General features: G+C 41.4%; 1 protein-coding gene across 1 annotated transcript; it reads left to right on the top strand.

The window, feature by feature from the left end:
* The first annotated feature begins 14972 nt into the window (after window positions 1-14972).
* LOC135704081 (serine/threonine-protein kinase 32A) lies at window positions 14973-455725 on the top strand. The gene is made up of 9 exons (XM_065225510.1): window positions 14973-15044; window positions 55707-55762; window positions 306112-306277; window positions 326407-326477; window positions 326620-326708; window positions 379562-379599; window positions 434428-434553; window positions 447248-447429; window positions 454917-455725. Exons 1-9 carry the CDS (start codon window positions 14990-14992, stop codon window positions 455538-455540), a joined length of 1407 nt encoding a protein of 468 aa, XP_065081582.1. The 5' UTR covers window positions 14973-14989; the 3' UTR covers window positions 455541-455725.
* The last annotated feature ends 38044 nt before the right edge of the window (window positions 455726-493769 follow it).

Below are 493769 nucleotides of genomic sequence, written 5' to 3'. Positions count from 1 at the left end.
CCTAATTTTACAGACTAACTTCTGTTAACCCCGTGTAATGATGAAAAATAAAAAATTTCGATTCATTTGAATTTTAACCGAGTCACTAATTTAAAAATCCAGTAAAAATACTAACTCCTGTAAAAAATCTAAGTGTGTATACAGAAGCAGCGGAGCTCCACACTCCTCCATCGAAACAGCACCGCAGCTGAGCTGCGAGTGCTATGAAATAAAAAGGACATCGACTTATTACCACTACCTACTTCTCTCCCTTCCGCTCTCAGAATTCTCCAATTCGGTGTCTCTCGTTGTGCTTTCTGCTGAGACTGAGCAATATTCGATACCGCGAAACATCTCCGCAGTTATGTTTTCTTTCGGCGCAGGAGATGTGCGGTAATCAAAAGTTAAGAATGTAGCAAAACATCTACAATAACATTCTACCAAATTTTCATGTGCGTAGTCCACTGCAACAGCCGAACGTACGAATGAATAGGGTGACTATAGCGCATTTTAAGAAAACGTCACAAGTTGTTATGGCTGTTTTAAATCAATAATTACGAAGAAACCATAAAGCCTACAAGGTTACTACCAAAGACACAAATCTAGGGAACTGCATGGAGAATGTTTTGTAGAACAAAAAAATAAACAGAAATGAAAATTTTCAACTTAAAAACACTAAAATGTATGAAATTTCACCAGTTTTTTTGGTACTTTCAACATACTTTTCAATTTTAATGTATGATAATTAACTTAAATCGAGTTCTTTTTCAAAAAGCATTGATAGCTAAGACTTTAATCTTTCATTTGGTATGTTGAAATCAGAAAATCACATTAAGATTAAAAAAATATAGCTAACCAAAGTTTTCAATACTAAAAAACATAAAATGTTGAATAACTCACTTAGCAGTCATTTCCGACCCTATGTTTCATGGGGATTTTTTCATAACTTTAGGAGCCCTATCTACCCTGAAAATATGTAAAACCCGGAACCAAACACCCTGTATGTGTTTAGTTAACCACTTTATTCGAGTACTTAAAATGACGATTACTACCACTCGAACTTCGAAATAAAACATTATTTTGAGATTTTTTCTTCTAGAACCTCGAGAAAAGTAGCCAACATTTGTGCGTTTCATAAAAAAATAGAAATTATTTGGTACAGTTTTGTGAAATCGCTGGTAGAAAGTCACGCCAAAACTGCTTGACAACCCATTATTTGTAAGGTCATGTAAAGTTCCATAACCATTTGAGTTAAAGTTTAGCAGAGATTATAATCAATTTCTAACCATTTTCGGTAAGGTCAAGTTATGGTTCGCGTTTATGCGGGATTTGAAAGGCAAATTTACTTTAAGAGTTACGTCTGTTTGTCTGTGCTTGCCACGCTTGCCACTCAACCACCGGTGGGTGGCTTCATCAACCAGCGCAACAATTCTTGAACCGGAAAATATATATTTATTGTTTCAATATGTCAAGCTTCGCAGATCCGTTCCCGGTGCGGTGTATCGCACGACCAACGTTTTTATAGTCACAATAACAAACAATAGCGAGTGCCTCCCCCTCCCCAAGAAAGCGATAGGAGATAGGAGGCAAACAGCCCATTCCACCCCGATCCCATCGTATGTGTAACGTGGCCTCATTCTCCCCTGTGTTTGCGTCATCCACGATGCGAAGAAAGATGACAGACCGATAAGCCCTCTTGAGTTATGAATTTGCACGTGGAAAAACACGGATCTAATCAATCGATGATGTTTTCCTGTGCGGTGATTTCCAACCGTGCATGATGCAATGGAACAAGGGTGATTCCTTCCGTGCGCAAAACCGTACTTTTCAAGTACCGAGCAATCTGGAGAGGGCCATCACCAACCGGATTCAAAGCTCGCAAACATAACCTTGATAAAGATTCCATGAATTCAAGCTGAACAATGCATTAGGTCCTAAGTAACATTTGCTGATTCTCTTCATCGACTATCTATTTCGCTATTAATTTGGGTTGTCACGTTTGCCATATTAGAAGCAACATGGCCGTGAGGATGCAAAGAGAAAGTCATTGCTACTTAGGTCCTAATGCAGTGTTCAACTTGAAATCTTCGTATGACTAGCCTCTGTTTGATTTATCGACAATAATTAGAACTATTCCGATTTCCATCTGTCAAATTATTGGTGAATGTAATCCGTCAGTTATCGTCAGGGAATCGTTCGAACAAGCGTCAATTTACTGAAATTAATTTGATCAATTTTCGTCCCGACCTATTTGAATCGCGTCGCAATATATTCCAACATTTATCCTGATCTGAACGCGTACCTGTTCTACTGGTAGCGGCTGATGCTGATGCTAGCTTTTTTTTTCAACGAATCATGCCGATTCCGGCGAATGTTTAAACAGGTAGCAGCCGAAGCGAATGCCAAAGTGCTCCATAGAATCGCTTCGGGGGGTTGTTTTAAAGCATTTTCGCAAATATCCCGCTAAATCCAATCAAAGGTCAAAGTGAAATTAGATTATCGCTCTTCTGCAAGACACGCTCTCGTCCTCTCTGGATGGGACCTATCCTCAGGCACTTGAAAATGCTAGAGCGTGTACTTTTCAGGTTCATGCCATTTCCACTGGAACATTTCAAGTGCTTACTTCAGGGCACAGCTTGAAATCAAATTAACAGCCCTACTAGCGATCAATGCCAAGCGCAATTAGACGAGAGTTAATTTTGACCCCGTACTTGTGGTTACAGCATAAATCGTGCCTCACCCAATTGGTACGAACCGGATGAAGCTAACCTCAAAACCACGACCACCGGTTCATGATCGACCCCAAAAATCTTCGCAAAAGCACGTTGCTCACCGCACGCTTCAGTGGGTATGTAGGTTGATGAGGGGGGTGGTACACAAACATGGTAGGTATGTACTTATTCCATCGAAATGACACACATACGACAGCTCCAGGCTAAGCAGCTAACCACCTCGTATGGAGCGGTTACAGTTCGTAGAGCTCTTAAACCTGATATGTCGGTACAAATCCTGCCGGATCATCGTGTGCCGGTTTTGCACACCACATTGACTGTGCTGCCGCAAACAACAGCAGGATTCAGGATACATGATTATAATTTGGGCAAACATGCCGCTTTGGATGTGCTTTGTGGAAGAGCATAAAAGAAAGCATATGTCAGCCGTAACGAAATATGTGTTCATGGACGTGAGAACTCGAGGTAGGCAGGCCCGAGTGTGTTAGCGCTGAAGGCTGGGATTGCGATAAAGGTGTTAAATGGGGATTTTTATTGCGATAGTAAAGCCAAGCGTAGAGTTCATTCTCGTCCGGCACTCCGAATCTGTTACTTGTGAATCATTAATATTTATCATGTTTCGGAATTTTGAAGTTGCTTCTTACACGGATCCAAATGTTTACGTTTTGCATGGCCAAAATGTTGAACAAAGTATCCCAGAAGATCATCTTAACTTAAATTTTTGTGTTAGAATTTTGCATTCACGTATTTTCTGTTACTTCATACGTGAAGTTTACTATTTTCAGAATTGGGAGGAAATGCTATACTAATATCAACATGAAGCTTTAGTGCGATAATTTATTAGCTAGAGAAATCTCTGAAGAGGACATCAAATTGCATCACGGAAAAAATGCTGTAGAAAATCACCCATTGGGTATTTTATCTTGAAAATTTGTGTAGAAGTAGTTTAGAGTGTATTGTTTAAGCTGTATTTTTATCGCTGTCAGTTTTTCGAAAAGCAACGTCGCGAATTGATTTTGCACAAGCACCTGGAAAATCCTCAACTCTCTCATCGGGACATCGGAAAACAACTCGGAATCGTGCAGTCAACGGTGAGTCGTGTGATTAAACGTTACTATGAAACTCTGAGCATTGAACGGAAGGAGAAATGCGGTCAAAATGGATGTTCTATTAGTGATCAAGATCACAAGCGTGTCGTGGAAGCGTTTAAGCGGAATCCCAATGCTTCGGTCAGGGATGTGGCGAAAAATTTGAATCTGTCCAAGTCTTTCGTTCAGAGAGCCAAGGACCACGATGAACTGCATACGTACAAAGTTCAGAAGGCTCCAAATCGTGACGAACGGCAAAATACGGTGGGAAAGTCACGGGCCGGAAACTGTAAACCCAGATGCTGACGAAGCCTCATTGTCTCATCATGGATGATGAGACTTATGTACGTCAAGACGGCTGCTTCCGGGGCTACTGTTCTTCACCGCATGGCACAAGTTTGATGTTCTGGAGGAAGTAAGGAAGCAGAAACTTTCAAAGTTTGCCAAGAAATACATGATTTGGCAAGCGATCTGCTCATGTGGCAAGCGGACTGCGTCGTTCGTGACTACCGGGACTGTAAACGGGGAGATCTACCTTAAGGGGTGTCTACAGAAGCGTCTGCTTTATCTGTTGAAGCAACACAAGGGCCCTACGGTCTTCTGGCCGGATCTAGTTTCGTGCCACTATTCAAATGTTGTCCTGGAGCCATCGGGGTCACTTTCGTATCCTTGAACCCCCCCAACGAACCGGAACTAAGGCCCATCGAAAAAACTGGGCTATTATGAAGCAGGCACTACGGAAGCATCCCAAGGAGGTCAAATCTGAGGAAGAAATGAAGAAAAAGTGGGTTTCTGTACAGAAGAAGCTGCAGCCAGTTGTTTTACAGAATCTAATGAGTGGAGTTAAGCATATCAATGTTGCGCCAACTAACTCGGTCCCTGGCCGCTTGTCTCCAATTCCTCGAGCGTCCCACACTTCCTAGATCTTGCTCCACTTTATCCAACCACCTACCACGCTGCGCTCCTCTGCGCCTTGTTCCAGCCGGATTTAAGGTAAACACCATTTTTGCGGGATTATTATCCGGCATTCTTACAACGTGTTCCGCCCATTGTACCCTTCCAGCTTTAGCGACTTTCAGGATACTGGGTTCAAAATAGAGTTGCGTCAGATCGTGGTTCATTTTTTTCCTCCAAACACCGTTTTCATATACTCCGCCAAAGATGGTCCTAAGCACGCGTCCCAGTGCTTGCAGGTCCTCCTCGAGCATCGTCCATGTCTCATGCCCGTAGAGTACTACCGGTCTTATCTGCGTCTTGTACATGATACACTTAGTGCGGAGATGAAGTTTACTCGACCTCAGGGTCTTGTGGAGTCCGTAGTAGGCACGACTTCCGGCAATAATGCGTCTCCGAATTTCTCTACTGCAGTAGTTATTTGACGTCACCAATGATCCGAGGTACACAAATTCATCACCACCTCGAACTCATCTCCGTCTATTGTCACACTTCTGCCAATGCGAGCTCTATCACGCTCGGTTCCTCCAGCTAACAGATACTTTGTCTTCGATGTAATATTCCATAGCTGTTCACGGCTTTAAAATCGATGAATAGGTGGTGTGTAGGAACTTGATATTCGCGACATTTTTGGAGGATCTACTGGTCTGTTGTTCACAAAACCGACTTGATAACTTCCCACAAATCAGCTTGCTAGCGGCGATAGAAAGCACTTTGTAGACTGCGTTGAGAATAATAATCGCATTCTAACTTGTCACCCTTCTTGTATATTGGGCATATTACCATAAAGGTCTAAGACCAGAAGGTCCCGAAGAAACATGCTCAACTTTTTGGCTCAGCTCTGGTACTCTCTTCGGTCCCAAGCGAATGAAGCTCTCCTGGATGAAGTTTGAGATAAGCTGGGAAAACCTCCGGGAAACTTCCAAGACACGAATTTAAAATCTTGTGACGAAAATTTAAATAAACTATCGGAAAAAAAAATCGGATATCACATCCAAAGGAAGCCAGAAAAGCTTCAGAAACCGGAAGTAAATTTCCAGAAGCAGCCATTTCCAGGAAAATCCAGAAGAAGCTTGGAAAAACCTTCCAATAGAGGTCGAACAAAAAACCTTTGGCTTATGGTCAAACTTCCAGAAGAAGACGAAAGAAACTTCCTGGAGACGCTGGCAGAAACTTCCTCAGGTAAATTGGAAGAAACATCTGAAGAAAGTCGGAAGCCAGAACGCTTACGGAACAGTCGTAAGAAACAAGGACATACTTCCGGAAGAAAGAGATTCCTGGGGGATGTTCTAATAATCCAGAAAATTTTCCTGATATTCAAAAAAACATCGCTGAAGTCTCCGAAATTTCCCTGAAGTTTTCGGAAAATTCCTGAAATGCAGGAATGGAATATTCCATAATTCCTCGAAATTCCTTAAAAGTTCTTGTAATTTTCTGAAATTAGGAGCTGTTTTTGAATTCTCTTCATCTTAGAAGGTCTCTGGACTTTCTTGGAGATTACGAAATCTCTTAAGTGCTCTCACAATTTTCATGAATTTATTGTAACATCAGTATTGAAGTTCTCTGATCTTTCTGATGTTTTAATTTTTAAAAGTTATCGACACTGCCATTAAAAAGCATAGAACTTTCCATCAAATGTTCTCACAATGATCTAATGTTCATGTAACTTCCCTTACGTTTCCTAAATTTGCATGAAAATTGCTGAAGTTTTCGGAAATTGCCTGAGTTTCTTGGAACTCCTTTATAATTTCAGCAATTTCATTGAAATTAATTAATCTGCCCTGATGTTCTCTGACTTCACTAAAATTCCTGAAACAATAAAATTTCCCTGAATTTCTTTGGACTTGTGAAGTTTCCAAAATATTTATGCTGTTTCCTTAAGTTCACTGGAGTTCGCTGGACTATTCTGAAATTTCCGGGTTTTTGAATTTTAAGAGAATATAATGAAACTTTAATTTATCGAAACTTACACAAATGTCTGGACTTTTCTGAAGGTTCAGATACGTTTTATTTGATGCAAGCTTTTTGAGCAGAATCAGAGAAGTTTCGCTTGATCGTGCACATTAAAATTATGCTTCATGGGCAAACGTCACCAGTCAAATTGACGGATATCGCCGCACGGCGAATGGAATTATAGCACTTCCGACAACAACACACGAACACAACTGCAGATGACGTCGCAACGAAGCCCGTCGCTCAAGCAGCAGCAAAGCAGCAGAAAGTGCAAAAGCGTGGTCTGATTCGGGCGGCCATCGCCGACGCGGTAGTGAAAATCGCGAAAACTTTCGCGATTCGATCGCAATAGCTCCAAAAGCAACTGCGGCATTTCGAAGAGGCCATCGAGACAGTTTGTGGAGACTGTGAGCGCCGAGTACGGCACGAAAAGTCATTTGCAGTCACTGCCCATATTTGCCGTCGTCGCGAGTGGATTCTTTTGACGGGTGCGCGCAGTATCAGCGACAGTCCATTGTCGGCAGGTTAAAGCGACGTTCGATTCCGACACGATTGCCTTGGGTAAGTAGGCAGCTGGTGGCAACAACATCGGCATCGACCAGAACCGCCGAGAAACGGTAAGTCGAGTACGTCGCCTCACGGAAAGATTACCGCTATTATCGTGAATTATATTCACAGACGAGCGCTCACGCTGTGACCTCGGACGCCATCTTGTACATCAGTCTGCGGGATTCATCGTGCACATCAGACACGTGAGGCAACTTGGGACACGTGAACCACTGCTGGATTCGGGACTCGATATTCACTGCGGCCACAAGTCGGACGGAGAAGAAAAGTCGTGATTCGATACTAAAAGCGGTAAGCCACTTCCATGTTCATGACTGTTATGGCATTGCTGACACGTTTTCCTTCCTCCAGCATCTGCTCCTACATACAGTCGATCGAGTGGGCCACGGCGGCTGGATACGGCCAGCCTCGGAAGACAAAAGATAAAAGCCTTCAATGCGAAGGCTTTTTGTTTTCCAGCTCGAATCGACGAAAGAATCAGCGACATAATAGTTTGACCAGCTCAGGGTACAGCGGCAACGCTGAGTGAACTCGGTCCGAAATTGAGTCGCCCCCTGGTCGGCGCTGCACCGTCAAAGGAACTCGGCTTGGACCGTACGTGCCGATACGTTGTCGTGCAAGGTGTGCGAACTGAAAGCGGACCTACATCGCCAGTAAGCGGGTGACGATCTGAACCCGATCGCTTTGAGGAGGACGCCAACCGTCATCAGGCCCTCGAAGCCGGTCGCGGTGGAGCATGCACGTTGCCTCCACGTCGGTACAGTCCAAAGATCGACGGTGATGAGCTGTGAACGAGAAGATGTGCGGATGTTCCGGTAGCAGTGAGTACACCACTGAAGAGATGAAGCATTGAAGAAGAAGAAAAAAGAACTAGCTAGGCGATTCTGAAGAACAGGAGCTCAGGAGTTAGGTGTAACATGGGAGGGAAATAAAGCTTGCACTATGTTATCGTATGTTTTGTTGTGGTAGTCATTCATGCTCTAGCCGGTACGACCAATGCTTTTGTCCCTGCAGAGGTCGTTTTGCAACAATGTGCTGCAACTAGTGTGGATCCGCAATAAAAATCTGATAGCATTCTTGAAGCCCCGGGAAAGTTAAAAATAACTGGCGGGAGAAGATGAAAGAATCGTTCGAGCGAAGGCTGAAGAAGCTTCCAAAGTAAGGTGGAAGAAAATTCCAGGGAAAGTTGGACAAAACTTCAGGAAGGTTAAAAATAAATAAAATCTTCCGGAAGTTAAACAAAGTTTAAACAATATTTCTCGATTGCCTAGGAATTACCGGAAAGAGCCATCTACTATTTATCGATTGATGGGTAGCCAAAAACGGTGAGGAAATGCAAACATTAGTCGAAAGAGTATCAAGCATAAGGCATCTTAGAGATGATTGTTTAGAATTTGGAAAGCTAATAAAATATGAGGTATTCAAAAAGATACAAGTCTCTCACAAAAATTTTCTCCGAAATTCGAGTGCGGGCAGGCAATAATAATTTTGATTATTAAAAAAAAAACGGTATATATCGGTATATAAGATTTTAAAAATCGGTATTCTGAAGAACCTTATCTGTTTATCGGTATCTAGTTTGGAAATCAGTATATCTGGCAACGCTGCTTGTCATTTCCAACATAGTTCACCCATTTTTTTGGGTAGGTTCCAGGGGGTAAGTCACTCAGCACATTGTGCCGACATTATATAGATTAGGCACTGCTTGGGTACTTCCATTGGCTCACCTTTGGCACACATACGGCACAATCTCGTAGGAATTGTATTGTTGTAAACAAAATGGGAGCACTGCTCGGCAATTGTCATTGAAGTTGTTCACAACATTACATACTGTTTAATTATTATTATTATTTATCTTTATTAGGGAGGCTTTCAGCCTGGGGCTGGTTCGCCTCCAAACATACTGTTTAACTGTATATTCAGAAACATCTTTTAATTGAATACACCAGAAGAACTCAGACCAGCAGTTCACTTATAGATCTAAATACGAAATGTAGGTTCTAGAGTGGGCTCTAGAGAAAGAGGCAGTTAATCAGACCCCATTAGTACGCTTCAAGTTTGCCTAAACTCCTCGAGCTCAGATTATGCCAGATTATATCAATTCGAAACTAACGATTTTAAATTGGCTTACTACTTGACTAGCCTATTGGTCCCAAGCAAACGATAAACGTACTCCATTAGACTGATGCAAAATTTGACTTTTTCACTCCACAATACTTAAACGATTCCAAATCGGATCCTGACTAATCTCTCAAAATTTGAACCCCTTTGGTGAGAAACTGAGATGGCACAAACCATTTGAAGTTTGTATGGGAATTACTATGGTAAAACCAAGATTTTTGTTCATGTCTATCTAATAATTCACCATATCGGTCTGCTTCAAAAATTTTCAACTGTACTTGCAAGAAATTTTCCCAGCTACAAGAACCGAAGACCACTTTTTGATTAAATGCAAGGATCGAAAGTTATCAATGGTTCAATGCGCTGATGTCTAATGATCATGCTCAATCATCTGCTCAGCAGGCAACATTGGTGTTTCTGGGGCGCTGAATAGGACACAAAAATCATGGCTACTATGTCACACTGCAAAATACAGTGTTGCCTACAGAGCAGCTGCTTGATCATGCCATAAGTTTACCAACCTCTTAAATAATTAATAACTTTTTCCTGTCTCGTTTTACATAGAAACGATCTTGAGCAAAGTTGTAGCTGAGAAAATTTTCTTTAATAATGGCTATCAAACTGTTTCGCAGCTCAATATGAAAAAAGACTAGAAGGCAATGAACAAAAAGTTGAGATTTCCCATAATAATTTACATGTAAACTTCAAATGTCTTGTGCGAAGTCTGTTTCTAACCAAATGAGTTGTAACTTTGGGAGGCTAATCAGGACCCGATTTGAAACCATTTAAGCACTGTGGAGCGAAAAAGTCAAATTTTGCATCAGTCTAATAAGGCATCTTAGAGATGATTATTTAGAATTTTGAAAGCTCGAAAATATGAGGTATTCAAAAAGATACAAGTCTCTCACAAAAATTTTCTCCGAAATTCGAGTGCGGGCAGGCAATAATAATTTTGATTATTTAAAAAAAAAACGGTATAAATCGGTATAAAATTTTAAAAATCGGCATTCTGAGGAACCTTATCTGTATATCGGTATCTAGTTTGGAAATCGGTATAAATATTGATAAATCGGTATATATGGCAACGCTGCTTGTCACTTCCAACATAGTTCACCCATTTTTGGGTAGGTTCCAAGGGGTAAGTCACTCAGCACATTGTGCCGAAATTAGATTAGGCACTGCTTGGGTACTTCCATCGGCTCACCTTCGGCACACATTTGGCACAATCTCTTAGGAATTGGATTGTTGTAAATAAAATGAGAGCACTGCTCGACAACTGTCATTGAAGTTGTTCACAACATTACATACTGTTTAACTGTATATTCAGAAACATCTTCTAATTGAATACACCAGAAGAACTCAGACCAGCAGTTCACTTATAGATCTAAATACGAAATGTAGGTTCTAGAGTGGGCTCTAGAGAAAGAGGCAGTTAATCAGACCCCATTAGTACGCTTCAAGTTTGCCTAAACTCCTCGAGCTCAGATTATGCCGTATAGATGCTCATTCATCGTGAGCTAGTTCATCCCTCACATATAAAGAGCAATGATGTCAAATCCAAAGAGCGCAAAAGAGCTCGAGCTCAGATTGATGCTCAAGCTGGTTCACGATGAGTGATGTGGGGTGAGGTATGATTTATGTCGGATCTGCTCACCAAACAACATTTTGAACTTCGGGATGGACTCGGTGAAACGGTGACCTTTGTTATGCATTCGGAGAGAGCACGCACGGCCTTTGATTGATGCACGGTTCTTCTATTCAATATAATGACACCCAACAATACATTCAATAGACTATAGGACCATTCCCAGAAAACGTAACATTTTGAGAGACCGATGTTTTTTTTTTAACTTGGGGACCACTTTTTGGGTGATGATAGTGGTTTACCACCCATTGTAGCACGGAAACTAAGTCCGACAGCAGTGGGCTCTCTTCTCTGTTTGTCTTGATCAAGCTTAAGCTGATACTCTAAGGAAGCCTTAGCGTGAAACTTTAAAGGCACAAATGTCAGCTCCCACAAAACATACAAATTTGAAATTGCTACTCCTTGTTTGCTGTGCTACTAATCAAACGCATTATTTTATTCTGCAAGCGCTGTAATCTCGATATTTGTGTTGCATTGGACAGAAATAAAATGGATGGGCAAAAGTATAGATGAGGAGAGATGATTGATTTGTATAGCTGTATTTTACTGGCAATAGTTAAATCGTTTTTCAATCGACATAGAATTCCATACTTCTTGGCAATTTTCTTGATGACATTGTCAATGTGAGAGTTGAACTTAAGTTTGTCATCAATAATCACGCCAAGATATTTAATCTTCTGAACGCGATCAATAGTCTCATCATCAATTACAACAGAGACGTTCTCATTTAATCGATTCCGCGAAATTACCATAAATTTAGTTTTACTTGTATTCAATTTTAACTGCTTACACTTCAACCATCTACTTAGATACTGCAAATCTTCATTCAAGTGTGAGACGGCAACTTCTAAATCCTTAGCTGCAATGAATAACACAGTATCATCTGCAAAAAGGTTAATGTCGCAAAACCGTAAAACACGTCGCAAGTCATTAATATACATAATAAATAAAAGGGGCCCTAATACACTTCCCTGGGGCACTCCAAGGTTGTTCCCCATGGGACTGGAAACAGAATCATTAAAAACAGTCCGTAGAGTTCTGTCAGACAAATAGCTTTCAAACCATTTATATGCAGTACTCGTAATTCCAAAGCGCTTGATTGATCTTAACAATAAGGGCATAGAAATTGTTTCAAAAGCGCGTTTAAGATCCAAAAAAAAAACAGCAACAATCGTATCTTTACACTCAAGTTATTTTTCCACTTTGCTAACACCAAATTCAATGCAGTTTCACAAGAATGACCTTCCCGATATCCCGATTGTTCTGGTATCAACAAAGAGTTGCTATTCAAATACTCCAACAGCCGGCCTTTAACAACAAGTTCTAAAATTTTCTCTAACGTGTGCAACATGTTGATGGGACGAAACTCTTCGGCTTTTATCGTTCCAGCAACTTTTTGAATAGGAACCACTAAGGATTCCTTCCAAATTTGTGGCACATGTCCATTCTGCAATGATTTATTAACAAGGTCCAGAAAGATGTGGCCAATGACATGAAAGCAATCTTGAATAACTCTAGCATTAACATTATCTACTCCAGCCGATTTTCCTAATGAAAAACAAATAACTCTAAGTTCATCTAATGTCATTGGGTGAAAAATTTCAAATCTACAACTACTATACATACGATTTCAGCAATGACCAAGTCGATCGACCAGATTTCTACGGAAATGTAATCAATCAGAAAGTGTTCCAAGGATATTCAAGAATAATTTCTGCAAGATATCTGATGATTTGAGGCATTTCTCATGATAGAGTTTTCCAAGCAGCACCGTGCGTCTCCATAATTATTCATGAAATTATCGGTTTTGTTCAAAATTAGTATATTTTTAAGGGATGCAAATTAAAAAAATCTGTTTTTGGTCCTCAAATTGGCTAGAATGCACTTAAATATGTTTTTTTTATATGAAATGGGGCTGAAATTTTTCGAGGAATCCAATTCTGTGCCCAGAATTTATATAAAAACCGATTTAAAACGTTTAGTATAACCATTTTAGTGAAAATAAGAGGTACGTTAAAAATGAATTACAGATTCGTAAAGTACGCATTTGGTAACTCACATTTCCGTAGAAATCTGCTCGATCGACTTGGTCATTGCTGAAATCCTTTGTCTATCCAGCGGGACACGGGTTTTCCGGGAAGCTTTGAGGTACGTTCAAAGTCCTTGAAGGTACGCTATGGTACGCTATTGGTACATTCCAAAACACGTATCAACTTTGAAATTCGTTAAGTTTGTCCCGCTTGATAGATTGACGTCAAGACCCCAGCTTGAGCATCAAGTATATATAGCTCCGTGAGAGCCAAATATATCATTCATCAAAATATGCTAGAGCTGAGCTTATTGATGGCTCTTGATGGAGCTTTTGGCAAGCCTGGTACTTTTAAATTCAAATAATGCTGCAACTCGCACAAAACAAACAACAGAAGTCTATTCATCATCCTCCACTGACCAAAAAGATGACCCAACATTGGTGTGCGGAGTGTCCTACCCCTTGGTAGGTTCAGTTTTGACCGATATGAGTGGATTCTACCCAAATTTGGGTTGTTTTGAAATAGCGTGCAATATCATGTTCAGGGGTGTATCAGAGATAGCGGAGCAGAGAACGACGTTAAATAAAGGAATAAAGAAGAAGAAGAATATCAGACGATAGATGACAAGAGTAACTAAATGTGGCCTTCTGAATGTTTGGCTTCCGTTTGGCAGTTCACATTGAATCCTAGTTGACAAGCATATATTGATTAAATCCCCAATACCCAGTTATTGACGATAAGCTTTAAAATATTTATCATGCTTGCGGAGGTTGGCTTTTACATCACATATCACAAACACAAATTTAGATTAAACATATCTGAACTCAATCGTCATCGTAGATAGTCCTTCAATTCCTTGATGTCATTTTCCGACGTTACAAAATCCAATCCGTTGTTTGTTTCTATTCCACCAGCAGAAGAGATAACAATCTCATGTCTCGTATCGCTGATGGGTGCAGCACGTCCAGAGGCTACACGGGACGACGATAACGTTTATTTTCGTAGTTGTTATCTATGTTCGATCATGGGCACCCGGCACTCCGGCAGCTCCTTTTCACTCTACACACACAACATACATGTATGCATGCGCTGTGATGACGTATCGGACGATACGACACACTGCCGGTGTCATGTGATTTGAGCACGTGCCCTGATGATGATAGTGATATTTTGTTTTCACAAGGTTCGGTCCCTGCAGGATTGCAGTCAGCTCCAGTCGGTGCAGTAGATGTGGATATGTACATAAGTTTCAAGTCGACCATTATGAACATTCAATGCCTATATGTCGTTGTATTTTGATTCGTTAGCTTGATGTTGACAATGGAAAATTCAGATCAATGTTTTTACTTGATTTCATTTGACTTTTTAAGCAGCTAACATTTACATTATTGTCCTTCTTCTTCTTTGGCTTTTCTACGTCCTCATTGGGACTCTACGCCGGCTCTAACCACCTTAGTGTTCTTTGAGCACTTCCACAGTTGTTAATTGAGAGCTTTCTGAGCCTGTACAATTTTTGCAATAATATAACCAGCCACCTCCAGATTGATCTTGCTTTATACCTCGCCATCTACGATTTGGCGATTAGTGTGCGCCGATTAAACGTCAAAAAGCTCTATATTCATGCGTTGGTTCAAGCTTGAACCCTGGGCAGAGTTGTCAGGCTTGGTGTAATTATTAGAGTTGAGAATTATTCATAATCATAGTAGTTAAGTTTTGCATCAAATCTGACAGTTCGATTTTTTCCCTCTTTTTTTTTTACAGATTTACTTCCCAGAAGAATTGCATTCGATCGTGATGGATGTTACTTAAGATCCCCTAAGTGAATCTGTTACAGCTCAATTATTGTGCGGGCATTAAGTGTAAAATACGAACATAAATCATAGCCATCACTGCGTAACGGTAACCAAATTGCAAAGCAGAATGGGTGTCAACTCCTCGTCGCGGCAGGATGTGAGTCTGCTCTCGGATGAAGACGGTGAGTCCTTTGCATTTCTAATTCATTGAAAACATAGCCCCTATCGCGATGTACTTCTACTAGGTCGAAGTGAGGTATCTGAGGTATCAGATTAATTGAATCCACTTCCAGTCGCTTGGGTTTCCATTTATCATCCGCTCGCTCGATTCATTGGCTTGGGACGCAAAACCCAGTCCGTGCTGGCCGTTGTTTGAGGGAAGTTGAAATGGTAACGATGCTGATGGGACCGCGTGGCAAGCGTGTTGCCAAGATTCGCACTCCGATATCGTCGCTTGTGGTGCTGGTGTATGTATGTATTGTTGACACTGGTAGTTTCAATGGCTGGTGGGGAAATTAGATCTTCGTTGTCATCGTCAGTAGATTGTTCCAATGGTAACGAGGGTGCGTGTAGTATAACTTTGTTTGTGATGACGCTGCCGCTCGAAACAATGGATAGTAGTGTTTGACGGCGCGTGGCGTGTGGAGTTGGTTGTTTGTTGATGGTTCATTTGCTAGAGATTATTGATAAGACACAAATAACTGCTCGGTATCGAATATTATGATATTTTGGTTTTGGATTTTCAATTTGAAATGTTGAACGGTTCTATTCAATTCCGGACTACGTTCAATCTTTAACAGTTCATTTTTAGTTTAGTTTTAACAGGTTCTCAAAGGTATAATCAATTCTCCAAATTGTCCAGGAAAATTGATTTTAAAGTTTGTTTAGGTGGAGAACTCTCAGTTTTGCGTCCATCGGCTCTTTCACTTTTACGATTCCCTCATCACATTCCATAAGGCTAGTCTTAATGAGGAAGATATATCATAACAAATTCTCACTATTACACCTGTTTACTCTGACATAAAGCAATCCTAGGATCCTAGGTGCATTTAGAAAAAAATCTTTAACGATATCGACGAGATGTCTTCAAAATTTTCGGGCGAAGGAAGGCGTCCATGTTCAATATTTCAGATATACAAAACATATTTATAAAACAGAGATCACCTTTTCGTGGTACGTTACAGGATGTAAGATCTACCACCGATTCCTAGTACTGACTGCTTCATATGTACTAGGTGGACAGGATTTTTTCAGTATTCAAAGGAACACATCTTAGTCTTTGTTACTTTTTATGCCTTGTGTGACTGTGTGGTTAAGACTAGGGCATGGTCATTATCGGTGTAATTCCTTATTTTTGTTGCTAAGGAATACAATTTTGATTGATACAGGGGCGCGCCATTTGAGGATGTTTTCATTCTTGGAAGGGTATAAATAGCGAGACCTTTTAATTAGTGTCGGATCCTTGCGATAAATGCAAGAATGACAATTGTAAAAAAATGAATACTTCATCATTGCTCAATAGTGATGGAGTAATACGACATGCACATAACTAAGGAAACGGGATACACTACAATAGATCGAGTTACTGGTCGAAATGGTGTTATGTTCTGAACAGAAAAAAACAGAGTCTTTCCAGAAGTTCAGGGACCTTCTTAGAATTCAAGAGCAATTCGTAACAGTTAAGAGAACATAATTTTATTTATAAGAACTTCGCAGAAGTTCGGAAAATTTCTTCAAAGTGAAAGGAGCGTTGTAGAATGAACTTTATGGATCTCCAAGAAACATCGCAGAACTTTTGAAAACTTCATAGGCATTACTTGAACTTTGCAAAAACTCAGAAAACTTTCTAGAAGTGCAACACATTTTATAGAAATTCAGATAACTTTGTAAAAGCTCAGAAAACTTTGTTAAAACTCAGTTAACTTCATAGAACTTCAGCGAATGTTGTAGAACTACGGCAAGTTTTGTTTAAGTTCAGAGAACATTGTTGAACATAAGTGAACTTAAGAGAAAGTTTGCGAATTTCGTAGAAATTCGGGAAATTTCGTTGACTTTCAGGGTTATTTCATTAACTACCATAGATTTTTTAAATTTTAAATATTCAGAAGACATCAAAGAAATTCAAGAAATTTAATATAAACTCAGGGTACTTCGTAGAGCTACAGATAGTTTTGAAGAAATATTGGGTGCTTTGTGGAAAAATCTGGAAAACTATGTAGGACTGGGAGTCCAAGAAAACTTCGTTGGAATTACAAAAACTTTGGTTTTTTTCAAGAAACTTAATGAAAGTTCTTCTTTTAGCTTAAGGGCACTTCTTAAAACAGAAAATAACTTCGTAAGATTCCTTAACTTCTTAAGACTTTCAATTATAAAAAATGGAACTTAGTAGGAGTGCAGCAAACTTCATAGGACTTATGAGAACTTTGTGGAAGCCTTGTGAATTACGATGCAATTCGAGGTACTTCGTACAACCAACCAGTGGAAACTAACGATTTCAAATTGGCTCACTACTTGACTAGCCTATTGGTCCCAAGCAAATCGATTAACGTACCCCATTCTAGTCGAAATTCTAGAACTGCACTATGTTTGCTTTGATTTGCTTTGAAAGTTTGACAGAAAAAATGAGGGGTTCGTGGATTTTCCTATGTTTCGAAGGGTGCATCGATTAGCTTGGGACCGAAGAGAGTACCAGAGCTGAGCCAAAAATTTGAGCACGTTTCTTCAGGACCTTCTAGTCTTAGAGTTACCTCTATGGTAAAACTTCATTGAAGTTCTGGGATTATTTTAAATTCATTTAACTTCAAAAATTGTAGAACCTCAGAGAATTTCTAAGAAATTCAGGATTTGTCTCAGAAGCTCAGGAAGTAAAAAATTCAGCATAATTCTTAGAACTTCAGGATTTGATTTGGAAGCACTGGGAATTTCAAGGAAAAAGTTCGAGTTCTTACCTGATGTTTGCAGAAAGTCATGGATTATCTGATATCTGGCTTTCTCCTCACAGTTTTTGGCTTTGCCTTTTCCGGCAGGTTCCGGACACTCCGCTTCGGACAGGAATTCATTCGGTGCCTCTCCATTCTGTACAAGAAACACATGTTCTTGGTCCCGTCACAGAAAATGGTTCCCTTTCCGATTGAGAAAATGAAACGTTGATGGAATTTCCTTCTCCACGTTCATATAAATACCTCGCACACCTGTGCGCAAGTCAAGGAAACTTCTCCAGAATGACGAGCTTAACCCTTCCATATTTCCCCAGCACCAACGATAGATCCCGATTCGGGACCTCGGGTGGAAGATCGTTAGCCCGAACGTTTTGAACATGAGTACCTCAATTGCTCCGGGTTATACAGCAATCTATACAGCATTGATCAATTCGTTTTGAACTTAATGAAAACCACCTTCTCCTCTTCAATCTGATATGTTGCTTCCATCTCAGCGGGATTGACATCCAGTGCCTTCACAAAACCGCCAATATAGGGCTTCGCTCTTGCTGTTAGGAAGGGTAATCCAATGGTGTTCTTCACTATTTGGGAAATTTTCAATTTGTTTATTCAATTTGCAAGGGCTCATTTTGCAAAACGTCGATTGGTCAATTTTCGATTGGTCAATTTTCGATTGGTTAATTTTCAATTGGTCAATTTTCAATTGGTCAATTTTCAATTGTTCAATTTTCAATTGGTCAATTTTCAATTGGTCAAAACATTCTTCAGTGATTGGTCAATTTTCAATTGGTCAATTTTCAATTGGTCAATTTTCAATTGGTCAATTTTCAATTGGTAAATTTTCAATTGGTCAATTTTCAATTGATGAATTTACAAATGGTCAATTCGCGATTGGTCAATTTTGCGTACGTCAATTTGCAATTGGTCTATTGGTATTTGGTTAATTTACATTTCGTAAATTTTCATTTGTTCAATTTACAATTGGTTATTTGCAAATGATCAATTTACTATTGGTCAATTTGTAATTGGTCAATTTTTAATTGTACCATTTGCAATTTTTCAATTGGTATTTGTTCAATTGAAAACTGTTCAATTTTTAATTGTTTGGTCAATTTGCAGTTATTTGATTTACATTTGATTAATTTTGAATTAGTAATTTGCAATTGGTCAATTTGCAATTGGTCAATTTGCAATTGGTCAATTTGTATTTGGTCAATTTGCAATTGGTCAATTTGCAATTGGTCAATTTGCAATTGGTCAATTTGCAATTGGTCAATTTGCAATTGATCAATTTGCAATTGGTCAATTTGCAATTGGTCAATTTGCAATTGGTCAATTTGCAATTGGTCAATTTGCAATTGGTCAATTTGCAATTGGTCAATTTGCAATTGGTCAATTTGCAATTGGTCAATTTGCAATTGGTCAATTTGCAATTGGTCAATTTGCAATTGTTAATTTTGCCTCTGATCAATTTACAATTTGTCAATTTTGAATTGGTCAAATTGTTATAAGTCATTTCGGAATTTGTCAATTTGAAATTTGTCATTTTGAAATTGGTCAATTTGAAATTAGTCAATTCGAAATTGGTTTATTTGAAATTGGTCAATTTGAAATTGGTCAATTTGAAAATGGTCAATTTGCAATTGGTCAATTTGCAATTGGTCAATTTGCAATTGGCTTTTTTGCAATTGGACAATTTTCAAATAATTAATTTGCAATTGGTTAATTTGCAATTGGTCAATTTACAATTGGTGGATTTAAAATTGGTCAATTTGTAATTGGTAACATTGTACCTGGTCAATTTGCAAATTTGTCTCATTGCAATTGGTCCTTTTACAATTGGTCAATTGGCAATTGTTCAATTTACAATAGGTCAATTTGAAATTGGTCGATTTTTAATTGGAAAATTTAAAATTCGTCAATTGGTAATTGGTCAATTTTCCTTTCGTCAATTTACTTTTTGTTAATTTGCCTTTGATCAATTTGTAGTTGGTCAATTTACAATTTGTCAATTTACAAGTGGTGGATTTAAAATTGGTCAATTTACAATTGGACGATTTGTAACTGGTTACTTTGTAACTGATCAATTTGCAATTTGTTCTCATTGCCATTGGTAATTTTGCAATTGTTGATTTTGAAATTGGGCAATTTGCCTTTGGTCAACTTGCAATTGATCAATTTGCCTTTGGTCAATTTTGTAATTGGTCAATGTGCCGTACTTTAATTTGAAGTTGATCAATTTGTTATTGGTCAATTGCAAGGTCGATTTGCAAGTGGTCTATTGGTAATTAGCCAGTTTGAAATTGGTCAATTTGCAATTGGTAAATTTGCAGTTGATCAATTTGCTCATTTTGCCTTTATTAAATTTTTCATTGGTCAATTTACCTTTCGTCTATTTGCATTTGGTTCATTTTCAATTGGATCATTTACTATTGTTCATTTTGAAATTGGTAAATTTTAAATCGGTTAATTTGAAATTGGTCAATTTGAAATTGGTCAATTTGAAATTGGTCAACTTGAAATTGCTCTATTTGAAATTGGTCAATTTGCAATTGGTCAATTTGAAATTGGTCAATTTGAAAGTGGTCAATTTGAAATTGGTCAATTTGAAATTGGTCAATTTGAAATTGCTCTATTTGAAATTGGTCAATTTGAAAGTGGTCAATTTGAAAGTGGTCAATTTGAAATTGGTCAATTTGAAATTGGTCAATTTGAAATTGCTCTATTTGAAATTGGTCAATTTGAAATTGGTCAATTTGAAAGTGGTCAATTTGAAAGTGGTCAATTTTAAATTGGTCAATTTGGAATTGGACAATCTGAAATTGGTCAATTTTAAATTGGTCAATATGAAATTGGTTAGTTTGCAATTGGTCAATTTGCAAGTGTTCAATTTGCAAGTGTTCAATTTGCAATTGTTCAATTTGCCTTTTAGTAAGGTTAATTTGCAATTGGTTTATTGGAAATTGTTGTATTTGCTTTTGATCAATTTGCAATTTAGCAATTTGGAATTGTTCAATATGGAATGGGTCAATTGAACTTGCGTCAGTTTGCAATTGGACAGTTTTCAATTAATTAATTTGCAATTGGTCAGTTTGAAATCGGTCAATCTGAACTAGTTAATTTGCAATTGATCAATTTACAATTGGTGGATTTAAATTGGTCAATTTATAATTGGTCAATTTGCAATTTGTCGCATTGCAAGTGGTCATTTTGTTTTTGATCAATTGGCAATTGTTAAATTTGCAATTGGTCAATTTGAAATTGGGAAATTTGCAATTCGTCAATTTGTAATTGGTCAATTTACCTTTCGTCAATTTGCCTTTGATCAATTTGTATTTGCACAATTTGCAATTGGTCAGTTTGCAATAGTTAAATTTGCAATTGGTCAATTTGCAGTTGGTCAATTTGCAATTGTTCAATTTGTAATTGGTCAATTTGCAATTGGTCAATTTGCAATTGGTCAATTTGCAATTGTTTATTTTGAAATTGATCAAATTAGAATTCGTCAATTTGCAATTGGTCTATTTGCAATTGATCAACTTCCAATTGGTCAATTTGTAATTGATGAATTGGCAATTGGTCAATTTGAAATTGTTCATTTTTAAATTGATCAACTTTCCTTTGGTCAATTTGTAATTGTTCAATGTGCCGTACTTTAATTTTCAGTTGATAAATTTGCTATTGGTCGATTTGCAATTGGTCTATTTGTTATTGGTCAGTTGTAAAAGGTTCAATTTGCAATTGGTCAATTTTCCGGACGTCAATTTGCAGCTGTTTAATTTGTAATTGGTTGCCTTCGATCAATTTGAAATTGGTCAATTTTCAATTGGGTTAGTTGCAATGTAAATTTACATTTGGTTTACTTGCAATTGGTCAATTTGCAATTGGTTATTTGCAATTGGTTGTTTGCAATTTGCAATTAGCAATTGATTAATTTTAAATTGGTTAGTTTGGTCATTTTGCAATTGATCATTTTGCAATTGGTAAATTTTCTGCACGTCAATTTGCAGCTGATGAATGTGCAATTGGTTGATTTGCCTTTGATCAATTTTCAGTTGGTCTATTAGCAATTGGTCAGTTTTCAATAAGTAAAACTGTAATTGGTCAATTTGAAATTGGTCAATTTGCCCTTGGTTAATTTGCCTTTGGTCAATTTGCCTTTGATCAATTTGCAATTGGTCAACTTGCAATTGGTCAACTTGCAATTGGTCAACTTGCAATTGGTCAACTTGCAATTGGTCAACTTGCAATTGGTCAACTTGCAATTGGTCAACTTGTAATTGGTCAACTTGTAATTGGTCAACTTGCAATTGCTCAACTTGCAATTGGTCAACTTGCAATTGGTCAACTTGCAATTGGTCAACTTGCAATTGGTCAACTTGCAATTGGTAAATTTGCAATTGGTCAACTTGCAATTGGTCAACTTGCAATTGGTCAACTTGCAATTGGTCAAATTACAATGGTTCAATTTGCCTTTGGTCAATTCGCAAATGTGCCGTACTTTAATTTTCAGTCGATGAATTTGCAATTGGTCTATTTGTAATTGGTCAATTTGCAAATGGTCAATTTGCAATTGGTCAAATTGCAATCGGTCAATTTACCGTACGTCAATTTGCAATTGGTGGCATTCTATCAATTAGCAATGAGTCAATTTTCAATTGGTTAATTTGAAATGGGTCCATTTTAAATTGGTCAAATTGCAATTGGTCCTTTTTAAATTGGTCAAATTGCAATTGATCAATTTGTAATTGGTGTTTTCGAATTGTTCCCACTTGATGTGTCAACTATAACTTAACATTTTTTCGAACCTTGTTGCTTGTGGTCTAATGCATTTGCCCATGCATCAAATGTTTACGGTGAACACTTCCTGGGCTTCTACTAAAACGCCCTACGAAGCTTTACAACAGGGCTTTAGCGAACTAGCTGTGTTGTGGTTGTTGCAGCCGCCTTGCATGTGTGGCTTTGTATTTAGTTAAAGTGAACTAAAAAGTTCTGCACAGAGTATTACGTACACGCAGCATGAAACTAGATCAACCATCTACACAACAGAGTACAACGCGAGGTTCAGTGCAACACTTTCTGTAACCATTCTACAACCAGCAGCGCTTGCCCAACGGGGATCAAATTAAACTTTGTTCGGAAAGTTTTATGATGCAACTCGAATAACGATGCATGATGGCGCACACTGGCGATCAGATTGCCCGCTGGCTGTCTAGGAAATGCGGTAGTTAATCATGGGAAATGGCTTTTTATGGGCTAGTGCTGCTCGTCATGATAGGGGTGAGTTGCTGCGGTTCAGTTTGAAAAGCTGCCGTAAGCTTCAACACGGTAATCACATATATCACTGCAGTTTTATAATTCTGAAATGAATGATCAGAAATAGCAGAACCAACTTTGGCATAAGCACCAATTTTCGTCATATCGAGCATAAACAGAAAATACACCAATGATTTCGATAATTGGACAAAAAACACGAAAAAGAAGAAAATTTTAAAAGAAGGAAATTGAATTCAGATACAATCCACACTTCACTGTGCCACACAATCACGACGGCAACTCTCCGTCATCAGCGAGTTGGATGAATGGGTAAAGTTTCCTGTGCGTCATATTGCTACACGAGCTCACTTCTGGAAAGTTTTGCCACCTCTCAGCATCTGAATCGCACGTGTCACACGTGTGGGAAAATAACAACAATCAACAAACAATTACAGCAACCAGCCATTCTGACGATGCCTGTGCAGCATATGTTGCTTGAATAGAAGATCATCGCACTTTTCGCCGACTGCTACAAGAACAGGAGCAAGTCTGCTTGTTTGTGCTTTTCGGAGAACTCGACTAAACAACTTTTTCATGTGCATATGGAGAAGGGGTGCGAGTACCTACAACTTTTGCCTTTCTTGAAATAGGAAACTTCTCTTCGAAACTATCGAAGGACCGGTGACAAGAGAATGCTACGGGAAAATGTGTGGAAAGTTAGTTTTGAGTAGAAGACATAGAAGCGCTGCGGAGTGGCAGTTGTTCAAGTTTTGGAATTTTTCCCAAAGTTGGCAGAACATCAAGGCAGTTCACGATGGATTCAATTCGAAGAAAACGGTGGACAACATTTGAGGTGTTTTCATCGTATCTCTGGAACCAATTATCGTGATAAAATTCAAAAAGGTGCCAAATGAACACCGCTCTTACAATAATCCAACAATAAGAAGCTGTGTTTAGACATTGTGAAGCACTGTTTTCAAACGGTGCATGACATTGTTCTTCCCTCCGTCCCCCTCATGTTTCCAAAAGCTCTGCACAATAACAGCAAAACAAGACACTCTGCTGGCGACGTGAAGTGTGAACCAGACACGTGACCTTTACAAGAAAAAAATGACACTCACCGACGACGCCGACGACGACCTCAAGTACAAACAAATTTGTTAACACCAGAGTATCATCGAAAGCTCTTCCTTGATGCTATCTAAGATGACGATGATATGTGATACTCAGCATCATCGTCTCCATGGGTCGGGCCTGGCAGATGCGGAAGAGTGTTGCATATAAATAACTCTATTTACTAATTTATCAAAGTGGCATCACCTCTCATCAGGCAGGAACTCAATACTTGCTCTGTACCTACGTGGCCTAAATGTGCTACTCATGCAAACTGGGAATGGGGTTCAGGAAAATTCTCAGACGACAGCACCATGGATCCTGCCGCTTGGATGGGGGCGTCTATTGTGATCAAATATGGAACATCATAAGTAGGTGGGGTGAGAATGCTATCGCTTTGTCATTGTGTCATGGCATGAAAGAATGGAATGCAGATGCTGTATCAGGTTTGATTAAAGCACTTTAGTAAAAGTAGGGACGATTGTCACCACAAAAATGAAAAAAAATGTGTTCCAATCGAGTGCATTTTGAGGGTTAGATTGGAACAACTTTTGACAGATGCTCATATTTTTACATAGGCTCTGAACCATTGGTAGATTATTCAACCTTTTGGTTAAAATTTGACAGATGGAAAGTTATTGATTAACCCTGCTATCCGAGCGTGGTTACTTCTGACAGACAAGAAGTTAAATTTGACAACCGTGGCTGAGTTCTGCTCGAAAACCGGTCGATCGACAGCACAGGGATTTTCGAACATAGAAAATAACTTTCGAAATGTCACTTTTAACCACGAGTTAAATTTAACTCGGCAAATGGTTCACAGCCTTAAGGCCGGCGCACAATGCACACGTTTTCGGGTTTTTTGACAGATAATGCATGGGCTAACTGTCAAAAAATCTGAAAACGTATCTATTGTGCGCCGGCCTTTAGGCTGTGTTCCATTCCATTTTTTCTGACAGACCAGGAATCAATTTTGACAATCAAAAATCAAAATCACAAAAAAAAAAACATGTTGGGTACGCCACCAGGGTATCCGATTGAAGCGAAGTGGATGGGGGAGAGTGGAAATTACAATTTCCTGTATTTAACATTTCGTGAAAAGAGGGCGGGCTCTTCTCCCCACTCATCAGGACACTTCCTGTTGGATGGCCTGTTTTTACCGGTTGTTTGAATTTGTTTTTGGAAGGAGAATCTCTTTTATCCCTTGAAAGCACGTTGGCGATGATGTCCACGGATTCATCCAAACCGTATTTAGCCCTTCATATAGTGGTAGGTTGAGTACAATTAGAGGTTATTTAACTTGATCAAGTCGAACAGCGAGGATAGTCCACAGTCTACCGATAGTTGTCTTGCTACGGTGAGTGGTAGTTGCATATTATTTATTATCATATCGAAAACCAGGGTGCTCAGAAAATATTCCAAATATCTCCAGGTAATCATAGATCTCCAAAAATTTCTCAAAATATTTGTTCAAGGCTTCAGTTTGATCAAGTTAATCATTCTGAAGATTTACAACGGCTCGTCAATTCAAATCACATCTCCCAGCTATTCTGTCAAATACCAGATTGCTCAGAAATGATTTCAAAGACTTCCAAGTGATTAGAGATTTTCCAAAAGTTCTCAGGAAATTTGTGCAAGACTTCAGCTTGATGATCTGCCCAACATTTCAAATCACATTTCTCAGATATTCTCTACAATAGCAGGTTCCTCACATCATCACCTATATCACATTGTTTATGTCCACCAAGAACAAATTAGCATGTGCCCTATACTTCTTGTTTTTACTGTAATCCTCATCCAGGGTGACAATTGTAACCCACCCTTCTAACGTGTTTGCCATGAGCGTGTGCCTTGTCTGTTATAATTTGTTTTTATTTTGGTCGCACGCTCGGCAACATACTCACCACTGCTTTATTTGTAAATATTTTAATTTGTTGTTTTCAAAGTAGATTTTTTTCGTATAGGCTTGTTTTAAGGATTAGAATGTAGCGTAAAAATTATCGTTTTAAATTGTCTCGCGTCTAGAATAAAGATAGGTCCCGTTTATCCTCCCGCTGCAAAAGAAGGCGAAAAACATTAGCGCACCGTGTCTGGAGCCGACGTGAACAAGCAGAAACCGCCGCCGCTATTGTCAAATGGCCCCACCGAGTGACACTAAAGACAACGAAGGGAAAAAGGGAATGGTCAGAGTAGAATAGACGTTGTAAATTTCATATTTCTTTTTCTTATCCTTATCAATCTATCCAAATCCGAACGTCTTTGGGAGAAGTACTCTGCTCATAGGGCCAGGGTAGCCGGTGCCGATGGTGTAGTGGTAAGCGTGACTGCTTTCTAACACCCCGATAGGTCTGGGTTCAATCCCAGCCGAGGTCGGTGGGATTTTTCTGAGGCATAAAAATCTCTGGTCACGTCTTCCTTCGGAAGGGAAGTAAAGCCGTTGGTCCCGGCCCATGTGTATTGTGAATGGGTGTGATATCCTACGCAGGTGTGGAAGCTGCCTTCCTGCACATTCGATTGCCGTCAATGGATGGCAATCGATGTCCGTCGGTGATTGGCACTAGATTGCGGAACAGAGACCGACGTTAAATAAAGAAAAGAATAGGGCCAGGGTAAATTGGGCCAGCTATAGGCTGGCAGGTAAGCCGCAACTTACATTACTTAATGAAATCCACTAAATGTGAACCAATGTCCGCCATCGTGGATTTCAAAATGGCGACGGTCGTTGGCCTTTTCAATAGAAACTAAACGATCGATTCAACCTCTGGTGGTGAATAGGAGAACGTCAAAAAGAATGTTGTGAGCATGAGACATAAGAAGCGGAACACTTTTTTACTTTTCCTGATAAATTGATTCATATAAGATGCTCCAAAACTTAATCTACAGTTGAAAAATTTAGTTCTCTAACCTTTTTGCAAAGATTCTGCTGGTGTTCAGGAATATTTTTGTCGAGAAAAATGGAAAATTAGAAAAGTGCCTTAGTGGTTAGGATCTTCCGGATTTCTTGTGTGTGAATAGTTAAGGTACAAATCAATTCAGATCTGTGGAAAATCTTACAGTAAGACAATCACCGATGAAAATAGGCCTTTTTAATGCACCACCAACGTAGAGTGCGCCACGCGAGTTCGAGAAGAAACGTTAACCAAACCGTTTGTTTACATCAGAATAACTATTTTTCCCAACGCAAATTAAAGAATTTTTCATTCAACATCTGATGGTGTAAAATTTTGGTGGAAAAGTACATTCAACTTCAAATGGTGTGGAAAGTGGCATTTTCTACCAGGGTTTTTTTTTTCGAAACCACTCATAGACATCTTATCACAATAAATTCGGAGTTTTGTCCAGATAATTTATACTGGGATCACTGGTTGGTCTACTAAAAGATCCGGAACATCCGCAAAAGTGGTCAATTCCTGAAACTAGAGCTCCGCGGTTTTTTCGAAACCACTCATAGACGTCTTATCACAATAAAATCGGAGTTTTGACAGGACAATTTATACTGGGAACCACGGGATGGTCCATAAAAGAGCCGGAACATCCGTAAAAGTGGTCAATTTATGAAACTGATCCTAGAGCTCCGAATTCATAATTATAAGACGTCTATGAGAGTTTTCGAAAAAAAGTTCTTGGATCAGTTTCATGAATTGACCTCTTTTACGTATGTTTCGGATCTTTCGGAGGATCAATCTGTATGGGTATGGCTTGAACATTCCTCAAGGCAACTCAACTTTATATGTATTAGATAGTTGATTTTATATGGAAAATTTAATTTTGATGATTATTTTAGAAAATACGTAGTTATGTGAGACGACCGAATTCGTGGACTGCTGAGGATTAAATCTCCTCAAAATATTCTCACAAGTTCTTGAAATAACATGATTTGGTAGTGGTTGAACGTACCTTATGGAAATTCAACTTTATATGGATGATTGATTTTCTAAGGAGAAGGTACGTTCTAAATCCTTGAAGGTACGCTGTTGGTTCACAACGAAAAACATAATTTTATAAACTTTTGTGAAAAGTGTCATGCTGGATAGATTGACATCAAACACCCTACGTGCATATTCTCTATGCACACTTAGATTTTTTTGCCGAGATGGGCACCACTAAGCAGCTCAGCATTTTATTTTGTTGGATCTCAGTGAAAAACTTGCCGAGATTCGGAAAAATAAAATCTAAGTGTGTGCGAGGAAATGCCATGTTCCGGGAAAAAGCACACCATTTGAAGTTGAATGCATTTTTCCACCCAAATTGTACACTATACACACTTAATCTCCAACAGACGATTACCTCGGTATTTACTTTTGCTGATATCTGTTTGTTAGCTGATATCTCAGAAAAATGTTATTTGTTAGCTGAGTATTGGCAATTGTTTTACTGAATCTCAGCAAAATAAATTGCAGAGCTGCTCGGCTGTTGCAATTTCGGCCTAAAAATTTTAGTGTGTAGGGTGTTCCAACCCCAAGCAAGCACGATTTAAAAAAAAAACTACAAGGTACAGCCCTATGGGGTTGTACGAAATGGTGACGTAGGACTACGTGATCTTATATAATAAATGTTGTTATTTAACTGCAGCAGGAGCTTGTGTTTTGTGTAGGAATAGGAGTTTGAGCGAGGTTCTCTCTGTTTATACTCTTTTGGAAAATATTGGTGGCCCTGAAAAGGGCCGATGGTAGTACAGGCTTAAAGCCTTTGGAAGATGATGATGACGTGTAGGCAGCTGGAACAGCAAATCGGACCGGACAATCCCATATTTTTCGGTTCAATGATTGGGGTTGTTCTAGTGTCTGCGATAGGTTGGAAGGCCGCAGAATATCAGTATCCACCCAGCTAAAGCTCCTCCTCTTTTTAGTTTTTCTCGTTAAATGCCTTCTTTCAACAAGTTAGTAAATCTTAGCCTTTATCAGAAAGACGTTTAACACTTTTTTCGGTGAATGTATGATCCTGTTTCACGTTATGGTTCTTCTCTATGCCTGTTCAGACAAATTAGTACTTTTATTTATCTTGTCTACTGTGCTAAATCAAACGAGTAGAAATAAGAAGGGATGTCGGTTACGAGCTTAAATAATTGAAAATACGATAAATATATATAATTGGACTGTTAAGCATCCCTAGAAAATAGTGTAATTTCATGTTTTTTGGTGGTCCATCGAAAATGTCGAACAGCAGAATTGCAACCAGCAAGTGAAACCCAAGAACCAAAAAGCGGTGTGATGCTAGTTTTCATTACTATGACGACCACTGAATTAAGGGACTTAGAAGCAGAAGGGTGAACGTTAATTCTCTTCATCGATTTCCTCTTTTGATGACCATGGCTTCACTAACCTATTTCGCACTATTTCTGCTTTGCTCTTCTGTCATCCAGAATAACAAACGTATTAATGAATGTGTTTGTCGCCCAGTTATTAACGAAATAGAAAGTCGATGAAGAGAATCGATCAAAATCACTTGCACCCCTGCGGGTGGAGGCGAACCAGCCTAAGGCTGAAAGCCTCCTAAATAAAGCTAAATTAATTAATTGCACCCCTGCTGCCAAGTTTAGTTACAAGATTGCAACTCTGGAACTTTCAATAGTTTCTTGATGAAAATCAACATCCGGAAGCATTGCTCGATGCGTAGAAATATTTCTGGTCGATTGGTGATAAAATTATTGAAATTGGTCCAGGGGCAGCTGAGTTATTAACGTTCAAAATCTTTTTTTTTTTTTTTTACTCTTTATTTGTTCAAAATTCAAAATAAATTACATTTCATTTTTAACCTAGGTGTTCCAGTTACTGCAGTAACGTACCAGCCTTAATTGTTATGATATATATCTAAGTGTTTTTACATTGGGTATGGCAGGTTTTTTAACCTGCATGTCAGTATAACAATTGATATATTAAAACTAAAAACTAAAACTAAATCTTATCTAAGTATGAAGGGAATTAATCGTTGCAATTGAGGATTGCAACCATTTTTGCCTGAAATTATTCATTATTTTGTTGGACATTTGTTCTAAAGTCTCAACATTTGAAATTCTATGTACCTCAGTAGTACTGTACCAGGGAGGCAACTTCAAAATCATTTTCAGAACTTTGTTCTGAATCCTTTGAAGTGCTTTTTTCCTGGTAGTGCAACAACAAGACCATATTGGCACAGCGTAAAGCATGGCCGGTCTAAACACTTATTTAAATATTAGAAGTTTATTCGTCAGGCAAAGTTTGGATTTCCTGTTTATAAGAGGATACAAACATTTTATATATTTGTTACATTTGGCTTGAATGCCCTCAATGTGATCTTTAAAAGTTAATTTTTGGTCAAGTATTAATCCAAGATATTTCACTTGGTTTGACCAGGAAATTGGAACTCCGTTCATAGTGACTATGTGGCTACTACTAGGTTTCAAAAACGAAGCTCTAGGCTTGTGTGGAAATATTATAAGTTGAGTTTTGGAAGCGTTGGGAGAAATCTTCCATTTTTGTAAATAAGAAGAGAAAATATCTAAACTTTTCTGCAGTCTGCTGCAAATAACACGAAGACTTCTTCCTTTAGCGGAAAGGCCTGTGTCATCAGCGAACAAAGATTTGTGGCAACCCTGAGGCAAATCAGGGAGGTCCGAAGTGAAAATGTTATACAATATAGGCCCAAGAATGCTACCCTGAGGAAATCCTGCTCTAACAGGTAGTCGATTAGATTTGGAATTTTGATAATTTACCTGCAGAGTTCTGTCAGTTAAATAATTTTGAACTAATTTCATAATATAAAGTGGAAAATTAAACTTTTTCAATTTAGCAATCAAACCTTCATGCCAAACACTGTCGAATGCTTTTTCTAAAGGGTGATACGGTCAAAATTTGGTCAAGGGAAAACGCGTGTAAATCGGTGAAATCGTTTATTTAAAAAATCAAATTAAATTTCTTTTTCAAGTTCAATTAGTATAAAATTCAGGAAAAATATTCAGTTAGGCTTCCGCTTTTCCAAATCCGAATTGCCGGGCCTTACGCTTGACCCCTGCCATCAGATTTTGTACAGCCACCTTGTCCACCTTCTTCGCCGCAGAAAGCCAGTTTGCCTTGAACTGCTGCTCGCCCTTAGCAGTTTTTTTGGTCTTCTTTAGGTTCCGCTTGACAATAGCCCAGTATTTCTCAATTGGGCGGAGCTCTGGCGTGTTGGGAGGGTTCTTGTCCTTGGGAACCACCTGCACGTTGTTTGCGGCGTACCACTCCATGGCCTTTTTACCGTAATGGCAAGATGCCAAATCCGGCCAAAACAGTACGGAACAACCGTGTTTCTTCAGGAAAGGCAGCAGACGTTTATTCAAACACTCTTTCACGTAAATTTCTTGGTTGACAGTCCCGGAAGCTATGAAAATGCTGCTTTTCAAGCCACAGGTACAGATGGCTTGCCAAACCAGATATTTCTTTGCGAACTTTGACAGTTTCATGTGCTTGAAAACATCTGCTACCTTTCCCCTTCCTTTTGCCGTATAAAACTCCTGTCCCGGAAGCTGCTTGTAGTCGGCTTTGACGTAGGTTTCGTCGTCCATTACCACGCAGTCAAACTTCGTCAGCATCGTCGTGTACAGCCTCCGGGATCGCGCTTTGGCCGTCGTATTTTGTTTATCATCGCGATTTGGAGTCACTACCTTCTTGTAAGTCGATAGTCCGGCTCGTTTTTTGGCTCGATGCACGGTTGTAGACGATACACCCAGCTTATTTGCGGCATCTCAGAGAGAGAGGTTAGGGTTTCGCTTGAAACTACCGGCAACTCTCTTTGTCGTCTCAGCGGCTTCCGGTTTTCGATTTCCCCCCGATCCAGACTTCCTGGCTGTCGACAAACGTTCCCCAAACACTTTAATTACATTTGTAACGGTTGATTTGGCAACTTTTAGCGATTTTGCCAACTTTGCGTGCGAGTAGCTCGGATTTTCGCGATGCGCGAGCAAAATTTTGATACGCTGCTCTTCTTGCTTGGACGGCATTTTGACAACTGAAGAGTGAATTCCAAAATCAAAATAGGAGCAACATTCTACACACACACACACACTTTCAAAATGAGGGGTGTTCAGGTTTTTTAAATGCAAAATTGAAAGAAATACGTCAAGTTGATATTGACCAAATTTTGACCGTATCACCCTTTAATCTTCTTCAAACGGTTTGTTTTCATGGTGTCATGTAGTGGTTTTTGCATAGTTTATATGATTTAAGCTTCAAGTCATCATGAACTATGACATCAGCGGAAGATTTCAACATTTCTAGTGATTTCGCCAACTTTCAGATGGAAATTGATGAATTTCAGTTGATTCGTCGCCGGATTGTCTCGCGCATTTGTGGAGTCCGGACAGTGCGGTTTTTTTCCTCTTCGTTTTATTGAGTCACTCACAGTAGATTTCACCATATTCAGCGTCTTTGCAATCTTTGACGAAAAAGTTCAACAACAGCTCCGCGCAAACTATTCGGCTTCATTTTGTAGGTCGGTTAATGCTGGGTAATGTGCAATACAGATCCCATTGAGATCACTAGCCTCTTCCCAGCAAACTCCTATCCCTACCTCCCCGTGGTACCGGCCGGGAGCTGTGAGCAACCTTAGGGAAGATCGGGTAACCAACCCCAGTGGGAGTTTTGGTCATAGGCTGACAGGGAAGGGGGGGGGGGCTTGCTTTGGCAAGCCTGAGCGTCTGTTCTCCAAGAGGAGCGGCTCACAACAGCGTCTGTTACCCAAGTTAGGGGCGGCTGATCTACGTCCGAGTGCCAGTGAAGGACTCTAAGCACAACTGTGCACCCTGGTCCTCCGGAAAGTTAGGGGGTTGGTGTCAGGCCCTGCGAGCCAGCCGTAAAAAAGCATTGCAACGGAAAATCAGCAACAGAGGAATACGAACCGCGACCAACGGTAACGACCTCAGAGTCGAAATAGGACTTGCGATTGGAAACTCGGCACGTGGAACTGTCGATCTCTCAATTTCATCGGGAGCACCCGAATACTCGCCAATCTACTGAAGGACCGCGGATTCGGCATCGTAGCGCTGCAGGAGGTGTGTTGGACAGGATCCATGGTGCGAACGTTCAGAGGTAATCATACCATCTACCAGAGTTGCGGCAACACACGCGAGCTGGGCACAGCTTTCATCGTGATGGGCGAAATGCAGAAGCGCGTGATCGGTTGGTGGCCGATCGACGAAAGAATGTGCAGGTTGAGGATCAAGGGCAGATTTTTCAACTTTAACATAATCAACGTGCACAGCCCTCACTCCGGAAGCACTAATGATGACAAGGACGCATTTTACGCGCAGCTCGACCGCGAGTACGATCGCTGCCCAAGCCACGACGTCAAGATCATCATAGGAGACCTAAACGCTCAGGTAGGCCAGGAGGAGGAATTCAGACCGACGATTGGAAAGTTTAGCGCCCACCAGCTGACGAACGGGAACGGCCTACAACTCATCGATTTCGCCACCTCCAAGAACATGGCCATACGTAGCATCTTCTTCCAACACAGTCTCCCCTATCGTTACACCTAGAGATCACCACAGCAGACGGAATCGCAAATTGACCACGTTCTGATTGATGGACGGCACTTCTCCGACATTATCGACGTCAGGACCTATCGTGGCGCTAACATCGACTCTGACCACTACCTGTACAATGTAGGTACCGACGCCCACCACGGTACAACCTAGAGCGACTGAAGCAACCGGATGTCGCCTTAGCATACGCACAGAATCTCGAGGCAGCGTTGCCAGAGGAGGGCGAGCTTGATGTGCCCCCTCTAGAGGACTGCTGGAGTACATTATAAGCAGCCATCACCGACGCAGCCGAGAGCACCATCGGGTACGTGGAAAGAAGTCGACGGAATGAATGGTTCGACGAGGAGTGCAGAGCGATTTTGGAGGAGAAGAACGCAGAGCGGGCGGTAATGCTGCAGCATGGAACCCGACAGAACGTGGAACGGTATAAACAGAAGCGGAAACAGCAGACCCGCATCTTTCGGGAGAAAAAAACGCCGCCTGGAAGAAGCGGAGTGCGAGGATATGGAACTGCTGTGTCGTTCCCAAGAAACACGGAAGTTCTACCAGAAGCTCAACGCATCCCGCAACGGCTTCGTGCCGTGAGCCGAAATGTGCAAGGATAAGGACGGAAGCCTCTTGACGGACGGACGTGAGGTGATTGAAAGATGGAAGCAGCACTTCGAGGCGCACCTGAATGGCGAGGAGAACGTAGGCACGGGAGACCAGCGCAATGGAGGAAACGACTACGTCAGTGCAGCAGAGGACGGAACTGAGTTGCCCACGCTGAGGGAAGTTAAGGATGCCATTCTGCAGCTCAAAAACAACAAAGCAGCTGGTAAGGATGGTATCGCAGCCGAACTCATCAAGATGGGCACAGAAAAGTTGGCCACCTGCCTGCACCAGGTGATAGTCAGGATCTGAGAAACAGAACAGCTACCGGAGAAGTGGAAGGAGGGGGTAACCTGCCCCATTCACAAGAAAGGCGATCATTTGGAATGTGAGAACTTCAGAGCGATCACTATTTTGAATGCCTCCTACAAAGTGCTGTGTCGTCTATCACCTAAAATGACCGAGTTCGTGGGAAGTTATCATTGACGGCCGATCGACAACGGACCAGATCTTCACCGTACGGCAAATCCTCCAGAAATGCCGTGAATACCAGGTCCCAACGCATCATTTGTTCATCGACTTTAAGGCGGCATACGACAGTATCGACCGCACAGAGCTATGGAAAATCATGGACGAGAACGGCTTTCCTGGGAAGCTGATCAGACTGATCAAAGCAACGATGGACGGTGTGCAAAACTGCGTAAGGGTTTCGGGTGAACTATCCAGTTCATTCGAATCTCGCCGGCGACTGCGACAAGGTGACGAACTCTCATGCCTACTCTTCAACATCGCTCTAGAAGGTGTAATGTGACGAGCCGGGCTCAACCGGGGTACGATTTTCACGAAATCCGGTCAATTTGTGTGCTTTGCGGACGACATGGACATTATCGCAAGAACATTTCGAACGGTGGCAGAACTATACACCCGCCTGAAACACGAAGCAGCAAAGGTCGGACTGGTGGTGAGTGCGTCAAAAACAAAGTACATGCTAGTAGGCGGAAACGAACATGACAGGATTCGTCTAGGAAGTAATGTCACGATAGACGGGGATACTTTCGAGGTAGTGGAGGAATTCTTTTACCGTGGATCCTTAATGACAATGTAAGTCGTGAAATACGAAGGCGCATCATCAGTGGAAGTCGTGCCTACTACGGGCTCCAGAAGAAACTACGGTCAAAAAAGATTCACCCCCGCACCAAATGTACCATGTACAGAACGCTAATAAGACCGGTGGTCCTCTATGGACACGAGACATGGACTATGCTCGAAGAGGACCTGCAAGCACTCGGAGTTTCTGAGCGACGTGTGCTAAGGACGATCTTCGGCGGTGTGCAGGAGAACGGTGAGTGGCGGCGAAGAATGAACCACGAGCTCGCTGCACTCTACGGCGAACCCAGCATCCAGAAGGTGGCCAAAGCCGGAAGGATGTGGTGGGCAGGGCATGTTGCAAGAATGCCGAACAACAACCCTGCAAAGTTGGTGTTCGCTACTGATCCGGTTGGCACAAGAAGGCGTGGAGCGCAGAGAGCACGATGGGCGGACCAGGTAGAGCGTGATCTAGCGACCATTGGGCATGACCGAGGATGGAGAGCGGCAGCCGAGTATTGTGGCGTACTATTGTTGATTATGTCTTATCTTAAATGTGATGTTGTACAAATAAATGTATGTATGTTGTAGGCATTTCGAAATCACAACTTTACCAAACTAACTGCATATAAAGACAATAGGTCAAGATATTAAACCATATAGGTATGCTTAGCTTAATCCGTTTGGTGGTATAGAGGCATGCTGTCAAAGTCTGTACGGATAATTTGCAGACACCCTGTAAATATTAATAATTTCTCTATTATAGTCAGCATTCGTTGAACAGTGTTTGAGAGAATGAAACACAGCAGTTTACCGCTTAAATCTGCCTAATATACAACCAAAATTCCTGTGCTTATGTCGGATGATTTTCGGGAGCCGGTAAACCGCAAATCTCTCCCGATCCAATCTCGGCAGATCCGGATAACGATGATGCTGATGATGGAGGTAGTGGTGGTGATGAGCGCAAATTGGACTGTTGCACGTTAATAATTCAAATCCTCCGGAGTCAACATCATCCGGCGAGGGTCGGAGCGTGATGAATGGGTCAATCCAATTAGCAGCTCGGACTTCTGTACGGTTAAACATCAACCGTTGCCAAACGAAAAGGTACGCTATTAGTGCAAGAGTGGCCCTATTCCTCTATTGTTATGTTGTGCTCTGCCAAACACTTTCTGTGGCTCCATGAATAAATCAACTTGCTTGATTACATTTCAAGCCGGACGGAGGGCAGGACCAAAGCTGAAAGCCAGTTGGTGAAAATAAGCTTCAGCTGAATTCCCCTCGGTGGAACTCAATTTCACCGAAACATTGGTGCTGACTTCTCACCTAATTTTGACTGCGTTTCCTCTCGGTTTCACATATCACGTATGTGAGAGAACATTAAATTTTATGATAATACCCATCCCATTAGCATTCGCCGAAAAAACGAGGAAAACGGTTTTTTTTTTCTCGGCAGCCAAAAGGTTCCACTCTGCCAATTTAGTCGGATGATGTATGCTGGCCGACCAAAAAAAAAAAAAAAAAAAGAAGCGGTGCGAGATAGGCAGGCAGCATCATGCTCATGCTTATGTAGGGTTTCGTTTAACGAAATATTTTTCCCAGAACGTTTTCCGGCGGCTTTTAATCTACCAAATTGTTCGCTTGTCTGGAAATAAAAAAAACCGAGCCCAAAAATGGGACTGAATACATTAATTTTTAATGGCAAGATAAAAGGATTAACGGGGCAAGGAAATTGACACTAACCGGTGGAACTGACAGGGGCGCTTTTATCATTCGTGTGATTGGTTAAACTGTCGTCGGCGGTGTTGGTGGTGGTGGTGGAAATTTTTTATTGTTAATTGTGTTCGCTTTATTGGATTGACGTGATTTTTTCTGCTTTCAATTAAAAAAAAAAGTGCAAGGGACAGCCCTATGGGATTGTACGCAATGGTGACGTAGGACTACGAGGTTTTATATAATAAATGTTATTTTTTAACTGCAGCAGGAGCTTTTGCTTAGTGTAGGAATAGGAATTTGAGCGGGGTTTTCTCTGTTTATACTCTTTAGTATGACGCGCTTGGCAAAGATGGCCCACAGCGACTCACGAAGAGCTACTGATTCCGATCAATAGCGGCGCGGCTTTTTCCTCCTTATATGGATACTAATGTAGACTGCAGCTCACTGCTTGCAGGCAGCCTTTCGTTGTGTACTGGAGAGCACTACCACTCACCACGCGATGATTGAATAAACACCGTTTGGAGATGACGGGATGTGATTCAACTTTGAAATCTGTGTTAGCGAAATCACTTTTGGCAGGCATTCGGTGATAATTTTAATTATAATATCAACAGTTGCACATCTGTTAAATTTTCAATAGTTACATTCTGAAAAATGACAAAGTCTTAAATTTAACAGATGCGTAGAAATATTTCTGATCAATTGGTGATCAAATTATTGAAATTGGTCAAGGGGCAGCTGAGTTATTAACGTTCAAAATCTTTCATACTTTTGTTACATATTCCAATGTAGAATTCTTCTTGATTTTTTTATACGTTTCTGGGTGATTTCTTGCAGTTCATGGAATTGTTCTAAAGATCTCTTATATTCAATGAAGTTCTCCAGATCCTCCAATTTTCCTGCAGTTAATTGAACTGCCTTGGACTTCTTCGGTATTTGCAAAAGCTCCCGTAATTTTAGTAAAGTTTTTGATACATACTATCTTGAAGTTCATGTAGTTCGCGTTTGGTTTTTAACGTTAGCAGTTTAGCTCGTGCCGTGCTCTATGTGTGCATTCTCTTCTTCTCTTTGCTTGCTGCGTGCTGGCGCTCCGCCTCCCGCACGAAAGGCGCTTATCGAGTCTCGTATATCGTCTTCGTGTTTGTGCGATGAGGTTGTGTTTGAGAAAGGCAATCGAAGTGTGCCGTGGCAGCTATTTTAGGCGCGTCTGTTTTCGATCACTAGAATTATCGCTTCTAGTTTAGGCGTTGGTTGCGAGTTGATTCAGCCGGTGGGGGCCTGGTGCCTTTCAGAAAAGTGAACTGATGTCATTATGCAGCGAGTGATTAATGATGAAATGAAATAGCAATACTTTTTTTTGGTGCTGAGATCCACATCATCAGAAAAGCTAGAATGTGTTTCGTAGTTGTTGGGAATTTCCACTGCTGTGTGAGGAAGGAAAAGCGATAGTACTGTTTTTAACACCGGTTGAAGAAGCAGCGGCAGTATATCTATGGGAGCTCTTCGAAATCATCGTACCGGAAAACCAGCTAAAAATCCTCGAACTTCAACGGAAGCGGATTGCTAGGCGGTAGAAGGCGCTCGAGCGACGCATGGAGCTGACACTAATTACACAGGGGCCGAAGTCCAATCGATGGACAAAAGTGGGGAACCGCAGCCGGAGAAGCAGCTTTCGAATGGTCTAGGTGCGGTTCGCAAAGATCCAAAGAAAAGGTTCGCCGAAAATGATCTACAGGACCTGTTCGATCGTTTCAAGGAACTACTGGAAGATTGGAATGGAAGTAAGCCCCTTAAGCCAGTACCAGGAAAGTACACAAGAAACAGGTCACTGCTATCTGCGACTGTCTCGCCCGTCTTTCGTGAAGGATGATGAAGCACTAGAGTCAACCAGATTGGTGATTAAGATCCAGCAGCTAGAGGGGTCAAACACGGAGAGTTTGGAGTGCCGTCGAAGAGTTTACCCAGCATCTCAAAGCGGCCGGGCAGAGCCTAGTTGAAATGCTGCCGTCGTACTATGCCATGGAGTGGGTGGACTACAAGTGACGTGGCCAGTCTGTCGACTTGGAAACATTCGGTGCATTCAAGGAAGACCTCGTAGAGAAGGCGTTGGAAGCAACCTTCGAGAAGGCAGATGCAAAGCAGAAGGGTAAGAAGCGAGATAAACCACAAACGAAGGCTTTCGCCACGGACGGAGATGGTGGCTGGTCAGGCAAGAATAGTGCGGTGTCAGCTGAGAAGAATTCGTCACCCCAACCCCAGCGCTGAGAGTTGAAGTGTTCCATTTGCCAGCAGTCTGGGCATTAAGAAAGAAACACTCGCAAAATAAGAAGAGAACTCTCCAGGGATTCTCGATAGGCTGCGGTTAGAGAGTACGGACTCTTTCGCAGGTGTCTTTGTAGCCACAACTATGCGGAAAGCAAGGATGTACATTGAAGCAGGGTTGCTTCCACTCACTTGCTATAAAAACATATTTTTCGGAATTATGCAATCATTAGATGGTATAATGATATTTTGTACTTGTAAGTAACGAGGAGAGGGTGTAAAGTATGTGTTTAACTCATAAAACCTGTCAATTTTGCTTTCAGAGCGACACAATAAGCGATCTTATGATTCGTGAGCGTTCACTCAGAGTGAGCACTCACGAGTCGTTAAATCGCTGATAGTGACGCACTGAAAGCAATATTGACAGATTTTATGTGTCAAACACATACTCTACGTCCTCATCTTCTAACTTACAAGTACTAACTATCACTATACCATCTCATGATTTCATAATTTCAAAAAACATTTTTTTATAGCAAGTGAGTGGAAGTAACCCTGCATTGAAGCACCACAAATTGCTTCACAACGAACAAAAGGTCGTGCCGCCAGCCACGAGTGGTTCTCCGCAGTCCCCGGCTCCACAACCATGTCAAGAAGGAATCAGCAAACGGTCGCACGACTGCAAAGTTCACAGTACGAGTTCCAGTAACGTTCTGTTTCGCTATCTGCCAGAAATGCTACACGAGAAGAATAGATCCGTTCAAACGTTTGCGTTCTTCGATGAAGGATCGGAACTAATGCTCATTGACCAGGAGTTGACAAACGAACTACAACTTAGAGGTGTTGTACAACAGCTGTGTCTCCAATGGACCGGGGGAACGCAGCGTAATGAGAAAAGTTCTTGTATCGTTAGTCTCGGTATCGCTGGAGTTCACCACCAAGACAAAAATTCCCCCTCGCGACCGTTAGAACGATGAAGGAACTTCTGTTACCGCTTCAAGCCCTAAACGTAGCCGAGATAGGAGAAATTAGTGACGCTTGGCACGCATTCTGATCGGTATGAGGCATGCCTCGATTGGAATGGTCCTGAAATGTAGAGAAGGAAAGTTCGAAGATTGGATAGCCATTAAGACTCGGATTGGATGGACGATCTGTGGAACGCTGAGTGGCAATGACGCTGCAGCTTCAGCACAATGTATGGTTCACATGATCGCTGAGGATCCAGACTCGGACGAACTACTACACCAAGTCATGAAGTCGTACTTCGCACTAGACAGTCTCGGTGTGACGAAAGATTCTAATTTCCGCTGATAATCAACGCGCTCAACAACTTCTTCAATTGTTGACTACATTTGACGGGAGCCGCTACAAGGTGGGACTGCTCTGGTATCACGACAACATACGGTTATCCGACAACCGAGTTATGGCTCTGCGCCGCCATCAACATCTTCAAAAGCGCATGGAGAGAGATCCGGAACTAGTGGAGGCGCTCGATCGTATGATCACTGACTACGGAGCGAAAGGGTATATTTCAGGAAACTCACGTCGAAGGAAATCAACCAAAGCTATTCACGGATTCGGTACCTACCTGTGTTCCCGGTGACAAGGTCAGGCTGGTGTGGGACGCAGCAGCCAAAACGTTTGACGTTTCGCTGAATTCCGCTCTTTTGAAGGGGCCTGACCTACTGTGCTCGCTATTGGTCATCCTGCTTTATTTTCACCAGGGACGAATCGGGCTGACCGGGGACATCCGTGAGATGTTCCATCAGGTGGCGATTTAGGACTCAGACCAGCAATGCCACAGATTCTTCAAAACATAAAAAACCTCAGCGCAGAACGGTTCACAGCGACTCATCCAGTCGCCGTAGAGGCCATTACGAAACGCCAATCCGTAAACGATATGGCGGTGAGCGTACACGAGGAGAGTGAAGCAGTTCGTTAAGTTAAATACGTTCGCTCGCAGGGTGGTTTCGAAAGTCGCAACTGGATAAGCAACTCCAAAAAAGTGCCCGCAGCTCTACAAGAAGGAGCCACTGAGTACAAGGATCTGGATCTCTTGCCCGCGGTACCCATGGAGAAAGTTCTCGGCATGTGGTGTCATACGGAGACGGATGAGTTCATGTTCAAAGTCGGATGGAAACGCTACGATCGACTTCTCCTAACCGGCCAGACACCACCCACCAAACGGGAAATGCTCGGAGTTCTTATGACGATCTTCGACTCATTGGGGCTTGTGTCTCACTTCCTCATATTCTTAAGATCCTGCTTTAATCATTCTGGCGTGCAAATGTACAGTGGGATGAAAAGATCGAAGGGGACCTCTACATGAAGTGGCAACAACGGCGCCGGTGGTGTAGTGGTAAGCGCGATTACCTCTCACCCCAGCAGGCCTGGGTTCAATCCCAGTCGGCGCCACCGGGATAATGTGAGGCATAACATCTCTGATCACGCCTTCCTTCGGATGGGAAGTAAAGCCGTTGGTCCCCGGTTCATAAGTTGATGGGTCGATAGGTAGGGTCCAGGTGTGGGAGCTGCCTTCCTGGCACGTCGGTAGCATTGGTGCTCAGCACGGAAAACAAGATCGACGGAAAAAACAAACCAAAGGAAAAAAAAAGAAGGGCAACAGTGGACGAACATTCTGCCGCAAGTGGAGACATTCAACTTCACACGTTCGTCGAGGCCAGCGAAAAGGGCTTCACTGCGGTGGCCTTTCTTCGCTTTACCTTCAACGGAACCACCATGTGCTCCATAGTCGCTTTGAAGACAAGAGCGCCCTTTCGATCCCTAGACTGAGACGTGCTCCACTGGATAAATTCGGATCACCGTCGCTACTTACTCGAAACCTCCGAACCAGAAGCATGGCGATGGGTTCCCACAAAACTCAACGTGGCTGACGACGGAACTTAGTTTGAAGGAACGTCTGACGTCACTCCGGAGAGCATGTGGTTTACTGGTCCGGACATTCTATGGCTCCCGGAATCGAAGTGGCCTCAAACACTTCCACTGCCTCGGAGATGGACTACCCCATGGCTAAAAAAATCCTCAATAAACCTTCACTACGCACGCCAATAGCCACCGAACTGCGCCCCCACTTGCTGCTACATCGCACTGCACGCCTATCCGCGTAATCAAATTCTCGAGCTGGAGATGCTCTTGTCTTCTGATACGTATCCAACCTGCGGCTAAGGGTGAAACGTTTATTCTTGGACCGCTTTCCACGGTGGAGCTTTGCAAAGCCAAAGAATATTTGTTCCGCATCGCACAGTACCAGGGCTTCCCAGATGATGTATCCACCCTGGAGCAAACACGTTCAACTGGATCCGTGAAGTTGCTTCCAAAAACCAGCCTGCTATACCAGTTAGAGCCTCGACTGGGCGAAAGTATAGTCGCTATATTCATAGTCTGGCGAATAGAATCTCGGGAACCAATTGAGCTGTCAAATAGCGGAACCAATCGAGCAAATCACGACCAACAACAGAAAAGAGCTCATCAGATATTGCAAACAAAACTTCGGGAACCCTTTTCTCGTGACTCAAGGCTCGCCTACGCAAACTAACACCATCTCTGGGTTGAGGAAAGTTTTCTCTATCCGATGATGCCGGTAATTTGTGTTCGATTGGCGAGGAAAGAATATTCAACGTTTTGTTTATAAAAGTTGATAGTACCTTTTCAACTGTTGGTCTAAAATATATTGAATTGGTTCCGCTTTTTGATAGATCGAAATTCTATCCGCCAGACTATGAATATAGCGACTATAGGCGAAAGAGGAGTACTGCGGATTGGCGCATGTCAGTTTGCCACCGATGACGCCAAACAATTCATAATCCTGCCCGGTGACCACATCATTACCCTGATAATAAAGCACTATCACCACCGTAATCATGCAACCGTCATCAACGAGCTGAGGCATCGGTTTCATATTCCTCGTTTCCGTGTCGGCTTCGCCAAAGCCCGCAAAAGCTGCTAACGCTGTAAGAACGAGACAGTCATACCTTGCCCTCCAATCATGGCAGAATAGAACTACACGTGGAAAGTGTAGCATCCAAACTCGGAGAATCGGGCTCCCGGAAGGCAATGAAAATCGACACCGAACTATGGAACCGAATCTGCGTTGTAAATTTTGGAGGTTAGATTCAACTTCAACCGAGCCACTCACGGCAAACACGATATATCACTGAATGATAACTTTATGAACACTTGCAATTAAATTTCAGCACACAAATGATCAAATTTAAAGCCAAAATGCGCTTACGAAGAATACGCAGCAACACAAAAACACGTCAGCTTTCTAGCGCGGCCTACTGCTATTGGCGTTGACGGCACCGTCGAAAAATTTGCTCTTCCACCAAATATAGACAGTTTCTTATGGGAATTTTCGGTGGAGTGAAAGGATAGTACAAAGTCTGCCATATTTCACGCACAGTCTGACGTTTGCTTAGGGATTTTCTCATAGGAGTAAAGCTATTCATTGTTGTCAAGAATCAATGCGTGCACGTGCGTGAAAACACTTCAAGTTCCATTTTCTGGTAACTATTGACGCTTTCACTACAGTATACCTCCGCTCATCCGACAAACTCATGTCCGGATTATCGGGTTTTGACTCGCTAATCCGACTGTCAAATCCGTACTAAAAATGAAAGCAAACAGCACAAATCTGAAAATTGACAGCACATGGGCCAGTGAGTGATGCAATACAACGAAGACAGTTTTACGAAAGCCCAAGCTTTGTACATCAACGGTGTCTTCATAGAGAACAGGAGCTGATCGATTGATGAATGCTTCCAACGCTGAATTATCGACGTCTAGGTGTATCAAAGGCTCGGATGTCTCGGTGCACTGCACTCTAGTGCGGCGGCTTCGATCGCCAGCACAAGGTCAAGCAGCCGATAGTTTCTGTTTGGTACCGAATTAATTTGCGATAAACCATGCAGGCTGAAACCATCCAAAAGAGCACAGTTGAAAGCAGGCATGTACGACCGAAGAACGACAATGTTTGGAAGATCATACGTGGACGTATTCCAAACAAGTCCAGACTGTTTGTAGTCGCCAAATATCCGAGCAAGATCGTTTTGATGTAATCGGGACCATACAGCACCAATGGAACTGGTATGGTTCTCAACGCAGCTCAAATTAGAGAAAGGCTGACCGGAGTAGGATCGAGACGCCACTACCACGTGATTTGGCACTGTTCATTCGGTTACGGTCATCGTGAAAAACTGATAACATACTGCCAAATAATTGTGCTGAAAGAATTCGATCATCTAGCCAGGTCTCGGTAAGAACTATTGCATCGTAGTTGGACTCAACAGCAGTCAAGAATAAGTCGTCAATCTTAGTTCGCAGGCCACGAACATTTTGATAACACAGGGGGAGAGGTAGCTCATCGATTCTTCCGGTTCGCCTCCTAGCATCGTGCTATAAGGTACCAGGCGATAACCAGGGTAGTTGATCGATAGCTCGATGACGTAATTTCGTTGACGTATGCAATGGGAAATTCTCATAGCAGGCGTTGACGATGGGACGTTGTCGAGTTGTTGAATAGCAACTATCGTGGTAACTCACCGATTACCTGTCGATCTGCCAAATTTGGAAAGACGTCTGCATTGTCTCTCATAATAATATTCCACCCACTATATCACAAGAAATTGCGAGTAGCTGAGTGGAATGGAGATAAGTTAAGCATTGGGTACAGGACCAAGTCTTCCCTGGGTGGTGCCAAAAGATGAGCACAATAGAATCATCAAGTTGCCATAAGGCACGGAATGAGACTATTGCATGGCTGGGTAGTCAAAGTCTTCCATTCGTTAGTCATTTCAGGTGGATTAGAACAGGTTTAGGTGGGCGTTGGCCAGATTTGGATTTTTCTGATGTAATCCTGGATAGGACCCTGTCATTGAACGTCGCGTGAAAGTGGAACTTAATGAAGGCCTAAGTACTTTTTCGTAGTTTTTAGTTTTCGGCAGGCTTCCTGAAATCTCGTGAGCACAGAGAAGAGACAGTGTGCTTTGCGCTACCTAATTTCGTACCCCTCTCAGCTATGGTGAGCTGTGTGAAGTAAACGAACGAGGCACAAGGGAAATGAGCGAGCCTTGTATCAATACATGCGAGTTTCTGTTGCGACGTGCATAGCGATGTCTCGTCTCTTGCCGGGTCGAGCGGGGAGCATGGGCTGCGTGTACATGAAACAGCTCGTGTGCATTTTCTCGTGAGCTCGTCTCGCGTACTTTTCTCGTGCTGGAAGATTGGTTGTTTACGCAGTACGGTGTATTTTTATTAAGAAAGTTAGAAGGATTAGTAATGTCAATTTAAAACCACTATCTAATTTGCTTATCCTTGACAGAAGTCTGCACATTGTAGACAAAATACGCGTATCTGTCAAGGATAAGCAAATAAGGTAGTGGAATTAAATGAAAATTACTAATCCTTCCCGCATAAACAATAACCATAAGAAGCGCCTAAACACCAATTCGGGATATCATCCCTAGTTTATTTGGTATGGTCGTACTATTTATGATATCGGTAAAGTATGGTTCCCGTTTATTAGGGTTCTCTTTTTCTTTATACAGGAATTCCACTAAGATGCTCACATTCGGCAAAATTTTTTATTTTTATTTTATTTTATTATATTTTTTGGCAGTAGGCTTCGCATATGGACAAATTTACTTCACCAAAAACTGTTTTTTTCTGACACGTTTGGATTTTTTTATATTGGAAATCCAAGCGAATCAGTTTTTCCTTATAAGGATTAGATAGATTCCTGAAAAAAAATTACATACACGCACTTAGAGTAAACCACACTATCCCAATCCAACTTTTTTTTTCTTCATCTTTCATGATGAGATATAAACAATATTTTTGTACACTTAGATTTTTTGCCAAAATGGGCCGAGCAGCTCGGCTTTTTATATTGCTGGATCTCAGTGAAAAACTTGCCGAGATTCAGCTAACAAACATAAATGATATCCAGCAAAATAAAATGCCGAGCTGCTCGGCCCATTTTGGCAAAAAATCTAAGTGTACAAAAATATTGTTTATATCTCATCATGAAAGATGAAGAAAAAAAAGTTGGATTGAGATAATGTGGTTTACTCTTGGGTTTACTTCTTTGCACGTCGATAGAAGCTTTTGGTTTATTATTTGCAAGGTTATTTGTGCGATTTAGTTTCAAAATATCATTAAAATAATTTTAAAAGATCGAAAAAAGGAAAACAAACTGTGCAATATTCAGCTTAGTAACAGATTTCTCTATTTTTACACCATGCGTTAACCAACCTGCCACAATACAATTGAAGAGTTGGATTTTTTTCCCTAATTTCTCAGATCATAAATTTTTATTCTATTTAGGGAGCTTTAATATATCCGACGAGTTTAATGATTTTCCTGATTATTAAAAACGTTAGTCTGAGATTTTAACATGTTCTAACCAATCGTTATCTTGATTTTTGTAAATCACATAATAATGGACTGCTTTATGTCTAGTGTCTGTGATTTGTTACATATTTTCTATATATAGTTTATATAATCACATAAAGCATTGCATTCTAACTAAAAAAGCAACAAACCGAACAATTGTGGTTGCTCAACAAATTTACATTTTGTACAGAATTTAAATTGGTTACTCTCATTCAACTTTGTGATATTAGTAGGAGAGTTGCATTTATCTAATAAGTGCTCTGAAGACACAAAGATGATTAGACGGAAACCGCACCTTTATCACACTTTGTTAAAACGCGCCTATTTGTTTGGTGTGAAATGCGAAATATATGTTCAAGCTAGAATAGACTCTCACTAGCCATTTAGATCTTAGCTAGCGGGTTTTTTTTTTCACATTGACACTTTGCATCAAAAATTCAACAAAAGCAGACCTAAATTTCACCAGCACAGAAGCTATGAAGACTTGAAATCCTCTCTGCAGAAATCATAGACTCTAAAGACATGAAGAACACTGGAACTCTTTTCCTGTCCTTTGTTGGATGAAGAGTGATGTGGCACATATTGAGCGGTCAGATTTGATTTGCAATATCAGAAAATCTTACGTAAGTACTTTTAATACCAAAGAGTTGGAGGTAAAAGCCTTCATGACAAGCATTTGCTGCCCTTAGGTCCGTATTACTGTAGAACCCCACGCACGATTCACTCAGAACCTGTATCTCTGAAGTGCATCAGAAGCCACCATCATAGCGGTAGTCATTTGATGTCTGAAGGCATTACATCAGAATACGTCATCGAACTTTCAACGAGTCATCGAAAGTCTTTGTTAACAAGCTCATAATTTACAACATTGTTGGAGCAACATTAGAGCATTTTAAATCAAACCGTTCTAAAGCCCTTTCCTCACAAATCGAATGCCGCCCACGCAAACTATCAGCATCATCGAGTAGGGGAAAGTTTCCCCTTAACGATTATGCTGTTGGTTTGCGTGGGCAGCTTTTGCTTTGTGAAGAAATGGTTTTACAACGGTACTATTGTTGCTCCAGATTGTTAGTATTGGAACCATGAAAATAGATGTATCTTCCCAAAATTATGCTGGATATATAATTATGAACCGTACTGAATCTAAATCCACACACCTCATATGTTTTCCATAAGTTGTACGGATTTCGGTCCCACACGGTAAGTTGATTCGGCCATGTCCGATTGTCCCTTATGTTTTGCAAATAAATGAAACTGGGTTATCCAATTAAATATTATTCAAGTTTGCCATTTTTGAAAGCAAAATTCATTTATTCATGTTTAGTAGAGAAAGAAACAGTTCTTAAAAAAAAAACTTAAAAATTAAAGAAATCAAGTATAAAATTCACATTTTCTTTTTAGGTCTTATTAAAATCCACTTTCTGCAGAAGCTCCTGGTTAAGACGAATGAACAAGATATTCCGTAGATTTTCCTCGCTTAGTAGTGTCCGGTGTTTAAAAATCAACGCCAATACGCTGAACGAACGTTCCACGCTGACCTGTGTACAAGGTATCGCCAAAAGTGCAGAAACCAAGTTATACAACTCCGGTTTTGTGCTTCTGAAACGATACCACCATTCTAAAATAGAATTCTCTTTATTCTCCGGTAGTTTCAGCCGTGGCATTCTAGAGAGATCGCTGAACTCATTCATAATGTGTATGTCCTCCAATGTATTGTTCGACTCATCGAGGGTATTGAGATATGCCTCAAAAGGGTCTTCGGGTTGTGTATTTGGTTGCTCATTACCAGTCGAAGACGAAGCAGCAGTGTTACCAATTTGGCAGCGACCAGCAATAGCTTGGATGGTTTCCCACGTTTGCTTGATGAACTCCTGAAAAAGGGAAATTTATTGGTTACATAAACACAACAAACGAAAAAAAAGGTGGAATTACCAATGCTACGATTCTCTCTTCATCTGTTATGAACGGACTGTTTCGAAAATTAATTCGCTGATCGACAAATATTGCAGCCAAGAAAGATCTGTTACTCATCAGAACGACACGCCTTTTGTCCATCTTTTCAGCGATAACCTTAGATATTTCGTTATTTGCACTTCTCACATGGAATGTACATTTTTCCCAGATTAAGAAAAAGTCGCCAAAAGTTATCTGAGAGTTTTGGAGCTGTAATGTAGCATCTGCTACTGGTTTGAAAGCGTGGATGAAACACTCTTAAAAGTTCCACATATTATCGCCAATGATCTGCTCCTCTCCATCTGCTAACGTCAAAATAAAATCCTTTTCTTTGGTGAGAGATTGTACCATCGTGTATGTACTATTCCATCTCGTAGGACAGTCTAGCTTTGGCTTACTCCGCTTGCTCACAGCAAATAGCTTTTTATACGGTAACTTACGCAGAGTTTTCACAACTTTCCGAATATCCAGCAGTTGTTCCTTCATTTTAGTCTCCTTTAGAGTATCACTCACGGCTAGCTGTAGTGTATGTTCTGCGCATCGCACTCCTTCAAGAATAGGCTCTATCAGTTGCATTTTCCGATCAACACATTCATCCTCTTGATTTTCCACACCACAATTTTCCTCTTCATCGTCTTCCTCTTCCTCGATGTTTGCGTCATCGAAAAATCCAGAGCCGTTAAGTTCCAGTTCCTGTGTCATCTTCAAACGGTTTATTGTAGCACGCATGTTCTGAGCATTATCTGTCGTAACCGTTAGTAGTCGGCGGATATCGATCCCATACGGCGTCAGGGTTTTAAGCACTTCTTCCGTGAGGTTTGCTGCAGTGTGTCTATCATGAAGCTCAATTATTTTGAGAGTACGTATCCTTATAGTTTTTTTTGTCAACAAACTGGATATTTATTCCCAAAAACTCTCGGTCCATTCGGGTAGCTGCATGCATCTTGAGACAAACCATTTTACAGGCAATTTCATTTGTGATCATAAGTTGGATTTGATCTGCCACCTTTGACAATACCTCACGTATTGAATCCGGGTCCAAGTGTTTTGTCAACTTAAGTCCCTCCTCAATTGGCCTTACGATGTTTTGAAACGCAGGATATTTGAGCATATTCAAGGGAAGACCATTTACGGTTACAAGTTCGACCATTGATGAAATATAGGTTTTATGGTCGATTCGTACCTCAATCTTTGAAATTTTTCTCGAAGGACCAGCGTCACCTTGATCATCATCATCCAGCAGCCCTCGTCGATGGTAACTGAATTTCCTCAGGTCAGTTAACTTTTTGTTGCACAACAAACAAATCGCCTCTTTTGCGGCGATATTTATATTGAACAGTTCTTCATCACTGACAATTCTACGTGCCATCTTTCAGAGAAAAAAAAAAAACTGACACGAAAAGCACAACTTCTTCCGACAGCACAAAATATTATTTTGTGGCGAAAAGGTACGCGAGAAAATCTCACGAGCTCTAACGCGCGAGCTGTCTTAAGTACATGCAGCACAAATACCTCTCTCGTGTCGGAAAGCGACGAGACATTCTCAAACACCTCACAATTATTTACGAATGAGAAGCAAAAGAGCAAAAACCAACTCGTATGTGATATGCCCGGGCGCAGCGTTAATAGAGAGAAAAGTGGAGAGAGAGAGTCAAAATGTTCTCATCACTTGAAACTGATGCGCGTGTGCAGGAAGTCTGGTTTTTCGGATTTGAAAGATCGTCGGTTACAGTGGCCTGCTTACTGAGCAGAAAAACGCTGTTCCAGGTCCTTACATATCAAAGAGATTTATGGTAAAATCGCTTGTGTATCGTGTATTTTGCGAAACACGTTGTTGTCGTTGGTTCCGGGTTTGAATGGATACACAAATTTGAGCAACGGTATTATGTGATATGAGGGGCTCGGTGGCCTTAGAGCAACCGTTTTTGCTTACTGAGCAGAACATCATGAGTCCAATCTCAGGCCCATCCACATTCAAGATTCGTCAATCGTTTTATTTGTTAATATGACTACATGCAACTCGGTGATTAAAAAGGTGCTCGTCTGCCTAGTGGCAAACGTTTTTGCTTACTGAGCAGAAGACCGTGGGTTTAGTCCCAAGCTCCTTCGCGTTATATGATCGTTAGGACATCAATTCACCTTATCGTTTACCAAAACGAACCCTGCTGCAAACCCAACCCTCTTATCCAACATCCCAATGATTCCTCGTGGAAGTGCAGAGGTGTTCTCGGCTTCCATCAAAGCGAGTGTCATGTCAACACAATCCTTCCCATTCCTTTCTTGACCTGTGTTCGGGCGCGGCCAGTGCTGGTATTGCCTAATTTAAGATCACCAGTTTTTACACATTGAGGATTATTGCTAGTCCCAAGCATCGTATATTGGTTCTCTGTGTAATTACAGCTGATCTGGCAGTAACAGAGTAGCAACCGTGGGCGATCAATCAAGCTCAAGCTAAAGCTCAAGCTCACGAACATTTTGATAACACACCACAAGTTCATCGGATCACATAGTTTGGCAATCGGAAAGGCTGTCTGTGTCAGTCTATGATGAAGAAGATGTTGCGCTGAAACATAGAGGCTAATCAAGCGAGGAATTGATTTCAATAAAGAGGTTTAGATGACTGTCGAATACGAACAATCGTCACCTAGTTCCCATAACTGGTTCCAAACGACAGCAAGCAACGATGGTTTGTTGATGTTTGAAGCCAAATTCACATATGGAAAGTCCATGAGTTTGTATAAGCAGGTGAATTTGTCGTCTCTTTCATTCTCCGACCGTTGAAATGGGTGACAGAGTTTGACGTCACACTCTTTCAACCATTTAAATAGCGGGAGAACGAAAGAAACGACTAATTCAGTAGACATTACCTATTTACATCTCATTGATGAATGATCAGTAGACCGATTTGACAGCACATCCCGCCCCTGATACTTGCCTTAACCGTTCTCAACCACAGGACCAGAACGACTGGCAAGACAACTGTCGGCAAGACAAACGTGCGCACGTATCGTCGTATATGGATGCCCACCCAACCCATCAATGTTAGACCAAGGGGGGGAGGTGGCTGTCAAATACGAACAATGGTCGCCTATCTCGCATAACTGGTTCCAAACGTAAAAAAACTCATAAGAAACCTACAGGGTTTGTTTACGTTTGGAACCAATTTCATACAAGAATGATCAGTAGGCTGATTTGACAGCACGTCCCACCCCAGAGTTAGACACCGGGGTGCTAAGCTTTGCCGTTCCCGGCTTGCTGCATCGTCGTGGGATTCATCAGGAAGAAACACAAGAGCACAGCAGAGATAGAAGGTAGTTACGCACACAAGAATAGGACTAGGTAGAGAAAGATCATAAAGAGGAGTAGAAAGATAAAAGCGATGGAAATTTCGTGAACACGCTAACTTTTACTCATTAATGAGTAAAAAAATACCCATTTTGAAGAAAAGTGGCTTAACTCATTAATGATTAAACAATTTTACCCATTAATGAGTATTTGTTACCCATTAATGATTAACAATTACTCATTAATGGGTAACAGATACTTATTAATGGGTAAAAAATTTACTCATTTAATGAGTTAAGCCACTTTTCTTCAAAATGGGTCTTTTTCAACCATTAATGGGTACTTTCAAGTTAGCGTGAAAGCACGCTCTAGTTATAATAAAATCTAAGCTTACCGTTTTCCGTTGTGAAATAAATGTTTGATTTGATTTCGATGTAATGTTGTCCTATTAAAAATTAGAATCAGTGTTCACTCGGCTGTCGACAAAAGCAGGCCACTCTCGATGTGTGCTACGCGATCGTCTGTTTTCTCGGCAGCAACCATTGTGTGGTCCTACTCATTGTTCTTCATCAGCAGTTCTTTCGGTCGATGCGTCGTCGACTTTGGAAAGCAACCGTTTCGTGATGAGTGTGTGAGTGCTGACCACGTTTTGCGTCCATTGTTGCAATGGACGCGCTCTGACCCTCGTTGGCGTACAACAATTTGCCATACAATGAAACTACTGGAAGCGGCTCCAGTTCTGATGGAAGAGGCTTTTTGGATAGCGGAAGATAAAGTGTTTATTGTATTGTACCTTTTGACTATAGTTTTAAGATGTATTGTAAAGTGACCAAGAATCCTCGGCTCTGTAAAGTTAATTCGGTTGAGCCTTATCAAATAAATTGATAAACAAAAATAAAAATTAGAATGAGAGGAAGAAAGTGTCTTCACGTTGTTTCGGGTCCGTATAATTCGGTTGTTGTCTTCCACGTGGTCGGAGTTTGACTTTATGTTGCGTACCTCTTTTGCTGCAACTGCGCCTCTGGTGGAAATAGGTGGAACTACCGATGAGGAAAGCTTGACGTGTAACGTCGTTTTAGGTTTGTGTGCTTTGGGGAAATATTTCGAGGTGTGAGAGATTATGCTGTTTTTGCAATAAGGGTTCCTACCCGTTCAAATTCGGTGGTAGTGAAGCTGGCTCGATCTCTTCTTTTTACGAAGATTACTCTTGTACTCGCCCTGGGGCAGTCTCATCCGGGCAAACTCAACATGATATGCGGTCTCCTTTACCGGAGTGGCGCTTAAGCCGCATACTTATCCGAGATCGACCAGTGACGGCTACAACTCGTCACACATCCAGAACAAGTTCGGACTTGAGTGGATAATGTTCATAAAATCCTTGTTCAGCTTCTTATTCGCACTCATGAATTCCTCATGAACTTCTGATTCTTCTGAAAGTAATGACTCATGGCAAGGGTCGACGAAACCGACCAACTGCTGGAGGATAATCTCTCAACTTCCAAATTAACCTGAATCTGTTAAAATCAAATACATTTAAAATACTAACAGTACAGTAGAGCTATCCACAAAGCGCATCGCAAACGTATACACTAGGGTGCCATTAAATGTTTGGGAAAAAATAACTGTTTTACCTCGGAACTGGTTCTTCCTTCCAGGATTGGTTTCTTGGTTGAAATTAGATTGGGCGCAGAAATTTCTTCCTTATGCGGTGAGTAATGGGATCCAATTCAGCACACAACACAATTACAGTTTATTTTTGTTACATTAATAGTCTGTACATTTAAACACTTTATTTAAAATCACCTCATTAAACATTGAACATTTATTCCAACTAACTACATCTATTACAAAATTAAAAACTGGTCCGGTGACCGTCTGCTCATCGAGCTGGCCTTTTTGTATCTAATAATTAAAAATGAAACCTAATTCTATGCCTTCTCAGTTCTTGACCTATCACAAAAGTGCATATGCAATTAATTTTACATGGTCTTCTCTTAGTCTGTTGTAGTGGTGGAATCGTGCTTACAATTCAATCCTCCAGACGGTGACAGTACAACACGTTCCACAGTCCCATGCAGCATTCGGTTGTGGAATTTGATGTTGAACGCACGGTTGTGATTAATTTTTTGTATTGCTCCTCAACAGTAACCATCCAATTTTTCAAACTTACCATATAGAAAATGACCCTTGCCTCAAAAAAATACCATATGCTAAATTTGGGTTCAGTCGGACATGATTTGTCGTGGCACAAAATCCCCAAAGTTTGAACTTTTTTCATCTGAAAAATCTCCCGAGGTAAGGGCAGTGGGAACATAAAGGAAGATCTTGAAAATATGGAGAACTTCAAGAAAGTCTTAAGAACTTCAAAGCGGTTCCTTTAGCTGCAAAAAATGTGCAGAAACTTTCAAGAAGTTCTTGGAATTTCGAGAAAGTAAGTCAAAGACATTCAGAGATGTGGAGTGAATTTGAGGAAAACTGTGCAAACATTTAAGAAGCACCAAGTACCTCAGGAAAGCTAGATCTAGAGATCTTTGGTGAATTTCAGAGATCTTAAGGGCAGTTCCAATAGCTGCATGAAAGTTCAGACTTTTGGATGAGTTCAAAAATCTATAAGCGTGAGATTAGATAAATTCAGGACAGCTCCATGTTCTTCAGGAAAAAATACGAGTACCCTCCAGATATGCCGAGAATTTCAAATGGGTTATTGCACTTTTTAAACTGACAGTTTCCAGATTATCGAGTGTCGGATGAGCGGAGGGTCACGTTGATTGGGTACTCACGGCCCATGACGGAAATGTCCGGTTATACAAGAGACTCGATAAGTTTGAAAAGTAATTTGTGTAGCAATTTCCCGGAATGAATTTAATGAAAGGCACATTGGAACAGAAATAGGATAGAATTCGGGGTATAAAATTAACATTCATCAAATAGGCAATTTTTCCCCCCAAGGGAAGGGATGACAAATGTAGGGCAAAATTTTCCGGACAACCTAATCGTATTCAAATACTCTCCCAGTGAGACGATCCGCAACATATGACCGGCCCCAATCAATTTCGTCATTCATCCTCTTGTGCCAGTAAAGCGATTCCGCATACTCAAGGGTACATTTATTAGCTCCGGATCCATCTGCTCCTCCGGCAGTCGATCGTAAACTCACACACAGCACTATAATAATATGCTGTCTCACACTACGGCAACAGACATACATATCTCTATCTAGTACTCTTTTTATTCCCATCAAACTCGAAGCCCATTTCCTACTCCTATAGCGCCATCCGGGGCCGTCACAAAATGACACGGGTCGTACTTTCTTCGCCTTGGGTCCTCCTTCTCGCTGCTCTCCATAGTACTAAGTAATCGGCATGGGCTAAGAATCGACCGTTCGTTGCGAAGAAAATCTTCTGAAATCTTTTCGATGTTATGTCAACAAGCGGCATCCACTTTGCCCGGAATCCCTGTGGCTAGGAATATTGGTTGGGCTGTCCGCCTCCCTCACTCCTCGTTGTCATAATCATCATCATCATCGTCATCATCAACAACGGAAGCTCATAGGAATGGAATTTCATGGCAAATCTGGACTGTGGAGGCGGAAAGGCCTTCTACTTGAAATGAATTTTAATGATTTTGTTGCAAACTTGTCCGGGCCCGGGAAGGGATTTCAGCGCTTAAGCGACGGTTCTTATCAACATTTTTAATGACGGAATTTTATTTTATCCCAATTCTACTTGCAGTTAACTTTGACCACTTTCAAATTCTGAGGAACATCGGAAAAGGGAGCTTCGGAAAGGTAAGCATTCATTATTGGCTATTGATATACAATCAGTTGAAGCGTTTATGTCAATCACGTGTATGAGAAATGGGGGAGCGAATGTCACATCGGCGAATTTTCCTAACGAAGTTCGTTATCGTAATTGATCCGTCAGCACATCATCATCATCATCATCATCCTTAATAATCATTCCGACTGAATGGAAGTGAGCAAGTTCAAAAGCAAAACATTTACCGAAGCAAACAAGCAAAACAGGCGAATGTGTGTGTGTGTGTGTGTGTGAGTATGTGTAAGTGAATATTTGCGGATGAAAGCTGAAGCGCTTGTCATAATTTGTGTCTAATTTGGTTGGATCAAACAGTACAAAGGTCGGATGGAACACCGAACCCCTTGGAAGGAGGAAGTGGATAAGGGTGCAGGAAATTGGAAATGGTTCACATGCTTTCCTTTGAAATTGAAGCGTGTGACTTTTCCATGCGGCCCATGTCTGTTTGCTCATCATTTTCTTGGACATACCGGATGCGTGATAATGTTCGCACCATCGTACAAAGAAGGTTCCCGTTTCACCTGTTCATACAATGCCTTGGTTTTTTTTTGCATGCACGTAACCTATAGCTCATAAAGTAGTTGGCTGTGTATAAAAGAAAATGATTTACTTAGTTTGACAGTTGCACCATGACGAAGTGGCAGCGTATTCATGATTTTTCCCACGCGCAAATGTCGCAAAAAGACATTTCAATCGCCGTGGGAGTGTCCCGGTGGACCGTCAAAAGGGTTTTAGACCGAGAAAAGAAAGGACAACTATCCGCGAAGGTTGCCACAGGTCGTCCGAGGTCAGCTCGGGTTCCGAGGGTTATCGCTGCTATAATAAGGAAGATTCGGGTGAATCCAGTGCGTTCAATAAGGAAAATGGCAAAGGAACACGGGATCAGTGACTTTACGGAACGGAAGATCGTAAAGGAAGATTGCGGGGCGAAGTCGAGGGCACGGAAAAAAAACTCACATGATTACCAACCGCATCCGGGAGCTACGAGTCGAACGATGCAAGAAAATCTTGAACTTCCTTAAGCGAAAAAATCCGGTAATCCTGTTCACCGACGAGAGCATGTTTACCGTCGATCCCGTATCAAATTTCAGAACCGACCGGTATATTAGTTCTCTTCCGGTAAAAGCCGTGGCCGACGAGCACAAGAACGTGTATCTGACCAAGCATCCTGCTAGCGTTATGGTGTTTGGATTGGTGGCTTCCGATGGCAAAAAAAATGGACCCGGTGTTCATTCCAGAAGGCGATAAGGTCAACACGGAGGTCTAAATCAGGATTTTAAGTAAGTATATTCTTCCGTGGATCAAAGAACAGTACGGTCTCCGTGCCACATCTCGAACCGCACTCAGAAGTGGTTGCAGGCCTGTGGCCTGTTCTAAACGCCACCCGAGTACAGCAAGCCTCAGACAAACAGTGACCCGTACCTGGAGAGAAATGGATCCAGACTACATTATTAGAACCTGCCGTGCATTCCGGAAGCGTGTGGAGGCCGTAATTGCAGCAAGTGGAAACTCGATCGATGATTACCATAGTTTAAGACTCTGAGAAACATCCCCCTTTGAATAAACAAAAAAAAAAAAAAAAACTCAAAAACGAAATTCTTGAGATTTTTTAAAATTTTGATCGAGATTTTGACATTGCTCAATGGTGCAAACATTATCACGCATACGGTAGGTAGTCTCTATAGAGTCAATTTTGATTTGCTGTTGCATTTCTAGATGGGAATGAGTTTCTGGTGTCTTGTATTTGGTATCTTAGCAAGAATCTGTACGAATATTCTTAGCAAGAATCGTCTATAGTATCAGAAGCCTTGTCATTTCAACAGTCTCTTGCACGTCCAGCGTCGAAATGTTGGTCTAGGTTTGAGATCTTACAAGTCCCGATCTCAGCATGTCAGAGAAATTCTCTGGATTCCAGTTGAGATTTTCAAGATCCTAGTTAGAATACTTCAATCGGGATTCTTCAGATCATATTCAGCATTCTACCAAAACTAAATCAAAACAGAAATTATGACTTTTTCTATTTCTATTATTTGAGGAGAGATTCTTCAGATCGCTGTTGTGGTATTCAGGAGAATTTTAGTCAGGCTTCTTCAAATTCAAGTCGGAATTCATTGGTTCCCTGTCGGGATTCTCCAGACTTCCTTCGATCCTACTCGAGATTCTCCGGACTACATTCCATTTGTGATTTTTCGGATTATCATCGGAATTTGAGATTCTCTGAATGCCAGTAAGAATTCTCTGGATCCCAGAAAGAATACTCTGGATTCCAGTCAAGATTCTTCAGATCCACTTTTCGTCGGATCCTAGTCAGCGTTCTACAAAACTCAGTCCAAATATTCTTCAAATCTAAAAAGGGATTATTCAGATCACTGTATTCGCAGGGTATCCCGGTGACTCTTGATCAGGCATTTACCAGATCCGGATCCCTGTTGGAACATTTTGTTGAACCCCGGTCAGGATTGATCATAATTTATCTAGTCGGATTTCTTTGATTTCCAGTCGATTTTTTCCAGGCTTCCTTCGCGATTCTATAAATTCCATTAAAGATTCTTTGTATCCTAGTCGGGATTATCCGGACTACATTCCATTTGTGATTCTCCTGATTCTTATTGTAATTCTCAGAGTCACAGTCGAGATTATCTGAATGCTAGAAGGAATTCTTTGGATTCTAGTCGAGATTATTCGAATGTAAGTAGGAATTCTGTGGATCCCACGAGAAATTCTCTGGATTCCAGTTTAAATTCTCCAGATCCTAGTAAGGATACTTCAGATCCTATTCAGCATTCTACCAAAACTAAATCAAAACAGAAACTATGACTATTTCTCAAGATTTGAGTAGGAATTCTTCAGATCGCTGTTGTGGTATTCCGTAGAATTTTAGTCTGGCTTCTTCAGATTCTCCAGACTTCCTTTGTGCTTCTAGTCATCTCAGTCTATATTCTTTGGGTTCTAGTCGAGATTCACCGGACTACATTCCAGTTGTGATTTTTCGGATTATCGTCGGAAGTCTCAGGATCCCAGTCGAGATTCTCGGAATGCCAGTAGGAATTCTCTGGATTCTAGAAGGAATGCTATGGATTCCAGTCGAGATTCTCCTAGTGAGCATTATACAAAACTCAGTCCAAATATTCTTCAAATCTAAAAAGGGATTATTCAGATCACTGTAAACACAGGGTATCCCAGTCGGAATTCTCCGTGCTTCACTCTGAATTCCCTAAATCTGACTCTTTTATCAGATTCCAGTCGGTGCTCTCCATATCTCATTGGGAATTCTCAAGATCTCTAACGGGGATATTGTAAAGCATCATGTACAAGATTCTTATGTTCCCAATCTCAATTCTCTGGATCCCCGTTGGTGCTCTTCGGACTTCATATAGGATTCCCTAAAGCATAATCGGAATTATTTGATCTCAGTTTGCATTCAATGCATCTAATTCGTGATTCTTCGGTTTTTAGTCAATTTTCAAATCGCACTTGGATTTCAACAGATCCGGATCCCTGTTAGAACATTTCGTTGAAATCCGGTCAGGATTGATCAGGATTCATCTAGTCGGATTTCTATGAAAATTTTATAATTCCCATTCAGGATCCCAGTCGGGATTATCCAGACAACATTCCATTTATGATTCTCCGGGTCTTCGTTCAAACTATCTGGATCATGGTCGAGATTCTCTGACTTCCAGTATGAATTTTCTGAATTGCAGTATGAATTATCGGGATCCCACAAGGAATTTTCTGGATTCCAGTTAAAATTCTCCAGATCCAGTTAGGATAGATAGTTCAATCAAGATTCTTTGAATCCTAGTCAGCATTCTGCAAAAATCAGTCCAAATATTCTTCAGATCTCAGTAGGGAGTATTCAGATAACTGTCGTTGTATTCCGGAGCATTTTGGTCAGGATTCTTCAGATGCCAGTTGGAATTTCAGAATCCCAGTCTGAATTCGCTGCATTTCATTCTGAATTCTCTAAATCCTTTTTTTTCAGATTTCAGTTCTTACTTTACCCTGGGATAAAGTACAGAATCACGTACAAGATTCTTATGATCGCAGTCCCAATTATTTGGATCCCAGTCACAACTCTTTGGACTCAAATTAGGGTTCCCTACATCATTATCGAAATTCTCTTATTCCCAGTTTTAATTCTTTTGATATTTGGTTGAGGGTCTTCGGGTTTTAGTCAAGAATTCTCAGATTTCAGTTGAAATTCACCGGATCCTAGGAGGGGTTCTACGGATACCTGTCGGAGGGGGCGACTCTATTTACGATGCAGGAAAACATTGTGTTTTGCTGTGATTAGCTGGGCACACGCTGAGAAGATCGAAAGAAAATTGACGAAGAGTCTGAAGATTTCCTTCAAATCTAGAATTGAGATTTAGATGAGTTCCCTCGATCAGGATTCATTTTATCGGATTTAATCGATTCCCAGTTGGGATTCTCTAGACATCCTTCGCGATTCTATAAATCTCAGTCAAGATTCTTTTGATCCCAGTCGGTAATCTTCGAACAACATTCCATTTGTGGATCTTCGTCCGAATTGCTCTGGATCCCAAATAAAAAAAAATCTTGGCTCCAGTCAAGATTCTTCATATCCAGTTAGGATAGACAGTGCAATCTTGATTCTTCGGATCCTAAGTCAGCATTCTACATAACTCAGTTCAAATTAATTAGATCTCAGATCGCTGTCAGTGTATTCCGGAGAATCTCGGTCAGGGTTTTTAAGATGCTAGTTGATATTTCAGAATCCCAGTTGGAATTATCCGTACTTCATGCTAAAATCTCTAAATCCAATTATTTTTTTTTTCAGATTCCAGTCGGTACTCTCAAGATCTTATTGAGAATTCGTATCTCGTGGCTATCGGAATATTGTGATGAATCACGTACAAGATTCTTATGATCCCAGTCCCAATTATTTGGGTCCCAGTCAGTACTCTTCGGACGTCATATAGGATTCCTTAAATCATAATCGGAATTCTCTAGTCCTAGTTTGAATTTTTTGAACCTAATTCGAGATTCTTCGGGTTTTCGTCAGGACCTTTCAGTTTTAAGTTGAAATTCACCAGATCCCAATGGAACATTTCGTCGAACCTCGGTCAGGATTCATCAGGATTTATTTAGACATCCTTCACGATTCTATTAATCCCAGTCAAGATTCTTTAGATTCTAGTTGAGATTCTACGGACTGTTTTCCATTTGTGGCTCTCTTCGTTCAATATGAATTCCATGGATCCCAAAAGACATGCTTTGGATTTCAGTTAAGATTCTCCAGATCTAGTTTAATTTGGATTCTTCGGATCCTAGTCAGCATTCTGCAAAACTTAGTCCAAATTCATCAGATCTCAGATCGCTGTCGGTGTATTCCGGCGCATCTCGGTCAGTATTCTTCAAATGCACGTAGTAATTTCAGAATCCCCGTCGGAATTCTCCGCACTTCATTCTGAAATCTCTAAATCCGATTTTTTTTTCAGATGCCAGTCGGTACTCTCGAGGTCTCAAGAATTCTTAATATGTCTAACGGTATATTGTGATGAATCACATACAAGATTCTTTTGATCCCAGTCGGTACACTTCGGACTCCATATAGTATTCCCTAAATAATAATCGGAATTCTCTAGTCCTAGTTTGAGTTCTTTGAATCTAATTCGAGATTCTTCGGATTTCAGTCAGGATATTTCAGATTTCAGTTGAAGTCCACCAGATCACAGTAAGGGCTCTCCGGATCTCTGTCGGATCATTTCGTTGAACCCCGGATTGAAGGATTGATCAGGATCCATCTAGTCGGATTCTTTTTGGAATTCTCTAGACATCTTTCACGATTCTATAAACCCCAGTCAAGATTCTTTTGATAACAGTCGGTAATCTCCGATTTGTGCTTCTCCGGATCTTCGCCCGAATTTTCTGAATCCCAAATAAAAAAAAATCTGGATTCCAGTCAAAATTCTCCAGATCCAGCTCAGATAGACAGTGCAATGTAGATTCTTCGGATCCTAGTCAGCATTCTACAAAACTCAGTCCAAATTCTTCATATCTCAGTAGGGATTATTCAGATCACTGACTGGGGGTATTCTGGAGAATCTTCGTCATCTCAATTCTCTAAATGTGATGCTGTTTTTCAGATTGCGTCGGTTCTATCAAGATTGACGGGAGTGGACAATCACGTACAGGATTCTTACCATCCCAGTCCCAATTTTTTGGATCAGAACGGTTAAGACTCCATTTAGGTTCCCTAAATCCCAATCGGAATCCTCTTATTCCCGGTTGAGATTCTTCGGGTTTTTGCCAGGATTTTTCAGATTTCAGTTGAAATTCACCACATCTCATTAGGGGCTCTCCGAATCCCGGAACATTTCGTTGAACCCCGATCAAGATTCGTCAGTATTCATCTAGCAGGATTCCTTTGATTCCCAGTTGGTATTCTCTAGACATCTTTCACGATTCTATAAATTCCAATCAAGATTCTTTTGAGCTCAGTCGGTTTTTTTTTCGAAAAACATTCCATTAGATTCTCCGGATCTTCGTCCGAATTCTCTGGTTTCCAAATAAAAAATCGAGTTTCCAGTAAAAATTCTCCAGATCCAGTTAGGAAAGACAGTGCAATGTAGATTCTTCGGATCCTAGTCAGCATTCTACAAAACTCAGCCCAAATTCTTCAGATCTCAGTAGGGATTATTCAGATCACTGGCTGGGAGTTTTTTTTTTTAAATCTTGGTCAGTATTCTTCAGGTGTCAGTTGGAATTCCTGAATCCCAGTATAAATTCGCCGCACTTCATCTAAATTCTCCAAAGCCGATTCTGTTTTTAAGATTGCGTCGGTTCTTTCAAGATTGCGTTTCATAAGATCTCTAACGGGACAATCACGTACAAGATTCTTATGATCTCAGTCCCAATTTTTTGCGTCAAAACGATTAGGACTCCATTTAGGTTCCCTGAATCTCAATCGGAATCCTCTAATTCCTGGTTGAGATTCTTCGGTTATTTGCCAGGATTTTTCAGATTTCAGTTGAAATTCACCATATCTTAGTAGGGGCTCTCCGGATCCCCGACGGAACATTTCGTTGAACCCCGGTCAAGATTCGTCAGTATTCATCTAGTCGGATCTAGATATCCTTCGTCATCTTATAAATTCTTCGTCAAGATTCTTTGGATCTTAGTCGATAGTCGATTTTCCGGACAATATTCCATATGTGATCCTCCAGATCTTCATTGGAATTCAGTTAAGATTGTCTGAATGTCAGTTGGAATTTTCTGGATCCCATAAGAAATTCTCTGGAGTCCAATCGAGATTCTCCAGACGCACTTAGGATAGATTGTTAAATCGAGATTCTTCGGATCCTAGTCAGCTTTTTACAAAATTTAGTCGAAATTCTTCAGATCTCAGAAAGGATTATTCAGATCTTTGTAGGGGTATTCCGCATAATCTCGGGTAGGATTCTGCAGAATCCTAGTCGGAATTATTTGATTTCCAGATGGGATTCTCCAGTCTTTCCATTCCCTCGAGCGTGGAAGGAATTCTATGGACTCCATTCGAGATTCTTTGTATTCTTGTTAGGACACTTCAACCGTATTCTTCTGATCCTCGACTGGATTTTACAAAATTCACTTGGAATTAGGGATACGTGAGATCACTGTCAGTGTATTCCGAAGAATCTTGGTCAGGATTTTCCAGTTCCTGTCGGAAATCTTTGATCCCCAGTCGGGATTCTTGAGTCTCGGAGCTTAATTCGCGATTCGTTAAATCCCAGTCAGGATTATGTGGATCCAAGTTGGAATTATCAGAGATTCTTCAGATGCACTTAGGATGTACTTAGGATAGATTGTTAAATCGATATTGTTCGGATGCTAGTCAGCTACAAGATTCAGTCGAAATTCTTCAGATCTCAGAAGGGATTATTCAGATCTTTGGTAGGATTCTGCAGATCCTAGTCGGAATTATTTGATTTCCAGATGGGATTCTCCGGTCTTTGGATTTCCTCGAGCCTAGAAGGAATTCTCTGGACTTCATTCGAGATTATCTGTATTCTTGTTAGGGCACTTCAACAGTATTCTTCGGATCCTAGTCTGGATTTCACAAACTTCACTTGGAATTAGGGATACGTGAGATCACTATCAGTGTATTCCGATGAATCTCGGTCAGGATTCTCCAGTTCCTGTCGGAAATCTTTGATTCCCAGTTGGGATTCTTGAGTCTCGGAGCTTAATTCGCGATTCGTTAAATCCCAGTCAGGATTATGTGGATCCAAGTTGGTATTATCAGAGATTCTTCAGATGCACTTAAGATGCACTTAGGATAGATTGTTAAATCGATATTGTTCGGATGCTAGTCAGCTCCAAAATTCAGTCGAAATTCTTCAGATCTCAGAAGTGATTATTCAGATCCTTGTCGGGGTATTCCGGATAATCTCGGGTAGGATTCTGCAGATTCTAGTCGGAATTTTTTTATTCCCAGATGGGATTCTCCGGTTTTTGGATTCCCTCGAGCCTAGAAGGAATTCTATGGACTCCATTCGAGATTCTCTGTATTCTTGTTAGGACACTTCAACCGTATTCTTCGGATCCTAGTCTGGATTTCACAAAATTCACTTGGAATTAAGGATACGTAAGATCACTGTCAGCGTATTCCGAAGAATCTCGGTCAGGATTCTCCAGTTCCTGTCGGAAATCTTTGATTCCAAGTCGGGATTCTTGAATCTCGGAGCTTAATTCGAGATTCGTTAAATCCCAGTTAGGATTATGTGGATCCAAGTTGGAATTATCCGAGACTCTTCAGATGCACTTAGGATAGATTGTTAAATCGAGATTCTTCGGATCCTAGTCAGCTCCAAAATTCAGTCGAAATTCTTCAGATCTCAAAAGTGATTATTCAGATCCTTGTCGGGGTATTCCGGATAATCTCGGGTAAGATTCTGCAGATTCTAGTTGGAATTTTTTGATTTACAGATGGGATTCTCCGGTCTTTGGATTCCCTCGAGCCTAGAAGGAATTCTATGGACTCCATTCGAGATTCTCTGTATTCTTGTTAGCAGGGTGCCTTCCATTCATTTTGGTGAAAAACATGTTTTATGAAATTATGGAATAATAAGATATTATGATATTATTTTGTATGTGTAAGTAAGAAGAAAATATTGTCAAGTTTATGTTTGACACACAACACATGCAAATTTAGCTTTAACAGAGTCACAATGAGCGATTTTCTGATCGCCTCTTCGCGAAGAGTGAAGAGCGAAGAGTGGGTGAGATAAATGACAAAATCGCTTATTGCGACGCTAATGTAGCAAAATTGGCAGGTATTATACGTCAGACCCAAACTTCACAATATTTTCTTGTTGCTTACACAAACAAAATATTATCATATAATCTTATTATTCCATAATTCCATAGAACATTTTCTTAGCCAAAATGAATGGAAGGCACCCTGCTTGTTAGGACACTTGAACCGTATTCTTCGGACCCTAGTCTGGATTTTACAAAATTCACTCGGAATTCTCCAGATCACAATAGGGATACGTGAGATCACTGTCAGCGTATTCCGATGAATCTCGGTCAGGATTCGCCAGTTCCTGTCGGAAATCTTTGATTCCCAGTCGGGATTCTTGAATCTCGGAGCTCAATTCGCGATTCGTTAAATCTCAGTCAGGATTATGTGGATCCAAGTTGGAACTATCCGGACTTCATTCCTTTTCCGATTCTAGTCGGAATTTGTCTGGATTCCAGTCGAGATTCTCTGAATGTCAGTAGGAGATCTCCGGATCCCAAAAGAATTTCTCAGGATTTCAGTCGAGATTCTCACCAACTTAGAATACTTAAATCGGTATTCTTCGGATCCAAGATCCAGATTTTACAAAATGCAGTTGAAATTTCCCAGATCCCAGGAGGGATTGTTGTCGGAATTCTTGGGATCTTGGACTTCATTCGAGATTCTACAGATCTCAGCTAGGATTTTATGAATTCCATATTGGATTTCTCCCGATTGAGCTCGGTTTTAACAGCCAGAATTTTTCAGATCAGCTACCTTTTTACAGCTATATTTCCATCAAGATCCACATGTACCATCACCAGCTGGTACCCAAGTAATTGATTAGAAGTATTATCAAATGTAAACAGACGTATTTGCTCGGTGCTAAGTAGGTTGAGTACTGTCACCAGCAACAATTTTAATTTGTAACCAAAACTACTCCAAGGCCGTTGAATCCGACTCAAAATCGAGTTCTGTTTGCGAAAATGCGCAAAAACGCCGGTCGCTCATAGGCTGAGGAAAATTTTCCTCGATTTTCCTTAAATATCTTGATTTTAAGGAAACTCGAGGAGAAATTGGGGGTTGCGACACATCTGAATCTCAATTTTAAATGGTCGGAAAATCTCACGCTAGAGTATCAATCTACGAAAAATCTTTTTACTTCTCTTGCATCTAAATCCATCTATTCGCATCGCTCTGCACCTTTTTGCTGAAATCTTAACAATCTTCATCTATCTTCCTTCTATCAGGATTCATCAGGATTCATCTTGCTGGATTTAATCGATTCCCAGTTGGGATTCTCTAGACATCCTTCGCGATTCTATAAATACCAATCAAGAGACTGTTGATCCCAGTCGGTAATCTTCGAACAACATTCCATTTGTACTTCTCCGGATCTTCGTCCGAATTCTCTGGATACCAAATAAAAAAAATCTGGATTCCAGTCAAGATTCTTCAGATCCAGTTAGAATAGACAGTGCAATCTTGATTCTTCGGATCCTAAGCCCGCATTTTGCATAACTTAGTCCACATTCATCAGATCTCAGATCGCTGTCAGTGTATTCCGGAGAATCTCGGTTAGGGTTGCCAGTTGGAATTCTCCGTACGTCATTCTGAAATCTCTAAATCCAATTTTTTTTTTCAGATTCCAGGTGGTACTCTCAAGATCTTATTGAGAATTCGTAAGATGTCTACCGGAATATTGTGATGAATCACGTACAAGATTCTTATGATCCCCAATTATTTGGGTCCCAGTCAGTACTCTTCGGACTTCATATAGAAAACTTTCCTTGATTTTCCTCAAATATCTGCTTGATTGTAATAAAGAAAATCGAGGAGAAACCGGGGGTTGCGACACATCTGAATCTCAATTTCAGATGGTCGGAAAATCTCACGCTAGCGTATCAATCTGCGAAAAATCTTTTTACTTCTCTTGCATCTAAATCCATCTATTCGCATCGCTCTGCACCTTTTTGCATCTTCAAAATCTTCATCTATCTTCCTTCTATCTACTAGGCGTGTAACAGCGGTGCAATATTTTTTCCTGCATCTTAGATAAAAGTTGCCCCCCTCAGGAAAAATTAAGCTTAGCTCAAGAGTATGCTTATCCAGCATGCCATGCTCGGTAATGGCGGCCTGTTTGTATGAATAAATGTATCCTTCACTGTGCTTTTTGACACTAACTGGAGGGCGTATGTTGTTTGATTGAAGAGGTCGAAATCCAAACCTCCAGATAGTTTCAAAAAGCACAGCGAAGGATACATTTATTCATACAAACAGGCCGCCATTACCGAGCATGGAGAGCTGGATAGACTGAGTTAAATTGTATTAGATTTTTCTAATATTCAAGCAGATTTTTAAAGATATTTTGAGAATAATTTGCTCATTCTATGAGTGACCAGCTTTTCAGCAAATTTGAGTAAACGGAACTGAGATTTGAGTTGGACGTGTAGATGGTGAACAGTGTAGCTTGAAATTTCTTCACTAGGCGGCGCTAGTGTGCATGTAATTTTCTTGTTCATACTATATTTGGGACCATGCCGCTTTCCTCTGCTAAGTATAAATGCTTGACAAATTCACGGAAATCGGAAAATACGCCAACATAACTATGCAGCTTTCCATGCTCGGTAATGGCGGCCTGTTTGTATGAATAAATGTATCCTTCACTGTTGTTTTTGACACTATCTGGAGGTTCGGATTTTGACCCCTCCCTTTCCCTCTCCCAGGAACAGAAGAAAATAGAGCAACATACGCCCTCCAGTTGGTGTCAAATAGCACAGTGAAGGATACATTTATTCATACATGCAGGTCGCCATTATCGAGCATGGAAAGCTGGATAAAGGACTCAATTTAGACTATAAACTATGCATATTCGAGGGAAAACATTGCAGCTTTTCTAGAATTTGAAAGGCATGAACGAAATTTGGGTTTTGCTTTTCCAGATTACGATGGAAACTATTTTGAAACTCTTGTGGCATTTGCACTAGTGGATGTCCTCAGGCCACTACAATCCTGATCTTAGAGCACAACAATAACAGATTTGATCGATGCCACCGAAAAAAGTTTAAGTCCAAGTAAATAAGTGAACGCTGTCAAAACTATGTTGATGAAGTCATCGTGGAAAACAAAAAATAACGCCAAGGAGTTTATTAAGGTTCATCCACCGTGTACTTGGAAACTTACGTCTTGTTTTGAATTGGCAACCGTAAAATATTTCCGTCCAAATTAAAGAACGGCAATCAACCCTTTTCAATTAAAGAACTCAGCTCTTCCTCCTACTCTTCCACCATCGACACCGCAAGGCACCAGTCCGAATAAAATTACAATTAGCGAACAAACTCGGGATGAAGGTACCATATTTTTCGGCATGAAACGAGGCTAACAATCGCGGATTGTTGATAAAAGGTAACCCTCTCCGTGAAAATCAAACGAAAGTTGGACTTGCCGGTTACCACTCACAATTGATTAAGTTTTTACTGCTGCGGGGAAAAATATGCGTTCCGTGTTTCCGCTCTTAATCTCAGATTTACCAGTGGGGATTACACAGCTGGGCTACAACCTACCTTGAGTTCGGCATTAATTCCATGAGAAAATTGTTAAGACGCGCCCTAGAACGGATATAATCATCCCGAAATCTGACGTAATGAACTTTTCCGTTCTCAACTACCTTTGTTAACTCACCCAGCGGTAAACGGATGATGGAAAGCATCTTTCGATAGTACCGAAAAGTTCCGCGAGCGAACGCAGCCGTTGCCGGCCTACTTTGACAGCTGCTCCGAAATTGTGTGTCCGCTTGTCGGTGGATGGATCGCACTTTTTAATTACAGTTTTTTTTCCACAGAATGAACCCTAAACAGGGCACGGTTTTTCCCTTTCATGAATATTGATAATGAGGTTTATCGAGGGTGGCAGACCCACCTACTTCGTTTTTCATTACTCGCTGGTTAAAAGAAAAAAAAAAATGATAGAAAAGCGGTTCGAAAAGGGGAGAGACAGGGCAGCCGAAATCTCATCAACACTTGATTTTATCCGTTTCTGCCCGGCAAAGTTGAACAACATCTTCCATTTTCATCATCGTAGATGGACGAGCCCGATACAAAAAAGACAAACATTTCTTGTTTTCTTCCGAATCTAAGCAACGCACAGAAAAATGCCGGTGAAAGCTTTACTCGGGAAGCCATGAGCTTCAGCCACCATGCTTTGATACAATGTGGAACCATTTTCCGAATGGATTAAAAGGCTGGACGGAGAATATCTAAGTTTGTGGGCCTCGGGATATCTCCTTCTCCTACCTAGCTTGCGTGTTCTTCTCCTAATCTGATACGGATGGTTAAATTTGGCAGCCCAGCAGAGCATCCATCCCACAAGAGGGATACAGATGTTAAAAACCCAGTTTGACCGCAGCAAACTCCGGGTTGAGATTGCGAAATTAGATCTGGGGGAGGGCTTCGTGCATTTTAAAACCATAAAGGATGAATTCATTTCTCGGTAGGCGGCTTTGCTTCTTCTCGGGCCGGAAAGGGGCTCGACAGATTGGTAAAGTTATCCCTTTTGTCTTTGATTTCGTGAATTGTTTATCAGGTGGCTCGGAGGCGGTATAATAACGTTCTTGGAAGAAGCTTTGGATGAAACGCTTGTGTACTCGATCCAGGGGGATGCTATGGACAAACTTGAGATTCAACGTGGCGTCCAGTGTTTTTGTTTTGATCAGTTAAGCAATTTATTAGGCTTTAAATTAATCTGTTTATCTGCATTTTTTTGCCATGAACAAATATTAAAAACAGATCGAAACTTTGATTTTAATTTCGAAATTCCAAAACCAAATCATGTGTCATCAATACAAGGTAGACGGGTTAAATATTGGATTTGACAGCCACAGCATACCCCTGGCTAGATCCAAGCAGCACTAATGGAACAGATTGCTTTTTAATGGAACTTGCATATTTAATGTTGCTGTTTTCCTGAAATGGATGCACCTTGCACTGGGATGCAATTCTGCCCTGGCAAGCGAATGCATAACAAACAGCACACACACACGCACGCTCTTACCATTCAGTGGACGGGGTCCTATTCCTACTCCTACCCGTAAGCTTCGGTAGGATCAAAAGAAATCTTTCAGAATGTTTAATCAAAGGCAGTTTTCCGGAACACACAGCTTGTTGCCAGTTCGTAAGCCAATTCCAATTTTCTCTCAGTTATTATTTCATCCCACAAAGATTATATGCTCACTAGGGTGTTTCATTTTGAAAAAAGTGATGAATTTTTGATAGGCCACCCTCCAGTTCGATTCATAGCCCCAAAATATGAACCTGTGCAAAAAATGGTAAAGATTGATGAAGGTTTAGAGGTCGCGCCAATGATTTGGATTTTGTATGGAGATTTTGGTGAATTAGTATGGGAAATTATTGATTTTCGTTTACATTGCTCTAACTTTGGTTGTAGTTGTCCAAACGTTGAAAAAAAAAAATATGTGGTTGTCATGACAATGATCAACAAGCCTGTTGTTGTTGCGATGAAATTGGCGTTGTTGCCTTGTACATATTCATCTGTCAATTTACCCTATTTTGCCATTTTTTCACATTTTTATAATTCTTGATACGCTGCAAAACTGAGCGTAGCAACTGTAGGCTTTTTGTTTATTGCCATAGCAATAACATACTAAATTTTTTCGACATTTGGACAAGTAGAAGCAAAGTTATAGCGATATAAGCGATTTTTTAAATTCTTCCATAGTAATTCCCATACAAATTTCAAATCATTGGCGCGACCTCTAAACCTTCATCAATCTTTACCAATTTTTGCACAGGTTCATATTTTGGGGCTATGAATCGAACTGGAGGGTGGCCCATCAGAAATTCATCACTTTTTTCAGAATGAAGCACCCTAATGCTCACATCCCATATGCGGTGTGGCCAGGGGAAGTGCACAGCAAAAACAAACGCTCTTGCTTGTGTCTGATGCGGGTTCTTGCCCAGTTTCTGACTTACGGAGTTACGTGTTTTCTATTCTAAATTAAATTATATAACCCCACCCCAAGGAGATTGTAGTTGGCCACCATAGGGCTACAATTTGGATGCTGGAAACTAGTAAACGCCGAAAAATTGACCCTGTTTAAAATAACCAAATGTTCATTTGATAATCAAAATTGAATACAGATTGTTTGGATGCCGAATTTTGCTGTATCATGAAGCATTATTTTGTTAAAACAGACAAGTTATGTTAGGATAATGGCTTCGGCATCCAATACACGGCATTCACCCCGACGGCCAATCTTTAAAACTTGAATTTAACGGAGCTCAAAAGTTCCGTGCGAAGAGTAAGGAAATCGGAAGTGGTTATCACAATAGAGGGGACCTTCTCCTTCTTGGCATTAAACCGGGCTAGTTAAGTGGATTTTTGCCTGGATGATGGATCATTCTCATCATCCGTGGTGAGCATATCAAATAGATTGCTCAAATCAATTTCATCAGAAGGGGGATCTAGATAGAATCAACTTCAAAGTAGATTACTATAAGAACCCGATGGGTCGAAAAGGAATTTTCCAAGTCGACGTGTAAGCAGGCTCACCTCGGTTAGGGTCCAAACAAGGATTGAAGAGGAATAAGAGTCGAGCAAGGTAGACAATTTGCAGGAACCATTTTCCGAATGGATTAAAAAGCTGGACGGAAGATAAGCTGGAATGCATTTTTGGTGTTGTGAAAATGCATGAAAATGCATGAGAATCTCAAGCGTTAGATTTGATTGCCAGATTCACACGGGTGTTTATTCGTAGTATTTGGTCTCAGACTGGGGCCACATTGTGCATCTCGAAACAAAATTCTTTTACATACAAGCGTTCGTACAAAAAGTCTTTCGTTTCAAGATTCGCAATGTGACCCCTGGACTTAGGTTGTATATAATTAGATTGGGAGACTTTCGAGCGTAAAAAGGATATTTCCCTGCTTGTCTACTGGGTGTTGTGTGCAGTATAGTCACTATAGATACCAGCAACTCCTGAATGATGGGACACACTGTATCTGGGGGATCTCCCGCTTTCACCTGTCGTTTCACGTCCCAAACTATGCGCGGCTTGGGAGCATACCACACATGATTGGCAAAACGTGTCCCGTAAATTGATACCAACCAGACGACCTGATACACGTTGGAAGACTGGAAGGTCGACATTTCTGTGATCCTTTTCCAGCAAGCGAATGGCAACTCGAGCTGTAGCTTGAAAACCCAGGAGATCGAACGGTAATGTGCCCGCCATGATCGCTGGAATCGGGCTGGTGACGTACGCTCCTGAGCAGTGTTGGCTAAAATCAAGATCAGAAAATCTAAATCAGCAATCTTTCAAGATCAATATCACCTTAAATCACAGGCACCAATATCATAAGCCATCATCACCACGAAAATCTCACGTGATTTTCGACCAATATCAGCCGTGATTTTCGATTCCCAAAAACAACCAGCATCAATATCAACCAAATCAAAATCATCGAAAATCATAGGATTAGAAGATATGTAAAATTCTAGAGTTTGGGGCATTCCGAAATTCAAGTCAACATTCCGGATGAAATTAAAATGGTGGATTTCAACCCAAGATGACTTCCACAAATCCAAGATGGCGGACCAAAATCAAATATGGCGGCCCCCGATAGGGAATATGCATCTAAAACTATGCAATATGGGTATCTACGGAATAGGCTCGATAAGTAAAAGTGGAAAATTGACCTCGTCGAGCCCATTCCGTAAATACCCATATTGCATGGGCTTAGATGCATATTCCCTGTCCGGGTCCGCCATTTGGTTCGCCATCTTGAATTGGCGGCGGATGTCAATTTTCTACTTCCCCTCATCGAGCCCATTCCGTAGATACCCATATTGCATGGGTTTAGATGAATATTCCTTGTGCGGGGGCGGCCATATTGGATTTTGGTCTGCCATCTTGGATTCCAAAATGGCGGCAGATGTCAATTTTCTACTTCCACTCATCGAGCCCATTCAACAGATACCCATATTGCATAGGTTTAAATGCATATACACTGTCCGGAGGCCACCATAGTGGATTTTGGTCCACCATATTGGATTCCAAAATGGACACGACTTCCTCACAGGCACAATCGGTGTCGCCCAGTTACTGAAGTTAACTTTTATGAGCACACCCTCTGCAACCAGCTTCTCCAATTCGTCCTCAACCGCTCTCTGCATATTGAAGGGTATTAAATAAATAGCTTGGTATTACAGTCAAAGTGAAAAACCGACATCCACCGCCATTTTGGAATCCAATATGGTGGACCAAAATCCAATATGGTGGCCTCCGGACAATGTATATGCATTTAAACCCATGCAATATGGGTATCTGTTGAATGGGCTCGATGAGTGGAAGTAGAAAACCGGGTGAGGATTTGCGGAGACTACAAGCAGACCGTGAACCCGAACCTCGTGGTGGACAAGCATCTGCTGCCAACTGTGGATGAGCTGTTTGCTTCGCTAGCGGGAGGACAGAAGTTTAGCAAGATTGATCTCATCCAAGCGCATCTGCAACTGGAAGTAGCTCCGGAGGACCGTGAAATACTAACGCTGAGTACTCACAATGGAGGCCCTACTGCAAGGCATAGATGGAGTAAGCGTTTTCCTAGATGACATCAAGATCACGGGGGAAAACGATGAAGTTCATTTGCGTCGGCTGGAGGAGGTACTTCGGCGACTGAACGAATGCGGTGAATAAGGAGAAGTACGAGTTCTTCGTGGACAATATCGAATACTGCGGTTACTCCATCGATAAGGAAGCAAGGTGCAAGCAATACAGGAAATGCCAAGGCCGAAGAATAAGGACGAAGTTCGGTCATTCGTAGGTTTCGTCAATTATTACGGGTGGTTCTTCGAGTACGGTCCTGTATCCGCTTAACAATCTACTGAAGAACGATGTTCCATTCAGATGGGCCAAGCAATGCGAAGATTCTTTCAGGAAAGTGAAGGAACAGATGCAGTCCGACAGTTGCCTTGTCCACTACTCACCCGAACTGCCACTGCTGCTTGCTAAGGACGCTTTACCCTACGGAGTAGGGGCTGTGCTGAATCACGTGTTTCCCAGATGGCACGGAATAGATGGAGTAAGCGTTTTCCTAGATGACATCAAGATCACGGGGGAAAACGATGAAGTTCATTTGCGTCGGCTGGAGGAGGTACTTCGGCGACTGAACGAATGCGGTGAATAAGGAGAAGTACGAGTTCTTCGTGGACAATATCGAATACTGCGGTTACTCCATCGATAAGGAAGCAAGGTGCAAGCAATACAGGAAATGCCAAGGCCGAAGAATAAGGACGAAGTTCGGTCATTCGTAGGTTTCGTCAATTATTACGGGTGGTTCTTCGAGTACGGTCCTGTATCCGCTTAACAATCTACTGAAGAACGATGTTCCATTCAGATGGGCCAAGCAATGCGAAGATTCTTTCAGGAAAGTGAAGGAACAGATGCAGTCCGACAGTTGCCTTGTCCACTACTCACCCGAACTGCCACTGCTGCTTGCTAAGGACGCTTTACCCTACGGAGTAGGGGCTGTGCTGAATCACGTGTTTCCCAGATGGCACGGAACGTCCAATCCAGTTCGCGCACCAGACCCTGAACCTGCTGCACACGGTTCAGGGTCTGGGGCGCGAACTGGATTGGACGTTCCGTGCCATCTGGGAAACACGTGACTCAGCACAGCCCCTACTCCGTAGGGTGAAGCGTCCTTAGCAAGCAGCAGTGGCAGTTATGCAGGTGGACAAAGAAGCGTACGCCATCATATTCGGCGTGAAGAAGTTTTTTCAGTACTTGAACGGTCGGAAGTTCCGATTGATTACCGACAACCAAGCTATCTCAAAGATCTTCCGGGAGCACAAAGGGTTGCCGGTGATGTCAGCGTTGAGGATGCAGCACTACGCTACCTACTTGCAGAGCTTTGACTACGAGATCTGGTTCCGGAAGTCCACGGATCATGCGAATGTGGACGCCATGTTGAGAATTCCGTTAGGAGTAACTGATCCTCACAACGAAATCGAAGAATTTGATGCTGTGGATTGAGTCAAATCGAAACTCTACCCTTGACTGCGGCCGAGTTAGATCAAGCTACTGTGGAGGATCAGACGGTGCAAAAACTTGTTCAAGGAATCAAGCACGGTCAGCTGGTGGAATCGAAGGATGGGTTTGGAATCGAGCAGAACGAGTTCTCCCTCTAGAAAGGATGCCTGCTTCGAGGAATTCAAGTGTACGAGCCTACAGTTCTCCGGAAACGTGTGCTGGAGGAATTACAAGGTGCAAGCAATACAGGAAATGCCAAGGCCGAAGAATAAGGACGAAGTTCGGTCATTCGTAGGTTTCGTCAATTATTACGGGTGGTTCTTCGAGTACGGTCCTGTATCCGCTTAACAATCTACTGAAGAACGATGTTCCATTCAGATGGGCCAAGCAATGCGAAGATTCTTTCAGGAAAGTGAAGGAACAGATGCAGTCCGACAGTTGCCTTGTCCACTACTCACCCGAACTGCCACTGCTGCTTGCTAAGGACGCTTTACCCTACGGAGTAGGGGCTGTGCTGAATCACGTGTTTCCCAGATGGCACGGAACGTCCAATCCAGTTCGCGCACCAGACCCTGAACCTGCTGCACACGGTTCAGGGTCTGGGGCGCGAACTGGATTGGACGTTCCGTGCCATCTGGGAAACATGTGACTCAGCACAGCCCCTACTCCGTAGGGTGAAGCGTCCTTAGCAAGCAGCAGTGGCAGTTATGCAGGTGGACAAAGAAGCGTACGCCATCATATTCGGCGTGAAGAAGTTTTTTCAGTACTTGAACGGTCGGAAGTTCCGATTGATTACCGACAACCAAGCTATCTCAAAGATCTTCCGGGAGCACAAAGGGTTGCCGGTGATGTCAGCGTTGAGGATGCAGCACTACGCTACCTACTTGCAGAGCTTTGACTACGAGATCTGGTTCCGGAAGTCCACGGATCATGCGAATGTGGACGCCATGTTGAGAATTCCGTTAGGAGTAACTGATCCTCACAACGAAATCGAAGAATTTGATGCTGTGGATTGAGTCAAATCGAAACTCTACCCTTGACTGCGGCCGAGTTAGATCAAGCTACTGTGGAGGATCAGACGGTGCAAAAACTTGTTCAAGGAATCAAGCACGGTCAGCTGGTGGAATCGAAGGATGGGTTTGGAATCGAGTTCTCCCTCCAGAAAGGATGCCTGCTTCGGGGAATTCGAGTGTACGTGCCTACAGTTCTCCGAAAACGTGTGCTGGAGGAATTACATTCTACTCACTTCGGTACAACCCATACGAAGTCACTGACAAGATGCTATTGCTGGTGGCCTGGTTTGGATCGGGAGATCGAAGAATTGATTGCGAACTGCGCCGACTGCCAGTCGAAACGTGCAGAGCCTGCGAAGATGAACCTTCATTGCTGGGCAGCGCCAAGTGAACCGTTTTAAAGGGTCCATGTCGACTTTGCGGGTCCTTTCATGGATACCTACTTTTACATATACGGAGATGCGTTCAGTAAGTGGTCAGAGATCAAGGTGTGCAGATCTATTACGGCCGAATGCACCGTAAGCATGTGTCACGGGATCTTCAGTACGTTTGGAATTCCGTCAGTGCTGGTGAGCGACCATGGCGTCCAGTTTACTTCGGAGGTTTTCCAACGGTTCCTGAAGATGAACGGTGTAGTCCACAAAATGGGAGCGCCATATCATCCGACAACGAATGGACAGGTCGAGCGATACGTCCAGATTTTCAAGCAGAAATTGAAAGCGTTGAAGTGTTCCAAATCTCAGCTGAACCTGGAGCTGTCCAATATTCTTCTTACCTACCGCAAGATGATTCATCCGTCTACCCGGAAATCACCGTCAATGCTCGTATTTGGTCGACAGATTCGATAGAGGATCGACTTGCTGCTACCGAAGAATGAAACTTCAAGCAAGGCTTATATTGTTGTGCGTCAGTTCTTGGATGGTGATCGAGTACGTGTTCGCGATTTCTTGTCGAGCAATAAATGGAAATTTGGCAAGATCCTCGAGAAGCTTGGAAAACTTCGTTATACGGATTGGATGATGGTCGAATTTGGGAGCGTCACATTGACCACGTCGTCGGTGTGGGCGCTAATCTGCGGAGCGATTCGGTGGACCCTCCAAGGGAGGAGTACATTGAACTTGACGGACCTACAACTTCGGCTGCTGCGAATCCTCTTGAGGAAGCTACTGGTACAACATCGGTGGTTCGTTGCACTACGCCTGCTGCTACGACAATGATGTCTACTCCTGGACCCCAGGAGCGTTCCTCGACTGCCGTGGCCGGTCGATCTGCTACGTTGGAGAAGGCTCCGACGACCCTACGACGATCCAGCCGGGTAATCATACCTCCCCAAATATTGAATTTTGTAATTTCTTTTGCATAACCAACTGTAACTTTCTTTTTACGAGGGGGAGAAGTGTTATACCGTTATATCAACCTTGTTATAGTAGTACATACCTCTCATAACACTATCTTGCTCACGTACACCTTCTTTAGTATATGCGTGAAGAAGTATTATTATATAAATAAATAAATAGTTGCAAAGTGTAAGCTGTTGTGGTAATTATTTTCAGCCGTCACAACAGGTCCGTTTGCTTCTCGTATCAATGTTAATACTGTATTCGAGTGGAGTATCATCTGATTACAAAACAACCGTCATCCGGTTGCAGCTATCATTCAAAAAAGTGATTTCGATGTTTCGATTTGAAATGGTCTGAGGTTTCATTCGAACAGACGATGATGTTTTGGTACAGTGTAGAGCTCACCTCAAAACGTCCCTTAAAGCTAAAGCACATGCCGATTGTCATACAAAATGGTCAACTTTGACGTGTCGTAACCAGGCTTCCAGTGCGCGCGCTACCGTATGCGAGACGCAATACGAATAGTCTCATAGTCATAGCAGTCTCATGCGCAAGAGATTTGTAGCACTCTGTTTCTCTCTCTTCAGTTTTGTCGCATCTCACATTCTCATAATGTCAGTGTGTCGCACTGTTTTGTAAGCACAGCACATTTCCGGATGTATGCGTTTCATGAGAACGAGTATCATGCGACGTCGCGTGAGCCGAAGCTCATGCGCTTTTCGCAATGAGACGTCGCTAAGCGACGTTTCAATGCGACATCGAAATAACAAACTCAACTGGAAGACCAACTCGTGTTCTTGATGTGGGAAAAGTGTTGTTTTGTTTTGAAAACGATGGAAAGCGACCTAGCTACTACACTCTTATCGAACATGGAGAAGAGGTGTCGGATGGTTATGACCAACAAAGTTTTCCTAGCGGCAAGTTTCGTTGATTAAAGGATTAATTTAAAAAATAGCCCATTCATAACGAACGAAGGAAGAGATGTGGCTTTGGTAAGCGAAATGTACAATCAAGTTGTGGTTTATTTGCTCGTTAATACATATGCTTTTTTTAATTTCACCGAGGGTCCAGAGTACTAACACTAGGACTACACTGGAGTCGCTTTTTACGCGGGTGATACGTCCCGCGTAAAAAAAAACCGCGTAAATTCCGGAATCCGCGTAAAAAAAAACCGCGTAAATTCCGAAATCCGCGTAAAAAAAAACCGAGTAAAAAAAGACCGTGTAAGAAAAAACCGCGTAAAAAGCGATATACCGCGTAAATTCTGAAATCCGCGTAAAAAAAAACCAAAATCCGCGTAAAAAAAAACCGCGTAAATTCCGGAATCCGCGTAAATTTCGAAATCCGCGTAAAAAAAACCGCGTAAAAAAAAACCGTGTAAAAAAAAACCGCGTAAAAAGCGACTCCAGTGTATTTACAAATTTGTCGTCGCAAATTGATTGTTTCAATTCAGCATCATGGTGGCTGATATAAACTATGCTCTGAGCATTAACACATCTGAAGAATTCAGTTGCTGCCGTAGTAAGTTTGTTGATTGACAGGTATTCAATACAATTCCTGAAGCAAAAAGCATAGCAACAATCCGTAATGCAGATATGACACAACTTTTTTCTAAATTTATTACATTAACTTTAATCCAGAATTTCGTACCTACGTACACTGAGGTGCTAAGTTGATCGGACAAAGGTCGTTTTCATACAAACTAGCCAAGTTTAACATGTTGTAAATGTGTTCTGTTATGATCAATTGAGCTGAAATTTTGACGCAAAACTACAAATATTTTGAGCTTCACGTGTAAGAAATACCAAATTTTTTGAAGCACGTGCTGGAAGGTGCCAATAAAATTAAAATTTGTGCATAGCTGATCGGACAACGGTCAATGGAAAAGCAAGTTTTGAGTCAAAATTTCAACTCAATTGATCATAACAGAACAAATTTACAACATGTTGAACTTGGTTAATTTTTAAGTGTAGACTTGTGTGTATTTAATAAGAAGCCACCACCAACGTTTTTGCAGCAAAGTCCACTTCTGCGTTGAAAATAATCCCTTAAAATAGTGTTCACTCAAGCAAGACAAAATATAAATATTAATCTTCAGAGTTCTATCATTACTAGCGTGTTGATATGATCGGTCAAGTCAGACCGTACTGTGATTTTTTTTTTGATTTCGAGAAAAACGAATTTAATGTTGGCTGTTCAATATTGTGTCTTATGTAATAGGACAAATTATTTGACCGTTTTCTCTTGCTACTCTAATTTTTCAAATCTGGCTGAAAAAGTGAAATATAGCTGAGGGAATTCTTGATCTTATGATATCATTAACTCATTTTTTGTTTTTATTTTGCTACTTAGTCGCTTCTGACTTAACGCCAACTATATGATCTTGTATAGTAAAATGTAGTGCTATTTTACATTCAAAATCGTCCATTTATATTTTTACTGGTCTGAGTAAAAGTATTCTGAGGGATTCTGTGTCTAATTTGGTGCAAATGCGCAATAACTTGTTTATTTTTCCACCAAATGGGCTGAAAGCTCCAGAGGCTTCCAAAAAATGTATTTTAGAAGATTTCCGCATAAGGACTTGTTGAAGGACACATAGTTCCACAGATATTCCGGTATTATTTGGGGTGCTAACATGCTAACGGTATCCCAACCAGGGATGGGAAATCATTTTCATTCATTTCGTGCATTCATTTACATTCATTTGCCTCTAACTTTTTTCATTAACAGAATTCCGTAAAATAGTGTTTTAAGCTTTTGAAAGTTTTGATATTAGCTACATCTTTTGTAAATGACTCAAATCGGTATCCCTTTTTTTTATATATCTTTATTAAGGAGACTTTCAGCCCTGGGCTGGTTCGTCTCCGGCGGTATCTCTTATGCATGATGAATCAGAGCGATAAGAACCCACCATTGTTTTTCAGTGAATGTAAATTGCATTCACTGAAAAACAATAACATGTTCTGCCAGATCTAGTTCGTCATGCATAAGAGATTCAGATTTTAATTGTTTACAAAAGTTTTAGTTAATATCAAAAGCTACAAAAGCTTCATATATCATTTTACGGTATTCTGCTGATGGAAAAAGTTACAGACAAATGAATGTAAATGAATGCACGAAACGAATGTAAATGATTTTCCTTTCCTGATCCCAACTACCGTAAGGTTGCCATCCACCGCACACGTAGTCTTCCTTTACCTTCCTTTAGCATCCTTTCGACAAGCAATTGCGTCTTCCTAGGATCATGAGTGGTGATCTTAAGGTAATTCAAGTATAACTCTGGAACCATGTGTTGAGTCTGCTTGAATCTATACTAGAAGATATTTCTGGAACCATTTAAAAACTTCACCCCATTTGAAAAGGGCACACAAGTCTTCTGTGAACAAACCCTTCCAGTCCCTTCTCTCGTCACCCGACAACATCACATATGATGGGACCGCGAGAGTCAAGGCATGCGAAACAGCGCACGGCGATGGCGCCCTGAGAGAGCGCATAGAGATGTTGCAATGAAACAGTCGCATGTGATTGAATACATGCGTCGCATTGAGAGAGCAATGCGATGAGACAAAAAAAAATTGAAACGCTTGAATTTGTTGAGAGCGTGTAGTTTGTCGCGCGCATCGTTCTGGTCTCTCTTTTGTACAATTAATGTAGCACACCATGGATTTGAGAGTAATGCGATGCTCTGTCTCACAGCTCGCTGTCGCATTTGTGTACGCGTGAGATTTCCGGAAGCCTGGTCGTAACTTTGTTCTCTTATAATGAATTAAGCTGAAATCTGAAAGCTTCTCCAAAGAACTACAAATATGTTCAATTTTTCGATTACTAAATACTCAATCTTATAATCTTATGCTGTTGAAAAGAGATATGCAAGTTAAAATTGTTTAAATTGTTGCACATGATTACAGAGAACTTCCGAAGAGCTCAGACTAGTGTTTCCTACCCGGGACATCACGTTTACCGATTCCTGGAAATTTGTTCTAATTTCCGGGAAATAAATTTAGAAAGAAGGGGGGGGGGGGTGGGTGAAAGTTACGAGAAGTTTCCCACAGAAGCCAAAAGAAACTTCTAAAGAGAAAGTTTGAATTAACTTCCACAGGAATTTGAAGATATTCTAAGGTAAATGGAAAAATGTTCCAGAAGAAGATGGAAGAATTTCCCGACGGAAATTGCTGGAAGATAAAGTGGGTTTTCGGATGACCACACGAGGAAAAACCAACGAGACCGACAGAACTAACTAGCTCAAAGAAAAACGTATTCATTCATGAAGAGAGTAACATGTAATGAAAAACGGAAGTGTTGTTGTCTTTGTTATTTCTCTAGGCAGTGGTGTAACCTTTCAATGGGGGCAACATAGCCCACTGGATTACACTGAAAAAAAGTTTCATTTAGTTTCTATTAGGAAAGCACATAATATTTTTCCAAAAAAAAAATTTATTTATCTGAATATCACATAACATCAGAATTTCTATGTAAGTAATCATATAGATTTCATTGGACACATAACTTTCATGTGATTAAGTGGTGCAATTTCCAACTATGGGATCACATGAAAGTTATGTGAAATACACATGGATACTTTCCACTGTGATTTATTTTATGAGTGTAGTGGACTTGATGAGTGCAAGGGGCTGGACACTCAATAGAAGAGGCCTGGACAAATTTTAAGGGAAGTCAGAAGACATTTCTATGCGAAGCCAAAAAGACTTATCAAGAATGTGAGAAGAAACTCCGGTGGTTCAAAACGATTGAATAGAAACTTCCAATGAATGTTTTAAGAAACTTGCTGAAGAAGTTAGATGATCATTCCAGCGGAAGGGTATCTGGAATGTCAGAAGTACTTCGGGAAGAAGCTTCCAATAAAATCAGATGTAAATTTTTAGGAAAGTTGGAAGAGACTTCTGGGAGTATTCGGGTATATCTTCTGGGTCAACAGAAAGTCCCAAAAATATTAAAATGAAGTGATTAAATATACCTATTCCACATTTTATAAATCTTTCTGCAGAATCAATAACAGAAATCGGATGAGTAACTGTCATGAGTTCAATTTTATAATTTTCTGATCTCTTTACTAAAATATTTCCCAATTCCCGGAAAATGGAAACTCTAGTTCAGAGGGCACTTAAAGGCAGTTTTGAGGGGAGCCCAAAGGGAACTCAGAGAGGGCTATAGATAAATTCTGAGAGAACTTTCTCCGACCGCTTTCGGAAAGTTGTAAGGGAACTTCAAACACTTCCAAGAGCAATTCGTCGACTTTTTCTAGGCTTTAAACGTTTCAATCAGGCTAGTAGGGATCGTTTTTTCACGTTCTCGCCTGTTCCGTTCCTCTGCTGTCAGTTCCGAGTGTAGTGCTTGGAAGAATTTACACTCGTTCAGCGATGTATTAGGCAATGGACCGTTTATTCCACCGCCACCAGTGAAGGAATTTCAAAATGTAATATGAAATTTTTCGCCTCCAATCAAATGAATTATTCCACAAAGAGCTCCAAGCTCGTTGCCCTGCGGTATCGATCACAAGGATAAATCTCCTTCCCTAAGCAAATACATGTCAGGTCACATTTGCATCACCGATGACGAGAGTGAAAATCCTCTTAGTAAAACACCGTCACCGTCGCCGTCGTTGTCGAGTGAACGTTCATTTCACATTCAATCCCTTTCCGGTGATAGATATTGGCTTCGTTGTTTGCGTACAGCCCCCTAAGTAATCAAGCACCTTTGGGGTGTAGAAGGTAGCTCGTGCGGGAATTGCTTGATTCTAATTAATTTGCAAAATTCTGTGCGTAGTATCCAGGCCCCTTTCCTAAAATATCCGCCCACCGAAAACATGGTGTAGTGGTGGTGGTGGTGGTGTTAGTGATGATAATAATGGTAAGATTTACTAACTTGCGGTCGCATGAAACGTAGCGAGCAGTAGTTAGGATGTGGTAGGATACTGAGCGTTCGTTGGTTTGAAAGGATGTTAGCGCTGAATAGCTTTTCAGCCCTTTGAACTTCGGAAGTTTGTCGCAGAGATCTTGTGATACGAGGTGAAAATTTATACCATTGAAGATTAAAGCCTGGTAAATTTAGGTTTCATATTGAATTGAAAAATCAGCAGCCAAAATTTTAATCTTTATTTATGAGTCATTAAGTTTTTAGCTTTTGGTTAAAATTAAATCACGAAAATCGACCAGCAAAAATATTTTGCAATCCAGCAGGAAAGAGTGTGGAAACACTCGGTAATGGCGGTCTGCACGGGCTTTAAAACGCATCGCTCACTGTAGTTTTTGACACAAACTGGTGGTTTGACTTTACACTCCTCCCTTTCCCTCTTCTATAAACACGGCGAATGAGAACAACCCAAATTTGAGTTTAGTCAACTCATAAATCACATAAAGTGCAGGAACTCAGCGATGAGTAAATTCGCCTCATATTTTCGCAGGTTTTTCCATGGAAAAATTCCCGAATTTGAGAAATGTAAAGATTGGATTCACTCAGTCTATATTGGTACTACTCCGAGGCTGAATAAAATTTTCGTCAATTTGCTCATTTTCCGGCAGGTTTTTTTTAGGTTTTCCACAGGAAACCATGAGACAAATTTACTCATCGCTGAGTTCCTGCACTTTTGGCGATTATGAGGGAACTAAACTCAAATTTGGGTCGCCGTCAGAGCTGCCAGGTGGTTTTATAAAAAAATCTGTATCCACTCTTTTAAAAAATCTGTATTTTCTGTATTGACGATTTTTTTTCTTAATTAATCATGTTTTGTTGTTTTACAAATACAGTGCATACAAAATATCCATAAAAAGTGCTTAACCACCTATTCGGGCTATCGTACTAACCATATGGGATATAATTGTGCCATTCGTGATATCGTCCGTACTTATTTATAAGAGTGATATGAAGCCGTTTGAAAATGTATGGAGATTTTAGTTTCTATTCATTATCTTCCTGATAAGCAGTTTTAAATGCAAAAAAGTGCACGAGTTCATTACTATTTGATATTTTTAATATAGATGAATACAATTAATTACATCATTTGTGTGGTAGTTACACCGAAAAGTCGAGAGATGTCGCCCCGCCAGTGCTGGTAAAATCATTTTTGCAGTATGGAGAATATCAGAAAATCCGCAATTTCTTACGAAATACATTTTCAATGCAAGTAAAATGTTTACGAGTACTTGTATTTGTACCATTTTAATGTGCTCGGGCACTTTTCTTGTATTTAACATACATGCTTATATTGGAAATATTCAATTAATACTGTAAATCCCCATACAATCTCAAATCGTTTACTACCAGCTCCATATGCATCCGAAAGCGGTTGGTCCTCTGGTTATGAATGCTGTCAAAAACACCATAACACGATTAATTGTCGATGGAAATTTGATAGGTTCCCGAGCAGAGGGTGACAACAAAATGAAAACAAGAATTATGTTGTTTTCATTATTCCTGATAACTCAAATTGATTGCATTTTGATGGAGTTGATGGCTACCCTAATAAAAATTGTATGGTTAATTTGCTTAACGACGTGTTCTGAGTATCATCCAAACCATTTGTTGAATAGTTCGATGATTTGGGTTATCGTTCGTTTATGGTTATTTTTTATTAGGGTAACAGAACAAACATGAGAGCTAAAAGATATGCGAAGAATATCAAAATTATAACATATTGTGGTGGATACGGCCCTGCGCAAGCAATGCGCAGACGGACGATAAAATATATGTAAACAAAAAGATCAGCATAAACGCGATCACGCCACTCGGGCAGCGAACGCAGTTTGTGCTGATCCAGCAGAAAGGGTCACGTCCGCCACCGCTAGGTAGGTTAAGTTAGCATAAGAGAGAAGTAATAAAATGATTCTTAGTTCTGACACGGAGGCGAGCAGTTGAGTTGATTTTATCATACCGAAAGCCAAGTGGCTAATACTAACAGATAGAGGAACAACTTTTCATGGCAATCCTACCAGGAGCTCTAAGGAACAGTAGATGAGTGCTGCAAATTGTGTGCCGTTAATTGAACGCTACCGCCGCCGCGACGAAAAGTGAAAATTAATGACGAACACAAAGTGTGTTTGATCGAGTTCGAACAGCGAGTGCACTGCGATGCGATGCGGCAGAAAACCAACCGGTCGCGAAAAGAAAGTTTCTGTGATTAACAGGCCAATAAACTACAATTACAACAGCCAAGCCTGATAGATGGTCGTTAAATTAGTGAAAACAATGGAAAAAATTTAGTAATCAAACGAAACCGCGAGTGACAATATGGGTTGGTTCAGTGCGGACGAAATCGTCGCCGCACCAGCCGCCGCGAGTGGGGGACAGCCACAGCCCCAGTGTGGACATCATACAACCCAAACAGTGGCTCTGTGTGCCATGGCGGTCTTTGCCGCTGGCTATTTGATTTTCAAAGGAGTAGCGAAGATCAACCGCCACAACACTGAGCGCGTTGCCGAGAGGGCGGCACGCCGTGTGAATGCGCAAGTTTAAGGTTTGAAGACGGACTCCTCTCAATAAGTAAATTGACAAAACTTTGACCGATATTCAAGTGCAAGGAAAAATATTTGAAGCCACTGCTGGGAAATCTTACGAAGTGCTATTGGAAGTGCGGCTAAAGTCCAGTGGAAGCTGAAATTTACAATAAACCACCACCCCACGAGTGCGCATGGAAGAAAAAAAAGGCGAACCGTAAAAGACAAAGTGAACAAAAATTAAAAAAAAAAAAAAAACATTGAACATGTGGACAGTATCGATTTCTTTATAGTTGCTCAAGCGATAGAGCAATTTGAACGCGAAAAAAAAAGTTTTGGGAACGAATTTCCCGTAGAGACAAAAAACTATCTGTGGAAGTGATGGCCGCGAAGCGTGCAATCTTTGAAGCGGTATACAACCTGGCAGCAGGAGCTGCCCTGAGGATAAGGTCGGCAGGCCTCATCGAGAACTTAAACTGGGCCTACAACGGCCTCAAGATGACCGTAGATGCTGTGAAGCCCTAAGTGAGTCGCCGTGCTGTAACGACGAGAACGTAGTCGTCATCGTCGTCGTTGCCGGTTTGCAGAACAAAAAGGGAAGCGATAGTAAGTGCCTGATAAAATGAACTGATATCGGAAAACATAATCATATAATCAAGTTGCATAACACTAGTAACAAGTAAGGTGTGTTCTAGAACCTTTTCCAATATTCAATGTTTACAAGAAGAGAAAAAAAAAAAAAATAATCTCAATGCATTCAAGTGTAAATCTAATAGAGTTCTACTAATAGGACTCCCAATATTTATATAGGCAGTGGAAATTTTTGTTTTGTGCATTATAATTACTTATTTACGATTATATCGATCTACATGATTCTCTATTGCTTTACTCATTTGTCGATTTTCTTGCTAATGAATTGAGTACATGACTAAAAGAGCGTAAATTTGCATTTAAAGTTGGAAATTTTTCCGAAACATACATTGATATCACATAAGAAATTATTTCGAGAAATCAGGTCGTCACTGTGTTCCCTAATTGGTATTAAAGTTCTCCATTGTGGAAGATTAGCAAGGCAAGACGAACCGAAGCCATTATTTCACACTATGAAGCTATTTTAAGATATTTTCTGAAAACCTTCTAACTTCTTGAGTCAAATCCTCTGAATTGTCTATGTTAGGTCACATTGTAGGCATACATGGACCAATATGTAGAAAAAGAGACAGTAGTGAAAAATTTATTAAAGGCTGTTGCCACAGTTAACGCAACGAGCCCCCAATATTCCAAAAAGAAGGATACGGTGCTCAGACACGTAACTTCACTGCAAAAGTTTGTACTGTCATTAGCAAACAAGAAGATTGACAACGCGTTCGCAGCATTTAGGCTGCAAGTTAACCAATTTTTCATAAGAAAAGAGGAGGAAGACGGAGAAGAAGGTGAACAGGAAGAAGAAGCAGAAGGTGAACAGGAAGAAGAATCCGAAAGCGAATCTGACGAAGAAAAAACTAAGCCCATAATGCCGCCCAAACTGGATCTTAGCTTGGCAATCCGCGTCGTGGATAAATACGACGGGGATGCAGCCACGCTACAATCCTGGTTGGATAGCGTGCAGGTTCTTCGGGAGGACGATCCTACCGTCCCGGAGGCCAATTTTATTAATTTTTTGAAATCGCGGTTAATTGGTGCCGCGAGGGGATCCATTGATGGAACCCAAACACTGGCAGATGCGACAACTGCCTTGAAAACAAAGTTCGCAATTCAACTTACACCTATTGCGGTGGAGGCTGAATTACGAGCTTTGAAGCAAAAGAACAAAACAGTGACGGATTTTGGCAGCGAGGTAGAAAAGCTCGCTACCAAATTAGCGTCCGCATGGGTTTCGAAGGGTGTGCCCTTCACCACTGAGGCCTCAGCGAAGCCAGTAGTGGAACCCATAGCAGTGCAAACCTTCATAAACGGTCTTAAGGATCAATCAGCAGCTTACCTAGTGAAATCTAGGAATCCAAAGACGTTGACTGCTGCTATTTCGGATGCATTGGAGGTGCAACCTCATGCATCCGCTGAGTCCGCAATGTGGGCTCAGGGGGGTTATCAACCTCCATTTTTCAACAGGGGAAACCGTAGAGGTAACCACCGCGGAGGCCGTGGTAACAATTACCATGGTAATCGTGGCGGTAACCGAAACTACGACGGGAATGGTCGCAACAATCGACCGCATCAAAACAACAATGGTTATCGGGGTAACCAAAATAATCAAGGTTACCGTGACGACCATGGAAACAATCGAAATCAGAATCACAACCGTGGTGGATATCACGGAAATAACAACAATAATAGCAGTAACAACAACAGCAACAACAACAGTAACCGCAGAAGAAATGCGAACGTGGCTGAAGAACCACAGCCGTCGCAACAGCAACAACCCCGAGAAGAAGCAAACGTAGGGGAGTTTTTTCGCTAATTCGATCAATACTAATAGAGCATTACGGTTAGATTTTCTAATCGATGCCAAAAATTTTAAGTTGATAGTGGACAGTGGTGCATCATGCTGTCTCATAGATCAACGTTATTTAACAAAAAATTTGAACAGATGCATTGATCCATCCCGTACCATAGAGGTGTATGGTATAAATGGAATTACCAACACCTTGGGAGCGGTTGATACTTATTTGGAATATAAACAGTTAGTATATCCTATAACTTTTCACGTGGTAGATCATTTACCAACCAGTGTAATTGGTCTAATCGGCACAAATTTTTTGAAAAAATTTGGTGCGAAAATCGATTTTGAACATTCTACGCTATCGCTAAGAGCGCCTCGATATGAGGAAAACTTCATAGTACCTCCCAGAACAGAAGTCGTTACCTTCATAGACACCCGGTATTCCAAACCGTTGGTGATTTTGAATGAGGAAATAAAGCCTCATGTTTTTATTGCGGGTGCAATTGTGCAACCGGTGCAGGGAAAGATCCCTGTCCGTATGATGAACGTTAAAAATAAGCCTGTAAAAATTGAGAATTTAACCATTTCAACAAAGCCTTTCGAAAACTATGATGTCATAGAAATCGAAAGCGCTTCCAAGCATAATGATGCGAGAGTGGGCGAGCTTTTATCGGAGTTGAACCTTGATGGGATCAACCCGAAAGACCAGCCAGTTATTCAAAAGCTGTGCATGAAATATAACGATATTTTTTGTCTGAAGAATGACAAATTATCGGTGACAAGAATTTACCAGCCATCACTCACGGTAAAGCCAGATGTACACCCAGTGTACACCAGGCCTTACAAATTACCACAAGCCCAAAAGGAGGAAGTCCAAAGGCAAGTGGATAAAATGATCGATGAAGGGATCATTGAAGACGCCGTTTCAGAATGGAACAGCCCGTTGTTGCTAGTTCCAAAGAAATCGACCGATGATAAAAGAAAATGGCGATTAGTTATTGACTATCGCAAGCTCAACAACGCACTGCAAGACGACAAATTTCCACTTCCTAACATAGAAGAGGTAATTGAGTCGTTAGCCGGAGCGAAATATTTTTCGCATCTGGATCTATCTCAGGGTTACTACCAGTGTGAGTTAAGACCTGAAGATAGATCGGTGACAGCTTTTAGCACTAATAGGGGTCAGTACCAAATGACTCGTCTCCCTATGGGACTAAAAGTAAGCCCTTCAACATTTTCCAGACTAATGACCGTAGCAATGTCAGGTCTCAACATGGAAAAGTGCCTTGTATATCTGGATGACATAATCATCTTTGGAAAAACTTTAGAGGAACACAATAAAAACCTCGCGGAAGTTTTTGAAAGGTTAAGACATACCAACCTAAAACTAAATCCGCAAAAGTGTAATTTTTTAAAGACCGAGTTATTATATTTGGGTCATCTAGTATCTGTCGAAGGAATTAAGCCAGATCCTTCGAAGATCGAAATCATAAAAAGGTGGAGTAGTCCTCAAACAGCCGACGAAGTAAAGCGCTTCGTAGCGTTTGCGAACTACTACCGCAAACACATAAAGGATTTTGCCAAATTATGCAGTCCTTTGAATAAACTAACGCGGAAAAATGTGGAGTTCGTCTGGACAGACGAGTGTGAACACTCCTTCCAGTTTCTGAAGGAATGCTTCATGAACCCGCCTGTCCTTGACTACCCTGATTTTTCCCCGTCAAACATTTTTACTTTGCATACAGATGCATCAGGTAAGGCATTGGGTGCAGTCCTAAGCAACCAAAATGCTAGGCCAGTTGCATTTGCAAGCAAAGCCCTGAACAGTGCTGAAAAGAATTACAGCACCATTGAAAAAGAACTTTTGGGTCTAGTCTGGGCGATTCGACATTTTCGACCATATCTGTATGGTAGAAAATTCGAATTGTATACAGACCACAGACCGCTAGTATATTTATTTACATTAACTGACCCTTCGAGCAGACTGACCAAGTTTCGTCTCGCTCTGGAGGAGTATAAGTTTGACGTAATGTACAAAAAGGGCACGGAAAATGTGGTAGCGGACGCGTTATCACGAATTTCCGTAGAAGATTTGAAAGCTCTCACACCGCAGACTGGTTTGGTGTGTACAAGAGCTCAAGCCAAGAAACAGCAGGCGTCAGATGAACTAAAGGCAGGAGATGAGAAAGAAAAACTTAACTACATAGAAATACAAATTGGGCCCAAAAACAGCAACAAAAATAGCCAAGCTACAGAAACAACAATTGATGAGCAACTGAAGAAAGGAGTTCTCTCTATCGAGCCTAATACGTCATTAACTCACCTACGGGGAGTGATGAAACGATTAGTGGACTTCGCGAGAGCAACTAAAATTATAGGCCTTACACTGAAATGTTCGAACGAAGCAAAATCGTTGAGGGAAAAGATTGAAGCCCTCCAAGTTAGTGGCATGCCACCTATTTTTATAATAGGAAAGAAAATCACGGAAATTACGAACAAAAAAGACCAACAGGTTGTAATAAACGATTTCCACGTATTGCCAACTGCAGGGCATGCGGGAATCAAGAGAACAACCAACACCATCAAACAGCGATATCACTGGAAGTCCATGGATAGTGATATCGCATCCTTTATCAAAAATTGTCCTCAATGCCAAAAGAACAAAAGCCAAAATACTAGACAACCAATGCAGTTGACTAGTACGGCCAGTTCGGCGTTCGAGAAAATTTTCTTGGACCTTGTAGGTCCTCTTCTACCAGACGCGCAAGGGAATCAATATATTTTGACAACCCAATGCGATTTAACCAAATACATTACGGCAACACCAATTTTGGACAAATCGGCAGATGCTGTGGCCAAAGCATTCGTCGATAATGTCATTTTAAATTACGGTGTTCCAACGCAAATCTTAACAGATAGAGGGACAGAATTTATGTCTGCTCTATTTGTTAAAATATGTAATCAACTAAAGGTAGAGAAGTTGAACTCTACCGCCTATCATCACCAAACAATCGGATCGTTGGAAAATTCCCACAAAGTCTTGGGAAATTTTCTTCGTATCCAAACGGGAAACTCATACGGAAATTGGTCTGCCTGGGTACCGTATTATAAGTTCGCTTATAATACAACGGTACATAGTGCAACGGGCAAGACTCCATATGAACTAGTATTTGGGAAGCTTTGCACACTTCCATCAAACCTAACAGAACAGAATGAGACCGACCCTGTCTACAATGTAGACGATTATGCTAGTATTTTGAAATTCCAGTTGCAAAAGTCCCAAATAGAAGCTAGAAAAAGTCTTCTGAAAGGGAAAGCAACTAGGGTAGAAAAGAACAAGCAAGGATGTAGAGACAAAATTTTCGCAAAGGGACAACAGGTCCTGGTAAAGAGAGAAGTGGGGTCTAAATTGGAGCCTAAATATGAAGGGCCATATCAGGTCCTTGAGGAGTTAGGTTCCAATATAAAGATCCAAATAGGGAATAACACGGATATCATTCATAAGGATAGGATTAAAATTTTTTTTTAACTCGAAATAGTTTCTTAATGTGAAAACAACAATACCGAAAAAAAAAAAAAAAAAAAAAAAAAAAAAAGAGAAAGATATTGCAAACACATTTTTATAACTAATATATCTATATTACAATTATATACAATTATTTTACACACATTTATATAGTAGACACAGTTATATTATACAAGTTTGGTACCAAAACACATCATAAATAATTCAAAAACATATTACAAACACATTTTCATAACTAATACATCTATATTACAATTATATACAATTATGTTACACACATTTATATAGTAAAACAATTATATTATACAATCTTGATACAAAAAAAAAAAACTCAACATAAATAATTCAAAAACAATTTAAAAACTTATTCTGTTGAATAAATTTTTAAATTTCATTCGGATAGGGCGTGTGGTGGATACGGCCCTGCGCAAGCAATGCGCAGACGGACGATAAAATATATGTAAACAAAAAGATCAGCATAAACGCGATCACGCCACTCGGGCAGCGAACGCAGTTTGTGCTGATCCAGCAGAAAGGGTCACGTCCGCCACCGCTAGGTAGGTTAAGTTAGCATAAGAGAGAAGTAATAAAATGATTCTTAGTTCTGACACGGAGGCGAGCAGTTGAGTTGATTTTATCATACCGAAAGCCAAGTGGCTAATACTAACAGATAGAGGAACAACTTTTCAATATATTGATATTAGTTAGAACTGCTTGATAACTTATTTTTATATAGATTTTTTTTCTCAAGCATTTTATAAAAATCTGTATAAATCTGTATTGTAATTTAAAAATCTGTGATAAATCTGTATTCTGTATCGGGTCTGTATTAAGATTAAAAAATCTGTTTAATACAGATAAATCTGTATAAATGGCAGCGCTGGTCGCCGTGCAGGAACAGTGGAAAATTCGACAGTGAGCATGCATAAGGGCGAATACGCGATGATCGATTCTCTCCATCGATTTTCTCTTTGCATTGCTACAGCTAAGCGAAACAATTTTCTAGAATTAGTTCAATTCGGAGTAGTAACAGGTTGTATTGGCAACAGGTTGTATCAAAAGCAACAGCAATTTTTTTTTCCCAGAATCAGGGTAGATTTTACTCATCAGAACAAAACTAGTTTAACCAGATTTTGATAACTCCTTTCTGGATACAAGAATGGTTGGATTCAGAATAGCGTGTACAACTACTGTCAAAATAATCGACACGTTGTTGTTAAGTGAAAAATCACGTAGGGTATCTCTTTTTCCTGTAACGTGCCAGTGCGGTGTTACTCCCAGCACTGATGAGACCCCCGTCTCCAAGCCTCAGGGTCGGCACACGCTCATGATTATTCCGCGAACCAAGAAAACACTCAAAGTTCACTTAAGACAAACTCCCACTTTATTCGTTTTGACGACACTCACTTCACGGACGGTCTCCCACTTCCTTAGATGTCTACTCCTACCTTGTGCTAGCACTACTCTTCTTTTGTCTTCGGGGCCCCTTCACCTGCCACTGCCGTCGTCGTCGTTCCTCTCCTTCCTCTGGTACCGCATCACCTTCTTGGGCCAGGGGTGGACACCTCTACCTGTCCCGTGCGCCCCTCGAGTATGGTGACGGACTCGAGGTTTCAACGAACCACAAGGGTAAGTTGACTTGCCTGGATTGGTGGCGCACACTGTAGCTGAGGGATCAGATTCTGGAACTTTGATTCGGACACACTATCGGCGATTGGCGTGGTCGACTCCGGAAAAATTCCTTGAGTTCACTGGCGTTACGGTAAAACCGCGAGGTCCTGTGGGCGCGAAGGAGAATTCGAAATGGCGGTTATCGACCTGACAACGGTTGGATCTGGTTCGGGGTTTTCTTGGCGATGGTAATTACCTGGCTGTCCAATGGTATGTGGCTTCTTCAAACTTCCAACTTAGCTCACTTTAGCACTTTAGCTTTAGTTTTCACCTTCAAACTATTAATTTTTAGCTTTGACTTTCGCTATGTGACCGTAGTCTATAATGATCACCAGGCTTATGACTGTGCCTCTTGGTGGACGATGACCCCGAACCGTGACCGTTGAACCGTCGAACGTGCCATGAATTCTCCACGCAATGGCCCGATTACGCCACCCCTATGGACGTCCATTCATGACTGCACACAGCGTGCTCTGGTGGTGGCTAGTGGCATTGTTCTACAGTTTATAGGGAAGTGTCTCCTAATGGCTGCGTTCGTGAGGATTCTGGGACGTTTTACCTTTTACGAACATTTAAACTTTTTCTTGGAATTTAATAACTAAATATACGAAAACTACACGCGATTAATCTCACCAATCTTTCAATTTTACGTGGCCCAAGTAAACTCTGCATGATTCCACTTATATGTGAACTGAAACTCCTTTCGAAATCGTCAGATTATTAAGTGAAGTTTACGTGAATTACACATACACAGATTCTATGTTAGTTTCACGTAAACTCTACGTGATTTTCACGTCTGAAAAAATAAATGAATGATTCACTCATGTGCTATGCAATATGGCGCTAGGAGGTCTCCATACACAACAATAAGGCTGTCCACGAGACAGTTGCGATCAGCTGACTTTTTTGTTTACCACGAACTTTTTACAGATCACAGTAGAACTAACAGTTCACTCTCATATGAATTTCTGATTTGTTTATGTTTACATTCAGCACCATTAACACCAGATCACTCACACACTCTTGATTTCTAGCTGTCAGTTCCACTGAGAAACGTCTCTTGGATTACCTTGTAGGCTTCTAACGCTGCTAATGCACCGCAACAATACACTCAAAATAACCATCACATCAATGCTACGTGAAAACACACATAGATTTTTTCCATCGCATTTTTCACGTAAGACTTACGTGATTCTCATATGGAGACACTCAATTCAGTGAGCTTCAACGTCACTGGATTTTCACGTAGAAGTTACGTGATTCTTCCAATAAAATGCATAGTGATTCCAATTGGCTATTTAATTCCGATTCGGTTTAAATAAAATGTATTCTTTATTTCTTAATAGACATAAATAGACAAAAAACACATTGGCATTAAACATATAATGTAACAAAATTCGACAGAGACAAGGATCGAGAACAGGAATACTAACAAAAATGCATCGTCTTATTACTTCCACTTGATTTAAAGTCCATACATGATGGTCCTTGTCGTCATACTAAAAAAGGAACAAACTAAATTAATATCCATGTAATTTTTTTTATTAATTCTACTTACAATTCGAAATTGTCTCAGTAAAGACCAACCCAATCTGGATTTCAATGGCATGTAAACATGCACTATGAACTAAGGGAAACAGTCCTGCACGCAAAACACATAACCAACGGGAAGGGGAAGTCTTCCTCTACCCGATGGTGTCAATGATTTGAGTGAGCGAGCCTTGGTTTTCTAGAAATCATTGTTTACAAAAGCTGTTACGACCTATCAGCTCTATCTAGATTTGTGCGGATTTCCTAACGCTAGTGTACTAGCACTGTGCAAAAAAGTAGCCAGCATAATGTAAACAGGGCATCAGTGTCTACCAGCATGAGATTTTAGGAGCAACTAGCAAATCCGCACAGATGTAAACATCCCATCCCATCATTCGTGATTCGTGTTATGTGTTTTTTCGTCACCGACAAACCGGCATTAAACTTAAAAGGATACTCTAAGGAAGCCTTAGCGTGAAAATTTAAAGGCACACATGTCAGCTTCCACAAAACATACAAATTTGAAATTGCTAATCCTTGTTTGCTGTGCTACTACAAACAGAGAGTAGCAATTTCAAATTTGTATGTTTTGTGGAAGGTGACATTTGTGCCTTTGAAGTTTCACAATAAGGCTTCCTTAGAGTATCACTCTTGATCGAGAATCCATAACGGCCGATTCAAATGTGCAGCGATCCCATCTGTCAAAACCATAGAAATGTTTTATCTAGATAAACACAGTGATGTAAAATATCATGACTCTCACGTGACACTCGTCTACGCATCAACCGACTATCGCTGACAGAACGTTTTGTCACGCAGTGAGAGGTAGAACCAAATAACAATCACCAGTAATGGTCGCTGCTCACAAGCAAAACGTTACACTCGCTGCTGATGATGAAAAGCACAACAAAACCAGTGAAGACTTCTGCAGTACGATCATGAGAAAAAGCGAAACGACAGAAGAAAATGAAAACAATGCCTACGCATTCCACGTTTGCCTCGACAGGCGCGACTGTGTGAGTTACAAACAAAACAGGTAACATTGAACGGAAGCTGTTGGGCTCACTCATCAACACACTCGCATAAGCAAGCAAAGCAGCAAGTGCTTCAAAACGAGCACATATGAGTATTGTGATGGATCACATCCAACTTAATGGAAGATCATGGATCTGGATAAACATAATTTGTCCGAAATAGATTAGACATGAATCAACTCATAAATTTTGTAAGCGTGTTCGTGGCTAGGATAAATATTTTCCGCGAACACGGCGGCAGATGTCAGTTTTGTGCTTTGATCAGGATTTTCATTGTAATTTGTATGATCATTCATGTCGATTTGTCGGTGTTTTCGTTTCTTATTCGCGATTGAAAGTAGACCCTCATGGCGAACATAAAAACTATCGACATAATAATGGATTCAAAATTCTTCACAGTGAGGTATGGGAGAGAATTTGCTGTCGGCGAGGGCAACTTTTGATCAGCTATATCTAAGTAAAGTAAAATGAATTACACTTTTACTAGAATCCCTTCTTGTATGGAGTCCAATATCTAAATTATATAAAGGAACATCATCGTCACCGTCGTTTCGTTTACGACCGCCTGCTACAACCATTCCGAATGATGATGGGTCATAAGACTGACACTTCGACTGACATCAAATTCTGGCTTCCATGCCGCCAGCCGCCCATCAAAATTGACAGCCCGTGAAAATTGGATAATTCGATTGAGCCATATCCACACACACGTACCGCACTAAAGGGATGGCATTGACGTTTTCCGATGAATGTCAGCACACACGTTATGAAACAATTGCTGTAGGGCACAGCTCTGCATCGAATGCGACTAATTTGTAACCTAGGTCTGGTGAAGACAAATCGAAGTCACCTTCATACTGATGCTATGGATTTCAAATTGATAAACAACTCACTTATAACGACCGTAATTTTTAAGTTTGATTTTTGATTTTTCGGTAGCAATTAGAGTGCGGAATTACACGAAGTTTTGTAGGTACCATGGATGCCCGGTAATCTGACCGTTTTTAATTTGAATACTTTTAAGTTTGAACCCCGCTAATCTGCACGCCGTGCACACTAAAAATAGATCAAATGTCATTTAGCAGATGAAATGGAATAAAGTGAAATGGAAAGATCCGAAATGGAATGCAGAATCAAAACAAAACAGCATATACGGCTACACATTCATGGTCGCACTTGTATAGTTTGTGTATAGTTGTTGTATAGTGCTCATAATTATTATACAAATAATGCTCATGCTCATAGTAGGTCATACAAGTGTATTCGCGGCATTAAAGTGGTAATTTTATACGATAAAGCACAAACGAAGTGACAGACGACTAACTGGCGAAGAAATCCATTAAAATAATGTGGTTCACTGTAATAGAATTTTCTTAGAAGCTTGTGCCATCATCCACCAGATGGGTTAGTTTTTTTGTTTTGATTTGAACAAAGTTGATTTAGTGTACAATGATTATTTGACAGTGTGCAAAGAGTGTATCATTTTGTCATTTTTTTATGCATTTCAGTTTTGAGTAGAGTGAAAAAGATAGAACCAAAACATTCTAATACATTTGGTGAAAATGCTAATACAATCCAGTAGTAGTGTTGCCATGTGGTACAAGCCAGTAGTAGTGGTGTTGCCATGTGGTACACTGAAAAATTGAAATAGCAGGTTAGTCACCAAAGTTTTCGAGCCGCTCCTTCTGTCACTTCGTTTGTGCGATAAAGGGTGTCCTATATCAAATTGCAACACGGAAAAAAAATGCTGTAGAAAATTACCTAGCTGACCGATCCTTTTTCAAACTTTCAGGCAATAAAATATAACCCATTAGTAAGTTTTGGCATATTTATTTCATTCAACTTCAATACCATAACCGTACGCTCGCACCTTACGCTTAACTCCAATCATTACTTTTTGTACAACATCTGACTGCAGCTTCTTCTGTACGGAAACCCACTTTTTCTTTGGGATGCTTCCGTAGTGCCTGCTTCATAAAATAAAAGCCCAGTATTTTTCGATGGGTCTTAGTTCCGGTGCGTTGAGGGGGGGTAGTCTCGGTAGTCACGAACGGCGCATTCCGTTTGTCACATGAGCAGATCGCTTGGCAATCATGTATTTCTTGGCAAACTTTGAAAGTTTCTGCTTCCTTACTTCCCCTGGAATATTAAACTTGTGCTAGGCGGTGAAGAATAGTAGCTCCAGAAACTGCCGGAAGTCCGCCTTGACGTAAGTCTCATCATCCATGATGAGACAATGAGGCTTCGTCAGCATCTGGGTGTAAGTTTCCGGCCTGTGACTTTCCCACCGTATATTGCCGTTCGTCACGATTTGGAGCCTTCTGCACTTTGTATGTATGCAGTCACTCCCGGTCCTTGGATCTCTGAACGAAAGACTTGGACAGATCCAACTTTTTGGCCACATCCCTGACCGAAGCATTGGGATTCCGCTTAAATGCTTTCACGACACGCTTGTGATCATGATCACTAATAGAACATCCATTCTGACCGCTCAGAGTTTCGTGTAACGTTTAATCATACCGTTGACTGCACGATTCGAAGTTGTTTTCCGATGTCCCGATGAGAGAGTTGAGGAATTTCCAGGTGCTTGCGCCTGGGTGTTGCCATTTTTTCCAACTTTCCAAAAGCTGACAGCGATAAAAATACAGTGTAAAAAATTCACTCTAAACTTCTTCTACCCTAATTTTCCAGAGATAATACCCAACGGGTAATTTTATACAGCGTTTTTTCCGTGATGCAATTTGATGCGGGACACCCTTTAGTTGAAAAGATGAAAGTAGAGTTAATAGGTCCGTTAGTCTACGGCAGTGTGAAAATTGTACATAGAGAGTAGAAAGTTAACAATGGTCAATTTTGAGGAAGGCACGAATCGGGTTGATCTTCTTCTTTACCAAACTCCCTCGCCACCACTGACAAAAGAGATGATCAGCGATTTGCTCACACGCTATTTCAAAACTACCCAAATTTGGGTAGAATCCAGCCAGCTAGGTTAAAACTGAACCTACCCAAAATGGGTAAACTGTGTTGGGAGTTACAAGTTGACAAATGAACAACATCGACATGAATCCGATCGACGTTGTTAATTTGTCAACTTGTCACTCCCAACATTGTTTACTCATTTTTGGGTAGGTTCAGTTTTGACAGATCTGGGTGGATGCTACCCAAATTTGGGTAGTTTTAAAATAGCGTGCACATACCTTCTGTTAGCACAGGGACATCGACTGATTGAATTTGTTGAATTGGCAACCCGGCCGTCTGAACAGACTCTCTTTCAGTAATGCCAGATATACCGATTTATCGGTATTTATACCGATTTTCAAACTTGATACCGATATACAGATAAGGTTTCTCAGGATACCGACTCTTTCGACTAATGCTTACATTTCCTCGCGTTTTTGGTTACCAAGGAGTCGAGAAACAGCTGATGGTTTATCCCAATAATTTTTGGAAATCGGCAATTTTATTCAGTAGAAAAATAGGCCAATAAAAACGTTAATTTTTGAACTTCTTGAAATTTCTTTGAAGTTTCTTCCAACTTTCCCTAGGAATTTCCGTTCACCTTACCCTGCCCTGTAAGTTATTTTCCGATTCCTTCCGGAAATCTATTTCGACTTCTCTTGGAAGGTTCTTCTGGTTTCGCTCGAAAGGTTCTTCCGTCTCCTCCCGTCAGTTTTTTCAACTTCCCCGGGACTTCAGAAATGCTTCCAGAGTTGTATTGCGGTTCCATTAGTTTCAGGAAAACTTCAGGAACTTTTCAGAAGTTCTGAAACTTCAGAATAGCCCGGACTTTTGGGTAGGTTCCGATTAATTATAGACAGTTTCATTAACTTCTGTTCAAATCCGAGAACCCAGGAATCTCAGGAAAACCAAGAGAACTCAAATGAACATAAGGAAACTAAAATATTTTGGAAACTTCACAAGCCCAAAGAATTTCAATAACTTTAGGGAAGCTTTGAGAACATCAGGACATATAAATTCAAGGAAATTTCTGAACCTTTAAATGAGTTCCGAGAAACTCAGGCAATTTCCGAAATCTTCAGTTAAGTTCCGAGGGGTTCATGAACATTTTGGAAACGTAAGGGAAGTTACATGAGCATTAGAAAATTGTGAGAATATTTTAAGGGAAGCTCTGTGTTTTTATCGGCAGTTTCGAGAACTTAAAACAAAAATAAAAAATTGGGAAGTTCAGAGAACACAGAAACCTATTTCTTCCAGATAATTTCCCATCTTTTCCTTGAAGTATCTTTCGACTGTTCCGTAAGCCCTCTGGCGTCCGACTTTTTCCAAAAGTTTCTTCCAATCTACCGTAGGAAGTTTCTCCCAGTATCCTGGAAGTTTCTTGCGTCTTCTCCAGGAAGTTCAATTAAAATTCTATCGGATGTATCTATCGAGTTCCCCCAGAAGTTTCTTTCGTCTTCCTCTGGGTCATAAGTCACTCTCCGTAGGTTTTTTCCGACTTATTGTAAGGTTTTTCCGAGCTTCTCCTAACTTCCCCTGGAAATGGCTTCTCCGGGATTGGCTTCCGATTTCCAAACTTTTCTGGCTTCTGGATTTTATCAATATTTGTCTTGGAAGATCCCCATGGGTTTTTTTCGACATCTTTTAGAACTTCCTTCAAATTTCCTCCAATATATTTTTTTTATTCTTCCTCTGGAAGTTTTGTCGGTATCATTAAGATTAATCCAAATATTTTCCAAAAATTTATTTCGACTTACATGGAAAGTACATCCTTTGATTTTAGTCCAAAAGTTTGAAAAAAATTAAAATGATATTAGTGAATACCGATAAATACCGATTTTTTAATCATTTGATACCGATAATCATGAAAACAATCTGGCAACACTGCTCTTTTTGGCGAAACGTCAGTCTGCAGGAACGAAAAAGAAAGTTAATTGAACCAGATAAACGCGGGTGATAATTTTAATTTGTAAGAAGCAAGAAGAGATGGTGAAGTTTGTGTATGATATATAAAATTTATCAATTTTGCTTTCAGAAGGTCACAACTAGCGATTTTATGATCGCTGATTGCTCGCTCATCGCGTTGCTCATCGTTACAGCTAATCGCTCTTGTGACCCTCTGAAAGCTACCTTCTTTTCTTGCATCTTGTAAATAAGAATTATCATTGAAATATCTCATAGCTTCATAAATCCAAAAAATAGCATTTTAGCTGTAATGAGCATTTGCAAACTTGCTTAGGATTATACAAGCTGACCTGAAAGGCCATTCGAGAAAAATCGCCACTGAATGTAAGTTTTCTATTCTAACCTAAAAACAACTTGTAAAACTAAACCAAAATCAAATTACAGATTTGAAGCTCACACGGTAAAAAAAAGTACCCAGTTTTACCTATTTTTGACTAGTTTGTCTCTTTTTCTCCTTCTAATGTTGTCAAAAAACGGAGGAGCAAAACCACCCAACAGGGGAAGTAAAGTGTGGGAGCCCAACGTTGAGTAAAATCATATTTACCTACTGTTGAGTACAAGTAACTTACGTTAGGTTAAAAAGCCAGTGGAAAATTCCATACGAACTGCACACAAGTAAATGAAAATTTCTTTGACCCGCTTTACCTACTTTTGGGTTCCTGCACTACACTCAAAGATTTTCAAATCTAAATAGATTAAAATGTACGCTAAATCGCAACTCTCCTGCCCGACGCATTGCTGGGTTTAAAGGATGAGAATACGAACTTAGTATAAAATTGCTTTATACATAGCGCACGTATTCTATCTACATATAATCGTTATTAATTCGTGTTTGGGCTTTGATGCTGCTGTCATTCATTTTATTGCATGCTTCATTTTTTTCCTTTTGTAAATAATAACTAAAAATAGGGATACTGGTGAATATTTTATTTCAATTAGAAATATTTGGCTCGAATTAGCTTTGTTGCCCGAGTCCGTTAGAATTAGCATGGTGCCCGAGTCCGTTAGATTGTCTTCCACAAGGGACTCCTTAAAACTGTCCCATGCAGTCAGCTCACCGTTGATCGGTCACAATTCCGTTTTGGATTCATTCTTGAGCTCCAGCAGTCCACCAGACAGTTGGATTTTATCCTCTTTCGTAGCTGATTCCTTTAGATCTTCCTACAGTAACGGAGTTCGTGCAATTAAAATTCCATTTCCATGGCTTTCATAATTTAAACTAACGCGATTGACAGCTTTCCAATTATACGCTGAACGAATTCCACACCGTTATTTGAACTTAGTATAATTTAGAAAGCAAATTGTAATCTACTCAATGTATAAATATGGCGTAATCATTAATTCAACAGTGAGCATGCATAAGGGCGAATACGCGATGATCGATTCTCTTCATCGATTCTCACTGTCGAATTGATTTATTTTTAATCTACCATTGTTTAATAATATTGAGTGCCGAGATGAGTGGAAAGAACTTAATTTTGGGTACTTTTTTCTAACCGTGCATGCACAAAATAAATTCGAAAGTGAGCATGCATAAGGGCCTATACTCGATGATCGATTCTCTTCGTCGATTTTCTCTTTTGTTAATAACTCACTAGATTTAACGTTTCTCGGTGCGTTTGCTGTTGCTTTTGATAGCCAATACAACCTGTTACTACTCTGCATTGAACAAATTCTAGAAAATTGTATCGCTTAGTTGTAGCAATGCAAAGAGAAAATCGATGAAGAGAATCGATCATCGCTTATACGCCCTTATGCATGCTCACTGTCGAATTTCCTAACCTATCGACTAGATTCGTACATCAGATGACGACTTCATCGCTTTACGGTTGCTAAAAAAGAGTTTATTGCATTGTAACAATTGGCAAATCAAAGTTGGCACTCGTGGAGAATAGAAGAACTATGAGAGTGATGATGGTTTCAGAATTTTCCACGGGGAGGTATACGAGTGCAATATTAAAATGCTTTTATTTTGCAAATGGAGCATTTTATTTAAATCTGGTTGCTGCTACAGTTGTAGAAAAGCTGAAATCTATGTCTACACATAAAAATCTGAAAAGAAATTATTTTTTTCTATATTATATGTCTATTAAGTAGTCCTCAAGTTTTCTACTAGCGTAGCATTAACCAGATTTAAATAAAATGCTCCATTTGCAAAATAAAAGCATTTCAAGATTGCACTCGTATACCTCACCGTGTAAAATTTTGAAACCATCATCACTCTCATAGTTCTTATATTCTCCACGAGTGCCAACTTTGATTTGCCAATAGATTTTAAGGTTTTCATTCGGGAGCACGGCGAATGAGAACGACTCAAATTTGAGTTTAGTTCACTCATAATTGCCAAAAGTGCAGGAACTCAGCGATGAGTTAATTTGCCTCATGTTTTCCCAGGTTTTTCCAGGATTTTCCAGGGAAAAATTCCAGAATTTGAGAAAAGTAAAGATTGGATTCACTCAGTCTATTGGTACTACTCCGAGACTGAATAAAATTTTCTTCAATTTCCTCATTTTCCGGCAGATTTTTTAGGTTTTCCACAGGAAACCATGAGACAAATTTTACTCATCGCTGAGTTCCTGCACTTTTGGCGATTATGAGTGAACTAAACTCAAATTTGAGTCGTTCTCATTCGCCGTGTGGTATGACATTCACATTCAGAATATTCACTCAGACTCGTGAACAACGTGTGTGCGGAACGGACGTTTTCTTGAAGAGTGTGAAAGGAAATCGGAATTTTTCCAAATTGAAAACCTGAAACAAATCCTAAACGTTAATTATCAAGCTAAGTGATACTATATTAATTTACAAGTGGAGTGAACAAACAATAAAAGCCCTAGAACAGGAAAATGAGTGCAAGCGACGGTGCCCCTGGTGGGGCACCGATGATAGTACAAAATGTCGCAATTGAAAACACAAGATCAAACAATCTAGGCAGTGCAATTAAAAAACAAAATGGCGAAAAGTACACGGAAAGAGTGTTCGAGAAATTTTACTTCAAGCAGTGTGACAGTGGACCGTACAAGGTTATTGTGGAGAAGATGCAAGAAGACACCGAGAACAACGTACGATTGAGCGGAATCAACAAAATCACAGTGGGGATGATGTTGAAACAAAACGGATTTGCGAAAGCAGTGATGGACATCAAGAAGATCGGAAGAGCAAAAGTGATGGTGCTCTTCAGTAAATGGAAGGAAGCAAACAGGCTAGTAAACTGTCAAAACCTGAGTCTGAAGCGGTTCAGAGCCTTCATTCCGAAGAGTTTTGTGACCGTCAAAGGAGTAATAGCAGGAATCCCAGAGGAATTACAGCCGGAGGAACTAATCGAAGACATCGAAACAAACAAGGAAATTTTGGAAGTATTCCGACTACAGCGGACCGTAGCATCAGGCAAAAGAGTACCGATCGAGAAGCTAGGAGTAGTATTCCGAAGCAATAAGCTTCCAGAATACGTTAGAATCTACTCAGTCATAACGAAGGTAGAACCGTATATCACAAAGGCAGTCATGTGTAACTCGTGCCTACGTTACGGGCATATCGCCAAGAACTGCAAGAGCCGAAAACGTTGCGGAAATTGCGGAGAAACACACGATGGACAAGTTCAGGATTCAGAGTGCCCGAACCAACCAAAATGTGTACACTGCAAGGACAAACACAGATCGTCGGACGTCAAGTGTCCAGAATGTAGCAAACAAAATGACATCAAAAAATGATGGCAAGAAAGAATCTCACCTACCAAGAAGCTCGGGATGAGTTTCGAATTGTCGTAAGCAATGGATTCACCATTCTAGAAAAAAGCAGATGTGTTTCCCTCAGTCTACGAAAGCTTCTCCAACATACTGAAGAAATCCAACAACCGGGAAAAAAGTGCACCTAAGCACCAGCCAACAGCAAAAACGAACAACCGTAGCAGCCCGGTGGTCACAACAAATAGGAATTTAGGAGCAGTCAAGAAGCAGACTCTACCCAAGGATAAAGGGCCAGAAGCTAGCAACAGGATAGAAAGGGCAGTTGACGAAGACGGATTCGAAAAAGTCCGATACGGAAGCAAAAAAAGGAGGACAGAGAACGAAAACACGACTGGACAAGAAGAAAGCCTGGCAGGAACCCAGGTAATGACGATGGAAAAACACCTCGAGCTCCGAAAACGATGGGAAGATAAAATGAAGGAAATCGCACGGCAAAAAGAGAACTTGCAATCTACGGTTGGAAAAACTTTCAACAAACTCTCGAAAGCCGTTGAGGCAAAAGACGAAAACGGATACTATATTGTTCTAGAAGTAGTCAAGCAGCTAGCAGTTTCTCTAGGTTATGACGTAAAAGACGGAATACCGAATACTGATATCGAAAATGGCGACATTCAAGATATTACAGAGTAACATTCAAAGTCTCACGAAAAATAAAAATGAACTAGCGCATGAATTACATGCAAGAAATCTCGACGCAGCATTATTATCAGAAATATGGACGAATGAAAATACGATAGCATCATCAAACATAACGGGCTATCATAAAATTCTACAACCACGTTTGGTAGGCGTGGGTGGAGGTGTTGGCATATACCTCCGCGATGCGTATAACTATATTCCACTAGACCTGACCACTAGCGAAACGCTGGAGGTTATCGGTATTACAGTACCTAGCAAAAATCTGAGTCTAGTCTCAGTTTACATAAATCCTAGGATTACAATAACGGAATTAAATACAGGTTTTGAGAAGTTATTAGGAGAAACACAAATGCTCAAAAACTTACTCATTGGAGGAGATTTCAACGCCCACAACGAGGCCTGGGGCTGTGAATCTACCAATAGTAAGGGTAAATTAATCCTAGAAACCATTACTACAACAGAATTACTGATCCTGAATAATGGAGAGAAGACGTACCGACCCGCTGCACTGAATAACACCCCCAGTGCAATCGACTTGACTCTATGCACACCAGATCTGTTTAATGAACTAATGTGGAGTGTAAAGCACTATACATTTGGCGGCTCAGGCCATCGTATAAAAGATATCGAGCTGAAAAAAATACAATCCAAAAAACAAAGAGCTATTTTCAATCGGAAGAAGATCAATGAGGAAATTGCGCTCATAGATGCAGAGCAGCTGGAGTCAATTAAGGAGCTGCAACGCCTAGTTACCGACACGATAAGCAGAAACAGCGGGGTGAGCGACTTCGTCCCAAAATATTATTGGAGCGAAGAACTTTCCCTCCTGTACAAAGAGAAACAAGACTGCTGGAGAACCTTTAACAGGTTATCAAACGAAGAAAATCTACTTAAGCTGCAAAAAGCCAAAGCGATTTTTCTACGGAAGAAAAAGCTACTGATGAAGGAAAATCTCGCGGCCATCACGAAGGATATCGATCCACGAGATACCAAGTCTAATTGGAGCATGGTAAGGAGGCTACGATACAACCACGAAAACAAAACCAAGAACAACATAGTACTTACGGCGAGAGAAAAAGCTGAAACATTCCTAGAAGGACACTTCGGGCCCACACAACCAACAATGACTCAGCCCAAATCTCCAAGTACGGCTTCTGCAAAAGAGTTGCTCAACCTAGAGCAATGGAATCATATCATCCATAAAAAGAAGGCCCATTCGGCGCCAGGAACAGACCGCCTAACTTACGAGATTCTGAGGAATCTAAACACACAGACAAAGCAAAAAATTGTTCAAGAAATAAATACGTACTACGCCGCTGGAAACCTGCCAGAAAGCTTCAAGGAGGTCAAAATAGTACCAATTGCGAAACCCGGACGGGATGCAACCGAACTATCGGCGTACAGGCCGATTTCATGCCTGTCGACGATCGTCAAATCAGCTAACACTGCAGTACTACATCGAATACAACAACATGAGAGCAGGGAGGAACTCTTACCGGATCTATCGTTCGGGTTCAGACCAGGAAAATCAACGGAGGACTGTCTCGAGTTCGTAACAAATCATCTGAAGGCAGCTAAAAGAAGCAATTTGATAAGTGTAGCAGTATTCTTTGACTTTTCCAACGCATTCAATGCGGTGGATACAGACATACTTATAGCAACTTTGACCAGAATGGAATTTGCAGAGGATATCATAGTATGGATCGAGAATTTCTTGAAAAACCGAAAGCTGGTTATACAAACGGAACAAGGGTTGGTATCAACCACAATCTCAAGAGGATTGCCTCAGGGGGATGTGTTGTCTCCCACCCTCTTTAACTTATATACCAAGGAGCTGCACGAAACCGATGACGACGAGGAAAATGTGGTGACAGTGCAATACGCGGACGATTTTGTGAAGATAATTAGCGGTAAATGTCTCAATGAAGTCAAAGTGAAAGCACAACGAGTGATAGACAACTTCGTGGACCACAGCGATAGCCTGCGACTCGAAATCAACGGCAATAAAACGAAAGTAATAGTATTCCAACCAAAAGAGACGAAACTAGATCTAAAGATCAAGGATAAGTCTATAGAGTGCGTTAGATATTACAAATATCTGGGAATCTGTATAGACAGCAACTTAAACTACGGCACGCATGTACGAGACTTGAAACACAAGATCAAAGATCGACAAAATATGCTGAAAGTCATAGGCAGCATAAAGAAGGGAGCGACTCCATAAGTAATGCTACTGTTCCATAAAGCACTATACGATAGCTTCCTCCGGTACGGCAGCTCGGTCTACGGTAGCACATCTAAAACCTACCGGAACGACTTAGACGTAACACATCGACAATGTCAACGCATAGCTACGGGATGTTCTAAGACTACACCGATCAACACCTTGGCTGCCCTAGCAAATGAGGAGCCACTAGAACTGCAGCGGTACTATTGGACAAAGAAGAGAATATCATCCCACTTTCGCAAACAAGATGCAGTATATCATCAATTAATTTCACTACAAGACCACGATACAGCTGGAAACAAGAGTGAAGTGAGCAGAATCTACGAGCAAGTCACGGCAGAGACTGCATATGATGTCACGATTCGGCATCAAATTGAAGGAATGCCTATCAATAAAACTAAAATGGCTCCATCTACTATGCGACAAATCACCCTGGAATACATGAACAAAGAGTACCCTCTATGGCGAAGGGTATATACGGACGCCTCGAGAACAGCGGACGCTTGCGGAATAGGAGTTTACGAACGCGAGACCGGAATGGACATAAGTCTTAAGTTAGAACAACACTCCAGCATCATGACGGCGGAACTCGTTGCCATACGGATTGGCCTAGAAGAAATTTCAAAATTAGACAGAGAGAACACTGTGATACTCACCGACTCGCAATCAGCCTGTCTGCTATTGGCAAAACATCAGGAATGCAAAACTTGGGACAGTCTAACAGGAGCAATCTGCAAGGAACTGCAATCAACGGGCACCATATTACAATGGATCCCTGGCCATGTGGGCCTGGAGCGCAATGAAGCAGCAGATACTTTGGCCAAAGCAGGACTAAACAATGATGCGGTTATCGTCAACAAGCTCCTCTGGAACGATGTGGTACTTCGCTATAAGAAGCAGCTAGCAGAAGCTACAAATGAGTGGTATACCAACATCGTATTCACTCAGAATAAAGGGAAGAAATTTTACGATTTGTTCAACTGTTTTCCTGGAAGACCGTGGTTCTGGAACTCGGAATTCAACGGTGAAGAGGTGCGAACACTCAACAGGATTATGGCCGGTCACGATTTTTCGAACTACTGGCTGGCCAAAATGCGGCTGGTAGAATCAGAAGAATGTGATCTTTGCGATGAAATTGACACAACGGAACATTTGCTATTAAACTGTATAAAGTACACCCACATTCGAAACTACTTTGATTGGGAGGATCACAGACGTATACAAGACCTAGTACGTGACAAAGAAGGAGTAAATAACGTAGAGTTGAAAAACATAATAAAATTCATCCGAATGGCAAGAATAAATCCGTAACGGCTAGGTAACGACTAACCGTCACAGCGACTGGCGTTTATGAGGCACAGCTCCTCGGGCCAACAAATCGAAACTCCAACAACAACAACAACAGAATATTCACTGAACACAGACGAGCATTCACGGCAACCTAGGTGGTAAGAGAAAAAAATCCCAATATGCACTCCGTTCCTCTGGCTTCCATTCGTTGCCAACCGGACTGCGCTCATTCACAATTACAGTATCTAATGTGCTGCACATGGTGAAGTGGGTAAACAGTAAGCTATCCACTCCCACACCAACGCCACAACCAGATCCGGAAACCGCACCCGGCAGGTTGGTAGCAGTATGTTTCGATAATGCATTCCCGGTGGCGCACTCGTCGTTTCTTCCTATCCTTTACTGAATTCCAAGCGGGATCCAGCCCGAGAAGGCAGCGCGGAGGGAGTGTTTGCGGTCCGGTTGATAGTTCTGGCCGATCGCTCTCGGCTCATTATGCTCATTTACACTCCATCCTGGAACCTGGCGAATTACTGGTCTAATGCAGTTTACCAATGGAAAGTTCGCAGCCAGATGTGGGATACTCTTGCCATGACTGTGGGTTTTCGCTTCCGACGCCGTTCTGAGAAATGGTACATTTCAACGATGATTGTTCGGACGAGCACCAACGAGCACGAACATTTTAATTTATTTTCGATGTGTCAAATTTGAGGGAAAATTCATCAAATGGAACACAGCTCAAGGCCGAGTTAAACTAGTTTAACAGCGTGATAGTCACGATAAAGAAGAAGAAGAAACGTAGCAGCACAAGCAAGAGAGCAGAAGTCCAATATATTAAAAGTTCCAAGACACATCTCAAACATTTCGCGTTTCCGGTCATTGCAGTGTTGTTTTGCAACAGTCTGCCAAAGCAAGCGCATTTTAGCGCCATCATCATCATCATCATCATTTCGGTATCCATCCAGAAGATTGCACGCTTGTCTTAGATTTTGGTCTGTTCGAAAATGTATGGGGCAGTATTTCATCTCCTTCAACCAAACCATCCGGAAGCTAGGGTGAGATTTTGAAATCTGACTCCTCCACGAAGAAGAACACAAATCCTCTCTAGGGTAGAACAGGGAACGAATGCACCTCGGGTAAAACGCCTGATTTGATATTTCATAGCTATTCCACTCATAACTCTGGGATTGTTTTGATCCGAAATGCTAAATTCATGAATTAAAAATGGGAATGTTATCGGGAGTTTTGCCCGGGGTGCATTTTGGGCTGCTTTTCCCCTACTAAAAACTCACTGCCGAGGATTGAAACGCCAACGAAGTCAGCATTCCGGAAATGGTTTTGCACGGTTTCGTAGCTTGCATGCACGGCCAATGAAATCGACTCAAATTTGAGATCAGTTTACTGATGAATTGCTAAAAGTGCAGGAACTCAGCGCTGAGTAAATGTTCCTGATTTTTTCCAGGAAAATCCCGTTTTCCACAGAAAAACATGAGCAACTCAAATTTGGGTCGATCCCATTGGCCGTGTGTGCTTTTGGTTAAAGCGAGGGCGAGTGGGAGTGCATCAATGTCAAATCCACCGGGGTTTCAGAAATTTATAAAGGAGAAAAATTCAATTCGGAATCAACTTTTGACATCGTTTGCCATTCGGGATCGCTGCACACTTGCACTATGGTTCGCTTGCATTTAGAAGAAGCTCTGTGCGGTGGATCGTTTTCGCTTTTGGAGCTGGTGCAATACATGTGTGGGAGGTTTACGACGATGACGTCCGCTGGTGCTGCTGGGCATTGAAAGCATTTCTACGATGTTCTGCGAAAGTCAGTAGATGCATTGCACACAAACGGAACTGAGCCAGCGTTGTTCAGATTATGGATGGTGTTGATTTTGGCAAACTGCTTTCGAGGATTCAACCGGTAATGTCATCAATAATCGTTTGGAAGGCGATTTATGGGGTATTGATTTCAGTGCTGGGAGAAGTTTACCCGTGTAAAAATGAATAACACAATGTGCGGGGTTGTGTACAAGACACGACCACATGGTTGACGTAGATTACGTTAAGCTGTTTAGTGATCTTCTCGGGCAATTTTCATGATATTGATTTAGTCATCTCCTATCTGTATAAATCTGTAAATTTGAAAACAAATAAAGATTTAGTACTTAACGAAAAGTTGACGTTTACACTTCATTGAATCACACGCAACACCTTAAGTAACGCAACTGACGACTTACTCTCTGCCAAAATGGCTGACAATGAATATGCACTCAGCAACTATTTCATTTGATTGCTGAGATTCAGCTAAGCATTATCCGAGACTCAGCAATCAAATGTCACTTTTGCTGAGATCTCAGTGAGACTTATTTTTGCCGAGATTTGCACAGCCGAGCCCGGTAGAAAAAAAAACTAAGTGTGGGGCCAAATTCAGGACCTCATAAAAATTCGGATTCATGGTCGGAAATATTTGGTTCCTAAATTGTAATCAGAGATAAATGTAAAGGTACGAACATATGACGAAATATAAACAAGATCCCCACTAGGTATGTGCCTGGGTCGTCCAGGACATTTACAAACGCTTTTTCAACGTATAATAATGCCATAGCAGATGTTTTAGAAACAGCCTTGTTCCGTCTAAGAATGTTTGTTACAGTTGGTGGACGGTCGATCGACCTTTCCGAAAACCAAACTGTTCCTCGAGTAAGATGTTGTTTTGTTCGGCAGATGTTAGAAACCTGCTGTAAACTGTGGAGAAAAACAATGTTCACCTTATGATATAGATACTCCTTGGTCACCACACCCGTCCGAACCCCCTAGTAGCTGCCGATCCCTCGACCAGTGCAAGTGGCGTCATCTTCAAAACAGCCATTCTCCGATCGAACCGCGACCGACGTGAGTGTGTTTTTATCACGTTCCAAGTTCCAAGTTTTTATTTTGTTTTTAATAAAGTTCACTTATTATGTAATCGCGAGTGTTCTCTCCTTTCACATCCGATTCCATACGCTGACTTTTCCGCTGATTAACCGTGATTCGCCGTTATAAACTACCCTTTCAAACAGCTTGGATAACCCCGAGGGAAAGCTGATGGATATGGATTGAAAATCAGCGCCAGATGGTTGAAGAATCTGGAACTTAAATGTTTGAGTTTACATTTTTTACCACGTTTTATGTTCGTGATCTGTAATAAAGTTTACAATCTGTGTAACCGCAACTGAATTATAATTTCACCACCGATTCCCTATGCTGACTATCCACTGTATAACCATAGAGGTTACGCTAAGACCAGAAGGTCCCGAAGAACCGTGCTCAACTTTTTGACTCAGTTCTGTCCCAAGTTAATCGATGCACCCCTCGAAACATAGGAAAATCTACGAACCCCTCATTTTATCTGTCAAACTTTCATAGCGAATCAAAAGAAACATAGTGTAGTACTAGAATTTCGACTAGAATGGGGTACGTTAATCGATTTACTTGGGACCAATAGGCTAGTCAAGTAGTGAGTTGTGAGCTACGGCTTACTTGGTAGGTCTTCTATACATCAAGTGAATTTCCGAAGAAAAACACAAGAGCAAGACCCCGAATGTGAAAGCCAGTCAATTAAAATCTATTTCTATGAAGAATTAGCCTAATTACTCTGATTTCAACATAAAATGAAGGAAAACAAAAATTACGAAAAACAAATTAAAATTGGTGTTTGCGCGCGCCAAAATTACGGCGAGAAATTTTCTCAGTGTATTCCCACTGAGGTATCACGCGCAAAAGTGTAACCCATCCTGAATGGATTGCGGAACGCACGATAAATGAAACTGTCAATCCGTTGATGACGTCATCCTCGCGAAGAGGCGAAAGAGAATATGAAAACGAGGTGTAAACAAAAACAATCGAATCGCGAAATTGTCGATCGCGGTTCGATTAATTTTTACCTCGTTTTCGGTAGTTTTGAGGCTTTCGCCGTCGGAAAAGCCTCTGGTGATGATCGTATTTGCTGGTGGTATCCTTCTCCGTGTGGAGGAAAATAATTTGCACGGCGGATTGGCCGTTTTAAGGTCGAAAATCGACCTGTGAAAATCCCGTCATTGACGAGTGCACGGATGACTACGAGTAATGTTTTGGTTCTCTGATGAACCATTTGAACGGTGCCGAAGAAGGAATGCTGCCTGTAGGGCGATATCTCCGACTCCAAACTGCGAAAGGATCTGGAGGTAGGTCAACCGACAACAGTTCAGTGACAAACTTGCTTCCAAAATCGTCACTTTCCATCCCGGGACTCCCAATTGAGTGCCGGGTATGATGTACTGGTGATGATTTGGAATCAGTAGGAATTTGTTTTGTTGACCGGTTGACGATGATTCGCTGTTGGACCGAAACGAAACTTCGGTACAAAGTACTATTATTGGTAAGTACTTTGCATGTAAGTCAATTAGAATTAATCATGCTAATTGATATCTTTCATTTTAGGTCATCTTCATCAAATCCCGCTGGATGAGGAAGCTTATTCCTGTTTGGATGGTGCCGCGAAGGCTGAAAAAATGTTTGGGCTCGAATATGGAATTTTTCCATTGAGAAAATTGAAAAGTAGGTGAGCTCTAAATTTAATAAGAATTAATTCATAATGAAGTTTTTGAAGGGATAAGATTCCAAAACTATTTTTAGTCGGATCTTATCCCGTTTTTCAAACAATAAGGGCATTGAGAATGCTCGTACCCTTCAAATCCACAGATAACACAGAACACACGCGAGGGTAGGGGGCACGATTCATGATCGTGGCCTCTTCCTTCGCAGTTATAACAGACTCCAAGGTCTGGTGGACGATATACGTCCACAAGGCAATCTAATAGGGTTACCGATTTGTGTGTCTGTGTTGTTTTCAGGTTTTTATGAGCATTCTTGAGGAGATTCTGGCCCATCTGTTTACCAGATGGTTTGTTGATTTCTGGTGAAGGTGGTCGTCCACTTCTATTCCAGAAAATCTTTGTTTTAGAATTGTTTCTGCGATTCTCCTGCTGTGGCTTATCTCTTTTGTAGCCATCCGAGGCAGGTTTCACAGATTGCATTGTTACTTCTCTGAACTTCCCGAATACCTTTTGGTAGATGGGTGTCTTTGAAGCATCTACTGATTTCCCGAGGCTTATTAGCTCGGCCAGCGTGTTCACCGGCTGGAAGATTAGAACCTCTTTGTATTCGGTTCTGAGATTTCGCTTTAAAATTTCGAGTTTTTCGCTTCGTGTTAGCGGTGCGGTCATCAAAGATTTTCTCCATTTGTAGGTAATATTCCTGAAAGGATTCATCTCGTTGTTGGCGACGCTGAGATGCTTTTGTTTTGAGCGCAGCGTCAAGTTCAGGGTGAACAAAGTTCGCCTTGAGCTCACAAACGAGATGATTCCAATTGAAAAGGCGCTTTTGAGACCGCATAGTCTGGAACCAGGCCAGAGCATTTCCGGTGAACAGATGCATGGCTGAGTTGAAGAGTTCCTCTTCGGAAAGTTGTTCTGATTCTGCATAGTGGTGAACATTTTCTAAAAATTCGTTAAGTCCGATCCCCTCATCATTCCCAGCGTATTTTTGGATTTTCCAGTCAGCCACCCGTTGGTGCTGACGACAGAACGCGGGGAACTCGACCGTTTCTTTACTTTTCCAGTTTGGAGAAGTAAAGATCGGGAGTGAAGGATGAAATTCGGAGTTCTGAAAATAATGTCCAGGACCGACATTACCGAATGTTTTAGAATTGTTCACCATACCAGAATCAATAAAAATGTGTGGTTTAAAAATACCTGGACTTTTTGCAGGCTCTGAAAAGCGCTTTTGCAAATCCGCTGGATTTATAAACCCTCCTAACGTGTGTTGGTCTATATAAGAAAAACCGGTTGGTTCTCCCACCAAACACGGATCATCCAGTTTTGTGTTTAGATCTGGGCCAGTCACGTTAGGAGTCATGTTGTGAACGATGATCTGTAAATCAGAAACCGTTTTGCGAAGTGTTTCGACTTCCAAAAGTGTGTTCTTCAGTGCAGAGGTCATCGAGTTGATTGTAGCAATCCCGCTGTGGAACTTTTGAAGAGATTCTTCAAAAGTTTGATTCCTCAGAGAAGTCTTTGCTTCACTCTGTGCGGATTGTTGTTGCAAATCCTGAATCTCCGCCCTAATTTCAAGTAATATAGCGAAAATTTCATTTCCTACGCCTCGGTTTCCCGAGTTTTCCACATTAGACCATTGTTTGTATTGATCTTGGGGCGTAGTGTCCAAAACGAGCAAGTCATCCTCATTTTCTCCATCTTCCTCAATCGTCAATGGATCAGATAAAGGAATGTTTTTGTCATTTTTGTCGAAATGTTGCTTGTATAAAGCAAACACTTTTTGAAAGATTTGTAAAGTTATTTCCCTTATCTGACCCATGACGTGATGTTGGATAAATTGAAGTCGGGCACCCAAATGGAGTAACCTACTCCGAAAAATTTCCTTGTTCGGGCACCTTTGGTGAAGTTCTTCCTCAATGGAACAGAACTTCCCCTGACAAACCACCAAATCATCCACCGCACTACCTGGGAGACGACGAGCAACTTTAGTGGATTTCTCCTTTTCGTCATTCATCATTTCCCACAAACGACAACATCGTTGGACACCAGTTGGATCCGATTCAGGAGGGATAATAACACCACGAGAGTTCAACTCGTAGTCCAATTCATCGCTACACAAATAATCAACGCGCAACTGCAAATATGCAGCGTTGAAATCGTCAAGCGACAACGATTCAACAGCCATGTTGATAGGATGAATGACACAAAGAAGCAAAATATGAAAAGGATCCAAACGACACAAACAATATGTAGAGTATGGACACGGTAAGGTACCTTAATTGATTTACTGACGATTCCTTAAATTTTAGGTAACCAAATGCGTCCGAATGCCATCCAAATCGGCTCGAGGGAATTGAAAGTCAACTTCTGAGAACGAAACAACGCCGGATATGACAACTCGTTCTACAGAAGGCAACAAGAGTCGATTAGCCGATTTAGAATAAGACAAACATGTAAAAAATGTTAAAACGAACCGCGCCTATTGCGGAAAAAGCCTCACCACTATCCTTATTCCACCCAAAATCCAACTTTTGGTGGAAGTACCCCACGCTCGGATGGAAAAAATATCGGAAGATATTTTTTCCGTGTATATTTACGTTGGGCACCAATTGTAAGCTGCGGCTTACCTGCCAGCCTATAGCTGGCCCGATTTTACCCCGGCGGGGCGGCCTCGAGCAAGGGTACTTCCCCCAAAGACGTTCGGATTTGGGTGGGACAAAACAACAAAAAGAAATGCAATTTTAGACGTCTATTCGCTACTTATCTCTGCCCTCTCCTCCTCGCTGTTGCTGCTGCTGCTCTTCGGTGGGGCCCTTCGACGACGGTATGGCGGCGGTTCTGCTGCTACAAAGCACGGACTGTGCTGAGCGGTTTGCTTATTCGGCTGCTTAGCAGCTGTCCTTGACACTTAGCGGGGGGGATGAGCTGGGCTCGTCTGTTGGAACCCCCCCGGCGACGTTGGTGACGAATCACCGGATTGCCTACTCGCCGTAGGCAACCCCGGCAGACACCGCAGTGTTTCTGCCCAGGCGAACTCACCTCTGGTATCGCCTGCTTCGTCCTGCTTGACGATTAACTGCGGTGGCGAGACTGGCTCTATTGGCTGAGCCACCGCAGTCAGGACGGCGAGTGTCTACCGGATCCTTTGTGGTTAGCTTCCCACAATGGCGATCCGACACTCTGTTGCACTCAACAACACTAATTTTCGCAGCCACGGGGCCGGCTTCCACTCGCGGTGCACTGGGAAGATGCGTACTGGCACTCGCGTCGCGGCTGGGCAAACTTTTTCCAGGTAAAGTCCGTTTTCTCGGGACTAAGAAAAAAAACGTCTCCGAACGAAAAACCCGCGTAGACTCCACCGTGGCTCGAACTGTTCTCCTCTTTTCACAACGTCACAAAACAAAAAACGCCATCATCCTCCTGCAACCGCGCTCGACTTTTTATGCTGTTTATGTTATTCGCCTTCTTTTGCAGCGGGAGGAGAAACCGGACCTAATTTTATTTGAGACGCGATACATTAATAAACGATTTTTTTTTTCTAATCTAACTAAACTAACAACATAAAAAACCGAATAAAATCTACAAAGAAAATAACAAATTAAAATATTTACATATCAGGCAGTGGTGAGTATGTTGCCGAGCGTGTGACCAAAACAAAAACAAATTATAACAGACAAGATACACGCTCATGGCAAACACGGCAAAAGGGTGGTTTATAATTGTCACCCTGGACGAGGGTTACAGAGTCAATTTAAAATCGATAGTTTCGTATTGATTGTTGGTAGTATCTCGTTTGCTTAGCCATAGCTGATATCGTTTCCAAGGCCACGAAAATGAAATGAAAAGCAGGAAAAAAGGAACGAACCTATCAAAAGTTATTCAATATTTTAATATAAAAATAGGTCATTTTCTACGCAAAATATCTGGAGAACGGGCGAATACGGGCAAGCCAAACCCTCTTCATTCAAAAAGTATGCCTTTGAACTACAAAATACAAGTAGTTTCATTAGGTTCTGATAGGTTCTACGCTTGGCATGTTAGAAATACATTTGCCATACTACCAACAACATCCAACCTCTACAATACGTCATCTCTCATTCAAACAACACTGTATAGCTTTTTGGGCTTCACATCATGACTAAAACTATGTGTCTTTCTGTGGCTCAACATATTTTGAGCAAATTCGACATCGATGCCGACCTCATGCCAGAGGTTCATCCAAAGGTATTTGTAATCGCAGAGAATCTGTGCAAATACTTTAAGAAGCTGGGGGATAAGCACAACCGTACTTTGAGCAATGTTTTCGAGCAGAACGTTGAATACTTTAAACAACCGTTTCGATTACCGGAAGCAATTATGAACGAACTTCCGTCTACATCTAACGGTGTTAACGGTGGTCGACAGCCGTTGTCTTTTGATGACTGTACCGAAAGCGTTAAAAGGCAAAATACAGCAAAAAAAATGCAAAAATTATGCAGCAATTGAGCTGTGCTACGCAGCTCAGATGAAATTACGATCGTGTGGGAGAAGTAACGAAGCTACTGTTGTCTGGAATGCCACTTGTACGACACCTACTCGGGCCAAACGGATGCTTTCAACTCTGCAAGGCTCATGCCAGCCCAAGATCATGCCGTACTCAAATAATGAGGCGTTGGCATTGATTTTGGATGCTAATTTGACAAAATCTCTATACCTTAAAATAAGACATGGCGCAAACACGAGAAATGCTAAGTTGTATCCGAACTACCCCGAAATATTGTCTGCTAAAAAAGCTTGCTACCCAGATAGCGATGCCATCACCGTTACCGAAGACGTTGTCGAAGTGAAACTTCAAGAATTGTTGGACCATACTGCAGCAAGAATTATCAAAGCGAATACTTCAAAGCTTCATGAATTTTCAGAAAGTGAACTGCTCGACGTCGTGCTTTCCGTTAAATGGGGGTTTGATGGCAGTTCCGGTCACGCCGAGTATAAGCAACGATTTGACTGCGATGATGCAGCTAAATCGGATTCCAACATGCTCATTACATCTATTGTTCCCATTATTGCTCGAAGCGGCGAGAAGTGCCTTTTTCAGAACCCTCGACCGTCTTCAACACGCTACTGTCGTCCAGTTCATATCCAGTTCCTAACTGAAACAATCGAGGTATCGGTTAAAGAAAACGACTACATTGAACAACAGATCTCGGATTTGCAACCATTGAAGCTGACGATAAACGGGAAGAATATCGTTGTCAAATATGATATGCTCATGACAATGGTAGACGGAAAAGTGTGCAACTCGGTAACGTCTACAAAATCTGTCCAAAGATGCTACATTTGTGGTGCCACGCCTATCCAAATGAACGATCTCTCCCAAATACATCAACGCCCAACAAACAAGGATTATTTTCGATTTGGTCTTTGCAGATTACATCCATGGATACGTTTTTATGAATATTTCCTTCACATCTCGTATCGTTTGGATATCAAAAAATGGAGCTGATAATGAGGCAATGCGACAGAGGAAGAAACAAATACAAGAACGGTTCCGCGTGGAAACAGGATTGATCGTCGACAAACGTCGTTCAGGAGGATCTGGAACTTCGAATGACGGAAACAGTGCACGCCGCTTCTTCCAGAACTGGGAGAAGTCAGCTGAGATCACCGGATTGAACCCTGCATTGCTATATATATGCATAATAATACTAGAAGTTCTGGCTTCGGGATTGGAAATTGACTCTCAAAAGTTTGAAGAGTATTGTTTTGAAACGGCAAGAGAATTAATCAAGAATTACCCCTGGTTTTATCTCCCGGTGACTGTACACAAAGTTCTTATGCATGGATCCCAGATCATAAGCCATTTTCTTGTGCCAATTGGGCAATTGTCGGAAGAGGCCCAAGAATGTCGGAATAAGGACATTAAGCGATATCGATTGGACCACACACGAAAATTTTCACGGACAGCAACAAACACAGACCTGTTTAATCGGCTCCTAGAATCGTCTGATCCCCTCATCTCCTCGTTAAGGGCACTTTCTGACAAAAAACAAATGCCACTGTCGGAAGATGCCAGATCTCTTCTTCTTGAATCAGCTTATTCCGATGCTGGTGACAGCGACGAGGACAGCATTGATATTGGAACCGATGATGAACGCTGCTAATTTTCAATGTATCTTTCATTTTAGTTTTTTTTTTCTTCTTAAAGGCCTGTATGGAGATCGAAGCGAAGCGAAAATCACATACAAAATACTACATTTTTCACCTGCGTGAAAAACGCAATTGGCAAATATTTCGCTTCGCTTTGAACTGTAAAGCCTAGTATACAGATCGAAGCGAAACGAAATTTGAACCTAGCGAAAAATCACGAAATTTCGCTAGCGAAAATGGAAGCGAAAAAATATTGTGGAACGTATTTTAATTTCACCACCTTGCAGTTTACAGTTCGTGCGAAGTGAAATCAGTCAGTTTACACTTCTAGCGAAGTGAAAATTTACCGCAACTGTCAGATTTTATTATGGTTTAATTGCTGTTATTTTCGTTGGATTTATATTTACAGTGTTGCCGCTTGGAAAACTGCTCTTGGTGACAAAATCTGTTTGATTTGCGATTTTTATATGTAATCAAAAATAATGTTAAATTTTTGGACTCTAGCAGCTACAGCAAGTGCTGCTGCGGGTGTTGCAACAGTTATAATAAGTAATTTTCGTAAAAAGAAGCGTAAAACAAGGGCTATGCGAGTAAATCCCTATTTAGCAGAGCGGAGCACCAAGGGTAGATTCGTCACCGCTGTAAGTATTTACTAAATTTCTCGCTTTCCTACGATTAAAAATAATGTAACATTATTCTCAGTTTGACGATATGACATCATATCCACCAGCCTTCAAGGAAAATTTTCATATGCATACCAATGATTTCGAATATATACTAAAAAGGGTATACCGTCGACTTCAGCCAAAGAGAAATACAAGGCCTGATGATGGAATTTCTCCGAAAGAAAAGCTCGCAATAACTTTGGAGTAAACATTTGCACTTATGTAAGCTTACATTATAAAAATATAAAATTTTGTTTTCAGATATCTTGCTTCAGGAACATTTGAACGCCATGTAGCATCATCGTATAGAGTTAGCAAGTCAACAATTGGTTCCATTATAATCAGCGTTAGCAAAGCTATTTGTGCAGAAATGGGTGCCGAAAATCTACCTCGTTATGACAACAACAGATGGATTGAAACTGCCAACAGGTTCCACGAAAAGTGGAATTTTCCAAATTGTCTTGGGGCAATTGATGGCAAGCACATTGCTATCAGGTGCCCTCCAAAAGCTGGAAGTCTATTTTTCAATTACAAGGTATTGTGGTATTATGTCTAGCGTTCAGAATCATAAGGGCTTAACTGTAATTTTGTAACCTTACAGAAATTTCACAGTATTGTGCTAATGGCTATATCGGATGCTGACTACAGGTTCAGCTATGTTGATATTGGAGCATATGGATCAGAAGGAGACGCTGGCGTGTTTGCTGGAAGCCTATTTGGCAAAAAAAATCATTGAGGACTCTCTATCATTGCCGGAAGATACATTTATTGGTTCAAAGGGAATCCCGTACTTTTTATTGGTGACGATGCGTTTCCTTTATGCCGAAGAATCATGAAACCTTTTACACCAAGGAGAGGAACAATGCTTGCAGAGAACCAGCTATTGTTTAACTATCGTCTGAGTCGTGCCCGTCGGTGTATCGAGAACGCATTCGGTATTTTAAGCGCGAGATGGTTATGCTTAAGCAGACCCATGTTTTGCTTCCCAGACAAGGCTCAAATCGTTGTATCTGCCTGCGTGATATTGCACAACTATTTAATGCGAGGAGGAAAAACATCATATTGCCCGGCAAATTTTGCTGATTCCTACGATGCTAACGGTAAGCTCATCGGGGGACAATGGAGGAATAACACTAACCAGTTATGTCCGCTTTCTGGCAACCGAGTTCGTGAACAAGGAAATGCTGTGATTATCAGAAACTACCTTAAAGAGTATGTCAACTCACATGAAGGTGCTGTTCCTTGGCAACGAAAAGCAGTTTTTTTGAGTGAAAATTAGTATCTAGTATTTCAGATTTTTTACTATAATCAGCAATAAAGAACACTGTTTAGATGCAATATGATTGAAAAATTTATTCTCATTGTTACTGTTTGAGCATGTGGATTCTTCTGCTTTGATTCGTTACCGACCAGGGTTACATTAAGTTTCGAATCCGTTGTTTCCTGATTCTATTGCATCATTTAGTCGTTTTGCTTCGCATCTTTGATATTTTCATAAACCATATTAATAATGGTTTGGTTTATTTGGTTTATAGTTGTTTCGTCCAAATGTGTATATAAATTTTCAATGTGCTTCCAAATATAATCGTATTTGAATTCGAATGGTGCTGGAAGTACTGTTTGTGGTTGAGATGCTGCTACAGCCACCAGTTGGTTGATTGCCTTCGAAATACTCTGCACAGACTCGGCGACATCGTCTTTCTTCTCTTTGTGTACAGCCTGAAATGTGTATATATATAATTAATGGACAATCCCTAATTCCTTGTAAATTTTCAACGAACAAGTGAAAAGGGCCAATGGGCTAGGAAAAACAATTACTTTACCCAATTACTTCTCACAAATCACTAAAAACTTACTCTAACCAACACAGCAGTATGCTCGGCAGTATGTGGACTTATTAAGTTTGTTCTTTAATACGGTGTAATTGGATTGTGTGTCTTGTGATTCATGAGAAATCAGCAAAGCAATTGTTTTTATTTAGTTCATTAGTCCTTTTCACATGTTGGTCTATAATTATAGTTTTTAATTAAAATGAATACTCACATACGCATAGTTTGAAGTCGATGCTTCTTCGTTGATCGAATCGTCGAGAATAGGGCCCTGGGTTTCTTGAGCATCACCGTCTGTTGCACCCAGGGTTATTGTTTTACGTAGGAACTGAGTGGTAACGGGTGTGAGAAAAGATAGCATGTTTGTGATGTCAAGGTCCTCGGCATCGTTTTCAACATCTTTGGATTGTTCCTCATTTCCACTATCACCGGATTTGCCTTTTACAATCGCTTTCCGCTTATATCTCAAAGCATCTCTCATGCTTCTCCACATGGCCTTGCACTCGGGTACTACAATAATAAAAAAAAAACACATAAATAGTTCAAATGTAACATTAAACATAACATAAATCTCGATTACTTTTTCGAAGGGACGTATCAATTTTGGTAAACAATGCATTTGATCGTCGATTTGGAGTAACTGATAGCTTGCCTACGCATTCTAACACCACTGTGAGGTAGGGGGAAATTTCCCCAATCTGATGGTAGTGTTACCATGCGTGGGCGAACTTCCAGTTACGCCAAATCGACGATCAAATGCATTGTTTACCAAAACTGATACGTCCCTTCGAAAAAGTAATCGAGAAATAGAACTGTAGAATAATAAAACAACTAGTGACACTGGGTTTAATTGGGAAATAAGCAGGGTCTCATTTGAAGACATTGAAAAAACACAGCTAATATTTACCTGTAGAAGAAGGCATTTGATTCGCGATTCGTTTCCAGGCAGCACTTAAAGCGTTTAAGTTCGAGTGTAAAGCATGTTGCTTATTCCAAATTAGTTCTTCACTTTTCATCAATTCGGCCAGCCACTGTTTTTCTTCAGTGTGCTTTAATTTCCGCTGTTTCTTTCTTGATTTGTGTTTGGATGCCGGTGAATTGCGATGTCTTTTGCGGTTTTCTTTACCATTTTGCCCCGAGAGGTCTCCTTCATCATCGTCCACAAAAGGAACCGATGATTCATCAATTATGAATTGATTGAAATAAATACTATTATCACTATTGAAATTCGTCTCTTCGTCTTCAAAAACTTGGCCGAAATCCATTTTTAAAACATTCGTCGGAAAAGATCCACAAATCCAGAAACACAACAACAAAGACCAACTGATGTATTCAAACAACCCGTATCGAACATGAAACGTCAAATTTTCGCTACCTGCTGCGGTTTTCACTCGTGCGGACAGCGTGAAAAAAGTGCACGTAAGCGAAATAAATAGGATCCACAATCCTTGATTTCGCTGGATGGTGTTTGTTTACAGTTCCAAGCGAAGTGAAATTTTTGTGGATTACATTTTTCGCGCTGGTGAAAAATCGATTATTTTATATGAGATTTCGCTTCGCTTAAACAGATACGATCCAGCGGAAATCTTATTTTGTGGATCGTATCTTTTTCGCTTACGTTCATTTTTTTTCGCGCATGCAGCGCTAGCGAAAAGAGCAGCAGGTAAGCGAAAAGTTGACGTTTCGAGAAAGAGCGTATCTGTCAGATTTTCACCTCACCGGAGGTGTAAACTGACCGATTTCGTTTCACACTGTGAAAAAAGGAAACTGGAAAATGTTCCACAAACATTTTTTCACAACCTTTTTCGCTAGCGAAATTTCATGATTTTTCGCGTGCTTCAATTTTCGTTTCGCTTCGATCTGTATACTAAGCTTAATTTATGATTTCAGCACTAATCGACACAACATACGTTAATCTATTCTGATGATAGATGGCATTTTTTCAAGTTCACTGATGCATTAAAAATATATTATCCATATAAAGAGACGCACAAACGTATTTTATTTAATGCTGAACGTTTTTAATTACATTGTATCACACATAGTCGATTTCATAAGCACATTGCTGTGTTTATGCGCCAGCTAAACGTTTTTATCATGGCTTGCTATAGGATCATGATGTGAAGCCGAAAAAGCTATACAGTGTTGTTTGAATGAGAGATGACGTGTTGTAGAGGTTGGATGTTGTTGGTAGTATGGCAAATGTATTTCTAACATGCCAAGTGACATGCCAAGCGTAGAACCTATCAGAACCTAATGAAACCACTTGTATTTTGTAGTTCAAAGGCATACTTTTTGAATGAAGATGGTTTGGCTTGCCCGTATTCGCCCGTTCTCCAGATATTTTGCGTAGAAAATGACCTATTTTTATGTTAAAATATTGAATAACTTTTGATAGGTTCATTATAACAACCTAATGTCTAGAACAAATCATACTGCTAAAATAAAATTTTGAACATTTTTTCTAACAAAAAATGATTTTTGAGGGAGTTTTCATAAAAAACGTCAGCTACCTCATCATACATTAAGTATACGATATTGACATCTTCAGTAAAGTTGCTAGTATTTGCATTATCTACAACTTTGCTGAAGATGCCAACCAATTTTGAGCATGTTTACAAAATTTGAATTTTCTATTGCCCTTCTAGGTGGATAGGTCGTAATTTTACTTACTTCAAAACAAAGCTTACAAAGAATCTAACAACTTCTCTGAAGACATTACTTTATTACTTTTTTTTTGCTGTGTAGCTCCTAGAATCAAAATCAGTGTCGGACCTAGTAAGCGAAAGACTCTCCCCAACCGGAGAAGAAAGTAGCTTTTGGTCGCGACAATATGCATTTCTACTAGAATGGGGTACGCTTATAGATGTACTTGGGACCAATAGGCTAGTCAAGTAGTGAGCCAATTTAAAATCGTTAATCTTCAACCGGTGGTAATATGGCTTAACTCATTAATGGGTAATTTTTATACATGTTTAATGAATAACTGTTACCCATTGGTATTTCATGGGTAACAGTTACTAATTAATGAGTAACAATCATGGGTTATCCTTTAACCATTAATGCCTAATTTCAAGTTAGCGTGTATACATCGGCATACACGGTAACTCGCAACAACTCAAAATTGAGGCAAACATGCTCATTTCAGTGGGAAGTATGGCTACTCAAAAGTGAGTAGGTGCGCTTTTACTCAATTTTGAGTAAACAACGTTCTCGCGCAGAGTGAGCCAAAACCACTCTAAGATATTTTCAGCCGGGAAGTTTTTTTTTTGTTCTGAAGAAAAGTTGAAATTAGCTGCTCCAGAATTATTTAACTGGAGCTGAAGACGACTGAAAACCGTCTCAGCATGCAATTCCTGCTTACCTTAATGCATTTCGGCCTGTGTTATGCAATAATTCCGCCGTTTGCTAGAGCGTTTGCTCCGACACGGCTGACATTTTTTTTTCTAAGTCCCGGATTTGACTGACTGAGTGGCTTTTACTCAGTTTGACATTTCTCGTTTACTCAGATTTTGACAACCTAATGCATCAGACTGAATTGAGTACGATTGACACACCCGGTGAGTAAGCTGAAGTAAGCGTGTAGCAAATCACACGGTGAATAAATTAGGATGTGAAGAATTGAACGCTTGAAAGTAAGAGGTTGTATCCAAGACACGACCGTAAATTTGACGTAGGATTACGTGATCGGTATCAATATTCGGCGACTGTGTTAGGGAAAACACTTTTTCATATCATGTAAACGCCTTAATTTTTGACAAAATTATGCATTTTTGTGCACACAACGCACGGAATTTCTAGTTTATTCAATAGATAATAAAAAAATGAAAATTGATTTGAGGAATTTCTTGCTAAATTTTCCAATCGCGAGATATTCGCAATAAATTATATAAATTCGAGATTCTGTTGCGTTTTTTCAAGCGAGAGAAAAAAGGAGAAAACCTTAACTTAATTCGAAGTGTTTCTGGTTCTGGATAACTGACAAAGTCATGTGGAATTCGATATTGCAAGAATTTTTATGTATCATGTTACATATTTGCAATGTCCCATAAATAATCAAAAATTGTACATTAAAATTGTATAGTATTGCTTGTAGGAGCTAGGTTTATAAATTTAAAATAAAATTGTATTCCGGCTTGCCGCAAAACGCCAACACCCACTCCGACACAATGAGGCGTCCAAAACGCAGAGAACGATCGGTGGGCAGCTTTCGCCGTAACGAGCGTCGCTCGAACAACGACGCGCGAAAACGAACTTGGGAAGTGGAGGAGGATCGAAAAAAAAGAGGCGTCGGTCTCTTGCGTACCAACCTCCCAACGATAAGGTCGAAAATCGTGTCCGTGGAGTAAAATTAAAAACCGTCGTGTGAATGTCACTTGCGTCGCATCCAGTTAACAGTGATATCAAGTGTCGACACGCTGACACTATCACAACACGAAGATAGTGCAGGGAAATTTGAGGACCGACTCCCGATCTCGTTCCGTGAGCGGATCCGATTTTTCCCGTGGTCCAAAGTACGCGAAGAATAATAATCCCCGTTTTCTGTAAAAGTACACACTAAGATTTTTTTACAGGAGTCAGTATTTTTTTACTGGGTTTTTGAATTACTGAAAAAGTCGGTAAAAATTCAAATGACCGTAATCCTTAAGGAATCAATGAAATCGACCAATTTTATTTTCTATCATTAAATGGGGTTAACAGAACTAAGTATGTACAAGTTCAGAACAAATTTTCTCATTTATAAATTTTCCACAGATTTTTAAACTTTTACCGAACAGTTCCGCAATTCAAAAACTCGGTAAAACCGTACTGACTCGATTAGTGTGTACGGTTCGAGTGGACGCTTCGTGCTGAATTGGTGTCGTTCGTGAAGGTGGTGTACTTTGGTGTATCAGCGGAACGGAAAGTCCCCTCTCCCAACGTAGAAATTAACCCTTTAGACGGAAGCTAGGCTCCCCCTGAGTCATTAAGGTAAGTCGCATGCTCCCAATTGTAGGAGAAACCTTTCTTACAACCACTTCAATACTGTTACGCATTTGCAGACCTTTGGGGATGATGTGGCTGGGAGCAAGTTGAGCGAACGTTCAATAAAAATTAACTCTTTAACAACAATAATTTATGGTGGTCCTGAAAAGAACCGTTTTGTCGTGATGGTTGGGTAATGCTGAGCTATTAGGGTGTTCAGCATGGATGAGGCTGGCGAGCTGTATGTTGTTTGGAACGAGGGTGACGCGCTTGGCATAGAAGGCCCACAGCAACTCAGGAAAAGCTATTGAATCCTATCAGTAGCGGTGCGGCTTCTTTCTCCTTCTTCGGTGAATGGACGCTCATGTGGGCTGCAGCTCGGTGCTTGCGGGCAGCCTTTCGTTGTGTACTGGAGAACAATGTACAACGCTAGCGCCGAAAACACTGCTGCTGTTGCTACTGATGACGACCGACCGGATACCACCACACATGGTGATTGAATAAGCGCCGTTCGGCGAGACCGGATGGAATTCGGTTTTGAAATCTGTGTTAAGCGCTTTTTGCAGGCAATCGGCAATAATTTTGATTACCATTGGACATTTGTGTAATATTCAACAGTAACCTATTGAAAATTGGTAAAGTGTTCATTTTAGCATATTCGTAGAAACATTTGACAGAGTTATAAATGGAAAAAAACCTGACCACTCGTAACGAAAAGTTGATTTTGGTTTTTTTTTAATTGCACCGCCAATATGTTGCCGAAAGCCGTAATCCTACGTCAAAAACATTAATGATGACAAGTGGGGTCCATCCCAAGCCCGCCAAGAAAAACTTGATTGAGAATTAATCCGAGAATAATACTTGCTTAGAGCTGACCACCATAGCTGGTAAATCTGAAAACTCCACACAAACAAAACAAAATCATCAACCGAAAAAGTTTTCCCCTCGAGCAGCCCGAAAAAGAGAAAAGATTGACAGAACACCAGGTGAGCTAGTACCACACCACTCCACCCTCCGCTCCGTCTGCCAGCAACGTTCGTCAACCTCTCTGATGGCATGGTTTCGGCAAAAAACTAGGTCGAAAATCCCTGAAAAGTTAGTTAATGGACTGAAAATTTCCAGCGCTCCGAGGCTGAGACAATCACATCATTTCAGTTGATGCTAGAAGTAGTGACTTCGGGCCATTCTGGTTTGCCGCCGTGTTGTTGGATTCGCATGGCTTTTCCTTAATGTAGAAGTTGAAGAACTCCACCAGAGCAGGACGGAAGGAAACAAAGGGAATCAGACAGGTTTGGGTCATTTTCGTTTCATTTTCGAGATAGTTCATGCATGAAAATCATGGAACAAGAAAGTTATCACGGGGAAAGTTTTGTGATGTTTGCAGAAAGACGTAAGAAAGGTAGACATTTTTGTTACGGTCCGTTTAAAAAGTTGAAAGCCTGATTGGATGATTTTTTTTTAAAGAGGAATGTAATGAACAAACAAGCCTACTGTTCTGGGTTGAAATGTATCTAACAGATTTTCATGCAATGCAAACCAAACTCAGGACAAAGCTTCGTAATCTGGGATCTAAAAATTGAAGTGACACAATACTACGATAAAATTAACTTTTTAAACAAGCATTAGCGCAAAGAATGCACCAAAACCATCCAGCCAAACAGTCGACCATTTTAAACGGAATTCCTTTTTGACGTAACGGATGATGTCAAGCTAAAAAACATGGGCTAAAATGGGATTCTTTCAAGTTAACGTGTTGAAAACGAGTGATAAAACCGAGGATAAAACAAGAGAAAGTGAAAATCCAGCTCTTGAAAATATCAAAATTATCGATGAGAAAATTTAACGGTGGCTCAATTTTTTCCTGGAATGTTGTGCCCCCTCTCATCTTCTAAACAGCCGATAAATCATCCCGAAAACTTTTCAGCACCGAAGCTTTCACTTTCCGCCCACAAGCCATCCAAATCCGGTGGTCTGTGGTGTAGTTTCCCGATCAACAGCAACACCTCGGTTGTGTAATTTCCTTGCAAATCAGGTGTGCTGCTAGCTATCATCGCCTCGCTTCGGACCTTGGTAATATCCTTACGATATTTCGCGAACGGACAACTTTCACCGCTCCGAGCGAGGTACGTGACTTGGAGTTGTGAGCTAGTATGATATTGTCACAGCAATGGATGAAACAGCTTACAGCTCGTTGAGGATTAAACTCGGTGGAAAAGTGAAACTTTTATCCACCCAGTCGGCCGTGGTTTAATTGGTAATTAGGGTTTGAAGCGAGCGAGCGAGCGGTGTTTGCTCTTTCATCAATTCTTAAATGGCACTTTGGGCCAACAACGGCTGGGTAGACGTTCAAGTGGTGGAGGTGGTCATTAGGCGGGATTAATGACGCGTCATTTGACTGGCGACAGGCGGCTTGACGCCATGGTGGAGATGAAGTGCCTACTTTGTTAGCAATGTTTGAACTGCGGTAGATTGTGTTTAGTTAGGTTGTTTTCCGGGGTAGATTCTCTCTTGGTATTAGGATTTATTGGTTTTGGTATTTGGAATTTTTGATGGTTTCCTCATGGATTAATAATTTACACCACAATATATTAAATCTTGGGCTTTTGACATTTTTTTCTTTGATTTGTTTTTCGTCGATCTTGTTTTCCGCACTGAGCACCAATGCTACCGACACCATGGAGGCAGCTCCCACACCTGGACCCTACCTATCGACCCATCAACTCATGAACCGGGAACTAATGGCTTTATTGATTAGAGTACTTCTGATATTTCCTCCAGGTTTATTTGCAATTTAATACAGCTTTCAACACTCGGTAATGGCGGCCTTTATGCTAAAGACTGTGTTCGAAAAAAGTGAGACACACATCGGATCTCTGCTCCATACCCAAATGCCCGCACCTTGCCCTTGACAGCACCCATAAGGTTTTGGGCAATGGTGGGGTCGACTTCTTTTGATACTTTTACCTACTGTTTCTTCAAAGCCAACTCGTTCTCCAACACTTTAGGAGTTTTACGAAGTCTGGCCTCCATGATGGCCCAAAACTTTTCAATTGGGCTAAGTTCGGGCGAGTTCGGTGGGTTGACGTCTTTTAGTTCAAAAACAACATTGTTGTCTCTATACCAGTCCAACCAGTAGTGGCAGGCTGCCAAATCCGGCCAAAACAGCGTCTCGCCTTCGTGAGAGTGCAGGAAGGGTAGGAGGCGCTTCTGGAGACTCTCGTTCCGGTATATTTGCCAGTCGATGGTACCCGTCGTGATGTACGGCTGGCTCGTCTTGCCGCACCCATAGATGGTCTGCCAAACCAAGAACTTTTTGGTGAATTTGTTCACCTTCTCCTTCTTCATGAGGTGGCAACGGAAAACTCCTGCTCCGGTAAATGCTTTGTGTCCGCCTTGATGTAAGTTTCGTCGTCCATCACGACGCACCTCGGTTTCGTCAGCCACTCCCGGCCACCTGCTTTGTTTGTCTTTCCGGTTCGGTACCTTCCGAACCTTGTAGACGTGGATGCCGGTACGTTCCATCGTTTTGTGGACAACCCAGATGGAAACATCCACCTTCTTCGCCGCATCGTGGATTGAAAGATTCGGCCGACGCGTGAGCAGACTCAACACCTTCCTGGCCTTCGCTGGGTCATCTGGGGCTCCGTGAATGACTTCAACACCCGGAAAATCATCGAATGATGGATTCCCAACTGTGTCCAGTTTACTTCCTCCTTCAACGCCACCTGTGCGTCATTTCCTTCCTTAAGACTTTCTTCATATAAATTCAGCCCTGCTTGCAGACCGCTCAATGCCCAGAACCATTTGTTTCTTCCCTCAATCTCTTGACCACGGATGTCCATCTTCTTCTTCTTAGCCCCTCCACCCGTAGCCCATCTCATCGGGTCAGTAACGAACTCATCGAATGTCAAATCTGTGCTCCTGATATTCATGCACCACTCATCCAACCATTTTTCTGTCTTCCCCAACAAAAACGGATCTGTCTCATACGGGAAAGTTTTCTTTCCAACGACCCAATCCGTAAGGTTTGCCTCGATACTCTCCTCCGTCCAACCTCTTGGCCCGCCCATTGTGCTCAGTCCGTGTAGGCTGCTGTATATCAAGCTGTTACATGCGCTCTCCTGATAAACACAAATGTCTTTTTGTCTATCTCACCGAGGAATTGTCGAATTATGTCATCGATGAATCTAAAATGGCCACACACCAAAACCTTTTTTGTCAAGTTATTTACACACTGTATAATACCTGACAGTAAGCCATACGACATTTCTGTGTTTTTGACAGCCTTCAATGCTTTGTAATAAAAAAGCAAAGGTTTCATGAATGTTGAATGGTTCCCCAACCCCGGGTCAGACTTCGAAAATCGTTGAAGTTTGGTCAATGATGTATGACTGAAGTTCTCAAAGAATGTCCTACCTTCGATTGTGACACTTGATTTTCCTTTCAATCTCCTACTCTGGTGGGCGTACTCAATTAGATCAAATATATACTTCGTAACACCTCCCAATGAACAGGTCTCTTCTCTCTCTTCCTCTTTTGTCCCGACCTTAACTACGTGTCTGGTAAAATCACCCTTTTCTCCTGGCGATGGCCAACTCTCTATAATTTTACAATACTCGCCAAGCAATTGACCTACGTCACCTATAAACTCGTGGGTTTCACTCTCTGCTATGCTTCTGTCTTTCTTGAAGATGTTAAATCTGTTTATAATATTTCCATACCGTTTCACACCTCCGTAAACAAACAAACCGGAGAACGGCGATCTGCTTACTAACAAATTGTTGATGAGGTCAGTCACGAAAGGACTTCTCACCATGTATTTTATCATTGAGCCAATCAATGATTGTTTTATTAACATGGCCCAAAGCTGCCCCAACTGCACCAACAACGTCCAAGTTCAGAAGGTGGGGTTCAATCGCAATAAGACCCTGCTTAAGCCAGTCAACAAAAGGATCTGGCCATGTCAACCCACCGCGCACAGAATGATCGATCGGGAGCAGGTACCTATTCGTACCATCGACGAATGCCTCAGGATTCTCGTACCCTTTGAACCTACGACTATCTGGGAACACAATGGTGTTCAACTCAACTATTCCGTCGTACTCTGGTTCATGTACTCGAGTCCTCCGCCTCAATCCACTCTTAGGCAGGTCATTCACGTAGTTGTAGTACCAACTGGTCCAGTGTGTTTCCATTCTGTGACCATCCTTGGTTGGTGTCAATATGGTGAAATAGGGGAGTGCTTTGCGTTGGACTTTCTTCTCGTAGCTTATGCTACTTGTCAAGACAGATATGTCAGACGGGGCGGATGTGCTCGCCTTTATATGGTAACCAACCTCATCGACCCATTCCTCGTCGACATTCAATCGCACGCTTGTAACTTTGTCTGTCCTTGTTTTGACATCGCCACCAAACTTGACCAGGCCTGCCTGAACGTACCACCAAGGCACAACCCCACCATACCAATGGTCTTCCCACTTAGCGTCAGTCACACCAAGGTTTGAACTCACCACCGAAAGAATCTTGAAAGTCGCATCAGTCCAAGCTGTGTTTGTTGTGTTTGGACTGGTGATCACAAAATCATCGGTTGCTGCTCGCATAACCTCCCATGTTTGGCTGTCTACCAGTTTCCAACTTGTAGACACCCTGTTTAAATCCAAAAGAGTCACCCCTGATGTGCTTCGCCATAACTCAGTCATTGCCAACAGCAAGCTGCCAAAACTCAAGGATCTGTTGACTATGTCAATGGGGTCGGTTATTGATGCTAAACACCGAGCGTTATCAAGATACACATCAGCATACGATAGTACTCTCACCAGGTCCGTCGCTTCTCTGACCTCGTATTGGATCTCACCAGCCAAAAATGCACCCAAGGCCGGCTTTGTACCATCATCGCACTTGATCAAACCTTTGCATAATGAGTGCAGTGTATCCACTCTCCACCAGCTGTAGTACTTAACCCTGTCGGGCATGTTCGCAGTTGTGTTGTAGGACGAGAACCAGTCTGGGATCGTGTGGTCCCCTATGACTATATCTTTTGCGGGGTCAGCGCAAGTAACTCCACTAACATGGTCAATCTCTTTCGTCTCACCAACTTTTGAAACGAACTTCTTGTCTATCAACGCTTTGATTAACTCTCTTTTGGCTCCGTCATCAGCCTGTCCCTCACCAACAGTCCCAGATCTCCGGTCTGCTTCAGCCTCCGCATCTTTAAGCAATTCAAACCATCCGTACACATCCTCTGGTTCGTCCTCTTTCTCCAAGCCCAACCCAAGTAACAATTTCCAGTTGAAGAAACGCTTTCGTTTTGATTTTGTTCAGCTGCATGTTGAATAATAATTGCACAATGTGTTCACCACAACTTTTATAAAACCCTTGTTTACACTGGTTTGGAGAACCTATACAACTGCAACACAAAGGTGTTGTCTAACGTATTCAGTAAAACGTTTACCCAAAATCAATTTCTTGTTGAAGAAACGCTTCCATTGTGATTTTATTCAACTGCATGCTGAATAATAACTGTACAATTTGTTTATTACAACTTCTGTAAAACTCTTGTTTACACTGGTTTGGAGAACCTGTTCAACTACAGTATATGTATACGCGGTATAGGAGTAGAAGCAACTTTTATATAACGTTTATAGATACATATTTAAACACAAGCTTTATTATTTTGGTGAAAGCTCTTATACAACGTTTGTAGACACTTCTTGACAGCTGCTTTGAAATTTAATAGAGAGTAAACCTGAGAGGCGTTTGTTACACTCTTTTATGACTCCTAAATATTAATTGAACAGCAAGCGGTGAAAAGCGTTTATAACACTTTTCAATGACTCCTCAATAACCGGATAGAAGAAACTTGTATACAATGTTTATAGATACATATTTAAACTCAAGCTTTATTGTTTTGGTGAAAGCTCTAATACAACGTTTGTAGACACCTCCTAACAGCTGCTTCGAAATGTATTAGAGATTGAACCTGAGAGGCGTTTGTTACACTCTTTTATGACTCCTAAATAATCACTATACAGCTCGGTGAAAAGCGTTTATAGCACTTTTTAATGACTCCTTAATAACCATTGTGTAAGTACTCACAATATTCACAGATTAAAATTAGTTTAACAATTGTCGTGGTACGCAAAAAAATAATTGCTTGTACAGTTTTTATTAATTTAATTTATTTGTGCACATTGAAAAAATATGTAATTATGCCATAATTCACATTCTGTTCATGGAGGAAGTAGTAACAAGCATCTGTTTGATCTTTGATTGATATTCTTTCAATTAATCTCTCTAATCATTAATTGAGAGAATTTATCTAGAAATGTTATCGTTGATTATATGATATATGTCTTAAATTAATTTTTGCATTTAATAATAACACCTATATATAATTTACCTCTACTCCACCGAGGGTTTCTCGAAGCAAGATTCGAACTCATGATCCCGGATTGCCAGCCGCTTCTGTTTCCATCTGCTCTATTCTTGAATACATATTTTGATCATATGAGAGAAGTATATGAAGCTCATCTTGAGTGACTTCTCTTGCAGTCGAATAATCATTGCCTTATGGTCATATAAACGTGCCTATCACTTGTGCTATTTTTAGCAACAAAATTGTGGTTGGTGGTTGGTCGAACGTAAACAATCATTTAAGAGTGCTCCAAGCAGCTTTTGAAGCTTTTAACCAAAAGGGCAATACAACTACATTCTTGTTCAACTCTGGAAGCTATTATTCAACGTTTGATCAACTCAGGTGTTTTATAAGAGCTCTCAATTGTTTGTTTTGATGCGTTTATTCCACGTTCTGTATAGCTCTTGTGAATCAGTTTAACTAAGGTGCTATAAAAGTTATCGTAGGTCTTATAAAGCATATAGTTAAACCGAACGTGAACAATCATTTAAGAGTGCTCCAACAGCTTTTAAAACTTTTAATCAAATGGCAATACAACTACATTCTTGTTCAACTCTGGAAGCTATTATTCAACATTTGATCAACTCAGGTGTTTTATAAGAGCTCTCAATTGTTTGTTGGGAAGTCACTAAGAAGCCTGAGATAACTGTCTTCAGCACTGACCTCTTTTTTGGCTTTAGCCTCATCAGTCCAAACCGAGAACCCTCCAAATCTACTCGTTGCCAAGACCGCAAGCTTGACCTCTATGCACCAGGATTAACATGTGACAACAGTCCACTGCAAATCACTTTCCATGTAGCCATGCAATCCACCAACGTCATTGTTATTGCAGGGGCCTCAGTGTTACGACCGATCATTTTGTGCCCGATTTTCCCAAAGTCTTTGTTCCCTGAGTAAGTAGCTTTGTACGTGTTGCCAAGATAATAGGACTCCGTCTTGGGAAAAGACGCCTCAACAACATCGACGATGACAAGACAAATATGCTTGTATGACCCAGGTATGTATACAGTGGCTGCTTTTGGCATACATTTAAGCTCAAGCTTATTGGTCTTCGTCTTGATGTCATGAACGTCAATCGGGACAGTGATCGTCACAGCATGGTTCCACCACTTAGTTGTAGTGTGGGCTAGAATCTTATAGATGAATATAATTAATTACATCATTTGTGTGGTAGTTACACCGAAAAGTCGAGAGATGTCGCCCCGCCAGTGCTGGTAAAATCATTTTTGCAGTATGGAAAATATCAGAAAATCCGCAATTTCTTACGAAATACATTTTCAATGCAAGTAAAATGTTTACGAGTACTTGTATTTGTACCATTTTAATGTGCTCGGGCACTTTTCTTGTATTTAACATACATGCTTATATTGGAAATATTCAATTAATACTGTAAATCCCCATACAATCTCAAATCGTTTACTACCAGCTCCATATGCATCCGAAAGCGGTTGGTCCTCTGGTTGTGAATGCTGTCAAAAACACCATAACATGATTAATTATTGTCGATGGAAATTTGATAGGTTCCCGAGCAGAGGGTGAGAACAAAATGAAAACAAGAATTATGTTGTTTTCATTATTCCTGATAACTCAAATTGATTTCATTTTGATGGAGTTGATGGCTAACAGAACAAAAATGAGAGCTAAAAGATATGCGAAGAATATCAAAATTATAACATATATTGATATTAGTGAGAACTGCTTGATAACTTATTTTGATATAGATTTTTTTTTCTCAAGCATTTTATAAAAATCTGTATAAATCTGTATTGTAATTTAAAAATCTGTGATAAATCTGTATTCTGTATCGGGTCTGTATTAAGATTAAAAAATCTGTATAATACAGATAAATCTGTATAAATGGCAACGCTGCTCATAATACACCGACTCTAGTGGAATGTAGCCAAATGAACTATCATTTCTCGATGAACCTTTCAAATGGTCCTATCTGCTTTGATCGATTCTCTTCATCGACTTCCTCTGTTCATAACCACTGCTTTGCAAACAGATTTCGCGCTAATTCTACCACATAGTTTGATAAAGGAGGTTCTTATCTAGCGTTCCAACCGTCAAATATGTACAACAGGGAAAGGTTTTGCAGCTGAGCTATTGACGAAAGAGAAAGTCGATGAAGAGAATCGGTCAATGCAGACCTTTTGAAATGTTTATCTAGAATTAGTGTAGCCAAACGAGTATGACGTCGTCATGGTGTATTTTGCGGGGGAAGTATTGTAATATTATAAGCACAAATTGCTTTCCACACTCCACATTTCGAATTATTTCGTGGAAAACGGATGAAGGATGAATATTACGCAAACTACTCCTTGATTCATTGTTGCAAAGATTTGCTTTGCACTGCATTTTGAACTTTTTCGCACAAAACAAAACAAAACCGCTCAACGATGAGCTCTATGATGGCATGAATATTTCTCACGAATGCTCTTTATTTTTCATGGTTGCCAAAAACACTTTCTGTGCCTCCGCTTATATATGGAATGTGTAGTATCTATGCTTCAAATGATTTCTAGTTGATTCAGATGAGCAGTAAAGTTAGATGATTAAGGCATACAATATAATACTCTATCTCTTTATTGTCTTATTAATAAAGTTTATTTCAACAATGATGGTAATACTTGATAGATTCGCACCATTTTTATTTAAAAGTTACGTTTGCTCTGAACCCATCGATTCAGTCATTTTAAACTCAGTTGAAGAAAAAGAATGAACGGGTGTATGAAAGGAAATGACTTCAATATATTAAAAAGGTAAGCATATAATTGATTGTATTTATATAAATTATTTATCTCATGTTTATACTGCTTTATATTGTCGAATAGAGCATCCTTATATCCCCTTTCCCCTACTAACAAGATTTCCATTTCCTGTAACGTCTATGAAGGTAGTATGGGTTCCCTGCACCTTCTTAAGTAGATGTTGAACTAACATTCCTACCTTTCCCCTGCGATTGTAAGGACGTAGCCAGGTATACAATGCGAGGTTTGTTTTGCAGATTGCATGGTATGGGAAAAGGATATTAATCCCAAGTATCCTTTTTGCGACAACATATTATGTTTTTGCGGAATATATGAGCTGATCATTATAGGATAACCAACTTGAATTGGACCCCTACATATTTTGGACCCTTTTCATATATTTTCCTCGCTTACTGTCTAGTTTCTTCAAATTCATCTGGGTGATGTTGTAAATACATTCTTTCAATTACTTGCTATGTTTCAAGATCATTAGTTCACCTCAAATTGCTTACAATTGCTCAATTTATGCAGTTTTAGAAAATGTTATCGAAAAAGTTTCATGTTTCGACGTTTGTCAAGAGGAATCAGCGTTAGTGTACTTGTTTTAAATTTGGTCTAAAATATACAATTCAATGATTTTTTTTATTAAATCAGTTTATCTGACTTTGGAAGATGTATTTCACGTGTTTATAAAGATTTCACCTTAAGATTTTACTTAAAAAGTATTAAATAAAAAGTGTCCAAAAAAGATCGTAAAAAAATGTTACCAACTTATTTTGGACACTTATCAAATGAGAATCATCAAAAGAGCGACAAAAAAATTCCAGTTGGTCGATCGTGCTATTATCTCAGATTTCTGATTAAATTGTTAAGTAAATCAATCAAAATTATATGAATTCATTGTTTTTAAATATATTTCTTGTTTATCAGGCGATTCAAAATGGGAAAAACGGCAAAACACGTAGAGTGGTCCACTCTGAGTGTTCCTAGTTTTCCACAAAAGGTTTCCTATCTTCCAAACGCATTTAACTAAGGGGCTGTTCATAAACTACGTAGACGCTTTAGGGGGTGGGAGCGCTTGGCAGATGTCTACGGTCCATACAATTTTTTAAATTTTGTGTTTGAGACTGTCTTCTACGGAAGGGGGGGGGGGGGGGGGGGGTTGAAATCTTTCAAAAACCGTCTACAGTCAGGAATCCTTATTGCCGGGGTAACGGGGGCGTGAATAAGGAACCGCGAATAAGGATACCCACAGCTTATGGGATTTTCACTAATGGGGGCTGTAGTGGATTATCTCATTTGTTTCAATACATAAAGCTATACTGTCTTCCACAAAGTTGCTGTACTGGGTTAGACCAACAAGCCTGTGCCATTGGATTCAGGTTAAATTGGGAACTACGCCGCTAGAGGCGCTTCACTTTTATGTTACTTATGACGGGCGCTATAATATATGGATCATAGGTCCAACATAGAATATTTCGTGATCCTGACCATATAGAAAGTTACTATCTTCAGCAAAGTTGTTCAAGTGACCAAGTCCTTTCGGATGGTGGCCATATTAGTTCAGAACTCTCTCACTACGCAGCGCTAGTGTGCATGTGCAATTCCTATATAAACTGTATCTCGAGAGCCTGGTTATATAGAAAGTTGCTGTTTTCAGCAAAGTTGTGCAGGTGATCAAGTCCTTTTGGATGGTGGCCATATTAGTTCAGAACCCTCTCACTATGCAGCGCTAGTGTGCATGTGCAATTCCTATATAAACTGTATCTCGAGAGCCTGGCCATATAGAAAGTTGCTGTTTTCAGCAAAGTTGTGCAGGTGATCAAGTCCTTTTGGATGGTGGCCATATTAGTTCAGAACCCTCTCACTATGCAGCGCTAGTGTGCATGTGCAATTCCTATATAAACTGTATCTCGAGAGCCTGGCCATATAGAAAGTTGCTGTTTTCAGCAAAGTTGTGCAAGTGATCAAGTCCTTTTGGATGGTGGCCATATTAGTTCAGAACTCTCTCACTACGCAGCGCTAGTGTGCATGTGCAATTCCTATATAAACTATATCTCGAGAGGCTGGCCATATAGAAATTTGCTGTTTTCAGCAAAGTTGTGCAGGTGATCAAGTCCTTTTGGATGGTGGCCATATTAGTTCAAAACACGCTCGCTACGCGGCGCTAGTGTGCAAGTAAATTTCCTGTATAAGCTGTATCTCGAGAACCTGGCCATATAGATGGTTACTGTCTTGAGAAAAGTTGTTCAGGTCACTAAGTCCTTTCGGATGATGGTCATATTATTTCAGAACTCTCACACTACGTGGCACTAGTGTGCGTCTGGAATCTATATCTGGCCTCTACACGTCGTCCATTTTTGGAAATTCCCACACACTAAGATTTTTTTACAGTATACTGTAATTTTTTACCGAATATGGAACTGCTGAACATTCGGTAATCCATTCGGTAAATTTTTATTTACAATCCGTTCTGTAAATTTTCTTCGGTTGTGGGCTGTCAAAATTTACTGACCTGGACTGTAAATTTTACTGAAAGATCGATAATGTTTACCATAGCGTTCAGTATAATTTTTACCGAATCGACTGTACTTTATTTCCAGAATAAATAATAAGCATTCTAATTTTTATTGACTAATTAACTGTTTTCTTGTTTCGCCAAACCAAAAGATTCATTCCTTTTAACTATATATTTTTGAAGAGACATTTTCATCTTGCGTTCGCAAAGAAAATTTAAAAAAATCATTGAAGAACCCGGATTCGATCGATTCAGTAGCAAACTGCGCTAAAATGCAGTTTTTGTGGTAGAGGAGGCCATTGAGTTGCCTAACGTCTATGGCGTCTGAAAAAAATTGGCCTAAAAATTATACTAATTATATTTTCGGCATAAATTGCACGGAATCTAGCTAAAAGTAAAGTACTTACATTTCACAACGTAGAACCGAAAGACACGCAACATCGAAATGGCAGCCAATATTGAGTTTGACAGTACAAAAATATTTTCAATAACTTTTACAGAATTCGGTACTTTATTGCTGTTACAGTACATTCGTCACAAATTTTACAGAATTGCGGAATCACAGCCTTTTACAGTATCAATCCGCAAATTTTATTTACAGTTTTCGGTAAATGTATGTAAATTACGGTAATTCAGCAGTTCTGATTGCCGAAAATTGGTAAAACAATATTTTTTACAAAGTATTCGGTAAAAATTACATTTTACCGAACAAATCCAGCAAAAATAGTACCGAACAAGATTTAAGGAATTTGGTGTGCACATTGTAGTGTATTTCACAGTTTTTCTTAAACTGATGGCCATTATCTTGGATTTCAAAATAGCATCTGGCATCGATTTCCGGCCTCTACACGTCGTTTCCTTTCCGGAAATATTCATATTGTAGAGTATTTGACAGTTTTTCTTGAACCTATGGTCGCCATCTTGGATTACAAAATGGAATCTGACATCGATTTCCGATCTCTACACGTCATCTCCTATCCGAAAATACCCATGTTGTTGGGTATTTGACAGTTTTTCTTGACACGATGGTCGCCATCTTGGATTCCTAAATGGCGTCTGGCATCGATTTCTGGCCTCTACACGTCGTTCCCTCTCTGGAAATACCCGTATTATAGGGTATTTGACAGTTTTTCTTGACCCGATGGCCGCCATCATGGATTCCAAAATGACATCTGGCAACGATTTCCGGCCTCTACACGTCGTCCCCTTTCCAAAAATATCCATATTTTAGGGTATTTGACAGTTTTTCTTAAACCGATGGCCGCCATCTTGGATTCCAAAATGGCATCTGACATCGATTTCCGGCCTCTACACGTCATCCCTTTTCCTGTTCCTGTTCCAACATTGCACAGCAACATCTTATATGGACAAGCTTTGGAGACATTACATATTAAGGAAGTTCATGTGTACACTAGCGCCGCGTAGTGTGAGAGTTCTGAAATAACATGACAGTCATCCGAAAGGACTTAGTCACCTGAACAACTTTGCTGAAGATAGTAACCTTCTATATAGCCAGGTTCTCGAGATACAGCTTATACAGGAAATTTACTTGCACACTAGCGCCGCGTAGCGAGCGTGTTTTAAACTAATATGGCCACCATCCAAAAGGACTTGATCACCTGCACAACTTTGCTGAAAACAGCAAATTTCTATATGGCCAGGCTCTCGAGATACAGTTTATATAGGAATTGCACATGCACACTAGCGCTGCGTAGTGAGAGAGTTCTGAACTAATATGGCCACCATCCAAAAGGACTTGATCACCTGCACAACTTTGCTGAAAACAGCAACTTTCTATATGGCCAGGCTCTCGAGATACAGTTTATATAGGAATTGCACATGCACACTAGCGCTGCATAGTGAGAGGGTTCTGAACTAATATGGCCACCATCCAAAAGGACTTGATCACCTGCACAACTTTGCTGAAAACAGCAAATTTCTATATGGCCAGGCTCTCGAGATACAGTTTGTATAGGAATTGCACATGCACACTAGCGCTGCGTAGTGAGAGAGTTCTGAACTAATATGGCCACCATCCGAAAGGACTTGGTCACCTGAACAACTTTGCTGAAGACAGTAACTTTCTATATGGTCAGGATCACGAAATATTCTATGTTGGAAATATGATCCATATATTATAGCGCCCGTCATAAGTAACATAAAAGTGAAGCGCCTCTAGCGGCGTAGTTCCCAATTTAACCTGAATCCAATGGCACAGGCTTGTTGGTCTAACCCAGTACAGCAACTTTGTCGAAGACAGTATAGCTTTATGTATTGAAACAAATGAGATAATCCACTACAGCCCCCATTAGTGAAAATCCCATAAGCTGTGGGTATCCTTATTCGCGGATAGCCCGGCAATAAGGATCCGGCAATAAGAGATACCGGCAATAAGGAATCCGGCAATAAGGATTCCTGACTGTACGTAGTTTATGAACAGCCCATACAAAAAATAATATGGACTGCAAGCATAGAGTCAGGTCTCCGTATTAAGATTTACTTCTGAATGATTTTTTTTATAGTATGATCAGTTGTTTCCTTATGTTATGTTATATTTCCTCCGTTACTCGCGCCAACTTTTGTAACACGAGTACTCACGCGTTGTACTTTGTACAACAGTGTGAGTTTTTCATTTCCATTTTGCAGCCGAGCTACCAATCGATCTGAAATCAACGAGTATTCCTCAAAAAACTTGCTTTTAACTAAACAAGCTAAATATTTATTACAGTTAACCCCCAAAATATGCGGTTAATAGAGAAAATGTAAATGGAAACCGCGTAAATGGTGTCCATACTACGAGGGTTCTGACTTAATTGGTTACAACATGGAATATCTCGAGATCCTGACCAGATAGAAAGTTACTGTCTATGCCAAAGTAGTTTTAGAGATCATAACCTTTTTGCTGGTGGACAGTAGTTCAAAATTTACTCACTACATAGCGCTAGTATACATGTGAAGTTCTCGCATGTGATATATCTCGAAATCCTGACCAGATAGAAAGTTACTGTCTTCGAAAAAGTTGTTCAGGAGTTCAAAGCCTATAGTTCAGAATTTTTTCACTATATGGTGCTAGTATATACGTGAAATTCTCATATAAAATATTTCGAAATCCTGATCATATAAAAAGTTACTGTCTTCGGCAAAGTTGTTCAGGAAGTCAAGGTCTTTTTGCTGGTGGACTTAAGTTCAGAGTTTTCTCACTTTGCAACGCTAGTATACATGAGGAATTCTCGCATATAAAATATCTCTAGATCCTGACCAGACAGAAAATTACTGTCTTCGGCAAAGTTGTTCAGGATGTTAGGATCTTTTCGTTGGTGTACAGTAATTCAGAATTTTCCCTTTACGTGGCACTAGTATGCGGGTCATTCAGAGATATTTTATATGCAAGGATTTCACGTGTCTTTCAATGTCACCTAGTGAGAATCGATAGGGTTTGATCTCCTGGACAACTTTGCCGATTACAGTACATTTTTAGCAGGTCTTGAGATATATCATATGCGAGAATTGCACGTATATACTAGTACCATGAAGTGAAATATTCTGAACTACCGTCCACTAGCCAAAAGGCCTTGATCCCCTGAACAACTTTGCCCAAGACAGTAACATTCTATCTTGTCATGCTCTCTAGATGTTTTATATGAGAGAATTTAACGTGTATACTAGAACTACATAGTGAGAAAATTCTGAACTATTCTACACCAAGCAATAGGCTTTGACCTTCTGAACAACTTTTTCAAGGACAGTAACTTTCTATTTGGTCTATTTGGATCTCGAGATATATCATATGCGAGAAGTGTATATGTATACATACGCCACGTGGTGAGAAAATTCTGAACTACTGTCTACCAGTCGAAAAGTCATGACCCCCTGAACAAGTTTGCCCAATACAGTAACTTTCTAGCTGGTCAAGAACTCGAGCTATTGTATATGCGAGAATTACACGTATATGCTAGCGCCTCGTAGTGTGAAATTTCTGAACTACTCCATCAACGAAAAGAGCTTGACTTCCTGAACAACTTTGCTGAAGGCATTTACTTTCTATCTGGTCAGGATCTAGAGATATTTTATACACGAGAATTTCACATGTATACTAGCACCACGAAGTGAGATAATTCTGAACTATTGTACACTAAGAAATAGCTTTGACCTCCTGAACAACTTTGTCGAAAACAGTAACTTTCTATCTGGTCAGGATCTCGAGATATTCCATGTTGTAACCAATTAAGTCAATCCCACGTAGTATGGACACCGCGTTTACGCGGTTTCCATTTACATTTTCTCTATTATCCGCATTTTGGGGGTTAATTGTAATCAAAGTTTAGCTTTTTTAGTTCAAAACAAGTTTTTTGAGGAATACAAGTTGGTTTCAGATCGATTGGCAGCAACAAAATGGCAATGGAAAACTCATATGTGTTGTACAAAGTACAACAGCGCGAGTAACGGGGGGTTAACTTTTATGCATACCGTAAAACGGGGTGTAATTGATCAGCGGGGCAAAATTGATCGCTGAAATTTCTCGTGATATTTTTTCATGTGTAACATGTTTTTCGTTACTAAGCGTACGAATGTATCTTTGTATACATTGTAAAAATATTATGCATAAGTACAATATTGGGTATACTCAGCGATCAAATTCACCCCGCTGATCAATTTCACCCCGTTTTACGGCACCTTCTTTGAAAATTTTCCCACCTAGACGGACCTAACAAATGCGAGATAGGAAGAAGTGACCGTCGTAATTAATTTTAGGCTCATAGGTTGAAAGAACTTCAGCATGTCTAAAATATATTCGTTCCCATTCAGTGTGTCCAAAATATATTATGGACACTGTCCAAAATCAAGTGGAAGGGTCCAAAATATGTGAATATCATGATGTGAAAAGAATTATTTTTCGAGTATATATCAATAAATAAAACATCTAGTGACATTTTACATCCAATATGAGTAGCTTTCGAACACAACAGCATGTAAATTGCATAATAATAATAAACAAATAATATTATTTTGACATAAACGTGATCTCACTTCCTCTAGGGGTCCAAAATCAGTTGGTTACCCTATAAGCGGATGCAAAGTGGAATGTAGCCAAATGAACTATCATTTCTCGATGAACATTTAAAATGGTCTTATATGCTTTGATCGATTCTCTTCATCAACTTTCTCTGTTCATAACCACTGCTTTGCAAACAGATTTCGCGCTAATTCTACCACATAGTTTGATAAAGAAGGTTCTTATCTAGCGTCCAAACCGTCAAATATGTACATCAGGGAAAGGTTTTGCAGCTGAGCTATTGACGAAAGACAAAGTCGATGAAGAGAATCGATCAATGCAGACCTTTTGAAATGTTTATCTAGAATTAGTGTAGCCAAACGAGTATGACGTCGTGATGGTGTATTTTGCGGGGGAAGTATTGTAATATTATAAGCACAGAATGCTTTCCACACTCCACTCCACATGAAACTACACACTTAGAATTTTTTGCCGAGATGGGCACCACCGAGCAGCTCGGCATTTTATTTTGCTGGAAATTCAGCAAAAAATATGTTTGTTAGCTGAGATCTCGGCAAAATTTCCGTTTGTTAGCTGAATCTCGGCAAGTTTTTCACTGATATCCAGCAAAATAAAATGCCGAGCTGCTCGGTGGTGCCCATCTCGGCGAAAAAATCTAAGTGTGTACTCCTTGATTTATTGTTGCAAAGATTTGCTTTGCACTGCATTTTGAACTTTTTCGCACGAAAAAAAAACAAAACCGCTCAACGATGAGCTCTATGATGGCATGAACATTTCTCACGAATGCCAATAAGAGCATTTATTTTTCATGGTTGCCAAAAACACTTTCTGTGCCTCCGCTTATATACGGAATCAGTAGTATCTATGCTTCAAATGATTTCTAGTGAGAAAGCAAATGAGCGGTTGTAGTAAATCATTATATCGGTGATTTTATCGAATTATTTTTAACAAATCTTACAAGTTATCATTACTGACCATTACTTAACGTATCCCATGATAATTTAAGCTCACTGCAAGGTTATGATCATATCTTCGATATTTTTTTTATAAAATTTTATTGCAAAAGGGAAAATGGCTCTAATGTTGGCCTATGGATCTAAGATTGGACCCATCACTAAAAATGTACTATTTATCAATTTTATCTAGATGAACGTGCCATTGGAACGGTACTAATGGATATGTTTGGTCGCTATTGAAAATTTAGTCGATTGCTGAATTTATGTATGGGCCAAAATTATGGGAATTTAGACCGACATTACATCCATTTCCCCTACCTTTCTTGGAGCTTTCATCACCGACGAACCGACATGCCACAGGAGCATTTCGTTTGTCCACAATTCGAGTTGTCAAACGAACGATTCGAACTTTCAAACGTGATCTGTCAAACGAGGTGAGACGCAAACCATGGCAATATAAATTATAAGTGGGTTCGTGTCCTTGCTCATGATATGACGCCATCGGGTGAGTAGATGGCGGTAGTGTTTTACGTATTTTAAATATGGCGTCTTGGGCAAGAATTTGAATGTTGTTTGTATGAGCTGTCACGTTGGTTCGTCGGTGCTTTCATAGCACCGTAATGTTTGTTTACTTTGCACGATAGGTAGCCGGTTTGACAGTTCAATAGGTAGACTTGGCTTCACTCTTGGCGTGACTAATTATACACAGACTCTAGCGCAAAGTTGTGTAGCCGGTTCTTGCTCTTTGTCAGAAAAACCCGTAAATTCTCCAGGCCAAGTCACTACACCCTTTCACGGAAAAGAACTGATCTTCCGACTTCATGGACGTGCCAAAATTTCACCAAATGCTCGGATATATTCACGGATATAGACCTTTTTGACGTTAAATTGTCTTTCGCTATCTAGCACGTATCTCACACTCGTTCGATATGAATGGTGCAGTAGTGAGCGGTGTCACGACGGAGGAACTCAATTCGCTAAAGGACGCCGCCAAGGACCCACGGTTAAAGTGGTGCATCGTCCAGATCGGGTGCTAAAACTACACCGAAACCAAGTATTGATCTTCCGGTGCTTTTCAGTGTCAGAAAAAAAGATCAAAAAGTTTATCTTGTTTGCTTGAAATTGAAGACAACATATCAAGAAGACTGACAATTTTGCTAGAACTCAAGCGACAGATACAGTAGCGCTGCGCTTGGGCGAAGGTGGAAGCAATGTATAGAATAATAAGTAAATGCATACACTTTTCTTCTGAGGATGTAATCTTTGCTATCAAATTCGTTCGAAGCATTAACTTTTGAGCGGTAGATGACGCGATTGTACCTGTCTCATAACGGACGTATGAGAGACTGGAAGAGTTGACAGTCTTCTTGATATGTTGTCTTCGCTGAAATAAATCAGATGAAGAGAATTAGCTCAGGTTTAAGTACACACTTAGATTTTTTGCCGAGATGGGCACCACCGAGCAGCTTAGCAATTTATTTGGCTGGATGTCAGTGAAAAACTTATTGCCTATTCGGGATGGATATTGCTTCTGATTATGCTGCTCTTCTGAATGAACTTCTTGTCGAAAGTATTGTGAATTTCTATTGAGAAGATCTCGAAATTTATCGTCAGTAGTTCTTGTGATCTCCCCAGGATCATCGGTATTAAATGCCAATCAAAACACTACGCTTTATTCATTTAGATTACCAGGACACACCATCTTTATTTCACCTTCGTCGTCTCTGACCCTTTCAACCCACTTCTTCCCAGAAAGCTCTCCACCACTCTAATGCACGCTCAACCAAAATACCACAGTTCTCCGAAATTCTCGACGGAGTTCTCTGCATTTCTCTTCGAAAGTTCTTTGAATTCCTCGTCAGAAATTTTGTGATGTTCGCATCAGAAGATCTCTGAATTTTTCGTCGGATGTGCTCAGAACTTCTCCGAACTTCTCCTCAGATGTTCGCTGAATTTCTCATCGGAAGCATTGCACTTCTCCTCGGAAGATCTTTAAACTTTTCGCTGGAAGTTCTCTGAACTTCTCCTCGGTAGACCTCTGGACTTCTTGTCGGAAGTTCTCTGAACGTACTATGAACATCTTGTCAGAAGTACTTAGAGGTTCTTGTCTGGAATTCTTTAAATTCCTCGTCAGAAGTTATCAGAATGTGTCGTCAGAAAATCTTGGAATTTCTCATCGGAAGTTCTCTGGACTTCTCATCGAAACTCGAAAGATCTTTGAACTTATCGTCGAAAGTTCTCATGTCGGCAGAACTCCCCAACGGCAGTACTATGAAATTTTCGTTGGAACTTAAGGGCATTTTAATGAAGTTCTGTGAACTTCAGGGAAGTTCTGTGTAATTCTCGTCAAAAGTTCTGTTTACTTCTTAACGGAAGTTATGTGAACCTCCCGTCCGAACTGCAGGGAAATTAACTTATCTTTAGAAGATCTCTGAACTTATCATCGGTAGTACCTTGAATTTCTCGTCGAATGTTCACTAAACTTTTCGATGGAACTTCAAAGAAGTTCTGTGTACCATTTGTTGGAGGTTCTCTAAACTTCTCGCCGAAAGTTCATTGTACTTTCTAACTTCACAGAATTTTAGTGGTGTTCTATTAATTTTAGGGAAATTTAATGAAATTCTGTGAATTTTTCACATGAAGCTCTGGTAAATTTTTTGTTGGAAGTTCTGTGAACATTCGTTTGAAATTTTGTGCACTTATCATCGGAAGTTCTCTGCTCTTTGCGTCTGAAATTCGGAAATTTACTGAACTTTTCATCGGAAGATCTTTAAACTTCCGCACGAAAATAATCTAAAATTCTTGTCGGAGCTTCAGGGAGCTTCGATGGAGTTCTGTGGACTTCAGGAAAACTCTGTGAAACTTCAGGGAAGTTCTTATCGGAAGTTCTCTGAACCTTTCCAGGGAAATTTTCTAAACTTTTCGTAGGAAATTCAAGGAAGTTCTGTGAACTTCTTGGAGGAAGTTCTCTAAACCTCTCATTGAAAGTTCTCTGAGCTTCTCGTCAAAAATTCCCTGATCATCTCGTTGGAAGATCTCTGAACTTCTCATCAAAAGTACTCTGAACTGCTCGTTGGAAGATCACAGACCTTCTCTTCGGAAGTTTTCTGAACGTCTCGTCGACAGTTCTCTAAATTTTTCGTCGGAACTCCAATGAAGTTCTGTGAACTTCTCGTCGGAAGTTCTCTGAACTTCTAGCCGGATTGTTAGTAATTTAATTAATGGTGAGGACTTGTTAGTGGCTAAACGGTGAGTGTTTTGTTTTGGAATCGCTGGGTCAAATGCAAGCCTGTTCGATTAATAAGACGAAGATGCTCTATAAATGACGGTAAGGTCTGTATCCACATTAATCCGGACACCTTCAAATCACTGTAACTTTTGAAATATTTAACGTAGAAGTAAAACATTTCGCTGAGGTATAGCTTCGAGTCGGAGCTATAGTGAGTAAAGTGAACGATGACCGTTCTTTAAGCATCGCAGAACACTTCAGCTCATCACCCGTGACTCCGTGTCACCATTTTGCACGCCTTATTCTGCAGTCGGCCGCTAAGCATGGCCGTATCGTCTGCCCAGTGGGTTTCACCGCAAGTGTTATACAAATTTACTTGAATGCTCGATCACATGGTGCATATTTAAAATATTGTATTGGGTCTTTGTAATAGACCTTTGTAGTTGAATTTTCCACTAGCATGACTGATAGAATGGCTGCGTAGTATGGTTTTATCCTCTCTTGGTGCTTACCGAATGGTGTATTAAAGCATTAAAGGTTAATCTAGATTTAAGAAAATCTTTGTTAAATCACGTATCATCCTCATTGGGGCATACCGCCATCAGTGTCAAAATGCACAGTGAAGGATACATTCATTCATACTAACAGGCCGTCATTAGTGAGTGTGGAACAGTGTGGTTAGTTCTACGGGTTTATGCTTAGATCTACGGATTTTTGGAGCTTACGGACCGACCATAAAATTCTACGGATTTTCTAGATTTTTAGGGATTTGTTTTAAAGTGCCGAAGAAAATCTACGGATTCTAAAATTCCGTAGATTACCGATTCCGTTCATGACTTAAAAAAAACATTTTCCTTTGAAATGATTGTTTTTGGAAAATGGTCATTACATTTAGGAATAATTAACCCAATGGAAACAATTTCATCTATCTACGTATCGTACTCCATGAAAAGTTAACAACACTGACGTGGAAACCTGGATTAAAATTCAATGCTCGTCGAAGGACGATAGACGTCCTTGTTAACATTTGAAATATTTACGCTTTACACACGCTTCCATTACAATTCCTTCAAACGGTAATGTATTCAGTTGCTAAACATTTCACAACGACCTAAAAATAAAATAAATCAAATTGAGACGAAGCACAAATCACAAACGGTGACGAAGCAAAATCCAATCCTGAAGAACCAACCACCCAAAGAAGAAAAACAGCGAACGGAAAACTTTTTTGCTTTAATCCACAGAACAGCAAAATACCCAAAGAACCAGGCCAGGTGAGTCACCTCTGAGATGTATATAGGTATATATTTACTCAGAAACTTTCGTCAACCTCTGACGTCTACGATGACGACGACGACGACGACGACGACGGAACTTTCGCAAAGTAACCTTTTAAGCCACTGCTGACTGACAGTGACCGACTGGAATGTAGGTTGGCGAGTATAACACCAAGTCATGATCCTTCGTTTCTTCTACCGTCGCCACTTTTTGCCAAAGTCAATAAATTCCCAGTCGCGAATGGAAAATACACCCAAATTTCTGGGGATGAGTTCGACTGAGTGCTTCCTGCGGTAAAGTCCGTCTGTACTGCCTAACGATTGAGGGAGAGAGATTTATTCTCTTATTTACGAAGTAGGTCAAGCATGAACATTAGTTTTTGGTGGTCTTTGGTTGGTAAAAAAGGGTGGAAATATGCTTTAGAAATTTTGCTAGATGATAGGGCTTTTGATCTAATTTTTTCGAGTGGTTTTGTATCAAAAGATGGAATATAGAAAGATGACTTTTAAATCTATTTGTTCATCATTGTTGAGATATTGTTGAAATCCTAACACTGCTTCCTGATTCTAAATTCATCCTACGAGTTTCAATTCCGTTCAAACGCATTGAAACGCCTTTGAATTTTCTTCGTCATACGGAGGAACGCAGGAAATATTGATTCGCTAGGAGTGCTTTCTTTGTTTTTTTTAGAACAAAGGGTGTACACCAAAGGGTAGTCAACTCTGCACACTGTGCCACAATTCGGCCCTTTAGGACAAACGTTGACAAGTGTGATACACTCGACATAATATCAAACGGCATCACTGTCGAGAGTTGACGTTTTGAAAAATCGGTTGCTAAGGTTGACTTCTTTGTTTACTTCATCGGGTTCGGATTCCCTGAAAAAATGCTGTGAGTATTGCCTGCACCTGTCTGCACCATGAAACTAAGTTAATCTCATCCGATTCTTAGCGAAAATCCCAGCAGCTCGTGGTTTCGACCCCATCATCAACGAGCCAATCTGTACTCTTCTGTTGCACTAGTTCGCCTCAAAAGGATCCGGTGCGATGGGTGGCCTACTAATACATCAATTACAAGGCTTTGCTCAATCTTGGCAAGATCCCATGGGCGTGCAGATGAACAACAACAACCACAGGGTACAGTTGAACCATAGAGGTAACTCTAAGACCAGAAGGTCCCGAAGAAACGTGCTCAACTTTTTGGCTCAGCTCGGTCCCAATCTAATCGATTCACCCCTCGAAACATAGGAAAATCCACTAACTCCTCATTTTATCTGTCAAACTTTCATAGCGAATCAAAACAAACATAGTGTAGTATTAGAATTCTTACTAGAATAGGTACGTTAATCGATTTGCTTGGGAACAAAAGGCTAGTCAAGTAGTGAGCCAATTTAAAATCGTTAGTTTCGTATTGATTGTTGGTTGAACTGCAGATGCGAAGTTTATCTGGATCGTGCACAATTTCCGTGGTATGACAGATATGAAGTGGGGGACATTAGATGGTTTTCACTGGTGGTACATTGGCCATTGGTTTTGATTGGTGGTACCTTGAGGGAGGTATCACATCTGCCTAGGATCGTGAACTTGATAGACTTGAACATGTGTAATTGGGTGATGGTAAGGGACATCACAATCTGCGATACGATATGCTTGGCTGATGTCTTCGAGGTTGCGTAGTTCTGAGTCGATCAGAACTGTTTCTAGGGTGGGAGTGAACTTTCATCCGTTCGAGTTCTGGGTTTTGTCGGAGAGCATTTTACTTGCAGCTAGTGAAAATTTCATCCACCGTTCGTTTCTTGTGAACGGGTCGTATAGGTGGTATTGCTTCCAATTCCTCTTCCACTACCCAATCCGCTCTCATTCTAATGAGAATGAAGCTTAATATTTGCCATGAACCATGGTCATGAATTAGATAAATTAAAAATGTAAACACAATCACAAAAGTCTAACTTCAGGGTTGCCAAACTCATGGGATATTTACACCTTGATTGATACACTTCGGCCTACTTCGGAATGCTCGGCACTACGCTTGGCACAGCTTTCGGCACTGCCAAAACTCTTGGCACAGAGTTGAATTCCCCTTGGTGTACACATTCAATCTTTTCGCTCGTGCAAAGTGCGCACCACACAACAGAAGTTTTGTTAATATTGTGGGCAGAACAAACAGAAAAGAAGTGAACTGGAGAAAACCACGAAAATGGAATTCTTTCGAATATAAAAGATACACGAGGCCGGTTTCACACGGTCTTTAATAATAACTATTCTCTAGGAATACAGAATGTGGAATGGAACAAGGTATGAGAAATAACTGTACGCCTGCTACTTCTCGTGAAGCTGGTGTTGTTTTTAGTCTGCGATGTTTGCAACTGCCATAGATGTCATCATGATGATGTGAGGGGTAGGAAACGGTAGGATGGTTTATCTGGAGATAGGTGGTCGGTGATTTCTCCCACAAATATTTCCATCAATGTGTCAATATTTTCAACAATATGGTCGGGGGGTCATCAATACACAGTCACTGCTCACTAACAATGTTGTAGCCGCGGACATATTCCGAGTTAAATCACAACCACATTGACAAAAGATGCCAAAGGACAGGCCTCATCTGCTGCTGTAGTTAAACAGAAGGGAGAAATGAGGGGAAATATTGAAACATGAAATCAAACTTTTTGGATTTTGCGTCAATATGCTCATTAATATATTCGACGTCAATATTTTCATCAACATGATTGTCAATACTTTTGTGTATTGACAATGTTTTTGCTCGAGTGGTGCTTGCTTAAGCTTTGTTTTATAGCTTTGGAACTGTAGTACAGTCGAATTTCGCTCGTTGGGCTACGTTTAAGTCTAAGTCAAACGTCGTTTCTGGAAGAGCTGATTCCTTTTCAAGGGGCTCATAGATGATCAATAGACTGATGCAAAATTTGAAATTTTCGCTCCACAGTGCTCAAACGGTTCCAAATTGGGCCCTGATAAGCCTCCCAAAATTTGAACTCATTTAGTGAGAAACTCACTTGGCACAAACCATTTGAAGTTTATATGGGAATTACTATGGAGAAACCATAATTTTGATTCATATCGATCTTAAAATCGCTTTAGAAACAGCTGAGCTACAACTTTGTTGAAGACCATTTTTCGATCAAATGTAAGGAACAAAAATTATTAATGATTCAAGTCACTGATGTCTTATGGTTATGCTCAATCAACTGTTCAGCAGGCAGGCAACATTGGTGTTTATGGCGCGTAGAATAGAGGACAAAAATCATGGCTACTATTTCACACTGCAGAATACAGTGTTGTCCACAATACAGTTGCTTAATCTTGCCATAAGATTATCAATCTCTTAAACAATTAATAACTATTTAAATTGACGTTTGGCTGTAAAACGATTTTCTGCAAAGTTGTAGCTGATACAAATTCCCATAAGAATAGCAATAGAATTTTTTAACAGTACATATGTAAAAAGGCTAGAAGACAATGAACAAAAAGTTTTGTTTTCCCATAGCAATTTCCATATAAACTTCAAATGGTTTGTGCCAAGTCAGTTTCTAATCAAATTAGTTTAAACTTTCGGAGGCTAATCATGACCCGATTTGAAACCGTTTGAACACTGTGGAGCGAGCGAAAATTTCAAATTTTGCATCAGTCTAATGATCAATTTGGATAGTTGCTAAACGATTTTGAGGATAATAAACAATCCTCACACTTCTTACAAATGAAAATCCGGAAGGCAGAATATGTCGGAAACGGCCTTAATAGCGGTCATGGGCACTATCAGATGGGACGGAACATCCTCGATACGAGCAGCTTAGGACCATGGAATTCCGAGGTCAAAGACGCCATTTTGTAAAAAATAAATACAAATCTAAAATGGGCGAATTTCCCAAAACACATAATTAGGCAAAGTTTCGTGCAAATCGGAGAAGGTTAAGTCTTATTTTTTATATTTTTATGAAATTCTGGCCTGGAGCTGGTCAAAAGCAATAGCAAACACATCGAGAAATATGAATCCTGCTGAATTATTTACAACGATGAAAAATCAATCGAATAATCGATCATAACAATTTGATTGTTTTATGATTCTGAATGCTAGAGTTAACAAATGACAAACCAGCGACGAGCTCTTGATTTACTCGTAAAATCGACTTCCCCCTTAGCAATTCACCGATATTTCAACCACAAGCAACAGCACTGTGCCGTCGCACAACAAACCGACAGAACTTACCCGGAACATACACCGACAAGTGGGCAGGATTTGCACCACACCTTCCCTTCTCTCTACTTCCGTCTCCGTCGTCGTCGTCGTCGTCGTCCTGCAGGAAGCAAGTAGATTGACGTAAATTGCTTCATTTGGAGAAGCAAATCGAGCGTAAAACAAGCAAATAAAAACCCTAAACTTGACAAGAACTTCCGCAAGGCACTGTGAGTAGAGAGCATTGGCGTAGCTAGATTTCTTCTTTAGGGGGGTGCAGACGCGAGAGTTGGTAACAGCAACTCGTTTGTGGTTTACTTTACACTATCAAATCCGACAGATGTCGCCCCGCCCGTGGTGGATAAACTAGTTTTGCTGCATAGAAATTTTCGATTTTCAGAAAATCTGGAATTTTTCTCGAAAATTTCAATCATTTTGTTCTTTTTAGTAGTATCGATATTAGGTAGAAATAATATTACGCACGAAGTGCAAAATTATTGAAAGTTTAATTGTGGTTTCTACGAATATTTAGACTTTCTTGACAAAATGTGGAAGCTGCTAAAATGTTCTGTGGCTTTTGAAACTCTTACCATTTCAGCTGTTTCTTGTCGTTTTCGCGCGCAAACAGGTTCATCAGCTGGATTTGATATGTAAACATGACTAGCTGTAAGGTCGAGAACAAACGGGTCAAAAGTAAACATCAGATGAAATATCATGGGGTTTGTTTTAAGCGTTAAATACATTCCAAGGTGGGATTGTTAGAGCGAAATTGAAAACGAAATTAGAGAACGACGACATTAAAATCACTCGAGTCTAAATGATGAAATTTTTTGCAATAATTAAAAGTGAATTGCACCATACATTATCGGGTCGGTTTTCCACCAGCCCATACGATTGAAGGCGGCCGGAATAATGGTGCAGAATTCGGTCAGTATACACCATATGTTTTGTAGACAGCTGAAAATCTGGTTCTCCGGAAGAGTGAAAAATCATTATCACCAGAAAAATTTGCCGAAAACGAAACGAAATTATCACCGAATGAGAAGAAATCATCATGGTTGCTCTTCTCGAGAGAATTGCTTTGCTTGAACAATGCACACTGGGCCAGGAATGCAATCTAGCGGAGCAAAATCAATAACTCCGAAACGAAGCATTTCCGCGACTTTGTGTCTTGGGCAAGGTATCTCATCATAATAAGGACCATCTATTGACATAAACAAATAGTTCAAAACGTTTTATTTTCACATGTTTTTCTGTAATTCCATATAACTCGAAAACAGTAGGCTGTGGAGTTTTGACGTCTTTAGAAGAGTTGTTTATTTTATCAAGATTTGCCAAAGACATCAAGTCTTCAAAACGCCATTGCCAATGCAGTGAAACATTAAAAAAAGTTATAGAAAAAAAAACATGTTCCACTAAAATGAAGAAATCTCAAAAACACCACCTCTTTCAAATTTTGATATTTTGTTTATCGAGTATTGCTTAACTTTTGCTGAAAATGTTAGGTTGCGATATTTTGTGCTTTGGGTGATAATAAAGTAAAAAAAATTGCTGCTTTTTCGTTTTTACCAACAATATCTTTAAAATTTGAAGCTTAAAACAGTATGTTTCTCCACAAAAGTTGTTTGTATAATGTACTAGCTGAGTGTGCCCGGTCTTGCTCGGGATTCAATATTAGCTTGAGTTTATGCGCCGATTTAAAAAAAAAGCATGCTATATTGTACGTAGCCCCCCCCCCCCCTATTATCTAAGGGGCTACCCCCTATGATTATCTCCTTATACCCCCACACTCGTCCCCACATGCCTAATTTGGTTCCATTTGCTTGATTAGTTCTCGAGTTATGCAGAAATTTCTGTTTCATTTCTATGGGAGCCCCCCCCTTACAGAAGGGGGAGGGGTCTCGAACCATCATAAGAACCTTCCACGGCCCCAAAAACCCCTGTATACAAATTTTCACGCCAATCGGTTCAGTAGTTTCCGAGTCTGTATAACACAGACAGACAGACAGACAGAAATTCATTTTTATATATACACTGAAAAAATAAACCATATAAGGTTTATGTGTGAACTGATATAGATTTTTGCAATAGTACCTCGCTAATACCATTTATGTGTTAGGCACATAATCTCAAGATTTTTTTTTTAATATGAATTTTATAAGTGATGACTTATAAATTTTAACTTTCCCAATCATAATCTTTAATATTTATCTTTTAATATGAAAAAATAAGACGTTTGATATTTATTCGACATTCTCTTCAGTTTTATTAGTTTTTAGGAATGAAATTTATAACCTGTAATAGTAGGTTCCGTATTTTATGCGTATTCATCAATTTAAAAAAAAAAAAACATTTCATTACCAAAACTACATTATGCAGTTATCAGAAGTATGGACAAATAAAACTAATATTAAATACAGCTACTTTTATTTAATTCACCACACTTTTGAATGTATAATTATATTTTATGTTTTGTTAAAAAGGTCATTGGTTTATAAACTATTAACAACATTTATTATAATAGCATTTATCAACTATTATAAATGATTCTTAAGCTATAAATCCATAGTTACAAAATCGGTTTTTTTCCTAAATAATTGCTTGTTCTGCACATTGTAAACCATTATCGGTGGCCCGTCAGTATCTATCAAGTTCAGTATGAAATATTTACTGCTAACATCAACTACGCTATAAGATAAAAAGTGCTCATCGAATTCCCCTACTATCCATTGTCGTCCAACTACAAATAACTCGGTTGTATCTATGATAAGCATATCTACTATTTCATACAAATTATCGGTTTCTATCTCTGTTTTAGTAATGAAAGTTCCTACTTTAAATTCGGTTCCTTTGAATTTGATTTTGTCAGCACATTCAATTTTTCTATTCATGTTAAAAGGTAATGGCAATATCAACGATTTAAAATAAGCTTTTGACTCCAGTTCACACCGTAGTAGTTTTCCTTCTAAAGGGCAGTTGAAAAACTGTTCGTTATGAAGATCGTTAGAAAATTGTAATGCTGCCTTCATGCATAATGTGAAGCATATATTTTTTCGTGAGGTAATGATATGTGCATATTCTTTGAAACCTTTATGTTTAGCTTCATTTCTGAAATTCATCATGTTGACTACATTTCCACTAGTCTTAATTACAGAACCGTAATGGCATACGAAATGATGTTTTGGTTTAAGGTGTTCATCGAATAGGTCCTGATATAATGTTTGATGTACTTTGCACAGTTTGCTTATCTCATCAATATCACTCAAAGAAAACGTTTGATTTAATATTTTTTCGGTGAGTTTTACTAGAACTTTACAATAGTTCCAAACAGGATCGTTAGGAGGAACAAACGGGCCCATGATTAGCAGAAAATAGTGCAAAAACGCCTTTATTTCACTAGCTGTAGCTCGCATCACAACCGAACGTTCTTTTTTGCGTGCCACAAAAGTATCACTTATATCCGGCATTCTTCGCAGCGATGAGTCTAGAGCTATTTTACTAAAAACACTTTTGGCCACATTGAATGCTTTGAGAGAAACAAATCTTTTTTTTAAATATACAATAATTAAGAACAGCAGTTAGCCCGAAGCAACACACTCCATTGCTGAAGAAGTCATGCATTGGGTCAACTGATATATTCTCAACTGCATGGAATGATGGCAATCCATTAAGAACCGTTTCTCCTCTTACACCTGTTTCTGATGGACTTTGCATGCTAACATCTACATCGTAATTATCAATATTTCTAATGAAGTCCAAGCATTCCTGAGTATCTTGTTGGCACTGTTCACGACTCCGCTTACAAAAACGACAATAGAAATTTGCGTTAAATGATAGAAACTGTAACAATTGGTGCATACCGAGATTATCACCCTGAAGCAACGTTGTTACAAGTTTAATTTCTTTACTAACCCCATTGACTTTATATGTAAGCTGTTGTTGTTCAATGTCCTTAAATGCTTTCACAACATGCTCGAATAATGTATTGAACCCTGCGTCATTTAAATCTACTTTTTTATCATTGCAGCAACAAAAATGTTGCATAGTTTTGACCTATATTCATCGGGAATCGTAGGAATAGAATAATATACTCCACAAACAACATGTTTCTTGTTGTGCGAGCTGAGACTGTCATTAATTTCGAATTCGTCCGCGTACAATGAAATTGGTATCAGCATTACATCAGGATATTTCTGTTGAATCGCTTTCCATCTACTTCCAGTAACAATGCTATTTATTGAATCGGATTGCTGGTGCTTAGTGATCTGTTCCAAGATTGCGTTCAAAATATTTGGACAATTTAAAAATGATTTCAACTGAAATTCAATATCCATAATAGCAAGATAACTGTTTTCTTCTTCAACTATTGCGCCTATCTAATTATGAATAACAGTTCTATTATTTTCGACAGTTATAATTTTTGGAGGATGGAAAATATTGTTGTCTTGTAAGTACTTCAGAAACTTATACTCGGTGTCAATAGAATCAAATGGAGATTTCAATTTATCTAGATAACTTTTCAACTCGAATTCAATCTGGACTTCAGAAGTAACACGTGGAAGTAGTTTTTCTATCTCGGTGACAATATTTGAGTTCAGTTTGGCTGTTTGATTTTGAACATTCTTTACATCACTGCGCGATAAGTTCGTTTCGCTATGTAGTTTTAATGTATAGTTTACAGCAGAATGTAGGAACTTATCAATATTATCGGCATACACCGTACTTTTTGGTTCAGTATCGTTTACAGAAGATGAAGTAGATCCAAGAAAATTTTGATTATTGGCTACTACAGCAGTCGCTATTTGTATTTGGTCAATTTGATCAGAAGGTTGAGGATACTGAGGTAAATCTTCTACATGTCTTAAAATATGACGTTTGAAAACATACCAATTGGCTAGCTTTTGATAACACCCTTCGTACGTACAAATATATATATGTATACTCTAGGAACTCTATGTATGTCAAATAGATGATCTAAATAAAGGTACGCTGATTTAAAACTAGCAGGGCATTCAGGAATCATACACGTGATCATATTTAGTCAGGTGACAAGTATCTTCTTAGCTTATTGATAGATTCGTACTGCTCTTGAACAGTACAGTGAGTATTCCAGTCCAAAAATGGTATTTAGCTTAACGAGTACGTCAATTGCTCTTGCCGCTGTATCAAGCTTGTACGTAACCCCTTTGTAGTACACCTCGAATACTCCAGTCAAGGACCTTATGTTTTGACCTCGGAATAAGAGACGTGCAATGGGTGAAAATCCAAATTGGGTGTAAGTCGAGTTCAGTTCATCAATTTTTTCCAAAGCCTGCTCATCAGTGTCTGCAAACAAGATGATATCCTCTTGTGCTGACAAGATCGATGGCTTGAAGGTTTTTGTTACCTTTGTTGGTCTCAGGAAGTTGTTTAAAAGCAGAAGGATGGCACTAATTTGTTCACCTAAAGCAAAATGAGTTAACTTTAAATTAATTTTTATAATAATTATGCATCTTACATTGGTTCAGGTTTGGTGATTTTAAAAATTCTAAAATGGACTTGGATAGACCGTCTTTATACGGTTTATCAACGTACTGAATGATCTTTGGAAGAACAGATTCCCACTTCTTCAAACCTTGACCATTTCCTACATCCAGCAACCGAAAATCTTCGTCAATCTGAAAATAAACGTTGAATGAAATGAATTAATTAACCTAGTTGATTAAATTAGGTTACTCGACAACCAGCATAAATAAAATACCATATACTCAATTTTCAGCACTAGTTTCCTGGTTGTTAATAAAATTTACTCGCTTTATTCATGTTTAGACATGTTGAGTATAATTTTAAACTCGATTTTAAATCTACTTTTAGTAAATTGAGTTTTAACAAAAAATAAATCATAAATACTAAATTTTTAGTTGCATTCATTGACCGTGTCAAAAGGTAATCAAAACAACACAAGTGCATAATTTTTCATTCCGATTTTCAAAGGCGGACAATAATTGACCAATGCACAGAATGAACTGCACGAAGAAATTTGACGTTTGAGCAGTGCCGTGTTTACTAAAAATGAACACATTGATAATGCTCGCGTAACATTTAAAAATGGTCCATCAACTTCTGTACACAAAGCTTGGTAAGCCCTTTTCGCGCGAACCGAAGTACGCCCACGCAAAACAACAACACCATCGGGGAGGGTAAATTCTCCCCTTCCCGATAAAGCTCTTGGTTTGCGTGGCTGTTCTTTGGTTCGCGTGAAAAGAGCATAAGAAGTTGTTAATAAAAGTTGATTGGCCCTTTTCTAAAGTTACGCGAGCCTTACATCATGTGTTCATTTTTAGTAAACGCAGCACCGCTCAAACGTCAATTTTTTTCGTGAGATCATTCCGTCATTGGTCAATAGTACACCTATAGTATACCAACTTACCAACTGGTATCCAAACTCATCTCCATAATGATGAAAATCCTTGAAAAGTTTCTCGCTCTGGTCAGGCTTCATGAGCTGTGGTTTGCGGGCAGGGAACGATACTATCCATTTTTCCAGTGTTGTTCCCCATGGTTTTGTGTTTTGTCCCAGCCATAAAACCGCGTCAGTTGCAGCTGGATCCAGAGCACATATCGGGTCTGTTTTCTTCTTAGAGCCACTCAAATGTTGCTGCTCCTTCAACTTCCGCTTAGTTATTTTTTGTTTGCTGTTGACGATCCGGTTATAAATTTTACCTCCTGGATTTTTCTTCGCTCCTCCTCGTTCAATGAAGTAGGTTTCCTGAAACGTAACTGGATGTTAATAATCACATCAATATCATAGCATAAATAGATTTACCTTCGATTCACTTTTAAAGAGTGCTGTGATTGATGTAGCGTATTCGTCTAGAATTCTTTCGGATGCCTGTAATCCCTTATGGTAGTGGTAATCAGCGATGATTGAAACCAGTTCCCGCTGACTTTCTGTCGTCAATGGACCCAGATTTCCTCTCTCTATGATTTATTTTCCGGTGATCGTGGAATCCAGCAGTCGTGATAGAATCGATGGTGTGAAATGGTGATTTGAGCATTCAATCACCGAAAACTCGGAGGCAGTTTTCTTTCCGTTGGCTATTCCTAATTTTACTTGAACATCATCGAGATGACATTCATGGGTTTCAGTTGCAGAACTTTCGACGGAATCTGAACATTTTTTATGTTGCGGACAACTGATGTCGGTGGAAATTTGTGCATCAGTTTTCTTTGATGAGCAGTCTTCAAGCACGGCTGGAAGACATCCAGTTCGTGAAGAAACGGTATTGTCAGATCCGGAGGCCAGAACCCTTCTTGGAATGATGTTCAGCGGTACGAGAGAATTGATTGATTTCACTGAATTGATGTGATTTGAGTCCTTGACTGCTTTGATCTTATTTTCCTTACCGGGTTCTTGAGGATTTGAAGCAGTGACAGCGACAGGCACGCGAGGTTTTGCTGTATTCGTGTAGCAGGAATCTACTTGTTTTTCCCGAGAAATTTCCTGACTGTTCTCCTCCGCGGATACTTCTTCGTCTTCTTCAACTGGTATTTGTTGTTCTTCTCCTGCTTCTTCGATCCAGAACTCTTCTACTTCCACTTTGGTGAAATCTATTATCTCGTAGCCCTGTAAATTATAGAAAATTATAAAATAAATTAAATTAAATTAAAATTAATTCAGCTTACGTTTTGTTGTCGCCAACGAACCAAACGTCCAAATATTTCATCGACATCCCACTGTGTCCAAGAGATATTTTCGCTCGTCAATAACGCATTTGTTAATTCGTCTTTTGATACGCGAATTAAAGCTAGCATATCAAAACCTAGCTCTAAATAGAAGAGTTAGTAGTATTTATTTGATTTCAAATTAATTGCAGAATATTACCTTCAAAAATCGATAGGACTTCTCGTGGTAAATCAAGTTCCTTTATCACGACGGATTCCAAACTGTTAACAGACGCCATTTCAGCGTTATGCTTCCGCTATGATTAGAATTTCTTTATTCATTTTCCATACTTATCAGATGCATGTGTGGAATGCTATGGATTTTAACTATTAAATTTGACACATACTTTTCAATTGTGTGGTTTTTATTTGACATTAAGTGATCAATTGAAACACACTAAGAAACTTGTATTGATTATAAAGCTCACATAAACTTTATATTCCACGAGTTTCGATTATTTTATATGTCATAGCTAATAAAAAAAAAGTTTATATTTTTTGTAGTGTATATATAGATAGATAGAAGATTTGCATAAGAGAAAAATATAACATTATATGGTTGTAAGCAAAAAACCCACAACAAAAAGAAAAAAACCATATTTTCAACTTGTTTTTCTTTAACTCCATATAACTCGGAACCAGTAGGCTGTGGAAATTTTACGCCTCCAAAAGAGTTGTTTATTTTGTCAAGATAAACAACTTTGCCTAAGACATAAAGTCTCCAAAACGTCAGAGAAAGAAGTTAAATTGTCGCGCCATCTTTGCGGAAGAGTTTTGAACTATTTGTTTATAACAATAGATGGTCCTTATTATGATGAGATACTTTGCCCAAGACACCAAGTCGCGGAAATGCTTCGTTTGGGAGTAATTGATTTTGCTCCTCTAGATTGCCTTCCTGGCCCAGTGTGCAATGTTCTCTAGCTTTGCTTGAACAAAGCTCTCCCGCCAAATATAGTCAAGTTTCCTTCATCAAACTAAAAGCTGAAATGAACTTGTCGGAATAAGCCTACCGAGAGCGTTCCCATGCCTTGAGTCTATGTTTGTGCGGAAACCGCATCCACCCGGAAAGCGAATGCAAATAGGATTGAAAGTCACAATATTCTGTGTGTCTTGCCCCTCACACTTTTTTAGGTGCAATGACTACAAAGGAGACCGAAATGAAAAAAGTCTGCTGTCTGGATCGGAGTGAAAGTTTTTTGTTTGCGTCGATGTGATTGGGGATTTTGTTGGATAGGCGGTTGTGGTTGGTTGGTAGATAATCACCTGCCAGTATGCTTTCTTCCGGATGGTAACACCATAGAGGTAACTCTAAGACTAGAAGGTCCCGAAATAACGTGCTCAACTTTTTGGCTCAGCTCTGGTACTTTCTTCGGTCCCAAGCTAATCGATTCACCCCTCGAAACATAGGAAACACCAATAACCCCTCATTTTATCTGTCAATTAAATTAAAATAATCAAGATCTCGGCTCGCCAAGATGCCTCTAACGGGCCGCAAAGGTTGTTTTCTTCGGGCCCTGAGGGATGCGGATAACTCGGATCTAGCAACACAATGTATGGTGCATGACCAAAGCACGTGGTGGATCTCGTGATAACCGACCGCGAGCCCGATTCTAAAGAAATACGAGTCTAACGAGCAGTGATTGGACATGAGCCTCGACATGACACGTATAAAGTCACAGCTCATGTCCAATCCTTTGAACCAAGGCTTGTTCGACACCTGTGGAAGAATAGAATGTAACCATCTTCCCAGATCACAAAGGCGCCATTTTGAAAAAAAAAAAATTAATACAAAGGCGATTTGTCGATCAAAACTATCGCCTTCCATAGCGCCCACTTAAGCCAACGAGTCCGCTTTCTCGTTACCAGGAATAGAGCAATGAGATGGGACCCAGACTAAAGTTATGGTATAGGAGCAGTTAGATAAAGTACTCAATTGAGCTCGGATTTCGGTCAGGAAATACGAGGAGTGCTTCATCGGCCGCATTGATCGAATAGCCTCCAACGAGCTAAGGCTATCCGTATAAATAATAACCCATCTGTGAAAAAAATCTTATTGTTACTGACATGGTGGTACTTGTTTGCAAAAATTAAAGGGACAACCATCGACCGAGGGTGATCTGGTATTCTACGGATTTCTTGCAACATGGTCAGATCAAAATTTAAGCGGGAACAGTTGGCGGTGAAACCATCTGGAACAACACAACTTTAGTGTGAATGAACCATCATCCGATATGTCAAAAGTGTCCTGTTTACGTTGCACTTTGTGCACGCTTAGTTCAGTTCACCCAAATGTGGGTGAAGAACACCCATACTCGCGAAAAAGTGCACATACCCATTTTATGGGTAAAGTTGATTTACCCATATATGAGTACATGCACCTTACGAATAATGTAGGTAATTTTTACCTATTTATGGATTATTGATTTTGGGTGAATTTAACTCATATTTGGGTGAATATTTTAATTTTTTCTTCTGAAATTTTAACGGATTAAATAAAAAATCAAAATGCTTTGTTTAAATTGTATTTTATTTGTAGCAAATATTAAACATGTACCACCAAACTGGACTATTTCAAAGATTTTATAAAAGTGGAAACGATCATATAATTGCGGTTTTGCGTCGAATCGTCTCGGTACCTTTTCCGCGCTTGTTACTCACAAAGCAAGGAATAAGTACGCCAAAGGTACCGAGACTATTCGCCGCAAAAGTGCAGTTTTTGACCGTTTCGGAACTTTTAAAAGTCAGCTAAATAGTTCCAGTGAGTGGAAAAAATAATGTAAATATCGGTCAATCAACTATCATGCAAAATACTTACCTATCAAAGGGGGTCTTACGAAGCAGCACAGAACCTAGAAGGGAAAATTGAAAAAAAAAACATTGAATTACTATTACTTCCGTAAAATTACTAACCAGCCACCAATGAAAACGCTGGATGATGACACGGCGAGGTAAGCTTGTTCCCTCCAGCTTTCTCCTCCTCCTCCAACTAATGTAGAATTTCCACCAAGCTACTTACGAATTACGGCAATTTGATTACGGAATTAAATTCGATTAAATTTCCGGAATGTAATTTGCTACGACGGATAATTAATACTGCATCGCACACGCACGGAACCGAAAAATTACCCAAAATTAAGTTCTTTTTACTCATCTCCCATGTTCCGTTCAATAAGCTAATTTTCAGTAAACCGCTTATAGTAGTTTGCATTTGGCTACGGCAAAAATAATTACTTACTCGTATGTATTTTCTACCCAAAATTAAGTTCAATTGACTCAAATTTGAGAATATCTCATATACTCACTAGTAGCTTATTGAACGATAGTCATGGGAAAGTCGAATCTCTCGTTCCGCTTTTGACAACAACAAAAAGTGAGAGTGGGATGCAAAACTCAAAATTACCCAAAATTAAGTAAAAAGAACTTAAATTTAGGGTAAATATTTTTCTCTGTGCGCACATAAAGCGAAAGTTGACGGTTTTGACAATGTTAAGTTTTTCATCCAAATATGGGTAAAGTTTAATTACCCATATTTGGGTTAAGTCGCTTTACTCACAATGTAAGTAAATTTCACCGATTTTTGTCAGTATTATTTACCCATATTGTAGGTATTGTATCAGAAACCCAAATATGGGTGAATCAACTACCTATTTATGCGTGAACTGAACTAAGCGTGTGGAGGATTTTGCACAACAGTTTATTAAAGATGATAAAAAGTGGATTAAAGTGTTTAAAATACCTCACAAGGCTCAAATTACACGCAGAAAACACTCTGACATGAATGTCAATCCGGCAAGCATCCAAACATTACAAATTTTCCTTCGTCACGCTGTACAACAGATGCAGAAGTCTGCACACGAAGAACGTCGGAAGTCCAACCGTTCTAACCAGTGCCCAGGAGAAGGAGCTCAGCGAGGTGATAAAGGTTGACAATCCGGATTGGATTGCTCTGTTTATGAAGGGGAACAACTTGGCAGCTCGTTGGTTTCAAAATATCAAACGTTCCCGTGCCAAGGTGTGCCCACAACTGCGAATGAATATTTTGACAACCTGGCTGAAACGCTTAAGCATTCCAAAAGAAAACATCATAAACTACGACGAGACCAATTTTACGGACGATTCCGAAAGCCGAAGTGTGATTTGTAGAAGAGAACAGAAGCACGTCGAACGGGTTTTGGACCATTCAAAATCATCATATTATGGAAAAACATGGAAAACGCTTTCAACGTACGTATTGCTAACATGCGTTCATGGAGGATCCAAAGGAAGCCGCTACAAGTCAGGTTAGAAACAAGTATTTAATCAGTTTTTTTCCATGATGGTTCGATGAATGGACCAATTGGCATTGAATTTTTACAGTTGCCCTTCCGTACTGCCAGAAGCTGCTGAAGCCACGAGTGTTGATTGGAGACTATTTTCCAATTCCGCCCAATTCTACCCACGAGTGCACCGATGGATTTGAGTTCACTCACTCGAGAAAAAGTGACACAAGCTGCGGGCAATGTTTACTAATCATGAACACTAATCATGAATAATGAACATTTATACCCCGTTCACATTACAGTGCAATGAGCACTCATACATCTAGTTTTCACTGGAAATCCTATGTATTAGTGCTTATTGCAAGACAGCCTATATTACGTGATATAGCCTGTAATGTGAAAGGGGTATTAGTATTCATGATTAGTAGACATTGCCCGCAGCTTGTGTCACTTTTTCTCGAGTGAGTGAACTCAAATCCATCGATGCACTCGTCCATGTCAACCATTCAATGAGGCGTATTTTGGGCCGCTGAAAAATATATGGTGGAGTACGCTGGAAAAATGGTAGGTAAGAAACAAGGGTTGCGTTCTAAAACACATTTTCCCACGCTTGTTGACAGAAACTTTGGAGTCCACTTCTGAGTACAGCATGGAAGCGGGATTTAAGACGCCTGGCATCCATCCGTCAAACAGGTATGCTGTGATGAAATGAATTATATGAGGGAATGATGAACAACCAAAGCCCAGCACCAATAGCTCGTTCTCAGAGCAGCTGGTGAAGGTGCTCAATGAAGAACGATTCGGAGTAAAAGATCAACGAAAAATCCCCAAGAAGCGTCGTTTGGCTGATGTAACGCCAGGTGCCAGCATTTCGGAGCAACAGTTGATTGCAGCCACAACAATGATGGAAGTAGAGGCACGAAAGAATTCCAAGAAGCGTCGTCGAGTGGATGTCCCACACCTTGGAATTAACGTTACCCATGTAATCCTGTGCAACATTCGCGCCATCTTTCTCACACACTTCCATCCACTCTTTCTTCAAATCCTTATCGTTTTTGAAGACCTTCCCTGTTTTTCGGAGCTTGCCTTTCATAATCGCCCAGAATCTTTCTATTGAGCGAAGTTCTGGCGAGTTTGGTGGATTTGCCACCTTTGACATAAAAAAAAAACATCGTTGGCTTCGTACCACTCCATCACCGGTTTCGCGTTATGGCACGATGCCAAATCCAGCCAAAACAGAGTGTTACCTTTATGGGACTGGAGGAAGGACAGCAGGCGCTTTTGGAGGCATTCTTCTTTATATATTTGGCCGTTGATGGTGCTGGTCGTTATGTACGGCTTGCTGAATTTGCCGCACCCACAGATCGCCTGCCACACTAAGTACTTCTTGGCAAATTTACCGACCTTCTTCTTCCGGAACTTCTCCGGAACATCCAGGCGGGACTTGCCGACGAAAAACTCCAGGCCGGGGATCTGCTTGGCGTCCGCTTTAATGTACGTCTCGTCGTCCATTACAATACATATCGGCTGCATCAACCACTCGCGGTACAGATTCTTGGCGCGGGGTTTGGCCACCGTATTCTGTTTATCGTTTCGGTTAGGCGCCTTCCTTACCTTGAAGACATGAAATCCGACCCGTTTCATTGTCTGCTGGATAAACCAGACGGAAGAATTGACCTACTTGGCCACGTCCCGAATCGAAAGGTTCGGATTGCGCTTGAAGAAATCCCTCGCCTTCCTTGCGTTCACGGGGTCGGTCATCTTCGCTTTTCTTCCGCTGCCGTCTCGCCGCTGGGTTGTCTGGGTCTCCTTGTTGATTCCAAACTGTGTCGCGATCCAACTGTGCGACTGGCCTGGATTTTCCACGACCGCTCCCATAATTTTTTTGTCGTCCATCTCGAATAACCACTTGACAGAGATGTGGCTCAACCAAGACTCCCGGATATCTAGCTCAGTAGCATGAGACCCCTGAACTGTGTCACAGGGCCGGCATGCTACTTGGTAATTTGGAGGGGTACGCGGAACAAACTGTGCAGAAACTGTGGGATTTCTTAAGTGATAGTGAAATTAATTGGAAGCTAAAGTGTTGGTGGAAAAAGCTTAGAAGTTTATTAAAATGGAACTATGGTGCAGATGGTTTTATTGGGCTATTATGGGGTGTGTTCTGCTTCCTTGGTACGTACCGGTGGTGTTTGCTGGACGATGGCGGTGATTATAATGGGCAGCTGTTGTTTGACCGCGATGGCGATCCGTGGCTTAATCACTCCGTCGACAATGGCAGATCGGTGTCTTAAACTGGTCTGGAAGATGGCGCCTGGTGACTGGAGCTGTGGTCACTACAATGGCGGGTTTGAGGCTTGGGTTTGCGCGTTGCGATGGCGGTTCGCAACCAGAGAATATAGCAATCCCTGTGCAGCTACTGAAGTAGCCCTTTCGGTGTCAACGGCGTCTCCCTTCGTTGGGGAAAATCAGCTGCCGTGACAATGCCACCTTGGTCGAGCCGAGAAGGGTCTTCCTCCTTAACAATTAGGACTTCCGAGTCCGAGGATGCTCTCCTTGCTGGCAATTATTAAGCCGGAGAGTTGAAGGTCCTTGACATTTAGACCAAGACAGTCGGGACTGACTTGGTCGAAAAGTGCCGATCGTGAGGATATCCGTGGAGTACCAAAAACAAATGGTTGTTTAAAACCAAGCCAAAATCATTTTTGGTCTAATTCAGTTACCTGAATGAACACCAGGAACATAAAAAGGTCGTTCACTGCACTTTGGTTCACTTTTGCACTCCACTCACGTCTTCTAGGCACAAACGCCGGTTTACTTCTGGGCAATGGTTGACTATCCCAGCTATCAAAAGCCCTCCTTTTCCCATCCAGTTTTCAATTCGTTCCTTATTATTTCCTCCATTTTCCTTCCTTGTAGCTTATCACCACCCATCCATATCATCTCCTTCGCCTATTGAGTTTTTCTACCACAGTTGATTATAACACCCTTTCGATCCTGTCACATCCAATTAAGCTTATAAACAAATATCATTCTCAAACTACCTACTAAGACAAATTTATACAATTTTCAATAACAGCAATTTTACCAACAATCCTACTAATCCTACTAACTCAACACTGACACTAAACAAACACTACATTTTCCTAAAACAACATGCACAATTTAAAACCAAGGACATTGTAACTAACGGTTACAATTATGACGAGATTTTGCATATGTAAACATTACACTCTAAACTAGTTTTCTTCAAAATTTCATCAATTTTTACCCATGCAATAAAAAAGTTATACTCAAAAGAAAGTGTTATTATTCCACTAGTACATGATAGACTTTAAGCTTAACAGTATAAATTAGATAGATTAAGGCAGTTTAAAACATCATTTGCCTGTAGAATTAAGGTAATAGTAATAATTTTAATCAAAGGAGGGATCACCACTTTTACTATAGAGGTAACTACGACCAGAAGGTCCCGAAGAAACGTGTTCAACGTTTTGGCTCAGCTCTGGTACTCTATTCGGTCCCAAGCTAATCGGTGCACTCCTCGAAACATAGAAAAATCCGCGAACCCCTCATTTTATCTGTCAAACTTTCATATCTAATCGAAACAAACATTGCGTAGTACTAGAATTTCGACTAGAATCCCGCATAAACAATAACCATAAGATGCGCCTAACCACCAATTCGGGATATCATCCCAATTTTATGTGGTATGGTCGCACCATCTAAGATATCGTCAGTATATGGTACACGTTTATTAGGGATGGGTTACTTTAATCGATTTGCTTAGCTAGTCGAGTAGTGAGCCAATTTAAAATCGTTAGTTTCCACCGGTTGCTTTTACTTTCTCGATCGAGTTATTGTTCCGGCTTGTTTACATATTTCATTAATGGACCGCTTGACTTTCATATGATGCCTCCTATGATCGACGATCCTCTGACTGACACATGGGTTTGGTTGCTTTAGAGTGTTTGCGTTCGCAACAGTGGTAGTGGTGAGGCTGCTGGGGTCGTCGGATTATTGGTTATAATCATTTACTTCAACCGCCAGTTTCTTTTCCCGCTAGAAGTCTTTTTAAGATGATGCAGAAGTCCTCTGTTGCCAAGTGAAAGGGAAGGGAATCCTTCGAAAAGCGTGATGCGAGTTCCACCGTTTTGACGTAGGATTTCGTCTTTCTGCAACATATTGGGGGTGTAATTTAAAAAAAAAACCAAAATCGACCGTGATACAAAAAGTGGTCAGGTTTTGACCACTTGTAACTCTGTCAATAGTGGGTGGATTTTAATTATGAACAAACAAATCGATTGGAATTGTTTCTACAAATCGGCTAAAATGAACACTTTTCCAATTTTCAATAGGTCACAATTGAAAATTACCCAAATGTCCAACTGTTGCAATGGTGATCAAAATTATCACCGATTGCCTACAAAAAAGTGGTTTCCCTAACACAGTCACCAAATATTGATACCGAGCACGTCAAATCTACGGTCGTGTCTTGGATACAACCTATTACTTATTTTCTCTTGATGTGACTCTTAAGCTGGGTTTAGACTAGGCAAGTCAAATGATCAACTTAGTTGAATTCAATTGGCTTGAAAAGTTGAGCCTGGTTCAACTTTTTTTCAATTCAAGTGAGTTGATCAAATCAGTTGAATGGCATGGTTTACACGTTCAATTCGCGTTCAAGTCAGTTGAATTCAACTGACTTGATCAATTGACTTGCCCTTTCTAAATCCAGCTTTATACCAGTTCAAACGTTTTTTCAATGCTTCGTTGCTTACTCGATTATGTTTTTTGATATTCGGTTATTTGAACTAATCGAACGATCAACTGACATCCCCAGGTGTAAGAGTGAATGGGCTTACGTGTACATTTACCTAAAAGTGAGCAAATAATCATACAAGATAACTTCTGAAGAACTTGTGACTAGTATAGCTACATTTAATCGGAATCATCATTCTACTGCATTTCGTCACGTGTCTCAATTGTCACAACTTTAACCAGTTTAGGAAGATACTAAACCAAACCGGTTTGCCTGAGGCAAGCTCCGTTCCACCAACTTACCGACCATGTGGGGACAGAAATACATTCTAAATTGTTTTCCCCACATGGGGAAAACTTTATTATTCACATTTGTAAACACCAAGCTCTACAATGGCGACGACGGCAATGACGACAACGACGTTTGACTTCTGGTGCATTGCCAGAAAACCATGCATGGGAACCAAATCGCTTAGAAAGTTGCTCTCTGTATACCAAGCTCAGCTATCGTCGTGCAGACTGTCCCGCTGCGTTGATGTCACCAATGTTTTCCAGTGTCTGTTTGCGGTTAGATTCACCCATTCTCTTCCCCAGGACTTTGGGACGAACAAAAGTTAAGCTGTTCCCATTTCGTCATCGGTTGCTAAATAGATCGAGTTGCCAGATTGTTGGCTTTTTAGATCGATGACTTCGGAATAGAGCGATGCACGCTTCGAGCAACAGATTTTTATCTTTCAGTGATCACTTAATAATGTAAATATAGAAGTAAATGTCTGTATTAAACGGAATTGCAAATTAATGGGATCAAATCAGTAGCTATGACGTATCTATCATTCTGCGTGATTACTTATCATATTGATTGATGATAACCCAATCAAATCTCAACATTTTTATAGTATTTATCTTTCATCGGTATATAAACATACATGGGAGTACTGTAGCGAATATTCATACCCAGTTTTCGAGAAACTTACATAAATCATATTAACCGTGTATGTACCCAAATATCCATAATGACGTTGCCATGTTTCTGATTAATGTCGGCTCACATCCATATTCTATGCATTTATGACAGCTGACTCGGACCTTCGAAGTCTGTCTATTCAATTGTCAAAATTAATTTTGTTTGTTATTGTTGGTCTCACTTGATCAGTACCAACGAGTGTCGGATGAGCAAGTGGGTACTGTATATGCAAATATAAGCATCAGCACCGTTCACACTTCTCTTATGCTCGTCGGTTGGATCAAATGTATCATTGAACGTTCTCCAGCGTCCGTTTGTCTATTTCAGAAATCAACTACTTCTGATTACCTCAATGAGCAATGGAACTTCCGCATCGGTAACTGGGCATCTGCATTTTCCGGCTGACAAACAGGCAAGAGTCATTCCTTCCGGCCCAGGCTTTTGAATGTGCAGAGACCTGGAATAGAAAGTACCGACTAACTTACTTACCATCCTCCACGTGTCATGTGCTTTTGTCTTACCAGGAACAACCAAGCTTTCTCAGTGCCTCTGTGCTGGCTGTAAGACACCACACTGTTGTGCACCGGAACAAAAGACAGCATTCCATTTGCAGCAGATATTATTCCTCCAGAAGTGTGAAACGAGCTGAAAAGCATGCTAAATTGAGACAAAACGGCTTCCGCTTTCCACCCTCATTGTTTAGCGCGCATAAGCTCTATGGTGATAACGGACAGTTTTACTGGATCAGCAGGAGTTCTGGTTCCTTCCGATGGTCGCCCAAATTCACTGCCCTGCTTGTCTCGGAATGCCGACCCCTGCTGTATAGGAGAAAGTTGTTCGTTCTTTCTGGTGTGTCTGCGCCCATGTACAGATGGACAAGGGTTCGACGGCATCAGCGACAATGGCGACGACAACGCTTCGAGTATTATTTCCAAATCAACAATTTTTACGATGCTTTTTTATGCACTGCCTGGGCCTGTTAGTGTCTGAAAGATTCCGGATTTGGTCTAGATCCGTTGGGGGCTTTTTTGTACTACGTGAAAAGCCTTTTAAAAGTCGGCAGTGACGCAAACTGTTTCCGTAAATTGCTCGCAAATCAAAATCAATCCACTAAAGGCGCCAATTTGAATTTCTTCCCCTACGTACATAATGATTATTAGAAATACTTATAGGGAGAGATAGGCGGAGAAAACAAAATACAATTCGGCAGCAGGGATTTGAACCTTAATTATCTTGCAACCCTTGCTAGAAGCCAGCATTTCACATGACTTTTATTTTTGATTCGATTTACGTGCAAAATAATAATTGATTGCATCGCAATATTTTGCAATTTCTTGGTGCCGTTAATTAACCAACTAAGATCAATTAATCAATAGAGTTAGAATATTGTCTTTGATTCCAAAAACTAGTTGAATTTGAGAAGCAAGTGGATTTTGTTCGTATATCACGCTATAACTCGAAAACGGATTGACGGGTTTTCATGATTCTTTTTTGACGTAGACTACGTCTTACGGGAAGATACAGCGGATGAATCGAAATCTAAAATAGCGACCATCACGAAAAGATGTTAGGTTTTGAACGCTTATAAGTTTGTCATTGATACATGAAATTGAAATCCAAATGTACCATTCGATAGGAAACAACTTTATGAATCTGCCAAAATAAATACGTTTCTAATTTTCTATAAAAAATACTTTATAAAAGTGTTCAAATAAAAGGAGATAATTTCAACACTGTTTTTTTTTGAAAAAAATCGAGTACCACTTGGTTCAACATCGTTCTACTTAAACCTGTAAAGTTATAAAGCAGTGCTGCTGTCGCGCCTTCGCTCATTTTTGTAACGGACGGCGTTGTGAAGGTATCAGCTGCAAGTAATTGCAAAATCATGGAGACTCACCTCTGCAACAAGCTGTTTTTGCATTAAGCTCAATTCACATCTACTCGATATCGTCCGATTTCTGGAGAGTCGATCGAAAGACCAGTGAAACGGGAATTTGAAGAAACCGGGAGAAACATACGAATTTCGCCGACAAATTGGGAAAATTATTCATCAAATCTATTTTTAGAAAAAGTTTTAAGATTATTGGACCAGGATAGATTATTTTTAATGAAGGAATTCTGACTGGGATAACACAAATGCATTTCAGAGAAAATTAAAGGGAGTTTTAGAAAGAACTCTTAGGGATTTTAAACTTTAACGTTATATCACGTGTGTGAGTTCAGATTCAGAGTAGAATTTTTTAGTAGCCCTTGTGGAAAATTCCAGTTCGATTGTGAAGAGGATTCCAGGATCCGTGAAAAATACAAAGGGGATCGAATTTTGGGGGTAAAATTCCAAAGTAATTATGGCAATAATTTTAAAGGTATGCCAAGGACCGCATGAACTGAATTCCTAGACAATTTTAAGGAAATTTCAAAGCAAAATTTCAAGAAACATCTGAGGTGAATTTCAAAGAAAATTCAAGGGAATTTTAAATAGAGTTATGGATGCATAAAATCTAAGGATGAATTGTGTGCTTTATTTGCTTTCATCGGCAGAGAATGTCTAGACTGTTATAAATACGTTTTTTAGGGACTCCCAAAGAGAATCTCAAACTTATTTTAAAAGAATTTTGAAATAATCTCTGTGATTGGAAATTATTCCGAAGGAAATGCATGAGAACATTCTAATAAAATCCTGAATAATAATTAAATAAAATGAGTAAATTTTCATGGTAGTTAAGGCAGGGCTTTCTTCAGAGCACTAAAAAAACTCTTAAAAACGGGGTGTACAATTTTGCACCTATTTCATGCGAAATTAAGCAATTGATCACGAATAATCAGAACATTTTAGGTTGAAATCCTTCCAATCAATTATTGGACCATGTTTTATCTATGGTGGGAAAAAAGTGATTTCCCTATCACAAATTACAGATTTCAGTACCAAGCACCTTTTTAGGTAGATAAGCATAACGTATTTTTTGCTAATGGTTATGCCCCGCCATTCCATAGCATAATCCTTCATGTAATCAAAAAGCATGAAAACAGCCGTGGTTGAGGTGCTGAAGAAATTCCTTCAACTCGAGGCAAGAAATTCGACGCATACCCATCATGCTTAATATCAAAACATTTAACGAGTGGAGAACCTGTATACGAACTTTGCTCTGATTTTGAAGTTGAATAACTGAATCCCCCTAAATTTCAATTAATGTTAGTTTAGTATTTTTGACTTATTTGAAACCAAACTTTTGATTTGAGAAAAGTCCCAGTATTCTATAGATAGGTGAGGAATGTGCATCATGAGCATATCATATTCTAAATAATTTTGCACGATACTACGAACACGCTGTAACGTACTTAATGATGATGAATATTAATTTTTATAAGGGTTGTCCACCATGTTGGAGATCGAAGTGGCGTTTAAATTACCTTTTACTTCATTTTACATTCCATTTCCATTCCATTTCCATTCCATTTCCATTCCATTTCCATTCCATTTCCATTCCATTTCCATTCAATTTCCATTCCATTTCCATTCCATTTCCATTCCATTTCCATTCCATTTCCATTCCATTTCCATTCCATTTCCATTCCATTTCCATTCCATTTCCATTCCATTTCCATTCCATTTCCATTCCATTTCCATTCCATTTCCATTCCATTTCCATTCCATTTCCATTCCATTTCCATTCCATTTCCATTCCATTTCCATTCCATTTCCATTCCATTTCCATTCCATTTCCATTCCATTTCCATTCCATTTCCATTCCATTTCCATTCCATTTCCATTCCATTTCCATTCCATTTCCATTCCATTTCCATTCCATTTCCATTCCATTTCCATTCCATTTCCATTCCATTTCCATTCCATTTCCATTCCATTTCCATTCCATTTCCATTCCATTTCCATTCCATTTCCATTCCATTTCCATTCCATTTCCATTCCATTTCCATTCCATTTCCATTCCATTTCCATTCCATTTCCATTCCATTTCCATTCCATTTCCATTCCATTTCCATTCCATTTCCATTCCATTTCCATTCCATTTCCATTCCATTTCCATTCCATTTCCATTCCATTTCCATTCCATTTCCATTCCATTTCCATTCCATTTCCATTCCATTTCCATTCCATTTCCATTCCATTTCCATTCCATTTCCATTCCATTTCCATTCCATTTCCATTCCATTTCCATTCCATTTCCATTCCATTTCCATTCCATTTCCATTCCATTTCCATTCCATTTCCATTTAATTTCCATTCCATTTCCATTCCATTTCCATTCCATTTCCATTTAATTTCCATTCCATTTCCATTTAATTTCCATTCCATTTCCATTCCATTTCCATTCCATTTCCATTCCATTTCCATTCCATTTCCATTCCATTTCCATTCCATTTCCATTCCATTTCCATTCCATTTCCATTCCATTTCCATTCCATTTCCATTCCATTTCCATTCCATTTCCATTCCATTTCCATTCCATTTCCATTCCATTTCCATTCCATTTCCATTCCATTTCCATTCCATTTCCATTCCATTTCCATTCCATTTCCATTCCATTTCCATTCCATTTCCATTCCATTTCCATTTCATTTCCATTCCATTTCCATTCCATTTCCATTCCATTTCCATTCCATTTCCATTCCATTTCCATTCCATTTCCATTCCATTTCCATTCCATTTCCATTCCATTTCCATTCCATTTCCATTCCATTTCCATTCCATTTCCATTCCATTTCCATTCCATTTCCATTCCATTTCCATTCCATTTCCATTCCATTTCCATTCCATTTCCATTCCATTTCCATTCCATTTCCATTCCATTTCCATTCCATTTCCATTCCATTTCCATTCCATTTCCATTCCATTTCCATTCCATTTCCATTCCATTTCCATTCCATTTCCATTCCATTTCCATTCCATTTCCATTCCATTTCCATTCCATTTCCATTTCCATTCCATTTCCATTTCATTGCAATTTCCATTCCATTTCTTTTATATATTCCTTCATTTTACATTCAATTTTCTAGCTATTCCCTTTCCATTTCCAGTTTCCATTACATTTCAATTTCGATATCCATTCCATTTTTCAATTTCCATGCATATTCAATTTTCTTTTATGTTTCATTCCATTTAATTTCAATTTCTTTTAAATTTACAATCAAGTTTCCTTCCATTTTCTTAGAATTTTCGTTCAATTTCCATTCAATTTAAATTTTTATTCCATTTCCATTCCACTTCCATTTACGTCACATTTCCAATTTCCATTCATTTTCCATTTCATTTTGTTTTCCATTTCCGTTCCATTTCCATTCAATTTTCATAACATGTAATTTCAATTAACATTCAATTTCCATTCCACTTAAATTTCCATTCAGTTTATATTTCATTTAGATTTCCATTCCATTTAATTTCAGTTTACAGTCCATTTTTATTCATTTTCCATTTCCTTTCTATTTCCATTCATTTTCTATTCCAGTTTCATTCTATTTTCAATACATTCAATATCAATTAACATTTAATTTCCATTTGCATTCCCTTTATATTCCATTTCCATTCCACTTCCATTTCCATTCATTTTCCAGTCCACTCATTTTCCATTCCATTGCATTTCAGTTTCCAATCTATTTGCATTCATTATCCATTTCATTTAAATTTTGATTACATCGCCATTCCATTTCCAATTTCCATTTAATCCAATTTTAATTATATTCCATTCCCATTCTATTTCCATTAATTTTCTATTCCATTTCCTTTCCATTTTCATTCAATTTTCATGTTATTTCCATTTCTATTCATTGTCCATTCCATTTACGTTCCATTTAGTTTCAATTTCCATTCCATTTGCTTTCTATTTTCCTTAATTTCGCATTAATTTTTTTTATCATTTTCCATTCCATTTCCAGTTTCCATTTCATTTCAATTTCCATATCCATTCCATTTTAAAATTTCCACTCATATTCTATTTTGTTCCATTTTTCATTCCATTTCCGTTCCATTTCCATTCCATTTCATTTCAATTTCTTTTACATTTCCAATCAATTTCGATTCCTTTTCCATTCCATTTTCTTAAAATTTTCGTTCAATTTCCATTTCAATTCAAATTTTATTGCATTTCCATTCCACTTTCGTTTCCATTCCATTTTCAATTCCCATACATCTTCCATTTCTTTTAAATTTTCATTCCAGTTAAATTCCATTTCACTTCCATTTTCATTCCATTTCCATTACATTTAATTTCAATTTAAAATCTATTTCTTTTCCATTTCTATTCTTTTTTCTTTCATTAACCTTTCCATTTCCGTTCCATCCTCATTCAATTTTCATTCCATTTAATTTCAAATTACATTCAATTTCCATTTGCATTCCATTTATAATTCATTTCCATTCCAATTTAATTTCTATTCAGTTTCCATTCTTCGCAATTTCCAATCCATTTCATTCCAGTTTCCAATTTATTTTCATTCATTTTCCATTTCATTTCAATTTACATTCATATTCCCTTTTCATTCCACTTCCATTTTCATTCCATTCAATTTCCATTAAGTTTTCATTATTTCAAATTTTCAAATACGCGAAAGTGTTTTTAAATAACCGGAAGAGGAGGATCCATTGTGTGCTAAGGAGGATGTATATGAGCAAGTGGAATCGAAATCAGGCTTGTTACAGATCATTTCGGTGAAACACTGAATCCATGGATGGGAGGGTCAAATTAACATATTTAGTAAGACCTGTAACAAGTGTAAGCGTTGCGTTCAAGATTGGTGAGATTAATCGCGTGTAGTTTTCGTATATTTAGTTATTAAATTCTAAGAAAATGTTTAAATGTTCGTAAAAGGTAAAACGTCCCAGAATCCTCACGAACGCAGCCAGTAGGAGACACTTCCCTATAAACTGTAGAACAATGCCACTAGCCACCACCAGAGCACGCTGTGGGTAGTCATGAATGGACGTCCATAGGGGTGGCGTAATCGGGCCATTGCGTGGAGAATTCGTGGCACGTACGACGGTTCAACGGTCACGGTTCGGGGTCATCGTCCACCAAGAGGCACAGTCAGAAGCCTGGTGATCATTATAGACTACGGTCACATAGCGTTTGATAGCGTTAATAGTTTGAAGGTGAAAACTAAGTGCTAAAGTGAGCTAAGTTGGAAGTTGAAGTTGAAGAAGTTGTAGAGGAAGCTGCCACATACCATTGGACAGCCAGGACCTCGCGGTTTTACCGTAACGCCAGTGAACTCAACGAATTTTCCGGAGACGACCACGCCAATCGCCGATAGTGTGTCCGAATCGCAGTTCCAGAATCTGATCCCTCAGCTACAGTGTGCGCAACCAATCCAGGCAAGTCAACTTACCCTTGTGGTTCGTTGAAACCTCGAGTCCGTCACCATACTCGAGGGGCGCACGGGACAGGTAGAGGCGTCCACCCCTGGCCCAAGAAGGTGATGCGGTACCAGAGGAAGGAGAGGAACGACGACGGCAGTGGCAGGTGAAGGGGCCCCGAAGACAAAGAAGAGTAGTGCTAGCACAAGGTAGGAGTAGAAACCTAAGGAAGTGGGAGACCGTCCGTGAAGTGAGTGTCGTCAAAACGAATAAAGTGGGAGTTTATCTTAAGTGAACTTTGAGTGTTTTTTTAATTCGCGGAATAATCACGAGCGTGTGCCGACCCTGAGGCTTGGAGACGGGGGTCTCATCAGTGCTGGGAGTAACACCGCACTGGCACGTTACAGACCTGTCCTTATATTTTTACCATTAAAAAAATTAAAACAATAAATTTTTCTCTTTAACTTTGTCTCAAAAGTAATTTTGGTCAGAAATGCAGTTTCCGGGTACGAAATTAAAAAAAAATTAAAACTCCATTTTGAAATTTTATATATGATCCAAAATAGCCGAACTTTATTAAAAATTTGAATCATTGTCCATAACAAACACTTAATCAAACTTTCATGCAAATCTGAGAAGATCTAGTTTTCCAATTCGTTATTTGTCGTAGAACTGCTCAAAGTGTGAGTGGGGCTAAATAAATTATTTAATAGATCATTGCACGACGATGTCATCAACACAGCAGCTTGTTCACAGGGACTTATATACATTTTCGGTGGCATCGCTATAACTGTTGGTGCTATAAAAATGATCAGGATTAAAATGTTTCAGTCCTAGGACATCACCAAGGGTCAATTTTACAAGAGCATCAAAATAGCTTCAATCACACTCTGAAAAACGGCATCGCCATATTTTGTTCTTTAGTTTATAATTCAGTTACGTATTAATTTTGAGTACTGTTTTTGCCACTGTCCGACATCAAGAGTAAGCCTTTTCACACGTTTGAGTAAATGCATTGAAGCGTACATCTATGAAATCAATGGACGAGTGCACCGATGGATTTGAGTTCACCCATTCGAAAAAAAATTGACACAAGCTGCGGGAAATGTTTACTAATAATGAACACTAAGGCTGTGAACCATTTGCCGAGTTAAATTTAACTCGTGGTTAAAAGTGACATTTCGAAAGTTATTTCTTATGTTCGAAAATCCCCGTGCTGTCGATCGACCGGTTTTCGAGCCACGGTCGTCAAAATTTAACTTCTTGTCTGTCAGAAGTAACCACGCTCGGATAGCAGGGTTAATCGATAACTTTTCATCTGTCAAATTTTAACCAAAAGTTAAAATAATCCACCAAATGGTTCAGAGCCTAAATGTTCATGAATAATGAATAATGAACATGTAGTGTTCATGATTAGTAAACATTTCCCGCAGATTGTCTCACTTTTTCTCGAGTGAGTGAACTCAAATCCATCCGTGCACTCGTCCATGCTGCACGGGCCGCGTCGCTTGAAAGAAGACAAGCTACGCAAATTATATTGCTGACATACAGGATGGAGACTGTTGACAACTCTTCCGCCGCACACACAAACACACTGCGTGGTGGTAAAATCACGTTCATTCGTCGTGTGGTCCCCCGTGTGAGCACAATCCCGATAGTTTTACCGGCCAGATCCTGCTTCATTGGAGTCGAAGTCTTAGGCACACACTGGTTGCACTCGCTTTCACCCGCACCGTTCGTATCAAGGAGACCTCGTCCTAGTCAGATGCCAAAAACGGCTACTCATGACGGAAGTGAGACGTGTGACGGCCACGAAGCGTACCTCAGGCAGTAAAGGGACATCAACGTGAAGTGTGGAGTTGTGTTGTGTAGGCGCACCGACAACAGAAATGGATCCGCGATTCGGATGCACCCGGTCGGTATCTTGTGAGTACTCACCTGAAGAAAATCATGATTAATTGGAAAGAACAGTAGGTCAAGATGGGAGGCACAAAAGCGTGATAATAGGGAGAAAGGACAGGGAATAGGAGGCAGTTAGGAGAGAAGGATGTGGCAGAATATACTAAAATAAAAACTTGCCTGGTTTGATTATGTAATTTGTTGTGGTGTTCATTTTGCTAGCCGATCCTACCCAAGCTTTGCCATATAAGCGTAAGTCGTATGCAAAAATTCTAACGCCATGTAAACAAGCTCACTGAACTGTCAAAAAGAGTGAGGATAAATCATTCCTCGCAATGATCGATGCGATTTGTTGAGCAACCTTCACTCTGGAATTATACGCCACTTTTCCGATTCTGTCAAAGGCAGCAGTGTATGCTCACATTCTCACACCCAGTCCAGTAAGCAAACCAGAGAAGGATAAACTCCGCTTTTCGGTCGTTGTCCATGGGTAATGGTCACCGTACACCCAGCGTCGGGCAGCTTTTGCCGTGCAGAATTCCAACGGAAAACAAAATGTTAATGTTTGTGGCAGCTGCACCAGCAAAGGAAAACTCCGGTACCAGCTTTCAGTGTAATTAAATCAGCTTCTGTTATTGTGAATCCACTCGTAGCGTAACTTTCCGTTGTTCCGTACGAGAGCTTCTGGCGTTTGGGGTTTTTTTTTGTCCTGGGGGATTCCGATTATTTAGGCTATCATCATTGGGTTGCATTTTGAAATCGGAGCAGGCACACATGGCCAAGGTTGCCAAATTGAAATCTGTTAGTTTAGTTAGTTCTCTTTATTAACAAGACATTGAAATCTGTGTATTGTTCAAACAAAATCTTTCTTTATTTTTTTTTCGCAAAAACCTGTGATGAGATTGAAAGTTATAATAATTACTCTAAGTAAGTAACTAACTCTAAGTAAGTAACTCTAAGACTAGAAGGTCCCGAAATAAAGTGCTCAACTTTTTGGCTCAGCTCTGGTACTCTCTTCAGTCCCAAGCTAAACGATTCACCCCTCGAAACATAGGAAAATCCAATAACCCCTCATTTTATCTCTCAAACTTTCATAGCTAATCAAAACAAACATTGTGTAGTAGTAGAATTTCGGCTAGAATGGGATACGTTAATCGTTTGCTTGGGACCAATAGGCTAGTCAAGTAGTGAGCCAATTTAAAATCGTTAGTTTCGTATTGATCTGCCTCCGTATTCGCGGGTAATATTTAGCTAAGCCATGAACCCGCATGCAAAAGTTATGGATTGGTTCGTGTCTGTTCTATTCTGGACAAATTATTTTTAACTAGTTCAAAAAATCCTATGGTTTTGACAGTTCGGATCACTGCACATTTAAATCGGCCGTTTACGATTTTCGGGCATAAATCAGAATTAAGTGTCATGTCGGTTTGTCGGTGGGTGTACCAGTTATAGCTAGACGTTCCTATTATGGTGTGTTCCAATTGTGGCCTATGGGAATTAAATAGGCCATAATTGGAACACACCACAAAAGGAACGTATAGCCATAACTGGTACACCGACCCTTGGTTTGATCCATATGTCATCAGTTATTCAAAATGTACACCAAATGCACATTAATCCCTCAAACTATCTCAGAGGCATATTGAGGTTTATTTGAGGTGTTTGGGTTTGACTCAAACAATGATAAAAGTATTCTTTTGAAAGATTGTTCAAAATATAGTACATACTATAAACGTAAATTTCAGGAAATTTTTTATAAAACTTCATAGTTACGAGATGAACTATCCAAGAAGCTAAAAATCTCGCTAATGTAGTCTAAAAAAACTCAATGTATAGGAGAAGTGGATGTAATGTCGGCCTAAATGTCCCTAATTTGGGCCCATACATAAATTCAGCAATCGACTAAATTTTCAATAGCAACCAAAAATATCCATTAGTACCGTCTCAATGACGCGATAAAATTGATAAATCCGGAGTAAATTGTGATTAGGGCGAAACTAGCAATGACAACAGACTGGAAAACAAGCTAATAAAGTTTGCGCTTACCAATCTTATTCCTAATTAAAGGATTAGCAATACTTTGGACATCTAATAAAATTTATCGATGTAAAATTGTTCTAACTTTATTTGTATTGAGCTAAAAACTCGAATTTTGTTCGTTTTCCCTTGAAAAATCTTCCTTTTCATTATTTCGCCCATAAATGTGGAACGTTCTGAATACGCCTTTATTAGAATTGGCCCTCAATATGTGACAATGATAGTATCGCCCAATACTATTCGCCTTGTTTTGATATCCTTGACAGTGTCGCCCATCACTATGCGCCTTGTTTTGATTTCCTTCAAAGTGTCGCCCTTGACTTTGCGCCGTGTTTACGTTTCAGTTTAAGATGAGCCTTTTGCTTTTATTTCATAGTAAATTTTTGTTGCTGCTGCTGTTCAATGTGAATAAGTACTATTAAAAGAAATATTATCTTTTATTTTACCTTTTACGTCACGAAGTAATACTACGGTAAGACTTTGTTCTTATTTCCGCGTCTGAATAATACAGGGAAACGGTTTTTATCTTCTATACAGATTTAAAATGCAAACAGGTTACTACCCTCAACCGAGCCTCAACCCAAGACTACAGCCAGATTCGAAAGTCATCCAAATAAAACCATTCTACACCAGATAAATCAAAGCTTGGAGCTGAAATACAGTCATGTTTCGGATACATTTACTGACAATAATGTTTATAGCAATGTGTACATTTATTTCAATCAATTTCAATACGATAAAGAAGGTAACGATTTCTCTATTAATTTTCCGATTCAAAATCCTCTTCTGGATCCAAGTCAGCATCAAAATGGTCCTCTCCTCCTTTTTGTGCCCGCCTTCCTCTTTTCTTGGGAACGAGATTTCTCAAAAAAGTTTCATAAAATTGTTTGTTCGTAACAAACTTCATCAACTTTTTCAAATCTTGCAGCTTTTCAGGTGCTAGTGGGAGTGGTTCTGTCGCTATTGGACTTAGTTCAGGCATCTCCCCTTGAGTGTCAACTTTAAACGAAAGAAATTCATCTTCGTTTACATGGTACTTATAATAAACAGTATCAGGTTGTGCTGATCTGTACTCGAACATACTGATCTCTTGAAATTTCATTTTCTGACCGACGGTGTTCTTAGTTGGTCGCTTAAAATGGTGTTCAAGAATCTTCAATGCTTTAAAATCTTTTTGCTCCATTTCGTGCACTTTGAATGGAACCTTTCGCTCAATAGACCCAATGAATACCGCCCAATCTCTGGGGGTTTCAATATCGATTGAACTTCGACTTTTAGCTCTTTCTATGGAGGCATGAACCGAATCAACCTCCATATGGCTGTGCCCAGAAATCATTAGTTTGTGACGGATTATCATCTCTCTCCCAACGAAATTACATTCTCTAATAAACATGAGAAAAGTTAAGCATATAACATAATTCAGGTTTTGGCCTGAACACCGATCAGAGTAATAATTAACAAATTTAATGGCAAGATCCATTTTTGTTAAATCTTGCAGTAAGCAAGATCCTACCTCTTGCGAACCTCTTCTAGCTTTCGTCTCGTCCCATATATAGCAGTCAGCCAGGTTTCGGTTGCCTTCAGTGCTAAATATCGTAAAGTTGAGTGTATAAAGCTGTCGACAATAGTAAGCAGTTCCACACTGGAGGTGTGGAGTAGGCAGACACTTCTGCAAATCAAACGATACAGTCCTAACACCCTCAACATGCTTGGCTTCGTATACGTCTGCCTTCTTTTCCTCATACATGCGCTTTGCATGCTGTTGGTGCGTGTCACGAAGGGCCAGTACCTTGGATTTCTCTTCAAGATCTGATGAGGTTTTAAGCTGTATTGCAAATTTGTCGCAATCGGGGCATGTATCTTTACTCGGCCTACGGAATGCCAACTTAAACGTCCCAAACACTATCCTGTACGAGTTATAATTTACTGGTTCGAGTCCCTCTTCAATACACTTTTTCTTATACAACCTGAACATCTTGGCAATGGTCAGATCGCTGCTTAAGTACATCTTCGAAGACTTCTCCCGGCCATAATGTGATGTGTAGGCTGGGAATGACTTGATATGGTTTTCTATGTACATAATGTGTTCAGTCGATATACGGCGCTGGCCACCATTATTAGCGCGTTGATCATCGTAAGATATTCCGTTGTTTAGAATAATCTTCTTAGAAAGGCAACGGGTTTTTTTGTCCTTTATGTTTAGTGTAGACGTGAACATCGTTTTGCATACTCGTACTCTTCCATTAGCTGCCGGTAAATAATATTTACGCGTATAAATCCTTCGAGAATTCAGCACCTTTAAGAGAAAAGATATTAGTCTATGTTAAAAAAAAAATACGATGTTTATAATTCAACTAACCGTCGGCCGAGTGGTTACGCTAACCGCCATATGGTTGCTTATGAATTGATTCTGGCCGGACAGTGAAAGCTTGAGTAGACTCGTTAATAATTGCTCTCGAACAGCATCGCTGTATTTTTCAAAGCATTTTAAAAAGGTATAGCATTCCTAGTTGAACACTCAGTCGGTTAACAACGTCCCGGTCTCAGTCACGCGGCATCTAGTTTTTTTCGGAGTTTTTTTTTCCGCCCGAGCGGTTTTTTCACCCCCCCCATTGGGTGCCCCAAGTGACCAGTGTGCAACAGAGGAAGTGGAATTCCATGGGCCGAGCCCCTTGGAGTTGCCATCCAGCTTTAATTCACCCCGGTAATCCATCCGGTCGTCAAGCCATTTTTCCATCATCGTGCCGACCCACCAACACCATCACCACCAGCAGCAGCAAACGGACCATCTAGCTGCAACGGCTGATAGGTTGTTTACAACCGGCATAAGTATTAGACAATACATTTTGCAAGTCCATTGCCTCCCTATTGTAGTTAAATTTTGCCTCGTGGCGCGTGACTCTGTCTCTCACCCCTCGTAGGGGAGTATGGGTCATAGTGAGACAACTTTTTGCAAGTAGATATAAGTTTTTTTGTTTTTTTTTTTGTTTCGATTTTTTTTTCTTTTTGATTTGTTCGTACGTCGGGCAAAATATTTGATTACTAGTAATTAAAATTAATTAATTAGTGAAGGTTTTAATTTTTTTTACCTTCTTAAGTGGTTGCGCACCGCTTTTGCGCAACACTTATGGCATCTTCCGATGCCTACGTTACGCGAACCAGATACTATGAACCGTCTTCGAAAGGACCATGGGTTGTCTTTTTTCGGCCCAAAAATAAACCTTTGAAAACTCTCGACATAACGAGAGATTTGCTGCGTAAGTATCCGGGAATCTTGGTACACAAAGAAAGATTCAACAAACTGCGTGTAGAAGCACCGACTTATGATGTGGCAAATAAAATTGCTGATCACGAGCTTTTTAGTGTTGAGTATAACATCTACATCCCTTCTCGAGATGTGGAGATAGAAGGCGTGGTCTTCGACGCGAGTCTGACTGTCGAGGACTTGAAACATGCCTCGGGAACTTTTAAAAACTCGACATTCGCTACCGCGCTAGTGAAGATACTGGATGTAAGGCAACTGCATTCAGCATCTTTGCTAGACGGTAAAAAAGTTTATAAACATTCAGACTCGTTCCGGGTGACTTTCGCAGGTTCAGTTCTCCCAAACTTTGTTAAAATTGATGGTGCTTTTTTTCCGGTGCGACTGTTTGTACAGAGGGTATATAATTGTACCAACTGCAAAAGGCTGGGACACTCGGCCAGCCATTGCGGCAACAAAACTCGTTGTGGCAAATGTGGTGAAAACCACAAAGAGGATTCTTGCCACAAAGAATCAGTAAAATGCGCTTACTGTGGCGAGAATCCTCACCCCTTGCAGGAGTGCCCGATGTACAAACAGCACTCCGATAAAGTGCAGCGTTCAATCTCTGGACGCTCCAAGCAGACATATGCTCAAATGTTGAAGGCTGCATCAGCCGTCCAAGATGCAAACCAATTTTCGGTTTTGTCAGTTGAAGAATCGGACTCTGACTCATCCGATGAAGGTGATTCTACGGTGGTACACGCACCTTCAAAAATAGACGGTTCCTCAAAAAGAAAATGCCCCTCCCCGAAAGTGCGCCGTAAGAAAACTAAAGTCACCTCCAGACGATTGCCAAATTCCCAGGGTAATGGGGATGAAAAAACAAAACCGAAGGCTCCTGTTGATCCAATCCCTGGATGCAGCAAGAATTTTCCGCCATTGCCCAACAAAGATAAAAAAAAATAAAAAAGCTGCTCCTCAAACTTCTCAAAAGAAATCCAAGTCCGAACGAGGTTTGCTAGCTTTTTCGGACATTGTGGAATTCATATTAAACATGTTCAACATACAAGACCCTCTAAGAAGCTTAGTTTCTGCCTTGCTTCCAACGTTAGAATCATATCTTAAGCAATTGACTGTTTCATGGCCCCTCCTTGCATCAATCATATCTTTCGATGGATAATTCGTCGAACGAGGTCGAAGATATGATCACTGTGCTACAGTGGAACTGCCGTAGTCTAGTGCCTAAACTAGACTCGTTCAAATTTTTACTTCACAATTCTGACTGTGATATATTTGCTCTCTGTGAAACATGGCTTTCTTCCGATAAAGAACTCAACTTCCACGATTTTAACATTATTCGCCTGGATAGAGACGATTCTTATGGAGGAGTACTTTTAGGGATCAAAAAGTGCTACCCTTTCTACAAAATTTCCCTTCCTGCTCTATCAGGCGTCGAAATCGTCGCTTGCCAAATAAATGTGAAGAACAAAGATCTTTGCATAGCTTCAGTATACGTTCCACCAAGAACCTCCATTAGCCGTAGTCAACTCTGGAATCTAGTTTCGATTCTTCCATCCCCAGTATTAATTCTGGGTGATATGAACTCCCATGGTACTGGGTGGGGCGATCTATATGACGACAATAGAGCGGCTATTTTTTACGATTTATGTGACGATTTCAATTTGACTATTTTGAACACTGGTGAAGCGACACGTATAGCAAATCCTCCGGCTCGAGAAAGCCGACTCGACCTATCTTTGTGTTCAAGATCGCTATCATTGGATTGTCAGTGGAAGGTTATCAATGATCCCCATGGTAGCGATCATTTGCCAATCATCATTTCAATAAAGTGTGGCCCTCACTCTGCAGAACCATCTCGGGTTCCATTTGATCTTACAAGGAACATCGACTGGCAGAAATATGCAACGGCGGTGACAATCGGTGTCGAATCAATAGATACGCTTCCACCATTGGAAGAATATCGATTCCTAGCCGATTTGATTTACAAAAGCTCACTGGAAGCACAAAAAAGAAAAGTTCCAAGTGCACCCTTTAAAAGGAGACCAGCCACACCTGGTTGGGACGAAGAATGCACAAAATTGTATGTAGAAAAATCTGATGCTTTCAAAGCTTTTCATAGACACAAAACCTCCACTTACTTCGAGGAATATTCAAAGCTTGAGACAAAGCTGAAACAATTAATCAAAGCAAAAAAACGCGGTTATTGGCGCAATTTCGTCGAGGGACTCTCACGAGAAACCTCAATGAACACCTTGTGGAGGGTGGCTCGCAACATGCGTAACCGCTCATCTTTCAATGAGAGTGAAGAATACTCCAACCGATGGATATTCGATTTCGCTAAAAAGGTCTGTCCGGACTCAGTTCCAGCACAAAATATTCTTCGAGAAGCGTCTCCTAGCGGCGGCTCTCTGGATAGACCATTCTCAATGCTGGATTTCTCTATGGCTCTTCTTTCATCGAACAACTCCTCACCGGGAAGCGATATGATTAAATTCAATCTTCTGAAAAATCTCCCAGATATCGCTAAAAGACGCTTGCTAGATTTATTCAATTCCTTGCTAGAAAACAACATTGTACCGCCTGAATGGAGACAGGTCAAAGTAATAGCCATTAAAAAACCTGGCAAATCAGCGTCTGACCATAACTCATACCGTCCGATTGCTATGCTTTCGTGCATTAGGAAATTGTTGGAGAAAATGATCCTTCGGAGACTCGATCACTGGGTCGAATCAAATAACTTGCTATCAAATACACAGTTTGGGTTCCGCAAGAGCAAAGGAACAAACGATTGTCTAGCGCTGCTTTCCACAGATATTCAACTGGCCTTTGCGCACAAGGAGCAATTGGCTTCAGTATTCTTGGACATTAAGGGGGCTTTTGATTCAGTTTCCATTGAAATTCTGTCAGACAATCTGCACAGATGTGGACTTTCTGGAATTTTAAATAATTTCTTGTACAATTTGTTGTCAGAAAAGCAAATGAACTTTTCTCTTGGACATCTGACAACTTCCAGAATTAGCTACATGGGCCTGCCCCAAGGCTCATGTCTCAGCCCTCTTCTTTATAACTTTTACGTCAAAGATATCGACAACTGTTTGGCAGAACAATGCACGCTAAGACAACTTGCAGATGACGGTGTGGTTTCCGTAAGAGGTCCACATGCCGTGGACTTGCAAGGACCATTGCAAAATTCCTTAGATAACTTGTCTTCTTGGGCTATGAATCTAGGGATCGAATTCTCGCCGCAGAAAACTGAACTGGTAGTGTTTACTCGAAAGCGGTACCCAGCCCAAATGCAGCTTAATCTTTTGGGCAGAAACATTACCCAATCATTATCTTTCAAGTACCTTGGGGTCTGGTTTGATTCAAAGTGCACTTGGAATGCCCATATTACGTATTTGAAGCAAAAATGTCAGCAGAGGATCAACTTTCTCCGTTCAATTTGCGGCACATGGTAGGGTGCTCATCCGGGAGACCTCATAACGCTTTATAAAACAACTATTCTCTCTGTTCTAGAGTACGGCTCTTTCTGCTTTCTCTCGGCAAGAAAAAGTCACCTAATAAAATTGGAACGAATTCAATATCGTTATCTGCGTATTGCTCTAGGCTGTATGCACTCAACGCATAACATGAGTCTCGAGGTTCTGGCAGGAGTAACACCCCTCCAGAACCGTTTCTGGGAGCTCTCTCTCAGAATACTAATCAAATGCGGAGTGACGAACACACTTATAAATGCTAATTTTGAAGAAATTCTTGGGCTGAACACACAATCTCGATTTATGAGAATCTACCACCACTACATATCATCAGATATGTGTCTTCCTTGTTATACTCCAGACCGTGTTCACTTCACCAATCGCAGTTCCTCAATTGAATATGATCTGACCATGAAACAAGCAACTCATGGGATTCCCGATCAACTTCGACCTATTATTATTCCGCGTATTTTTACTGAAAAGTACCAACAAGTCAATTGCATGAAAAGATATTTTACAGACGGGTCCCGTCTCAATGGATCCACTGGCTTCGGTGTCTTCAATGAAAACTCTAGCGCCTTCCGCAAACTTCAGGAACCTTGTTCCGTTTTTGTTGCTGAGCTGGCAGCAATCAACTTCGCATTGGGGATGATTTCCAACATGCCCGCAGACCATTACTTCATCTTCACGGATAGTCTCAGTTCGATTGAGGCTATTCGGTCGATGAAACAAGGTAGGCACTCATCTTATTTCCTTTCAAAGGTAAGGGAGCAGATGTGTGTGCTGGTCGAAAGATCATATATGATTACCTTTGTATGGGTCCCCTCACATTGCTCAATCCCAGGCAATGAGAAGGCGGACTCTCTCGCAAAGGTGGGCGCGCAGGAAGGCGAATTGTATGACAGGCAAATTTCACACGATGAATTTTACCATTTAGTGCGTCAGAGTACCTTTTCGAGTTGGCAAACCGATTGGGACACTGGAAATCTTGGACGGTGGTTACATTCAATTATTCCTAATGTTTCTTCGAGAGCGTGGTTTAAAGGCTTGGGCTTAAGTCGTGACTTCATTCGCGTGATGAGTAGACTTATGTCCAACCACTACTCGCTAGATGCTCATCTCAATAGAATAAACCTCGTGGACAGCAACATCTGTCGGTGTGGAAACGGTTACGATGACATCGAACACGCAGTTTGGCAATGTACGGATAATGACGCCGCCAGAGAGCGACTTTTGAATACCCTCGAGGCCCAAGGAAGACAACCCTATGTTCCTATCAGAGACGTGTTGGCAACCCGTGATCTCTGCTATATGCAGTCCGTTTATGTTTTTCTTCAAATGTCTAGTATAAGAATTTAATTCCTTTTGTCTTTTGTCTCTCTTTATTAGTTTTTGTTTGTCTTGTCCCCCCGTCTCGATGAGTCTCATCGTCGCCCACTGGTCACCCACCATAGCCGGTCGAACTCCAGACGAAGCTACAACAGCACTACCGTTCATACTGGCGACAACGCTCTGATGACACAACGAAACCCTACCCCAAGCTCCTCCCCTGATCCTATCCTTCGAAAATGTACCCTTCTAACCTCGAGTAAGCCGCGAGTAATCGGCCCAACTCCTACTAGACATAGAATTAAGTGAATCTTGTTACACACAGTGAACAATGAATTATCGGCTCCGTAAAGCTAACGCGATTGAGCCTTCCAAATAAACGAACTAGATAAAAAAAAAAAGGTACAGCGACATGGATCCTGTATTTTCCTAGCAGGAACAACCGTACCGTCTATTCTGCTGTACTCCTGACCGCGTTCCTTGGCAATTTTGTTTATTTGCCATAATTGCGTTTTTTTCTTCTTCTTTCTACAGTCATCTTTTTCCAGCTCTTCAAAGCCGAGGTCCCCGATGGCATCTGCAACAGAATAAATAGAAATGAATTACATAACCTCATAATTAAAACTAAAATATGGTTTACCTTCATTTTCGTTGTTATTGCTTGTCTCCTTGTCTTCTTCCAACTCGTCATCACTTATAACGATCCTATTCCGATACTTTTCGAAATACTCATCGACTGAGAATTTCGTGAGTGACTTAGCGTCTCCTATGATAAAATCCATTCCTTCGTTATCGATGTCCAAAACCTCCGTACCATCATCTTCCGATTCAAAATCTGGATCATTACCTGGCACGTATTCCGGATCTGATGAATCAAACTTTGGTTGATGATCTGACCTATCTTCGGATATATTTCCTATGTTCATGTCATTCTCACTCTCACGAACCTTCTTTCGTTTTGGTGTACAACTGTAGACATCATGGAATGACAAATCGTAGCGAATCGTATCGAATGTTGAATTTAATTCAGTTGCCCGATCCTCAGGATCTGGTTCACAGATTGATGTAATGTGTGGAAAATCAGAGTGTGCCACAGACATTGAAGGTGGCGTTATTTCATCGGTTATGTTTGATTTAGTCTTCCGGGTTTCTTCCTTTCGCGGACTAAAGCGTTCATCATGAAGTTTTCTAAACAGCAGATTGCCTGAATTGTTAACAAGACTACCTGCTGAAAGCGACGTATTGAGTCTTCCACCGGCTGGGCTTGAGTGGCTATTTTTAAATTTCCGGTTTTCTTCCTTCTGCGAACCAATGCTTTCATAGGTAGGGAGTTTTCCAAGCAGTACATTCCCACCTGAGTAGTTAGCAAGACTGCTTTCTGGAAGCGTTTTACTGAGTCTTCCTCCAGTTGAACTACTGTTATTACTAGACCTTTTCCGTGATCTAATCTTCTGTGAGCCAAAGCTTGCATCTGCCGGGTGTCTTCTCAAAAGAAGATTTCTACTGGAATAGTTACTGCAGCTGCGAGTAGGAAGTGATGTACTGAGCCTGTCGATGGTTGACTTTGTACTTTCATCATATCTTGATGTTGCCGGAGGCTCAATCGAACGCATTTGTGGCTGCAAATTGCTACCAGAATAATTTCCATGGCAATGACGTGGAAGAGAAAGACTATAGTTTGAAATACCATTTGAGTGTTCGTCAACTGAAAATAAAATGAAAATAAACAAGACTTTTGTTAATAATTAACAACAATTATTGTCTAAAACACCATTACCACTACGCTGGATGTTCCACGGGATGCTTGTTTCCTCCTGCAATGGCTCATCAGCAGAAAGTGTTGTTCCCGTGCATTCAATCATTTCGATATTTTCATTTGTTGTTTGATCGTGGGGCTTCAAATGTGTATTGAATGTTTGAAAAGGCGGATGGTCAGCAGTAAGGGTAGTCCGTGTACTTTCTTCAAGAGATTTTTCAATTCCAGTATGTAATATTTGATCCAACGACAGAACAATATTTTCCAGAAACGGCGTACCGACCCTTGTACCAGGAGAAATCCAGTGATTTGATTCGTGTGGTGTAGTAATGGTACGTGAACTTGTATCTGGATTACATTCCGGATGCGACTGCATTGAAACGTTCACTGCAAACACATGAAAAACATGTAATTATAACTTTTGTTTACATTGTCCTAATCACTCATTACCTTTAGAATGGAGTTCTTGCTTCTCTGGTAATGGTTCACAAGCAGAGAGAGTTGTTCCCGTTTCGTCAATCGTTGCGTTTTCGATTGTTTGATCTGGAGATTCTGAATAAAATGAACTGAATGCTTGAAGAGACGGATGTTCAGCAGTAAGGGTGGTTTGTGTCTGTTCTTGGAGAGACCGATTAGTTTCCGTAAACGAGCTACTACCAAACCTATCGGGTGGAATGTCCAGCAAAGCAGCTGCATCTGCAATTATTATTTGAGCGGTGCTTTACACCATGAATATTAACAATATGATTTGCTTACCGATTAGCATTTGAAGCTTAGAAAAGTCCATGATTTGAATGTTGCAGTGTTGCAAACATCAAAATTAATTCCGCAATTTAAAATGCTGTCGCAAAATTAAAACCAATCCGCACTAGCTTCTATCTTGTTCACTTCTGTTTTGTAAACAACTTTGGTTTCGCCTGTTCATTGGCATCCTTTCAAATTTCGCCCTATGCTGGTATAAACAAAGGAAAGGGCGCAACCTATTTTTATTTTTGTTTAGAAATACACTGTGTTGCGTCCTTCGCTATATATGAATTTTTCAATAGTGGAAAATAGAAAACATATGTTGTTGGAATGTTGTAGCAGACCGTAGACTGCTTCGTCTGATGGATTAAAATCTTTATTTGTTTACATTTTGCTAGTTTCGCCCTAATCACAATTTACTCCGGAAATAGCAGATTTTTAGCGATGGTGTCAATATTAGATCCATAGGCCAACATTAGAGCCATTTCCCCTATAAAGAAGTTTAACCATCAACATAAAAAAATGGAGTTCATTCATGAAAGGGATATCTGCCAAAACAACAAAAGCAAAACAAAAAAAATGTTGGCTAGGTTTACTTTGATCAATCCTCGCATCAATCAGCTTGTGATTAAAGCGATACATTTTCACTGAAAAAAAAGCGTGAAGTCTATCCAACCGTATATAATCCAATGTCCAATCCTCGGTCCAATCATTCAATATACATATCTTCATTAACATTTCAAAAGGGCGAAACTATGTTTGTAAACAATTGGCTTTAAGCACCGATTTTTCGCGAATGATAGCTCAGCACATGCAAAGTAACGACACCATCAGGTAGAGAAATGTTTCCTCTACCAGCTGGCATCGTTAATTTGCAGAAGTGAGTTGATGGTAATTGTTTACCAAAGCTAAAGTTTCGCCCAAATGAAATATTGGCACCGATATGATGCCCATCAGATGAGGATGGCGAATGTTTGTTTTTGACAGCGATTTCGACGTTCGCTTTTATCATTGTGGTTACCGGTCACGTGTAATGTGCTCGATGAATGGAAACCGGATTATCGGCGCACGTGCTTCTATGTGTATGTGTGGTTAGATTCGGCTAACAATGCATGCCGGGGTGAGTTGGAAGATGGAGGTTTGCGAAAGCTTCCAATCAAATGACATTTCCACGTCATTAGAGATGAAAAAGTGCAATCAATAGTGGCGGTGCGGATGTAGTTGGTAGTCACTCAGTGGGTGGAGGGTTTGGTTTTAAAATCGTTTTAGTTTTTTGTTTGTTTGCGATTTACACTTTTTCGAGAGATGGCGCAACAATCAGAAAAAATGGGTACTTTAATCCGGGCGCAAATTGATTACCGGGGTGAAACTGATCAAAATGCCATGCGTTTTCAGGCTATTTTCGGCTATCCAGCTTTCCATGCTCGGTAATGGCGGCCTGTTTGTATGGATAAATGTATCCTTCATTGTGATTTTTGACACTATCTGGAGGTTCAGATTTTGACCCCTCCCTTTCCCTCTCCCAGGGACAGAAGAAAATGGAACAACATACGCCCTCCAGTTAGTGTCGATTTGGCGTAACTGGTAGATCGCCCATCGCGGTATCTAATGGTAGTGTTAGCATGCGTGGGCGAGCTAAAAGTTACCCCAAACCGACGATCAAATGCATTGTTTACAAAAGCTGATACGTCCCTTTGAAAAAGTAATCGAGAAATGTTGACTTCGATCGAAGACAACAAATCAAGAGTTGTCTTCGCTTCGATGCTCAGAGGTTGCCTTGATCAAGACAATGTTGTTATGTCAAAATTAGAATTCGCCGGCGCCGGTGATGCAGTGGTAAGCGTGACTACTTTCTCACCTCAATGGGTCTGGGTCAGGGCTCTACATTTTCGAAGCTCTAAAATGAACTCGAGTTTTGTTTCTCTCATACAAACGTGTTCAACGCTTCATTTCTATAACGCCTAGCTAGACTATCAGCAAGAAATGATAATGAAAAAGAAGCACGCTTAGAAGGAAACGCTGGCTGTGGATCTTCTCGTCGTTGCTATGCTCATCGCTTTCAATGTAAGTAACGTCGATTTTCTAGTTAAACGAAACCTTATTATGACTTTCAATCCCCTTTCACGAACACTCTATCACCGCTCTTTCAATTTGTTTAAAATGCGTTATGTCCCGTTTTCGTTAATTTTTTTTAGATATATATTCGGATGGAAGATACATCAAACATATTACGTGTAATCTTCAAGTGTTTTCACGTGAGAAATGCTTTAAATATGTATTTTCATTTTCCGTCATATACGTCATGAAACCTCTGTTGATGCGTTTCATGAAAGAGAAAACTATCAAAGTAGAGCGCTCTTTCGCTCATCCTTTTCACCGAAGCTTGAAAGGAAGACCAATGGAGCGACGGGAGAAAGAGAGACAAGCGATTGAACATTTGTTTGTGCACGCCGACTGAGGTGCTAGAATGCTGCGAAGCTGTTCGACTTTACCAGAAAAAGAAAGCCAGCAGCCTCTTCGTCGCATCGATTTGGTCGATTGAAGCTGATATTGTGACGCCCTGGTCTGGGTTCAATCCCAGCCGAAGTCGGTGGGATATTCCAGTAAAACCGATGGTTCCGGCCCATGTGTGTTTGAATGGGTGCGATATCCCACGCAGGTGCGGAAGCTGCCTTTCTGCACATTCGATTGCCGTCAATGGATGGCAATTGATGTCCACCGGTTATTGGCACTAGATTGCGGAACAGAGGCCAACTATAGTCGCTATATTCATAGTCTGGCGGATGAAATGTCGGGAACCAATTGAGCTGTCAAATAGCGGAACCAATCGAGCAAATCACGACCAACAACAGAAAAGAGCACATCAGCTATTGCGAACAATACTTCGGAAACTGTTTTCTCGTGATTCAAGGCTCGCCTACGCAAACTAACACTATCTTTGGGTTGGGGAAAGATCCCCCCCCCCCTAAACTATTTACGTAGTTTATGAACAGCCCCTAGGTAGTTGGTCTATCTGTTAAGGTTGTCTTTATTTTCACCCCTAAGTTGAGTGTAGAAGAAATGATTTTTATCAGCACTGTTCAGAACTACTTGAAAGTTCCCAAAAGTTTACTGACCTTAAGGAAATTGCCTCGAAGTTATTTTGTAGTTTTAGAAACTAGCCTGATGCTCACAATACTTCTTAGGCTGTGAACCATTTGCCGAGTTAAATTTAACTCGTGGTTAAAAGTGACATTTCGAAAGTTATTTCTTATGTTCGAAAATCCCCGTGCTGTCGATCGACCGGTTTTCGAGCCACGGTCGTCAAAATTTAACTTCTTGTCTGTCAGAAATAACCACGCTCGGATAGCAGGGTTAATCGATAACTTTCTATCTGTCACATTTTAACCAAAAGTTAAAATAAATCGCCAAATGGTTCAGAGCCTTAGCAATCTTCTGATCCGAACGATCGTAGATCTTCTCTAAAGCTTTAACATTACACGGAGAACCAAAACTACCAACCGGTTGAGTTCTTTAAACTTACTTTTGAGTTGATGCCTCTCACTTGCTCTCTTGTTGTTGTCAAGAACGAAAAGAGCAAAACAATCCAAAATTGGACAGTTCCGTGCGCAAAGTTAAAATTGAGTAAGTTGTGTAACACTCAATATTAAGTAGTTTGAACTTGACGTTCAGTGAGAACAACTTAAAAGTAAGTAATCTTGTTTACATGCGAGTGAATGACAACAACTCAAAATTCAGTAGGCGTTAGAACCCTAAATCAAGGTGACTACATATAGGTGTTCTAATGTGTCAAATTCATGATTCAGCCATGTTGGATTTTTGTATGGGACAGCGACCGAGTTTGTTTACAATTTGCTCTAAAACCGCACTTTTCCCCCCACGACCTCCTCGCCTATATAGTGACAAAGCTGTATCACCATTTGTATACCCACCATGCCCTAAATTGAGTTGGCGCACGGAACTGCCAATCTGGGTGAAAAGAACTCAACATTAAGTACTTTTTTTTTACGTGTACGCTTATTCAAAGGTTAGCTCAAAATTCTTCTGAGACAGACCCAAAGAAGATGAAAGTCAAGAGGACTTTCAAAACAATTCTGGAGAGCTTCTTTATAAATCCAAAGTACTTCAATGACGGTTCTTGACTATTTTTAGGTCTGGTCTCGACAAATTCTCAAGTTAGCCCAGGACTTCCTGGGTAAGCACAAAAGTCTTCTGTGATAGTTCTTTAGAACTAAAAGTAAACAAGACTTTCAAGACAACCATAATAATAAAACAAAATCCATACCCAAGCGATATACCAAAAGATAGAACTATTTTACACATTAGTATAAGAGAGAAGCAGACTGGCTGGTTTTGAGCCAAACGAACTGTCAAAGCTAGAGCCAATCGAGCAGCGCCTATCTTGGCAGTTTGTTTTGAATCTGCTCTTCTCTTATACTAGTCCCTCTCTAGTTTGGATGATACCCTGAACACGTCGTTAAGTAAAATAACCATACAAATTTTATTAGGGAAGTCACAAGGACAAGGAGGGCTTCCATGTTTAGTCATGAGGACCTCTAAACTAAGCCTTGAACTTCCTGGATGAGCTCAGAAGTCCTCTGTGATCGTTCCAAAGAACGTGGAAGTCATGAAGACGTTCAAGACATGTCTGGAGCAGGGCTATGCGTTTTCGAAACAATGAAAAGAAGTAAGTCGTTGCGTTTATTGTTATCGAGACACGATGAACATTCCTCCTTTCAAACATGACTTGACTATCGCTTGTTTCGTCCGTCAAGTGCTTCAGTTCATTTCATTTGAAGCAAAGAATTGTTTCAATTGACGCAATGAATGAGTCGAAAACTGCTTCCTTCGTTTTTTTTTCCACTTTCACTTCAATTCGCGCTCATTCGACTTGTCACGCATCGCGTCGTCAAGCATCAAAATATAGTATCCGCACAATATCAGTTGCCGATAGGGATGGCAGCCGGATTATGTGTAGTAATAATATATATTATTTTATATTAAACGAACATTAAATTAACGAAGCCATTATGGAGTCCAAGATGGCGGCCATCGGGGTCAGGAAAAGTCGCACATACCCTACAATATGGGTATTTTCGGACTTCATTTTGGAATTCAAAATAGTGACCATTGGTTTTTGGAAGTGTCAAATACCCTAAGATATGGGTATTTCAGTAACGGGAACAACGCGTGGATACCGAAAATCGATATCCGACGCTACGTTTGGAATCCAATATGGTGGCCATCAGGATTCAGAAAGTGTCAAATACCCTACAATTTGTATATCCAGAACAACATGTGAAAAGGGCATACAAGCTTTTTGTAAACAAACCTTCTTATGCCCTTTTCTCGCCACCCATATGACACCAACGCAAACCTTTAACATAACCGGGTAGGGGACACTTTCCCCTTCCCGATGATATTGCTGGTTTGCGTGGGCGACCCTCGGTTGGTGAGAAAAGGGCCTACAAAGGTTTGTTTACAAAAAGCTTGTATGCCCTTTTCACATGTTGTTCTGGATATTTTCGGAACGGGGACGACGTGTAGATGCCAAACATCGATATTCGATGCCATTTTGGAATCCAAGATGGTGGCCATCAAGTTTCATAAAACGTGTCAAATACCCCAAGATATGGGTATTTTCGAAACGGAGACAACGCGTGGATGCCGAAAACCGATATCTGACACTATGTTGGACTTCAATATGGCGGCCATCGGGGTTTCAGAAAAAGTTTCAAGTACCCTACACTATGGTTATTCTCGGAACGGGGACAACGCGTAGATGCCGAAAATCGGTATCAGATACCATTTTTGAATCTAATATGGCGGCCATCAGGCTTCATAAAAAGGGTCAAATACCCTAATATAAGGGTGTTTTTCGGAACGGGGACGACGCGTAGATGCTGAAAATCGATATTCGATGCCATTTGCAGGCCATTTGACACTTTTTTTTTCTGAAATTGGAAGCAACCATATTTAATTTCAAGATGGCGTCGGACATCGATTTCTGGCTTCTTGATGTCACTCCGATTCCAAAAAAAACCCACATTGATCGGTTATTGACAGTATTGGAATTAAAGACGGTGTGACATCAATTTTCGGCATCTACGTCTCTTCCCCATTCTGAAAATAGCCATATATTAGGGTATTTGACACTTTTCCACAAATCGAAAGTCCCCGTCTTGGATTTCAAAATGGCGTCGGATATCGATTCCCGACCTCTAGACGCCATCCCGATTCCAAAAAATACCTATATTGATGGGTATTTGACAATATTTCCCATTTGTTCTGAAATCGGAAGCCACCATCTTGGATTTCTAAATGGCGTCACATATCAATATTCGATCTGTAGACTTCATACTGATTACAAAGATATCGATATTGATGTGTATTTGACTGTATTTCCACTTTTTATTAAGTCAGAATCCACCATCCTCGATTTCAAAATGGCGTCGGATATCGATTTTCATCCTCTAGACATCATCCCGATTCCAAAAATACCTTCATTGCTAGGTATTTGCCAGTATTTCCCACTTTTTATTAAACTGGAAGCCGCCATCTTGGATTTAAAGATGGTGTCGCATATCAATTTTCGATCTCTAGACGTAACCGCGATTCAAAAAATATCCAAATTATTGGGTAAACAAACCACCCGACAATGATACATTTGACACAAAACTGACACTTGCCGCCGTGTTCGCGGAAAATATTAATCCTAGCCACGAACACGCGTACCAAATTTATGAGTTGGTTCGTGTCTAATCTATTTCGGACAAATTATTTTTATCTGGATAAAACATTTTTTATGGTTTTGACAGACGGGATCGCCGCACATTTGAATTGGCCGTTATGAATTCTAGATCAAGAATTAAGTTTAAGTTTCTTGTCGGTTTGTCGGTGATCCACGTGCACGTGAACCGAGTGAACAATCAACAAAAGTCAGAAAAACTGCTCGAATTTGGATCGAACAGCTTCGCTTCAATGCAAAATTTAGTTCATTTGACAATGAAAGAAGAAATGAACACGAGTCAAACCAAAACAAACAGCATGAAAACTGATCGAAAGTGGTTCTGTTGTTGTTGACGGAGATCTGCTCGAAGAGAAGACAGAATTGGGTTTCAATTGAAATTGATGGTTTACAGCTTTAAGCCTAGTATACAGATCGAAGCGAAACGAAAATTGAAGCACGCGAAAAATCATGAAATTTCGCTAGCGAAAAAGGTTGTGAAAAAATGTTTGTGGAACATTTTCCAGTTTCCTTTTTTCGCAGTTTACAGTTCATGTGAAACGAAATCGATCAGTTTACACCTCCAGTGAAGTGAAAATCTGACAGATATGCTCTCCCGAAACGTCAACTTTTCGCTTAGCTGCTGCTCTTTTCGCGAGCGTTGCATGCGCGAAAAAAATAAATAAACGTAAGCGATCCACAACGTTAGATTTCGCTGGATCGCATCTATTTACAGTTCAAAGCGAAGTGGAAAATTTTCCAATTGCGTTTTCCACGCTGGTGAAAAATTTAGTATTTTGTATGAGATTTTCGCTTCGCTTCGATCTCTATACAGGCCTTTATCGTCACTTGATGATTTTTGATTGAAAGAGGGCTTTCAGGGTAAATCGGAAAGATTCCAATGTTTACTCTGATGGACTTCCGGGTCTATTCCTGACGTTTTCTATGCCTTGAACTGGGTGAGCTCAAAAGTCTTCTGTGACCGTTCCATAGAATCAAAAAGTCAAGAGGGCTAGAGTTTACAGTGGGATACCCATAGTGAATGAACGTAGAAGAGACCGAGTAATTTCTGTTCAAAGCACACTACTATCATCTGCCCCATGTCCGTGGAAAATGTATAGCTATGCCATGAATACGTTTGAAAAACTTATTACTTGGTTGCTGTATGACCTTGGAGAATTTGCGTATTCTCGCCAAACCAAGCTAAATAAGCAAAATTTTTTGTGAGTGTATTTCATTTAAAGCCAAATTAGCATAACAAGTTTGCCCAGTCAGATCATAATCAGAATCAGATTGAAGCTGAAGCTGAAGAAATCGTTTAAATACATTCAGTGAATTGTTTAGGTGACAAAATACAATGAAATTAACGTTAAAAATTTTAACTGCCGAAACAGTCAATGTCAGATTATAGGAGTTTGAACTACCGGTGTCGTACTGTAACAAACCTATCGCATTACTCGCTAAAGCTGACCGTCGACCCGCAAAGCCGAGAGAATCCATTTCGATATTGGATTAGGAAAGTTTTGCACACCTGTCTGCTTTTGATTCGTTGTCGTTAGCAATAGGTATTTACCCTTCCGATGTGAGGAGGATGCTGGAATACGAGAAAGTTGAGCAGGAATGCCAATGCCACTACGGAACCGGATGGCGAAGTTGGTCTGATTTGTTGTTTGTTATTGATATGATGGTTTGGGAATGTCTTTGGAAATTTTAATGCCATATTGGATTTGGTTTATAGATAAACTTTTCAAGAGGTCCTATCTGCATTCATCGATTCTCTTCAGGACCTTTTGAAATGAAATTTGAGATTAATGAATTTTCGAAGAGATCAATCTTCCATGTATCGATTTGTCAATAAATTCACTTACATCCCTTTTCTGTTTTTCTTACAGGTATGTACAAACGACTTGCATTTAAATTTCTTGAAGGTAGGTAAGCAAGTTCCGTTTTGTTATTAATGAAATGGATTTTCCGTCTTCTATACGCCGTTCACCACAGTCAACGCTGCCTAGTTCGATAAAGGTGTGTCCATTGATGCAACAGAATTTCGAATTTCGAAGTGGAATTGATTGTGCCACCATTCTGCGAATGCGGGGAAAAGAAAGGTGATCATGCAAGCGAATTCTAATTTCCGTACACGTGTAAGCCGGCTTGTATTATACACACAGGGAAAGAAACTGCCAATATCATCACCAGCATACAAGACATACGACAGCGAGCGATGCCGGGATGCAACCCTAAGTGCATTTTAATGCAAATTCTGCACTTCCATGTCGTTCTTTGCCTGATCCTGATAGCTTTCTCCGAACGAACGGAGGCAAAGAGGAGAAGAAGGTGAAAGATATTCAATTTCGCGTGAAACACATATTGTGGGTAGCTAACTGAGCGTGACCCAGTTTCAACCGCGTGTCGTTCGTCGTCGTCAAAATGCATTTCCTGGTCTCTGGAAGTTTTCTACCATGCGGGCGATGCGATGGAAGGCTCTATAGTGCCGATGAAAAATGTTTTTTCTTTACGACGCGACGGCTTTTGGGGGGATTTTACGTTCGGTGCTGATAAGATTAACCTTAGGTGACTGGCGAAGGATTTATGGGACTGCTATTTGAGATAATGATGCAAATTGGATGTTCCCACAGGCTGCAATAGGAGTTCGGCCGGGGGATTAGTTTTTTGCCATTTTCCGGGATTTGTGTTGCTTGATAATTGGTAGGAATTGGTAGGAATTGGTACTCAAATGCCTTTAAATGGTCATCCATATTTAGGCATTTAGGATGAAAGAAAGGGTGAAGGCATTTAGGATGTCTGAAATCTAGCGGCTGTTAATAATTACCCATAAATAACGAGTTTTGCGGAAAACGGGGTAGAATGAGCTACTTCCCGGATTACACACTGTAGGGTGTACCACATCAAATTGCATCACGAAAAAAAACGCTGTAGAAAATTACCTAGTTGACCGATCCTTTTCAAACTTTCAGACAATAAAATATAACCCATTAATAAGCTGTTGGCATATTTATTTCATTCAACTTCAATATCATAACCGTACGCTCGCACCTTACGCTCAACTCCACTCATTAGGTTCTGTACAACATCTGGCTGCAGCTTCTAAGGAAACCCACTTTTTCTTCATGTCTTCAGGAAGACTTCCAGGAGCTTCTATCGCCACTGCGAAGATATTCATGCACAAGTTATGGCCGATTCAGGATGAGAAGGGTCAAAAACTGGACTGGGATCAACCACTCCCGTCCACGTTGAGTGAGACCTGGAAGGGGTTGCACTCACAATTATCAGCGTTCAACCAGATTAATGTCGACAGTTGTGTCATCATACCTGAAGCGATATCGGTGGAGATACACTGCTTCTCGGACGCTTCTGAAAAGGCCTTTGGTGCATGTATCTACATGAGAAGTGAAGATGCCAGCGGAAGGATAGTAGTCCGACTTCTAACTTCCAAATCTCGGGTTTGACCACTAAAATGCCAATCTATACCATGGTTAGAACTTTGCGGTGCCCTTCTAGCTGGTCAGCTTTATGAAAAGGTCCAATGTAAATGAAGGCACGTACCAGGACTCGAGAATGCCGCAGACCTAATTTCTAGGGGAATTTTACCACAGGATCTTGAACAATCGTTTTTGGTGGCAAGGTCCAAACTGGTTGAAATATGGATCAGAACTGTGGCCGAAACTTCTGCCAAACTTCGGAAAAGAAGGGGAGGATGAAAAACGTCGTACAGTTGTGTCAAACGTAGCTTCAACGTTCGCTGAATTCAATGAGGAATATATCGGAAAATTCTCTTCTTACACTGACATGATCCGCCGCACTGCATATTGGCTACGTTTGATGGATTTACTTCGCAAACCAAGAACTAACCGGAAGAATGGATCTTTCCTATCTGTTAGTGAACTTCGGGAGGCGGAGACTGTTCTGATTAAGCGAGTACATAAGGAAACGCTCAGACGAGAATGGAAAATAATTCTCAACAACACGGTGTTGCCGTCTAATTCTTCATTACGGTGGTACTTACTTGATACTTGATGGGCTACGAATCGCCAGGTTGATTCAACGCCGAACGAAGTACTCTTCTCCATTGGACTCGGTCCTGAGCCAATCGCTTCCAGTCGCCATGAACGTTTAGCGACCTGATGTCCTCCTCAACTGCAAATAGCCAACGTGTCCGAGGTCTACCCCGGAGTCGACGACCTCTACCGGGTTCTCTGCTGAATATAATATTTGCTTGTCGTTCTTCCGGCATCCGCACTACATGCCCAGCCCACCGTAGTCTGCCGGGTTTTATAAGCTTCACTATATCCGTACCGTTATACACTTGGTACAACTCGTGATTCATGCGACGCCGCCAGATGCCATTCTCCTGTTTACCGCCGAGTATTGTTCGCAGCACCTTACGCTCGAAGACACCAAATGCTCTCCGGTCAGACTCTTTTAACGTCCACGATTCGTGGCCGTAGAGGGCTACCGGAAGTATCAGCGTCTTATACAGAGCGAATTTCGTTTTCGTTTGCAGGCTACGGGACTTCAGCTGGCTACGTAATCCGTAAAAAGGCCCTGTTTGCAGCTGCAATACGTCTCTTCACCTCGCGGGTAACATCATTATCGCATGTCACTAGTGTTCCAAGATACACAAATTCTTCCACTACCTCAAATTGTTCACCATCTAACAACACTACACTACCAACACCACTATTGCTCCCACGCTGTCTACCGGCTACCATGTAGTTCGTTTTGGTAGAACTTATCGTGAGCCCAATCCTCGCCGTCTCCCTCTTAAAAGGCACAAACGCCTCTTCCACTGCTCTACGGTCAATTCCGATGATATCGATGTCGTCCGCAAAGGCAAGGAGCATGTACGATCGTGTGATGATGGTACCGTTCCTCTGCACACCAGCTCTCCTAATCGCTCCTTCAAGAGCAATGTTGAACAGTAAGTTTGAAAGTGCATCACCCTGCTTCAATCCATCTAAGGTCACGAACGAGGTCGAAATCTCATCTGCAACCCTTACACTTGATTTCGATCCATCTAGCGTTGCGCGAATCAGTCTAATTAGTTTCGCCGGAAAACCATGTTCTAGCATAATCTGCCAAAGCTCATTTCTCTTCACTGAATCGTATGCTGCTTTGAAATCAATAAACAGATGGTGAGTCTGCAAGTTGTACTCCCGGAATTTATCAAGGATTTGACGCAGGGTAAACATTTGATCCGTCGTTGATCGGCCCTCACGAAAACCAGCCTGGTATTCACCGACGAAGGACTCCTCAAGCGGTCTCAATCTGTTACATCGCGTGACAGTATTTTGTACGCCGAATTCAGAAGAGTTATTCCTGGATAATTGGCGCACTCGAGTTTGTGCCCTTTTTTGAATAATGGGCAAATGAGGCCATCCAACCAGCTATCAGGCAGTTCTTCGTCCTCCCATATCTTCGGTGGATTGCTTGATGCAGCTGCTCACTTCCGTGTTTGAAAAGTTCGGCCGGGAGCTCGTCCTTCCCAGCAGCTTTATTGTTTTTCAGCTCACGTATTGCCTTTTTAACCTCGTCTAGCGTTGGAGGCTCCACAGCTTGATCGTCGTCTGCGATGTTTACTCTGTTCCTCGATACTCCCTCACTCTCTCCATTCAACAATGTCTCAAAATGTTCTTTCCACCTGGCAGCCACCATTGTTTTATCTGTCAGCAAATTCCCCTCAAGGTCATTGCACATGGCGGGAGATGGCGCTGTTTTACTCCGCACACCATTGACAGTCGCGTAGAACCTTCGCATATCGTTCTGTTCCATACTTTCCTGCGCCTCAGCAATCACGCGTTCTTCGTATTGCCTTTTCTTTCTGCGGTGGGTTCGTTTCTCAGCTGCCCTTGCTACCTTGTACCGCTCTCTGTTCAGCCGGGTACCAGACACTAACATCCGGCTTCTGGCAACGTTCTTCTCATCCGTCAACCTCTGGCACTCCTCATCAAACCAGCCATTACGTGGTCGTCTTTGAGCGGTACCTATCACTTCTTGTGCTGTTGTGTTCACCGCTCCGTGGATTGTGTTCCACAGATTGTTGAGGTCCTCGTTCACGTTGATTTCGCTAATCCGCTCATCAAGCTTCTGGCGGTACTCTGCAGCAACACCTTCTACTGACAAGCGATGGATATTGAAACGCATCGATCTCCGGTTCGTTGAATTCGTAACGGTCGATAGACGCGCCCGAATTTTGCAGACAACAAGAGAATGATCTGAGTCAATGTTAGGCCCCCTAAAAGTCCTTACATCAATGACATCTGAGAAGTGCCGGCCATCCACCAACATGTGATCGATCTGGGTGCAAGTTTCGCCATTTGGGTGTCTCCAGGTGTGCTTTCGGATATTCTTGCGTTCAAAGTAGGTGCTACTGATGGCCATACCTCTAGCAGCGGCGAAGTTTATCAGTTTCAGGCCGTTATCATTGGTTACTGTATGTAGGCTCTCTGTACCAATGATTGGACGAAAGAAATCTTCCCTCCCGACCTGCGCATTTGCATCTCCAATTACAATCTTCACGTCGTGTTTTGGGCACTCATCATAAGTTTTATCGAGACTGTCATAAAACGCGTCCTTCACGTCATCGGATTTATCGTTGGTTGGCGCATAGATGTTGATCAGGCTGTAGTTGAAGAATTTGCCCCGCATCCTTAATACACAGATGCGGTCGCTTACCGGTCTCCACCGCATAACACGCTTCATCTGCTTCCCGATCACTATGAACCCTACTCCATGTTCTGCCCTATCGCCACCGCTGTGATAGATATGATACTTGAAGGAAGTGTTGGCGATGGGATCCACCGCCCGGAATTCACGTTCTCCGGATCTAGGCCACCGTACTTCCTGAATAGCAGCTACGCTCACATTCACTTTTTGCAGTTCACGAGCCAAAAGGCCCGCTCGTCCAGGTTCATTTAAGGTTCTGACATTCCAAGTACCGAGTTTCCATTCATTGTCCTTATTTCGTTGCCGGGTCGGTTGCCGAAAATTCCGTTCGTTGTTTTCTCTTTCTTCGTTTTTCTGAGTAATGTTGGGGGTTTCAGTATGCTACCTTACCGGGGTCGCGATACCTACATCATGTTGGTGGGGCTGCCACCTTAGGTGTAGCTGACGTGATACAGCATTTCTTATTCAGCCGCTCGCTCCGAGACAGACGCTGTTTGAGCCGCACCTCCATGGTGAACAGACGCTCGAGGGTCGCACCTCCTCACTTTGCTATCACCACGATCCGGATCCATGTTTTTATCGTGGTGACATTGCCCAGGCTACGCTACCAGCATCTTTTGCTGGCGGTCTTTGTCATCGGCTGACCCGTGGAAGCGTGAGGTAGGAACTTGTGAGGACCAGAGCTGTTGGGACAACACTCCTTCCAGTTTGTCGACTCACCATTTGTAGCCTTACGGTGGTATAATCCATTAATATCCAAGGATGGGATCATGAGGGTTGGAGGTCGTTTGAGCAAATCCCAGGAGATAGACGACTGCAAGCATCCAATCCTGTTACCGGCACGACACATCTTTACACGCAAGCTTTTGCAGCATTATCATGAGAAGCTTCTTCACGCGGGACCTCAACATTTGTTAGCAGTAATGAAACTACGTTTTCTACCGTTAGGAGACGGTTTCTCGACCATTTTCCCCGGGCAGGCGTGGATTATTTTGGACCTGTTTATATTCGGCCTGCTCCGCGACGCCCGACAGTGAAGGCGTACGTTGCACTCTTCATATGTTTGTGTACCAAATCAGTGCACCTTGAATTGGTCACCGACTTATCAACCGATAGGTTTCTCCAAGCACTACATCGTTTCATTTTAAGGAGAGACAAATGTAGCGACATCTACTCTGATAATGGCACTAACTTTGTCGGTGCCAGAAATGTTCTACAAGAGTTTCTGACGTTGCTGAAAAACAAAACTCACAACGAGATCGTTGCCAAGCAGGGTGCCACGCAAGGCATTCAGTGGCGTTTCATCCCACCAAGTGCTCCTCACTTCGGGGGCCTTGGGAGGCTGCGGTTCGCTCAGCCAAGAAGCAACCTTCTGAAGGTAGTCGGAGATAATCCAGTTTCACCGGAGGATTTTTCATGTCCTTGGGTACGAAAGTGAAGCCGTTGGCTTCGTACCACTCCAGCACAACACTTGAATAGTGGCACGAAGCTAGATCCGGTCAGAAGATCGTAGGGCCCTCGTGTTGCTTCAACAGAGGAAGCAGACGCTTCTGTAGACACTCCTTGGGGTAGATCTTCCCGTTTACAGTAACGGTAGTCACGAACGGCGCACTCCGTTTGCCACATGAGCAGATCACTTGCCAAATTATGTATTTCTTGGCAACATTTTGTGACTATGGCATGACCAGAAACTCCCGGGTAACTAACTCAGTAGCATGAGAACCCTGAACTGTGTCGCAGGGCCGGCATGTTACTGGGTATTCGGAGGGGCTACGCGGACAAAGTATGAAAACAGAGGAATTTTCACATTTTGTATAACATTTATTGCCCTATTCTGTGGCGTGTGGGTGTGGGTTTTCACATATATGTGGCGTGTATGCTAGGGCTTAAAATTTGCACTGTACTCACTGCTGCAGCGGGATCTTCTACGGCGTCGCGACGCTGGCGTTGGCCCACACGGCTGCACCTGCACTACCGTGTGGCCGGAAACTTGCGGTGCGGGCTGCAGACAGTGTAGTTGCCGCTTTGGGAGAATGGCGGATCTGGTGGCGTTCATCAGCCACATACGGCTCAGCAGGCGTTGCTGGCTCGTTTTTGCTGGCAGGCGTCTTCCGTCGTTGACAAAATCGGCTGACGGGACCCTCCTTGGCAATTAAGGCCACCGGCCTGAGGGAATCGTCCCTGACGGACGATCGAGGATCATTTACTATTAGGCTCGGAAGCCATCTTGACTTCCGAGGCGAGCCGTGTAAAACCGTTTTGCTTACGGTACGAGGTGTACATGTTGTACAAAAGCACAAGAGGTCCTGAGAATTATCAAATTCAGTCAGGGAAATTTCCGTCAGGATAATAAAAATCAGTTACCTGAACGGAGGTAGGCTTTCCAGCCCAAACCCCACAAGGGGGGGGGGGTGTATTATATATGCACTACACTTCACGATACCGGTCTACAAGGACGCCTGATTACTTCTGCCTATTAGAAGGTTTTTTTCTTTTACAACATGGCCACTCGCATGCCTTTTGCCGATCATTCTCCATTTTTAGCTTAATTGTCCTCCCTTTAGTATCGTTCGAGTGTTTTTGCAGCGGTACTAACCCTCTCGCTGCTGTGTGTTGCCTTCTGTCTTTTAAATTAAAATACGTGAATTTTCCAAACAACAACAACTCATACAAACGAAAATCCACGGATTGTAACCAACTGGTTACATGGGTAAATTTTAATTTAATGCGACATGCTCTAATGTTACAGAACCTATCACAAAAGAAAATAAGACAAATCTAGATAGAGCTGGAATTAGGGCGTAACAGCCTTTGTAAACAATGACTTCTCTCGATGATTTCTAGGAATTCAAGGCACGCCTACATAAAGCAACATATCTATCGAGTAGGGGAAGTCTTACCCTACTCGATGATGATGTCTATTTGCCAGGGAGAGCCATGGCTTTCAAGAAATCCTCGAGAAAATAATAAATAAATACGAATCATTAAAACGCTTTATATTCTTTATTGGCCTTGGAATCATATGATCGAGTTCTGCTTGAAACACTGCCAACATAAACACCAGGCATCATCTCCAGTATCAGCTGAGGTGTTCCAATATTCAACCATTGTGAGCATGCTCGGGAAAAGAACTTATGTATTGGTGTTGACCCATCGAGTCACAGTGGTTCTTCCGGATGAGTCTTCCGGTTCACTGTTCGGATGCTGTTGCGTTTGCAACCGCTCGACGAACCCCTTATAGAAATGTATGACATTGTTGTGTGTTTGCTTGTTGTTCTTCGGGGTTTTCTTGGACTTGCCCGTGCTGTCAATGATCACAGTCACAATAGATAAATGAAAGCTAGCGACGCACAGTGGGGCAGCGAAGCCAATCGCGTGGCCAAAACCTCTAGCGCAGTTGGTTTGCTTTCTACAGCGGTACAATGTTCTACAAAGTTGCTCAATACTAAAAGCACCATCTTTTGAAAGTTTCATATTAGTTAATTTTTACGCCACATAGGTGGCGCTCGAGTCTATCTTTTGAACGGAGCATCCTAGCCGAATGGTTTTCAGGGCAAAGTTGTGTAATTTGAAGTGTTGAGAAATGTTGTTGAAAACATCGAAACTCTATGCGTTTTTTCCTTTTTTTTCACCTATCTACGTCAAATGTATAAGTTTTATACTCTGATAATTATTTATCAAAATGGTTTGACTTATCCAACGTTACAAAGTGGTTTTGGTTTGACCTTGTGGAACCTTGATCCGGAATATCCGGAGTCAGTTCTACGGAGGCTTATATGGATCTATGGATGTCGTTTTGTGTGGCATTGATCATATTTCGTCGAGTAGATGTGATTTTATATGTCGCTTGATATGAGATATATGAAATGTTACCATACGGATCCATGATCCGGAATATCCAGAATTTGGTTCTATGGTGCCTATATGGCTTTATGGTATAACATTCTGAAGGTAGCATGTAACTTACCTTTTCCCTCAGGGGCTGCCTACTCTGTCGATTGAGAGGTTACGTTGGGCCCGCGCCGTCGCTCGTTGCTCTCTGCGTCGTCGCAGGCGTCGGGACACTTGCGGCAGGGATTCTCGTAGGAATCCTGTGAGCACACGTGGTTATGCTTTTTTGGTTGGGGCGCACTTTTCGGAAGTAGGTTCAAAATTTAATTTCATCCACTCGCGCACTAATGTGGACCGTTCTAACGGCCGGTTCTGGTCTGGTTTCTCGGACCAACACTAGGAGCATAAAGGAGGCAATTCTTCACTCCTTCGGCTACCACACAATCGACGGACACTCGCGAACTACCAATCCCATGCAGTCGAGAACGCATATATGTAATGGCGGGGATTGGGGACCAGCACGGTTTCGGGACACTTCGTCCGAACACCAGAATTACGCACTCCCGAGACTGGGTTTTGGTTCTTCTGGCCAGGTTAACAGCCCGTTTCACTCGCCACACTAGGCGTACACACGCGAAGGCAAAAATGCGTACTTTTCTTTATATCCTTTTGCCAACCATTGAGATGGGATGTTAGTTGTCTACTCGAGCAGTTTTGGTAGCGGACGGCGCTCAAATAAGCGAGTTTATTTTAAACATTATAACAATTTCTAGTACTAGCTCCTATATTACAAACTATTACAATAATGGGTACATTTTATTTTAATGGGACATGCTCTAATGTTACAATGGTTGTAGTTTTTAGTGACATTTATATTATTTTTTTTTCTTGATTTGTTTTCCGTACTGAGTACCAATTCTATCGACGCCAGGAAGGCAGCTTCCACACCTATCGACCCATCAACTCATGGACCGGGGACCAACGGTTTTACTTCCCGGCCCAGATTGAACCCAGGCCTTTTCTGGTGAGAGGAAATCGCGTTTACCACTACACCACCGGCGCCGCTATATATGTTTTTCAATGATTGTCGTTTTGAAAGCCATTAGTAATATTTCGTCAAGTAGATGTGATTTGATATGTTGTTTGACATGGTTATGAGAGATATCAAATTCAACCATGTGGAACCAAAAGCCGGAATATCTAGAAACGATTCTATGATGGTCATCTGGCTCTATGGCTCTATGGTTGTCGTTTTGAGTGCCATTGGTAATATTTCATCGAGTAGATGTGATTTGATATGTCGCTTTATATGGTTATGATGTTCACTGCCTTAATACTCTAGTAGGGGTGGACCGATTACTCGCGGTTTACTCGAGGATAGCAAGGGTATACTTTTTTAGGGAAGGAAATTTTCTGTGCATGTAGTATCGTGATTTCGCGTGCGTCAAAAAATGATCCACATCTGAATTTGTGGACTTCGAAAATTGATAGAGCCACGGAACGGTGTAGCCAACATAAACTCCAGCAGGGTTGCTCCATTCTGGACAGTGTCAACGTATTCCGAGAAACACACTTCGCCCAAGTACTTAAACATTTAGACCGAAAGATTAACCCTATTCGTCTTCCCATTTAACATTGCAATCGGGCACGCGGGAGACTTGATGTTTTCTTCGTCTTCGAAAGTTTCCCACCAACTTTGGGGTGTGAAAACAGATTTACTAGCTTGCCACTTTCAGCACCTGACGCCAGAGTGGAAGGGTTCCGTCCGGTATGCAGTCAGTGTGTCAGGATGACAAAAGAATGCAAAAGGGTTCCGTTTGAGTTCACTTGCAACTTCCTCTGTAGGAATGTATTTTGCACTTTGCCGTTGGGTTCTGGGCTGGGTTGGTGGAACTTTTGTTAACTAATGATAACTTAAGGCAATAGTCTGTACAAGACTGATGGTAACGACCCATGTGAATCTGGCAGAACACATGACAAAACAACCGAGAGGTTGCAGAACCATTGTACTAGGTATCAAGGAGTGCCTCCTCGGGCTCACAAATCCACTTGCAGAAAATATTTCCATACGCTTGAACTGCATTTCCTTTTGCCGGAGCCTGTGCATAACCAGAGACACACCCGTTCCGTGGTCCACTTGTGCAAATACAGTTCCCGAGCACCGTGTCATATCTTACCCTGTCACAAATCCCCCGAAACTTGTTCCCCCTCCAACCGGCAAAGCAATGAAATAGTTCTTTTTCCCATTCCACACCGAATGATGCTTCTGCTATTGCAGTAGTAACCCATGTTCTGAGACGCTTCTCTACATCATTCAAAAAGCGATTGAATTCACGCCACTTGCTTGCTTGGCTCACTACATAGATCTCGAATGCTCGAATTTTTCTCGCATGTAGGTAGTCGGTGCCATTTCACAAATTTCCCAGCGACGACAACTGCGACGATGAGAACGTGGAAAGTGCATTCTACTGTTGAGCTGCGACACAGTGACAGCTTTATATTGCAATTTTCTTTCGATTCCTACCCTTCTCTGACCCTCGAACGCTTCGAATGATTGTGTCGCCATCAGGCGTACACGTCGGCGAACAAACGGGTGACGGCGAAATTTTTATTTTGCTTTCACTCAGCAATACAAGCGGTGGGAAATTGACAGAGCAATAAATCAATAATACGCTTCACGACCTGTCGCAAAGCGATTTGATGTTTCAATTTGTTGCTGTTTTTTTTTAAACAAGCTGGAACAAATGATTGTGGTTTTGAATTTCCTGCTCCATCATGATGATGGATGATGTTGGTGCATTCACTAGGTAGAAGTTTCCGTTTATTTATTTTCCATTTTACGTCAGTTTCCAATTAATCGCATTATCGAGCACCCAACAAACAATTGCCTATTGAAGAAACGACTTCTTGACGATTTTATTCAACTGCATGCTTAATAATGCTTGCATTATTTTTAATAATAACTTCTATTCAGGCTTTGGTCACACAAATCTGGAGAATTTATTCAACCACAGCATCGAAATATTTGGTGTTGAATAAGGTATGTCAAGAAGCTTTTATTCGACTTTCAAAAGTTGTAACAGAGCTTATTTGATCAAATTTTTGATTATTCAGCGTTTATTAGACATCATTACTTCCTTAAACAGAGATGGTATAAAGGTGTATGTAGACGCTTGATTCTCATGTGAAATAATGTTTTATTGGACACTATTATACATTTATTAAACGATTATTTAGCTACGGGATATTCTTATTAATCCAAAAATAAGAACGACACAGAGCAGTGTTGTTTTCGTTAATGATTGTTGTGTCATTATTATTTCTGTCGAAGCACGCACTCACCACACAGATACTAGAAAATTTATTACATACATACAAGCACAACACACTTGTCGTTAGTTGGGATTCGAACCATGACCTTTCGATCACCGGCCTTGCCATCTGAGATATCCTAGAATACATCATATAGGCAGCTAAATAAGCAATAAAAATTTGAATCTGAATACCTATCAGCACTCCCAGCCGTAATTCTAGCTAATTCAAGAAGATGTGAGAATGATTAATTCATTCATAGTTGTTTTACATGAGACCAATGTTACCTCTCCATCTCTCTAATTTCGATAGAAAGGATGCTGGGCTATTTTTTTCGATAGATCGATGAATTGGTTGTTGTGAGTAATACGATGTAGATTACGATTTAAATTAATTAGGCATAGAAAATAAATAAAAAAGGGTTGAGGTTGCGATACATCGTCCCACAGGTGTTTACAGCAGCAGTCGATTTTTTATTTCGGTGTGAACAACGCGATAGCCTGTTTTCGAGACTCGCTATTATATAGTTGCTCTTTGTTCGTTGCTATCAGTTCGGTGCCTTTTGTTGCTACGGTGCAAGATGTGTGAAGTAAAAAACACCGTCAAGTTTAGCTTCAGCCATTGTGATGCTAAACCAAACATCGGAGAGATTGTAAATTTCGCCAAAGCACTCGACGCGGATCCGGCTGAAATGGAAGTTAGTTATCGCATTGGTGAGGAAAGGGGAGTCTTCATGAAGTTCAAATCAGAGGAAGCGATGCTCCATGCTCTGACATTCAAGTCGGAGGATTTAATCTTCCATTATGCGAATGGAACAACGGCAAAGGTACGTATGTCGCATGCTGGTGAATTCATCCAATATGTGCGTGTGTATAAATTGCCACCAGAGTTTCCCGATAACGAGCTGGATAAAGTGCTGGGGAAATATGGAAAAATTAAACGAATCATCCGGGAGAAATTTCCAACTGATCTGTGTTTTGAGATATATACAGGGATACGCGGTATATATATGGATGTGAAGGAAATCCCCACGTCATTACATTTCTTTAATAGCAAAGGAAATATATTTTATGATGGCAACAAAGATAAATGTTTTCTGTGCAAGGCGTACGGACACCGGAAGCTTTCTTGCCCCAAGCAGTGTAGTGGTGGAAGGTGCGTCCCTAGTCATTAGCGACCAGGAAACGGACACAGGGTTGGAGATGTTGGATGAAAATAACGAAATGGACGTGACGACCCCGACGACCGACGAGAGTAGCGGAGAGCATGCAACGGGAAACGAAGTTCAGAAGTAGCAGCAGCGATCACGATTCGGGTTCAATGAAAATGAGGAACATATTCGGGAAAGAAAGAAGTTGCGTGCACGGGAGAAGATCGCTTTGTCGTCGCTTCGATCGCCACCCACAAAAATCCTTTGATAAAAGCATTGTTATATCTTTTTTGTTTGTTGTATTTTGAGTACCAAAATTGGTATTCCATGTTACTCGGCTCCACAAAGTTATTTTTATAACATTTGAGCCTACCAAACAAACAAAATGAAAAGAGGTTGCGATTGAAGTCGCGACCTTCTACTTGGAATGCGGAAACAATAACCAATATGCTACCAATTTCGTTTTGTTTTTAGCCTGAAACAGTGTTGTGGAATAACGAATGAATACGCCGTTTGTAAAGCATCTACAAAGCATGCAATTAAAACATATGGTATAAGAGCTATTATACTGACTGTATTCACCTTTATTCAGCAATATTGTTAAGAAATGCAATGGAATCTAATACAGTACTTGTTCACTAACTGGGCTAAAAGCGTAGCCCAGTTAGTGAATTCCACTCGCTAACTGGGCTGGCTTGTCAAACGTCAAAAAACACCGAGGAGAGCTTCAATGGATTGTTTCATCAACGTTAAAGTGTAAAGTTTGTTATTGGTATTTTCACAGCATGCAATCTTGCTAGTTTAGAAAGGTTTAATACTTTTGCTCATAACGTTTTTAAGTCTTGATTTCAGTGTGAAATGAAAATAATTTCAAATTTATTTACATTATCACTTAAAATTCCATTCGAATGCCCCTCACCAATTATGACAACTAAATGTGACGTCTATTTTTGACGTATAACTGCTTTTTAACTGGGCTACAGCCCAATACCTATGTACTGTAATGGAGCTAGAAAACAATTATGTATTAGACGTATTTTTTTTGTTCATTAATTTATTTAATAAGGCTCAACTGAATTCACTTTACAGAGCCGAGGATTCTTGGTCACTATACAATTAATCTTAAAACTATAGTCAAAAGGTACAACACAATTAACACTTTATCTTCCGCTATCCAAAAAGCCTCCTCCATCAGAACTGGAGCCGCTTCCAGTGGTTTCATTGTATGGCAGTTACGTCATCGTGGGGCAAAGCGCTTCCATTGCAGCAATGGACGCAAAACGTGGCCAACACTCACACGCTCATCACGAAACGGTTGCTTTCCAAAGTCGACGAATTAATTAATTAATTTAGCTTTATTTAGGAGGCTTTCAGCCTTAGGCTGGTTCGCCTCCGATCAAAGTCGACGACGCATCGACCGAAAGAACTGCTGATGAAGAACAATGAGGAGCACCACACAATGGTTGCTGCCGAGAAAACAGACGATCGCGTGGCACACATCGAGAGTGGCCTGCTTTTGTCGACAGCCGAGTGAACACTGTATTAGACGTATAATAAAGCATATTATTAAATCAATTGAAAATAGTCGAATTATAGCGTCAATGTATGTGCAAATTACACTTATTCAGTATGTTATTAGATCAAACTTCTGGTGTTGAATCAGGAAGAAAGTAATCGTATTTATAGCTTTTAATAACTATATTGATCAGATCTGGGCAAACAGCGGAATGAAGGCGTATCTATCGATCTCAATGAGGTTTTTCAGCACATAATTTGACAACCCGTTTTATTCAGCATTGTACACTGTTATAAAGCATTTATTCAATATATATGCTTATTTGTGACTCTGAATTGATTGTTGGGCAGTTTTGAGCGATTTTAGATTACAAATTTTAAGAAAGTGATGTGGAAAATTGCTATCTTCTCGAGGATCTGGAAGGAATAAGAGGTTGTATCCAAGTCACGACCGTAGATTTAACGTAGCAGTACGTCAAATATATACGATTAACAACATGATCCACTCTTTCGCTTAGCCGGCGAATCAAATTTTTAACGATGAAAGCACCTCTGTGGTCAAAAAGGCTACCAATGTAAAGGCTGACTAAAAGCACTAAAGGACTAAAAGTAAATTGGTACGCCCCTAACACGCTTCTAGTATTGGGAATCGAAAATCTTTGACAGTAGTTTGTTTACACTTCTATAGAGAACAACTGGTGAAGGTTTGATCAAAGTAGTCCACCGCGTTCAGAAATATCGTCAAATGAAACTAGAAAGAAGAAAAAATATTGTGCACAAACGCCTGTAAAATCCGGAGTGGTCCGGTTCCAAGCTAGCTAAAATGCTTAAGATGCCACGAAAAAACTGGGAGCAGGGATCGTCAGCTGCGCAGCAAGGTGTTGTGGTGCGTTAAAGCCAACCCCGGTCTTTCAATCGGAGACAGAAGGTAGAATGCCAAATTTCAAACGGTGTGGAACATCCTTGCCAGGAAAAGATACAAGCCGTACAAAGCCAGTAAACATCCGACCCGGCACATGAAGCAGAATTCCGTGGCCAAAAAGCATGCAATGCTCTTGTACGACCGTATTTTGACGAAACACAACGGCTGCACTGTGATCGATGACGAAACATCCGTCAAACTCGATTTTAAGCAGCTTCCCGGTCAAAAGTTTTACATCACGACTGAACGTGGGGATGTGCCGGGAAGATTCAAGTTCGTGTTTGCCGACAAGTTCGCGAAGAAGGCCATGATTTGGCAAGCGATTTGAAAACGGAACCATTCGTCACATCCTCGACGATGACATCCCAAGTTTACATCGAAGAATGCTTGAAAAAGCGTGTCGTTCATCCGCAAGCATAGGGGCAAAGTCATCTTTTGGCCCGATTTGGTCAGCTGCCACTACTCCAAGGTGGCTCTGGACTTGTACGCTGCCAACAAGATCAATTTTGTCCCAAGCTAATGGATCCTCCAAATTGCCCGGAATTTTGACCAATCGAAAAATACTGGGCAATTACAAAGGGAATTTGATGACCACTGTGACACGTTAGACAAATTTTCAAGTAAAATATGAAGTAATGATGAAATTTTGTTGAATTTTATATCTGTAATAAGTACTATATTCGCGCCCCTCGATTGTAGGATGATTGTTGCTGACCTTTTCCAACGCTATATCATGCATAATGCAATATGTTTCGGGTCGCCATTACAATGTTTGGAAAAGGTATGAATGGATCATATTGTTAATATGATATATTTGATTACGTGCTCGGTATCAAAATTCGGCGACTGTGTTAGGGAAACCACTTTTCCCATCACGGAAACACCTCGTTTTCTGATGACAAAATGATGCATTTTTATGATAATAAAAAATCGAAAAGTGATTGGAGGAATTTCTTTTATATTTGGCAATCGCGAGATATTCGCGATCAATCATATAAATTCGATTTTTTATGCTATTTTCTAGCGTGTTGGAAAACCTTACCTTAATTCGAAGTATTCCTGGTTAATTGACAAGGTCAAGTGGTATTCGGTCATTGCGAGAATTTGTATGTACTACTTCAATACTGTTACGCATTTGACCACCCAAATCGCATTTTTCACTAAATATAACATTATCTTCGTTATTTTCGAACGGACTGATTTCTCATTTCTGATTGTGCGTTAGAAGAGATGTTAGTTTTTCTTATTATTTAAATAACCATACCACATGGTGATAAATACTATGAATAATGAAATTTTTAGGTTTGTCGAATCAAGCCGTTTTAAAAACTCGTAAAATGATCGATTACAGTTTATGACTCGAAGAGACAACTGGATATTTTGTCATTTGAATAGAGTCAGGGAACCCATACTACCTATAAACATCACGATATTGAAGGGATAATCGGGTTTTGGGTTAAGGAATCAATTAATTCAAAAGCTATGCGCAATGTTTGGAGAATTGGGTATTTTTTTAGCGTGTGAAGTAGTAAACATATTTAACTGATTAGACTACAATATACTTAAACTGGTTACCATATTTTGGTCTAAACTTCTAATTCGCTCTGATAAGACGTCTATGAGTGTTTAAGAAAAAAAAGGTGGAGTTTTAGGGTCAGGGTCATGAGTTGACCCCTTTTTCGGATGTTTCGGATCTTCCGAAGGACCATTAAGTGGTCCCAAAATACTATTTTCCGATCACAACTCCGAATTTTTAGTGATAATAGGTCTATGAATGGGTTTGAAAATAAACGGAGAGATGATCTGCATCTTCCGAATGGCCATCCCGTGGAAGCAGGGTCCATTTTCTGCTCACATCCCGAATTAATATTGATAAGACTTTGATAAATAGTTTCGGAAAACTCACTGAGTTCTAGAAACAGTTTCGTTAATTGAACAGATCTTCCAGAGATTGTAGGTTACGACTTACTTGCCAGCCTATAGCTGGCCCGATTTACCGCGGCGGGCGGCTACGAGCAGAGTACTTCCCCCAAAGACGTTCGGATTTGGATGGATTGTTAAGAAAAGAGAAAGAAAAAATGCAATTTTAGACGTCTATTATAATCTGACCTTTCCCTTTTTCTCCTCGTTTTCCTCGGTGTCACTCGGTGGGGCCCTTCGACGATAGTGGCGGTGGTTGCGGCTTGTTCACGTCGGCTCCAGACACGGTTTGTGCCGAGCGTCTCCTACTTCACTTTAGCTGCGTAGCAGCAGTCCTTGGCGTTTAGCGGGGGGGATGAGCAAGGCTCCTTTATCGGAACCCCCTCGGCGTCGATGGTGACGAATCACCGGACCAACTACTCGCCGTAGATCGTCCCGGTAGTCACCGCAGTGCACTACCCAGGCGAACGCTCCTTCGGTTCGACCTGCTTCGTCCCTTCTTGGGTCTTAACTGCGGTGGCGAGACTGGCTCTACTGGCTGAGCCACCGCAGTGAGGATGGTGGGTGTTCGAGGATCCTTGGGGTTTAGCCGGGAAGCGGAAAAATCCTCGACATTTAGCTTCCCTTGGTGGCGATCCGACACCCTTCACTTCAGCTCACGAACCACGGCACTTTTCGGGGAAACGACGTCAATTCCACGCGACGGTGCTGGGAATTATCCCTCCAGCGGACACACGCCACGAAAACGGCACTCCAACTTCTCGTTTTCACTTAAAACAGACGGGGCAAAAAACGCGTCGATTTCCTACCGTGGCTCGTAACTTTCTTTTCTGTCGTCTGCAGAACGAGTTGTCGTCATCTCGGAGCACTTTGTTCTCAGAGCGGGGTTTTCAAATCCTCTGAACCGATTTGGGTTGACATTCGCAACATTTGGTGACCTAAAATCATAGGGAATCGTCAGTAAATGAAAAAGGGTCCTTACCGTATTCATACTCCACTCCACAGTTGGCAGGTTTTAATTTATCTCCATATTTTGAATCTGTGATCCATTCATTTTTGAACATGGCACGCAGACCGTTGGCGTTGACGGAGTTCAATGAGGCGTATCTGCATCTACGCGTTGATCATTTGCATACCGACGAGGTTGACTTTGAATTAAACTCCCGTGGTGTTGTCATACTTCCTGAGTCGGATAAATCGGGATCACAAAGACGTCGTCGTTTGAGGGGATTGCTGAACAGCGAGATAGTGCAAGTTACGAATGCTGTTCGGTCGTTCAAAGGGGATGCTCAAGTCGAATTCGGGGCGTATCGTGGGAAGTTTGATTCCATGAGGGAAGATTTACAGTATAGGTGCCCAAATAAGGAGATATTTCGGAGCAGGTTACTTCATTTGGGAGTCCGGCTCCAACTCTTGGAAAAATATGGCGTAGGGGAGGAGGTTTCGGTCACTAGGAAATGTTTACAGGAAGTGATCGCTTTGTGGGACTATCACTTCGGGGACAGTCCTGCCCCCACTCCGCCGACCAACGAGGAAGAAGAGGACGAAGTTGGCGATGATGATTTGGTGGATCAAAATCCTGATCCGGAAATCACATCACAGAACCAAGATGGACAACAAGTTGTTGAAAATCCAAGTGACAAAACCGTAGGAGAAGAACTTTTGAATGTCTAACGTGAAGCAGTACGATCTGTAACCGCTGCCGCTATCGTCGACGGGCCCCACCGAGTGACACCGAGGACAACGAGGAGAAAAGGGAAAGGTTAGAGGATAATAGACGTCTTAAATTGTATTTTTCTTTTTCTTTTCTTATCAATCCATCCAAATCCGAACGTCTTTGGGGGAAGTACTCTGCTCGTAGCCGCCCCGCCGGGGTAAATCGGGCCAGCTATAGGCTGGCAAGTAAGCCACAACTTACAAGATTCATTCTGTGATCCTCAGGGTCCATATTTCGGTTACAACTCCGAATTTATTTTGAAAAGACGTCTATGAGTGGTTAAAAGAAAACCGCAGAGCTCTAGGACCAGTTTCATGAATTAACCACTTTTACACATGTTCCGGATCTTTCGGTGGTCCATCCCGTAGTCTCCATAGTAAACATTCCCGTAACAACTCTGAAATAATTATGATAAGACGTCTACGGCAGGTTGTGAAAAATTCACGGAGCTCTAGGATCAGTTTCATAAATTGACCACTTTTACGGATGTTCCGGATTTTTCGGTAGACCATCTCGTGGTCCCCAGCACCCGTTTTCTGGTCACAACTCTAAATTCATTCTGATAAGAAAACTATGAGTGGTTTAGATAACAACCACGGAGCTCTAGGATCAGTTTCATGAATTAACCACTGTTACGGATGTTCCGGATATTTCGACGGACCATCCTGTAGCCCACAGAGTCCATATTGCGGTCTCAACTCTGAAATAATTCTGAAAAGACATCTATGAATAGTTCTGCGGATCAGTTCTAGGATCAGTTTCAAGAATTGACCACTTTTACGGGTATTCCAGATCTTCCAGAGGTCCATTCCGTGATCTCGAGAGTCCATATTCCGGTCACAACGTCGAATTCATTTTGATAAGACGTCTTTGGGGGGTTTCGAAAAATCCGCAGAGCTCTAGGATCAGTTTCATGAACTGACCACTTTTACGCATGTTCCGGATCATTTAGTGGACCATACCGTGGACCCCAGGTTCTATATTCCAGTCACAACTCCGAAATTATTCTGATAAGACGTCTGAGTGGTTTCGAAAAATGCGTGGTGCTCTAGGATCAGATTCATGAATTGACCAATTTTACGGATGTTCCGAATTTTTCGGTGGACCATCTCGAGGTCCCCAGCGTCCATTTTCTGGTCACAACTCTAAATTCATTCTGATAAGACAATTATGAGTGGTTAAGATAACAACCACAGAGCTCTAGAATCAGTTTCATTAATTTACCACTGTTACGGATGTTCCGGATCTTCCGGCGAACCATCCTATAGTCCCTAGAGTCCATATTGCGGTCACAACTCTGATTTTATTCTGATAAGACGTCTATGAATTGTTCTGTGGAGCTCTAGGATCAGTTTCAAGAATTGACAACTTGTACGGATGTTCCAGATCTTTCAGAGGTCCATTCCATGATCTCGAGGGTCCACATTCCAGTCACAACGTCGAATTCATTCTGATAAGACGTCTATAAGTGGTTTCGAAAAATCCACGGAGCTCTTGGATAGTTTCAAGAATTGATGACTTTACGGATGTTCCGGGTCTTCCGGTGGGCCATACCGTGGTCTGCAGGGTATATTTTGCGGTTACAACTCCGAATTTATTCTGATAAGACGTCTATGAGTAGTTTCGAAAAATCTGTGGAGCTCTAGGATCAGTTTCATGAATTGACCACTTTTACGCATGTTCCGGATCTTTCACAGGACCAGACTTGTGACCTGCTGGAAACTGAATGTTCCCAAAAGGTAGCCAACTATCTGCTTCACAATTTCTCCAAAGACATTAGGAAGTTATCTCTTCAAAGTCCCAATTAGCTCAAATCCCATATGGTACTGGTTAATGCCGGATATCCAGCTTTCCATGCTCGGTTATGGCGGCCTGTTTGTATGAATAAATGTATCCTTCACTGTGCTTTATGGCACTAACTGGAGGGCGTATGTTGTTACATTTTCTTCTGTTCATGGAAGAGGGAAAGGGAAGGATTAAAATCCGAACCTCCAGCTAGTGTCAAAAATCACAGTGAAGGAAACATTTATTTATACAAACAGGCCGCCATTACCGAGCATAGAAAGCTGGATGGTGGTTCTCAGAATTTCGTTAAAAATTATAGTTTTGTTCCTTAGCGCAAAAAATTAGACCCATATTTTTTATTTTGTCACTAGGGTGACCATTTCCATGTTAGGGTGGTCCAAAAAATCGATTTTTTAGATAAAAAAGACTTTTGTCAAAAATTCAAAGGTTTTGAACCACTAGGCCGATTCAAAAGATCAAAAAATCAAATAAAAGGTAATTAAAAACACTCTTTAGAAAAATATAATGATGTTTCAAAATTAGATTTTGTATTGAAAAACATTGATTGTATTAGTGTTTATGTTTTCCATGGTTTGTAGACAGAGGGCGCATTTTTTTTATTTTTCCTTGAAAATCTAGGCTTTTTATACAAAATATAAAAAAATCAGCGACGTGTTCTTTTTCGTTTTTGAGTTCTATTTTTTTAAAGTTATCATAGGAGAAATGGCTCTAATGTTGGCCTATGGATCTAAGATTGGGCCCATCGCTAAAAATCTGCTATTTATCAATTGTATCTAGATGAACGCGTCATTGGGACGGTACTAATGGATATTTTTGGTTGCTATTGAAAATGTAGTCGATTGCTGAATTTATGTATGGGGCCAAATTAGGGACACTTAGGCCGACATTACATACATTTCCCGTATTTTGTATTTTCGCTTTCAGTAACGGAATACCTGAGGGCAGCCGATGAAAAATGATAGCACTGCCAACAATGAAAAGAAGCTATATTGCATCATCCAGTGTTTACCGTACAGAACAAAAGTAAACTCAATTGTCGCGTGTGGGGTTTTCCGATTTTCAATTGTACCGATAATCCATACTGTGTGCTGTACGTCCCTGCTTGAATTCAAAATTCGGCAACCCAACCACGAATTATTCAACCTAACGGATTAATACTGTTTGCCACAACTGCCCAGCTTCGGTGTTATCTCAGCTGCATCATTTTCGAGTGGAAAACGAATTCATGATGTTTCCCATCTCCCATCTTGCCCCCCCCCCCCCCCTCATGGCTGACATGAGCAAGACCAAATATAGCATAGCAAATGGCAAGCATATATTTCACTGAACTGAAAGTAAGTGTGCTCCGGGTACGGGTATGAGAAGCCGGCTGCCATGACAGGTCACGAGTAAGTAGAATCTCAAACATTGCCACCCCCATCTTGCCTGACCCTGCAAGCGTCTGTCATCGCAAAGCGAACCGAAAACCACATGCATATGAGTAAGCATAATCTCAATTTTAATGCCGGGGATCAAATCGTAATTGCGTGGGTTGTAAAATATGATAACCATAATCGTACGAACAGAGTGCTGCAAGCTTTATCATCTGTCTGGATAGTGAAGGAGGGCAGGGGCAGTCAAACAACTGCTGCTAATGGGTTGAGAAATCGGCAAATTGAGAAAATTTAACCTTTGTTGTGTTTGGGTTGGAAAGTTAATTCTTGAACGACTATATCTAATCTAATCTGAATCTCTCAATCTAAAAGCATCATTGGACAGCAGTTCTAAATCAATACGAAACTAACGATTTAAAATTGTCTAGCCTATTGGTCCCAAGCAAACGATTAACGTACCCCATTCTAGTCGAAATTCTAGTACTACGCAATGTTTGTTTTGACTCGCTATGAAAGTTTGACAGATAAAATGAGGGTTTATTGGTTTTTCCTACGTTTCGAGGGGTGAATCGATTAGCTTGGGACCGAAGAGAGTACCAGAACTGCACCAAAAAGTTGAGCACATTATTTCGGGACCTTCTAGTCTTAGAGTTACCTCTATGGTTTTATCACACACTACCGAAAAATTCATGTGAATTAAGGGGTTTGATACTGACATAAGTATAAGCGTCAATTTTTACATAAAATTTAGTCATAAAGGGTTTTCTGGTACTCTCACTCTTTTAGCGGTAAGCTCCATCGACGATAATACGCCAATCTCGAATTATCCTTCAGGTTGCTGAGCATTATGCCGTATTATCCTCAATTTTATCTCGGATATAACTTCAGTATGCCGTATTGAAGGAAATCTAGGATATTCAAAAATAAAGCACCCAAATCAAAATCTGCTCTTACCTCTCTCGCTCTCTCACACACATATATTCAGTGATGCCAACATTCCAGTTTTTTAAACACATTTAGTCAAACAGTTAAAGTTTAAAATCTTCTAGGTTTTCGAGAACTCATCCAGTTGTATCCAGTTTTTGGTTATTAATAACAACATATTTTTAAGTATGATTACCAGTGTACAGAATGATTTAGATGTTTCACTTTAAACTGCTATATTGAAAGTGAAATCTGTAAATGCAATATTCATTAACAGTACCTAACTGATGTTGAGTACTTGTAACAAAACAGGGCGTTTCCGTACAATGGGACTACCTAAAATCTTGCCGTTAATATTAATGTTGCATCACTGTTGATTTTATGCTAATATTATTTGAACTTATCGGGGCATATTTCCGAGGGGCGATCGACTTCATAAATCAGCTGAATTGTCAATACACACTTCGGAAAATACACAAAAAAAAAATACATAAATGCGTACACGCTGAAACTAAATTATGAAAATACTCAAAAATACCTCGAAATACTTTGTACACGACAAATACATTTCATAATGAATTTAATATACCTTAATACAAAAATACAGACGACTTAAAATAAATAAATACGAAAAACTAAAAAATACACATTTTCAAGTCGGGTAGATGAATCGAAAATACACAAGTTGACAGCTCCTCGCATATTTCACTGCTTGCCTTCGTCATCTTCTTTGCTAAATCAACAACTTTTTTCAACAAAGATTTTAATACATGGCAATCAGAATTATGCTAAATATTTTACAATCAATACACATTAACCAAGGGGTGTTCACTCTACACACATATTATGCGTCATATTTTTTCAGTGTGCTGCAGCTGTGCTGGCAGTGCCGAGTTTGCCTGTCATTGAACGGACTTTGTTTGGTTGTAATTAATGGCATGTTTGGAAACCCGGTCAATTTGACAGCTCAATTTAGAGCTCATTTTTTTTTCTTTGATTTGTTTTCGGTCGATCTTGTTTTCCGTGCTGAGCACCAATGCTACCGACGCCAGGGAGGCAGCTAGCTCCCACACCAGAACCCTACTTATCGACCCATCAACTCATGAACCGGGGACCAACGGCTTTACTTCCCTTGCGAAGGAAGGCGTGATCAGAGATGTTATGCCTCAGAACATCCTGGCGGCGCCGACTGGGATTGAACCCAGGCCTGCTGGGGTGAGAGACAATCACGGTTACCACTACACCAACGGCGTCGCTTAGAAAATAAAATTACTTGGTTGACCGATCCTTTTCAAACATTCAGACAATAAAATATAACCCATTTGTATGCTTTTGGCATACTTATTCCATTCAACTTCAATTTCATAACCGTACGTTCGAACTTTACGCTTAACTCCACTCATTAGGTTCTGCACAACATCTGGCTGCAGCTTCTTCTGTACGGAAACCCACTTTTTCTTTATGTCTTCCTCAGATTTTACCCTTCTTGGGATGCTTCCATAGTGCTTGCTTCATAATAGCCCAGTATTTTTCGATGGGGCTTAGTTCCGGTGCGTTGGGGGAGAGAGGGGGGGGGGGCTCATGTCTTTGGGTACGAAAGTGACCCCGTTGGCTTCGTACCACTCCAGGACAACATTTGAATAGTGGCACGAAGCTAGATCCGGCCAGAAGATAGTAGGGGCCCCGTGTTGCTTCAACAGAGGAAGCAGACGCTTCTGTAGACACTCCTTGAGGTAGATCTCCCCGTTTACAGTCCCGGTAGTCACGAACGGTGCACTCCGTTTACCACATGAGCAAATCGCTTGCCAAATCATGTATTTCTTGGCAAACTTTGAAAGTTTCTGCTTCCTTACTTCCTCCCTAATATCACTTGTGCTGGACGGTGAAGAACAGTAGCCCCGGAAGCTGCCGGAGGTTCGCCTTGACGTAAGTCTCATCATCCATGATGAGACAATGAGGCTTCGTCAGCATCTGAGTGTACAGTTTCCGGGTCCGTGACTTTCCCAAAGTATTTTGCCGTTCGTCACGATTTGGATCCTTCTGCACTTTGTACGTATGCAGTCCCTCCCGCTCCGAGGCTCTCTAAACGAAAGACTTGAACAGATTCAACTTTGTGGCCACATCCCTGACCGAAGCATTGGGATTCCGCTTAAACGCTTTCATGGCACGCTTGTGATCCTGATCACATTCTGACCGCATTTCTCCTTCCGTTCGATGCTCAGAGTTTCGTAGTAACGTTTAATTTAATCACACGACACGTTGACAGTACGATTCCGTTTTCCGATTTCCCGATGGAAGAGTTGAGGATTTTCCAGGTGCTTGCGCAAAATCAATTCAGGGCGTTGCTTTTCGGGTGACGCTATTTTTCCTACTTTCGAAAAACTGACAGCGATACAAATACAGTGTAAACAATGCACTCTAAACTACTTCTACCCAAATTTTTGTTGTAATTTGACTAGCTCAGGTATTGTTTTACTCTCAAGGTCGGCTAATCTACTTGCTTTGGGGAGAACACACTAACGACCAAACAACTCACGAGACAGGCAGACCCAATCATGAAACCAAGGACTATGATCCAAAAGGAAAGAGGGACAAACACAGTAAGCTTAATCATACATTTTCATCTCAGATACATTTAATATGGGTGGGGAGGTTCGTTGCGGCCGTGCTGGAACTGGTGGGGCCCTTATGACGGAACATGCATGTCGGGAGAGAGAGAGATAAGTGCTGGTTACCTTGATAACTGGTGGTTCGGTAGCTGCTCTGGTGTTTAGTGGCTTTAGACCGGGGCGGGGTTCTTCGCGGCCATCGCTGCTTGTCACTGCTTGACTCGACGTCCCTCGTGCTCGTCGATGGGGCAGTAACTCATCGGATTTTGGGTGCTAGCAAGCGGGGGCGGACCCGCCAGACCTCACTAGACCATCACCTCCAAAGCTGTGGCTACTGCTCACCTGTCGCGTGTGGTGCCGCAATGATGCAACGCTAAGCAACCATCAGCACGGGACTCGCCGAACTTCGTCTGCCGGAATTCCACGTACCTGCACTTCCGGATCGTGGTGGCTATGGTACTCCACGTGGTGTTCCTAACCTTCCGCACACACTTTACTTCTAGGCGGATCGTTAGAACCGGATCGTTGTCCGTACTTCACTCACGGGTACAAAATCACACCCGGCGCGATAATCTGCCGGACAAATCACTCCCAGGACTCGAATACTTTCGGACACTCGTGGTAAACCTCACCAACGTACTCCGAGGGTCGTGTTCCTCCAAAACGGCCTTTTTTCACGTTTTTTTCTCCTTCTGTTTTTTTTTTGACTTCTCGCGCTGACGATTCGAAACTTTCTGTCTGGTCTGGTTGTGGAAAACTGCCTCCTCATCTCCCCTCTCTCTTCCTGCTCTTCCTCTCTCTCTTTTAATCATCCCTTCTCCTTTTCTCAATGATCCGCGGTGCCAACATTGGAGACATAAATATAACTGACGTTACGGATAGGATGTAAGCCGTTGTCGAGGGGTTAGTGGATTTTTAACTTGGTAATTTTAATGCGGACTTTGCCGTCTTTTATTTTTATTTACATTTTTTTTAATTTATTTATATAGTGGTTTATCTGCATGCATAGATTTCCAAACTTTTATTTACAGAGCTGGGTAACTAATTATACGGGTTATATATTTATGTTAGGTTTAGTTTACAAATAATATGTGCCAATGTACTAGATTTATGAATTTGAAACATGCACTTTATTTACTAACTTTACATTCAAATTTAACCTAATAATCAAAACCAAAAGAACTCACCCTAACCTTAACTATCCTCCTTGAACATCCTGTCTTGAGCAGGACCATTTTCACAAGTTGTTGGTAACATTTTCAAGAGAAAATACCCAATGGGTAATTTTCTACAGCATTTTTTCCGTGATCCAATTTGATGTGGGACACCCTTTATCAACATTTTCACTGACGGCTTCCGAGCGAATGGAAAGGTTGGATTCGTAGTACAGACTTCCAGATCAGTTCCCTTTTTTTCTGCCGAGGTAGCAGCCATTTTACATGCCATTAAAAATGACGACTTCACCCCTACAATTACTAGTGTTATGGCAGCTTTGGAGAACCCAAGACAGAAGCACCCGGTAATTCAAGCAATCATTGGATACCTGGACATTGCGGTATTAAATCAACGAGGAAACAGACCGTCTCGCTTGCCTCAGCCGAAGCTCCAAAAAATGGGGCCTCAACCAAGTTCTGATATTCGCAGAATAATCGTACAGTCCGTTATTCGAACATGGGGGCAGCAGTGGATCTCCAACAGAGTCCTTTTTCTGAGGAAAATAAAAGGAAATATAGAAAGATGAACGGATATGAAAAGTCGAAGAGAATCGTCTTAGAGTTGGACCCACAAATATCATCCATCAGTACTACATATCATCCTCTCCTTAACCAACATGCCAGTTCTGACATCTACTAATAAATTGTCCACAGTTTGAAACAGTAGAAACAAACCTGGACCTATATCACAGAACAGAAGAGGAACTTTCGATCAGAAAGTGGCTCCACTTATCATTGGCGAACACTTGCGCACCTAGCGGTAGATGGAATCTTCTGCCTGCACGGTAAGAAAAAAGTACCCAAAAGTAAGTTCTTTTCACTCATCTCGGCACTATAGTCAACAATCAATACGAAAGTAACGATTTTAAATTGGCTCACTACTTGACTAGCCTAATGGTCCCAAGCAAATCGATTAACGTATCCCATTCTAGTTAAAATTCTATTACTACACAATGTTTGTTTTGATTCGCTATGAAAGTTTGACAGATCAAATGAGGGATTAGTAGATTTTCCTATGTTTCGAGGGGTGAATCGATTAGCTTGGGACCGAAGATAGTACCAGAGCTGAGCCAAAAAGTTGAGCACGCTTCTTCGGGACCTACTCGTCTTAGAGTTACCTCTATGCTATAGTGCAGGAACCCAAAAGTGGGTAAAGCGGGTCAAAGTAGTTTTCATTTACTTGTGTGCAATTCGTATGGAATTTTCCAATGGCTTTCTACTCAAAAGTACGTTAGTTGTACCCAAAAGTAGGTAAATATCATTATACTCAACGTTGGGTTCCCACACTTTACTATCCCTGTTGGGTGGTTTTGCTCCTACGTTTTTGACAACATTAGAAGGAGAAAAGGAGACAAACTAGCCAAAAGTAGAGGCAGTGTATAATGAGTCACGCCAAGAGTGAAGCCAATTCTACTTTTCGAACTGTCAAACCAGCTACCTATCGTGCAAAGTAAACAAACATTACGATGCTATGAAAGGTCCACGAAAGGTATTGCAATAAAATATAAAATATAATCGAAGAAATGATACTAAACACGCAGTGAGCATTCAATTGTCATGGGAAACGTTTGGTAATGATCAGTAATGAGAATTTCTACTATTTTTTATAAAGATAATTTGACAAAATCACTGATATAATGATTTACTACAGCCGCTATTATTTTTTCTCGCTAGAAGTCATTTGAAGTTGATGTAGAAGTCCGCTGTTGCCAAGTAAAAAGAAAGGGAATCTTTCGAAAAGCGTGATGATTTCGAAAGTTTAACTGTTTTTCTCTTGGCGTGACTCATTATCCAGCTTTCCATTTTCAGTAATGGCGGCCTGTTTGTATGAATAAATGTATCCTTCCCTGTGCTATCTGGAGGTTCGGATTTTGACCCCTCCTTTTTTTCTCCCAGGAACAGAAGAAAATGAAACAACATACGCCCTCCAGTTAGTGTCAAAAAGCACAGTGAAGGTTACATTTATTCATACAAACAGGCCGCCATTACTGAAAATGGAAAGCTGGATAATGAGTCACGCCAAGAGAAAAACAGTTAAACTTTCGAAATCATCACGCTTTTCGAAAGATTCCCTTTCTTTTTACTTGGCAACAGAGGACTTCTACATCATTATCGAGCATGGAAAGCTGGATACACCAACCCGGGGGCAACTTGACAACTCCAGTATATTTCAAGTGTACCCCAATAATTTGGTTCTGGTGGTTCTGTCAAACTCACAAGTTTTCAGAAGAGTTATCTGAATAGGGCGAGTGCGGAAATGATGTATAGTAAATTAAATGAAAGTTTAAAATTTACGTTATTGCCGCGCGCCTACCAAACCAGAACGCGCGTGTGGTACACGTAAAGTCCGACGTCAAAAATAACATCAGCGACATAGGAAGTCTAGTGATTTTCAGTCGCATGCGCAGTCATTTTGATTTTCAGTCGTATGCACAATTCATAATCAGTTTATATTTTTTATGTAGTCTCGTATGTCTTTGAGCAGAACAGAACCAAAAGCTTAAACATATGATTTGTAAATCGAAAATATGTGGTTAACATCGAATTAATCGGAACAAATGAGAATTGAGCGAGAATACTTTCGGTGATTTTGACTACCCAAGTAATCAAAAGTTCCGCATTCAACGATAAAACTCATTTTCAAGTTTAATAAAGTTCGGGTAAAGTTCTGACAGAACTTTCAAGTTCCATAAAGTTCAATTAAAGTTCCGACAGAACTTTCATGTTCCATGAATTTCAAATAAAGTTCCGATAGTACTCCAAGCAACCAAAAGATCCACATTCAACGACAAAACCCACTTTAAAGTTCCATAAAGTGCATATAAAGTTCCAACACAACTTTCTTGCTACTTTACCAGCTATAGGAACTTCAGGCTCTTGAAGTACAAAAAAAGTTCCAAAAAACATCCCTAAGCACTTTTTAGGAACTTCAGGTAAAGCTGAAACAAGGCCACAACAAAGTTCCAATCAAGTTCCCAGCGGAACTTCTTAGCATCTTTTAAGTATCTTAAAAGATCCCTGCGGAACTTCTTAGCAACTTGAAAGTTTCTTAAAAGGTCCGTCATAGCCCGAACGAAGCAATCCACACATATATTTTTCAGGAACATACATTAATGTACGTAAATATGAAATGATCAGTGGGTCAAATGAATCATAATTCTTATATTTATGCAGTGCATCAAGATTCCATCCAAACAAAATAAAGATCAATTTCCTAGATTCAAACCCGTGTGCTTGGCATGCGATCTACGAACGCTAACAAGTGCGCCACAAGTGTGTTGAAATACCCTGCGGGCAAACACCAATTCATCGAGGTGTTGTGTTTCGTATTCAAGTCAGTCAGCTGGCACTGAAAACTCCAACAAAGCAGGACAACAGCTCACTTTAAAATATCTCAGATGACGAAGCAGTTCATGCTGGGGCTCTCACGCAGAAGGACTGGGTTTAATTCTTCAAACAGCTCCAATTTTACTACTAATGCTGATAAATCAATACACTTCATACCTGCCTTAAGAAAAAAAAAACTTTCATAAAGACCTGACTTTAGAATTAACTTTCATAAAAGTGCGAACTAACTATAATGTAGTAGGGAACAAAAACCTTTCTTAATTTATTTTCTAAAAGTTCAAGTTCCGCCAGAAGCTGCTTATAATGCTCTTTCTAGCTTAAAAAAGTACAACGTTAGTTCAGCGGTGTACTTTGTATGCTGTCGAAGGCCAATTTCAGCCTCTCAAACCGTTTACTTTACTTACCCCGTAAGAGAAACACGGGAAAGTATACCTTCATCGCACAACTATGTTCAAAGCAATAATCTAAAGGCTGATCAAGAGCAAAATAAAACTGAAGAAACCAAAGTATTTTAATTGCCATTCGATGATATAAGATGAAACTCAATCAATCGGTTCAATATGTATGGATTTATTTAATTTCACCACGTAAATCATAAATTCGCTCTTTTCATATGGCATTCTTGCCTGTGGTTTGACATCCACTCATGGTGAATCAAAATTTTTGTTTCTCATAGAGAAACGCCGTTGCGGCGGTGAAGGACAATCCCTTTGTTTACGTTATGTAGCGACATCTACTATTTGCAAGTGGGTACGTGAAACTAAGGTTATCTGTAATCTTGCCGGGGACTTGGGATACACCGTCTCTAGTCAAAAGTAGGTAAAAGTGAACTTTCCGTTGGGTACTTTTTTCTTACCGTGTGCAGTTAAGATCAAGGGGGGGGGGGCTCCCCGGTAGGTGGCTGTCAAATACGAATAATCTTCGCCTATAATGTATAACTGGCTCCAAACGTGAACAAGCCATAAGAAACTTACAGGGTTTGTTTACATTTGGAACCAATTTCATACAAGAATGATCAGTAGGCTGATTTGACACCACGTCCCCTTCCTTACGCTCATAAAAAATAACACGTCACTCACATGTGTTTCACATCTAAATTTGCGCAATTTGGCAAACACATCCATTTCAAGTGTGAATGTTTTGATATAAACTATTTCTTATCACTATAAAAACGCTTGCGACACACACGGATTCCATATGTCCCGTTTGTTGAATTAAAAAATCTGACACATAATTATCAAACGCTCTACCCTTGTTAGTGTGATGTCAATCATATCGGATTAGTATGTGTTGGGTTTTAACTATTTTGTTTAACACAAATTTGTTAAACAAATTTCAATTTTATTTAAAAAATTTACACATAAATATATTCTATTGCTGCTTTCCCCAGCTCGATCTCGATGCCAGTCATCCGTATAGGAGCCATTCGTGACCCAATTTAAGTAAAAAGGTTTACTGTAAGGATAATTCTGAAAAGAGAATGCTGATAAGATTTTAATGCTATTGGCAGTACAATAGAAGTTACTCACCTTTTCGATTAAGTTTCTAGTTCGATAGACATCCCTAATAAAAAATAACCATAAACGAACGATAACCCAAATCATCGAACTATTCAACAAATGGTTTGGATGATACTCAGAACACGTCGTTAAGCAAATTAACCATACAATTTTTATTAGGGATGGCTCCCAGAATATCCTCCAGAATCAATTTCTCTGAAGAGAATTCATGTATAACTCCATCACTACAAACAATCCGAAAATAAATCAGATAAAATAATTTCATGCATATCATATGATTACCTCTCCTTGTCAATCAACATTTCACTGAACCTATATCAACTCGAAACACCGGGCCACAACCCTAATAAAAATTGTATGGTTAATTTGCTTAACGACGTGTTCTGGGTATCATCCAAACCATTTGTGGAATAGTTCAATGATTTGGGTTATCGTTCGTTTATGGTTATTTTTTATTAGGGAATGCATAAGCATCTTCCTTTATCACTGGTTTTTTTTCGGTTGGTAATGATCTCCTTCGGAAATTTTATCTAGCAAGAAAATCACTCTTGGCCCTGCTATCCACGTAAATGTTCTTCGAGCATAATCTTCGGGAATTGTATAATTTGCATACGGTGCAGGTGTTTCCCATGGCAACGTCATTTTTACTTGATTTCGGATGAAGTTGACAGGTTGAAAAATATATATTCTTGTTTACCTTTGAGAAACAAGTAATTCGCATCGTATTGAAATGTTAATCACTTGAAAGCGATTTGTTTTGAACAGTGGTGTGGTTTCATAAGTTATTCAATTGGATTCAACGTGAAATACACTTGAATTGATGGAGTGGGATTTTTCATCAATCCAAAGTGTAAAGCACTAGAACAACACTTTGATCCAATGTGGAAATCCCTGAAAATCAATGTGGATGTGCATTTGAAAAATCAAGAGTTCAAACATTTGAATCAGACGTGTACATTTTTTTGAGTGTAGGTTAGGCAGCATGCTATGATAGTGTGAGTGCGCATAGAAACCCGTGTGGAACGCTACCACAACGCATTGTTTATTGAGCAGAAAACACGGTAACTCGCAACAACTCAAAGTTGTGTCGAACATGCTCATTTCATCGGGAAGTATGGCTACTCACTTTTGAGTAAACGATGTTCTCGTGCCAAGTGTGTCATAACCACTCTGTGATATTTTCATCCGAAAAGTTTGTTTTTTTCTGTATTTGTTCTGATGAAAAATGGAAATTACCTGCTGCAGATTCATTTAACTGGAGCTGAAGACGACTGAAAACCATCTACGCATGCAATTCCTTCTTACCTTAAGGTTCAATTTACTTCGATGCTTTTTCGAAAAATTCAAGAGCAGTTTTTTCCGACGGATTAGTTCAGATTGCAAAATGCTCGCACTATTCGATTCCTTTTGCTATTCTACACACAATGACGCAAGCTTTTAGCAATCTGTAATAGTGCGTTGAAAAAAACTGCTTTTGAATTTTTCGAAAATGCATCAAAGTAAATTGAACCTTAATACATTTCGACCGGTGTTATACAATAATTTCGCCGTTTCTTAGAGCGTTTGCTCCGACACGGCTGGCATTGTCCTGGATTTGGCTGCCACTCAGTCGGCTTTTACTCAGTTCAGTGTAGGGAAAATATCAGAAAATCAAATATCATAAATGCCCAAGATCACACTTGATTTTCGTAGACAAAAATCAACAACCAAATAACTGCGGTTGATTTTTAAAGCTGTCTCACGAATATGACACTCTGTTTTGGCCGGATCTGGCATCGTGCTATTACGCGAAACCGGTGATGGAGTGGTACGAAGCCAACAATGTTGTTTTTTTGTCAAATCCGCCAAACTCGTCAGAACTTCGCTCAATAGAAACATTCTGGGCGATTATGAAGGGCAAGCTCAACGACAAAGATATGAAGAAAGAGTGGATGAAAGTGTGTAAGAAAGATGGCGCAATTGTTGCAGCGTTAAGTCCAAGGTGCGAGCATTTAGCCTAGGTGAGGAGGTTGAATAAACCAACATAATTAATACGTGTTTTTTTATTCTCTGAGAGATTCAAAAATATCTGACTTAAAATAAATTTTCGTTGATCTTTTTTGTCTGTTGCATTTTTTTCGAGCACAGTCCTTAAGTAAACAAAACAAAAAGTGCAAGTTTATAATCCCTTGTATTTTTGATTGAAATTTAGAGAATATTTTGTAATTCATACTTTGAACCACACACTCAGAAAAAATCATATAAATTTAGGTGCTCTGAGACTGACATATACGAGCGTCAATTGTGACATAACATTGAGTCATAACAGACGCGAAATTTAGCTCAATCAAACGTACTTTTCGTCTAATAATGAACTTTTTAGTCCAGGAGCACTTAATATCGCATCACATATTTGTTTACGTCTCATCCTCTATGTGAAAGATGGATTCCGTTACGTGTAAAATTAGTTATTTCTAATTGTCCAGAATTTTCAGTGTTTTTGGGCTCTGGCCACTCCACTGTCCACAGCATAAATTTCCCCTCGTTTCATGCCTTTCAAGCGACAAGGTTCCAAAGTTCAAAGAGAGCTAGAAGTTAATTTACTACCAGCGTCCTTCCAAACCAAACGTTTTTAAGCATCCCACTACTCGGTAAGTTCCCTGCGAACCGAGCTGCGGACACAAGTTAGTAAATCTTTCCATTATCATCATCATCGCTAACACCACCGCACCATTCCTGGGTAAGCGGCTGTTCCAGGAACAGTGCCTGCTTATTACGCATAGAATTTCACAAATTAATTAGAACCGACGAGTTTCCGCTTGAGCTTCCTTCTTCTTCCCCCACGAGGAGAGGCTTGATGACTTAGTTCTATGTAAACAACTAGGTAGGTAATATCACCTGAAGGAGATGGAATGCGGAGCGTATATTCACTTGACGACGACGACGACGACGACGATGTTTTGCAACCAGGATTTTCACTCTCACCCAGAGTATACAAATGTGACTTGAAGGGTTACTTAGGCAAACGGTTTTAGGCGCGAGTCATTGATGCCGCAGGGCTTGCAGGAAGCTCTTTGTGCGGGATAATTTATTTGATTAGAGATGAAAGCTGTCAGATTACCTGTGGAAATAATTGCGTTTTCAAATTCTTCTAGTTGAAATTCCTTCATCTTGTGTGCTTTCCCGATTCATTGGCTGTGTTGAAATTTCAGTCGTGCAAACTTCTCGAAAAAGCGAAATGGAAAGTGGAAGCCATATTTCACTCCAGTCATGACAGTCTACTTTGCTGAGGCGTAACAATTGAAGCAGATTGTGATTGAAAAGGTCAGCTGTGTGGCGTTCATATGGGACCATTCGACGGCATTCCCATTCGCATTCATTCATTATTCCGGCTCTGCTAATCGAAAGTGGGTACCTACAAATAGACACAGAAAGGCATACAATGGTGCAATGGTGGTTGCTGGTTGGCCTCCGCTCCATCAATCTTGCCCTGTTCACTTAATCAATCACGGCCACCACGACGACGACGACGACGACGACGACGACGACGACGACGACGACGACGATTCCCGGCATCCACCGGCAGTCGGAAATGAAAGATTTATGGTACTCAGAGTAGGCTGTGAAATTGTCGTCCTGGTATACAAACAAACAAGCAAACCAAGTAACCAAGAAATAGAGGCTAAGGGAAAAACAACAACATACGTTTCCTGCTGTAGGCAAAGCATGCCAAGTCAGCAAATATCTGCGATGAGGAACACAGATTAGAGGGGATTTTCCGGCTGGAGCCGATCGATCATCGAGCGAAATTAGATTCCAACTCGTTCTACCGGCCACCCGGCAAATTGTTTTGATGCGGTGTGTCCTCACTTAATCATTTCCGGCAATGGCAACCGGTGTTTTGGGCTTCAGTTTCGTTTATGGCTATAGCCTATAGGAGCCTGCTGTTTTGATTTAGTCTTATATCCAGTGATGCCTGAAGAGGATTTTTTTTTGTAGTTAATTTTGCCAATTTGGTTAATTCATCACTGTCTGCACAACTTTAAACATTTACAATGTTGGAGTCCGATGCATATGCTTTTCCATAGAATTTTGAGTACCGATCGGTTAATTTGCTTTAATTAGGAAAATAAAAAGTTATAGCTTCATCTAAAGAGTAAACCAATGCGTATTCAACTTTGCACATCCCAATCTGTGCCGAAAGCTAGGTCAAGCGTTGTGCTGAACGTGCCGAAGTGTAGCAATCAAGCATCAGTCTTAGTAACCCATGAGTTGGCAACCCTGCACTTATGACGCTTGAGATTGTGTGTTTACATTTTCAAGTCAAGGACGGGAAAAAGTCGTGATAATATTCAACGAGCGGGTTGCCGGTCATCCGCTGCAAGGAAGTGGCGCTCGAAGATTAGCTCCACCGCGAGAAGGAGAAGGGTGACTGATGGCAGAAGCTGTCCATCCAGGAGAAGAAAGTTCTCTACCGTGCGTCATTCTGGCAGACGTTTGCCAAAACCAAGAACCCAACCGGCAAGTGGAACATGAATCTTGTCTGCAATATGGTCATGCTACTCGGGCAATCTGAAAAATAGGAAGGACTCGACTTAAAATGCCCACCGGTGGTAGTAATAGCAGCAATAGACCTGCAGTAGCTTCCCAGTGTCAGCAGTCGTGGTTGGGTACTAAATGCGTCCTACTACTTCATCCATGGTTTATCCAAATGTCGGTCCAGAATCTCGATACTGGTTCCAGTCGTTTGATGACTACTTCCTGCTTGTATCTGCCTGTTCTTCCATCATATTTTTATAATATATCAATCTCCCTAAAACTACTGCCGATTCCGATTGCGTTCATTAATACCGCGATTCAGATTGGCTCTGTTACCTCCGGTGTGGTGACCTTCACAATTCTGTTAGCAGCATTTTTCAGAGATGCCAGATTTTTTTTATGCAATTCCGTTGACTTGTTCAAATCTACGGATTTCTACGGATTTTTTTTAGTCGAAGGTGATATTTTTTTTAGTTCTAAGGTATTATTTTACGTTAAATGATAAATCGATGGAAGAACTTTTGAAAAACTACTAGGGACAGCCCTCTGGGGTTGTACGCAATGGTGACGTTGGACTACGTGGTCTTATATAATAAATATTATTTGTTAACTGCAGCAGGACTTGTGTTTTGTGTAGGAATAGGAATTTGAGCGGGGTTCTCTCTGTTTATACTCTTAAGTATGACTATGATTGCCCTGAAAAGAAGCTTTTGATATGAATTTTAGTTAGGACATGTTGAGAAATTTAACTCTTTTGGAAAATCTTAGTGGCCCTGAAAAGGGCCGATGGTAGTACAGGCATGAATACCATGATACTGTTGCACCTGTAGTTTTTGGCATACTTTCACTGATTGCTTCCCCGGGATCCTTGTTAAGCCATAGCAAGATGTGCGCGTGAGGACTTCCACGGTGCTGAAATTCAATCGAGTCAACCAGCTCTATGAAGTACGTACAGCACGTGACTGGATCATCATTGACCAGAGTTGCTCTTTGTAGTGCAGTCAATTCCTGGATTGGATCTGTTAAGTCATTGCCATTGTCTCCTTCTGACAATCGCTGTAGGAGATTTAACAAATGGGGCCACTTCATCTCATTTGCACTGAGTGTGAGAAAAATCGTAGGCTATCCCAATTGTCGCATCATGGTGAACAAATTTCTCTTCCTTTGTTGCCAATACTGTACTGAATTCGGTATTCATTTGAGGAAGGATAGATTTCGCTCAATGCACTGCTCCATGAATAAGGCGGTCCTTAAAGTTGACGACACGTGTGATGTTTACGGTCCCCGGGAACTTAAAAATGCATTGCAAGCCTTCGGAAACTCTAAGGCGAAGAACTTTCATTGTCATATACAACAAATGTTGTGGTTTGGCCACACGCCTGTCTTGACGACGAGTTTCACTGGATGCAATCATGAAATATGTCACCCGAACCCCTGGCTTGAATTTCCGTAGATGGCCGAAACATATGGTAGGAAAAGCTATCTCTTCGCCGTGCTCGTCATATATTAATGACAGAGGAACCCTGTTTTGTGCGGGAGCGATCTCCAGGCATTTGTCCTCATTCCAAAGGAGCGTTTCATGTTGCCCAAGCAGCAATTCTGTCTCATTATCCACGGCAATGGTTTCCAGCTCAATTTGAGGATCCACTGCAGGGGTTTCAAGACCATCTTTGGCGATCTGATCAATTGTGATCCCGTAGCGGTGGTACAGTGGTGTCGTAATCTAATAAGCAAGCCACTCTTTAACCGTAGTTTCCTTTATAAAGCCGGACAAGTACGACGACTTACACGTTGAAGGCCTGATCATCATCGAGCTGACGGGGAACAGAGCGTCGTCTCTCTTAAATAACGCAAACGGTTGAACAACATTCGAGCAAAAAGAAAATTATCAAATAACTATCATATGACATATGTGATTTCGTTCTAATTCCTCAATTTGGTGTAGATTAAACCATTTCTGATCTGACCATAATAACTAGGACATCGTTGCTTGCTATTTTCAGAATTCACACAAGCACAACATTAGCAGCTCTTATTATGAGAAAAACTAAAATGTATACATTCGTGACGGCCTTCGGCGACAATGTTGTATGACAGAGCCTGTCGTATGACATTTTAGTTTTGTACTGTAATTTGAAAGCTTGTTTTGCAAGTGTCGGAAGCAAAGGCAGTCGATTATCACAGAAAATGTGTCGACTACGGTGACCGCTTACAAGACTGGTCTCCACACGACTTTTATTCGCCTTCACACGGCACTGTCGAAAACTTTTCTCTTCAAGCAAAGATTGACAGTATATTATGGGAACTTTCGGCGGAGTGAAGAGATGCCATGTTTCACGCATAGTCTGACGTTTGCTTACGGGATATTTCAAAGGAGGGAAGAGCTGCAGAGTCGCCGTCAACGACAAATTATTCTATCAAAAAGCGGATAAGTGAGCAAGAAAACGGTTGACAAGTTGCAGGGGTATATTTTACTTTATGATTCTTTCCCTTCAGAATCAGATTATACTCTAGATTGTAAAATTCGATTCTAAAGGGAGACGTACACTGAAGAAGAAAAAACCGTAGAAACTGTACCGAATTCCGTAGATTTTGCCTACGGATCGGTATTTCCGCAAAAATTGTAAAATCCGTAGATCTACAGAGATTTCCGTATATCTGGCATCTTTCTTAATGTTGCTGTTGCCGTCGGTGATACGAACAGTTACGAAAGAGCGAGACCTCCACAGTCATTCGAATCCGAGTTCAGTCCATAGAATGAACTGTACGGCTGACTGATTGGTGAGCCATCAATCGTACCGGGGTGTTATGCGGGAGAAACAGCTGCGATTGCAGATACATCTACAGAATGGTAGGATCGTTCGGCATCGAGGTGTTGTTGACACCGCACATTATCGCTGCAATGCTCCTTACCCATACAATTGACTCTCGGTCCGGACCCGAGGATACACCGAGTTTTTCAAGTTTAGCTAGCAGTATGGAGTGGTCAACCCGGTCGAATGCAGCCTTAAGATCTGTATATACAAAGTCCACCTGCGCTCGAGCTTCCATACTCCGAAGACATAAAGAAATGAACGGAGCTAGATTTGTTGAAACTGATCTCTTGGGATAAAAACCGTGTTGGTCAGGAGAAATGTAATTTCTGCAGCTAGAGAATAATGCGTCATTGATGATGATTTCGAAAACTTTAGAGCAGGCACTGAGTGATGTGATCCCTCGGTAATTTTCGACGTTTCTCTTGTCTCCTTTCTTGTAGATCGGGAACATGAATGACGATTTCCAACGCGTTGGGAACTCCCCCTACTGTAATGAAATATTGAACAGCTTCGAAAGCGGTGTTGTAAGCTCTGAACAGCATCGCTTCACGATACTTGAGGGGATCCCGTCAGGGCCAGCAGCATTAGAAAATTTCAGCTTCTTGATGGCGGATTCGACGAGGTCTACTGTAACCGAGGTAATCGAAAAATTGATAGCATCACTGGGAGTGCCCCTCACCACTTCAGCAACTTGGGACAACGAAGCCGTAGCGTCATTGAAAATGCTTTTGAAATGTTCTGCCAGAAGATTACATTTCTCAAGGGAATTGCTGGCGATTCTATCACCCAGGTGAATTTCGACTGGTAGCCCCTCCTCGTTTCGTTTGGTATTAACGAATGACCAGAACTGCTTTGGATTAAGCCGTAAATTAGCCTGCACACGGCTTGGGTAGCTCTTGTAAAGAATGTGGTTATATGTGCGATATTCGTTGCTCGCTGTTGAAAATAATCGTTTGGTGAATGGGTTACGAGTACGACAGTATTTACGGAGGGCCTTCGATCTCAGACGCTTCAAATTCCGTAGTCGAGCATTGGACTATGCGGGTTTGGGAGAGGGTCTCCTCAGTGGGACAGAATCAGTTATTGCCCGGCCAACGACCTCAGCGAAGTAGTTGACGGCTTCATCAATAGTGAACACGTGTCAAGGAACTGTCAATCTGCCTGGGCAAGCGAGTGACTCAGCGCGACGAAATCTGCTCTACGAAAGTCGAGCTCATGTACATCAACAGGGGGGTTATCGTAGCGAACAGGAACAGATAGGTTGATGGAAACTTCCAACGCAGGATGATTGGTGTCGATGCCAACCAAAGGCTCTGGGGCTTCTAGGATAGAACATTCCAGTCCTGCAGCTTCGTTCGCCAGAACGAGATCAAGCAGCCGAGAGTTGCTATTCAGTATCGAGTTGATTTGCGTTAAGCCATGCAGGTTGAAACCATCAAGGAGAGCACAGCAGGATGCGGGCATGTTCGAGTGAAGAACATCAATGCTAGGAAGATCGTTTGCAGGAACGTTCCATGAGAGCCCAGACTAATTGTAGTCACCTAATACCAGAGCGAGGTCGTTTTGTTCTAGTCGAGAGAACACGGTGTACCAATCGAACTGATCTGGTTTGCAATGCTGCTCGAATCAGATTTCCGGTCTGCAGGTAGATACATAGTGCCAATACTTATTGATCTACGAGGCGTCGTTATTTTGACCCACAGCTGCTCTAGAGAAGTGCAAACTGGAGCAGGATCGATGCAGGAGCTTAGGGGTTTGGATACCGCAACCAAGACGCCTCCCCCACGCGATTTGGTACTATTCTGGTGGTTGCGGTCGTTTCGAAATACCGTGAATAGACTACCAAATAATTGAGATGAATTAATGCGGTCATCGAGCCAGGTTTCCGTATGAACTACGACATCGTAGTCAGAGTCAACGGCAGTCATGAATAAATCATGAATCTTTGTTCGCAGGCCACGAACGAAGTCGGTTGGAGGTCTGCAGAATGATCGAGCATGGTGGTACTCTGGAACACAGAGACGGATCAGGAGAAGAACTGTTTTCAACAAACGCATACTTGCCTGATGTAGAAGGTTGGAAGACCCCTTCACCATTCTCAACCACAGGGCCAGAACGACTACGATGACAGGAATAAGCAAGCACGACTGGGTTGAGTGGTTCAGGGGCTTCCTTGGCGCGTTCTGCTGCATGTATGTAGCTGATGTTCTTTTGGTGCTGTTGAACTGGTGATGTTTTCGCTTGCTGCTGTTGTTGTTTTGTAGAAACCACTGGATTTCTGCCGTTATATCGTCGTCGATCGTTGCAGGTAGGTGTAGTGTACTACGGAATGGTGGGAACGAAAATGGAGTATCCAGGAGTAGAAAGTAGTAAACCCGGAACAACATACCTGACAAACTGCTTGATGTGATGACAGTGCAGAAGCAGGAGTTGTCCGTAGGCTGGTGCTTCTATTCTGTCCGGTTTCGACGGTTTCCCTCGATTCGACTGATTCCTGATTTCTTTCCAGGTTCTTGCTTCAATTGCTTTGCTTGGTGGTTCGATACTGGTGCTTGCTGACGACATGATGCTTCACGATTTTTAGCTCTGACGGAATCTGACTGACGTGACGAGTTGATGTCGGACGTTGACTTTGGTGAACTCAGTGGACCTGGACGACCGATTGTCGTCGGAGAGGTCGACGTTTCGATGTTCTTCGATGGTAGTGTGGCTGCAGAGTCGCTGTAAGAAATGAGAGGGTGCTTTTTTTTACCATTTTAACCACAATAAAAAGCGACTTGCCTGGAGCGGAGGCCACCGTGACCTCCGCGGGTGCCCGTTGGCACCGATGATCCTCTCCTTCTCGCTCTGATGACAATTTACTAGCTGTTTCGATGATATCCGAGGGCTGCGAGATGCTGTTACAATGCTGCTGCTACTCGTTGTGAACACTGGACAAGCTGGCCATGCTTGCTGACGCACACTGTTAGTGCAACGAGGACGAAGTGCGCACTTCTCCTTCTCGATGATGCAGATGCAGTTTACCTCGAATAATCAAATTTGATATGCAAATAAATGTCTGAACTGACTGGGCGCTGAAGCGCTGGCGTTGGACGCCGCTGACGATGTTCATGCTCGAACGAACCGAAAACAATGCATGCAACCATTCACCACCACCGAAACTATACGGATTACTTCGAGTGAAGGGGAACGGCTCGATTTTCTATCGACTAAGACTGTTCCGGGGAATCGAAACCAAGGGCGAATCGTGACTGGGAAAAATGAGCGGGGTTATTTTTACGAAAAATACAATATACGATTAACTTAACTGGTGTGCGGAGGCCTTTCAACCTCCCCCATCACGATCTGCGTGGACCTCTGTCACACTCAAGTGGCGGCTGATTCTCCTCCTTTAGGACCACCATGGTTCCAAGTACCACGTTGTTTCTTCTCACTGTCCACTTGGTCCGATTGTGGAGGTCTGACAAGTACAGATGCGACCATTTCTTCCACAGTTGCTACGTGAACCGCTGCGCTTTCTGTCAGGCTGACAGACGATTTTCAGGAATCCCATCCAGATCGGGTTCTGGTATTGCCGTAAGAGGCCGCTGAATCAGGAAATGACCGGGAGTCAACGCTTCGTAGTCGTCCGGGTCGTTACTGAGCGGCGTGAGTGGTCGCGAGTTCAATACTGCTTCCACTTAAGTCAGGATCGTCTGCATCTCGTCGTACAGTAGAGTATGCACGCCAATCGTTCGTTTGAGGAGCAGCTTGAACGATTTGACTGCCGATTCCCACAGTCCACCGAAGTTTGGAGAACACGCTGGAATAAACCGGAACTGAATCTGGTCTTCAGCTGAACTTCTGACGACGGATGCCTGGAACTGCTGGTTGTTGAACAGGCGACGTAATTCGTCCAACTGTCGTCTCGCACCTACGAAGTTTCTTCCGTTGTCGTACATTATGATCTCCAGTTTGCCTCGCCGGGAAGAGAAACGCTTCAGGGTCGCAATAAATCCCTGAGCGGACAGGTCTGACGCTAGTTCCAGGTGAACGGCCTTGGTTACTAGACAGACGTAGACGGCAACGAAGATTTTCACCGGGCGATTGCGCCGGTACGGATACGACACTTGGAACGGGCCACAGTAATCCACTCCTACGCGCTGGAATGGTGGACACGGGGTGACTCTTTTGGGGGGAAGATCCGCCATGAGCTGGTCCTGAATCTTGGGCTTCACTCTGAAACATGGTACACACTCGTGGATGACCTTTCACACTAGGTTCCGGGCGTTTGTTGGCCAGAACCGTTCTCTAACGGACGAAACCATGTTGTCCACCATGCAACATCTTTCGATGGTAGTGAACGACGACCATGTAGGTAAATGGATGACGGTGATCCAGGATATACGGGTGCTTGCGACGGGTCGCAATCGATGCGTGGCAAAGTCGGCCGCCAACGCAGAGTATTCCGTATTTGAGCTCCGGGTGTAGTGACGAAATCTTCGACGACTCTCGAACTTCTCTACCGTTTGTCAAATCAGCGAGAAGCTTTCAAATACATGCAAAGCATCTTCCAGTTCGAGCGTTGTGAGAGGACCACACCGTCGATTGTCACGGTTCGCCGGTTGCGAATTGTAGCGGAATCTGCGAAGCCAAGCAGTCAATCGTACAAGATGTGTATACGATGATCTGAGGCTGAAGATATCGCTTGGAGTTATCACTGGAAGTGCTGTCGCCATGCTCTTGGCTTCGAGATCCATGGGATCGAAGTCTTCTTCATGTATCTGAAGAGCAGATGGCCAGTTGTGCTCGTCCAACTTTAGCCAATGCGGACCGTTGAACCAAAGCGATTCATATTGTAGCTGCGCTGGGATCATTCCACGGGAAATTATGTCGGCTGGATTCTCTTGTCCAGCTACGTGGTTCCAAACGCCTTGTTTCGTGATGTGCTGAATCTCTGAAACCCTATTTGCTACGAACTGCTTCCATCTTAACGGCGACGAAGAAATCCAACACTTGACTATCGTGGAGTCCGTCCAGAAAAAAGCCTTTCGCTTCGATGCCGAGACTGCTTGTGACCTTCTCGCAAAGGTGTGCCAACAACAAGGCTGACCATCCCACTGCGACCTAGCAAGAAGTACAGTCGACTTGTTTCGCGCTCCGGTATTTCGGAAGTTTTCTCGGTATTCGGTTGGTTTAAATCCAAATCTTGGGTTTAAATTATCAGTTTTTTCTCGCTTAGTGATTACTGGCATAGTTACCGGCTAAACAATTATCTGAAAGTGAGTTTTTCTGAGAAGAAAGTGGTTTTCGGCGTCATCGGAAAGAAAATTGTTCCCTTGCAATCGGATATTCGCAAACCAATTTGCGTTTCATCGGTGCGTGATCACGCATACCTGCACACAGATCATCGTCATCGAGTGTCAGCATCTGCCTCCGCATTTATACCGGTCATCCATCATCGTGTGTCCAGCTGAGTGCCGAGCCTCATACAAGCACACCACTACAAAGATCGCCCGCACACGCGCATCGAAGGTCACCCACGCTGCGCGTCGCTCCGCTGCTGCTGTGTAATCACTCGGTGGTAGTAGTATCACAGATAAGTTTTTTTTTTCCTGTTTCTTTCTCTCACCCATCAGTTAAATTTAATTTTGTGTTTCTGTGTTTGTAGTTTTTTTCTGTTTATTGTGTCTGTGTGGTTTTAAGCATCGTTTCGGTGGTAGAGCGTTTACCGCTCCCACTAGTACGGCAAAATGGACGTCTCGTCAGAAGACGATATGGACATTTTGTCGGAAGATGACACCAGTTTGCCACTCGATGGCAAGAAAAGACGAAAACGTCCTGTCATTCATGGTTCGTCTCAGAAAAGCCCCCGATCGCGAGCCTATCCAGATGACTCGACTGGGCCATGGGTTGTCTACTTTCAGCCCAAAAACAAACCTTTGAACTTGATGCAAATTTCCACTGATCTGACGAAGCGATACTCGGCCGTGACCGAGATCACGAAGGTTAGGCATAATAAACTTCGTGTTGTCGTTTCTAACCTGAAGCAGGCTAACGAGATTGCTGCCTCCCAGCTCTTTACGATTGAGTACAGGGTTTACATACCAGCTCGTGATGTGGAGATCGAAGGTGTGGTCACCGAAGCGAGTCTGACCCCCGAGATCTTGGAGAAGCAGGCGGTTGGCCGTTTCAAGAACCCCTTGCTCCCCCCGGTGAAGATACTGGATGTCCAAAAACTGGGCTCAGTATCTGTCAGCGAGGGTAAAAAGAGTTTTACCCCCACAGACTCGTTTCGCGTGACCTTTTCTGGTTCAGCCCTTCCTCAGTACATCGAGTTGGGAAAACTTCGGCTACCTGTGCGCTTGTTTGTTCCTCGGGTCATGATCTGCCAAAACTGCAAACAGTTGGGACATACGGCCTCTCACTGTGGCAGCAAGGCACGCTGTTCCAAATGCGGGGAGAAGCACGAGGATGGCGCCTGCACAGTCACGGCACCAAAATGCGTGTACTGCAAAGAATCTCCTCCTCATGGTCTCTCGTCGTGTCCGGTGTATAAACAACGCGGGGAAAAACTAGAGCGCTCTCTTAAAGAACGTTCCAGGCGGTCTTTTGCAGAAATGCTTAAGACAGCCAAGCCATCGACCAACGAAACAAATCCCTTCGCTCTTTTGTCAGATGACGAGTCTGGCTCTGACTTGGCTGAGGAGGGAGTTTCTTTCAGTTTTCCGGAAGGTTCGGCCCGGAAACGAAAACGCATCCGTTCACGGAAAGTTGCAGATCAAGAACCCCAAATCAGCTTGCCCAAATCAAGGAGTGGTGGAAAAAAGGAGACTTCTACTCCTCCTGGATTCCGCAGAACTGATTATACCCAGGATTTTCCACCTCTCCCGGGGACATCCAAAACCCCCGATGCCCCAATTTTCAGAACACAAGCCCCTTCTTCATCTGGGTTGTTCTCATTTGATAACATTGTGGACAGTATCCTCAATTACCTCGATATTTCTGATCCTCTGAAAAGCATTGTTCTGGCAATGCTTCCTACTGTGAAAACCCTCTTGAAGCAGTTGACATTAAAGTGGCCCCTCCTTGCAGCAATCATCTCCTTCGATGGATAATTTTCCAAACGAGGTCGGGGATTTGATCACTGTTCTACAGTGGAATTGTCGAAGTCTTATTCCTAAGATAGAATCGTTTAAGTTTTTGGTTCACAATAACGATTGTGATGCATTTGCTCTGTGTGAAACTTGGCTCTCTTCAGATATCGATCTTCCTTTTTATGATTTTAACATTATTCGACTGGATCGTGAGGATTCGCGTGGAGGAGGAGTACTTTTGGGGATCAAAAAGTGCCATTCCTTCTATAGAGTGAATCTTCCACAATTTCCAGGTATTGAAGTTGTCGCATGTCAGGCTTTTGTTAAAGGCAAGAGCCTTTGTATTGCTTCTGTGTATATTCCTCCCCGAGTTTCGATTAGTCAAAAACAACTTTCAGATATCTGTTCAGTTCTTCCTACTCCACGGTTGATTATGGGAGATTTTAATTCCCACGGTACAGGCTGGGGGGAACTGTATGATGACAACCGTTCTACTTTGATATATGACCTCTGTGATAACTTCAATATGACAATTCTTAACAATGGAGAAGTAACACGTCTGGCTGCCCAACAAACAATTGAGAGCTCTTATAAAACACCTGAGTTGATCAAACGTTGAATAATAGCTTCCAGAGTTGAACAAGAATGTAGTTGTATTGCCATTTGATTAAAAGTTTTAAAAGCTATTGGAGCACTCCTAAATGATTATTTACGTTCGGTTTAACTATATGCTTTATATGACCTACGATAACTTTTATAGCACCTTAGTTAAACTGATTCACAAAAGCTATACAGAACGTGGAATAAACGCATCACAACAAACCATTGGGAGCTCTTATACAACACCTGAGTTGATCAAACGTTGAATAATAGCTTCCAGAGTTGAACAAGCATGTAGTTGTATTGCCTTTTTGGTTAAACGCTTCAAAAGCTGCTTGGAGCACTCTTAAATGATTGTTTACGTTCGGTTAAACTGTTTGACAGGAGCCATATAGGATGTGGAATAAACGCATCAAAACAAACCATTGGGAGCTCTTATACAACACCTGAGTTGATCAAACGTTGAATAATAGCTTCCAGAGTTGTACAAGAATGTAGTTGTATTGCCTTTTTGGTTAAACGCTTCAAAAGCTGCTTGGAGCACTCTTAAATGATTGTTTACGTTTGGTTTAACTATATGCTTTATAAGACCTACGATAACTTTTATAGCACCTTAGTTAAACCGATTGACAAGAGCTATATAGAACGTGGAATAAACGCATCAAAACAAACCATTGGGAGCTCTTATACAACACATGAGTTGATCAAACGTTGAATAATAGCTTCCAGAGTTGAACAAGAATGTAGTTGTATTGCCATTTGGTTAAAAGCTTCAAAAGCTGCTTGGAGCACTCTTACATGATTGTTTACGTTCGACCAACCACAATTTTGTTGCTAAAAATAGCACAAGTGATAAGCACGTTTATATGACCATAAAGCAATGATTATTCGACTGCAAGAGAAGTTACTCAAGATGAGCTTGATATACTTCTCTCATATGATCAAAATATGTATTCAAGAATAGAGCAGATGGAAACAGAAGCGGCTGGCAATCCGGGATCATGAGTTCGAATCTTGCTTCGAGAAACCTTTGGTGAAGTAGAGGTAAATTATATATAGGTGTTATTAATAAATGCAAACATTAATTTAAGACATATATCATATAATCAACGATAACATTTCTAGATAAATTCTCTCAATTAATTATTAGGGAGATTAATCGAAAGAATATCAATCAAAGATTAAACCGATGCTAGTTACTACTTCCTCCATGATCACAGAATGTGTATTATGGCATAATTACATATTTTTTCAATGTGCACAAATAAATTAAATTAATAAAAACTGTACAAGCAATTATTTTGGCGTACCACAACAATTGTTAAATTAATTTTAATCTGTGAATATTGTGAGTACTTACACAACGGTTATTAAGGATTCATTAAAAAGTGCTATAAACGCTTTTCACCGCTTGCTGTACAATGATTATTTAGGAGTCATAAAAGAGTGCAACAAATGCCTCTCAGGTTCACTCTCTACTAAATTTCAAAGCAGATGTCAAGAAGTGTCTACAAACGTTGAATAAGAGCTTTCACCAAAATAATAAAGCTTGAGTTTAAATATGTATCTATAAACGTTGTATAAAAGTTGCTTCTATCCGGTTGTTGAGGAGTCATTGAAAAGTGCTGTAAACGCTTTTCACGGCTTGCTGTACAATGATTATTTAGGAGTCATAAAAGAGTGCAACAAACGCCTCTCAGGTTCACTCTCTACTAAATTTCAAAGCAGCTGTCAAGAAGTGTCTACAAACGTTGTATAAGAGCTTTCACCAAAATAATAAAGCTTGAGTTTAAATATGTATCTATAAACGTTGTATAAAAGTTGCTTCTACTCCTATACCGCGTAGACATATAATGCTGCAGTTGAACAGGTTCTCCAAACCAGTGTAAACAAGAGTTTTACAGAAGTTGTAATAAACAAATTGTACAGTTATTATTCAGCATGCAGATGAATAAAATCACAATGGAAGCGTTTCTTCAACAAGAAATTGATTTTGGGCAAACGTTTTACTGAATACGTTAGACAACACCTTTGTGTTGCAGTTGTATAGGTTCTCCAAACGAGTGTAAACAAGGGTTTTATAAAAGTTGTGGTGAACACATTGTGCAATTATTATTCAACATGCAGCTGAACAAAATCAAAACGAAAGCGTTTCTTCAACTGGAAATTGTTACTTGGGTGGTCCATCCTCAAATGGAAGTAGATTAGACCTCACACTTTGCTCTAATTCATTATCGTTGGATTGCACGTGGAATGTGATCCAGGATCCCCACGGTAGTGATCACTTGCCGATCAAAATTTCGATTGCCAGTGGGTTCAATTCGTCGGAATCCGTTAACGTCGCGTACGACCTCACCCGTAATATCGATTGGACAACGTTCAAGACCGCGATAGATGAAGCCGTGTCGTCGGTAGAAGAGCTTCCACCGTTGGAGGAATATAACTTCCTCTCCAATCTGATCTTGGACAGCGCGCTTCGAGCTCAAACTCGGCCGGTTCCAGGAACGTCTTTTCGTAGGAAACCTCCTACCCCTTGGTGGGACCAGCAATGCACTGAGGTTTATCGTAAAAAATCCGACGCGTTTAAGCTTTTCCGGAAACGCGGAACACCCGAGTATTTCGAAGCGTACTCAACTCTTGAACGCGAACTCAAGAGCCTCATCAAAGCCAAGAAACGCGGATACTGGCGGCAATTCGTGGACGGTTTATCGCGCGAAACGTCGATGAATACGCTTTGGAACACGGCGCGAAGGATGCGTAACCGGTCTTCAAACAACGAGAGCGAGGAGTACTCGGATCGGTGGATTCTCAAGTTCGCGCGAAAAGTATGTCCTGATTCCGTGCCGGCACAGATGATTCCTCGCGAAACGACGAATTCGGTAGACGAGATCAGCCAGCCTTTTTCAATGCTGGAGCTCTCACTCGCGCTCCTTTCGTGTCGCAATTCGGCTCCGGGGGCTGATAGGATCAAGTTCGACTTGTTGAAGAACCTCCCAGACGTCGCTAAGAGGCGCATGTTGAACTTGTTTTGTCAGTTCCTGGAGTTCAATATTGTTCCAGATGATTGGAGGCGAGTGAGAGTTATAGCCATTAAAAAGCCTGGAAAACCCGCGTCAGATCATAACTCGTATCGTCCCATCGCGATGTTATCGTGCATTCGAAAATTGTTGGAGAAAATGATCCTTTTTCGCCTCGACAAATGGGTTGAGACGAACCACCTACTCTCAGATACTCAATTTGGTTTCCGTAGGGGTAAGGGAACGAACGACTGTCTCGCGTTGCTTTCCACAGAAATCCAGTTGGCTTTTGCTAAAAAAGAGCAAATGGCTTCTGTGTTCTTGGATATTAAGGGGGCTTTTGATTCAGTATCGGTTGAAGTCCTTTCAGACAAACTCCACGCTTGTGGCCTTTCCCCATTAATTAATAACTTTTTGTACAATTTGCTGTCAGAGAAACATATGAGCTTTTCTCATGGAAACTCTACAGCTTCTCGATTTAGTTACATGGGTCTCCCCCAGGGCTCATGTTTAAGCCCCCTTTTGTACAATTTCTATGTCAGAGAAATTGACAATTGTCTAAGTGACAACTGCACGTTGAGACAACTTGCAGATGATGGCGTAGTGTCTATGACAGGGCCCAAAGGGGTCAACCTGCAAGGACCCTTACAGGATACCTTAGACAATTTGTCTACTTGGGCTATCCAGCTAGGTATCGAATTCTCCACGGAGAAAACTGAGTTGGTCGTTTTTTCTAGGAAGCATAGCCCAGCACAACCGAAGCTTCAACTTTTGGGTAAGCCGATCACTCATTCCATGTCTTTCAAATATCTTGGGGTCTGGTTCGATTCCAAATGCACCTGGAGATCTCACATTGAGTATCTGAGACGAAAATGCCAACAAAGGATCAATTTTCTCCGAACAATTACCGGAACGTGGTGGGGAGCTCATCCGCAAGATCTTCTAACGTTGTACCGGACAACGATTTTATCGGTTTTAGAGTACGGTAGTTTTTGCTTCCAGTCGGCGGCTAAAACTCACATCATCAAACTGGAACGTATCCAGTATCGTTGTCTTCGTATCGCGTTAGGATGCATGCACTCGACTCATACGATGAGTCTCGAAGTGTTGGCGGGCATGTTGCCACTATCGGATCGGTTTTCGGAATTGTCCCTTAGGCTCCTCACCCGTTGTGAAGTTATGAACCCACTGGTAATCGAAAACTTTGAGAAGCTTCTTGAGCTAAACCCTCAAACTCGTTTTATGTCATTGTACTACGTGTACATAACACAGGATGTCAGCCCTTCACAGCATAATCCCCATCGTGTATGCTTCTCCGACTTCGGCAATTCAGTTAATTTTGATTTATCTATGACGCGGGAGATTCGTGGAATCCCAGAACATCATCGTTCCATGATTGTTCCGTCAATTTACGCTGCAAAGTTTGGCCAAGTTGATTCCGCAAGATCGTTCTTCACAGATGGATCACTAATAGAGTCGTCCGCTGGTTTTGGTATTTTTAACGAATTTCATAGCGCCTCTCGAATGCTTCAAGCTCCTTGTTCCGTATATGTTGCTGAACTGGCGGCAATATATTATACGCTAGAAACGATCGCCTCACTTGCACCAGATCACTATTTTATTTTTACGGATAGTCTCAGTTCTGTCGAGGCTATTCGCTCCATGAGGCCGGTAAAGCACTCCTCGTATTTTCTCATGAAAATACGAGAGCTTCTAAGTGCTTTATCTTTAAGATCTTTTGTCATCACCTTTGCATGGGTCCCATCTCATTGCTCGATTCCGGGCAATGAGAAGGCGGACTCACTTGCTAAGGTGGGCGCTATGCAAGGCGATATTTACGATCGAAAAATCGCCTACAATGAATTTTTCTTCATTTATCGTCAACAGTCGCTCACCAGCTGGCAAAATAAATGGAGTGAAGGAAGTTTGGGACGATGGCTATTCTCGATCATCCCTAAGGTGTCGAAGAGTCCTTGGTTCAAGGGGTTGGATGTGGGTCGAGACTTCATTCGTCTGATGTCTCGCCTCATGTCCAATCACTATTCGTTAAACGCTCACTTGTTTCGTGTTGGGCTGGGAGACAGCAATCTCTGTGAATGTGGACAAGGTTACCAAGACGCCGATCACATCCTTTGGTCTTGTGCTGAGCATCGTGGAGTCAGATCTGAGCTGTGCGATTCCCTTCGGGCTCGAGGTAGACAACCTAATGTTCCAGTTCGGGATATTTTGGCTAGACGTGATCTGGAGTTTATGAAACTCATATATGTTTACTTTAAGAATACTAACCTTAGATTGTAAGTTTGATTAACCTTGTGTTTAGTTTGTGTATTGTGCGTGTAGGTTTTTTTTTAATGTTTGTCTTCAAGATGAATAGAAATAAGTTCATGTTTTAGGATTAATTAAATATTTGTATAATAAATCATATTTCAAACCTCCTTCTCCCTTTCCCCATCCAAAAAAATGTAAATCTCCACTAACCTCGAGACGACCGCGAGTAATCGGTTCAATTCCTTTAACTCTAGATTTAAGACATTAATTATGTATAATGAAAATGATAACTCGGCTCTGTAAAGTTTATTCGATTGAGCCTGTACAAATAAATTAATATATAAAAAAAAACAAGGCTGACGACAGTTCTAGGCGTGGAGTGGAGAGCCGCTTGTTTCCTTTCTTCAAGTTATCAAGCGGTGCAACGCGTGACTTCGCTGTTAACAACCTCACACACACCTCCCCCGTTTCGGAGATTGTTCGTACGTAGAAACAGGCGCCGTATGCCGATGTGACTTCCGGTTCCTACCCATCGGGGAACGGTAAGGTTTTCTAGTGCTGCTAGATTCCGCCGATATTCCTTCCACTGCTCTTGAAGTTCTTGATTAAGTGGTTCATCCCAGCCGCAGTTTTGCTTCCACAGTTCCTGGATGAAGATCTTTGCCTGAATGATAACTGGGCCAACCAGACCAAGCGGGGCAAACAACCGTGAAACATCGGAGACGACCAAGCGTTTCGTAATCGTTGCTGACCAGTTGAACGATGGGAACGTGAAACGGAAAACGTCTGAACTAGGTTCCCACACTAAACCCAATGTCTTGATGGATTGAGCGTTCATCTCTCAAGCTTTCCGGAACGAATTCGAGAAGCTCCTTGTTGTTTGAGTTCCATTTTCGATGCGTGAAACCCGCTGAATCCAACAGCTCGATGACTTCTTGAACCAACTGTTTACCTTCTTCTACGGTGTCTACCACTGAGAGCATGTCGTCAACGTAGAAGTCCTTCTTGACCACCTTGGACGCTACAGGATGCGTTAACGCTCCGTCATCTGCTAAACGCTGCAGGCATTTGGTAGCAAGATATGGTGCAGATGAAGTACCGTACGTGACAGTGGTCAATTCGTACGTGCGGTATGAATCGGAAGGGGCAAATCTCCACTTGATGCTCAGCAACGGATGATCACGACGTTGAACTTTAACCATGCGATACAGCTTGGCAACATCAGCGTTGACTGCGATACGGTACATGCGGAAACGTAGCGAGATACTTGGCAGATCATCCTGTACTACTGGACCAACCATGAGGGCGTCATTCAGCGAAACTCCGGTAGATGTTTGACAGAAAGCGTCGAAAACTACGCGTAACTTTGTAGTCGTGCTGTCTTTCTTAAGAACAGCGTGGTGTGGTAGGTAGTACCTTTTTACTCCTACTTCTTCGACCTCTTCGGTGACGTCCTTCATGTGTCCAAGTGCAAGATATTCGCGAATGAATTCGTCGTACATCGTCTTCAGCTCAGCTGGATTTGCAGCGAAACGGCGTTCCATGCCTATCAACCGTTTTATCGCTGTGGTCTCCGAATGACCTAACCGATTAATTACGGCTTCCTTCTTCGGCATCGTCACAATAAATCTGCCGGTGTCGTCTCTGATCGTTGTCCGGGCGAAATATTCTTCATACGCTGACTCCTCTAAAGAATGCGTACTAAGGTTTCGGCATGTCTCTAGGTCCCAGAGCTTTGCGAGTTGATCCTGGAGCTCGGTGGTAGAACACACGAGAGTCAGAGAATGACATCCACTGGGTGAATGCTCGGGAACCTTTCCGGAAACTATCCAGCCGTATTTGTGGCTAGTGGTGGAGTGGCTGTTGATTGAGTGCTTTGTCCTTGCAATGTGGTGGATGTATTGGTACTAGCGTTGTGTGTTTGTTGGCTTGGATTGTGGCTGCCGTCTGGTTTGTGTCGGAGGATTTGACTGCGACTGTGGAACGGAGGATCTAGCTGATGCACCATGCAGCAGGGAGTGGTGCTTCTGTTGGCAGTGACGACAGACACCCTTCTCGCAGTTTCATGCGATGTGACCAGGACTCAAACAATTCAGGTACAACCTTGCTTTGAGCGCAGCTTTACTGCGCTCGGAAACTTGAAGACGTTGGAATTTGCTGCAGACGAATGCAGAATGCCACGATCCACTGCAGAATGGGCACTTGCTTGAAGATTTCACGGTAGTGTGACACACGGATGACTTCGACGACCGTTGATCAAACTGGCTCGCCGGTTTCGTTGGGGCGACGGATTGCAGCACTGCACAATGACTTCGAAGGAAACTGATTAGGTTTTCGTACGTCGGTACACCCTTTGAATTGTGGTGTGTTTCCCACTGCCGTAGAGTGGCAGGATCCAGCCGGGAATACACCATGTATGCGAGAATCGTACTCCATGTAGCAGTTTCTTCGCCGATCTTCCTTAGCATTTGCAGGTTCTTCTCGAAAGCGCTGATGAGATTACTCAGTCCGTCGTAGCTTTCTCGCTTCAAGCCTTCCACGGCAAAAAGGGAATCCAGATGTGCCTTCACAATCAGCTTCTTGTTCTCGTAGCGGGACTCAAGCGCCTTCCACGCTACACTGTAATTCACTGCCGAAAGCTCCACCGACTCGATCTCTTGCAGGGCCTCTCCAGACAGGGCTGACTTCAGATAGCTGAACCTGTCCATATCGGTTAGGTGCTTGTTTTCGTGGATCAGGCTGCGGAAACTATCCCAGAACGTAACCCACTCCTTAATCCTCCCACCGAACGAAGGAAGGCGAATTTCTGGAAGTTTCACCTTCGAGAATAATGCTTCGGATCGGTCACCAAGTTGACCATTTCCGACAGACATCGATGTAGATGATAGTGAGCTTCAAATTCGTCCCTTAGTTGGACATGGACACTGAAAGTGAAAGTTAACAAGATGGTAATTATCGCTACACTAATTTTACTTTTGAAATTTACCTACAACATAGCGCATGCTCTTTGTCGTTCTAGAAACATTTCCAACCCGGTAGACTTGCAATGCAGAACGGAAAGGGCTCGGAATTGCTCAACCTGGGAGTACGATTGCTATTGCAGGAGAGATTTCCAATTATTTTGTTCTAGAGGCGGCTGCGTTGACGGAGAATGATAACAATAATTCAGCGAGAAAAAGGAGGACACTTTGTATTTTGTGTATTGATTCGACGGGATGACAAGAGAATGACATTTGATGCCGAAAAATACGGACCAGCTATATGGTTGCCAGCCGCTGCTTTTCAAATTTTTATCAAGTACACAACATGATATGAGTTCATGAACTATTCGTGATATAGATTGACAGATAGTTTGTATGGGATATCACGTAATAAAGAGCGTGATATAGCTGCTATATCACGAATTGTTCTATATCACGTGATAACGTATAACGGAGTCGAGATCGATGCTTGATCAACCGTAGTTCGTAACTTTCTCCTCAACAATTGCCTTCCAAACAATAACAAAACTGCAATCGTTTTCCTGCAATCACGCTCGACTGCTAACATTTTTCGCCTTCTTTTGCAGCGAGACGAGGATTACCGATCCAGTTCTAAAATCATACTACCGGGCTCTGGAACTTCATGAGTTGGCAAACCTAGGTAACCTTCCTGTAAATCGACACATTTATAGCCGCATTACGATTTTGCTCCATTATTCCTTGCATGCAAGGAATAACAATGCCATTGTATGCAAACTGAGCACCACCGGGTCAATGAGACGACCTGTGGGTAAGACTAGAACAGCAGTTCACTTTGCAAACTAGGTCACGTCATTGTCACCACTGTACCTAGAAGCCTTTTCTGAATGATGCCTGGAAGCATCGCCTGAAGGTCACATACATGCCTACCCACTCGAACGATGTCATCCGCAGTTCCGTAACAACAGGGAAAGCATTCCGGCAACTCTACCTTGCTATGCCTCAATTGAAGTGGCTTCACTTTTAGCTTTGATGGCGAACAAGAGAGGGCGCTCTCGTATGTGTGTTCTTGTATGCTTTGAGTAGATATGGTCGTGTGGAAAGTATAAAACCCGGAATGGAAAGGCTCATTACAGAAATGAGCACTTCTACTTTAGGACCGCGTTAGGATGGTACCAGCGGGGCTGTTAGGAAGGATAAAGGGGAAGAGAGGCTGGATAGGTCTCGTTCAAGTAAATTGGAGTTCCATCAAAAGAGGCACATTGAATTTCCGTCATTAAAAATTACTGTCACCGAAGACATCATATTAAGAAGGCTGGATGCTCTCACACCTTTTTTTATATAAACGGTAAGAGACAAACGGATTGTCGCCATCTATGTCTAAAAAAAAGTTGAAAATTAGATCTTAGATAGCGTTTATGCCAATCTTAAAAAAGAGGTTTGGGTATTGGCTCAATATCTCATGTGGTGGTCAGCTGACATGTTCGACAACATCCAAATTATGCGGTTTGATATAAAATTCAAATCGCAAACATTGTCGAAAAAATGTGTAAATAATAATAAAATTATCACCCATCATTACACGTCTTCCCGAATTTTAACGCGCTTCCCCGTCAACTTCATCATCGTCAACTGCCAACACCATCTTTCACAGACCCAAGAGCAAAACCTTAAATATATATAATTTCCCATCCATCCGAACCTGGCTCGCATCTGACGTGCTCCTAGCTAGAGCGTATGCCCGTCGCCATCGCCGTCATTTGCAACGCAAAATTTTCGCTCTTCTTGTTCAACTCTACATATCTGACGGATGCACACTTGAAGGGGAAATTTCAAAATTCCAAACGCAGATCAAACACAGTATCGTCGCCCTCCTCCCGTCGTGGCCCGTGGCCCGTGGCACGTATCAAAACGTCATTACATGTGCAAATATCCGCCATGGCATGCTTTGCTCTTATCCGCATGTTTTCATTGGGCGCCATCTTTCCATTGGTTCCGTTGTTGGTGGTGTGGTGAATTTAACATCATCACCACTTCTCACTGTTTTTCCCTCTGGATGCGAGATGCGCGGCAAACTGGTATGCGGGTAGGAAATTTGCATAAATTGCAAATTTTCTCACCGTTTTGTGTTGTTTGATAGTTGGTGGAACGAGCGGAACGGAATCGGGACCATTTTCCAAACATTCATTCCATACTACTACAGCTTCCCCTCGGTAATTCGAAAAAAAAAAAAATCGTGGTCGGACTATTGGGGGGCTTTAGACACTGTTGGTTTGTAGGTTATTAGGCATCGGTTTTCACGTTGGCTCCCAATTTTGGATCGGATCGGAATAAAGAGTGTCGCTTTATCGAGGGGATACTGTACTATCACTATCAGCGGCATGCTTGTTCGCGGGAATTTCCGTTGTCAAGTGGAAAAAGCGTAAGTGTGCTCGGTGGACGTGACGATGGCTCTATTGTTCGCCGGCGACGAAACTTTTTTTTTGTTTATGGTGTTTGTTTGCAAATAAATGATGACAAACTCTACGATTGCATTTTTAAAGCAAATATTAATCGGCAGCAACTTCACCGAATGCTCAACTTTGACAATAGATTTCACATTTGCAATCGCTGACTTCGTTTACAGACCAAGGGATGTGTACTGTTATCTGCAGAATTTAAATTCCATCTTTGACATTGTCACACTTGAGAGGAATGAACAATTATGATGAAAATGAAAACTCAGATGAAGCTCTCCGTTTATCTTGCTGTCTAGGGGCTTTTCCAACTTGCGTTCATCAGCAATGGTTGTCACTCTGCAGGGTAGGGAATTTAATTAAACTTTTAAATTTTTCCAGCTCAGCGTTGGCCGCAACAAATCCTAACTTTTCTTTCCATTGTCTGAAGGCTTCCACGAGTAGATGGGAGTGACGCAATGCTGCTGACACTCAAGAATGTCCCTTGGCATGCTCTAGCCACATTGGGTAGAGAATTGGTAAATCTGCACTATGGAGATCACTGTACGATACATGCGAATTAAACTTGTGCGCCGGTCCATTCATCGGCGGCGGCGGCGTGGAAACCATTTTTGCCTCGGTGGTAACTCTAAGACCAGAAGGTCCCAAAGAAACGTGCTCAACTTTTTGGCTCAGCTCTTGTACACTCTTCGATCCCAAGCTAATCGATGCACCCCTCGAAACATAGGAAAATCCACTAACCCCTCATTTTATCTTCAAAACTTTCATAGCGTATAGAGAGTAGAGAGCGAGCAATGGTCAATTTTGAGGAAGGCACGAATTGGGTTGATCATCTCCTTTACCAAACTCCCTGTTGAAGAGGGAAGGTGAGGGGTATCCCCCCCGTCACCACTGGCAAAAGAGATGATCATCGATTTGCTCACGTTCCTTCGATGTGCGGACACAGTGCAGATAGTTTCACACTCAAATCGCCATCTGACCATAGAGGTAAATCTTATACTAGAAGGTCCTGAAGAAACGTGCTCATCTTTTTGGCTCAGCTATGGTACTCTCTTCGGTCCCAAGCTAATCGATGTACCCTTCGAAACATAGGAAAATCCACGGACCTCTCATTGTATCTGTCAAACTTTCATAGCGAATCAAATCAAACATAGTGTAGTACTAGAATTTCGACTAGAATGGGGTACGTTAATCGATTTCCTTGGGACCAATAGGCTAGTCAAGTAGTGAGCCAATTTAAAATCGTTAGTTTCCACCGATTGATCTGACGCCAGCATCTAGTTGATAGGTTTGGAAATTGCAGCTATTGTTACCTCTACCGCTGTATGATAGGAGGTACTTAGCGCCCTTCGCGCTAGTTTTCTAAGAGCAAGAAGACGGTTTCAGAGAGCAAGAAAAAAAGATAAAAAAGAGCGGAACGAGGAGAAGTGTTTCGAGAGGGCAGGGCCGCACTTAAACGAGAGATAAAGCAGAGAAAGTCAAACTGCTTTAAGGAACTGTGTCGAGACGCTGAAGCCAACCCCTGGGGTGATGCATACGCAGTCGTGATGGTGAAGATCAGAGGTCCAACGATGTCCGCTCCCTTTTCAATTGGTCAATTTTCAATTGGTCAATTTTCAATTGGTTAATTTTCAATTGGTCAATTTTCAATTGGTCAATTTTCAATTGGTCAATTTTCAATTGGTCAATTTTTAATTGGTCAATTTTCAATTGGTCAATTTTTAATTGATCAATTTTCAATTGGTCAATTTTCAATTGGTCAATTTTCAATTGGTCAATTTAAAATTGGTCAATTTTCAATTGGTCCATTTTCAATAAGTCAATTTTCAATTGGTCAATTTAAAATTGGTCAATTTTAAATTGGTCAATTTTCAATTGGTCAATTTTCAATTGGTCAGTTTTCGATTGGTTTATTTTCAATTGGTTCATTTCCAATGGGTCAATTTTCAATTGGTAAAGTTTCAATTGGTCAGTTTTCAATTGGTCAATTTTCAATTGGTAAATTTTCAATTGGTCAATATTCAATAGGTCAATTTTCAATTGGTCAATTTTCAATTGGTCAATTTTCAATTGGTCAGTTTTCAATTGGTCAATTTTCAACTGGTCAATTTTCAATTGTTCAATTTTCAATTGGTCAATTTTCAATTGGTCCATTTTCAATTGGTAAATTGTAAATTGGTCAATTTTCAATTGGTCAATTTTCAATTGGTCAATTTTAGATTGGTTCATTTTCAATTGGTCAATTTTAGATTGGTTCATTTTCAATTGGTCAATTTTCAATTGGTCAATTTTCAATTGGTCAATTTTCAATTGGTCAATTTTCAATTGGTCAATTTTCAATTGGTCAATTTTCAATTGGTCAATTTTCAATTGGTCAATTTTCAATTGTTCAATTTTCAATTGTTCAATTTTCAATTGGTCAATTTTCAATTGGTCCATTTTCAATTGGTAAATTGTAAATTGGTCAATTTTCAATTGGTCAATTTTCAATTGGTCAGTTTTCGATTGGCTTATTTTCAATTGGTTCATTTCCAATGGGTCAATTTTCAATTGGTCAATTTTCAATTGGTCAATATTCAATAGGTCAATTTTCAATTGGTCAATTTTCAATTGGTCAATTTTCAATTGGTCAATTTTCAATTGGTCAATTTTCAATTGGTCAGTTTTCAATTGGTCAATTTTCAACTGGTCAATTTTCAATTGGTCAATTTTCAATTGGTCAATTTTCAATTGGTCAATTTTCAATTGGTCAATTTTCAATTGGTCAATTTTCAATTGGTCAATTTTCAATTGGTCAATTTTCAATTGGTCAATTTTCAATTGGTCAATTTTCAATTGGTCAATTTTCAATTGATCACTTTTCAATAGGTCAATTTTTAATTGGTCAATTGGTCAATTTTCAATTGGTCAATTTTCAATTGGTCAATTTTCAATTGGTCAATTTTAGATTGGTTCATTTTCAATTGGTCAATTTTCAATTGGTCAATTTTCAATTGGTCAATTTTCAATTGATCAATTTTCAATTGGTCAATTTTCAATTGGTCAATTTTCAATTGGTCAATTTTCAATTGGTCAATTTTCAATTGGTCAATTTTCAATTGTTCAATTTTCAATTGTTCAATTTTCAATTGGTCAATTTTCAATTGGTCCATTTTCAATTGGTAAATAGTAAATTGGTCAATTTTCAATTGGTCAATTTTCAATTGGTCAGTTTTCGATTGGCTTATTTTCAATTGGTTCATTTCCAATGGGTCAATTTTCAATTGGTAAATTTTCAATTGGTCAATATTCAATAGGTCAATTTTCAATTGGTCAATTTTCAATTGGTCAATTTTCAATTGGTCAATTTTCAATTGGTCAATTTTCAATTGGTCAATTTTCAATTGGTCAATTTTCAATTGGTCAGTTTTCAATTGGTCAATTTTCAACTGGTCAATTTTCAATTGGTCAATTTTCAATTGGTCAATTTTCAATTGGTCAATTTTCAATTGGTCAATTTTCAATTGGTCAATTTTCAATTGATCACTTTTCAATAGGTCAATTTTTAATTGGTCAATTGGTCAATTTTCAATTGGTCAATTTTCAATTGGTCAATTTTAGATTGGTTCATTTTCAATTGGTCCATTTTCAATTGGTAAATTGTAAATTGGTCAATTTTCAATTGGTCAATTTTCAATTGGTCAGTTTTCGATTGGCTTATTTTCAATTGGTTCATTTCCAATGGGTCAATTTTCAATTGGTCAAGTTTCAATTGGTCAGTTTTCAATTGGTCAATTTTCAATTGGTAAATTTTCAATTGGTCAATATTCAATAGGTCAATTTTCAATTGGTCAATTTTCAATTGGTCAATTTTCAATTGGTCAATTTTCAATTGGTCAGTTTTCAATTGGTCAATTTTCAACTGGTCAATTTTCAATTGGTCAATTTTCAATTGGTCAATTTTCAATTGGTCAATTTTCAATTGGTCAACTTTCAATTGGTCAATTTTCAATTGGTCAATTTTCAATTGGTCAATTTTCAATTGGTCAATTTTCAATTGGTCAATTTTCAATTGGTCAATTTTCAATTGGTCAATTTTCAATTGATCACTTTTCAATTGGTCAATTTTCAATTGGTCAATTTTCAATTGGTCAATTTTCAATTGGTCAATTTTCAATTGGTCAATTTTCAATTGGTCAATTTTCAATTGGTAAATTTTCAATTGGTCAATTTTCAATTGGTCAATTTTCAATTGGTCAATTTTCAATCGGTCAATTTTCAATTGGTCAATTTTCAATTGGTCAATTTTCAATTGGTCAATTTTCAATTGGTCAATTTTCAATTGGTCAATTTTCAATTGGTCAATTTTCAATTGGTGAATTTTCAATTGGTCAATTTTCAATTGTTGAATTTTCGATTGGTCAATTTTCAATTGGTCAATTTTCAATTGGTCAATTTTCAATTGGTCAATTTTCAATTGGTCAATTTTCAATTGGTCAATTTTCAATTGGTCAATTTTCAATTGGTCGATTTTCAATTGGTCAATTTTCAATTGGTCAATTTTCAATTGGTCAATTTTCAATTGGTCAATTTTCAATTGGTCAATTTTCAATTGGTCAATTTTCAATTGGTCAATTTTCAATTGGTCGATTTTCAATTGGTCAATTTTCAATTGGTCAATTTTCAATTGGTCAATTTTCAATTGGTCAATTTTCAATTGGTCAATTTTCAATTGGTCAATTTTCAATTGGTCAATTTTCAATTGGTGAATTTTCAATTGGTGAATTTTCAATTGGTCAATTTTCAATTGGTCAATTTTCAATTGGTCAATTTTCAATTGGTCAATTTTCAATTGGTCAATTTGCAATTGGTCAATTTTCAATTGGTCAATTTTCAATTGGTCAATTTTCAATTGGTCAATTTTCAATTGGTCAATTTTCAATTGGTCAATTTTCAATTGGTCAATTTTCAATTGGTCAATTTTCAATTGGTCAATTTTCAATTGGTCAATTTTCAATTGGTCAATTTAAATTGGTCAATTTTCAATTGGTCAATTTTCAATTGGTCAATTTTCAATTGGTCAATTTTCAATTGGTCAATTTTCAATTGGTCAATTTTCAATTGGTCAATTTTCAATTGGTCAATTTTCAATTGGTCAATTTTCAATTGGTCAATTTTCAATTGGTCAATTTTCAATTGGTCAATTTTCAATTGGTCAATTTTCAATTGGTCAATTTTCAATTGGTCAATTTTCAATTGGTCAATTTTCAATTGGTCAATTTTCAATTGGTCAATTTTCAATTGGTCAATTTTCAATTGGTCAATTTTCAATTGGTCAATTTTCAATTGGTCAATTTTCAATTGGTCAATTTTCAATTGGTCAATTTTCAATTGGTCAATTTTCAATTGGTCAATTTTCAATTGGTCAATTTTCAATTGTTCAATTTTCAATTGGTCAATTTTCAATTGGTCAATTTTCAATTGGTCAATTTTCAATTGGTCAATTTTCAATTGGTCAATTTTCAATTGGTCAATTTTCAATTGGTCAATTTTCAATTGGTCAATTTTCAATTGGTCAATTTTCAATTGGTCAATTTTCAATTGGTTTATTTACAATTGATCAATTTGCAATTGGTCAATTTTCAATTAGTTTAATTTTCAATTTGGCATTTTTCAATTGGTCAATTTTCAATTGGTCAATTTTCAATTGGTCAATTTTCAATTGGTCAATTTTCAATTGGCAATTTTCAATCGGTCAATTTTCAATTGGTCAATTTTCAATTGGTCAATTTTCAATTGGTCAATTTTCAATTGGTCAATTTTCAATTGGTCAATTTTCAATTGGTCAATTTTCAATTGGTCAATTTTCAATTGGTCAATTTTCAATTGGTCAATTTTCAATTGGTCAATTTTTAATTGGTCAATTTTCAATTGGTCAATTTTCAATTGGTTAATTTTCAATTGGTCAACTTTCGATTGGTCAATTTTTAATTGGTCAATTTTCAATTGGTCAATTTACACTTAAACAATTTCCAATTGGTCAATTTTCGATTGGTTTATTTTCGATTGGTTTATTTTCAATTGATTCAATTTTCAATTGGTCAATTTTCAATTGGTCAATTTTCAATTGGTCAATTTTCAATTGGCCAGTTTTTAATTATTCAATTTTCAATTGGTCAATTTTCAATTGGTCAATTTTCAATTGGTCAATTTTCAATTGGTCAATTTTCAATTGGTCAATTTTCAATTGGTCAATTTTCAATTGGTCAATTTTCAATTGGTCAATTTTCAATTGGTCAATTTTCAATTGGTCAATTTTCAATTGGTCAATTTTCAATTGGTCAATTTTCAATTGGTCAATTTTCAATTGGTCAATTTTCAATTGGTCAATTTTTAATTGGTCAATTTTCAATTGGTCAATTTTCCATTGGTCAATTTTCAATTGGTTAATTTTCAATTGGCCAATTTTCAATTGGTCAATTTTCAATTGGTCAATTTTCAATTGGTCAATTTTCAATTGGTTTATTTACAATTGATCAATTTGCAATTGGTCAATTTTCAATTAGTTTAATTTTCAATTTGGCATTTTTCAATTGGTCAATTTTCAATTGGTCAATTTTCAATTGGTCAATTTTCAATTGGTCAATTTTCAATTGGCAATTTTCAATCGGTCAATTTTCAATTGGTCAATTTTCAATTGGTCAATTTTCAATTGGTCAATTTTCAATTGGTCAATTTTCAATTGGTCAATTTTCAATTGGTCAATTTTCAATTGGTCAATTTTTAATTGGTCAATTTTCAATTGGTCAATTTTCAATTGGTTAATTTTCAATTGGTCAACTTTCGATTGGTCAATTTTTAATTGGTCAATTTTCAATTGGTCAATTTACACTTAAACAATTTCCAATTGGTCAATTTTCGATTGGTTTATTTTCGATTGGTTTATTTTCAATTGATTCAATTTTCAATTGGTCAATTTTCAATTGGTCAATTTTCAATTGGTCAATTTTCAATTGGCCAGTTTTTAATTATTCAATTTTCAATTGGTCAATTTTCAATTGGTCAATTTTCAATTGGTCAATTTTCAATTGGTCAATTTTCAATTGGTCAATTTTCAATTGGTCAATTTTCAATTGGTCAATTTTCAATTGGTCAATTTTCAATTGGTCAATTTTCAATTGGTCAATTTTCAATTGGTCAATTTTCAATTGGTCAATTTTCAATTGGTCAATTTTCAATTGGTCAATTTTCAATTGGTCAATTTTCAATTGGTCAATTTTCAATTGGTCAATTTTCAATTGGTCAATTTTTAATTGGTCAATTTTCAATTGGTCAATTTTCCATTGGTCAATTTTCAATTGGTTAATTTTCAATTGGCCAATTTTCAATTGGTCAATTTTCAATTGGTCAATTTTCAATTGGTCAATTTTCAATTGCTCAATTTTCAATTGGTCAATTTTCAAATGGTCAATTTTCAATTTTCTATTGGTCAATTTTCAATTGGTCAATTTTAGTTTGGTTCATTTTCAATTTATTAATTTTCAATTGGATAATTTCTAAATGATTTTCTGAAAAAGTTTAATTTTGGGGCTACTCTAACTGAACAGCAACACATAATTATTGAAATGATACAGCAGCTATCAAGTGCTTGAATCGACAAGTTACAATTGAAGATAAGCTTAAAAAAAAAACAAATTTCTAAAGTAAACAACAACATTGTTCAAATTGAACTGCAAAATATTGAATAGTGGAACTGGATTTATTTAATTTCGCAAAACATGACTGCACAAGAATAACAAACGAATTGCTATTGCTGAATTCAGAGCACTGAGCATATTTTACGGACTGGTTGAAAAACCTCCCTTATGAATAAAAAATATATTCAGAGGGTGTTCGTTGTCCGAAAACAAATCAGCACATAACTAGAGAGGAGACAGTGTTAACATCATTCAAAAAGCTACATTTTTAAAAAAGTGATGAGCGGGTGGTTGTGGCAAAATTTTTAGAATCCGTAAAATTTCTTCTGAACTTTTCAAAAATTCCCTAAAAATCCACAAAAATTTTATGGTCGGTCTAAAAATCCGAAGAACTAACCACACTGCCAAAAACGGCATCGAAGCCCCTGCAAACTATTAGGATGCTTTCCAACGGCAGCGAAATAAAAGATGAAACGAAGCTGCGGAGAAACACCTGCAAAGCCTGATATCAATGGAACACGGATTGCGAAAAAACAAACCGTCACCACCGGAGGCTATTATGAGGCTTGGTTTCGTTTGATGTCCCAGTCAGTAGCGACGAGCTTTGCAACGGGATTTCCAAAGCTAAAGCGAACCTAATGGCAGACAGACGGTAAGCGGAGTGTTACATAACCTAGATTTCTTCGAGGATTGTCAATTTGCTGTGACCCTAGAAGTCCTTTCAAATCCCTGGGAAACACACTCCACTTTCAGCGAAATAAAAAAAAGCCCCTCATCGACTGATTCCACTAGGATTGTGTACACTCAAACTCAACATCCAAAAGCTTTGGGTAAATATTTGCCCACTTTCCAAATCGATAACCATTCGGTATAGATATACAGGCTGTTGTGGTGGTTGATTTTTACGCTCCGCATTTTCCCATTCGCGATTCCAATCTCATCGAATCTCGGTACAGTTGTTTTGCTCTCTGCCGTTGCGTTGTTTGTTGCTTTGGGCTATTTTTTTGCAGGATGTACGACAAAGCTTCCTAGTTCCTATGGGCGACGATTTAATTGAAAAGTCTATCATTTCACGTTGGATTTGGATGTCTCCAGTCAGTAAGCCTCCGTCCTCAGTTTTTACAATGGAATTTCATGCATGCGTTGCAGTTTAAATTCCAATTCGTTTGATGGAAGTCACGATATCCCCTTTTGTGGGCACGCTCTCCTGCAGTTGAGATGGGATTTGACTGCCAGCCATACAATGCCGAGTTTACATGTTTTCCCATCGATTGAAATGTGGAAACTTGTCGTCGCTCAATGGATGGCATTGTGAACAAACATTTGAATACGCTGTGAAAATAAGCTATCATCGATTAGAACCCACAACGGACAACAGCTGACGGTACAACACGAAGACCATGTGGACCATGTCCAGTTGTGACCGCACCGTTCCGTTGTACGTTTTAGGTTGGTTTCGTATTCCAGCGCTTCATGCATGTTTAAAGCGGCTTGGAAACGGTTGTAACCGAACCAACGACAAACCGACATGAAACTTGAACTTACATTTTGCTTGAAAATCTGTAACTGCTGATTCAAAGCTGCAGCGATCCGTACTGACAAAAGCATAGAAATGTTGTATCTAGATAAAGATAATTTGTCCAGAATAGATCAGATACGAACCAACTGCTTAGATAAACGTTTTCCGCGATGTCGGTAGTGTGCTTTGAGCAGAAATTTCTATGGTGATTCACGTCGGTTTGTCAGTGACCGAGGTACTGCTGTTGTTGCAATCCTCGTTGTGGGGGACACGGACATGGAAAAGCTCTCGTGACGGGTCGGAATAGCCAAACGGCAAGCAGATGTAAGAAGCTTATTTAGTCTTTTCCCGAATGTTGCCTCGATCCACCTGGTATCATTTCCATGGCGCGGAGGAAACTCCAATCCGAAACCCAAACGAGCTTAATTTTGTTCGTTGATTTTTTTTCTCATTGATTTAAACAGTGTGCTCAGCTAGTATGTGGACGCTTGAATCAGCTAATGGAGCTTCAGGAAGCTTCCACGAGGAAACATCTATTGGCATGATTGGCAGGCAGACTGTGGGGGTTTCTTTATGGGGTGTTAACATCTGTGCGGATTTGCTAGCGCTAGCATACTAGCCAACTAGCACGAATTTCAGTTGCTCCTGAAATCTCATGCTGGTAGACGCTGATGCCCTGTTTACATTATGCTGGTGAGTTTTTTCGCTAGCAGCTGGCGCTAGTGCAATATCATAAGTGTAAACACATAAAGGCTGGTTCGCCTCTGGACGATGCGAATAACTTAAATTGAGATAGTCGATATTTACGACACGGTACCACCGACAAACCGACATGAATGACCATACAAAGTACCATCAAATTTCTGATCAAAGCACAAAACTGACATCTGCCACCGTGTTCGCGAAAAATTTCGCGTTTCGCTGTGAAGTACGAGCGAAACGAACAGTTCTCGATAAACTTTTCAAAAGGTCCTATCTGCATTGATCGATTCTCTTCATCGACTTTCTCTTTCGCCAATAACTCAGCTGCCCAGCTGGAGGAATGAAGTACCATTTAGTTGTCGTATTAGTCACGGTCGCGGCAAGACCTTTGTTGGCGCGGGCACTTACGAGACGTTCGGATTAGGTACTAAAAATTTGCGACTGAATTAGCGTGTACAGAAAGATCACTTTATTTTAACTTCACTTCTATTTATTACACTCCTCTAATTATTGCAAGATAGTTTGATCGACGTGTACGTTTTGTAGGTTTATTTTCGACTGATACAATGCTGGTTCATGTATAGTAATATATGCGAATTCAGTGGCTTGATAAGAGAGCAAAAGGCCTATTCAAAATTCTCTTCTCTCGTTATCCGAAGGCTAATGATAAGGAAGGGTACATTCTTGATATTGATCGCAAGTGATCGAGTGAGATAAATATAGGTCTTATATACTAAGGAGCATTAATTGCTAGGGTTTGCGTTAACATATGCCGGCCTCCGTTGAAAGGTTAGCCTTTCAACCGACATGTAGGTGAAATGAGAGGATGATCTGGTCGTCGTCGGGTTTCATTGTCGTCGATTGCTCTCCACGTCGTTTGTTTTGATTTATCTTCTGCTCGGCAAGGGTCGTTGATCTTTGCACGGTCTGGTCCTTGATCAGCTGTTTCCTCCACCAGTACTCGATCGTTCGATTGGTCGTTGCTAGTGATGTCATCGTCATAGTAACGGACTTTAGATATTATCACTCGGTTGGGCGCACTCGTGGTTGGGGTTGGAGTCGCCGTCGATGGATCCAAGGTGCATGTAGGAGGACAGCTTTTTGAAATTTCAATGAAAAACAATACTTACAGGGGTCGGAGGCCTTCGATCGTTGCTTAGTATCGATATACTGCGATGGTGGACATCATTGGTCATCAAGATGCTGGTTGTTCCCATTGGCCGACTGGGTTGAGACTTGGTGCACGGGAACGATACATATCTTGGAGATTGCGCGGCGAAATTCTCCATCGGCCGTCTTCAAGCTGACTACTCTGATGTTGTTGTCGTCTCCTCGGAAAACGTGGGTGATTCTGCCGTATCTCCACTTGAGTGGAGAGAGATTGTCCTCTTTCAGGAGCACAATTGTGCCCACAGCAATGTTATCCCTAGCTTGTGTCCACTTGATGCGTGGATGAAGCACTGACAGGTAGTCAGTCGTCCACCGTTTCCACACTCGTCGGAGGAGCTCTTGGTTCTCCTGCCAACGATCGAGCCGATTTCGTAGTACTTCTGATAGATCAGGTTCAGGGAAAGATGTGAGCGGACGATGAATAAGAAAGTGACCCGGAGTTAGAACCTCTAGGTCGTTTGGGTCTGCAGTGAGTGGCGTGAGCGGCCTAGAATTCAGGCAGGCTTCTATACGAGACAAAGGCGTAACGAACTCGTCTTGTGATAGCATGTAGTTGCCAACTGTTGAACGGAAATGCTTCTTAAATGATTTCACCGCCGCTTCCCACAACCCTCCAAAGTTGGGACTGCAGGGTTGTATGAATTTGAATTGGATCCCGTCGTCTACGCAACGATTTACCACTGCTGCTTTATGTTTTTGCGAGTAGAATTGTTTCAAGATTTGGGCGTTGTCACAGTGGATTACGTGTGGTTTTCCTCTCCGAGACATAAAACGGTGTAGTGACGCGATGAAGGCGGCTGTTGACAGATCGTAAACCAGCTCAATGTGGATGGCTTTTGTGACAAGGCAGATGAAAATTACCACATAGCATTTTGTTGGTTGATCTTTGCGAAGTTTTCGAAACTGGACCGGTCCACACAGGTCAACACCAGTGTTCAAGGCAATGTTGGCGTAACTCTTTCAGCAGGCAAATCTTCTATAAGCTGCTCCAGTGCCGATGGTTTACATCGGAAGCAATTGATGCAGGAGTGGACCACATTACGTGCTAGGTTACGGATGCGGAGTGGCCAGAACTTTTCCCGGACGCATGCTACAAGCAGGTGTGGTCCGGCGTGCAAATGTTTCTGATGGTAGTGGGACATAATGCTTGCTGTTAGCAGATGCGGTGCATGAAGGATCATTGAATGCTTCCTATCCTCTGGTATATCCGCGTTCTGCAGTCGACCGCCGACCCATAATATACCGTCCTTCAAGACTGGGCAGAGATTCTTCAACAACGAGTTCGATTTGACTTGACGACTTGGCGTCGATGTCGTTGGAGAAATCTTCGGACTGTGCTAGCTGTACCAACGTTGTTGTAGCTTGGTTTAGTTCGGACGTCCGCAGAAATCCAATTTTTCGATTAGATCGATTGTCCGGTTTGGAGTTGTGAATGGATCGACGAAGCATCGCAGTGAGTCGAACTAGAGAAATGAATGAAGAGCGTAGACCGAATATTTCATTCGGTTCGTGATCTATGACCGGTAACGATACCGATCGTTCTTCGAGGGCTTCCACTGTCAGTTCAGGCAGGTCACTTTGGAGGACTGGAGGCCAGAAACGGGATGGTTGTTTCAGCTAGGATGGTCCCGTCCACCAGGCTGACGACTCGTGTAACTGACTTGCTTTCATTCCACGAGAGATTATGTCCGCTGGATTATCCATACCCGAAACGTGAGCCCAGACACCGTTGGTTGTTAGATGTTGCACTTCCGATACTCGATTCGCAACAAAAGTTTTCCACCTTGACGGAACCGAGTTGATCCAGTGGAGTGTGATCGTTGAGTCCGACCAGAAAAACGGTTGAGTGATCAGTGCGATGCTAGAGTTCACCTTGTGGTACAAGTGGTTCAAAAGAAGAGCCGCAGACAACTCCAACCTGGGAAGACTGACCTTTTTCTGCTTCTTCGAATCTCCGAGAGGTGCCACCTTGGATTTCGCAGTCAGCAGACGAACGGAGATGCTCCCATCATTAGAAATGGTACGAATATATAGACAGGCACCGTAAGCAAGTTCCGACGCATCGCAAAACCCATGGAGTTCTTTGTTGACTGGTGCAGTAGCGAGTGCTGCCCACCGAGGTACGGAGATTGAAGAAAGTGCATTTAGACTGCAACGAAAGGAAAGCCAGTGCTGCTGTTGATTTTCGTCGAGATGATCATCCCAGGATGCAGACGTTCACCAGGGAGATTGAACAAAGATTTTTGCTAGAACTATCACTGGTCCAATCAGTCCAAGCGGATCGAAAAGTTTTGCTGTATCTGACAGTATAGTGCGCCTGTCGATTGTTTGAGACCACTTGGGAACGGAATAGTGAAGCAGATCTATTGCTGGTTCCCATATCAGTCAAAGGGTTTTGATAGTCGATGGTGAATCCAACGCTAGGACTGCTCGTTCTTCAGGTAGTTCGGGTGGTATGATCGAAAGGATGACCGTCGAGTTGGATGTCCATTTACTTAAGTTAAGCCCGGCAGATTGCAGCAGATTTCGTAACTGTGTGTACAGTTCTTTTCCTTCTTCTTCATCGTCGACCCCAGTCAGCATATCGTCCATATAAAAATCCTTCGAGAGGACTAGCGCAGCATGAAGATATAGATCAGCTCCTTGCATAGACAGCTCCAGAAGACACCTAGTAGCCAATTATAGCGCCGAGGCAGGGCCATAGGTGACGGTGTAAGCTCGAAGGTTTTCAGCGGTTCCGAGGAAGAAAAACGCCAGCGGATGTGATGCAGTGGGCAGTCAACAGAGTGAAGACGAAGTTGCCGGTACATTTTTTCGCAATCGGCAACGATGGCAAACTGGTGCATCCCGAAGCAAAGCGATATCTCGTGTATGTCATCCTGTAACACAGGACCTACCATCAGCGCCTGATTGAGCGATAATCCACTGTCCGTCCGACAAGAGGCTTTATCGACGCCATGATGAGGCAGGTAGTACGACGGAAGAGTGTTGAACGTGTCGTCAATTTCTCGCATATGGTTGAGCTGCAAATACTCAGCAATAAATGCAACGTACGCCTCCTTCAGTTTTGGGTTCGCTTCAAGACGACGTTCAAGAGTAAAGGAATCTGCGAGTGGCTATTTCCTTCGAATTTCCAAGTTGAGACAGTACGTCGACTCGTCACACTTTTCAAGACGAATTGGGTAGATTCGTAGTCACCCTACGAATCTACCCAATTCGTCTTGAAAAGTGTTGGCAACAAAGTGTTCTTCACAGAAAGTTTCTTCTGGAGAACGAGTGCTAGGAGACCAGCAGTACTCTATTTCCCAAAAGCGAGCGATTTGATCATCGAGTGGCTCTGTGCTGCACACGTGAGCCACTTTGAGTTGGTTACGGGAATGATAAAGCCCTACCTTACCGGATGCTACCCCTGCCAAAAACGGTATTTTGCAGAACCGGCTTTTCAGGACCCAGCTTGATGAATCCTTCTAGGAGTAGTTCGAAATACAGCTCCATGCCCAGCAGAAGATCTATGGGTCCCGGTTCATGGAAGTTGGGATCTGCTAGTGTGATTCCAGATGGAACGTTCCAGCCGGAAGAATCGACCGCGTTGACAAGAAGCTCACGGGTGATCTTCTTCAGTATGTGATAGGGTTCTTCGACAGTATATTCGGTGCAATGGGACCCTATCCCAACATCAACAGCGTGATACGATACGACGAGAGTGTTACCAATGCCTCCAATTTCTTGACGATAAGGATAGCGACGTAACTTGAGCTTCTGAACCATATTCTCGATGATTATGCTAAGTTGCGATGCAGGATCCAACAACGCTCTGGCCGATTGGGCGTCTCCATCGGAACCGAAAACCTTGACGATAGCGGTTTGCAGCAGAATAGTAGTAGGAACGGTTCGACTGCTACCAACGAGAGTGGTAGTTGTTTGGGCAGAGGTTGATGGTGACTGGGTTTCAATCGATGAATTCAACCGAGATTGCGAAGAAGACTGATTCGAGGAATTCGTTTGGTTCGAGAATGAGGAATTCGAACCAGAAACGAAAGGTGTATTGGGTTTTTGTTGTAAGGACAAACGATCGCTAGGAGGTTGATGTAGCTTAGTATGGTGCTTCTGGTTGCAAACTCTGCAACCGCTGGACGTACATCCTTCAAAAAATGAGAGGAGAACAAACAATTTATGCAAAGGTTCTTTTTCTTCACTTGGTCAAAGCGTTGGGAAACGGCCAGCTTCTGGAACACGTCGCACTTGAATGGTGAGTGTGGAGACTTCGAACAGAACAAACAGGAACCAGGCTTCAAATTAGTAATGGTGTGGACTGTATTGACTTTCGATGATTTCAACGGACGGTATGAATCCGCTTTCTGCGAATCAGATGAGCGAAACTTCGAAGGCCCCAACGACTGGAGAACCATTAAATGCGTACGCAGGAAATCGATGAGCTCCCGATACTGTAGGACCTCAAACAAATCAAGACGACTACAGACCATGTGAGATAGAAGCACACTCCAACCATCCAATTGTGAAAAGTGAATCTATGTAAGTTTTAACCTCTAACTTTTTGTTATCGAACCGCTTCTCCAACAACTGCCACGCAACGGCGTAGTTTGCACCTGTCAGCTCAATCGATTCAATAACCTTTCTGCCATCCTTGGTTAATGATGCAACCCGGTAAGAAAACTTATCTATCTGCGATAATTGAGTGTTTTAATCAATAAGGGATTTGTATGTATCCCTGAATATGATCCATTCCGAAATTGATCCATCAAAAGTTGGAAACTTCACTTCAGGGAGTTTGATTCGGGACTGGGGTAGATTTGGCACATTAACGACAGCCAGAGCTTGAGCATTTGACTGTGGAGCTACATTCAACTCACGAATTTTGCTAGTTAAGAAACTGGTTTCGTCCGCGTTTGTCGCCTTTGTTTCATCGAACAGTAGTTCGAGTTTAAGACGATTCAACTGGAACTCCCTGTAAACCGTCTCCATTCGTTGCTTCCATCCCTTCAGTTGGTTCTTTCTATATCCGCATCAAAACGATCCATAAACTGCTTCAAGTTGGCCATCGTATCCAAATGAAAGCGTTCTTGGCAGCTCAACTACCTCAAATTTGAAGCCATTCTTCAACCAGCGACCAATAATTTGTACAACAATACGACACAGGTGACCAACCTGAACCACCAGAGCACACTATGCAACCTCAACTAGCAGGGATGAAAGCAAACGAATCCTAAAAATCGAAAATTGCTTTAGTGGAATTGCACAAAAGGCTGTATACAATAAGTCAAACAACGTAAAATCCCTTTATTTTGTTTCAAATGAGCCCGTTATCACTCTACGCTTAAACTCGCATGCGGTACTTACGGGTGCTCCGCTTTATCCAGGACGGCGTCAGTTCAACGTCCCCTCTTTGTACTATTGCCCAGTGGTGCACAAAGGACCTAAGTCAAGCCACGATAGCGTTCCCACGCGATGTCCGTCTGCTTGCCTGGAGCTTTCTTCCACGTAGGCCGACAAACTCCCAACGTTCACAAAATTCTTCCAAGATCACGTTTAATTACGTGATCTTTCGCGCACTTATTGTTCCTTTAACTTCGACCCGCGTTGATCCACAGGCTCTATACAGTAGCACTGTGATCGAAAACTCACGCGGGAACGTTATTGCTTCAATAATTGCACTATGGTCCGTACTTTGTAGTACCGAACAGTAACTCGCGACGGCAATTAATCACCGCGATTTGTCGCATTTCTCACGGTTAATCCGGCTCGAAGGACCAAAATGTTGGCGCGGGCACTTACGAGACGTTCGGATTAGGTACTAAAAATTTGCGACTGAATTAGCGTGTACAGAAAGATCACTTTATTTTAACTTCACTTCTATTTATTACACTCCTCTAATTATTGCAAGATAGTTTGATCGACGTGTACGTTTTGTAGGTTTATTTTCGACTGATACAATGCTGGTTCATGTATAGTAATATATGCGAATTCAGTGGCTTGATAAGAGAGCAAAAGGCCTATTCAAAATTCTCTTCTCTCGTTATCCGAAGGCTAATGATAAGGAAGGGTACATTCTTGATATTGATCGCAAGTGATCGAGTAAGATAAATATAGGTCTTATATACTAAGGAGAATTAATTCCTAGGGTTTGCGTTAACAAACTTGTTGAAGCTGTTTCATCAGCACCCGCTCAGCGCCGTGGAAGTTTGTTCCGTTGTCCGTGTAGATTTCGGTTGGAGCACCACGACGGCCCACGAAGCGACGGATGCTCTTGAGGCAAGCATCCGTTGACAGACTGTACACCACTTCGCAGTGCACTGCTCGAACAGTGAGGCAGGAAAAGAGCGCTATCCACCTTTTTGCGATGCTGCGACCGACCTTCACTAACAATGGTCCAAACAAGTCCAGGCCAGCGTCGTGGAATGTGAGGTACTGATTTACGATTTTTGCACATTGTGCACACGTTGACGATGCTCCGGACAACTGTTCGAAGGCGGGACACATGATAGCGCTGCAGTATCTCATTCAATACGGTCTCCGAATTGGCGTGTCGAAACTTCTGATGATAGGCGTCTACGATCAGATCCGTTACCCGGTGATTTTTAGGCAGAATCGCTGGAAATTTCACTTCGTTGCTTACATTTTCTGCTGCTCCGATTCGCCCATCCACCCGTAGAATCCCGGTGTCGTCGATGAACGGCGTCAACTGATACAGCACACTATGCTTGCTCAACCCTTCTGGGTGTGGTCTCGGATGATTCTGGTTGTTTGAGAGGATTTTCAGTTCTTCCCGGTAAGTCTGCCCTTGTACCATCCGAATCAAGGTCGCTTCTGCCTGTCGTAGTTCTTCCTGAGAGAGGTAGCCTGTCATCTTCACTTGATCGTAGATCATCCGTTTCAAATTTCCCACGTATCGGTGCACGTAGGCCATTGCTCGATGCATGCGCTCCCATTTGGGAGCACGGCAGTTTCGACGTGAACGTTTCAGGCACGTAATTCTTCCTCGACGACCCCTTGTGACATCTTCTGTTGCGGCCATTCTTTCTCAGGCCGTTGCAGAAACGGTGGTCCTTGGAACCAGACTCCTCCGACGTCCATGGATGGCCCGCTTCCCCATTTGGTTGCGTAATCCGCTGGATTCTGCTTCGACGGTACCCACCGCCACTCGATCACATCCGTCTGCTCCTACAGGCCACGTACTGTTTGTACTTGCGGGGATCCCCTCTCAACCAGGCTAGCACCGTCGATGAGTCTGACCACAAATATCGCTCCGTAACTTTCACATTATGGGATTCAAGCATGGGCCTGCAACTCCATTTGCGGTATCGATAACGGTTTCAACGGCGCCACCTTCGTTTTCGCCATCACCAAAGCACATCTTGGTGTCCCGTCTGCGTCGACTATTCGGAAAAACGCCACTGCTGCATACGCTGCTTCGCTTGCGTCCACGAACACGTGTAATTGCAGCTGACTGTAGCTCTGCTCGGTGGCGTTCGGGAAATAGCATCGGGAAATTTATATGGTCGATATTTGCCATAGCAGAACAGTCCAGCTCCACCAACGTTCCCAATGTTCCTCGCTCATCTCCTGATCCCACTGTGTTCCAGCACGCCAAACATCTTGCAACAGAATCTTGCCCTGAACCATGATGAAGCTTAACAATCCCAGCGGTTCGAAAAAGCTCATTAGACACCGCAGGACTTGACTCTTTGTGGAACGGGAGTCGCTGTCCACGATTTACTGTATGTCGTCCTTCATCTGTGCACAGAAGCTCAGGGCGCCTTCCTCTGTCAACCACAGCATGCCAAGCACCCTGCCGTATTTCATGATTTTATCCATAAACAGATGCCTGTTGCTAGGGTCCGTAGCCTCTCCCAATCGCTGCTTTACATGGATACTATTCGTTTGCCAGTTCAGCAGCAGGAAGCCTCCTTTGCTATGGATTGCCTTCACTTGCTCCGCTATTTCTGCTGCTTCCGCTTCCGTTCCAAAGCTATTTAGGTAATCATCGACGTAGTGATTGGATATGATTCCTTCAACGGCTCTTGGATACTCTCCGGAAAATTCTGCCGCATTTCTGTTTTTCACGTATTGTGCAGACGCTGGGGAGCAGGTTGCCCCGAATGTCGCCACGTCCATGACGTAGATGTCCGGTAAAACGGTCGGATCCTTGCGAAATAGGAAACGCAGCGATTGTCGGTCCATCATACGCATCCACATTTGATGGAACATCTCTTTAATATCGGCATATTGTCGGAACCTTGACAAAACTGCTGGCAACGACGTAAGTTGATCCGGGCCTTTGAGAAGCAGTGTGTTGAGAGTTATCCCGTTAACTACAGCTGCGGCATCCCAGATGAGACGCACCTTCTCTGGTTTCTTTGGATTCACCAAAGCTCCCAGTGGTAGGTACTATATAGACCCGTTTCAGATCGGTTGTCTTCAACTCTTCCTCGCTGGCTCGATGCGCGTAGCCCTTCAGCTGATATTCTTCTATCTGACGGTGAATGTTCTCCTTCAACAATTGACTCCTATCCATCCAACGTTCTAGGCACTCGAGTCTTCGCAAAGCCATTCCGTAGCTCTCCGGAAACTCAATTTCGTCGTACCTCCACAGCAATCCGGTCTCAAATCGATCGCCTACGCGTACAGTGGTTCTTTACAAAATTTCTTGAGCTCTTCTGTCTTCGGCTGAAACCAATTCGGTCACCGGCGTTTGGCACCGACGTCCTCGAGGGCGAAATAGTCCTTAATCATTTCGTGCAGTTCACGGTCACAGTCACACGCATGGAAGTTGAGTGTATGTGACAAGGGAGCACACGCCCTCTTTCACTTTCAACGGAATGGTAAGTCGCAAGTTATTGACCTCAATCAGCAACTGAGGGACCGAGTTCGCATAGCCAGCAAGTGGAAGACCTTTGAGATGCCTGAACTTGTCCACGAAATCGTTGATGTGCAGCGTCTGACCCGGCAGAGCCAGTTTCTTAACGGTACGAACATCCTCCAGTTTGTAGTGCTTTCCACCGTTTGCGCTTGATACCTTCAGCTGTAGCTGCTTCGGGTCTGCTTCGATTCTAGACACATCACCCGTCCAGGTTAGGCATAACGGTGCCGCTTTTCCGCTGACGCCGATGTCGTTTGCGAGATCCTCATCCGTTGATTCCGCGTTGATTGGCATTCCGGCAACTTCGTCTCCCGTGCGCATTTAAGCAGCTGCGGCAGAGTTCGTTGTGTTGCACTTCCTTCCAACGATTGTCGATGGAGAGCGCTTTGAAACTGTCACAATCCCGAACACGATGTCCACGTCGTTTACAAACGCAACACTGCTTCTCCTCGTTCTTCGATTGCTCCGGCTGGCTTACATGTGTGTTGATTGTTTCCTTATGCTTCATCCTTGACTTCTCCACGTTGGCACCTTTCCCGAATCTTTCTGTGAACTGCGCCACCTTGCTGGCCGACACCACCACGCCATTCATGAAGTCCCCGAAGGTCTTGAGGTTCACCGCCGGGTACCGCTGCATAAAATTTGCCCACTCCATCTTGACGTGGGTGGGCAACTTTTCCACCGACTCCATCAGCAGACACGGGTTCGTTAGGTGTGCATGTTGACCCGCTGCTTCCAGGTGGCCACACAAGCTTTGCACCGCCATCCCAAACTCGATGAGTGTTTCGAGACGTTCCGCCTTGGGCGCTGAAGTTGACCGAACAGCTCCGGACGTCCGTAAAGCAGCTGAAGGGTGTTGATAACTTGTGGCACTGATTCTTGTAGTAAAAGACGGCTTCGCACGGCTTCATACGCGGCACCTTTCAAACACCGTTGCAATCTGGCAAGGTTTTCCACATTCAAATATCCACACGCGGCGGTTGTGTTCACGAAAGAACTGACAAAGATCGGCCAGTCCGCGGGGTCACCGGCGAAAGGGGGTAAATCGCGAGGCATTATTTGTCGTGCGGCTAACTGCGAAGGGGTAGGTACCGGGTTTGGTACCAAAGAAGCGGGGGGGGGGGGTACACTTGGTGCCGGAAAAGTTAGGGGCACACTTGGTGCCGGGCACACTCGGCTGTATATGGCCAACATTGGGACCCGTTGTTGGAGGCAACTGGGTTTAGTTCCATCTCAAAGGCAAAGAGAGAGGAACCGTAGGGGCGGGATGGCCTAGTAGAACAGGCTCAGTCCCAATTAATTTTGCCTGACTCGGGTTGACGAGAGTCGGCAATTTCGCTAATTTTCCGAATAATCTTGGCTCGGTTGCGCAACATCCTTATGTATAGTAGAATTAAGTGGTGGCTTACCTGGTGGAATAACGGGAGGCACAGAGGGGAAAGGGTTACCAATAAATGTCGTCATACGACTTTCGACTCGCTGATCCGGAACCGTCTTGGGAATCGCGCCTGTGTTCCGCTGCTGATTCCAAAAAAGCTTCGATACTTCCACTAAGGTTTTCCGTCGTTGCTTCTGCTGCGCCGGATTGTGATCCATCGGCGATAATATCACCTTCTCCTGCTCCTTCACTGGGTTGACTTCTGTCTGACACCCCGTTGCCGGATTATGGCGCTCGACCGGTTCATCGGACTTCGGTATTCCTCCTGCAGCTTCCTCACCTGGCGCGATTTCCGAGGAATGCTGTTGCGCCCATTGTGTCACACGTTGTTGACTCGCTCGTAGACTCCCGCTGGCCCGCTTCTCGGCTTTCAAGGCGCGCTGCTGAATTGCGCGCTCCTCCTCCAGCTTCTGCAGCTTCAGGGCAATTCGGGCTGACCGGTTGGTCGACTTAGTGTTGACACTCAACGGCAAGCAATTGCAGCATGTAAATGCCCGCTCGGCGACCGATTCCGTCACCCCCGCACAGCTCATGTACCACCAGCTGTCGCACTGGTCACATTGGACGAAATTGTCGATACGGGGCGCGAGCAGCTCACGCAGCCTCCCGATCGATTCCTGTCCGGCGTGTGGGATGACTCAGCATTATCGCTGGCTTGTTTCGCGCTAATGATGGCGAACTTTCGAAAGTTTTAAAGTGTGTTATGGTGGCGATCAGAAACAAACAAAAACACCGGGTTCTGAGCAGCACAAATTGTGGGTAGGTGCAGCTTTAAACTGCAAGTATATTTCATTAGCACAGATGTGAGTGTTACTTAAACTTTCGGTGCTTTCACCAGATGAAAAGTTTCTGTTCGCTAGGGTTATGTTCTAGCCTCTTTTTAGGAACTATAAATTTAACAATTTTATGTCGTTTTCGTTTTTACTACACTACACCGGTGTAGTGTAAGCAGCAATAAGTGCGAGTCATTGACAGTTCATCATCATTTGTTTGTAAACAAAGGTGCAACCGATAGCTACACCCTAATTTTTTTCGGTGTTCGGCAGTGTAGCACCGGTGTAGCTACACCGCAAAAACGAAAACGACATTAGTTAGTTTTCAATTCTAGGTAGGTTCATTTAAATTCACTCAATTACTCACGTCTTCTTTTCATCTCCGATGTCCCTTCTCTCTCTTCGTTCGCTCCTGTCATTCGATAACAGCAGACAGTTGAACTCCGCGTTTCGTTTCGGGTGACACTACGCATCGCGACTTGAGGCAGTGATCCCAGCGCCAACAACACGTTCTACAGCACTATATTTGTGTAATATGAAAATAATCATTTTGCATTTGATCCTCACAATCATACCCACCAAGATAAAGATGATTATTGATATTGACAACAACACAGGCATAAACATCCAGCCACGAATGAATTAAAACAAAATTTAATTTTGACTTCGATACTCAGAGGTTACCTTGATCAAGAGAATGTGTTTATGTCAAAATTAAAATTCTTGCAGGTAGTTGGTCTATCTGTTAAGGTTGTCTTCATTTTCAGCTAGGTTGAGTGTAGAAGGAATGATTTTTATCAGCACTGGTTTTGACAACAATATTTTTCATAAGGCAAATCAGTAAAATTCATACTGATTTCTTGTGGCTAAAACTCATAAGTGGATCTTATGGAATTCTTACGTCCATTTAACGGCGATACTGCAGAAAACGACGGTGGTACAATTACAGATCTAGGATCACGCGCAGAAGACGACAAGTTCCCAGCCCCAAACCTTCATTATGTAGAGAAGGATATCGGTCGGTTGAAAAACAATATACTGCTCGTATTTGATCTCTGAGGTCGTTCTTCTCCTTCATGGCTCGTTTGAACTCCTTCAGTTCCATGCTGCAGGGCTGTAACAACAACCCGTTTCCGTGAATCTACTTTCCGAAACCAAACCAATCTGCCCACTTATGACTTATTCATCCACAGTGTCCGTTTCCTCATCACTCAAAAGCTATCAAGAAGTCTACGTACCCAATAGCCACACAAATGCACCGAGCAACATCCATTTTCTCATCCCAGTTGAAGTCATGCCCGGGGGCGATTATTCTTATGTCTATATCAGAGTCAGGGAGAGGGGGAGGTGCACAGAAAGCAGGAAGCGAGACTTTCTGATTTTAAATATGCATCCTATCTCTCCACAGTTGTGTGGTTTTTACTCGGACGATGATGACGTATAGTTGAAAGCTGTTATGAGTATACCACTACAAAAAGAGCTATTTATGCGGATCTGCTTTGAAATGAGTCTGCATAGGGTTGGTAGGATACTTAAAGAAATACAATGTTTCTCGTGTAAAGTGCAGTACTAAGACTTCAAACTTGTGTCTGCTATTCTGCATCTCCATACGTATGTTTGCGGTTGCAGGCAAATTGGATTGTGCATTTTTGTTTTATTGGTGGGCAAAGTTCAGTTGAATAATAATGATCGAGGGAAACAATAATAATTGAACAGCTGAAAGTAGAATAGAAGAACGTTGAACATTTTGAAAGGAACTTCCTACAACTGATCAGTTATGATATGACTACAAATGACAAATGGAGAGCAGAAAACTGGACAATTGAAAATTTTACAGTTTTAAACTTTCCATCCAATGATTGAACAGTTGCAAGTTGAACAGATTTAAGTTTGACATCAGAAAATCAGAAGATCTAAGAGTTTTGAGTCAGTATAATGAGAACTGAAGTACTGAAGCAATTATCAGTTATCAGTCATCACGTTTTGAAGGTTTAGCTACATGGTTGAACTAGTTTTCAATCAGCTGAGGAAAAGGACTAGATGCTGGGTCACGTTTCTCATGTTACAACCGGTTGTCGTTGTTGATTGCTTCGGATCGGATAACAGGCTTCGAGATGAGTGGTTTTAGTTCTACAAACGGTGCTAGACCCTTGGCTTTTTGTATGTCAATGTGGTGTGCAAGGAAGATTAATTATAATAGACGTCCGGTTCTTTTGACTATAAGGATGCACGGGAAAAAATCCAGTCACGAATTTCGGAACAAGCTGATTTTTCATTTACGAATATACACCATGAATAAAAATCATGAAATCGAGAACCTTGTTCGGGAAAATAAAAATAGAGCCTGTGTGCACCATACATCAGAGAACGCATGTCATGAAAACGTGAACTCTTTTCCTGATAACCGTGATTTAGTTCAAGTATAAATGATTGAAGTTCTTGAATTTGGGATGATTCGGATCACGAAAACATGAACATAGCTCACAGACTGTTTTTGACAGCTGATATTTATTTATGTGTTGACTTCATAAGCTAGCTGCTATATATTTTTGACGTACGCTTCGGAACCGAGTTAGTTTTTTTTTTTTTTTAATGAGCACACAGGATAGCCAAAAAAGTGATTCCAGGAGAATGATGGTTTTGGGGACCAATTCCAGAATTAAATCCACTGGATTTTCCCGCTGCGGTCGGCAAACAAATGGACTAGCAGCTATTTGCACGGATACAACCAGCAACTGCAACTCGAGCAATCGTTCTTCTTAGATAAAGCTCAATATGATTGTCCTGAGAGTACATATTTTCGATTGCTGTCAATTATTGTTAACGTTACATATTCGGGAACAGTAGCGGTGAATATTTACCGTCATCTTCCTCTTCAGGATCCTCAGTTCTTATAATGCTACGCGTATCGGATTAATTCATCATCTCGGCTCATGTCTGTATTCGTGTGGTTATCTTTTTGTTATTCCTCAGTGTTGTATTGTAAAGCACAGGCCGTTTTTTTTTTTTAATAAGTAATGGGCTCTGGCTCAACCATAGGTGATAGCTCCGAAAAAAAACGCTTGGCTTAACCATCTTACCTGAATGCAAATGAGAATGTATCATCAAGACTTGTTTATGAGTTTAAGCAAACCTCAACTACCGTTGCTATTTCTTTATACATATTTGTGATTTTTGCATTAATGAAGTCAGGAACAAAATCACGTTTATGGGTTTATAAAGTAACTATCATGATTTTTTTTATGCGTTACGAAATAGTTTGTGGTGCTGAGCACTCACGAATTTAGTTCATGGAATTGTGGCTGTTTTCACGAAGGTTGTATTTATTAATTCACGTTTATGGGAATCAATTCATCAATGCGAAGCAAATGTTAGCTCAAGTTGTCGTGATATTTTGTTCACGAAAATAGGCATGGTTTTGTTGCGTGTGGACAACAGCAATAATACATTCTAAATTCCAAATATAAAATTTAAAATTCCACATCCCAAACTCCAAATTCTAAATTCTAAAGTTCAAAGTTCAAAGTCCAAATTCCAAATTCAAATTCAAATTCCAAATTCCAAATTCAAAATTCCAAATTCCGAATTATTTTTTTTTTGAAAAATTATTCCCAAATTCAAAATTTTAATTTCCATATGCCAAATTTCAAATTTTAAATTTCAAATCCCTAATTCCTTACTTCCAAATTCAAAATTCTAAATTCCAAACTCCAAATGCTTATTTCCAAATTTCAAATTCTTAATTCTTAATTCCAAATTTCAAAATCAAAATTCCATATTTCAAATTACAAATTCCAAAATCCAAATTCGAAATTCCTAATTCGGAATTCAAAATTCAAAATTCCAAGTTAGAAATTCCATATTTAAAATTCCAAACTCCAAATTCCAAATTCAAATTCCAAATTCTAAATTTTGAAGTTCAAAGTCCAAATAATTCATTCCGTCTCGCACGCTGAGCCGGTCAAGTCGCATCGGTCTCGTTGTACGACACTAGTTTTTGAGTTTTTGAGTTTTTCCCCACGCGAGGGTTTTTTCTCGCCAAAGTTAGTTGGCATAGTGTTAAGACAACTAGTGCGCGAGTGAGGAAGCCGTTAATCATACGCCGAGCGCTTTGATTACGGTCCAGCTTTAACATCAACATCTGTAAAATCATCACCACTATCGGCCCATTGATAGCAACAACGAAAGCACGTTAAATTGCCTACCGAGGCGAAAGAGGCATACCAGCTGCAAGGCTATCGACCCAACAGCCGTTGGGGAATACAATAGCATCGCACCAGTCATCTGCCGCCTCAGTGCAATAGGTATACCGTGTCGCTTTGTTTTCACCAGTATCGCATCTTCCCGCATGGTCCAGAATTAGATTAGGCTGGGTCATAATTAGGGTGATCCAAAATCTTGTAAATAGTATATATCTATAATTTTTTTTTTTTTTTTTCTTGATTTTTTTTTCTCGTACTATTTTTAAGTAGAGTATAGTTAGGGTGATCCAAATTTTTTTTTTTCAGTATATATATATTTTTTTTTCTATTTTTTTTTTTTTTCTTGGTTTTTTTTTTTTTGTTTCTTTCATATTACTCATACTAAAGAGTAGAGTAAAACTATATCATTTATTTTTTTTTTATTTTTGCATTTTTGTTTTTCTATTTTTGATATTATTTGAAATTACTGTAATTATTTGTAAAATATTTACCAAAAACACCATTGCGGCGATATTTAACCGCAATGGATGAAAATGACAAAGGCGGGGGATGGTCGCTTGCCATCTCAGACGACGAAACTCTTAATTCCACCTCACACGAAAGTCTCGAGGAAGTTGTGGAAATGGAAACCCTTGACGTTCCAGTTGACTCGCTCTCCAGCAAAAATACTGGAGCATATCCCAAGAAAAGATATCGCCCACAACCCTCTCCCCCACCATCTCCTCCTCGTCCACCTGCACCCCCCACACCATTGCCCCCGAAAACCTCTGCGCTCCCCCGCCTAAAGGCTTACCCAGAAGCCTCGAAAGGCCCATGGGTTGTTTTTTTCCGGCCCAAACAAAAACCTTTGAACATTCCGAGGATCTCTAAGGATCTAACAACACATTTTTCGGCCGTTACCGATATTTTCAAGGTAACACCAATAAAACTGCGCGTTACCGTTGATGACCGGAAGCAGGCTAACCAAATTGTTGCGTGCGAGCTTTTTTCATTGGAATACCGAGTCTACATACCCAGTAGTGAGGTAGAAATTGAAGGAGTGGTCACCGAAGCGAGTTTGACTAGTGATGATTTCTTGGGTCCCGATTCCTTCGGAATCTTTAAAAACCGTGCCCTGCCGAAGGTGAAGATATTGGACTGCCTTCAAATGCAGACAGTATCCGTAGTAGGCTCCAAAAAAACGTATTCCTTGTCAAACTCGTTTCGTGTGACCTTTTCGGGTTCAGCGTTACCTCACTACGTCGCTATTGGCAAGGTTCGGCTGCCTGTACGTCTGTTTGTACCTCGGGTAATGAACTGCTCGAAATGTAAACAACTTGGTCATACATCGGACTACTGCTCGAACAAACCACGCTGCGATCAGTGTGGCGAGCAACATCAAGAGGGCCCTTGCGGTGCTCCTCCAAAATGCGTGTACTGCAAGGAAAGCCTACATACCCTGACTGACTGCCCGAGGTATAAACAGCAGGGAGAAAAACTTAAGCGGTCTCTGCAAGCTCGCTCCAAGAGAACTCAAGCAGAACTCTTAAAGAATACCGCTTCATCTTCTCAGACCACACCAAAAAGCAGAAACACGTTCTCCATTTTGCCAGTTGATGATCTAGACTCTGACTCAGAGGTCGGTGAGGATAGTCCGTTTGTCTTTAAAGGCAATACGAGAAAACGAGCAAAAAAACACACCACCGAAAAGCCTCGTAAGGCCACTCGTACGGACCACCCTTCCACCTTGGAAAAATCAAGAAGTAACGGAAATTCACCGAAACCCATTCCACCGGGTTATAAACCTTGTAATTATGACAAGAACTTTCCGTCACTTCCAGGATCATCTAAAACCCCAGATGTTCCAGTTTTTCGGCCAGAAAATCAGCTGAATAATCAGCAAGAACATGCTCCCATGTTCACGTTTTCTGGTATTGTGGATAGCTTCTTCAGTATATTCAATGTCTCTGACTCAACGAGGAGCATTATTAATTTAGTGCTGCCAATGGTGAAAACTCTTTTGAAGCAACTAGCTTCTAGGTGGTCCTTCCTTGCATCGATCATATCCTTTGATGGATAATTCTCCGAATGAGGTCGGGGATATGATCTCTGTTCTTCAGTGGAACTGTAGAAGTCTTATGCCAAAACTTGACACATTTAAATTTTTAGTTAACAACTCACTTTCTGATGCATTTGCCCTTTGTGAAACATGGCTCTCTTCAGACAACGATCTTGCTTTCCACGATTTCAACATTATACGCCTTGACCGCGCAGATTCGTATGGAGGGGTGCTTCTGGGGATCAACAAGCTCCATTCCTTCTATAGAATCGATCTGCCTTCAGTGACAGGCATTGAAGTAGTTGCATGTCAGGTTAATATTCGAGGTAAATGCCTCAGTATTGCCTCAGTATATCTTCCACCGAAAACCGCGATCTCTCGTCAAAGTTTCGCGGATATCTGCACGGCTATGCCGGAGCCACGGTTGATCTTGGGAGATTTTAACTCTCACGGTACAGGCTGGGGGGAACTGTACGACGACAACCGCTCAACCTTGATATACGACATGTGCGACTTCTTCAAAATGACAATTCTAAACACCGGGGAAGCAACACGAGTAGCCAAACCTCCAGCAAAAATAAGCAGATTAGACCTCTCACTTTGTTCGAGTTCACTATCGTTGGATTGCTCGTGGAAAGTAATTCAAGATCCCTACGGTAGTGACCATTTGCCAATCAAAATTTCTATTACCAATGGTTCATCTTCTACTCGCTCGGTCGACATCGCGTACGATCTTACGAAAAACATTGACTGGCGAAAATTCGCGTCCGCGGTTCTTGATGCCAGTCAATCGGTTGACGTACTTCCTCCGCTGGACGAGTACTCCTTTCTCGCGCGTGTCATCATCGATTCTGCGCTGCGAGCACAGACGAAACGTGTTCCGGGTGTTTCCGTCCGCAAGCGACCTCCCACCCCGTGGTGGGATAAGGATTGCACCGACGCGAATAGCGAGAAGTCCGCCGCGTTTAAACGCTTCCGCAAACACGGTAAGGTCGGGGATTTCGAGCGGTACACCGACCTCGAGAAAACCTTTAAAGACTTAATTAAAGCAAAAAAACGCGGATACTGGCGTCGGTTCGTCGATGGTTTGTCGCGAGAGACTTCCATGAGAACACTCTGGAATGTCGGCAGGAGAATGCGAAACGCGTCATCACCGATTAATGAAGACAAGGAGTACTCGGACAGATGGATTTTCAGCTTCGCGCGGAAAGTTTGCCCGGATTCGGTACCGGTTCAAACCAACGTTCGTGATCGTCCGTCGGGTAATAACGAAATAGATTCCCCGTTTTCGATGGTGGAATTCTCACTTGCTCTCCTTTCATGTAACAACTCAGCTCCAGGAATGGATAGAATCAAGTTCAACTTGCTCAAAAATCTCCCAGACGTCACGAAGAGACGCTTGTTGAACTTATTCAATCAATTTCTGGAGCACAACATTGTTCCGGATGACTGGAGGCAAGTAAGAGTTATCGCCATTCGAAAACCCGGTAAACCCGCGTCGGATTATAACTCGTACCGTCCCATCGCGATGCTGTCCTGTATACGGAAATTGTTGGAGAAAATGATTCTTTTTCGTCTAGACAAATGGGTCGAGTCGAATGGTTTACTTTCAGATACGCAATTTGGATTTCGGAGAGGCAAAGGAACGAGCGACTGTCTTGCGTTGCTTTCAACTGAAATTCAACTGGCCTATGCGCAAAAACAGCAAATGGGTTCAGTTTTCTTGGACATTAAGGGGGCTTTTGATTCTGTTTGTATCGATGTCCTTTCGGATAAACTCCACGATTGTGGGCTTTCACCAATTATGAACAACTATTTGAGCAACTTGTTGTCTGAGAAATATATGAGCTTTTCTCATGGAAACTCGACAACTTCACGAATTAGTTATATGGGTCTCCCCCAGGGCTCATGTTTAAGCCCTCTTCTTTATAATTTTTACGTAAAAGACATTGATGGTTGTCTTGATGAAAATTGCTCGCTAAGGCAGCTTGCAGATGACGGCGTTGTGTCCGTTATAGGGCCAAGTGCACCGGACCTGCAAGGACCATTGCAAGATACCTTAGACAATTTGTCTACTTGGGCTATGAAGCTGGGTATCGAATTCTCTCCGGAGAAAACTGAGTTGGTTGTTTTTTCTAGGAAGCATCATCCTGCACAGTTACAGCTTCAACTAAAGGGTAGAACAATCACTCAAAGTATATCTTTCAAGTATTTAGGTGTCTGGTTCGATTCCAAAAGCACGTGGGGAAAACATATTGCGTATGTGAAACAAAAATGCCAACAAAGAATCAATTTTCTTCGTACAATTACCGGAACTTGGTGGGGAGCACACCCGGAAGATCTGATCAGGTTGTATCGAACAACCATCTTGTCGGTTCTAGAGTACGGTAGCTTCTGCTTTCAATCCGCGGCGAAAACACATATCTTGAAGCTGCAACGAGTTCAATACCGTTGCCTCCGAATCGCGCTTGGCTGTATGCACTCGACGCATACGATGAGCCTCGAAGTACTCGCGGGTGTTCTTCCACTGACAGATCGTTTCGCGGAGCTGTCCTTTCGGTTTCTTATCCGTTGTGAAGTAATGAACCCATTGGTAATAGAAAACTTTGAGAAGCTGCTCGACAGAAATCCTCAAACAAGATTCATGAGTCTCTATTACGATTACATGACGCTGGAGATTGGCCCTTCTTCATTCAATTCCTCTCGTGTTTGCCTCCAAGACTTTTATAGTTCCTCTGTAAATTTTGATCTGACCATGTTGCAAGAAATCCGTGGAATACCAGATCACCATCGGTCGATGGTTGTTCCCTTAATTTTTGCAAACAAGTACCACCATGTTAGTAACAATAAGAGTTTTTTCACAGATGGGTCAACTATAAACGCTTCCACTGGATTTGGAGTATTCAACGAATTTCATAGCGCCTCATATCAACTGCAAAAACCCTGTTCCGTATACGTTGCGGAACTAGCAGCCATATTTTACGCAGTAGAGCAAATTGCCTCACTACCATCTGATCACTATTTTATTTTTACTGATAGCCTTAGCTCGTTGGAGGCTATTCGATCAATGAGGCCGATGAAGCACTCCTCGTATTTCCTGACCGAAATCCGAGCTAAATTGAGTACTTTATCTAACTGCTCCTATACTATCACCTTAGTTTGGGTCCCATCTCATTGCTCAATTCCGGGCAATGAGAAAGCGGACTCGCTAGCTAAGGTGGGCGCTATGGAAGGCGATATTTTTGATCGACAAATCGCCTTTGCGGAATTTTTCTCAATTACCCGTCAGCACGTCCTCACCAACTGGCAACAAAAATGGAATGAGAGTGATCTGGGAAGATGGTTACATTCTATTCTCCCACAGGTATCGAACAAGCCATGGTTCAAAGGATTGGACATGAGCCGTGACTTTATACGTGTCATATCAAGGCTCATGTCCAATCACTACTCGTTAGACTCGCATTTCTTCCGAATCGGGCTCGCAGGCAGCAATTTGTGCGCTTGTGGTAGAGGCTATCACGATATCGACCACGTGCTTTGGTCATGCACCCTACATTGTGTTGCTAGATCCGAGTTATCCGCATCCCTCAGGGCCCGAGGAAAACAACCTATGCGGCCCGTTAGAGACATCTTGGCGAGCCGAGATCTCGATTATTTTAATTTAATTTATGTGTTTTTAAAACGGATCGATCTGAGGATTTAGTAGTTAGTGTCATCTTGTGTTCTCTCAAGTTGCTAGGTCTCCATCGGTGTACCCCCATGTTTGTCTTTTTCTCCAGTATGTCGCTTAGTTCTAGATCAAGAGCACATTGCTCTAAAAAACCTTGTGTTCTCAATCCCTACCCTGCCACCCGTTTGTTACAATTTGTTACCCCTAACCTCGAGATAGCCGCGAGTAATCGGCCCCCGCTTTACTAACGTTAGTTTTAAGTAATTTTGTACCCAAACGATGAATATCGGCTCCGCAAAGCTACGGCAAATGAGCCTGGAAAAATAAACGCATTATAAAAAAAAAAAAAAAAGTCCAAATAACAAATTCAAATTCAAATTCCAAATTCTGCATATTTTTTGAAAAATTATTCTTCAAAATTCTAATTTCCGTATGCCAAATTCCAAATTTTAAATATCAAATCCCTAATTCCTTACTTCCAAATTCAAAATTTTGAATTCCAAATTCAAAATTCCTAATTTAAATTTCCAAACTCCAAATTCCAAATTAAAACTCTAAATTCTAAATTCTAACTTCAAAGTTTATATTCCAAATTCAAATTCAAATTCCAAATTCAAAATTCCAAATTATGATTTATTTTTTTGAAAAATTATTCTTCAAAAATCCTAATTTCCATATGCCAAATTCCAAATTTTAAATTTCAAATCCCTAATTCCTTTCTTCCAAATTCAAAATTCTAAATTCCAAATTCCAAATTCTCATTTCCAAATTCCAAATTCTTAATTCTTAATTCCAAATTTCAAAATCAAAATTCCATATTTCAAATAACAAATTTCAATATCCAAATTTGAAATTTCTAATTCTGATTTCCAAATTCAAAATTCCAAGTTAGAAATTCCAAATTTAAAATTTCAAACTCCAAATTCCAAATTCAAACTCCAAATTCTAAATTTTGAAGTTCAAAGTCCAAATAACAAATTCAAATTCAAATTCCAAATTCTGATTTTTTTTTTGAAAAATTATTCTTCAGAATTCTAATTTCCGTATGCCAAATTCCAAATTTTATATATCAAATCTCTAATTCCTTACTTCCATATTCAAAATTTTGAATTCCAAATTCCAAATTCCAAATTCTTATTTCCAATTTCCAAATTCTTAATTCTTAATTAAAAATTTCAAAATCAAAATTACGAATAAGAAATTACAAATTCCACATTCCACATTCCAAATTTCAAATTCCGAATTATTTATGTGCAAATTTAAAATTCCTATTTCCAAATGCCAAATTCTAAATTTTTAATTTCAAATCCCTAAATCCTTATTTCCAAATTCGAAATTCCAAATTCCAAATTCTCATTTCCAAATTCTTATATCCAAATTTCAAATTCTAAATTCTTAATTTCACATTCTCAATTCTTATTTCAAATTTTCAATATCAAAATTCCAAATTCCATATTACAAATTCCAAATTCCGAATTATTTTTTTTTTGAAAAATTATTCCCAAATTCAAAATTTCAATTTCCATATGCCAAATTTCAAATTTTAAATTTCAAATCCCTAATTCCTTACTTCCAAATTCAAAATTCTAAATTCCAAACTCCAAATCCTTATTTCCAAATTTCAAATTCTTAATTCTTAATTCCAAATTTCAAAATCAAAATTCCATATTTCAAATTACAAATTCCAAAATCCAAATTCGAAATTCCTAATTCGGAATTCAAAATTCAAAATTCCAAGTTAGAAATTCCATATTTAAAATTCCAAACTCCAAATTCCAAATTCAAATTCCAAATTCTAAATTTTGAAGTTCAAAGTCCAAATAACAAATTCAAATTCAAATTCCAAATTCTGCATATTTTTTGAAAAATTATTCTTCAAAATTCTAATTTCCGTATGCCAAATTCCAAATTTTATATATCAAATCCCTAATTCCTTACTTCCATATTCAAAATTTTGAATTCCAAATTCCAAATTCCAAATTCTTATTTCCAATTTCCAAATTCTTAATTCTTAATTAAAAATTTCAAAATCAAAATTACGAATAAGAAATTACAAATTCCACATTCCACATTCCAAATTTCAAATTCCGAATTATTTATGTGCAAATTTAAAATTCCTATTTCCAAATGCCAAATTCTAAATTTTTAATTTCAAATCCCTAAATCCTTATTTCCAAATTCGAAATTCCAAATTCCAAATTCTCATTTCCAAATTCTTATATCCAAATTTCAAATTCTAAATTCTTAATTTCACATTCTCAATTCTTATTTCAAATTTTCAATATCAAAATTCCAAATTCCATATTACAAATTCCAGATTCTTAAATCCAAATTCAAAATTCCAAATTCCACATTCCACATCGCACATTCCAAAATCTAAATTCCAAATTCCAATATCCAAATTCCAAATCCCACATTCCAAATTCTTAATCCCAAAATACAAATTCGCAGATCCAAATTTAAATTCCAAATTCCACTTTCAAAATGCCAAATTTCAAATTAAAAATTTTAAGTTTCTTATACCTTATCCCTTATTCCTGAGTTCCAAATTATTATTTCAAAATGCCAAATTCTTAACTCTTAATTCCAAATTCCAAATTCTTAATTTAAAATTTGAATTCCAACTTCCAAATTTCATAATCGATATTCCATATTCCATATTCCAAGGTCTAAATTCCAAATTTAAATTTCTTAAGTCCCCAAATTCCAAATTCCGAGTTCCGAAAATTCCTAAAATTCCAAAATCCAAATTTTCCAAAATCAAAATTACAAATTTAGCATTTCAAATTCAAAATTCCAAATTAGTAATTCCAAATGACAAATGACAAATTCCACATCCCACATTCCAAATTCCAAATTCCAAGTTCCAAATTCCGAATCCCGAATTCGAAATTTCATATTTTTAATTCAAAAATCCAATTATCAAATTCCAAACTCCAAATTCTAAATTCCTAATTTCGACCAAATTTTTTACTCAAATTTCGGATTCCAAAGTCAAAATTCCAAATTCAGATTCAAATTCAAATTCAAATTCAAAATTTGAAATAGCTAATCCCTATTTCCTTACTTCCAATTTCGAAATTTTAAATTTCAAATTCAAAATTCTTTATCTCCAGATTTGAAATTTGAAATTTCAAATTCCAAATTCCAAGTTCTTATTTCCCAATTCTAAATAACAAATTCTAAATTATTCATTCCAAATTCTTAATTCCAAATTCTTAACTCAAAAATCTTAATTCCTTATTCCATATGCCAAATTCTTAATTCTTAATTCCAAATTCAAAATTCTTAGTTCCAAATTTGAATTCCAAATTCTTAATTCCATCTTCCAAATTTCAAAATCAAAATTCCATGCTCCATATTCCAAAGTAAAAATTCCAAATTCCAAATTTCAATTTCCAAAGTCCTCAAATTCCAAATTTTGAGTTCCCAAAATTCCTAGAATTCCAAAATCAAAATTTTCCAAAATCTTTTTAATCATTCAGAATCAATTTAAAGTAATTCTTAATTCTTAATTCCAAATTCCAAATTCCAAATTCCAAATTCCAAATTCCAAATTCCAAATTCCAAATTCCAAATTCCAAATTCCAAATTCCAAATTCCAAATTCCAAATTCTAAATTCTAAATTCCAAATTCCAAATTCCAAATTCCAAATTCCAAATTCCAAATTCCAAATTCCAAATTCCAAATTGCACATGTCAAATTTCATATCCCTAATTTTCAAATTCTTAATACTAAATTTTTATTTCCGAATTCCAAATTCCAAACCCTGCATTCCAAATTCTTAATTCCAAATTCCAAATTCCAAATTCCAAACCCTGCATTCCAAATTCCAAATTCCAAATTCCAAATTCCAAATTTCAAATTCCAAATTCCAAATTCCAAATTCCAAATTCCAAATTCCAAATTCCAAATTCCAAATTCTAAATTCCAAATTCCAAATTCCAAATTCCAAATTCCAAATTCCAAATTCCAAATTCCAAATTCTAAATTCTAAATTCCAAATTCCAAATTCCAAATTCCAAATTCCAAATTCCAAATTCCAAATTCCAAATTCCAAATTCCAAATTGCACATGTCAAATTTCATATCCCTAATTTTCAAATTCTTAATACTAAATTTTTATTTCCGAATTCCAAATTCCAAACCCTGCATTCCAAATTCTTAATTCCAAATTCCAAATTCCAAATTCCAAACCCTGCATTCCAAATTCCAAATTCCAAATTCCAAATTCCAAATTTCAAATTCCAAATTCCAAATTCCAAATTCCAAATTCCAAATTCCAAATTCCAAATTCCAAATTCCAAATTCCAAATTCCAAATTCTAAATTCCAAATTCCAAATTCCAAATTCCAAATTCCAAATTCCAAATTCCAAATATGAATTTGGAATTTAAATTTGTAAGTATGAATTTAGAATTTGGAGTTTGGAATTTGTAATTTTGAATTTAAATTTGAAATTTAAATTTGTAAATCTGAATTTAGAATTTGAAATTTGAAATTTCCAAATTCCAAATTCCAAATTCCAAATTCCAAATTCCAACTTCCAAATTGCAAATTCATATTTTCAAATCCCAAATTCCAATGTCCACATGTCAAATTTCAAATCCCTCATTACCAAATTCTTAATACTAAATTTTTATTTCTGAATTTCAAATTCCAAATTCCAACTTCCAAATTCCAAATTCATATTTCCAAATCCCAAATTCCAATGTCCACATGTCAAATTTCAAATCCCTCATTACCAAATTCTTAATACTAAATTTTTATTTCTGAATTTCAAATTCCAAATTCCAAATTCCAAATTCCAATTCCAAATTCCAAATTCCAAATCCCAAATTCCAAATTCCAAATTCCAAATTCCAAATTCCAAATTCCAAATTCCAAATTCCAAATTCCAAATTCCAAATTCCAAATTCCAAATTCCAAATTCCAAATTCCAAATTCCAAATGTAGTGGTAAGCGTGACTGCTTTCTGACACCCCGATAGGTCTGGGTTCAATCCCAGCCGAGGTCGGTGGGATTTTTCTGAGGCACGTCTTCCTTCGGAAGGGAAGTAAAGCCGTTGGTCCCGGCCCATGTGTGTTGAATGGGTGCGATATCCTACGCAGGTGTGGAAGCTGCCTTCCTGCTTATTCGATTGCCGTCACTGGATGGCAATCGATGTCCGTCGGTGATTGGCACTAGATTGCGGAACAGAGACCGACGTTAAATAAAGGAAAGAAATTCCAAATTCCAAATTCCAAATTCCAAATTCCAAATTCCAAATTCCAAATCCCAAATTCGAAATTCCAAATTCCAAATTCCAAATTCCAAATTCCAAATTCCAAATTCCAAATTCCAAATTCCAAATTCCAAATTGCAAATTCCAAATTCCAAATTCCAAATTCCAAATTCCAAATTCAAAATTCCAAATTCCAAATTCTAAATTCCAAATTTCAAATTCCAAATTCCAAATTCATATTTCCAAATTCCAAATTCCAAACTCCAAATTCCAAATTCCAAATTCCAAATTCCAAATTCCAATTTCCAAATTCCAAATTCCAAATTCCAAATTCCAAATTCCAAATTCCAAAATCCAAAATCCAAATTCCAAATTCCAAATTCACAATTGCAAATTCCAAATTTCAAATTTCAAAATTCAAATTTCAAATTTCAAATTTCAAATTTCAAATTTCAAATTTCAAATTTCAAATTTCAAATTTCAAATTTCAAATTTCAAATTTCAAATTTCAAATTTCAAATTTCAAATTTCAAATTTCAAATTTCAAATTTCAAATTTCAAATTTCAAATTTCAAATTTCAAATTTCAAATTTCAAATTTCAAATTTCAAATTTCAAATTTTAAATTTTAAATTTCAAACTCCAAATTCTAGATTCTAAATTCTTAATTACAAATTTTTAATTCCGATTTCCAAATTTTAATTCCAAATATTCCTTATTCTATATTTCCAAATAAAAAATTGCTATTTCCAAATGCCAAATTCCAAATTTCAAACACAAATTAAAAATTCAAAATTTCAAATAAAAAACTCCAAATTCCAAATTCCGAATTATTTTTTTTTTGAAAAATTATTCCCAAATTCAAAATTTCAATTTCCATATGCCAAATTTCAAATTTTAAATTTCAAATCCCTAATTCCTTACTTCCAAATTCAAAATTCTAAATTCCAAACTCCAAATCCTTATTTCCAAATTTCAAATTCTTAATTCTTAATTCCAAATTTCAAAATCAAAATTCCATATTTCAAATTACAAATTCCAAAATCCAAATTCGAAATTCCTAATTCGGAATTCAAAATTCAAAATTCCAAGTTAGAAATTCCATATTTAAAATTCCAAACTCCAAATTCCAAATTCAAATTCCAAATTCTAAATTTTGAAGTTCAAAGTCCAAATAACAAATTCAAATTCAAATTCCAAATTCTGCATATTTTTTGAAAAATTATTCTTCAAAATTCTAATTTCCGTATGCCAAATTCCAAATTTTATATATCAAATCCCTAATTCCTTACTTCCATATTCAAAATTTTGAATTCCAAATTCCAAATTCCAAATTCTTATTTCCAATTTCCAAATTCTTAATTCTTAATTAAAAATTTCAAAATCAAAATTACGAATAAGAAATTACAAATTCCACATTCCACATTCCAAATTTCAAATTCCGAATTATTTATGTGCAAATTTAAAATTCCTATTTCCAAATGCCAAATTCTAAATTTTTAATTTCAAATCCCTAAATCCTTATTTCCAAATTCGAAATTCCAAATTCCAAATTCTCATTTCCAAATTCTTATATCCAAATTTCAAATTCTAAATTCTTAATTTCACATTCTCAATTCTTATTTCAAATTTTCAATATCAAAATTCCAAATTCCATATTACAAATTCCAGATTCTTAAATCCAAATTCAAAATTCCAAATTCCACATTCCACATCGCACATTCCAAAATCTAAATTCCAAATTCCAATATCCAAATTCCAAATCCCACATTCCAAATTCTTAATCCCAAAATACAAATTCGCAGATCCAAATTTAAATTCCAAATTCCACTTTCAAAATGCCAAATTTCAAATTAAAAATTTTAAGTTTCTTATACCTTATCCCTTATTCCTGAGTTCCAAATTATTATTTCAAAATGCCAAATTCTTAACTCTTAATTCCAAATTCCAAATTCTTAATTTAAAATTTGAATTCCAACTTCCAAATTTCATAATCGATATTCCATATTCCATATTCCAAGGTCTAAATTCCAAATTTAAATTTCTTAAGTCCCCAAATTCCAAATTCCGAGTTCCGAAAATTCCTAAAATTCCAAAATCCAAATTTTCCAAAATCAAAATTACAAATTTAGCATTTCAAATTCAAAATTCCAAATTAGTAATTCCAAATGACAAATGACAAATTCCACATCCCACATTCCAAATTCCAAATTCCAAGTTCCAAATTCCGAATCCCGAATTCGAAATTTCATATTTTTAATTCAAAAATCCAATTATCAAATTCCAAACTCCAAATTCTAAATTCCTAATTTCGACCAAATTTTTTACTCAAATTTCGGATTCCAAAGTCAAAATTCCAAATTCAGATTCAAATTCAAATTCAAATTCAAAATTTGAAATAGCTAATCCCTATTTCCTTACTTCCAATTTCGAAATTTTAAATTTCAAATTCAAAATTCTTTATCTCCAGATTTGAAATTTGAAATTTCAAATTCCAAATTCCAAGTTCTTATTTCCCAATTCTAAATAACAAATTCTAAATTATTCATTCCAAATTCTTAATTCCAAATTCTTAACTCAAAAATCTTAATTCCTTATTCCATATGCCAAATTCTTAATTCTTAATTCCAAATTCAAAATTCTTAGTTCCAAATTTGAATTCCAAATTCTTAATTCCATCTTCCAAATTTCAAAATCAAAATTCCATGCTCCATATTCCAAAGTAAAAATTCCAAATTCCAAATTTCAATTTCCAAAGTCCTCAAATTCCAAATTTTGAGTTCCCAAAATTCCTAGAATTCCAAAATCAAAATTTTCCAAAATCTTTTTAATCATTCAGAATCAATTTAAAGTAATTCTTAATTCTTAATTCCAAATTCCAAATTCCAAATTCCAAATTCCAAATTCCAAATTCCAAATTCCAAATTCCAAATTCCAAATTCCAAATTCCAAATTCCAAATTCTAAATTCTAAATTCCAAATTCCAAATTCCAAATTCCAAATTCCAAATTCCAAATTCCAAATTCCAAATTCCAAATTGCACATGTCAAATTTCATATCCCTAATTTTCAAATTCTTAATACTAAATTTTTATTTCCGAATTCCAAATTCCAAACCCTGCATTCCAAATTCTTAATTCCAAATTCCAAATTCCAAATTCCAAACCCTGCATTCCAAATTCCAAATTCCAAATTCCAAATTCCAAATTTCAAATTCCAAATTCCAAATTCCAAATTCCAAATTCCAAATTCCAAATTCCAAATTCCAAATTCCAAATTCCAAATTCTAAATTCCAAATTCCAAATTCCAAATTCCAAATTCCAAATTCCAAATTCCAAATTCCAAATTCTAAATTCTAAATTCCAAATTCCAAATTCCAAATTCCAAATTCCAAATTCCAAATTCCAAATTCCAAATTCCAAATTGCACATGTCAAATTTCATATCCCTAATTTTCAAATTCTTAATACTAAATTTTTATTTCCGAATTCCAAATTCCAAACCCTGCATTCCAAATTCTTAATTCCAAATTCCAAATTCCAAATTCCAAACCCTGCATTCCAAATTCCAAATTCCAAATTCCAAATTCCAAATTTCAAATTCCAAATTCCAAATTCCAAATTCCAAATTCCAAATTCCAAATTCCAAATTCCAAATTCCAAATTCCAAATTCTAAATTCCAAATTCCAAATTCCAAATTCCAAATTCCAAATTCCAAATTCCAAATATGAATTTGGAATTTAAATTTGTAAGTATGAATTTAGAATTTGGAGTTTGGAATTTGTAATTTTGAATTTAAATTTGAAATTTAAATTTGTAAATCTGAATTTAGAATTTGAAATTTGAAATTTCCAAATTCCAAATTCCAAATTCCAAATTCCAAATTCCAACTTCCAAATTCCAAATTCATATTTTCAAATCCCAAATTCCAATGTCCACATGTCAAATTTCAAATCCCTCATTACCAAATTCTTAATACTAAATTTTTATTTCTGAATTTCAAATTCCAAATTCCAACTTCCAAATTCCAAATTCATATTTCCAAATCCCAAATTCCAATGTCCACATGTCAAATTTCAAATCCCTCATTACCAAATTCTTAATACTAAATTTTTATTTCTGAATTTCAAATTCCAAATTCCAAATTCCAAATTCCAATTCCAAATTCCAAATTCCAAATCCCAAATTCCAAATTCCAAATTCCAAATTCCAAATTCCAAATTCCAAATTCCAAATTCCAAATTCCAAATTCCAAATTCCAAATTCCAAATTCCAAATTCCAAATTCCAAATTCCAAATGTAGTGGTAAGCGTGACTGCTTTCTGACACCCCGATAGGTCTGGGTTCAATCCCAGCCGAGGTCGGTGGGATTTTTCTGAGGCACGTCTTCCTTCGGAAGGGAAGTAAAGCCGTTGGTCCCGGCCCATGTGTGTTGAATGGGTGCGATATCCTACGCAGGTGTGGAAGCTGCCTTCCTGCTTATTCGATTGCCGTCACTGGATGGCAATCGATGTCCGTCGGTGATTGGCACTAGATTGCGGAACAGAGACCGACGTTAAATAAAGGAAAGAAATTCCAAATTCCAAATTCCAAATTCCAAATTCCAAATTCCAAATTCCAAATCCCAAATTCGAAATTCCAAATTCCAAATTCCAAATTCCAAATTCCAAATTCCAAATTCCAAATTCCAAATTCCAAATTCCAAATTGCAAATTCCAAATTCCAAATTCCAAATTCCAAATTCCAAATTCAAAATTCCAAATTCCAAATTCTAAATTCCAAATTTCAAATTCCAAATTCCAAATTCATATTTCCAAATTCCAAATTCCAAACTCCAAATTCCAAATTCCAAATTCCAAATTCCAAATTCCAATTTCCAAATTCCAAATTCCAAATTCCAAATTCCAAATTCCAAATTCCAAAATCCAAAATCCAAATTCCAAATTCCAAATTCACAATTGCAAATTCCAAATTTCAAATTTCAAAATTCAAATTTCAAATTTCAAATTTCAAATTTCAAATTTCAAATTTCAAATTTCAAATTTCAAATTTCAAATTTCAAATTTCAAATTTCAAATTTCAAATTTCAAATTTCAAATTTCAAATTTCAAATTTCAAATTTCAAATTTCAAATTTCAAATTTCAAATTTCAAATTTCAAATTTCAAATTTCAAATTTCAAATTTCAAATTTTAAATTTTAAATTTCAAACTCCAAATTCTAGATTCTAAATTCTTAATTACAAATTTTTAATTCCGATTTCCAAATTTTAATTCCAAATATTCCTTATTCTATATTTCCAAATAAAAAATTGCTATTTCCAAATGCCAAATTCCAAATTTCAAACACAAATTAAAAATTCAAAATTTCAAATAACAAACCCCAAATTCCTTATTTTCAATTTCCCAATTCAAAAATCTGAATTCCAAATTGCAAATTCCAAATTCCTCCAAATTGCAAATTCCAAATTTCAAATTCCAAATTGCAAATTCCAAATTCCAAATTCCAAATTACAAATTCCAAATTCCAAATTCCAAATTCCAAATTCCAAATTCCAATTTCCAAATCCAAAATTCAAAATTCCAAATTGCAAATTCCGAATTCCAAATTAAAAATTCCAAATTCCAAATTTCAAATTCCAAATTCCTGATTCCAAATTCCAAATTTGTCAAGCAGATGGACAAATTTGAAAGATTATCCAAATTTGCCAATTTGTGCAAATTAATAATTAGACAAATTTATAAATTGCAGGATGATTGGTAATGTATGACAAATCATTGACAAATCAAAAAAATGAACAAAATTTCCCAAATTGCAACGAGACCTGTTTATGAGCTTTATGAAGCTGATTAAGCTGCAGGGTGAAAAATGAACGAAAATGCTCACGAAAATTATGAAATAGGCAAATCGGTCCATTTATCAATTGACAAACCACAAATTGAAGAAATAGGTAAAATTGACAAATTTATCAAAATGACACATCAGACAAATTGATAAATTGAAAAATTTATCAATCACAAATTGCTAATTGACAAAATGACAAGTTGAAAAACTGCTCAACATACAATGATGGCTAAAAAGAGATTATACTGCATATTGGCTTATTCAGCATCAACAAACAACATAAAATTTTGTTGGGAGACCAATTGGGAAATTGACAATACTGATTAAAATAACAACATTGAAAATTGATAAATTTGAAATTTTAAATTGACAAACTAACAAATTGACGAAATTGACAAATCACAAATTGATGAAATTGACAAATTGAAAACATAAAAAATTTACAAATTGAAAAAAATCAAGTGTAATATTAAAAAAATTGAAATATTGTCATATTGACAAATTGGCTGATCATTTGTCATATTAAAAAAAATTCAAATCAATAAATTGACAAATTGACAAACTTACTAACTGACAAATTTTTAAAATTAAAAAAATTATATAACAAATATGACCAACTGACAAATTTTCCTACTGAATAAATCGACGAAATTCGAAATTAAAAATAGTAAATAGACATAGAGAAAATGGCTCTAATGTTGGCCTATGGATCTAAGATTGGGCCCATCGCTAAAAATCTGCTATTTATCAATTTAATCTAGATGGGGGGACGGAACAAATGGATATTTTTAGTTGCTATTGAAAATGTAGTCGATTGCTGAATTTATGTATGGGCCCAAATTAGGGACACTTAGGCCGACATTACATACATTTCCCCTATTTAGAAATTGAGAAAACGGTCTTATTGAAATTTAATACTTATTTATAGATTTTTAAAATTCATAAATTGACAAATTTGTCAAACTTGACAAATTGTATCGTGAAAGCCCATTTAATCTGTTACCAGCATCTTTCATCCTGTCACCACTTCCAGTCCATCACTTCCTGCCTCCATAAGCTCCACTTCCGCAAGACTTCATTCATACTTCCTTTTGTGGGAAATAAATGAAGCTGCATTAAAACGATTTTGTTCTTCCAGGAATCAGCTGCCCATTCATGTTGCTTTTCTAGCCCTGAGCAGTAGCAAGTAGTGACAGAGGAGAATATCCTTGCTCATTTGTCTCTTGTGACTATTTTTAGCATCATTATCGACTGCAAATCTTTTCGTTGGAAGCATCTATTGTATTGCTTCGGAATGGGAACGAGAACAAAATTGAGTTTCAAGCTTGAGGAAAACAGAAAATATGTGGAATGACGATGGGTTGGAAATTCGATTCCTACGGAAAAGCTTCAAAGGTTTAAATCTCGTACTAAAGTATACCTTCCCTCATAAAAGTGTCATACCATATTGCAGTGGTTGACCGAAATTATTATAAACTGTTTGCGGTTGGCAGCAAAATCGTCTTTATAGGGAAAAGGTAGCTTCGGGTCGGCCGTTGAAAGCGCAACATGGTGGTGATAAACGAGTTAGCACATGAAAAACGGGTTCTCCTCTGAAGTATTTGTGAAAGGATGAAAAAAAAAGGCACACAAACAATGGCATTTATATTTTTTATTTATATTTTCCTGCTTCTGGAAGCCGGGTGTTGCCAGTTTACAGTTGCGATGTTGCGACGGTTTGTTGAGGATGAGAAATGGGTCGCTATTAATAACGATTTGCTCGCCTTTCTTCTCGTTGACGGTTGTTTGCGTTGTTTGCTGAGTGAAATCTTGAAAGTTTTCGTTTGTGCAATAGATGAAGAAGGCACAGCTGATGGTTCGGGAATTGGTAATCGAGAATTGGAAATCGAGTATCGGGAATCGATAATTGAGGGCCGTATCCATGAACATTTATCTCGATTTTTAAATCAGGGTTAAATTTTTAATTGTTGACACTAAATCTATAAGTTGACGGCTTATAGATATTTAGCATTTATTTGAAATAGTTCCAAGGCACCGAAAATGATGAAATTTAGGATTTCAGTTCCAGTTTTAAACAACTCTATTGGGTTAGCTAACGGTATTAGGGTAAATACATATTGGTAATCTGTAATAAAACTGGAACTGAAATCCTAAATTTCATCATTTTCGGTGCCTTGGAACTATTTCAAATAAATGCTATTACATTAGCAAAGATCACCATCTTAGCGCCCATTGGTGGGACTTTGTATGGGAGCAAGCTGTCAACGAATAGATTTAGTGTCAACGATCAAACATTTATATCTTGATTTAAAAATCGTGTTCAGGAAACGAAGCTCTATCTAATGATGTATAAAAGTTGCTATATTTTTCGAAGTTAAACAACCCAAGTAAGAATCGAGAATCAAGAATTGAGAAGGCAGAGAACTCAGAGTGAGAGTCTCTTTTTCTCAGCTGTGTGGGAAATTTCTAAAATCGTAGGTTTCTCAGCGCATCAGTTACTAACGAACGCTCTGTGACAAAATATTGCGGAGTTCCTAACCCTGAAATTCTTTTAGTTTCAGAAGTTCCGCAAGTTGTTGACACATGCCCAGATTAGCCAAAGTTACGGGCATTCTTAAAGTTCCAGGAGATCAAAATGCTCCTTACGAATAGAAGCTCTAAAAGTTCGTGAAGTTTCAAGAGATCTCGCAATGTCAGTCGTTTCTGAACTTACCGCTATTCCATACATATAAATGTATATTTCGAAGCTCCGAACGCAATGTGACTTTAACTGATCCGGAATTTTCCCATCTCTTCCCCCAGGTGTGCATCGTTCAGAAGCGCGACAATGGCAATCTCTTCGCCATGAAGTACGTCAGCCGCAGTGCCTGCATCGGTCGGGGGGCCCTCGGAGGGGTCCTCAAGGAAGTCGATCTGCTGGCCACACTGGAACATCCCTTCCTGGTGAACCTTTGGTTTTCGTTTCAAGGTGAGTTCTCCGCGAGTGATTGGAATTTCTAAATGGATAAAAACTACCGACGTGGAAATTTTGCCGACGAAGTACTCGTTACAATCAATATATACATACTTGAAAGATTTATGATTGCTTCCTCCTGGGTTCAAAGCGACTCCATTAGACCATTGGTAGATCAAAGGAATAGTGGGTGCAGTATTTCGCAGTCATCTTTTATGGGGAAGAGTTCCTAGCTAAGCGATGAATATCTCATACTGCATCGAAATGGAATCACTTGACGGGCGGGTGCAGAGTCAGCTTTTCTTTTCCCCCATCCAAGCCTGGTGGTGGTAGAGGAAGAAAGAGAATGAAAGCTGTCATTCTACTGTACTGTATTCGCCAATGGTCCACCGGAGATAGAAGGCAAGTTTATAAATTGAATTTTGCTCAGTTTTAAATTGCATTACTGATTCCAGCAGTAACTTTTCTTTTTGCTTCATCAGAAGTGGGCACTGTGTTGTCATTCAGGGTTGCGGCACCTACCGTTTGCTTTAACCCATTATTGAAGCCTTTCCGGGTCAGTGAAATTGTTTTATCAATCTAGTCCCTTTTAAGCAGAACTTTCTACTGTCAATTGGGTTGTTTATGGGTATTGAGGTAAAACCAAATTCGTAAACTGCTTCAAGAATAGAACCAACATCCAAAATTTTATCAATTTTGATGTAAGCCCCTGGAAGGGAGCGAGCTGTCAACTAATATATTTAGTGTCAAGCATTAAAAATTTGAATTTTGATTTAAAAATCGAGATGAATGTTTATGGGATCGATAAAATTATTGTTTTGCTCAGAAGCTCTTTCAGATGATGTATGCAATTCAGTATGATTTCCGAAATTAAACAACCCAATTGTCGATAGGATTTTAGGTTCAACGTCAGGACGAAAATAAATACCGTAACCCTACATGCATTCGAACTGAACTTGAAGGAAGAAATTGTTTCCTTATCAGTGCGAAAGGATTGGCACTACGATTGCTTTCAGGGAACCTTCTGGGTTGTCGGCTGCTCCCTAATAAAAATTTACAAGAATTCGATCGTCATTTCAGGTAGTGCAAACAAGCAACTTTTTCCCTGAATCTGTAAATTCGGTGATTTATTAAAGATTCTGAACATACAAAACAGTAAGAAATTTTGCACCCTCCGGTTGCGTTTTCCGGTTGTCATTTCAATTCGGGCTGTGATAGCTGGAGCTGTGAGTGAGAAGTTTAAAGAAAAATATTTACTTTGAACAATGAAGAAGCATGCACAGCACAACTGGATTGTTATCGCTTCGGTTTTTCCCCTCCCTCTGTAGACTCCTTGCGCTTAGTTTACTGCTTCGGGGTGATGCAATCAATGTAATTTATCTTGAAATCCTTTCTGAATCCAGTTAACTGCCGAGAGAATTCTGTTTGTGAAATTCAGCTTTTATCGTTTATATAGTGCCCAACATATCATTGTTTTTTGGGTTTTGTATGTGGCGACTGCATGGACAGAAGACGTAATTACATTCAGCTACAGTCCAATGTAAGAGACAGGAAACTCAATTTTGAGAGATTCTGGTGGCAGAAGACCGTGAGTATTTGACTTGGATAACATACCAACTTAGTTTGTTTGATTGGTGACCTGACCAAGACTTTTCAAGTCTCAGCCAACAGGCATCATCATAAAGTTAAAAAATACCATGAACTTTATCATTGACATCATTTAAATATAGCCTTCAACTTCACCACGTACAACTTTTCCACCAACACGTATTGCGGATTCCACACCTGATTAGACTCCTGCGCTAAAAATAAGTACACAGTAATATTTTCGCACTGATCATAAAAGTTAAATATGGAGCTTCTTAATGCTTTCTAGAGCTTTAATTCAACAGTGTAGCTTGCTAGTAATGTTCTAAAGCTGTTACTGCTTTCAAAAAAGTCAATTTTTAAATTTTCTGGCCTGTGCGAAAATATTACTGTGCAATTATTTTTTACACAGGAGTCTAATTTGGTGCAAAATGCGCAATACTTATTTCTCACTATCATCATCATCAACTTCAATATTGTCATCAGTGTCATCTGTAGGATTCGGAGTTGCGTGTTTTTTTTTTTTTTTCTTTGGTTTGTTTTTTCCGTCGATCTTGTTTTCCGTGCTGAGCACCAATGCTACCGACGTGCCAGGAAGGCAGCTCCCACACCTGGACCCTACCTATCGACCCATCAACTCATGAACCGGGGACCAACGGCTTTACTTCCCATCCGAAGGAAGGCGTGATCAGAGATGTTATGCCTCAGAACATCCCGGCGGCGCCGACTGGGATTGAACCCAGGCCTGCTGGGCTGAGAGGTAATCACGCTTACCACTACACCACCGGCGCCGTTAGAAGTTGCGTGTAACAATCATAATATTTAGGCTAGTATCGAAATACTCAGCCGGGTTACAGCTCAGCCGGGTTGCCAATCTACCGGCTCATCTACCGACTATTCTAAAAGGTGAAACGGACTTTCGGTTCAAGTTTCATTGAGAACCCTATTCAGATGTATATAATTTATTTTTTGCGCCTTCGAAGCAGGCAACATGTATTACAGTGCACGAATAGAAGAGAATGATGATGGGTACTAGAAGAGGGTAAAAATGACAATCATAGAAAAGGTTCGTTTTTCAGTGGAAAGTTGAAGGAAGTAGGTCATGCCATCTTTCCCTTTTCGACTGCCAAATCAGTTGAACTTTTAAAGAAGATTTATTTTGTGAATAAGAAGCTAATGTAATCTAAAGTGAATTTGAAGCAAACTATATAAAAGTGAATATTAGATGAATCATTAAAACAAGTGAAAGTTTATTAGGGCCCATGCATTAATAATATCACGCTAAATCGAGGAAAACTTAATCCCCACTCCTCTCTATCGTCAAAATTTTAGAAGCCCTCTCCCTCCTGAGAGCGTGACATAATATATGCATCAACCCTTGATTGATTTTAAAATATCTCCAGAACATATAAGCCTTGAAATCTAAATAAAAATCGTAAGGCAAGTGAAATTCAAGAAACTGTTAAACACATGTTTTTGGAAAATGAAATGCAAAAAAGTTTAATGAAACTTTTATTTCGAAAATTAAGGAAAAAGAAAACGTGAGTCGGTTGAATACTTTTAGTGAGAGTGGGAGCTGAAAATATAAAAAATGCGTGAGGATTTTTTTTTGGAAATTAGCGGATATTGGGTATCCGCGCTAACATAATTTCAAACACAGTCGGCACCCGTAACATCGCCCCCGGAGATGAACTAGCCATAGGCTAAAAATCTCCTCAATAAAGAATTAAAAAAACTACAAGGGACAGCCCTATGGGGTTGTACCATAGAGGTAACTCTAAGACCACTGGGTCCCGAAGAAAATCATTATTATTTTTGGCTCACTCAGTACCAGAACAACGGTCCCAAGCAGTCCCAAGCTATTTCACTCACCCCTGCATGTTCTGCATGAATCCACACACCCCTGATGTTACCTGTCAAACTTTCATAGCGAATCAAAACAAACATAGTGTAGTAATAGAATTTCAACTAGAATAGGGTACGTTAATCGTTTGCTTGGGACCAATAGGCTACTAAAGTGGTGAGCCAATTTAAAATCGTTAGTTTCGTATTGATTGTTGGTTGTACGCCATGGTGACGTAGGTCTACGTGGTCTTATATAATCAATCTTATTCGTTAACTGCAGCAGGAGCTTGTATTTTGTTTAGGAATAGGAATTTGAGCGGGGTTCTCTCTGATTATACTCTTTAGTATGACGCGCTTGACATAGATGGCCCACAGCGACTCACGAAGAGCTACTGATTCCGATCAATAGCGGTGTGGCTTCTTACTCCTTCTATGGATGCTCATGTGGACTGTGGCTCGCTGCTTGCAATCAGCCTTTCGTTGTGTGCTGGAGAACACCACCACTCACCACGCAGTGATTGATAAACACCGTATGGTGAGACCGGTTGGAATTCAACTTTGAAATCTGTGTTAGGGAAATCGCTTTTCGCAGGCAATCGGTGATAATTTTAATTATCATAGCAACATTAAATTTTCAATACTGACATTTTGAAAAATGATAAAGTCTTAAATTTAACAGATGCGTAAAAATATTACTAATCGATTAGTGATAAAATTATTGAAATTGGTCCAGGGGCAGCTGACTTATTAACGTTCAAAAACTTTCATAATTTGTTACATGTTCCATTTTAGGTTTTTACAAAGTGTACCCCCATATAGAAATTACAGACGTAGTCCTGCGCCAAAAACGTAACCTCGCCCGTAACCACGTAGTTCGTTGGGAGATCTCGAGGTGATTTTCATTCGAGGGCTAACGAGAACTAACCTTGAATAGCAATCCGTAGCGAAGCGCTACGGATCAGACTAAGGCTGATCCCCTTGAAGTTATCCTTCTACTCACGGTTGCGTACCGTTAAGGATAAAACCAGAGAGCGTGCACACTTATATCGAATTTGTTTATTATCGAAACCGAACTTTTTGTCAGTGCGAACTTGCGAACCTCAACCTGAGGTGGGTTTTAAAAACAAACGATCCAACTGACGTTTGGCAGAAAACAAGCAGATCCAATCTTGATACCCGATCCAGGTTGGAACTGAATAATAAACAAATTCACCATTAAAAATAGCTACTTTTACGCGAGACGTAATCCATACTGGACGTAAATCATGGAACGTAAACAAACATTTCATGTAAAATTAAGTGTTCTTAAACTGTAACATAAGCAGACTATATCATTCGAGCAGTTGAAAATGACATTTCCTACCACTCGAACTTTAGCGTGGAACCATATTTTGATGTTTTTAGAGCCTCGAGATAATAGGGTGTTATTTATGCTAAGCTTGAAAAATCTCGAATTGATTGCTTCATGTTCTGATAATCGCTTCCCAAAACTGCTCGAAAATATGATTAATTCGGCGGAGAAAACGTTTGATTGAATTTAATTTCTCGTTTCTTTCAACTGATTCTTACACGGTAAGAAAAAAGTACCCAACGGCCAGTTCTCTTTTACCTACTGTTGACTACCCAACAAACAATCGTCTATTGAAGAAACGACTTCTTGGTCATTTTATTCAACTTCTAGGTACTTGTTCCTTTTTTAAATAATAACTTCTGTTCATGCTTTGTTTACACAAATCTGGATTTTTTTTTAATTCTTTATTAAAGAGATTTTTAGCCTTAGGCTAGTTCATCTCTAACACAAATCTGGAGAATTTATTCAACCACAACATTGAACTACTGGTGTTGTATAATAAGGTATGTCGAGAAGCTTTTATTCGACTTATATTGACTTGTAACAGAGTTTATACGATATTTTTTTTGATTATTCAGCGTTTATTAGAAATCACTGCTTCCTTAAAACAGTGATGCTCTGTATACGCTTGATTATCATGTAAAGTAACGTTTAATTTAGACTTTATTATACATTTATTAAACGATTATTCAACTGTGGGAAAATTAACGCGAAAATAAGAGGACAGGGGGGGACAGGGACAAGGGAAGGGTGTTGTGTGTTTCTTAAGTGTATTGTATTTCAATATTTCTGACGTGGCTCGCACCACACAGATATTAGAAAATTTATTAAATACTTATAATACATGCGCCGTTGTATGGGAATCGAACCCTGTACCTTCCGATCACCAGCCGCTTGCCTTGTCTCATCTGAGCTATCCTAGAAATCATCATATGGGTAATTCAATAATCTATAAAAGCTTGCATGAAAGTAAATGCCTATCAGCACTCCCGATCGCAACTCTAGCTCCTTCAAGGCCCAGTGGGAATGATTAATTCATTCATCGTTGTTTTAAATGAGACCAATCTTCACATCTCCAAGTCGAAAGAAAGGATGCTCGGTTATATTTTAAACTAGATTAATGCATTCATTATCGTGAGTCATGTGATCGATGATTACTATTTAAATTAATTATGTTCTACACAAATAAAAAAGGGTTGAGCTTGGGATTGAACTCACGACCTTCTAATTGGAAAGCGGAAACGGTAACCACTACTATACTGATTTCGCCTTGTTGTAAGACTGAATCAGTGTTGTCGAATAATGAATCTAATACGTCGTTTATAAAGCATTTACAAATCATGTGATTACAACATGGACGCATAGTGATATAAGAGCTATTTTGCTGAGTGTATTCACCTTTATACAGCAATATTGTAAAGCAATGCAATCTAATAATGGAGCTATAATTTTAAGCATTTTATTCAATCATTTGAAAACAGTCGAATAAAAGCGACAATGTTTGAGTAAATTACACTTATTCAGTTTGTTATTAGATCAAACTTCTGGTTCTGAATAAGGAAGACAGTCAACGTTTATAAAGCTTTTAATAAGGAAATTAATCATATCAGAGCAAACGACGGAATAAAGGCGCATCTATCGATCTCAATGAGCTTTTTTCAGCACATAATTCGACATCCTGTTTTATTCAGCATTGTACACTGTTATGCAGCATTTATTCAATGTGTATGCTTATTTGTGACTTTGAATTGTTTGTTGGGTAGTTTGTCTCCTTTTCTCCTTCTAATGTTGTCAAAAACGGAGAAGCAAAACTACCCAACAGGGGTGGTAAAGTGTGGGAACCCAACGTTGAGTATAATCATATTTACCTACTGTTGGGTACAACTAACTTACTTTTGGGTAGAAAGCTAGTGGAAAATTCCATACGAATTGCACACAAGATTTGTGATTACATTCTTGAAAATCCGAATTAAGTGATCACGTTTACGGGAATAAAGTCATGAATTCAGATGAACTAGCAGTTCACGGAATCATAATTTTTTCTTCACGAATAAAGGAACGGTTTTTTTTGCGTGTATACTATTCCGGCGGTGGCAGTAGAATTGGTAAACCAACGAGTGCTGAATTCACCAATCAATATATTTTATACGGCGAATGATCGTCTAGTTTACGGGCACTGGTACAGCATCAATTTCGTCTAGCTTCGGAGTGAACAGTGGAGCCGGCTCCAGTGCAGTTGTTCTGGACGCTAGCTGCTTTGAAGAGTTGTCTGGATTTTTTTTCCCAGCGACTGGCTTTGTCCTACGCTTCTTCTTCTGTATCGATGACTACCGTGGCAGGTTCTGGTATTTCGTCGACGTATTTAGCTGCAGATTTTTTGGTGGTGCTAACGGTAGATCTTGGTAAACTACCGGTAGTGGTAAACACATTGACAATAATATTATTGTTTACTCATGAACCATGCTCCCGTTTTCTAGAACAGGTTCACGATATCAAGCACAACTCATGAACTTAAGGTGATACTCTAACGAAGCCTTAGCGTGAAACTTTAAAGGCACAAATGTCAGCTTCCACAAAACATTCAAATTTGAAATTGCTACTCCTTGTTTGCTGTGCTACTACAAACAGAGAGTAGCAATTTCAAATTTGTATGTTTTGTGGAAGCTGACATTTGTGCCTTTGAAGTTTTACACCAAGGCTTCCTTAGAGTATCACCTTAAATCACGTTTACAAGAACTGAAAATCATGATTTTCAAAACAGAGTTCACGTTTCTATGACTTCTATTACCATTGCTGGTGCCCGTGTATGAAGTATTACTGATTAAATGTTATTGTTCGATGATTCATTTTCTCACATACTTCTAATCAAACCAAATTTCAACTTTATTAAGCTTTTGGAAGATTGAATGGATATTGAATTCACTTGTTGTTGCTCGAACCTAAATTACTCAGTATTATTTTGTCAGTTAATAAAGTTTGAGATAGTTCCATCTGTATTTGTTCCGGAGATGAACCAGCGTCTGGCTGAAAATCTCCTTAATAAAGACAACTAACCAACCCATCTGTATTTTTAGATGTGCAATCGTGTTCATCTGCTTTATGAACTTTCTTGTGTTTTGTCACAACACAAAACTTTTATTAGATGTTCAGTCGAATTGCATGGAATATTATTTATTTCTGATATTACCCTATTCAAATGGCGTAATAGACAGTAGACCCTTTGAGTCACAAACTGTAATCAATCAGCTTATGGGTTGTTAAATAGGCTTGTTTACCGATTCGACAAATCCAAAAATTGAATTAACCATAGTACTTGTCACTATGTGATACGGTTGATTAAACAATAAGAAAAAATACTAACATTGCTTCTACCCAGCAATCCGAAATCAGAACATCTGAACATCAGTTGTCGGTTCAAAATTAACGAAGATATTAAAATAATATTTTATTTACTGCACAATTGCTATTTGGGTTTGGTGCTCGTTGCTACAGAAAAGGAAGAAACGATTATTTATCGGAATGAATAAATATAATAAAGAGTTAAAAATACATTCAGCTGATATTAAAATTCAGAAAAAAATCAGTATATTTCAAAAAAATCTGTAATCTGTATATACAGATATCTGTATCAAAATATTTTAAAAATCTGTATGATTACAGATAAATCTGTATATGTGGCATCACTGCTTGACAGGAGAAAAGGTATAAGGAGAAGAAGTATGGATAAAGCCTGGTATGCAGCTGAAAAGTAATGACGTTTTCTGGCGCTAAAGTCGAGATTTTTAGGATCCCTGAGATCTGATGAACCACTCCTATGATGAGTCACGCCAAAAAAGACCTGTTCAATGGGCGAATCCAATAGAAACTAATACCCCGTTCACATAGGCTGTCTTGCAATGAGCTCTCATACATAGGATTTCCAGGGAAAACTAGATGTATGAGTGCTCATTGCAAGACAGCGTATATCACGTGATATACGCTGTAATGTTAACGGGGTATAAGCGATCGTTTCAGCCTCTGGCGGTTAATAGGGGAACCCTCAAAAGAGTGATGAGGGTGGAAATTTTCAGAGGAAAATATTTTCACCTTTCCTGATTAATTTATTCACCGCAAGTGCTTGAAATCATCATCCACGTTGAATATTTTGCTATCTGTATCGGGTTTGCAGTGATCCGGCTGGTGCTTCCATAAATTTTTTAAAAGAAAAAATAAGATTTATTAAATTGTCCCAGCGATTATGATCTTCCGGATTTTTAATGTGTGATTATTTCAGCTGGAAATCAGTTCAGCTCTGTAGATTTTCGAAATATACGAACACACCCGATGGAAATTTTAATGTTGTGCAGTACAATGTACATTGTTTTGAGTTTTGATAATCGTCATCCCGATGTAAACAAATGGATTGGATGAAAATTCCTTTCCAAATCGGTGCATGAAAAGAGCCTATTATCCGCAAGATTTGCAGCTGGTCGTTGATGTGTGGATTATACCCCGTACAGACTATGGCTTATATCATGTAATATAGGCTGTCTTGCAATGAGCATTCATACATCTAGTTTTCACTGGAAATCCTATGCATGAGTGCTCATTGCAAGACAGCCTATATTATATGATATAAGCCATAGTATGTCCGGGTATTAGGATGTTTTTGATTTCTACAACAACATCATGATTTTCTTGATACAGCTTGGCTGTCAGTAGTGCGTAAAAGGTAAAGTAAAGGTTTAATGAGTCATTTTCATATGAATATGAACAGTCATCCGCCTCATCATTCACTGCCTCGTGAGGGTCACTGACAGAAGAGCACTCAGTCAGTAGCTCAGTCAGCACGTTTATTCATCCGTGATGGTACTCAATTCTTGTTTTGAATGACTGAGCTAACATATTCTATGGAAAAATGCCTCAATTACATTCTGTGTGAGCGAAGGCAAGCGGTGTGAGTCGCCTGTTCGTGAGGGACTCAATGTATTTGTTGGCTCTCTTATTGCCTCGTCCTTTACCGTTTGGTACATACGGTCTCGATAGAGCAATGAATTGAATAGAGCAGTGCTTTCACACTCAGCCTAAGCAGTCAATAAAGGGTGATACGGTCAAAATTTGGTCAAGGGAAAACGCGTGTAAATCGGTGAAATCGTTTATTTAAAAAATCAAATTAAATTTCTTTTTCAAGTTCAATTAGTATAAAATTCAGGAAAAATATTCAGTTAGGCTTCCGCTTTTCCAAATCCGAATTGCCGGGCCTTACGCTTGACCCCTGCCATCAGATTTTGTACAGCCACCTTGTCCACCTTCTTCGCCGCAGAAAGCCAGTTTGCCTTGAACTGCTGCTCGCCCTTAGCAGTTTTTTTGGTCTTCTTTAGGTTCCGCTTGACAATAGCCCAGTATTTCTCAATTGGGCGGAGCTCTGGCGTGTTGGGAGGGTTCTTGTCCTTGGGAACCACCTGCACGTTGTTGGCGGCGTACCACTCCATGGCCTTTTTACCGTAATGGCAAGATGCCAAATCCGGCCAAAACAGTACGGAACAACCGTGTTTCTTCAGGAAAGGCAGCAGACGTTTATTCAAACACTCTTTCACGTAAATTTCTTGGTTGACAGTCCCGGAAGCTATGAAAATGCTGCTTTTCAAGCCACAGGTACAGATGGCTTGCCAAACCAGATATTTCTTTGCGAACTTTGACAGTTTCATGTGCTTGAAAACATCTGCTACCTTTCCCCTTCCTTTTGCCGTATAAAACTCCTGTCCCGGAAGCTGCTTGTAGTCGGCTTTGACGTAGGTTTCGTCGTCCATTACCACGCAGTCAAACTTCGTCAGCATCGTCGTGTACAGCCTCCGGGATCGCGCTTTGGCCGTCGTATTTTGTTTATCATCGCGATTTGGAGTCACTACCTTCTTGTAAGTCGATAGTCCGGCTCGTTTTTTGGCTCGATGCACGGTTGTAGACGATACACCCAGCTTATTTGCGGCATCTCGGAGAGAGACGTTAGGGTTTCGCTTGAAACTACCGGCAACTCTCTTTGTCGTCTCAGCGGCTTCCGGTTTTCGATTTCCCCCCGATCCAGACTTCCTGGCTGTCGACACACGTTCCCCAAACACTTTAATTACATTTGTAACGGTTGATTTGGCAACTTTTAGCGATTTTGCCAACTTTGCGTGCGAGTAGCTCGGATTTTCGCGATGCGCGAGCAAAATTTTGATACGCTGCTCTTCTTGCTTGGACGGCATTTTGACAACTGAAGTGAATTTTGTGAATTCCAAAATCAAAATAGGAGCAACATTCTACACACACACACCTTCAAAATGAGGGGTGTTCAGGTTTTTTAAATGCAAAATTGAAAGAAATACGTCAAGTTGATATTGACCAAATTTTGACCGTATCACCCTTTACTACAGCTATGAAATGAACAAGGCTTCAAAGAATCGCAGGCAAATATACTTCAATTTCTCAACGCACACTATGTTTTTTTATAAATATTCAGCTCTTTTTTATACTGGCGGTAAAACTTTAACAGCTTCTTAAGATTTGCAATACTTATATAAACCAGGACACTTGTTGCAAAATGATGCTGCTTGAAACTGTATGCATCAAACTCCAAATTTGGGCGGTTGTTTTTTCCCCTCATACATTATGAAATGAAATCAAAGTTTGATGCAATTGGTTCCAACAAAAAATTTTAATGGAAAAAAATGGTGCCTACATTTATTATCTAAATTTAACATAGAGAAAGAAAATTGAAAAAATACTCATGCAAATTTAAAGATATAAACAAGTATTCGCTTGGAGTTTCTCAAATTTTTAGTAATAATTACAGAAAAGCAATACGCATCGCTTTCATAATTGAATTGTAAACAGTTAACCCATGGCAGCTTAAATTTGGTTTTTTAGGTGGCAAGTAATCGTTTAAAACATCTTCAACAAATGTCTCCTTTTTTAAGCAAACGATAATTTATAATTATAAATTAAGTTTCATAATTAAAAATAAAGAACGTATATTATTATTGCAATACAAATACATGAGTTGAAGAGCGCTAAGAAGATATAGAATTTAAAACCACATTAGAAATATTTTAATAGAATTGACTACCCCCTTGATCTACTTTCTCAATTTACAGCTGGTATAATCAGTTTGACAGATCGATGTCCTACTATCAGGCTTGCTTCCACTCACTTGCTATAAGAAAATGATTTTCGGAATTTTTGAACCATTAAATGCTTTAATGATATTTTGTACTTGTTAGTTGCAAGAAGAGGTTGAGGCAAGGTTTTGACACATAAGACCCGGCAAATTTGCTTTCAGATAGCCATAATCGTCGATTTTACGACTCGCGAGCACTCACTCTGAGTGATCGCTCACGAATCATAAAATCGCTGATTGTGACACTCTGAAAGCAAAACTTACAGGTTTCATGTGTCAAACACACACTTTACAACCTCTTCTTTTAGCTTACAAGTAAAAAACATTATAATATCATCTAATGATTTTATAATTCCGAAAAACATTTTTTTATAGCAAGTGAGTGGCAGCAACCAGGGTTGCTTCCACTCACTTGTTATAAAAAAATATTTTTCGGAATTATGCAATCATTAGATGTTATAATGATATGTTGTACTAGTAATTAAGAAGAAGAGGGTGTTTGACTCATAAAACCTGTCAATTTCGCTTTCAGAGCGTCATAATCAGCGATCTTATGATTCGTGAGCGTTCACTCAGAGTGAGCGCTCACGAGTCGAAAAATCGCTGATTGTGACGCACTGAAAGCAATATTGACAGATTTTACGTGTCAAACATATACTTCATGACCTCTTCTTGTAACTTACAAGTACTAATTAGCATTATACTATTTCAGAATTTCATAATTCCGAAAAACATTTTTTTTAGCAAGTGAGTGGAAGTAACCCTGGCAGCAACCCTGCCTACTATACCACTTGAAATCACTGACGCTTTTAGTAGAAACTAAGCGATCGATTCAACCTCTGGTGGTGAATATGAGAACGTCAAAAAGAGTATTGTGAGCAGAATTTTTTCACTTTTCCTGATAAATTGATTCATCTGAGATGCTTCAAAACTTGATCCATAGTTGAAAAATTCAATTCTGTATCATATTTGCAAGGATCCTGCTAGTGTTTAGGAATGTTTTTATAAAGAAAAATTGATAATTACAATAGTGCCTTAGTGGTTATGATCTTCCAGATATCTTGTGTGCGAGTAGTTTAGGTGCAAATCAGTTCAGATGTGTGGAAAATCGTAAAATAAGACAATTACTGATGGAAATTGGTAAGATGTTCAATGAAAAATGCTTTAGTTTGCGTTGTGAAAAAATCCTTCTTCTAACAACTTGGTTGACGTTTCCTCTCGAACTCACGTGGTGCACTTTACGTTGGTGGTGCATTAAAAAGGCCTATAAGTTGAATCATTAAAACTAGTGAAAGAAATTTCACGCTAAATCGAGCAAAAGTTAACCCCCCCTCCCCCCTATCGTTAAATTTTAGTAATTTTTGAGGATGAGAACAATTTGACAGCTATAGGGAGGTATCTTTTGCTATATTTTGAGATCATAGCGAGATGTCGTCAAATTTTCAAATCAACAATGATTAGGTTTTGTGTTGATGAATGATCATACAAATTACAAAGAAATTTCTGATCAATGCACAAAACTGACAAATGTCGCCGTGTTCGCGGAAAATATTTATTCTAGCCACGAACACGCGTACACAATCAGCTCTTATCTATTTCGGACAAATTATTTTTATCTAGATAAAGAGTTTTTATGGTTTTGACTGATGGGATCTCTGCACATTTGATTCGGCCGTTATGGATTCTCGATCAAGAGTTAATTTTAAGTTTCATGTGGGTTTGTCGATGGTTCAAGTGCATCTAAAACATCCGTTTTGCAACAAACGCCAACATTACCTAACGGAATAATTGATTAGATCATTATTCCGCAAGGAAAGTGAAATTACATTAAAAATGCGCCCACTTTCATGTCGATCACGATACCAATGTAATCGATCTTTTATTTACCGATTTCTTTAAAACTGCGTACTGGGTCAAGAAGTGCTAAAGGAAAGTAATTTCTTTAGCATTCCGTGTCCTAAAGTCTGGAATGCGCAAAAATTGATCAACTTCAAATTGGAGTATTTCTATTAAAAATGCATAAAAAACCTGAAATGCTGCATTTGGAAGTTGAGTGTATATACAATGGTTGCTATGATGAGTTTTCACCGTTTGCTATCCCGTTTTCAAAATGACGTCCAAGCAAGAGGAGCAGCGTCTCAAAATTTTGCTCGCGCAGCAAGAGAATCCGACGTTCTCACACGCCAAGTTGGCAAAATTGCTGGATTTGGACAAATCGACCGTGACAAACGTTTTAAAGTGTTCGGGGAGCGTCTGTCGACCGCCAGGAAGCCTAGAAACGGCGGCAATCGTAATCCGGACGTGGCAGCGACGACGAAGAAGGTCGCTGCCAGCGGAATCCTAACCTTTCTATACGCGACTTCGCTGGCAAGCTCAATGTCTCCTATACTACTGTGCAGTGGACCAAGAAACAAGCCGGGTTGTCCACGTTTAAGAAGGTGAAGGTGGCGAACCGAGATTACAAACAAAACACGTCGCTGCGGTCCCGAAAGCTGTATACGGATCTGCTCACAAAGTCATGGAAGACGATACTTATGTGAAGGCGGATTTCAAGCAGCTTCCGGGACAGGAGTTTTATACCGCATCAAGAAAAGTGAAGGTGGCGGAAATTTTCAAAACCATCAAACTATCGAGGTTCCCGAAAAAATATCCCGTCTGGCAGGCCATATGCACGTGTGGTCTAAAAAGCGGCATTTTCATTACTACGGGAACCATCAACCAAGTGATCTACGTCCAAGAGTGCCTGGAAAAGCGGCTGCTACCATTCCTAAAGCAACATAATAGACCTGTGCTGTTCTGGCTGGACTTGGCGAGCTGCCACTATGGGAAAAAGGCAATCAAGTGGTACGATGCGAACAACGTGGTTGTGGTACCCAAAGACCACAACCCTCCCAACAGCCCAGAAATCCGCCCTATCGAACGGTATTGGGCCTTGGTCAAACGGAATCACAAAAAAAAACTAATAAATCCATCTAACTGGCGTTCGGCGGCAATGAGAACACTGTGCAAAATTTAATGGAAGGCGTTAATCGTAAGGCACGGCAGTTTGGATTTGGCAAACCAAAAGAATAAACGAACATTTTTTCCTTTAAATATATGAATTGAACTACCAAAAGAAAAATATGAAGATTTTTGTGATGTAATTTTTCACTGAACGAAACGATTTTTCGTCGACCATTTTTTGCGCGTTCCAGTCTTTAGTCGAAAGCGGGGGGAGAGGTAGCTCATCGATTCTTCCGGTTCGCCTCCTAGCATCGTGCTATAAGGTACCAGGCGATAACCAGGGTAGTTGATCGATAGCTCGATGACGTCATTTCGTTGGCGTCTGCAATGGGAAATTCTCATAGCAGGCGTTGACGATGGGACGTTGTCGAGTTGTTGAATAGCAACTTTTGTGGTAACTCACCGATTACCTGTCGATCTGCCAAATTTGGAAAGACGTCTGCATTGAATTGTCTCATATAATAATATTCCGCCCACTATATCACAAGAAATTGCGAGTAGCTGAGTGGAATGGAGATAAGTTAAGCATTGGGTACAGGACCAAGTCTCCCCTGGGTGGTGCCAAAAGATGAGCGCAATAGAATCATCAAGTTGCCATAAGGCACGGAATGAGACTATTGCATGGCTGGGTAGTCAAAGTCTTCCATTCCTTAGTCATTTCAGGTGGATTAGAACAGGTTTAGGTTTAGGGTGGGCGTTGGCCAGATTTGGATCTTTCAGATGTAATCCTGGATAGGACCCTGTCATTGAACGTCGCGTGAAAGTGGAACTTAATGAAGGCCTAAGTACTTTTTCGTAGTTTTTAGTTTTCGGATTTGAAAGATCGTCGGTTACAGTGGCCTGCTTACTGAGCAGAAAAACGCGGTCCCAGGTCCTTACGTATCAAAGAAATTTATGGTAAAATCGCTTGTGTATCGTGTATTTTGCGAAACTCGTTGTTGTCGTTGGTTCCGGGTTTGAATGGATACACAAATTTGAGCAACGGTATTATGTGATATGAGGGACTCGGTGGCCTTAGAGCAACGGTTTTTGCTTACTGAGCAGAACATTATGAGTCTAATTTCAGGCCCATCCACATTCAAGATTCGTCAATCGTTTTATTTGTTAATATGACTACATGGTAATAACAGCAACTTGGTGATTAAAAAGGTGCTCGTATGCCTAGTGGCAAACGGTTTTGCTTACTGAGCAGAAGACCGTGGGTTTAGTCCCAAGCTCCATCGCGTTATATGATCGTTAAGACATCAATTCAGCTTATCGTTTACCAAAACGAACCCTGCTGCAAACCCAACCCTCTTATCCAACATCCCAGTGATTCCTCGTGGAAGTGCAGCGGTGTTCTCGGCTTCCATCAAAGCGAGTGTCATGTCAACACAATCCTTCCCATTCCTTTCTTGATCTGTGTTCGGGCGCGGCTGGCGCTGGTATTGCCTAATTTAAGATCACCAGTTTTTACACATTGAGGATGATTGCTAGTCCCAAGCATCGTCTATTGGTTCTCTGTGTAATTACAGCTGATCTGGCAGTAACAGAGTAGCAACCGTGGGCGGTCAATCAAGCTCAAGCTCAAGCTCAAGCTCCAGTCTTTAGTCGAAAGGGTTGACAGAACACGATATAAAAAATATAAAAAATCATTGCATCATCTGCAAGGTCAACTTATATCATTCGCGGTAGTATTCGCTGAGGAGGATGATAGTAAATGAAACTAACATTCAATGTAATACATTTTTGGATTGCAGGCAGGAAATTATCCGCCATAAAATGTTTTTCAAAATTCCCATGAAACTCTCTTATTGATGCTCTAAAACTTACCACCGGAAAATACTGTGCTTGTTTGTAAGATATAATCATAATTTTCTTCTATATTAGATTTCTATGTATTATTATATTGTTTTCCCTCTTTGTAACATTGAACCTTTTGTCCACATTTGAACCATTTGACCTTTTGTCTTCATTGTAATTATTCGACCTTTTGTCCATTCGAAGTTTTGTTCGTTCGATCTTTTGTCCATTCGAATTTTTGTCCCTTCGACCATTTATCCTTCTTCTTATCATTTGACCAAAGGGTAAGACAGCTTTACTCTGAGTTGCATTTTTGCAGCGAGTAACTCGTGAGTAACTCAATGTACCTCAAAATCAAATCGACGTGCATCGATTTTTTGCCTCTTTACCTATTGGCTTACTCCGTTTACCCCGTTCACATAATAGGCGTCAGTCTTGCTAGTAAACAAAATAAAATTGTTCAGACCGGCTATTGAAATGATGTGAATTCCGGATTTTGTTTAGAAAACGGCTTCACCGAGGAGAACGAGAAATCCTTGCAGGCAATCACCGGCATATAAAGGGTGATACGGTCAAAATTTGGTTAATATCAACTTGACGTATTTCTTTCAATTTTGCATTTAAAAAAAACCTGAACACCCCTCATTTTAAAGGTGTGTGTGTGTAGAATGTTGCTCCTATTTTGATTTTGGAATTCACTCTTCAGTTGTCAAAATGCCGTCCAAGCAAGAAGAGCAGCGTATCAAAATTTTGCTTTCCGAGCTACTCGCACGCAAAGTTGGCAAAATCGCTAAAAGTTGCCAAATCAACCGTTACAAATGTAATTAAAGTGTTTGGGGAACGTTTGTCGACAGCCAGGAAGTCTGGATCGGGGGGAAATCGAAAACCGGAAGCCGCTGAGACGACAAAGAGAGTTGCCGGTAGTTTCAAGTGAAACCCTAACCTCTCTCTCCGAGATGCCGCAAATAAGCTGGGTGTATCGTCTACAACCGTGCATCGAGCCAAAAAACGAGCCGGACTATCGACTTACAAGAAGGTAGTGACTCCAAATCGCGATGATAAACAAAATACGACGGCCAAAGCGCGATCCCGGAGGCTGTTCACGACGATGCTGACGAAGTTTGACTGCGTGGTAATGGACGACGAAACCTACGTCAAAGCCGACTACAAGCAGCTTCCGGGACAGGAGTTTTATACGGCAAAAGGAAGGGGAAAGGTAGCAGATGTTTTCAAGCACATGAAACTGTCAAAGTTCGCAAAGAAATATCTGGTTTGGCAAGCCATCTGTACCTGTGGCTTGAAAAGCAGCATTTTCATAGCTTCCGGGACTGTCAACCAAGAAATTTACGTGAAAGAGTGTTTGAATAAACGTCTGCTGCCTTTCCTGAAGAAACACGGTTGTTCCGTACTGTTTTGGCCGGATTTGGCATCTTGCCATTACGGTAAAAAGGCCATGGAGTGGTACGCCGCCAACAACGTGCAGGTGGTTCCCAAGGACAAGAACCCTCCCAACACGCCAGAGCTCCGCCCAATTGAGAAATACTGGGCTATTGTCAAGCGGAACCTAAAGAAGACCAAAAAAACTGCTAAGGGCGAGCAGCAGTTCAAGGCAAACTGGCTTTCTGCGGCGAAGAAGGTGGACAAGGTGGCTGTACAAAATCTGATGGCAGGGGTCAAGCGTAAGGCCCGGCAATTCGGATTTGGAAAAGCGGAAGCCTAACTGAATATTTTTCCTGAATTTTATACTAATTGAACTTGAAAAAGAAATTTAATTTGATTTTTTAAATAAACGATTTCACCGATTTACACGCGTTTTCCCTTGACCAAATTTTGACCGTATCACCCTTTAACTGAAGAACGGAACATGCTCCGAATATAATAAATAATAGTTAAAGGAATAACAAATAAACAACAAAACAATTTTTATCCTTCTCGATGAAATATCTTTAAAGTAGTTATGGTAATCTTCATCAAACACTTCCGTCGACGGCTGCAGAAGAAACCAGGTGGTGTATCGCAGAAAGCGGACCACGTCACAATCATTCAGAAAGCACAGCAGTAGTACCAGAAGTGTGAGGATGTCCGCTCGCAGCAGAACGGCGCCATGGGAATTCAGTGGTTGGTTCGTAGTTTCATCTAGCGGCAGATTGTTGAGCAATGGAAATGGGATCGCTTCGACGAGTATCAGAGGACGTGTAGGGTACGTATAATTTGCCGGATCTGGAGTATTTGGTCAACGAGTTATTCTACCAAATCGAGCCGGATGTTTCCTTTTTGTTTTTGTTTTGCTTGACAGCAGCTTTTCGGCTTCGCACCTCCACATGTTGCTGTGATGCGAAAAGTGAGAAAGCAAATGACAGTGATCTTGCTCACTGAGCAACGTGAATTACTCGAGATGCCTCAAAAGCAACTCTGAAATTGCTCATGATTAGGAGCTGTCTTACCCCTTGCATTTGACCTTTTGTCCCCCTTCGCACTATTCTGCCGTTTGACCCCGTTCTTATAATTCGACCTTTTGTCCATTCGACGTTTTATCCCTCTTATGATCTTTCAACCTTTTATCCATTCGATCTTTTTTCATTCGATCTTTTGTCCATTCGATCTTTTATCCATTCGACCTTTTGTCCCTTTTTGAGCCATGCGACCATTTGTCCTCTTTCTCATCATTCGTCCTTTGGTCCCCCTTTGCATCACTCGACCTTTTGACACCGTTCTTATAATTCGACCTTTTATCAATTCGACCTTTCGTAAGTTTGAACTTTTGTACATTCGACCATTAGTGACGCAATCTGCGTTGGTTCGGGACCGGTCTATTTTGGATATATTATTTTTATCGAGATAAAAGAAGCGTAATTATAGAACTATTCCACAAATGGTTTGGATGATATCCACCGACCAACCGACATGAATGAACATACAAATTACAAATAAATTTCTGATCAAAGATCAAAACTGACATCTGCCGCCGTGTTCGCGGAAAACATTTATCCTAACCACGAACACGCCTACAAAATGTATGAGTTGGTTCGTGTCTAATCTATTTCGGACAAAGTATGTTATCTAGATAAAACATTTCTATGGTTTTGACAGATAGTATCGCTGCACATTTGAATCGGCCGTTATGGATTCTCGATCAAGAATTAAGTTTAAGTTTCATGTCGGTTTGTCGGTGATAAAACCATAAATTCAAGTCTGAAGCATTGTTGGAGTCCGATTAAGAAAGTTTACACAATACGACATACCTTTTTGGCAAACTGGATCTATTATTTAATTGCATTGAGATATTTGTGCATCAAGCTTTTGTTAAATTTTCATTCTGTTCAATAAGGCTTCAAAACACAGTTGAATGTCAACAGTATTTAAATAAGCATAAACAAATATATTCGATGATATCTGTTTTCGTAACTTTTTTTTCAATACTTCTTATTCCTCCCATTGCAGACGAGGAGGACTTGTTTATGGTTTGTGACCTGCTGGCCGGAGGCGATTTGCGGTATCACTTAAACCATCAGGTAAGTTTAAATGCATCCAAACATAACAGAAGCTAGTGAAGTTTCAGCATATGAACGCTACAGGAGTTGATTGGATTCCATCTCTCTTTCTCTCATTAATTGTTGCACCCGGAATATATGAATCCCGGCTTTGATCACACAGGTGGAATTTTCGGAAGCCAGCGTTGCCTTACTGGTGTGTGAAATCGGCTCCGCACTGGACTACTTGCAGAAGCACCGAGTAGTGCATAGGTGAGTAGGCATTTAAGCACAAACATTTCAAAATGGGCAGAACTGCTTTTGGAAAATAATTGTCTTGAGTTGTCGATCTTATTCTATATGCTAAGCAGCCTATTGACTTCTTGCCGCAAGATATCACGAATCAGCCTTGCTAGTGTAGTCGTGTAAAATCTATTTGTTTATTATTTTCAACCATGCAATCAAAGTGTTCGACTTTATTTTCAATCAGTAAAACGCATGTATTAGTGAAATTGAACACTAATACTAACGGTGGTGGAGAAGTCTATGAACTGATTGCACCGAGTATGTCAGTTAAGGCTGGCGCACAATGCATAAGTTTCCGGGGTTTTTGACAGATAATGTATGGACTAACTGTCAAAAAACCAGAAAAATTATCCATTATGGGCCGGCCTTTAGGAATGACACTTTATCAATACCGTGGACTCCCGTTAATCTGAACGCTTCGTTATGTATATTAACAGGGTTCATTTTTAATTGGAACTTCTAGTAACCCTCCTATGACTAGGGTTACCATATCAAAAACTTGAAAAGGAGGACATTTCATTTAAGGTTTGGAGATAAAGAAGGGCAAAGTTTCCTTTTCTTAACATTAAAAGAGGACAATGAGTTTTTATCAAACGTTTTAATAATATGTGCACTATGACTAAATTAATGAGTTTCAAAAGTTCAATTTAGATAGGTCATAACTTGTAGTCGTTATCAATTCAATTCATCTTCTCGTTATACTTCTGAAAAATGCATCAAACTAGCCTTCATAATTTATTTTTAAAGCTAGAAAATGATGTAGTCTAGCTGTTTTGCATGAAAACTACAGCTTTACAGCCTTAAAATCATCCCAACTTTTATCATGTACCGTAATAAGGATACATGTCATCGCTGATTGAAAGCAACATGAAAAAGTAACATCTAAGCAACCTGTTAGTTTTACCATTGATTCAGCATAGGACTCTAAACCTATACCTAAAATCCCATAGAACCAGAACGTCAAAATCGAACACATGTTGGATTCAATCTAAGACTGTGTTCCATTTGGTGAATTTTCACTTACATTTTAAAGATGGGAAATTTTCAAATAGTCTTGGTATTGCATCAGACTTCTTTCTGACAGGCAAGCAAACCATTTTGACAAACTCATTCTCGAAAATCAGCCAATCAACATGAGAGGGATTTTCAAACATTTTAATTTATCTTAGAGATTTCAACATTAGATGAAAATTCCCCAATTGGAACACAGTCTAAGGTTCTAACACCCCTATCAGGTAGAGGACATTTTCCCATATTTGATGGCAGTGTTAGCATGCGTGGGCGAGCTACCAGTTACGCCAAATCGACAATCAAATGAATTGTTTACAAAAGCTGATACGTCCCTTCGACAACGTAATCGAGATTTGTTGGATTTTCACTTAAATTTGGCACATCGAAAATAAATTATAATGTTAGAAATTCTCTCTGTTGTTGATCATCAGAATTTCGAGGAGTTGTTTGTCAAAATTGATCCCTGGTCTGTTAGAAACAAGTCTGGTTGAATAGCAGGTTTATTTTAAAATTTTCCATCCATCTGTCAAATTTAAATGAAAATTCACCAAATGAACCACAGCCTATATGTAGGGGGATTGACAGCTGTAGTATATTCCTGATACAAGGGGTTGGTCATTCCGTACAGTGTGCCAAAAATACAGACGGACACACCTGGGCACTTTCATTGGCACCCATGGTTAGACATTTTCATGATATTTAAAGTTACTGGCAACACTGTACTATATCTGCGTCTGCTCTGTGCATGTGTCAAAATGATAATCATTGTTGTTGACACAATCCACAATTTCCTCACAGCGGACATATTGTCAAAACATTAGGATGAGAGAGGTCATCAAGGCGATGACCTTTGCCAAGTACAACAGTAATCTGGGAGCCTTACGGAATTCTTCTGGATGGTGCTGGGGTCGCTACCGGAAGGCTTCGAGATCGGAGAACCTCCACTCAAGACGATCGAGCTGTTCGAGGATCTGGTGCGGAAGGCTTGGTTTTTCAGAACAGTTTGATCGACGTTGGGAAGGGAATGGCATCGTTCCGGAAGCTGATTGAAAAGATGTCCATGAAGGGACTGCTACTGGTCATAATGCAATAGGAGGACATTTTCGGGCAAAAGGAGGATGTAGAAAAATTGTTGAAAAAGGAGAACATGCCCTCCTTTAGGATACCATATGGTAACCCTACCTATGACCATCAGGAAGAGCGAGTTTCTGGTAGCTTAATTTGCTGTTTTGTTTTGATTCTGTGCTCCGTTTCGTATCGTTCCATTTCGCTTTGCACATGCTAAAACCATAGAGGTAAAGGCCGGCGCACCGAGGGGGACGACTCTATCTACGATGCAGAAAAGATTGTGTTTTGCTGTGGCTAGCTGCGCGCACGCTGAGTAGATAGAAAGAAGATTGATGACGATTCTGAAGATTTCCTGCAAAAAGATGATGCGCGATGCAAGTAGATGCGACAAATAAAAGAAGATTTTTCGAAGACTGATTCGCTAGTGTGAGATTTGTTGAGCATCTAAACTTGAGATTTAGATGTGTCGCCCCGCTCACGGCGCAAAATGGATAAGTTTTCTGGTTTTTTGACAGCAAGCCCATGCATTATCAGGTTCCGGGGGTCCATGGTACTAGTTGAGGGACTATTTTTTAAAACAACAAGAATTGACGTTGTTTGAACTCATGGCATGCAAATTCCTCAACCCTCAATATTGATGATATCGCGTCCTTGAAGATTAAACTTTCGTATGGATTGCTGTCAAAATGTCGTCAGCATCTGACATTTATTAATGTTTTCCGTGTTCATTTATGGTAAATATTTCATTGACAACCATAAATTGTCCTTTGTAGCTAAGCAGTCTTCTAGGCAAAAACAAAGAAAAGTTGAAGATTTTTATCGCTCCACGACGAATGACAACGACCTAAATTTGAGTTTAGTTCACTCATAATCGCCAAAAGTGCAGGAACTCAGTGATGAGTAAATTTTCCTCTTGGACTGAGTACATCCAATCTTTACTTTTCTCATATTCGGGAAGTTTTTCCTGAACAAACCTGGACCTAGACAAACATTAGGCATATTTACTCGCTGAACTCCTGCACTTTTTGATTTACGAGTTAACTAAACTCAAATTTGGGTCGTTCTCATTCACCGTGTGGACCCAATCTTTGGATACATAGGGTGGTATACAGGCTCTAAACTTATTACGATGAAAAGCAGCAAACAATATCGGTATCCAAAGCTCCTATTTATGGCAAACAATAACACTTTCGCTGTCGATGAGGCACGAATTTATTGACGGACAAATCACGACACGTATTCTTCAAAGAAACGGCATCGATCGTTCAAAACGCGAAGGGTAGAGAAAGAACAATAAAAGGCACAAAAATGTGGTGCTTGATGGAATAAGTCATCCTTTGCGACATGGCATCCTTGGATATGCTCCACGCGTTCCCTTGTTCTTTCATGATTGACAATAAATTCGGTCTACCCGGACTGCTGCGATGGCAACAATGTAAATATGTGTAGGTACTTCACGTGGGAAAAAGTCAAGTTGCGAAATTCTGAACCAGGCATTCTAAATATAACAGGCGCCATTGCATGTCACATAAAAGTATTAAATTACCCATTTTGCTCGACAGTACGACTCAGCTGTTTGAATATCAGTGCCAACATTTGAAAGGGGCGTAATTGCATTTGTAAACAATGGCTTTAGCTGTCAAATAAAAGCTCACTCATGAAAATTAATGACACCAACAGGCAGATGATTGTTTCCTCTACCATCTAGCATTGTTGTTTTCGAGAGGTGAGCTTTTAGTTGCGAGAAATCGACGGCAAAACAAGTTACGCCCCTTTGAAATGTTGGCGCTGATATATGTACCTTAACGCTGCTCCGACAACCTAACCTTACAGCAAATTTATTACCCAAGGCGACGGAGACGAAACCGGCATTAACCCTGTCTGCATTCGTCACCGACCGCCGCCATCGCAATGGAACATCGCACGCAACAAGGCTATAAAGATGCCATCATACCTATTTCCCGTCGTCGTCCGACATTCGTCGTCCTCCTGTCATCCTGTACCGGTTAAGTAAGAAGTGTGTAGAAACAGAAGTATTTACCATTGGCGTCATGCTCAGCCTTGTGACCAGCGTTGCCAGGTTGCCAGATTTATCTGGCATAGCCAGAGAAATTTAAGCTCTGCCAGACAGATTTTTTGAGAAATCTGGCAGCTTCCTATGTTAATTTGCTGTGCCAGATTTTAGCCAGACATTTTTTTCGGGTTTTGCCAGATTTTTTCAAAATAAGCCTGGCATCTCTGCTTGTGACAGAGCCTATACCAACACCAGAGTATGACAGTAGGCAGCATGTTCCAGGCCCAGCCATGTTGCCTACGCGATAATGACATCCTGTCATAGGGTTGGTCATGCCACTACCTAGCAGAACCAACGGAACCTCAATTTCCTAACTTGCAATGTGAGCGGGGCCCATTGGGAGTTGGTTGTTTACAAAGTACTACAACATGCGACCAACGTTGTCGTCCTTTCGCCCGTGTCCACCAACCGACGATGACGGGGAACGGAAAATGTAATGCGATCAATTGATTGATGTGATTTTGTCACGTTAAGTGTCGGTTTTCTGGGGCAGCAACCAGCTAAGACGAAGAGGTTTTATTGATACCTTTCTCACGACACATTGGGTTCTGGCAAAGTTATTATTTACCATTTGCACATTGTGATAGCAAATCGGGAGAAAGGCGGATGCCTTCCATCACGGTAATATCCCGCGTCCTATTCGTTCGGTTTTATTTGCTTATGAGATGTTCGTCTTCTGTACTTTTTCTACCGTGGACCCCCGTTAATCTGAACGACGCTTCGTGCAAATTGAGGGGGTTCATTTTTAATTTGAACTTACAACGGGTGTTCAATAAAAAATGAAAACTTTTTCAGTCATATAGCTATAAAAAAAAATTTCAGCAAATTCAGTATTTTTTTATTAAAAACACATTGTTTATTCTTCAAAAAAACCTCAATGAATATTGCAGAAGGGCCCTGTTCAGCCGTACGACGCAACATAGTCGCGATGCTCACACAAGAGTGCTGGACGTCACTGAAATCATTCTCATTTTTTATTCAACACCTGTTAGTAACCCTATGACCATCAGAAAAGCGTATTTCTGGTAGCCTTATTTGCTGTTTTGTTTTGATTATGCGTTCCGTTTCATATCGTTCCATTTAGCATTACTTCGTTCCATGTGCTAAATGACGTTTGGGAAATCTATAGTTTGCACCGAAGGGGGCGACACATCTTAATCTTGATTCGAGATGCTCAAACAATCTTACACTAGCGAATCAATCATCGAAACATCTTCATTCATTTCTCGCATCTACATTAGACTGATGCAAAATTTGAAATTTTCACTCCACAGTGTTCAAACGGTTTCAAATCGGGTCCTGATTAGCCTCCGAAAGTTAAAACTCATTTGATAAGAAACTGACTTGGCACAAACCATTTGAAGTTTATATGGAAATTGCTATGGGAAAACAAAACTTTTTATTCATTGTATTCTAGCCTTTTTACATATTGTACTATCAACAAATTCTACTGCTATCCTTATGGGAATTTTTATCAGCTACAACTTTGCAGAAATTCGTTTTTCAGCCAAACGTCAAATTAAATAGTTATTAATTGTTAATGGATTGATAATCTTATGGCAAGATTAAGCAACTGTATTGTGGGCAACACTGTATTCTGCAGTGTGACATAGTAGCCATGATTTTTGTCTTCTATTCTACATGCCATAAACACCAATGTTGCCTGCTGAACTGTTGATTGAGCATGATCATAAGACATCAGTGACTTGAATCATTAATAACTTTTGTTCCTTACATTTGATCGAAAAATGGTCTTCAATAAAGTTGTAGCTGATAAAATTTTCATTTTATCAGCTATCATTTTTTAAAGTAGAGGGAACTGGTGAATTTTGAGAGCGATATGAATCCAAATTATGGTTTCTCCATAGTAATTCCAATATAAACTTCAAATGGTTTGTGCCAAGACAGTTTCTCACTAAATGAGCTCAAATTTTGGGAGGCTAATCAGTGCCCAATTTGGAACCGTTTGAGCACTGTGGAGCGAAAATTTCAAATCTTTCTACTATTTGTCTACACAGCTTGCGCGCAGCTAGTCACAGCAAAACACAATCTTTCCTGCATTGTAGATAGAATCGCCCTCCTCGGTTTGCACGGGGTTCAAACTAAAAAGTATTCAGATTAACACTCCGAATACGATGCCTCAAAAAAACGTGAAACGGCAAGTTTGCAATTGCATAACTTAGCCAGTTTTTTGATGAATTTAAAAAATTGTGGTACTTCTAGATTTTCTAGACTCTTTAGATTATTTTGATTGTAAAAAGATTAAAAATAGGGTCGTCAACTTTATTCAAACGTGAAAAGAGTCGCTACAAGTTTTTATTCGAAGGAGTGTTTATGGATTTTGCAAGTGTCCTAAGAGCCATGAATTAGATTAATGGGCACAAATATTCATAATTAGTCAGAATCCAGTCATGGTTCCTATATATGAATCCTGGAGACTACTGAAAAGGTCCTCCGGAAGATTCGGAAAATCCGTAAAATTGGTCAATCCACGAAACTGATCCCAGAGATCCGCGGTTTTTTTTTTTTGAAAACATTAGGAACTGCGATGTAGGAAAGAATTTGGGTTCATGACATAAACACGGACCTGGATGGCCATGGGAGCGAACTCATGAAGATCCGAAACATCTTTAAAAGTTGTCAATCCATGAAACTGATCCTAGAGCTCCGCATTTTTTTTTCGAAAACACGTGGAACTGTGATATAAGAAATAATTTAGGGTCGTGAAATAAGCATGGTCCCGGATGGCCATGAGACCGTCCTCTGGAAGATCCGAAAGATCCTTAAAAGTGGTCCATCCATGAAACTGATCCTAGAGCTCCATGTAGTGTCGTGAAGTCCCTTTGGATTAATCGGATATTACACGGGTAATTAGTTTCCTATTCAGAGCTCACTTTATTCGCGTGTTCATCCCGTACACCAAACCCTCTCCTCATCCTTCTCTCTCTCTCCTCCTCCATACCCCCTTCGGCGTGTTGTCAAAACCCTGATCTACATCCTCTCCCTAACCGTGTTGCCAGATCCTACAACCCCACCTTTTGTTTCTTCAATGTAATATGGCACATAGTCCTTGAACTTTGTGGGTTCACATCGTTTGCGTTTGGAAGTCTCTTCTTGAGGTATAGCTGAACTGGAACCACGCAATGTATCATCTTCTAAAGCACTCTTCGATGTCCTGTTCGCCAGCTGCTGCAGATCATCTTCTGAAGCTGAAACCTCAGGCTCGATGTCAGCAACCTGGTCGCCGCTGCCTGGAACCTTCCTCAAATGGGTAACATTACGACGAAATTCCTTTCCAGATGTTGGCGACCGGACGGTTCTTACAACATCAAACCCTTCCGGGGAAAAAGCTAATTTCAACTTGTGGTCTTTCTTCATTGTCTTTAAGAAGACACGGTCACCCTCTTGGATGCTACTGGATTGAGCATGACGTTTTTCATCTGCATATACTTTTCCCTTCTCTTTCTGAAGACTGTCGAAATCTCGCACAGCCTCATCGTCAACAGAAACGGGCACACGAGGAAGTCTGCTCTTGATACGCCGCCCAAACATCAGTTTTGAGGGCGCTTCACCAGTCGTTGAGTGATTGGTAGCGTGATACACTAGCAAGAATTCGTGCAGCTCCTTCCTCCAGTCCTTACCAAGCTCTTGTGCAATACGTATTCTCTTTAATATAGAACGGTTCTGTCGTTCAATTTGACCATTCATTTGTGGCCAGTATGGTATTGTGTTCACTAGTTGCATCCCATATCTTTTACCGAAGTTCTTGAACTCTTTTCTCGCAAATTGTGGACCGTTGTCTGCCTTAATAAGCGATGGTACGCCGTACCTGCTGAACATCTCACGAAGACGTCCGATGGTGTCACTAGAGTCTGTAGATGTCATTTCACACACTTCTAAATATCGGCTGTAACTATCTCCTACAACGAGCAGGTGCTGACCTTCGGGAAGTGGTCCAAGATAGTCAATTGCTATGTCTTCCCAAGGACCAGAAGGTAGGTCTTTTCGGAGCATTGGTTCTGGAGCATCTGGAGTTGTCACCAACACACATCCACGACAGTTTTTCACATAAGTTTAGGCCACCAAACTGCGGTTCGGAGAAAAGACTTCATCATTTTCATTTCAGGATGGCCATCATGAGCAATGTCCATCACCCGCTGGCGCAACCCGGTTGGAATCACTATGCGATCACCTCCGCCTACGTTACAAAGCTCTGCGGAAATAATACGATAAGCAGTGGGTAATAAGTCTACCGAGTTATCTTTCAGACATTTGAAAATATTCATGATTTCTGTATCTATTCGCGTTCTGCAAAGCGACTCTTCCCAAGAAACAGCGATAGAATCGAAAGATTCTATAGTTGCGCAGGATAGGCGCGACAAAGCATCAGCAGCATTCTCATCACCACGAATATGAACAACAGAATAATCGAAGCACTGAAGTCTAAGAACCCATCTTTCGATTCTGGGACAAGGGCGAGATTGAGGCGTAAACAAGTATAAAAGAGACTTACAATCCGTGAGTAGTTCAAATCTTGTTCCTAGAAGGTAGAACTGAAATTTCTCAACTGCCCAGACCAATGCCAGGGCCTCCTTTTCCGTCGGGCAGTAGCGTTTTTTTCTGTTTCTGATTTTGACGCAAAGCTAATAACCCTTTGTTGTCCGTACTCATCAATCTGTACCAGCATCGCTCCGAGCCCAGTTGAGCTGGCATCCGCAATCACTGCTGTCCTATGGCCAGCATTATAGAATCCAAGATTCTTAACATCTGCCATAGCTTGCTTTATCGCTAGAAACGACTTTTCGTGTCGTGGTGCCCAAATAAACGTCACACCCTTCCTGGTAAGCTCTCTAAGGGTACGTTTAGACTATCTGATTGGTTGGTCTGATTCGTGCGGACTGCTCGATAATTTTGACGGATGCAATGTTCGGATGCGTTCATACTTTTTCGACATGATGATTAGATTTGACGTTTGATTTGTCGAACGAAAAAGATTTGTGTTTAATGTTCATTCGACTCATTCAGCAAAATAACCGGAAGGGAGGTGAAAATATTGATTTTTTTTATTTCTAAAATTTCGCGGATTTGATCTGCTGAATAATGCTTGATTTGTGTTTTGATGAACCGATTTACATATTCAATATTGTCCTGTGTTTGATTTGACTGATTTTTATTTACCAGTGTGATTGGCCGAAAGATGCTGTAATGGCTTTGATCATGGCATGGTCAACAAAACAGTGTTTATATAATACTAAGCATGTATTATATAAGAATAAGTATGTAATACATGTTACCGTTTTGGTTCCTGTACCCTATTGGTTCACTTCGAGCGAGAAAAATCAGGAGATAGCGAGAGCGAGGAATAGGGTATATGTGTGTTCATTGTGAATTCAATCTGTATGTCAGTTTCTTGTATGCAATATTGTCTTGTTTTGAGTGTAAATATAATTAAATATGTAAGGCAAATGAAAGACCACTCCCAAACCATCGGTCCAATTAAATATTGTAACCCAGTCACACCAACAACACATAACACAGAACACATAACGGGAAGGAGTAAGGATGAAGGTGGGCGTTGGAATTAAGAGAAGGATATGGACAAGGGGTGGTGAAAAAGTGGGAGGGAGGTGGAAATGGGCTTAGGTCAAGGGGGAAGCTACTGGGTCAAACTGAAGAAAAGGTTCTCTTTCACTTTAGCCATTGCGCGAGATAGATCGATCTGCCAAGTTAAGTTTATTAAAAGTTCTGAAGAGAAGTGAAAAATATAGAGTCGCCAACAAATACCGGTGAAACTACCGAACACAGAGCCAGGTAGGACCCAATTAATACCCGGTAGCGGAATTCCCAGCCCTAAGACCACCTCTCATATTCCCTTTAGGACCCATTAATTACGGGCTAAACCACGAGGGCGTCCATTAACACGCCAACACCCGTGTAGCAAGCGTCCATCGGTAATACACCGACAACCACTGGGAGATCACCGTCGATCACCCGATCGAGCCCCAGTGCCACATCCGTCGTGCCACACGGTGACAACCGTCGAGCACTGGCATCCACTGGGAACAGTCCGTTCATCCGCCGCCGAAAAACCCCACCCGTTGCAGAATTCCGTCATCGCTGGCCAGCAATCTACACACCCACACTACAGACATAACAAGTGAGTGAGAGAATAAAGAGTAAAAGTGATAAAGAGGTGTTTTGTACGTTTGATCAGTGCCGACAAGCCAGGAGCCGACCTTGAAGCTCCAGGGTTTCAAGCTCGAGCTAGCCAACAAAAGAGGCGAGTGTAGCCCACCCCAGACGATCTCCGTGGCTAGACCAGAGGTTAGGGGAATCCCTTCAAGCAAGAAATTTTCAAAACTTCAAGCAAGCTACAATATTTTCAGACCAATTTGTTAAATTGTAAGGGAAATTTTGCAAATCTTCAGGGAAATTTGCAGAACTTAAGACAAGTCCAAGAATCTATGTAATGTAAAAACTTTTACAGAAGTTTAGAGATCTACTGAAAATTATTGAACATCAGAAAAGTTCATAGATCTTCAGAACAAAGCTACAAAACTTCTGAAAAAATCACAAGAATGGTCATAGATCTTCATATAAATTTAAAGTCCTCCAAGAAAGTGTGCAGATTTTCTGATACATTTTTAGAATCTTAGAAATTTTAATGGATCTCCAATAAAATTTGCTGAACTTCAATATATTGATACTATTTCAGGGAAATTTGTAGATCATGAGAGAAATGTTTAAAACTTCAAGGAAGCTCAAATATTTTAAGATAAATTTTGAGAACTTTAGGTAATTTAAAAGATCTCCAGGGAAATTTTCAGATCTTCAGGGTAGCCCGTAATTCGTAGATCTTTAGAATAGACCTACGCAGCTGCAGACAACTTTACAGAACTTTAAAGATATTTGCAGAACTTCGGAAGAGTATATATTAAGAGAAATATTCAGAGCTGCAAGCAATTTTGCAGATCTTCAGAGACATTCAGTGGTTCAGAAAGCTTCACAGTTTCAGAAAAAAATGAGATCTTCAGAAAAAATCGTAAAGACAAAAAAGTACTTCACTTCCAAAAACAAATCTCAGCAAAGTACGAAAGTCCAAGATTTTGCAGAACTCCATGAAAGTTGGAAATAGATAGATCTGAAGAACGTCAGAGAAGTCCGTAGACTTTAAGAGAAGTCTGTAGAACTTCAGGAAGTTCGTACATTTTTAGAAAAAAAAAAAATGAAAACTTCAGCAAATCTCACAGAACTTTGGGAATGTTCACCGGTCTTTAGAAGTATTTACACAACTTCGTAAATCTCCAGAGAAATTTTGAAAACTTTAGCGAAGTTCAAATATTTTCTAATAATTTGTAGAGCTTTGGGGTATTTCAAAGAATTTCATGTAAATCTGCAGAACTTTATGGAAGTCCAAGAATCCACAAAGAAATTAACAGAAATTTGGAGAAGTTCAGAGATCTACTGAAAAATTTACTGAACTTCAGGGCAGTTCGTAGATCTTCAGAGCAGAAATACAGTACTTAAGAAAACTTTACAGAATTTAACAGAAATAGGTAGGGTAGGTCGTAAATCAGCAGATGTTGAAAAAATCAGAATTTTATTAAGGTTCTTTTATTTTAAGAGAAATTTACAGAACTTCAGGAAAGTTCGCTGATATTTAGATACATTTGCACAATATCAGAAAATTAGAAGATCTTCAGAGAACTTCCTCAAACTTCCGGGAAGCTCAAAAATTTATGGATAATTTTTTCAATAGTTTTAGGGAATTGTGTAGATGTCCAGAGATATTTACCGATATTCATTGATTCATGGAAATCTGCAGAGAAAATAACAGAACTTTAGAGAATTACGTAGATTTTTAGAAATTTATTGAATGTAAAAGATAATTGTTGATCTTTAAGGATCTTTTGATTTTTAGAGAAATTTGCAGCACTTTTGAAGAGCACACAGAACTTCAAAGAAATCTGCAGAACTATCGAGAAATTTACAGATCTTCAGGAAAGATTTTTGAACTTCAAAGATATTTTACCAGACACAGAAACCATACTTCAGGGACGTCCGAGGGTTTTCAGATAAATATGCAGAATTGAGTTCTTAACAGAAATTTTCAGAACTCAAGGAATCATGTAGATCTATAGAGAACTTTTCCCAATAGCTTCGTCTTCAGATCGCAGTTTTTGAAGGACAAGATGAGCCATATCCCTGCCGGTGTTCTTCCTGAGCAATTATTTCCTACTCCACAAAATTCACCTTATCCTTCTAATTTTAATTAAAATAATAAAAGCAAATACGCCTCCCGAAGCTAGAGCAATTTTCCGGTAATTCATTATGGAAGTATTTACTTTAGATTATTGGTACAGTTTTGTTTTGAAATCAAAATTGACAGTTCTTTGGACATTTGCAAGCAGTGTGAACACCAGCAAACAGGGAGGTTCGACAATCGAGCAGATTTTTCATTATGGTGGCGATCAAAATCAGACCAAGAAATCAGATAGTCTAAACGGACCTTAAGTGGTTCATCAAGGGTTGCTAGGTTCGGTATATACTTATTCAAATAGTTTGCGAGTCCTAAGAAACTACGAACTTCACTTTCATTCGCAGGTGGACGAAAAGCCATAACTGCTAATACCTTGGTATGGGATGGTTCTATGCCTGATCTAGTAATGTTATGGCCGAGAAACTCCACTCCAGAACGCCAGCCTGTTTTAGATGCTCCCAAGCCTCCAAAGTCACCAGGTTTGCATCCGCTACAGAATCTACTAGCATATCTAAACGAACACCTCATACTTCAAACTTTAACATATTCGAAAGATGTTTTTTCCTTGATTTGTTTTCCGTCGATTATGTTTTCCGTGCTAAGCACCAATGCTACTGACGCCAGGAAGGTAGCTCCCACACCTGGACCCTACCTATCGACCCATCAACTCATGAACCAGGGACCAACGGCTTTATTTCCCTTCCGAAGGAAGGCGTGATCAGAGATGTTATGCCTCAGAACATCCCGGCGACGCCGACTGGGATTGAACCCAGGCCTGCTGGAGTGAGAAGTAATCACGCTTACCACTACACCACCGCCGCCGTTATATTCGAAATATTGCCGCCATAAAAAGCATAGTAGATCTTATCACCTTCAAAATCTTGCACTCGTAATTCTTCGACGACTTTTCTTGTTCGGAGCCGAAAAGGAAGACTGACTCGACTTCATGGAGATTGGAGATGATTTGCATTTGGTATCAAAATGACCAATCCGGTTGCAGTTTGATGATGAAATGTGCCCAGATCTTCCGCAGTTGAAACAAACAACATTGACGAACAGGCTGATGACTATATCCAGATCTGGTATACGGTGCTTAAGGTCGACTGAACCTCTGTACTGGTCTTTCTTTCACTTTGAACACTTCTCCACTTTGTTCTCCGGAAGATCCGAAACATCCTTAAAATTGGTTCATCCATGAAACTGATTCTAGAGCTCAGCAGTTTTTTATCTCTTTAAATTTTTATATAAGAAAAAAATCAGGTCGTGACATAAACATAAATCTGAATGGCCATTGGACCGCATTCGAAAGATCTGGAACATCCGTAAAAGTGTTTCATACATGAAACTGTGAAAAACCGTGATTTTTTTCCGAAAACTTCACAGTTCGAAGTGTTTTCGAGAAAACCGCGAAGTTCTAGAATCAGTATCATCGATCCACCACTTTTACGGATCTTCCGGAAGACGGTTTCATGGTCATTTGGTTCCATGTTTTGTTACGACAAATTATTTATTATTATTATTATTTATCTTTATTAGGGAGGCTTTCAGCCTTGGGCTGGTTCGCCTCCAAACAAATTATTTCTTATATCACAGTTCCACGTGTTTTCGAATAAAACCGTGGAACTCAAGGACCAGTTTTATGAATTGATCATTTTACGGATGTTCCAGATCTTCCAGACGACGATCCCATGGCCATGCAGATACATGTTTTGTTACGACCCCAAATTCTTTCTTATATCACAGTTCCTAATGTTTTTGAAAAAAACCGTGGAGCTCTAGGATCAGTTTCATTGGTTGACCTCTTTTACTGATGTTCTGGGCCTACCAGAGGACGGCCATTCGGGTCCATGTTTATGTCATGACCCTAAATTCTTTATTATAGCATAGTTTCAAATGCTTTCGAAAAAAACAGTAGAACTCTGGGGTCAGTTTCGTGGATTGACCACTTTTACCGATGTTCCGGATCTTTTGAAGGACAGTCTCATGGCTATCCGGGTCCATGTTTGTCACGACCCCAATTATTTCTTATATTACAGTTCCACGTGTTTTTGAAAAAAATGCGGAGCTCTAGGATCAGTTTCATGGATGGACCACTTTTATGGATGTTTCGGATCTTCCGGAGGATGGTCCTATGGCCATTCAGGTCCAGGTTTATGTAATGATCCCAAATTCTTTCTTATATCACAGTTCCTAATGCTTTCGAAAAAACCGCGGAGTTGTAGGATCAGTTTCGTAGATTCACCATTTTTTTTATGTTCCGGATCATTCGAGGACCGTTCCGTTATCTCCAGGTTCCATATATAGGAACCATGACTGTATTATGGCTAATTATGATCATTTGTTCCCATTAATCTAAATTTCAAAATTCAATTAGCTCTAAAAACATAATTTCTCAATATTTTTCTACTTAACAAATTGCATTTTGTCGAAAATCTATTGAAGTTTTTTAATCCATCTGAAAATATTTGGATCAATACATGGTTCCGGAGTTATTCCGGTTCCCGTTGGGATCACGGGAACCGGAAGCTATACCGACTGTCTACGATCACATTGGGCATCCCGGAAATGTTCCGGTGCCCCCGGGGAAGTGGTCATTTCTCAACAAGAACCAAAACCCATCGTGCGACATATCAAACTTCATGATTTGACAAATCTTGGCCAGTAATGGCCTTATTGAGAGTTCATGGTCCTACTAGCCCTCCCAGACATGTTCTGGTGTCCCCGTGGAAGTGGTCAATTCTCAACAAGAACCAAAACCCATCATGCGACACATCAAACTTCATGATTTGACAAATTTTGGCCAGTAATGGTCTTATTGAGAGTCCATATTGGCTGCTTGACAGGCCGTCTACACCTTCGGTGTAGGCCGACAACCTGTTGAGGATGACCCCCTCAAGCAGTTTCCCAGTGGTGTCCAGCAAACAGATGGGTCTGTATGCTGACGGGTCCTCAGGGGGTTTTCCTGGCTTCGGAAGCAGCACCAGCTTCTGCCGCTTCCACGCATCTGGGAAGATGCCTACGTCCAGACAAGTCTGAAAAACAGAACGGAACATGTCTGGATTTTCCGCAACGGCCGCCCTCAGAGCCACAACCGGGATCCCATCTGGGCCCGGGGCCTTGCCCACCACAAGTGACCTGGCAATACCGTCAAGTTCACTGTTCGTCACTCCATCCCACTCCACTCCATCGTCACTCAACCCCATGGGTTCGTGTTAACGCTTTGGCATAGGCTGTCAAAGCACGCGCGCTTGCGTCTGGCGATCTCTTTATTGAGGGCTGCCTTAGCCGCTCGAAGAGCGACACGGCGTTCCTCCCGAGATTCAGTCGTACGAGCTCGTTGCATCCTCCTTCTCGCCTGGAGGCAAGACGCCCTGAGGATAGCAATCGACTCGCTCCACCAGTACACCGGTCTATGGCCATGCCTGGGATAGGCTCTCCTAGGCATGGTTGTATCGCACGCCCTTGTCAGTGCTGCTACCAGTTCTTCCCCCGTCAGATCCGGGGTTATTCGCTCCCGCCTCAGTGCTTCGCCGAAGACCTCTTCCTCGAAGAACGACGTCCGCCAGCCTCGAGCGCAGGAAAAATTTCCTCCTGCCACTCGCCTCTCACCTGGCCCCACACTGTACCGAATCGCCTGATGGTCACTATGAGTGTAACCCTCATCAACCCTCCAGTGTAGGTTGCCCTCCAAACTCGGGCTGCAGTATGTCACGTCGATGACGGATTCTGCACCATTCCTTCTGTAGGTACTGACCGAGCCGGTGTTGGATAGTACAACGTCCAGCTTGGCCATTGCCTCCAGTAGGATGCGTCCTCTCTGATTGGTGTGGTGGCTACCCCACTCTACCGCCCATGCGTTAAAGTCGCCCGCAATGACCACCCGTCTTAGGCCGACAAGTACCGCAGTGAGTCTGTCCACCATCGGCGAGAATTGCTCGATAGACCACCTGGGCGGAGCATAGCAGCTACTTAAATATACTCCATTAACCCTGGCGATCACGAATCCCTCGCTCGAGTTGGACACGACTGCCTCCTGAATGGGGAAGCTCCCCATCGTGCATATCGCCGCCATCCCCGACGCGTCCATGACCCAATTCCCGTTGCCGGTTGGGACGCGGTACGGATCGGAGATGATTCCGACATCCGCTCCCCATTCCGCTGCCAATTGCCACAACAGTTGCTGGGCAGCCGAACAGTGGTTCAGGTTCAACTGCGCTACCTCGAACATGGCTGAGCATTGCTCTTTGCCTTAGCAGCATTGCTCTTGGCCCCCGGGCAGCGTGGGCCACCTGCCATGTGGTTGGTAGGGGTATTCCCCTTCTCCGCGTATATAGTGCACCTCGGCGGCTTTTGGCAACCTCGCGCCTTATGGCCCTCCGAGACGCACCATCTGCAAAGCTTGCTCCTGTCGGTGTTCTTACAGTCACGGGCCACATGGCCCTGACCGAAGCACCTAAAGCAAGCCGTAACCGGTCGGGGAATACTAACGGGACAGACCGACCAGCCCACTCGCACCCTCCCTGCGGCTACCGCCTTTCTGGCCTCAGCTGCAGAGAGCCTGACGGTAGCCACTTGGGTGGAAAACAGTCCCTTCCTCAAGGTAATCGCTGTTTGCGGTACCTCAACTTGACACTGTTCCCGGAGCGCCGTGACTATCTCGGTCGCCTCCGTCACTTCGTCCAGGTCCTTGACCTGGATGGTGATAGTCGAGCCTAGCGACTTCACCTGCACCCCAGTACCAACGACCTCCTTTGCCAGTTTCTGGTAGGTTGAGAACCAGGAGCATCTCGCCTGTACGAGTGCGCCTGATGCTCCTCACGTTGCTGCCCATCTCCACAAGGCGCTCGTCCGTTCTCATTTTCTTCAAGACTTCCGCGTATTTCGACGCTTCCGTCTTGAAGATGAGAGCTTCGCCCTTGTTCCTGTTCCGGGCAGCACTGCTCTTGGGGGCAGTTTTGTCCTGGGGGTTTCGGGGGTTTCAGGGGGGGGGGGGTGCCCTTCTTACTGCCCTGCTTCCCGCCCTTGAAGCCGCTACTTTTCTCAACTGAATTTCTATTGGCTATTCCAGCCCTCTTTTGCGGTACGTCCACTGATGCAGTGGACTGATGGGCCACAGCCACGCACTCCACCTGTGCAGAGACTTTCCGTCTCTTAGGGCGTGCCGCGCCCTTTACTGGCGAGGGTGAGGGCCGATCGCGCTTCTGTCCCTGCGTAACGGCAAAGTGGAGGGCCTCGCTGGACATCGTGTTGTTGCCCGCGAAGTTGAAGGCGTCCGTCTGGGTAGACTTCGGCTCCTTCTGTTCCGCCCTCTCTGCGACCTCTAGTCGCTTCCTAAGCCACTCGTGGTCGTCCTGGGCCTCGTTCACGGTTGCACGGAGCTGTCGCAAGGCCTGCTTTAGGTCCTTCGCGATGTTGCTCTTCGTGCTCGTGAACTCTATGATGCCGTCGAGCTGTCCCGCGATTGCAAGCAACCTAGGGAGGGGTCCAAAGCTATGGTTCTGATTAGCCCGGGCCAGTCCTTCGGCTGCTCCTCCGGCTGTCCACCGATCTCGGCCGTTGTCTCTGCGTCGCGCGGAGATTTCGGCCGTTTGTTCGGCTCACTGTGTTGGGGAGATCTGGATAGACCACCCTTCGCGAACGGATTCGCGGTCGCCTCCTCGGTGACTTGTTCACTGGGGGTTTGGGGTTTTGTGCTTTTTTGATGACTTTTTGAAATCATCCCGACTGTTGGGTCCCCCTTAGACCGCTATCCTACCGTGCAAATGGAATAGTCGCTGATTGATCCCCATGGGTGCCTATGCGAGCAGTGAGGTCCATGACGAGGGTTGACATAGGCCTTCATGGGGCGTTATGTTCAGAGCCGGATCGCGTAAGACGGGAATAACTCAACCGAACCTATTCCCACCGCTGTCCCCAACTGGGTGGCACGGGAGGAACGTATTCTAAGGCCTGCCAGGGTTTTATGGGACGGAGACGAACAAGACATTAGCTCAAACGTCGTTTCGGTCGGTTCCACCCGACTCTACTAAGAGGATGAAATACCTTGGCCGCCAGCCCGTAGCGTGGTTTATGATAAGTTTCCACTCTGTATCCTACATAATGCCAGTGTGTCAGTATACATACTTGCGATCTTACTGACATCGATCGCAAGGCGCCGTCCGGCGCGTCCCCTCGTTTGTTGTTCGATTAGCCGACTGGATCAGTACCGCAGCACTGGTGGTCCATCGTTTCCAGGGTGCACCACGAGGAGGCGAACAACTTCACACCCCTAACCGGAACATGTCTGGGAAGGCTAGTGTGACCATGGACTCTTAATAAGACCATAACTGGCCAAAATTTGCAAATCATGAAGTTTGATATGTCGCATGATGGGTTTTGGTTCTTGTTGAGAATTGGCCACTTCCCCGGTGGCACCGGAACATTTCCGGGATGCCTAATGTGATCGTGGACCGTCGTTATAGCTGCCATTGGTCCAATTACATCATTTGAGAGAAAAAAAACATGATGTTCATCGTTGGAGGCGAACCAGCCAAAGGCTGAAAGCCTCCCTAATAAAGTTAAATAATAATAATAATGATGTTCATCGTGTGCATACTTATTACAGAACAGTAAAGCCCAATGCCGACCAAAAGTGACCCCAACGGGAACCGGAATAACTCCGGAACCATGCATTGATTCAAATATTTTCAGATGAATTCAAAAACTTCAATAAATTCCCGACAAAATTCAATTTGTTGTGAAGAAAAAGATTTAGAAATTATGTTTTTAGAACTAATTGAATTTTGAAATCTATTCAAATTTCCAGGGGGACGACACATCTAAATCTTAGTTCTAGATGCTCAACAAATTTTACACTATTTAGCAAATCAATCTTCGAAACATCTTCTTTCATTTCTCGCAACTACTTGCATCGCGCATCATCTTTTTGCAGGAAATCTTCAGAATCGTCATTAATCTTCTTTCTATCTACTCAGCGTGCGCACAGCTAACCACAGTAAAATACAATTTAGCCTGCATCGTCGATAGGGTCGCCCCCCTCGGCAAATTTAGTCGTTAGGCACGCAAAGGTTAAGCCACTTGCAAGTGTAACTACCCAAATTTGGGTAGAATCCACCTAGATCTGTCAAAACTGATCCTAGCTAAAAATGGATTAACCACGTTGGGAGTGACAAGTTGACAAATGAACAAAGTCGATCGGATTCATGTCGATGTTGTCGAATTGTCAACTTGTCACTCCCAACATAGTTTACCCATTTTTGGGTAGGTTCAGTTTTGACCGATCTGGGTGGATTTAACCCAAATATGTACAGTTTTTAGTTTAAACCCCGCTAATCTGCATCTCTTTTGGCGAATATTAATGAATTCCGCTCGCTTGGGGCAGTCGCGAGTGGACACACGGTGGTTTCCACCGCAGTTGGCACACTTTGGTTCGTTGTCATCAGCTTGACCACAGGACGCTGTCCCGTGGGTACCTCCACACTTGTCACAGCGTGGCGTCATATGGCAATTTTTCGTGCCCCTGGCCGTAAGAGAGGCAGTTCATGCACTACGTTACATCACGGTGTTGAGGACTGTATGACTGCCATGAGATGAAACCTGGAACAGATCCCGGATGTTTTCCTTCAGCCCGGCAAGTGTGGTGGAGCCCTTGATAAAGTGGACCAGGAATAACTGGTCCCGGTAGCTGGTGTTATCTGGTTGTAGACCAAGCCGCTCCAGCTCAGCCTTCACAATGGCTGCCTTGAATGACGGCAAACCTCGCAAAACTACCTTCAGTGGCTTCAGCAATGGCAAGTCATGGGTGTAAAAATCCACCTTGTTGTCCTTCAGAAAACTTCCGATCGCCTTGTACTCCTCCAGGCTGGAGCACATAATTTTTGTTCCGACGCTGCAGAGCTTGAACCGAGGCTGTAGGTTGTGATCTGTCAACACAGTCCTAAGCTGGTCGACATCCTTCATCGAAGTGCAGAGTGGGGAAATCCACTCCTTTTTTGTGATGGCAACAGCGTCAACACCACCTCCATTGTCATCTTCAAGCACTTGAGAACTGGTTGCTTTATAGCACACGGTTTTCAGCATGGTTTCCCTAACACAGTCGCCGATTGTTGATACCTATAGTAATCCTACTTCAAATCGACGGTCCTATCTTGAATACGACTTCTTACTTTTTGGGTGCATTTGGCCAGTTATTTTTGAAAAAATATTGACATCTATACTTAAAACATTTTTATTTAATATTGGTGGGTCGCAAGTCTATGAAATTTCTCAAAGTGGATCGCAATCAACCAAGGTTTGAGATCATCTGATCTAGAGACTTGACGTTTTAATCTCATACAAATAATCAAAAGTTTTCCCCCTTGCATTCAATAGCGTAGATGAATATTTATTGGAGTTTCTTCACCCTCAAGTAATTTTTCCAGCAAACAATAATAATTGCCTGGTTTAAAATTAATTAATCATAATAGCATACTTCCGACGAAAATCCTCAAATCCTAAGCCATGGCTCATTAAATGATCAAATTATATGAAATAATTCCTGCTATCACACTCAATCCCTACAAGCTCATTCTCCCACCCCGGTTTGACTTATCCGTTTCGCCAAAACCATACGTTTTCCGCAAGTAATTTATTCCCACTAATTGCTATAATACCAACGTTCAAATCTGCCACCGTAGCCACGCAGCTGAAATCGCAACCCACCACGTGCATAATTCCCTAAACTCTCCGGCTCCGGGGACCAACGCAGCATCATCATCATCATCATCATCAGAAAAACCCGACGAAACTGTGCCAAACAAAAACAAAACGCCGCTTCCTGAACCGCTTCCTGGAAGTCAAGAGTGGCACCTCCCCACCCACCGTGTGGTGCCAGGTTCATTAAAAATAGTAGGTGCCACTCTCTCAGCACCGCACACAGCTCTGGCGACGTCACGCCACGTCAGCAAAAACACATCAACATCCATCAGAGCGGAAGCGGAAAGCGGAGTAATTAAAACAGGACAAAAGCAGCATAATGATCAAGCTTTCCGTCCGCCCCGTTACCTCCCCCTTTTCCACCAACCCATCCGCGTTCCGTTGGAAAGTGTGTTTGAAACATTGCACTGCCTTTCTTTCGCGCGTAATAATTGTCGGCTATTAATATTTTCCGCACCGACCGACATGATCAACCATCATAACGCTGCACCGACTACTGCTGGCAGAGTTAGACTGGGGCTATGAGAAGAAAGAAAAAACAAAAATAAAAACAAAGTCATGTTGTTCTGTGCGGGCGGTGGAAATGGAGCTGTTTGGGAGGGAGCTTTTCCATCCCATCCCACCTGCTGTGGTGGTGGTGGTGAGCGGGAAGTGATTCTGGCAAGAGAGAAAAGTGCACTGCACTCTGTCCTGTGAAAGGGGGGGGGGCAAGTGGGTGTTGAACAAGTGGGACTGTGGAGTGTGGGGGGCGGGGGGAGACGAAAACAATATTGGCATTGTCGTTGCTGCCTGGCGCGTCGCCGTCGTTGTCATCCTTCTTGGAGTGGTAAAATAATAAACGAATAAAATAATAGCAATAAAACACAACCACCAACAGTGCGGTTTTGTTGCTGGAAGAGTTGTAGGTGGATAGGGAGGTAGCAGCTCGCACAAAACAGAACACAGATGAGCACCAGACAATCATCGACCGGCGGGGGGCAATCGCGGTTCGGAGAAACCAAGTTTCTGCAAAATGCATGGGCTCTGAAAAGGAACAGTTTCATGAGCTAGTGCGGTATTTTGACGTAAGACTACGTCTTTGTTGCAGGTATGGGGTTCCATTTCATAGAAGCAGCGTCACGAAATTATGTAAGGTTTTAGATGATTGTAACATGGCCATTTCTGGATGGATTTACATTTTTTGTTACACCATTTGAATCAGATTAGATGAAACATTTGTTTGGGATTAAAATTATAAATGTTGAGCAATAGTACACCATGACAAACATTATCAAACAGCAAGCAAGTAATCGCCTTGACAACCGTGTGTATAATAGTGACTCCTTAACCTGGATGAAGCGGCGGTGGACATGGCGCACAGGGCAGCAGCAAAGCAGGAACTACACCAGTGGTCAGCGAAGCAGGAACAAACGGGGCAACTAGTGGCACAAATCGTGGAGTACTTTTCTTCCATGCAGTGAAGAACACGAGAAAGGTGGTTTTTTCTGTGTTTTTGATAAAGGCCAATTTTATACTAATTTATTTACATTTCCCCTTGGCTAGTTTTTGCACCTTGCTGTTGGTGGGCGGGCTTAATTTCATGCTAGTGGAATGTTGGAGACGGTGGGCTTATGGCCGACGTTGCCGGCTCATGTCGCGATAGAATGGCGCCATGGGCAGGAAATGGGTATTTCTAAGCTTCCCCTCTCTGATAAACCACTGCATGAGAGAACCAAAGATCTAGTCCAGCAGTGATAGTATCACACTTGTTACTCCTTTAATTGAGAGCCGCGTCGTAGTACGCTTACGTATAGGCACTGACGTTGGGTGTGATACTGGCGGGTTTTGCCGCAAATCACTCTTATTTTATTTATTTTTACGCAGATAGATTTATTTGGGTTTGCATGGGAATTATACAATTGAAATATTTCAGAAAGTGCCCAACGGTGCTCCTTCTATTTGCGTGACAAGCTTTCATTGTTGTTTTCATTGAAGTATTACTCAGAAAACAATGTTGAACATCATTTTTGTACATGGTATTGTAACTAATCTTATATGTGCTTCATTTTGATTTGGGATAAGTGTTTGAACTATGGCTCGGGATTTCCACTGTGGCGTGCTTCTATAGTGATATATCCATACGTAATTTTGTGGGACGCCATAGTGGAAACGTGTAAGCGTAGTTGGAGCATATACCCTATATAATTTAAAATCAGCTAGGAAACTAACTTCAAAATGAAGCATTTTAGTCACTTGAAGGTGTCACTTGGGTCGAGCTAAGATATAATAAATAGGTATAGTTCAAAATCAAAAGTACTTGAAACACGTTTAACTTTAGATTGCAAGCACAAGTGATTTGTTAGGTGAAATAGAGATTATTAAATTTATTAAATTAGACTAATTAGATATCATATTTATCAAACGAACTTAAATAAGAAAGTTCAGAAAGTCTAATAACATTAGGTAGATTAATAAAAGAATTAGGATGCGGAGGGTCCGCTTAGGGAGGCAACTAACCTTTAAAGTTATATAATAAATTTTCCTATTTAGTCTTGAACTTCATTAAGAAAACGCGAGTAGACCAATAACAAGCAGCATTAACAAGGAGAGGATTAGTTTCTTAGTGTTCAAGTACTTACATTTGTAAACAACAGTCAATGTTAATCTATGAACTAAATCCTACGTGACTGAAAAATAGATCCTTCCTTATGTTGTATTGATGCATGTTTAATTTCTCGCGGTTGTCGGAATCAACGCGCTTACGTCTACAGAGCTTACGCAGAAGTAATTCGCAATTTGGGAAAGCTTACCAACATTTTTTTTTTTTTTTATGAAAGATATCTGTCAGTACTTCAGTAGGGCAAGGATTTGCTGCGCTGATACAAGCGGTGGCACCCTATTGTAGTACTGACATCGCGAAGGGATTAGATGTTTTCAGGTAGTCAATTTGGTTATTCCAGGTTTCAATCTAGCCAATTTAAGTCGAATGTTCCATGATATAACTATGGAGCGAATGAAATACAGTAATGGTGTAGTGCTAGTACGGGTTATACCAGGCGACGGGCATTGCCTATTTGCAGCACTTGTTAACCAATATTACAAATACGATATCCGTGAACAGCGTCATGAAGCAGAAATCATCAACTTCAGAAGAATGGTTGTTCACCACATCAGGAACAATGCGGACAGGTACCAACCATGCCTGCTGCAATCAACTATCGAGGCGGGACTAAATAGGAGCAAGGACACAGAACAAGCCATCCAGGATTTTTTATGTCGGCTTGAGCATGAAAGAGAATGGGGTGGAGAAGAAACTATAGCCGCAACAGCAGAAGCGCTAAACTGCAGGATCGATGTTTACCACGAAGAAGGACCAATTATTAAATACAATGAACCAGGAGTTGTTAATCGAACACTTAGAATAGCTTATCGCATAGCAGGAAGCAGATCTGTACACGGTTTGAGAAACCACTACGATAGTGTAATTCATATTCTAAAAAATAGAATTCTGAACAACAACTACGACAGGCTGCCAAACAATTCTGAAAATGAATACCGACCTCCATTACCGCAGGTACAAGCGTGGCAAAGAAACAATAGGCCTAACGAATCCCAAATAAGCATGAGGACAACGACATCATCGATCGAGCCACAGCAAACACAATTAGCTTATACGAAGAGAACAGAATTGAAGATATCAAGCTGGAATGTAAGAGGCTGTTCCGATAGGGAGAAGCAAGAGGCACTGGACTTATGCTTCTTTCAAAAATAATATGCGATAATTGCCCTACAAGAAACAAGGATGGCAGCATGCACAATCGATACACAACATTATCATTGGTTCAATGTAAACAACGAATCCGTATTAAGAGACCGCATAGGAGGAGGAACGGTTGTTCTTATTAATAAGAACTTGTATGAACAGCATTGCTTCAGGAAAATAAGCAGCAATTCGTGCTCATTTCCATGCAAAGTGTTCAAGGAACCCATCATCTTCATTTCCACTTACATAAGAGGCGCGGAAGTTACGGAGAACAACGAATTTGACATTCTTACAAATTACGTATCTGGGCTTCCTGAAAGTTTAAGAAGCCGTATTATAATAGCAGGTGACATGAATGTTCGTCTGGGAAAAAAATGATTTGGCGGAGGATGACCGTGAGTATATCGGAAGAAACTTGTTTCACAATGATTGCAATGCAAATGGGATAGAGCTTAAAACAATGCTGCATTGTCTCAAATTAAGAAACTACGTATCGTTGAGCAAATCAAAATCGGTCACTTACACATGGGCCAATCGTAGAACAAGCTCTGAAATAGACCACATTCTCATCAGTAGAATGAAGGACATGTTATTTCCAGACGTCAAAGCATTTTTCCATCCAACTTTAAATAGTGACCACAAACTGTTGGAATGCGTGCTTAAAATAAAGATTCAGGACAGTAATAGCGAGAAGCAACTTAGGAGTGCCCCTCATCCTACTAAAAAACTGAAACTTGACTTAGACAAGCTTAAGTCTGACAAGGATTGCCGCGATAGATTCCAAATCGTACTGGATCAGCGGTTAAGTGCAATCAATGAAAATGAGAATGACACAATAGATGAAAGATGGGAAAAAATGTCAAAAGCGCTGCATACAGCAGCCTCAACAACAATAGGACCGAAAACATCCCCCCAAACGCCGAAAAGAATGGCTGCCTCAAAAAGATATTTCTTGGCTAGGCAAAAACTTCTGGAGGACCGTAACAATGGACATCTCAAAAGAGAAAGAGCTTATGCGAGAAAGCTCAAAGATGCTGCAGAAGCAGAGCATTTCGAAGCAAAGGTTAAAGCCTTTCTAGAAGACATCCAAGATACTAACCCTCTTGAACAAATGACACGCACCTTTAGGTTCATAAAGGCACATAAAAGGGGTGTTAAGTCAAAGAAAAGGAGATATATAAACATCCAAAAATGGGAAGAGAAGCTGAGAAACGCTGAATCCGGAAACAAAGAATTCACACGTCTCAATGAGGAAGGAAGCAATGCTGGCCCAGTACCAACGCGAATAGAGATTGAGAATATTCTTAGACATATGAAAAACAATGCTACTCCTGGAACGGATGGACTACCTGCAGAACTCTTCAAATACGGCACCGAAAATCTAAGCGAATCACTACTGGTAATAATAAAAAAGGCATTCGAAGAAAATATTGTCCCAAAGGCTTGGACATCTACTCTACAAGTTCCCATTCCCAAAGTAGACAATCCGCAAAAAGTAGACGACTACAGGTGTATAACGCTATGCAACGTAGCATACAAAATATATGCCTGCATACTACTCAACCGTTTGAGAGATCAACTACCAGCAATGCTATCGTATCAGATGGCCTTTCAGGAATCCCGAAGCGCTTCAGATCAAATATTCGTATTGAGGAGAATTCTAGACGAAAGATGGAGAAAAGGTTGTACCACTATTTTGGTGTCAATTGACTTGAAGCAAGCATTCGACACAATAGAGGTTTCAAAACTGGCGCCAATTTTACAACAAATGGGAGTGTCCGCCGCATTGATCAATAGAATCGTAGAAGCGTGTTTGGTAGAATTGACATCGCTGTAGTGGTATGGACAACGAACCCCAACTATCTCCAAAGGAAAGGGAATCAAACAAGGATGCCCTCTGAGTCCACGTCTGTTTATACTGATGCTACACCATGTGTTGATGACACTAAAAGAATTTGTCCCAGAGATGAATTTTGAACACATTGGGCACATGATGCTACCATGCATATTGGCATATGCGGATGACATTTTGGTTCTCTGCGAGAATGAGGAGGATGTTGAAAAACTAATAGAACAATTAGAACCACTGCTGGCATCTGTGGGCCTTCAAATCAACACAACCAAAACCAAGGTATTGTTCAGAAACCCATACGACATTAAAAATACGGATCCTGACTACACTAGACAGTTTGGAAAATACAAACTAGTAGTGGTTACAAAGCTCCGGTATCTTGGGGCATTTATAACCAGTAGTCTGGCACGGAAAGAAATCACCGCCGAACGAATTAAGAAAGCCAAAAAAGCTTTCCATGCGCTGTGTTCATTCCTAAGAAAATATAAATTAAAATGGGAAGTCGTTAAAAGGTTGTACCATACACTAATAACACCAGTGGTAACATATAGTATGGAAGTATCAGCAATACTGAAACGAAATAGAAATGATCTTCGCACAATGGAACGGGAAATGCTGATAGCTCTAATGTCACTAAGCAAAGACAAGAACGACATAGTAAAAACATCAACGTTGACCGCAAATGTGGAAAGTGAACAGATGGAAGGAGCTGAGAGACAAGAACCAGCAGAAGATGAGGAACCATTTGCACCAATGAAAATTCTAGAGGGCCGTACAGTCAACAATAAAATAAGAGTAGCCAGATTAAAATTCTATGGCCACGTCATTAGGAGTGGTAATGAAGGTATACTAAGAACTGCGTTGCGGTATAGGCTGCCAAAAAAAAAGAAAATTGGAAGACCGGCTTTCACTTGGAGAATATCGATACTTCAAGACATCGAGAGAAGTGAAATCCCTGCAGAAGTCTGGCAAGAATGGGCCCATGATAAAACAATAATGGATTCTGAAACCAAAAAGCTATATGGTTCACTCCGGGAATCAGATGATGATAGCAACAGTGAGCGAGATGAAAACACGGATAATGAGATACTTCCATCGGACTTTGAAGATTTCACAAGCAACGACTCTTCAATTTTGGAAGGGCTTCCAGATCATTAACCGGTTAATGAATAAGTTGTGCATGTTTGAATGCATATGCTAAGTTAGATAATAAGGTATAGCAGGTAAAATATGAAAATCATTGAAACAAAATAGGAAACAAGAACATATTACTTTTGATTTAAACTTTGATTTTACTTTATTAATATAACAAGAGATAATAATCGAATTTTACTAATATTTTTCTTTTCTTTTTATGATATGTCTTGTTTGCATGCTTCCATACGTTACTTATACGTATTGAGCATGAACTTTAACAATGTCAACAGTTCCAGAGACAACAACGCAAGGGCAAATAATGGAAACTTCTTCGAAAATAAAGACATCACAGCAGTATTAACAGAGAAGTATATCAAAGCAAAGTAAGTAACACATTTATATTAACTGCTTAAAACTGATTATATTGTCTGTTTATTTTGAGGGTTGCTTTAAATATCAATTTGGTATTTGTGTAAAAGGATGAATCAGTGGGAGATGGATTTTCGATTTCTTTACATTTTGCAGCACAAAGCTAGTAATATGCGTCATTTCCTCAAAACCCCAATAACCGACCTCTTCAATCCCTTCCTTTGCCCATGGCGTTCAAGTGGTCCGCATAGACTATTCAGCCATTACCCTTCCCTTATCCTCGGCTTTGGATTGACTTGCGCTCCCATTGCCCCACCAAACGCTGCAAAATGAAAATGAAAATGAAATTTTATACTAATTTAAAGAGGGCCAACCGATCATTATCTTCCCTAGCTGGTTGAGTTCGGGGTTTATTAGGCACGATCGTGAAGCGATCGGATCTAAAAGAGATAAAGATATAGAGTGATAAGCTAGTCTACCTACTCTCGGATCTTATCGTTTGGCTCATTCTGGATTGGATGTACAACAATTCAATTTCTAATGGGGTTCTAATTACAGTATACAAATTTCAACAGTGTTCCCCTACTTATTAAGTTCTTCAACATGCCGGGCCACTTTCAACTAATCACAAGGCATGTCCAGGCTCAGTGGGTGGTGGGTGGTGACGGTGAGGCTGATGAATGTGCATCACGGTCATCTCGCTCGATGGGAAGTGGGCAAACCTCGGTTATTGCCCGTCGATAGGTACCATGTGCGGTTCGAACCTGAACCACACGGACGTGTCCATCCTTACCGGGGAATACCTGCGCGATCCGGCCAAGATTCCAGCGCATCGGTGGAGCGTTGTCTTCTTTGAGAACCACCAGCGTCCCAACCTCGATGTCCGGATGGACAACCGGCCATTTCTTGCGATCCTGTAGTTGGGCGACATAATCACGTGACCAGGCTCTCCAGAAATGCTGAAGACGTTGTTGCATCTTCTGGAAGGAATCAAGACGGTTAATGGGAATGTCGCAAATATTCGGCTCGGGAAGAGAGTGAACGGGTTCTCCCATGATCAAATGGCCAGGAGTTAAGGCGATAACGTCCGCTGGGTCCGATGAAAGAGGAGTGAGCGGACGGGAGTTCATTACCCCCTCGATCTGAATGATCAGCGTGTTGAAGTGTTATGTTGAGCAGTGTATCTTTCATCACACGGTATAGATGGTACTTGAAGGTCTTCACGGAGGCCTCCCAAAGGCCCCCGAAGTGAGGCGAGCGAGCAGGGTTGAAATGGAATGTGATTCCATTGTCTGCACATAACACGAGCAGTCCACTCGAATTGTGCATGTCGTTGATTTTTTGGCGATTCTCCTCCAGAAGACGATTTGCTCCGACAAACGTCCGTGCGTTATCGCAGTAGATGTCGGTTACGCGTCCACGACGCCCGACGAGGCGCTTGAGTACGTTCACGAACGCGTCGGACGTGAGACTGTACATCATGTCGATGTGTACTGCTTTAGACGCCATGCGCACGAAAATTGCGACGAATACCTTTACCGACGGACCGCGACGATTCGGAATTTTCACGAAGAACGGGCCACAATAATCAACACCGCAGTTGATAAACGCGCGCGACGCCGTTACTCGGGACAGTGGTAATGGTCCCATGATCTGGCAAATGCTCCGTGGTTTGCAGCAGATGCAGATGATGCACTCCCTGACTATCTTTTTTGCAAAGTCTCGTCCCCGGATTGGCCAATAACGCTAACGCAAAGTCGCAAGAAGTAGTTGTGGCCCTGCATGAAGCATTCGGAGATGAGTCTGCCTGAAGATGAGGTAGGTCAGGTGAGCCTTTTGAGGCAGAACCAGAGGATGCTTGGTGTCATACGGGATGTCGAGATTCTGCCGTCGTTCGGTGATTCGAAGCAAGCCTTCAGCGTCAACGAATGGATTGAGGGTTTTCAGCTGAGACTTGAAGGTGAACTCTTTACGAGTCGGTCCATTGTGTTTTTTGAGGAACTCAATTTCCGCCGAAAAGTATACGAGCTGAGTTTGCTTGATTAAATGCTTTAATGCGTTCTCTAGCTCTGATTGCAAAAGTGGACCGAATTGATAATTTCCAGCGTCCTTTTGACGACAGTTTCGAGCAAATCTTAGCAGCCAGGCAACTTTGCGTTCAAGGGGACAGAGAGTGGAGTGTTTTTCGATGAATTCGGTCAAAGCGTGAGTGGTAGTGTCGACAACTGAAACAACTTGCCGGCCTTCATCTCTACGAGCCTGTTTGTGAAGTAGTGACAGTTGGATGAAATTTTCTGGCCAAGTATCCGAGTCTTGTCGAAGATAATTTGGTCCATGCCACCAGAGGTTGTCAGTTTTCAATTCGGAGGGCAGGATTCCACGTGAGATTTTGTCAGCGGGATTTAACTCAGAGGGAACGTGACGCCACATGCTACCTCCAGTCAATCGGTGAATTTCGGCAATCCGATTTGACACGAACACTTTCCAGGTTGACGAAGACGAAGCAATCCAATGCAGCACTATCGATGAATCGGTCCAATACGTAACGGGACAGGTCCATTTGGTTGACTCAAGTACGAAGCCTGCCAGTTGTGCTCCGAGCACTGCAGCGCACAGCTCGAGTCGAGGCGTTGATAGTTTGCGAAGTCGACTCACACGAGACTTCGAGATCACCAACTTGCATGCTTGTTCACCAGTAGAAGAAATAGTCTTCACATAGATGCAGCATCCCTAGGCACTGTCTGATGCGTCCGAGAAGACGTGAAGTTCGAGCGTGCGATGTCCACGAGAATTCGCCTTGGGATTCGAAGCATCGAAAGAGTTTCGATTTCGAACCGATACAATTTCCACCATTTCTGATACTCCTCCGGTAACGTATTGTTCCAATTAAACTTTTCCTACCATAAAGCTTGCAGAAATATTTTTGCGCTGACGATTGCTGCTCCGACTAGGCCCATTGGATCGAATAGGCGTGACATCTCCGAAAGGACCAGACGTTTTGTGATCGGTTCCGACGATACAAACTCGGGAACATTGAAACTGAGTTCATCCGACAGTGGATGCCAAAGAAGGCCGAGAGCTTTCACCGAACCCGATTGGCTGATTTGGAGTTCAGTTCGAGAGTCCCGAAGAGTTTCGGGAATGTGAGAAAGACCAGTGGGACTGTTGCTACACCATTTTCGCATATTGAATCCACCTGAGCGAAGAAGATCAATTAACTGGCGGTTTGTTCCCACCAAACGCTGTTCGTCGTCGTCTCCAGAGAGATAGTCGTCGACGTAGAAACACTTTTCAACCATTGGAGCGGCTAGCGGGTAGTTTGCTGCTTCATCTACAGCAAGCTGGTTCAGGACGCGTGTGGCAAGGTATGGAGCGGGTGCCGTCCCATACGTCACCGTTTTCAACCGATAGGTTTGCAGCTTCTCGTTGGGAGTTTTTCGAAACTGGATCAGTTGAAGCAAGCAATCTACTGGGTGAACCCATACTTGCCGATACATTTTCTCGACATCGGCATTCACAGCAAATTTCGGTAAACGAAAGTTCACGAGTGTGCTCACGAGTGGTGGTTGTACCGTAGGTCCGACGTAGCAAAGGTCGTTCAGCGAAATGTTATTGCTGCCTCTACACGAGGCATCGAAAACCACGCGTGTCTTTGTGGTTGTGCTGTCGGGTCGCTGGATCGCATGATGAGGAAGATAGAAGTGAGATTTCAATAGATCGGGTTCAAATTCATCCATATGTCTCAAGGTTAGGTACTCGTCCATGAACTTTGAGTACTCAGCGTGTAGCACGGGATCGGATGACAACTTCCTCTCAATTGCCAGGAATCTGCGCTCAGCGATTTCGAGTCGGCAATCGCACCACGTACCGACCGTCAGGGGCTCGTTGGTGTGTCTATCGAAAGTTATTTTCGCAATATAGCTCCTCTAGCGAAAGCACCTTGCCTTTTTCGAAGCTCTCCACCTCCCAGAACTTGCGGACAATCGACTCCAGGTTATCGATCGAGGAAACATTGCAGACTACGGTTGAGGCAGATTTTTCCATGGCTTCACCGGCGACGACGTAACCGAAAACTGTCTTGCGCAGCACTGGTAGGCCACTGCCAAGAGTCAATTGTTCATTCTCCAGAATCGAAAAGAAGTTTTTGATGCCGATGATCAAATCAATGTCGTGGGCTATGTTGGGGGAGGTGGCGAGGTATGACCCACTTCGAAATATCCACGTTGGCAGTGGGTAGAATTCTTGTCAACATGGGCAGAATCAAGAAATCCATGCTTGTTGTGTACGATCCTAATCCTAATCCTAATCCTTCTAACGTACCGCACCTATTGACCAATGCACGGAATGAACTGCACGAACAAATTTGATGTTTGAGCGGTGCCGTGTTTACTAAAAATGAACACATAAATCGTGCTCGCGTAACATTTAAAAATGGCCCATCAACTTTTGTACACAAAGCTTATTAAGCCCCTTCCGTACGAACCAAAGTACGCCCACGCATACCAACAACACCATCGGGTAGGGTAAATTCTCCCCTTCCCGATAAAGCTCTTGGTTTGCGTGGGTGTTCTTCGGTTCGCGTGAAAAAGGCCTAACAAGTTGTTTATAAAAGTTGATTGGCCGTTTTCTAAAGTAATGCGAGCATTACATCATGTGTTCATTTTTAGTAAACATGGCACCGCTCGAACGTCAATTTTTTTTCGTGAGTTCATTCCGTGAGTTCATTGGTCAATAGGGAGCTGCACCATCGGGTTAACCTCACTTATTTTGACATCTGGCAGTGGTTTGTTTACATGGACTTAGAAAAAAAAAATATTAAATGTATTTTTAGATTTTTGGAGAGGAATATTTTTCAAACAAACATAGTCAGATATCGTATCTTTTAATTCTTTTTTTTTAAACCTCAAATTCACTTTAATCCACCAACAAGCAAAGGTAATCAAACCACCACTGGATGCCAAACTGATAAATGCGGGTTCATCGCGTTCATTCGTGACGTCAGCGTGCAGCATCCTATAGGAGCGTACTTTGCTATAGAAATGTATCTTCCTTTCATGTCTACGGCTTCTTTTCGAATATTATCACGCGCTGTTCGATTTTTGGAAAATGATGAAGGCTTTATTACCGATGTCACTTCACGGTGAAGTGATTCCCATGGGAAGCCCCTTCACCGTGAATGACAACTGGTCACTTCACTTCGTTTTCACCGTGAAGTGACACCCGTAATAAGGCCCGAAAGCTCACTTTTTGTTAGCGTGGCATCCATCCACGCAATACTTTACACGCAGTTTTCTGCAACTGAAAAAATGGAGCTTATTACGGATGTCACTTCAAGGGTGAAATTTGTCACTTGTAGTCACGGTGAAGTGATTACCATTTGATTTGTACGGCAATCACGGCTCTTATTCTGAGTATCACTTCCTTATCACCGTGTAGTGACACCCGTAATAAGGCCCAATGGGACAACATGATCATCTTGGTCTTTGCCATAATGGTAATCGTCATATGTCAGAAAGGGGTGATTCAAATGTTATGGTGCTCGAGCGTAATACCAACCAGTGGAAACTAACGATTTTAATTGGCTCACTACTTGACTAGCCTATTGGTCCCAAGCAAATCGATTAACGTACCCCATTCTAGTCAAAATTCTAGTACTACACAATGTTTGTTTTGATTCGCTATGAAAGTTTGACAGATAAAATGAGGGGTTAGTTGATTTTCCTATGTTTCAAGGGGTGAATCGATTACCTTGGGACCGAAGAGAGTACCAGAGCTGAGCCAAAAAGTTGAGCACGTTTCTTCTGGACCTACTGGTCTTAGAGTTACCTCTATGGTAATACCCTGTTCACATTACAGCCTATATCAATGAGTATTCATACATCTAGTTTTCACTGGAAATCCTATGTATGAGTGCTCATTGCAAGACAGCTTATATTACATGATATAAGCCATAGTCTGTACGGGGTATAAAATCATTAATCAATGCTGTCCTAGATCGATCCTTCGAAATAATCAAAAGCGGTTTACGGAGCTGGCAACCACCATGGCAGATCTGGATAAGGCTAACGTTCTCTATTAGTAAAACTGAATTTAAAGTTTTCCCTCGCAAACATAATCCTCCGAGAGCTGAATACGAAAAGGCTCTTCTTCCGAACAAACATCCCCACCGACGAATGTCCCTATTTGGAACCATTACAGTTTCAAGGCATCACTCAATTATTGGGAAATGGGGCGTCCTAGGTGTGAAGTTCCTACAAACACGAAAGTGAGAAAGATAAATGGTTATGGCACTTTGGAGAGTTACTTTCGGCAAACAAAAACATCGGATCTGCACCCACACTGTGTTGTCGCTGTCGTCGTAACCGTCGGTTGGTGATAGGTAAATATAGGTTCGTGACGAACGTGGGAGCAAAAAGCAGCAGCACGAGCTGGTTTCATCCAAGTTTTTTTTTCGTTAATGGTTTTGTTATTTAGATTCCTGTTTTTGAGCAAAAAATACTGTTGCAAAGTGCTTAAAAGCATGTCAATTTACTGCTTCCTGTCACGTGCCGCTATTTTTTTTTTCGTGTGAAGAAAAATAAATACCGATCTCGATTGAAACAGGCGGTAATCCATCTCTATTGGAGATCGGGGGAATAAAAAGGCAAACAACGGTCAAACTTGATGGAAGAACTAAAGTTTAATTATACATTTCTTGTTACGTCCGTTCCCGGGCGGATAGCAAAGTTTAAGTACAACAATTACCTCTTGCGTTCGGCTACTTACAGAGAGTGAAGTTCCACTGAAGACGTTCCATCGGCTGAGGGGGAAACGTTTCCTCCCACTCGTATCGTCATTTTTAGCTGCCTCTTTCAATCACATTTCTCTTCAGGAACTTTATTTTTTTTTGCTTCATCCACATCCTTTCCTTTTACGATCGAGCAAAGTGTGGAACATTTTCCACTTCCTCGTGTTTGCCCTTGCTTCCGGGAGCTGTTAAGAGGAAAAGTCAATAAGGAGTACTTTTTCTATTAGAATTGATTGAAATTGTTTCCCATCGGGTGTGGTGGAATTTTCCCGACTTTCTTCGGCTTCCTTCTTTTATTAGTTATGGATTATCTGACCATGGAGATGGTGTCCGGATGATACAGCATTCGAAGAAAAAAAACTCAATCGAATCGATTTTCTGCGGCACCGGAGGCCCGGAGGGATGCAATGACGAATTCAACCAAAAGAATGCACCGTCATAAGCACTGAAAATGTTGTGGCTTCCAAGCTAATTTGCTTCGTCATTGCAGTTCGGAGTTCAACTCACTCAAAATGGAATATTCAGCCACTTGGCAACAACCCGGCACATTTCACTGACGACATTTCTCGCGCTAAGGGGCGGCATCTCCACTAGCACCAGCCATGACTAGAAAGGAACTGCGTCAAATGGAAGTTGACATCTCCATGCTTCCTGTTCACCCAGGTCGAAAGAATCGGTATTAGCCTGTGTGTCCATCTACCGTTCTCCGCTGCGTCCCACTCCTGTTGCCACTTAACCATCGACTCCGTTCTCACCAATGTTCGTACTTCTCTGGTATCTCTTGGCATATAGCATTCGGTGTCCTCCGCCAACACGACGTCGTGGATGGAGCCTTGTGGCACACCCGCCGTGATCCGGATTGATTTCTCTCCCATGTCCGTCTCGTAAAGTAGAACCCGGTTCTGGAAGTAACTTCTTATAATGCTACACAGGTAATCAGGAACCCTCATTCCATGCAGTGCTTCGGCGATGGCCTCCCAGCTGGCGCTGTTGAATGCGTTCTTCACGTCGATCGTTATCACGGTGCAATGTCGATCTCCTCTTCGCTTCTGTTTAGACGCTCTCTCGGCACTCTCGACCACTGTCCGAATTGCATCCACCGTTGATCTCCCTTTCCGGAATCCGAACTGCCTCACCGACAATCCATGCTCACTCTCCGTGCATTTCGTCAGCCTGTTGAGGATGATCTTCTCCAATAGCTTTCCGACTGTATCCAGCAAGCATATAGGCCTATACAATGCTGGATGCCCGGCGGTTTTCCGGGTTTTGGCAGCAGCACTAGCTTCTTTATCTTCCATTGGTCCGGGAAGTGACCTTCATCCAGACACTTCTGCAGCACTATCCTGAACATGTCCGGGAACGCCTGGATCGCCGCCTTCAACGCCACGTTGGGGATTCCATCCGGACCGGGAGCTTTCTTCGTCTTCAGCCCTTTCGCCACTGCTACGAGTTCCTCGTTGGAGACTTGTCTACCTTCGGTGTTGTCTGCCTCTGCCTCGCCGTACGGTGTAGGTGACCAGGTCATTTGGTCGTGCTTCGGGAAAAAGTCCCTCGACGATGACTTTCAGCTTGTCTGGGCACATTTAAACGGGCGTCGTTGGACCTCTAATCTTCGCCATCGCGACTCGGTATGCGTCACCCCAGGGGTTGGCTGCTCGAATCACCACCCTTCGCTCTGCTCTGTCTGCATCAGTTCTTGCCCGCTGAACGCGCCTTCTGGTTCGGAGACAACTAGCGCGGAGGGTGCTACGTGCCTCGTTCCACCAGTAATCTGGGCGCCGTCTGTTCCTTGGCTCCGATTTCCTCGGCATGGTTGTGTCGCATGCCCTCGTTAATGATTCGGTCAACTCGTCCGCGCTTTGGTCTGGGACGCTGCTGTCTACCCGTAGAGCTTCTACAAAGAGATCCTTGTTGAATGCCTTCGTCTTCCACCTCCGCTTGCTTACTGTCGTTTTCCACATTGCCGTAGGTATCCGTTGGCCAAAGCTGTACCTAATCGCCTGATCGTTACTATGAGTGTACTCCTCACACACTCTCCAGTTCATACTTGCCACTAACGACGGACTGCAGAAAGTGACGTCGATAATGGGTTCCCTACCATCTTTGCGGAAGGTGCTGATGGTTCCTTCGTTGGCCAAGCATTGAAATCTCCTCCAATGACGATTGGTCTCCGTCCGGTGAGCTCCCCGGTGAGTCTATCTAGCATCTGGTGAAACTGCTCCATTGTCCATCTCGGGGGTGCACAGCAACTACATACGTCACCACTTCTTGTATGGGATACCTGCCCATAACTTGTATTGCCGCCATCCCTGCTCTATTGGCCACCCAGTTATCGTTATCGGGAGGGACTCGATACGGCTCCGCAATCATTGCAACGTCGCACTTTGTTTCCGTTGTCGACTGCCACAACAGTTGCTGTGCTGTGTCACAATGATTGAGATTTATATGGCTTATCTCCATTACTATTGGCCCGCTATCGCCTTTTTGTAAGCTGGGCACCTGAAACTTCCCGTCATATGACCGTTTCCGTCCTCCTTTCTGCAGAGCATGCACCTCGGTTGCTTCATACAGTCTTTAGCAACGTGCCCCTTCTCTCCGCATTTCCTGCACAGCTCCGATCTATCAGGGCCTTTGCAGTTTCTTGCCTGGTGACCAAAGTTCATGCACTTAAAGCATCTCTTCATTTGCTTGGTAACCCGAGGGATAGCTTTCAGGGGGCATACTGACCACCCAACCTTGACTCGTCCTGTCTTCAGCAACTCGTTAGCTGCGGCCGTCGCAAGACGTATCGACGCCGTTTGTGTACCACCGTATGCCTTCCTCAACCGGATTGTCATAGGCACATCGCCCAGATTGCCTTGCACCTTCAGCGCACATCGTACCTCGTCTTCCGTTGTGATCTCATCCAGGTCCTTGCACTCGACCACAGACTCCTGCCATAAGGCTCTTACGTTCGTGTCCTCGCCAAGAGATTTTTCGACGAGTTCCTTGAAGGCTGAACTCCTCACCGACGGGTCCTTCTTCAGCTCGAAGAGCATCTCGTCTTTCTGGGTGTGCCTGGTTTTCACCACGTTCTCGCCTAGTTGCTTTGTCTTTCGCCTCGATAACCAGAGCGTCGCCCTTACTTCTCTCCCTAAGATGCCTGGGGTTTTGCTTCTTCTTGACTTCCTTCTTGCTCTCTTCCGTCTTCTTCTTCTTCTCTTCCTCTTCATTCTTCTTTTCCTTCTCCTCTTTCTTCTTCTGTTCCTTCTTCCTTTGTTCCTCTTCCTTCAGTTTTTCCTCTTCTCCTTCTGGTTTTCGACTTTACGCCAATCACTGTCTTCTCCATCTTCTGGCTCATTGTCCCCGTTTTCGTCGTCCTTGTGTTTTTTGGGGTCCTCTTCGTCTCCTGGCGTTTCCCTATCTCTTTACTCCGGACGTGGGTTCGTTGGTCCCTTCGGCGTCTCCTGCGCTTCAGCCAGCATTGCATTCTCCTTGGCCTCAAGCAGAGCCTTTTCGGCCGCTTCGGCTCTTCTTCTCCATTCTTGCAGTTCCCGATCTGCCACAGCTATGCCGGATTTGATGACCGTCGCAAGTAGCTTGACCTCCTTGTGTATGTTGTTCTTATCCTTCACGAACACATAGAGATCATCGATCTTCCTCCTGACCTCCGTCATTTTGGTTCTCCCAAGCTGCAATTCTTGCTGCTGGATTTCGGTGTGAATATTTGGCATGGCACCGCACCTAGCTGCTCTCCTTGGGATCCATGCTGTTCCACTTGGGGTATGCTACTACTGGAACTCGCTGTGGTCACCTGGTTCGACGCTAGTGATCTCTGTAACTTTCCGCTTCTTGCGAACACGTTCGCTCCTCCGTTTTCACTATCTGGCGTCTTGCCGTCGTCCTTCATATTTTTTAGTTTTTTTTCATTTTCGTCTTTTTTGTTTTTTTCTCCGATTTTCTCCATTCTGATGGGTCCCCCCTCCGGGCCGCTATCTCCACTCGTTCTATGTAGTCTCCTATCGTGATCCCATAGCTATCTATGCAAGCAGGGAGGCCATGCTAGGGTTGACACGGTCCTTCGGGGGGGCCGTGTTCAGAGCCAGATCGGCGTAAGTCAGGTGTTGCGCCGTGCAAGCTATAGGCCCTTTCGATAATAAAAGCCGACGCCTCGGCTGACGCGACGCAGCCAAGAATGCTACACTTTTACTGTCATGCAAGATCAAAACAAAAGCAAAAAGTTAAAAGTGTGCAATCGATTGATAAGTTCTAATTAAATTTAACTATATTTCGTTTATTTTTTTTTTTTTTTTACTCTTTATTTGTTCCAAATTCAAAATAAATAACATTTCATTTTAACCTAGGTGCTCCAGTTACTGCAGTAACGTACCAGCCTTAATTGTTATGATATATATCTAAGTGTTTTTACATTGTTCATGTCTTGGCAATTCAGTATTTTAAACAGGTTTTTTAACCTGCATGTCAGTATAACAATTGATATCTTAAAACTAAAAACTAAAACTAAATCTTATCTAAGTATAAAGGGAATTAATCGTTGCAATTGAGGATTGCAACGATTTTTGCCTGAAATTATTAATTATTTTGTTGGACATTTGTGCTAAAGTCTCAACATTCGAAATTCTATGTACTTCGGTTGTACTGTACCAGGGAGGCAACTTCAAAATCATTTTCAGAATTTTGTTCTGAATCCTTTGAAGTGCTTTTTTCCTGGTAGTGCAGCAACTAGACCATATTGGCACAGCGTAAAGCATGGCCGGTCTAAAAACTTGTTTAAATATTAGAAGTTTATTCGTCAGGCAAAGTTTGGATTTCCTGTTTATAAGAGGATACAAACATTTTATATATTTGTTACATTTGGCTTGAATGCCCTCAATGTGATCTTTAAAAGTTAATTTTTGGTCAAGTATTAATCCAAGATATTTCACTTGGTTTGACCAGGAAATTAAAACTCCGTTCATAGTGACTATGTGACTACTACTAGGTTTCAAAAACGAAGCTCTAGGCTTGTGTGGAAATATTATAAGTTGAGTTTTGGAATCGTTGGGAGAAATCTTCCATTTTTGTAAATAAGAAGAGAAAATATCTAAACTTTTCTGCAGTCTGCTGCAAATAACACGAAGACTTCTTCCTTTAGCGGAAATGCCTGTGTCATCAGCGAACAAAGATTTGTGGCAACCCTGAGGCAAATCAGGGAGGTCCGAAGTGAAAATGTTATACAATATAGGCCCAAGAATGCTACCCTGAGGAACTCCTGCCCTAATAGGTAGTCGATTAGATTTGGAATTTTGATAATTTACTTGAAGAGTTCTGTCAGTTAAATAATTTTGAACTAATTTCATAATATAAAGTGGAAAATTAAACTTTTTCAATTTAGCAATCAAACCTTCATGCCAAACACTGTCGAATGCTTTTTCTATGTCTAGAAGAGCAACTCCAGTTGAGTGGCCTTCAGATTTGTTTGAACGAATTAAATTGGTAACTCTTAAGAGTTGATGAGTAGTTGAATGCCCATGGCGAAATCCAAACTGCTCATCTGCAAAAATTGAGTTCGTATTGATGTGAAGCATCATTCTATTCAAAATTATCTTTTCAAAAAGTTTACTTATTGAAGAAAGCAAACTTATTGGGCGGTAGCTAGAAGCTTCAGCTGGATTTTTATCCGGCTTCAAAATTGGAACAACTTTTGCATTTTTCCATTTATCAGGAAAGTATGCCAAATGGAAACATCTGTTAAATAATTTTACCAAGAAAGACAAGGTACTCTCTGGGAGTTTTTTGATGAGGATATAGAAAATTCCATCATCACCTGGAGCTTTCATATTTTGAAAATTTTTAGTTATAGACCTTACTTCGTCCAAATCAGTCGGCCAGGAATCATCAAAAATATTTTCCCGAGAGAAAATATTCAGAAAATCCCGAGCAACCTGATTCTCAATAGGACTAGTAAGACCCAAACTGAAATTATGGGAACTCTCGAATTGCTTAGCAAGTTTCTGAGCTTTTTCCAAATTTGTGATCAAAATTTTACCACCTTCTTTAAGCGCTGGAATTGGCTTTTGAGGTTTTTTCAAAAATTTTGTGAGTTTCCAAAAGGGTTTGGAACTCGGGTCTAATTTAGAAATATTATTTTCAAAAGTTTTGTTCCTCAGGGCAGAGAATCGCTTTTTAATTTGTTTTTGCAAATCCCGCCAGATAACTTTCATGGCAGGATCGCGTGTTCTTTGATATTGTCTCCTACGGACATTTTTAAGACGGATCAAGAGCTGAAGATCATCGTCTATTATAATTGAATCGAATTTAACCTCGCATTTTGGTACTGAGGCAGCTCTTGCTTCAACTATAGAAGTAGTCAGAGATTCAAGAGCATAATTAATTTCATCTTTGGTTTGCAAAGGAATGTTTGGATCGAAGTTATATTCCAAAAATGTTCGATACTGCTCCCAATCAGCTCTATGGTAATTGAAAGTAGAGCTGTTGGGATTACAAATTATTTCTTGGGATATTTCAAAAGTTACTGGAAGGTGATCAGAACCGAAGTCAGCATGAGTAACCAATTGGCTACAAAGTTGACATGAATCAGTTAAGACCAAATCAATAGTGGAGGGATTTCTTGCCGAAGAAAAGCATGTTGGGCTGTTTGGATATTGAATAGTGTAATAACCTGCAGAACAATCATCAAACAGAATATTACCATTGGAATTGCTTTGCGCATTATTCCATGAGCGGTGTTTTGCATTAAAATCACCAATAATGAAGAATTTAGACCTATGACGGGTAAGTTTCTGAAGGTCACCCTTGAGAAAATTCTTTTGCTGGCCTACGCATTGGAATGGCAAATAGGCAGCTATAAACGTAAGTTGTCCAAATTTTGTTTCAACAGAAACTTCCAAAGTTTCAAAAACTTTGGTTTCAAATGAAGAAAGAATTTTATGTTTGATTCGTCTATGAATAATGATGGCAACGCCACCACAGGGTCCATCAAGACGATCATTTCTATAAATCAAGTAATTTGCGTCCTTCTTAACCTTATGGTCAGGTTTAAGGAACGTTTCAGTTATAACGGCAATATGCACGTTATGAACTCGCAAAAAGTTAAATAGCTCGTCTTCATTATCTTTAAGAGATCGAGCATTCCAATTTACAATATTTAATGCTTTAAAATCCATTACTGAATTTTAAAGTCATGACAATATTATTTGCAAATTTTACTCCAGTTTGAATAGCATCAAACATGGAGTTAGATTTAAGCATATCAGAAATCATGTCAATTAATGAATTCTGTAAAAATTCCATTTTGGGGGCAGTAATGCTTCCTAAGTCAAAATTGTCAAAATTTCCGTTAGAACGTTGGTTAGTATTTTGATTTCTACCCGCTGCAATAGCAGCATAGGTAGCTCCATTAACTCGCTGAACATTGCTAGCAGCGAGGGGAGTAGGTACAGATGAAACATTTGAAGCAGGGGTGATATTTGTACCTACGGGTACGAATGTAGAATTTGTTCCTCGCTGACCGTTGTTAACAGCAGAGGAATTTGTACCTGGTCGGAAACGTGGAGCGTTTCCTACCTGACGGTTAGAACGAGATTGTAGTATCGCTTTGCGAGTCTTACATTCCCAAAAATTGGATTTGTGGTTTTCACCACAATTTGAACATTTAAACTTCTTAGGATCTTCCTTCACAGGACAGTCGTCCTTTGCGTGAGAGGAATCACCACAATTCATGCATTTAGCTGGCATGTAGCAATTTTTAGTTCCGTGACCCCATCCCTGGCACTTACGGCACTGGGTGAGGTTTTGGAAATTTCCTCCAGTCTTCCTGAAGTGTTCCCACTTCACCCGGACATGGAGCATAAGGCTAGCTTTTTCTAAGGCCTTAAGGTTGTTTAGTTCACTAGATTTGAAGTGAACTAAATAAAAATCATTAGAAATCCCGTTGCGCGAATCGCCAGGACGGGATTTCATTTTCATTTTGATTACTTGGAGTGGCACAACTCCAAGTAATTTTGCCAGTTCATCTTTGATCTGATCCAGGGATTCACCACTGGGCAGTCCTTTCATGACAACCTTGAACACACGTTCAGTTTTGGTGTCGTAAGTAAAAAATTTGTGCTTCTTCTCAATAAGATATGTACTTGAGAAGACATTTAAATCCGTCCAAGGTTTCTGCCAATACACGGCATTCACCCCGACGTCCAATTTGTAGTGAAAACTTAACTTTCACGAAATTCAAAAGTTCCATGCGAAGAGCATGGAAATCGGTAGTGGTTATCACAATAGGGGGAATCTTTTCCTTCTTGGCATTAAGCCGGGAAAGTTTACTAGAATTTTTCTTGGATGATGGATCATTCTCATCATCCGTGAGCAAATCAAATTGATTACTCAAAATAATTTCTTCAGAAGGGGGGTCAAGAGTTTGCCCCTTTCTTTTGCGTTTAGGCGCCATGGCGGCAGTAAATTTTTTATCCAAATCGACTTCCAAGCAGATTACTATAAGAATCTGAAGGATCGAAGAGGAATTTTCCAAATCGATATCCAAGAAGGATTACCTCGGGTAGGGTCCAAACAAGGATCGAAGAGGAATAAGAGTTGAACAAGGTAGAAAATTTTTTACAGGTTGAGCACTGAAAAGTGCTGTTTAAATTTGTTGTAGCTTTAGGTAGTAGTAACACTTCCTTCAGCAAAAAGCAAATAGATCCGCACGGCAAGAGAGCACGATGCGGACTGTATTTTCGTTTATTAATACTTTCAAAACTAAGACCTTGATTCATCTCCTAGTTCTTATATTATTCATAGTTTAAATTGCTAAGAACAGGTAAATCTGTTATTCTAAACTGAAATTTGATTTTATAACCTAAAATTTGATACAATCTAGCTAGGAGTACAGTAGGAGAACCCTGTGACGAACAATACCTTGCGTAAAGAGAAAAACTAGTGAAAGTCATACTGAAGCTAAAAACACGATCCGTTAGTGCGGTCCCGGTAGCTGGTTGAAAACCAATTTGTAAGTTAATTTGATGTTTCTTTTTACGATTGTTGTTCGAACCTAATTAAAATAAATTACAGTCGAGTGGCTGATGTAGCCCAACTACGAAAAGTTTTCACAAACTCGAAAATTGCACCGTAACGTACGGCGTGAATTCTTTTCAAGCGTAATGGCATCGTCACAGGGTTGTAAAGGACGCGATCGATTCGATCATTACGACAATATGGTTGCTTGTGACCAACGCAACAATTGGTGGCACTTTGAGTGTGCCGGAGTGCAGGCTTCTATCAATGAAAGATCATGGGTCTGCAGAAGTTGCAACGAGTGCCGCACATCTGTCAGATCGTGCAGATCAGCTGACTCTAACGTTCGACTACGTCTCAGACAACTAGAGGAAGCAAAATCATTGGAAGATCGCATTCAGATGGCGCAAGCAGAGAGAGAGCGTGCATACCTGGCTCTGAAACACAAACTCGAAGCAGAAATTGAGTCGGAGAGGGTAGAAACATCCACCGTCGTGAGTTATGGGAGTTGTTCTAGTCGACAAACCTCACTGCAGGACTGGATTGATGAGCAGAATCAGTCATTGGAAGTAGCTGCTGGATGAGCAAATGTGGAACGTATTAGAACCTCCACACCCATGCCGTCACAATAAACTGACCGGCGAAATCGTCAAGTGGAAACAATTGAGCACTTTGACCAGATTCAAGAACAACAGGAACAAGAGAAAACCCGCCTGTCGCATTTGGCCTATCCACCGTCAATTCATTCTTTGCGAAGCCAGCAGCATTGTTTTCCACCAACTCCCATTCATGGTCAATCTAACTCGTTGTATTCCCGCATATGGAAACCAACCGGTCCAGAAAACCGTCCGGAGAATGAGGAAATATCAAATCCTGCGCCGCCGAGGAACCTACGATCAGTGCGTGAAGCGCAGCGACAAGCCTTTAACGAACATCGCGTAGGTTTATGCTACCAGTTCAGCCACTGCGCACCGTGCAACATGAAGCTGCACAAGACCGCCGGAATGTTCACCTACCTGTTCCGTTACCTCGACATACAATCGAGGGTGAAATTGATCATCGTCGAAACGTTGCTCAACCAGTCGTTACTCGGTCGACTGTTCCCCCGATTATCCCACCCCGACACGCTGATGAATGGGAAATAGACAATCGAACCTGGGACTATTCTCGGCCGCTGATTCCACCAGCAAGCCATGGAGCAGGTTATCAACACCAAGATGATTCTCAACCAGTTCTGCATCGACAAATTTACGACCAACAACAACATGTTCTTGGCAGCAACCAGTTGCTCAACAGTTCTACCCAATGCAACAACAGTCTACGTACGAGCCAGTAGGAGTAATCAGTGCACAACAACTCGCCGCACGACAGGTGGTGCCTAGAGAACTGCCCAAATTTTCCGGCGATCCACTCGAATGGCCGATGTTTGTGCAATAGAGTGATGCAAAATTTAAAATTTTCGCTCCACATTACTTAAACGATTCCAAATCGGATCCTGACTAACCTCTCAAAATTTGAACCTATTTGGTGAGAAACTGAGATGGCATAAACCATTTGAAGTTTGTATGGGAATTACTATGGTAAAACCAAGATTTTTGTTCATGTCTATCTAATAATTCACCATATTGGTCTGCTTCAAAAGCTTTCAACTGTACTTGTAGGAAATTTTTCCAGCTATAACTTTGCTCAAGACCAATTTTTGATTAAATGCAAGGATCGAAAGTTATCAATGGTTCAATGCGCTGATGTCTTATGATCATGCTCAACCAACTGCTCAGCAGGCAACATTGGTGTTTCTGGGGCGTTGAATACACGGTAAGAAAAAAGTACCCAACGGCCAGTTAACTTTTACCTACTTTTGACTAGTTTGTCTCATTTTCTCCTTCTAATGTTGTCAAAAAAGAAGGAGCAAAACCACCCAACAGGGGTAGTAAAGTGTGGGAACCCAACGTTGGGTATAATCATATTTACCTACTGTTGGGTACAACTAACTTACTTTTGGTTAAAAAGCTAGTGGAAAATTCCATACGAACTGCACACAAGTAAATCAAAATTACTTTGACCCGCTTTACCTACTTTTGGGTTCCTGCACTATAGTGCCGAGATGAGTGAAAAGAACTTAATTTTGGGTACTTTTTTCTAACCGTGTAGGACACAAAAATCATGGCTACTATGTTACAGTGCAAAATACAGTGTTGCCTACAGAGCAGCTGCTGGATCATGTCATAAGTTTACCAATCTCTTAAATAATTAATAACTTTTTCCTGTTGCGTGTTACATAGAAACGATCTTTAGCAAAGTTGTAGCTGAGAAAATTTTCTATGAGAATGGCTATCGAACTGTTTCGCAGCTCAATATGGAAAAAAAAAGACTAGAAGGCAATGAACAAAAAGTTGACATTTCCCATAGTAATTTACATGTAAACTTCAAATGGCTTGTGCGTAGTCTGTTTCGAACCAAATGAGTTGTAACTTTGAGGGGCTAATCAGGACCCGATTTGAAACCATTTAAGCACTGTGGAGCGAAAAAGTCAAATTTTGCATCAGTCTATTGTGCAAGCCTTTGAGACGACGACGCAACTGTGTGGGATCCAGCCGGATGAGAACCTGGCTAGGCTGCAAAAATGTCTGGTCGGAAATGCTAGAGAAAAGGTTCAAAGCATCCTCACTTTGCCAGCAGCAGTTCCAAATATTATCGAAACATTACGTGACGAGTGTGGACGCCCCGAACAGTTAGTGCATTGCCTTTTGGTAAAAGTAAGGAATGCCCCCCACCCAAACATAAACAAACTGGATACCTTAGTCACATTTGTGCGTGAGGACTGTAACCTTGTTACGTATGTCGAAGCCGCGCAGATGGAAAGTCATCTATCTAACCCGATGTTGCTATCAGAGCTGGTAGCCAAACTTCCACCGAACCTCCGACTCGAGTGGGGACTCCACACGTTTCATTAAAAGCATTCAGCAAGTACGTGTCTTCGATTAGAACCGCTGCATGTAATGTTTCGCTATCGTTCGAGTTGGTCCAGTTGGAAGATAAGAAGGGGAAGAAGAAAGACATATCGAGTTATGTCAACGCTCATACCACTGAGGAAGAATCCATCAACAGACGAGCCAAAGCCAAAATACGAACCGAAGCCCTGCCCAGCGTGTAATCGGACGGATAAGTTGTGCAAGCGATGCTTAGTAGGCCATGGTAAGTGGCCGTGCAGAACAAAGGAATCATGTGAAGTAAATGGATGTGAGGAAATGCATAGTAAATTGTTGCATTCTGATATCACAGTACGAAAGGAGAACGAACCAGTATCGTCCGGGTTAGTATCAACTCACCGTAACACTCATGGATCCACTTTGTTCAGAATTCTTCCGGTAACATTGTATGGCGCTGGGAAAACTGTTACGACCTTCGCCTTTTTGGATTAAGGATCGAACCTTACGGTGCTGGAAAAAGGTTTGGCTGACGAATTAAATCTGGAAGGTGAGAAGAGTCCCTTGTGCCTACAATGGACAGGAAATGTAACCAGAAAGGAAACTGACTCACTTCGGGTAAAGTTAAACATCTCCAACGTTTGTAATGGATCCCAGTATGAGATGTCCGATGTGCGGGCTGTCGGGAATCTCGATCTCCCTCGGCAGAGTTTGGACTACGAGCAGTTGTGTCACCAATTTCCACACTTTGCCAATTTTGCCAATCGAAAGTTACACCAACGCAGTACCTCGTATACTAATTGGCCAGGACAATGCCAAATTGAAATTAACCTTGGCACGACGTGAGAGACGAACAGGAGAGCCAGTCGCTACCTAAACTCGACTTGGCTGGACCATATTCGGTGGAATGCGTGACCTGAACGGACCGACCTGTCTAATGGTCCACACGTGCAGCTGTTCACAGGACGATTTTTTGGATGAATTGGTGAAAGATTACTTCGCTGTGGAAAATCTTGGAGTAGAGGGCTTGCCTGCTTTTTAGTCAGCAGATGATTGTCGCGCTAGGAAAATTCTACAAGACACAACTAAACCATCCGGAAGATTTGAGACTGGCTTACTCTGGAAAAGCGTCGACATTGAATTTCCATATAATTATAAAATGGCGGAAAAGCGGCTCATATGTCTCGAGAAGAAATTGTTGAAGGAACCCGAACTGAAGGAGAAAGTTGACAACTTGATTCTGGAATACCTGGAGCTTGGGTATGCCCACAAAGTGACCGAGGAGGAATTACGAAACTCTGGTCCTAAGCGTATCTGGTATTTGCCATTGGGAGTGGTGCGGAATCGTCGCAAGCCCGGCAAAGTACGCGTAGTGTGGGACGCTGCGGCCACTGTGAATGGAATATCACTAAACTCACTTCTTTTGGCTGGTCCCGACCTACTAAAACCACTTCTAGCAGTTCTATGGCAATTCCACCAGCGACAGTACGCTGTGTCTGGTGATATTCGCCAGATGTTTCACCAGTTTCTGATCATGCTGGCCGATCGTCAAGTGCAACGATTCTTATATCGTTTTGATCCTCACTCAGCACCCACTGCGTACATACTAGACGTGGCCACTTTCGGGGCTACGTGTTCGCCGTGTTCGGCGCAATATATTAAAAATGTAAATGCCTCCGAGTTCAAAGACACTCATCCAGAAGCGGCTGAGGCTATCGTCAACAATGTGTATGTAGATGATTACCTGGATAGCAAAAATACCATCGACGAAGCAGTAAAATTGGCGTTGGACGTTCGCAAGATCAACCTGAAAGATGGATTGAACTTGGCAGTCAAATTCTGAAGAAATTTTGCGAAGAGTTGGAGAAGAATGCCACGACGGAGTGAAGAACTTTACTGCAGAGAAGTCAACACCTACGGAACGAGTTCTAGGCATGACGTGGATGACTCAAGAAGATGTGTTCGTATTTTCGGCACAATTTCGTGAGGACCTACTCCCTCTTATGACGGGTAATGTTGTTCCAACCAAACGCCAAGTTTTGCGCGTGGTGATGAGCTATTTCGATCCGCTCGGCATAATTTCAAACTACACAGTTCACGGTCGGGCACTGCTACTGGATATTTGGCGATCTGGTGTCAAGTGGGATGATCCAATCATCGACAAGGATTTTGCAAATTGGCGACGGCGAACGCGACAGTACCACGCTGCTACTTTCCCAACTATGATCCGGGGAGCTACGATTCCCTTCAGCTCCACGTTTTTGTGGACGCTGGAAACATAGCGTACGGAGGTGTGGCCTATTTTCGCATTGTAGATCAAGGAATACCGAGATGCGCACTGGTTGCTGCCAAGCGAAAGTTGTACCATTAAAACCACTATCTACGCCACGCAGTGAGTTGAATGCCGCTGTGATAGGGGTAAGGCTCATGAAGGTGGTTGAAAAGAATCACACACTCCCTATTAACAAGCGCTTCTTGTGGACGGATTCAACAACTGTTCTTTCGTGGCTACATGCAGATCCACGCAAGTATCGACAATATGAGGCACTAAGGGTTGTAGAAATACTATCCGAGAGCGAGCTAAACGAGTGGCACTGGGTAAGGTCATCAATGAACGTAGCTGACAAGGCGACCAAGTGGGGCCACGGACGTGATTTCGCACCGAAAAGCGAGTGGTACATGGGACCAGATTTTCTATATCTGCCGGAAAACGAGTGGGACCACGAAGAACCGGAGATAATTGAGCCGCCAGAGGAACTTAAGTTGGTCAATGTACATCAGGCAATATCAAGCGACCTAATAGTGGATCTCACGAAGTTCTCGAATCTAGATCCGTTGCTGAAGATGTTGGCCTACCTTCATCACTTTGGAAGATGCTGTCGTCTCAAGGAGAGGAGTTCTTCTGAAACTGGTGAGGTAATCCTGACGCAAGAAGATTATGATGCTGCGGAAAAGAGTATGTGGAAGATGGTCTAGACACAAGAATTTCCTAAGGAACTAGCTACATTGAGAAGGAATGCTACTTTACCTCCGGACGAACGTATTCGGTTGAAAAAATCAAGCTGCTTGGCTAAGTTATCGCCATTCATTGAAGCCGATGGAATCCTTCGCATGCAAAGCCGTATCGACCCCGAGGCAGCGTATTATGCTTTCAACTTTCGGAATCCCATTGTGCTTCCGAAACAAGGCCACGTCACAGAGCTGCTAGTTATGCGGTATCACCAAAGATACGCACATGCCAATGTGGAAACCATTGTAAATGAGTTGCGACAGCGATACTATATTTCGAAACTTCGTTCCGTCGTGAAACAGGTGATCAAGCGATGTATGTGGTGTCGTGTTTACTATTTATGCAGCTCCACGCGCACCAAAGATGGCAGCTCTTCCGCAACCCAGAGTACAACCATACGTGCGACCTTTCACATTCGTAAGACTTGATTATTTTGGGCCGATCATTATAAAAAGGGGCCGGACAAACGTGAAACGCTGGGTGGCACTGTTTACGTGCCTAACAGTAAGAGCAGATTACTTAGAGGTCGTGCATTCATTGTCGACCGGGTCTTGTAAGATGGCCATACGTCACTTCATTGCACGAAGGGGGTCGCCTCAAGAGATCTTCAGCGACAATGGTACAAATTTCCGAGGTGCTGCGCGAGAGCTGGCACAGGAAATCAGAAGCATCAACCGTAAAGTAGCAAACACTTTTACTAACGCTGACACAAAGTGGAATTTTAATCCACCATCAGCTCCCCACATGGGAGGAGTATGGGAACGAAAGGTTCGTTCTGTAAAGAACGCTTTCAAGGTATTGTTCCATCGCGACAAACTTGATGATGAAGAGTTGGCGACGTGCCTGATGGAAGCTGAGATGATCGTTAATTCCCATCCATTAACATTCGTTCCCCATCGATGAGCCGAACCAAGAGGTCTTGACGCCCAACAACTTTTTGTTGATGGATTCCAGTGGGGTCAACAACTCTGCCAGAATTCCGATCGACGGTGAAGTATCATTGAGGACTAATTGGAAACTGATGCAGCACCTGTTGGACCAGTTTTGGAAGCGTTGGATCCAAGCATACCTGCCGACTATCGCCCGAAGGACTAAATGGTTCACTGACGTACGTCCTCTTCAGGAAGGCGACCTGGTCATCATAGTTGATGAAACTGTCCGCAACGGCTGGCTACGGGGACGTGTGACTAAAGCATATTCAGGCGCAGAAGTAAGTAAGTAAGTAAGTAAGTAAGTAAGTAAGTAAGTAAGTAAGTAAGTAAGTAAGTAAGTAAGTAAGTAAGTAAGTAAGTAAGTAAGTAAGTAAGTAAGTAAGTAAGTAAGTAAGTAAGTAAGTAAGTAAGTAAGTAAGTAAGTAAGTAAGTAAGTAAGTAAGTAAGTAAGTAAGTAAGTAAGTAAGTAAGTAAGTAAGTAAGTAAGTAAGTAAGTAAGTAAGTAAGTAAGTAAGTAAGTAAGTAAGTAAGTAAGTAAGTAAGTAAGTAAGTAAGTAAGTAAGTAAGTAAGTAAGTAAGTAAGTAAGTAAGTAAGTAAGTAAGTAAGTAAGTAAGTAAGTAAGTAAGTAAGTTTAGAGAATGAGGAGGGTTTAGAAAATTAAGAGGATTGAAAGCATTAAGAAGATTTAGAGAACTTATAGAACATTAAAGAGTTAAGTGAATGTGGTAATTCGGAGAATGGGGCAAGTTTAGCGTTTTGGGGGAATTTAGTACATTTTGAGAATTTAGAGAACTAGTAAATTTGATTTTTTTTTAGAATTTGGTAAGAATTAAGAAGACTAAGAGAACGTTGAGATTTTAAAGAATTTATAAAATCTAGAAAGTTTAGTGGGTAGAGAATTTAGAGAATTTGTGAGAATTCAGTAATTACAGGGAATTTTTACATCATCGATAAAAGGGAACAAAAGGGAATTGAACGAGTTGAAAAAAAAGGATTCGGCATTCAGAAAAATTGTGAAATTTAAAGAATCGGGGAGCTACGAAATTATAGAGGATTGAATAAAACATACATAATTCAAAGAATTAAGTAAACTTTGAAAATTTGGAGAGTGTGGAGAATTAATACCATCTCAAGAATTTAGCGGGTGTACAGAAAACTGAGAATGTAGAAAATTTTTAGAGTTTTGAGAAGGAATTAATTTAATTTTAATAATTAATTGAATTCTAAAATGTAGAGAATTGTAATAACATAGATAACTCAAACACTTAGATAATTTAAAAAGTTCAGAGACTTATACAGATGATTTGTAAATTTATAGAATTTTGAGCACTTGGAGAATTTTAATTTCAAATTTTGAACTGGTTTCAATGGTTCTTCTACCGCTATCGTTGTTTGCCTTTTCGCATTCTATGTAGGTTAATCTAAATGACACTTTCAATTCGCTCTCATCTTAAATTTTCACTTACACTTTCTCGACCAGAAAATCAAACGCCAAGATGAATAATTCAGAAGCCTCACTGCCTCACGGCAATGCTGAACTTCTGGATGCTATCCTGTGGGGTTTCCTCTGCAATCTAACGAGTTCCAATCCCATTAAATATTTAACTCAATGTATGCTCCTCTGAGTAAATTTGGCACCGAAAACCCGGTCCCGAGCTGTTAAAGAGTCAATTTAGAAAGTTGCAAGTCAAAGCTCGAGGTGGCACGGCGGAAAGCTCCCATCGCAACAATAATAATGAATAATGCATGGCAAATTCCTCATTTTATTACCTCATTTATTTTCCGACGTCTGCCTGAATGGTTTTTTTTCATAATCATAACGTATTCATGTAAATTTTCTCTCTCCCTCTGTCTTTTCCACTTTTTCCGCTTCACCTCCGGCTGGAATGGTCTCCTGTGTGTGTGTGGCTGTGTGGCTGTGTGGCTGTGGCTACTACCGGTACCAAATAGGGACATCAAGCCCGACAACATACTGCTGGACGAGGAAGGTAAGTTTTTTTCTTTGAGGTTAGGTACTCATATAAGCTCAAATGAAATGCGAGAATTTTTTGTTCTTTCCCTCTATGGTTCGGGTTGAAAGGGTCTGCAGGCAATGTAGTTTTACTTTTTATGCATATGGGGAGAGAGATGATATGAAAAAGGGGTTTATTTATTGGTTCCAGAAATTGGTAAATGGAAATTGCAGAATAATATGCACATTGTTGTTGACCTATGAATACTGCGAATGAATCATGCGTTCTTTTCATTTGATTCAAGTTGTTTATAGAGTAAATTTGGTTGATTCTGCCAAATTATTAAATGCTTGACTCAGCTCCAAACGGGAAATTTAAATCCTCTTCATGAAATTTTCAAAATCCGCTACGAGAGTATTCAAAATGTTCAATTATGAAATTTGTTCAAGCGTGGCAGGCAGACCATCGGCACTCAATTCAAGCTGAACAATGGATTAGGTCCTAAGTAACATGGATCTTCGACTTGGATACAATATCGGTTTTTGCCGAGTACGCCATATTAGATGCTAGAAAATAGCTTTTGTTATCGAACTGTGTGTTGAAAATAGTTGGAAATGTATATGCATGGCCTTGGGGATCTGCCAATGTTGCTTAGGACCTAATGCATTATTCGGTTTGAATTGTAGAGCTAGACCACCGAAGCAACTTTTCACATCGAGCTAACTAATTCCCATTGTCTATCGTCGCTAGTTGGCTGGCAAGCAGAAGGGGCATCACCAGTGGGGGATGTACATAATCACGTGCGGTGGCATCAATAATGGATCTTTCTTGAACCCTCTATTGGGTATGGCAGATGCTTCATTATATTTGCCACTCGGTTGAATGCTCTTACAAGCTCTTAAATGCTTAGAGCACGGGAATTACACTGATAATGATGGGATGGATGGCATGGCACTATAGTACGCTTGTCAAAATTGTACTGCGGTTTTCTTAGCAAGGAAGAAGGCTTTGGAATTTTTAAAAAAGGATCCGAAGCAGATTGGATTTCATTCGGACGAACGGGTCATGAGTAGAGGGATTAGTAGACACATGGATATGGGGTGTAATGTCAGCGTAGTCACTCACTTCGGGATAGCAAATAACTCATTCATTAAGAAATAATACACAATAGTAAAGAAAGCCTAATACCACATCTGCTGTAAAATTGTAATCCGTATTTTCTTTTTTTTTTTTTTGTAAATCAATTTATTTATACAGGCTCAATCGAATAAACTTTACAGAGCAAAATTATCATTTGTGTTATACATTATTAATATCTTAAATCTAGGTTAGTGGAGATTTACAGTTTCATGAAAGCTGAAATCGTCGACATCCTCGGCAGCTACTTCACGTTGCTGTCATCGATCGACAGAAACGACTATCCACTCGATAGGAAACATCCCGATCCCGAATGACAGCGACAACCTGGACATCAATCGACCCTTCCGCATGGATGAACTCGCCCCTGCTTTATCTAAAGCTAGAGGCGCATCTGCTGGATCTGATGAAGTGGGATATCGTCTCTTTCGATACCTTCCTATCGGGGAGCAGGCTAGGATGCTAGAGTTGGTGAACCAGGAATGAATGGGTGACACTTTCCCTGACCAGTGGAAACACAGCATGACCGTCCCAATCCCCAAACTGAACTCCACAGGGCACAAGGTGGACAAATTTAGACCCATTTCGTTGAGCTGCTGTGCGTCTAAGCTGGTTGAAAGAATGTTAAACAGGAGATTGATCCTGTACCTGGAGGAAGGGAAACACCTGGACCACCGACAGCATGCTTTAAGACCAGGTCACGGGACCAGCACATACCTCGGCTCCCTCAGCGAAGCTTTATCGTCAATGTCCGCAAATAACCATCACGCTGAATTGGTTGCGCTTGACCTATCGAAGGCCTACAACCGGGCATGGATGCCAGGTGTTTTGGACCAGTTGATAGCCTGAGGTCTAAAAGGACACGTGTTGAAGTTCATCCAGAACTTCCTCTCGCACCGGACCTTCCAGGTTGTCCTGGGAAACTGCCGATCCAAGATTTTCGACGACGAGACTGGCGTACCGCAAGGGTTGGTGATAGCGGTCACCCTCTTTCTCGTTAGGATGAATGAGGTATTCACGAGGTTGCCGGTCGGAATCTTCATTTTCGTGTATGCAGACGACATCGTCCTTATGGCAATTAAGGAGACTGTCAAAGCGCTTCGAACAAAAATTATTCATACCACGGCCTACATCTCGAATTGGGCATCAAACGCGGGATTCCAGATGTCCGCAGCAAAAAGCGGGTACACTCATATTTGTCCGTCGAATCACCGGATCCTCAGCACGAAGATCAGCATCCAGGACGAGGTAATTCCATTCAGAAAAACCCTTCGGATACTTGGTGTGCATTTCGACCGCTCTCTTACATTCAACACGCACCTGAACGAGGTAAAGAGTGCCTGCATACAGCGCCTAAACATCCTGAGGACACTAGCAGGCCGACATCCTAACGCCAACCGGACCTCATGCTTCAATGTTGCGAAGGCTATAGTAAACTCGCGGCTGACCTACGGCATCGAGGCTACGTACCTTGCCAAACCACGCCTGGTCGAAAGGCTTACACCAGTCTACCAGCAAGCACTCCGGATTTCTTCCGGACTCCTTCCTGATATCCCCGGGATCGCCGCCTGCATTGAGGGAGGAGTACTCCCCTTCGACCGCCTGATTACCGGGACTATATGCAAACGCGCCATCGGGCTGAATGAGATAACGTCACGTACAGACGAGGAGGGTTCCCTCCTAAAGGAGGCCAACAACTCAACAAACAATTTGAGATGATCAACAGCTGAATAAGCAATTTTTTAGCTGAAGAAGCTTGTTTATGCCTGAATAAGCTCTTCAACATTCAATGTTTGTTGGGAAGCTCCTCAGGGAAATCTCCAACCGAGCTCTCCCCCCAGTGTGCAAGACACATTGGGTTGGAGCCAGAGGCTGGAACAAACCGCCAATTAAGACTGACCACACCATCAAACGGCACTTCAAGGCTGGTTCCAATCCCTCTGCGGTAAATCAGGCGGTATTGGATTTGCAGAGAAGGAAGTACGCTGGATACGCCATCCGTTACTCGGACGGTTCCGTAGCCCAGAAAAGGGTGGGCATCGGCATCTCCGGTGACCACCTAAAGGAGTGTCACAGGCTGCTGGATGAGTGCTCTATTTTTTCCGCCGAGGCAGCCGCAGCTTTTATCGCAGTTACTACCCCGGATACACGGCCAATCGCACTTTTCACAGACTCTGCTAGTGTAGTCACTGTACTTGAATCTGTAACCAGCAGGCACCCCTGGATACAGGCCATCCAAGAGTACGCGCCACCCAACACGGTATTCATCTGGTTGCCTGGACATTGCGGTGTAAAAGAGAATGAGGAAGCTGATCATCTCGTCTGACTTACCGAACTTCTTATGGGGAACTCGAATGCAGGTATTCTTTCCGGCATTGCTAATGGTACCGGCTGTTCACCCCGCTGGTCGACTTGTGACGATGGTTGACATGATTGAGCAGACGGTTTTGCTGCCAATTGCCGCTGAATGCTGTTCATTTGTTCATCTGGAGATCGTCAGCTCGTCTGACATTGCACAGTGGTTCCCCTTAGAACAAAAGTTGGCCAAAACCTCAAAATTGTTGCAAATAGGCAAAAAACAGTTGAAATAAATGTTTATTAGCAGTACGAAGAAAACTTGACAATCAAGACGTCACAAAAAGGAGTATAGTAGAACCAAAGCCAATGCACAATGGTCCCAAAGCCGTATATAGGAAGACAACAATGTTTGCGCCCAAACCGTCAGTTTTAGGTGTATGGTTTCGTAGGGAAAGTTGCTTCATGTTTTTTGTTTTATCTTTTTATGTTCGTAAAATTAGGGTGGTCCATAAAATTGGTGAATTTAAAATACAAACTTTTTTATTATTTGAGATAGACCAAAGCAGTGTTCTAAACAGTTGTAGAACATTCAATTCAAAGCAACTTTGTTCAAGACACAACATTTTTATCTCTTATGGTTAATAAGTTATGATTTTTTTAAACAAACAGGTTAGGGTGGCCACTAAAATCGGTTTTCTTTGAATATCTTTTCATGCGTTAATTTCTCGTAAAACATTGTTCTTATTAATTAAGAACTTTTGATGACGCATATTTTTGCTCAAACAACTAGTTAAAGGCTATTTTCTTCGAAAAAATGGCTCCTTTCAATTGTCAATATCTCAATATGGGGTAAATCGATTTTCAAACATTGAACTTCATTGAAAACATCGTCTTTTTTTCATTTTTGGTTCAAAAAAAGCTGGAAGAGTTTTTTGTGTTTAAAGCATTTAATTTAATTAAAAAAAAAGTTATATTTTTCAACAAAAACTAGCCATAACTTTTCAAATAAAAGAGATAACACCTTAGCAAAAATATGCGTCATAAAAGGTTCTTATGTCTAGTATAAAATTTCACGAGAAATGAACGTATAAAAAGATATTTAAAGAATGCCGATTGTCTAGGGGCCACCCTAACCTGCTTGTTTAAAAAAATCATAACTCATGAACCATAAGAGTTAGATATATGGTGCGTGTGTGTATGTGTGTGCGTGTTGATGTGCCTTGAAAAAGGCATTATGAAGCTTGCTACCGTATGCACCGCAGGTTATATAACTTAGAAACGGATATTTTCGAAAGAACACTTTACTTGTTATTCCTAATTTCAACATCTTTCGCAAAAAATCGCAAAACTTATTAAAGCCTATCTGAAAGCTTACTTTTCTAGCTATCTTTTGGTTACTATAGGATAGTGGGCGGATGTGTCCTTCATATGTTTTGTTTAGTCTAAATGTGAAAAAAAGTGCATTTTTCCTAAATTTATATTTGAAACTGTCACTAAAAACAGTGCAGACACTCTTTTTTACCATCCATTTGACGTGAAATAAGCCGAGGAACATTTCTTCTGAAGCAACCAAGTTGATAAACACATAATTTTTTGCTATATTTGAGCAAAACAGTATCAAGAAACATAACGATTTTTTTCAAAAATTTGTGATATAGCTACACTATAACAGCCATAAAAAAATCATCATGCACAAATCATTCAATTTAAGATACTCTAAACATGTAAAAATGATAAAAAAAATATTGAAATAAAAAAATACCAACTTTGATGTTTGAGGTTTTGACCGGCCAGGAATCACTGTGCATCGGCGTTGGAGAAATGTTGAAATCCATCATAGCTGGTGGATTGCGATTACCGGTCAAAATAGCACTCGAACCACCTGCTGCTTCGTCGATCAACGGTGTCATTGCCAAGGCAGGCCTACCCGAAACTCGGCTTAAGCTTCTGGATTCTTCGTCGTGAAGCACGCACCTTCATTTCTTTCTCGTGGGATGCTTGATAGCCTAGTAGCGACTTTTTCAGCAGGTGTCTGACGAACCGGTGATCTGACGAACCGGTGATCTGACGAACCGGTGATCTGACGATAGTGAAGGTCGGTGTTCTACATGATGCTGGTACTAGAGAAGTTTCCTTTGGGATTGTGCCAGTCTGAGACGGGATACCAGCGGGAATTTGTGACCAGAGTTCTCCATTTTCGAAACAAAGAATAGAAAATGAACTCTCCGCGGAATCGCTTCATTTCGAGCAATATCATTTTCGTGTTAGTCATTGTGTTTCTTGTTTTTGAGTCACGATGAACATTCCTCCTGTCAAAAATGACTTGAATATCGCTTGTTTTGTTCGTCAAGTGCATCAGTTCATTTCATTTGAAGTAAAGGCTTGTTTCAATTGATGCAATGAATGACTCGAAAACTGCTTCCTTCGTTTTTGTCACTTTCACTTCAATTCGGGGCTCATTCGAATTGTCGCGTGTCGCGTCGTCAGGCATCAACATATGTATCTGAGTTCAGCCAACACCGGTTGATGGTCGGAGCTGAGTTCGTTCAAGGCTACCGGCATGGAGAAGCCGGTATTTGTAAGAAACAGGTCTAGCGTCAATGGGTTGCCTGCCGGTGAGATGAATGTTGGCGCGTCCAAGAACCAAACGGAGAACAGCCCATGCTGCAAATGGTCGAACAGCAGACGATCGTTCTGGTTCTGCTGGTAGTTTCGCCAGGCCTCATGGCGAGCATTCAGATCTCCTCCAACTACAAAGCGGGAACCGGTACGGGTGATGGTGGACAGGTCCTTCTTGAATTTAGCCGCTAGTCCACTGCTGGCGGCACACTGTCGAGGGCAGTAGACGGCGATGAATTTGACGTATCCAGTCGCCGACTCCACCTCCACACCAAGGGCCTCGATGATAGAGGTGCGGATATGGGACAGAGTGTGGTATTTTATCCCTTTTCTGACGATGATCACAACACAGCCCCCCTTCTCCCCGGGAGCTGGTACGATCAAGCCGAATGATGTTGTGGTCGGACTTGAGGTGGGTCTCGGTGAAGAGGCCCACGTCGATGGTATTTGCTCTTAAGGAGCAAGCGTTCCATGTGACTATGCATAGTGGCTTAGACGCCATAATGCATAGCCAGTTTCACGATAGTTTCGAACTGTTCGTTCTTGTTGGTGTACTTGCGGAAAGCGCTTGCAACATGGACGAACATGTTCCAACACTCGTCCACCGAGTACATACCTTCTAGCGTTGGCGGTGTTCTCCAGGATCCAGGGGGGAGTGGAATTTGTTCACCGGGCGTTGGTTGGGGGGGAGTGGGTTGCACTCGCGGTTGCTGGTTGGTTCGAAGAGGCGGAAAATTGCCTGGCCCGAAAGTCGGGGACTTATTTTTCTTACGTCCTGGTTGGTTGGAGATCGATGCATCCTTTCAGATACGCTTGAACTCCTCGCGTTTGGGGCACTGCCTGTCAGAGCCCTGATGAGCACCACCACAGTTGGCACACTTGATAACCTCAGGACTGTCATCTGGGCAGTCGGAGGAGGCATGGTCCTTGGTGCAGAAGCTGCAGCGTGGGTTTATGTTGCAGTTTCAGGTGCCGTGCCCGAAGTTGAGGCAGCGCTGACACTGTGTTACATCGCGGCGGCCACCACAGTAGGACTCCCAACGGATGATGACGTTGAAGAGCGAGCGGGTTGCTTGCAACGCATTAAGCGTCACCGTCCCCTTCTTGAAGTGTACCAGGAAAAGGCAATCCTGGTACTTCCTCTGGCTTTCATTCCTCCTCTTGATCCGAAAGACGGCGATGGGGGCCAGCTTGTACCGGTCTTTAATTTCAGCTTCGAAATTCGGAAGGCCTTGAATGACTGCCTTAAATGGCTTGTCGCCCGGGATGTCGTGTGTGAAAAATTCCACTTTGGAATTCTTTAGCGAAGCCAAAGCTTTGTTGTAGTCCGCTTCGGTGTGGAGGATGATTTTCGTGCCAATCCCGCACAGCTTGTACTCGGCAGCGACGCCAAGGGATGCCATCTCTTGATCCAGCTTGTCGAGTGGTACTGATTTCACCACCAGAGGTGGAAGTTTCACTTTCGGATCGTTCTGGCCGCCCGTGGCCAAGTTTTCAACGGACCCGCCGAAATCACCGACGTCACTACCGTTGATTGCTGTGGCGTTATCCTGGGGACCACTATTCATTGGGGTATGGACACTTCCACGGTCGGATGCGTCGCTCTTCGTCTTTTTGCCGCCTTGGGCAGCGTTAGACTGGGTTGCAGGGTTCGAACCCTGCTTCGAGCCTGTCTTCTTCTTCCGCTTCGACATCACACGCGATGCACCGAAACGACCGAAAACGTGAACAAACGCGTAGCACTAATAATATCACTGGCACTGAGCGAGCGAATCAAACAACCGACTGTACTGCACAACGGTATGATGCAGAATGCCACTGTGCGCCGTAGTAGTAGTAAAATTATGTTTATTTCTGTTGATTATGGTAGTACAGTGATGTATCATTTTGATTGATTAGCCTACTTGGCTCTTCATCTTTGTTTAATTTGATATTCTAATTTAATATTTGCGTTTTTCAACTAGTTTACAGAATATCCCTTTGGGGATGTGTTTTATTTGAATTGAAAAAAGTGATAACCTACCTAACTACGAGTATAACTTAACCTAACGTGCTAGATCACGTATGCTCTGGTGATTTGATCTCAGACAGGTGTCTCTGAACCTTTCCAGGATGAATACTCTTCGTTCTTCTAATGTCTGAATTCCAGCCAGGAGGTGGATCTCAGAATTTCTAGTCCGCGGAGAGGACGGATTCATCCCAGGTTTCCGGATGGGTATGACTTTAGCTGACTTCCAACACGAGGGGAAGTAGCCCAGTCTAAGGCACTGATTAAAAATCAGTGCCAGATGGTTGTAGAATCTGGAACTCAAGTGTTTGAGTTCCAGATTCAGGATGTTGTCGAAACCTGGGGCCTTCATGTTTTAGATGATTTTATATAGGCCAACAGTTCGTCAGCCGTTATCTCGGATTCCTCTGGAAAAATGTTAGGAATCTGAAGAAGATTGGTTGCATTTTCAGCAACCTCAGATTCATGAGGGCTGACGATGTTTTGTCCGAGATTATGGGAGCTGACGAAGTGTTGACCTATCGCGGCAGCCTTCTTTTCAGAAGTTATCAGATGAACCACTGGGTCGCCGGGACGATCCAGTGGGGTCAGTGGGGGAATGGACCTAGGCTTGTTTTTAAGAATTTTTGTAAGTTTCCAGAAGGGCTTAGCACAATCTGGGAGAGAGCGGATCTTACTAGCAAAATCGTTATTTCTGAGATCCACCATCCTGGCCTGAATGATCTTTGTTAATCGATTACAATTGGTCTTCAAGTTAGGCAGGCCAGAACGCTGGTACTGCCTACGAATGGAGTTACGGAGTCTAATGAGATCTTTGGTAGGGCTTTCAAGGTTCAGAGTGTTACTCACCTGTCTGGATACTGGCACGTGTTGTTCCCTGGCCCGGGAAATTGCCTCCTCGATGGTTTGTAGACACCGGTCAACATTTTCCGACGTTCCCGGTTGGACATCGTAGTCGATGTTTGTGTCGACGCAGTGTTGATATTGCGCCCAGTTGACTCGATGGTAGTTGCGCCGGGAAGTTTCGAATCGGTTTACCGAGGAACCAACTTCGGCCACCACCGGGTAGTGGTTCGAGCTCAGCTCCTGCAATGCCACAGGTTGCGAGACGTTGTGTCCCATGTTGCTTACGAAGATGTCGATGGTCGCATGGACCCCAAACCGACTCAACCGGGTGGGAGAGTCCGGGGCCAAGATGGTATAGTGGCCCTCTTGCAGGTCTTCATTGAGGATGATGCCGTTTCTATTGCTCCGACCGTTGCCCCAAGCTTGATGTTTTGCGTTCAGATCGCCAGCGATGATAAAGTTCCCGCTCCTCCGGGTGAGTTTGATGATGTCTTTGCGGAGGGCCACTGACGACCCGTCCCTGATGTTGGTTTGTTTGGGGCAGTAGGCCGCGATGATGGTGATTGGGCCAAGTGATGTGCTCACCTCCACTCCGATGGCTTCAATTGTTTTAATTGTTTTCAGCTGAAGGTTTGGTAGCAGCCGGCAACTGATGTTCCGTCTTGCAGCGATGGCCACTCCTCCACCTCCAGAGCAGGTGCGATCAAGTCTGACGAGCCGGAAGTCGGGAAGGAATACGTTCAGTTCGGGCTTCAGATGCGTCTCGGTGATGATAGCTATGTCGACCTCCTTGGTGTTGAGGAAATCGAGTAGCTCTCTATGCTTGTTCGTCAGTGAGCAAGCGTTCCAATTTGCAATTTTTATAGCTTCACGATCCATACTTGGTGACGAGTGACAAGGCAGCATGAAGCTGTTCAGATCGAGTCTTGCAGGTGCGCAGAATGACGATCACCTCTGCAACCAGCTTTACTAGTTCCTCTGATGTTAACGGAGATTCGTCAACTGAGTCACCTGAGGCAACACGGGCATACGATAGTCCAGGCGCCGAGGCAGAAGCTTGATTTGACAGAGCTGCAGCAGCAGTGAGGCGATGCTGAGCTGAGGGGCTGCCTCGTTGACTGTTGTTGAGAGGTAGCGGTGGAAGATTTGGGACCAGACGACGAGGATGGATTGCCGGGTATTGTTCGTCCGTGATGGCTGGTGGTGCACGTTTATTTCGATGCCGGCCTGGCTGGTTGCTAGTAGCCACCTTCTTCCTCATGGTGATGAATTCCGTTCGCTTGGGACAGTCCCGAGTAGTGGCACGGTGAGTTCCGCCGCAATTCACGCACTTCGGGTCGGTGTCATCAGCTTGAGCACAGGTTGCCGTCGAGTGGGTCATAGCACACTTGTCGCAGCGTGGATTCATATGACAGTGCCATGGCCGAAGGAGAGGAAACTGGTGCATTGGGTCACATCACGGTGTTGCGGTTTGTAGTATTCCCAGTCGATAATGACCTGAAACAGGTCACGTATGTTGCTCTTGAGCGCAGCAAGGGTGGTGGAGCCCTTCGTGAGGTGGACCAGAAACAGTTGGTCATGATAGTTGGTATTGGGCATAGGCCGTCGACTCATTGGGTGGACTGCCTCTGGTTTCAATCCGAGCCTCACCAGATCATCTTTTACAGTAGCCGCTTCGTACGACGGCAGACCTCGTAAAACAACCTTCAATGGTTTCATCGAAGGCAAATCGTGAGTGTAAAACTCCACTGTGCTGTTCTTCAGCTGGTCACCGACCGACTTGTACTGCTGTAGGCTGGAGCACATGATCTTTGTTCCAACGCTACAGATTTTGAATCGCGGGAACAATTGCGTTTTGCCAGCTCATCCCTAAGCTGGGCGACGTCCTTCATCGAGGTAAACAGCGGGGGAATCCGCTCCTTTTTCGCAATTTCAGTGGCGTCAGCACCGCCATTTTCTACTCCGAGCGCTGAGAATTGGTTGCTCTGTAGCAGCCGATTTGCTGCGTCATTCGAAGCAGCGCTGGGATCCGTTTGGGCCTTCTTGCTAGGGCCCTCCGATGCAGGAGCAGTAGTACGCTTGCGTACCATGCTTTGTTTATTGGCAAGTGCAATTAGACTTGCCAATGCGCCTGTCGATGACGGCACTTCCACGACGCGAACGTAGCAATAAAACGAACTAGAAAAAACTCGATAGCGAAGCGAACGAACGAACGAACTATACTGCTAGACGGTCTAGCAACGAATCTAATCTGCCACTGTGCGCCGTTTTTAAGTTAGTTTAAATGATCTTTATTTCAGTTTAACTTGGATGATTAGCATATACATTTTACTAAGTGATTTAATTGCTTTCTTCGTCTTTAGGTATGGGCAAAATTCAAAATTTGTTTTACAGAATTAGTCCTAGACTAAGTACACGGTCGACCACCTTGGTGGGATTGGTTTGTTTTGTTTTTAGAATTTGAAGAGAAACTACTTAATACTACTATTGACAGCTTAAAACTAACCTACTCTACTATATACACTTAACCTACTATGTACAAATTTCTTATTAAAGCATGTTCAGAAAGATTGCATTTTTGGATAAATTTGGTTGTCATATCATCAATTTTGGAATCTACTTTAGGAATTTCTGCCTCTTGATGGAGGTCTGCTATTCTTGTGTCGAATGGACGATCTAGGATCATCCTCAACACACTATTCTGTGCAACCTTGATTTTGTTCCTGTGGGTCTGAGCGCACGATTCCCACACCGGGGCGGCATAGAAGATCGCGGGGGCTATGATCTGTTTGTAGACAGCCAGTTTGTTTTGCCTTGAGAGGCGGGATCTGCGGAAAATGAGCGGATACAAACACCTAACCAAGGCGGAGCACTTAACTAGGGTTTTCTCTATGTGCGAGCGGAACAGGAGCTTCTCATCGAATAATATCCCGAGATAAGTAACATCAGTGGACCACTCGACACTTGTACCATCCATTATTACGGTACAGGAGGGAGACGGTTTAAGTTTTGGCGATTGTCTGTGAAGGAACATGATCGCTTGGGTTTTCGAGGCGTTGATTTTGATTTTCCACGTGGTGGCAGAATCAGTAAAGGTGTCAAGGCATCGTTGGAGCTTGTTCGTAATTTCACGAGGCATCCTACCCTTGACGGCTATCGCGGTGTCATCTGCGAACAGGAAGAACACGCAACCGTCTCCTAGAGGAGGGATGTCCGACGTGTAGATGCTGTAAAGCAGTGGTCCCAGTAGACTCCCTTGCGGAACACCTGCTGGAATCGGAAATTGTCCCGAAAGGGAACTATTCAACAACACCCTGAACGACCTTTGCTGGAGGTAGTTACAGGTGATTTTCACAAGGTATGGTGGAAAGTTGGAGTTACAAAGCTTGTATATAAGTCCGTCGTGCCAGACATTATCAAACGCCTTTTCGACGTCTAACAAGGCCATGGCTGTGGACTTGGATACAGCTTTGTTACTTCGGATGTTATTCATCACCCGCACTAGCTGATGATTGGTGGAATGCCCCTTGCGGAACCCGAACTGTTCCGGAAGAAGAATGTCATGTTCCTCCACAAACTTGTTCAGTCGGCTGAGGATCAATTTTTCGAACAGTTTGCTCAGCGCTGAGAGCAGGCTAATCGGTCTGTACCTTGACGGTAGTGAAGGGTCTTTCCCAGCCACTGTGCGCCGCCGCCAACGACGATTTTTATACGCTGCCGCCGCCGATGAAATTGAGCCACAATAAAATGGTTCACGCCGCCGAATAAATCTATTTCACACCGATGAAAAATCCGTAACATCTTTTCGGTAAAATGCATCTTAAACGCGTTGAAATAGCGCAGTTTTGTTATCCTCCAAGGGAATTTATAATAAAGGTTTAGTATGATTAGTTATCCTCCCATTCCATCATTCAAGAATGTAATAGATGTGCCCTACATTGAGGGGTATAGGAATCCGATCAAGTTCAAATCTGTACTGGATTTTTAGTACGATTAGTTATCCTCTAAGCAAATTTGTTAAAAAGTATTTCTAAACAATTTGTGCTCAGTAATATTGAAATTAATCACCGTCTTGTTTCGCAATGTTCAAAGCTACGTAACTCGAGTCCAAAACAAATTGAGGACATATATAATATGTATTCATATTGACCACCACTCAGTACTCTTCTTCTTCTTCTTCTTCTTCTTCTTCTTCTTCTTCTTCTTCTTCTTCTTCTTATTCTTCTTATTCTTCTTCTTCTTCTTCTTCTTCGCATTTCAAGCTTATTGCATATCGCATATTAGCTTATTGCATGCAACTTAGTGTTCTAGATGCACTTCCACAGTTATTAATTGAGAGCTTTCGATGCCTGTACCATTTTTGCATTGGTATAATTGTGTGGCAAGTCCAATCATACTTCTATGCCCAGGGAAGTCGAGAAATTTTCCAACCCGAAAAATTCCTAGACCGGACCGGGAATTGAACCCAGCCACCTCCAGCATGGTCTTGCTTTGTAGCTGCGCCTTTATCGACTGAGCTAAGGGAGGCCCCACTCAGTGCTCGTATTCAGTCTTTAGTTCATGCATAATAACTCAGACCCAAAACAAATTGATGGTGTTCGAAACTCACGCCACGAGCTTGTAACTTGAAGCATCTAAGATCGAAAATTATTTTTTTATGGAAAAGATATCTGTTTAATTTTAAAGCACATAACTCGAACCCAAAACAAATTGAGGACACGACCGTCATTCAGAACTCGTCCTTAGAGTCCTGCAAGCAAGTCCTGGTGTTGGTAACTCATGTCACAAACTTGTAACTAGAAGCAAAAGCCAGCTGAATTTCTATGGAAAACAACGCGAGACCAAATGGTAAGTCACTCCGTATAGTGTGCCGAAAGTAGATTCGACACAGCTTCGGCACAATCTCGTAGGCATTGGATTGTTCATTAAATAAAATGGGAGCACTGCTGGACAGCTGTCATTGAAGTTGTTCACAGCATTACGTGCTATTTGACAGTGTATTCCAGAGACATTCTCTAATTGAACATACTAGAGGAACTTAGACCAGCAATTCACTTCTCGGTTCACATTTAAATTCGAAATGTAGGCTTCCGAGGGTTGTCGATTGCTATCGATGCTGGTCACAAGTCTTTCAGCTACTAAGCAAATGAAGTGTAATACGAACCGGATTGCAAGAGCAATTTGGATGGGTTGGATCATTCAGTGGTTGCGGTTGGATACGGAAAATTCAAAGGAGAAGATTACTGGCTATTCGAGAGCTCCAACTACTGGGGCAGCAATGGATATGCTTTGATGGTGGTGAAGGGTAACAACTGTGGCCTTACCATCGAGGTGACGTATGTTAATTTGAAGTAAGATTTCTGTTTAAATTAGAATTAAGCAAAAGAAGTAGTTTCATTTTCGGATTCTTATACGAGATGGAATAAATGGTTTTCGATTTTTGCAACATAAAATAAAAAATGTTCAAGTGAGTTTTGTTTGGTAGATGACCAATTGACCGAGTTCTGGTAATTTGCTGCTGAAAAGTAGGGTCCTTACGAACTACTTTTCACGGCACAATCACACGAAATTTTTATTGCTTCCACTCAACCTAATTAACTTACAACTTACTCGAAATCTCCCGGAGCTCCAACCCGATGGCAAAACCAAACGTCTTAGCTTGGATCCTCGTAGGGTGTAGCACATATCCAACAAGTTGATATCCACACCGGAGACTTACTTTTTGTCCGTGAGAGCCTGCTCGACACCCTCCGACAGTTTAGCATGTTTTAGTTTCTTAGCAGCATAAGATTATCTCTATGATGTGATCCTTGAGATACTTGTTGAATACGTCTACCGTCACCAGGCAGTGATAACCTTGGAGCACATGATGTACCCGATTGGGATGCTGATGACCACCGTGTCGAATATTTTGCCCTAGACGAAGGCTCGCCACGATTCACAGAATTCACCCTGGAGAAGACGCCCAACGTTTTGCCATCCTTGGATTTCTTGTCTCCAGCCACTTTTTTCAAAATTGGCCTTGTCTTTGTCGTTTTTATCTCGAACCAACAGCTTCACCGACGGAATGCCCTCCTCACCGTCTTTCTCGATCTGCTTCCAGAAGTCGATCTTCTTTCTGGTCAGGAAAAAGACAGACTTTTCGCACAGCACCGTAATCGTATCGGTCAGCTCGTATCCCAGCAGCCAGGTCTGCAGCGAGGTTGATTTGCTATAGATGGTTTCCTCGTCTACGCCGACTGTCGTCAGAATGCAATCTACCTTCTGCAGCGAATCATCGTGGGAAAACTCTGGTTCCTTCCAGTTGGCGTAGAGACGTTTTATTCGATAGAAGGAATCCTTACTGAGCACAATATTCGACATTTTCGGGGCCTTTGCGAATGCAAACCAAAACATTCAAGATGTTAGAAATACCGGGTTGCCAAATATACCATAAGATTCGTATTTAACAAAAAATCGCAGCTTGCTCTATGACCGGCACTGCCGGCACAATCAGCACACCTGCGGCACACTGAGAAAAATGTTGACCCAAGATGGGTGTGCGGAGTGACCTACCGCTTGCGGGAGACAGTCATTCGTTCTCTCGACAGTGCCCTTACGGAAACCAAACTGAGTATCTGAGAGTAGGTAAGTTCGTCTCAACCCATTTTTCCAAGCGAAAAAGGGTCATGTTCTCCAAAAAATTTCGAGTACACGATAACATCGCGATGGGTCGGTACGAATTGTAATCTGACGCGGGTTTGCCAGGCTTTTAAATGCCTATAACTCTCACCCGCCTCCAATCATCCGGGACAATATTCAGCTCCAGGAACTGGCCAAACAAGTTCAACATGCGCCTCTTAGCGACGTCTGGGAGGTTCTTCAACAAGTTGAACTTGATCCTATTAGCCCCCGGATCCGAATTGCCACACGAAAGGAGCGCGATTGAGAGACCCGTATTAAACTGTATTCACGTATTTTTCGAGATTCAGCGTACTATTGAAGTATTAGCATTGTATTTGAAATCGTATTGGAGGAATTTCGGCGTATTGATGAATTATTTCGAATTGGAGTATTTAATGTATGTTTCGAGTTGTGTATTTACAAATTCAGTTGATTTATGAAGTTGATTGCCCCTCGGGCTTTACTTCCCTTCCGAAGTAAAACGTGACCAGAGATTTTTATGCCTCAGAAAAATCCCACCGACCTCGGCTGGGATTGAACCCAGACCCATTGGGGTGAGAAAGCAGTCACGCTTAGCACTACACCACCGACGCCGGTTCTGTCAAGTATTGAAAATGCTTGCCAAAGGATCAGCCAGTTCAAAGTGACTCCTAATGCTCATCCAAGATATTAGTTTTGAATTAGAATTAGAAGGTTGCCAAAGGCATATTTTTCCAACGAAAAAGAAAGAAAATCAAAAATGTCGCATCAAAATGCAGATTGAATAGCATTCTTGTAAAAGTCTTCCTAACGAAGCATCTTCAACAAACCCTCTTGCAAAATTAGATTATTCTGCACAGATAAAGTCACGTTTCTTTGCGGGGTGTGGCGGTGGAAAAACTCGTCGCTTAATCGTCGAAAAACTTTTTCCACCATATGTCACGGGAGCCGTCGCGCCGTTTTCGGTCCGTTGCTTTGTGTGACGAAAAGTTAATTCACACCTCCCGGTGCGTGTCGTCGGATCGGTTGATGAAATTTTCGGCACATTTTTTTTTTCGGGTGGCACATTTCGAGTTTGTTAACTACCACCGGATAATGTAAGTGCGATGTGCAATGGAGAAGGATTTATTTTAAAACACCCTCGGTAATGTGGGAAAAGTGGTTCAAATGTCGGGGGGTAAAATATGGAAATTGTTTTTCGTGTTTGTACGGGGATTGAATTAGGTATGCATCTTTTTAAAGGGTGATACGGTCAAAATTTGGTCAAGGGAAAACGCGTGTAAATCGGTGAAATCGTTTATTTAAAAAATCAAATTAAATTTCTTTTTCAAGTTCAATTAGTATAAAATTCAGGAAAAATATTCAGTTAGGCTTCCGCTTTTCCAAATCCGAATTGCCGGGCCTTACGCTTGACCCCTGCCATCAGATTTTGTACAGCCACCTTGTCCACCTTCTTCGCCGCAGAAAGCCAGTTTGCCTTGAACTGCTGCTCGCCCTTAGCAGTTTTTTTGGTTTAGGTTTAGGTTCCGCTTGACAATAGCCCAGTATTTCTCAATTGGGCGGAGCTCTGGCGTGTTGGGAGGGTTCTTGTCCTTGGGAACCACCTGCACGTTGTTGGCGGCGTACCACTCCATGGCCTTTTTACCGTAATGGCAAGATGCCAAATCCGGCCAAAACAGTACGGAACAACCGTGTTTCTTCAGGAAAGGCAGCAGACGTTTATTCAAACACTCTTTCACGTAAATTTCTTGGTTGACAGTCCCGGAAGCTATGAAAATGCTGCTTTTCAAGCCACAGGTACAGATGGCTTGCCAAACCAGATATTTCTTTGCGAACTTTGACAGTTTCATGTGCTTGAAAACATCTGCTACCTTTCCCCTTCCTTTTGCCGTATAAAACTCCTGTCCCGGAAGCTGCTTGTAGTCGGCTTTGACGTAGGTTTCGTCGTCCATTACCACGCAGTCAAACTTCGTCAGCATCGTCGTGTACAGCCTCCGGGATCGCGCTTTGGCCGTCGTATTTTGTTTATCATCGCGATTTGGAGTCACTACCTTCTTGTAAGTCGATAGTCCGGCTCGTTTTTTGGCTCGATGCACGGTTGTAGACGATACACCCAGCTTATTTGCGGCATCTCGGAGAGAGAGGTTAGGGTTTCGCTTGAAACTACCGGCAACTCTCTTTGTCGTCTCAGCGGCTTCCGGTTTTCAATTTCACCCCGATCCAGACTTCCTGGCTGTCGACAAACGTTCCCCAAACACTTTAATTACATTTGTAACGGTTGATTTGGCAACTTTTAGCGATTTTGCCAACTTTGCGTGCGAGTAGCTCGGATTTTCGCGATGCGCGAGCAAAATTTTGATACGCTGCTCTTCTTGCTTGGACGGCATTTTGACAACTGAAGAGTGAATTCCAAAATCAAAATAGGAGCAACATTCTACACACACACACCTTCAAAATGAGGGGTGTTCAGGTTTTTTAAATGCAAAATTGAAAGAAATACGTCAAGTTGATATTGATCAAATTTTGACCGTATCACCCTTTAACTCAAGCAAGGCCAAGTTTGCAGACCAAAACAATGCTTTGATGATGACAGCTCGCTATTAAATTCCCATTCTGGTACTAAAGTTTGATACGTCGTTCTGCTCGCATAAGGAAAAAGTCTGTGTGCGACGAATTTGTAAAACCTGCCATCCTTCATTTTCTACGAATAACTTCTCAACCATCTCAACCTCCGAAAAGCAGCTGTCACGCGGTGTCATTGTGGAATATGATCTTCCTTTCGCAAAGCTGTCATATAATGTATACACACACTTGAAAAATCTGACATCGCACGAGACGCACGAGACGTGTCAAGATGATGTCATTCGCCCTTTTATTCGGTTTTTCACAAATGTCACTTCCACGTACAATTCTATTTCTCCCGCTCTCGGTTGCTGAAGCGTGGATTAAAGTGATGGGAAAAGTTTATTAAATTATATTGCGGCTTGTCACTGGGTTGCCGGTTTTTGGTTCGGTTCTGGTAGGATATGATGATGCGCTACACAAGCAGCAAAAATAAAATGCTTGCTGACTGTGGAAAATTGGTTGCTCGCAAAAACATGATTGCTGAGTTGAAATATGTGTTTTAATTGAATGGTTGAATATTTGCATTAATATAATACAAAAAAATGGATGTAATGACGACCTGAATGCCCCTATTTTGGGCCCATATTGCTGATTGCATCTGAAACTGGACTGTCCCAAAAATGCAAAAAGTGTGATAAAAGTGCACGTTTCCGTCAAATCGTTTTGCTTGCATCATAAGGAATAAGTGCACCGAAGACACCAAGACGATTAGACGTAAACTTGCAATTTTATCACACTTTTTGCTAAGTGAAAACGCGCTTATTAGTCCAATTTGGTGTGAAATGCGCAATACGATAATGAGGAAAATCAAAATAAATGTCACTACGAGTAAACTCATGTTAGACTGAGTAAAATTAGATATCGATTTAACTCATATTCGAGCCATTCTTTGAGAAAAATCTGGGAAAATTTGATTCACTCACTGAGTAACCCTACTTTTTGCCATTTGGAGTAAACTTTGTGTGACTCGCATCGGCCGTGTACTTTCATTCTACGATGATTGAAGCTCAACAAAAAAAAAAACACCAACGATATAGACTCGGACTTAATTCTTCCAAGAAAAATAAATAAAAATAAAGTAGCCGGAAGAGAAGTGACGAAGGCAGCTCACCGTCTTCTAGATCGGGTCTAAGGGAAGACAACGCCGAAAGGCCGACGGCGGTCGGTGAAATTTTGATCCAATTTTCCAATCAATTTCCTGCCGGTAGTCGAACGCTCCTTTCGGCATCCTTCTTCAGTCAACCGCTTCTGTCTGACCACCCCCCCACTACTGACTGACTGATTCCCATGCAGAAGGGGTTGTTGTGATTCAGTGACAGAGGATGAGGGGCAGTAGCTTAACAAAGTTTGAGTTTGTACCGATGAGCGGATAGAATCGGAGTGCAAACAGAAAGTAAGGAGGACGAGAGCTCGATGCTCGAGTCCCGTTGCCATTGATTGGAAAATTTTAGAGTTTGTTTGTCCACAAAGCCAACAACTTTCCGAGGGAAATCCGATTTCCACCGTTCGTGCTTGATTGGAGGCTTTACGGTTGGTTGGGAGTGTTTTGTTTTTTTTTCGATGCAGATTTTGATCAACAATTCTTAAAGTTTTCGAAAATAAATTAAGCAGAAAATCACTCAGTTGGATAAGTGTGTTGACCCTTTATATGGCAGTGGCAACTGTTTTCATCAGTTGAAGGAATATTGGTCTAAACAATCTACATTTCGCTCAAGTGTTAAATGCAGGAAGTGTGTTTACAGAACCATTATCCATTTGAAATCGGTAGTGTTTACATGCGGAGCTTATTGTTTGTGAAAGTGACTCAAAATAGGCGTGAATCTCCAGACATTCTGTGATGGGTTGCCGAAACTTTTGAATACAATGGTGAACGAACAGTCTGGAGGAATTCTCTCTCAGACTTCAACAATTTACTAGCACGACGCGAAGAACAAACCGAAGAACAGTATGGTAAATGCACCAATAATCGAGGTGTGCAATGGATTGTAACCAGTTGGTTACAATCCGTGGATTTTCGTTTGTATGAGTTGTTGTTGTTTGGAAAATTCACGTATTTTAATATAAAAGACAGAAGGCAACACACAGCAGCGAGAGGGTTAGTACCGCTGCAAAAACACTCGAACGATACTACAGGGAGGACAATTAAGCTAAAAATGGAGAATGATCGGCAAAAGGCATGCGAGTGGCCATGTTGTAAAAGAAAAAACCTTCTAATTGGCAGAAGTAATCAGGCGTTCGTGTAGACCGGTATCGTGAAGTGTAGTGAATATATAATACAACCCCTCCCCCCCTCCCTCTTGTGGCGTTTGGGCTGGATAGCCTACCTCCGTTCAGGTAATTGATTTTTATTATCCTGACGGAAATTTCCCTGACAGAATTTGATAATTCTCAGGACCTCTTGTGTTCTTGTGCTTTTGTACAACATGTACACCTCGTACCGTAAACAAAACGGTTTTACACGGCTCGGCTCGGAAGTCAAGATGGCTTCCGAGCCTAATAGTAAATGATCCTCGATCGTCCGTCAGGGACGATTCCCTCAGGCCGGTGGCCTTAATTGCCAAGGAGGGTCCCGTCTCGGCTCGACCAAGGTGGCCATGCCACGGTCAGCCGATTTTGTCAACGACGGAAGACGCCTGCCAGCCAAACGAGCCAGCAACGCCTGCTGAGCCGTATGTGGCTGATGAACGCCACCAGATCCGCCATTCTCCCAAAGCGGCAACAACACTGTCTGCAGCCCGCGCCGCAAGTTTCCGGCCACACGGTAGTGCAGGAGCAGCCGTGTGGGCCAACGCCAGCGTCGCGACGCCGAAGAAGAATCTGCTGCAACAGTGAGTACCGTAACATTTTAAACCCTCGCATACACGCCACATATATGTGAAAACCCACACCCTCACGCCACAGAAAAGGGCAAATAAAAGTGTTAGAAAATGTGAATATTCCTGTGTTTCATACTTTGTCCGCGTAGCCCCTCCAAATACCCAGTAACATGCCGGCCCTGCGACACAGTTCAGGGGTCTCATGCTACTGAGCTAGTTACCCGGGAGTGTCTGGTCATGCCATAGTCACAGGATTCTCCATAAGGCACTATACGATTTCTAGAAATTCAAGGCTCGTCGTCGCAAACCAACATCCTCATCGGGTAGGGAAAGACTTCTCCTATCCGATGGTTATGTTGATCTGCGTGGTCGTCCCTAGTAATCATCGATAGAAGTCATTGTTTACAAAAGCTGTTACGCCCTAATTCCAGCTCTAGCTAGAAATAATTATGTTTCTCCTTGTAGCCGGCATAAAGTCGGCTAGCCGAAATCGGTCTACTAGGGTGTTCCGTAGATTGGTTTTTAAACAAATGGCTTAAGCGCCACCACCATAGAGGACCACTTGTCGTTTCGAATGCCCGGCAAACTCAAAACCCCAGGGCGAGTTCAGTCTAATGCAAAGGATTGGAACGCGCTAGTAGACATTAAGTACTTGGGATTCAAAAGAAAACACTAAATCCAACCGAACGAAAACTAACCAGAAACCGTCTTTCTATCGGAGCGAATGCACTGGACGACCTGTTCTCATCACAGGTCAAGCTCTTCCCCAAACACAAAATCTACACGCTTCAGGACAGAAATGGTGGACTGAGATTCCCAAGCAGTCTGACTTGGAGTAAAACCAACACTCACACTCACTTACGACACCAACACTGAACGTCTGTTCAAGGTTGTCTCGAATGATATGCGCAGTGGTGAATCCCTGATTCAGATCAAAGATAAATTGACTAAATTACTCGGAGTTGGGCCCGTCAAAGTAATCACAATGAAAATGAAATCCTGTCCTAGCGATTCACGCAACGGGACTTCCAATGATTTGTTCACTTCAAGTCTACCCAAGTAACAATTTTGGTTTTATGAGAGTTCTGCAGACCATTATGTAGGCTTGTAGAATGCTTTAAAACCTCTAGAAAGCTTGCAATGTTACTTAGGTAGTGAACTAAACAACCTTAAGGCCTTAGAAAAAGCTAGCCTTATGCTCCATGTCCGAGTGAAGTTGGAAATACTGGAGGAAATTTCCAAAACCCACCCAGTGTGCTTTCGATTTAATTAAATTATTCAATACAATATTAATTTTTATTGAAATTACTGGTAAGTTCTATCAGAAAGTGAATTTCAGTTAGGTACGTTGGTCATGACCGACCAGAAAGTATTCAAGAGATATCTTATGATGGAGTTTTCCAAACAGTACCATGCGTCTCCATAATTATTTAATTTTTTTAGCGTTTTTGTAGTAGGGGAAATGCAGGTAATGTCGGTCTAAGGCTCTGGATCATTTGGCGATTTTTTTTAACTTTTGGTTAAAATTTGACAGATGGAAAGTTAACGATGAACTCTGCTACCCGAGCATGGTTATTTCTGACAGACAAGAAGTTAACCGGTACAACCGAAAACCGGTCGATCGACAGCACGGGGACTTTCGAACATTGAAAATAACTTTCGAAATGTCAAATGTTGGTAATTAACTCAGCAAATGGTTCACAGCCTAAGTGTCCTTAATTTGGGCCCATACATAAATTCAGAAATCGACTAATTTTTCAATAGCAACCAAAAATATCCATTAGTAACGTCCCAATCCATCTAGATAAAATTGATAAATAGCAGATTTTTAGCGATGGGCCCAATCTTAGATCCATAGGCCAACATTAGAGACATTTCCCCTATATTGTTAAGGGATCAAAATTTAAAAATAACTGTTTTTGATCCTTAAATTGGCTAGAATGCACTTAAGTACAATGTTTTTTTTTATATGAAATCGAGCTAATTTTTTTCGAAGAATCCAATTCCGTAGTCAGAATTCATATAAAAACCGGTTTGAAAAGTTTATTATAAGCATTTAAGTGAAAATAAGAGGTACGTTAAAAATTAATTACAGATTCGTAAAGTACGCATGTGGTACATCACATTTCCGTGGAAATCTGGTCGATCCACGCGGTCATTGCCGAAATCGGTTGTCTATCCAGCGGGACACAGGTTTTCCGGGAAGCTTTGATGTACGTTCAAAATTAATAAAGATACGCTATGGTACATTCCAGCACATGTATCAACTTTGAAATTCGTTCAGTTTGTCCCGCTGTATAGATTGACGTACGCTTATCAGAGAATTTTTGACAATTGTCCTTGTGTCGCCGGGCCGCGTCGCGTGAAGTGTTTCCAAGAGTAGGCGTGAAAACAGCTTCCGAAATGATTGTTTGAATCTCCCTCTGAAGCCATCGTGCGAAAAAAAAACCTACGTTTTTTTTTGGCGTCCGATACTTGGTCTGAAGAGGGAAGCTGTGAAGAGACTACAGTGCCATAGAGGTGAATCATGCGCGTTCATCAAGGTCGCTGACCTAGCTTTGGCCCAACAAGTGGTCGATGAACACGACCAAAAGCACGATGTGGAGTGCAGTGGAAAAAAATACAAGCTCCGATTTACCATGGAAAATGGAAGTGTCGAAGTACGCGCGTGGGATCTTCCCGAAGAAGAATCTGAAGAGAGGATTGTCGAGTTCCTCAGTCGATACAGCGAAGTGCTTTCGATCCGGGAGCTAATGTTTGGCGAAGGGCACGAGTACGGTAGTATGCTGATCGGAATCTGGTCTGCTCGCATGGTGGTGGAACGAAATATCGATTCGTGGGCCACTATCGACGGAGTGAAGGCATACATTGGCTACAAGGCACTCCTGCAGTCGTGCCGTTACTGTCACGAGCTGACACACACGGGTATTTCGTGTGTACAAAACAAAAATCTTCTGGTACAGAATTGCTACGCTAATGTGGCAAATCAAACGGAACCACAGCAGCAGCTACGAAAACCATCGACCCCGAAGCCGCCACGAAATAAACCAGCCGTAAATAAGTCTGCTACGCCACCACCGGTAACTCGGAAACTTTTCCCGAATTTCCACCGCCGACGAGTGCACGGCGAACGAGAACGACCCAAATTTGAGTTTAGTTCACTCATAATCGCCAAAAGTGCAGGAACTCAGCGATGAGTAAAATTTGTCTCATGGTTTCCTGTGGAAAACCTAAAAAATCTGCCGGAAAATGAGGAAATTGACGAAATTTTTATTCGGTCTCGGAGTAATACCAACAATCAATACGAAACTAACGATTTTAAATTAGCTCACTACTTGACTAACCTATTGGTCCCAAGCAAACGATTAACGAACCCCATTCGATTAGCTTGGGACCGAAGAGAGTACCAGAGCTGAGCCAAAAAGTTGAGCACGTTATTTCGGGACCTTCTAGTCTTAGAGTTACCTCTATGGAAAATCCTGGAAAAACCTGGGAAAACATGAGGCAAACTCAACTCAACTAAACTCAAATTTTGTTTGTTCTCATTCGCCGTGTGAGAACGAACTGTCCGACCTAGGATTGGGCGATCTTGGATCGATCTTTGGAAAATCGATCTTTTTCATCCCGATTTCCGATTTTTCGGATCGATTCTTTTTCCACGAAAAGATCGAAACAATCGATGTCTTCTTTCGATCTTTTAGATCTTCAAAAACAATTGGTGTTAAATTTTGTAATTGTATTTACATCGAAAACACGACTGCGAGGTAAATTTAAGGAACATAACGTCAACATCAGCATCACTATTTGCGCTTCCGATGTTTATGAAAACTGCAACATTTGAAGGTTTTCGCTACCTCCCTCCTAATTTAAAGAATTTTTCGAGGTACACAGATAGAAATCTCCTTATACCTTTTGGCTAATTACTATTGTTGATTAGTCATAAAATGTATAAGTCAACTAATAAGCAGACGCCTTGCAAAAAGTTAATGAAGATCATGTGTCAATTGAAATGTATAAGCGGTCACACATACCTTTTATACATTCTTATAGGACCTATGTGGTTTGTCTTATGGAATGTATAATTCTGATGTTTTGGCAAAAATATATAATTGAAACACATGAATAAAATAATTGATTTTCCATTTCGTGTACCAACGTAAACAACCGTATACATAGTCCGAAAGTGAGAATAACAATAACAAACAAACATTTTTTGGCTAGAGCGAAAGTGAGGATAGCAAACTAAGCACTTGAAAATGGGATTACGCAAGTGTGCGAGTCAGAAAGGTCCATTGAAATAAAAACCATAAGATCGATCTACCAAAGATCGATTCTTTGGTATCGATTTAATCAGTGGATCGATTCTAGAGTCAAATATAAGATCGATTCGTCAAGATCGATCTTTCTCTGAAGATCGCTCAATGTTAGTCCGACCAGATTACTCAAAGCAACCAACTCACCACACCAACAGCGATGTTAGTATGTACTATGCCAGAATGCAAAACCACAACCTCCATCATCGTCGAGAACGCTTACCAAAGTGATCGATATCAGTTCGGATTGGGCTGTTCAAAAAGCCTGGTGGTGTACCTTCACGCAGTAAATAGAACGGAAATGAAACAGACGAATCAAAAACTTCCACGAGCAGCAGACGAAGTCGAGGGCGACCGATCCTCACCTTGACGAGCAACTTCCGTTGCCAGGCTTTGTCATTGTCGGAACGACGATCGCACTGAAGTCGCACATCCAGTACTCGCACGTCGAGCAAAGCTTGGCCGGTCGGTTGATTACTTTGCGAGTGCAGGACGTCACTCTGGTCAACATCTATGCCCCCTGGGGCACAGAGCAGCGTGCAGCTCGGGAAGAATTTTTCAACAGCATGCTTGCTTATTATCTTTGCAATCGCACTGAGCACGTAATTCTGGTGGAAAATTTCAATTGCGTGCTTCGCCCTTGCAAAATCCAGCTCGAACACAAGTCCGTCACTTAGAACGACCGGTTTGAAAAACTGTACAAAAATGCGCGATCCCGTCTAGATCGTATTTACGTAAGCACTGGGCCGCGACCAGCTACGAGCAGTGAATCCTCACGTCTGCTCGTTCTCCGACCACAGAGCACTGACACTCAGAATCTGCCTTCCCCTCCTCGGACGTGAACACGGCCGAGGTTTCTGGTCCCTTCGCCACCACCTGCTGACTGACGAAAATTTGGCGGATTTCCAATACCGGTGGCAATATTAGACCCCTCAACGCCAAACTACGCCGCCTGGATGGAATGGTAATTGTCGTATGCTAAGTCCAAAATCTACAGCTAGCATACGATGGCTACTATCAGAACTCAGCGATGCTAACTACGATCAATCAGATCAAAGGAGATATGCTGGCACTGTCAGGTATCCTTATTGCCGGATTCCTTACTGCCGGATCCTCATTGCCGGGCTATAGCTATAAGGATACTCACAGCTTATGAGATTTTCACTAATAGGGGCTGTGGTGGATTATCTCATTTGTTTCAATATATAAAGCTATACTATCTTCGACAAAGTTGTTTTACTGGGATAGACCGGCAAGCCTGTGTCATTGGATTCAGGTTTAATTGGGAACTACACCACTAGAGGAGCTTCATTTTGATGTTACTTGTGACAAGTGCTATAATATATGGGTCATTCCGCGCCAAGTGGTCACAAAATATTGCAAAAGTGAAATTGACCTCTTCTGATTTGGACCAAATTTGGAGGGAATGTTCATTTAAGTTCGAATTCTAAAATTCCAAAGTTGTATGCTGATCGTAGCACCCCTCGATCAAGGGGTACATTTTTCATTTTTCATTATTTTTTAGAAACCACTACTTTCTTTTGTTCATATCTCCGGAACAAATAAAGCTACAAATTGCATTAGGTATTGTTTTAATAATGAAATTAGTCAAGAAATCTAAATCTGTAATTTTTGTTTCTGTACAGTGTTGCCAAATATTTTTTATTTTTGTTTGAAAACTTTAAATGCAGTTTTCTTATAATATATGTCGTTTAATTTTCATTTTAAGGACACCATCGTGTTCTTCATTCATAAGAATAACTTAACGACAAAAAGTAATTTGCGTAGTTCCTGAGATATTGCATTTTGAATGAACGAAAGTCATAAATTATGAGGGTTATTTTTTTAACGTTTCCTCGTAATACGATTCATTCTCATGACTTACTTTGTTAAATAATACTTGATGGAAACAAAATAAGTATGATAAAACCAATAATAGTTTTTATGTAGTGTTGACAAATTTAAATATTATTTAGTGGCTGAAAACTTTACACTAAATAGTAATAATCTAAACGAATTGCATTATAAATTAAGACATTCCAATACATACAATATTGTATCAAACACTGATCGATTTGTTTCTTACATTTTATTATAACAATTGTCGGATTTCTCGCCTCTCTTCATTTTGTTCGCTGTTTTCGATCCACTCGTTACTACAATAGTCTGAAAAGTGATCCTATTTTCTATTTTTTACAACGGCTTGCTGAGATCTCAGAAATATTTTCGACTTTTCAAAAGCGAGTAAACTTAAATCTTTAACATATTTTTAATTTGCTATAGAATCTACTAGAACTGCATTGGTATTTCTCACTTTATTTTGCTATTTGTTTGCTGATTATTATTATTTATATATTTATTATTATGCCTACATATTTCGCCACTGACTAATAATTACTGCGAGTTATGGAAGATTCTTTTGATTTTATTCAGTGGAATCAAATGATCACGATGGAACATATAATTTTTAAAGTTAGAATAATTCTTTATATTATTCAGTCGGATCAAGAGTCCGCTTATAAACTTTTTTTCTTACATCTTTATTTTTTCTATATTTTTTATTATTATTTGTATTTGAATTCATATTTAATTATTTATATATTTCTCTCATGCCTACACAATGTAAAACATAAATTACAATTTACTTATTTTTCTTCTCAAGGCCAGCACTTCGTGATGATTTCTTCCCATTATTATTCGAATCCACTTGCTCTGCACGTTTCATTGCCACAACTCTAAAAGCTGAACCAGTTGTGGCACCAGAAACAGTTTTCATAATAATGGTATCAATACCAGAAGGAGCTGCTGCATGTATTGAACGAATACCGGGAATAGATGCAGCTGATGCAAAACGGTGGAACAGTATTTGTTTTTCTTCGGAACAGATCTCAGATAAAACAAATCTAACGTTTGTATTGCAATTCTTCATTGCCCAGTTATAGAGCTCCTTTGGCGTGTGAATAGTGGCTCATTGTAAACTATCTCGCGTTGCCAATCTCTTCAAAGTTCATCCCAATCCGTCGCTTGGTCCTTTGCCATGTGCCGTAACAAAGTAGTGTCACTCAGTGGGCACCCCAAATTTGCTTTCGTGGAAAACCAGGGTACCGCACCATCGGAGAAGTACGAGATTTTGGACAACTGTGATAGGGTAGGATGGTGCAAAACGCACCGTTTAAGCAAAATCGTCAATTGCTGGCGTATGGAAGCTAAAATCAAGAAGAAAGTAATGGTGTTTGGTTCATTACCATGTTTTCTACGAAGATCAAGTGATTTCGAACTATAGAACGATGCATTTTCATGATTTTCAAGGTATTTTATAAATTGGTTCCAATATGATAGCGGGGCAAAACGCCTGATTCATGGTGATCTGACGCCTGATGATTATTCCTTTATGTTACATCAGAAATAAGGTCGCACGAGTGTTAAGCTGTGATGCATTAAGTAAAACATCTAAAAAATATACGAAAAGTGAATTAGTTCAATTTTTTGCGATATATGCTGTTAAAAGCTTAATTTGAAGTCGACGATTTTAACAACTGTATCATATTTTGCACAAAATGCTATTTTCTAAGGGAATCAGTAGGTCAAAATATGATTTTATGATCAAGAATCAACTGTGAAACCTCTAGTTGAAAACAAACACAATCCGTTACCCGGAAAATGCATCTGAGGAAAAGTTCTCGCTGTTTTTCTATAAGTGGGCATTTTACCCCAGGGGTGCATTATGGGCTGTTCTCCCTTACCTAGGATTTGATACTCTATGGAATGGCGCTGGAAAGCATGAAATGTTGTTGTGCTGTGCTCTAGAGTATCGGACATTATGACGCAGTTCAATGGTACAACTTTATTCTGGTGTACAGTGTAGGCATCAAAAGTGTGAACGGTTGCCAACAAATTATTATAATGAATTCCCTGTACACTTAAAAAACAAAAGAATAGTTTTCAGAGAAATCTGCCACTACAACGACTTCACCTTCACGTAAGCTATGACGAGTGAATTTGAAAAACTCGGATTGTTTCGCTAAAATATAGACGTGCTTTCGTACGACTGGGATTGAAATGAATAATTCAAGATGAATTTTACCTGCAGATGGCTGGTCATTATCCATGTTTTTTTTTACCGCCAGATGACATTGCACGCATACTTTCCGACCTTCGATAATTTTCGGCAAAGTTCTTTTTGTACTCGTGATGAAACCGTGCAGAAATCGGTTTCAAACTCTTGCGACGAATAACTGTATGCAGATTCAATGGGTTGCAGCACTGTCGTTGCATTGTCGCATACAGGTCTCCATATTGCTTAGCATGGCCATCACAAACACTTTTCAGTTCCGTAACACCAGAACGAAGCTTGTAATTGTGTTCCACTGTTCGGGACCTAACACCATTGCGACCAGTAATTTGATCTATTGTAGTATTTCTCGTGTCCTTAGTTTAGTGCATGTCGCATTACTCCATCACTATTGAGAAATGATGAAGTATTCGATTTTTTTACAGTTGTCATTCTTGCATTTATCTCAAGGATCCGACTCTAATTGAAAGGTCCCGCTATTTATACCCTTCGGAGTATTGAAACACCCTCCAAGGGCACGCCCCTTTGTCAGTCAAAATTGGATTCCTTAGCAACAAAATTAAGGAATGACACCGATATTGACCATGCATCAGAACCCTAGTCTTAAGCACTTCAAATTAGGGAACAACGAATAGAAGAGTAGGAATCACATAGATGAAGACTAACTAACTCATTTTTTCCTTGTTTCAAGATCATCCTCGGTGGACAAAGCCAAGTCTTGTCACTATCAACAAGGCATAAAAAGTAACAAGGACTAAGATGTGTTCCTTGGATTACTGAAAAATCCTGTTCCCCTAGTTTGAAGTAGTCAGGACTAGGAATCGGTGGTAGATCTTACATCCCTTAACGTACCACGAAAAGGTGATCTACCCACTTTACGGGGGGTAATTGTGTTTCTTGTGTGTTTTAGGGTGTCGGAAGGTGTTTATGGGTGTTTCTGCATGTAGACCTAGCTGTCAAAACGTTTATTGAAAATTAATGCTCATGCATTACATCCACTTTTGTTTATAATCAGAATTCTTTTTTTTTTGCTCCGATTAGCATAAAACTTTGGATTTAAAATTTTTTAACTTAAATGAACATTCCCTACAAATTTGGTCCAAATCGGAAGAGGTTAATTTCATGTGCTGTGTACACTTGGCGCGGAATGACCCATATGGATCTTCGGTCCACCAAAAATATATCGTGATCCTGGCCATACAGAAAGTTGCTGTCTTGAGCAAAGTTGTTCATGTGACCAAGTCCTTTTAGATGGTGGCCATATTAGTTCAGAACTCTCTCCATGCGCAGCGCTAGTGTGCACATGAGCTATCTGTATAAGCTGCATCACAAAATCCAGGCCATATAGAAGGTTACTGAGGATAGTGAGAGTGTGCTGAACTTATATGACCACCATACAAAAGGACATGATCATCTGAACAACTAGACAGTAACCTTCTATATGGCCAGGATTTTGAGATACAGCTTATACAGATAGCTCATGTGCACACTAGCGCTGCATAGTGAGAAAGTTCTGAACTTATATGGCCACCATTCGATACTAAAGACAGCAACGTTCTGTATGGCCAGGATCATGAAATATTCTATTTTGGACCTAAGATCCATATATTATAGCACTTGTCATAAGTAACATAAAACTGAACCACCTCTAGCGGTGTAGTTCCCAATTAAACCTGAATCCAATGATACAGGCTTGCTGGTCTATCCCAGTACAACAACTTTGTTCAAGACAGTATAGCTTTATATATGGAAACAAATGAGATACTCCCCCACAGCCCCTATTAGTGAAAATCCCATAAGCCGGGAAACCCATCAGCTTCGATTTAGATCACGCTTTCGATCCGGTCCGGCACTTTTTCCTCTTTGGAACCATAAGCTCGCTCGGCTTTAACCAATATCTCATCACTCTGCTCTCTGAGATCGCTATCCGCTCCACCTCGTTACTGCTCGTGAACGGGAATCTCTTACGGCCGATCAACTGTACCTTCATTCGCTTGTCTGCAGACTTGAGCAGAGTACTTCCCCCAAAGACGTTCGGATTTGGATGGATTGTTAAGAAAAGAGAAAGAAAAATGCAATTTAAGACGTCTATTGATAATCTAACCTTCCCTTTCTCCTCGCTGATTCTCGGTGACACACGGTGGGGCCCTTCGACGATAGCGGCGGCGGTTGCGGCTTGTTCACGTCGGCTCTAGACACGGTCTGTGCCGAGCGTCTTCTACTTCACTTTAGCTGCGTAGCAGCGGTCCTTGGCGTTTAGCGAGGGGGATGAGCAAGGCTCCTTTATCGGAACCCCCCCGGCGACGATGGTGACGAATCACCGGACCAACTACTCGCCGTAGATGGTCCCGGTAGTCACCGCAGTGCACTACCCAGGCGAACGCTCCTTCGGTTCGACCTGCTTCGTCCCTTCTTGGGTCTTAACTGCGGTGGCGAGACTGGCTCTACTGGCTGAGCCACCGCAGTGAGGACGGTGGGTGTTCGGGGATCCTTGGGGTTTAGCCGGGAAGCGGAAAAATCCTCGAAATTTAGTTTGCCTTGGCGGCGAACCGACACCCTTCAGTTCAGCTCACGAACCACGGCACTTTTCGGGGAAACGACGTCACTTCCACGCGACGGTGCTGGGAATTATCCCTCCAGCGGACACACGCCACGAAAACGGCACTCCAACTTCACGTTTTCACTAAAACGGACGGGGCAAAAAAAGCGTCGATTTCCTACCGTGGCTCGTAATTTTCTTTTCTTCCGTACTATCTGACAATCACTGACAATACAACAACCGCCATCGTTCTCCTGCAACCGCGCTCGAATGTTGTGCTGCTTATGTTTTTCGCCTTCTTTTGCAGCGGGAGGGGAAACGGGACCTAACTTTATTCTACACGCGAGACAATTTTAAACGATAATTTTTACACTATATTCTAATCCTAAAAACATGCCTACACGAATGAAATCTGCGATGAAAATAACAAATTAAAATATTTACAAATAGAGCAGTGGTGAGTATGTTGCCGAGCGTGCGACCAAAACAAAAACAAATCATAACAGACAAGGCACACGCCACCACACGCTCATGGCAAACACGTTAAAAGTTATTAATTGTCACCCTAGACGAGGGTTACAGCATATGCGGACGACATATGCCTGTATGTCACATCGCCTGTACAAATCGATTCGATTCATGGGCAGTTCAAAGGTTTCGAAATAACCGCCGGTGCCAAGTTGAATACACGCAAAATTGTTGCCATTGATGTTGGATCAAATCGACGTCCAGTGGCTGCAAACAGCCAGTGCGCTGAAGAACTTGGGAGTGATTTTCGATAACTCGATTCGGTTGATGACGACGCTGAATTGGAATGCGGCGGTTGGCAAGTTTGCACAACTGATATGGATCCTGCTTCAGAAGGTGACTGTGCTGAATACGTTCGGCACCTCTAGGATTTGGTACCTTTCGTCCATTCTCCCACCACTAGACGTACGCAAGCGAAGCATGGTGGTCTGAAGCTGCAATTATCGGATGCTTAACTGTAAGTCGCGCACCATCCAACGACATTTGCGAGAAATCGATTCCGTTCCTTACTGTAGATCCCTTCCACGACAATCCCCGCCCAGCAATTTCAATAGATCTTCCTGACGTCAAATTAGTCCTGTCAAATTTATCATGGCTTCACTGGAGCAAGCATTTGTTCGATCCTGCACGCTCGAAACGAAAATCCCGGTCTATCAATTTCTGGCAGTTTTCGATGAAATTCCTGGACAGAAATGTTATGCCTCGGTTGACAGGAAGAGTACCTCGAAAGAATGTAAAATCGAAAAGAAGACGAAATTCCTCAGAAAGTCTCGATTGTGGACTGAAAAGCAAAACTTTCATTACTTCTGGTACCATGAACAAGCAAGTTTACCAGAAGAAGTGCCTACACACTTAAAAATAACTAATTTTACACGAGACGTAATCCATCTTTGACGTAAATTATGGAACGTAAACAAACATGTCATGTAAAATTAAGTGTTCTCAAACCGAAACATACGCAACTCGACGAAAAGTACGATTGATTGAATTTATTTTCTCGTTTCTTTCAACTAATTCTTATGTCATTTGGGCCGCTTGCATGTGTCGGTCTCAGGACACGGAAATTTACATGACTTTTTGGTAGTGTGTACGCAAGAGACTACTTAATGCCTTTTTGGAGCAGCATGAGGTGGATTGCCCATTCTGGCCAGACTGGGCAAGCAGCCACTACTCAAATTCCACCAAACAGTGGTACAGCGAAAATGGCGTCACAGTGGATCCCTAGGAGATAAATCCGCCCAATACTCTGGAACTAAAGCCAATTGAGGAATACTGATCACTTGTGAAGCACATAAAGGGTGTCCCACATCAAATTGGATCACGGAAAAAAAGCTGTAGGAAATTACCTGGTTGACCTATCCTTTTCAAACTTTCAGATAATGAACTATAACCCATTCGTAAGCTTTTGGCATATTTATTTCATTCAACTTCAATACCATAACCGTACGCTCGCACCTTCCCAAGCAGGAACGAATATATCGATACCTTAAATTGGTATGGATGAGCCTGACATAAGAGGTAAAATATAAAAAAAAATGTTCCCACAATACCATTCCAATACCAAACTATGATAATGCAATACCAAAACAATACCACCCAGGTATTCTTTTGGTATCCAAATATCAACTTTTGGTATTTACAAAGTATTTTACATGTAATATATATGGTATTTTACCTCTTATGTCATGCTGATCAATGCCAAATTTTGGTATCAGATCAGAATTAGGTATTCATTAGTTATTTTCTCCTGCTCGGGTTACGCTTAACTTAGCAGCTTCTTCTGTACGGAAACCCACTTTTTCTTCATGTCTTCCTCAGATTTGACCTCCTTGGGATGCTTCTGTAGTGCCTGTTTCATAATAGCCCAGTATTTTTCGATGGGCCTTAGTTCCGAAGCGTTGGGGAGGTTCATGTTCATGCTTCGTACCACTCCAGGAAAACATTTTAATAGTGGCACGAAGCTAGATCCTGCCAGAAGATCGTAGGGTCCTCGTGTTGCTTCAACAGAGGACGCTTTTGTAGACACTCCTTGAGGTAGATTTCCCCGTTTACATTCCCAGTAGTCACAACAACAGTAGCCCCGGAAGCTGCCGGAAGTCCGCCTTCACGTAAGTCTCATCATCCATGATGAGACAATGAGGCTTCCTTAGCATCTGGGTGTACAGTTTCCGGGCCCGTGACTTTCCCACCGTATTTTGCCGTTCGTCATGATTTGGAGCCTTCTGCACCTTGTACGTAAGCAGTCCCTCCCGGCCCTTGGCTCTCTGAACGAAAGACTTGGACAGATTCAAGTTTTTGGCCACATCCCTGACCGAAGCATTGGGATTCCGCTTAAACGCTTTCACGACACGCTTGTGATTCTGATCACTAATAGAACATCCATTCTGACCGCATTACTCCTTCCGTTCGATGCGCAGAGTTTTGTAGTAACGTTTAATCACACGACTCACCGTTGACTGCACGATTCCGAGTTGTTTTCCGATGTCCCGATGAGAGAGTTGAGGATTTTCCAGGTGCTTACGCAAAATCAATTCACGGCGTTGCCTTTCGAAAAACTGACGGCGATAAAAATACAGTGTAAATAATACACTCTAAACTACTCAATACTCAAGAGAAAATACCCAATGAGTAATTTTCTACAGCGTTTTTTCCGTGATGCAATTTGAGGTGGGCACCCTTTACTGGTTAAAAGGGTGGAACTGCAATTGACCTAAATATATATTCCTTATACATATTATGTTCCTTTCGTAACGGTGCGGAATCCCAGGAATTACGATGGCGGAAAAGTAAATCGCGAACTTTATTTCGAGACGAGTTGAAACACGTTTTACTTTCTCCGTTGTTTATTTAATACTCAACAAGATGTGTATATGTTTTAAGGTGAGGACATTTTTGGATTCAATGATATGAAATGGTAGGTATAAATCTCTCCCCCTTGTGAATATTTGCTTACTGGGATACAATGCAAAAAATTTAAGATTTAGTCTTTGTGGAGCTCGAATTGTCTTCGTGGAACGCCGTAGGGGCGAATCTACTTCTTTATACTCTTGGTTTGAGGTTAAACCACTCTGCAATACCTCCGGTTGGTTCGGGTTACCTGTTGATTGTGGGCTTCCATTCATCGAAACGGTTGGACCAAGAACTACCGGATCGATACCAGCAGTGTTCCGGTCTTGAGCAGATGATGCATCGGTCAAAGGCACCACCTCCGTTGGTGTCGAATCATGTTCAAAACGATGTGGTTCGTACACTGCAGTTTGTTTGCTTGTCGGTGACATCAAGTCCGCGCCAACTCCAACGATATGATCGATGTGTCTTTCCAGATCCTTCCATCGTCAAGCTTCACTGCGTAGCGCAGCGTCCCGAGCTTCGAAATCACTCTTCCAAACTTCCTGGAGAGAAAATCCCGTACGTGAACTCGGTCTCCATTTGCTAACTCACGCACTGCTGAAGTTGAAGGCAAATCTTCGTAACTCCTCGGCAGCATCAGATCAAGTCGCGAACGAACCTGCCGGCCAAACATCATCATAGAAGGAGATTGGCCGGTCGCTGGATGTATCATCTTCCTGTACGTCATCAAAATATTCGTTCACTTTCGATCTTGGGCACTGCAGGGCTTTCAGTTTTTGTTTGAATGTTTGTACGTAGCGTTCCACTTGTCCGTTTGTCGCAGGATGGTACGGAGCTCCCATTTTGTGGACAATGCCGTTTCGTTTCAGGAACAACTGGAAAGACTCTGCTGTGAACTGCACCCCATGATCGGTGACGAATACTGTTGGAATGCCAAAGGTGCTGAAAATGTCTCGACACATGCTTTCCGTATTCTCTGCTGTGATCGATCTGCACACCCTGATTTCCGGCCATTTCGTGTAGGCATCAACCAGAATGAAGAAATAGCAGTCCATAAACGGACCAGCAAAATCCGCATGGACACGTTGGAACGGCTCAGTAGCAGGTTCCCAGTAGTGTGGTTGAACTTTAGGCGGCACAGGTCGAACAGATTGACATTCGGCGCAGTTTACGATAATCTCCTCGAATTCCTTGTCCATACCGTTCCACCAGCAGTAGCCCCTTGCAAGTGATTTTGTTCTGGATACTCCGAATTGTGTAGAATGCAGCTCTGTTAACACCCGCTTGCGAAGTTCTGCCGGCACGTATACACGAATCCCACGAAGAAGACATCCCTTCTGCAAGGAAAACTCAGACAAGTCGATTCCAAATCTGTATTTTCCATCGATGATTTGTCCATGTTTCAGTCCTTGGATTAGTGTACTCACAGACTTATCCGCGGCTGTTGCTTCAGAAAGTTCAGCTGCAGTCAACGGCAATGTATCTATTTGATTGATTTCTACGACGTCGAATTCCTCGATCACGTTTTCAGGATCCATACGCTACAGTGACATTCGGGATAGGGCATCAGCATTGGCATGGTCCGCCGACTTACGGAATCGAATTTCGTAGTCGAAAGACTGTAGATACGTAACGTAATGCTGCATTCGAAGTGCAGACATCACTGGGAGGCCCTTACTCTCGCTAAATATCTTCGAAATTGCTTGATTGTCTGTAATCAGAACAAATATCCGACCGTAGAGGTATTGGAAGAATTTCTTCACTTCAAATACGATTGCATACGCTTCCTTGTCTATCTGCATGTACCGTTGCTGAGTACGATTCAGAGTCTGCGATGCAAATTGTATGGGACGCTCGATACCGTCCGGAAATATATGACTCAGCACAGCTCCCACACCGTACGGCGAGGCGTCGGTTGCTAAAACAAGTGACAGATCAGAAGAGTAGTGTACCAGGCAGTTGTCCTTCTGCATTCGTTCCTTCACAGTTTGGAATGACCTTTCACAGTTCTTGGTCAAGTTGAACTCCACTTCGTTCTTTAGGAGATTATTCAGCGGATACAGCAAAGTACTGAGATTTTCGTAGAAGCGACCGTAATAGTTAACGAGTCCGACTAGTGTCAGCTTTTTTTACCAGCACGATCGGTGTTGTCCAGCTACTGTAGTCCACTTTCGTAAGCACTCATTCGGATTCCAATTTATTCAGTTCTTTGTCCACTATGGCCCGAATGTTAAACGGAATCTTCCGGGCTTTCAAGAATACTGCTTGAACATTCGGATTCAAATGTAGCTACGCCTGCACTGTCAAAATTTTCCCGATGGAATCCTCGAAAACCGTCACATACTTCACGAAAATCTGTTTCAGGCACTCATCGGTATTACAATAACCAATCGCACGATCGATTACGTTCACTTTATCCGGCTTCTTTAAGATGACGTTCCAGTTTATGTTCAATACTTTCAACCAATCTCTGCCCAGGAGTGGATGCTTCGAAGAATCCACCACGTACAACGGTAAGTTAATTAGTATTCCACGGTACTCGACGTCTGCATCAAGGACTCCCAATACACGAATGTCGGTTTCACAATAACTATCGAGATTCAACGAACACTTCCGCAACTGGACCTCTTCGAAATGCTTACGGAAAAACTGCGAACTGATGATGCTAACGGGGCTTCCCGTGTCGATCTCGAACCGAATTGCAACACCGTTTACCGTGAGCACCAGCCACAACTTCGTATCAACCGACGTTGTGTTTAGTGTGCAAATCTCACCGAACGTAAACTCATTCGTATCACCAACATTTCCCTTAATATCACTACGCTGTTCAATGTAGATTGTTTTACCTGCACTGGGTTTCGTTCCTGAGCCTCCGGCATGGGTTTTGCCCGCGGAAGCCTTCTTCATACAAATCCCCTCAAGGTGCCCTTTAATGTTGCAGTACGAGCACACGGTATTTTGATGTTTGCATGCCTTAGCTAGGTGCGATTTGTCCCCGCACCGATAGCAGTATTTTGCTCCCGCGGATTTGCCAGCAGTTGGACCACTTTCCTATTGAAAACCTTACCTCGTAGGTGTTGAACGGCGTTTACTTCTGATTTCGAAATTGTGCCAGCAATTTCTGCTCCACCCTTCTGTGATAGCTCTATGCTGACAGCAATGTTCCTCGCATCGTTCATTGTCAGGTCCCTTCGTTCTAGAAGACGTCCTCGAATATCATTCCGCTTCAAGCCGAACACTACCTGGTTCCTCAGCGCTGTGTTCAGATAGCTACCGAAATTGCAGGTAACAGCAATACGACGAAGAGCCACAAGGCATTCGTCGATGGTCTCGTCCGGGGAAGTGGCATTCTTGTCTCCCTGACGACGGCACTTGAAGCGAAAGTTTTCGCTAATTTCCAGCGGCCTTGGGTTGAAATGCTGCTCGAGGGTGTCTACGATCACTGGATAGGTTTTGGTCCAGGGATTGTCCGGCGCAATCTTGTCGCACAATGTCTCGTATGTTTCCGGCCCTATCAAATGGAGCAGCAGGTTCCGACGTAGGTTCTCGTTAACTACTGCGTAAATGGTGAAAGCGGTTTCGAGTCTTTCTACCCATATAGACCAGCGTGTTTTCTTCCGGTCGTACGCATCAATGTGGAAATTCGGTGGCAGATATCCACCAGCAGCAGCAGGAACAGGATCCGGATTCGTATTCGCAATCCTCGTCGCCAAAACTGTCCCTCGAAGCTCTTCGATTTTATATAATAACTCACGACATTGTACAAGAATTTGTTGGGGGCGTAGATCATCATATATATACTGCAGGATATGTTGTCCTTACATCAACTAGGGTTTATAAAAAGACGGGTCATGAGAGAATACCGTGTTGAGTCTATAGAACATCATGATCTGAACTGCAGATTGATTTGGAGATCCCAAGATATTTTGTTAACACACTTATACATTTCTCATGATGATATGAGGTCCCAAGAAGCTCTACGGATTCGTTTATGCAGTTGGAACCTAGAGCAATATTTTATTCAGGATTTAGAACTTTAAGGTCAATTCTCCAGGATGCTTTGAATAACATATTTTGCCTTGTTTACGGTGTTTTGCATTTCATGTGATTGAGCTGTATGAGCGTTACAATTTCCTATTCGTTTCTCAAACCTGAACATTTCACGATCAAAACTTCAAAATAATTTGGACGCCCTAGATCACACCAAAAAATTTCCTTAAAATTGGTCCCCGAAAAACTTGGGACTGAAACGGTTAAGCGCAATGAGAGTCAATCGGATTCCACCTGCCAAACCTTTTTTTTCATTCCGTTCGCTTCCAAATATCTCCCACGAGGACCACTTGAGGCACTTCAGTCAAATAATCCGATCCTTACCCATAATAAAACCGAAAATCAACATAGCAACGCGATGCTGAACGGAAAATCACATCAAGCCCATGATGATGACGATGATGAGCCGCTCCGTCCGTCTCGCGAGATTTGCCAAGGCGATTTCCGGCCTCCACGCGCTCGGAATATGATTATCGCCATCCGCCGGCAAGACCGACCAGAAGGGTGTAAAACCAATTTAAGACGTCTTACCGGCTGGCTGGGCAGGAAGCATTGACGAGAGGAGCCACATTGAAGCCGTTGTACTGTACTGTTCCCAGCAGGGAAGCAAGTCCTTGCAGTTCGAGTTACCGGTAACCGGTTGTGAAAAATGTGAATCAGATTAACCTTCGAGAGTTGAAATCGGAGAGTGGGGATGGGACCATTAGACGGATTAGAGAATCCGAATGAATACGTCATATTCTATACCATCCAGAAATCCCATCGCAATTTCCGAGCCAGTCTAACGGTTCAGCCCCGGGAGGACATCCCCGGCAAGGAACGGAAAAAAGGACATCATGAAGCCGAGCACAATGCTGACGAGACACACATTGGATCTGACAAATCCGATTACTGCGAACGCGGAGGTGAGATTTCCCCGTGCAATGAGAATGTGTCTCTTTACTTCCAAAAGGTTATTTTAGTCGTCTTCTGTCTGTGTAAAAGGTTAGTGGAGCGTGCCGTTCCGAACGAATGGGATTTCTACGCTTGTCGTCCGACGGTGGAATATACATTTGCAGATTAACCACAGACAAACACATGTAATTCTTTCTCCTCAATCGTCGTGCACGCATTCAATTTCAATGTTCGTTTAAAATATTTTTAGTTTCGTGAATCCCTGTGGTGAGGATCACTTTGACGTTTCAATACATTCTTTCGAACTTGTATGCAACATTGTTTGAGACTTGGCGTGAATAGCTCGCGAGAGTTTTTTTTTCTGTTTGTCTGTGGATTAACCAAATCTGGAACACGCAATATGAACGGACGATGATATCATGCAAATCACGGTGGAAAATCAACATTTTTTACCAGAATCCATTTGGGACGGAAAAACAAGGACACGTTTCTGGCGTCAAAGAAATGCAAAAGCATCATGATAATTCGTTTCGATGTAAACAGAGAGAGAGAGAGAGAGAGAGAATGAAAAAAGTAAAAGCTTTCGAATCGTGGTATCTCATTAGCAGGAAAACAACTTGCCTCTGTCTCTCGTCTGACGGTGAAGATTAAATCGTCATCCTCGGAGGTATAGTCTGGCACGGTTGAACTCTCGATTGAATTAAATAAGATTACACTCTCAAGTTCATTTCTCGGAACGCATTCCAAGGGTCCTTTCTCGGTACGGAGGAAGCAAACAAGTTGAGTGCATTAGGTGAAATTGTCGCCTCGCGAAAGTCGCAACGGTGGGTGGATGATGCCAGCAGTTCCATGAGTAATTAAATCTTTATGTGAAGGACTCTCAAAGATGCTCTTTGACTGTCATTATACTATTAAGGGATCCGATTTAAATGAAACTTTGTACATGTCGTTCCCTTAGTGCTAGGAATCTTTGTATGAATTTCATGGTTGCTACCCAAAGTGACATTTTCCATTAAAATATTGTCTATTTTCCAGGACTAATTTTTCATAAAAGCGCATGTAACAAATGGTTTAGTTATAGTTATACGTTCATAACTTGAAATCATTTTTAGCCTGGAAACCCTATCTCTTTTAATACCAAGTAGCCATAGCGAGCATAATTGCGGGCCCACGCTCTGGGCCCGCTTAGGTTGATATGTGATCACGTTTTTATGCTGGCTACAAAAAGAAGACGGCGTGTCAGGCCCTTGCTTGGAAACACTATTTAAATTTTTCCTTATGTATAACACGATCACTGAGGCTGAGAACCATTTGCCGAGTTAAATTTAACTCGTGGTTAAAAGTGTCATTTCGAAAGTTATTTTCTATGTCGAAAATCCCTGTGCTGTCGATCGACCGGTTTTCGAGAAGAACTTAGCCAAGGTTGTCAAAATTTAACTTCTTGTCTGTCAGAAGTAACCGCGCTCGGATAGCAGGGTTAATCGATATCTTTCCATCTGTCAAATTTTAACCAAAAGTTAAAATAATCCATCAAATGGTTCAGAGCCTGAGAATAACTTAGAACCATTGGCGTAGCTAGAAAATTTATCTGGAGGGGGTCTAGGGGGGCCTGTTGCTTTTATGTTATTTTGTTAAACAATGGTTAAATAAAAACTCGAGAAGGCTGGCAGGTAAGCCGCAACTTACAAATACAGGTTGTAAGCATAAGTTCTTTAAATATAAATGTTGATAAAAGCCAACGAAATTAGATCAATTGTTATAATTCTGATTACGATAAAATTGAGATCCTTCCTAGACAGTCATTTCGTAAAAAAGAGAGTACATGAATATTAAAAACAAATGAAATAAGAATTTCTATAAACAAAAATTCGGTAAAATTTTGTTCAAAATAAATTTTAGGTATTAAAAAAAAGGTTTTGATATGATAGGTGTAACCGTTCTGTTACAAAGGTTCAATACAATATTTTAAATATGCACCATGTGATCGAGCATTCAAATAAATTTGTGTAACACTTGCGGTGAAACCCACTGGGTAGACGATACGGCCATGCTTAACGGCCGACTGCTGAATAAGGCGCGCATGGCCGCGGCAAAATGGTGACACGGAGTCACGGGTGATGAGCTGAAGGGTTCTGCGATGCTTAGAGAACGGCCATTGTTCATTTTATCTCAGGCGAGCGTGTAGACCAGAAGTGTATGTGGAATACATTTTAACAGAATACAGTGCAAGTAGTGAATCAAGGTGAAGTGTAAATCACCAATTCAGCTGATTCAGGACCTTTCTTTTCAACCAAACAAATGGTTTTCTTGTTGGCGAGTCAAAGACTGCCATTGCACGCTACGGTCTAGGTGACATTTAGTTACCTTGATCTAACCGTAAAGGACATCGTTCTCAGGCTGAAGGCCCTAAACACCAAGGAGAATTTCCCTTCCCGGTTCGACAGAGGGCCTTGCCGTCGTCGACCGGCTTCGTCAGAAGGAAGCGCCTGTGCATCGGAGCCATCTCCACAAACCGCTATACCAGCCCCGGTAAAACCAACCCGCCATCGCACTACAGCCGACGTTCGGTCAGCCTCGCTTCGTCCGCCATTGTCGGAATTGTACCGGAATTTCACCGAGTGGTGGTACCGCCATCTTGCCGACAAGATCGGCCTTTAAGGATCTTTCCGGAACCACAGCGAACGCTCGCTGGTCTGCAGTCGTCGTAGTCGCCATCGTCATCAAGGTGTCGTGACCGGACCGCGGTTTCCAGCCTCGGTCACGGCTACATGAATCTCGGCTGCTAAGCTTCCACTGCCACTGCTGCTATTCCTGCTGTTCCTGCTGCTGCGGCTCGTCCGTCGCCTTCAACGTTCGTCACAAGAATGCCTTCTGCGAGCTTGTTTTGTTTAAATGTTCATTTATTTTAATCTTTTTGTTATTTGTACATGATATTTAGTTAAGTGATTTAAGTTTAACTTTTTCAACCTTTAGTTAACATTCATTTTACATCAGTGATGTATGTGTTTGTTTTTCTTTGGGAATAATTGTGTGTTTGGATACTCATTAACCTACTTACCTAATATTGCATACCCTAGTTTACCAGCGCTCGGATGAGCGGATGCTCCGAGAGTGTAGCACTCTCGTTGAAATTTTCAAACGATTCATCGATTCGCTCCTGTACCGTCTTGCATCCTGCGGTTCGATGTAGATCACGTATCCTCGTGCCGAACGGGGCATCCAGTATTGTCCTCAGCAGCCGGTTTTGGACCACTTGTAGCTTCTTCTTGTGGGTCTCAGCACACGTACCCCACACCGGCATGGCATAGTTGACCACCGGAGCGATGATCATGTTGAAAACTGCTAGCTTGTTCCGTTGCGACAGCCTAGACCGTCGTGCTATCAACGGGTACAACGATCTCGATAGCGCGATGCATCTGTTCTTGAGGTTGTCGGTGTGGGTACGACAGATTCGCTTGTCATCGATGGTGACTCCGAGGTAGTTGACTTCGTTTGCCCACTCCACAGGCCGGCCGTTCACTCGGATGAGGCAGTCGGCTGGAGGTAGTAGTCTTGATGCTGGTCTATGTCGGAAGAGGATGGCTTGACTCTTGGTTTCGTTCACTTTGATCTTCCAGCTGGTCAGGTACGAGACGTACGCCGTTACGCCATGCTGAAGCCGATACCGATAGATGTTTGGGGATCTACCGTTGGCCATGCTGGCACTGTCATCTGCATACAGCGCGAGGCTGCATCCAGCAGGGAGTTGTGGAACATCGGAGGTGTAGATGTTGTATAGGATGGGGCCCAAAAGGCTGCCCTGAGGTACACCCGCTGGAACCTCTTGGAGTTCCGAAGCAGCACCTGGAAGATGTACTCGAAATGTTCTGTTTGTGAGATAATTTCTTACCATTCTCGCGAGGTAGGCCGGGAAGTTCGCTTGCACCAGCTTGTGGACTAGCCCGTCGTGCCAGACGTTGTCGAAGGCCTTTTCCACATCCAGGAGTACCATAGCCGTGTTGGTGGAGAGTGCCTTGTTCCGTTCGATGGTGTTCTCCACTCGGACCAGTTGGTGGACGGTTGAATGTCCCTTCCGAAAGCCGAACTGCTCCGGCACGATGACATGATGCTCTTCGATGTGTTCCATCAGACGTTGGAGAATGAGCCGTTCGAAGATCTTGCTGACTGCTGATAGCAACGTGATCGGCCTGTAGCTCGATGGGGCAGTTGGGTCCTTCCCCGGTTTTGGGATAGGGATGACCTTCCCTGTCTTCCATCTGGTCGGGAAATAGTTTAGCTGGAAGCATCTGGTAAAGATTGCTGCCAGGAAACGGAACGCCTTGCTGGAGAGCTTCTTCAGAACCAGGTTGAAGATAGCGTCGTTGCCGGGGGCCTTCATGTTTTTGCCGCGCTTCACTGCTGCACGCACCTCATCCTCGGTTACTTGACCGTCGAACGGCACATCGTCGACTTGTTCGTTGAGCTGATTGATGGTACGTTGCACCGCAGCTTCGTGGGGACTCACCATGCCTGCACCGATGTTGTGCGCTTCGATGAGTTTGCTAGCGATGGCGTTGGCCTTCTCCGATGGGGATACCAGGATGCCTCCGGTGTCGTCTTTCAGTGGTGGAACTTTTGCTGGTTTTTTCTTTAGGACCTTGGCCACCTTCCAGAACGGCCTTGAGTGGTCGCTCATATGTTCGATGCTGCTTGAGAACTGCTCGTTTCTGATCTTCGCCATCCGGTCCCCAATCTGGCTGTTGAGGTGGGAGACTTCTTGTTTTTTTCAGAAGGCATCCGGTCCGTTGGAATTGCCGTCTGACGGTGTTTCGTTGCTGGATCAATTGCCGGGTGTAGACGTCAATCGTGGTGAATTGTTGTCTCACCGGTGCCCAACGGATAGTAGCCTCTTCTGCAGCGTGTACAATGTCTTCGAAAGCTTCCAGCTGAGTGTCGATGGCTTCGATGGATGGCAGATCCATATCTTCGGGAAGTCGTGAGTCCACCAGGCGACTGAATGCCACCCAGTTAACGCGATGATAGTCTCGTCTCATCGATACCGGTGCTGTTGTTGGGTTGAAATCCAGTTCACACACCACCGGGTAGTGGTCGGAGCTCAATTCATGATGGGTGACTGGTTTCAAGAGTGCCAGGTCGGATAGGAACACGTCCAAGGTGGATGTTACTCCGGCTGGGGAGAGGAACGTTGGTTCGTCTGGAAAATGAATGTCACACGTACCTGAGCTGAGGTGGTTTGCAAGGAGGGTGCCATTTTTGTTACAGTTGTGATTTCGCCATAAGGTGTGGCGGGCGTTGAGATCACCGGCTACCACAAAGCCGGTTCTATTGTCGGTGAGCTTTTGGAGATCTTCCGCGAAGAGTTTTGCTGTTCCATTACTGTCTGCACACTGCCTCGGTACGTAGACGGCAAACAGCACGATGTCTCCATCAACAGCATGTATTTTTACGCCGATTGCTTCGATGATTGTTGTTTTCGGATGTGGTACGATCTCATAGCGGATGCCATGTTTTACGATGACAGCTACTCCGCCGCCGGTTGAGTTGGGGCGATCTAGCCGGATCATCGTGTGAGCAGGGAGGGAGAAATTTGTTTTTGGGTTGAGCCGGGTTTCGGTGATAACTCCTACGTCGATGTTTTGTTGAGCAAGGAAGTTGCCCAACTCTATCTTTCTCGCTCTTATTGAGCGAGCATTCCAATTGGCAATTCGCATGCTGCGGGGCTCAGTTGACCCCATATTTGCAGAGCAATTCACCAATGACCTTAACCTGGTCAGTACCTTTCTTGCACTGCTTCAAACGATCGCAGAACTCGCTAAAGATGGCCCACAGCTCGGCAGAACTGTAGAGCTTGTCTTCGCTTTCCTCGGAAGAGGAATCCGTTGTGGTTTGCGCACCGGCTCTGGTGCGAGGATCGATACGAGGTTGTTTATTCCCGGCAGACTGTGGGTCATCGTCGGGTTTTGGCCTGGGCGGCAGCGGAGGAAAATCCTTTGGGTTCGGAGCAGGCGCAGGAACCTTTTTGACTTCCTTCCGTCCCGGCTGGTGCGTGGTTGTTGCTTGTTGCCGAATCCGGATGTATTCGGCACGTTTGGGGCAGCTACGGTCTGTAGCCGAGTGAGCGCCACCGCAGTTGGCACAACGTTTCGCTGGTGCGTCCTTAGTCGGACACGTTTCTGAAGCGTGGGTTTCACCACAGTTGTTACACCTGCTCTTCAGGTGACAGTTTCGGGTTCCATGGCCGTGGTAGAGGCAATTCATGCACTGCGTTACATCGGCCCGTTTGTTGCGGTATGCTTCCCACCGCACGATGATATGCGCGATGTGTTTCACCTCTCTCAGCTGCTTGAGGTTGGTGTACCCCTTGGCGAAGTGCACCAAATAGAAGGACTCATCCAGGGCTGCACAATCTCCCTTCCTCTTGATGATGTGAGCCGCCTGGGCGGTGAGATTGTGTTCGTTCTTCAGGCGCCCCAGCAGCTCCTTTGGATCGACCAGCGGAAGACCACGAAGCACTACCCGGTAGGGTCGTTCATTTGGTTTGTCGTGTGTGTAGTACTCAAGTCCACACCGCTTCAGATGCTTTTCCACCTTGTTGAACTCCTCTGCGGAGGTGCAGTTGATTTTGGTGCCAAATCGGGTGATTTTGTACGTCGGCCTGGCATCACACGTGTGCATCTTATCGACGAGAGTTGCGAAATCGATGTTCTTGACCACCAGCGGCGGTAGCTTTCCCTTTCCGGCGGGATTTTCCGGCTTGGAAACCACCGGATTTGTAACCACCGGGGTGGTGACTACCGGTGTTTTGACACCCGGAGGGGAAACCACCGTGGTCGACTGATCCGTGGTGGTTTGGGATTTTTGCTGCAGCGTGATGAATGTGTTGCTGTTCAGCAACTGCTGCTTCAACTTGTCCTCGTCAACGATAGGCTTGGTTTCGGTTTTCTTCCTCTTGGGCTTGGCGCCCGTAGAGAAACCACCCGCGTCGGGCGGCGTCTCGTCAACGTCCATCTCCTTCCGAAGCGCGCGAAAAATTTTCCGAACTAGCGAAAAAAAAAAAAAAAAAAAAAAAAAAAAAAAAAAAAAACACGTCCGAACGCCTGAACGGCAGATACTGAATGATGAAGTTAGCTCATATTTATACCAAAAGAATGTTCCCTATTTTACACAGCACTGCTAGTTGTCTCGGGATTTGCCCTCACAAAGCAATGATAGTTAGATTTTATTTACATTCACGCTAATTTGGGTTTACTCAAATTACGCGTTTCATTAATGACTTAATTTTCATTTTTTTTATCATTATTATTTTACACCAACTCTATACACCACACAAGGGTATGTGCCAAGAAAATCGAACACAACACCACACAATCCACAAAATCGGTAATTGGAGAAATACAGTGTTTAAATTGATCCGCGTTGTGTTTCAGTTTAATTGAAAGCTTAAGTGCCTTTTCATCCGCTTAGCCCCTCCAGTTTGCCCAGTAGTGCGCCGACTCTGAGACGCAGTTCAAGGAGTCTCGTGCTGCTGAGTTGTTGTCGGGCAGAGCATTAGTTTCATAGGCTTCGACAAGCTTTGAATCTCCTGGCATATTTCCGGGTCCTGACTTGGATCCAAACGCCACAGGATTCGCTGCGAATGCTTGTCAGCCGCACGCATCAGAATCTGCAAGAACATTTCCTTCACGTCAGAGCACACCGCAATCTTGAACTGCCGGAAGTGGAACAATACTCCTAACAGCGACACCAACTGGTCCGGCCCTTTTAGCAGCATGCCGTTTAGCGAAACTCCGTCCACCTTGGCAGCAGTGTCCCAAACGATGCGTATTTTCCCTGGTTTCTTCGAGTTGGTCACAACCCCCACAGGGAGGTACCAGATTATGCGAGGATTCGCATCTTCGAGTTCGTCCGTTGTGGCTTTATGAATGTATCCCTTGCTTATGAACTCTTGCATCTGCCGGAAAACGTTCTCTTTCAACGCTGGATCCCGTGACATCCTCTTTTCCAGGCATTCCAGCCTGCGAAGTGCCATCGTGTAGCTATCTGACAGCTCCACATCGTCATCTTTCCACAGCAGTCCAGTTTCAAATCGCTCACCGACACGAACCGTCGTCTGCTCCAGCAAATCCAGTGCTCGCTGTTCTTCTTTAGATCGTAAGGTGACATTTCCTGCTCCCACTTCCTCGAGATCGTAGAACTGCTTGACAGTATCATGCAGTTCCTTATTCGTCGTGCACTCGCAAACGTGGAAACTGAATTCACTTTTCGATCCAGGCTGTTGCTTACCGTAGACGCACCATCCGAGTCTGGTCTTTACCGCAACTGGTCCATTTCCGTTACCTTCCCTCGACTTCAATGGAACAGCTAATTGTAGATTGTCAAGTCCTATCAGCAGCTTAGGTACGGCGTTCTTGTAGCTCTGTATCGGTAGCTGCTTGAGATAGTCGAACTGCTTCACGGCTTCCCCCAATTGGAAGGTCTGGCTGGGAAGGTTCAGATTAGACACGGTACGAACGTTCGACATCTTGAACCGTTTCTGCGAACCTGCTCCACCGACAGTGATGGTGATAACTTTCGACTTTTCTTCGATTCTCAACGTATTACCCGTCCATTGTAAGCACAATGGCTGAGTAGTTCCATTTACTCCGAGTTGTCTGCAATATCATCAGAGTCAGCGATGATCCTTCGTCCAAGAAAGCATACGTATTCACCTCACCAGTTTGCCCATAAAGCGTAACAGGCACGATCCGAAACAGAACGCGTGATCCGAGGTACTGATGAGTATGACTCTCTGCCTGTTCTGTTGGCGCAGTAGCTGCTGCAGTTCGCCTTGTTGAATGCAGCAACGGATGATGGCGATACTGACAGCCATCGATATTGCAACGGTTGTTGCTTCTACACGACCGCTTTCCGTGACTGAATAGACAAATTTGACAAAGCGACAAAGCTCTAACTTTTCGCCAGAGATCGTCGACATTCAAAATCTTGAACCCCGAGCACTCGCGCAACCGATGCCCCACCTTACTGCAGAAGATGCATTCGATTCGCTTGCTTGCTACCAACGGCTGATCATCAACGGTGTTCCCGGTGTGGAAATTAACGTACCCTCTCGGCTTTTGTTTATCCTTGCTCCTACTAGACTCCGGTTCAAACAGCACCACACTAGATGCATCACCGACGACGTTCTCCATGTATCTGCTGAATGTCTTCAGATTCACCACGCCGAGACTTCGCTTGTACCCGGCCCACATAAGCTTCTGGTCGGCTGGTAGCTTTCCGATAAGTTCCTGAAGAATCATCGGATTCGACAGGTGTGCATGTTCGTTGGCTGCTTCGATATGGTCACAAAGGGCTTGCACTACCATACCATATTCGATCAGCCCTTCCAACTTATCCGACTTTGGAGCGGGAATCTTCCGTACCTTTTCCAGTAACGCGTTAATCAACAGCTCCGGGCGTCCATATCGCATACGAAGTGCCTCGATTACCTGCGGTACCGCAATAGGCAATACCAACCTACTGCGCACCGTCTCGAGAGCGGTTCCTTTGAGGCACCGTTGTAGTCGGAGCATGTTCTCCCCGTGCGTGTACCCACACGACGCCGTCGTATACTCGTAGTTGGAGATGAACATAGGCCAATTCGCGGGATCACCCGAAAACTGTGGCAGATCGCGCGCCAACGATTGACGTGCGGCAAGCTAATGCGGTGACGGACCGTTCTGGTTAGCGTTCAATCGCTGCTGCTGCTGCCGATGATACCACTCCTCCAACGACGTAGACTGTACGTTCCTATTCGTTGTGCACACGAAGGGTTCACGCTGCTGTTCGTTGTTGGCGAAGGGGATGCGTTGCTGTTGGCGACTATCGAGAGTATTTTGCCCGAAATCGCGAGAATTAAACCGTTGTTCCCTGGTAACAATGGGAACCGTTTCGAAAGGGATCGCGAAGGACTTATGAGGGACATTACCATCGTACATTTTATTGGGGAAACCACTATCGTTAACATTGCTCTTACCTGCACCGCCAACCTCATTGGCATGCGTTTTCGGGTAGGCACCAAGGTTCCTAGGCTGCTAGTTACCTTGCTGTACATCGCCAAATAGAATCGGGGAATTCATCTGACCGATCGTTGGGCTGATGTTCCAATCGGTTGGGTCTAATCCAAGCTACCTTTTGCACTGCTGCAGTTCACGTCGAAGCTCCTCCATTTGCTGACTGGTTGGAACTGATTGTAGTTGGCAGCGCTCAAGCTGCTTCTCGAGATCGCGTAAAGTCTCCACAATCTCGTGATTGTTTACATCCGCGGGCTGAGCGACTGCTGGCGGATTCGATTGTTCACCCGCCGCGCCGTCTTCTGGCTCCGGATGATTGCTAATCCAATCGGAAACTCTTTCTCGTCGTTCGTGATTGCTTACCCGGCTCCGGGATTCGATCACCTTGTCCATCAGTTCCAACTGCTCGTCCAAGAATTTCTTCTGCAGTTCATGCTCCATTCGTTGTCGTTCAAGCTCCTGGCGTTGCTTCAACAGGGTGAGATTGCGTTGTACGTTGGTTGTACAGCTGCACGAAGAGATGTTTGCTGGTGGGGGTGGATTCGGTGGTGGTGATGCAGTGCAGTTCGAACACATCCACGCTCGGTCACTGACGGACTCCGTCACACCAGCACACGAAAAGTGCCACCACAGATCACACCCATCGCACTGCACATAATTTTCATCGGCATCTGGATTGTCGCATGCTGCACAATCGCCGTGCTGTACCATCTCCGGATCTCTAGCGGGAATCGGCAACTGCTTGATGAATTATTGTGAGAAGTGAAGTGATGCGCTGAGAAGTGAAAGGCCCGCACTGATATCCGAACAGCTTATATATTTAATTTTGTGTGTGTGCTTCAAATCTATTATTTGATTTTGGTTTAGTTTTACAAGTTGTTTTTAGGTTAGAATAGAACTTACAATTCAGTGGCGATTTTCGTTCGAATGGTCTTTCTGGCCAGTATTCAACCGCTTGCTGTATAATCCTAAGTAGATGTAATTCTTGTTTAAGTTTTTAGGTTTCACTAAGTCCATCAAATTTACCTTCACGTATTAACTATTTAGATTAAAGCTAGATGTAAGTAAGATTAACTAATTTAACTTTCTATAGTAATTTTTCACCCGCGTGTATCTGGTTCAATTCTTTCTTTTTCGTTCCTGCAGACTGACGTTTCGACACAGAGAGTTTGTCGCGCGTTTACTCACCGCTCGTGTCGTGATGTTCAGACGGCCGGGTTGCCAATTCAACCGTTCAATCAGTCGATGTCCCTGTGCTAACACACCGTTTAGTGAGAACGGATGGAATTCGACTTTGAAAATCTGCGTTAGTGAAATCGGTGATAATTTTAATTATCATAGCAGCAGTGGCACATTCGTGCAATTTTCAATTGTGACATTTTGAAAAATTATAAAATTTTAAATTTAACAGATGCGTAGATATATTTCTGATCGATTGGTGATAAAAATATTGAAATTGGTCCAGGGGCAGCTGAGTTATTAATGTTTAAAATCTTTCATAATTTTGTTACATGTTCCATTTTCGGTTTTCACAAAGTGTACACCCATATAGAAATCACAGACGTAGTCCTATGTAAAAAAAGTTAATTGTTGTTGAGATTGAGGTGCTCATCATCTGAGTGATGCTTCCTTCCTGTTAACTGGATGCACATTATGGAACCAAGTCAAAACTACTGTTTTCATTCAATCGTTCATTTGAAAAACACTTTTTTTCGACTTCCCAATGAGGCCCTGTCATTTAAGACTCAATCATTACAATGGTAATATAAGTCGAAACAAGAATTAGTAACGACAATGTGGTAAATATGTATTCGTAAAAAATCAGTTCGTGAGCAGTTAGTCAGATCAAGTCTCATTCTCTCCGAATACCGTTCATACTGGCGATACAAACTCCCCTCATGATCCTATCCTTCGACAATGTACCCCTCTAACCTCGGGTAAGCCGCGAGTATTCGGCCCAACTCCTACTAGACATAATATTAAGAGAATTTTGTTGCAAACAATGGACAAAAATAATTATCGGCTCCATAAAGCTATCGTGATTGAGCCTCCAAAATAAACGAACTAGATAAAAAAAATCTCATTCTCTTTAACGCGATATTTTCCCTCACTCGTTGTCCAGGCCACTTTAACCACATATCCCATGCAAAATTCCAAAATTTATAACCGTAGTTCTAAATTTTTTCCTAACTCGTTGATCGTAAATATCTATTTAGAACGAGTTTACTGTAATAAGTTTTATCTTTATTTCACTCTCTCGTTTTCTTCCTGTATCTCTTTTTCTCTCATTCTTATATTTACTCACGCTGCATCTATCACCGCAAGGATACTGATTTTGATTTACCAATATGAGGTTTTGTCATCATGATCATTTTTTTCAGAACAATGTTTTTTAGGTTCCATTTGGGGTCCAAAACAACTGTGCAAAATTTAGGGACGATTGGGTGGCTTTCCGCATTGCGTTTGAAATTTGTATGGGAAAACCTATTTTTTGCATCTTGATTCCTAGGGACCACAATTTTGCTTTACCCATGCATTTAATCACGTAAAACTATAATCCACCAACATTACCGAATAAGGTCCTAAAATTTAAACTGAGGAGCTCGACTAGCTCGGAGGCTGCCGCTTTTGCTTACTGAGTGCAAGATCGTGGATTTACTCCCAAGCTCCTCCTAAAACAAATCAATTACTAAATTATGGTCGCATCGCCTGCTAATGCGAATCCTGACCCATCTCCTACAATACGCGTTGGTGGGTTGCTGGCCTCCCGTTAAGTAGGTGTTACATCAACAATATCCTTCCTTTCCCCGTTATGGAGAAGATGGGCGTGGCCAGCAGTGGTGATTGTCATGCTTTTCCTGTTCTGAATTTTGATTGGAGAGCTATCCACTCGCAAATACTTTTCCTTAAGCAATCAGAATATGAACGATAAAGTAGATACATGACAGTTACCTACCAGTATGCAATCTACGAATTACTCCGTTAGAAACGCAATGCAATGGTAGCAATTCCATTTCGTATGTTGAAGCGGTCCTTTTTCACATAACCGGCCAACATTTGAAATATTTAAAGAGTTTTAAGTTTATAGATTTTAAAAACATAAAAGAACTAAGCGCAAAAACAATTGTACTGACCAACCGTGGTCCTACGTCAATCTTCCGTTAGTGCCCCTAGGCACAGACTACATTTTTCACTTTGGAGTAAACACACCTTAGCAACGGGTAAATCGATTAGAATAACTTCAGCGCTCAAAAGTACTGCCGTTTTAAATAATATATTTCGTGACATACTTATCAATGTGCCGAAAAGTGTGTCATGCTGTGTTTCGACACAGTGTGCATGAATGACTTCAAAATTAAAGAAAAAATAATCACCACGAGAAAGTCGCAACGGGTTGCCAGCAGGCTTGCTTCCACTCACTTGCTATAAAAACATGACTTTCTGAATTTTGAAATCATTAGATGTTATAATTATATTTTGTACTTGTTAAATACAAGAAGAGGTTGAAAAGCAAGTGTTTAACACATTAAACCTGTCAAATTCGCTTTCAGATTGTCACAATCAGCGATTTTACGACTCGCGAGCGCTCACTCTGAGTGAACGCTCACGAATCATAAAATCGCTTATAGTAACACTCTGGTAGCGAAATTGACAGGTTTTATGAGGCAAAGACTTGCCTTTTAACCTGTTCTTGTATCTAACAAGTACAAAACATCATTATAACATCTAATGATTTCAAAATTCAGGAAATCATTTTTTTATAGCAAGTGAGTGGAAGCAACCCTGGTTGCCAGCAGTTCCATGAGTAATTAAATCTTTATACGAAGGACTTTCAAAAATGCACTTTCACTGTCATCATACTGTTCGATGCATACAATGTAACTATTTACGTTATTTGTCAAATCCAGGTAATCATGACATTTCATTATTGAAAACACTATTAATGAAGAAAAGAGACTTACTGCTGTCATGACGATTATCTGAATTTTGTCTAGGAACGTAATTATTAGTGACCTATGCATCGAATATTTAATTTTGACCCAGGATCAAGCGAAGTTCTCGCTGGTGGCAAAACACCCATAAACAGCGCTGTTCAGCAAGCTGTGTAAATGCCGTCATCAGCATTCGTCGCAAGACTTCATTTTCCTTTTTCCTAATTGGGCATAAAATTCTCAACTTGGTGGAGCTTCTTTCTCATTGTTTATTAAAAAGCAAAAAAATACAGCTTTCCCCCCGAAGAACGCGTTACCCACTGAGTTCTACCCACCGCTTTGTCTCGGTGGGTTTTCAACGAGGCGCTCTTATTTTCTGCGAGTGACTAGTTCTCCATTGGCACTACTCACATGCAAAAAATCAGACCGACTGGTTGAAACCCCGCCGAGAAAAAGCGCTGGGTGCAACTCAATAGGTAACGCGTTCTTCAGGAGATAGCTGTATTCGCATTTCTCCTGAACCAAACCCGCCCCTCGCTCAGTGTACGTATTATTGAGGAAAACTTTCATCCCTACGCGAAACACCAACGACGACGAAGAGCAGGATTCTTTTTAATAATTATTTTTCCTCTTCTTCCGCCTCCAGGACACGCACATCTGACCGACTTTAACATCGCAACCCGGCTGCCACCGGATGGGTTGGCCTGCAGCATGTCTGGCACCAAGCCGTACATGGCCCCGGAGGTTTTCATGTGTGCCTTAGAGGAGATCGGTAAGTTGGCAGATGGCGGTGAAAATGTGTATCTATTATTATCCATAGTAAGGGGGAAGGGGAAGCATGGAAGAGATGGTAATGGGACCATGCCTCCGGGACACGATGTGCCATTCCGGGTTTCTCCTTCACGAGTCTATCAGTATAAATAGCAGCAAACGAGGGCCTGAGGGTCTGTGCCGGTTGCCCTATTGGAATTTGTACGACCGGGCGAGCAAGCGATATTAAAATTTCAGCATTTTAATTTAATAAACAAGCGAGGCTTGACGATGACGATGTCGCTGTGGATAGTGTGTATTAATATTCGCATGGTTGTGAACTACGTGTAGGCTTCGGTGGAAGCTATAGATATAGCCATAAAGCCGAGCGAATCGAACGTCGAGTGGGAGAAAGCGTTTCGTGATAGAAAATTAAATTATTCACCGATTTTCCCTGTTGAAAGTGTGAAACGGACACGGAGGCGGAAATGTTTGACGGCTAATCGAACGAAAAATGTAATCCGCCTAGAAGCAATGTCGAGCTCATTTTGTTTTTCCGCTGGCAAATAACTGAACCAAACATGGTCGAAACAAACAACATACCACGTGTTCGTTCGGAAACAACTTGTTAACTTGAAACGCTCAGCCTTTCCAGAATTGTTTTTCAAATAGCGGTATTTCTGTTTAGAAAAATAGCGGTATTTATCGGGCTTGAACATTTTCAAAAGTGATGAGCGGGAGGTGGTACTATGGCAGGGCGCCCACTTCACAAATATAGCTCAAATCTGCTAAAATGACGTTGATTATCATGATGATGAGCGTAGAGGAGGATGTCAAATCGAAAATCGGTAGTTATCGGTATGAAATTTTGTAAATCGGATTTTCAGAGGCTCTATCTTTATATACATATATATATATATTGAGCATACAAATCGGTAGCTCTGGCAACGCTGCTCACTCTATTCATAACCTGATGGATACAAAATCCCAAAACTAGCAACTTTGGTTTTAACAATAAAAATCTGGCACTCAGTGTTGAGGGCAGCAACCACGCAGGAACCACAACGACCGAAGCGAATAATCGGGACGAAAAAGGAATCGGAGAACTGAATAAAAAGATTTAGGCGTAGCCAAGGGTAGGTCACCCCGCACACCAATCTTGGGTCATCTTTTTTGTCAGTGTGCCGCAAGTATTCCGATTGTGCCGGTCATAGAGCAAGCTGCAATTGTTTGTAAAATACCCATCCCGGCAACCCGGTATTTCTGACACCTTGAATGTTTTGGTTTGAAATCGCAAGGATAAATCGGATTAAGGATGACGCGGGAAGTGGCGAGTGTGCGAAATTTCGGTGTTTTGTGATCCAAAGGGCAGTATTTTAGTGTTTTATAATGTCCTCAAAGGCAGACCAGAAACCTAGCCTTTCGGCCGGAAAGAGTTGGAACCGGTGGGGAGCATTGTTGGAGACCGACTTTAGAGGGTGATGAATAGACTTCTTTAGTTTGTTTTGTGTGAGTTGCAGCATTATTTGAATTAAGGGTACTAATGAAGTCTGATTAACTGCTCTTCCCCTTGAGTCCACTCTAGAACCTACATTCCATGTTTAGATCTATAATTGAACTGCTGGTCTGAGTTCCTCTAGTATATTCAATTAGAAGATGTCCCTGAACATATAGTCAAACAGCACGTAATGTTCTGAACAACTTCAATGACAGTTGTCCAGCAGTGATCCCATTTTATTTACAACAATCTAATGCCTACGAGATTGTGCCGATGGATGTACCCAAGCTGTGCCGAATATAATTTCGGTACAATGTACTGAGTGACTTACCCCTTGGGCCTAGCAAAAACAAAACAGGTGTATTTCGGTTAAAGCTCGGGTTGAAGTACACAGTTCGGATGAAAAAAGGAAGTAGACGCTTGCACGACCGCTGCTCGTTCTAGTTCGGGAATGTTGGCAGTATTTCGATCGTTGCGTTTCGGTAGATGGTGTGTGCGCGCGAGGTAGTCATTTCTAACTCCCCACACTCCTCCTAAATGTATACCGAGTCATTACTTTCTCGATAAACCCAAGCTCTCCAAGAAATCCCGGAACTTCGTAGTGCCCAAGGGCTTCGTGAACCCGTCTGCAGTCATCTTCTCGGAAGGGCAGTAGATCAGCTTCACTTCACCTTGATCGCATAGGCCCTCGATAAAATGCTGCTTAGTGTAAATGTGTTTGGACCGCTTGTTAGTTTTCTCCAGGTTCACGAAGCTTAGGCAACTTTGATTGCCTTCGTAAACCATCGTTGCTTCCTGTTGAGGTTCACCGAGATCCGCCATCAATCGATGAAGCCAGATCAACTCCTGGTAAGTCTCGCTCAATGCGAGGTGTAACAAGTACGCTTTGCATTTATTTATTTAATTATTTATTTGCACAGAATTCCTGTTTATACAATTTTCCACATTTAATTATATTGCATTAACTTTCGTTTTTCAAATAAATCCATAAATTTGTTCACCGCCAAGGAACGAACATCCACTTACGTAGAGTTACACTTGTCATACAAAAAAAGGTAATGAGTTCCCTACGTTCAGATTGAAGCACAAATTCAAATATTATAAAGCCTGTCGAGCTTACCGACGCTACGAAGTTACCGAGTCGTAAGGTGGACATCGACCCGCCAGATTTCCATTGAAAATGCAATGACCTTTTTCCGTTCGGCTTTGCGCACTCCTACCGAATTTCGGGGAGAGAGATGACTGGACTCTGAATAGTCCGTTGGAAGAGATGCTGCAAGGCACTAATAATCGGGTGCACAATTGCGAGAGTTTGGTGGTCGTGAAATTGGGTGTCGTCCAAGTTCGCGACTTCCCGGGCAAAGGTCACAATCTAGCGGCTATCTGAGGAATTCCTCAGCTTTGATCGTCCACTTCGAATCGATCTGTGGAAGAGGCAAGAGTGGTCGGTGTTTTGTCTCGTGTCGTGGTGTGATTAAAAAGGTAGTTTGCGTCATGAACTTTCTTTATTAGATTGTTAATTTCAATTCTTTCCCAGTAGTGTTAGCTTAGTGTAAAACCCTAGCAAGCTAGTTAGTAGGCGGCAAAGTGTGTGTCTCGAAGAAAGTACAAGGTAAAGTGAGCGTTTATCGACCGTTAGACCAGGTCAACTTATTAGCGTGTGCGTGCGGGTATAATCCAACCGGTTCGTGGCAGCGGAGGCCATTTGCCGTCATACCACCCTATTGTCAGAGACCGCTTTTGACCCCACCTATCGGTTTCGGAGGATTCCCGAGGCACACGTGGCCGGAAGAGGGTCGCGATCGCCAATTTGCGCGCCCTGGACAGGCAGGCCAATACTCGTCCCATCTGTAGTCATCGAACAACAGAACAGCATACGTTGCACGTGTTCCAGTGTTCGGACGATCGAACGCATGTGCCGCGTTCAAGCGTAAGCCCGCGTTTCCGGTGAGTGAGACATTTCCAGCATCAGTCGATCGCATCCGCGATAGTTTCTGGGCCGAAGTAGTGCAATACGCAGCTTCGGTACCGCTGCCGTCTCCTCACCCATAGCACCGATGTAATTCCTCGGTTTTCGAGTGAGTACATGCATGTATATTTTTCGTTGTGAACGTCCATGCGCATGAGACAAACGAAAGCATTCGTGAAACATCACCGTCTCTTAAAATGGGTTACACGAAGCCATCCGTCGGCCCATAAATTGTGTAATTGAATGGGTTAAACGTGAAGCCGAGAAACACCAGGAGAGCAGGAATCGTACGGAGGAAACTAGTACCGAACACACGTATGGGAGAAGAATGAATAGTGCACACGCTAGGGAGTAGGATAGATGGTATGATAGAGGGAAAAGAAAGAACAAAGACCTAGGCAAACAGACATGTAGGGAGCAGGTGAAATACAATCCGTACTGAATAAATAGAATGGGAGCTTTTCTCTTAACTTTGTAGTTGAGCTTTGCTAGTACGGTGACAATTGTCATGTTCCGTAATAAATACAGTTAACCCCCTAAAGCCATGGTTTTTTTGGATAGCGTACCATTGATGAACTGCCGAGTTAACTTCTTATGAAGGATTTTCATGTCGTTTCGTGTTCGTTTCCTGTAGTTTTGTAGAGTCAATTTACTGGGGAAGTCAGCCCTGAATCTGACATTTATTGTGCCGGCAACTCTCCAATCTTTCCGGATTGGTTCGTTTGGACTTTCAGGCTGGGCCTGTGATGAGAACATCCCCTAACGAGATTTTTGGTTCGGACGAATTGTCGGTCTTGTGCACACGTAATTGTTAGTGTTTTGTAGAGTTTCTGGACAACGGTAATTTTAGTCAGCCAGTCAGCTTTCTTCCCGTATTCGGGACATATTGACCCAATCCCTTGGATGGTCTCAGGCCGGGCAAACCTACAATCTGCTGGGTGGTCTCCTTCTAGGAGTGGCGCTTAAGCCACCCATCTAACGAACGGAAAGCTTGACGGGCTGGTGGGTTACAGAGGTACTCCGCTTCCATGGACGACAAACTCACACTGGACTGCTGACGACTCACCCAGGCAATAGGACCTCGGCCGAAGAAGAACACAAAACCCGTCGTCGACTTCCTGCTCTCTTGGTCACCTACCCAGTCCGCATCCGAAAAGGCAACCAATGACCATCCATCACAAGGTCCGAATGATAGCATAAGCTCCTTCGTACCCTTAAGGTTCTATTTACTTTGATGCATTTTTTAAAAAATAAAAAGCAGTTTTTTTCGACGCATTATTTTAGATTGCAAAAAGCTCGCGTCATTTTGTGTAAAATATCAAAAGGAATCGAATAGTGCGAGCTTTTTGCAATCTGAAATAATGCGTCGGAAAAAACTGCTTTTGAAATTTTCCAAAAAGCATCAAAGTAAATTGAACCTTAAGGTACCTGACGACTCGCTTTGCAGCCGTCCAATCCATCTCACTTGGGTCACTGACTCGGCGACCAAGCAATAATACACTCAGGCCGAGCGTTGACCGCGATGTAAAGAAGAGACCAGGTTTCTGTACCTTTTCTTGAACGGCTTGCTGTCGCCGTTTGACTTTGGGTATCCAAGCTCCATTGGCGTCTTAGAAGGATTACATTCACTAAGTCCAAACTTGTCGATCAGCGACTCGATGAAACAGGTCAATCGCAGACTTTATACTCCTCCATCTTAGATAATCTCATACCCAAAAAAATGCTTGACTGTTCCTAGGTCGGTAATATCCAAATCCTTCCACAGCGCTTCGTACAAGTTCTTCGCAGTTGCTTCGTTCAAACAAGCGACCAAAAATGTCTTCAACATAAACTAGTAGTAGAACTAGACCATCATCGTTACTTCGCACGTAGAGGCAACTATCAGACTGGCACTGCCTGAAGCCCAACTTTGCCAACACGACATTTAGAGCACGGTTCCAGCAGCGTGCAGACTGCTTAAGCCCGTAAATGCTCTTTTTGATTCTGCAAACCAGTTCCCCATTTCCCCTATCGACGTATCCTGGAGGTTGACGCATATATATTTCCTCCTGAACGGTACCATGCAAATATGCCGTACGGACAGCCAGGTGTAGAAGACCAAATCCATGTTTTCCCGCCACTGCTAGCAACACTCGAAGGGTTTCATGTCGGGTAACCGGTGCAAGGTAATCTACTCCGTATCGCTGGTTGAACCCCTGCGCCACCAGGCGCACCTTATGCTTTACAACGTCTCCGTACTCATCCCGTTTCAACTTGAAAACCCATCGTGAACCGATGGTTTTCTTCCCCTCCGGCAGTCGCACCAGTTCCCAAGTGGCATTCCTTTCGTGTGAATCCATCTCGGCGTGCATAGCTTCCTTTCACGCCGGAACCTTCAGCGCACTACGGTAGTTCGATGGCTCCTCTGCTATTGTCTTCACCAAGCCAACGACATAATCGTCAAGCTTCTTCGGATGGATTCCTCTCGTACTCCTTTGCTGCCGCTGCAGCTCTGGCTCCTCCTGATCGGCTACCGCCTCTTCATCCCCGGAGGAATTCTCCAACGCATCGTCCCATCCGTCTGAATCAGGGTCTGAATCGACCGAACACAAATCGTCGACACCAGCAGCTTCACCCTGCACCTGCCCCAGGTCTTCATCATCCTTGAAAACAACACCGATCTCGTCGGATGCGCCTTCTACACCGTCAGGCTTCTCCGGTTGTGCAACTTGCTCTGATCCATTGCCAAGCTCGATAAACTTGGCATCCCAGCTGACTGTCACTCTGGCTGGTGGAACGATCGAGGAATCGGTAGCCTTTACGATCCTCACAGTAGCCAACAAACGTTGACTTTACTGACTTCTGGTCCAACTTCAAACGCTTGGCTTCCGGAATCTGCACATATGCGTTGCATCCAAACACCTTCAAGTGGACAAGATCAGGCTTCCGGCCTGTCCATAATTCGTAGGGGGTCTTGCTAATCACTCGCGAAGGCAACCGATTCTGGAGGTATGCAGCTGTCATTAGTGCCTCCCCCAGTACAGCTTGGCCATACCGGCGTCAGCCAGCATTCAAATCGCCATTTCTTGCAGCGAGCGATTCTTTCGCTCAGCTATCCCGTTCTGTTGGGGTGAGTAGGGTATGGTGTACTGCGCTTTGATGCCCTCCAACTTGTAGAAATCACTCAACTCCCGGTTGCCGAACTCGCCACCGCCGTCCGAGCGAATCAAGCGTGGCTTTCTCCCGAAAATGTTCTCAACCCAACGAACGTACTTCTTTATTTTCCGCGCTGCCTAGTTCTTGCTTTTCAGAAGATATACGACTGTGAACCGGCTATAATCGTCTATAATCGTCATCAGATACCGGTTTCCGGAAGGTGTTTTCGTCTCCATTGGCCCACAGAGGTCTGTGTGGCCCAAATCAACGGGCCGATCCGCCTTTCTCTCCGTCACCCGGGGGAAAGGCTTTCGCGCCAGGTTCCCTTTTAAGCAGCACTCGCAAGTAATACGTGCTCCACAATCATTTAGATTAAATCCACTTACCAAATCTTCAGTCTCAAGTCGCCGGATTACCTCTGGATCTCGGTGCCCCATGCGCCGATGCCACGTATGGTGGCACCGTTCATGATGCTCGCAGCTTGCACGCAGCAACCGCTCCTGCAGCCGCAGCCGGTAAAGGCCACCATTGCGTACATCCCCATGCGGCAGTCGCTTGTAGTTTTTTTTTTTCAAAAGAAACTCGTGTGTAAGTGTGTGGCCGATGCGCAGCCGAGTGAGCACTCGTTGGTCGGCGGAACTTTGGTTTCACCTTCAACCTCCCTCAACATGACCTCCGTTATTTGTGCCCAGTGTTCTTCCCATAGCAGACGAATGGGATGACATGGTTCATTGCCTTGATGGCATCCTTCCGTGGGATAGCGACGTTGAGCGGTGGACTGTTGCGTGCTTCACCGGCAGTCGACCTGCTTCTTCGTTGCCACGGATGCTGGCGTGGCCGGGAATCCAACAACGATTTCGTAACAACCATTCGATTTCTTGGATCCAAAGATGCTGTGATTTGCCACTTTGAATGCCCAAAAGGCAACTTTCAGAGTCGGATAAGGTAATCAACTCGTTCGATTTGATAGCAAAGGCCTCCGCCGAAAAAAAACGCTACATTTTGAAGGCAGGCCTATTGCTCTATGCGCCTACTGCCTTGTCACACTTTGATCCGTCAGTGTAGACAACCGAAGCACGATTGAACCGGTTTGAAAGTAATTCCTGCACAATGGGACGCACTGTATCCGGAGGATCTCCAGCTTTCACCTAACGTCTCACGTTCCATACAATACGTAGCTTGGGTTCATGCCACTATGGGTTGGTGAACAGCGTCCGCTTAGCGATGTTCGGGAGTCGTTGATCAACCATCATAAGACGGTCGGTTGCTCGTTGCACAACAGGAAGGTCGACATTTCTGTGTTTCATCCCCAGCATACACAATGCGGATGGTAACACGAGGTAAAGGGTGAAGAACCAGGAGGTCAAACGGTAAGGTACCCGCTTCAGCCATAATCGGTGGAATCGGGCTGGTGACGTACGCTCCAGACGGGTGCGAGAATTTGGATGACGGAATTCTTCGCTCTGCTGACGAGTGCAATGCCGTTGAGAAGCTGCGAAGTGATGATTGCCGAGCAGATACATAACAAAGAGTCACGTTGGGCAAGCGGAATCCTAGAGTCCGGTCGAAGGTGACACCGATGACATTCAGCCTCATCGTCTTTGGTACAACAAATATCGTTGTATCGTTGTAATTTTGAAACCGACGCTTTTATTCCACTTGTCGACAGCTTTCACAGCAGGTTGCAAATCGCGACACAGAGGTTGCTCCTTATTCCTTCGTGCTACGAGCAAGATATCGTCTGCATACAGAAGTACGGTAACTGCATGCGGCTCCTCTCTGAAGATCGGTTGCACTGCTACCAGGAACAGGGTGACAGATAGTACTGACCATTGAGGAAAGACCGTTCTCCAATGGCATTTCACTCCGGAATGTTCTGTCGGCAAGGAAACTGTTCAGCACTTTGAACATCTACTCCCCGACGATCTGCCATTTTCGTAGAGTACGCAATATGCCGTACCTTCAAGTAGTGTCGTACGCCTTCGAGAGATCGAGAGATGCTATCCAACAATGTGATCTCTGTTGGGCAGTGACGTATCCAACTCCGCCAAGTAAGTATCGCTGACCCAACCGGCTCTGAAGGCTTGTTGCCTTTTGTCGAGTCGTCCATTCGACTCTAGTTCGATGCTTAATCTTTGGTTCACGATACGCTCAAACACCTTCGCAATACAGTTGTTCAATGTGATGGGTCGGAAAGTGGCAGGGCCAGATTCTGTAGAATTCGGTTTCGGGATTGGCACTATTATTCCTGTTCACCAGCTGGTTGGAAAAAAAAAACGCCACTATGCCAAACTCTGTAGCCCAGCTCTAGTAGCGCAGTCTTGACGGATAGAGAAAGTCGTCGGAGCATCGGATACCCTATGGAGTCGGGACCTGTAGAGGCACTACGTCCTTTGTCGAGTGCCCACAGAAGCTCGTTTAAGGTGAAGTCCACATCGTTGGTGTGTGTGGATAGCTAGAGCACAAACGAATTGACGGACGGAGCGGCTCGAAAATTTTGGTGATGAACCTGCCATTGCATTTTTTCAGTGTACCACATGGCAACACTACTACTGGATTGTATACTAGCATTTTCAACAAATGTTCTAGAATGTTTTGATTCTATCTCTTTCACTCTACTCAAAACTGAAATGCATAAAAAAAATGAAAAAATGATACACTCTTTACACACTGTCAAAGAATCATTGTACACAAAATCAACTTTGTTCAAATCAAGATAGTCGTCTGTCACTTCGTTTGTGGTATAAGTACAAACGTTTGTTTTTGAAGAATGTACTTCTAAAAGTTATGCCTGTTTGTTATTGCGATGAAAAATGTATCATAAATTTACCATCGTAACATCGTAACTTGTCCGGGAATGATATTTGAACTCGTGATTATTGCGTGAGAGGTTGCCGGTGCCGTCCCCTAATTACATACAGTCGCACAGTTTTTTTTTCAATTAAAGGACCACGAACTGACCGAGTCGTCTTCTAACGGCAATGATCACTTATCTTCCAGCCATTTTCCACTTTTCACTTTGCTCTTCCGGAAATTGTTCGGTAATCGTGTCAGTCCTAGAACGGAAATCGCAATGCCAAACATGCAGTAATTTAAACCATTCAAATTATAAACGGTAATTAATCACAATAGAATTACATAAACAGAAAGCCAACATCATACGAATAACATGGAAAGCAACCCTGAGAACCAACCGTGCTGCACTACGCAAATGGGCTATCAGGTTCCGTCCGAAGCATTTTCTCTTTCTCCCTCTGGCATCCATTTCAACAAAAAATCCATTTTTCATCCAGTGCTCTACCCGTTGATATCATTGTTGTCCGAAGCTGTTATGTTAACTAATCTTGTTTGGTAACGCCTAAAGAGACTGGAGTGTGCAAAGAGACGCCATGTTCCGATTGAAATTGAAATTGTCGTTCCAGTCGAGCTGTCAAACTTTAAAAAAAAAGTTACTGTTATTTGAGATGATTAGAGAAGTATACATATCTGCTACATCAAGAATTTCAGCTACTAATATAATCTCTAAAACCAAGCTCTGCCAACTCTAAACGGAATCAACGAAAATAGCATCTATTTCCTCGAATAACAACAAACGTGACCAAAACAAAAGTCAAACGAATGACTGTGTTGCCATGGCTGCTAGATACCGGGATCAGATAGCGTCTCTATATATATTCTAGTCTCTTTAGTAATCCCCACCGTATCGCCTAGTTCTGGAGTCAGCTTGAGCACCAATCTTCCGTCCTCCAATATTGAAAAGCGACCCCGGTTTGTTGAGTTTGTTTCGACAAAAAATCGCTACGTTAACCAACACCAGAACTATATCCGGAGCTCGTACCGAGTTTGAACGGTGTCTGCATTTGTTTGGATGTTGGTGGGTGAGTAGTTTGGTTCGCAGCGATCACTTCCACACTCCCGCTACCCAGTCTACAGGAAGCTGAAACATTTAGTTGCACACATAAATGGAGCTCACAATAAAAAAAAACTGCAATTTTTCATCCCGAAAGCGGCGGTAGTTTATTTTCACAGGTGAAAATGCAGATGAAGCAGTTCTGTCGGAACCGGAACCATCCAACAGATGCTGGTGGGGAAACAGCAAAAAAGGCAGAAGCGACCATATTCGGGCGGAAAAGAAAAAGTTTGGGCGAATTTGCATTCTCTGCTTGTGAAAAAGTAAATTTAATGAAAAGCAATCCATCGACTCTGGGTCCGGAGGAGTGCATTAGCTGAATTGGTCTAATGGATTTGTTTTCAAGTAGTTTTGGATTTTGTAGTAGCAACTTTAAAAAGCATTGATCAATGTCTAGCTGCATGGATAATGGACGTTACATTGCCAATGTTCTGTCTGCTAGCTGTTGTCCAGCTAACATAACAGTCGCATTCAATGTCAGAAGGCATATTGTTGTAGATTTGTGGCAAATAGGCAGGTTTTCGGGAGCAATTTACAAATGATAACAATTTCACGTGCGGCAAGAATGAAAACTGTACTTTAATTCTCTACACGGCGAATGAGAACGACTCAAATTTGAGTTTAGTTCACTCATAATCGCCAAAAGTGCAGGAAAATCTGCCGGAAAATGAGAAAATTGACGAAAATTTTATTCAGTCTCGGAGTAGTACCAATAGACTGAGTGAATCCAATCTTTACTTTTCTCAAATTCGGGAATTTCTCCTTGGAAAATCCTGGGAAAACATGAGGCAAATTAACTCTGTTGGCAGCACTGCTAAGTTCGGTGTTTTATGCGCGAATACACCCTTTTGGTATGTTGGTCGTCATCATCATTGTCAACATCATTTACATGCGAGTGACAGTTATAATTTTCCTTTTGTATTCACGTTTGTTCATCCAAGTAAATAACACGCAATAAAACGAACACGTTGTAACGAGTATTTCTCCGGTACGTTTTTCTCATCGCGTTTTTTATCCGATTCGTGTACTGAAAACTTAACAAAAGCGCGGGGAAGGAAGAATGACAGCTATTGACAAAGTCAATAGTATAAAGGTTAGCAAGAATTCAAGGCGACTGGAAATAAAAGGTATGTACAACACATATGCTTGTTTCCATTTGCGATGTATTAAACCATATGGTTGAATATCCATTCAAGGAAACGACAATATAGCAACCCGCATAAACGCGAAGCATAACTTGACCTTACCGAAAATGGTTAAACATTGTTTATAATCCCTGCTAAACTTCAACTGAAATGGTTATGGAACTTTACATGAACGTTTGTGTGATAAGGTTTTAACCTTATGTATTATGGTTTTTTGGAAGCGAACCTTTGAAATAATGGGTTGTTAAGAACCATTACCATTCCAAATTCTTGTTTTCTTCATACATTTTTGAAAAAGGAATTATATCGGAACCATTTTATTTATGATTTGAGAACTTTAATGGTAATGGTTATGGTAGTCGGTAAGGTTCACTGATGGTTTTGTAACATCTATCAACTTTATGTGGAATATATCGCGAATTGGTTGCCTGCAAATTGCTGATCATCAATTCGTGATATATTCCACGTAAAGTTGACCGATAATAAAAAACCATTAATGGACCTCACTGGCTACCATAATCATTACCATTAAAATTCTCAAACCATGAGTAAAAAGGTTCTAATATAGTCCTCTCTCCGAGAATGTATGGAGAAAACAACTATTTCGAATGGTAATGTTTCTTAACAACCCATTATTTTTAAGGTACACTTCCAAAAAACCTTAATACATAAGGTTAAAACTTTATCACACAAACGTTCATGTAAAGTTCCCTAACCATTTCAGTTAAAGTTTAGCAGGGATTATAAGCAATTTTTAAGCATTTTCGGTAAGGTTAAGTTATGGTTCGCGTTTATGCGGGAAGCCATGAAATGTCTATAAATTGTTATTTGAATTATTAATTTTCATTTGGGGAATTTTCATGTGGTCAGTTTTGAATTGACCACTGTACAATTTATAAATGGTAATGGAAAATTTAAATTCGAAAAATTTAACAAAAACTTACAACTTACTTACCTTAATATTTCATTCCATCTCCTTCGATTGTTTTCCTGCGTCAAACCACCATCTATTTTGTCCGATTCAAGCGGTTCTCCTGTTTTCAATTTTTTTTTCCTCAGCCGGTTACAGCTACCCGGTCGACTGGTGGTCACTGGGCATCGTCGCCTACGAGATGCGTTCCGGGGTGCGGCCATTCGTGATCCACTCGGCGACGCCGCTGGTCGAGGTGAAGAACGTCCTCATCGCCCATCCGCTCTTCCCCCGCAACTGGAGCGACAATTTCATCGATCTACTCGCCAAGGTAAGTGGCAGACTTTCAGCCTCGAATTGATTGAATGTTTACATCCGGTAAACAACCGACGGATGACGATCCCGAAGCAGTGCGGCAATTACTTCCAACCAATTATAACATAAAACTCGGCACACGGTACGGAACACCAAAGAGTAGGTGCGCGCTGTGGATGGAAATGCAATTATCTGCAATTATTTCCCATTTCCGCTTCCACCTCCCCACCTCCTCCGTCGGCCCAAACCGATAATCCAACCTTGAGCCGGTTTTATCTTGGATGTCGGCATTATGGCATTTCTTCCTGCCCCGGTTCTCGACTAATCCAGCCGACATCCGGTGGTAGCCGTGCCAAACGGCGATAATTCTTTCTCCGCAGAACTCGGCTGCTCCAGTTTTGCATAAACTTTATTGTCTGTGGTGGCGTGCATTCACGAGAAGCAGTCACGGGAAAATAATTGTTGCACTTGATCCAGAAGCGGCTGTGCCCTTCTCTCTCTCTCTCCTCCTCGGTGCAGGGAATTCCAGTTGCATGCATTTTTGGCGCTTTTCACGAGGAAAGAATTGTTGTTATGACCGTTATCGGTGTAGCAATTGTATTCACAAGTGGAAATGGCGCGCAAAATTGGTAGAAGAACTCGGGCATTGTTGTTCCATTCTACACTCAAAATATGTTCAACCACTGCACAGTGATCCAGCAATCGTATTTAGGAGGAATAAATTGTTTGTGGCTAATCATTACTTTTAGGTTCACATTCTTGCATTTATCGCAAGGATACGACTCTAATTGAAAGGTTCCGCTATTTATACCTTCGGAGTGTTGGAAGACCCTCTAAAGACGCGCCCCTTTGTCAGTCAAAATCGGATTCCCTAGCAACAAAATTAAGGAATGACACCGATAATGACTATGCATCAGAACCCACTTTTTGATTCATCGATTTGTTTGCACTTCCCCTTCTGTTCTGTGCTTTCCATAATCCGAAGCATAGAAACACCGTTCGAAAAATTCATGTAAATTTCTGCGAGATATAGCGCACATAAAATTAACGCTACATTTGGCATAAATTTACGCGATATTTCGTGTAAATTTAAGCGCAATATCGCATAAATTAGCAATATTGTATGCAAGCTTGTAAACGATTTCGCTGTTTATGCCAAGAATAGCTAAAATTAAACGAAGGGAGATTTTACGCGATAGTTAAAATTCAGAATTTTTTTTCTGTGTAGAGCAGTGGAGACATGACAGTTTTCTATCGCGTCGCCGCGAGTGGAATCTTGTCAGTTTTCACCCTTAGTGACAGATATCCAAACTGATTGAAGCCCTGAAAAAGCAGAACGATACCGAAGAACAAGTCAAACTACTCCGCAAGGAACTCCTTCAGAAGGATGCGCTTATCAAAATGTAGGAAAAAGAACAACAAAAAGATAACCGAATGGAGCGCACAAGAAGGTACGGCACTATCGAGGATCTCGTGGCCAAGGTGAAAGTCTTGCAACACTCCTCGAACCCAAAAAACAAGGAGCTGACGTCGCTTCGGAAGGCCACAGACGAAAATCTCCTAAAACAACAAAAACCACCCAGAAATCCACGATACTCCACCAAAATCAGGAACAACTGGAGGAACCTCTACCCCCGGCGCCATACACCGGCACCGGTGTGGAAGTTTTCGGGCAACCGGAATCGGTGGACACCTCCAGGTACTTATTGGCAACCTCCACAGGCCGATCCCACAGCATGGCTCGCCCCACTTACCCAGTGGAGCACCGGAGCAGGCGAGGTCACACCGGTGTGGATGTCTCTGCCTCACCGGAACTGACCGGACACCCCTCTACCCTCCACTGTGGCTGGAAGAGGGACGGATAAGGAAGGAAACTCCTATCCCGCATAGACAACGAGGGAGCGAAGACTACTATAATGAACTCGGACAGCGTGGGAATCAAGATTACCTCATACTCCCCCGATCGGATAAATATAGGAAGCGAGTTCAACCTTATCTACTTCTGTTAGTGGACCTCTGTCAGGGTTCGCCAACATTTCTGATGGGTCGCATGATAACTCCATCTTTCCCCTTACGGACACCGCGGGAGGCAAGAATATCCAACCAAGACAATATGGGTCAAGCGATGACATCGCACTCCCCCACCATCACACCAAGGGATGCAAGGCCAATGAAAAGGAAGCTCGTTGAATTCAAAACCCTCTGCTAGGACGTTCGTAACGGATAAGGCCTCGGGTAGTGTGGGGCCACACCGGTGCGGAAGCTATGGGTCAACCGGCACTCGTTGGCAAACTTCACAAGACAACGCCACACCGACATCCTCCCGCTGAGAAGATCCATCCAGCTGGCTTACAAAAAACGCATCCCTCCGGATGCACTAACGGACGTGAGAAGGTATGGCCAGTGGAGGGCCAGTCATGGTAATTCCACTCCATCATCCCCTGGCCCATCACTGACTGAGTCCGTAACATTTCCCAGCGGCTCTAGCATCTCTGCTGGCGGTGGGGTCCCCAACGACGGTTTCCACCGGGGGAGCTCTGCAAGTACCAATACCCAAAACAGACAGGTACGCCCATTGGACCCTCTAGGCACCCAACTCCCGCACCTTTGCTGGCCGTCCATTGGAATATGAACGGTTCCTATAATAATCTCAGTCCACAATGCCAGCCTAATAAGCATGAACCGATCCTTATCCGGATAGTGTTAAAATAATTAACTACTTTGGAAACCTCCAACTGAGTTGTTAAATATCCAATTAGATTCAATTTGGAAATCTCCGACTAATGTATTTAACATGAATCCAAACCTGAAAGAGAAGTATTTATGTTACGCAGGACTTCGGTACTACCTTTATAAGACTCAACCGTATATTCACACTATTTCTCAGTACAAAGAGTTTTCAGTCTCACACCAACTTTCTCTACTGGTTCCTACTCTACCGGATGCAATTGCGATACAATCGCGACAAACTGTTTTTTTCTGTTTATGTTCTGCATTCACTCTCTTCTCTCTTTCTCACTCGGTTCTCCTCTTCTTAGCTCCTGTCAAATCCCGCACACCCAGTGCAAAAACAATGTGTCCTATAGTTTATACACTCTCGTAAATTGTCACTTTCAATAGATAGTACCGCTGGGTACTGAAAAAAGGCGATAACATCTTCCACTCAGTTGCCATAGGAATCAGGACCCTTCTCCAAAATCTCAACACCGGTAGACCTCCCGGTCGTCGCAGTTAAAATCAGCTGCCCAATCGCCTCCGTATACCTGCCATGCCAAACGATAGCTGACCTCCGAAACCGTCTCGAAAGCTTTATCGAGACTCTCGATGAACTATCCGAGATTTGTCAAACAAAAAACTGAGAACTTCGAAGACTAACGTCCAACGTTCCAAGGCATAAAACTGGCTGAAAATGTCCAAGAAGCAGAAACAAGCTGAACACTGAGATTTACGTTTGGGATTGTTTGAATCGGCGTCTGCGACCCATGATCCATCAACATGAAGGCCGAGTATTATTTGGGTCCGATTTGGTGTAAATGCACTACTCGAAAGACACGGTATCTTGGTGCAATACGTGCCAAAAGAATCCGGAGGCCCGATCGATCGCAACTTTTTGGGCCTTTTCCAAGGGATATCTACGGAAACTCCTTAAGGCAGCGAATTCTATCGAAGAATTTGTAAAAGACTAGACAAAAGTGGCCAACATTATCGCCAAGTAATCTATGCTGAAGCACATGCGCATCGTCAGATCAAAAGGTTCACTCCTTGGCATACAATTGAAGGAACTGCGGATTTTTTTCATCCAATTGAAAGAGAATACTATAGAATAGAGTTTTGTTGGGACAACCATCATGGATATGCTTTGCAATGGTTTGAAGAGTGCTGTTTTTTCTGCTGTCAAATCAGCCTACTGATCATTCTTGTATGAAACTGGTTCCAAACGTAAACAAACGCTGTAGGTTTCTTATGGCTTGTTTACGTTTGGAACCAGTTATGCGAGGTAGGCGACGATTGTTCGTATTTGACAGCCACCTCCTCCCCTTGGTTTTTTGCTATAGCCTTTCGAAGTGCTGCGAAAGAAACTGGTACTTTTTCCGTTGTGTCTGCCAGGATGCTTACCAAATCTTCTTCCATGGTGAGTGCTGCAATCACAAATTCTTCCTCTGGTGGATTGGTTCGGTCGATGAGCCGGGATAACAAATCTGCACATCCGAAGTCGTTGGTGAACACATGTTGAATTTCAAAGTCGGCTGCGGTTGTAAGTGTCCTCTAAGCGTATTGCACAACCTTCATGATTCCATCGGGAAACTGGTGAAAGATTACTGCAGCTTGGGGTCGTAGTGTGTCAACAACAAGTTTGATTGAAGAACTGTCTTGATTTTTTTGAAAACTTGCTGACACTTTGATGTCCATTTCCACTTTGTTTCTTTCTTGAGAAGCTTGTCCATGGGATAGCGCAGTTCTTGTAGGTTGCGCAAGAATCTTCCGTAGAAGTTAACCGCACCCAGAAACTATCGCAGCTCGACGTTGACGTTGGTTGGAGGTGGCATTGCAGTGATGGTTTTGATTTTCTCGGGGTCTGGACGGATACGATGTGTCCCAAGTAGCGGATTTGCGACTGGAAGAAACTACACTTCTCTGCCTTGACGTGGAAACCATACTCCTTGAGACGTAGGAAAAGCAGGTTGAGTGATGCTGCATGCGACTTCAAGTCCCGGCCGAATACTATGGCATCGTCGATGAAAGAGCGAATGCCAGGTATTCCCGCAATCATTCCATCAACCAGTCGTTGTAATGCTCCCGGTGCAAACTTCACCCCTGGAGCGAGGCGATTGAACCGGAATAAACCCCGATGCGTATTGATGGTGAGCAGCTTTTTTGAATCGTCATTCACCTCGAGCTGCAAGTATGCATCGGAGAGGTCGAATACGAAACTGCCATTGAGTTGGACAAAAATTTCCTCCGGAGTGGGAAGCAGGTAGTGATTAGCTTCTAACGCTGCGTTGAGTCCTGTTGAACAGTCCGCACAGATACGAACCCGGCCGTTTGGTTTACGTACAGCCACGATTGAAGCAGCCCACTCAGAGAAATCGATAGGCTCGATGATACCCCATGATTCCAATCGTGTAATTTCAGCATCGACCAATGGAATTGTGTTGAAAGGAACTGGCCGCTTGGGACAGAAAACAGGTTGAGAATTAGTTTTGAGGAAAAGCTTTACCTATAACTTCTTGCAATGTCCTAGTGAATCGTTGAACACATCTGCGTGCTTGGCCTGGAATTCACGTACTTGCTGATCGATTGGTTTTGTCTTCACTTGGTTGCAAACCGAATCGATGGGAACTGACCACAAGAGTTCGATCCAGTCGATGCCTAGCAGGTTGATTCTCACTTCGCACTCGAACTCACCCATCAAATGGAGCGGCTTGCCTGACGCGTTCATTGCTTCAATGGTTGGTTTCTTGATTGCAGGTTTGCCCAGATTGTTCCAGGTTTGCTTCGAGATTACCGTGATGTCGGTCGCTGTGTCCAGTTGTAGCTTGGTTTCCGCGCCGTTGATGAATGTTGGCACGAACTTTCGCTTGCTTGAGTGTTGAGCGATGTGATTGACGATGTATACGCCTCGGGATTTTGCCTTGTAGGGTTTGCTTGATTTGTTCGATGACTTCTTTTCCTCCCCACCTTGAACGAATTTTGTTTTGGAGAAGCAGCCACAGTAGCCTTCCTTGTGGCCGATACGGCTGCACTGCTTGCACTGATGATTCGAGAATGGACAATCCCGAACATAGTGCAACTGGCCGCATTGCTAACAAGGTTTGCGAGGCGATTTACCTTCCGTCTTCGAAGACTGTTGTTGTTGAGAGGTTCCCTTCTTCTCCTGAACTGCGTGCACCGTTGGTTTCGAGCTTGACTGCCGCTTGATCATGCATGTGTCCGCCTTGAGATTCACGAGCCGTTGATAGTCGTCGATCAAGTTTTGGAGTGTTACGGGAGCTTCTGGTGTTTCAGTCTGCATAGCAATGGCTTTTGAGACCGCAGACAAACACCAAACATTTGAATTGGTCAATCTTCACGTTCTTGAAATCGAAATCCTCGCAAGCACGGTTGACTTTGCCTCCGTAGCTGATGATGTCTCCTGCTTCAGATTTCACCAGCTGCAGGCACTGATATCGCTTGTTGAAGCTGAAGGTTTGTGATCCGAAGATCTTCTTGAGGGTTTCGACTGTGTCAGCAAAATTGACGTCTTTTGGAAGCTTCAGCAGGATGTAGCTGGTGTACCGGGTGTGTGACGGTGTATCCAACTTCCTTAGCAGCAATCGGACCTTGGCGGCATCTTCCAGGTTCTTGGCATCCGAATCGAAAAGATCCGCGTACCGGCTGTACCGCGTCTCGAAGGTGATTCCATTTTTCGGGTCGAACGGAAATTTGGTGTTCGTTGCCAAGGCCTCGAGTGTTTGCTCCGGGTGGCTATGGACTTAATTGGGTTCCAAAGGCTTCTGTAGGAGCGCTGGCATCTGGAGAATTGCTTCCTAAAGTTCTGTCATCGCTTCTGGTTCTTGAATACTCGTCGCCAAATTGATGTGTCCGGAAAGTAGTTCCGGAACAGAAAGATAGCTTGATTAATACTAGAAATGTTTCGTTATTCAAGGTCTAACGTATCATGCCTCAGTACTTGTCAATTGCACCGTTTATATAGTGTTCCAGTGATTACTATGATCCAACACTACACAAAAAAGTTACATAAACGATTATGAATTGTGATTATGTGCATATGACTGAAAATCAAAACGACATTTCTCGCTGGCATCACTGGCCTTCCTATGTCACTAATGTTAATTTTGATGTCGGACGTTTCGTGCCCCACACGCGAATCCCGTTTTGTTAGGAGGAATGTTGAACTAAAATTTTATTTACTGTACATCATTTACACATTCGCCCTATTCAGATAACTCTTATGAAATTCGTGAGTTTGACAGAACCACCAGCATCACATTTTCGGGGTACACAGGAAATATACTGGAGGTGTCAAGTTACCCCCGAGTTGTTCTCTACCGACCATAATGTGGAAAAACTTTGTTGACGTGAGGCCCGATTATAAGCTGTTCTAGACGAAACCACTAACCGCTGGGAGTTTCGCTACGAATCGGATAAGATTTGTTGGTTTTTTACGAGATTCGTGGGGCAGAAAATACTCACAAGTTTTTGTTTGAAAATGTTTGAACCCATTGAGAAGCCTAATGGAATAAACAAAGTAGTCAATCTTAGAAACGATAGGCAAAACGTCAACACGTGACAGTGATGCCGTTTTACATTATATTGTTTGTGTCCTACTTGTCAACGTGTGCCCTAGTGTACCGAACAGTGTGCCATGTTGTGTTCCGGCACAGTGTGCAGAGTTGATGACCCCTTGGTCTTGCCCCTATTTACTTCGATTGTCAACGCATTCTAAGTCACTCAACCTGGCATCAATTCTTATCTTAACCCCATTCTCTTCTCACTTTCCAGCTCCTCAACGTCCACCCGGGTGCCCGCATCAGCAGCCAGCGGGAGCTGCAGCAAACCAAGCTCCTCCGGGGAACCAACTTTGAGCGGGTCCTATCCAAGCAAACGAATCCCCTCTTCAAGCCGTCGAAAGATCACCTCAACTGCGATCCCAGCTTGGAGCTGGAGGAGATGATCATCGAGACGAAACCGCTGCACAAGAAGAAGAAGCGGCTGGCCAAGCAACGGTCAATCAACCGCGACGGTCAGAATCCGAACCAGGACCAGCTGAGCCCGTTGGACAGTCAGCTGTTGAAGGAGTTTCTGGTGTACAACCGGTTCAAGGAGCAGAAACGGAAAGCCATGGAGAAGAAGGAAACCGAATGGCAGCAGGAGCTGGATCAGGCAATGGCCAGTTCGGAAGTGGAGGGAACGCCGGTTGCCAAGTCGGAATCGGTTGGGACGCGGCTGGCTACGATTAGCGAGGGAACGGCGATGGCGACGGTGACGGAGCATGGAGAAAACGGAGCCTGTCAGGGGGTCAAAGAGAACACCAACGGAAGCAGTGATGCAAAAAGTGAACCAGCAAAGCAGGCGGATAGTTTGGATTACATTGACAGAACGCCATCGCCGAAGCCGAGCATCTAGTAGTAGTGGTGTGAGCTTCGTTGCTTACCGGTGGTGTTTGTGTTCTGGTCGTTCGTGTATGTATTAGTCGGGAGGAGCTTTTGACGGCTTTGATTGTATTGTGATAAACCGAATGTGTATCTCGTCTTTAGGTTTTGGATTTTTGCATAGTTTATTCAATGTGTTACCGGAAGATGTCGTTCGGAGATATTGTGTGTTATTGGTAAAGGTTGCTGATTTGTTAGCATTTAAACGGCGTGCAATAAGAGGTAAGCACATTAATAACGAGACTGAGTACATTAGTGAGAACAAAATTAACGTCAGAGTCGGGCAATCAACAAACAGTTAAACATGATTTCCATTTGGATATGAATAATTCTCAGTACTTTGTAGCGGAGAACAACATCCGGCAGTACAGCTAGCATTTAACAAAAAATAATAACAACAACAATCATCACCTGCTAGGCCGCTAGTTTGCACACTCTCGCACACACACTTATACCGAAATATTAGTAGGGTGAATATTAGTAAATAGTCTACTGCATCAAAATCAAACGATCGAGTATCGGAGAGATCAAAGAAGTAGCGGATATCAGTGAGGTCAAATCAGTCAACATAAATAGTGAGACAAAATGACAGCACCGTGTGTATACCACCGTAGAAATGTAAACAAACGATGGCTAACAATTTGAATGGATTCGTCAATTTTTTTCGCCGTGAAACAGCTATTGGATGAAATAGATCCAGTTGCATATTAAACTTTGTACGGTTACCGTTTTACTTCAGTAGAGCAAAAAAGAACGCCGCGAGGGGGGCAACTCTATCTACGATGCGGGAAAAATTGAGTTTTGCTGTGGTTAGCTGCGCGCACACTGAGTAGATCGAAAGAAGATTGATTACGATTCTGAAAATTTCCTACAAAAATGATGATTTTTCGAAGATTGATTCGCTAGTGTGAGATTTGTTGAGCACCTAGAATTGAGATTTAGATGTGTCGCCTCCCACGGAACACCGTGGCCGTGGGTCTCCGGGAGTCGACGATTTTTCTACACCACAAAATGGAGCGTGAAATTTAATCGATTTCCATGTCCGCATTGCTGCGTGATTTTCATGTGTGCGGAATGCATTGCACACTTTCCGGTTGTTGAAGTAACGAATTGAATCCACACCAGTTGCCGGTTCAGTAAGCAACCGTTTCAATCGGATTCGATTATTTCGGTGTAAATAACGAGGGAATGTGCAGCGTGGAAAATTGTTTGGAGTTTGAGGTGAAAAAAATGGAATACTGATGCAAATAATTGCTGCTTCGAGAGCTGCATGGGAGGGATTTCAAATTGTAGGTTTTGTTTAATGAATTGGAATTGACTGATTGGCAGTGGATGTTATTAATATCAGTTTCTGAGCTGTAAGCGAGCGTGGATGTCGAAAATTCCTCCTATTGATAAACGTTTGCAACATCTAAGAATAGAATATTTGAAATTTTTAATTTGATTTAATTGATTCACGATGATGACGATGATGATGGTCCCACCTCTTCCTCCTACAAAGGTTTGAGCTGAACGATTAAGTATGGCATCTAAACCAGATTTGCAAACGAAAACGAATTGGTTACTGTTAAAGATATAAATTCCATGTACAGTTAACAGTTGCTTCACAGCAATTGTGAAAAAGCTTAGGCGTTCACCTCTTTGTTCACCCCCGCACCTTAAATATGCACATGTCATGACCATGTTACAGTCGCTACAAATCAATGGAAGACGCATCGGAGTAATAAGCAAAATCCCAAAACTTTATAACTTCAAAACAAAGTATAACTCAAAAACGAAAAGAAACACATCGCTGATTTTTTATATGTTGTGTATAAACGCCTAAATTTTCAAGGAAAATCTGTCTACAATCCATGAAAACCGTAAAAAGAAAAACAAATACAATCAAAGTTTTTCAATTGGAAATCCCAATTTTTTAAATTTATTATTGTTGTCGATGCACCTGAAATCAAATAAAATTAAATAAATAGATATTCACTGACACACACGAACGCAACACGAAGAGACGGTAGACGGATTGTTGCTGCTTTAATCTTCGCTGCATCGCATTCGCATCCAATACAGATTTTCACGTCCGGCTGTATTGATGCGATATGTGAGAGCGTGTTTGTGAAAATCCGAGGAAAGTGCAATTTTGTGTGCCGTTTTCTATCGGTTGCACTTTTCCAGCTCGGATTTTCTCCAAATACTCCGTATTTTTTTCTTAAAATTATTTTTAATGACCCTTTAGTTGGAACCGGTGCGGAACATTGTTGGAGACCGAATATAGAGGATGATGTATATTACTTCTGTAGTTTGTTTTGTGCTGCAACTTAATTAAGGGGGTCTGATTAACTGTCTCTTTCTCTTGAGCCCACTTAAGCTGGTCTGAGCTGGTATATTCAATTAGATGATGTTTCTGAATATACAGTCCAACAGCACGTAATGTTGTGAACAACTTGAATGACAGTTGTCCAGCAGTGCTCCCATTTTATTTACATCAATTCAATGCATACGAGATTGTGCCGAAGGTGTACCGATAAATTTGTCCAAGCTGTGCCGTATTTAATTTCGGCACAATGTGCTGAGTGACTCACCTATTGGGTAGTCCATAATAAATTTAATTGCGAAGTATCAAATTTTCAATTAATCCTACTCATTGAACTCGGGTACATGCCTTGACAAATTGAATGCCAGCCAAATTATGACCAGGCACGCAGCATCCCAATTATTATCCTTCTTCGAACCAGAGAAATGAACACTCGAGCCAAGACAAAGAAAATGGAAAGTTTCTAGATACGCCTTTCCTAAGAACATCCTGTTTGCCATATTTCAATTTCCACTTCTTCCTGGACGGCGTCACATAAATACTCTTCCCGGTAAACTCTTAAGGAACAAAGAGTAAATAGAAAACATTAGCCCCGTCTGCGTTTCCGGCCTGAACAAACAAAAAAGCCGCAATTTATAATTACCCACCACGAGGTCCGGCCGCCGTCTTCTCTAGCTTGCCAGTAGGTACATGCATACCTACGATGTCCTAGTCCCATCCTACTTTTACGGTGGGACACCATGCAGGCTCAATCTTACTGAGTGGACCGGGAAAAACGGGAAAAACATACTACAGAAACAGGGGAAAGTTAGTAAATTTATTGTAAGTATTCCCTAATAAACGGGTACCATACACTAACGATATCATAGATGGTACGACCATAACACATATAGATGGGATTATTTTCAGAATTGGTGGTTAGGGGCCGTTCATAAACTACGTAGACTATTTAGGGGGGGGAGGGGGTTTGACAAATGTCTACGGTCCATACATATTTCTAAAAAAATGTATTAATGATTGTCTACGCGTGGGGAGGGGGGGGGGTCTAAAACCTCTAAAAATCGGTCTACGTAGTTTATGAACAGCCCCTTAGGTGATTCTTATGACTATTGTTAATACGGGTTTGTAGGTCAAGTTGGACACCGGAAAACCCCACACGCGACATTCCATTTTAGTCTCTTTCTGTACGTTAAACATATGGTTGAACATAGTGCATAATTGTCCGTATACTGCGCACTATGTTCGACACTCGTTCAGAATAAGAGTAAAATAGAGTTACCTCTATAGTAAAATCGATTGTCGTCTGCGGAGTTTTCCGGTTTTAAACTGTACCGATAATACTTCCCCCTCACACTCCAGCGATTGACAATTATGTGATGCACGCATCAATAATATTTACTTTTTTGACAAATCACTGGTAATCCTGACAGTTAGGTTGTGGCATTTTTTTGACGTAGGACTACGTCTTTGATTTCTATATGGGGGTACACTTTGTGAAAACTGAAAATGGAACATGTAACAAATTATGAAAGATTTTGAACGTTAATAATTCAGTAGCCCCTTGTCCAATTTCAATAATTTTATGACCAATCGATCAGAAATATGGCTACGCATCGATAATAATGCTTCCGAATGTTGATTTTCAACAAGAAACTATTGAAAAACTGGTAAATGTTCAGCATTGTCCAAAAGCGTCGAATTAACTAACAAATCCACCAATTACCTACATGCATATGCTGCTTCCCCAGCACAGTCGTCAGAGAGTAGTAAGTAGACGAATCAAGTCGAATTGGCATTCGCCTCCGATCCTCGGGCGCGTGCGAATAGGGAGGATGAAATTGCGTAATATTTTGCACACTCATCGCCATATTCAGAACCACACGCTCCCAACGACCACACAAAATGCTCTCCAGAGTTGTAATCTTGTAACCAAACTTGGAAAAAATTTATCCCATAGAGGATTAACATTTTGCATATTCTGCATAAAAAATACATAAAAATTCTAAAAAATCAAAAAATACAATTTAACTAAAATTTCTAGGAAAAACTCAAAATCTCGAAATCAACCCCGGGTCAGAAAGCGAACGCATGAACGTACATTTTTGAGAGCATGTTTTTTAACTCGTACACGGAATAGTTTTGCTCCGTTACTGATTGCATAGAATCCACAGAACAAACTTAGCCGATCTAAATCTGAATTTTAAAAGTTCACTTAAATAACTCTCTTATGGAATCTTTGTAGTGGCCCTGAAAAGGGCCGGTTTTGTAGATTTTCGACGGGAAAATTAAGCGCGTTCACCACGGATACGATGTTTGTGACACGCTTGGCGTGGATGACACACAGGTTGGTATCTTCGAACAGACCAACCAGATAAGCCTCGCTAGCTTCCTGTAGAGCCATAACAGCTTAGCTCTGGAAGCGCAGATCGGTCTTGAAGTCCTGGGCAATTTCACGCACCAGACGCTAGAAAGGCAACTTGCAGTTCGGTCGATTTCTGATAACGACGGATCTCACGCAGAGCGACGATACCTGGCCGGTAGCGATGAGGCTTCTTTACTCCTCCGGTAGCTGGAGCGCTTTTGCGAACGGCTTTCATTGCCTACTGCTTGCGAGGAGCCTTTCCTCCAGTGGACTTGCGAGCGGTCTGCTTGCGAGCCATTTTCCATGGGTACGATGTGGAGTCGATGAAAGCAAACTGTAGAATAAAAAAAAGTTTTTTGAGTTTGACAGTTAAATGATCTTTATTTCTTGTGTTTGTGTGGTTTACATGTATGAATTTTTCAAGTGACACAGATGCGTCTTTTCAACTTTAGTATAGTGAGATTTCAATTATTATTGATTACAGTTTCTAGTCCTATCAGGCCTATTTTAAAGTATGACCACCTTGGTGGGATTGGTATGATTTGAATTGGAAAAAGGAGTCTACTTATAACTACTATTTACAACTACAACTAACCTACAACTACTATATACACCTAACCTACTATATACAAATTGCTTATCAAAGCATGTTCTGATAAATTACATTTTTGTGCAAATTTAGTCTTAATTTCGTTAATTTTGGAATCTATTTTGGCAATGCCTGCCTCTTCATGTAAATTTGTTATTCTAGTGTCGAAAGGACGATCAAGAACCATCCTCAGCACTCTATTCTGAGCGACCTGAATTTTGTTCCTGTGAGTCTGTGCACATGATTCCCACACCGGAGCTGCGTAGAGGATCGCAGGTGCTATGATTTGTTTGTAGACGGCCAGTTTGTTCACCCTTGAGAGGCGGGATCTGCGGCAAATCAGCGGATACAGACACCTAACCAAGGTAGAACACTTGACTACAGTTTTCTCTACATGCGAACGGAAGAGGAGCTTTTCATCGATCAACATCCCGAGATAGGTTACTTCGGCGGACCACTCAACCCTTGTGCCATCCATGATTACAGTACAAGAGGGAGCCGGTTTTAGTTTGGGTGATTGCCGATGGAGGAACATGATTGTTTGTGTTTTGGAAGCATTGATTTTAATTTTCCACGTGGTGGCATAATCAGCAAAGGCGTTAAGGCATCGTTGAAGTTTGTTCGTTATTTCGCCAGGCATCCTTCCTTTGACGGCTATTGCGGTATCATCTGCGAACAGGAAGAACACGCAACCGTCTCCAAGGGGAGGAATGTCGGAAGTATAAATGCTGTAAAGCAAGGGGCCCAGCAGACTGCCTTGCGGCACTCCTGCTGGGATGGAAAACGTGTCGGAAAGACAACCATTCAACGATACCTTAAACGACCTTTGCTGAAGGTAGTTATGGGTGATTTTAACCAGATGTAATGGGAAGTTGAAGTTACAAAGCTTGTACACAAGTCCGTCATGCCAAACATTGTCAAACGCCTTTTCAACGTCTAACAAGGCCATGGCTGTGGACTTGGATACAGCTTTGTTACTTCGGATGTTATTCATCACCCGTACTAGCTGATGATTGGTGGAGTGCCCCTTTCTGAATCCAAACTGTTCCGGAAGGAGAATGTTATTTTCCTCGACAAACTTGAGCAAACGATTGAGAATGAGTTTCTCGAACAATTTGCTCAGCGCTGAAAGGAGGCTGATTGGTCTGTAGCTTGAAGGCAATGTTGGATCCTTACCGGGTTTGCGGATTGGTATGATTTTTGCTACTTTCCAGATACTTGGAAAGTAGTGCAGTTCCAAACATCTGTTGAAGATAGCGGTTAGAAGAGACTGCACTTTCATGCTGAGTCTCTTCAAGATCAAGTTGAATATACCGTCAAACCCGGGAGCCTTCATGTTCTTGGTGCATTTCAGCGCTGAGCAAATTTGTTGTACTGTAATCATATCCGCCGGAGGCACGACACAAGGGGAGGCATCTAGATTTTGAACGCATTGCGCAACCTGATCTTCGAGCGGACTTTGGATATTCGAGCCAAGCAAATGCGATGAAGCGACATGCTCGCCGATCGCATTTGCTTTCTCCTGTGGGGTGATTAAAAGCCGATCGTCATCATTTTCGACTCTGAGAGGTGGAATGGGTTTGGGATGAGTTTTCAGGACCTTGGCTACCTTCCAGAATGGTCTGGAGCGGTCGTCCAGATTCTGGACAACACGCCCGAAACTTTCATTTCGGAGTGAGTCCATTCTGGAAGCAATCTCTCTGTTCAGATCAGCCATTTCACGTTTTTTGCCCAGATCTCCAGTCCTCTGAAACTGGCGTCTACGAACATTTCTCAGGCGAATCAAAAGTTGGGTGTGGGAATCAATGGCAATAAACTTACCCCTCACAGGAACTCGTCGGACGCACGCCTCGTCAGCCACGGTTATGGCTTGGTGGAGTCCCTCCAACGCTCGGTCGATGTCCTCCACGGTGTCAAGCGGTGGGTTGTCGATGACGATATGCCTGTCTACCACGCGTCCAAACTGGGCCCAGTTAACGCGATGGTAGTCCTTGCGCAGGCTTGAAGCAGGAGCCACGTTGCAGCCCAGTTCAGCCACCACCGGTTGGTGGTCGGAGCTGAGTTCGTTCAAGGCTACCGGCTTGGACAAGCCGATATTTGTCAGGAACAGGTCTAGCGTCGATGGGTTGCCCGCCGGTGAGATGAATGTTGGTTCATCCGAAAACCAAACGGAATACAGCCCATGCTGTGAGTGGTCGAACAGGAGACGACGGTTCTGGTTCTGCTGGTAGTTCCGCCAGGCCTCATGGCGAGCATTCAGATCTCCTCCAACTACGAAGCGGGAACCGGTACGGGTGATGGTGGACAGGTCCTTCTTGAATTTAGCCGCTAGTCCACTGCTGGCGGCACACTGTCGAGGGCAGTAGACGGCGATGAACTGGACGTATCCAGTCGACGACTCCACCTCCACACCAAGGGCCTCGATGATAGAGGTGCGGATATGGGACAGAGTGAGAGAGAGCAAAGACCGAACTGTACTGCTTGACGTTCAAGCAGAGAATGAGAATAAAAAAAACGACTTCCATTCTTTTTTATAACATGCGTTTGCTGATTTCAACCAATCAGAAACGATGAAAGAATAAGAACACAACAACTAACAAGAAGAATTTAACCCTCGAGTAGGTTTAAAAAAGCCGAAATTTGAAATTTTTGTTCACTTTCGTTTCAACCTTCACCGACGACACATCTACCATCATATACAATGACTGGACGCGGCAAGCGAGGAAAAGGACTCGGCAAGGAGGAGCCAAGCGTCATCGAAAAGTGCTGCGTGATAACATTCAAGGCATTACTAAACCTGCCAGCCGCCGTCTGGCTCGTCGTGGTGGAGTCAAGCGAATTTCCGGGCTTATTTACGAGGAAACCAGAGGCGTGTTGAAGGTGGTTTTGGAGAACGTTATTCGAGATGCTGTTACTTACACAGAACACGCTAAGAGGAAGACCGTCACCGCAATGGATGTCGTTTACGCTCTGAAGTGACAGGGACGCACTCTGTACGGTTTCGGAGGATAAATTAGCATCATCGGCTCAGACAAAAAAACGGCCCTGTTCAGGGCCACCAAATGAATTAAAAAGGTGTTTTTGATTAACTTTCTTGTCAGGATTTGAAAGGTGGTAGGGATGTGATCGAATGATGATTTTTTTCAGTTTAAGGTTGTTAGATTTAACCTACACAGAGAAAAAAAATTACCCTAAATTTAAGTTCTTTTTACTTAATTTTGGGTAATTTTGAGTTTTGCATCCTACTCTCACTTTTTGTTCACGAAATTTAAAAAAAAAAGCGAAAAGAGGTCAGGTTTCGACCAATAGCAGATAGATTTTAATTCTAAACAAGCCAAACGATTGGAAATTTATCTACCAATCTGCTAAAATGAACACTTAGTTAATTTTCAATAGGTCACTATTGAAAAATACCAAATGTCCAGCAATGGTGATCAAAATTATCACCGAATGACTGAAAACAGCGCATTCCCTAAAACAGACTTAAAAATCGAATTCGATGCGGTCCCACTGAACGGTGCTCATTCAATCACCGTAAGTGGTGGTGTCCAGTCCAGCAGCAGCAGTAGTAGTAGCAGCAGCAGCAGCAGGAGTGCTTTCAACAACAACAACAACGAAAGGTTGCCTGCAAGCAGCGAGCTGCAGAGCTCCAATCATAGAGAAGGAGGAAGAAGTCCCACCGCTAGGCTAGGATCGGAATCAGTAGCTCGTCGTGCTCAGCTCAGCATTACTCAACCAGTATACAAAACGGTTCTTTTCAGGACCACCATACATTTGTTAAGAGTTTTATTTGGACATTTGTCAAGGTCATCAGTTGCCGCAAGCAGCTAGCTATCAAGGCTCAACCTGGTCTCTATAGAAGGTGTGGAATTGTAGGCCCGAATGTTTTGGTGAGATTAATCATCGTCCGACCATTTTCCAGAACACGCTGGTAGGAAGTGTTAAAAATCCATATAGAATTTGAGAGAAGTGGGAATTATTCGCTTTGGGTGTATATTCAGTTACCAAAAAGCCAATAAAATCAAATTTGTGAGAAAATTAGCTCTCACGAGTTCAATCTTTCGAAGTCCCTCCATTTTTACATATTCTGCACAAACGATACTGTCCGCCTCGCCCCATTCATATATTTCGGAAGGAAATCCTGTGAGGGGTGAATTGAATACACTTTAATTCAAAATGCACAAAACTTAAAAACTCATATATAACAAAAATAAAAAATAAAATACACCTTTTAAAGTCGGGTAGATGAATCGAAAATACTCAAGTTGACAGTCCCTTGGATTCTCTTCATCAACTTTCTCTTTGAAATAAATACTACAAATTTGATACGCTTACAAATAAAAAACGGAAAGAGTTAAGATAATTGATGATTGATCAATTAAAAGAACTAAATGTTCACATTTGTTCCGTCCACTAGCGGTCCTACGTCAAGCTTCCGTTCGTGCCCCTAGGCACAGACCCTTCTACTTTTTTTTCATTGTCCGCTACATCAAAGTAGACTTTGTTCTAACGTGACAGCTTCGAGGAGAGAGAAAAATGCTACCCACAAGTGTAAAGACATAGGGGAAATGGATGAAATGTCGGCCCAAATACCCATAATTTGGGCCCATACATAAATTCAGCAATTTTCAATAGCGACCAAAAATATCCATTAGTACCGTTCCAATTACGCGTTCGTCAAAATTGATAAACAGCAGACTTTTAACGATGGGCCTAATCTTAAAACCAAAGGCCAACATTAGAGCCATTTCCCCTATTTGGTGAGATTTCAAATATAATTTATTTAGAAACTGAACATCATTTCATCAACAGGCACTCTACTCCAGGTATCAGAGTGAAACCTGCTTCTAGTCGAAATTCTACTACTATCTGGGGGGGGACGTGCTGTCAAATCAGCCTACTGATCATTCTTGTATGAAACTGGCTCCAAACGTAAACAATCGCTGTAGGTTTCTTATGGCTTGTTTACCTTTGGAACCAGTTATGCGAGGCATGCGAGGTAGGCGACGATTGTTCGTATTTGACAGCCGCCTCCCCCCCTTGACTACTATACAATGTTTGTTTTGATTCGCTTTGAAAGTTTGACAGATAAAATGAGGGGTTAGTGGATTTTCCTATGTTTCGAGGGGTGAATCGATTAGCTTGGGACCGAAGAGAGTACCAGAGCTGAGCCAAAAAGTTGATCACGTTATTTCGGGACCTTCTAGTCTTAAAGTTACACACTTAGTTTTTTTTTCTACCGAGCTCGGCTGTGCAAATCTCGGCAAAAAAAGTTTCACTGTGATCTCAGCAAAAGTGACATTTGATTGCTGAATCTCGGGTAATGCTTAGCTGAATCTCAGCAAACAAATAAAATGTTTGCTGAGATCTCAGGAAAACCTTTTTTTGCCGAGATTTGCACAGTCGAGCTCGGTAGAAAAAACTAAGTGAGTACCTCTATGCTGCTACTATGGTTTCAATCATCTCTATTTTGAGCAATTGGGTTCTTTAATTTTGAAAAATACATCGGTTTTTATATATCATCTGAAAGAGCTTCGTTTTCTGAGCACAACGATATTTTTTTTTCGACCCTACACACTTTCATCTCGATTTTTAAATCAAGATTTAAAGCAACATAATAACTTTACTGTTTGACACTAAACTAACAAACTGACAGCTCGCTCCCATACAAAAAGACACCGAGGGGTGCTAATAAGGTGATTTTTGCAAATGTAATCGTTCTTATCTAAAATAGTTCCAGTGTACCAAAATTGATGAAATTTTGGGTTTGGGTTCCATTTTTAATGCAGATTACCAATATTGGGTTCACTTGAGGAAATTGTATATTCATCATCATTGTATACATTACAAATGGAACCGAAATACGAAATTTCATAAATTTTGGAGCACTGCAATTATTTTAAATAAGTGTGATTACATAAGCAAAAAATCACCATCTTAGCGCCCCTCGGTGGTACTTTGTATGGGAGCGAGCTGACATTTTGTTAGTTTTATGTCAAACAGTGAAGTGATTATTTTGCAAGGGGTGGTCACTCTACACACTTAATTTGCGTCAACTTTTTTCTTAGTGTGCCTCATGTGGGCCGCAGCTGTGCTGGCAGTGCCAAGAGTGCCATCAGACTGAATTTGTTGTTTGTATAATGGTATGTTTGGCAACTCGGTTAATTTGACAGTTCACATTTTTTGTTCGGCCACCGAATCGAGCATGTGATAAGATGATTGTGTTGGGTGATTACAATCTGCCAGGTTTATGCTGGCAATATAACGAGGACATGAACTGCTTCTTGCCGATAAATGCGTCCACGGAGTCTGAATTAGCATTGGTTGAATCTATGTTGCCTACAGGACTGCAGCAGCAGAACCATTTCGTTAATGACAACGATAGGCTACTCGACTTGGTTTTTACCAACAGTTCAGCTTGTGCAGATATGTTTGAACCACCCTTACCGCTTTTGCAAATGGACAGACATCACAAACCGATCGTTTTAAAACTGGATGTTGAGAACAATTTTGTCGAAGAGGAGTCTGAATGCTTTGATTTTCATCGCTTTGACTTCACTGTGTTGAATGGGAAAATTCAGCAAGTTGACTGGGAACAATTATTAAGAACAGATTCAGTGGACGAAGTAGCTGTTCGTTTTTACGGTGAGCTTTTTGGAATCATCCGAACTAGTGTACCGATGAGAAAACGCAGACGGAAACTTCACAAAAACCAGCCATGGTGGAACGCGGACCTTCGGCACCTTCGGAATCGTCTTCGTAAATCTAGGAAACGATACTTTAAACGCAGAAGTGAGTCACGAAAAACTGAAATGCGTGATACAGAGGCTCAATACAACTCTTTAAACGCAAGATGTTTTCGCGACTACATTCATCGCATCGAGGACAACGTGAAAGCGGACCCGAAATCATTCTGGAATTACGTTAACGACCGAAAATCGACGAAAGGGATTCCTCAGAACATGCGCTACCAAGGAATGACTACCACTACGCAGCAGGAATCAGCGAATATGTTTTCGTCTTACTTTCAAAGTGTGTCAAGTAATAACTCACCACCTTTGTCTGTAACGTACCTGGACAGTATTCCGCAGTATGATGTAAACGTGCCACGGATGAATTTTTCACCAAACGATGTACTGCTCAAGTTGCAATCAATCGACGGTTCAAAAGGCGCTGGGCCTGACCAATTGCCTCCATTTGTCGTTAAACATTGTGCGAATTCTCTAGCGTTACCTGCAAGCATTTTGTTCAACCGTTCACTTAACGAGAAGTGCTTTCCTACGATTTGGAAATCTGCTTCAATCACACCAATTCATAAATCTGGTTCGCTCAACGATGTAGAGAATTATCGTGGGATCTCCATTCTCAGCTGTCTGTCGAAGATCTTCGAGAGCTTGGTGCATGATGTGCTGTACCAGTCTACCAAATGTATAATCTCTACTGAACAACACGGTTTCATGAAAAAGCGCTCGACCACAACGAACCTGCTAAGCTATGTATCGACTCTTGTGAATAGGATGGAAAAACGACAGCAAGTCGACGCTGTATACGTGGACTTTGCCAAAGCTTTTGATAAGGTGCCACACATCCTTGCAGTTGAAAAGTTCAAAAGGATAGGACTTCCTGAGTGGCTGACACAATGGATTCTGTCTTATCTCACAGGGCGCAGTTCTTCGGTGAAAGTCGGTGAGTCCTACTCTGTTCCATTCCAGGTTCATTCCGGAGTGCCTCAAGGCAGTATCTTGGGACCTTTGCTGTTTGTTTTGTTCATTAACGACCTCTGCATGAAGATAGTATCTCCAAAATCCTTGTATGCTGACGACCTCAAGTTTTACCGAGTAATCACGTCGCTGGTAGACTGCTGTGCGCTTCAAACGGATATCGACGGACTTCTGGAATGGTGCAGTTTGAATGGAATGGAAGCCAATATCAAGAAATGTTGCGTGATTACATTCAGTCGTTCACGTACACCGATTGCTTTCGAGTACAGAATGGAAACTTGTTGCTTGAAACGTACGAGCACCGTAAAGGATTTGGGGATTCTCGTTGACAGCAAACTAAGGTTTGTCGAACACATCGCTTCAGTAACAGCCAAAGCGTATTCTCTGCTGGGATTTTTGAAGCGTAACACGAAATTCTTTGAAGATGTGTACAGTCTAAAGACGCTGTATTGCTCACTTGTACGCAGTGTTTTAGAATATGGGGTGCAAGTCTGGGCCCCGTACCATGCAGTTCACATCAATCGGATTGAACGAATTCAAAAGAACTTTGTTCGATATGCTCTTCGAGGCCTTCACTGGAGAGATAGAACGAACCTGCCATCATATGAAAGCCGTTGCATGTTGATTGATCTACCAACACTATCAAGCAGACGAGTATTCCTTCAACGCATGCTCATCTTTGATGTCCTGACAGACCATATCGACTGTGCAGACATACTTGAGAAACTCCGCTTTAACACACCGTTTCGGGTGACGCGGCAACCGGAGTTCTTCCGCCGATCGAATCACCGTACTGACTATGGAATGAACAACCCTCTGGATGTCTGCTGTAATCGTTTCAACGAGGTTTCCAATATGTTTGATTTTGGTATGACTAAAACTGTGTTTAAGCTTAGAATTAGTAGATAAGTTATTTTTGTCTGTACGATGTTTTTATATATCGAAGATTAAATACATAAATCAAATTAAATCAAACACACATGGACCGGGACTAACGGATTTCCTTCCCTTCCGAAGGAAGACGTGAACAGAGATGTTTATGCCTCAGAAAAATCCCACCGACCTCGGCTGGGATTGAACCCAGACCCATTGGGGTGAGAAAGCAGTCACGTTTACCACTACACCACCGGCACCGGCTACTACAGGATTAGAGTATGATGAGGACTCGGATGAACCCGTGACGGGACTTGACAATCGAGCTTCTCACTCTTCTAAATGTTTTTAATGAATGCCCTTCGAAAAATTGTGCGTGTTGTTTGACGGAGTGGACCAATGATGCCAGAAATGTATTTTTTTTTTTAATTTTTTTTTTTTGGATTTTATTCGGAGTTTCTACTGCAGTTAAGCAGCTAGTACATATGTTTTGCTCAACACAATAAAAACAACCATAAATAAATAACAATATTCATCGCTTAAAACACGCAGTGCACTCAATTTTTCAACTTCGGCTCAGGCAAAGATGCGTCGCCAGCGTTTAATGCGAGGTTTAATATGTCCACACGGTCAAACAGTCCAAAGATCTGACAAATGGAGAGAAGTATGATGTCTCTGGCGAAAAGCAGTGCCGGCCAGCGAATACCTGTAAAAGCTGGACCGCTCTCGCTGGTGGGAAATCAAACACCGGTGAAGATTCTACCTCCGAACATCGTCCGAGTGATCATCGAAGGTGAATTCATCGATGTCAGTTACGATGAGGAACGAATCACGGAACTGAATGTCGGTTGGCTGATCAACGAAGTGGTGAAGCGTTACGGAATCAAACATGGTAAACGACCACTGATAAAACTAATACGGCCAGATAGTTGCCTTTGTATGGGCACCGATCCCCTTGTACCTCATAGAGTTCGAAAAGCTGCGCTCGGATCAGTTCTACGAGGATTATTGCATCGAGGATCGCGCTGTTGAAATGCTTACCGAACTGCTCCAATTACTGGGAACTGTAACCAGTGGTGTGTCTATCTGTCTATGATTGTTGAGATTGTCGCGAAATTAGTGTTTCGATTTAAATGTTATGAATGCTAGGAAAGGATTCAAATATTAGTGCCAACACCGCCCACCACCCACTGGACAGCACGCAACCACTCCACGAAGTTCCGCTACTCACAGCCAGATGCCACTGACAGCAGGATTGGGAGGCCATCGGGAGGTGGTGTAAAGAGGGCCATGATGGGGCGAAATTGGGCTGAAGGAAAATGGATCAACGATCGAGAGCGCAAGGAAATCACCCGCCATCGTTGCTAGCCAATTGCCTGGCACAAGTCAAAAGTGGTAGTCGAAAACCAAGCTAGACAAACCCAAAACGAATGTGATATTTATACAGGGGTTGTGAGAAATATAGGGTACTAGCAAAATTTTGTCCAACTTTTGACTGTTGAAACTTCGTTGAATATTGTTCGATTTTTAATCTTCAAGAAACATTCGACTGGAAAACTAATCAAGTTTTATGGTGAGGCAATGGAGGCGACCATGGTTACCGGATACCGGAGATATTCCAGGTTTCCTGAGGGCATGTCTAAATTGCTAAATTTGTGATGAGTTTTTCTCAGATTGTCTTTTACTAATCTGTGTTTTTTGTTCATACGCCAAAAATAGAATCATTTCCAAAGCAAATGACGTACCAACAGCTAAAATCGACTTAGAATCAACCGAGATATGGCCATTTCCCTGGAATCGGTCCTGAGGGAGGGTTCTGAGTGCGGTCAGTTCTTTCATTCACTCAAAACATGCCATGTGACACCTATTTTTTCATGGTTTTTTACCAATAGGCTTTCTATAGACTTTAAATGGTGCATTGACCACATTGGCCACTTCCGGAACCACCAGAGTGCCCTCGGAGGAACCTGTAGTAGGGGACAAATTCATTTTTACAAAAATCATGCCGTGTGACACCTCTTTCTTCATGGTTTTTCATCAGTAGGATTTCTAAAGACTTTAATTGGATGATTGACCACATTGGTCACTTCCGGAACCACCGAAGTACCCCCGGGGAACCTGAAGTAGGGTACAATTTCATTTTTATGCCAAAATATGCCATGCGACACCTCTTTCTTCATGGTTTTTCATCAGTAGGCTTTCTATAGACTTTGAATGGATCATTGACCACATTGACCACTTCCGGAACCACTGGAGTACCTCCGTAGGCACCTGCAGTAGGGGTAAATTGCATTTTTACACCAAAACATGCACAGCAAAAAAAAGTAGTGTAAATTTCCGTTACTACACACTAATCTAGCATTTAGTTGTTCGGTATTTTTTTGTACTGGGCTTACACCGTAAAACGAAAGATTTACTGAAAATTCAGTTTAAATCAAGTGAATAACCGACGTTCTGTAAAACACAAACTGAACTTCGGTATCGTTTGATGCAAAATACTGTACACAGAATATTTATTTACTGAGAAAGTCGTTAATATCCAAATTTTCGTGATTTCACGAAAAGTCAGTAAAAATAATTACTGTGCATTAAGTAGTCTTTATTTTTTTACCGACTGGTCAGCAAAATAGCCATCTTGTTTTACCGACCACGAATTGTAAAACTATAACCTGTCAATTTTATTCCTGCCGCCATTTTAGCTTCAGTAAAATCCGGGAGCAAGTGTTTAATCGCGCAGTTTTGTTAAAATTTTAATTATATCATGAATTATATCATGACGGAACTGAGAAAGCTCGACAGCGAAATTGAAGTACTATTTCGTTAGTACCAACAATTATTATTTACCCTTTTTGCAGTTCCTTGATCTCCAACAAATTTTGATTAACAAAATGGATGTTTGCATTGTTTGCTTTCACTGTCGATGCGCTGTTCCGGGGTACGTCAAGGGATTAAGTCGTCATATTAATTGGCATATTAAAAACGGTGAATTGCACCAGGATTCGTACTTTTATGACTGCACATTATCTACTTTTAATACAACTGGGTAACACGGTACAATAATGAACCAAATAACTGTCTTATCAGTTAAATTGCAGCAAAATAAACAAAACAAAATACTGGGTTTTCCAGTATACGCAACTCAAACCAATTACTGAATCAACAGTTATTTTTGACAGATTGACTTTACGGACAGTTCGGTTATGCAAATTATTTTTGTGATGATTACTGGGCGATCCGCAATTCAAAAACCCAGTAATATTTTACTGACTCCAGTAATCTAAAGTTAGTGTGTATGATGCACATAAATGGAGCGTCATATATCATACAAGTTTAGATTATGTACACGGAGATGAAAAACAACCCTAAATTAAATACTTTTCCCTCAATTCTGGGGTTCAGCCCAATAACCCAAATTTGAGTAAATCGCATATAGTAGTTTCCATTTAACACCAGCAAAAAAAATTACCTACTCTTAAGTATATTCTACCCAAAATTAAGTTTAATTCACGCAAATTTGAGAATATGCAATTTACTCACAAGTAACTTATTGGGCTGAACTATATCGTTGGGTCGAATCTCTCGTTCCTTTTTTGACAACAATAATGAGTGCAAGTGAGAGGCTGAAGTCAATATTAAGTAAAAAGAACTCAAATTTTGGGTAGTATTTTTTCTCCGTGTAGATCGTGTAAATTTATGAGACATGTCATGCAATATTCCATATATTGTATGCAACTGTCCACTTTAATTTGCAACATTTCTTGCAAGCTGGTAGTTTACGTGAAAAGGAAGTTTACATGTATGAATGTTTGCATGCATGGATGTTTACATCGCCAGTAAAATTCAGAATTTTTTGGTGTGCCATGTGACACCTCTTTCTTCATGGTTTTTTACCAATAGGCTTTCTATACACATTAAATGGATTATTGACCACATTGGCCACTTCCGTAACCACCGAAGTACCCCCGAGGAACCTGCAGTAGGGTACAATTTAATTTTTACACCAAAACATGCCATGCGATACCTCTTTCTTCATGGTTTTGCATCAGTAGGCTTTCTATAGCATTGAATGGATCACAATAACTGGAAAACAGGTTATCAGCTGATTTTCGAAATACTAATACAGATGCAAGTCAACATCAAGGCTATGCTATGATTATCTTGGTCGCAATGTTCATTGTTTACATTTTTCATAACGAATCGCAAAGAATGAATATGCATCTTTGTCTTTTTCTCTTTTTCAATCTGATCTTACTACATACTCGCAGCGTGTGAGTATAGTCACATGAACACAGACAAAAGCAAAATTTGAATATTATGTAAGGATGAACTAAAATGCACCCCTGGAGTAAAATGCGTTATTTTTCGTTGCTTTCCCATTTGAGTGAGGAGCGTGTTCCCACCAGTGCTGAGATTTGTCATTGTCATTGACAGACTTTCGCGCGATATTGACAAAATTGTTCGTCACATAGTCACTGACAGACTTGATCCTCAAAAAAACCTTCGTCAAAATCTCATTCATTTTTTCGTCAATGACAAAGATTCACCTGGTAACAAAAAGTGTAATTTAGTACATTCTGTGCCACATTATTGTTATCCAAGTAGCTCAGGACGTAGATACTTGTTCACTAAAATGGATCCATGTGATTGTTTTGCTCAAGTCATTTAATTTCGTAACAAATTTAGCTAATAAACAAATCCGCACATGTTCGTCACTGACACCATTGTCATTGACAATTGACATGGTTTGCCTTGACTATGACTGTTAGCTCAAATGAGTGACCAAAGCAGAATTGTCAATATCACCGTGTACTGTCGAGATTTTGCAGCACTGGTTCCCACCATCGACGTCTGTAAAAAAGTTGGAAAAACTTTTGATTGACGATTGGTATTAAATACCTATTGAAACAATTCATAAACCGTACGATTCAATTCTCAGACGAGTCCAAGGCTAATTCTTACTTCCGAAAAAATCTTTCTCAATGTTATTATTGAATTTTCATCGGTGTATACGAAACTTTTCATATCTTTTCATATCGTCACATCTTACATGTTGACGAAAAGTAATGAAAAAAGAGCTGTCGTACGGCATGTATTGGTGTAAAAATATAATTGACCTCTGCTATAGGTTCTCCGGGGGCATCTCGATGGTTTCGAAACTGGCCAATATGGTCAATAATCCACTTCTACAGAAACCTTTTTGATGAAACATCATGAAGAAAGAGCTGTTGCACGGCACATTTTGGTTCAAACATATAATTGTCCCCTGCTAAAGGGATCCCTCCCCCAGAGACATCCCGGTTGTGCGCAGAGCAGCCAATCTAGTCAATGATCCAATTCAAGTCTTTAAAAAGTCTTTTGATGGAAAACCGTGAAGAATGAGCTGCCATACGGAATGCTTTGGTGTAAAAATGCAATTGTCCCCTGCTACAGGTTTCCGTGGGGCCTCTTGGTGGTTCAGTGAGCGGAAAATGTGATCAATAATTCAATTAAAGTTTATAGAAAGCCTACTGATGAAAAACCATGAGAAAGAGCTATCGTATGCCACAGTTTGGCGTAAACATGCAATTTTTACCTACTGCAGGTTTCCCGGAGGGCATTTCGGTGGTTCCGAGGCGGCCAATGTAATTAATGATCCAATTCAACTTCATAGAGAGCCTACTGATGCAAAACCATGGAAAACGAGCTGTCACACAGCATGTTTTGGTGTAAAAATGAAATTGTCCCCTACTTATGGTTTCCTGCAGCCATTCCGGTTGTTCCGATAGTGGTCAATGCGATCAATGATCCATTTAAAGCCTATAGAAAGCCTACTGATGCAAAACCATGAAGAAAGAGGTGTCGTACGGCATGTTTTGGTGTAATAATGGAATTTTCCCCTACTACAGGTTCCCCCGGGGGTACTCCAGTGGTCAGATAGGCGGGAATCAATTGAGCTGTCAAATAGCGGAACCAATCGAACAAATCACGACAAACAACAGAAAAGAGCACATCAGCTATTGGGAACAAAACTTCGGAAACCCTTTTCTCGTGACTCAAGGCTCGCCTACACAAACTAACATAATCTTTGGGTTGAGGAAAGTTTCCCCTATCCGATGATGCCGGTAATTTGCGTTCGATTGGCGAGGAAAGAACAATCAACGTTTTGTTTATAAAAGTTGATAGTACCTTTTCAATTGTTGGTCTAAAATATATTGAATTGGTTCCGTTTTTTGATATATCAAAATTCTATCCGCCAGACTATGAATATAGCGACTATAGTCTTGAGGCGTGAAACTCGATCAGTAGTGGAGGAGGAGCTAAGGCTACTGAAATATCCAGGAACCCGTAGTTTACCGTTAACATTTATCTACGGCGCGGTCAGACCCCGTACACAGCAAAAAAATAATTTTGATATCACATCAAAGTGGATGCACTACAATCATGTCGAAAATTTCATGTAATTTTTATGACTACATAAATAAACAAATGCAGTAAAAGCAGCGTAATGTCAGTTCATGCATTGTATTAATGATAATTTTGTCCTTTTTAGCAAGTAATATTACACCATATTTTCGACATGATTGTAGTGCATCCACTTTGACGTGATATCAAAATTATGTTTTTGCTGTGTAGTGTTCGTTGTGTTCAACCTCCTGCGGTTAAACCTCAAAGCTATCGTGTAAATACAACCGTATTCCGATCCATGCTAGAACCAGCCGCGTTTACTAGTCCGTGTTCATCGCCATTGTGGATCTGCATTGAGCGTCGTGGACTCGTTATACCGTTCGCGAACGGTTCGCAAACGGTACCGTGGGAGCACCCGTAGGAGGAGAGGAGAGTGAAGTGGTAAGAGGTGAATCGACTGGGCAACCGAGGGACGAAGGACAGAAGCAAAAGAAAGGAGAAAGTGATGGTGAAGGTGACGAAAGAAGAACTAGTGAAGGCTAAGGTAGGAGAAAGCCGATAACAAAGTGGGAAAGTTAGGGAAATAAAAGAGACCTGTGTGAAAGTTCATCGGGGTGTGTTAAGAGTATTTGAGTGTTTCCTTGGCCGCGATAGTCACACGTGTATGCCGACCCTGAGGTAGTGTAGAGGGGGGTCTCATTAGTGCTGGGTAGGGAGTACCCCAACTGTTACAGAAGCATGGAAAACACCGGTCACTTTACACACACACCGATGTCGACTTTCAGGAGCCCACCTTTAACTTTTCAAACCCAACAACTGATTTCCTTCGGCTGTGATTTCAGCTGCGTCAGGAATCTCCAAATCGATCTACAAACGTCTTCAACGTTCCCTTAAGGGGGTATTCCCAATCTTTTGCCTTTTTTCGGCCTGTTTTTCAATTATTATTTTTTCAATGAAAATGAATAGTAATGCGCCTAACTCTTTGGGATTCTTGTTTATTGAACATTAAAGTTTACAAATAATTTTTTTTCGACATAAAAAAAGACATTATTGACGTCACAAAATGGCGGCAAACAGACCCCTGTTCGCCGCAAACGCCTGGACGGGCGAAGACTTTTCTCTGGAACGGCTTCATCTGAAACAGATTTCGTGATGAAATAATAATCTGCATAAGATTCTCTGGAGCTTCTCCCGTTGGCAGCAAAAAATCTAGCAAATTAACAAAATGGCGGCCATATGAAAAAACAGGCGATTTTTAGCCCGCTTTTTTGCAGCTTTAAGGTGCTTCAAACAATGTTAAATGTTAATATTTTTGGCTGAAAGTGGGAGAAGCTCCAAAGAATTTAATAAGGAACAAAATGCGCAAAGATTCAAGTCAATATCTCTTATAGTTTCTGAGAAAAATCTTCGCCCGATAAAAAAAATGTGGTTTCGAGAAAAACGCGTTTAAAGTTTTGACTTTAGTTAAAACCATTTGGGGGTTCTTACCATTAGTCAGCTATGCCTGGACACCGAATTCGCTGATCGGAAAACGGCTTGGGGGGATGAAAGTATAAAGTCTTAAGTACAAAAAAACGTGAAAAAAAAAATTGATTTTTTGAAAAAAAAGATCGGGAATACCCCCTTAACTTCCTCCTTCAGAGTCTCACTCTCCCACTAACCAGCTCACTAATAGAAGTGTTCGGGGAACGTTTATCAACAGCCAGGAAGCCTGGATCGTGGGGAAATAGAAAGCCGGAAGCCACAGCAACGACAAAAAGAGTGGCCAGCGGTTTCAAGCGGAATCCCAACCTTTCCGACCAAGATGTCGGAAACAAGCTAGGAGTGTCGTCTACAACCGTACATCGAGCCAAAAACTAGCCGAACTGTCGATTTTTAAGAAGGTAGTGACTCCAAATCACGGCGATAAACAAAACAAGACGGCCCGCAAGCTGACGAAGTTCGATTGCGTGGTAAAGGACGACGAAACCTACGTCACGGCAGACTTCAAATAGCCCTCCTGGGCAGGAGTTTTATACGGTAACCGGGAGGGGAAAGGTAGCAGACATTTTCAAGCAGGGTTGCTTCCACTCACTTGCTATAAAAAACTTATTTTTCGGAATTATGCAATCATTAGATGATATAATGATATGCTGTACTTGTTAGTAACGAGAAGATGGTTTAAATTATATATTGGACTCATAAAACCTGTCAATTTTGCTTTCAGAGCGTCACAATAAGCGATCTTATGATTCGTGAGCGTTCACTCAGAGTGAGCACTCACAAGTCGTAAAATTGCTGATTGTGACGCACTGAAAGCAATATTGACAGATTTTATGTGTCAAACACATACTTCACATCCTCCTCTTGTAACTTACAAGTACTACCCTAATAAACAAATACCATATACGAACTGTATCCCGGATGGGTAAACTATCCCACAAATGATTTGGATGATACCCCGAACACGTCGTTAAGCTCTCTTTTATGGTTATTTTTATAAGGGTAATTATCACTATACCATCTCATGATTTCATAATTCTGAAAAACCTTTTTTTATAGCAAGTGAGTGGAAGTAACCCTGTTTTCAAGCATTTGAAACTGTCAAAGTTTGCTAAGAAATATCTGGTTTGACAGGCTATCTGTACCTGTAGCTTGTAAAGTGACATTTTCATTGCAACCGAGACCGTCAACCATGAAATTTACGTAAGTGTCTGGAAAAACGTCTGCTGCCTTTTCTGAAGCAAACACGATTGTTCCGTGCTGTTTTGGCTAGTTTCGGCACCCTGCCATTACGGAAAAAGGCCATGGAGTGGTATGCCACCGAGGTGGCTGTACAGAATCTGATGAGATAAGTTAAGCAAAAGACCCGGCAATTCAGATTTGGTCAACCGTAAGCGTAGCCGAATATTTTTTCTGTATATGGTACGAGAAATGGCTCTTATGATGGCCTATGGATCTAAGATTGGGCCCATCGCTAAAAATCTGCTATTTATCAGTTTTATCTAAATTTAGTCGATTGCTGAATTTATGTCTATGGGCGAAATTACATCCATTTATTTCCCCTACAAATTGAATTAAAAAATATATAATTTGATTCTTTTAATAAAAAATAATAATTTACACGCATTCTTGTTTGACCATATTTTGATCGTAACACCCTTTAGCGCACATATTTTCAAAAAGTTTGATAAAAACTTATTACAGGGACGTAACAAGGTGTGGAGGGGGGGGGGTAGAAAATTATTCAGATTTTTTAGAATCTTAAAAAAAAAATCTAGGCTTCATAATCACGGAAACAAATTCTGAGGGGAAGAAATAGGGAAGACAGTGTTCACTCGGCTGTCGACAGAAGCAGGCGACTCTCGATGTGTCATGCGATCGTCTGTTTTCTCGGCAGCAACCATTTTGTGGTCCTCCTCATTGTTCTTGTGGAGGAGGCTTATTGGATAACGGAAGATAAAATGTTCATTGTGTTGTACCTTTTGACTACAGCTTTAAGATGTATTGTATAGTGAACAAGAAACCTCGGCTCTGTAAAGTTAATTCGATTCAGCCAAATCAAATAAACTAATAAACAAAAAAATGGAAGAGGTTTTTCTCAGCTCTATATCCTTATAAAGCCGCGAAATATCCTTTAGAATCGTTTATCAGTCGAAAGCAACACCGAAATTACGGCGGAAACAGAATGATCAAAACTTATAGAAATAGTGCAGCCATCGGACATTGAAAAAATCCTGTGATTCCATATTTGAAATATAAATCAAGATTTTGGACCCCGAAAAATTGCCAAGGCTCTTGGATGATCTTACTGAAAAAATAAAACTTTTCAGGGAACTTTGATGACAATTGGGATATTTCCAAAGGGGTTCTATAGAAAACCCCTGGAGATTATTAGAAAGCATTATTTGGGAATACCGTTGAGAACTTCATGGTAATGCCGAAAAGAATGCTAGGAAAACTTCAGGCGCATTTCCGCACGGATAGAAATCTCCTTATACCTTTCGGCAAATTTCTATTGCTGATTATTCATAAAATGTATAAGTCCACTAATAAGCAGACACCTTGCAAAAACTTAATGGAGATCATGTGTCAAATGAAATGTATAAGCGATCACACATACTTTTTATGCATTCTTATAGGACCTATGTGGTTTGTCTTATGGAATGTATAAGGCTGATGTTTTGGCAAAAATGTTTAAGTTAAACACATGAATAAAATAATTGATTTTCGTTTCGTGCGGAGAGATTCGAGATTTGGGCGTTATTGCTTTTGTAAACAAACACGTCAATCGCAAATTTCTGACGAATAAAAGCACTTTCTCGAAAACTTATAACACAATCAAGTGGGGAATGATTCCTCTATCATTTGGTATAGTTTGTTTGCGAGATTGAGATTTTATTCGCGAGAAATCGGCAATTTTTTTTTTTTTTTTAATAATTACTTTATTTGTACAGGCTCAATCGAATAAACTTTACAGAGCCGAGTTATAATTTTTGCTATACATTATTGATTTCTTATATTTAAAGTTAAAGGAGCTGGACCGGATACTCGCGGTTGTCTCGAGGTTAGTGGGGATTTACAATTTTTTTTGGATGGGAAAAGGGAGAGGGAGGTTTGAAATGTGGTTTACGATACAAATATTTAATTAATCCTAAAACATGAACCAATTTCTATTCATCTTGAAAACAAACATAAAAAAAACCCACACGTACAAAATACAAACTTAACACAAGGTTAATAAAACTTACAATCTAATGTTAATATTCTTAAAGTAAACATATATGAGTTTCATAAACTCCAGATCGCGTCTAGCCAAAATATCCCGAACTGGAACATTAGGTTGTCTACCTCGAGCCCGAAGGGAATCGTACAGTTCAGATCTAACTCCGCGATGCTCAGCACAAGACCAAATAATGTGATCTGCGTCCTGGTAACCTTGTCCACATTCACAGAGATTGCTGTCCTTCAGCCCAACACGGAACAAGTGAGCGTTTAACGAATAGTGATTGGACATGAGGCGAGACATCAGACGAATGAAGTCTCGACCCACATCCAACCCCTTGAACCAAGGATTCTTCGACACCTTAGGGATGATCGAGAATAGCCATCGTCCCAAACTCCCTTCACTCCACTTATTCTGCCAGCTGGCGAGTGACTGTTGACGATAAATGAAGAAAAATTCGTCGTAGGCGATTTGTCGATCGTAATTATCGCCTTCCATAGCGCCCACCTTAGCAAGTGAGTCAGCCATCTCATTGCCCGGAATCGAGCAATGAGATGGGACCCATGCAAAGGTTATGACAAAAGATCTTAAAGATAAAGCACTTAAAAGCTCTCGTATTTTCATGAGAAAATACGAGGAGTGCTTTACCGGCTTCATAGAGCGAATAGCCTCGACAGAACTGAGACTATTCGTAAAAAAAAAAATAATGATCTGGTGCAAGTGAGGCGATCGTTTCTAGCGTATAAATAATGTATTGCCGCCAGCTCAGCAACATATACGGAACAAGGAGCTTGAAGCATTCGAAAGGCGCTCTGAAATTCGTTAAAAATACCAAAACCAGCGGACGACTCTATTAGTGATCCATCTGTGAAGAACGATCTTGCGGAATCAACTTGGCCAAACTTTGCAGCGTAAATTGACGGAACAATCATGGAACGATGATGTTCTGGGATCCCACGAATCTCCCGCGTCATAGATAAATCAAAACTAACTGAATTGCCGAAGTCGGAGAAGCATACACGATGAGGATTATGCTGTGAAGGGCTGACATCCTGTGTTATGTACAATGACATAGAACGAGTTTGAGGGTTCAGCTCAAGAAGCTTTTCAAAGTTTTCGATTACCAGTGGGTTCATAACTTCGCAACGGGTGAGGAGCCTGAGGGAAAATTCCGAGAACCGATGCGATAGTGGCAACATGCCCGCCAACTCTTCTAGACTCATCGTATGAGTCGAGTGCATGCATCCTAACGCGATACGAAGACAACGATACTGGATACGTTCCAGTTTGATGATGTGAGTTTTAGCCGCCGACTGGAAACAAAAACTACCGTATTCTAAAACCGATAAAATCGTTGTCCGGTACAACGTTAGAAGATCTTGCGGATGAGCTCCCCACCACGTTCCGGTAATTGTTCGGAGAAAATTGATCCTTTGTTGGCATTTCCGCTTCAGATACTCAATGTGGGATCTCCAGGTGCATTTTGAATCGAACCAGACCCCAAGATATTTGAAGGACATAGAATGAGTGATCAGCTTACCCAAAAGTTGAAGCTTTGGTTGTGCTGGGCTATGCTTCCTAGAAAAAACGACCAACTCAGTTTTCTCCGTGGAGAATTCGATACCTAGCTGAATAGCCCAAGTAGACAAATTGTCTAAGGTATCCTGTAAGGGTCCTTGCAGTTCGACCCCTTTGGGCCCTGTCATAGACACTACGCCGTCATCTGCAAGTTGTCTCAACGTGCAGTTGTCACTTAGACAATTGTCAATTTCTCTGACATAGAAATTGTACAAAAGGGGGCTTAAACATGAGCCCTGGGGGAGACCCATGTAACTAAATCGAGAAGCTGTAGAGTTTCCATGAGAAAAGCTCATATGTTTCTCTGACAGCAAATTGTACAAACAGTTATTTATTAATGGAGAAAGGCCACAAGCGTGGAGTTTGTCTGAAAGGACTTCAACGGATACTGAATCAAAAGCCCCCTTAATATCCAAGAAGACAGAAGCCATTTGCTCTTTATTAGCAAAAGCCAACTGAATTTCAGTGGAAAGCAACGCGAGACAGTCGTTCGTTCCCTTGCCCCTACGGAAACCAAATTGAGTATCTGAGAGTAGGTGGTTCGTCTCAACTCATTTGTCCAAGCGAAAAAGGATCATTTTCTCCAACAATTTTCAAATACACGATAACATCGCGATGGGACGATACGAGTTATGATCTGAAGCGGGTTTTCCAGGCTTTTTAATGGCTATAACTCTCACTTGCCTCCAATCATCCGGAACAATATTGAGCTCCAGGAACTGACAAAACAAGTTCAACATGCGCCTCTTAGCGACGTCTGGGAGGTTCTTCAACAAGTTGAACTTGATTCTATCAGCCTTCGGAGCCGAATTGCCACACGAAAGGAGTGCGAGTGAGAGTTCCAGCATTGAAAAAGGCTGGCTGATCTCGTCTACCGTATTCGTCGTTTCGCGAGGAATCATCCGTGCCAGCACGGAATCAGGACATACTTTTCGTGCGAACTTAAGAATCCAACGATCTGAGTACTCCTCGCTCTCGTTGTTCGAAGACCGGTTACGCATCCTTCGCGCCGCGTTCCAAAGCGTATTCATCGACGTTTCGCGCGATAATCCGTCCACGAATTGCCGCCAGTATCCGCGTTTCTTGGCTTTGATGAGGCTCTTGAGTTCGCGTTCAAGAGCCGAGTACGCTTCGAAATACACGGGTGTTCCACGTTTCCGGAAAAGCTTAAACGCGTCGGACTTTTTACGATAAACCTCAGTGCATTGCTGGTCCCACCAAGGGGTAGGAGGTTTCCTAAGAAAAGACGTTCCTGGAACCGGCCGAGTTTGAGCTCGAAGCGCGCTGTCCAAGATCAGATTGGAGAGGAAGTTATAGCCCTTCTACCGACTACACGGCTTCCTCTATCGCGGTCTTGAACGTTGTCCAATCGATATTACGGGTGAGGTCGTACGCGAAGTTAATGGATTCCGACGGATTGAACCCACTGGCAATCGAAATTTTGATCGGCAAGTGATCACTACCCTGGGGATCCTGGATCACATTCCACGTGCAATCCAACGATAATGAGTTAGAGCAAAGTGAGGTCTAATTTACTTCCATTCGAAGATGGTCCAGCCAAACGTGTTACTTCTCCATTGTTAAGAATTGTCATATTGAAGTTATCACAGAGGTCATATATAAAAGTAGAACGGTTGTCATCATACAGTTCCCCCCAGCCTGTACCGTGGGAATTAAAATCTCCCATAATCAACCGTGGAGCAGAAAGTACTGAACATATATCTGAAAGTTGTTTTGGATTAACAACGGCTCTAGGAGGAATATAAACAATACCTTTAATAATAGCCTGACATGCGACAACTTCAATACCTGTAAATTGTGGAAGATTCACTCTATAGAAAGAATGGCACTTTTTGATCCCCAAAAGTACCCCTCCTCCACGCGAATCCTCACGATCCAGTCGAATAATGTTAAAATCATAAAAAGGAAGATCTATATCTGAAGAGAGCCAAGTTTCACAAAGAGCAAATGAGAAATCGGCAATTGACGTGTTTGTTTATAAAAGCAATTACACCCAAATCTCTTATCACTCTAGATTTACATAGTAGTTCTGAGAATTTCAATTGAGATTGTCCAGGTTGAAAATGCGAAAATGTTACGGAGTAATCCAAAGGAGCTCTGAGCTGAATTGAAAGTAATTTCTAAGATTATCCTCCATAGAAATTTTAATGAAAATTCCAAGGGAAATATGACCACCATATGAAAAAGGAACGACTGTGACTAAATACCCCAAAATTACCAAATACCAAATACCCAAATGCAATGTTCCAAATTAAATCACACAGTCAGCTGCCTTCCACCATCGGTGGTCGGTGGCATTTGATTTTATAAGCAAATAACCACTCGGATTAATCACCACTAGACTGGCCCAAATTTAGATGGAAGGATATATGGTGATATAGATTTGCGTTGCCTTGACTTTCTAGAAATCATCGGAAGAAGTCATTGTTTATAAACGCTGTTACGCCCTAATTCCAGCTCTATCAAGATATAAGGACCGTACATACCTGTACATACATAATGATACAATTTGAAGGGGACCGGGGCTTATCACAAAAAATGTCCCCCGCCCCCCCCCCCCCCCCCCCGCCCCCCATGGTAACTGAAATAAACACTTGGGACGGGACTTGACAATCGGGTAGCGATTTCGAGCCAATTTGCTGTCAAATCCGAGCCAGTTCCTGATTGGTCGATTTGACAGTAGCAATCGTGGAATAAAAAGGATAGATGGATCGCATCAATCTGGCTGGCAGTGGTGCCGGAATCAATGTTGACGTCAATGGCGTAATTAATTGTTTATTTTTGCGAAAAGAAAAGTTGAAAAATTGAGTGCAGTGCACTGTTTCAAGCAATGGATATTGTTGTTTGTTTATGGTTATTTTTATTGTGTTGAGCAAAAATGATTTTCAAGCTGCTAAACTGCGGTAGAAACTCCGAATAAAATCCAAATAAAAATCGAAAAAAATATTTCACATTCTTGGCATTATTGGTCAACTCCGTCAAATACCACACACAACTTTCCCAAGGGCATTCTTCAAAAACATTAAGAAGAGTGAGAAGCTCGATTGTCAAGTCCCGTCCCGGATAAACACGATTGTGACCGTCTGAAAGTAAAATTCAAGATAAACAATTGAAAAGGCCTCAACTCAATTTTGTAAACAATCCTTGTAAGGCCATTTTGTTGCGAACCGAAGTACGCCAACGCAAACTAACAAAATGAACAGGGAGGGGAAATTCTCCTCTACCCGATTGTGTGTTATGTTTGCGAATGTTGGTTTTGGTTCTCGAGAAAATGGCCTCGCAAGGTTTGTTAACAAAATGGAGTTGAGGCCTTTTCAATTGTTGGTCTTGAATTGACAGGTTTTATGTCACACAAATTTTACTTCTTCTTCCTGTACCTTACAAATTAATATTTTTATTGAAATATCTCTGTAGAACATTCGAGTTTTGTTTGGGACAGTCTAATCCCCATCAACCGAAATTTCCTCCCTGCAAGTATCGGCCAGGTAGGTATCGAAAGTTCGTTATTTCCGCTGGACCGTGTACCACATTTAGGAAAACCAAGCCACATTGCAGCCATCGGCCAAATGGGATTTGATTTAATTGAAAGTATAATCTGTAAATGTAGCACCATCGGTCGAGCCATCGGCAGTAGTAGTCGATGTAAATTCTACTGGCGCATGTTGTAACCGTCATCACTTCCAACCACAATTCCGTACCGGGAGGGACGGCGAAGGAAGGGATCCATCCGACCCAACACCTTTCCCGGTGACACATCCTCTCACACAAGCCGAGTGGTTTTTAGGTGATAATCAGCACCGTGGGATTCCGGTCCCCTTTTTCGCATCTATCTCTCGTTGGTCGGTGCCAGCTCTGGTAATTGAAATCGGACAGTAGGAATTTGAGGAATTTTTGTGCCTTATAGGCAGCTGTACCGTCGGGTTAACCTAACTTTTTTCGACAGCTAACTGGCGAGAGTCGCCGTCAACGTCACTTGAAAGATTGGTCTTGAGTCGACGTGACCTGACATCTTGCCATATGGAAAATGCATTATTTCCCATACCAGAATTATGTTAAGTGTATGAGTGTCGAGCATTGCTCAAAAGGCAATGTGACAACAAACAGTTGGACCAACAACCACGGCAACAACGGTGGATCATCTGAGCAGCATTCTTGGGTGGTTGAAATTAAATTATTTCCTCTCATTATACATCCTCTGTTCATTTTTCCGATGCCGAAACCAGCATTTTAAATTATGCTGTCATGACCGTCATCCCATGTATGGAAACGCAAACGATGCGCTACTGGGAGGGGGTTCATTTCCGTCAATTATTGTTTCATAGGGCACTTTGAAGACAATCTTCCCGTATACCTAATTGATAAAAACATGCTGCGCTTGTACCCGGGTATGATGATTTAAATTATTAATAATTTTAAAAACAGTCGGCTGGTTTTCTGTTATTAAATGATGATTGTGCATTTTTGCGTTTCCCGATTTAAATAAATTGAATTGTGCTCAGAGTCGTGGAAATTCCAATCACACTCCACATTTTCGGATGTTTTTCATACCGTCACAGTGGGGATTTTGGCAACAAAAAGGCTTGAAATTGTCTGCCGTTGAAAGCTCACATTGTAACACATAACTTGCTTTGGGAAAAATGTCAAGAATTTTATCATGTTTGGAGCCTATTTTGCCCCGAAATCCCAAATTTTCTGTACCTTTTATCAGAAATAGCCAATATGTCTTCTACTAGTCAGCTTGTGCCTTTGAAAAACTATCGAAAACATTTCAGGGCTGGTAGCTATCACTGCTGTCAAAAATAATGATTTTAGTGACCATGTTGAAGAAATAAGTGACTAAATACTGAATTGAATTAAAAATAAATTTGATTGAAAACTCTTAGGAATTTCTGAGGATCACAACTCCTGTGAACTTCAAAGGGAAATTCTAAGGGCATTCTGAGGATAATTTCATAAATTTCATAAGGATTACAATTAAATCTGAGAATAACTCCAGGACATCTTCAAAGGAATTAGGAAAATGAATTCAGGAGAGTTTGCCAAACAAATTATGAGAAAAAATCTAAGGAATTCGTGAGTAGAAATGCCTATGAATTCTTAGGAGACTTTCAATGTGAGTAGAATTCCATGGGAAGGAGTGAGATTCAAAAGAAAATCTGAAATGAATGCAATAAATATTCTGATAATCTTTCTAAATGGTGTCTTATTGTGGAGAATATCATGGTAATTTCGAAGAAAACTAAAAAAATGAATTCGGAGGAAAGCTTCATCGAAATTTTTATTAAAGATGGAATGGACTATTTCTGAGAACTTTCCAAATTTTTCCTGAAATGAATGACTCTGCCTTGAAGTTCTTTTGTAGTTTAAGAAACTAGCCTGATGCTCACAAAACTACTCATCAAATTCTTAAACTTTCCTTAACTTTATAGGATTTTCCGAGGGACTTCCTAAAGTTTCCTTAATTTTCTAACGATCATGAATCTCTTCTAAAGGTTTAACAATTCGCTGAAGTTCTTTGAATTTTGTGTGACTTCTCTAATGTTAACGAAGCTGCTCTGAGGTTCTCTGTTTTTTTTCCGTAATTCTCAAAACTGCTCTAACATTTTTGCAGTTCTCATGAAGCTTGTTGTACTGCGCTGAATTTAATTGAACCGTACTTAAAATGTTTAAGCTTCAGTGAACTTCTGAACTCATGCGAAGATCTCAATTAAATTTTTAACGTCTCTGAAGCTATCTGAAAATCTGGGAACTGCTTTAAATTTCCCACTAATTTTCTGAAACTAATGGAACTGATCTCTCCTTGAAATTCCTCCAGTTTTCGGAGCTTACGTCTTTCAAATGCTCCCGCATTTTGTTAATGTTCATAAAAATTCATGAAGTTCGCGGATCTCCACTTAAACTCGAAATGTTTCTGAAGACCACTGTCCTTCTGTGAAGTTTTCGAAGTTTTTCTAAATTTCTGGAAATTTGTGCTCCCGCAGTTTTCGTGGAATTAGAGCGAAATAATAAATACAGTTTTATGATTTTCACTGAAGTTCTCATGATTTTTCTGAAGTTCATGAAACTTCCGTTACATTATTGACACCAATTTAAAACTTCTTCAATATTCTATACTACCTTAACGATTATTGGATTTTTTTAAAACTCTCTAGACAGCCCTGAATTGATCAGTATATTTTAAGAAACCCGCAACTTTGCTGAAATTAATTGATTTGCCTTGAAGTTTTGACAATTTTCCTTAAGTATTCTAACCATTAAAACGCTTACTTATTTTCCCTGAACTATGCTTACCTGAAGTTTTCTAAATTTGTTTAATAATTCGGCAAATTTTCTGATATATTTATATATATATATATATGTATATATATATATATATATATATATATATATATATATATATATATATATATATATTCAAAATTCCCTGACGTTTTTGGATCAATCATAGAATTCTTGAAATACCCCATAATTTGACGGAATTCTATATAAGTCTCTGCAAATTTGCTTCAGTTAATGGGATTATTTTGAAGCTATCTGATCGTCCTCAAAGTACTCGGAACTTCGCTGAATATCATGAAACTATCTAAATTCAAAGCTCTCTGGAATTTCTTGAAGATATTTATCGCTGCTTGCTAAAAGTTCTCACATTTTTTTTAATTAGTATACTCTAATCAACTAAGCTAAATTTTCGCATTTTTTAAAGTTCTTGAAATATCCATCTTTTCTTGAAATTATTTGAACTGCCCTTTGATTATATGATCTGTCTTGATTTTCTCGAAGCTTCCAAAAAGCTCTTAATTTTAAATATTTCCGAATTTTTAATAAATTTTTTGATGGTCTCTGTACTTCCCAGAAATTGTCGGAACATCTTAAGGGTTCTCAATTTTTTTTTTCTAAATTTACGATTGTAGATATTTAAACTGCTCCAAAAAGTCTGAACTAAAGTCATGGGAACTGCTCTTAAGATCTTAAATTCCCCAAAGATCTATAGATCTAGCTTAACACCTGTGATGTGCTCTGAAGTTCTAGGAACTTCATAAAAGTTCCTGAAAATATTCTGATGTTTAAAGAATCGATTTGAGGATCTTAAAGCTTCCAGTAAGTTCCCTATAATTTCAATAGGTTAACTTCCCTCATGTTCCAGCAGTTTGTTTATGAAGCTTTACTGAAATTCTCAGCATTTTCTTCTCATTCCTCAGAACTTCTTCAAAGTTCCTACAATTGTGGTTAAGTTAATGGGATTGCAATGAAGATCTCTGATCTTTCATTAATTTAATTGGGAACTTGAAATAAATCATATAATGCTTCTCTTAATTCAGGCACTTTGAAAATTTTCAATATCTTGAACTTTTGCATGGAATACGAAACTACAATACATTGAATATTTTGGGCTTATTCAAATTAAGTACGTTTTTTCGAGCGTTTTTTTTAACTTTACTAAAGTAAGAAATTTAGTAAGTGCTATACTTCAACATTCAATAGATTTGATTCTAAAATTGTTTCTTTAAAATTGATTACCATGTCTTAAAAACATTAGGGTTAATAACTGTTGTTTTTGATCATCCAGAAAAAGCATATTTTGAACGCATTTTAAAAATAGCTTTCTTATTATACGCCTTGAATTTATCCGTTAAAGTTCTGGAAAAACCTGGAAAACTCAGAACATTTTATTTATAAAAATGAGTACACACCCTGTAGATAGAGAAAGGCGATTAAACGTCACAAAGCAAAGAGCGATCACTCTTGAAATAAATTATTCACGCTAAAAAAGTTGGAAATAGTGACTGATTACAAGAAAAAGTGACTTTTGTGACTTGACCTTAAAAAAAGAAACTTTTTAGTGACTGGTTTGAAAAAAAGTGACCGCATCATAAATCGACGACTGATCACCGAGCTGGAGTCGAGTGGGCGACTCGACAAACGACAGCACGCTTTCCGTGCCGGGCGAGGCACCGACACGTACTTTTCCGAGCTCGAGCGAACGCTTCCAAGCACAGACGAGCACTGTCTGATAGCATCCCTGGACTTGTCGAAGGCTTACGACACCACCTGGCGGCGCGGCATAATCCGCACTCTGAGGTCATGGAGAATACGTGGTCGGATGCTGAACATGATGAAAAGTTTCCTCTCGGAGCGAACGATCCAGGTATCCGTTGGAGGGCATATGTCTCGCCAGTATCGATTGGAAAACGGAGTTCCACAGGGCTCTGTCCTGTCAGTGACGCTGTTCCTCATCGCGATGCAGCCCATCTTCCGAGTAGTGCCCAACGGAGTCTTCATTCTTTTGTACGCGGACGATATCCTCTTAGCAGTGCGAGGTGCTAAAACTGAAGGCTTACACCGAAAATTACAGGCTGCCGTCAAAGCCATCAACAAATGGACGAAAAGCGTTGGTTTCACTGTGTCGGCAACAAAGTCACATGTCTTCTACTGCAGTCCGAACGCACGACGGGATCCCGTGCGAGATATCTCTATCGAGGGAACTCCCGTGCCAAAGACCAACCGGCTGAGGATTTTAGGTGTAACCATGGACCGAACGTTTTCCTTCAAACCTCACTGCAATATGGTTAAGAAAGCATGCGAATCTCGGTTACGGATTTTACAGATGATCGGTGCAAAACTTCCACGTGGTAATCGGACCTCTCTGCTGCAAGTTGGGTCAGCCATAGTTACTGCGAAGCTGCTCTACGGGATTTGACTTGTTAGTCGAGGAGGGCCAGCAACCTTGCAGACTCTCGCTCCTGCCTACAACAAAATGGTTCGCTTCGCTTCCGGAGCATTCGTGACGAGCCCGATTAACTCGGTGATGGCCGAAGCTGGGACTCTACCCTTCGAACTGCTAGCAGCACAGACCACAGTACACATTGCCATCCGAATGCTCACAAAGAATCCAAACAGCAGCACCCTACCTCTGATTACACGCGCTTCAAATCGCCTCCAAGTATTAACCGGTTCAACGCTTCCTGCTGTCGGTTCACTCGTGAGGCAGAGCAATCGCTTGTGGTTGTGGCACGCACGAAAACCGACGATAGTGTGGGATGTGAAAAGAAGCATACGCGCTGGAGACCCACCGGAGAAAGTTCGTCCAGTTCTTCGACAATTACTGGAGACTCGCTTCCATAGTTCAACCATCGTCTACACGGACGGCTCCAAGTGTGAAGACACGGTAGGAGCTGCATTCTTCTACGAAGGGCTATCTAGGACCTACAGTCTTCCGAACGAATGTAGTGTTTTCTCTGCGGAGGCCTACGCAATTAAAATGGCCGCCACCATCCCTAATGTTCAAAATGAGTTGGTTATTCTCACGGACTCCGCAAGCTTCCTACTGGCTTTGGAGGCTGGAACTTCCCGGCACCCTTGGGTGCAGGAAGTAGAGAGAATCGTGCAAAGCAAAATCATCCGTTTCTGCTGGATCCCTGGACACGCCGGCATCAGGGGAAACTCTGAAGCTGACCGACTAGCCAATGAGGCTAGAAGACAACCAGCCATCGACGTACCGATTCCAAGCGAGGATGCGATAAAAGCGGTGAAACATGCGATACGTGGTCAGTGGAATAGGCAGTGGTTTAGCACAACAGAATCGAAGCTGAGGGTGGTGAAATTCGACACGCACAGATGGACAGAACGAGGAAGTTCAGCCGACCAGCGCATGCTTACACGTCTGAGAATCGGCCATACGCGACTAACCCACACGTTTCTTCTGAAGAAGGAAGCCCCACCGGTGTGTGAATCTTGTGGCACGGTGTTGGATGTAAAGCACATCATTCTTGAGTGCAGGAAATACGACGAAGAGAGAAGGAAAAATGACATCAGCACCAGTCTACGTGAAGCTCTGGACAACACGGAAGAAAGAACAACACGAATGCTTAATTTCCTACATGAAACGGATTTGTACAAAAAACTCTAGAATAACAAATTACAAGAACTTTAGAATAACAAATTGCACAGGTGAAAGAAATATCAAGCAACACGAAGTAGAAGACTAGAATAACAAATTAAAAGAACTGTAGAATAACAAAGGTAAAGATGGTAGAAAGATGAAGAAATTCGTGAAGAAAAGCGTAGTAGGAGAGTAGTATGAAGTGAAGCGAAGGAGAAAAGTAATGGTTTGGAAGCAAAGAAGAAAAGAAGAGAGAAGCAACTGAATTGTAGCACTTACACTAACAAAAACACTTGCACACCATACACAATACACCAAACATCAAATCGAACGGACATGAATGCATCGCGGAGATGTAAAATGTCCTTAATAAACAAACAAACAAACAAACTAAAAAGTGCTCACTACCAGCCCTGCTTTGAAAAACTATCGAAAACATTTTTAGCAAAGCATGGGTTCAAATAAGGGACCTCCCTTAGCTCAGTCGGTAACGGCACAGCTACAAAGCAAGACCATGCTGGAGGTGGCTGGGTTCGATTCCCGGACCGGTCTAGGAATTTTCCGGGTTGGAAAATTTCTCGACTTCCCTGGGCATATAGAGTATGATTGAGTATTAAAAAAAAAATGAATATTAGATGCACAAAAACACTCAGAAAGTGGATTACTATAGTCTAAAGACAAAACTGATTCAAGTGCAAGTTTTGAGCGTTATTTGCTCCGGTATCACAAATCAAACCAATTAACTTTATTTGAAAGATTTCTGATGACTGAACAGTGCCTCCCGCTGAGATTTAGGTTTTCGTGAAGTAAAAAGGAATCTAAGCATCAAACATTTATAGGAGAATGTCGGGTCAAATAAGCCAAGTGTCAAATACATAAGTTGCTCATTTTGAACGGCATGTTAAAAATAAATATGTCAGGCATAACATTTGATAACGGCACAAAAGCATTTGTAAGCAAACTTTCTAAGGCCCTTTACACGCGAACCAAAGTACGCCCACACAAACCAACAACATCATCGGGTAGGAGCAACTATCACCTTTCTGAAAGTGGTATTGGTACATCAACGCTGTACAACATACCCAGTAAATTGGATGCATTAGTCTAAAATGTTAGGATCAATCTGATCACTTTTAAGTTGAGTGCGTAATTGCATAACCTGAATTTATATACACACCTTGAACTATTTTGACTACTTGTATTTTACGGTATAATAAACACTTCCAAACTGTACTTCAAACTAAACTAAAGTGTTTCTCTGTTGCGCTCCGCCCGTATCCCTGCTCGAATCTTCTCAGGTTATGGGCGCTACGCCCGAACCTGCGAAAAGTGATCGTCGCGTAAGAACGTGTTTCGTCCGGTCCAGTGAATGGGATTTTCGTTTCGGTCGAGTGTTTTTCCACCAAGGTTGCAAATACTCATTTCAGCTTAAACAATGTTTTTTTAAATTATGAAATAATTAGATGCCATGATCATATTTTGAATTGGTAGGATACAAGAAGAGGTTTCAAAGAATGTGTTTGACATATTAAACCTGTTTATTTCCCTTCATGAGAGTCACAATCAGAGATTTTTCACAAACTCACTAACTCACTCACTCACTCACTCAGCGATCCGAAAATCGCTGATTGTGACTCATAGAATGCAAAATTTACAGGTTTTATATTTCAAACGCATACTTTGTAACCTCTTCTTGTAAGTTACAAGTAAAACATACCATCATATCTTCTTTTGGTTTTATTATTCCGAAAAACATTATTTTAGCTGAAATGAGTATTTGCA

This window comes from Ochlerotatus camptorhynchus, unplaced genomic scaffold, assembly GCF_037179485.1.
Source record: "Ochlerotatus camptorhynchus isolate MF236.1 unplaced genomic scaffold, CSIRO-AGI_Acam_v1.1 ptg000230l, whole genome shotgun sequence".
NCBI classification, from domain to species: domain Eukaryota; kingdom Metazoa; phylum Arthropoda; class Insecta; order Diptera; family Culicidae; genus Ochlerotatus; species Ochlerotatus camptorhynchus.
Note: the sequence above shows the minus strand (reverse complement) of the source record. Positions and strands in the feature narration are given on the sequence as shown.

Bases quoted from the DNA above. Each gene is read 5' to 3' on its own strand.
- LOC135704081 (XM_065225510.1), top strand. From the start codon at position 14,990: ATGGGTGTCAACTCCTCGTCGCGGCAGGATGTGAGTCTGCTCTCGGAT. The intron at 15,045-55,706 runs GTGAGTCCTTTG...TTCTACTTGCAG, and splicing joins TCTGCTCTCGGATGAAGACG to TTAACTTTGACCACTTTCAA. The intron at 326,709-379,561 runs GTGAGTAGGCAT...GGTACCAAATAG, and splicing joins AAGCACCGAGTAGTGCATAG to GGACATCAAGCCCGACAACA.